The following is a 576,716-nucleotide window of genomic DNA, read 5'->3' as shown; positions in this document are numbered from 1 at the left end:
TGCAAGAGCGTGCAGCAAGGTATTCAATTATACAAATTTTATATAAAGTGAAATCAAATGATAACAAAAAAACTATTTACTGTTTTCCTTTTGTGTAAATAAATATAATTATTCAAAAGTACCTTCAGTGGTGACGAATGGATAAATAATGCACATATTTTTTCACAAGCTTTACACTGTGGGCTAATAGGAGCCTGCGTTCTAACCAGCCATAAAGTGGAACGAAACTGAACGCACATTATTACAATGTGTTACGTTAGACAAACTTCAAGACTTTTTAACCACAGGCTGCCTGCAATCGCACGGATCAGTAGGAAATGTGCTGCTAGAAAAGAACCAAATTACAGAAATAATGCCTGAAACATTTGACATGGCACGGGTGGGGAGGGGGGCACATAATTTGGGTGAACTCATGCAGGCACACAGAGGGACCTAGCTTCAACTGAATGATCATAATTGGGGTTCTATCTTGAAATTCTGGGTGATCAGTCAGTCTGTAAGAATCAACCCATACGGAGACAAAATAACTCACTGAAAATCACACTTTAAATGAATCGCAGTGCAAGAGCTCAACACACTCCCAGAAATCTATGCTGATGCACAAAGCCACGTGTAAATCCTAGCACTGGCGGTAAAGTGGGCGCAAACAGCTTTTGTGTCTGTTTTAAAATTAGCACTGAGTGCATCCAATGCTTGTTCTAGTTGAAGGTAACCCAACTCCAAGAGCACAGCAGATAAATGGTAAATAATGTGCAAACCGGATACAAAAATATTTGCATTTCACTATATTGTAAAAATTGTAATAACGCGACTCAATTGGTAAATGCACAGCAAGGTTTTTGCACCCACTTATGGCTCCTGGACCCAAGCGAGGCCATCATTGCTCAACTTTTCTGTGTCACCAACATGTATCCTGCCCTGTTATATTGAATAAGATGCAGCTGCTTAATAAAAATAAAAACAAGTTAAAAAAAAAGAATGACAATTCACCTACCAGTTACCTTTTGCTCTACTTGAGTATTAAATCTGTAGTAATGGGTGAAATCTCTGTGCAGACAGTGCTAATGTGTAAAATTGTCAAAATAAAGATGTTGGTGGGTCAGAAAGTCATCTGCATGGTAATGGAAATGTGCCCCTGCCATGACTGCCCCAGCTGTAGTGATGTCTGGATTCCTAATGCTTTTTGTTGTCATAGGCAAACACGAATCAAGCGTGTGCTCCATGACATAGGCCTGGCTCACAGATTTCAGCCTTGTTGGACCTGAAGGGGTGTCCAAAGCGCTACCCTCATAATGGTGGAAGGCTACTGACTTCACCAGGCGTTAAGCAGTACGACTGCAGTGGTAGCAGCATACTGTGTAGTGACCAGTGAGAGTGAACAGGTCCTCTTTAACCTGTGTCGCTGGAGTGAGGCCTCCAGACTCACTTATTCAAAGTTCTGCTGCTGTGTGCTTAGCTCACCCCTTGGCCTACATCCGTTTGATATGGAGTGCTGCACAGCGCATAAGTGGTGTATCTTACCCGAGTGTTTGTGTGCCTGGGAACTGTACAATACTGTAATAATGTAGTACTGGGCATTGTGTGCATGTTGAATGCATGTGTTGGGTGTATGTGTGCCTGTGGGTTGTACAGTATGTGAAGGATGCAGTACTGCATATGTGTGCCTGTCAGTGGTACAGTACATGAAGGATGTAATGCCGTGCAGTGCATGCATGTTAAATGCATATGCTGGGTGTATTTGTGCCTGTGAGTGGTAAAATAATGAAGAATCTAATGCTGTGCAGTGAGAGCATGTGTTGTGCATGTACTGGGTGTATGTGTGCCTGTGAAAAGTACAATATATGGCAGACTGTAGGGTCCACTTTGGGAGACCCAGGCTGCATGTTGAAACGTGAGGAGAGGAGGTAGAGGAATCCCCCTACACAGATTTGTGTATTCATGCATTCCTGTATGCTAGGTGGGACACGCTGGAGAAGAGAGAGACAGGCTTCCCTGTTACAGTTGAAAGGGTGCTCTTTGATTTAGAGAGAGGTTACAAGGAGGGGCCTGGGCACATCTCAGGAAGGAGATGGGGCTGATAAGAGAATTATAAAGAGTAGGGCTGCGGCCATGGGCTAACATTTTGATACACTTACCTCTGTGGCTGACATCCAGGTGTGAACTCTAGTCACTCTCGTGGCCTGTGTTGTGGGGGCTATCTGATCTGGAGTCATTCCTGCTGTGGCTGTGATAGACTACTTTCTGGAGGATGAAAAGGCAGAGGCTAGGGTACTTCAAAAGGAAGCAGACTCCAGACATAAACTTCAAAGACTCAGAATCTAAATCCCATTTGGTGTCTGGAAATGGACTATAAGAAAGCGAGGTTAAGACCCCCCAAAATTGTTAACTGTCAAAAAGCCAGTCAGGCTGTGTGAGGAGATGCTCTGCAAGACTCCTGCCAGTAATAAGGACTGGGGACCACGCCTGCTAGTCTCCCAGCTGGGCGAGGGGAGGCTGGGACATCATCCAGGTAATACCAGCGTTGGAGCACTAGCGCCTGCCTGCTTGCCAAGACCAGTGTACCCTGTGAGGAAGAGGAGAGCGTTGGAGGGAGCGAGGTCCCCTATCGAGTTTACTTCCTGAGCAAGGCATTAGGAAACAGCTGCTGCACTGATCAGATCATAGCCTGTGTGCAGGATAAAGTTGGCGACCTCAGTATGCCAGAGGAGGGCATTATTATGGGTATTATTGTGCCGATCTGGCCAAAGCCTGTGTGTAGTGAGGTGTCAGCAATCCTGTATGCCAGGTGGGGCAGCCGCAAAGTGAACTGAAATCATCACTTTGCTGAGTGTGCCCCTTATTGCTGGAGAGGCCGCCATGCAGGCATCTGCTAGTCTGATCTGGTCTGTGCCCTACAGTAGAGATATGGTGACCCCGTATGCCCAGGGGGGTCACCTGAACTAGCAAGAAGTGTGACCTGACCTCGAGCCGGAGTAGTGAGGCTACCATGGGAACCCCTACACACCTACACCAGAATAAGGGATCCACATCAGGAGCGTCGCATCTCATCCCCCCACTCACCATGCTAAGATCAAAAGCTTACCCTGCCAGCATGACAATCAGACTACTAGTGGGGCTTACCATGGGTGTTACCTAAAGGGAATGGGGAATAACCAAGATTGCTAGAGTGAGAAGGGAATGGGACACACAGAACTGCCTACGAAATACTAGAACCCTGAACTCAGGGGAATTGTGTAGTTGTTTGTGAATGTGGTAGTTCCCTTTGTGTTAACAGTAAGTACTTATTTATCATAAAATAAATAATTTGGCTGGGCAATGATTTATTGCACCTACTATGTTTATTCTGAGTTGTGAGCCTATATTCGCCCCCCATGTTTCCTTCTCCACCCGAGGAAGCCTTGGACTGCATTGGACCACTCTATTATTGAGAGTCAAGTGCTGAAGGGGTACGTGACCCAGTTGCCCAGGATCCATAATAGGTCGAGACCCAGGACATCAGGAGTAAAAGCCCAGTAACATATGCTTACCCCCTAGCCATCTGAAAGGTGTCCTGTAACCGGTCCTAGGATGCTTATTTCCAGTCCAGGGAGGACCTGGCCTTGCAGTTCGGACTGGACTGTTCCCATTGGGCGCAGGGTTAAGGCTGATTTGCATATGGCTGGGTCCAAACTGGAATGACATGGTGAGCAAAAAACCGATGGATTTAGGCCCTGATCTCTGTACTGGGATGAATGTGTGACATTGTTCTGTATTCTGTCCATCAATTGTTGTTTGTGCTTCTCCACTGATCACACTTATGTACGTTTCGTGTCCTACTGGAAGTAGGGTGGCCAATCATTCTGCTTCTTGCAGGTTTGTCCTTCTGTCGTGGCTTCTGTCCTGCTCCTGCACCATTGTCCCCCATGTGGGTCCCCGCCACTTTTAAATCTTTCAAAGGACAAACAAACCTCACTCTCAGCCATTTATGAGCTGTAAAAGAGGTACCTGTAGGTGGCTGAGAAGGAGGAGCTGCAGCAGAAGAGGGGTTCTCACAATGTGATTTCAGTTTATTGTAATTTCATGTTCAGCTATCGAGATGCAAACAGCCTTGAATCTGTTAATGAAAACTGCGCTGAAGACCCAACAAGAGTATGCCCTGGGAGGTTATTTTTTCCATTGGATCTGCTCCAAAGTGCTGAAGATTAAGTTCCAAAAGTGATCCTGATTGGTCCAGACTGATAAATGTAACAAGTAAACTGACAGACCATTCCAGACGCCTCTTCTCACTGCACATATATGTGTCAGGGCACCACACATGTATGAACGAACCTTACAGCGCGAAGATTCACAAACTCTGCATTCTGACCATACCTCAAAGAAACACAGGACTGCCAATGGACCTAGAAAAAGCCCTGGGCCTGCGTGCCACAAATATATGCTGGTGGTTGCTCTTTGAACAACAAAATAAGAATACAGCAAGCAACCCTGCTGCATCAACTTATTCATTATTCATTTCTATTCTACAATCACACATTTTTCTTGCTTTATGTAGCCCAAACATTACAATGTAAAATAGTAGCTGCAAACATCCCTAGCCCAAATTTGCCCATTCCAAAAGTGATTGGAACGTTCCAGATCATTGTGTGGAGCTCTGGGCAGCTGAGGTCCATCAGGGGTTTTACAACATGTACAGCATGTTCACTGCAGGCTCAGTATATGTAATTTGTTTTAGGTATGAGGGGGGGGGGGGTTGTTTGCGAAGTGCATCATTCTTAGCCCAATCACCCGTGTCCTTGCCCCCTCCATGTCTGACCAGGTTTTGATGGGCTTAAAAAACTCACCCCGCCCCCCCACCCAGACCGAACCGAACCCCTCTCTCACACAGCAAAAAAACTTTGTGTTGGAAGGTCATCCAACTAGCCTGCTGCATCACAACTGAGGTGGTTGTGAGTCTGAAGTCAAAACAAATGGGGTGCCCTTCCCAAGGAAACATCACTGTTGTGGGTCCTGCCCAACGTTAGAAAACAATGTTTATTTCTACAATATGTAGGTGAAATGGTAAATCTGAGATTAGATGTCAAGTATCTTAGTTCCACGGTTAAAACTCAGTCACTGGACCAGGTCCTGTGGCAGTAGGTGTTTGCTGGACAGTATGTGTGGTAGATACTAACATTTACAAAAGGTGTTTCAAAGTTTCAGACTACTATTCAATTCCATTTGGATTTTAGAGTTGCTCATTTCCTAAATCTGTCTCAAAATTACAATAGCGTTGAGTCAACATTTACTACAGGAGGTTGTAAAGGGCAGGGCGGCTCCTCCGCTAAGGTGGCAAAGCGTCGCCCACTGCTCAAAAGGTAAAATAAAATGATAATACCATATAGTTATTATCATTTTATTTTCTCTATTGCAGTCAGTGGTGGGGCGGGGCAGGGCTGGCCAGAGCAGGGGAGGAGTGGTGTGCACTCCCTAAATGCGCATGAACTGTTTGGTCGGCCCTCTTGGGCTGACCAAACAGTTCACGGGTACTTTGCATAATCCTACCAGGCTACATTACACAGCCTGGTCAGGAACATGCACAGGCTCCCTGTTACAGTGTGTCCTTTCAGAAACAGTGGTTCCTGTGGACTGGTATTATCTGTTATGATATTAATACGTTACGTAATAGCAATGTGAAGGGTAATGTGCTGTCAGAAGGCAAAGAACCACCAATACCAATGATTGAATATATCACATTAGATTTTATGGTATAGAACGGAGGAAGCAGTATATACAATTTCAGAAAAATTAGACAAAATTAAATAAACAATTGTGCGTAGTGTCCCAGTGAAAACAGGAACCTCAAATAACAGTGCTAAATTGTGACAGTATTTTTGACAAGGTTTCCATAATTCTTTGAAAGTCGACCATCGAGTATGTACAAAATGTGCAGCAGCTATATACAAGGATATGCGCTTGTTAATGGTTCGCTTTCGCTTTGTGTCGACGACGTTACGACCCTCTGTGCGTTGTAGGGTCTCATCAGGACCTAGGGTTGTAGGGACATCTGGTAGTTTCGCGCAGCCACGTGAGAAGTGTGTGCCAACCGTGGGTGAAAGGAATAGAAAAAGATACTCACAATGGGACCCATCCGGGTGCCCAATTGTGAAAGGAAAGAAGGGGTTGCTCGTCAAGGATAGCACAGCATTTCAGTTGAAGAATAATACACTATAGCATAGGATGCTTAATAGTGTGACGTGGGAACTCTCTGTTTGGCAATGTATTCGGGCCTTGGAGCTCCTGTTCCATTAGATGTTCAAGATTAAACTTTTTTTTTTACCGCGCCCTGTAGGTGCTGTCATCAGTATTATTGGGATTTTTAAGCCGGGTCCTTAAATAACCAAGAGTTCTTCCAGAACGCGGGACGGTCCACCGTGTGGTTTCACAAAGCCGCGTGAGTCAGCTCTGCCCTGGATCTAATGTTACAGAGTGAGCACTGACCCACGGTGCTCAGACCAATCACAACGCTGCATTGCAGCACTGTGATTGGCTCAGAGGAGCCCGTCTGCCCGGGTGCTTCCTGCTGCTGCCGTCCAGCACAGGAAGATGACAAGGATGGAGGAGAGGTGGCTACCGGCCGATAAAGGTAAGTCCTTTTTTTTTTTAAATTACATTCCTCCACCCCCCCCCCCCCCCCCACGCCTCACCACCACCGTCCGATAGCAGCCACTACTGGTAAAGGGATTAAAACTCAAATAGAATATGAATAGTAATCAGACTTGTGTTTAAATGTGTCGGTTTTGCACAATACCCTTTCTCACCGTGGCTGGTGATGCTTGAGAGTAGTGTAGCGTAATGCTAGAGCTGAACTAGAGCGTACAAAGCGAGTAAGCATGCCTTTTTGTTTAGGAGGATTTGCAGTCTGGGTGTTGCTACTCCTAAAATAATTTTGGGAAAAAACTATAGGGTCAAATACTGCATTTTATTTTCAACACCCCGTTTTTACACAAATTCTCTCAAAAGCCATTATATGACAACATAGCCTGATGCTCCCCAGGAGTTTACCACATTTCTTTTCAAGATGCACAATATGTTCCTCCCATAGGTAAATATTTACCTCCACTTTGCCAAGGCCAGTGTTTTGTCATGCTTGCTCACATGTTGTCTCACTCAGGCTCACTACCCCCATTATTCTTTCTCATTCACTTTCCCTTCTACTCAAAATTGCTCACTTGCACTCACTCTTAAACATTCGGTATCACATTCTCACTCAGTTTCACTTTTTCCTACTCTGATTACCTCATTCTAACTTACAGTTTTACTTACTCTACGTGACTCATTCTCACTCACTTCCTCTCACTTTCATCCACATACACTCTTTCACTCATGCTCTGTTACATTCAGGCACTCAATCATTTGCATCCACATTTACTCACTCGCACTCATTCTTCTTTGCAGGACACTTGAATACATATGTACTATACTATGTTTGAGCAGCTAGCTGGCTGACATGAATATGAAGGAGCCCTTGTGGGTTTCCGTGAGTCAGATCAGATTCTCTTGAAGAGTTCCTTTCTCTTCTGAGCCCTGCTTTACACTTGTGTACAGGAGGAGCCCTGTATTCATGTCCTCATTGTTTGATACAAAAAATACTCATTGATTTCTGAACAATGAGAGTAAAAGCGTTAAGGTAACATGTCGTTCCTGCTTATATTTCAAATTCTTTACATAATTCTGCATTCCCTAAGAGTGTTTGCTTTTTACAGAATGTTACTTTTTTTTCAGGCAGTGCATAATTTGAATTGAGTCACATCCAGGTGTTATAATGGGGCAGAATTGGGTTGTAGCTGAAGACAGTGGGGCAGGAGGGTGTTCGGTGGGGATAGGATGTGGCACTATGGCCAGAGCTACTGAATTTGGAACTGGGGAACCTGGTTCAGCCTTCATGCCTAGTCCATCAGACCACTCTCCTGAGAAAGCATATTCCCCTACTAGACCTTAGAAGCCCTGGTCTCTTAGCACCAGCAGGTGAACCCTACTGGTGGCCAGTGTTGGTTAAGCTTGAAGCCCTGTCCAACACAATCCATACTGAAGTTCACCTCCAGTCTTGCTGGCAGGCCTACAAAGGAGCACACCCTAGAGCAGCAGTGACTTTGTCACTGAGGTCAGAGGACCCTAGAGGCCAGTCCGCCTCACCCATTGGTGCCTCCATTGGGCTTGTTCCAGTAGTACTAATGCAACTCACCAGGGATTGGCAATGCAGGATTTGCATGCACACCAGACTAAGGGGCATGTTTTCAAGGGTCTTTCGTCATGCTTGCACCTTGCAACGTGGTACATGCACAACGCAAAGCCCCAAGTCATATTTTAGAAGCCACGTAAAGCCACTTTGCATGGCTTCATAGATATGGAGTAATGCAACGCAGCACAAACTGCTGCATTGCCTTACTGTGTGCAAGGGAGGTGTTGCGGTAGGTGTTGCATTGGAGACTGATTGGGTACTGGTATTGCAGCAATGCTGCAAAATCGGTCCCCAGTAACAAAACCAGCAGAACTGTGCAGCATAATGACTCACTTTTATTAATTAATGAAATGAAATGAAAGGGACATTTGTAAAGCACATGGCTACCAGAAGGCCTCCCAGCACTAGGCGAAACAATCATAATTCGTTGGAGCATCAGAGTTCAGGGAACAGAAGGGTATTGAGTTGTTTCCGAAAGGTAAGATGAACAGTCTCTTTCCGGAGATGGAGGGGCAGAGCGTTCCAAAGCCTGCCGGCATTAAGAGAAAAGAGTCGACCGCCACTTCCTGCTCATTTGATTCTAGGGATGTTGACCAGGTGGAGATCATTCGAGCACAGTTCTCTCCTAGCTTTATAGAGCTGAATTAACCCCGAAAGAAGAGGTGGACCAGTCCCCTGCAAGGATCTGTGGACTATACAGAGAGCTTTAAACATCACTCGTTCTTTCACTGGGAGCCAGTGGAGGGCTGGTTTTGCGGACCGGAATTTGGGTGTTCCCATCAGCAGTCTGGCTGCACGGTTCTGGGCCATCTGTAATTTGTTGATCACAGAGCTGGGGGACCCCAGATAGCGCCCATTGCCGTAGTCTAGCCTTGACAATAGGAGCGATTGCACCATGGTTTTCTTAGCTATGGGGGGAAGCAGGGAAAGTACTTTCCTGGCCATTCTGATCAGGCCAAAACAGGTTGCTATAGTCTTTCTAGCTTGCGTTTCAAAAGTCAAATTATGGTCGAGCCAAATGCCCAAGCTCTTTATTTCGTGCTTGGGCGTGGGAACCGGGCCCATACATGCTGGCCAGAGGGTTCCAAGTGATGTGTTATCAAAGTTGCCCAGGGTCATGATCTCGGTTTTTTCCCCATTTAATTTTAGGTGGGAAAGACCCATCCATTTTACAACTTCCGTGAGGCATGCTTTTAAAGTCGTAGAGTAATGAGTGGGTTGATTTAAAGCTACGACCAATTGGGTGTCGTCGGCATAGGTGACCATCTGGATCCCAAAAGGAGCTACAATCGAGGCTAGGGGGGCCATGTATGCGTTGAAAAGTGTTATTAATGATTCACTCTTAAAAACGCATAAATCACTGCAGAGTTCCTTGTTAACCCAGTAGTTTTACTGCAACAATAAAGGTCTCCCACGCAACTCCCACGGTTTTTGACGCATTCACAAATTTACACAGACTTGTAATTCTGGGAATGCGTCAAAATCTTGCTCCCAGGGGAGGCATAACTAGGAGAAATATATTTATTTCTCCTTGTTTTTTACTCTTTTAAAGTGTGCTTTAATCTGCAGCACACATAGAAAGAGGAAAACGCCTCTCAAGATTGTTTTTGTACAGGGAGGTGCCCCTTCCTACACAAAAACAATCCTGCATGCAACGGAGGCACCCTTGCACCATGGGGCAAGTGGGCCTGCGTTCACACTAGGCTGCTGAAATGGGGCCAGCGCAGGGGGAAAAGACAGGAATGCACCATATTGGATAAATACCGTGCATTCTTGCCCTGTGATACAGGGCAGTGCAGCAAAGTAACTTGCTGCACTGCCCTGCGCCACCATTCCTATAAATATGCCCCTAAGCTCACAAACTTAATTGTCTCTCTGCTTCATACACAAGCACTTTTAGCATGTGCTGCCTGCTTTGGGGCCACTGCAATTATTTAGCAATGGAGAACAAAATTATGTTGCAGTGTTGACTAAATTATGCAGCAAAAAAGACTGCAGTGTTATGTAGTACCTTTTCTGATACTTTATTATGTTTACATTTTTATACATACTAACAGTCTCTGTAAAGCTTTCGCCTCATTAATGCCAGTGTAACATGCAAATGCAGCGGTGAGAAAGGTGACCAGTCAACCTTTGCACACGGCCTTCCACTTCACAGCAACACAAGTCATGTTGTTTAGTAACTTTTCCGTTTGAGCTACAAACCATTTTTTTGTTAAAATCATCAGATTATGCAGCAGATGTATCATGTGGAAAAATACAGCAGAGCTATAATTATGTGGAAAACATCTGCAAACTAGGATATTTTACCATTCATGTTTGAACTTATCTCATGCAGTCTCTGTTGGGTGGTATTTCTGGACACCTATTGTGCTCGCGGTGAGACAAAGGATGAATGTGTCTAATAGTGACTGAAGAGGATAGTAGTTTGAAGGGGAGAAAATAACTGATTGAGATAATCCGAGGACCACTACCTATTTCTGACCCTTTCAATGTTTGAGTCTCATAATTTCAGAATTGATACATTTGTAATTTGAGTAGTAATTACACAAACTTCTAATATTATAGTTTTATCTCATTCATCTGATACTACTAAAAGAGTCTGCAAAACCAACAGGTCTGGGTTGTTTTAGGTGTATATATTAACTTTTGAGTGCTATGTCTAGATGCAACAACAGGAAACTTAAGATGCATCTAATGCTGGCCTTGTGCATGCTGTATGAAGCACATACAAAAAATAGGACTACAACTTTGCTTTGCTCGAGTGTCACAGAATGACATAATCAACAGTGCTCCCAACACAGAAAACACTGACAGTGAGGTACAAGTGTTAATTAAATGTGACTATTATGCACACACTGCCTAGCTAACTATAATGCTTTATGCCAGAACTTATCAACTTATTATGTTCCATGTCTGGTTTACCAGCTGCTATAAGATGTGTACTGCAGTAAGACATCTAGGAGGTTGACTTGGTCATTCTAGTAGTCCCTACTTTATTAGAAGGTGCAGGAATGGGCAGCAGAGCTCAATAGTTAGAACAGTGGTCTTCAAACCAGGATTTACTGGTGTCTTACAAGTTTTTTTTTGTCCCTGAACTTAGTTATGGAACAATTTAAAATTGAGCAGTTCCCATTCTTTAGATACCAGTGCAAAATGATCAGTATTTTCTAGCAAATTCATGTTAACTTTTATTTAACATTCCCTTCTTTATTTGAAAGATTTCTCAGATCGTGCTTTTGCAGACACTCACCAGAAACCGGAGGAGGGTGTTTCTGTTCTCAAACCAGAAAGACGGGTCATCATCAAACCACTGCACTGCAAGGCCAAAGAGGGATCAGAATCACTGCTAGATCGGAGGCAAATCAGTGTCACTGCATAGGCCGCAAAGCACAGTTGTCACAGAATCTCGGAAGTAGGGGTGCTTCCTAAATCCCTTCCGCCTGCCACATAAATTGCTGCTAACCCAGAAGCTTCACAGTATTCGACTCTCTTCAATTCAACGTCAAGTTTTGAAGAGGTAAAGAGCCTCAGCCAGGTCCTGAGACTATGCAGTGTATTCCCTCACATTTATTGGGACCTGCTCATTGATACAAACAATGTAGCATTTAATTCCCCCATTATTCCATTGCATAATTGCATGTTAAAATATTTTTCAAGTAAATGCCTTAATTGTGGGCTGACACATTTTCATTTACACCTTAGTTTTCATTGTCAAACGGCTAATATTCAATATAGTGTTTACCGTGGTATTAAAAAATGACATGGACTCTTTCTTAAATTGTCTTGTGGAAAATCCCAATTCGTACCGACAGCCATCATTTAAAATAAATCATGAGTTTTGGTACAGTGATTATTTTAAAATGTATGTAATTACACAATTATTTATGTAGATGCTTCAGTGCCTGCAGAGGAGAAATGCTCCAGCCACATCTGGCGAAACACACAAGTCCCCAGACTCCAGATCAGAAGGACCAATGGCAAATGCAAATCAGGCTTTTGAAAGGCAAACAAGTGAAAGTGGCAGGATGCCCGGGAAGAGGAGAAGAGTCGATTCTGAAGACGAAGTATTGTTAGTTGGCTGTGGCACTAACGACAGTCTAACTCCTCCAAGGAAATGTGGTGGAGAGTGTGGATCAAGTTGATCACCCAGCCTTCTGGTCTTGGGAACAACTTGAAATGAAACGTACAGAGTATCCATGGCTCTTATTTTCCAAAGGCAAGCTTGGACGTAAAGTGTTCAGGAAGGTAAATCTCAAAACAGAAACAAGTCAAGGTGTGCATTTTTACATGGAATGGGTAGATTGCTTGGTCATCCCGTATGGCCCTTCTAAAGACAAGCAGCAAATTTCTCTGTGGGAAAAAATATTTCATCATAAGAATAGCTCCTGTCATCTTAAGGCACTAGCTATTTTAGAACAGAGGGCCCGTGAAAGTATTCCACAGTACAATTTGAAAATGCTAATGGAAGTACAGGAAGAGACATGCCGTGTATTCAGAACTGCATACAAAATAGGCAAACATGAGCGCCCTTTTTCTGATATGCCATTGGATATTGATGTTCGAAAGATGAATGGTGCAGACTTGGGCAGAGTCTTGCATTCAGATCACAGCTGTGCTGACATAATAAACCATATTGCAGAATGCAGAATTAATCAAAAATCAGCCTCATGATAGATGAATCTACCACAGTTAATAAATTGACCACACTAATTATCTGTGAAGGGCATGTATTGATAAACACGATGAGCCACTGACCTTTTTCTTAGACCTTGTTGAACTGCCAAGCACAGAAGCAGATATAATCTTAGATACCTTACTTGCATGCTTACAGAGACACGGTTTTACTGATGAGTATTTAAAAAGGCATTTGGTTCAGCTTGTAACAGATGGTGCTTCCAACATGATACGTAGGAAATCCGGTGTGTATCGTGTACCTCACAAGACTCACCTTTGCTTGCGAGGTGATTCCGCAGAGACGACAAGAGCACCCGTCCCTGTACCCACCTGACCCTCGTGAATAGTAGGAACCAACGGGGATGAGATGGACGCAGGGAAGGGAGCCAGAAAGGACGTAGTGGCTTGGTGTGGAAGTATCCTGGGCCCTATGGAAGACAGGAAGGACTATATCAATAAGGAATCCTAACCCCTGTTCTACAGCACCCACGCCAACCCACACACAGAAAAGAAAGTCATTCCGGGGACTCACCGATGCTTCTTCGGATCATGGCAACCAGAATCGGCGCTGCTCCAGGCGAAGAACTCCTGGACACTACTCCTTCCGAAAATCAAAGTAAAGCGCTCCTGCGCCGGTGAGTAGAAAAGAAGGTCAAACCATGCGCAAGGTGTTCTTGCACAATAAAGTGGTAAACTACGGGGGCAAGCTATAACAATGGCAACGTAGGTGCTAGAACACAGTTCCAAAACGAAATGGGTACTTCGTCACAGTAGCGCTCCTGCGCTATGGACTCTTCAGTACCCCCTAAGCGCACCCACGCTGAAGTGAAGCAAAACCAGTATCCCAACAACGCACCTGCGTTGTAGGATCGAAGAAAACCCCCAAGCGCTCCTGCGCTAAGTAAACTAAAGTGCTCCCTAAGCGCTCCTGCGCTGAATAAACTAAAGTGCTCCCTAAGCGCTCCTGCGCTAAGTAAACTAAAACCTCCCCCCAAGCGCTCCTGCGCTAAACGAACAAAAGGTCTCCAATAATAGAAACAAATATCCCACGAGCACTCCGGCGCTCTGGGATTCAGGCAGCCTCTGCGGCGGGAATTCTCGGTGACCAGTAGGGCGCTCCAGCGCGGTGAGCAGGAATACACAAGCATGCCTTAGACTTACTGGAACCAGGTTGCGGGAGTCGACTCGACTCGGAACTCGGCAGTCACTTCTTCGGGGGATCCGGTTGAATCCGAAGCACTGATCCGGCGGGAAACGCGCAGTGTAAGCGTTTCCCCCGGAAGTGTTTCTCCGACCTCTCGTGCGCCGCAACCACTAGACCGGGACTCACCCTTCCAACCGGAAGTGAGTCTCCCGGTGTTTCTGTGTGCGCGTTTGCGGGGCACCTGACAGTACACCCCCCCAAAACAAAACCCCCTCCCCAACACCCCAAGGTCCTAAACAGGGGAGACAGGGCGTGGGCTCAACGGGTGACTAAGATGGAAAGCACGGACTAGAACGGGAGCATGGCGCACATGGGACAAAGGTTCCCAAGACCGTTCATCCGGGCCGTACCCTTTCCAGTCCACCAGGTAGTATAGCCTACCTCTGGTCCGACGAGAGCCCAGAATGGCCCTGACCTCATACTCAACATGGTCCTCCACCACCACCGGAGAAGGGGGAGAGGGAATAGCGCTACCAGAAGGAACCGCCCTCAGTAGTGAGACATGGAAGACAGGGTGGATCTTCATGTGCGCAGGAAGCGAGAGTCTCATAGCTACGGGGTTGAACACCTTTTCGATGACAAAAGGACCCACAAAACGAGGCAACAGTTTCTTGGGGCCATGCACATTCAGGTGCCGAATGGAAAGCCATACCCTGTCACCCAGACGGTATTCGGGCTCCTTCTGTCTATGGGCGTCAGCATACGCCTTGTAGGTGTCCTTAGCTTTAGCCAACTCAAACCGTGCTTGTTGCCAGAGGCGGCACAAGGACTCATGGTAGGAACGCACCGTGGGTAAGTGGCTGTCCCGGGGTACCTCCCATGCGGTAGTGCGAGGGTGACGGCCGTGGAGGCAAAAGAAGGGAGACATACCGATGGCGGAATGCTTGCTGTTGTTGTACGCGTATTCCGCCATCCATAGTACCTCGGACCATTCCTTCTCCACCGTAAGCAGTAAACAACGGAGGTACTGTTCCATGGTATGGTTCGTCCGTTCGGCCTGGCCGTCGGTCTGGGGGTGGTACGCGGATGACAGGCGGACGTCCATCTCGAGGATCCTGCAGACCTCCTTCCAGAAGCGGGACACGAATTGCGAGCCCCTGTCCGTGATAACCACAGACGGAATGCCATGGAGACGAACCACTTCCTGCACAAAGATCACGGCCAACTCCGCAGCGGTGGGCACCTTTGCCAAGGGTATGAAATGCGCCAGTTTGGAAAGGTGATCCACTACGGTAAGGACAGTGGTGTGCCCCGTCTTGGTGAGAGGGAGTTCTACCACGAAGTCCATGGAGATGGTGTGCCACGGACACGGTGGCACCGGGATGGCACGCAGTAGACCAACAGGGGGTGTTGACCTGTTTTTCCCCAACAGACAAACGGCACAATTCGTCACATGGGCTTTTGTGTCACTCGCCATGGCGGGCCACCAGAACTGTCTTTGCACCAGCTCAAGTGTCTTGTGATAACCAGGGTGGCCAGAGAGGACGTGATCATGGCACATGCGGACTGCTTGTTGCTGACTGGGAATCCCTGGTAGGTACAACTGGTCCCCCCGAAACAATAGTCCATCCACACACGTCACTCCTTTGTGGCCCTCTGCCAGAACGTCTGGATCCGCTTGCTTCAGGTCGTCTTTCACCTGCGGCATGAAGTCAGAGGAAGCCACTATGCCCTGGAAGTGCTGTTCCGAAATGATGGGAACCGGCTCGGTGTTGTCGGCCTCCTCCTCGGTTTCGTCCAACCGTGAAAGGGCGTCCGCTTTGGCGTTTTCTTTTCCAGGACGGAAAGTGATTATAAAGTCGTATTCATTGAAGAATAAGGTCCATCGGAGCTGGCGGGCGGTGAGGGCACGTGCTGATCGTAAGAACTGGAGGTTCCTGTGGTCGGTGTAGATGGTTACCGTGTGTTTGGCGTCTTTCAGGAAGTGGCGCCATTCCTCAAAAGCGGTCTTGATTGCTAAAAGCTCCCTGTCGGACACAGTGTAGTTGCGTTCTGCTGGTTGGAGTTTTTTGGAGTAAAAGGCCACTGGATGCAGCTGTCCGGTATCGGTGTTTCGTTGGGACAATACGCCCCCTATGGCATCCTTAGAGGCGTCTGCCTCTACTATGAAAGGCTGCTTGGTGTCCGGGTGTCCCAGAACTGGGGCTGTGGTGAAACGCCTCTTCAGTTCTTGGAAGGCGCTGTCTGCCGTCTGATCCCAACAGAAACGCACCCCTTTGCGTAGCAAGCGTGTAATGGGAGCCACCATCCCAGAGAATCCCGTGATGAATCTACGGTAGTAGTTGGCGAATCCTAAGAACCGTTGGACCCCTTTTACCGACTCCGGAGGAGGCCATGACAATATGGCTTCCACTTTCTTGTTGTCCATGTGGATGCCTGCCGGAGTGATGATGTGCCCCAGGAACTCCACAGTAGTGACGTGAAACACGCTTTTCTCCATCTTCACATATAACCGGTGTTGTTCCAACCGTTGGAGGACGGAACGCACATGTTGTACGTGTTCTGCTTTAGACTGGGAGTAAATCAGTATGTCGTCTATATAGACGATGCAGAACACGTCTATGTAGTCCCGTAACACCTCATCGATGAAGAACTGGAACGCTGCAGGGGCATTACAGAGTCCGAAAGGCATGACCTGATATTCGAATAGACCAAACTTCGTCCGGAAGGCAGTCTTCCATTCGTCACCCTTTCGGACTCTGACAAGATGGTAAGCACCCCGTAGGTCCAGCTTGGTATACACTGAGGCGTCTTTGACCTGCTCCAGGAGGTTGGATATCAACGGTAGCGGGTAACGGTTTTTTACTGTGATGGCGTTTATCGCCCGAAAGTCTATGCAGGTCCTCAGATCACCCTCCTTTTTCGATACGAAGAAGAGAGAAGAGGACACCGGAGACCTGGAATGACGAATGAATCCGTTGTCCAAAAACTCGTCCAAATACGATCGTAGGTGGATGTTCTCTTTTTCCGTGAGGGAATAGATCCTGCTGCATGGCAACTTAGAGCCAGGGATCAAATCTATTCGGCAGTCAAACGGCCGATGTGGTGGCAGGGTGTTGGCTCCTTTCTTGTCGAATACCTCTGCCAGGTCTTGATATTCCTCCGGTATGGCTGCTTGGGAAACCATCCCCATACCTTGTAACGGCAGCGTTCTAGCTTGTATAGAGCGAGCTCCCATAAGGTCGTCCTTCGCATAACAGTTTCCACAGCAATGCTCCGAATCCAGATGTATGATTCTGGACACCCAATCAATGCGTGGATTGTGCTTCACCAACCACGGTAATCCAAGAATAACCTTGAATTGAGGGGCGTCTATGACGTCAAAGCAGATGGCCTCTGTATGGTGGTTCTCGAAGACCATAGACATGTTCTCGGTTTGCTGCCGGATCGGGCCGGACGTCAGGTCTGTGCCATCCACAGCCTTAACGGTTTCGGGTTGTGCTTTCGACACGATGTTGATGCCCAACGTACGTGAATAAACGGTGTCGATAAAGCAACCGGTTGCACCGGAATCCACCATAGCGGTCACCAACCAGGATTCGTCTGCCTGGTTTCCTAAGGTTACTTCTACCCCTATGTGGTGGCTGCCATCAAACACCGCAGGGATCGCTGAGGAAAAAGATGAAGAACCCAGAGGACGGATCCCCATGTCTACTGGGTTGTCTCGTTTCCCGACTTGTCACCCTTGGTGATGGGCAACACGAACGGCCTTCTACCACGCGGTTTCGTTGGTTTCACCGGACATTCCCTGACAAAGTGGCCACTTTTACCGCAGTATAAGCATTGGTTCTGTCTCCTTCTTTTCTCTCTTTCTTGGCTAGTCAGTGGTCCTTTGATGCCCCCTATCTGCATGGGTTCCGGGGCCTCGCTCGGGGGGTTGGATTCATCTTTGGCTTTTTCACCGCCCTTGTCTCCCATGGATAAGAAACGGTTGTCACTACCTTTTCCTTTCTCTGTTCTCCTTTCTAGTAGTCGAAAGTTCATCTTCACCACCATATTGATGAACGGGCCTATTTCTTCAGGGGGATCAGGAAACTGTGATATGAGGTCCTTGAGATCATCGCGTAATCCCCGATAAAATACGGACACCTTCTTATCCTCTGGCCAATGGGATTCGATAACCAACCTGTTGAACGTGGTGATGTAATGAAGGAGATCCTGGTTACCTTGTTTGTGATTGAGCAACTCGTTATCGGCAGCTTGCACAAAGGTGTGCCGGGCGAACATACGTCGCATGGCTTCTTGGAATGTCGGTAGGTGGTGTAGCATGGGTTCATCGTTCTCCACTAAGGCAATGGACCATTGGGCGGCGTCTCCGCCCATGTAGGACAGGATGAAGGCTACTTTGGATGAGTCGTCAGGAAAAGCCGCGGTTCTGGCCATGAAATGCAGATGACATTGATGGATGAAGATGCCGTACTTAGTGCTGTCCCCGTAGAAGCGTTCGGGTGGTGCCAGCTGTACAGGATGTGGCGTGATCACTTGTATGGCGGGGTTCGGAGAGATGGTGGTGGAGGACCCCCCAAAGGTAAACGTAGGCTGCCTCAACAGGCCCTCTTGTACTACTCTGGGGCTAGGGGTGGTTCCCCACGGACTGGTAACCCCTGATGCCATTTGGCCCTGTAGGGCAGTGATGTCATGGCGTAAGGTGAGGTTCTCGGCTTGCATAGCAGCCAACATGGCCGCTATGTCGCTTAATGTAACCTCTGGGTCGCCCATGTCGTCTGGGTGGAATAGTAATCGTGGGCTTCGGATTCTATCGTGTACCTCACAAGACTCACCTTTGCTTGCGAGGTGATTCCGCAGAGACGACAAGAGCACCCGTCCCTGTACCCACCTGACCCTCGTGAATAGTAGGAACCAACGGGGATGAGATGGACGCAGGGAAGGGAGCCAGAAAGGACGTAGTGGCTTGGTGTGGAAGTATCCTGGGCCCTATGGAAGACAGGAAGGACTATATCAATAAGGAATCCTAACCCCTGTTCTACAGCACCCACGCCAACCCACACACAGAAAAGAAAGTCATTCTGGGGACTCACCGATGCTTCTTCGGATCATGGCAACCAGAATCGGCGCTGCTCCAGGCGAAGAACTCCTGGACACTACTCCTTCCGAAAATCAAAGTAAAGCGCTCCTGCGCCGGTGAGTAGAAAAGAAGGTCAAACCATGCGCAAGGTGTTCTTGCACAATAAAGTGGTAAACTACGGGGGCAAGCTATAACAATGGCAACGTAGGTGCTAGAACACAGTTCCAAAACGAAATGGGTACTTCGTCACAGTAGCGCTCCTGCGCTATGGACTCTTCAGTACCCCCTAAGCGCACCCACGCTGAAGTGAAGCAAAACCAGTATCCCAACAACGCACCTGCGTTGTAGGATCGAAGAAAACCCCCAAGCGCTCCTGCGCTAAGTAAACTAAAGTGCTCCCTAAGCGCTCCTGCGCTGAATAAACTAAAGTGCTCCCTAAGCGCTCCTGCGCTAAGTAAACTAAAACCTCCCCCCAAGCGCTCCTGCGCTAAACGAACAAAAGGTCTCCAATAATAGAAACAAATATCCCACGAGCACTCCGGCGCTCTGGGATTCAGGCAGCCTCTGCGGCGGGAATTCTCGGTGACCAGTAGGGCGCTCCAGCGCGGTGAGCAGGAATACACAAGCACGCCTTAGACTTACTGGAACCAGGTTGCGGGAGTCGACTCGACTCGGAACTCGGCAGTCACTTCTTCGGGGGATCCGGTTGAATCCGAAGCACTGAGCCGGCGGGAAACGCGCAGTGTAAGCGTTTCCCCCGGAAGTGTTTCTCCGACCTCTCGTGCGCCGCAACCACTAGACCGGGACTCACCCTTCCAACCGGAAGTGAGTCTCCCGGTGTTTCTGTGTGCGCGTTTGCGGGGCACCTGACAGTGTGGCAACTCTTCTGAAACTGAAATATCCACAGTTGAGTGTATGGCACTGTGCTAACCACAAGCTGGAGCTTGCCGTAGGTGATGTTTGTAAAGAAGTTACATGCATTAATCAGCTGAAAGTTTTTTTTGATAAACTATATACCACCTACCATGCCTCTCCGACAAATCAGAGAAAGCTCGGGGAATGTGCTTTGGAGGTAGAAGTAAGACTTCTGGCAATTGGAAAGGTGCTAGATGTACGTTGGGTGTCCTCAAGTGAAAGATCCGTGAGAGCTGTTTGGAATAACTACAAAGCACTTAGTAAACATTTCATGGAATCTTCCAAAGACTCAACGAGGAGTGACATTGAGCAGAAGAAATATGCTGGTTTAAAACGTTTATTAACCTCCCTGGTGTTTGTTGAAAATATGGGCATAATATGTGACCTATCCACAAGGCTGCAGCGGCATGATATGACCATATATGAAGCCGATCGTTCAATACAGATGCAGATTTTAGTGTTTGAATCAATGGCCTATTTCACCTGGGCCCTTTGCTACAACTGAATTAAATGCTTCTGAACAGATGCAGTTTCCTGGTGTAGGACTGCAACAGAACAAAGGCTGTGTTAGCTTTAATAGGGCACAGTTCTTTAGGAGCTTAGCAAATAACCTGCGAAAAAGGATGACAATGACTAATGCATCAAATGTTTCTAGATGCACAACCACAAACAATGACGAAATAGAATACAAAGAGTTAGTACATAGAATGAAACTCCTACAACCAGTTTATTGGCCAGATCCAGTAGACATCTTATACGGTGAGGGAGAATTACAAAACCTTTGTAGCAGGTTACATGTATTTGATACTAGACAGTACATCCTTGGTTTCAGAGAGTACAAACAACATAAAAATTGCATCCCTGAAAGCCTGAAACCATTAGTGCACATTATAGACACCTTTTGTACCTCCACTGCTGAATGTGAACGGGGCTTTAGTGTAATGAATGATGTGCTCACACCACTGCAGAACAGAATATCAAACAATCTTCTGTCTTCTATAATGTTCATAAAAATCGTGGGGTCTCCTGTCATAGAATTTAAACCTGAATTTTATGTTCAGAAATTTTTAGAAAAAGGGAGGAGAAGTGCAGATGAAAGAAACTGCATGGCTCGGACAGAAATGGCTTATGATTCCACTTATAAGTGTATTTGGAACATTCTGTGATTGGAAACATGTCCCACATTGTAAATGAATTAAATGTAAACAACTTATATATTAAACCTCGAATAAACATGTTCATTGATTGTTTGAATTAAATAACGTTATAAGCTGTAACTGGTCAGTGAAATGCCAAACGTACTAAAAATTGGTATGTTTTGCTATTTCTAGCCACACCTCTGACTCTGCCCACTGATCCAATACTCTGTTTATTCCCGCGCCCTGATTCTCCGCCCACAGTTCCCCTACTTTCTTTTCCCCACTTCGACCACTGCGTATACTGTGTATCATCTTGTTACCACACACAAAACAAAACCTAGAGCTGGTCTATCCAGACCCATGCATTTCCTCTAACAGCAACAGATACCCCTTCCCAAGACCTAATACCCAAAGAATATGCAGACATAATGGCGGTTTTTGATTTAAAAAAGGAGCCAATACCCTGCCACCCCATCGCAGTTTCAACTGTCTGATAGATTTGGTTCCTGTTGTCAAACTACTTTGAAGCCAGATCTCTTCCCTCACTGAGAAGGAGAACAACCATCTCTGTTCCTATTTGGATGATTTCTTTAGAATGGTTTTATTCTTCTTTCCAAATCCCCTCTTTTCTTGTAGTGAAAAAGGAGGGTGATCTATGACTTTGTATAGACTACCGTGAAGTGAATGACATAAGGGTAAAGAACCGTTACCCATTTCCCTTGATCACCAGTATACTGGATCAGGTTAAACATACAACCATATACTCTAAACTGGACTTAAGTGGACATACCATCTGGTTAGAGTCTGAGAGGGTGACAAATGGAAGACAGCATTTCAAACCAAATACGAACTCTACGAGTACAGAGTCATGCCTTTCGGACTCTGTAACGCCCCCACTGCCTTCCAGCTTTTCATAGATGACGTGTTAAGGGAATACATTGATATCTGCTGTATAGTCTTCATTGACGATATCTTGATCTTTTCCAAGAAAATGCCAGAACACATCCAACAAGTCTGTGCCGTTTTGCAGCAGTTGCAAAAACATAGCCTATATGTAAAACTAGAAAGATGTGTGCTTCCTACCATTGAGGTGGAATTTCTGGGCTACTCCCTTTGTCCGAAAGGGATTAGAATGGACACTAAAAAAGCCAATGCCATACTTCAATGGCCATCCCCAACCTCCGTAAAGCAAGTCCAGAGATTTCTGGGGTTTGACAATTTTTGCAGGAACTTAATCGACAACTTCTCAATAACCACAACATCGTATCATCACCTGTTTGTTACACAAGGGCATCAAGTTTAGCTGTAGGGCTGAGGCTGAACAACCATTCCTAACCCCGATAGTGGCACATTCCAACCCAGAACAAACATACATGGTAGAAGCTAACACGTCCCACAACTCCCTAGATGGCGTGCTGTCGCAATGAAACATCCACACAGGACAATTACACCTGTAACCTATTATTCATGAAGGCTACTCCCGGAACAATGCAACTATACCACAGCTGACCGTGAACTGCTAGCCATTAAAACCTCCTTTGAGGAATGACAGCATTATTTAATGCATGCTAGGCATCCAATAATAATCTATACAGCTCAAAGAAATGTCCAGTTTCCACTTTCCACAAGAGCCTTGACAGCAAGACAAGATGGACCCTGTTTTTTAACGATTATGATTTCGTTATCACATATTGCCCTGGAAAAGAGAATGATAAAGCTGATGCCCTTTCCAGAATCTGCGAGATAGATGACACACTGATTGAACAAGCTCCACTCCCATCATACCCACACATTGTTTCCAAGGCCTAGTCCTCACCTCCACCTTTCTATCCGCATTACGTGGGGAAGCAAGCGGAAAGACACCTGAGGAATGGACTAGAGACCAGCATGACATTACGTCCCACGATGGGCTTCTGTATAAAAACAATAAATGTCACTTACCCTCTGTAGATCATCAACATCAGGCATTGTATATGTGCTATGATCATCTCTTGATTAACCACGCCGGATACCATAAGACTATAGAACACCTGCGCAGACACTTCTGGTGGCCTATTATGGCCAAAGACGCACAAGTTTACATAGCCAGGTGCACTGTCTGTGCACAGGGTAAAACATCACATGTGCCCACAGTGGGGATACTTCTCCCCATAGTGGTACCTCCTGTCCTTGGCATATGGTGTCCATGGATTTCGTGGTTGAGTTATCCAAAGCCAAGACAGGGTACACCACTGTACTCACTGTAGTAGACCATCTGTACAAAATGGCACATTTCGTGCCACTCAAAAAAGTCCCCTCAGCTATACACCTTTCTTCTATATGTATGGAACGCGTAGACGTAGTAAAGTTACATGGCATGCCTTCTGTTTTAATAACTGACCGGGGTTCCCAGTTTGTATCTCATTTCTGGGGTGAGTTCTGCACATCATTGGACATAGAGGTGCATCTCCCTTCTGTATACCAACCACAGACGAATCGCCAGGCTGAAAGAACAAACCAAACCATGGAACAATATTTGTGATGCTTAATGCTTACCATGGAAAAGGAATTGTTAGAAATGTTATGGGCTGTAGAGTTTGCATATAACAACACCGAACATGCATCCATAGGTATGTCCCCTTTTTTCTGCCTTCAGGGTCAACATCCACAAGTATTACCATGGGAATACCATAGTAATAGCCCTACGCCTACAGTTCAAGAGTTTCACACCTCTTTACATGCCTTGTTGCAGCAAGCACGCTTTGAACTCGCTAAGGCTAAAGACACTTACAAGCGAGCAGCCGATACCCATCGTCAGCCAGAACCACCATATGCAGTGCGGATAGGGTATGGCTATCGATAAGAAACCTTAATTTACATTGATCTAAAAAACTGTTACCACAGTATTTGGGTCCATACACCAAATCCAAGGTTATCAATGAGTTGTCCATGAAACTAGACTTACCCAAGGTCATGAAGATACATCCAACGTTCCATGTATCCCTCCTAAAAAGTGTACATCCAGAGAGCCACGTTATCGCCCCATCTCTCCCAGAAATAATTGATGACAAAGCAGAATGCGAAGTCCAGGCTATCTTGGTTTCATACAGAACCAGGGGCAAACTGTACTACCTTGTGTACTAGAAGGGATACGTTTCAGAGGAACGCTCCTGGGAACCTCTTTCCAATGTCAGTCATGCTCCTCATTTGGTCTGTGCATTTCATGCCCATAACCCATTGGATACCCGTCCTGCTACTCCTGTGCTGGGAGTTCTGTCTCAGGGATACTGTCATGGGTCTGGGCTTCAGAACCATTATTGCCCTGTCCAATCTCTTCCTGATTGTGCAGACAATTGAATGAGGTGTGATTGAGGGTGCGGGCTTGACCTTCACTCACATTGTTTCTCACCTGTTGACCGTGTGCAGGGAGGAAGCATGCATCCAGTTCAATTAAAGCACACAGCAGGTCAGGTTGGACTTCCGGGTCATATGGTATTTATACTAGCGTCAAAGACCCCAACGCTGCTTCGTCTCACTTTCTGGACACCTTGATCAAATGTCGTGTACAGAGCAACCGGTCTGTTATTGGATATAAACTCCTCTGCAGCATTGTTCGAGCCGCACGTTACTTCCTCTCATCCACTGCCTTCCAACACGCTCGGAGTACGTAGCAGCAAGGAACTGTTCTCCTAACTCCTCTATGTGAGTACCCACGTTTGGAGCACATCAATATTTATTTTGATTTTCGACTCGTTTGGAGCGTTTAACTGGGCATTTTATTTCCACACTCCTGGAGCTCTTCATTCATCAATTGCTTGAACACGCTTGGAGCACTTAATTGGGCTTTCACTTCCACATGCCTGGAGCACTTCATTGATAATTTTTTTGTCAACATGCTTGGAGCGCTTATTTGGGCATCACAATTTCCACCTGATTGGAGCGCTTATATATACACACATGTGATCTGTGCTTGGAGCGCTTTCCCTGTATGGTGTTCTTCCATGTATGTTACTTTTCATGGATTTCCCAAAGCACCACCGAGTTTGCAATATAAGAAGGAAGCACTCAGTGATGCGAAGTCTTAACTGTGGTTTCCTGGATTGTATGGCAACCTATAACATCAAGGTTAATTCTCCTGTCTTACTCTCTCACTGTTTGATGGTGCTTGTGTATATGCTTGGACACATAGTTTCATACCATAAAACATGTTTTATTTGTTATAGAATCCTTCATGCTGAGTGGTTTAGAATCCTTTTTTTTGTATTGTTGCCTCACAACTATACCCAGTGACGTATCCTACACTTGCCCTTCTTTTTAAGGTAGATATCAGAGCCGACGGGTGGGTAAGATTACACAGGAATATCATATGCTCCCCTAGTTACTGACTCTGTTCTTTTATCTTTAGGATTCAACCACTTACACCTTGAAGGAATATATCTCCTCAAACTTCCAGGACCTCCTCCCTCGTGCCCCTGCCTTCTTCCTTGTCCAGTTGAGACACATTACAAGTAAAGTTGAAAAGGATAGTGGAGTTGGGTCATAGTTCCTCTGTGAGGTCACGCCACAGGTTCAAGGTAAGGGTCACAATGATCTGACAACAACTTCTTCTGATTGTGGTACAAATTGTCCTTATTGCTTGTCTCGATCTAACTTGTAACAATGTAGCTATGCTCTAATAACTGTATAACCTTTGTAACGATGTAACCTGTAACTGTGGTCTGATACTCATGTAAAGCGCTCTGATACCTCCGGGTCTAGCCAGCGCTATATAAAACCTCTAAAATAAATAGTTAATGTGGACATGTAAAAAACAGAATGATCCAGCCCCACCTCCCCTTTAACATTACAAGTGAAAGCAGGATGGGATGCACATTTTCTTATCTCGAACCAAACAGACCTTGCATGTGAGAGCTTGTTTATTTACCTAGTGGTGATCTAGTTAGGCCCATGAGGCACAGGAATGTCCATGGGCATTCCAGGTTCTGTATTGGAATGTGCGACCTGGTAGTGGTGGCAGCTGATGCCTGGTGCTGCTAAGTTTACGACATAAATTAACATCTCTGCTTGAACCTTCATAACGGCGTCTGCGTTGTATTACCTCATGCTATTATTGGCTTCTACAACTTGGCAACGATTTTATAAGAAGAACAGCTGGACCGATCATGAGAACGACCACTTAATGAGCCAACGGACACAGTGGTCGTGAGTAGATAGTGCCTGAATTAGACGACTTAAAGATAAAATTTAAACAGGGGCACAGAAGCAAAGCGAGTAGTGTGTGTTTACTTAACTGTGCAGCATTGCGTCTCTGTGCTGTTTTGTTGGTTTACAATGGCAAATGGTGTGGAGCAAGTGAGCGGAAGGTTCATGGCTGAATTTGCGACAATTGCACAAATGTCTTATGGCAGGTTTGACAGTAATTCTATTGTTTTTTTTTAACGTGTGGAAGATTACGCGTAAAGGGGACTTACGTTGGAGTGCGCACACACTGTCCACCATTTAAAACATCAAGCAGCAGGGTGTGAGGCATTTGTTCGCTCCAGCGTGTCCAGAGTGAGAGAGAAGAGGAGCATTCAGAAGCATGCACACGCAAGATGGAGTAGTGATGCGCATTAATTTCTGGTATTAAGGAGTAGAAGCGGTGCATTACAGGTGCCATGTTGGGAGTGTGTGTCAGTGATGGGCACTCTGCTGGAATTTGATCAAAATATTTACAAAAAAGGAAGAGAAGAAAAAAAAAGTCTGACTCAATTCAATAATATAAGTTCACAGCTGGCTGATGTGCATTTTTCAGTAAAAGGAAATTGGTGTGTACTTTTCAGTTATACACACAATTTAAACATAATCTGCATTTTTGTGTACTGGGAAAAGGAAAAGAACATCAGTTAAGAATAAAGGACAAATGCGTAGCGTATCAAAGAATACATGTATTTTTTGCAGTTATATGCACACTTTTATTACCGCGTGTGCACTCTTTTGCCTACAGTGAAGCGCACACTTTAACCAGTAGTGCTATTGTGTAAAAACACATTTAATTTTCACTGATGCACACACTTCCATTACCCCAGGTGTACTCGTTTGTTTACAGTGGTTTTTGTTGGAGCATAATTTGGGATTTGAGAGGTAAGCTATTTATGAATTTTTGCCTCCAGATGAGTGTGATGGTTCAGTGAATGACAACAAGGTAGATGAATACTGTGCGTAATCTAGAAAAGCAATTTGACGTACAACCAAGCTTGATCGAATACAGGCACAAATTTTTCATCCGTGAGCAGAACCAGGAGGAGTCAATAGACATGTATGTGGCAGTTTTACGCATTCTGACAGTAGACTGGGAGTTTGGAGGATTCAAATCTCAATTACTTAGCAATCAGATTGTACTTAGGTGTTGGGACAAGAAGGTTCAAGAAAAACTACTCACCCAAAATAATCCATTGTTAATGGAGACTATTGACATTGTCAAAAGTATTGAAATTTCCCTTAAGGCATGCAAGGAACTTGTTAGAAAGGAAAATCTTGGAGTAAGCATTGTAGCAGACAAAAGCACTGGAGAAAACGATGCATGGAAACAGCGGCCTTTTAAGAAAAAACAAAAAGGGTACAAGACAGAGACGAAAAACAAATCCATTTTTAAACAAAATAATATGTTTTCGGTGTGAATTCCCCAATCATACACCTACAGGTCGGTAGTGTCGGCAAAAAGGGCAACTTGTCACATTTGTGGCAAAATAGGACACTTTGCCAAGGTATGTCAAAGTAAAAAGAACAGGGCAGGCATAGTAGCACAGAATGAGAGTGATGAGTGTGTGAGGAAAAATATATATCTATATGTTTGCATCAGCCAAATAAGTCAATCAATCAATCAGGGATTTATAACGTGCACGAGGGTCTCAAGGCGCTGGGGGGGGAGAGGGGGGGAGCGGCTCCGGATCAGTCGAAGAGCCAGGTCTTGAGGTCCTTCCTAAATGTGTGCAGGGTTGGGGAGCGTCTGATGTTCACAGGGAGGTCGTTCCAGGTTTTAGCTGCAATGTAGGAGAAAGCTCTCCCACCGGTTCTGTTCCTGCGGATGCGGGGGACTTCTGCCAAAGCAAGGTCGGCGGAGCGAGGTTCCTCTTGGATACGTGGAAGGATACTCTCTCGTTGAGGTATTTGGGTCCGATGTTGTTGAGGGATTTGTAGGCGTGGGTGAGGAGTTTGAAGGTGACCCTCTTCTCGATGGGGAGCCAGTGGAGGCCTCGTAGGTGTTGGGTCATGTGCTCATGACGTGGTGTCCCGAGGATGAGTCTGGCTGCGGTGTTCTGTATGGTTTGAAGTTTGTGTAGAAGAGTTCTGTTGATTCTGGCGTAGAGGGCGTTGCCGTAATCCAGTCTGCTGGTAATGAGTGCGTGGGTGACGGTCCTTCTGCAGTCCAGGGGGATCCATTTGAAGGTCTTCCGGAGGATGCAAAGGCAGTTGAAACTGGTGGAGGCGACGGCGTTGATCTGGCGGTTTATGGAGAGCGAGGAGTCAAGGATGATGCCGAGGTTCCAAGCGTGGTAAGTAGGGGTGGGTGGGCTCCCGAGGGTGGAGGGCCACGAAGTGTTGCGCCAGGCGGAGGTGCAGGGCCTGAGGATGAGGATCTCGGTCTTCTCTGAGCTTCAAGCAGCTGTCTTTCATCCAGGCTGCCACGTTCTTCATTACTTCCTGGAAGAAGAGTCTGATGTCTTTGGGATTCAATAAGTGAATCAATCCCAAATTCTCGCCCACTCTATCTCAGACCCACTGAGCTAACTACGTCGGTCTCTGACCAAACTGCTTGCTCTGTGCTCCGAAAATCACCCCTCCTTTACACATCTATTCCAGCCTGACCCAAGGACCTTTATTGCCCTCTCTGACACGTCCTGGTTTAAAAGCTGTCAAAAGCCTCTGATTCTTCAAAGTTTCGGTTAAACTTGCTTTCTGTTCCCTTGTGTCCTTATTTTGCTCTATGTCTTGTGCTTGCATGACAATTCTATTTGTATATATATAACCGTAATTGGCCTTGTCCACATCTAAGGATTTTACTGATGACAGCACTTTCTGCCCTATATATGCTCCCCTGAATATCTATGTGGGGCAGAAGAAGCTTGTTCCAAGACGTGACACATGGATGTGCGTCTGCCTTCTGCCTTGGCATGCCAATAAAAGAAGAAACGTGCAAATACATTTCCTGTGTTTTGTGGCTGCTGGTGTCTGTGTTTGCTTTGCGTCGCTCTGAGAAAGGTTGGAAGATTTATTACCCAACAGAGTGGCATGATTTATGTGACAGTACCAAAGAAATGGTGCTAACGGTTCATGAAGGGGATGAGTCAGAGTGTGTGGATCCATCTGCTGAGGTTGTTGTTGATGGTAAAAATTAAGTTTATTGGTGGATTCAGGTGCAAAGATGACAATCATTACAGAAGACCTGCTCTTTAACAAATGGGGTCAAAGGAGCTAATGCCACCGGATAGGAGTCCAGTCTCATTTGAAGGAAAACAAATTGACCTTGTGGGTTATGTTGAGTCTTCCTTACAGTTTAAAGGCAGAAATATTTTTGTCAAAGTGTATGTGGCGATAAAGGGGTTGAACATACTGGGTTGGTACCACCAAATTTTGTTTGGGATTACACTGCCACCTGGAAGGAAAGTACAAGTGCTGGTGAATGATGAAGGACACACATGGTCCACACGTATGAGCCAAGAAGAATGAGTGTGGATGGAGAAAGATTAAAGGATTTAAACACAAGCTCCAGGTGAAGGATTGAGTAGTACCTGTAAAACATAAAATGAGGAATGTCCCTTTTAGTATTAGGGAGGAATTGGCAGAAATGTTTTGGTAAATTACCATGGAAGGTGTGATTGAACCTGTAGGGCCCTCATTATGGCTGTCACATTTAGTGATCACTAAGAAGAAGAATGGGGACATATGTATTTTTGTTGATTTGAGATGTTTAAAAACAGTTATATGGGTAAACTCACATCCATTGCCATGCATTGATGATATTGTTACAAGTTTTTCTGGGTCAAAAGTGTTCAGCAAGATTGACTTGGTTTCAGCCTATCACTAAGTCGAGTTAGGTCAAGCAAGCAGACATTTAACAGCCTTAGTTTCACCAATTGGGACTGTTACGTTTAGGAGGATGCCTTTCGGATTGGCTATGGCTGCATCCGCATTTCAATGCATCATGGAGTCAATCTTGCAGGGGGCGTGAAAGGCGTTGTCACGTTCCAAGATTATATTTTGATTGAAGCAAAAGACATCATAGAGCATGATACAGTGTTACAGACTGTACTAGAAAGACTTGACAGGGAAAGTTTAGTGGCAAATGTCAATAAATGTGATTTTGCTAAGCCTAGCATAGAATGTCTGGGGCACATTATTTCTGAGGTAGGTGGTGAACCACGTCCAGGGTTGGTTGATGCAATCAGAGAGGCACCCGTTCCTGAGTCCAAGGAACAGGTTTCTTCGTTCCTAGGGGTGTGTGAATTTTACTCAAAATTCATTAGGGATTTTTCAGAAAAAAACTGAGAATTTAAGATTGTTACTGAAGAAGAATGAGTTTTGTATAGGGACGAAAATTCACCTTGATGACAAATCACAAACCATTAGTGAACATTCTCAGTGGCAGTGTTATCAAGGATCATACTCCAAGAATAGCCAGATTAAATTCTAAATTGCTTAAATACTATTTTGACGTATAACATATATGTCACGTTGGTTCAGTTCTCGGGATCGGATTGTTGCTATTAGTGGTCCACCTCTCGATCTACCCGAGCCTAGATAGCCGTAACGGCACAGGTCATTGGGAGGATCAAGCAAGGGAAGGAAAGGAAGGGGACAGCAAGGAGGGAGACCTGTAAAACACAAAGAACGATATTAACACCCTACCTTTCTCCCCTAGCATCTTTGCCACACACCCCCCACTACAAGGACAATAAATATAAACCCCTTTCCTTAGTATACCTGTAAAGAAAAAGAACGGGCCGCTTTTTTGCGTGACACCTCTACCTCTTAGCGTAGCCGTAAACAGTCGTTTTGTTGTGTTGGCTACAAAGATGGATACATATAATAAACAAGAAAATCATAGGGAGTCATCATAGCGTAACCAGAGCCTGCACAGGTTCTCACCAGTACATATGACAGATACAGCAAGATTTTCACCCCAGCACCTACCCAGTATAGACTCCACTTTGCTTCACAGGGAAAGCGTGTAATCCGCTATCTTGTGTATGATCCCTGTTGGAATGGAGTCATAAGCACAACAACAATAACAAATATGCAGATCAACAGAAAGAGAATCATTCGCCAAGAGGTGTTCCTTAGCCTATTCTTGTCATCAGAATAAGGCACCATGAATGCTCCATAACAAACAGTAGTTTCCAGGCTAACTGCTGCTGGCTTTTATACCTGAGTTACTGAACAGCGAGGCGTTACCCACTCAGGCTCCGTATACAGTCTTGCCTCTTAGAGAAGGTACACACAAATGAGTAGTGCAGGGGGCCCTGTAATCCCACCAGCATAGAATTCAGTCTTTGCTCAAGCGATTAATGGTGAACGCCGTAACAGGAATCGGCCCGTGTTTTGCTTCAGGAGCAACAATGGTCAATAACCCTCCCTTCCTCCGCACGAGCGTGAGCAGTGCTCTCCAACGGAGGAGGGGCAGGGGAGTCAAAAGTGGACAGCGGACATTACTGGTGCACTGCACCCTTACCAGACCTTCTGGGCGTGAGGGAGGCTCCGTTAGTCCTAGGAATGCTTCTAGACAAATCCAGGGTCCAGCACAACTAGTAGAAGCCCAGGAACAGGTACTGAGGACGCGCAACACGAACAGCGGCCGCCGGCAAGAATTTCCGACGCGCTGCGATGTTGTGCTTCCGTCTTTGAAGGAGACGCTGCAGCGTGACGTGCGTGCCGGGCTGCTGGGAAATGTAGTTCGGGGCGGGTGCGCTGGAGTTAACCCGATACTGCGTGCTCGAGCCTGGGTCCGTAACAATACATCCCTCTCTTCAACGAGAGCGCGCAAGGGGACCTGGTTTTTGTGGGTGTTTCCTGTGGAACATGGCTACCAGCCGGGCACCGTGAACATTGGATGCTGGTTCCCATGAGTCTTCCTCCGTTCCGTACCCTTTCCACGCCACTAAATACCACAGTTTGCATCCATGGATCTTGGAGTCCCTGATTCCTTTCACCTCATATTCTGGAACGTCACCCACCAAGACAGGGGGGGGACGTGTGGTGTGCGATGAACAGGCCGGCTTCAACAGAGATACGTGAAAGACCGGGTGGATCCGTAGGTGCGAAGGCAGTTGCAGCTTCATTGTTACCGGGCTGATACACTTCTCTATTTTGTAAGGGCCGATATACTTGGGACTAAACACACTGTGTTTCTTGAAGCGGATATTGCAGGTTGATAACCAGACCGTGTCTCCTTTCTGGTATAACGGCCCGGGTCTTCTGTGTTTATCCGCGAAGATTTTGTACTTGCATTTTGCGGCCCTTAGATGCTTTTGTGTCGTAACCAGAGTTTCCCGAATATGTGTCGCTCTCCTTGATACTTCGGGCAGGCTGGTTTTGTCGTTAGGGTGGATTAACGGGAGGAATCGGGGATGGTGTCCATATGTGCAATAAAATGGAGAGGCTTGCGTAGAACTGTGCGTGGCGTTGTTGTAAGCTATTTCAGCTAGCCACAGGTAGTCCACCCACTCCTCCGTACCTTGGTTCACATAGCAACGTAGATATTGCTTGAGCGTTTGGTTACGGCGTTCGGTTTGCCCATCGGTTTGAGGGATGTAACTCGTCGACAGAGCAATGTTTATATGGAGGGCTGAACACCATTTTCTCCAGAACTGAGCCGTGAACTGGGAGCCCCTGTCAGAACACAATAGTCTTTGGCAATCCATGCAAGCGTACCACATTTTTCATTATCATATTGGCTAGTTGACACGCCGTAGGAATAGATTTGCAAGCCACGAAGTGTCCCATCTTTGTTAAGAAGTCTATCACCACCATAACGACGGTGTACCCGTTGTCTGCGGGCAACCCCACAACGAAGTCCACAGATATGTTCTCCCAGGGACGGCATGGAGTTGGAAGGGGTTGTGATAGCCCTTGCGGGCGTTGATGGTCTGACTTCATTGTTGCACATGTTTCACATTCCTTGATCCATAATCGCACGTCACACCTGATGGATGGCCACCAGAATTGTCTATTGAGAAGACTTAGGGTTTTTTCGGTTCCAAGGTGCCCTGCACTGGGTGACTCATGACACCAACTAAAGGCTTGTTTCCTGAGACGTTGGGTAGCTATCAACAGGCGGCCTTGGTTCATCGGGAAACCATCGTTGGTTTGCCATTCCTTGTGGCTTTTCAGCCATGTTCTCCATACACCTGTATGCACTCCCCTTAGAACACTTTTGAGGAACACATCCGGTTGTATTACACCTATCACCTTTGTGGGGTGAATGATGGAATGCTCCTGTGTATTCTCCTCCAGGGAAGACGATTGCCTGGTAAGCGCGTCAGCTTTTCGATTCTCCGCACCTGGTCTATAGGTTATGATAAAGTTGTATTCGGAGAAAAACAGCATCCACCGAAGCTGTCTGGGGGTGAGGTGACGAGCAGCAGCCATGTACTGTAGGTTTCTGTGGTCGGTGTACACGGTTACCACGTGCCTAGCCCCCATCAGGAAGTGTCACCACTCCATAAAAGCGATTTTTATGGCCAACAATTCTTTTTCCGCAATGTTGTAGTTCCTCTCCGCATCATTTAGTTTCTTCGACATGAAAGCCACCGGATGTAGTTGTCCGGTGGTGCTGTGTCTTTGGGATAACACTGCCCCTAACGCCACATCGGATGCGTCGGCTTCGACGATGTAGGGTTTCTCTGGATCAGGGTGTGAGAGGACAGGAGCGGTGACGAAAGCGGTTTTCAGGGCCTCGAAAGCGTCTTGCGCCTCTTTCGACCACTGGAACTTCTGGGTTTTTCTCACCAATTGCGTTATGGGCGCTACCAGGGCGGAAAACTGATTGATAAAGCGACGGTAGTAGTTCGCGAAGCCGATAAAACATTGAACATCCCGCACATTCAACGGAGTAGGCCACTCTTTAACGGCTGCTATTTTTCTTTCGGCCATTTCCTGTCCATGAGGGGTGAGCATAACCCCTAAGAACTCTACCGTGGTCTCGTGGAATTCACACTTGATTAATTTGCAGAACAGGTGGTGTTTACGAAGAATCTGCAGTACTTTCTTCACGTGTTCAACGTGGGTATCTTCGTCTTCGGAATAAATGAGGATGTCATCAATGTACCAGTATTTCGCGTAAAATGTCGTTCAAGAAGTATTGAAACGCTGCAGGAGTGTTGCACAACCCGAACGGCATTACCAAGTATTCGTACAGTCCGTAGCGGGTTTTGAATGCCGTTTTCCATTCATCACCCTCCCTCATCCTTACCAGATGATAGGCCCCCTTGAGGTCAAGCTTGGTGTAGATCTTGGCCTTCTTTACTTGCTCCAGCAACACCAGAATGAGAGGTAGAGGGTATCTGTTCTTCACCGTGACCGTATTCAATGCCCTGAAGTCGATACAGGCGCGTAGCTCGCCATTAGCCTTGGGTATAAAAAAAAGCGGAGAAACCGCTGGTGACTTCGAGGGACGGATGAAGCCTAATCCCAAATATTTATCCAGGTACTGTCTGAGGTGAAGGTTCTCGGGTTCGGTTAATGCGGAGATCCTCCCACTAGGCACCACCGCTCCAGGAACAAGATCAATTTGACAGTCATATTGTCTGTGGGGTGGAAGTTCTTCCGCCTGCCCCTCATTGAACACCTCTCGGTACTCATGATACACTGCGGGCAATTGAATGTCTTTCTCAGCCGCAGTGGCTATGGACAGTCCTGAAGCCAGGGCGATGGCTGGTCTTCCTGTTTTGCCATGGCAGAACGCCTCGCAATACGGTGAGTTCATTTGCACAGTTCGGGTTTCCCAATCGATAGTGGGGTTGTGTTGAATCAACCATGGTAGTCCCAAAATGATCCCATACTGAGGGGCATGGATCAGGTTAAACAATAGTCGTTCGCAATGTGTGGTTCCATATTGAACCGGGATGTCTTCGGTGTTGTATCCAATGGGTCCTGTGATCAGTTCCCTTCCATCTACCGCGTAGATATGTTTGGGGCTGGCCTTAGGCACCAGAGGTATATCTCTACGCCGTGCTTCTCCGATATCCAGAAAGACGCCCGTTGCCCCAGAGTCAATCATGGCAGCCACACTGATCCATTCCGTCTTAAGGAAAAGCAACAAAGTGATGAACAGATGGCCTTGTTCCAAAGAATTGTGACTGCACAAAGAAGGGATACAAGTATTTCCCCAAGAAGCCCCTTCCTCCTTTCTTGGTTCCATTAGTTTTCCGGGGCCGTATCCCCGACTGCCAATGCCGATCTGTTTCTGAATCGATTAGTCTTAGGTTTTACAGGGCATTCTTTTACATAATGCCCTTTTTCACCACAATATAAGCACAGACCTTGTTTGCGTGTTGGTTCTTTTTAATCCTGGGTGAGAGCCGCACGTATAGAGCCTATGTCCATCGGCTCTCCTGAGGGAACCACACGGGCCTCCGTATATCTTGGTCTGTCCAGCTGGGGTGCCTTTCTTTCTTTTCTCTTGTGGTCACCTTGACGTTCACTTAACCGGTGGTCTAGTCTTCGGACTAGACTTATCAGATCTTCACAAGTGACTGGTTGGGGGTCGATCTGAGCTATGATATCCTTAAATTCTTCCCTCAACCCTTGATGGAAGATGGCGGCTTGCTTTGTTTCAGGCCACTTGGTTTCTGCCACTAACCTCCTAAAGGCATTCAGGTATGTGATTAAATCCCTATTGCCTTGTCTGAATTCCAGTAGTTCCCTGTCTGCCGCATATGACTCAGCCCTCCTGTCAAAGACTTTGAGGAATTCAGTCTTGAATTCCTCCCAATCATACAGAAGGGGATCGTCTCGAGAAACCAACGGCACCGCCCACTGAGCGGCGTCGCCGGCTAAGTAAGAAATAAGGAAGGCAACTCTCGCCTGATTAGTGGGGAACGACTTTTGTTTACACGAGAAGTGAAGCAGGACCTGCGTTAAAAACACCTGGACCTTGCTTGACTCTCCGTGAAACCTCTCCGGTGTAGCTAGCGGTATAGACACCGGTAATTCCACTACTACGGCGTTGGTGGAAACCGCTGCATTACCCCCGGCATTAAAGGGGTTTCGTTGCATTCCTTCTACCCTAGCTCTGAGGTCTGCTGTTTCCTGACGGGATGCGGCCAGGTCTGCCTGTACACTGGCAAGAACCGACAGTACATCGTCGAGCGTGGCCATCTCTCACAATCCGACTAGGAGGACTCAATTCGTGGGTCGGAAATTTTGTCACGTTGGTTCAGTCCTCGGGATCGGATTGTTGCTATTAGTGGTCCACCTCTCGATCTACCCAAGCCTAGATTGCCGTAACAGCACAGGTCATTGGGAGGATCAAGCGAGGGAAGGAAAGGAAGGGGACAGCAGGGAGGGAGACCTGTAAAACACAAAGAACAATATTAATACCCTACCTTTCTCCCCTAGCGTATTTGCCACACACCCCCCACTACAAGGACAATAAATATAAACCCCTTTCCTTAGTATACCTGTAAAGAAAAAGAACGGGCCGCTTTTTTGCGTGACACCTCTACCTCTTAGCGTAGCCGTAAACAGTTGTTTCGTTGTGTTGGCTACAAAGATGGATACATATAATAAACAAGAAAATCATAGGGAATCATCATAGCGTAACCAGAGCCTGCACAGGTTCTCACCAATACATATGACAGATACAGCAAGGTTTTCACCCCAGCACCTACCCAGTATAGACTCCACTTTGCTTCACAGGGAGAGCGTGTAATCCGCTATCTTGTGAATGATCGCTGTTGGAATGGAGTCATAAGCACAACAACAATAACAAATATACAGATCAACAGAAAGAGAATCATTCGCCAAGAGGTGTTCCTTAGCCTATTCTTGTCATCAGAATAAGGCACCATGAATGCTCCATAACAAACAGTAGTTTCCAGGCTAACTGCTGCTGGCTTTTATGCCTGAGTTACTTAACAGCAAAGCGTTACCCACTCAGGCTCCGTATACAGTCTTGCCTCTTAGAGAAGGTACACACAAATGAGTAGTGCAGGGGGTCCCTGTAATCCCACCAGCATAGAATTCAGTCTTTTCTCAAGCGATTAATGGTGAAAGCCGTAACAGGAATCGGCCCGTGTTTTGCTTCAGGAGCAACAATGGTCAATAACCCTCCCTTCCTCCGCACGAGCCTGAGCAGTGCTCTCCAACAGAGGAGGGGCAGGGGAGTCAAAAGTGGACAGCGGACATTACTGGTGCACTGCACCCTTACCAGACCTTCTGGGCGTGAGGGAGGCTCCGTTAGTCCTAGGAGCGCTTCTAGACAAATCCAGGGTCCAGCACAACTAGTAGAAGCCCAGGAACAGGTACTGTAGACGCACGACACGAACAGCGGCCGAAGGCAAGAATTTCCGATGCGCTGCGATGTTGCGCTTCCGTCTTTGAAGGAGACGCTGCATCATGACGTGCACGCCGGGCTGCTGGGAAATGTAGTTCGGGGCGGGTGCGCTGGAGTTAACCCAATACTGCGTGCTCGAGCCTGGGTCCGTAACAATATACCAGGTGGAAGAAATGTGAGGGCAGACTATCTGTCTAGAGCACTGCAGGCGTGTGATGTGACACCTTTATTACAGAATAATAAGAACGATTGAGGAATGTCTCACTGCTACTATTGATGTTTGTTGTAAAGGTGGATTTAAGGAAATTGAATGGTTTAAGTGCTTGAAGAAGGATGAGGATCTCAGGTTGGTGCAGAAAAATGTGACAGAGGGTTGGTCTAAGTAGAGGTTGTTACATCCCAGTTTACAGCCATATTTTAAAGTGGCAGATGAACTGACATTGGAGAAAGGGAACATGGTCATAAGAGGGGACAAATTTGTACCACCTAGGTGTTTACGCAGCAGAATCATTTGTGCTGGCCATTATGGTAATATGGGACAAACAGTGACTAAAAGAAAGATAAGATCAGTTTACTGGTGGCCCAGTATGGATCCCGAGATTGTACAGGAAGTCTGTGAGTGTGTAACATGTGCTACTAGGGACAGTTCTTTAAAGACATGTACTCCACCATTGCATCGGGTTGAGCTTCCAGAAGGTCGAGGGTCAAAGCTGACTATAGATTTAATTGGGCCATTCTGAGTTTTTCCCTAAAATTTAAAGTATGCTGTAGTGGTTGACGACTATTACAGCAAATGGTGGGTGGTTAAATGTGTGCCAGATCCCAACATCAAAGCAGTGACATTGTTTTTACACAAAACTTTATTACAGAAGGTTTTCCAAATGGATTTGTGTCTGACAGTGGATTGCAATTTACATCCAGTGAAAAAGGGGAGTTTTTGATGGCATGTTGTGTGTCTCACAAATGTGTGACATTATATCACCCTCAGGCTAATGGTTTGGTAGAAAAAATGAACTAAACGTTATTGGAGTGTGTGCAGTGCTTTGTCAGAAGTGGGATCAATGTATGCAAGGCTATGGATAGCATTTTGATTTCCAAAAAAAGAGCTTCAAGCACACTTTTTTGCTGTGCATTTAAAAGCAAATAGCATTCATTTTTAGCTCAAGCACACGTTCTCACATTTGTTTGCCTGTTATACACACACTCTGTCGCATTGTGCTTTCTTTGAGATTATAAAATGTGCTTCCCACCTCTCTTCACGTGCAATGTTTCGGGGGGAAATTTCCTTCCTGTTTTTTACATATGCACGATAATTAATTTGCACCATTTCCAGCAATTTAAATTATTTCATAAATTAAAATTAAACAGTCCTTTCCACTAAACATGATGCGTATTTACTATCACACTACCAATTATCCACCTCACTTATTACCTAGCACTACTGTTGAGTCAATGAGCCAACAGTAGTTGGTATAAGATAATTTATTAAAGTATTAGTTAAAGATAAGGCCCACACGCAGGTGGAACAAGTTCAATCAAGAGTCAGGGGTGAAATGGTGAACATTCCAGTACGTCATATTTATACTGTGTATCAACGTCACAGAAGGGAAAGAATGTGATAGGACAGAAGGAAGGAAGAAAAGGAAAGAAGATAGAGTGAGACAAAGAAAGATAGGTGGAAGATAAGGAACACAACAACTACCCATCCCATTGTTTATATTAAGAACCGCATAAAAAAGTGCAGTGTTCACTATATCATAATACTTTCTTAAAACAGCCGTTGTTCATGTTGCTAACTGGTGATGAACGTTGATACCGAAAATGATCATTGTGGTCGTCAACATGAACACAATTGTCAAACCTTTCAGAAAATGTGGTAGAATGAGATGATGCTGAATTACCATCTCTATTAAAACTGTCAAAGAAATCAGAATTAGAATCAGATTTGTCGTTCTCCAAATTCTTAAGAAGGATTCTTTCTTGACCGGGTTTGAGACCTACAACGTCACTTTTACTCCACCAACCTTTAGCACCTAGGTAGACTGAACCTTTTTAAACTTTCTCAATTTTGTATGGTCTGGTAAAGGTCGATTCACCTTTTTGGATTTTAAAAGGTTTTTTGACAATGACAAAGTCACCTATTTTAAAAATCTTATTTTTAGTTTTGTTTGCAACATCATGATAAGCTTTAGTCAAGACTTGTTTTTCCACTAATTTCTGATGTACATTCAATTTGGAATCATCAATTTTGGTACTTTCAGTATTATCTTGATACCAATGTGTACATTTTGGTGTCAACATGGTATTGCTTTTTCTCCCTCTCATTAGAAAGAATGGAGATTGACCAGTGATTTTATTCACTGTGTTGTTGTAACTACAAACTTTTTCTTGAATATATTTTTGTACAGGTAACTTTGATGCAATGGCTAGTTGGACACCCTCTTTTAGAAATCTATTTACCCATTCAACTTGGCCATTTGAAGACGGGCTGTACAATGGAGTTTTTTCTTGTTTAATGCCGAACTTATTTAAGAAATTGCACATTTTTGACGAGACTAATTGGGTACCATTATCTGAAACTAAAATTTTAGGTTTACCTTTAATGGCGAAAGTTTCCTGCAAAAACTCAATTACAATATCAGTTGTTATTTTAGACAAAAACTTATAGTGAATCCACTTTGAGTAATAATCAGACAATACCACAAGATATTTACAGTTCTCTTCCATACATACAAATGGTCCAGAAAAGTCAATAGCAATTTTTGACCAAGGGTCTCTTGGTATGTCAACTAATTGCATATCGTTTTTGCTTACTTTCCAATGTTTATCCGCTCTCAAGCATTCCTCACAAAAATCAATGTGGTTGTTGACCTCTGTATCAAGACCAGGCCACCAATAATATTCTTTGAGAATGTTTTTTGTGGCTGTTGATCCTGGATGGCCTTTATGTGTGATGCAAATGAGTCTTTTTCTAAGATTATTAGGTGGAATGAATAAATCATGCCTCATAAGTAGTCCATTAACCACAGTTAATTCATCTGATACTTGGTGATAACATTTTAAGTCATTATTCAAATTACGCAAAGGAGGCCACTTAGTTACAATAAATGTCATTACTTTTTGTAATGTGTTGTCTTTTTTAAGATTTTCAATCCATTCGGTTTCTGTTATATCACCAATATTAGTATTGTGGCATCAATTGGGGCAACCACACATTCTACTTCCTCTTGGTCTTCCTCTTTACAGTTGGCAATAGGCATTCTTGAGAGGAAGTCTGCCCTAGAATTAAGTTTACCAGGAATGTATCTTTAAAATTATATTCTTGTAGTTTTGCAATCAGTCTTACAAGTCTAGAAGAAGCCTTATTGTTACCTCTCCCTGAACCTTCCAACATATATATAAGAGGTTTGTGATCGGTAATAGTCTCGAATTCCTTACCCCACAGATATGTTTTCATTTTTTCCACTGCCCATACACATGCAAGGGTCTCCCTCTCGATGGTACTATATGCCAATTCAGATTGTCTAAGACGTCTCGAAATGAAACCAACAGTAAATTCTTCACTCTTCATTTTTTGAGTAAAAACAGCCCCAATGCCTACAGCACTAGCATCAACTGTTAATACATTTTTTTTTCTGGATCATAAGGAAACAATGTAGGTGCACATAGTATAGACTTTTTTACATCATTAAATGCATAAATTTGATCTTTCTCCCATACAAATGTTTCTCCTTTTCGCAATAGTTTCCTTAAAGGCTCTACTTTTTCTGCATACCCTTCAATAAACCTTGAGTAGTACTCACAAAGACCCATAAAGGACTTTAATGTGTCTTTATCATTAGGGCATGGTGCTTCCTTTAGAGCTTGCACCAAGTCATCTTTTGGTTTTATACCTTCAGAAGTAAGCTGATGCTCAAGATAATCAATCTTATCCTGTGCAAATTTACATTTCTTTTTAGTTACTGTCATACCTTTCTCTTTTAGTTTTTTAAGTACCTCACATAATACTTTGTTATGCTCATCCATAGTTGGGGCATGTACTAAAATGTCGTTCTGAAACTTTTCAACTCCTTTAACATCCTTAAACATTATATCCATCATTTTTTGAAAAACACTCGCGGCTGAAGCAAGTCCAAAAGGTAGTCTCACATATCTGTATGCTCCAAACGGAGTCACAAATGTTGTGAGATCCTTAGACTCCTCAGCCAATCTTGTTAGATGGTATGCTGACCTAACATCAATCAAAGAGAAAACTTCGGAGCCACTGTGGATGCCAACATCTCCTGTATTTTTGGCAAGGGATGGCAATCCACAACGATATTTTTATTGAGAGACCTCAAGTCAGCACACAATCTCATCTCGCCATTTTTATTTTTGTGACGACAATGGCGGAAACCCATTCGGATGATTCAGTTTCTTCTATTACACCTTCATCACAAAGTTTTTGAAGTAACATCTTAAGTTCCTTCCTAACTGATAAGGGCACTTGCCTAACTTTGTGTGAAATAGAAATTGAGTCTTTTTTTAATTTTATTTTATGCTCAAAACCTTTGACGCAACCTGGTCCTCAAAAACTTCTTTGTTTTGTTCTAGGACTGCTTCAAGTGTTAGGGATTTATTTTACGCTTTTTCTGTTACAGAAATTATCATCCAAAACTATTGGTTCATCTGATCCAACCTTCAAAATTACACCAAGTTTGGCTAAGTCTTTCCATCCTACGATGTTGCGTCCTTTCCTGGCTACATACATTTTACTAAAAATTACTCTACCTTTAAAATGTAAGAAATCTTCAAAATACCCAACCCTTTCAATTTCAAATTCCCCAAAGGCTTTGGGGTTGACGTCAGTTTCTTTTAGATCACAATCTTCCCAGAGGTCATCAAAAGTTTTGACTGAAATTATGGTTATTGGTGAACCAGAGTCAGCCATTATCTGTAACTCCACCGCACCGATGTGTACACTTCCTAATGGTGCTCTAATTCTACTCTCTTGTGCATCAATTGACAGAACTATATTGGAACACATTTCCTCATCAAATTCTTCTAATGCACTAACTTTGACTTTGTACTTAATGGTACCTTTGACATTTTTACACGATGTAGTAAAATGACCTACTTTTTTACATTTTCCACATCTTTTTCCCAATCCTGGACAATTTAGAAAGTTAGCTAAATGTTCTTTTGATCCACATCTTGTTACAGATGTGGATCAAAAGAACATTTAGCTAACTTTCTAAATTGTCCAGGATTGGGAAAAAGATGTGGAAAATGTAAAAAAGTAGGTCATTTTACTACATCGTGTAAAAATGTCAAATGTTACCCTTAAGAACAAAGTCAAAGTTAGTTACTGTAAATTTTACCTTCTCTACTATTGTAACTTCTGTTCGTGTTTTCATATTTTTGTTCATACTTCTTTCTCTCCTGTAAAGCAAAAACATTAGTAGTTTTTGAATTTTCTCTAGATAATTCAATAGTAGATATTAAAGAACTTTCAATCCCTTTAGCAATGTCAATAAATTCCTGTAAGGTAGGATTTCTACAGGCCAGTAAACGTTCCTGAATTTTCTTTGTGTAGCATTGGAAGACAAACTGGTCCCTTATATAAACATCTACCATCTCATTGAATTCACAGTTTGTGGCAAGAACTCTCAACGCAGCAATGTACTCCTCAACTGACTCTCCTTCCAATTGCTTGTGCATAGCAAATTTATGTCTGCCAACCATAATGTTCGGCTCTTCTGAAAATTGCTTTTCCATACGTTTAACTGTTTCACAATATTCATCCATGGCATCTAATTGCCCTGCAGGTTGCTCAAACTCCGGTAAACTGTCAAATATTTCCTGTCCAGCATTGCCTAATAAACCAAACATTATGGCTTTCTTTCTTTCTGCACTATATTCTTTTCCATCAATAGCCACCAAATAGTTTTCAAATGCTCTATGGCAGTTTTTCCATCTCATTGGTGTTTTTCCTGCTTCATTCAGAAAAAAAGCTGGTGTGCAAATTGCATTACTTTGAGCCATAACCGTCTTAATCACACAATTTTCTCCACCTTCAGATTTTACTTCTGTGTCACTCATGGAGATTATTATGTGCTTAAAATATGTTTGAGTTGATATTTATTTTAACATTCCTTTTCTTACCGGCAGTTTAGGCGAACCTTCCGTGTAGAAAATAACTTCTGTGTCAGTTTCATGAAATCCAAAATGGCCGCACGCTGTGCGTGCAACGTGAAGCGTCAATACGGAGACTCACAGAGTTCAGAAGTCGATCAGGTGGTAACACGAAGGGTGTTACGTCACAAGCAGCAGCGCAAGGCAGAACACAGCTGTGCTCGTGCTCAAGAGACCATCGGTGAAAATAAACGGCCAAATCCAATTCTGACTGACACAAAGGTAAATGTGCATATAATTACAAGGTAACTCGAAGCGCAGAATGTAAGAAATAGACGTGCTCGAAGAGAAATACCTTTTTTAAGATGTTTGTAGTCCGTTAATAATTCTCTGTTGTAGAAAGAATAAAGTTCATGGAAGTTCTTCGGTGAATATTGTTAGAAGTGATGTTCCTCAGACAAATGCGCTGTGGGCCTTTGAGAATTCCTCGTCGACAAATTGTTGAGTCAGTGAGCCAACAGGAGTTGGTATAAGATAATTTATCAAAGTATTAGTTAAAGATAAGGCTCACACGCAGGTGGAACAAGTTCAATCAAGAGTCAGGGGTGAAATGGTGAACATTCCAATGCGTCATATTTATACTGTGTATCAACGTCACAGAAGGGAAAGAATGTGATAGGAAAGAAGGAAGGAAGAAAAGGAAAGAAGATAGAGTGAGACAAAGAAAGATAGGTGGAAGATAAGGAACACAACAACTACCGATCCCATTGTTTATATTAAGAACCGCATAAAAAAGTGCAGTGTTCACTATATCATAATACTTTCTTAAGACAGCTACTTCCCTTTCATTTCACATTTTAAATCAAAGCTCATACCATCCCTCGTTCATTAGTAAAGAACAAAAGAATAATAGCTGTTTCACAGCAATTTAGAATAAGACTTTAAACATACTGTACAACCACAGTGAAGTACACCCCAACTAAAATATTAGCTCACCCAGAGGGAAGACCAATTGGTTTTGCCAATGCTTGTTATTATATATTGCCATTTTTTTCCGAAAAATAACGCACAGGCAGGCTACCAGTGAAATTGAACAGATTTTCCTGGCCGCGCCCCTTTTCTGTCACCACTTTATAACCTCAAAATGTGGTTTCCAATACCACTATCATTCGCGTTTGAGCGCATGCTTCTGCCTTTAAAAATGTTATAGCTGTTATTTTTGTTATGCCGCTAAGGCGTTTCTTTTAGTCTTGAAGCGTATTAAAATCGAGAAAGCGAGTGACAGACAGCTACCACCATGTGCCAGGTCACCAATTGAAGCTCGATATTTTCGTCTGCAGCCAATTAGCGCAAAGAGGGGTGGGTCCTAGTCTGAAGGGCCGAGGAACCTAGTAGACAGTCGACCGTTGCTGCTGCGTCGGTTACGTCCACAGTGTCGAGTCTGGCGATCTGGAAGGGGCGAGGTAAGATGGCGGCTGTGGGACGAGGCCCAAGGGCGGAGAAGGCCACGAGGGAACGAGGAATAGCGCCCATAGCGGAAAAAACTGCTGCGAGTAAGGTTGCACTGTCGACGGCGTTATTAAGGGTCTTTAGTTGAAAACTGTGATATTACCTGCCCACGGCGGCGATGTAAACCGATCGAGACCCTGAGTAGAAAAGTGCGACGAATTCAGGCGTGTGTTAGAACTCCTAGTGTAGAGCCAACAAGTAACGGGTGAGAGAACAGAGAGGCCACGTTATATATTGAGAGGGGATCGTCGGTAAGGTAAGGATGGCGGGGGTGTAATTTGAAACCCCGACCCCTGTAAAGGAGTTAAGCTTGATAATAAAACATTTCCGTATAAACACTCCATATTTTGGTGGTTATAATGCACATTCTCTAAACACGATATTCATATATTTTGTACAGAAATACAAATCTTCACAGTATCACAGGAATGCAAATACAATTGCTTCCGAAACTGGCCTAATATCCATGGGCTTTTTTTTACCCGGAGCCGCCGGTTCGTCACCGTTTCCCTATATTACAAGTGCGCACCGGCAGCCCCAGAGGCTTGTAAAAAAGCCCCTCAGGCTCAGGCCACAGAGGGCTCAAATGAGTTATAAGAACGGACAAAGTAGAACGTGGGCTCTCTGGTTCACAAGTTTATCGGTACACTCGCAAGCAAGGTGCAGGTTTTAGGCTAAAGAAGTGTATTTGCCAGTTGTCCCATAAACAATAACACATTCTTCTTCGGGCAAGGTGTACATCATTTGAAGCGTCATATTTATTTTTAACATTATCAAAGTACTCCACCCTTTCCTTTCTGTGTTTATGCTCTTTCAGTCACTAGATAAGAATGTAAATAGGTACTTGGCCAGATATGGTCACTGACATGATAGCTGAAGAAAAAAGATATTATTCTGGAGTATAAAGATGTGGTAATGCATCTAATCTTGGTTAATGCTCTTAATTCTAGTTAAAAACAAAATTGGAGATGTGGGTGATGCATGCGCCACAAAGTACTGTTGCTTGATTCAATGCACGTTCATTAATTATACAAGCAACGCCCAATTCATATAGTGCACGTATTACTATTTATTATGTATCCATGATTTAATGTCCAAATTATTCACGGCTAGGCAACACGTGTTTCTTCTTGTCTAGTGACTCGCAGGCCTAAGGCTTTCTCAAAGCTTTATTCGTGTTGGTTTAAAATTGAAAAACGTCAATTTTGGGGTGGGTCTGGCTGGAACGCGTACTAAAATGCTTACATATTTCCTTGGAAAAGGTGGGCATGATGTTTTTAACACAAAAATATGTATCTAACTCAAACGAGTCAACTCTGCAACATATGTTGCAGCGCAGTGCAAGACCCCTTGCGAATGTTGACCTTTTGCTTCCATGGCTTGGTAAACTGGTACTAATGAGGTGTAGCCAATGCTGAGACAGTGTTAACATGTGCAACAAGCGTTGGCAATGCAATTGTTTTTAATGAATGCATGGTCAAGCCAGACCTAAAAATCCATGTATGTTAATGACTGCCTCCCAACTGTGCAACTGCCAGACGGAAAAACAAATCTCCAGTTTTCTAAGTGCTTTTTAATAGCGTCTCAATTGCTTCTGTGTCCCCCCCCCCCCCCCCCCCCCCCCTTTAAAGTTCTGGCAAAATCATCGTAGCTGTGTGGAGGGCAAGCGCTTTTATTTTCACAACTTCTGCCCTATCAAAATATGTACTCTAGGCTTCCAACATGTGGACGGAGTCAAAGCCACTCTCCTTGTGGGTCTCACATAATTGTCGACAAAATAATTAAGTAATGCTATCACAAAATGTGCCGCATTATGCCTCTTATTGCTGCATAATTCCAGTGGCCATGCGTCCATATCATCACACCTGACCCTTAAAACAAGATCCAAGTTCTTGGGCATATCTTTTTGTTGAGGGATGCTTAAACGTGCATTGATAAATCATACTAACCCGCTTGTGACAAAGCCTACTGTTCGAGTCCCTGCACAATTTGGCATCCATTATTCCTGTGATTAAAGTGACAATTATAGGTTTAGAGTTTATTACCTATCTGTCATGCTAAGTACTAGAATAACGGTTTTCAGGTTGGTCCTACCACTGCGTCATCAGGTTTCCTGTAGTAAGTTGTCTGGACTGTTGCAGTGTAGTTCACAAAGGAGCACAGATGTGGCGAAAAATTGGATTATGCTGAAATGGGGATCTATATTATACTTCAATCTGTGACTCGTGCTATCATTCTAATCTATGCCAGGAGATACTTTACTGGAAAGCCATAATTTTAGGTCAGCTATGGTTCACCAACCAAATAGAAAAAAGGCCCAAAATGTGCATGTTAAGGTGTGCATTGGACTAGGGGATGGTGTAAATCACATAATTTGTGTAGTGCAGTGATACTCCAAGTGCGGCCCTCTTGACCTTTACATGCGCACTCCTAGTGAACAGTAGCACAAGCTGCTAAGAGGCTGAGCATTTAATATTCAGAAAAAAATGTTAATGCCTGCCCGCTTATTTAACATGTTTTTTTTTTATACATCCTTACACAATCCTCGACCCACCCAGAACCCCTAACGCCACCCTGCTGGCATCAGTGTGGCCCTCTCGGTAACCCAGACTTTGTGGCACCAGGGCAAATGCTTGTGGGTACCCATGGTGTAGTGTAATCATGCAGAATTACCAAAGAATAACGCGAAATTGCTCTTCATTTCCGAGAAATGTGTTCTGCGTTTAGAAATACTTTTTAAATTGCCATAGAACACGAATAGCGAACTCCCAAGCTTGCTAAATGTGCTCATGCAGGATTTCCCCCAACTTGTTACAGGCATTTAGTACTTTCTTATCCGAAATGGACGCAAGGATGCATTTTGCGCTAAATGCAGTAGAACAAAAAATAGCGAGCAGGTACCTGCTGTGTTTTTGCTGTAGGATTGTTTTTCTCACAAATGACTCTTAATTGTGAGAGTGATCTCCTAATTATTGGCACTTCTGCGTCAGAGTAACATAGAATTTCCGAAATTATTCAGTTTACTCCAGTTTATTTTAAATTCTGCCTCGACCCACATTGCACATCATCACTCGCGCCCTGCCGTGTTTTTGTCCTTTGTAGACATCATTTCAGATAAGGGGTGTATTGAATATTGCGGAGGGGGGGGGGGGGTTGAAATACACTAGTTATTGTTTCCAGGACACAATACACGTCATAATATGCCACATGAAATGCTTATAACTCCCAATTCGCTAACAGCACAAAATGGCCATTAAAAACATGGTGAGCTGTGCCAGTCATTTGTGTTGGGTGCATTTGGAAACCATAATTGATGCATTTGAATAGTTTTGTGTTTGAGCCGGCACGTAACTCTGCTAATTTTCTTTCGGCGAATCTTTTTATTTTTAAATGATGACTTATTTACCAAGCCGGTTTTCGGATTGGCTTAGTCTACTGGGGGGGGGGGGGGGGGGGCGCAGTCTGTGCTTCTGCAATGCGCAGGGGTTTCGGGTGTGGGGTTTCAGAATATGCTGCCCAACCCACACAAAGCACGGTCATCGGCTTTGCGGAGCAGGGGTTGAGTGCCAGCCCCCGCTGTAAGTAAGGTTAGGCTCGTAGTGCACGCCCCCTGGACTGGCCTTTAAACGTGCTTTTCCTCCTCCTTAATTCCGTTTTCTAAATATTGTTGTCTGTCAGAAGCGGAGGTTGAAACCTTGTCAGGCGAAAGCAGCGTGGTCCTAGGTATGTAGCAGGCTACTGCTCAGTTAGTTTCAGGTACACTGGCAGGTGAAGGGTTTAGTGGAGAGAGAGAAAAGGCAGCGCACGGAGACAAAGGGACTGGCCGGGGTGCGAGTAATTGCATAGCCCAGATTGCTTTTCATAACGTATGCTAAGGGTAGCAGATGCTCTCGTCACACCTGGCTGTTGAATCAACATCCGTTTAGTGTGCGTCGATAGCCAATTTTTGGAAGTGGTATGGGGTACTATTGTATGATCTGCTTGCTATTGTGGATACTGTTAGAGGATGAGAAGAGAAAATAAATGTCAGGGGTGGAAGAGATGAACCCATGGGAGAAAGGGCAGTCGTTGCAGACTGGCTCCACGTTTTTAGCACTTAAACTGCGCAGTGGAGGCACTGGTAACCTGGTACTTTATGGATGTTGCCTGTTTTGTCTCTGTGTTTTTAACAGGAGAATGAACAGGATCCGGATCCACGTGCTGCCCCCCAACCGGGCTCGCCCATCCACAGCTGCAAGACTTCAGGAGCCCCTGGCCTGCGCCTTTGCTCACCGCTCCTGCTCCCACCCCCGCCTGGAAGGCTTCGACTTCTGCCTCAAGCATATCCTTGAAGACCGCAACGCGCCCTTTAAGCAGTGCAGTTACATCTCGTCGAAGAATGTTCGCCGATGCCCATACGCTGCGCCCAAGCCTGAGAAAAAGGATGGGTGTGTTTATGCATTGTGTAAGAAAGCTGGTGGGGAGCCTCGGTAGTGGGGGTACCAACAGGCTGCTCATTTTACCATAGTGTTTCTGATGCCCCGCCGTCCGTTTGATAATTACAAGTCAAGGATAAGAACATTGATAGAAAACAGCGGACAGAGGGTTGCACCAAAGTACTTACTATAGTCATGTTTGCTTTTTTGAGAACTCGGAATCTTCACACACATAAAGTTGAACTGTGGCATTCCTTTAACTTCATAGTTTTTCTCTCTAAACCAGTAATTCTGGTGTATAGTTTGTAATTAACTATTCACATTGCGGAAGTGGGTTGTGGATAAGGAATCTAAATCTGTCTGCTGTGCTTGTGAATGGACATGTCATGCGGGGCTTTAAGTTAGCCCTGGTATCCATCGGTGAAAGTTGGGTGGCCAGAGTTTGCAACAGGCGGAGTCTGGCAGAGTGGGTACCACAGTAGCCAGCAAGTTCAGTCTGGGCTTTGGAATGGAGTGATGCATGCTTAAGACTCCAGGGATGGGCGGATTAGAGGTTCTTGTAAAGTCTTTGGAGCCACAGGAAATCAAATGAGAATTGGGCCAAGGTTTCTAACTTGTTGTCAGGGCAGAGTAGTTGGCACTGGTTTTCATGCACTCTGTTCTTTTCTTGTTCCTGCAGTGTGTCCTTCTGTGCCGAACATGCACGCAGGAATACCTTGGCTCTTCGCGCCCAGTTGAAGAAGTCAAACCCAAGACCAAGTAATGAGTCCCTGCTGTGCCAGCTGAGCACCTATACCCGGACCGACCTGGGCACCCAGACGCAGGAGGCAAGCCGCAGCGAGGCCAGTAGGATTTTGGGTAAGAAGAAATCACTATAGCTTCTGTTCTGGTGGTGATGTCTGTCAACAAGTGCCTCCGTACGCCCCCTTAGACATTTATATTTGTAAGGCATCCCAGATTGCTTAGTGGATGATTTATTTAATGTGGTCTTTCACCACTCGATTCTTCTCTTGCCCTCCACACCCCCTTTGCACTTTGACACTTCCTTACATCACATGGAAGCTTGAGCCTGCGGGTCCCGTCGTCCTGTATTCAGTAAGTGTCTTGTATACTGTAGGCATAAAGTGTATAGTTGCCTTTACCACAGCAGGTCAACTCAAAATGTTTTTATTCCATGGCCAGTAGTTGGATTATCTGCACCTCAACCTTCAGCACGTTTGCCCTTCATCGAGCTTAGAGTTGGCACTATGACCGTTGGGTATATTGTAATTGTCTTCTTTCAGACGAAGACAGCTGGAGTGATGGAGAGCAAGACCTGGTGTCTGTGGATCAAACGTGGCGAGGGGATCCTGACAGTGAAGCGGACAGCATTGACAGTGACCAGGAAGACCCCCTCAAGTAAGCCATATGTCTCTGAACCTTGTTTTGAAATGTCATTGTTTCTGAGGCCCGATGGAAGCACAGCAGCCAATATCTTTCAGGATATTTTGTTGTGGGGTCTGATCTTCGAGGGTATGTCCGTAATGTTTCTTAACCGAAGTCGAAAAATATTTTCGAAATTTATTAAGCCATGCAATCGGAGCTTACCACTGCCTAATTCAATGGTGCCCAGTATTGAAATTTTAAGATTAAAGACTGACCTGGCCCTCTTGACCTGCAGGTCCCATCACGTCTGAAGTGAGCGTTCATATTGCTGAGTCATCTTTACAGTTTTTTTATTTCTATTCCTTCTTCCTCCCTGCCCTTGGGGTGATTCCACTCCTTGTGTAAATATCCTGCTGCCTGGGATAGTTGTAGGAATGCCTGAGTAGATAATCTCCATATTATGCTGTCAACAAAACTCCATAGAAGTGACTTTTGCGGGAATAGTTAAACCTATACTAAGTAGTACTGCTGTTTTATTTGGTCTAGCCCCTTGACTTTCAAAGTAACAAGCTTTTGGGTGAAAGGCCCCAAATGAAAGCGCTTGCAAAGAGTGTATTTTACAGGATGTTTTACTATTCAGCAAGTTCTGAGTTTATTTGTTCCCAAAATTATTTTTGTCTCTTCATGCCCTCCTGAGCTTTTTTCAGCCTTCATTTCCTCAGTGGATACCGCTCTTATCACCAGTAGTACCAGAAGGGCACCTTCTTTCTATCCGCTGGGTCAAATTAAGTTGGGGGCTGTTACAGCATCCCCTCTCTGGAGACCTGTGTAATCAACTTTTGAATGTTTGTGATTAAGTGTAATTGTATTTGTTGCAAGTCTTACTTCCAGAAACAGTTTTGTCGGAGATAATTATTTCAGTGCTTGGCTACAGGGGACATTTATATCTTTTACATTTTCAAACAATTACTACTTCTGATGCTTTTAATTTGCTGACACTAACGCCATCCATCACTGACCCCTCACAGCCCCCAAACATCTTCAATCCCTGCCCCTAAAGCCCTTTACTACACCTAATCTACTAATCCCCGAAACCTAAAAGCCCTTTCTACTCAAAATTCAGCATCTCTGAACCATAAATGTAATCGCTACCCCTAACTCGCCCATTCCTGAACCCTAAAAAAAAATCCTCATTACCCTTAAACACTATCCATCACCCATAAGAATTCCTCCTCACCTGTTGCTACTCATCCCGTAATCTTTAAAACCCCTCAACCCTAAACACCCCATTCTGAACCTTAAAATCTCTTCACCCCAGCTGCTACCCATAATTGAACCCTAGAAGCCCTCACAGCCCTAAACTCTGCCCATCCATGAACCATAAAACCTCTCAACATTACACTGCACCCATCCCTGAAACCTAAAAACCTCATACACCTAAACACCACTCATCCGTAAATCCTAAAAAAAACTCACCACCCTAAACATTACCCACCTCTGAACCCAAAAAATCCATAGTAGACCTAAACTCCACTTTAGTTTAATGTGATTTTGGATTTTTCCTTAGATGAAAGAATTCTAACATGTTTCCTTTTTCTTTTCTTTTTTTTTGTATTTCCTTAATTATTTCCTTAAAATTGGTTTTCCAACATTTGGGTTCCTCCAATATAGTTTTTTCAATTTTTGTTTTCCATTAATTCACACACGTCGAGCTCTGCTGTTCTGTTATTTTTACAGCTTGCTTTGTATTGAACATTTGTTGGATGCATTTTTGTTTTAGGCATGCTGGGGTGTATACAGCTGAGGAGGTAGCACTTATCATGCGGGAGAAGCTCATTCGCTTGCAGTCTCTCTATATTGATCAGTTTAAACGTCTGCAACACCTTCTGAAGGAGAAGAAACGGCGCTTCTTACACAGCCAGAGTGAAGACTTGGAAACGATGGGTAGGTACCTTGTGCTACATGCAGAGAACTCTAGCAGCCAGGTGTGATGAGTGTGTTCTTTGGTGTTGTCTGTACATTGCACTAGCAGTCATCCTGAAGGGTTGGGTACATAGCTCTGCATAAGACCATAGTAGTCTATCTGAAACAGAGTTTTGCTCTGCAGAGAGCACTACTAGTCTGTCCAGAGTAGTGGCTGGGTACACAGGGGTGGGCGAAGAATTCCGATCTGCTGGCGGAGTTAATGGCGTTATGCCCACTCTGTGCAAGGTTACGAAAAACTCTGCAAAGTGACGCGTAGCAGAGTTATTTTTCTTTTCTCTGGCGGCTCTCAACTGTAAGTTGGCGAGTTCTTGCGAGGAAAAAATAACGCGCTAGATCTCGCAGGCGGTCGCAGCAGGTCGCGACTGCTCGCCTTGAGAAGTCCGCCATTCGCGTTGAGGAAGCTGCCGCTAGAGTAGAATGTCTACTCGGGCGACCGAAAGAAGCAGCACCCTCTGGCGCGACACGCAGTGCTGTTCGCGCTGATTTTACAGTGCAGGACAAACTCCTGGTCTACAAATCAATGCTAGCAACACAACTAAACAGTCCCAGTGGGAGCGCAGCTGAGTTTTTCTGGCACTTCGTGGAGTTCCGTGGATTAAAACTCAGTGAACCCCACCCAGACTTAGTACACAGATGCACCTTTTGGACTCCAACCATCTCTAAACGGATAACTTTTTTTGCTGACAAAAGGTCTGATGTAAATAAGTTAATGAGCAGCTCTTTATTAAACTTCTCAATAAGTGAATTAAGTTCAGCGCGTGTCCTTGAAGATTGTCTGCCAACCCATCTCAACAGCACAGTCTTCCCATTGCTTCCTCGGTAGATCCCAACTTCTTATTGATGTGTGAGAATTAAAGTGGTCCGTCTACCATGTTTACTACTTTTGTCCAGTGAATTGTACTTAACAAGTTGGCACGTATAATAGTGATTGGTGATATCTACAGACAGTATAGTGCAAACGGGGCTCATGGTTTTAGGGCTGAGCTTGTCAACTTTGCCTCCTTCTCATTGGTAAAATCTGGCCACTGTTCATTATTTCCACAATAATGTAATGGCACATTTGATATAATCAATTACAGGTTAAGCCCGTAGTTATCAGCCTTTTGACTTATTGGCTTTGCCAATGCTATTTTGCTGATGCTACGCAGCATCAACACATAAATAAAAAGGCATGGTTTGAATGCTCGTATGTATGCGTAATGCTGCTAGCAGCCGCATCGTTACGTATGTGTGGACTTGCATGATTGTATGCTAGCACATGCATACTGAATGACATGACTCCTCTTATTTAATGTTTTTTATTTATGGTTCCTAGATATTGGTCACTATTTGGAAAAGTAAATTGAAAAAGAATGTAATTTTTGCTTGCACAAAAGTGCTTTTTTCAAAACTGAGCCACACAGCAAATTGCAGCCCTCACCCCTAAAAAATAATGCATTGGGATTGGAAGAGCAAATAAGCGGTGGCTAGGGGAAACATCAACGTAGGGGTAGCAACGGGAATTGGGTGGGAAGAGCTGGATGAGCTAAGAGGGTGGAGAGTATGAGGGAGCAACAGAGCACATGGGGGGGGGTGAGGGGGGATTGGAATGCATTTGGGAGAGGGCGATCAGTGCCCTGCGAGTGCTGAGAGGAAAAAAAGTAGCTTGCTGCTCGTGAGCAGCGGAAGGATTCGATCACTAGATCAAAAGGATGCTAAAGAACCTATTCTGCAGAGGCGGGTCTAACGCAGTGTGTGTAAAGCCATTGAATAAGAAGCATCCAAGTGAGTGACAAGTAAGCCAACTAAGGTTACCGCTGTGTGTTGTATACCAAACTGCGCCATCCATCCCTGGAGGGACCTTCTACCCGGACAGTGGCCCTCTGCCACTCAACCTTTCGCAGACTGTGATGGGAGAAGAGAAGCACGTGAGCTACCCCTTTATGGGTTTCAGAACTCCTGGGCACGATGGCAAATAGACAGGGATTTGACAGGTGGGATTTGATAGGAATCTCCACAGTGGGAGACATATGTACGACTAAAGGGGTGATCCCATTTGCTGAGCTGCAAAACACATAAGAATTGGCCCCCACAGAGACCTTCGCTACTTACAAGTCTGGCACGCCCTCATTGCAGAGGGTGCCCCAGAAAGTGGGAGAGGGTCTGGGACAGATGGAACATATATAGAGGAAACCCTTGTACGGCCTGATAGCAGCAACTGCTGAAACGACTTTGTAGGTCCTCCGTTCCGATAAAACAAGGAGGGGTGGCTGTATTGTCCTATTCAAGTAGAAGTGTTAATGATGTTTACAATAGACTTTTGCACCACATATCTTTACATCTCAACTGTGAAAGATAGAAATCACTTAGAAATGGCAGATCAGTTACTGCCATTTGTAAATAAACCAATGCTTCTATTGCCACAAACAATGTCGTGATGTTTAACCTCATGTTAATAGAAAGAAAGCCAGCTAATGGTAAGCGGTGAGTCGGCTCTAGGCCTACTGTAAGGTTTTAATGTTGTCCTCCAGAAGTTTTTTTTTTTTTACTACTTCCCAGATAAAAGCTGCCTGTAGAAGAAACCTAAAAATGAAAATCGGCATTTTTTATTTTTTTTTAATTATGTGCCATTGTCATATCCACCTTATGATGCAGCACAAACTGTTTCTTCCGAATATGGCTCTCAACTGGAGAAAATAGATGTTTTATATTTCTCTCTCTGCCTTCCCATGCATCTTTTAAACTGCATACTTTGTTGCTCTCTGTGCCCTTCCTTCTGTCTTGGGAACAGCCCACTTTGTTTTTTTTCTCTAATGTACCTTCCGCTTGCTTTCCACAAGATGAAGCTGAAAATGTCTTTTTCTTCTTGTCAACACACCACTTGTTTCTCCATGCCCTTCTCACTTTCTGAGCCAGCTCACTGTTCTGTGACTTTCCTCGCTCTCCATTGTAAAAGACACTCTACATTGTTTTCTTTCTCGCTGAAACGGCATCCCTGTTTGTGCAGTGCGCCCTATCCTGCTGTCTGTGGGAAAACTATAAACATTGTATTTCTCTCAGACCCCCCAGGATATTGCGGCATGGGTTAGCAAATTTAGCGGCACAAATATGTAAATTTAGCTGCATTTTTGCGGCAGTTAATTTTACAAACCATTAATTTCAAGCATGAAATCAATGGTTACTGTTTTAGCAGAGTATTCCTCTTTGAAATAGGCATGTTTAAAGTGTCTGCAGCTCTACGGAAGCACATCTCCAGTCCTAACCTCATGGGAGGGAGCTGTATTTCTCCCTGGGATGTTCTAGTGCCCATGTATGCATCCCTGCAGGGGTAACAAGCGCTATATAAATGGAAACCTTTTTCATTCTTCTATCCCTCCGCTATCCTTCTGGATCCAAATAACTGACTAACCTATCCACCACACACACTCCTTTCATATTTCACTATACTAATTCAACACTAATCCTTCTTGGGTTCTGGAGTAGTGTGCTAATCGCAGAAAAAGCACTTTGACGCCTTATCTGGGGTAGTAAGCGCTATATAAATGCAATTACAATACTATGACCTCCCTTGCGTAAGTTTTTGGGAGACAATGCACCCTGGCAACCCATTAAGGGGAACACTAACTTTTTTTTGTACGCCGGGGCAGTTTTTTGCCGCTCTGACAAAAACTGACAATTGTGCTCCTGGTGTGGGTAGAAAGCCCATTGTCTGTATTCCTGAATTTATGGCGAGAGCAGAGGGGTGCTGATAATTAGCTGAAGTGGATCCAGAGCGCAGTGAGTATGCATTCCCCCATAGGTCATCAAGGCAATCATAATTAGCCCGATCACCTTATGGAAAGTGTCATTTCTGTCTTGGTGGTGTCGCATCTGGGGAGATTGGCATTGGATTTAAAAACCTGTGCTGTCCCCCAGGGAATCCTCTCTTGTCCTATTCACCTCTGGATCAGAACAAATACAAGATGTAGAGGACACGCCGGTCTCCACTTATGACTCTGCTTGATTTTATCAAGTGACTGTCTATGCACAAGGGTGACTCTCCTTATAACCGGAGGCAGGACACTTTCTTTTACTATGAGACACTGACTTTTGTAGCTGGCCCAGGTAGAATTCTTTAGAGTTGGGAGTACAATTCCCTGAATTACTGGATCAACTAGGTAGACCGTTTGGGGTGGGGGTTAGTTGGGGGGGGGGGGGGGGGCGGGGCGGGTGTAGTATGAGGTATGTGCGTATATGTTCTCGTGCTTAGTGCGCGAGGGTTCGTATTCTTTTAACTGAGGTTCTACAGTCTGGCTGCGAACGATGCGTACGAGGATTCCTTCAACGTTAGGCAGTTGCTGGAGATCCTGGTATGCAGCGGGAGCGCCGGGCTGTGGGTGTCATTGACCTGTACAATAAATACTTCAAAAGAAGAATTTCGTATCCTCTCTTACTTCATTTGGCGACAAGGAAGAAGAACGGACCGACGCGTCTGACACCCACCAGCATATTTCGGAGATTTGGGCGCAGCAGTTTTCTACGGGACTCCGCCTTGTTACGTTTTCACGCTCCTGCTGCCAGTCTCATTGGTCATTTATTTTTAACTACTTCCTGCATATCGGTGTTATTCCGAAGGCATTCTGGGCCACTTTCTCGTAATTGGAGACATTGCGATTACAACGCGCTGTCTCCTAGCAACGAGGGAGGGCTTCCTTCGCTGACATCACACGCAGGTTTCCTAGCAACGCCCACAAGCTCGAGTGAGGAAGATCGACGCTGACATCACACTCAAAGGTTTCCTAGCAACGCCTACAAGCTCGAGTCAGGAAGACCGACGCTTATTTATTTATACTCGAAGGCAGCCACGTGCTGAGGCATTACCTGGCTGTTAACACTATTCTTCTGATCCCAGGTAGGATCCAACCTTCGTTTTTAACACAGTGACAGGCACACTTTCGTCTCAAGCACATTTCAGCCTGCACCTTTCACGGTGACAGGCACACCTCTCATATGTTCTCTCAAGCTTAGTTCAAGGATATTTTGGTCACTTTTTAAAGAACCATTTCATTTTTTTTTTTTTTTGTGTTTTATATGTAGTAATGATTTAAAATTGTTTGATTTAACAGCATAATAGTCACTTGCTCATTTTAAACTTGAAATTTTTCTATTTAACAGCATAGCAACCCATTCATTGTTCAAATTTTGTCTCACCTATAATTTATCAATAATCCATTTTGGTCATGGCTTCTGCTCAGCAGTTTGCACAACCTCCTCCTTTTCTACAACGACCTGGCAAACCTGAAATTCCATGGCGTCAGTGGGTTAAAGCCTTTGAAAATCATATTGTGGCTATAGATGCTGTTAAATTTTCTCATGATCGTAAAGTTGCTATTCTGTATGGTTGTTTGGGCCTGGCAGCGCAACATGTTTTTGAGAATTTACCAAAATTCCCAACACCACCTGGGGAAGCTGGAGATGCGCAACATTGGAATTCTTATAAAGAAGCGTTAGCTCGTTTGGCAAGACATTATGACCAAGAACCAAACATTATGCTTGAGAGACATAATTTTCACAAGAGGAAACAGCGTGAGGATGAAACAGTAGATGAATACATTGCTGCATTACGCGTTCTTGCTTCCACTTGCGAATTTGAAGCAGATCCAGAAATTTATATACGTGACCAGTTTGTTTTTGCTTGTTTTTCCAGAAAAATACAGGAACGCCTACTAAGCTGTAGAAAACCATCCTTACAAGATACAGTTGATATTGCCAAAAGTATTGAAAGGTCAATTGTTACGTCAAAAGTTCTTCAACAAGACCAGTCTGTTAACTCTTTCAGTTCGGTTCCAAACGAACCTGCGAATTCTGTCAATGCCGTTAATGTTCGCAAAATTTATAAGCAACCTTTCAGAAAGGTTAATACGATATGTTTCAGATGCGGTTCTCGTTCACATCTTGGAAATCATCCCATGTGTCCTGCGTCAGGGAAAAGATGTGTTTCATGCCAAAAAATTGGCCACTTTCAAAGCGTTTGTAAATCTGTCAAGAGACCTACTAGAGTTAATAGCATTGAAGTTGTGGAATCCCTTGAGGATTGTACAAATCAATTTCATGACATGATTGTCTCGATTGAATGTAACTCAATTTTCAATTCACATCAGGTCAAAGGCCCCATAGGTGTTGCACTATTTGGTAAAATTGAAATTCCTATCATGGCAGATTCAGGTTCTCCTATAACCATTTTATCTGATGTAATGTTTTTGGAGAAATGGAAGAATTCCATCACCTTGACCAAAACAGACATCAACCCAAAAGCGTTTGGTGAATTTGACATAGAGATGTTGGGATTTTTCATTTCTAGGTTGGAATGTCTCGAAAGATCAATATACACTAAAGTCTATGTTGCAGTTGGGGGACGCAATATAGTTGGTTGGCAAGATCTTGCTAGAATGGGGCTGTACCTCCTCCCTGGGGGGGATAATCCCATTATGCGGGGTGATCCACCCCAAGGTTATTCCCCAGTCGGATGGTCAGAAGATGTACTAAGCTCAGTAGATTGTGTTGATGGCACAGATCAATCACATGATCTCAGAAAGATTCTAGATCTTTTTCCTAACTTGTTTTCCGATAAACTTGGCACTGTCAAAGGTTTCCAACATCGGATTAAGTTAAAAGCAAATGCTCAACCCTTTGTACATAAGGTTCGCACTTTACCACTTAGTGCTAGGGATGAACTCAGGTCTACACTTAAAAAATTGTGTGATGATGGGGTCATTGCACCTTGCAACTCTTCAGAATGGGTTTCTCCCATCGTTATCGTCCGCAAAAAATCAGGCGAGGTGAGGCTATGTGCGGACTTGCGCACTTTAAATAAAAATATATTAGTTGATTGTCACCCACTCCCAAGGATTCATGATCTTCTTGCTAGTTTAGGGGGTGCAAAATATTTTTCATTAATCGATCTTCGTTCAGCCTATCACCAAATTTGTTTAACAGATGATTCACAAGAGCTTACCACTTTTGTCACACCCTTTGGTGTCTATAAATATCTTAGGCTTCCTTTTGGCCTGGCATCTGCAGCCAGTGTTTTTCAAAAAATTATGGATAGTTTATTTCAAGATCTGCCAGGTGTCCAAGCTTATCAAGATGATATACTGGTTTTTGCAAATGACTGGGAAACACATCTGAAAAATCTTACTTGTGTTCTATCCAAGTTGAATGATGCGGGCATGACTATCAGATCTGACAAGTGTCAATTTGGGAAACAACAGTTAGATTACTTAGGTCATACGTTGTCTTGTCAGGGGATAAAACCTAAGTTTTCGCTTGTCGAGGCCATCAGTCAGGCTACTCCTCCCTAAGATAAAGATGCGCTTCGCTCTTTCTTAGGTTTGGCAGAGTACTATGCCCGTTTTGTTAAAGGATATGCTCAGACCGTGGAGCCATTACGTGCCCTGTTGCGTAAAGGTTCAAAGTTTCTCTGGTCCAAGGAAGTCTCATTTTCTTTTGATCAAACAAAAAAAATGATTGTTGAAGCTCCTGCTCTTCATGCTTTTCAAGATGATGCTAAATGTTTCATTATGGTGGATGCCAGTCTGACAGGTTTGGGGGCAGTTCTTGGTCAGTGGGTAGCAGGAAAGGAACATACCATAGCCTTTTCATCCAGAATGCTCAAACCTGCAGAGACCCATTATAGCACAATTGAACGTGAAGCACTTGCTTGCGTTTGGGCAATAGAGAAGTTCAGGAACTACATTTGGGGACGTGAATTTGAAATATTCACCGATCATAAACCTCTTACACATTTACTTGATGGTGATGGGTTTGGTAGGACCTCTGCCAGGTTGATTCGGCTTTTGTCAAAATTGCAAGAATTTCATTTTACCATAAAACACATTTCTGGTGGGGGAAATTTCAGGGCTGATTGTCTGTCACGCATGGCATCTTATGATGCTCCTGATTTAGATGTCGTTGAGGACACAGAGTGTGTTGTTGCTGCACTTGACGCAATCAAAGAATGTCCTACCATTACTGAACAAACTTGGTTGGAAGCTTATAGTAAGGATATTACACTCAAATTGGTCATGCAATATATTGTAAAGGGTTGGCCAGAGAGTAGAAAGCTGTCAAATGAGTTAAAAGCATTTTCTATGGTGGCTTCTGAACTTTCCTTGGTCAATGGGATGGTTATGAGACATGAATCCTTTGTTCCCCCGGTGAGTTTGAGGGAAGATATTATTAAATGTGCACATCAGGGTCATTTGGGGATTTCAAAAACCTCTCCACTTATTAAGTTGTATTATTGGTGGCCATCTTTAGAATCACAAGTCAAGTTTTACATTGATTCATGCTCAGAGTGCCTTTTGTCAGACAAAAAATGGAGGGTCATGAAAACACCCTTACATCCGGTCCCTTTTCCAGACAAACCTTGGGAAAAGGTTGCGATGGATTTCTCTGGTCCTTATGATCTTTTACCTCCCGAGTTGAGATATTTTATTCTCTTGGTTGACTATCATTCCAAATGGATTTATCATATGTTTTGTGATTCACCTAGTTCCAATAATGCCATTAGATTTTTGAAGAGTGTTTACTATTGAAGGTTCGCCCTCCATTATCGTTAGTGACAATGGTACACACTTTGTTTCACAGAAATTTGAGGAATTTTTAGCGGAAAAGGATGTCACTCATTTCAAGGTTGCTTTGTACTCACCATCATCTAATGGGTTAGTTGAAAGGGCTAACAGGGTGGTCAAAGATGCTATTCAGGTAGCTCTTTCTTCAAAAAAGAATGTTCAGGATTTTGTTGAGGAAAAATTATGGTCATACAACATTTCACCACATTGTACAACAGGTCTCCCGCCTTTTTCTCTGTTGAGAGGAAGGAAAGTTCACACTACCCTGTGCCCTGGTTGGCTGCAGGGTAAACGAAGTGAGACTACACCTCAAGATATTAATCTAGCTTCACGGATTCTCGAAAAACAATCCTACATGAAAAAGGTGTATGATCAAAAGAAGAGTTTTAATGATGTTGATTTAAAAATTGATGATTGGGTTCTTATCAAAAACCCAAAGAAAGTGGCAAAAGGTTTGTCTAAGTTCTCTTCTCCAGTGCAGGTTACAGATGTGCATAAAGGTTCAGCACTCCTTGGGTATAAAGGGTGGTGGAACAAGAGATCGCTTGTCCGACTAACTGATTCACAGGTTTCATCCTTATTGAAACTGTCTAAGCAACAGTTTGATCAATCTGATTGGACAATTTGGCTGCATGATGGTTCACATCGGGGGGAGGCTGGTGAATCAGTGGGAGGACAATTATCTGACAAGGTTCCTCATGATAGTATTGGGCATGCATTGTCTTCTCCTACTGTTTTGGATACACGTCAAAGAAGATTGCCTGCAAGATTTAATGACTATGTTTTGTCTTAATGATTTCAATTAGCATTGCTGTATTAATAGTTAACCATTCACTTCTGTTTGTTAGAAGGAGAGAAGTTGTAGTATGAGGTATGTGCGTATATGTTCTCGTGCTTAGTGCGCGAGGGTTCGTATTCTTTTAACTGAGGTTCTACAGTCTGGCTGCGAACGATGCGTACGAGGATTCCTTCAACGTTAGGCAGTTGCTGGAGATCCTGGTATGCAGCGGGAGCGCCGGGCTGTGGGTGTCATTGACCTGTACAATAAATACTTCAAAAGAAGAATTTCGTATCCTCTCTTACTTCAGCGGGGTTGCCCGTGACCTACTCGCCCTGCGGCAGTAATTGTGTCAAGAGATCGTTTTTATGCCACAAAACCCCTTCATTTGAAGTTTCTTTACAATATCCATGAAGGTTTGAGCTAGGCTCGGGGACTGGTTGTGGAGTGAGGTGGGTGTTGAAGTGCCTTTCAGGCCTACCCTGGGGATGCCCACAGGTTCAGGGACTATTCCGGAAGCCATTTCCTGGTTACTGGTTCTGTAACTATACAAACTGTATTCAACTGCAGGTTATGTGCTGGTTTGAGTATATTTTATGGCAATGTTTCCTGGTGGCGGGAATCTGACCCGTGGGGAGGTGGTAAATCTTGTACATGGGTGAAATGCTGTCGTCATTATGTGCATCGTCACAATATGTAACGTGTTTTTCATTCCTTATGCCCGCGGTTTCATTTGGCTGGATGATAATCTATTCCAGACGCATTCCTTCAATTTCGCGGGCACTTTTGGAAAAGAAAAGGGGAAAAATCGCGGATTTTTTCTTTTCCAAAAGTGCGAAATTCTGGAGGGTCTGGGTCTGTGTTTTCTTATGTTTTTGGAAAGGGATAGTGCTTTCTACCTAATACACCATTTCTCTTAACCGTTTCTCCAGTGTATGGAAAGACAGTTTCTTCCTAATTGTGCTAGTCTTTCTTTCTTATCTGCCCTTTCCATAGGCAGCAGCCTCCTCACGGGACCTGAGGGGCTTTCACTCAAGGAGCGCGAGAATCTGAAACGCTTGAAAGCCCTCCGGCGTTACCGCCAGCGCTACGGCGTGGAGGCTCTCCTACACCGGCAGCTGAAGGAGCGTAGGATACTGGCGACGGAAGGGTCTGCTCAACAGGTACCGTTGTGTCTCCGTGTTGTACGTGACTCTTCCTTGTCGGGACCTTTTCTGAGTAGGTAACCTGTGTGCTGGTCTTGTGACTAGTGAAACTAGGCCAGTGTCTTGGCCAGGCTGGAGAGTTTTTTTCGCGTAAGATTGTGGCGTCCACTTTGCACAAACCCCCAAGCAGCTGGCCACCATGCCAGGGGAAAGTATCCAGTATGAAGTCATGCCATTTTTGTTTTCTTTCTGTTAGTGACTTGTCTTTCCGATGTATTCTTCATATTTTCTCTTTAATTTGTTAGTCTTACCGTCGCAAGTTGGCAGATACGAAAAGTTGTAGAATGACTTTTTAAAATTTGTACTGAAATGGTCATATTTCTTGCTGATTCTTCTACGAGTCAAATGCCTTCCAATCTTCCAGTTATACTTGCTCCGAGCTCCTCTCTACAACTGGCTGCCTTATTTATTCCTCATTGTAAAGACTTAGATATGTCAATTCCATGTCCCCCAACCTCCTCCTTAGTATCGAGAAGGAACTCCTTTTGGAATGGATGTTTTCCTCCAGTGCAAAGATTTTGGACCACTAGATGGTTGCTTACTCCAGTATGCCTAACATTCTCGATCTCCCTTTCCTGAAGGTGCACACCACTCGCTCCAGTCAGAGGTGCTTGGCGTTCGTCAATGATGTCCGATGTACTCAGCCGTCTCTTCCAATGACCAGACACTGCATGTCCCGTATCCTTTGTATTTGATGTGTGTTCAGCACGCCAATGCAGCTTATTGTTGTATTCCCTTGCGGAGGAGGGTTTGTGCCTGATCTTTCTTTTGGGTGTTACTTCATTATTGATGCAAGTATGGTCTTGTGATGTATGAGGGATCTGGTGTTCAAGATGTGCGGACTGTTTCCAGCGTGCTTGTAGTCTCGTTTTATTTTCTTGGTGCTGGTGAAGACATGATGCTTGAGGCGCTTTGTTCCATGGACATAAATGCTGATAACTTGAGTGCCTCTGTATCCAGGTATGGTTGCTGGCAGCAGGAAGAGGCCTTCTTAATATTCCCGGAGTGGTTGTGTGCCTCTTCTCCTTGGCCCTTAATCGAGGCTAGTGGTTTGCTGTAGCCACTGGCTTCAAAGAGGTGCCCACAGTATCCGCTCTTTCTGTTGTATGTTGGTTTCTCCTGGACGTCAAAGGAGTGGCCAGTGCAGTTGGAAGAGACATAAAAACGTTCACGATCATGTGATTTACCTAGTTCCCTGTCACTCCGCAGCCCCAAGATCCTCCTGCCCCTTTAAAATGTATTTACCACTTGTTCAGTATATTTTAACTTTTGACTAATGATTCAGTCATCAGCTTTTTAGAGGGCGCAAACCAACACACGCTGTACCTGGTACCTATACTGCTCGTGCACAAGGTCTATGTTATCTTGGTGTCATGCTTGTGGTCGTGTATTGCAAATGTGGTGCCTCTAGTAGTCTTTAGGTACCACTGGTCTTGTAGTGTTGACTTGGGGCCAACATTGTTCATTGTGTCTTTATCTTATTGGTCTGGGTTGTCTGGATGCTTTTTTTCACTCCTGTACGGGAGCCTTGCCTGCCTTGCAGTGGTGCATATGGCCTTGTGTTGATAAGAGAAAAGGGTCCCGTCTGGATACGTTGTTCAAATTGTATTTTTGTTTGTAGAATGTGCTGTTATTGGGCACATTTCTGTCACCTGTTTGGCTTGGAACGATACCAGCTGTTTTTCTTTAAAGAAGTGCTTTTGGCTTGAGGTGACTCTTGCTACCTCCCCTAAGGCCTACAATGCACTTGGACAAAGGCTACACATTTATTTATTTTTTGCCGGGCTTGGACGTGTTTTGAGTACTTGGAGTTTAAGGGCTTCAGGGAACAAAGCTGAAGACCCACACTGCTGCATCAAGAAGAGATCATGACGAAGAGTCTTGGACTAGGTTGTCTGAGAATGACTTGCTTGGGGAGGCTTATGGAAACATTCCTTTTAAATTCTGTGATCCTTGTTAAGTGAGTTTCCGTGGTGATACCAGCAGAGTCTAGTCTGCAAACTTGTCTACTTGGGGTCTTCAACTTGCGTGCTGTCCCTGTTGAAAACATGCACGCAGCATAAGAACGTTAGGTTTTAACCTACATTACCTTCAAGCTGGGGTTTTCTTATAGTAACCCGGACCTCGGTACATCCTAATGACTATCTTGCAGTACCAGTGTGTGAATGCTTTGGGTTGTGGAGACCGATTTTCTGTAAAATGTTGCAATGCTCATTTCCCCTTGTTCATTTTGCCTTTATTGACTGCCAGATATCTGTCAAGATACTAATCAAGTTCTTTTCAAGCTCTGCCATGGGTCAGAGGAAGTTCCGTGCAACAGAGCTGTTCACGTTGGCCTTTCCGAAGCTCCTGGCTGTGCTCTGCATGCTCAGCTCCCACGTCCGATGTACAAACCAGAGCAGGTGCTCTCTGCTCCGGAGCAGTTGGATGTGGTGCCCATGGATCTCTACCTGAGCACAGCAGAGCTTCAGCCAAGCGAGAGCCTGCCATTGGAGTTCAGCGATGTGAGTTCATCACCCATGGTTGCGACAGCAGGGCAAGTTCTGGGGGAGTTCCTAATGTGATGTGTGTAATGCTGAGCATCTATTAGCGAGATCTGAAAAGCCAAAATAGTTTTTAGAGATTGATATTCTGTGTGTTTAGTGATTGGGTCAGGAAAGATCACCTTTCTTACAAGTTACAATTGAGGATGAGTACATAATTTGCCTAATGAGCCCTTCTGTCATCGCTTGTAAGTGCAACATTTGGGGGTCGACTGCTATATTCTTAGTAGCCATAACTCTCTTGGAGTGTGAACTTCAGGCTTCAATCACAGATGACTCCTTGGGTCAATTTCACTGGCAATAATTCACTGAGGTCTCGGTCCTGCCGTTTTCCTCAAAGTTGTATTCACTTGTTAATTGAACAAGAAAACGCATGTTGTCAGAAGCAGGCCCCCGGTCTCAGACTTTCACACTTGTCAGGCCTTCCATCTTGTACTCCACGCTTATTAGAGGCTGAACTCCAGAGTAAGATTCACTTTGTCTGCGGCCTGATACAAAGCCTGGAAAAAAAAAATATATATATCCATCCAACCCTATCTTTGTGGGGGCCTAATGAAGAATTTAAATATCAAAAGTACTGCTGATGACCTGAAGATTTGCGGTAGGGCAGCTACTACAATGAAGGCAACAAGATCTTCCCCACTAGTCTGCAGATATTTTCTGCTGAATTATGTAACGCAGTTCGTTTTTGCATCTTGCGTATATTGACCTGCTTTGTCCTTTGCTTGTTTTCTCCTGTTAGAGGCTTACAGGCTTGGACTGAACACTTTTTAAAACATTCATGAATCTGCCTTTCTCCAGCAATTTGGTATTGGGCCGCCACAGGTTTGGTGTTGTGCACCAACTGACAACAGCAGCAGACATTCTACAGGAAGTCCAATTAGGTGGAAATACATTACTGATTATATGAGAATCTGTTTCATCCCAAGTGCTGTGCCCCTTTTCTGGGATCGGCAGCATTCTAATCACAAAAAACCTGGCCAAGATGTAGCCCATTAACCCAGCAGAAAAAAATTCATGCCATCTCAATGCATTGTCTCAAACCCTCCACTCTTCACCACCCCACCTCATTACCCCTACTCCCAAGTTTTGTCATCTGTTCTAGTGAGGATTGGGTACTACTGTTCCATCGTATAAAGGAGTCTCCAATAAGCGCAGGAGAACTGGGTCTTCAATATTGTATAAAATAGCTGACCCTTGAAGTTGGGGCAAGAGGTGAAGCCTGTTCCATTAAGTCAAAAAGGTAAGAGACACACAGGCTTAACACTGGAGTGTAAGAACCATCTTGAACTTAAGAGAGAAATGGGCCTTACTAGGTATTTCCTACACTCCCATCAAGAGTACTGTGGGTACAAAATACACGTGCAATGTACATATTTTATCATGACGTGATTGAACCTTTGGTAACTGACGGTTCTCCCATTCAGTCTAAAAATGTTCTGCAATCTTGTTCCAGAACTTATTGCAGTATTTTGTTTTCAGCGGGTAGTACTGCTGCAGCGTGGAACATCAAATTTCCCCTTTGTCTCGGACCAACTACTTCAATATCAAATTCACTCGTATACATTCAGTGGTGGGGCCCATAACACCAATACTTGCAATCAGTTGATCTGTTTTCCTAGGGAAATAAGCTTCCAAACGCTGACATGAAAGGAATACCTTTTCCTTACACTAAACACATTGACTTCAAACCTAAGAGATCCCTCTCATAAGGAGATGATCATTTAGTTGTTTGTAGGTTTAGTTTCACAATCATTTATCTAGTCTTTAAATCCCACTAAATTCTCTTCTTAAATAATCGACAACACATTTGTCAATTAATCAAATATTCTTTATCTAAGAAATATTGCAAGAAACGTTAGAAATCACCATCGGCATTTCAGAGCATCATATTTACCTATTCTGGCTAAAGTCGTCCTGTCAGTCAGTCAAGGAAGAATTTTATTCAGCAAAGTTAGGCCGCAATTCAGTCTCTCAAAGATTCAGGATAACAGCTGTCCAGCAGTGTCACCGTCCTCTCCGTCAGCATAACGTCAGGAAATAGAGTTCATCAAGAAGAGCAAGCCATAGCAATTTGTTCAATTCCCTACCTACTTTTATAATGAAAATGTCAAGTATCAAGATCGGGGTTTAGGAAGTCCTGATTGGGTCGACTTGGGGTTAGGAGGTGCAGTTCTCAGGGTGTTAAACGAACTCCATGTACTTGCTGGTTCCGGTTCTTAAATCGAGCATTGTCTTTGGTATTGGCTAGGTTCCCGGAGCGTCCTTGAAGGGTACATGTTCTCCCGGGGTCAGGTCCAGGCCACTGCTGCTGGCAGTGACGCCTGCGCACTTCACCTCGAACCTCGTGTTGTCAGGGCAGTCACGTTTAACGTCTCGTTCAGCCATCTTGTTTAGGCTGAAATGGTCAACTTAAGCAAAGGAAACACGAAAACGTAATTAAAACATAGAAATGACTAATAAAATGTTATCCCCTTGCTAATACCCATGTGTGTCTATTTATCTAGCAGAAGCAACACTCAGAGCGGTTATTATTCAAATTATTCTAAACATGCAGAAGGGGGGGGGTATACAAATTTTGTACTACCCGCTCCAGCAGTACCACTTGTGTAGGAACTGGAATTTCCGAAAGTCTCAATGTATTGCAGTACTTGAGGTCACCAATAGATGGACCATACAGTTATTTTAAAGTTATGGAAACGTGTAGAACTGCAGTCCAGACGAACACCTTAAAGAAGTGGACGTTTGTTAGCCATTGCACCTCCCTTCAGAGGGGAGCCATTCCCATTTTTGTATATATATATATATATATATATTTTTTTTTACACTGCTAAATGTCACTTTGTACACTCGCCCATAGCCTCTAATTATTGTCAAGGGAGTGTAGATGTATAAATGTGCAATGCACACATTTCTGAGGGCCACAGTAACGGTTTCATTTTGAACAAAATCTAACAAAATACATGGAAATGGGCCAGATAGCCAACATTTAAAAGTGGAAAATTTAGTGCTGCAGTTTCAATGGAGCCTGCTGCCCTGTTAGCCTCTAGACCAGGGGTACTCACAAACTTTCTCTTGGGGGCCAAATTTAGAGTGTGGTTTGTGGCCGAGGGCCGCACCGATGGGGGCGGGGTCAGTGGGGGAAGGGCGGGGCTAGAAAAAAAAAACTGACCATGAGCTTGAACACAGGCCCCTGCAGCAGATGCCTTCGTCCACTGAGCCACCAGACCCGGCATGCACATCTCTCTCTCTCTCTCTCTCTCTCTCTCTCTCGTTCTCTCTCTCTCGCGTTCTCTCTCTCTCTCTCTCTCCCTGTCTGTCCCTGCCTCCGTCTGTCCCTGCCTCCGTCTGTCCCTGCCTCCGTCTGTCCCTGCCTCCGTCTGTCCCTGCCTCCGTCTGTCCCTGCCTCCGTCTGTCCCTGCCTCCGTCTGTCCCTGCCTCTATCTGTCTCTGTCTCTGTCTGTCTCTGTCTCTGTCTCTGTCTGTCTCTGTCTATCTCTGTGCCTCGGGCAGTGCACACGTACTGTGTCTACACGTCCCCGTCACCAGCCCAGAGACAGTCCCCCCCCCACTCCCCCCGCTCCCTGTGTAATGTAAAAGCCAGCTGTCACTCCCTGCTGTCCTCTGTCACCTCACCCGTCTCTCAGTCCCTACTGCCCTCTGTCACCCTCTGTCCCCTCACCCGGCTGTCACTCCCTGCTGCCCTCTGTCACCTCACCCGGCTGTCACTCCCTGCGTCCCTCTGTCACCTCACTCTCACAACCTGCTGCCCTCCGTCACCTCACCCGTCTCTCAGTCCCTACTGCCCTCTGTCACCTCACCCGGCTGTCACTCCCTGCGTCCCTCCGTCACCTCACCCGGCTGTCACTCCCTGCGTCCCTCCGTCACCTCACCCGGCTGTCACTCCCTGCGTCCCTCCGTCACCTCACCTGGCTCTCACTCCCTGCGTCCCTCCGTCACCTCACCTGGCTGTCACTCCCTGCGTCCCTCTGTCACCTCACCCGGCTGTCACTCCCTGCGTCCCTCTGTCCCCTCACCCGGCTGTCACTCCCTGCCGCCCTCTGTCACCTCACTCACACCCTGCTGCCCTCTGTCACTTCACTGCCATGACACTTGGAATAGGGCCAGGACACTCGCAGCATGAGGAATCCATAGCTTGCGGAAGAAACTGATGTCGCGGAGGAACGTTGTCCCGCCACCTTTATAATTGAATTGTAGCCTAATCTTCTATTAAGGGCTTTTATTACTGTACTGGATGGCGGGCTGTGGCACCCATGGAAAAATGCGTAGTCTGTTGGTGCAGGTGGTTCCTGTTGCGCTTATTCATTAATCACTGTATTAGCAAACATGCCAACATTTCAGAAGAGCAAAGTGGGAGATTCTTTTTTAAAAATCGGGAGAATGGGGCCTTGAATCGGGTTACTGTCATGTATGGGCTTTGGAAGTGTACTGCTGCAGGATCGGACATTTGAAACGCAAAATGCATGTTTTTGTCTTACCTTTCAGAAGCATGGAGGCAGTGGCAGGCAGAGAGAGGGTGATGCAAGTGTTGTGCACTCACTGGCCTGGCAGGTTGCTGCTGGCAGTGCATATACCACCCACCCCCCACCTGTGTGGCAGCCCAGGCGCACACACACAGCCGCCCCCAGTACTTCACAGGTCTTTAAAAGACCATTTGCTTGTTAATGGGGCTTTGTTGTGTTTCACCTCTCAGCGCCCCCGCAGCTCCGCTCTTACCATCGCTGGAATTGCCGGCCTCCTCTCGGAGTCCGGGCTACTGCAACCGCGGTGTTTGGTGACACTTTTAAAACAAAAAGAAAAGAGCACAAGTATATTGTCTGTAAGCTCCGCGGGCCGCCAAGGAAGGCTTGCCGGGCCGCTGGAGGCCCGCGGGCCGTACTATGAGGACCCCTGCTCTAGACAATCAACTTCAAGGTGATACTACAAGGCCACTTGTAAAGACCCTAATGCCTGCACCCAACTCTTCCCTGATGGGTTCTGGCACCCCCTTCAACTGAACATATAGTTTTCTGCCTGTTTTTGTCCCAACCTGCAACGCTACAGTGACATACGAGTGGCAGTTGCGTGTTTCTCTACTGTCAGATAACATAATGCGCAGCAGTTTGAGGTCAGTTTATTAGGATATTGTTTTATTCTTGCAATAACAATAAGACTATTGAGAAATTGAGAGCTGCATATAAATTCGGCAGTTTCCGAAGAAATTGAATTAGGCTCGACAGTAAATTACTTTTACTTCCTTGACCTAGATGTGACTTCTTTCCTCCACGGTTTGATTTAAGACCGAAGGAGATAGTCTCCTACCTCCAAGTGTGGTCTTGTTCGTGATTGCATGGTGTTAAGGTGCTGTTACCCTAGGTATGGTAGAAAGGGTTTCCCTTCCTTGCCTGCTGAAGACAAGAGGCAAATCTCCTCCCTTGGGTCAGATAGTTGACTTGGAGGTGATGAGTATGTTTGAGTCACAAGAAATTTCCAGTGAACTTTCGTTGAGAGTTTGCTGATTGATGAAGTCTTGTAGCTTGAATGCTCGGCCCTTAATCGAGTATAGTGGTTTGCTGTAGCCACTGTTTTCAAACAGGTGCCAAAAGTAATTTATCTTCCTGTGGTCTGTTGACTGCTCCAGAACCATCAAAGGGGGCTGCCAATTCAGTTGGAAGATACAGGTTTGTTTGTTATAATATCACCTGGCTACCACCAGTTTCGTAATGCTGACTCGTTGGAGATTACATTAGAACTCTTATGTTTATTCCCAACCCTGATCAAAATAACTGATTGAAGTTAGATTTTCTTGAAGCCTAGTCAATGCTATAGCGCTGAACAACGTGGAAAAAGTTGAATTTCGTTATGGAGCAGATTCCTGGAATAAGAAAATAAACATCTGATACTGTTAAACTTCAGTATTATTGTGCAGTTTGCTAATCACTTTTTTGTTTTGAAATGTTTGCAGGACCTGGATGTGGTAGGCGATGGAATGCAGTGTCCCCCTTCTCCTCTGCTTTCGGACCCCTCTATACCTCTGGAAAGTAATCTACTGACTTCTAATAATTCTAAGGAAGACTCCCAGCCCTCCACTAATCCAAAACAAACGCCACAGCAAGATCGAAGACCAGCCTCGACTCACCAGAGCACTACTGCACAGGTACATAAAATGAGTGGGGTTAGATGCCAGATTCTTTTCCTATTTAGTGGGAGATAAAAGGCATGGGTGTGCTTTTCCTATAATATCCTCTTGTGTTTTGATGAATGAAAAGGAGTCCCCTCGCGCTGTCTTGCAATAGCGTTTCCGCTTTGCTATGGAATTAGTTGTCTGTCTGTTTTGGCTATCTGCTCCAGCATTGCTTATTGGCACTGAATCGAGGCCTTTGGTTTGTGGTAGCCACTGGTTTCAAACAGGTGCCAAGATGAATGTTTCTTCCTGTGGTCTGTTGGCTGCTCCAGGACCTCCAGAGGGGGCTCTGCCAATTCAGTTGGAAGATACAGTTTTAGCCTAGTCCCTTGTACAGAGAGAGAGTGGTTTTGCGGAGTAAATCCTTTTCTGGATACACGTGTGGTGCATCTATTCTGCCACCTAGTGGTTGGGTCTGGAATTGTCTTATGTCTGTAAACCTGGATGCACACCGAAGGAAGTCTGAAGAAGCTGCGAAAATTTGCAGACAAAGGAAGACTAAGTCAACCGAAAGCACCAAGGATCACCGAAGGCCAGGAGAAAACCACTTGGCCAGAGAATGTAGAGAGGCAACTAAGGGATTTGGCGAGCACCCATTTCAAGTCCCTCCCTGTCTTAAGTTTGCACAGAGGGATCCACACAAGGTCTGCAACCTGTGCTTCTCGACAAATGAGAACGCCAAAACCTGCGAAGCCTGCGACCACTTTGTATTAAAGACTCTCAAGACACGGTTGAAGCAATGACTGGCATGCCATGGTTCGCACCTACAAACCACAGGAATTCCAAGGATCTGGCCCTCACCAGTGACTAGGAAAACGTTGAGGAAGAACAACCATCACGAGGGGGCGACTCTGACAGGAACATCATTGGTGCCAAAAGGGCAGAAGCTGCGAAGAAAGTGGAGAGGGACATTGGCAAAGAAAAGACCAAGCGGCAGAAAGCCACCTTGATGTCAAAACACCGGACGACCGAAGGTTGGCACAGAGCTGCCAGTCCTGCCCAAAGGATGGAAAGGGGGAGGGGGCTTTTCAAGTGTACCCTTGAAGCCAGCTGGCACAAAGGAGGGATTGAAGGACAAAGAGCAAGGAGGCGAAGTAAAAAGAGCCCAAGGACTTGAAGATGACCTAGACACTGATGTCAAGCATTCGGTTGAGGAAAAGCAACACTGGCTCTATACCAAAATGGTGGCGCTCCTGTAGTGCAAAGGAGTTCGACGCCTTAAGGTGTTCTGCATACCCACAAAGCCCTCAGAGCCTAGGGAAGTGGAGGCCAATGTACGGAATGTTGAGGCGCCAGCGTCATCGAAGCCAAGCAAAGAGATCCAGGAAGGCCTCTTCAAGACGAGCCAATAATGGGGGAGAGACGGGGCCATTTGGACAAATGTCAGGATCTCGAGCCCACACCCCTGGACGACGTCCATTTACAGAGGACTAATCAAGACTGCAGCATACAGGTATGAAGTCCAGCTCAAGGAAGAGGTGGATGAATCATGCTTCCTCCTGGAAACCCTGATGTCCTCACAAAACACATCTCTACCTCCCCATGCTTTCCAGTATACTAGTTCAGGGTAAGAAGCTTCAAGAAACCTGCCAAAACCAGGGCAGTCACCCCTTGAGTGGAAAAGAAATCTAAACACCAATCAGTGTCCCTAATCAGGTGCACCATACCAGTAGACAAGGTCATAATGGCAACGGCCAGGAAGAGGAATAACACCTCCACATCAACGGGGGTCAGTGTCGGAGAAAGAGCAAAAGGATGGACCTGGTGGATAGAAAGTCAAAGGGAAATGGTGAAACAATAGATGATTATGAACTCCAATGCCCTCCATAACAGATATGTTCACCACGAATGTGAGAAAATTGAAGGACTCGTGCAGAACCTTACGAAAAAGTTCAAGAAGAGAGCGATGGCAATCATCCAAGAAGGCAAGATCATCACCAGCTCCTGCCCCAGATCGTCTCTGGACACTGCGTATACCGCCAGCAGTCAGATTTGCACGGGTACTTTCCTCAGGAGGTCTGTATGAGTTGGGGTCTCCGGATTCAAGGCAGAGTTAGTCATCTGTCATAAACAAGCCCTTAACAGGACAATCTCTCTTTGGGACTGTCGTGGACGAAACACTTCAGCAAATAAAGGACAGTCTATATGCTAAGGCCACGGGGGCGGGGGAAGGACTTGCAGTTCAGAGGGTCCTTCAGGAGAAGTGGGGGGGCTCCAACAGAAGACTAGCAGGCAGTGCTGGGTTCTCAACAGCCCAGCAACACCACCCGCAGAGTCCCAACCAGCAAGGCGCACACCAACCTGCTCTACAGCAGTAGCTACACCCTGGAAGGCAGTCCTTTCGCAGAAAGCCCAGGGGCAGAGGGCAACCCGTAAGGAGAGGGAAATAAGCAAGTGACTCCGCCGACCAACAGCCCTGCCACATAACACCATGGGGGTGAAAGAATAGGAGGATTCCTACAGGAATGGACATCAATCGCTTTCGGCAATTGGATCTTAAAATAAGACATGGTTACTGTATAGAGCTCACCAGGCCACAGCCTCGTGTTCATAGAAAGACCAGAACCATAAGAGAACAGGAACTTGCACAGCTGTGAGAAGAGGCCAAGGAATTCTTAAAAAACAAGCCCTAGAGCAGAGGTCTGAAAACTTATTTATGCCGAGACCCCCTTGTCATACTACTTTTAGGTGTAAGGACCCCTTTCTGACAGAAATTTCTAGAACCCGATGGTCCTTCTCATAGACAACCGTCAGTCAACGCCCCCAATTCCAACAGCAAATCATTTTTACAGTTGGGAAATAATAAACCGTGATTAGCAAACCAAGGGTCATTGAGTGTGGGGGCGTGGGGTTAAAGGAGTAGCTAAAAGCAGAGGGCCTCATTTATGAGGTATTGGTGTAGGGCAGTGGTGCAAGTATACTTGCTGCACTGCCCCACACCAATGTGAAAGAGGAGGAATGCATGATTGGTGAAGTGTAGAATAGTGATGTGTATTTTTAGTGCTACCAGGTCACAGCCTGTGACAAAGCACTGAATATGTAAGTCAGTATTTTATACTTGCATTCCACACAGTGTAAGATAGAATGCTGCGAAACGTGCAAATAGTTTTACGATAAAATGGTGCTTCCAAAATGTAGATTTTAGTAATACCAGAGCGTTTGCAATGCAAATGTTATTTTTAAATAACTGCCCCTTCAATGCCTCTTTAAGGGTACCAAGGGCTGTGTAAATGCAGTTAATATTAAAAGCAGGCACTTCCCAGCCCAGTTGTTAACTCTTTGTACTGCCACTCAAAAAAACAAATCTTTGTCATCAGAAAGCTTGGAGTGATTTGATCCGCTAAAGCCAGAACCACTCTCAAGCATCCTTTACACTTGCAGATTAACTGATAGGCACAGTTACCTTTTATTCAGGCAAGCTGCTGATAAGATCTAAATTAGCTGTCCCAGGATTACTGTCTTTTGACAAAAGGAAAGCAAACGTTATGGATTGCAGGGACAAGTGAAGCTGGAGAATAGGTGACCCCCTTCCCAGGACTCCACTCCCCGCCAACAAGAACCCCCCCGGGCGTAGGGCCCCACAGATCAGAGACCTCTGCTCTAGCGAGAGTTCCCCCAAGGAAAATGGACGGTGGTATCTACGCAGTGTACTTTGTAAACCTCAGGCACTTAAACAAATCCTTAAGAAAGCTGCACTTCAAAAGGGCACAGCTACAAGAAGTGATCCCATTCCTAAGGAAGAGAAATTAAGTGTCCACCCTAGACCTAAAGGATGCCTACGTACACATCAATGATGGTCCAAAAAGTACCTCAGATTCGTAATGGACAAACCCAATTCCAGTTCAAAGTGCTTCCTTTCTGGATAAAATCCAGAACAAGGGTGTTGGAAAAAAATATATTGGGGAGGTGGCAGCGCACCTTAGACTGTATACACGTCTGCCCATATCTTGACGACTGGCTGGTAAAGGCAAACTTGATAACACAAATGCCACTGAGACGTGCACAGTCACCAATATGCTTCAAAGTCTTGGTCATCATAAATCTCAAAATAGTCATTATTCCCAGTGAAGCTGAATATGTTCCTCGGGGGAACTCTGGACTCGGACAGCGTGAGTATACTCGGTCCCCAGGAGGGCCTCTACTGGAAGGGGCAGTCTCTGACAGTGAGGACTGTCATGAAATTGGTGGCTATGATGTAATTATGCAGTCGCCTTATACAACATGCACCCATACAGGAATGCCTCTGCAACGGATGGTCACGAGCCATGGGGAGCTGGGAAGATCTAGTGGTTGTCCCCTCAAAGGAAAAAAGGGGAAAAGCGAGAGAAGTCAGTAAGTCTTAGGTTTTATTAAAACCCACTAGTGAGAGGGAAGAGCAAGTCTTGTCTCTTGGTGCTCTCACACACCCCGAAGGATGTCATGCTTCATCATCGGGCGTTTTGCTCCTCGTCGGGCCGGCGCTGCAATGCCCCATGGGTCCCCCGAAGGGATGCTTTAGTGGAGATCTTTTGAGACAAAACGCCGTATGGTGCATGTGGGTGTGTGGACCCACATGGACATCCTGAAGGTCACATCTCTGGAACCCTATAGAAGCAGTGAGAAACTTTCTGGAACTAAAGACTGTCTTCCTAGTGCTGAAACAAAATGGAGTTGAAGTTTCTAACCTTAAAACCAACGTTCCTAATAGCGATCACGAGACTCCGCACAGTCACCAAGCTAAAAGCGCTCATGATCCAGGAACCTTCCCATGAAATGCACAAAAAAGTCACCCTACGAACAAACCCACAGTTCTACCAAAGGTGGTATTGCGATTTCACATCAAACAAAGCATCAGCTTCTGGCATTTTTTCAGGATCCGAAGTCTCAAGCCAAAAGGGCGCTGCGCACTCTGAACATGCGAAGAGCACTCATGTACTACCTACAAAAAACAGAAGAAATGTAACTGGGAACCAACTATTCGTATGCTTCTCCAGGGCAAGCAAGGGTACACCGATATCTAAAGTAACAATTGCACGGTGGATAATAGAAACTTTCCAAACATACTACACAAAGTCAAGAAAAGCCTTACCCACATGCCCCAGAGCTCAGTCAAACAGGAAATAAGGGGCAACCCTAGCTTTTCAAGTAAACATACCCATTGGCGATAATTGTGTGGCCGCATCCTGGTAACGCCACGGCACGCCCTCGCAAAACACTAGTGTGGACATGCACATAAATAAGTAAGCACAGGGACACTACTACTACATCTCAACCCATCTTTCCCAAGGAAACAAACACGACTACATAATCGGATGCACAGGATGTGGATCCAGAAAATAATTCATGCTGCAAAATAGTTACCTACTAGTAGTAGTTTTGCAGCCTGAACAATTTTCTAGATTTGCATCCCATCTCTGAGATGGTGAAGGGAGCAAGCTGGCTAGATAAGAGACACTTCAAGATGGAAGTTCATAACCGAACACAAAACCTAAGAATCTGAAGATGGCGACAGCACATGGGTATTCCTGGGGCCCTGTTTGATATCGCAAAGGGATGGGCTTACCAAACCATGGCAGTCAGTGACACAAACACACAAAGAGAGATAACCAGACACAATTCTGGATCGAACCGTTAGATGGTGGAATAGATGCACAGCATGTGAAACTGGAAAATTGTTCAGGCTGTAACACTACTACTGCTGATAAATACACATTTTGTTCACAACAGGTACTGCATTTTTGAAGGATTTGCCATTTTGTGTACTGTAATACGTCATGTGGTTAGGCACAGTCTCCAATCATTCGGATTTATTTCATGATCAAAAACTCTTTTAATGTGGCATGCCTGAATTGTACCACAGAGCTGAACGAATGAGCATAACTTTAAAACATTTTTTTTTTATTCCTTAGGGTCAAGCACGCACTGTCTCTGGACTTCAAAATGAAGCTGAGGAGGGCTCTGCTCCTCTCCCAGTATCACATGGAGCACCCACAACCAATGGAAATGGCAAATCTGCTGCACCATGCTGAGGAAATGTGATTTCCCTCATGTCAAACCAATTGAAGGGATTGGGTGGACGGTAGACAACACTGAAGTGTTCTGTTGGCATTTGATGTCTAGATCACTAGGACAGCCCATAGTGAAAGGGTTCGGTCCCCTGCTTTTTAAGCTTCAGTGGATCTTTATTTTACTTGCATTTCCGCCAGTTTTGTACAATGGTGATTCACTACATTCCTAGAATCTTGACTACTGAAGTTATATTTACAAGCGTGGAACTGTTCCCCAGCACAAAATGTTTCAGTTCTTTGTTGTTGAGATGTGGCTGAGCATACAAGTTACAAAAGATTGGCAGTGAGATCCGAGAGTCGCATTTAAACACTGGTCTCGGGATTTGGCTTGAAGTTTCCAGTCTGCCCAGAGCTTCATGTCTGTTAATTGCGCACTGGAGGTGCTGCTCCTTGTTATCTGCTGCAAGAAACGCTTTCACATTCTCATGTGTAGTCTACACATGACCAGTCCATGAAATGTTCGATCAATAAATACTCCGTGTGCTGCCAATAGTTCTTAGTTTATGATCCTAAACATCAGCTGTTTTGGGAATGATCGACTTGGTCTGAGTCGTTCGGCATGAGCTCAGTGAAATGTAAAAACGTGAAGAGTTTGGAAACCTCTAATCCTCCTTATTCCTCTCCACTTCCTTTGAATGGTTGTGGATGTTGTGGATAGGATTCCTTTGGTAATTCTAGGAAAAGGGTCTGTAGCATCTAAACATGAGAAATTCTATGCAACTGCAACCAAATGTGTTTTGAACACTTTAATTTCCAAATATGAGTTTATAAGCCTGAAAGTGAGATACAAAAACTGTTCTACATGAATGGGTCCTCCCCTAATTCGGAGCATTATATTGCCCAACTGCCAGGCTGGACTTCAGAAACACCCACATTTTCATTTTTTTTTCTTCTGGAAGTTCGACTGATCCATTAAGATATGCTTCTAGAGTCACTGGAGCCTATTTCGACTCGGAAGTCAACATGCAAAACCATTTTACCTCCGTTATTTATTATGACCTGTTGGAGCAAGACTTTGGAACACCGGTGTGTCAAACGGAACGTTCCAGTTTTTTATAGCAACTTTGTACCTGAAGCTATTGTATTCTTTAGGACAATTTGTTTTTCGATCAACCTGTAAAATAAAGTAGCTATGTTCTTATTTCTACTTTGGTAGCCATGTGAAATTTGTTCAAAGAGGTCAATTAAAAGGACATTTAAAAACCATGCATTGTCAAATGTATTCGGTCTGGCTTGTATTTTGAATCCTTGAAGATTAAAGGCTGCTTCATTGAAAGAACAAGAATGCTTGTTTTCTGTGTAGAATGCATCCGTTCAATAAAGAATGTAATGTGTGATGATCCAGAGTACTTTTGAGGTGTTAAATAGTCCCTCATGTATTTCAGCGCAAGCACAGTCTAGGGGTGGAATGGTAAACCAAGGAGCGAATGGCATTAGGCGAGAAGATCCTCCTTTTGAATTACCATACCTCCCCATAGCCTTAAATTACCCTTACCACCCATTGCTACTACCCACCCCTAGATTTGTTGGTTTTCCATTATTCAAACTGCAGGGTCAAGCTTTACTGGTAGGATGGATTGGGGGAGGCCAAGACAATACCCACCCTTAACCCCTACCCACCCTAAAAATGACCCTTACCATCCTTTCCTACTACCCACTCCTAAACCCTTGTGGGGGGGGAATCGGAGATCTTGATTCAACAATTTTTGTTGCGTATGACAGTGTTGTAGCAAGTGCTTTGTTGGTTGTATATGTATTCATTTTTTTCTGTTAACTTTATATTCACAAATTGTATAATGTAATATATAAGGTAATGTATATTCACTCACACACGTGTGTGTATATAAACACAAGATGTATTTATTTCGGACCTATTGAGAGGAAGACAAAATAAAAAAAAAAACATTGGGAAACTTCTAAATAATCTGCCAATTAAAAAATAACCCATGATGTGATTTTTGGCTAGTAGAACATCGGTATATTTATCACAGAGCAAATAAAGATGGTATGTTGTGCAGATTTGTAGAGTGCACTATCACCCGGCAGGGTATCTTGGTGCTGAGCAGGTGTGAGTTGGGCACAGCTAGAGTGAGGAGGAGGCTCTTGTGTTGCAGCAGGTCGTTCCATGCTTTAGGAGCAATGTACGAGAAGGCTCGACCTCCGCATTTGGTTTTCTTTATGTGGGATTTATGCAAGTAGGAGTCCGGATGAGCAGAGGTGTCTGGAACATTTGTGGAAAGAGATGTGATTGCTGCGGTATAGATGCAATTTAGGTATATTGGGCCAGTCTTATGTAGTGCCTTGAAAGTTTGGGTGAGAAGTTTGAATTGTACTTGTTTGTGATTGGGGGAGCCAGTGGCATTCCTTCAGGCATGATATTAAGGCAGCGTGGGAGGTTGAGAGTGATTCTGGCCTCCAAGTTATAAATGGTCTCCAGCCTGTTCCTGGCATAGAGGATGTTTCCATGGTCCAGCTTGCTTGTGTCCTGGGCGTGCGTGATGGTTTTCCAGTTGCTGATAGGGAGCCATTTGAAAGTCTTTCTCAACATCTTTAGGGTACTCATGAGACTTATGTCATCGACTTGGGCAGTCATGTAAAGTTTACTGTTGACTACCCCGGGGCTCTTGTCATGGGGCTGGATGTTGGTCCTAGCTCTGTTTGCCACCTCATGGAGTCCCATGATGATGTGCTCCTCGAAGACCATGATTTTGGTCTTGTCTGTGTTCAGCTTTAGACAGTTGGTCTTCATCCAGTTGTTGATTTGTCATACAGGAACAACTTTGTCCAGTTACTGGATGTCTTTTACATGAGGGAAAGAATGAGTTGCCTTGTGTTGGCGTAGGAGAGTATGTTATCGGGAGGGCTGATGATGCTGGCTAGAGCGAAGGTCTTCAATCTGTGAGGTGTGACCACCCCCCCCAGGGGGGGCCTAGAGGCATGCGTAAGGGGTCGCGCTTTTCATTTGCTTAAAGGAAACGTCCCAGGTGGTTAATTAAAGTAGCTAAAATGCTTTCCCTGGCGCGTTATTCAAGGACTCTCCTGTGCTGGGAAATGGAAGCCAGGCAGACAGCTAAACATGTCTATCTACCAGTGTGTTGCTGGCCTGAAAGAAATCCAAATGTGCACAACGAGTTAATCTGCAAATGTAAAGGATTTGCAGATTAACTTGTTGCACACATTTTCATTTCTTTCAGGCCAGCAGCACACTGGCAGAAAGGGTTGTTTAGCTGTCTGCCTGACTTTGATTTTTCAGGAGAGTACTGTTACTTGATCAAATCACTTGAACCTTTTTGAGTGGTAGTGCACACAGTTAACTAAGCTGTGAATTGCTTGCTTTTAATTGTTGTATTTACATAGCGCTTACTATTCCTGAGAATGTGTTCAAGGGAGTTATGTAAAAAAGATTGCATTACATAGGGTCTGGATATTACTAAAATCTATGGGCCTCATTTACAATGAAATGGTGTAGGACAGCTCTGCAAGTATTTTTGCTGCGCTGCCCTATGCCAATTCAAAACTGCAGTAATGGACTGTATTTATAAGATACGGTGCATTCCTGTCTTTTCTGCCAGCACACAATTTGGTGCCTAGCGCCAACGCAGGCAGCAAGGATGTCTGGATTGTTTTTGTGCAAGAAGGCACGCCTTCATGCGCAAAAACAACCCATGGAGACTTTTCCTCTTTCTATGTGTGCTACATATAAAAAGAGGAAACAATTGAGGAGAAATAAAGATATTTCTCCTTGTTAAGCATCCCCTGTGGCAGCGTACAGTTTTGATGCATCCTCAGGCTTACAGATCCTTGTAAATCTGGGAATGTGTCAAAGCCCATAGGAAAACCCAAAGCAACGCCTGTGGAACACCCATTGACGACGTGTAAGGCAATGCATCAACTTGCGCTGTGTTGCCTTACAGGATATCTAGGAGGCCATGAAAAGCTACGCAAAGTGACTTTGCGTGGCCTTGTAGATATTAGTCTGTACTCTGCATAACCATGCATAACCAGAATATCATAAAAAAAGGATGCACCGGCAGCGTAAGGAGCTTCTATTTTTGCTTATTGCTATATTTGGATGTTAAACTGGTACTAATAAGGTGCAACCACAGATTGACCATTTCTCTGGAGAACATTTATGGTTGTCAATGATGAGGAGAACCAGGTTCTAGAAATTTGTCGGGAGGGGGTCCTTGCGCCTAAAGGTTTTTGATGGGGGGGGGGGGGGGGGGGGTTTGAATTGGGGTGTCTTGGCATCAAAAAGTTTGAAGACCACTGGGCTAGACGGATCATGTATGTGTTGAAAAGGGTTGGGCTCGGGGAGGATCCTTGCGACATTCTGCAGAGGAGTTGGCGGTTGTCCGAGGTGTATTGTACAAGATGGACTGACTGTCCTTTCAGTCATGAAGGCGCAAATCCATTTGTGTGGGTGTCCTTTGATTCTGATGTCAGATAGGCATTGGAAGAGGATGGGGTGGGAGACTTTTGTGTGGGTGTCCTTTGATTCTGATGTCAGATAGGCATTGGAAGAGGATGGGGTGGGAGACTGTATCAAATGCTGTGGAGTGGTCTAGCAGGATGAGACCTGCTGTGTCGCCTCTGTCCAAAGTCATGCAGATGTCCTCCTTGGCTGCAATGAGGGCAGTTTCCATGCTGTGGTTTACTCTGAATCCAGACTGGGTGGTGTTGAGGATTGTGATCAATGTATTATTCGGTGAGGTGTATGTAGATTTTCTCAGACTTTGGCTGGGAATGGTAGCAGGGAGCTAGGTCTGTAGTTGGCGAGCATTGAGGGGTCAGCAGGGGGTTTCTTCAGCAATGTGAGGACAGTTGCTTGTTTCCATGTGGAAAGGTCACGGAAGAGGTGGAGATATTAAAAATGGGTGTGACCATGGTGCTAATGGGTTGCAGTCCTCTCGAGTAGGAGTGATGAGGGGGGACGATGGGGACCCCGAGTGCATGGAATTCATAGATGTGTTTGATATGGTCTCTTAGGTATGGTTGTGGACTGAAGTTCCTGTAAATGAAGGTGATTTTGTTACTGAAGACTTAAGAGACTTTTGCTGGGGTTATGCGAAAAGGGTGGGGGGGGGGTGATCAAGTTGGAGGTAGCCGGTGGTGAGGTGAAACCTTTCACAGTGGCGAAGATTTCTTTGCTTCTGTTGATGCTGGCATCAATGCAGTCTTCCAGATAGGTGCATTTGGTGTAGCACGTTAGGGCGGCTTTGAACGTGTTCCTGTCTGAATTGTTCTGGGCCATTATCCATTTGCACTCCAGTTTGCAGTGGTTTCATCAGTCTTGAGTTTTTCTGTGTACCAACTGGCCTGGAGTTTGAGGGGGCCAGGGAGTTAGGTGCTTAAGAGAATCGAATTGTTTACATTCTTGATGGCTGTGGAGAGGCTGTTGCTGTGTTCGGTGGGTGTTTAGAGCAGTGTATCAGTTCTTGTCAGTGATGCTGTTCCAGTTTGGGCAGGCTGGTCTGGTGGAGTGTGCGTTTGACCAGGATGGGGATGCTGAACTTGATTAGGGCGTGGTCTGTCCAGGGAACTGATGTGGGTTTGTCTACACGGATACTGCTGAAGTTGGTGAAAGAGGTGCAGGATGTATCCGGTGACGTGGGTTGCATCCCTTTACTCATTGGGTGAGGCCCAGGCTTCGAAGGTCTTCAATGAGTGCTCTTGAGTTTGTCAGCCTGGTCTTCCACGTAGTAATTCAGGTTCATAGTAGGATATTGCTAGCATCAAGGATGAGTGGTGCTACAAACTTCGTGATGGTGTCTGTGAAGTTGGTGCATGGTCCCGGTGGTCTGTAGATAAATGCTGCTTAGGGTGAAGTTGGCTGTGATGTGGAGCTGGAACAACAAGTGTTCCATGTTTAAAGATATGGATGTGGTACACTGCTGCTGTTCTTGTGAATGATGGCGATTCCGCCACCGGGCTGGTGAAGTCGGTCTTGCCTGGCAATCTTATAGCCTGGGTGAATGGCTGTGGTGATGTCAGGTGCTGATGCGGGAGTCAGTCAGGTTTCCATGAGTAAAAGTAGGTCAGGGGCATTGTCATGCTGCAGGTCCAAGATCTTTTTGGCGTGTTTGAGTTAGCAGGTGTTGTGCTTGCATGCAAGTATGGAGTGTTTTATTCATGGTTGCAGTTGTGTGAGCGAGCAGGGTGTTGGGTGCTGTTGGTGCTGAAGGTGCTGGGTGTGCATATGAACTTGCAGGATGCGCAGGAGAATGCTCCGTTGTAGGTCGTGGCATGGCAGAAGTGTATGCAGCAGTTCCTGGGGTTGAGACTGCAGAGGTTCGTGGCATGTTAGTGGTGGGACGTTGGAGGAACAGGGTTCCTGGAGCTGGGCGCAGGCAGGCTTGCCTCTTGTGCCTCAGTGGTATACCTTACACACGTCCAGGCTGTAGCAGCCATTAAGTGGGCCCTGGGAGGGAGAGGAGTGATGTCACTCCCTTTTGCAGATGAATGATGGAAAGGCCAATTGGGTCACTTTCTGTGCAGATGGATAATGGGAAATCCAGTGATGTCACTTCCTGTGCAAATGTGTAATCCAGAGATGATACATTTTCAGATGGATGATGGAAGTGACTCCTCTTGCTTGGTTTCTTCTTTTAAAGAAATGCAAAACTACGCTATCATCATCTGCAAGAACCACTAAGGGGATAGCCACATCACATAAAGCTGTACATTATTATTAATACAGTGAATGATTTTATTATCCTGGTCAACATAAATGATTAATAACTTGGCCATTGCTGCATTTTAGTTTCTACTTTTAACCATAGCTTCCTAGTTTTTGCACTTCTTGAATGTAAATCATACTATATCTTCTGTTCGAGGCATATGAGCTGCAGATTGAACACTGCATAAATCGCCATCTGGTGTTGGGCCCGGATGTTTCCAGTTGTTTTTCCTCTTGGAAAGTCTTTGGAAGTCACGAGGTATGTGACTCCTTCTTTAGATCGTATTGCACATGGGCTTTGGCTCCATCCTCAGTTTTTTTTTCCCACCATCGGGCTCAGATGTGATCTTCGCGCTACAGTTTCCAGTTCTTCCATCGACGCGCAATCCTCACCCCAATTCGCGGTATTGTTTTGATCGCGATCTCCACACCCGGCGCGGCTCTGATCGATCAAGACCTTCGATTCCAGTCGACGACGGCCTTCGGGCCTACCCAAGCTCCGGTCCTGGCTAATGGAAAGGACTCCCTTCAAGAAATGCCCTCTGTGGGTCTAAATTCCCCCACACCGACCTTCATGAAGTATGTAACCTCTGTCTCTCTCCTGAACACAAGGCTCGAGACTGTCCGGCGTGCAAGTCCTTCTGGTCCAAGAAAACCATTCGAGACCGAAGGGCATGAAGAACTATGGCACACCGACTTTTCCGGATGACCTCTTCGGGGTGGATCTCCGTACCGACCCCGTGGAGGAGGACTTCCTTCTCGATACTTTTGACACCACGCATAGGGCCACCTCATATTGCCCCTGCTCAAAGGAGTTATAAAACACGCGCCGGAGGGCTGTAAAGACCCAGTCAGAGCCAGGGTCATTAACCCGAGCATAGACAAATATAAAGCCGCCCCTACAGATCCCGCCTACATCAGAGGGACCGCACCACTAGATTCCCTAGTAGTGTCTACAGCACAAAAGAGGGTAAACTCCCTAGCGTTAGGCGAAGCACCACCACCTGACAAAGAGTCGCAACTCTTGGACGCATCGGGCAAGCGCACTGCATCCCAAGCTGCCAACATATGGCGCATCGCTAATACACAAGTGCTACTGGCAAGATATGACAGGGCCCACTATGACGAACTAGAAGCCATAATGCAACACCTCCCTGACAAAAAAAAATAGGGCAAACGAGTTAATTCAGGAGGGCAAAACCATTGCCAATACCTCCATCCGCTATCCCCTAGATGCAGCTGACGCCGCCTCCAGAGCCATTAATACCAGCATCCTCCTCCGTCGCCATGCCTGGCTAAGGATCTCTGGTTTTAAACCAGAAGTGCAAGCTTCCATCCTGAACCACCCCTTTGACCACGAACATCTATTTGGCCCAAAAGTGGATGAGGCCCTAGAAAAAATGAAGACACCGATACGGCGAAATCTATGGGAGCCTTAGAATCACACCCTCCCAGGCGCTCCTTTCGCCGCTCTTCCTTCGGAGCACATCCAGAGGCTACTAATCTGACACCGCTTCCACTTCATATAAGGCCCCTACCCAATCCACCTTTACAAGGGGTTACCAAAAAGGCGGCTACAGAGGCAACAATAAAGGCAGAGGCAAGACAAACACTGCCTGCTCTGCCTCCGCACTTACCCAATGACTCCCCTCCACTCCCCCCAGACCATCCCACTCCGGTCGGGGGCAGACTCCAAAATTTCCTTCCTGTCTGGAATACCATCACCTCAGACAAATGGGTAACACAAATAATTCGGTCAGGCTACTGCCTAGAACTAATATCTACCCCCCCCCCCAACATTCCACCCAGACAACGCCCAATGTCACAGGAACATCTAACACTACTAAAGCAGGAGGTAATCTCCCTCCTACAAAAGGGGTCGATAGAAAGGGTTCCTACCAACCAACAAAATATGGGGGTCTACTCCCTATATTTTCTCATCCTAAAAAGGGACGACACTCTACGGCCCATCCTAGACCTTAGGCCCCTAAACAGATACATACACTCAGACCATTTCCACATGGTAACACTTCAGCAGGTACTTCCACTGCTCTCCCACAACGATTTCCTGACAACTTTAGACCTCAAAGACGCTTATTTCCACATTGCTGTTCACAACGCTCACAGGAAGTTCCTCAGATTTGTAGTGGACGGCCAACACTACAAATTCAAAGTAGTCCCATTTGGAGTCACCACAGCACCACGAGTATTCACCAAGTGCCTAGCAGTAGTGGCAGCACACCTACGGAGACAACACATCCATGTCTTCCCATACCTAGACGACTGGCTGATAAAGGCCGGTTCATACAACCAGTGTGTTCAACACACGCACGCCACTATCCGGCTATTTCACCAACTGGGCTTCACAGTAACCCACCCCAAAGTCCCACCTCCAACCGTCGCACGTAAAACAATATCTGGGTGCCACTATAGACACCAAGAGCGCTAGCCTACCCCAGTCCTGCCAGGATAGCAAGCATTCAAGCTGTACGTGCAAAATTTCAGCCACAACACTCTTCCAGCTCGAGTGTTCATGCAACTAATAGGAATGATGAACTCTTGCATATTCATAGTTCCTCACGCAAGACTCCAGATGCGTCCTCTCCAAGAGCACGCCAAAGGAACCAGGGTCAATTAACAGATCTGGTGTTGGTAGACGTTCGTACCCATCTCTCTTTGCAGTGGTGGACCACCAAAAACCTTTCCAAAGGGCGACTGTTTCTGGACCCGGTTCCTCAGATAGTACTGACAACTCGCGCATCGCTCTCTGGCTGGGGAGCTCACCTATTACATCACACCATGCAGGGCAGATGGACACCTCAACAAAAGTTACTCCACATCAACCATCTGGAGTTACTAGCCATATTTTTAGCCCTAAAATCTTTTCAAACCCAGATTTCAGGCAAGGCAGTCCTAGTCCGCACAGACAACATGACAGCCATGTACTATATTCAAAAACAAGGGGGCACACACACTCCACAGCTCTCTCAGCTAGCACAGAGCATATGGAGATGGGCCATACCCCAGAAAATCTTTCTCCTAGCCCAACATGTCCCAGGAGTCCAAAACACTATGGCAGATCTGTTCAGCAGACAAACACAACTACTCCACGAGTGGGAACTCCACCCGCAAGTTCTTCACCAGTGCTTTCATATGTGGGGGCATCCACAGATAGACCTCTTCGCCACCCACAAACGCCAAATGCCCAAGCTTCGCCGCCAGATATCCACACCCATTGTCCAAAGGCAATGCGATATGGATGAACTGGTCAGGCAGATTTGCATACGCTTTTCCGCCTCCCACTCATTAGTGGTGCGCAAACTACAACACTCCCTCACACTAATCCTAGTAGCTCCAACTTGGGCCAGACAACCGTGGTACACCACGCTGCTGGAACTATCTGTAGTACCGCACCAAAAGTTACACCTCTCTCCACGCCTCTTAACCCAGAACCATGGAGAGATCAGGTACCCGGACCCAGCTCGGCTCAACCTTGCGATTTGGCTCCTGAAATCCTAGAACTAAATCTTCCCCCTGACTGTATGAACGTGGTTAGAGAAGCTAGACTACCTACCACTAGAGCCTATACGTCTATTAGACTGCACCTTGTGGCCACAGCAGCCTATCTACAAAACAGACATCTATCACTCTTTAGAGTACCTGCCATAAAAGCCTTCATGAAAGGCCTCAAAAGAATAATCCCCCCCCCCCCCCCCCGTGCCACCCTCACCTGTGTGGAACCTAAACATCGTTCTCACCAGACTAATGGGGCCTCCCTTTGAACCTCTACACAAATGTGAACTTCAATTCCTAACATGGAAAACTGCGTTTCTGTTAGCCATTACTTTCCTCAGAAGGGTCAGTGAGATACAAGCACTCACCATTCAAGAACCTTTTCTGCAAATGCATCATAACAAAGTTGTTCTCCGCACTAATCTAAAATTCCTCCCTAAAATCATTTCTTCCTTTCATCTAAACCAATCTGTGGAACTGCTCTCCACACACTAGGGGCCTCATGTAGGTAAATAAATTTTACAGTTTCTTAAATACCGAGCCGTACCGAATCGGTAAATTAGAATCGGTAAGTTATATGTAGGTAAAAATTCGGTAACAGTTACCGATTCGGTAACATTCGGTAATCACGAATCGGAATTCACCGAATCGGTATATACCGAGGTGGTATTTACCGAATCGGAAAACACCGAGGTGGTATTTACCGAATCGGAAAATACCGAGGTGGTATTTACCGAATCGGAAAATACCGAGGTGGTATTTACCGAATCGGAAAATACCGAGGTGGTATGTACCGAATCGGAAAATACCGAATCGGTATGTACGGAATCGGTAAATAAAATCACATGACTTGACGAAACAGCTAATCCTGTGCAACCACAGCCCACCCAACCAGGAAGTGGCCACACCCAGGCAGGTGTACATAATTAGCCGACCCTGGAGAGGCTTGGAGTGCAGAGGAGAGGCAGGGAGCCGGTGCCTGTGCGAGCGGGAAAACGAACATCATGTCCAGCCAGAGAACACAGAGAGACGGAGGGGAAAGGAGGAGGAAGCTGAAATTTAGCCCCAAGGAACTCCAGGTGCTGGTGGAGGAGGTGGTGAAGCAGCACCAGAAGCTGTTTGGAAGGCAATCCCTGCAAGTGCCTGAGGCTGAAAAGCGCAACATATGGCTGGCCATCCAGGCCCAGGTGAATGCTGTGGGAGTGACCCACAGGGACATAGAGGTCCTAAAGAAGCGCTGGTATGACCTGAGGATTGTAACCAAGAGGAAGATGGGCGACATCCAGAAGGAGGCCAGCCAGACTGGAGGTGGAACCAACAGGGCACCTGCCCTCACCGAACTGGAGGAGCTGGTGGGGGCCACAATCGAGCAAGAGAGCGTCGTGGGTCTTGGGGACGCCGACAGCTCTGCCAGAGCCGCCACACAACAAGGTAAGACGAAAGCACAGCAATGTAGCACCCCCTATCCCTATCCCACATCCCCCATTGTGAAACGAGAATCACACTGCAGTCCACACGTGTCAGTGCAGACAGGCAATGCATTCCGGGAGATGTAGTCAGGGAAACACCAACCATGACGTAAATGTTACAGGGCAACAAGGCATGTCACGCACTCGAGGCACAAGGAGACAGAGGACATTTTGGAATGTGAAATTATTTATTGTGACGCTTTCAATGCAGCCCTTCGGGGACACTGAGCCAATGTTGTATTTCTGTCCACAGATGTGACATCATGCAGGACAGGGCATGCTGCAGGAGAGACGGCACACCGGCCACAAATATCACCTCTAGCCAGCACAAGTTCAGACCAGGGAGCAGGCCCACTGGCAGCCGCACCACCAACACAGGCAGCCTCGCCGCAGCCAGAGCCAGCATCACCTCACCCAGAGCCAGCATCACCTCACCCAGAGCCAGCATCACCTCACCCAGAGCCAGCATCACCTCACCCAGAGCCAGCATCGCCACTCATGTTTGAATCACCGGCCACATCTCCGCTTGCAGGTGTGGGAATGAGGAGGCGTCCAGCAGCCAGGCTACGAGCCTTAGACACCTCGTCAGACGACAGCATGGGCCCTGAAGAACTCACCAGGCCCCAGGAAGGGAGCCATGCCACTGTGCCCCACACCTCACAGGCAGCACAGACGGGAGCAAGAGGGCGCCGCAGGTCGCGTGTCCAGAGTCCACCAGCACCCATTGACGGCCATGGTGTCTTCTTGGGTCTCGAGGGCCAAATGTTGAAACAACAGCGCCTGCAAACAAAGGCAGTCATGACAGTCCAGAGGCACATGCGGGTGATGAAAACTACATTAGTCAACATGGACAATAACATCAGCGGCATGGCTGCGGGCATTCGGGACATGTCCCAGTCAATCCTGCAGTTGTGCAGCAAATTAGATGCTGACATCGAGGCACGGCGCCGGGAACGGCAGAGAAGGGACACTACCAACAGGGCACTCAACCGTCTGGCAACTGCGACTTCTCTACTGTGCCGGCGCTCTGTGACGATGCAGGAGGGCCTAACACACTGCTGCAGCGACCTGTCTCGGGGGATGGTGCAGGTGACAAGTGCACTAGGGGTGCTATTTACTAGTCAGGCGTCGACAACTGCTGCAGGGGATGCTGCGGAGAGCATCGAAACCAGCAGCAGGAGCAGCATCACACCCCCCGTCCCAGAAGGACGCAGGAGCAGCAGGCGGCTTGGGGTTGGCTCTAGTGAGGATGCACAGGCCGTGCCATCCACCACTGCAGCGCGTATGCGCAAACATTGATGTGGCCCTGCTTAGCCACTTCCCAATGGGTGACGTAACCCTGGACATACTCCTTGTATAGATGGTATATTGCCAGATTGGCTTGTTCATGTGTTCATGGCGTGGTGCCACATTAAAACTACGTCATGACTAATCACAACTGGCTGTGTCCCCTTACTTACTCAGAAATAGTTGCATGTGATCTCTGTCCGTCTCTCTCTCCCATCGATTGCAGTTGGCACTCTAGCTGCGTTGCCCTGTGGCTGGCCTGACTCATCCTCGTTGTCCTCAAAATATGTTAGTTCCACATCTGTACCTTTTTTCGTGGCAAGGTTGTGCAGCATTGCACAAGTGGCAATAATCTTGCAGCAGGTGATGGGTGTGTACTGGCGTGCGCCTCCGCTCTTGTGGAGGCAGCGGAACCTGCTCTTCAGTAGTCCAAACGTGCGCTCCACCACATTGCGTGTTGTTTTGTGTGCCACGTTGTATCGTCTCTCACTCTGGGTTGCTGGGTGTAGGTAGGGAGTGAGGATGAATGACCGGCATGCATATGCACTGTCGCCTAGATGAGTTAAAGGGAAACATCAGTCACATGCCTCTTTACACTATGATTTGCAGGTTGCAAGGGGCGTCACTGTTACTCACCTAGCAGGTATCCCTCTCCAAATTCTCCGGCACTCAGTCGTGTGTAGATCCCACTATTCTGGAAGATGTACGAGTCGTGGGTGCTCCCAGGAAACTTTGCAACAATATCTGTGATGATGTTCCCTGCATCACAGATCACCTGCACATTGATGGAGTGGGTGGACTTCCTGTTCCTGTAGATGTGCTCTGTGTCAGCTGGTGGACAGATTGGGATGTGTGTACCATCAATACAGCCGATGACATGGGGGAACTGTGCCATGTGATAAAAGTCTGTTTTTGTTTTCTGCAGTGCAGCCTGTGTGTTGGGGAAGCTGATGTAGTGGTGCATTCTCTGCATCATGGCATCCAGGAACTTCCTGAAGAAACGTGACAGGCAACTCTGGGATACACCACCCACCGCAGCTATCACCACCTGATAACTGCCGGATGCCAGCAGATGTAGGCTGCAGAGCACCTGCACATGTGGGGGTATGGCGTGCGCCCTTCTTATTGGCTGGTCCAGGAGTGGGTGAAGGTCCCTGATTAAGTCCATGATGGTTTCGGGGTGTAGCCTGTACCTCTCATGTATCTCTGCATCAGTCAGCTGGAATAGTGTGATGCGCTGTCTGTAGATGCGTTCCTCCCGTCGCCAAACCCTCAGTCCTGCTGCCTGTAGACGTAGGCGCCTTGCAATGACATACATAGCGGCCATGTTGTCCACGCTGTTGCATTTTGGGATTGCTTATATGCACTGTTGATGGTTACCACCTGCTTTCAATCCGTGTTAATTACCGACTCTTATTTACCGATTTTCTTGGATTTCTTAATTACCGAGTGCTCCTACATGTCATTTTAATTTTTACCACTTCATATTTACCACTTCATATTTACCGATTCGTTAAGTATGTATTCGGTAAATATGATTCGGTATTTTAGAATTCGGTAAATATGATTCGGTATTTACCGCCTCATATTTACCGAAAAGTCGTTTTTGGACTCCTACATCTCACTTGTCTGAATACCGGTCGGTAACGGCATATTTACCGAAAATCGGCCGTTACCGACCGGTATTTGGCTACCTACATGAGGCCCCAGATGTCAAACGAGCCTTACTCTACTACATCGAGAACACAACCCTTTCGTAAGTCCAAACAACTGTTCGTATCTTTCTCACCACCACACAAAGGCAACCCCCTCTCCAAATCTGGGATAGCTAGGTGGATTGTCAAATGCATACAGATTTGCTACCACAAAGCCAAACGTATGCTCACTGTTCCCCCTAAAGCCCACTCTACACGTAAGATAGGGGCTTCCATGGCATTTTTAGGAAACATTCCCTTAGATGACATCTGCAGAGCAGCTACATGGTCTACACCGCGCACTTTCACTAAACACTATTGTGTAGATTTGCAAACTAAGCAACAAGCTAGTGTGGGCCAGGCTGTACTCAAAACATTGTTTCAAACCACTGCAACAGATACTGGTAGTCGCCGCTAGGAGTGAGTACTGCTATATAATCTATGCACAGTGTGTAATCTGCAGCTCATATGCCTCGAACGACGAATTCTACTTACCAGTATGCATCTGTTCTTGGCATGTAGAGCTACAGACCTACACATGCCCACCTGCCTTCCCGGCTACCTTTTATCTGTTCCAGTTTATCTTATTTAGATACAGCACACATGGGCATCTTCACTGCTTATTACTACGCTCCATCATTTCCCTGCTGGCAAAAAACAATCTTGAGGATGGAGCCGAAGCCCATGCGCAATACGATCCAAAGGAGGAGTCACATACCTCGTGATTTCCAAAGACTTTCCAGGAGGAAAAACAACTGCAAACAGCCGGGCCCAACACCAGATGGCGATCTATGCACAGTGTGTAGATCTGCTGCTCTACATGCCAAGAACAGATGCATACTGGTAAGTAGCATTTGCCATATATCAAAGGCAAGTTACCCATGGACTCTCTCGTAGTTTCCAACACTCGTAAAAGAGCTAATTCGCAAACAGGGGAAGCCCTTCCTCCTGATAGAGTCCAAACTAATTGACGCTTCGGGCAAAAGAGTAGCGTCACAAGCAGCTAATCATTGGCGCATTGCCGATAATCAAGCACTATTGGCAAGGTATGATCGAGTTCTTTATGATGAGCTTGAAAAGCTCATTGAATTTCTTCCTAACGAGCATAAGTCTACAGCTAGTGCCCTTATTCAAGAGGGTAAATCAATAACGAATACCTCTATCTGGTGTGCTCTAGATCAGGCAGACACAGCAGCTCGGGCAGTAAACACTAGTGTACTGCTCCGTAGACATGCTTGGTTAACAATTTCAGGATTCAAGCCTGAGGTACTAACCTCTATTCTTAATCAACCCTTTGACAAAGAACACCTCTTTGGTCCAGCTGTCGATTCATCACTAGAAAAAATGAAAAAGGATACTGAAGTTGCTAAGTCCATGGGGGCCTTACAATCACTGTCCAACAGAGGATCATTTTGTTGCTAATTTTACAGGGCCGGCTCAAAAAATATCTACAGACAATCCCTCCTCCTCTTACAAGGGCAACAATCAGTCGCCCTCTTCAAGAGGTTATTTTAGAGGTGGATATAGAGGAAACAATGGCAAGGGAAAAGGCAGAGGTAACTCAACATGCATGTCCCCTGCAAACACCAAACAGTGACTTTCTTTCCATACTCCCTGACCATTCCACTCCTGGCAGGAAACGACTTCCCCAATTTCTACCCATTTGGAATACGATTACGTCAGACAAATGGGTTCTACATATTATCCAATATGGTTATTGCCTGGAGCTTACACACACTCCATCGAACATTCCTCCAAGGTCACACCGCATGTCACAAGAACATCTCACCCTTCTAGACAAAAAGGTTATCTCTTTGTTGCAGAAAGGTGCAATAGAACCAGTCCCTTTACCATACCAGGGAGCAGGGGTGTACTCCCTCTACTTTCTCATTCCCAAAAAGGACGGCTCTCTCAGTCCTATATTAGAGCTCTGAGAACTGAATCTATACTTTCAGCTGGACCATTTTCATATGGTAACACTCCAAGTGCTTCCCCTTCTTCAGCAAGGTGACTTTGTCTCCACGCTGGAATTAAAGGATGCTTACTTTGATATTCCAATACACCCTGCACACCCCAAATAAGTCAGGTTTATGATGGCAGGTCAGCACTATCAATTCAAAGTCCTCCCATTCGGAGTAACCACTGCACCCAGGGTTTTCATAAAATCTTAAGTGTAGATTTTCGCCTTTCTTGAGGAAGCCCTGCAAAGACACTTAAGAAAGAGAGACAGTCTTACATTCACCAATAAAGCAGTTTATTTAAAAATAAAAAAAGAGACAGATTATGCAGCCTACTTACCTAGGTTACACGGGCCAGGGTCTTCATCTTGAAGAGAAAAAAAGGGCCATCATTGCAACAATCAGATGATTTTAGTGTCAATCTGTATAAATATCTCGCAAACCCTTTTTTTATGATAGAGATGAAAGTTGCAGGACAGAGTAGCTGTCCTCTCTAAAAAAGAACGCTGCCTTCAAGGAACCAGACATCACCAGTATCCCATCATGCATAGCAGGTGGCAGTTACTTCAGTTCTTTTTTCCGGCTTCTGCTGACCGGATCCTGGAGCATTGAGCTCGACAAAGTGTTTTTTCTTCTTCAAAATTCTTTATTAAATTTGAATAATTACTGTTAATTCGACGTCTTTTGTCTCTCCCTGCCTTTTTCCATGTTTTTCTGACCAATTAAAAGCATTTTGCCAAGGAAATGCCATCTCTTTTTGACAAGTGCCCAGCTTGTGGGAGAAAAAAGGCCAGGACAGACCCCCATGAGGTCTGTATTATCTGTCTTCCAGAGGATCATGTTGCTGAGTCTTAACACTGCAGGAACTTTACCAGACGTAACTTGAGAGACAGGGAGAAGATTCGCCTTCATGAGACTGAGGAGCGAAGAAGGCTGCAATCTCAATCTGAAGGTGGGACCTCAGGGCATGGAAAGGGTAGAACCTCTACCAGGTCTCTGTTAGCAGCCTCAAGGGAGCGTTCCAAGAAGTACGGGGCTCAAAAACGACATCGGTCCCAGTCGAGGACATCGAAGAGGTACGGCGTCGGCCTGTTCGCCGTTGATTGCAGGTACGACGTCAAGCAAACGCCCAAGAACGTCCTCCATCCAGGTTGCTGTTGAGGCATCGTCAGCAGAGATAGACGTCAAGGCGTAGTACTCTGAGATTGACGTCGAGACGTGCTCGAATTGTGACGTTGAGGGGCTCTCCAATGTCAAGACGACGTTGACAAGCAGGTCGATGTTGAGGCATTCGTCAATGTCGAGAGTTCTGTTGACGCCCAGGCTTTAGGAGACCAGGAAGAAGAGCAGGTGCATTTACTCCTCACCTGACTTGAAGTGTTCCAGAACATACTCCCTGTCTTCGGAGCATCAACCAGTGCCCCTTTATCTCCTCTGCCGCCTCCTCCATCTCCTCCTCCATCTAAGTCTTCTCCACTAACTCCAGTAACACCACAGAGATCAAGGTCAAGATCGCGCCATCATTCTTAGCGCCATTGTTGTAGCTCTTGACGTACTTTGACTTCTTCACAAAGATCTCAACACTGTCGCCATCATTCGCGATCAAGATCTTCTATATCTATTGGTCGTTACTCTCCCACACTGACTGACTCTCCGCCTCCATGAATTTCACCGGTGGACGATGTCTCCACTTTTCAAGAGGTTCTAGTGAGGGGAGCTACGAAACAAAGTATTCCTTTATCGGCTCCAACTCCAACAACATCTGTCATATTTGAGACTCTACAACGGATGTCCTTGAACCTGCCATGGAGCTCTTTCTCACTCCAGCCTCCGTCAAGACAGCGTCTTCTAGACTTCACAAGAAGTATCGTCCTCCAGAGCAGGATACAGCTTTCCTCTGCACTAACCCAGCACCTGATTATGTAATTGGAGAAGCAGCAAGGAAACAACATGCCACTGCTCCTTCATCTACAGTCCCAAAGGACAAAGAAAGTCGTAAGTGAAGTAAGAATTTTGACAATTGTCGGATATATGAGGACTGCCAATTTGCACTTTTGAAAGCACATTACAATGCACTGTGGGAGCCGTAGTTTGTATACCCAGTCATGTGATCAAAACTTTTTAAAGCACGCACGTACTCACTTTGTTTAATCTACTTCCTCCTGTTACCAAGGCCAATTAGTGCCGAAACGTTAGGATAAGGAAGCAATGCTCTGCATTTGGATCTGCTGGGCACTGGCTAAAAAGCAGCTTCCAGAAGGAATACATATGCATTCTATGAAAGACAAAGCTGCTACCACTGCTTTGAAATGTGGAGTCCATGTCCTGGACATTTACCATGTGACTACTTTGACGTCCCTCCACAGGTTCGCAAAGCTCTATGGTCTGGACAGCCAGGTTTGCAGAGAGGGGTATTTTGCCCACTCAGTCCTGCCTTACATTCTGGTTCTTAGTCCATAGACAAACCCACTGCCAAATAGGTACTGCTTTGGTATCTATTCAGAAGGGAGAGAAATCTGCAGCTAGAAGTCTCTTTCAGAAGAATAAGTTACTTCCCTTTGGTAATGCTCTTTCTGGTAGAGAGATTATGTATCTGCAGATTCCTCCTTGACCCTTCCGTCCTCCTGTTTTCTGATAGGAGACAATCCAATAAGTTGCAAGTACTGAAATCTGCACACTGGTCATACCACTTTGCTTTTGGGGCTCTGCTTCTGGGGGCGTGGACATTCTCAAAAGCAACTGACGTCCGCGTGCAGGAGTGGCGTCTACATAGACTGTCCTTTCTGGAGCAGAACGGTGTTGATGCGGAGCTGCATTGCCAGCACACATAGGTACAGCTGGAAGGTTTCTGGATCCAGTCTTATGTCTGGGGACTACTCAAAAGGCGAGGAATCTATGGCTAGATGGCTGTATTGTCCAGCCAGATATAAAAATGAGAAGCTGCACGGTTTACAGCTGACTTTTTGTTTCGAAGGGCATTTTATGATTACAATTTGCTGGTTTACTCTCCTCTACTTATAGAGAACGAAGACAAGTGACTCCCAGAGCCAGCAACTAGGGAAAGTCTTAAACTGATTTTTATATTATTCACTGCCTTTTCTACATTTAATAATAAAGAAGAAAATGATTAGAAATGTGATTTCGAAGAAAGCTATGCCTGTTTAGGTCTGTGCTACAGATCTATAGTTTCCTATGGGATTCTTTGCTTTATAATATACTTTTCACAATAAATACGTCCGACCGGTTTTTCACTATGACCATTACAGGCCTGCTATATTGAGCATAAGCTTTGCCACAGTATATAATACAACTACAAATAGGTACACATTCATATTGGCTGAAACAATTTTAAACCCTTCCAGTGGGCACTATTAGAAAATAGGTTGAGGGATGTATGAGCCATTCTCAACCAACAGCCACAATCCTGGTCAGGATGAACCACAAAAGTCACTAAATTAACCTGTGCTTAACCCTATGGTAGGTTGGCATAATAGCAGACAGGCTTAACTTGGAGGCAATGTGTAAGGCATTCAATTTATGTAGCACACAAACACTAATAAAGTGAAAGCACAACACAAGAAAAATCTCATACCAATGAAAAGAAATTAGAGTGAAACTTTTTTTTTTTTTAAACATTTTTTATTATTTTCAAAGCAATCACACAACACAATTGCTCAACGCCCTCCATCCCCCAGCGGAGAGTATATATTGAACCGTGACACCAATTGTACAACAGAAAAGTCACCCATCCTGCGCGGGGCTCCCCCCCACCCCCTCCCTCACCCCCTGTCAGTGTGCCCCCCTCTGCCAGCCCTTGTCCTGATGCGCCCCACCCAGCTCTATGAATCATGTATGAGTGCTCAAACCTCCTCCAGGCAACTAATGCTTCCCCACACATCTAACCACACCCCATGCGGCCTGTGCACCCCACTGCTCCCCCCCCCTACTCCCCGCTCACCGTTTCCTCCTGTTGATCAGACATACTCCCCTCTCCCTTTGCTTCAGACATCAGCCCCTGAAGTTCCACCACCAGCGTCTCCCATGCCCGGGCCATCGCTAGTGCCTTGTCATCGTCCCTCCTAAGAGCTAATTGCAACCGGAGGGTGCCCTCTGCGCCCGCCCATCGCGCGAACGCCGTCCTCCACGTCCTAAAGCTAGGCCCCATCCGTGATTTCCAATGCATGGTCAGTTCCCTCTTGGCCATGATCAACCCTAAGTCGTAGAACTTGCTAGTAAGCTTCGTGCGGCGCGTGTGGGGAAACCAAAGCAACAGGCAGGCCCCCATCTCCGGAGCGATAGAGCGGTCCGTCACCCGATTCAGGCAGTCCATAACCTCTTCCCAGTATTCACCCAAGTGCGCGCAGGACCAGAACATGTGGCGAAAATCAGCCCCATCTCCCCCGCAACGCGGGCACTGAGAGTGCGTACCCCCAAAATATTTCAATATCTTAACCGGCGTTAGATAAGCCCTGTGTAGGGTAAAAAACTGAACCAGCTGGAACCGGGCATTACGCGTTCCCTTCCAGGCCCGCCGCACCAATGTGGACCATGTCGACTCAGGGATGGGCTTCTCGAGGTCCACTTCCCATCTAGCCCTCAACGCGTCCAGGGGCTGCAGGCATGCCGTTGACAGTCTGCGGTAGAGACAGGTAATCGCCTTGGACGTCCCCGCCGCCATAACTACGTATTGACAGCCCGTGGCGACCGGCGGCTCCGAGAGCCCCATGTTCCAATGTCTCTGGAGGCCCGCTACGAGGGCTGCGTGAAGAAGATAATCTCCCCGTGGGAGCCCATATGAGTCCTGCAAGTCCTGGAAGGGCAACAGCACCCCCTCTCTGAAGAAATCACCCACTACTTGTACGCCCAGCTCCTCCCAAACGGCTAGTCCCGACCAATCGCCCCCGTGCGGGAGCGCCGTACACATGCCCAGGGGGATTTCCGGGGCATACGGGTGATCTGTGGCGGCTCTCTTCTGGCACCGGTTCCAGCACAACCTAAGGGTGCGCTCCTCCAGAGTAAGTTGAGCAAGGTCCATCTTCTGCTGGAAGACTATGAAGGCGAGTACATGACGCGGAATCAGCCTGCACTGTGGACCCTCCGGGCCTCTATATTCCCTGGCCACCGCCTGTGTGAGCCATTGGAGTTGTGCCGCCAGATAATACCATTCAAAGTCCGGGACTGCCATGCCCCCCTCTGCTCTCGGTCGCCGCAAGGTGGTCAACGCTACCCGCCGCCGTCCCGAGCCCCAAATGAAGCCCACAGATAGCGCTCGAAGCCGCTCGAAATACGACGCCGGTATCCACATGGGCAGGGTGCGAAAAAAATATAAGAGGCGTGGTAATGCCACCATCTTCAGTAACGCTACCCTACCAGCACATGAAAGTGGGAGCGTGCTCCAAAACCCTATGCTACCCTGCAAGCCCCGAATGGCTCTGCCGACATTCCCCTCCAGCAAGTCAGGCTGGGAGTGGTAGATATTAACCCCCAAATAACACAGGCAGCTGCCCTCCCATCGTATCGCTCCCAGCGATTGGGGAGCCTGTCCACCTGGCAACAACGGGAACAAACATGTCTTGCCCCAATTGACCTGGAGCCCCGACAGGCGACCGAATACCTCCAACAAGACGGTTGCTCCGTGCAGCGCGTCGTCTGCGTCTGCCAAAAACATCAGCAGATCATCCACATAAAGGGAAATGTAATGGGCTTCTCCCCGTAAATGCACTCCGGCATAGGAGCGCCCCAGTCTGGCATGCGCCGCCAGTGGCTCAATGGCCAAGGCGAACAGCAGTGGGGATAGTGAACAGCCCTGCCTCGTCCCCCGCCGCACTCGATAGGGGGCCGATATCGTCGCTCCCGTTTTTACGCGGGCCGTGGCATCGCTATAGAGCAAGGTGGTCCATCGTACGAAGCCATCTCCTAGGCCGAACGCCCGCAGCACCCGATACAGATAAGGCCAAATTAGAGTGAAACTTTATAATTATTTGACACCAAAATGACAAAAATCAATCAGTAGACCAGGTTAGGCTCGCTGAAAAAGCTACCTTCCATAGTCCAGAGCCAAGAGTTAAGTTTGCAGTAAAGGAGGCAGCGAGAAGCAAGGCGAGCGTGGCGAATAGTCATCGCTTTAACGCATGGAGCAAGCAACGGTCATTGCTGGAGCTTCACATTGGCGTCACTGCTGGCTGTCGACACTTTAGCGCAGGTCTCCTGTTGTCGCTGCTGGTTGCTATAGCGTAATGGATTGGGTCCACTGCAGCTTAGTTTTGGTGGTCGGCAAGATCTTCGGGTGAACATGGTTAGTTGTGAGGAACCCAAAACTTCGATTTCTTCTTTTTCAGTCAGAGTGCACTTTGATGCCAGGTAAGGGTTCAGGACAAGGTAGAGCACCCCTTGGGGATCAGGAACTAACTTAGAGGTCAGATGGGCTCAGGGAGTTCCAGGTGCAGGTCGACTGGGCAGATTTAGGGAGGCCTCTGGAGCTTATGTCCCTGTAGATCACAACAAGAGGTAAGTCAGCTGACCCTTGGAGTCACTCAGCCTGGGATTAAGGGAGCAGGTCCAGTCTTCCCTCTCAGCAAGCAGGGCAGGCCTCAAGCAGCAGAGCATCCTTCTGTCATATTCATAGGTCTGGGAGTGTACTGAAGAGTAAGCCTGAGGGTCCCATTTTTTTAAATACTTGCTGTCCCTTTGAAGTGGGAGAAGCTTCTGGAGTCCCCCTTCCCTAATAGAGGTGTCTGGCATGTCCTGCCTCCCTGCCTTGGTTCCAGTCTGTCTAGGGCATGGGTATTCACAAACCTCTTCCCAGTGGCCAAAAAGTATGGTCTGGTGTGACCGAGGGCCACACTGATACCAGCAGGATGGCAGTCAGGAGATATTGGGTTTGAAAGGAGGGTGTAGGGTAAGCGAAGACTGTATATGTAGTAGCTGAATTGCACAATGCAAAACTAGAAAACCTGGGATCAATCCCGGCTTTCCGACTTGACCAAATTATGTGTTCCTAGGCAACTGGTTTCTACATGCCCCCCCGCCCCCCCCCCCACCCCCCCACTTTCACCTCCTTTCTCTTGTGTTTGATTTGATAAACTATGATGTTGTCAATTTATAATAGCAACCCAGATCACCCAGAAGGCACACATGACAACTTTTAGTTCACTATTGGTATCGTTGTCCGGGTGGGTGGAAGCCTGAATGTTTCCTAATTAATAGCTGAAAACTATCATTAAAAAAAAAACACCTTTCAATGCAGTGATATCATCGGCTGTTCCAAGGTGAAATGTTTCTGTATGTTAACGGAATACACATTTTTCAATTTTTAAGAGACTTTATCATATTTTTACATGTTTGTTGTAAAATGTATTTATAAAATGAAGGGGTTTCCCAAAGTTAAGTGATGCAGGACTTCCATTCTGAATGTTTAGTGCTGAGTCAAGATGAACAGCATATCAGTGCTGCTGTTCACCAAGGGGCTACATGGAAAGTTCAGGAGGACCGCAAGCACCCCCAGGCCGTATTTTGAGTATCACTGGTCTAGGGGCACAATAGACTAGTGTTTAGTCCTTTATGTGTAAGCTGGGCCAGTGCCTTCAAAGTGCAAGTGTGGTAGGTGACTGTTCCCATTCTGCCCACTCCACCACCCAATATGGCCAGGATGGCCCATCCTGCCAAAATCCAGGCCCTCTGTGTATTCCTCCCAGAAATTATCACAATAAGGACCAACTACACCTAGTTAAGTGACCCAGGATACAGGCTCCACATGGTTAGGACAACAAAATGGCAACTTTCTAGAAGTGGTGTTTTCAGAATTGTGCTTTAAAATCTGACTTTACCATTAAAGATGGATTTAAATTACAGTTCCCAAGACCCAGATATGACACTCCTGGCTGCTCCCAAACAAAAGATATCTCCTATTAAAAGAAATAAAGTATCCCAATGTTAGCTTATCAGAGAGTTAGGCTTTGCAATACTGGAAAGTATGTTTGAGAGCTTTTCACTCCCAGGACATGGAAAACTTAGAAGTACATTTCCAACTTTTTAAATACAACACTCCCTGACCTATGGGCTGCCTAGCGCTTACCTTAGGGGTAACTTCTATGCAATTAAAAGGAAGGTTTAGGCCTGGTAAAAGTTTTTTTTGTTTTTTGTTTTATATAGCGCAAATTTGACCCGAAGGTATCGGAGCGCTATGCATGAGCTTCAGTTAAGTTACATACGGACACATTCATTTTTGGTAGGCTTACTTGGCTATAAGATCCTAAATGGTTCCAGGTCATGTATAAGTACCTCACACAGTCCTGTTTTTCAAACCTCTGTGCACTAACATGAAGCAAACAGAAATAACTGGGAAAGATGCACACAGTAGACAAAGGAAAATCAGATTTTCTTCAGTTACAATAAAATTATGTTGTGGTCTTAAAAAAAATAATTCACAGTGTTCTCCTTTATATTGCAACATTTCTGTATATTGGACATACTTTTTGCAGATGAAAGTTATATTGTGAATACGCAAAACTGGCATATCATTTTAACCATCCATTCCAACACATGAGAACAGATATGAGGGAGATTTACTAAAAAAGAACTGGGATCATACGGGGTTGGGGGGCTTAGGAGGGCAGTGGGTATAAGAGTGCCGTCAGCCAATATAGCTACTTAGGGCTGAGGCTTCACCAACCTGGCTACTAAATCCATCATCATCATCTGCTACAGGAATATTGCTTGTAAAGATAGGAAAGCGATGAGATGGGGGATATTGGGGTTCCCTGCAGGTTTGAGAAGTGCAGCAATCTGAAAGTGAAACTGAGAGGATCTGTGTGCCACTGAATCTTGGCTGTGGGGAGCACAGAAGCTAGGAGATGGAGAGAAGGGACCTGCCCTTGTCTATGCCTGTGCAGATATGAAGAGCTGGAGTACCCAATCTTCATGTTTTAGAGGTGAAGTCCATCAAGCCGCAGGGATTGGTGCACTGCGTTGCTTACCATAGCTGAGCAGAGTACGCCCAGGTCCGGTGGTCTAAGACAGGCTTGGTGCACTGAAGGAGAGAGTAGCTTGCACCATGGCTGGAGAGACTGCAATGTAGCTCAGGTTGATCTTCTGTCCCTGACTAGACTCCTGTAGGGGACCCTACTTGCCAGATTTAACTGTTGGTGGAGCACAGGAGGGGAGGGGGCTCATTGCTGTGTTCCTGCCAGTAGAGTGGACATGTTTTAAGCAATTAATGTTGAAACACACCCTGTTCTAACACTGAAGAGATGTGACATACACCAACCCAATGCAGAGGTGCGTGCTGAGTGAGACATGTGAGGTGTTTGTCTGGCACCCGGAATGCGACAGAGAAGATGCCCCCTTAATGCTTTTGGGGGTCCATAGTTGGCTTGGGCATTGGAGCTTGCTGGTCTTTTATGAAACCGAGCTACAGTACAGGGTGGTGCAGCTAGACCTGAAACTAGAAGCGAGCAGGACCAGAGACAACATATGTTCGTATTTGACACCAGCAATATCGCTGAACCTGACAAGAAGGAGGCGGCAGAGGACCCACTCCAACATGACCGTGCTGGTGTGAAACTAGACATTGCGGTGATGGTGATGCCACTCGACATGCAAAAAAGCCTCCAACAATTGAAGCCAAAATTCACACTATGACCATAAGACACCATCACATGAAATAAAGGGTGGAAAAGCATTCTGAAAAGTTTGATTAGGCCAAATATTGTATTTCTGACCTGGAAGAAAACACCAGGGTGAGGGGGAAAGATTTTAAAGATGTAAAAGGTGTTAGAGGTGATAACAGCAAAAAATGGAGACCTTGATGCCGCAACCTTGCTTAACAAAATATGCACACTTTTCTTAAGGTAGAGAAAATAGAGTCTGACAGATTCTTGCGGCTTCAGAGCAAGCAAGGACTACTGTGACCAACCCATAGGGGCTAGAGTAATTTGCCTCTGATGTCCCGGGCTGGGCCAAGTACAACTACTTTTCGCCTCTAATTCTCACTGATGATGAAGCTTTCATCAATCATCATTTGTCAGGCCGACACATTCACAACCCTGATGACTGAGGTCATGACCCAGGCAAAATCATTGCCTCCGGGGCTAAGCTCCATCCCCAAACAACAGAGTTGCAAAGATAGCCCCTGTGAGATTCTTGTGGAAACCCTACAGCACTAGGGACTTTAAGTCTATCAAGGACTGGAGCAAAGCCACCCCACCCTTTCACAACACATCACAGGGAGGGTTGTGGTCAGCAAGCTATACCGGCCTGACCTCACCCTGTGAGGAATTGTAAAAGGGTGAGTTCGAGGCTGCAGGCGGCAAGCTCAGCCATAGAACCTGCACAGTTTATGATAAGATTTATTGACCAATTATGCAGGTTTGCTTCCAGCCCTGCACATGCAATGCATCGCTGTGTTTGAGAGAAGATGCACTGAGCAGCTCAGAGAGGCTTCAGTCCTGTGCTCCCTTTCTGCAGTTGAACGCCGGATAGAAATAAAAAGACACTACAGATATTTGTTTTACAAAAGAGATGCCTATCTGCAGACTCTGTGCTAGCTCCAAGCTCAATATAGCGGTTTAAAAGCTGCACACACACAGGGAGAAATAGCAAACCTGAGATGTTTAAAAGGGCAACCCAAGTGGGTGGCACAATAAGTGCTGCAAGCCCACTAGTAGCATTTAATTTATAGGGCCTGGGTACCACTTTACTAGGGACTTGTAAGTAAATTAAATATGTCAACTGGGATAAGCCAATTTTACCACGTTTAAAGGAGAGAGCACAAGCAATTTAGCACAGGTTAGCAGTGATTAAGTGCACAGAGTCCTAAAAGCCAACAAAAACTGGTTCAGAAAACAGGAGGGCTGAAGGCAAAATGTTTGGGGTGGCCCTGCAGAGGGGGCCAGGTCCAACAGGGGCCCTAACAAGAATTATCACAGTGCAAAACATCTAGAGTCTGTCAGTGAAACTAACCAACACAAATACCCTTGCCTATGAGGGTAATCTGTGTAACTCCATGTAACAAAATACCTTTCTACAGGTTTTAACACAGTGTAATAATGCCCCCGCCCCCTTAATGGCCTGTGGCTTTTACATATGGTTTTGACAATCAGCCGGGTGTACTGCCTTTGTTGTAACTTTTGGCAATAGTTTTGTAGTGCAAACAGACCATAGACCATTGGAGTGGTTGATGGCTATGAAGAGAGAGAATTCCAAGTTGTTGAGGTGATGTATTTCCCTGCAAGGGTTAGGTTTTATGGTGGAGGACAGAGGTGGATTAAGTCAAAGGAGTAAAGACTGCCATTTCTGTTGGTTTTACCGATCTGAAGACCCAACCTCTCCAAGTTAAGAGTTGGTTCAGAGTAGTCTGAAGTGGGAAGGGTGTCTATTGAGATTGAAAGGTCCCGTGCATGATAACGGACAGTCACCCCTGCCCTGACTGCCCCAGCTGCATGAATATCTTGATCCTGGTACTGATTTTTGGTCATAGGTGATTATGAATCATATGTGTGCACCATGACCTAGGCCGGTTCCATGTTAATGTGATCTTGATTGCATTAACACGTTAGCCCGGGAAGGCTTTATTTGTTTTAGGCAGTCCAGGGTGAGTTTGTCCATCCCAAGGAGTAAAGCCTTTTCACACCAGCTCCCCTTGTATTTTTCCGCAAGTGATCCTTTCTGTAAACAGGCCGTAAAACTTGTTCTTATCTTGTCACATTTGCTGTACATTCAAAGACGGAGGTCAAATGTCAGGCTCTGTCTCTGAGGGAGCTTGGTGTTTACTTTTCTTTCTCTGACTTCAAACTGAGAGGATTTATGTGACAATCTTGCTGGATACTGGGGGTAGGAAAGGCTTTTTTTTCTAGCACACAACAATTAAATTAAATTTGCAAGTATTTCAGAATATATCAGAATTAGAAACATACAAATGACGCACATTTTTTGATAATTCTAATGTGTGTTTTGAACAAATACTTTAATATGGTCAAAAAAAATCAATACACTAGGTGATGCCATTCCCACACATTATTGTTAGTGCGCTGTATAGTTTTATTAGTGAACTGTATGTCTGTGCAAAGGTAACGGTCATTTCAATTGGAAATGTGTTGTCTGTAATGGCAGTGTGCTACCATACCATGCATAATCTATGCCACTACAGTCCACTCTAATCTGCACCACTCCACGCCACTGCACTCTACTCTGCACCACTCCACTGTACTCTGTACTACTAGACTCCGCTGTTGCACTCTACAGCACTTCACTCTACAGCTCTGTGCTCTATTCTGCAGCACTCTACTCTATGCCACTGCACTCTAGACAACTCCAGTCTACTCTGCACTATTCCACTCTACCCCACTCTGCAACACTGCACTCTATACCAATACCTCTTGCATAGGTAAGACCTTTTGGCTGTACCAATGCTTGTATTTGCTAGGAATCAGTAGTATGAGCAGGCCTTTTTACCTGTTCCACAAGAGTGATGCCTACTGGCCCACTCATGAAAAGTTACGCACATGTGTACTTACCTCACCCTTGGCCTGCATGGGCTGTGCTCAATACAGTACAACACTTGAAGGTCTGAGTTTATTAAATACAACTTAAATCCACATATATCACCTTACTTATACATATATACCATCCATGTACTTATCTATCTTATATTTATTACTTTACTTCTAATTCAGCATCTCCAATGCACTACTGTATATCTCACCCTATACCTCTCTCAATATATCCTCTACCTCCACTCTGACTCCTCCCAAACCTCATTCTACTACTATCTCCAATGTACTACCCTATTTCTCACTATATACCTCTCTCATTATATCCTATACCTCCACTCTGATGCATCCCAAACCACATTCTACCACTAAGATCCACACAATAACCCTTTCTAGACCCTTCCCTCCTCTACCCCTCCTTGAATCATCTTATACCTCTTTTACTATTCAGATCTCTCAAATAAGCCTTTCTAAACCTTTCCATCTGACTCTTCCCCTCCATTTTTACCCTTACCTCTTCTATCCATCCACTATCTTTTTCAATCCAACTAACACGTCCACTTATCATATTAATTTCACATTTCCCTATACTAATTCCCCACTAATCCTGTTTGGGTTCCGGAGTAGCGTGTTACTTTCCAAAAAACACTTTGATACCTCATGAGGAGTAGCAAGCGCTATATAAATGCAAACCCTTCCCTCTTCTACCCATCCACTATCCTTTTTCAATCCAAATAACAAACTCACATGTCCACAGCTCAAATTAGTTAAATATTTCCCTATACTAATTCACCACTAATCCTTTTTGGGTTCTGGAGTAGTGTACTACTTGTCGAAAATGCGCTTTGACTCCTCGAACGGGGGTAGTAAGCGTTATATAAATGCAATTACAATACAAATAATATGAAGTGCACATGCTGGGATGTATGTGTGCTTATGTATGGTACATACATTGTGGTCTGTGGGTTCAATTTTGGAATCCCAGGGCCTGGAAAAGCTAGGGGAGGTGAGGACTGCAACCCCCAAGCAGAAAATGTGGATTGCTGACATTCCTACAGGCTGGTGTGGGAGCCCTCTGGAGGGCTGGGTGCAGAGCATCCTCTGTGCACATCAAGGTCTCTGATTCCAGGAGTTTCTGATTAGTGGGGCCAGGGCTCATTGTCACGAAGATTGCAGTACTGATGAGGCTGGCACTCTGGACCAGGGAATCTTGATAGAGGGGAATTCTTAGGCCTTTGAACCTTTGAGGATCACACCTGGCTTTCAGGCTACACTACAATATGCCTCACAGTTACTCCTTTTGCCTGTGTTGTGAGTCAGTCAGAACTGGAGCCACTCTTTCAGCTGCACACTGTCCCTTTGATAAAAGACTGGGCAAAGGAGAGAGCACTTCAAAGGAACTGACACCCACAACCCAAATTTTAAAGGACCAGATGCTAAATCTGGTCCTTTAAAATTCGAGATTTGGACTCGAAATGTGGGAGCATGAGTTCCACACTTGGTTCAACAACGCAGCTTATTAGCAGAAATAATATCACCAAGGATTAGATCTGCTGCAACGAGGACTAGGAACTAAGGTCTGCCAGTCTCCCAGCAGTGCGAAGGGCCATCACCCAGGAAGCAACTTTCTGCTTCCTGCCAAGATCAGTGGACGAGGAGAAGAGATCCTTGAGGGATGAGGCCCGGTGTGGATCCTGGCAAATGGATCTCGGTGAGCAGTGTGTGACGTGCCCAGTCCAATCATTACCAGTAATGGGAGAGAGACATCTGCCCTCTTGCAGAAGTCAGTAACATCTGTGTCAGTAACCCCTGTTGGGGCTGCTATGAAGTTGTGGGCCGTACCCTATTTTAGTTGCCTTCCTTGCGGTTGTTGCCAGTGTCCTTAAATCTCGTAAGCCAGAAGGGGGCCACTGAGACAGTTTGGGCCATCACCCATTGCAACCAACTTTGATGGGGCCGTCGCCCATGACCCTTGTATGCCAGAAGGGTTTCACTAGGACTGTTGGGCCCATCTCTGTTGTCGGAGGAGTCCGTGCGGTCAGCAGAGGGACTTGGGATCAAGACCAGAACACGCCTTGCAGCATTGCTGCTTTTCTACCATCTTACCAGCAACAACCACAAGGAAGAAGAAGCCACTGCTACCAGAAGCGGTTGCCGCTTGAAACCGCCTAAGCACGTCGTACCACCAACCGCAGAAGGACATGTGTAAGCTTCTAGATATCAGACCGTGGGAAGACATGTCCATGCTCCCGGATACTTACGAATGCCACAGTCAAGTAAGATTGGAGCAGGGACGCATGCCTTTTTGAGATTTGCACTAACTCAGCATTTTAGCACCAGAAGAGTTGAACTTTCAAGACCAGAGCCAGACTTGGATGCACAGCTCTGCTGCTGGCAGCACCTGTGGGATCAACTCCATAGATCTGCCAGGGAGACTCTGGCTATCGCAGAGGAAAAGGGGGGGAGGAGCCCCACGGGGGGGGATACTTCCCAGACCAGCACTGGGACTGGGTATTTTGAGTCTGTACTTAGCTTGCACCCATGTCCCCCAGAAGAGTCTTGGATAGCTCGACCTGTGTTACCACTGAGAGCCAATTGCTGAAGGAGTAGTACTTGGACCAGTTACTCCAGGCCATAGTAAGGTGCGAATCAGGACCGGAGGAGTAAAAGCCACAACCCCAGGCAGTCATCATCATGACCGAATCAACACTCGACACCCAATAACTCAGAAAAAGCAGAGACAGTATGCGGTTCATCGGTTAAAAAATGTAATTAAGCTGGGCCCAACCAGAAGGAAAGAAATTTCCACTTACTATGCCTGCAGTAGTGATATCTCTGAAATAAAAGAAAATGAAAAATAGTGGCACAGGGTAAGCCCGTGAAACAATCTTGCCAGTGGAATTTTACCCATGAATGTGGGAGGCAGACCCCTAAAAGCGCAATGTGGAAAATAATTAATTATAATCAGAAATCTATTAATTAAAACATTATATAGGCTGATATGTGAAAGACGAACGGGTAGAAGACTTACCAGAATGCGGTCTAGAAAATTCAAGGCAAACAAGAGGCCGGCAGTGCTGATGTTCAGTGTCTGCTGCAGCAAATTGTAAGACACTTGTGCTAAGTGCATAGGCTTTTTTTTTTTAAGATGATCATGACACCCATAGAATTGGGGAAGATACTGCCTTACAATATTGATGAAAGAAAATGAGTGAAAAAGGCCAAGAGTTGCTCCTTTATGAGATCAATTAAAATGAGAGTAGTGGGGAGGAGCCTAGCGCGCATCCAAGATGGTCGCGTGAGCACAGGGCTCCCCGGACCCTCTCTGCTCCTCGGAATCTATCCTGAGAATATCCTGACGTGGCTTATGGAATCTGGGAGATAAAGACCAGCTGAGCATATATCTCTTTTCAAAACTCAAATCGGACCTGGGAATCCTGAGTTGTCGCCGTCGGAACTTTTGGGACCCACCCGACGGAGGTGACCGGGGTGAAGGTGACCCGAGGGGCCGGGCTGCAATTGAACAACAGCGGCTTCAGCGCGGTGCCAGTTGCCGATCCACCACTTTCGGTTTCGGTTTTGCACTTCAGGAGACCGGCAGGGGGGTGCGCTCGGGGTGGCGAGGTGCTTCCTGGGCCTCTGAATGAGGTTTTCTTTCACCTGCTACTAGAGTGCCTATCGCCTCGGACCCCCTCTACCGACATTTTGTGGTCTTCTTGCTGGTGCCTTTACACCTCTTGATTGGGTGTCCCCTTGAGCGACCGTGTTCACATGGGGGGCAAAGGGGGTCCCGAGGGCCGCAAGACCAAGGCTTCCCTCCGCGGGGGAGCAGTCCAGAGCAATAACATGGACCGATACACCCAGGGCAGGGGGCCCTCTGGCGCTGCTGGCCCCCCCTCGGATACTGCGGAGGGAGGCGCGACCGTCTCTACGGAACTATCCCTGCAGGACATTATGGGCGCCATTGAGGGCATTAGGGAAACCATCGCGACGCAATATGAGGCCCTGGCCCGTAAGATTGACACTGTCGCGATTGATGTCACCCTGATCCGGGCCGACCTCTCCAAAACTAACGAGAGGGTCCAGGCTCTCGACACACGGACCTCCACCCTCGGTGCGGAGGTGTCGGAGTTGCGGGCCGCGCTTGGAGACATCAGGGTGGTCAACGATCATATGGCCCGACGGCTTGAGGACTTCGAGGGACGGGCCCGACGCAACAACATCCGCGTCATAGGTGTACCGGAGTCCTCTGACGGCCGCCCGGTTGACCTCGTGGTCGAGGAACTTATCCTGAAACAGTTGTCCCCGGCTGGCCTAAGTAAGTTCTTTGCCGTGGAGCGGGCCCATCGAGTTCCGGGCGGTCGGCCACGGCCGGGGGCCCCCCCGAGGCCTATCGTGGTCAAACTGTTCCACTACAGGGACCGCGACGCTATTCTGCAGGCCTCACGGACCCACGGCCCGGTTCGTCATGAGAACTCGACCATCAATTTTTATCCGGACTTCACGCAACTGGTCCAGAAACAACGGATGGGATTCCAAGGGGTGAAGCGTCGTCTCCGCGAGCTGGGCCTAAAGTATTCGATGCTCTACCCTGCAAAACTCCGAGTGGAACATGGGGATCGGACAGCCTTTTTTGACTCTCCCGTGGCTGCAAGTGACTGGCTGGACTCTCTGCCGGACGGAGGTGGCCGTCCCGGACCCTCTGCGGGCACCGCGGGTGACGGGTCCCCTTTAGAATGACTTTTGGTCCTTGATTTTGCCGTTTTGCACTGTACAGTCGGGTCTTATTTCACTTGCATATTGTGTTTAACCAGGACCAGTGAGGGGGGCGGGCGGGGACGGGTCCCTTACCTCCTCTGGGGTCTTTTCGTAGAATGGGGTTAGAGGGGCGACAGGCACACTGCAAGTTGGGGGGGTTTTTTGGCCCGCAGGGGTGCAGGGTGGGGGGAGTTGGTCCTGGGGTGGGGTTGGGGGGGAGGTGGGGTTGTTTTGCTGTGTGTTTTTTGATTACAGGGCGAGGTACTGATTTTTGTCCACATTTGGGAACTGTGCTGCAGGCTGGGGGACCCTTGATCTATTGGGGGGGATGGGGGGGGACGGGTTGAGGCTTATGTCATGGAACGTCAATGGGTTGGGGGACCGTATCAAGCGGGGTGTAGTACTGCAATATTTGCGTCGTTTGACTCCTGATGTGGTGTTTCTCCAGGAGACGCATCTGGTTGGTAATGTTTGTCATGCAATGAACAGGGGGGGATACCGCCTCGTGGCCCATTCTGGCTTCACAACTGGTTCCAGGGGGGTGGGCATTCTCCTGCGAACCTCACTTCCGGTGGAGATCACTAAGATAGTCTCGGATGACAGAGGGCGCTATGTGTGCTTGATTGGGAGGTGGGAGGGGCAGCCCCTTGCCCTGGTTTCAGTTTACGTCCCCCCGGGCCTCCAGAACTCCACCTTCACTGACTTGGGTCGAATGCTGCTTGACCTTCCGGACAGCCTCCTGCTCATGGGCGGGGACTTTAATTCTGTGGTTTCGGGTGAACTGGATCGTCACCCACCAAGGACCCTCCCCGCTGCCCAGGCATGGCTGGGTGGGATGCTGGATACCTTCGGCCTGGTGGATAGTTGGAGATTAATGCATCCGACCCAATGTCAATTCACCTTTCACTCGGGGGCGCATGGGAGTCTCTCTAGGTTAGACTACTTCCTTATGCCCGCGGCGCAGACTGGTCGGATTCGTGAGGTCAGGCACCTGGCGCGGGGTATTTCCGACCATTCTCCGCTGTGGCTTCTTTTCGACACCGGGCCGCGGTCTGCAGGGCGGATCGCTCCCATTAACCCATGGTACCTGCGAGACCCTACGACTCGTGACAGCCTGGTCAAGGCTATGGACCAATACTTCCTGGATAACGAGGGGTCGGTGTCGTCTGCAATGTCCCTGTGGGAAGCCTTTAAAACCGTGATCCGCGGACACGCCCTTTCCCAGATAGTGGTGGCTAAGAGGGTCAAGAGTGAGGCAGTGGTGAGGCTGGAGACTGACATAGTGGGGCTGGAGTCGGCCTTGGAGGCGAATGTCACTCCGGACGGGCTCCATGCCCTCAGCCTGAAACAGTTTGAGTATAGGTCCCTGGTCACTGACGCGGCCAAAACTATGTATAGGGAGCAGCTGGGTCGACTGTACGATGCCGGGGACAAGGCGGGAAAGTTGATCGCGTGGCTGGACAGGAAGGAGAGAGTGAATCGTGTGGTCCCGGAGTTGCGTGCTGCGGATGGTGTGTGTGTGACGGAGCCTGACGAGATTGTGGAATGTTTTGCCGACCACCTCCGGGCTGTGTACTCCCCAGTGACTGACAGGGATGAGGACGACTCTCGCCTTCTTTTGAGGGATATCGCCTTGCCCGGCCTGTCCGTTGAAGACCGTGAGCGGCTGGACGCCCCCTTGTCGGCGGATGAAATAGCGACCGCGATCCGCTCCCTTCGCTCGGGCAAGGCTATGGGTCCCAACGGTCTGCCCATTGAGCTATATAAATTGCGCCCTGACAAGCTTGCGCCCTTCCTCAGTCGCATGTTCCGTGAGTCTCTGGCGGCGGGTTCCCTCCCGGCCGACCAGCGTTTGGCCACGATAGTCGTTATCCCCAAGGAGGACAAGCCGCGAGACCGCTGTACTTCTTACCGGCCTATTTCACTGCTAAATGCGGAGCCTAAGGTCCTGGCGAAAGTCCTTGCCAATCGTCTGTTGAGCGTCGTGTGCGATCTTATTCATCCGGACCAATGCGGATTCATCCCGCATCGTAACACCGCTCTTAACTTGCGGCGTCTTCACGGCGCCCTTGCCAGGGCGGAGCTCCTCTCCGAACCGGCCGTGCTGGTTTCTTTGGATGCCACGATGGCTTTTGACACCATCGAGTGGCCATTCCTCTGGGCTGTCTTGGCTAAGTTTGGCTTTGGGGAAGGATTTATTGGCTGGGTGAAGCTTCTTTACACGGGACCCATGGCTCAGGTGGTGGTGAATGGGCGGGTCTCTCGGCCCTTTGCCCTCGGCAGGGGCACGAGGCAGGGATGCCCTTTGTCCCCTTTGCTCTTTGCTCTCGCCCTGGAGCCACTCGCGGCTTGGCTCCGCTGGGAGCCCTCGCTTAGAGGGATCCGGTGGGCCCCGGGCTTTGAGGATCGGGTTTCGCTGTATGCGGACGATATTCTCCTATATCTCACCTCACCGCGGCAGTCGCTCAACGTCCTCTTTGACGTTTTGACTTCCTTTGGGAATAATTCGGGCCTCACGATCAATTGGTCTAAATCCTGCGTCTATCCGATCTCCGGTGGTCCTCCTCTCCTGCCGCCTCGGCTTCCGATCCAGGTATCTCTGAGCGGCTTTAAGTACCTGGGGATATACGTTTCGCTGGACCCGGTGGCTCGCTATGAGCAGAATCTCCTGCGTCCGCTTCGGCGATTGCGAGAGGACACGGCCCGGTGGTGCAGGCTGCCCCTGTCCCCGCTGGGTCGGGCCGCGCTGTTCAAAATGATGTCCCTTCCCAGGTTCCTCTATGCACTCCAGAATTCCTTCGACGTCATCCCAGTGGCCTACTTTCGGGAGGTGGAGAGCCTGCAGAGGAGATTGGTGTGGGACGGGCGGGCGCGTATTGCTCTTGCTAAGCTTACTCTCCCCTGGTACGACGGGGGCATCGCGCTTCCCGACATTCGCAGGTATTATTGGGCCGCGCAGCTTTCGGCCATCAACCATGCCACGTATGCGCCTGGCCTGAATCCGGCGTATGAGATGGACAAGTTCCTGCTTCCCGGCGGGGACTATAACAGGGCGCTTTACTCCCGCTCGGCTGGCCGGACCCTTACGGGTCCTACTAAGATTGCGGTGCGGACCTGGAGGGCTGCCACTACGGCCACGGGCTGGAGTGAGCGACTGACATGTGCTACTCCTTTGTTTGCCTCCGATCGCCTGGGGAGCCTTTGGACTACGAAGGGGTTTGACCAGTGGGATACGATTGGTATCAGCAAAGTGGGAGACCTGTGGCATAAGGGCGCGGTTAAGACTTTCGCGGCTCTTCAGGCCGAATATGAGCTTACGGACAGGGAGTTCTTCCGCTATGCCCAAGTTCGACACGCCCTGCTTTCAGTCTTTGGAGAGGGGACCAAGATCCCGGTTTCTTCGCCCCTCGAGGACCGCATACTTGACGGACATGTCCCTGACAGTACTATTTCTTTAATTTATAAGAAACTGATTAATCATCGGGCTGACCTCTTGGTGCGCCTTCGGGAGGCTTGGACGGGGGATGGGGTGGAATTGGACGACGAGGACTGGCAGTCTGCACTGTCGTCCCCCAAGGAGGTCGCCATTCCGGCCCGTCTCCGGTTGGTACAGCTTAAGATTCTTCACCGGGTGTATGTGACGGGTCCTCGCTTAGTCTCGATGGGATATTCCGATGATGGGCTCTGTAAGCGGGGTTGTGGGCTCAGCGCCACCTTTCTCCATATCCTGTGGGAGTGCCGCGAGGTGGCGGACTACTGGCGCCGGGTACATACGGTTATGGGACAGGTCACTGGGGTTGTGCTGCTGCCGGAGGTGCGTCGCTGTGTCCTGAATGTGTGGGAGCCCAATGATTATAGCGCAGCTCAGACTCGGTGGGCGGCCCTGGGGAACATGATTGCCAAGAGAGATATAGCACAGCTTTGGGGTGCCCAGCGGCCGCCCACCGTGTCAGTATGGAAGGAGAATATGGACTGGTGTATGTTCAGGGAGAAGACTGTGTATGTTGCCCGTGGTAAGCCGGGGGCATGGGGCAGAATCTGGGGGCAATGGAATGCATATCGCGGGGGTATCTGTACGCCCCCCCTGGTGGACACCGATATCGCCATGTCCCCCTGACCCTTGACGGTTCCGGGCACCTTTTGGAATGACTACATATGGACGTTCGTTTCCCTTGGCCCCCCCCCCCCCGTCCCCAGCCTCCCGGTACTCCTTCCTTTCGCGTGCTGCTTAATGGTCTGAACTGGAGTTCCCCGGAGGAAGCCTGACCTGCACTGTTTGTCTTTATGCCTCGCCTTTTGTTTTTCTTTTAGTTTTTTGTGTTTGTTGGACTTAAGTCTCCTGTTCCTTTAGAACTATCCGGAGTCACTACGGGGCCGAGCCCCGGGAACCGACTGCAGCTTTGATAAATGTATATTTTATTCTGTACTTAGCGGCCGGCCCTGGTGGTTGTAGGCCCGTGCTTGTAATCGAATTATTGTTCAATAAAAACTTTAAAAAAAATAAATAAAAAAAAAAATAAAAAAAAAAAATAAAATGAGAGTAAAATTAGGAAATTAATGTTTTTAAGAAGAAAGACTAGGGTCTTATTACGAGTTTAGCGGTCTGACAGCCATAGGACCACGCCCGTGACCACCAAGAGACCACTGCACCGTTGGCCGTCCGACTGCCATATTACGAGTTTGCTGAGGGGCTGGCGGTGTTGCTGCAGCGGTGTACAATATATTCTAATATTTATCGATGTCTGTGTGTACATTCCGACTGCATATTTGGCAGAGGCACACATATGCAAGATACATGTTGAAAAATACCACCTACTCATTCGCCAAGTCCGACCCATATGAAGGTAGTCCTGGTAATGGGTACATGGTACCAATGCACTTACATGTATGTTGTCACAGACTGGGTCGTATTCCTCGGGGTGAAGATGCTCCTGTGTACGGGAGACCTAGAGGAAGGGATCCATGTCGAAATCTGCTGCAAAGGTAAGGGGTCAGTATGCACCCCAAATCCTTCATCTCTGCCGACCTTCAATTGGCGGTCAGACCGCTGCAGTTGGCTCATGGGAAAGCCAACTCATAATACGGATGGTGGTCTTGCTCCTCTGTACCGCTGAATGGAGGCTGCCTTCCCCTGACCGCGATCCCAGCAATCTGCTGTCGGTACCGGCGGTCCCTGCACAGAACAACAATCCCAACTTGTAATACAGCAGACGAGTTGGTCCATGGACCACCAAACTCATAATAAGGCCCTATGTACACTCTGAGTGAAGAAAGACAATGAAGGAAACGCTGAATTAATAAGTATTTATATAAAAATGCAGCTAAATGGGGAGTGTACAATACCACTTGAAGTTTTGTTAAATATAGTAGGTAAGATAAATCAGTTAATATCTTAAAGCCTAAGCTGGAATGTAGGTGCTGCTAAAGTTCCATCAATGGATTCAGTCCACGACCAGTGCAAATAGCTGTCGCTAATTGAACGACAATCCTAGTATTATTGTTTAAAGAAAGTAAGTCACATCAGTCCATCTTTCAGAAATCTTAAACAGATTTTAGTGTTGCACCAGATCCGCCAGTGCGACACAGTCCATGATCAGTCCATGATCAGTGCAGTTAGCTCTTAATAATGGCATTGCTCCATGGAGTTAAGGCCTTTTACGACTGATTGGCACCTCTGAATCCATATACGTTCCTATCGCTGAAGAATCCCCTAAAGGTTGCTTCGTCTTGGCAGCTTAGTTATCACATCAATGACTTGCTGTATTAACTCATCTTTGTTATGTCTTTTATCGATATGAAGTGACACCAATGGAGCATTCTCTACCTTACATAGGATTCTACTCCTATGTTTGCCAATCCTTGCTCTTACTTTTTGGGAGGTCTGGCCCACATAGAACTGATTGCAGGAGCATCATATGCAATAGAGCACCCAACTGGAGTTACTGCTGGAAAAGAACTTTAAATCTTGACTAAAGTTTTTGTGTCTACATTTTTTTGTGTTATTGGTAAAGTGGCAGAATGCACAAGTGCTTTTTCTGTAATGGCCCAGTGTGTCTGGCAAGACCAATTTTAGCAGCCGCGGTCCGTGCTGGTAACAGCAGTGGGGCCGGGTAAGGGGGGATTTCGAGGGACGATGCAGAGGGAAAATCAAATAAATAATTAATTTTCTCTTGGCATCGTCCCTCAAAGTCCCCCCGTACCCGGCCCCACAGCTGTTACCTGCATGGACCGCGGCTGACTTTTAGGTCTCGTCTGAGACAGCACATGCGCTGTCACTAGCGACAATCTATTGTTAAGAAAAAAAACATACTATTTGTTGCTTTGTTTTCGCTCTCATTTCCTTGCTTTACATTGGTGAGCACATGTGGTTTCCTGTTGGTTACCTTTCCCCTGTTGTGTGTTTTCTCTGGAGCAGGGACAAAATGCCTCTACCTTTTGGACTGTCACCCCACTCTACACTGCCACTCTACACCACCTTTACAACACTCTACACCTCTCTACGCCAATCCACCCCACTCTACGCCACTCCAGTTCACTCTGCCCTACTATACGCCAATCTACTCTCCGCCACTCCACACTACTTTATGCCACTCTACCCCACTCTACGCCACCCTATGCTGCTCTGTCATTCCATTCGACGCCATTCTACACCAGTTCACACCACTCTAATCTACACTACTCCAGAAACGTTTGAAGGCATAGGCAAAGTGGGCAATTACTGGGAATCCACCTTCCAAGTGCCCCTTGGGAAAGTGAGTTTTCTCTCTATTTCACCTTCCTATTTCTGTAACTAAAACTCTGTCCCTACATCTAGCTCTGACTCTAAGGATTTCTGGGGCCCCAAGGAAGATGCATTTAAACTGTTTTTGTTTGACCCTGTTAAAGTTTAACATATAGTTTAGTATTGTTGGCTATCATGCCAGACACATTTGTAGGTAATGGGTAATCCAATTCAAATTTTTTCCATACAGAGGCCCCCAAATATGTCTTGCCAGGGACCCCCAAAATCCTTAAAACAACACTGCGCCACCGTACTGTATGCCACTCTACTCTGTCATTCTACTCCACACCACACTCCCCCCCACTCCAGTTTACACCACTCTACCCTATGCCACTCCACTCTAAGTCACTCTACACAATTCTGATCTACAACACTCTCCTGTAAGCCATCTAACTTTTAGCCGTGCTCAACAGCAGCCATGCTGCTGTACAACATGGCTAAGAGACATTGGCAAAGCCAATAGGTATTGGCTTTGCCAATGCTTGTTTCTTTAACTAGAGGCAATCCTTAAGAGTGCATTTATGTGTATGCAGGCCATCTGCCCTCCTACCACAACCCCTGTCATTGCTTGCACCCAGCCCCACCTCTCTTATCATTGCTTCCTCTGTCCTTCCCGCACATCTCCCCCCATCGTTGCCATGCAGGACCTTCCTGGGTTGCCAAGCCCAAATGATGTGAAATTCAAGTTAAAGGAAGGCTTCATCAGGGTTGGTAAAGTGGGCACTCGGGCAATGGCCGAGGGGCCGGTATCAAAGTTCCAGCTGTGGGCTGCTTTTTTGGCAGCCTGGAGGGCGATTTGGGCTGTGTCTGGTGTGTTCAGATGTCGCCAGCGGCCGAGTGGCCTTTCTGGAGGCAGATGGGCGTCCATTACCTCCCTTTTATCAACAGGCAGAGGTGTCGCTCCCTTTCTCTTGTGGGGCCGGCCAATTAATGTGTGCATACTGAGCGGGGGCAGGGGACCTGAGCAGAAGTGGCCTCACTTGTTTTCAGGTGTTTATAAAACTTTGTCGAAGCAGTGTTTTGCAATAAGGCAATATGCAAATGTGGGCCACTTTTTTTTTTGCGTGCACGGGCCGATTTTTAATCCCAATCCAACCCTGGGCGTCATGGAAGATCTGTATGGTTCGAGGCTCAGCATGGTCTCAACATCCTGTGATTTCGGGCAAATCACTTCATCTCCCCATGCGATCATGTGTACTTTAACTGGTTTGCAGAGCATGTCCTCTCAATGACAAAGAAAGCAAAACAAAACCAGGCTGCACTCACAAAGCATAGACGGCCTAGAGTACCAAACAAACTAACCAAGTTTGTGCATTCCAATAATTTTGTTTTACAGGAAGCACAACCTCCTACCACGAATTTCGCTGTTTTGACTAAAAATGGCCTGGTGAGTCCTGTGTACTAGATGAAAGGGCACCGAGCTCGCAGACTGTATGGCCCATGCAATCAAGCTGTAAAACTGAAATTGTGCAACTGCTGCTTGCTGGAATGTAGAAGGTAATGGCAGTCTACAGGACACATCTCGGTAATTCCTTGCTGATTCAGATCAAAGGTCACCCCCAGCACTGACTGTCCTCTTCGCAATGGCATTAACAGCGCATAGTATACGTTAGCCATACTGTGTTCATTATTGCATAATAAAAATATGCTTTGGAGAAAATCTGTTATACATGAAAATCATGTCCTGGTTTCCAGAGTTAACCTGAAGTGTTAGCACCATACCATAAGGCAATCATGTAAAACACACACAGATACCTGTATGTATAGTCTGGTATGTGTGAGTTTGCACGCGTCCACACACAAACACACAATTAACCTCTCCTAACACCTTTGGATCTGCACAAACCCTGATATTCGTTATGGAAATTTGATGGCTTCACGTATCGCAAACTAGTCTGGCCCACTTGACATATCTGGATAAAAATGTATTGGCTTTTTTTTTCTCTCATTCGCCGTTTAGAGCATGCACAACAAGTTTGCATTTGTGTTTGCTCTGATTGACCAAAGGAAGATATTTGCACCTTTTCACCGTGCAAAGATACACTTTTTTGCTCTAGTTTGTCTGTGCAAATGTGTGTGCAAATTTAGTGTGCATGGCAAATGTATGCAACCGGTACAGTTACATTTCCATTACTAGCATGAACAACATAGCTGTTCTAATTTTCTCAAATCGTACCGTACAGTGACAGACTACACCATACCAAACCATACAATGACAGGCCACACCATACCATCCTATACCATACCATGACTGGCCAAATCATCCCATATTACACCATGACATACCATATCAAACTATACGACAGGCAATACTATACCATACTACACAATGGCAAGCCATACTTCACAATTCCATACTATACAACATAACTGAAAAGAAAATTGACAAAGGCAATAGATCTGACGTAGGTGAGACCTATTGGCTTTGCCAATGCTTGTTTGGCATGTAGCTGTTAGGACTAGTCATGCACTTCCCAGAGTGTACAACATGGCCCTTGATTTTGAAACCCTTTAGGAATGCAAACACAGGATAGCAAATGTTAGATTGCCCAACGCTTTTTAATGATCTTAACCCGTTTGTTGGAAGTGACAAGAAGTGGACACGCAAACAAGATTTTCGGTCTGTTTCTTGGGTTCTAGGGTCATCAGTTACTCTTTAGGATAGCACCATACTCTTTTCATGGCCTACCTCAGTAGCTTAAGGGGATAACTCCTTGCCTGCAACAACTCCATTGGAAACCTTGCTTCTGCAAAATAGTCCTCTCTGAATTTACAGCCCCGATGGATTCTAAGGAAACTGGCCAAACTGGAGGCATTCTCTTAAAGTCCTGTGGTGGTTACTAACATATTGTAAAATAGTATTCTTTTCCATGGATTTTCTGAAACAGGTGGTGCAAAGTCATCCATTAGCGTACTTAATGGTCATCTCAAGATAAATGATCATACAATGACAACTTATATATGTGAATTTTAAATTTGGCTCTGTAACATTAAGCCAGTTTACAAATTGAGACAGAGGTGCACTTGAATTAGTCCGTATCATGAAAATATCATTGACATTTATTTTCCAGGAATAAATGTGCTCCCTAATGGGATTGTTATTGGAGAAAACATACCTGGTCTCAAAATTATTTATAAAGAGATTAGCAAAATTCAGGGCAAAAATTGTTACCAGTGAAGGTCCTTTACATTGTACTTAGCAATGGCTGTCAAGCAAAAATTAGTTTCTGGCGAGGGAAATCTCCAGAAGGGACATTATGAAAGAGGTGTGTACGTCTGTGGTTATAGGCATAATGTCCAAAGTTCTCTGAATCATTCTCGAACCTTGAGCTGCAGGAGTATTAGTGTACAATGATTCAACATCCACTGTAACCAACAGCACTGAGGTTTTATCAAATGGTAGATCCTCAATCATGTTAATCCAGTGGGAAGTGTCTCTAATGTATGTTTTTGTAAGAGGTACAGTCTTTAATACATCAATCAATGTATAGTTCAAAAGGACCAAAGACAGAACCACACCCAGAGAGAATGGGTTTGCTTGAGTGACTGTCAACATTTGCATGCATTTTGGGCAGAGCTACAATACATTGATTCTCTGATTTTTTATTTAGGAAGAGAAATTCAATTCCCCTTCAAAGCCTAAATCTCTAGCTGTAGCTATTAGATCTTTTTATCTCTGGCATGGAATCTTTGGTCAATTTCTGATAATGCTCATGGTTGTGTGGTTATCGGTGCAGCTCACACTTGTAAGAAGTGGTATCCTGAATGAAAATGCTCCCCATCAACCAGTTTGAATGTAACTTCTCTGTTTTTCTTCAGACCAATTAAGGATTATCTTTTCTGAAGGTGATATGGGACAATTGCTTGTTCTTCAGTAAGGACACCATAGTCTTTCACAGCCATGTTTTCAAAAGCAGGTACCAAAAAGGGAACCATTGTCTTCAATGGGCTATAGTGAAGGATGGTCTCAATCCTTTTCGCTGTTTGTTAGTACATGCAGAAAATAGAAATCGTTTGATGGATACATCCTGCCATCACCCCTTCAATATTTGCACAATGGGGCCAACCATAGGAAGACACATTTGCCACAGCACAGCAGTCCACAAACGATGGCAAGTATTTTGTTATCTTCAGCTCCCTCCAGACGGTTCTTTCGGGGGGTGAATTACGGCTTCCTCGGACTTATGCTCTTCATTATGCATGTATGCTGGTTCTGATAATGCCCCAGGTCCTTCTGAAGGTAAAGAGGAATGCAGCACATGTAGTCCTCATTGCGCTATAGTAGGCAAGCAGGGTTTGATACTGCAAGCTGTTGGCAGCCAAAGGGTCGATTCCTGTATCAAAACCCTTAGTCAATCAGTCTTCATGCGTGGAGACTTAAAGGTATAATATAGAGCCTTTCGATTTGCATACTGATGTTATGGACTGGATACAGAAGATTGCATGTCTCTCCATTGGGGATGACCTTCGGGTTTACTCTGTCCATTGGTGTATTTCAGAACAGTTAAATCCTCTGCATGCTTAACTTGTTGAGGTGCTGAGGTTTTCTTTTTTACAGGTGAGGCAAAGGCTTGCTCTAGGCATTGTAAGACTACTTAGCAGTGTGGTTTATTTCCGTGTTTGTCTGACTAGCCTTTGTTGTAGTGATCATCTATGGTGATTCGTACAATGAAGTGTTATGCCGGGGAGATGCAGAGCTCCTAAGAGCATTTTACCCTATTTGAGGTTCAGACTAGGTTACAAAATGATCCGCCTATTGTTTAACTTGTACCAGCAGAGATGTGATGAGTGTAGTGAGAACTCAGCTTTTTGATGATATCTTGTAGATTCTGCATTGTTGTTGGAGGTGATTGTATCATTGTGTTTACATGTTTGTCTCCGTTGTCTTGCAAGACTTCTGTTTTCAGTTTCAAATGTTCTTTTAGTGGAACGACGATGTTAAGAATCTCCATTACCGGAGGAGGAGCCTAGCGCGCAACCAAGATGGCCGCGTAGGCACAGGGCTCCCGAGGGCCTCCACAACCTCCCACGTCTATCCTGAATTTATCCTGATTCTATCGACGGGCTTCTACGGGCGAACCTACGTGGAGGTGATACCTGCTGTCCAAATTCAAATCGGACATCGGGAGCCGGAATAGTATCGATTCCAAGTTGGCGGCCCACTCCGGACCTTGCCCCGGACTCGAGTTGGCATGGTGCCCGGGCAGAAAGTGAACAACAACGGCATGCAGGACTTGGGCCGGTTCGCACCCCCTACTTTCACTTTCGGGTCTCCTCGCTGAAACTGAGGGGCCTTGGATTGTCAGCACACATTTATAGTGGGACGATTGGGTAACCTGCCTGCTCTTGGACACTAGCTGGGACTACCCCTTGGGGTCTCCGAGGTTTCCTAGATTGGTTCTCCGGTGATCGCCCATCGTGTTGGTGGCCGACACCCTTGACGACCATCAGACAATGGCGGCTAGATTGGACGGAGATAAGCAAAAATCCAAGACGACTAGGCGGGGAGCTCATACCCAAGCTAACAACATGGACCGCTATACCCAGTCGAGAGGTTCCCCTGTTGGCCCGCATAAGTCGCCGGAGAGACCCAAGGATGGCCCGGGATCGTCAACGGAGTTAACATTGCAGGACGTCATGGGTGCCATCGAGGAGATGAAAGCGGCGGTCGGCCAGCGATTCGATACATTGGCCCATAAATTGGACACAGTTTTGATCGATGTTAAACTAGTCAGAGCGGACCTTTCACAAACGAATGAAAAGGTCAAATCCTTGGGTCTGACGACGTCGAGTCTGGTAACGGACGTGTCTGACCTGCAAGCCGAGGTCCGTAATCTGCGGACGTCCACTGCTTTGTCTGTCCGTCGACTGGAGGATTTTGAAAGTAGGGCTCGGCGGAATAATGTGCGCATAATCGGGGTGCCGGAGAAATCGGAGGTCCCTGCAGCTGACCTCTTTGTGGAAGACCTTGTGATCAACCATCTCGCGCCCAAAGGCTTGAGTAAATTCTTTGCGGTTGAGCGGGCCCATAGAGTTCCGGGTGGTAAGCCCAAACCGGGCGCTCCCCCAAGGCCCATCATCGCCAGAATTTTTCATTTCAGGGACAGGGATGCTATACTGCAGGCCTCGAGGGTGAGTGGGCCGACGAAGTTCGAGAACACTCATATAAGTTTCTACCCGGACTTCACACAATTGGTCCAAAAGCAGCGACAGGAGTTCATGGGTGTCAAACGGCGACTGAGAGACATGGACCTGAAATATGCAATGCTCTTTCCGGCCAGGTTGCGGGTTGAGTTTGAGGATCGGACGCACTTCTTTGATCGGCCGGAGGAGGTTGGAGATTGGCTTGATACCCTGCCTCAGCAACGACGTCGAGAGGGACAGACCGAAGGGAACGGAGTGGGCTCGGCTGAACAGGAGTAGACTTTTGGTTCCCGGTGTCTGACTATTGTGATGGCACTTCCATATTTTGGTTTGGTGTTTCTATTCAGCGCCTTATCCTTCAATGCCCGGGGGTTGTGGGGTGCTCAGTGAGGCTCTTTCCTCCTCTGGGTTTTCTTTTTGTAGCGTAGTTAATGTTAGGGCGACAGGCACACTGCAAGTTGAGGGGGCTACATGGGCTCACGCAGGGGTGCAGGGTGGGGGGAGTTGTAACGGGAAGGTTGGTGGGGAGGGGGGGAGTTGGGGAATGTTTGTTTGTTTCACAAGGCAATGTGAGGTTAGCTGCTGATTTGTCCTGGTTGTGTTCTCCGGGATGTGGGCATCATGCACGGGAGCGGGATGGGGGGTAAGGGATTGAGAATACTTTCGTGGAATGTGAACGGACTGGGGGATAGGATCAAGCGCGGGGTGGTGTTGCAGTTTTTGAAACGGATCTCGCCCGACATTGTTTTCCTGCAGGAGACACATCTGATTGGGAACTCCTTCCATGCCCTGAATAGGCGGGGCTATCGCCTTGCTGTTCACTCTGGTTTCACTTCTGGCTCTAGGGGAGTGGGTATCTTGGTCAGGGCTTCTCTCCCGTTGGAGGTGGATGAGGTGCTCCACGATGATAGAGGGCGATATGCAGCATTGGTGGGGAGATGGGAGGGTAGAACTGTTTCGCTCGTTGCTGTTTATGTGCCACCGGGATTGCAGACGGCTACATTTGCGGATTTGGGGCGTTTGGTCCTGGGACTCCCTGGGGGGGTTCTGGTGTTAGGGGGTGATTTTAACGCTGTTGTATCCGGTATGGAGCACCGTCACCCCCCCAGGGATCTCCCTAGAGCCCAGGCCTGGCTGGGTGGCTTTCTAGATACTTTAGGACTTATAGATTGCTGGAGACTGATGCACCCGGGACAGGCACAGTACACCTTCCACTCGGGAGCCCACGGGAGTCTCTCGAGACTTGATTATATACTTATGCCAGCGTTCCAGGCTGGAATGATCGGGGAGGTGCGTCATTTGGCCCGAGGTATTTCTGACCATTCCCCTCTATTGTTGCAGATGGAGGTTGTTCCTGGGGCAGAGGGAAGAGTAGCGCCAATTAACCCCTGGTATTTACGTAACCCTAATGTTCGCGCTGAACTGGTTAAGTCCATTGATCACTACTTCAATGATAATGTAGGGTCAGTGTCGTCTGCTGTCTCCCTATGGGAAGGTTATAAAACGGTGATCCGGGGGCATGCCTTGTCTCTTATTTCCCATGCTAGGAGGTGCGGGAGGGAAGAGGTGGTCCGCCTGGAAACTGACATAGCTGAGATGGAGGGGGATTTGGAGCGGGGTGTCACGGATGAGAAACTGCACGTTCTCAGCCTTAAACAGTCAGATTATAGAGCGCTGGTCACGGATGCTGCTAAAAGGATGAGTAGAGAGCAACAAGGACGACTGTATGATGTGGGAGATAAGGCCGGAAAGTTGATTGCTTGGTTGGACAGGAAGGAGAGAGCGAGTAGAGTGGTGCCGGTTCTGGAGAGAGTGGATGGCGTGTGTGTGACTGACCCGGTAAACATTGTTGACTGCTTCGCGGATTACTTCCGTGGGGTATACTCTCCGGTCTCTGGGTGCTCGGAGGAGGACTCTCATCTGTTACTTAGAGATATTGCATTGCCGTCCCTCTCGGAGGCTGATAGCATATTGATGGAGGCGAAGTTGTCGCCGGATGAGATTGTGCTGGCCATTCGCTCGATCGCTTCTGGTAAGGTCATGGGTCCCAATGGTCTCCCCATTGAACTATATAAGTTGCGTCCAGATAAGATAGCACCATATCTCCGTGACATGTTCCTCGCTGCACGGGCGGCGGGCTCCCTCCCCCTTGACCAACGTCTCGCTACCATAGTTGTGATACATAAAGAAGGGAAGCCGCGAGACTGCTGTGCCTCCTACAGGCCTATCTCGTTGTTGAACGCGGAACCCAAAATTCTGGCTAAGGTATTGGCCAATCGTCTGGTTCGGGTCGTGGGCGACTTGATTCATCAGGACCAGTCCGGTTTTATACCTCATCGTAATACCGCCCTGAACCTGAGGCGGTTGCATAGCGTGCTTGCTAGAGCGGAGTTTATGCGTGAGCCGGCCATCTTGGCGTCTTTGGACGCTACCATGGCGTTCGATACTTTAGAGTGGCCGTATATTTGGGCTGCGTTAGCTAAATTCGGGTTTGGCCCTGAATTCATTGGGTGGGTAAAATTGCTATACGCTGACCCATTGGCGCAGGTTGTGGTGAATGGTAGGGCGTCGGCTCCCTTCGCGCTGGGGAGAGGTACGCGACAGGGCTGTCCGTTGTCGCCCCTTCTCTTCGCACTTTCTTTGGAACCTCTTGCCGCCTGGTTGCGTTGGGAGCCGTCGTTGCGGGGCATTAGATGGACGCCGGAATTTGAGGACCGTGTCTCCCTCTATGCGGATGACATTCTTCTGTATCTCACCTCTCCTCGACAGTCGCTAATTGTATTGGTGGACGTATTGAATTCCTTCGGTCGTAACTCTGGCCTGGTTATCAACTGGGCCAAGTCATGTGTTTACGTCCTCTCGGGCGAGGCCCCCCTCCTGCCGCGGGGGTGCCCTATTCAGATTGCTACATTGGGGTTCAAATATTTGGGAATCTTCATATCACTGGACCCCGCGGTCCGCTATGAGCGAAACCTTCTCCCTCCACTCCAGCGATTGAAGGCCGACGTCGCGAGGTGGCGACGGCTTCCGCTCTCGCCGCTCGGACGGGCGGCATTGTTTAAAATGATGTCACTGCCTCGCTTTTTGTATGCTTTACAAAATACGCTAGATGTCGTGCCGGCCCGTTACTTCCGTGAGGTGGAGGGTCTTCAGCGCCAACTGTTTTGGGACGGGCGACCGAGGATCGCTCTCGCCAAGTTGACACTCCCTTGGTATGATGGGGGTGTTGCCCTCCCCGATATTAAAAGATACTATTGGGCGTCTCAATTGGCGGCGGTGAACCACGGGATATACGGTCCTGCTTTGAATCCGGCCTTCGAGATGGATAAGTTATTACTTCCGGGCGGGGATTACAATAGGGCACTGTATTCGGCGACTCCGGATGCACGGTTGACAGGACCAACGCAAGTTGCGGTTCGCGTGTGGCATGCGGCGAATGCTGCGATGGGGTGGAGGGATCGCTTGACTCGAGCGACGCCGTTGTATGCCTCCCAGCGCTTGGGTTGTCTGTGGAAAACGAAAGGCTTTGAGAAATGGGATATGATTGGTATAAGTAAGGTGGGTGACCTCTGGGCGAAAGGGTCCTTTAAAACGTTTGAAATGCTCAAAACTGAATACAAATTAAATGATAGGGAGTACTTCCGATATGCACAGGTCCACCGTGCGCTGTGTTCGGTTTTTCCGGATGTTGCTGCTATCCCAGAATATTCCCCGTTGGAAGATAGGGTGTTAGACGGCTATGTGCCCGACAGCACTATTTCCCTGATCTATAAAAAACGTATTAATGATCGTACGGACTTGCTGACCCATCTGCGGGAGGCGTGGACGGCCGACGGATTGGAACTGGACGATGAGGATTGGGTATCGGCGGTGGCCTCCCCGAAAGAGGTGGCGATCCCGGCCCGCCTTAGATTTGTGCAGCTGAAGATACTCCATAGAGTGTATGTTACAGGGCCTGGTTTGATACGTATGGGTTATTCGAGGGATGGACTGTGTAAGCGTGGCTGTGGCTTGTTGGGTACCTTTCTTCATATCCTATGGGAATGTTCGGAGGTCGTACGATTTTGGAGCGGGGTACATACTGTAATGGAGGAAGTCACGCATGTCGCTTTGTTGCCAGAGGCCAGGAGGTGTTTGCTGAATGTCTGGGAACCAAATGACTATAATGCGGCGCAGACGCAGTGGGTGACTTTGGGGTACATGGTGGCTAAGCGCAATATCGCACAGTTGTGGGGTTCCCCGAGGCCGCCTACGATTTCGGTATGGAAGGAGAATATGGATTGGTGTATGTTCAGGGAGAAGACGGTGTATGTGGTGAGAGGCAAGCCTGGGAGGTGGACTAAGGTGTGGGGTCCATGGAATTCCTATCGTGGGAATATCTGCGCTCCGCCTCTGCCGCGAGAGGTCGACATCGCTTTGTCCCCCTAGCCGCACATTCCACGTAATTGTGCATGCTTTGTCCTCTTCTCCGCCGCCCCCCACTACCACCTCCTGTCAAGAGTTATTCCAGATAATGTGGATCTTCCCCCGTCCTGGGGAGCGCACGCTGCTATTTCGGACTCTCATTGCCTTGTTTGTGTGTTATTGTTGGGTTTTTTTTTTCTTTCCTTTTTTTTTTTTGTTTGTTTAGAAAATATGAAACCGTCCTTTTTGATCGCCCTTGGACTATGGCCGCGGCCTGTTATATGTGCTTTCGAACTTTAGGGAGCTTTTGCTTCTGGCTCATTTGAATGTGTGGAGTTGCCTTGCTGGCTCCCGAGCTTTCTAGCGGCCGGCCCTTGTGGTTGTAGGCCCTTGTTTGTATCTTTTTAATGTGTAATAAAGGTTTCTTCTTAAAAAAAAAAAAAAGAATCTCCATTACCTTTTTAGAACTGCTATATGGGCACTGAAGTAGCAGTCAGTGTTGCTTAGAAAGGGTTTAGTTCTAAGTTGTTTGAGGTTCAGCTAGACATACACATGGGAGGTCCAACCGGAGGCGATATTGCCATGGCCGAGACTGAAACCGACGTGGTCACTCCAGATAGTGAACTTGTTTCCTGTGACAGATTAGTCATCTTGAGGTGAATATAGTATCATGTGTGGCCTACCTAATGGGCATGCCTAGTCAGTAGTTGATGGAAGTCAAATGGCGGTTGCTGGTTCTTTCACAAAACCAATAATATCATCAGTAAAATTATTTTTGTGGCTAACTCCATCATCCAACTACTGTTTATTTTCTCAATTAGTTACTTCTCAATGAGTGGCGAAAGAGGTCACCCTTGGCTGGATGCCCCTCTCCAACCAGGGAACGTTTATTTCGTTTTATGTGGGTATGTAAATAGTTTGCTACAATGAATGATCACATTGTGGGGCCATGGGTGGTTTTGGCCAACTCTTTTTTTCAGGAAGTTCCAGTCAACTCTGTTGAAAGCCTTCTCCACATCAAGAGAGAGAACCATCAGAGTCTTCCCTCTAGTGGCTATACATATCAAATCTATACCTAATCTTATATTCTTTGCTTGCTGTCTGTAGGGGAGAAGTAACACCCGGCTAGATTGGTTGCAGCTTGGACACCAAGATTTTTGTGAATTTCTCAGTATCCTGCTTCTGGAGGATCCTTACCAGGTTTTTAAAAGTGTTGATGTGATAACCTCTTTCAGAGTGTCAGTAACCATCCTGTGGCTCCTATATGATTGTAGAGTCTTGATGAAGGATGAGCTAAAAGGTCTTGAAAGGCCTTATCAAAGAGGGAAAAAACGTATTTTGGCCCTGAGCCTTATGATGAGGCAATTCTTGTATCACCCATTGCAGGTCTTTAAATGGGATGAAAAAAGTGTGAGGGGGTCCACTAAAGGGGCAAGGTCTAAGTCAATAAGGGTGTGGTTTAAACACATAAACTACATTTATCTGTTTCCGGTAATGTGCCACCCGACCAATACTTTGTTACCTCTCTGAGTTTTCTGTTATTGCCTCTAGATATGTAACACAACAGACATACACCTAAAACCAGCCAGGACTATTGGCTTTGTCAATGCCTATTGGCTTTGTCAATGGATGATAGCTGTTTAAAAATTTAAGATAAATGATTAATAACAATGATTTTGTTGTGACTAACACTGAAAATATTTAAATTCTGAAATGGTGAGACTGTAAAGTAAACAGTACTGAGGCTTGTGGAAGGGGTAGTGATTTTCAGAGTGTCTCAATCACTCCTGTTAGGTTCACCCCAAATTAGACATGCACACCTTTTTTCTCTTCACAATTCGCTCATCTGAATAGCTTAAACCTCATCTCTTTCTTTTTCATCGCACTCTCTTCTCTCTGTCCTGGAAGCACTTCCTCGTATCTCCTTCACTTCATAATTATTTAAAATAAACATAAAACATTTTATACCGGTTTAAACTCAAAATAAAAATATTCCATCACCAACATATTTACAATTCACCCCAATAAAATATATAATTAAATTAATAACAATATAACCACAAAAAATATTTCCACTAACTACAAACATTCAAACAACAACTTAAATATTAATAAAGATATCAGTCACACCGATCCTCACAAAGCTGGGACCAAAACTGGCATTGGTACGTGTAAGGGTTGAGGAACCCGTAATCTGCCAAATAACCTCCGATAGCTGAAACAGCACAGAAAAAAACACGCACTCCCATCCAGGCAGTAATGGACTCCAGAACCACTTCAATTCAATTCATGTTAGATTTATTCTTCTAAATAGCTAAATTAACCCAACGTGTTTCAGCATCTCCACGCCTTGCTCACGGGTAGGTAAGTTTTATTACCGGCAGGCTGCATTTTAAAGTGAATTAACAGTGACACAGAAAACCGGTATCTCATTCACATTCACTTCTGAAGACCGTAAAAGAGTCGGCCATCTTAGCACATGTTACAGTTAAATAAAATTTCGCATGCAAATACATATGCATGAGTATTACTTGTAGCAGTGGTGAGTAACATTCCAGAAAATGTAATTGCGTATATTATATACAATTGTCATATCAATACAGGACTAGACATTTCTTTTGTACATCGTGCCGGTATGCATTTTGCTGTCAAAGGGTTCTAGTCATCGTCATTTTGTGTGCAAATACATATACATAATTGCTCCTTGTTACTTTTCATAATCTGAAAACACATGCGTATATTGTTTGTAATTGTCAAACTGCCAAGAACACCTTGAACACATTCATTTCTGATTACCGTTGAAGAGTTAGACGTTTTAACACATTATAGTTAATGTAATTTTATCTGCAGGTACTTCTTATGGCAAAGGCGAGTTATAACCAAGAACACTTATATGTGCACGATATATATTAATTAATTAACTACGACACGGCTAACCACCTATGAGAGAAAAATTCAGGAGAGGAAACAATAGAAATTTGAGAGAGACGCCAGGGACTACGAACTGAGAAGGATATTTACCTTCGCCAGGAAGTACGACGCCCCGAGACGTGACCTGAGATTGAAGAAACAACCAATGGTGGAGCATCGTGACACCTCAGAATCAGAGGTAACGAACGCCGAACAGTCCGAGGAGGAAGGAAACTCAAACCAAGGCACCAAACGCCAGAACCTTTTTCGCGAGGAATTCAGCTTAAGCAGGCAGACGTGCCTGAGGGTAGGCAAAGGACGACCACCAGAGGTGAAAGCCACAGAGACACGAGGAGAGGAGGCAGGAAACATCAGTGCAAGTACAACGAATACCAGGAACAGAAGGGGCAGGAACACGAAACGGGGAAAGATAACCTGATGATTGTCAATCTGACAACAAGAACTCTGACAACCACGGAAGAATCTGTGTTCATTTTAGGTCTAACGTTCTTCCCTACTGAGAAGTTTGAGTATACACAGACTAGGATAGACTTATTTAAGTATATCCGGAAGTTGAAACTATACAAGTATTTCAAATTGAAGAACACAGGGCAAAGAAGAGCTATGAACAACAATGTGTCAGAGGAAACGGATATCTTAACTGTCAGTGACCTGGACACTCTGGCGACCATGGAGGAATTAAGACTCGGAGGAAGCATGGACAATACGGCAATTGGAGACATTGAGGAATTGAAGAGGGACTGGAGGCTTTTGGGATAGTACAGGTGGGAGCTCCAAGTCCCTTTAAACACGTTTTGAAATTCTACCCACAGACACCTGTTGATGCAATCGAAATCTTCTCTGATAATGTGAACAGAGATCTACTGGGACTGAGGATGAAGGCAAGGTCACCATCGGATAAGGGTGGGAATATAGTTCTACAAACGAGGAAGAACTACTGCAACAAGGGACTTAGACAGTTATAAGATAAAGAAAAGTACACCACTGTGACTGAGATGGACTATACAATGAGCATACAATCATTCGAGAGCATGATTGAAAAGTGGTTCCGGAAGGGGATCTTATCCACAGAGGAATACCGGTTCTTACAGAATAAACAACCCAGAATTCCGACATTCTACCACCTACCAAAAATCCACAAGAACGCAACCAGCCCACCAGGACGTCCAATAGTCTCTTCAATAGGAAGCTTTACGGACACTTTATCAAGATATGTGGACCATTTTTTATTCCCTTTTGTATTACAGTTGTCTTCATCCACATGAGACACAAAGGATTTTCTGAGGCAAATACAAGGAATTGAATGGGAACCTGATTTGTGATTGTGAATCTTTATGTGTCAAGTCTGTACACCAGTATAAGACACACCGATGGGCTGGAAGCAGTAAGATTTTTCTTAAAAGGAAGGCCCTTAAAGTTCTTGGAACATAGCAAAATGTTGGAAGAATGTATTTCTTTTTGTTTAAACAATAAAAATGTTCTTTTCCTGGACCGAAGATACAGACAAATACAGGGTACGGCAATGGGCACCTGCTTCGCCCCCAGTTATGCGAACCTGTTCGTCGGCTAGTGGGAGAAGCAGGTGGCCTGGGCCGATACAATGGATTAGTTTGTGGACAACATTGTGTGTTGGAGGAGGTAAATTGACGACCTCCTCATAATTTGAAGAGGGTCCCTGGAATCTGCAAAACAGTATGTCTCCTGTCTTAATGAAAACAACTTGAACCTCAAGTTTACAGGAGAGCTAAGCACCACACAAGTCAACTTCTTAGACTTGAAAGTTTTTGTGAGTGAGAACAAACTACACACAGCCCTATATACGAAGGAGACAGCGGGCAATTCAGTCCTGCATGGTACTAGTAGTCACCCACAAAATCTGATCCAGAGTATCCCCTATGGGGAACTCTTAAGGATCAAGAGGAACAGCTCAAGGCAAGAGGATTATTTAAAAACAGCAGGTCAGAGCCTGGGTCATTTTAAAGTGAGGGGTTACTCACAGAGAACGTTACAGGCAGCACAACTCAAGGCAGAGAGTAAAAACAGGACTGATCTCATACAGAGTGAAGGCAAATGAGAAAAGAAAGCGGAGAGTAACAATTTCAGGATGATCACAGGGTACTCCAATGCTGCAAGTGATGTCAGGGCAATCATGTATATGAACTGGCGTATTGTTAAGTCAGATGCAATCATCTGGAAAGACCTACCAGAGAGACCAGTTATAACATTCAGGAGGTCTAGGTCCATAAAAGATCACTTAGTGGAGAGTCACTTGGGGACAGTCAAGCAACAACAGGGTCTGGCGGATCTATCTGGCTCCTTTCCCTGTGGTAAATGCAGGGCATGTGCTGCTAGCAAGAGGGTCACCTCATAAGAGGTGCCTGGGATGAAAACACCAAGGAAGATCACTAAATCTATGTCATGCAGTACCACATTTGTGGTATACTGCTTGATCTGTCCGTGCAACCTCCGATATGTGGGGAGCACTATCAATCAGGTGAAGATGAGGATCCTAGAGCACCAAAGGGCCCTTGCCAGCAATGACACGAACTATCCTGTTGCTCGGCATTTTGCAAGTCACCACAGAAGCGATAGAACGCTCCTGCAGTACTATTGCCTCAACCACGTTCCCAGAGATGTTAGAGGAGGGGACAGGGAAAAGAGATTAAGGAGTCAAGATGCATTGTAGACCTCCAGTGCAAATTTCCAGGCGGCCCGAAAAGCGGGGAGGAACTTGCTGTTCACCTAGGGACCTGATAGACCTACAGGCACCTTTGGGCCCGTCAAGGACTTAGTAATGGGATGCATGAGGGTATAACATGCTATGGAGAGAATATATGCCCATCCAGGGCAAGATTAGATATACAAAACAGCGTGATCAATGTGTGACATGGTAGCGCGATTTCCATTAAGGTCTTCAGCACACATGTATTATTATCGATGAGGCAATAGCAGACAGGTAAAAGCCCATCCAGGGCAATATTGTGTTAAAAGGTCTGGCTGTTGATAATGATCGCGTAGTCAAATTCACTCCATGTGGCGATTATATAGATATATATATATATATATATATAGTAAGCTGTAAATGTAAATATTGTACATAGGATTGCTTAAAATCAATTTACTCAATGAATTTATTAGGAACAATATATGTTTACAAAGGAAAAAACATGAATTGGTTTAATAAGTAAAGTATGAACTGTGTCCCATAACATGTTCCAAGATGGCGCCCATGGCGATGTAAAAGTTTGTCCGTTTTCAAAATGACGACTCAATCATGTGTTTAAATGACGCCATGACAAGGGCGCCTGCCGACATTGACAAAGGCAGGATTGCCGAAACGCATTTGTTTTTGAATTTATTTCGCCAATAAATCTATAAAAAGTTTTGAGTAACGCGAGTGCTGGTCCAATTCACTTTGTGGGGAGCTGGATATATATATATATATATATATATATATATATATATATCAACAACGCCGGTCCCGATAATGATGAAGGCTGTCTGTAGGGCGGTCCGTGTCGGGGTAATCGGAAACCCCAATTATGCAACTCGATACACTTCTTCTCCAGAAAGTATACACGGACACCAGGGAGATTTGCAGTTTCAAATCGGTTTTAATGAACTGCACTCGCTACGCGTTTCAGCTTTCGCCTTGTTCACGCTGAAGCAGTATTTTTTTGAATAAAGTTATATAAAGTTCATAAACGCAAAAATAGACAACAGACTTTTCACATCAACAGAATGTAATGCAGAGACTTGGTAATTTAGGCGGCCATCTTAGCCTAGTACAAAATTCATTCTACAGGTATATATCCTTCTATATATCTCGTAGCATATACATAAAATAACTGTACGTTCAAATAATTATTGGAAATAAGTGCATATTATATCACATTATCGTGTTTTCAAATAATATAAACACAATACCACACCCTGTACAGTATGCATAAATTATATACAATATGTACACTATATACACACATGTTATGCCCCAGTGGGCAGATTTACAGAGTTATTCCAACAACCATTGGCAATAAGTATCTCAACCAGATGGTAATCTTGTTCATGTACATGCGCAATCTTATCGCCCCAGTGGGCATACAGCAAGAATACATAATACTGCAAATGCAACTTGAAGTTCCTGAGAGGCCACAGCATGATTCAGTACCAATCTCTAAAAAACGGAAATAAGATAAGTTTTAGTATATCATAGATCAAGCCCTAATATGATGACAAATCTTACTTATGCAAATGTACAGATAGCTCTTCGCTAGAATTCAACCCTTTCGGGACCATTGTGTCAAAATCTACAATATATCTAGATTCTAATTGTCTCAGGAGAAGTAGTTTATTCCCTCCACGTGCAGTATCCATGACAGCATCAATCACCACCATTTTCAACAATTTTTCATTTTGAGCATGTTCTTCAAAGAAATGTCGTGCAACAGGATATTGTTTGTTGTTATGGCGTAATGCCCTGACATGTTCTAATACTCTCTTTTTTGCACGGTGGATAGTGCTGCCAATGTATGCCTTGTTGCATGGACAGGTTAACGCATAGACACAGTACATAGTATTGCAAGTTAAGGATTTCTTGATGGTAAACTTGCTATTCATACTAGAGAATTGTACCTCCATGCAGTCACTGCTGTTTCTGCAGGCCTTACAGTTTCTGCAGAAGCGGAATCCTGGCCTACCAACACTTTTAGGAGGTGTAATGCTAGTTACTACACTGGGGCTAAGTTCATCCCTCAAAGAGTTACTTCTCTGGAATGTGACTTGCGGATGATTGGTCAAATGTTCTTTGAGATGGCTATCAGTTAACAAAACATGCCAGTGTTTATCTAGAATACGACGCAGGTCATGCGCTTGTCCAGAGTATGTGGTGATGAAACGTAAACTTTCAATTTCTGGTAATCGTGGCACAGGGTGTAATAACCCATTACGGGTAACATTATCCACTTTATTACAGGCTTCTTTGATCGTACGTGGATGGTAGCCTCTCTCTCTAAAACGTTGTATCATCTTGTTCTTTTCAATTGCATAGCTACTCTCCGTACTACAATTGCGTTTGGCACGCAATAGTTCCCCATATGGGATGCTGTACACTAGCTTTCGGGGATGCGAGCTAGAGGCACTCAAAATGCTGTTACCGGCTGTCAATTTTCGGTAAAGATGTGTGTGCATAACTTGTTCTATGATCTCCACAGTGACATCGAGGAACTCCACCGAGGTCCTGCTGACGTGTTCTGTGAAGACCAAGTTGTAAGAATTGTCATTCAGTAGTTTGACAAATGCAGTAGCAGAATTCAAATCACCCTTCCAAATTAAAAAGATGTCGTCAATATATCGGAGCCACAGGACACAGTTAGAAAATTGTTCCAGCTGTGAGGCCACCTGCTCCTCCCACCAGCCCATGACAAGATTGGCATAGCTGGGGGCGAAGCAAGTCCCCATCGCTGTGCCCTGTGACTGCCGATAGACGACATCATCAAATAGAAAAAAGTTATTTGTTAAGCAGTATTCGATCATAACCATGATCATCTCTGAATGATGGAATAAAGAAATGGAACGACTTTTGAGGAAATGTTGCACAGCCTTTAAACCTAGCTGATGTTGAATGCTAGTATAAAGGCTGCCAACATCCAGGGTAACCAAGGTAAAATCAGGTTCCCAATGGATTCCATCGATGATGGTCAGAAAATGGGTAGTGTCGCGTAAGTAAGCTGGTAAGGCAACAACATAAGGTCGTAAGTAGTGATCGATGTACCGAGAGGTGTTCTCTAATAGAGACCCAATGGATGACACTATGGGTCTACCAGGGGGATTAGCCGGATTCTTGTGCAACTTAGGAAGTAAATATAGCACAGGTATCCGAGGGTGAGGACATCTCAGATAGTTATACTCATCCCATTCTAATAACCCCTTCTCTCTCCATTCTACTAGAAGTTCCCAATATTTCTTGTTAGAAGCAACAATAGTCTTCCTATCCGATACTGCATAACATGTCTGATCACTCAATTGTCTGACACCCTCACGCAAATAGTCTGATTTGTCCAATACCACCACATTACCACCTTTATCCGACTGACGGATAACAATGGTACCATCGGCCTTTAAGTTTGACAAAGCTTGAATTTGATGCCAGTTCAAATTCTTGTCACACACCGGAATCTTAACCTGTCTCATTTTCTTAAGGTCATTTAAAACACCCCTCTCGAATACTTCAATGGCATCGCATTCAATGTTCGGTAAAAACACAGATTTGGGTTTAAAATGACTCCCAGGGTTAACATTCAAGTCAACTGCAAAATCATCCAGATTTATACAATGATCAACATCATAGTTATCCATAGAGGATATTGCATGTAAAACCTCCATATCATCCACATTAAGATTACTCAAAGGTACAACCATAGAAGCACTAGCTGTTTTGTTGTGTTTGGTTTCAAACCATTTTTTCAATTTCAATTTGCGTGAGAAATAAAACAAATCAATTCGTGTTTTGACATAGTTAAAATTGGAAGTAGGACAAAAGGACAAACCTAAGCCAAGGAGGTCTCTCTCATCTTCCGTTAGAGAACGTTTGGAGAGGTTGATGACCGTCATTGTGGGGTTTTTTTGCCCCTCGTCACCATTCCCATTGGGCTTCCTATTTCTTTTCTTCCTCCTCTGTTTTGCCTGTTTGTTCCTCTGGTTTTTCCTCTGCCGCCTCGTCCTCTGCCTCTCTGACCAGTTAGGTCTTGATATTGCTCTGTCCGTCCCTGATTTAGCATTTGGAACTGGGCTAAAAAATTATTCGGTTTCTTTTGAGGGTCTTGACTAACCAAGCTGGCAGCCACTGACATAGGAATATCCGATAAGCTGCCGTCTGATACATCGCTCTCACTGATATCCACAGTTGCGGATGCTGTTGGCGGTGGCATGGATATTGTACCATTGGTATCAAAAAGGTGATCATATTTCTTATGAAAAGTAAGAGTACGGCCTGATTGATAGTCCTTGAAGTCTCTTAAAAACTTCCGCTGTTTCTTGGCCGTAATCTCCTCTTCTAGCTTATCCATTCTTGACAATAGAGATTTAATAAAAGTCTCTAATACATCTTCTTTTTAGAGATTGGTACTGAATCATGCTGTGGCCTCTCAGGAACTTCAAGTTGCATTTGCAGTATTATGTATTCTTGCTGTATGCCCACTGGGGCGATAAGATTGCGCATGTACATGAACAAGATTACCATCTGGTTGAGATACTTATTGCCAATGGTTGTTGGAATAACTCTGTAAATCTGCCCACTGGGGCATAACATGTGTGTATATAGTGTACATATTGTATATAATTTATGCATACTGTACAGGGTGTGGTATTGTGTTTATATTATTTGAAAACACGATAATGTGATATAATATGCACTTATTTCCAATAATTATTTGAACGTACAGTTATTTTATGTATATGCTACGAGATATATAGAAGGATATATACCTGTAGAATGAATTTTGTACTAGGCTAAGATGGCCGCCTAAATTACCAAGTCTCTGCATTACATTCTGTTGATGTGAAAAGTCTGTTGTCTATTTTTGCGTTTATGAACTTTATTCAAAAAAATACTGCTTCAGCGTGAACAAGGCGAAAGCTGAAACGCGTAGCGAGTGCAGTTCATTAAAACCGATTTGAAACTGCAAATCTCCCTGGTGTCCGTGTATACTTCTGGAGAAGAAGTATATATATATATATATGTATATATATATATATATATATATATATATATATATATATATATCCCGATATTGGTAGAGGCTGTCAGTTAGGGCGGTCCTCGCTCAGGGTATCGGCACCCTGCAATATGTAACACCCAATTTTCGATATTTGAAAAAATGCCAGGACACCTTGGAAATGCAGTGCAAATAATACTGACTGCACCAGCAACGAGTTTCAGCTTTCGCCTTGGTCACGCTGAGGGTCACGCAGTAACAGTATCTTTTTTATTTCTTTAATGCAATAAACATAGTGAAAGGACAAGTGTATTATACATTGAATTTCACTCAAAAAACATGTCGGCCATCTTAGTACTGTCAAGTATTCATTGGTAATGCTTATAAATACCTATACTTGTGAATACAAAGCAAGGCAAAACAAAACAAATCACAATTTGGCACCAGTGGGCTAATATATCTTGTATATATGTTTTTCATGTATTTGTTCAACAAACAATTCTGCCCCAATGGGCGTTGAATTCCACAGTACTGTGTCAAATACCTGGCCTGAATTTGAGAACAATACACCTCACCTGAAAATGTAGAAAAATAAATTTTAGTGATAATAAAAACTGTTAAAAAGCAGACAATTTAGATTTGGCGCCAGGCGCTGACACGAATTCGGTGGTGGAACGTGCTCACGCGGGAAACCCCCCTGTGGCACAATGAGCGACTACCACAGATGGCGGCCCTGTCCGGGTTTGAGGGGTGGGATCGTATAGGCATCTCCACCATAGGCGATGTGGTACGGGGGTGCGCCTTGAAGTCCTTTCAGGATCTACAACAAGAATTCAGCATGCCCCGGAAACAGTTCTATAGATACCTCCAATTCCGCCATGCACTCTCCCCCAGCCTAGCGGGTTTGGATTCCATAGCTGAGTTTAGCCCTGTGGAAGCGAAGCTCTTCATGGGGGACCTCCAAGAGCGGAAAATTTCCAAGATATACAGAACGCTCGTCATTCACAGCTCCTCCTCGCTCCAGTATCTAAAGGGGAAATGGGAGGGAGATGTTGGTCCCCTCGATGAGACGGACTGGATGGAGGTGCTGGCCTCGCCCCCGGGGGCAGCCATAGCTATTCGACTACGCCTTATTTAATTTAAATACTTGCACAGGGTTTATTTTACACGTAGGAGGCTGTGGCGGGCGGGACTGATCGCATCTCCGGAGTGTCTCCGATGTGGGAGGGGGAAGGGCTCCTTCTATCACACGGTATGGCTCTGTGTTTCATTATCTCATTTTTGGAGAGGGTTGCTGTCCTGCCTATCCGAGGTGTTGGGTTGGGATCTTCCCGCAGACCCTAAGCTGACACTCCTGCACGTCATGGCTGATATTGGAGGAAACATATATAAGAGGCACCTGCTACGGTTGGGCCTCACGCTGGTCAAGAGGGATGTCGCCCGGGCATGGAAGGCTCCGGTGGCTCCCTCTCTGAACGTGTGGAAGAGGGGTCTGGACTTTAGCATGGGTTTTGAGCTCCCCATATTTGCAGCCAGGGGGTGTCCACGTAAACATTATAAGATATGTAAGCGTTGGGCAGATTACAGGGGTATCCCCCTGGAGCCAGTCCCGGAGGAGCGGGAAGAGGGGTCCCTTTAGTTCCCCTGGGGAGGGAGGGCGTAATCTGGGCCCGGGGTCGGAACTGTCTGGTCTATGCTCATACAGGATGTTGCTTGTTGGTCATGGTTTGGTGCAGCCGGGGGGGATCCGGGAGTTGGTGGGGGGTTGGGGGGGGTCGGGGGTCTGTTTTTCATATGAAGTGCATCTTCAAGTATTTTACTAATGTAAAACGTCAATGATAATATGTTTGTAATGCTTTGGCAGGTACCTCTGGGATTTCCGGGGCCTGCAATCTATGTGTTTGTTGACGAATAAAAACTATTTAAAAAAAAAAAAAGCAGACAATTTCAACAATAATTCAATAATTACAGTGACTATAAAAAAAGAGAAACTTTTCACTTTACAGTTCATTAGCAATATTTAACTACAAATTGAAGATAACCACGTTACTAATTTTAATTTTAATTTAATAACGTAAATGTACCGCTAACTCTTCACTCGAATTTAATCCCAAAGGGGTCATGGTTTCCAGATCAATAATATATCTAGATTCTAACTGGCGTAATGTCAATTGTCTATTTCCACCCCATACCTTGATTGGAACCGCATCAATGACCACCATTCTCAACAGTTTTTCATTCTGAAAATGATGCTCAAAGAAATGTCGAGCGACTGGATATTGCCTGTTGTTATGTCGTATCGCTCTGACATGTTCCAATACTCGTTTCTTTGCACAATGAATTGTACTTCCGATATAGGCCTTATTGCAAGGACAGATCAATGCATAAATGCAATATGTGGTATTACATGTTAGGGCTTTTTTGATTTTATATTCCCTCTCACTGCTTGCTGTAATAAGTGTAGTGCAGTCAATGCTGTTGCTGTTTACAACATCGAAAGTCTGATTGGCTAGTGCAAATCCTATCATCCTTACTAGTCACATAGTTAGGGCACATTTCATCTCAAAGTGATTTGCTTTTCTGAAAAGTAATCTGCGGACAGCTATTAAGATGTTTCTGGAGATTAAAGATAAGAACATAGTAATACGCCAGTCTGATAAAGGCGGCAATGTTGTGTTACAGAACAAACAAGCTTACTTGATGGAAGGTTATAGCCAGCTAACCAATGAAGTCTGTTATAGTGTCTCAGACAGGAAAGCCATAGCTAAATCAAATATGGAATATGGAGAATTGCTTGTGGATTGGAGAGAGCGAGGATTATTGGAATGGGTGGAGTATAATTATCTTAGATGCCCATATCCCCGTATCCCCATACTCTATCTTTTGCCGAAATTGCATAAGGACCCAATGAACCCTCCGGGGAGACCCATTGTTTCTTCGATTGGATCCTTATTGGAAAATACTTCTCGCTTTATTGACCACTATCTGAGACCATTTGTGGTCAGTTTACCAACTTATCTGAGGGATACAACTCATTTTCTGACAATCATTGATGGCATCCATTGGGAACCTAATTACATCTTGGTTACCCTTGATGTATGCAATTTATATACATGCATTCATCATGAATTTGGTTTACAAGCAGTTAGACACTATCTGAAAACTCGTTCGATTTCATTATGGTCACACTCTGAAATGATTCTGGCAATGATTCAATTCTGCTTGACAAACAATTTTTTCATGTTTGACGATGTCATTTACCGGCAGTCACAGGGCACAGCGATGGGAACCTGCTACGCCCCCAGCTACGCCAATTTGGTGATGGGCTGGTGGGAGGAGCAGGTAGTGTCATCAATCCCAGATTTTGATCGCTGTGCCCTGTGGCTCCGGTTCATTGACGACATTTTCATCATATGGAATGGTGATATCGAGTCAGCCAAAAGGTTTATTATTAAGCTTAATGATAATCAGTATAACATCGCCTTGACTGAACACATAAGCAAGACTGAAATCGAATTTTTGGATGTGATGGTACAAATTGTGGATAATTCCAGTCAGACACGACTTTTTCGAAAGATTACTGCAGGGAACAGTATTCTAAATGCTGCGAGTGCTCATCCTCTGAAACTTATTTATAGTATCCCTTATGGAGAACTAATACGTGCTAAACGTAATTGTAGTTCAGAAAGCTCCTATACAAAGGAGAAGGAATCTATGATCCATTGTTTTAAATAAAGAGGATACAACAATAGAACTATATCAGAGGCATGCAATAGAGTGGAATTAGTAACTCGCACAGAACTATTGCATCCAATAAATCGTCAAACTGATGCTGAAACATTGAGGTTTATCACCACTTACTCGGGGCAAGCTCAAGATATTCGCCAAATACTGAAAAAGAATTGGCATGTCTTGTTAACTGATGTTAATCTCCAGAAACATCTTAATAGCTGTCCGCAGATTACTTTTCAGAAAAGATAATCACTTTGGAATGAAATGTGCCCTAACTATGTGACTAGTAAGGATGATAGGATTTGCACTAGCCGATCAGGCTTTCGATGTTGTAAAAAATGCATGGCATGCAGCAACAGCATTGACTGCACTACACTTATTACAGCAAGCAGTGAGAGGGAATTTAAAATCAAAAAAGCCCTAACATGTAATACTACATATTGCATTTATGCATTGATCTGTCCTTGCAATAAGGCCTATATCGGAAGTACAATTCATTGTGCAAAGAAACGGGTATTGGAACATGTCAGAGCGATACGACATAACAACAGGCAATATCCAGTCGCTCGACATTTCTTTGAGCATCATTTTCAGAATGAAAAACTGTTGAGAATGGTGGTCATTGATGCGGTTCCAATCAAGGTAAGGGGTGGAAATAGACAATTGACATTACGCCAGTTAGAATCTAGATATATTATTGATCTGGAAACCATGACCCCTTTGGGATTAAATTCGAGTGAAGTGTTAGCGGTACATTTACGTTATTAAATCAAAATTAAAATTAGTAACGTGGTTATCTTCAATTTGTAGTTAAATATTGCTAATGAACTGTAAAGTGAAAAGTTTCTCTCTTTTTTTTATAGTTACTGTAATTATTGTTGAAATTGTCTGCTTTTTAACAGTTTTTATTATCACTAAAATTTCTTTTTGTACATTTTCAGGTGAGGTGTATTGTTCTCAAATTCAGGCCAGGTATTTGACACAGTACTGTGGAATTCAACGCCCATTGGGGCAGAATTGTTTGTTGAACAAATACATGAAAAACATATATACAAGATATATTAGCCCACTGGGGCCAAATTGTGATTTGTTTTGTTTTGCCTTGTTTTGCATTCACAAGAATAGGTACTTATAAGCATTACCAATGAATACTTGACAGTACTAAGATGGCCGACATGTTTTTTGAGTGAAATTCAATGTATAATACACTTGTCCTTTCACTAGGTTTATTGCATTAAAGAAATAAAAAAGATACAGTTACTGCGTGACCCTCAGCGTGACCAAGGCGAAAGCTGAAACGCGTTGCTGGTGCAGTCAGTATTATTTGCACTGCATTTCCAAGGTGTCCTGGCATTTTTTCAAATATCGAAAATTGGGTGTTACATATATATATATATAAACATTTTTTCTTGTGGCCAGTCATATTCAAGAAGACTATATGCATATGTTGTATGTAATAGTCAACCTGTTAAGGTATGTTTCCTAAATAGCATATTATTACAATCTCAGATTTTGGACTGGACAGTACTATTGTACATTGTGTTGTTTGCATAGTAATATTAAAGACTAAAGGTAACCAAGACATGCGAGTGGGCATTATAACCTCTAATACTGATAAACTACATAATCCCGCACCAGTGGGAATAATACTGTATAATAATCACATGTCCGTTCAAATCCTATCTGCAGGTTCCGCAATAATTTCCGGTTACCTGACAATGTGGCACCTCTTCTGATATGTCCTCACATAATTAAGCCCCAGTAGGCACAATATAGTCACTCCTCACCATAACATACAAGAGACTAGTCAAAGGACACCTAAATGAAACAAAGGTGTCTCTACTGTACATTCATCTGTTATGTCTCACAGTAAGCCCCACTTTGCGAATATGTATCTGTATAATATTCATTGATTCATAATTTATAACATAAGAAGAATACTGTGAAGAATATAGAATAGAAAAAAATCAGAATAACTACTTAATACAAAAAAAGAATAGGTGACTCCATACTGGATGCCGTCAGTTCTTCAGCCCCAAAAAGAAAGAGGGGTAGAAGAAAAGTCCAGCCCATCAGTGCTCGATTTTTGCTACAGAGACAACAGGTCCAATGGCTTCAGAAGGTAGGCTATGCCCTGTGTGCACATAAACAAAAAAAAATCAATAATCATTGATTCAAGTTAGTATAGATCATGAGAGACAAAGGAATTCAAAACTTAAAAAGATGCATATTACAGCATCTAATACTGATTTAGCTTACAAGCGGATACCATAAAAGCAACACAGGTAGGAGGTTATTCACCCCTATGTATGTACATCTCTTCATCTCAGTTCAAACCCACGGGAACCTTACTGTCCAGTTCCAAAATGCATTTAAATTCTAGTTGCGTTAAGTGGCGTACTCTGTCCCCGACCCTCGTTGATTTAGGTATTCTGTTAATTGCACAGAAACTAAGCAAGTTTCTGTTACTATTGTGTTTGGCTTCAAAATGCCGTGCAACAGGGTATTGCTTGTCCTTATTCTGTATGGCTCTCATATGTTCCAGCACCCATTTCTTGACTGGAAACATTGTGCCGCCAATGTATAGTTTGTTACACAGGCACATCAATGTGTAAACACAAACATCAGACAAGCATGTCAGGTGTTTATCTATTAACCTGTAGGTGTTGGTTACAGGGGAGATTTGTTTCATATTGGAGCTACATGCTTTGCAAGCAGTGCATGTAAAGAAACTCGCCACTGTGATATTGGTCGCAATCCGGGTATCTATAACCACATTTTTACACAATTTGTCTCTTAGGGAGGTCCATTTCCTAACTGCAAGGTTAGAATGTTCACCAACCACACCATCATGGGTACTTTCTGTCTAAAGAATGTCCCAGTATTTGTTTAGACTCTTCCTCACATCTTGGGCTTTGTTGTTGTAAGTTGTTATGAATCTAGTGACATGGGTCATTTCTAGAGTAGGGATAGGTTTAGGAGCCAAAGCCTCAGACCTACTAACACCCTGAGCTTTAACTAGTGCATTTTTAAAGACATGTTATTTATAGCCTCTTTCTCTGAATCTCTTAGAAATAACCCTCCATTCTTCTTCGAAAGTGATTCCTGAACTACAGTTCCTATGAGCCCGTAGGAACTTCCCATATGGGATACTGTTTATGAGATTTCTTGGGTGGCTACTCTGGGCATGTAAGAGAGTATTGCCTGCAGTACTTTTCCTGTGTAGTCTGCATGTCAATGTATTGCCATCAACCTATATATGTGTATCCAAAATTTCTACATGTGTTTTGCTTATGTTTCCCTCAAAGTTTAGATTATATGCATTTTCATTCAGGGCAGAGATAAATTTGGATGCTTGATCGTATTCCACTCTCCAGATAATGAACAGATCGTCGATATAACGTGACCACAGTACTACAACTGTGCTGTAGTCCTCCAGGGCTTTGGACATCTGTTCCTCCCACCACCCCAAAATGAGACTCGTGTAGCTGGGAGCAAAATCGGAGCCCATCCCTGTGCCTTGCGTCTGTCTAAACAGTAAAATGTTAAACATAAAGAAATTATTCTCAAGACAAAATTCAATCATCGAGATCAACATCTCTGTATGAAACAGAAATGTGATTGAGCGGGTTCTCACGAAGTGTCTGGAAGCCTGCACACCATCACTATGCCTAATGCTGGTGTACAGGCTTCCCATATTCAAAGTGAGCCTGTACAGAATAACTTATTTGAGTTTAACAACCTACTCTTTAGACAGACACAAGGTATTGTGATGGGCACCTGTAATGTAATTCCTGTAAGAGAACACCACCACTACCCACATGTGATATAAATAGAAGTAAGGGAGGTATTGCAGGATAGAAGAGAGGCAAGCAATAGCTCCCAGGAACCCACATCCAAAATCCTATAAGATATACTACCTAAAGTCCCCTAACACATCATAGGCCCACTACCAAATATACCCACTTTAAAACGCTTGATTGCACAAACTAAAAAAGCCATCAGCTACACTCCTCCTGCCCCTAGAAGATACAGAGAAATACCTGTACATTTAATAATGACGCATAACGAGGAATCTTTTCTTTGATTTGACAACCTAAACAATGATAAACAAATCCTAATATTCTCTACAGCAGATAACGTACTAAAACTAAACCAATATCAAACTTAAACCAATATCAAACCTGGGTGATGGATGGGACCTTCAAAATGTGTCCTAAACCATTGACTCAGATATACACCATTCATAGTGGATATCAAAACACAAATATCCCTTTGATATATGCCCTACTGCCAAGTCAAAAAAGCAGCACTTACTACGACCTCCTAAACCATATTATACGTAAAACAAATAACAACTATCCACAAAAAATAAATCATAGACTTTGAAAAAGACATGATTCAAACCATTTAAAATATTTAAACCCCCACAGCCGTACAAGGCTGTTACTATCATTTTAATCAAAGCATATGGCCACACCTTCAACAATCTGCACCAAGTTTAGAATATGCTACACCCAGCACATTTGCCTTTGAAATTAGAAACAATGATTAGACTGGTCTATATCCCTTCACAGATGTAGATAACCAATACAATTTACTGATAGAAAGCCTTTTTTAACAACACAATGAAGACAAACTAAGCCCCCTATTATTTCGAAGGCACTTGGGTTGGCAGACTGCATCTCTCCAGAAACTGATTCCAACCTCAATTCCAAATACCATGGTGGAATGTCTATGACAGCACCTTGGAACAGGAAGCCAAAACAAACAACGAAGTGGAAGAATGGCACATAGCCTTCCAGTCCACACAGGGCAGAACCAAGCTTACACTCTACAAATGTATAGAAACATTGCAAAAAGAGCAAAGCTACCAACAACTAGGAATGGAGCAATCCGTAATCCCAATTGCACGCAAATTTAGCAAACAAACCAAATGAATGTATGACATGCTACAATGTAAAGTCTAAATCTTCTTAAACAACAAAATAATAGATTACTTAGAAATAACAGCCAAATGCAGAATATAAAATAAATGATAACCTGCAAGTCGCAAAAAACTGTCACAAAATCTAAACCAACATGACAAATCATTTTTATATAAATGATAGACATATTTTATTACATCAGTCTAAACATTAACTAAAACTTCAACGTTAAATAAGACAGATATATTTAAATAATATATACATTATTTAAATGAAAAATGTAAACCTCACCAACCAAAAAGCTCAAAGAACAAACTCAATCCATTATGTAAAATAAATACAACACATAAACCACACAATTCCAAGTAACATAATATTTACACAAGCAATAAAATATAACATTTCCCACCCAAAAGAAATAAAATAAATATGGGTTACTGTTCTGTAGCTGCATATCTTCCTCTGTATCCATGCAGTCATAAATAATAAATCAACCAAAAAAGTGGAAAAATATTTTCCAAAGAGCCCCACAAAAATAAAACAAATCCAATAGACATCCCTTAAAGCAATCTAAAGTATCTACAAACCATACAAAATCCCAAAAAGTTGAAACACCCTTATGTTTCAGTGCGTAGGGTGTCCAACTAATCACACATTTCTCTTATGTGACTGCGTCTTTGGGCACTTTTTAATTTGTAGGCCAAAATGTGATCCACGTTACTAACTTTCACATAATACTTCTGTTTTACAAATAAAATTTTCCATTCTGTCTCCCCGCTTAGGAGATTCTCCAGTTAACTTCTCGCTTTGTACAAGGCACTGCATATTCTAGCGTTGTCTTTACTTTTGATTTCTAGTTTTGACTTCTTGCTATTGATCCTCCTCTTATAAGTAGAGGTGTGGGATAGCAACTCCCCCCTCACCACAGCTCTACCTGCATCCCACATTGTCCTATAAGACAATTAATTTGACTCATTCTCTTCAAAACTAATGGCTAATGGGTTCTGCAATAGCCCCTCTCAGTACCTCCTTTAGGGCCTGACATCTTTCTAATAGAATTTCACCTTCTGGAGAGTCAGTGAAACAGTGAGTGGTCAGAGAGCACCCGTACATTGATTTTATTATCCAGGAAAAACAGGAGGGGTATCTCTGGACACAAGCAAATAATCTATTCTTGAATGTGAATAAAATATGTACTCCCTCTCTTGTGGATGCTGCATATGCCAAACATCAAAGAGCCCCAGATCCTTGATACTAATCATCACTGAGTTAGGTGGATGTAGCGTACCAAATCTGCCAATCAACATATCAAATTTGTTATAGAAAGCGGTATTGAAATCTTGTCCTATCTCCCACTGACCAAACAGATTGTAACTTCTTGATCCCCCAGGTGGGTCCTCACACCCACCGCACTTTCAGCTTCATCCCTAGTTGTTAAGTCATGTATAAATTGCAATCCCCTTCTCAAAAGGATTGAGGCTCCACTGGTTTTAGAGGTAGCATGGATGTGAAATTGTCTTGGGTACCAGTATGACTAGAGTCTCCCCACAACTTTTCCCACTAAATGGGAGTCTTGCAGCAAGGCCAGATCAATCTCATTATTATGTAGTCACTGTAATACCACTTACTGCCCTGCCTTATAACATAACTAACACAACAAATACATTGAAACAAAACTTGAAAAAACACATTTTGAAAACCATATGAGCACATTTGAGTGTAAGATAGTAGTGGGCAACTCCTGCGGTATGACGACAAAAATGTAGTCTTTACATATTGGCCTATGAATCTCATAAAGCTCCAGGAGTACTTCATCTGGAGGTCAAAATTTAACTGAAAAGTTTTGTTGAGGGTCCATCAGTTACCATGGAGAGGCAGTAGTCAATTAATCATCAGACGATGAGCCAGAGTGGGGCTCTGTTTCAGCTCACTGATGCCTTTATCTCTCTTCCCTACATCCCATGCAGGTTTTCATCCTCACCTACTCCCCTCTTCCCTCTTTGTTTGTTGACCCATTTCCTCTTGAGCATCTTTCAGTACCAGTAACTTACTGGCCTGATTTGGATCATGTATGGGCCTTTCCTTCCAGGTGAAGGATAGGCGTACTGGGTATCGCCATTTGCAGGGGATGTTCTTCTGGCGAAGTGTACAAGTTACAGCCTGAATTATTTTCATTGCAGAAGCATTGCCGCTGAGGCGTACTGGAAGAGCATAATTTTGTGCCCTCTAGCATGAATTATCTCAGTTGATAGTGCTTTAGCCATACGTTTGTCTTTCAGTTCGAAAGAAATTATATAGGTGCAGATATATGGGGCAGTTTCTGCCAAATATGAAACACAAAAAAGACGCGATTGATCCTATCCAGTTCAACTGTGAATTTGTTATAGCACATACTGGCAAAATTGTTAGAGGTCAGCTTTGGAAATATTGGTATTGATAGCCCTTCTGTGGATGTTATTCCATTGTAAACAGTTCTCACTGTTCCCCTGTTTTTCCGTAAAGGAGGCATAGTGTTTCTCAGACTTTGTTATTCTCACTTCTACTGAATCCTGCTCATGTGCTTGTTTTGCGATAAAGGTTTCTATTTGATCCAATTGGTCTTGGCTTTTAGAAGACTATGATCCAATTTTGAGATGGTTTTGTTGAGGTTGTTTCTCAGCGAGGTCATTTCTGACTTCAATTAACGGGAGAAGGCCTCCCTTTGTTGCAGGTGACTGGGCCTCTGCAATGTCCGTAGGAATCTCACGGTCTGCCAGTTTCTGACGGTCATTGCTGTCACCCTGCTCTCCTACCCCTTTTTTTGTGGGAGCTCAACAGCTCCTTGACAGAGGGAGTTTTTGGTTACTTGTCCCTTATAGACACCATCTTGAGCAGATGGATAAGAGAGTGCAAATCCGGCACCAACTTACTAACTGTTCCGGAGCATCAGTGCAGAGAAGGTAGGTTGCCCTATCATCAAGTTCAGAGGGACTGTCTCCCAGGGGCTAAATCCGTAGAAAATATGGGCCTTTATCCAATGAAACAGGGGGGGAAGCTGGGGAGCAGGAAGCCCACAGGGACACCCACAGCACCCACTTCACTATTCACTGATTGTGCACAGTGTCTTCACTTCGCTCCAGCCGCTGCCGCTTCACTGGTGGGCAACTGTCTCTGTACAATGGCGCTTACCTATGCAGGAGGGACTTCATGATAGCTGCCATTCACCTTCCACTCAAGTGTTTCCCTCTCCCTTTGTTTCACTCTAGGATGTGGTGACCCACTAGGCCAATACAATCCCAGCAGTGTATCCTTCAATTCACTGCCTCCTCCAGCCTCTGGTACCTCACTGGCCTCTCCATACCAATTCCACTGTAACCCACCCTCCTAATCTGTGGGGATTTTTTGGGAGCTGGGAACCCTACTGCACATCCCTGCTTCCTACAGATCCCTTGCTGAACTTCAGTTAACCCCATGCCTTTTCCACATCAAGGCTTTCATGTCAGCAGCCATCTTGATTTCCTGGGACAGTTCCCCTCGTCCCAACCCGAAAACAAATAAAGAGATTTCTTATGCCCAACCTCTGTCATCCCCACAAGCCCTGAGCAGCCTATGCGAGCAATTTCTGCAGCCCACAGCTGGAGTTTAGCATCCAATAGTCAGGCTTTTAAAGAACCTACACATTCTGAATCCTGACCTGATGCAATGTTTTGCTGTTGATAGGGTTCAGCAACATGAGAGCGGAGGAGATTGTGAAAAATTGAAACGGCTAGAAATCATATATAATTTGTATCTCAACGCCAAGTATCCTCACAGGCATAACATTGATGAAGAGTTGACGGTGTTCCTATAATTGCATGATTGAAACTGGCTCATTGTCACCATATCCTTTCATGCTGAGATTCATTTATGATGGTCTCATGTATAGTTTGTAATAATATTGTAGCATCTAGTTACCGGATGGGACATTATACCAACAACAGAATGATTACAGATTTAGTTGGGATTTATTGACACTGTTGCCTATATAATGATGTTTATATTGTGTCATTGAGATTAATATTGATGCTCAGGGTAAGCTGACTGTTGTTATTATGGAGACTTCTCTTTGAATATGTATCAATACTTGAGTAACATGGATATTATGCATAATTTGCATGGCATTAGCATGACTATTAAGAGCAACAAAAATCCACTTGGATAACAATGTAATAAGCTATATTTAGTCGCAGTAAAGCATACTGACAATGTGTGAGTGCATCATATTAATTTGAATTCACATTGCACAAAAGGTAGCAACATTGATATAGAATATTACATTGAAAAACATATGAGTTGGTATAATTGTCACTAATGAATATGAATCATGTTTGTTCAATCTTTGGATACCCTTTTTAGTACGAAATATACTCTAAATATGTACTATTTGCATTTTAGTTATAGTTCATGGTCTATAAACATCAGTGGTTTCTATTTTTAGAATCCATTGGCTGACTACAACATCGAAGTAATGTATACTTTTAGTTTCAACTTGTATTACCATCTATTTCAAAGAAGAGTCATAGAAGTGATTTACAGAATCATGACATATTTACAATAATATGCACAGATATGAATAACATCTTGATGGCTTGACAGAACGACATTGATTTAATTGATGTTGCAATCTACCTCTTTCAACATGGAGGCATGAGAACATGTGTTTGCACCATTCATTTTTATACCCCTTCACTGTCACTGGCTCCGAAGTAGTTGTGCTGAATGGTGATGGGGCACATTTAGGTTTGAGAAAGGCAGACACCGAAATGTGTTACTAAATAAATTTGGAAACTAAATTGAGCCTGAAGTGCAAGCATCTTTCCTTTCGTGTGTGTGTGTGTGTGTGTGTGTGTGTAGTGCAGATATATATATATATATATATATTCAACGCCCTCCTTTAGAATGCCGGCGCTGCTAGTGTGGGGCAGTGAGTAGCTTCTCTGGTAGGGCAGAACCGGTCAAATATTCACCAGGTATCTCTGCAGGAAGCAGAGATTGTTGAAGAACGCACTCACGGTCAGCGGTAGACTAATTTATTTAATGCAAAAGGGGATAGCCATGCCCAACGCGTTTCGGTTCGCCACTCGAACCTTGCTCATGGGATGTTTTTTTCTAATTCAAAAACAGGCCTCATTTATCCTCTGGGTACGATACATTGATGATATTTTTTATATCTAGAAAGGGACTCAAGATCAAGCCTATGAGTTTATCAATATACTTAATGATAACTCTTTAAATCTGACATTTAGCAGCAGCATTCATGAGACCACAATAGAGTTTCTGGACTTAAAGTTGTAGGTAAAAGGTGATAAATTAACAAGCCGGCTTGTTTCGTAAAGAAACAGCAGGCAACAGCCTGCTACATGCAGACAGTTGTCACCATACAAATGTAATTCAAAGTATCCCCTTCAATTAACTATTACGAGCTAAAAGGAACTGCAGCACTGAAAAGGGGTTCAAACAGGAAAAGGCAATTATGACCCAGAGATTCGCTGAAAGAGGAGACTTGAGTCCTTATAGATCCTGGAGATGGACTGCGAGAAGCCACTGGGCTTAAATATTCTTGAGAAACTGTACATATTTCTCAAACCTTCTACCCCTGCCGTTTTAGTGAATCATGAATGCTTTTAATGTATTTTGTATTGTAGATTTACATGAAGTTTGTGTGATCTTAGAGAGCAAAGCAAAGGCGGTTCTAACATGCTATTATTTTTTTTGTCTGTTGTTTTTTAGGAGGATGCCTTGAAAGAAACGTTACTAATATATGGTTGGGGGATTACGACACAATGGAGAATGATACCTCTCCTTTCGAGCATTACAAATTGAATTATGACATCTGTTTGAAAAACTTGGTCTGAAAAGTAATCATGTATTGCCCACTAGAGCAGGACTGTAACAATAATAACAATTACAGCTATAGTGATGTCACTGTTATGTATACAGGCATAATTCTTACTAGATTTGTAGATAGAATGTCTCCCCCAATCGTTACCTCCCCCTTATTACAAACACTGATAAATGTTATTTGGTTGGACTGCATGTTCTGGAACAGAATAGGATTTAAAATAGTGTACAGAAAAGGATTATTATATCGGAGACCATAAGTTATCAATTATAGTGATACTGTGTACATGGTTGATATTTACTCTTTAAATCATGAAATGTAAAATGATGTTCGCTTTTTCACATGAACATGTTCCAAAATGGCCGCCGAAATGAAATAGTAACGTCCTCTGTCTATGTTCATGCACATTATTGAATCACTCGTACTTTCAATGTGTATAAAAAGAGGTTGTTGTGATAAGATCGACGTCGTGACAAAGGTGCTAGGAAGCACCGAAACGTGTTGGCGTTGTGTGACTCTGCCAAATAAATGAGTTTTTAACTACTACGGAGTGCCGAGGTTTCCTGTTACTAAGCGGGAGGCATTGTGAAAGCATAGGTCTCTGTTTATATTTGTAAAAAAACATATGCAGCACGGTTTTATTCATATATTGCAGTTGTATTCATTGTCGATTGATTTTCTGATTTAGTATCAGGAGGGCAATATGTTTTAGAGAGCATTGGCGCCATAATTTTAAATATACAATACCTCGGCTTGTCACTTACATGCCTCCATCTAGGACAGGTGATACATTTTTTCTGTGCATTTATCAGGGGGCTGATTATGTTTGATCTCTGGTGAAAACATGCTGATTGTGCACTATTTTGTTATTTATTTACATTGGTTCACTGCACTTTGCACTTTATTTTTTTTTATGAGATAAGCATGTTCTACCAGTTATATAACGGTGATTTTCAAAGGTATATTGGTTAAACACAGCAATATCGCTACAATCAGCAGTTTTTTACAACAGCACAGTCTATTTTCTATGTTTATCTATGACTCAGAGAGGGAAGGGGTATTTAAACCTGTAATGTTCATGGCACCAATTAGATTGATAAAGGCTGCAGCGCAGCCGAAACGCGTATCTCTTCTTTTGCGGGGTCGAGGGAGACCTGAGAAATAATAAATGAGCCCTATTCCTACTTACCTTTAGTATGTGCCTCTTTTTTGCTGGAGCAGGATGTTCTTTTTAATATATTATATATATATATATATATATATTCACTGAAAAAACCATAGGTTTCACACACGTTATAGTTACGAATTAGCATTTAAAAGACCTTGCAAATTCACTTAAAAAACCATAGGTTTCAAACATGTTATAGTTAGCTGGACATTTCACTCGTAAAAAACCAATGAAATTCCCCCGTTATAGTTAGTGCAGGCAACTATAACTCACGCGACCGCAATCCTCTGCTGATGACGTCAGATATTACATCACTGTATTTAGACACTTATTTACCCATGTCTTCTTCCATTAATCTTTAGCTATACATATATTACAAATATTTATTTTTCATAAAGACACATATGTCATCAGTGATGTAATATCGGACGTCATCAGCAGAGGATTGCGGTCGCGTGAGTTATAGTTGACTGCACTAACTATAACGGGGGAATTTCATTGGTTTTTTACGAGTGAAATGTCCAGCTAACTATAACATGTGTGAAACCTATGGTTTTTTAAGTGAATTTGCAAGGTTTCTTAAATGCTAATTCGTAACTATAACGTGTGTGAAACCTATGGTTTTTTCAGTGAATTTGTATGGTTTTTTAAATGCTAAGTTATGTATTCATGAAATTTATTTTTTTCAGGTTTTTCACCGTGCGCGCACGGTGCGCATCGCGCGCCGTGCGCACGCTGTGGGCGCTCGGTGCGCTTCGCGCACCGAGCACCCACGGTTCGCAGTGCGTGCCGTGTGCGCGGTGCGCGCACCTCGCGATTTGAAAAAAAAAAATATATTGGTTTTTTCTCCCTTGGGAGTCCTTCTGTGACCCCCTGACCAAGGCTAGGGGGTCAGGAACTATCCACTCTGCCCCCTTTTCACGTTCTCCAACTTTTTTTTTCACCCCCTCAGACTGCGAGAGACAAAATGGCGGCCGACACTTCCTGGTTTCGACCGATTCGAATGTTTACCGACATCTAACAACCAATCAGAATTGCGCTCGCGCACGGCAGGGTGCGCGCACGGTGCGCGCGTATAGATATTGATATGCTTTTAAATGCTATTTTCTCAGGGAATACTGAACAGATTTACACCAGACCTGCAAAAGGCACTTCCTTGATCTTATGGCTACCTCTCTGCCAAATTTCACGTAATTCTGTTCAGCCGTTCGGGCTGTAGCTGCGACTAAAGGTCCTATGGAAAAATGCATGGGGAAAACGCGTTTTGGGACCCCCCCTTTTTCTCGGCCCCCGCTTGACGAATCATCCAGAGACTTTCAGGGTAGGAGCTGAACGGAGCGCCCCATTTGTTTTGAAAATTTCGCGAGGATTCGTCAACCGGCGCCAAAGTTATTCAAAATAGAATTTTCAGATTTCCTATGGAAACACGGTCCCAACTATAACTATCTACTGGCGATCGCCAGTAGATAATACACACACACATAGTTATTTTAAAATGTAATAATGACCATTAAAAAATACAATTAAACTTTTAAACTTTTGTTAAACAAAATTAAAAAATATTAAAATCAATTGAGTGCATAACTTTTAACAAAATATAATAAATATGCTCCCGCACCACTAAAGCCATAATTAGACCGCCCGCCGGATTCCGACTGGAATCCAGGTTGGGCAGTCCTGCGGCAGCTGATCCACAGAGGTGCCTGTTTTAAGGTTCATAGGGAGCCGTAATGGGCACCTCAATGAGAACGCCAATGCAGGTTCCTGCAGGGCATGGACTATCAAGTCCATGCCCTGCAGGAACTGGGGGTGTATGCAGATGGGGGCAAAACCATGTGCTCCCCTGCATGCATTCCCTGGTGCAGAGGCAATAGGAGGCCCTGTAAGGCCCCCTTTGTTTCTTCTCCGCCACACTTTTTATGGTGGGCTCTCCGCCATTAAAACCATGGCGTAGAGGAAACTCGTAATATGCTTGGCAGGCCCGTAGTGGCCCCTCCAAGCATATTGCAGCCTCAAGACCGCTGCAACACTGCCAATGTGGTCCGACTGCCCAAGTCGTAATGGGGAGGTCGGACAATTGGCGCGGGGGAGCCCGCACCATCACCGTGGCGTAGTCAAAATAAGCCCTATATTTAATAAAAAGAAAAAAAGTCACTGAGGTGTGAGATTTTTTTTCATTAAACAATTTCTTGTGCTGTAACATTTTATTAAATTGGATCTATGTTATAAGTATTCTAATTATTATTTACATTTATGTTTTATTTTAAAATATGTTTAATAACCTTTATATTAATAGGAAACTTTACAAATTTTCCCTATACTTTTTCACAGGGAGATCGCCACACGGTGGTGGTGATCATCACTTACAAGTGAAAAGTTGCTAGTAGAAACTTAACACTCATAAATTCAGTCTTGGATATCTCCACCCCCTGAAGTGAGGTGGCAGAGAGATGCAAGTCTACATTTAGGTGTAAATCTACACTTGAAAATGCTGAATATCACACACGTGTAGATGTGCACCGAGTTGCAAGAGTAGATGTGCACATGAGTAAATGTACACGTGTAAATTTACCTTTGTGAACAGGCTCCAATAACTCAGCTACTCTTTCCGTTCTCTCTTGGGGGTCGGAAGGCTGCACATAAATTATTAATACACAGTGTCTCCGATTCCCTCCATCCTTGCCGTTTTAGAGAGTTGGGGGGTGGAAAGACTACTTTACACACAGTTACCCTGAACCCCTCTTTCCTTGCTCTTTTAGTGGGTGAGAGGGGTGACCATGAATTATATTGTATTGTAGCATTTGTATTGCGCTTACTAACCCTGAATGGGGCACTAAAGCGCTTACCTGCAGGTATAACAAGCTACAGCGTGTCGCTCCTGTGGTTAGGAGGGTGTTTTTTTTTGTTTTCAACCTATATAGGAACTATTGTCATGTTTAAAATGATAACCAAAGAGCTGAGCTTATCATGTTATCAGACAAAGTGACTTGTGGCGTGATGGGTGAGGATATGTAAGAGATAGAGGCACAAATTATAATAAGGACAAACCAGCTAAACATGGCTCTAGGTCTGCCATCACAGCCTAGTTAGGCAGGTTCCAAACTGCCAACTCCACATGGCAAAATAACCCTTTTTGTCTGGTCTAAACCTTCCTTTTTAAAATCTGTAAGTCGAACCTAAGGAAGGCCTTATAAGCCCTTAAGGTCGGTTACTAATATTAAACAAGCATTGAAAATGCAATAGATCTCGCCTTTGATTAAGTTAAAGCCATTTGATTTGCTAATGGTATTGTATAGCAAAGCAAATGGCTTTAACTTAATCAAAGGCGAGACCTATTGCATTTTTAATGCTTGTTAAATATGAGAGTGTGTCTTCTTCACCGGAATCCATAAGTCATTTGTCCACCCTGTGAGGTCTTCTGGACCTGTAACTGTTTAATGTTAAGTCTACTCAATGGTATACTTGTATCTATCTACCTTGGGAGGATGAGAGGCTGAGTAGACCCGCCAAGATTTGTACCCAAGGTGAGGACAAATTCCTCTAGTGCAGGGGTCTCCAACCTTTTCTGTTGTGAGCGCTACTTCTGCTCAAGGAAAGTCTTCCTGAGCTACTACCAAATTTTATAACTGTAAAATAGTGACTACACTATGAGCAACGAAAGCAAGATTTTCAGTAGTTACCAGCCAAGTATACCAAGTGCGGTTACCAGCAGAAATTCTGGGAAAAAGTTCATCAATATTAAATGCCTCCCCTTGACTTATGAAGTAACATTCAAATTTTGACATGCCTAGTGGCACAAAGGACATAAGCACGCAGTACGTCTCCCCAGCTCAGCTTGAATTATCATTCACTTGTTTCAGAAAATGCACATTTTTCTATCTAATACCACTTTCCACAGTGGGCAAACAAACTCCATTTTCCAGAAGAAACCCCATTTTTGAAAACTAAAACTGCCTTTAAAATATCAGTTTTCAGTTTTTGAGAAATGCACAGTCTCAAAACATCAGCTTGTCATTTTCATCATGAACTCCAATGTACAAATGCCTCATATGGACTGACTACTTTGAATTCCCAGGTATTAGTCATTTGCCATGGATGCTCACCATAGCACCACAGATGCCTGGATTATGCCAGTAATGCCGACCATTAAACTAGGGCCACAGTTGTGCCAAGGCTGGAAACCATAAGGATCAGGGATAAGACCATATATCAGTCATGCTCTTGGTAGGTCTGATGGGTGCCAGTATACCACAACGAGACCAAAAATACTAAAGTAGTCAAGGATGACCATTATTATGCCATTGTCACTAGTATGCCAGGAATGGACACAATTAAGCCAAAGATAACACTCTTATGATGGGGTCTAGCATATATATTTGGCGGTTCTTGGCACCAGGCATAGTTTCAGGAAGCAATAGTGTTTATTATGGACACACACATAAATGTTGATGAATCTCTTAATTTTCTATGGTCTGTATCACACCCTGTTCTCCTCAGGTCTTGAGCTGATCATGCATCTAACTGACACATATTTACTCTGACTCCTGCAGTCTCGCACTTTTGTGGGTAAGCACTGATTACACCTCAGGCTATTGCTGCCATACTTTTTTGATGGTGCACAGTTCACACACATGTTGTGACTGATAAAGGAGGGACACAACATGGTCAATCTCCTTGTGGCTTAATTATGTTGAGATTGGATATGGACTGTCATGTAGCAGGTCCTATTAGCCGACACAGTGTGTGTTTGAGTGTTAGTATGAGTTACTGTCAAAAGTTTGGCTGGCTGTCACTGAAGGTATTGAAATGATCAGTGTTGCCTTCTTTAATAGGCACCTACCCTCTGAATTTAATACTGTGCTTGACCTCACATCAGAGAGCTACTTTGAAGGTACTTGCGAGCTACCAGTAGCTCCCGAGCTACTCGTTGGAGACCCCTGCTCTAGTGGAACCAATACTGCACTAACCCCCTTGAGACCCGGCTTAAAAGTAAGATGCAGGCCCCCTCATGTCTCTATATATAAACAAGATGTATACATGAATATAAGTTACACATAAGCTGCATATATATTTAACATTCTTCCATCCATGCTATAAATTATAAATAATCATACATATATCTACACACACACAACTATAATATTTATCTGCATGCATTTACTGACATCCACAAAAATCTAGACACAAATACACTGCAAACAATGGTGGTAAGAAAAAACCACCCACGTTTAGAAGCACGAAAACAACCCACCTTTACAAACACCGAGGCCTGCTCCGTGATTTTAGCCTGCAGTCCTCTCCTGGCCAGTTATTGACTGCTCCGGCGCATTGTTGAGAAACCGGCAGGCCTTTTAGGAAGACAATTCCCCACAGCCGCGTTTTATGGGTGCTTCTGAGCGAGACATTGATTGCCTAGCAGGCCTTCAGCGTGATTTCCAATTCGCAGCATTCCTGGGTGGCAGCGGGTGACTGGATTCGCTCGGCCGCTTCCATCTTGAGCCTTGTGGGGGCATTTGAACCCAGGCTGGACTGCATGCAAGGGCCAGGCGAATATACAGGAACGCCGCCGGGCTCTCGGGGTCCATATGCACATAGTAAACGCTCACATTTATCCTTTCAGTTGTTTGTAAAGCACGTAAACTAGCCGATATTAACATATGCTATTTTTAACACATAGAACAACTCAAGTACGGTAATTGGTGCTATATAAAACCGGTTGACAGGCCACCTTTGGTAGGTTTAATCATAAAGGTGGCCTTCTAGCCCAGTCAGTTGCCAGTCCCTGAAATCATCAGTCTGGGCGAGTCGGTGGGACCCTGTGAGGTGTTAAGGGCTCCCTTTGGAACATACCGAGGGAGGCGACGGAAGAAGATTACGGGTGGGGGCGATGGGGAGTGGTTGTCTGGGGTGGTGTCGATCCTTGTACACAGTAACCTGTGAGTTCCCCCTAGCCCGGGTAGCAAACGCCTTATACAAATGAAAACACCACACACACTCCTCTCTGGCATGCCCCTATTTTTGGCTGCAGACCTGCATTACACAAACAGCTGGGCACCACGCTGCCTGCATGATATAGTGCAAATAGCAACCAGACACGCCACGTGCTACGTGCCCTCAGAGCACCTCTATGTGATCGTGCACACAGCCATCGTCCACGCGATGACACTACTAGTCTGCAGACAGTAATATCCCATCTGGGCACCGTGCTGTCTGCATGCCAGCACGCAAATAGCACCCCCAGCACAATAAACAGATGCTCGTGGCTTCTAGGCGGCGTGAAGCGCCCCACGACGCTTGCTCCGTGCTACCTAAATATGTATCCTGCCAACATACACTGCATATCGAACCTTACACATACTTCCTACTCTGGGCTGTAGACGTGCACCACCCAAGCAACAATGCCAGCAAAAAGAAAAACAAGTAGAGAACGGAGAAATAACCAGGGAGAGAGGGTTGGAGAGATGAGGGGGGGGGGGCTCGTCACCTCACAGGCACAAGGTTATGAAGAGGGTGTCTCCAGAAGGGCTAGTGAGACAGTGAAAGTGAACTGGAGAGAATGGGAAAACGAAAGAGCTCGAGAAAGAGGCATTGATAGTGACAGAAAGGGGACGTAATAGGAGACAATAAAAAAAGACCGACAAAGCATGCTGTGGCGGGGGAGCGCATTCCAGGCGGGGGAGCGGACCCTTTGAAGTCTGATGCCAAGGCTGTGCTACACGTGCATGCGCCAGTGGGCTGAAGCGCTTTCCCAAACGGATTGCATGGCGGCACGATGCACGTGATTGTGCGCGTGCTCGCCATGCAATCCACTTTTGGGAGCACTTTGAAATGCCCCTCTTACTAGAGTCTCGCATAGCGATTGCGTAAACGCAATAGCTAGGCGAGACCTAAAAAGGACATTTAGAATTTACATTTTACATGTCTTGACACTAAAAGCTTGCAATAGTTATTTTTAATGTAGCATGGCCGGTCGCCCTAATGACTAAAATGTAGTACCATTAGCCCACATGCTAAGTGCTAACTTCCATATGGGGCCACTTGAACGTGGTGTTTTTCAAAGTATCAAATTAATTATTGCGTTTAACCCGACTTATTGCTTAAGCTAGATTTAAAGCAACTTTTAAGGCAAAGGTGACTTTAGAAAGTCACCACTTTATTGCCTGCACCTATGGCCCTTCTTCCTGATCGTCTGCAGATGTTGTCTGCCAGCACAACAAGCTGCCCCTCTGCTAGGAAGTGTGAAGCACTCCCAGAAAGAGGGAACAAAAACCACTGTTGGTGGGAGGAGGTTTGACCTCCCCCAGCAAGATGACTACTGGGTGGAGGCAACAGATGGCCCAGCTTCCAAAAGGCTATTGCCTCACTGAAGTAAATAGCAATCACACCTTAGGCTACCTGCTCCTTTGTGTAGGCAGACAGGCTGCCATCTCCTCCAGAGGGGGGAAATCCTGTTGTAGAACACGTTTTCCAGGAGGAGTGGCTCATTATGCTGGGTACCCCCTAGGGGTCTGCCCAGGGCTCCACACAGGGAAATAAGACCCAAGTCATCTTGATTCAAGCAGAGAAGGGTACTCTGGGATTGGTTTTGGCCAACCCACAGGAAGTAATGTAAAGTGGGAAGGATTCCCCCATGGGAACTTTTGCCCCATTGCTAGTTAGTCCTCCCCTCCCACAAACATGAAGATGGCATAAACGTGGTACTCTATAGCACTCAGTCCTCAAACTCTGCTGGACTGGAAAGAAGACAGAAGAAAGACTACCGTGCTGTTCCCTGAACCCAGCAAAGAATGGACTGCACCTGCTGCACCCACAAAGAGGACTGTACCTGCCATGCCCACTCGTGGAAAAGAGCACCAGTTGTCCAAGGGCAGAATAAGTGAATCCAATGGATAGTTGGTGAGCCTCCAGTTACGCTTCAGGACCACCAAAAGGTAAGAAAAGATTGTAAATGTTTTCCGTTTCACGTACTGCGCTACGTGAGACGCCACAGCAGCGAGCAATGAGGAGCCGGGAGCCAGACAGTGAGGAGCGAGGCAGTGCGGTGCGGTTAGGTGCGGGATGGTTTGGAGCTCGGTGCTACGAGCCCAAAAGGTGTTCCGGTCGTTCTTCAAGTTTTCGGCCTTTTTCCACGACAGCCCGCAGCTCGCCGCATGTTTTGCGCAATTTCCAGCAAGGGCTGGGGTAGGGGCTCCATTTACCAACTCTCAGCTCGCTGCCTCGGCCTCCCGCGACATCCTGCATTCCTGGTTTTAACTCCCTGCCGGAGAACAGTGGACTGACTTTGTGTGTCAGGGGCTTCAAGGGACTTCAAGGACCCAAGCTTAAAAGCTGGACTACGTGCACATCCCTGTGAGGGGTGTCTGTGGTGAGTGCAGCTCCGTTAGACGAGACGGTGGCCGCGAAGTGTGTGCCTCAGCGCGGGCGGAGGCGACCGGGGTAGTGCTGGGTGTGGCCTGCTTCTGGCTGTTGAGCCCGCTCACTGGATTTCTAATGCATCTAAATGCTTTACCATCTTTTAACATCTTACAGCTTTCACCTTACTCGCCTTACTCTTTAATAGTTGCATGATGACACACAATATTTTCACGCAGTTTCAGAGCTGTGAGTGGCAAGGGGCCGTGAGGTGTTGTGAATTTAATTCACACCCTCTATTTTCTGAAGGAAGTCCTTCCATTATAGGAAATTCTGTTCTCCATGCCTATAGAAGTGCCTTCCCAGTGTTTTTTTGTGTTTTGAGTGTCTGCCATTTAATGCAGTATTATACCTCTACTTGTACTTTGTACTCTTTTGTAACATGCACACGTCACCTTTCCTTTTGTAATGTATCGTTTGCTACCTCTTGTATTTTGTTTGCTTTTGATACATGCACAACGGCCACCACTGCCTCATGTAACGTAACTTTTGTTTTAGTGTTTTGAGTGTCTGCCATTTATTGCAATCTTTTTACCTCTACGTGTACTTTGTATGCTCTTGTAACCTGCACACGTCACTTTTTCCTTTTGTAACGTATCGTTTGCTACCTCTTGTATTTTGTTTGCTCTTGATACTTGCACAATTGTCACTATTGCCTCATGTAACGTAACGTTTGATTTTGTAACGTGCTCACTTGTAATTTTTCTCCTTATGTATCATTACTGTTCCTATTGAGAAGCGCTCTGACACCTTCGGGTAAAGTCCGCGCTATATAAAAACGCATTAAATAAAAATAAAAGAAGTGAGGTACGTTTCGGTGCCTCTTGCCCCGTCATTAAATCACCTGATCAGCACTGCTCTTTCGGGCACTGCTCTTTCAGTCCTGGGCTAAGTGCCACAGTGTGCTGCGGTGTGCTGCTGGACCAATCTAGCTACTTCCACTTTGGCATTTACTGTCATCTACTGTGACTACTGGTGGTTGGATTGGAAGCAGTACCGGAAACCCGGCCGGCTTGGCTACAGTGACTTATTCGGTTGGCTTAACCAGCTCAGAAGCTTTGAGGTCTTGAAACTTTGAAAGGCTTGGTGAGGGCAGATAGCTGCAACACTAAATCATTGAATTCCTGAACTACTGAATACCTCCATCGCGATCGTTATCGTGAACAAAGTGAGTGGAGGTGGGAGCTACCCAGGCAGACAAGTAAACCTGATTGAGATGACCTCTAAAAAATTACGTTCGGGGCGTGTTCTCCCTTCATCACCAAGCCGAGTTCATAAATTAAGGAGGTCGTGTAGTGGTACTAGACATCTACAGAAACTCTGCTATTAATCTCACCCAGCTATTACTGGTTTCCTTCGAAAGGTACCCCGGACTGCACCTGAGGTGGGAGCATTGGTTCAAGAAGGTTCTATCTCCAACTCTCACTCAGTAATGCCTTCTCCCCTGTTTGCTGTGGAATCACAGGGAGACTCTTGTAGACCTGTGGGGGGTCAGACCCAGCTCTGTGAAGGGGTCCGGGCCCAGATAAATGTATCTGTCGGTGTGGAGGATGGTTTATGTGGGCAGACATCCGAAGCCTCTGTAGGCGCAAATCTGGGTCCCGACTCTTGTGTCAACCAACAGAAACAACAGAGCCAGCAACATATTTTATTGAAAACGGATAAAAACCAGATTGTATGCCTGATGTTACATCTGTTACATGTGATGTTGTTTTATGTGCAAATCTGGGCTCAAAATCTCTTGTTAATGAACAAAGTCAGCAACGCAATTCCTTGAACAGGTCAAAGTCAGATCGTATGACTGTGGTTATACCTGCTGTTTCACCGGCTCAGGGGGATATCGACAAGGGAATAAGGGATGTTGGTGCTCTGCATAATTTGTGATGTTGGTGCTCTGGATAATTTCCGGGGAGATGTCTCTTCCATGGTTGAGAAGGCAATGGCATGTGAAAAGTCAAACCCAGGGGAATACTTTACACTCCCTGATTTTTTTTTTTTTTTTAAAAACCTTTATTTGTGCATATTAAAGGAACAAATACGGGCCTACAACCGTCAGGCCGGCCACGGTACATTTAAGCACTGGTACAAACATTACATCCCCTGTGCATCAGCGGTCAAGGTTAGCAACGAGTCGTGAGGTATACACTGGAGAGATCCTTGACACCAGGGGAAGGAGAAATGAAGGTTAATTTTAAGGTTTTTCAATATAATTTTATCAGGGAAAAATCAGTAAAGAATGAGAACCAAGGAGATTCGAGTCCGCAAGATAGCTTCACCACACGGGAGAGCAGCAGCATCATTAAAACGGTCATAGAAGGAAAACCTCAGGCAGTGAGGCGATGCAGTTATATAACAGGATAGTCACATGAGTAAATATGCACCCCTCCAGAGCCGCCCCCACTCAATCCACCCCACACCCGGACCCCGAATCGAAACAAGTATAGCGCAGAAACAGAAAAGAAAAAGGCCCATAGAACTAAGTAGAAACAATGAATTACCCCCCCACCCTACACCAATGCGGAGGCTACGGCCTGCCCCCCCCCCAGCATAGTGCCTGTCGCCCAATGAACCCGAAATATAGACAAGAGAGAAAGTAGGAATAGAGTGAAGAAAAATAAGAGAACAGAGAGGTAAGTGGGGAGGAGCCTACGTTACCCCAGAGCGCCCGAAACCATCGGCCAGCTGTGGCCTCCACACACTGAGAACCCACTACGCCAAAAGCGGTCGTGGGAAGATGACGTGTCACAACAATTGAAGTGAAGGCGGACAAACCGCGACGAGTGCGCACAACATATGCAAACAGTTCCAGTCCCAGTCCAGTCCATCCGTGAAACCATGGCGATATAAATCAGTTTAGCCCTGGCCCGATCGCGGGCTTAAGATTACACCAGCCCCTACATGAAGGCCCCGCCCCCCGTGCAGACAAAGACAATATGGCCGCTTGGGAGAAGATGGTGAAGTAGAGTCACAAAATGGCCGCCGACCATCTATTGAGGTCCCCTTGTACACCACATAAAGTCCAAACCTAGCATGTAAAGCACAGGAGTTCCACAGAAAAGAAGCAGTAGGCCGCCGTGAACAGTTCCTCGAGGGCGTCAGGTGTCGCTCTGCTGGATACCCTTGCGGGCACGATGAGGCATGCAACAACGAAGCAGGCAGCAATAAACGGGGAGACAAAGTATCCGCAATTGAGCTGAAGAGCGATTGATCCTGGGTGCCGGTAAAGCCAGAGGCATGCACCAGTGTAGCACGATCATAAACAGCCATTGCGTCCCCGCAAGAGGACAAAAGCACTGGCAGACCCACGCCTTGTTGATGGCAAACGGGGCGCTCACGACCTGCAGCCGACAGTATGGAGTCAAACCGCTCACTCAGCGCTTGCAAGCCAAGACACATTTGTAGACGCAAGTCCCGCAGGGCAGCCAGAACGGAGCCGCATGTCAGCGGAGGCTGCTCCCCCCCATCGGTAGCAATCCGGGACGGCACTGTGGAGCTGGTGTCTGGTAGAGGGAGGGCGAAGCGGGCAGCGGGCGAGACCGGAGTAGCATCCCCCAGCCGCGAGCAGGCAATCATCGCCATGTTTTACCGCAGCACGGTACGGTGGCCAGGGGGGGAGGTCGTAGCAAGGAGGCAATTCCCCTCAGGTCTGCGCCGCAACAGGGAAAAGCCAACAATCGCTGCCCTTCCCTCGGGTTCTCTCTGCAGCCGACTAGGCAATAGAAGAAGGGGGTCTGCAGCCTCCCACAGCGCGGTCCACGGAACGGGGCAGGAGACCCTCCGCACCGGGGCTTACCCTGTAGCTCCAGCCCATCAGTTGCGGGGCGCGGGAGGTGTCTGGGCGTCCCTCCCCCGGCTCATCTGGCGACAGTCCGTGGTGTGAGGTGGGACCGGGACCGTGGGGCTCAGGTTTACGCTAGCGGGTCCGGTAACTGCGGAGCTTCCAGGGGGCCGGCCAAGGCCACAATAGAGCAGGGGTCCAGTCCGGAGAACAAAAGCACCAAGAACTCCGGCGTCCGGGCGGGCTACGACTCCGGGAAAGCGGCAGCGCGGTCAGCGCGTCGTCGCACACGTTGCACCTCGAAAATCGGCGAGGATAGGAAGCAGGATGATAGTCCGAGGCCAAAGGCCGACGGAGCCGGGCGCTCAAGCGTCTGCTCCGGTCGCCATCTTGGCTCCTCCCTCTACACTCCCTGATTTGATATAGAAGCCCAAATAAGGGGCTGGGGAGTCCCATATGATCATACCCTTAAGGACGATCAACCAACGAGTAGGTTCAGGGAGAAAAACACCCCAATTGCAAGCTCTCCTCCTAGGCGTTTCTCTTTGCCTCTTTTATATTGTAGCACAAGTCATTTAACAGGTACTTCTTTGGAATCTGCCCATGATGTTTTTTTGCCTTGTACACAATCAAAGTTGGGAAATAAGAGGGATGGCGTGTCTTCGGAATATATTGTTTGTATGTAAAAAAAATTAAATTCTATTCTGTCTTTACTAGAGAAATCTGTATTAAGTTCTGATCACATATTATAAATGATCTCTGTAATGTTGTTCGAAGTGCAAAAGGTAACAAAGTCTGATAATATCAAACCTATGCCCACGTTGCATCCCCATAAGGAAGATCTGGTAAATGACTGGCCACTTTCACCTGTCCCTTTGAGAGAATCGACAGATGTCTCAGTTCAAGCAGGAATACCTCTCCATCTATTGCCTCTACGTGTAATCTTGAAAAGAAAGAGTTTTGTTTAAATACACTATTTGGGGAGGCCGAATTGGGTCACCTTCCGGGTAAACCTATATTAAAATCCTTCCCTTTGTTCAATAATGTTAAAAAAGGGGGCATCAGAGAAACTAAGAAAACCAGGGGTCACGTTAGGTGGGCGAGCGGGGGAGGGGGGAAGGGGAGGTCCCAATTCCATCTACCTCTCAGGCTGAATATTCTGATTTGTCAGAGAAAGGAGGGTTGAAAGAAGGGAAGAGGAGAAGCCCCGTAATAAATCACAAGGGGGAAAATATGAAAAAAATATAAAAAGACGAGACGATTCTCTAAACGAAAAGCGTAAAAACTGCATTTTTCACAGATCCCCGAAAGTCCGAGTGACCCTCAAATCAGAATTGTGGAGGGAGGTCCTAAACCCCCGCCTGATGAGGGTATTCCTAGGGACCCCCCCTCCCACAGAGGATACGATATCGGCCTGGAGACTGGGGGTTTCCAGAACAGCAGCTTCTCCATTAAACCTGATGTTGCAGTCCCCTCAAGTATCTCATCCTCTCCGACTAATGAGCTGGTAGATCCTTCAGGAAGGGCTGGAGTTTCTATATGGCCTGGGGTTTCGGGGCAAGGGTGGATGGCAACCTGGAGGCAGGGCACTATATAATTAGTACTACACAGATGGGCTTGAATAGAACGCTTATTGGGACCACATCTCTGTTTAACCCCTTCGGTGCTCATGACGGAACGGTTCCGTCATGAGCCACGGTTGAGCTGTGCTCATGACGGAACCGTTCCGTCATGACCACGCCCACGCAGGAAAAGATCAGCACAGCAGGGGAATCCGTCCAGCATGGAAGGGGTTAATAGAAATCCAGAGGTTCCTACCACCACCATTAGGTTGTATTCGAACATTAAGCCCAATGGTGGGCCACAAACTGCTAGTCGCATTGATAGGGTTCCCTTATGGATTCTTTCAAGATTTGCTACAAAGAAGGTCAGTGTGTTGCAGAATGTCCCATCTGCCATTGTGGATTTTACTTGGCTATTAGATCATTAATCCTTTACGGTGAAAAGAGTATTCATTCTTATTTTTTTCAGAAATAGAAGCATTAAAGCTGATAGCAAGTAGTGACATTTTAAATGTGAAGATTAACCTCCATGATACTTTTTCCTACTCTAGAGTTACCTTTTGCTCCTTGATGGTGGCAAATTTGGTTATGCAGAACTGGGAGCATTTTCTAAAACGAGGGCTTGATATAACTCCTGTTCTAGAATTTGATGAATATCCTTCTACGTGTCCTACAATTCAGTGTCCGAAAGTCTCCAGGACCATTAATTCTGTGGCACTAGAAGCGATGGGCCCCGATTTTGAGTATTCAATGGGTAATGACAAAAATATTGTGGTCTCTTTGGACAAAAGGGGTCATTTAATAAATCTGGTGCCAGATGCAGCAGTTGTTTTCCAGGCCCCAAATACAGAAGATGAATCGGCCCAGTGGAGCTGGGTTGCAAGAGCTCTGAATAACACCTGTCCGGTAGCAGAAAAGAGTGTTCCTTTGGAGTAGCTTAAGGGGGATTACTCTCATCTTGGAATATGACCGGTTTGGGTGATAACGGGACAAAATTTAATTTTTTGAAATCCATGAACCCTTTAATCATATGTTTGTTGGAAACTTGGTCTTGCAAAGAGTTTGATTGTGATGGCTATTTTGTATTCTCCTGTCACGCTAGTGGGGGTTCTCTATTTTGCTTAAGAACTTGATCAACTGGAATCAGAAGGTTTTCTGCCATCCTTCGAATTTTCGTATATGTTTGAAGTTGGCAAGTCTGGGAGATTCTGGCAGGTGTGGCAAATTTTTATATTCATCCGGGGAGAAATTTTGACCATTTGCTGAGTACACTCTTTTCATATATTCACGAGATAGCTACCACGGAAGAATGCCAATTAGTGTTATTAATGGGAGATCTAAATGCTAAAATCTCAAATTCTGCTCTGGAGATTTTACCAATACGGATAAAGAGGAAATTTGGCACATTCCAGACTCTTTACTACCGAAGAAAATAAAAATGGATAAACGGGGGGGTCTCCCTGCTTGATAGCATTAGAAGTACAGACTTGGTTATTTTAAATGGGAAGGTGCCTGTGGATAAAATAGCACAATTTACTTTTCAATCCCATTATACACAGAGCCTTTTAGATTATGTGGCGGTCTCTTATCAAATGCTTGGGGCCTGTGAAAATCTATTTGTCCTTCCGTCGGTTTGGAGTGACCATAGTGACCATAGTGTAGTAGGTATGACACTGGCTTTAGACCTACCCGTAGTGGATCCGGGGAACTCGGGCCAGGGTACAGTGGTTTTTAACAAAGCAAATGGTCGCTCATTTTGGGCGTTAAAAAATATTGTCAAAGTAGGTTCGATGGTGAAGAAGGCTTATGTAGATCAGCAGGATCATGCTTATGCTAATATACAGTTTTTGTAGGCCCAAATGGAAGAGATAAGCAATTTAAGCTCTAAATCTGCTGGCCCCCATTTGCTTTAACAGGGTAACAGTTTTCTATGGGTCAACTACAGGAAATTAATCACCTTAAGCGAGTAAGAAGTCGTCATAAACTTAGTGAAAAAAGAAGCGAGTTTGACGCTAAGTGGGTAGTTTGAGGGAAGCCGCAAGGGCCAAAGATTCAAGAAAGTACTGGTACTTGATTGCGGGATACTGTGACTCAAGGCAGAGGGCTCTCCCTATACCGATCCCAGAAAAGGAGTGGGTGGATTATATTTCATCATTGTATAAAAACAACAGCTCAGTAGTTTCTGTGACACTTGGCGTGGAGGACTCTTCTTTTCTTGAATATGGCCCCCCGTCAGGGGATGAAGTAGAGGGGTTTATAAAGAACACCAGAACCTCCGGCGCACAAGGGCCAGATGGAATTCCAATTGTGTTAATCAAAAAGGAGTCAGCTGTTTGGGGAGCCTTTTTAGCGCCACTGTTTAATTTTCACTTTCAAACAAGTATTATAACCCCCTCTTGGAAGGGGAGTATTATAGTACCTTTGTATAAAAAGGGCACAAACTTCACCATCCAGCTTTAGACAGATTGCACTGTTGGCTGCTTCGGGCAAATTATTTGCAAAAAGTTTATTATGTCATCCACAGCATTGGGCTTATGACCAGAATATTTTACCACCAGAACAAGCTGGTTTTAGAAAAAACCATGGCACCATGGACAATATTGCGATTGTCCAGACCATTGTGGAGAAGGAATATGCTACTTACCAGTATGCATCTGTTCTTGGCATGTAGAGCTGCAGATCCACACACTAGCATAGTAGATCGCCATCTGGTGTTGGGCTCGGATGCTTGCAGGTTGTTGTTGTCTTGGAAAAAGTCTTTGTAGTCACGAGATAGGTGACTCCTCCCTTGGACAATAGTGCGCATGGGCATCAACTCCATCGTTAGATTGTTTTTCGCCATGATGGGAAATGATGGAGTTAGTAGAAGAGAAAGAGATGTCCATGTGTGATATCTAAGTAATATAAAGCTGGAACAGATAGAGGTCCGGGGGAGGTGGGTGGGCGTGTGTGGGTCTGCAGCTCTACATGCCAAGAACAGATGTATACTGGTAAGTAGCATATTCCGTTCGAGGCATATGAGCTGCAGATCACACACTAGCATAGACTATATAGCAGTATCTCCCCTCCCTAGCGGTGGTCACCTGTATCGGTTGCAGCCATTTGAAATAAAGTTTTAAGGACAGCTTGGCCCACAGAAGCTTGTTGCTATGCTTGTACATCAACACACTAGTGTTTAGTGAAGGTGTGTGTTGTAGACCATGTGGCTGCCTTACAAATGTCTTCTAAGGGAATGTTCCCTAAGAATGCCATGGAAGCCCCTAGTTTGCGTGTGGAATGCGCCCTAGGTGGAACTGTTAGTGTGCGTTTAGCTTTCTGGTAGCATATTTGGAGACATTTAACTATCCACCTAGCAATCCCAGATTTGGAGATGGGGTTGCCCTTATGTGGTGGAGAGAAAGCTATGAACAATTGTTTTGTGGAAAGATTTGGTTCCGTCAATGTAGTAAAGAAGGGCTCTTTTAACATCTAAGGTGTGAAGAGCTCTTTCCGCTACAGAGTCTGGGTTTGGAAAGAACACTGGTAACTCTACTGATTGGTTAAGATGAAAAGGAGATATGACTTTTGGAAGGAATTTTGGATTGGTCCTAAGAACCACTTTGTTACGATGTAATTGTAAGAATGGTTCTTGTATGGTTAAAGCCTGGATTTCACTTACCCTTCTGAGTGATGTGATTGCGATAAGGAAAGCTACTTTTCATGTGAGGAACTGTAGTTCGCATTTATGTAGAGGTTCAAATGGGGGTCCCATGAGCCTAGTAAAAACAATGTTTAGATTCCACACTGGAGAGGGTGGTAATCTGGGAGGAATAATTATTTTAAGTCCTTCCATGAAGGCTTTGATCGCAGGGACTCTAAAGAGTGACAAGTGCTGTCGATTTTGTAAGTAAGCTGCTAATGCTGCTAGGTGGAGATGTATGGAGGAGTATGCTAAATTACATCTTTGCAAGTGTAGTAAGTAGCAAATGATGTTCTGGATGGATGCATCCAGTGGGTGTATATTATTGTTAGTGCAGTAAATGGCAAATCTATTCCATTTTGCAGCATAGTAAGCTCTAGTATTAGGTCTTCTGGCTGCTTTTATAATATTCATGCAGTCCGGTGGCAGGTTAAGGTAACCGAACTCTAGGACTTCAGGAGCCAGATCGCCAGATTCAGTTGACCTGGATCTGGATGTCTGATCTCTCCATGGTTCTGGGTTATTAAGGACGGGGAGAGATGCAGTTTTTGGTGTAGAACTAGAGAGAGATCTAGTAGTGTTGTGAACCACGGTTGGCGTGCCCATGTGGGAGCTACTAGGATCAGTTTGAGAGACTGCTGCCTGAGCTTGCGTACTACTAGTGGAATGAGTGGGAGAGGCGGAAAGTGTACGCAAATCTGCCTGACCAGTTCATCCATATCGCATTGCCCTTTGACTCCGGGTGTGGAAACCTGGCGGCGAAGGTTGTGCATTTAGTGTTTTCATGTGTGGCGAACAGATCTATGTCTGGTTGGCCCCATTTTTGGAAAAAGGGCAGTAGAACTTGGGGATGTAGTTCCCATTCGTGGATCTGTTGTGTCTGTCGACTTAACAGATCGGCAATCTGATTGTGAACCCCTGGAAGGTGTTCTGCAAGTAGGTATATGTTCTGAGGAATGGCCCATCTCCAAATGTTCTGTGCGAGCTGGGAGAGCTGCAGAGAATGTGTGCCTCCTTGTTTTTGTATGTAATACATGGCTGTCATGTTGTCCGTCTGGATGAGGGCAGCTTTGTTCTGTACATGTAGTTGGAAGGATTTTAGTGCTAGGAATACTGCTAGCAGTTCTAGGTAATTGATATGGAGCACTTTCTGTTGAGTGGTCCATTTGCCCTGAGTGGTGTGTCCGAGGAGATTGGCTCCCCATCCTGTGAGTGATGCGTCTGTTGTCAGCACTATCTGTGGAAGAGGCTCTAGGAACGGCCGCCCTTTGGACAAGTTTGTTATGTTCCACCACTGTAGAGAGCGATGTGTGCGGCTGTCCACCAACACCAGATCTGTGAGTTGTCTGTGAGCTTGGTTCCACTGACGTGCTAGACATTCCTGTAAGGGACGCATTTGAAGTCTTGCATAAGGCACAATGAAGATGCAAGATGCCATCATGCCTATGAGCTGCATGAACACTCTGGCTGGAAGAGAGTGTTGGTTTTGAAATGTTGTGATAAGAGCTTGCATACTGGCTATCCTGGTTGGACTGGGATATGCTAGGGCTGTGGAGGTGTTTATGGTAGCTCCTAGATATTGGTGTATATGAGAGGGTTGGAGATGAGACTTGGGATAGTTGATAGTGAACCCCAAGTTGTGTAATAGTTGATGGTTTGGTGAGTGTGTCGAACACATTGGTGTAATGACTTGGCTTTTATTAGCCAGTCGTCTAGATACGGGAAGACATTAATTTGTTGTCTTCTGAGATGTGCTGCTACTACTGCAAGACATTTTGTGAATACTCTGGGCGCGGTTGTTACCCCGAATGGAAGGACTGTGAACTGGTAGTGTTGTCCGTCCACCACAAACCTTAGGTACTTCCTGTGAGCAGGATGTATGGGAATGTGGAAGTAGGCGTCCTTGAGATCTAGTGTGGCAAGGAAATCGCCTTGTTGCAGCAGTGGGAGCACTTGTTGAAGAGTGATCATATGGAAATGATCTGAGTGTATATACAGATTTAGGGGTCTGAGGTCGAGTATTGGTCTCAGAGTCCCGTCCTTTTTGGGGATTAGGAAGTACAGTGAGTATACCCCTGTTCCTTGATGCTCTAAGGGAACTAGCTCTATTGCGTGCTTTTGAAGCAGTGAGAGAACCTCTTGTTTGAGGAGCGTGAGTTGGTCTGCGGACATGGGATGCTGTTTGGGTGGATGTGTGGTGGGGTAGCTGTAAGTTCCAGGCAGTAACCATACTGGATAATTTGTCTTACCCACTTGTCTGTTGTGATGGAGTACCAGACAGGTAGGAACTGTGTTAGTCTGCCCCCGACTGGAGTGGAATGGTCTGGGGGGAGTGGAGGAAAGTCACTGTTTTGTGGCAGGGGAGGCGCAAGTGTTTTTATTACCTCGACCTCGTCCCTTATTGCTGTTGCCTCTGTATCCGCCTCTAAAATATCCTCTACTGGGGGATGTTTGTGTAGTGGCTTTGAATGTAGATGAGGTGTCTCCTCTGTAGAAGGAGCACCGAAAGGAGCCACACGTTTGTGGAGACTGTAATGCTCCCATGGACTCAGCAGTCTCGGTGTCCTTTTTCATTTTTTCCAAGGGCAGTGTCTACAGCCGGCCCAAAGAGCTGTTCTTGGTTGAATGGCTGACTGAGTATGGTAGTTTGTACCTCTGGCTTAAAGCCTGAAATGCGTAGCCAGGCATGTCGTCTAAGGAGCACACTGGTGTTAATTGATCTAGAGGCAGTGTCTGCTGCGTTAAGTGTGCATTTAATTGACGCATTTGAAATTAGCTTGCCCTCTTGGATAAGGTCATTTGCCTGGGTTTTATACTGGTCAGGTAGATGTTGTAAGAGATTTTCTAACTGGTCGTAGTGTGCCCTGCCATATCATGCCAGTAGAGCTTGGGTATTGGCAATACGCCAGTGATTAGCTGCTTGTGCTTCTACTCTTTTGCCAGAAGCTTCTAGCAGTTTGGATTCTTTATCCGTGGGTGGTGCATCTCCGGAGGTCTGGGAGTTGGCGCGTTTCCTAGCATTGGAAACGACCAGAGAATCCAAAGGCAACTGTCCTTTGATGTAAGTAGGATCTTCAGGGGCAGGCCTATATTTCTTTTCTATTCTAGGGCTAAGAACCCTGGCACGGACTGGGTCTTTAAATACTTCGGGGGCATGCTTAATGACTCCTTTGATCATAGGTAATATTTGCACTGACTTTTGAGATTGTTCAAAAGTATCTAGGAGGAAATCTTCCTCTGGTGCGTCGGAGTGCATTATAACACCATGAAAAAGTGCAGCTCTATTTAATAATTGGCCAAACCCCAGGTGATCATCTGGGGGAGATGGTTTTGAGGGATATGGCTGTGGGTCTGGTAGGTCTGTTGGGATAGGGAATTCCCAATCATCAAGTGGAGAGGTATCTGGATCCGTGAACGGGTCATTAGGATCACCCCCAGCCCCTAGGTCATCATCATCATCATCCAGAGGTGGTGTATGTGGTGGAGAAGTTACAGGTAAGGGTGATGTAGGCAGAGGAGGTGGGTTAGAAGGCAGTGTAGGAGAAGAAGGGGGCATAGGCGATGTTGCAGAGTCCTTCTTGTGTACAGGAACTGGAGCAGATGGTGTGTCCAGTTTTCGTTTTTTTACATGGCACAGCCGTGACATGTCCAGTTTTTGGGTTGGTATAAATCTTTTTCTGCCTTGGATCGATGGGATCTGGGTGAAAAAGTTCTTGTTCCTCGGTAACAGTTTTCGGTGCTGATTTTTTCGGTTCCGAGTGAGGTTGTGGTTGATCCTTATAGGTTTTGGCTTTAGGAGGTGTATCAGAGTCCTTAGCCATTTGTTTTGGTGCCGAGGATGTTATTTTCAGAGCCGAAGCTGGATCTTTAGGCTTGGGAACTTTGGAAGCCGGCTTATCTATGGGTGTTTGGAGTTTTCGGGCCGATTTGGAGGTGGAAGGCGTCGGAGCCGATATCGGCGCCGAGTGTTCTTTTGGCTTCGGTGCCGAAGGTGTCGGCGGGACAATGACATGCGGTTTGCTCGGTCCCGAGCTACCGGAAGGCTTGTCTTTTTTCTTCGGAGCCGAGCCCGGAGGCGGGGCTTCTGAAGGATGTTTTCGGTCTCGACTGGGGCCAACAGGCGAAGTCTTGACCACTGCCTTTGGTTTTGGAGGGGTTGGGGCAGGGGCAGTAGTACTCACACGTTGCCCAGGAGTGATGAGGTCTTCTGAGTCTTCTGCCTCGGAGATGATTTCGAGATCCTCAGAATCTTCTTCTGGAACATCGGGGCGTTCATCAAAGATGTCCTCTGGTTCCGGAGCTGGTTTCTGTGTCATGATGTGTCTTCTAGCCCTTCAATCTTGGATGGTCTTTTTGGATCGAAAGGATGCACAGGCTGGACAACTGGACTCGTCGTGTTCAGGTGATAAACACAGGTTGCAGACCTTGTGATGGTCACTGTGCGGAAATTTTGCTCCACACTGGGGGGATTTTTTGAAAGGCGTCCTCTCTATGAGCCGTAGGCCTTACAGTGTGGATAGGCCCAGTGGCCCGCGTCGACATCCAGAATCGAGCCGATGAAATCGATGTCGAAGATGAAGGTGATTCGATGGTTTTTCTGTAAATTTTGCGCTTCGAGAAGCTTGGAATTGAGTTTTCCAACCGGAGCGGAAAAGTTGCATCCTAACCCAATGGCGGAAAAAAACAATCTAACGATGGAGTTGATGCCCATGCGCACTATTGTCCAAGGGAGGAGTCACCTATCTCATGACTACAAAGACTTCTTCCAAGACAACAACAACCTGCAAGCATCAGAGACCAACACCAGATGGCGATCTACTATGTTAGTGTGTGATCTGCAGCTTATATGCCTCGAACATGTGTATTTTCACGAAGTATGCCAGTTTATACAGCATTTACTGATTTCTCCACGGCGTTTGACAAAGTAGATCGACAAACGCTGTGAAGAAAGCTCTTCCATCTTGGCATACCCCACCATCTTTTGGGTCTCATCATAGAATTACATACAGACACCTGTGCTAAGTTCTGATGGGAGGCTCGCTGGGGTTAGAATGTAAGATTGAAACACATAATGGGCTTAAGCAGGGTTGCCTGCTGGCCCCTCTTTTGTTTTCTTTGTATATATCTGATCTCCCCGGCACTTTGAATTCAGTGAGGGGGGATGCCCCCAGAATCAGTACAATGTCCGTTAGTTCTTCATTATACGCGGATGACGTTGCAATTTTTTATCTAACGCCCATTGGTTTGAAACGTCGGCTGGATGCCCTAACTAAATATGCGGAAGACCACTTTTTGAAAATTAACATAGCTAAAAGCAAAATCTTGGTTTTTCATAAGAAAGGGCTAAGAATAAAGAAAGGGTATAAGTGGTCATTGGGGTTCGAAGAAATGGAACTGGTTGATTCGTACTTATATCTGGGGAAGGATTTCTCAAAAACTGGGCGAGATTTAGAGCATATCAAACTCTGTGTTGGTAAGGCTGTCTCACAGGCTGGAGCTCTAAATAGATGTAGTAAGACTTGTGGGAGATGCCACTTTAGTCACGTTCTGTCAGTATTTAAGGTTAAAATTGCCCCCTCATTAACATACATTGTTGAAGTACTGGATATTAATTATTGGCTTTCTTTTGATAAGGTTGAAAGCCGAATCCTGCGCCAAATCTGCTATTTAAATTCTTTGGCTGCCCCACATGTACTTCGCCTGGAATTTGGTCTAGTCTCTTCATATATTCTATCCTTGGCAGCGGTTCGAAGGTGGGGTAATTCCCTTTGCTGGGGGGATGAGGGCACTCTCAGGGCTGCCTTGAGAATAGAAATCTTTGACAAATTGAAAGAAAAATCAACATTCTTTAGGTCCTTTGCACAAGCAAATGATTAATTTGGGCTTAGTTTGAATGTCGATTTCCTCATGTCAAAGTCTGCATTGAAACTGTTTATAAAGAAGTCCGCAATCTCCATTAGAGTACTTACGTACTCGTAAACTCCCCAACTATTTAACGGACATGGAAATCCAAACTTTACTACTCCTCTATGAAACCCCTACTTGCCCCAACACAAATAAGAAAGAATTCCCTATTCTTCCAGTCCCCATCAACCCAAACAGAACATCCCAACCGAATCACAGAACGATAAACCCGAATAACCTTCAAACAATATCCCTTACCTATGAAAATCACGAGCCTTCTTTAGAGAACGCCTCAAACCAGATCTCCTGCCTCCTACTAAACTGCCGCTCAGCCCCAAAACACGCTTCTGACATAGCCAACCTCATCCTAAACCTGAAAATGGACATAACCATCCTCACGGAAACTTGGCTCACTGAATCATCCTCACCATGCCTTGACCTTCTAGTACCCCCAAATTACAACATCATAAGACTAAACCAGGGGTACTCGAAACTTTCTCTTGGGGGCCAAATTTACAGTGTGGTTTGTGGCCGAGGGCCGCACCTTGGGGGCGGGGTCATTGGGGGAGGGGGCGGGGCTAGAGCAAAAAAAAACAACTGTGACCATGAGGTGGAACACAGGTCCCTGCAGCGGACGCCTTCGTCCACTGAGCCACCGGACCCGGCATACACATATCTCTCTCTCTCCCTCTCTCTATCTCCCTCCCTCCCTCCTCTGTCTCCCTCCCTCCTCCGTCTCCCTCCCTCTCTCCTTCTATCCGTCTCTCTCCCTCTCTGTCTCTCTCCGTCTCCCCCTCTCTGTTTCCCTCTCTCTCTGTCTCCCTCTGTGTCTCCCTCCCCCTCTCTCCTTCCCTCTCCATCTCCCTCCCTCCCTTTGTCTCCCTCCCTCCCTGTCTCCCTCCCTCCCTGTCTCCCTCCGTCTCCCTCCCTCTGTCTCCCTCCCTCCCTCCGTCTCCCTCCCTCCGTCTCCCTCCCTCCATCTCCCTCCCTCCGTCTCCCTCCCTCCATCTCCCTCCCTCCGTCTCCCTCCCTCCGTCTCCCTCCCTCCTTCTCCCTTTCTCCCTCCCTCCGTCTCTCTGTCTCCCTCCCTCTATCTCTCCCTATCTCTCTCCCTGTCTCTCCCTCTGTCTCTCTCCCTCTGTCTCTCTCCCTCTGTCTCTCTCCCTCTGTCTCTCTCCCTCTGTCTCCCACTCCCTCCCTCTGTCTCCCTCCCTCCCTCTGTCACCCTCCGTCTCCCTCCCTCTGTCTCCCTCCATCTCTCTCTCCCTCCCTCCGTCTCCCTCCGTCTCCCACCCTCCGTCTCCCACCATCCGTCTCCCACCATCCGTCTCCCTCCCTCCGTCTCCCTCCCTCCGTCTCCCTCCCTCTGTCTCCCTCCCTCTGTCTCCCTCCCTCCGTCTCTCTCTCTTGTCTCCCTCCCACTATCTCTCCCTCTCTCTCTCCCTGTCTCCCTCCCTCTCCCTCTGTCTCCCTCCCTCTGTAGCTCTCCGTCTCTCTCCCTGTCTCCCTGCCTCTCCCTCTCCCTCCCTCCCTCCCTCTCCCTCCCTCCGTCTCCTCCATCTCCCCCCCTCCGTCTCCCCCCTCCGTCTCCCTCCCTCCGTCTCCCTCCCTCCGTCTCCCACCCTCCGTCTCCCTCCCTCTGTCTCCCTCCCTCTGTCTCCCTCCCTCCGTCTCTCTCTCTCTGTCTCCCTCCCTCTATCTCTCGCTGTCTCTCTCCCTCTGTCTCTCTCCCTCTGTCTCCCTCTCCCTCCCTTCCTCTGTCACCCTCCCTCTGTCTCCCCTCCCTCTCTGTCTCTCTTCCTCTCCCTCCCTCTGCCTCCCTCCGTCACCCTCTGTCATCTCACCCTGTGTGTGTGTCAGCCCTCAGCCCCGGCTGAGACAGCTTCCCAGCGCGCGCACACTCAGCCGCACTGAGACAGCTTCCCAGCGCTCACACACAGCCCCACCCGAGTACTTCACAGGTCTTTAAAAGACCATTTACATGTTAAAGCTTTGTTGTATTTGACCACTTAGGCCCCTGCATCTCCACTTTGACAATCACTGGAATCCCTCGGCCCCCACAGAGCAGAGTCTCAGAGTCTGGGATGCTGCACCCGACACTCCGACAGTGTTTGCTAACACTATTTAATTTATTTTTTAAAACACATGATGGATGTCTGCAAGGTCCGTGGGCCGCCGAGGAAGATTTGCCGGGCCGCTGGCGGCCCGCGGGCCGTACTATGAGTAACCCTGGACTAAACAGACCCCACAAAAAGGGCGCAGGCATTGCTTGCATACATCGATCCGAAATCACCATCTCGCAGTTTCACTCCGAACCCCTGGAATCCTGTGAATACCTAGGGATTTCCGTAAAATTCTCAGATAACCTCTCCCACAAGCTACACATTCTCTACCATCCCCCAGGTAAGAATGCAGAATTCACAGACCAACTTATGGAAATCATTTCAACGAACTCTACCCCTCATTCCAACGACATGTTCCTTGGCGACTTCAATCTCCATTGGGAAAACCCCCTAGACAAGCAGGTCAACGCCCTCAAACTCTTCCCTGATCCAAGCCATCTCAAAGCCCACTCACTCCAAAGGTGCTACACTTGACTGGATCATCTCTAAAGAAATAAATGATCAAATCTATCTCGATCACCTCTTGTGATTGGTCAGACCATCACACTACCACCTTCCAAATTCCCTCCGCTAGAAAGAAAACGTACTCACAGCAAGTCAAGCCTAAACACTGGATACGAGACAACAAAAACCTCAACTGGAAAGACCTAGCCTCCCACTGTGAGAAAGTTCTTACTCCTCCCATTAACATGTCAGACGTCAATGACCTCACTGCTCACTACAACTCCACGATGACAAATATCTTCGACCATGTAGCCCCACCAAAACTCAAAAGAATACCGGACAAAGACAAAAACCCATGGTTCACAGGAGCCATGAATGAAGAGGGACGTAAACTAAGATTAACTGAATGCAAATGGGAGACAACATCCCTCCCCCCAACTCAAATTACTTAGGAAATCTAGAAACCCCTAGAATAAAAGTATTCTTCAATCAAAAAAAGTCTTCTTTAGATCAGATCTAGACATTGCCAAAAATGGGCCGAAGAAACTCTTTGAAATGCTAAAACAACAATCTAACAAATTGGCCAAAACTGCACCCTTGACATCGAAATCACAGCTTAGCAGTGAAGAATGTTCCTCATTCTTCACAGCAAAAACTAACACCCTCCAACTCAAGCTAAGGACAGCAGCTATCAACTCAGCCACCCCAAAGAACACACAAGCTAAAAATCCTACACAACCAGATCTACCTATACCCAAAAATAACTCTCACTGGTCTACCTTCAAACTTTACGTCCCCAGTGACATCACCAAAACATTAGCAACTATCAAACCCAACAACCACTTCTGAGGGATACATCTGCCAGTGGATTCCTCACCTTGTGAATATCCCCTGCGCCAGCAACATTCAGAAACTTTTGTAGCACTCCACGCCGACGAGGACGACGTCACAGAAGCACGGCTCTGCTCGCGGCACCGCTGACGTCACTGGATCCATAAGAGGACCTCGTCGGCATGATGACGTCAGTTCCCTTTTTTCCACGCCATCGACGCTAACGGTTTTCGGGGACTCTCCGTAGCTTTGGCTAGTTACTTTGTGTTTCTGCTGGTTTTCTCTTTCTTCTTACTTCCTGATTAAAGATGTCGACGAAGAAGTCCGGATTCAAGCCGTGTAGAGAGTGCGGTAAGCACATGTCCATCACGGATCCGCACAAGGACTGTGTCTGGTACCTGTCGTCGGATCACGATGTCGAGGGATGCTCTTGCTGCCGAAAGATGAGTACTAAGGCTTTAAAAGAAAGAGAAGCTAAATTGTTTATAGCAAGGATGAAAAAAGAGAAGAGAGGTCGAAGACGCTCCAGATCGAGGTCGGCCTCTAAGTCGACGTCTGGACATGCTTCTAAGTCCAAGAAGCATAAAAAGAAGAAGAGGCATGGTTCTCTACACCGTTCAGATAAGGAAGCGGCTCCGAGATCGTCTTCGCCTACTCGACGTCCCAAGGACTATATTTCTCCCTCTCCTGTCTCAAATCCTGCTTCTCCTGTTTGCCTGACCTCGCCTGCGGCTTCCCCGGAGCGCTCTCCGGCTCCAGCTCCATCTCCGACGCCGGCACATTCTCCGGTTCCAGTTGAAGAAACTCCGGCTCCTGATGAGTCTTCGACTCCGCTGGCTCCACCGTCGGCGCCGATTGGCCCGTGTCCGGTTATGCCTCAAACTGAGCCCTATCCCCCCTTTCCAGGCCCGGGACAAGACCCTTCGCATTATTTGAATGCAATGTATGGCGTCTTCACGAGAGCGATGTACCCCTCTGGAGCACCTTCGGGTCACATGGGTCCAATGGCTTTTAATCTGGGGGTTCCTCAAGCCTACGCTCAGGCTCCATTTATGCCTTTTTTCCAAGCGATGCCGTCTTAGCATTTTCCGGCGCTGAGGACATCGACGCCGCTTCCATCTTCTCCGGCTCCAGCTCGACCACATTCGACTCCGGCTGCTCCTCCGGATCCGTGTTCGGCGCCAGCTCTGGCGCCATTGGAGTCGGTTGGGGCGCCGCCGACGCCAGTCCTGAGGATTAGGTCCAGACGAGAAGCTCAAAGAGTCCTGGAGGAGCAAAGATACCAGGTTGAGATGGAAGAGAGGGAGCTCATGGAGTCTGATGACTTGTTTGAAGAATTGAAGGAGGCTAGTGGCCTGGATTTGTCACCAGAGTGGGAGATTACTCCTCCAGCCGATACTCCCTCTAAAGATGTGGCTCCCTACCACACGGTCATTAGGAAAGCAGCGGAGCTTTTGGATTTACAGCTGCCAACTGCTGAATTCAAACCTAACCTACTTACTGAGGTTTTAGATTCTCCCTCCACCGTGACAGAGCCTTTACTACCATTTAATGAGGCTATCACTGAACCAGTCTTGGAGGTAGGGCGAAAGCCCTTTTCAGCTTCTGCGGTTTCTAAAACTATGGCTAGAAGGTAAAGGGCGGCTCCAGGTGATCCAGAATTTCTTACTTCCCATCCTTCTCCGGAAAGTCTGGTGGTTCAGGCTGCTTGCTCCAAGAGGTCTTCCGGTGCCTTTCCACAGGTCCCTAGTGACAGGGACGCTAAAAAGCTCGACCAATCTGCCAAGAAAGTTTTCCCCTCGGCTAGTATGGCCTTAAAGTCAACAAATGCCACCTGTCTTTTGGGCCGTTATATCCACGCTCTCATGGATTCTGCTAAACAGCTGGCTCCTAAGTTATCTGAGGAGGACAGGCCGAACTTTAATGAAGTGCTGTCAGACACTCAGGCGGCTGCGCGTCAGGTTATCCAGAGTGGCCTGGACACTGCGGACTCTGTCACCAGAATTATGGGCTCCTCGGTCGCCACAAGGAGGAGTGCGTGGCTGAAATCATCTGAGTTCTCCCCTGATGTGCAGGCAACGCTTCTGGACCTGCCTTTTGACGGTTCTGGGCTTTTTTGGTAAAAAGGCTGATGCGGCATTCGAGAGATTTAAGGAAAGCAAAGCCATGGCCAAATCTCTGGGTCTGCAGACACAGTCTAGGGGCTCTTTTAGGAGATACAGAGGCTTTGGGAGGTCGTCCTTTCGGACCTACAGGCAGCCCCAGCCCCAGCAGCAGCAGCAACAACAGCAACAGAACACCCTGTATAAGAGCGATAGGGGCAGGATCAGAGGTTGTGCTAGAGGTCGGCAGCTCTCCTCCTCCTCTTCCTCTGCCTCCCTCCCTCCCACCACTGCAAAGCAGCCCTAGATCCACCATTCTGGATCATGTTGGTTCTGTGGGGGGCCGGCTTACCCATTTTCTACAAGATTGGGAATTGGTCACTACAGACCATTGGGTTCTAAATCTTTTAGAAAATGGGTATGCTCTTCCCTTTCGGGAATTCCCTCCAAATTACCCTCCTTGCCAAGGTGTTTGCTCGGAGTACCACCTTCTTCTCCTGCAGTAGGAAGTCATTACGTTACTAAAAAAAGGTGCAATAGAGGTGGTTCCAGAGCAGGAGAGGGGTCAGGGATGCTACTCCCGGTATTTCCTGATTCCGAAAAAAGGATGGCAGGCTACGTCCAATTCTGGACCTCAGGATCTTGAACCTTTTTCTGAAGCAAGAGAAGTTCAAGATGCTCACCCTTTCGCAGGTTCTTCAAGCGCTGCCACAGGAGGACTGGATGGTGTCGATCGACTTGCAGGGTGCGTATTTCCACATCCCCATCCTGAAGTCGCACAGGAAGTATCTCCGTTTTACGATAGGGTCGCAACATTATCAGTTTGCGGTCCTTCCGTTTGGTCTTACTACAGCACCTCGAGTCTTCACCAAGGTGATGGCAGTGGTGGCAGCCCATCTCAGAAGATCGGGGATTCCAGTTTTTCCCTATCTGGACGACTGGCTGATCAAAACGGATTCGCCAGATAAGGTGCTTCATCATCTGCAGGTTACAACCCAGCTGTTGTACAAATTGGGTTTTTCGATAAACGTGCCCAAATCTCACCTGGTGCCCTCTCAGCGCAACCTGTTCATAGGGGCGGTACTGGACACTACTGTGTGTCAAGCATGCCCACCTCCACAAAGGATTCTCGACATACAGGAAATGATTCCTTTGTTTTACAATGGAGCGGTCGTTCCAGTCCTGAAGGTCCTTCGTCTGCTCGGTCTGTTTGCTTCCTGCATTCTGTTGGTCAACCATGCACACTGGCACATGAGGGCGCTCCAGTGGTGCCTCCGAAGGCAGTGGTATCAGCACAACGGAGATCTCAGGGAGTCTGTGAGGATCTCCAGAGAAGCTGCAGCGGATCTGTCTTGGTGGAGCGTGGAGGGCAATTTGTCTCAAGGAAAGCCCTTCCATCTACCTCCATCGGTGGCCACAGTGATAATGGATGCATCCACTTTAGGGTGGGGTGCGCATCTGGGGGATCTGGAGATCAAGGGTCTTTGGTCTCCAGAGGAAAGGTTGCTTCACATCAACCTTTTGGATTTGCGGGCGATACGTTTGGCGCTCAAGGCCTTCCTCCCTTCCCTTCGCGGTCAGTCGGTTCAAGTCCTGACGGACAACACTACCGCGATGTGGTATGTCAACAAACAGGGAGGAGTGGGGTCGCATTGTCTCTGCAGAGAGGCTCTGCGTCTCTGGTCCTGGGTTCAGGATCATCAGATTTGTCTGATGGCAAATCATCTGGCCGGAGTTCTGAACGTGCGTGCAGACAGTCTCAGTCGACAATACTCGGCCCACCACCAGTGGAGGCTTCATCCAGAGGTGGTTTGTCACGTCTTCCGGACGCGGGGAACTCCTCGGTTGGACCTGTTTGCCACTCACGAGAACACTCACTGCCCGTCATTCTGCAGTCTCCAGTATCCGATGCAGGGAGCTTTGGGGGATGCGTTTCAGTTGAGATGGGACTCACATCTCCTTTACGCGTTTCCTCCCATACCCTTGATTCCTCAGGTTCTGAGGAAGATTTGCCAAGACCGGGCCCAAGTCATATTGATCGCCCCGGATTGGCCAAGAAGGGTGTGGTATACAGATCTCTCCACCTCTCCTCGTGCCCTCCGCTCTGTCTCCCTCTCAGGGCAGACCTCCTCTCGCAGTCGGAGGGGCAGGTTCTACACCCCCACCTCCAGAGCTTACACCTTCATGCCTGGAGATTGAACGGGGCAAACTGAATTCTTTTTCTCTGATGTGGTAGATGTAATAATGTCTGCCAGACGTCATTCCACTAAATCTATCTATTCTTATAGGTGGTCTAAATTTGTTCTTTGGTGCGGTGAGAAGTCCATTGACCCTTTGAGGGCTCGTTTATCCAATATTCTTCAGTTTGCTCTTTCTCTTGCTCAGCAAGGCTTTGCTGTAGCTACTGTAAAGGGATATTTATCGGCTTTGTCGGCATTCCTTTGCTTGCCCGATCAGCCGTCTTTGTTTAAGTCACCTATTGTATTACGATTCCTTAAGGGCCTTACAAATAAGTTTCCGCCTACTCCTTTCATTGTGCCTCAATGGGACTTAAATCTTGTCTTAACTTACCTGATGGGTTCTCCTTTCGAGCCCTTGCACAAGTGTCCCTTAAGGCTGTTGTCTTTCAAAACTGTTTTTCTCATTGCTATTACCTCGGCAAGGTGGGTAAGTGAGCTTCAAGCTCTGAGTTCAAAACCCCCGTTCTTGACCATTCATGCTGAAAGAATGGTTCTCAGGACCAGGGCTGCTTTTCTGCCTAAGGTGGTAACTCCTTTCCATCTGGGGCAGTCCATTACCCTTCCTACCTTCTATCCTCCCCCTCCCCCTTCCAAGGAGGAGGAGCGGCTTCACCGTTTGGACCCTAAGAGGGCGGTGAGCTTTTACTTTGATAGGACTAAAGACTTTCGAGTGGATGACCAGCTCTTCGTGGGCTTTGTTGGTTGCAGGAAAGGCAGAGCGGTGCACAAGTGCACCCTTTCCAGATGGATTGTCTTGTGCATCAAGATATGTTACTCTTTGGCTGGTAAGGAATCCCCAGAGGGTATAAGGGCTCATTCCACCAGGGCAAAGTCTTCTACATCTGCCTTATCTAGAGGTGTTCCTGTGGAGGACATTTGTAGGGTGGCAACTTGGGCCTCCCTCCACACTTTCGCGAAGCATTACTGCTTGGATTCCGAGGTGAGGAGTGACGGGCACTTTGCTCGTTCCGTCCTTCAGGACTTTCTGGTATAGAAGGGTGGACACCCTCCTCCGGGAGTGGGACTGCTGTGGGAATCTTTTCACAAGGTGAGGAATCCACTGGCAGATGTATCCATCAGAAGAACAAGTTACTTACCTTCGGTAACTATTTTTCTGGTGGATACAGTATCTGCCTGTGGATTCCTCACTGACCCACCCGCCTCCTTGTTGTCCACCCTTGTATACCTACAATAGTGATGTTGTTTCAAAATGTATTTATTACTGTCAAAGGAAGCGTGTTATTTCTTTTGCCTTCCTGTATTATCTTCACACTGTGTGTGTTGTTTTGTGTATTATGTACTGTGTATACTGTATATATATTGCTGTCAGTCCATCCGTGTGCCTCAAAGGCACAGAAAAAAGGGTGGAACTGACGTCATCACGCTGACTAGGTCCTCTTATGGATCCAGTGACGTCAGCGGTGCCGCGAGCGGAGCCGTGCTTCTGTTACGTCGTCCTCGTCGGCGTGGAGTGCTACAAAAGTTTCCGAATGTTGCTGGCGCAGGGGATATTCACAAGTTGAGGAACCCACAGGCACATACTGTATCCACCAGAAAAATTGTGTCTGGAGGTAAGTAACTTGTTCTTCATTGACACTGTCCCCTCAAACTGCCTACCCCACATCCACCATATCATCTCCCCTCTCTGGACCAAAATCATCAATGCTTCTCTAACGCAAAGTCACATCCCGGATTGCCTAAAAAATGGTGAAGTCACTCCTATCCTAAAAAAACTGACAGCAAACGCTTCCGATCCGAATAACTTCCGACCTATAGCCAACATTCCCATGCTAGCCAAGGTCCTGGAAAAATGCGTTCAGCAACAACTGAACCAACACATCACGAATTTCAAACTTCTGAATGGCTGCCAATCTGGTTTCAGACCCGGCCATAGCACAGAAACAGCCATTTTGCATGTATTAGACGACGCCCTCCCCGCCCTTGACCGTAATGAAACCTGCCTACTAGTCCTGCTCGACCTCTCATCAGCATTCGACACGGTCAATCACAACAAAATGCTGAGAAGACTGGAATACAGGATGGGTTTATCTGGCACAGTCCTCCAATGGTTCAAATCCTTTCTGGAAAACAGAACGCAGTCATTCTTGGTGAACAAAAATCTTTCTCACTCCTCACCCAAACCACTTGGAGTACCACAAGACTCAACCCTATCCCCCACGCTTTTCAACCTATATGTTGAACCACTAACTGAGCTACTACAGCAAGCAAATATCTCTTACCACATGTACGCACACGACACTCAACTTTATATCAAGATCTCTTCCATTGAAGAGATAAAGATGATGAATTAAGCTCTCGAAAAGGCCGTGCACTGGCTAACGATCAACTTCCTCAAGCTGAACTCACAAAAAACAGAATTTCTTTTAATATCCCCCCCCTAAAAACTTTCTGGAGATAAAGGATTGGACCAAGATGATCACGGCTCTGAATTGCACACCAACTCTGGTGGACTCCACCAAATCGCTTGGAATCACACTGGATAAGAACCTCAACCTGCAAACGCACATCAACCTGTTGGCTAAAAATACCCGCTTTCACCTCAGTTATCTCAGAAAAATGAAACCATTTATCGAGAACCATAACCTCAAAACTGCAGTTCAGGCCTTAGTCATCTCGAGGTTGGAGTATGGATGTACCACCCTCTAAGGGCTTCCCAAAATCTCGAAAACCCCTTTAAAAGCCTGTCTCAATGCTGCAGCAAGACTCCTAACAGGATCCAGGAAATTCGACCACATATCGCCACACCTGAAGGCGCTCAACTGGCTACCCTATGAACCTAGAATACACCTAAAGATAGCTTACATCACCCATAAAGCTCTACACCACAATACCCCCCAGTACCTATCCCAAAAACGTACCTTGTCAGGAGGAAACAGACACTCTAGGAACACCGACAATCTACTCCTGAAACCCTCTTGTTTCAGCAAGAAAAAAAACATCTGACAGAGCATTCACCAGAGCGGCGCCAAGAATATGGAACTCGCTACCTCCGTGCATTAGAAAAATCTCTTCTACACCACTATTTAAAAGGGAAGCAAAGTCATTCCTGATGAGCAAATTCCTCCCTTAATTCAGCAAGGCACTGAATCAGTCCACGACTTCAAACGTGTTCCTCACTCCCCTTAATGACTCCTTCGCCCCTATGACTTAGCGTACTCAAACGTGTTCCTACTGCTCAATTTTTTTTCGTTGCTGATACATGCCGAACCTTGTTAGTAATATATATATATTTTTTTGATAATCTGTCTGCTTTGTTGTTTTGCAAAATGTTCTATACTTACTCTGCTTTCCTTGTAAAGCGCTCTGATACCCCACCCTGGGTCTTGTTTGCGCTCTAGAAAACTCTAAAAATAAATAAAATAAAAATAAAAATGGTCAGAGACATTGCTTTGAGTCGGTCTAAGTCTCGTAATGAGGTGGTCTGTGCGAGTGCCTTGGGGAATAGACCACAACTCTATCTAACCTGGAATCTTCCTCACGGGACTAGAAGGCTGATACCACTATTGAGAACCAACTTTTCGCCCCTTAGGGAAGTCAGTGATATGGGACAAAACACCAAGAGAGGAGAGAATTTGCGAAATGTGCTCTTCACCAATTCAAGAACTTAATCATGTGCTATTTGTGTGTCTGGAATTACAAAGGACCGGGTGTATGTTTTTAAGATTATCATTTATCAAAAACAATATCCACACTGCTCAGGAGGCCCGTTTATTTGTTTTGTTCCCCCCACCAAATGAAATGGTCGGCTATAGGATATTTCAATTTTTTAAAACATTTCAGACCATTTATTAGATAATTTGTATGTCTATTATGTAAGCTGTAATATCTGATGGCTAGATATTGAACAATGTTGCATTGTATATAAAGTATGTCTTTTTTAATCTATTGGGGTATTTTTGATGAATTTTGTATTGTTCATAATGTATGTCTTTTTTATTCTATTGTTGTACTTTTGTGGAGCTCCGTAGGAGTTCCATATCAAAATAAAAATTGAATTGAATTGCTAAGAAAACCTGCACCTCAAGAGCCCAGCTGACAAGGAACACCAGACTTCCACTGGACATCCAAGTGCCTGCTGCCATCTGAGCATGCTCTGTTGTGGGTGAGAGGGGCCATGCGTTTACAGAAAGAGCCCCTGAGCCCCTCGGGGGGCTGTGCTGAGATGGCGGAGACATGCAAATCTACATTTTTTCCCGCCACCAATGCCGGATGGGGGGAGGGGGGAGGGGGGTGGAAGTGTGATTTGATAAACAGTCAGTATGAAGGATAGAGCGTTTTGAAGGTCAACACAAGGAGAAGCAGTGCCACCTGTCTTTCGGAGTAAGACCAGAGGGAAGGAGAGGTATATTACAGTGGGAGTCATACTACCAATGATAGACACGCCTGGGGCTCAACCCTAGGTGGCTGCCAGTAGGTGAACGACGGCGGAAGTCTGCATGTACGGTTGACAAGGGCTTGTGCGACGAAGTCTGGGGACAGGTGGTGCGAATAAAAAGGCTAATATGTTGTATCTATTTTAGATTATAAGCAAAAAGCAGTCCATTTGGACGGAGAAAGGGCTGTGTAAACTGAGCAAAACTGGTGTCAGTAGTGGCGGAGGTCACGGACTGGGCAAACGGAGCAGGGACAAGAATAAGGGGTCGGGGACTAGAACAGAAGGTACGTTTGGAAAAAACAGGATGGGCGGCATGCTTCAAAGTATAAGGAACACTGCAGAGACAGTGCTTGGGGGTACCGTAGCAAGCGTATGCACCACTGCGGCCAGGCCCATTGCCATAAGTTGGGGGTTTTAATAGCTACCATGGACGTGAGATGGTAGGTTAAGAGACAGGATGTGGCGTAACCGTCAGGGTGGCCGACTTTGGCAACAGGGGAACATGGTTTCCAGTTTCAGAGCTGGCTTGACATCCTGTCAGATTGTTCACTGTGAGGTGCTACCAGAATAGTGCCCCTGTTTCCAGACTATGGGAGGTGCACTGGCCAATTCACTGGCATAGATGCAGTTCTAGCGCCAGTTCACCGTAACAGATGCGAATCTGCAGTAAGGGCACACCGCAGTTGGACAGAACTGAGGTAGTTGGAGTGAGACTTTGGTGGCTCGCAGGCAAACATGGACACATGTCCTTAGAAGGTGGATTATTAGTATTAGGAACCTACCACTTATAAATAATGCCACAGTAACAAGGTCTCAATAATGTATTCCCCGGGACATCGTTAGTAGATCACTGCAGATGGTTAGGTGCGAGGTGCAACCAGTATACTGCGCTTTGCCATGGGCCCCCTTTTTCCGGTGCATGGGGGGTGCACTGGCCGATTTGCAAAGGCATAGGTGCCGTTCGAGCACTAGTTCACCTCAACAGACGCAACCGCACAGTAGGGGCACACGGCAGGTGGAGGGAGCTGAGGTGGTTAGAGGTGGTTTTGGTAAAATATTGTAGGATCAAAAATGAGGGAAAAAATAGATAAATAAATACATTAATTAATGGAAATATAAGCGACAGAAAATGTCAGTTTTATGGATTAAATACTTGTGCTTCCAAAACAAAAAGCGCCAACGTGAGACGTCTGGTTGAGCTTGCCTGTACAACGTCAAAGTTTGAGTCCAACTGAGATTCAGGAGAGAGTATAAATAGATAAATATGCAAAAGAAAGACATAGAGAAAGGAAAGGCGCATCTTTTGCACATAGAGTCTACATAATGGAGTCATTACATGAGGGAGGGATTCTGACAGTGCGAGGCCACTACGCTTTCTACAGGCTGCAATAAGGTTAGGTTCACACTGACAATTGCATAATGATGAAATTCAAAGCACATTTGGTATCATGGGCTGGAGTCGCTCACAAAACGTGATTATATTAAAAAAAAAAAAAAAAATACCACTAGTTTAGCTATAATAAGGAGTATCCTGTGGTGCCTTCTCACTGGGGTGGGTGTGCAAGGCCACTACGCCGGAAAGAGGGGGTTGGGGGATACTAAGTGCTCCCTGCTCCTTATTCCCTCTTTCCCCAGCATGCCCACACCAGTGCAGCAGCCTGGATGCAATTAGCTACTATCCAGTGATAAATGTTAACAGGTGAAGCAGGGATCAATTGGTACTGAAAGCAATGTAAGTGCATGCTGCAGAGCCAAAGAAGACTCTATTAAAAAAAAAAAAATAATAATTACAAATAAAAAATAAATAATAATAATAATTTTAAGGATAGTAAAAGGAACTTAGGCAGCATTGATGAAGAGGCATAGGGTCGCTCCAACGGCATAGCTGGTAAGAGGACTCAAGTGTTGGAGTACAGCCAAAGACCGCAGCGGCTGAATGAAACATAAATATTAATAGGTTGCTTTTCATTATAGGTTATCGGCAAGAAAGAGTCTAGTCAGGTGGCAAGAAGGGTATTGTTCAGAAGCTGGGTAAAGCATTGCAGGAATTAGGAGCACAGTAAAAGGGCATGGCAGAGAAGGATGTAGTGGTTGGAACAAAGCAACAGTACCAGTGTTGTGTACAAACCTTTGCAAATATTACAGCTAGAGTTTCAATTTCAACAGACAATTTTAAGGAGTTGGTGGTGCGGGGGCAAATACTTTGTGGTGGGTCAAGGTTGCAAGTAAATATAAGTCCTAGGTCTCAAAGGGTCTGCGGACAGTAGTATGCAATGTAAAGCTGAATGGTACAGTACCAAAATGAAATAATTTGTTCTCCGGAGGGGCCACATGTGAACTAAGACCAATAATTGGGCTTTCCAGGTTTTGAGCGGGTACCAACAGCCAAATGTGACAAAAGCAACCCCCCCCCCCCTTTTGTTTAAGTATAGCTAATTCAGACCACACAACATGGCCTTATCAGTTAGACCGTATAACACAGATCAAATAAGCAGGTGACCCTGGATCGCTGTGTATAGCATAGAGATGGACAGCCTGTATTGCCCAGTTAGGCTCCTGGCTGGGTACATGTATAACAGGCAGAAGTCGATCACTGGGACACACCCTCACCCGCAAATATGGGATGCCACAAGCTCAGGGGTGATCGAACACTGTTACCTTTCGAGGGCTACAGGCAGAGCTGGCGGCAATAAATGGGAAATTCAGCATTCTTTTTTCAACATTCAAGGGTGCACTGCTTTAAGATTCAAACATGCCGCACCCGGTCAACAAATGCTAATGTTGTGATCATCAGCTTCAGTAGGAAACAACTTCCCAACTATAGGGAGGGGCAACTTCTTTCTCATTATGAAGAAATACCTCCTAATTTGGCCAGGAGCATGTATGACATAAAGTGGGATACTCTTAGATTATTCCTGTGAGGTCCCTGGCAGGGGCTCCATCCCAGGAGGGTACGTATACAGTCGTCAGATACAACCATAAACAACCTCATGCCAAATGTTCTACTGAACATATGGGTAATATTCGATGCGAAGTGTTGTAGGTGTATTAGAATTGAGGCGCAGCTATGGCGGGGAGGCCTTCCTGGCAGCGAAAGCTCCCAGAAAGGCTTGGCGGTACTTACAAAGCGATCCTACGTAAAAATAGTATTTGCCGAAGGGGAACAGGCCATAAACAAGTGACAGTCAGGACCCAGGGGGTACTGGCAGGCTACCGCATTGGCCTTGGGGGTCGAACCGGAAGAAAATAGTCAAGGGGAGAGCCTGTGGCCCGGAAGAAGTTGGGAGGTGTGATGGCACCGGAAGTGTAAGGTCACAAGGTCGGGTTGGAAGCAGATGCTTACCCGGAAGGAAAGGCACGGTGGTACCGGAAGGTAAAGGTCACCTGGTCGGGTTGGAAGCAGATGCTTACCCGGAATGAAAGGTGTGGTTGCACCGGAAGTGAAAGGTCACCCAGTCGGGTTGGAAGCAGACGCTTACCCAGAATGAAATGTGTGGTGGCACCGGAAGTGAAAGGTCACCCAGTCGGGTTGGAAGCAGACGCTTACCCGGAATGAAATGTGTGGTGGCACCGCAAGTGAAAGGTCACCCGGTCGGGTTGGAAGCAGATGCTTACCCGGAAGGAAAGGCACGGTGGTACCGGAAGTGAAAGGTCACCCGGTCGGGTTGGAAGCAGACGCTTACCCGGAACGAAACGTGTGGTTACACTGGAAGTTAAAGGTCACCCAGTTGGGGCTGAAAGCAGAGGCTTGCCCAGAGTGGAAGTAAAGGATGGCCGGCACTGAATGTATGGCATAGTGCTTCTGGCTATGTACAGATGTCACAGACTTATGAATAAATTGAAGGAGGCATGTTAAAGGATCGCTTGTAAGTTTAAAACTGCCTAATAAACTGCGGCCTCAATTCTGCCATAACGTGAAATTGGTGTGGTCTACGTTTGTGGGATCCGGGTGGGGCGTTCAGGTGGGAGGTGCCGTGCCTTTGCTATGCCCCTTGGTTCAGCCCCCTCCTCCCCAAAGGGAGGGGGATGTGGCTGGACTGGGGGCCTTAGTGGAGGCCACCCCTGGGAGCAGAACCCGGATTGGAAAGGGTGGGGGTAAGGGGAGCGTAGGCAGGGAAGTTACAGGGCAGCAGATTAGGATACTGGGTTCAGCCCAGCCATAAATTTAAGCAAAGGAATTTGGCTGAGGGTGGTGGGGTATTGACAGTGACAGTCCGGACCCAGGGGGTACTGGCAGGCTACCGCAATGGCCTTGGGGGTCGAACCGGAAGAAAATAGTCAAGGGCGGAGCCTGTGGCCCGGAAGAAGTTGGGAGGTGTGATGGCACCGGAGGTGTGAGGTCACATGGTCGGGTTGGAAGCAGATGCTTACCCGGAAGGAAAGGCACGGTGGTACCGGAAGTGAAAGGTCACCCGGTCGGGTTGGAAGCGGATGCTTACCCGTAATGAAAGGTGTGGTTGCACCGGAAGTGAAAGGTCACCCGGTCTGGTTGGAAGCAGACGCTTACCCGGAACGAAACTTGTGGATGCACTGGAAGTGAAAGGTCACCCAGTTGGGGCTGAAAGCAGAGGCTTGCCCAGAGTGGAAGTAAAGGATGGCTGGCACTGAAAGTAGGGCACAGTGCTCTGGCTATGTACAGAGGGCACAGGCTTACGAATAAATTAAAGGAGGCATGTTAAAGGATCGCTTGTAAGTTTAAAACTGCCTAATAAACTGCGGCCTCAATTCTGCCATAACGTGAAATTGGTGTGTTGTAAGTTTGTGAGATTTATTTATTTATTTATTTTTATAAAGCGCGGACTTTACCCGAAGGTGTCAGAGCGCTGTACAATAGAACCAGTTACGTTACATGAGAGAAATGTTACAAAATAGAACGTACAAAAATAGCAGGACACAGAATCAAACACAGCAGGCAAGATGAACACAATATCAACCACAGCAAGCAAGGAATGTACAAAAAATTAATAAATATGACAAATTTACAATGACTAACGAACTTCCTGGCGGGGTCTGAGAATGAAGGAATTAGTTCTGAAAGTGTCTTTGGAAAAGAAGAGATTTGAGGTCCGCTTTGAAGATCCGGATGGAAGTGGTGGCACGGAGCAAAGGAGGAAGCGAGTTCCAGATTCTCACCACATTACCTGAGAACGATTGAGCCATCAATTTTTCCCTTTTGAAGGAGGGGGGCTCAAGCAAGAACTTTTCCGCATTCCGAGAAGGTCTCAAGCCTCCGGACAATTTCAGTTTATTCGCCAGATAGCGAGGGGAGGAAGAGTGCAAGGCTTTGTGGGTGATGCAAGCCGTTTTGTAAATAGCTCTAGCCTCGATGGGAAGCCATCGGAGAGAAGACAGGATAGGAGTGATGTGGTCACTGCGTTTGGATTCTGAAATGAAGCGAGCTGCTGAATGGAGGACGGATTTAAGGGGGGAGAGGTGAGATTTGGGAAGGCCAGTCAGAAGAGAATTACAATAATCCAGTCTAGAGCGAATTAGTGATTGGACCAAGGTTTTTAGGTCTTTCTCCAGGAAGAACCGACGAATCCCCCACAGAAGACGCAGCTGATAACGTGCGTTCTTGGCAATGGAGTTGATGTGTGAGATTAGGTTGAGTCTTTTGTCAAGTATGACACCTAGGGATTTAGCGCAGTCGACAATGATGGGTTTACTGTTGAGTAAATTCAGCTGATCCATCCAGGATTGAACAGGAGGCGGGGAGAGAGAGGTACACCCCCGCGCCGCACGGCCACCAGCTGCTGCGTGTGCCCCTTGCATCCCTGTGCCTCGCTGCTGCCTCGTTCCTGATTGCCGCCGCTGCGGTTGTTTTGCCCTTTGTTTTCACGTGAATTTGTGCCTGCTTGTCATTAACCCGATTTTTCCCTTGTTTTGACGATTCTTTGTGCCTGTTTTGTCTGAATTTCGTTTTCCCCGTGTTTTGCCTTCCTTCCTTGTTGCCCGCCGCCCTCCGCCCTCCCTTCCCGCCAAACGCCGCTTTTCCCCGCCCTTTTTTGTATTCTGTACCCTCCCCGCTCCCGCCTCCCAGCTGCTCCGCCCACCCGCGCACTTGGCCTTAAATGGCGACCGTGCGAACGCGCAGCGTTGACGCGCAGCGGGCGCGCCGATTGTGCGCCGAAGGCGCGCCAAAGGTAAGCCCGTCTGCGCCCGTCCGCGCCTGGACCGCGCCCAGTGCCAGGAACCCTGAACCTCGACGTTCCCGACCGACCCGCCGGACGTACGCCGCCGCCACCCTCACCGCTCTCAACACCGGCCGACTTCCAGACTGCCACCAAGCCACTCCACGACGTACCCACGGACCTTTCAGCTGCCACGCCTGCAAGTTCACCTGCACCCGGACCTGCCTCGCACCAGCACCCACCAAGTCGAACGCCAGCAGCACCCACCTCAAGTGCATCCTGATCAACACCCGCTCCGTCCACAGACACGCCATCGAACTCTGGAACCTCCTAGACGCCACAGCCCCTGACGTTGCCTTCCTCACGGAGACCTGGATGAACGCATCCTCAGCTCCCGACATCGCCATCGCCATCCCAGAGGGCTACAAGATCGTCCGGAGGGACCGAAACGCCAACCAGATGGGAGGAGGCATCGCCATCATCCACAGGAACACCATCCGTCTCACGACCAGCACCGACGACACCCTGACAACCGCCGAACACCTGCATTTCCAGATCCACACCAACCCGAACACCACCCTCAGAGGCACCCTGATCTACCGACCCCCGGGACCACGCACACAATTCAGCGAGGACATCGCCGACTTCGTCAGCCCGCATGCCCTCCCCTCCGCTGACTACATCCTCCTGGGAGACCTCAACTTCCATCTGGAAATCAACAACGACCGCAACACCACCACCCTGCTCAACAACCTCGCCAACCTTGGACTCAAGCAACTGGTGTCCACCCCCACCCACCTCGCCGGACACACACTCGACGCAGTCTTCTCTTCCAGCACAGACATCGAGTTCAGCCACGCCACAGAGCTTCAATGGACGGACCACAGCTGCGTCCACTTCACCTTCAAGAGAACGACGACCCACCACCACCAGCAACAGGCCGCCCGCAGAAGCTGGAACAAGATCACAGCAGACCAGCTCGCCACCTCCCTGAGTCAGCACCCCCCTGCCAGCTCAGCGAACCCCAGCCAGGCCGCCGACAACCTCACGAAGTGGATCAGCAACTGCGCGGACGAACTCGCCCCTCTGAGGACCCCGCCTAGCAGACCCGGCAGCAAGAAGGCCCCATGGTTCACCGACGAACTCAAGAGCTCCAAGAAGAACTGCCGAGCCCTCGAGAAAGTCTGGAGAAGGGAACCGACACCAGACAACAGGACCTCCTACAAACTGGCCACCCGGAAACACCACCAGCTGATCCGCGCCGCCAAGAAAACAGCATTTAAGGACCGGTTGGACAACAACGCACACAACTACAAGGAACTCTTTAACATCGTGAAAGAACTTTCCAACCCCAGCGCAGGAAACAACGACGTCACCCCATCGCAAGACCTCTGCAACTCCCTCGCTTCATACTTCCACAACAAGATCACGGACATACACAGCAGCTTCAACAACCAACCAACGCACACCGTGACCGAACAACCACCCCCCACCACCATCCTTCACGCCTGGACCCCGATCAGCACCGAAGACACCATCCGCACAATGAACTCCATCCACTCCGGATCACCGACCGACCCTTGCCCTCACCACGTCTTCAACAAGGCCGACGCCGTCATCGCACCCCACCTGCGAGACATCATCAACACATCCTTCGACACCACCATCTTCCCGGAGAGCTGGAAGCACGCCGAACTCAGCGCTCTACTCAAGAAACCAACAGCGGACCCCACCGACCTCAAGAATTACCGCCCCATCTCGCTTCTCCCGTTTCCAGCCAAAGTCATCGAGAAGACCGTCAACAAGCAGATGGCCGCCTTCCTCGAGACGAACGGATCCCTCGACCCCTCACAGTCCGGCTTCCGAGCCAACCACAGCACCGAGACAGCCCTCATCGCCGCCACCGATGACATCCGAGCCCTGATGGACAATGGAGAAACAGCGGCCCTCATCCTCCTGGACCTCTCCGCGGCATTCGACACTGTCTGCCACCGCACCCTAGTACAGCGCCTCAGCAACGTCGGAATCCAGGACAAGGCGCTGGAATGGATCATCTCCTTCCTCGACGGAAGAACACAGAGAGTCCGCCTACCACCGTACAAGTCAGAGGCCTCCGAAGTCATCTGCGGCGTCCCCCAAGGATCATCTCTGAGTCCCACCCTCTTCAACGTCTACATGAGCCCCCTCGCGGCCATCGTACGCAAACACAACCTCAGCATAATCTCCTACGCCGACGACACCCAGCTGATCCTCTCCCTGACCAACAACCCCGCCGCCGCCAGAGCCAACCTGCACGACGGGATGAAAGAGGTAGCCGAGTGGATGACGATCAGCCGCCTGAAACTGAACTCGGACAAGACGGAGATCCTCATCCTGGGCTCCTCACCCTCCGCCTGGGACGACTCCTGGTGGCCTCCCGCCCTGGGCACCGCACCCAAACCGACAGACCACGCACGCAACCTGGGCTTCGTCCTGGACTCCTCCCTCTCCATGACCAGGCAAGTTAACAAAGTCTCCTCGACGTGCTTCAACGTCCTACGCATGCTACGGAAGATCTTCTGGTGGATCCCCACCGAGACCAGGAAGACCGTCACCCAGGCCCTCGTCACCAGCCGTCTGGACTACGGCAACGCCCTCTACGCCGGTACCACCGCCAAGCTCCAGAAGAGACTCCAGCGGATCCAGAACGCCTCAGCCAGACTCATCCTCGACATCCCACGAACCAGCCACATCTCTGGACCTCTGAGAGACCTTCACTGGCTCCCCGTCAACAAAAGAATCACCTTCCGCCTCCTCACCCACGCACACAAAGCTCTACACGACCGAGGCCCGAGTTACCTCAACAGCCGAGTCAACTTCTACGCTCCCAAACGCCACCTCCGCTCAGCCAACCACGCCCTCGCCGCCGTCCCCCGCATCCGAAGAGCGACTACAGGAGGAAGGTCCTTCTCCTACCTGGCCGCCAAGACCTGGAACTCCCTCCCCCCCGACCTGCGCCTGACCCAAGACCACCTCTCCTTCAGGAAGAAGCTGAAGACCTGGCTGTTCGAGCAGTAGCGGCACCCCCCCCCCCCCCAGCGCCTTGAGACCCTACGGGTATGTAGCGCGCTCTACAAGTGTCTTTGATTGATTGATTGATAGATAGGAGGAGGAATACAGTTTTGGAGGGATTGAGAATGAGTTGGTGATCTAACATCCAGTTGTGAATAGAGTTGAGAGTAGAGTTGAGTAGTGAGAGATCTTGAGAGGAAGACACCTTGAGGTAGATTTGGGTATCATCTGCATAGAGATGTTAGAGGATTCCAGATTTGCTTAGGAGGTTCCCTAATGGTTCCAGATAGAGATTAAACAGAGTGGGTGCAAGGATGGAACCTTGAGGGACGCCTTGACCAATCACCAGTGGAGACGAGCGACTGTTCGCAATCTTGATCATTTGGGATCTGTCCGAGAGGAATGAGGCAAACCATTTAAGCACTGTGCCTTCCACGCCCATTCTCTGTTGAAGAGTGTTAAGGAGGGTGTTGTGATTAACAGTGTCAAAGGCTGCAGATAGGTCAAGAAGAATCAGAAGGCACGATTCCCCTGAATCGAGTATATGCAGCGCATCATCGATCACTCGCAGCAGGGCTGTTTCAGTGCTGCAATTTTGAATAAAGCCAGACTGGAACACGTCAAGGAGATTATTGTCAATAATGTGTTGGGAAAGTTGTTTTGCAACACATTTTCCTGTGATCTTTGAAAGAAAAGGGAGATTGGTGATGGGGCGGAAGTTATTGAGGTTGTTCGCATCTGCGGAGGTTTTTTTTAGAAGGGGGGTAACCTGTCCTATTTTGAGGACAGCTGGGAGGGATCCTTGACTGAGGAAGAGATTAACTAGCCTGGTCCAATAAGAGAGAGTATTGGTATAGAAATCAATGGCGATGACACTAGGTATGGGGTCAGAAGAATGAGTGGAGGGTTTGGTTTCGAGGATGCATTTGAGGAGGTCATCTTCCAAGATGGCGGCAAAGTTCTGCCAAGTGACTAAGGATTTTCGCTCCTCAATGGGGGGGGGTGACCTGATCCACCAGTAATTTGGCGTGTGTAATTTCTGAGCAATGTTGAACAAGATAGTTAGCTGAGAGAAAGGTTGCAAGCCTGTTGGCAGCCCAGTCTTCCATGGAGCCCCAGTGGAGATTGAAGTCACCTAGGAAGATCTGCCTGTCGCTTTGTGAATATTGGTCACTAATGAAGTCGGTGAGTTGTTCCATGAAGGAAGAGCAGTTACCGGGCGGGTGATAGATGGCATGGAACCTGAAGGGTGAGCCGTGATGAACTTGAAGTTCTAGGGATAGGCATTCGAATGTGCGGAAGAAGATGGTGGGAAAGGCTTTAATTTGAAGGGAGTTTCTGAAGATAATCGCCAAACACCTCCCCCGATCTTGTCTGTTCTGTCGTTTCTGAGGATAGAGTAGTCTGTAGGTATCAGAAGATCAAACAAAGTGTGAGAGGAGTCATTAAACCAGGTCTCAGTGAGAAAGAGCATGTCGAGATTGTGGTGGGTGATAGTGTCAGAGATTTCCAGTTTGTGTTTGGTTGCAGATCTGCAGTTGTGGAGCATACAATGTAGCTCTGACACACTGTTTTGGTGATGGGAGTGTTTGGGCTGATAAGGGGGATAGGGATTAGATTCTTGAACGAGGGTGCCCCTTGAGAGGGAGGCTGGTAAGTCCTGACGGAAGAGATGGTCTGAATGGAGAATTGAGTAGAATTGTTAGGAGAGGAGAGTGGAGGGGGATTGACGTTGGTAGTCTTGTAGCTAGCCAGTAAGTTGGTGAAGTCTGTGGAGGACAGACTGTGGTTGGCTTTATTGGGGCGCGGGAGCAGGGAACTCCTCGGGAGGTTATTTGGGGAGGGTGATATCTTAGCACTTAAGAGTGAGATGGACGCTTCAAGCTGGGAAATGGTAGAGATGAGAGAAACAAGTTTAGTTTCCAGGGATAGGTGGGCTGAGTACGGAATGTTGGGTGGCTCAATGGTTAAGGGAGGGAGTGGAGTAGGTGAAGGAGGACAGGGGGATATGGGGGACCAGGGAGAGTGATGGGGTGCGAGGGTCAAAGGTGGGGGAGGGAGTGAAGTAGGCGAAGGAGGACAGGGGGGTGAGGGGGACTGGGGAGAGTGTTGGGGTGCAAGGGTCGAAGGATGGGGAGAGATGGTGGTAGAAAAGAGTGGATGGAGTTACAGTGATATTTTTACTGGTGTTGAGCAAAGGTGAAGAATAGAGATCATAAGTAGGAGGAGAAAATTGAGAAGTAGAGAGGGAGGGCGAGAGGTGGAGGGGGAGAGGAGGGGGGTTAAGGGAAGGCCAGGGATACGGAAAGATGAGAGGAGAAGGGGCTGTACAGGGAGGGGAGGGAGGGAGGTCAATGGAAGGCCAGAGGAATGGGGAGAAGAGAGAGGGTGCAGGCCAGGTACCATGGGCTATGAAAGGTGAATGTAGGGGGACAGGCACCAGGCAGAGTTGGGGAGGTTGGGCTAAATGGTAGTTGGGGGAGGAGTGAGGGACTGTGAGGTCAAAGGGAGGGAAGAGGGCGGAAATACCAAGAGGGGAAACAGGGTTGTGAAGCATAGGAGGAGGAAGGACTGTAAGGTCAGAAGGAGGGAAGAGGATGGAATTACAAAGAGGGGAGGCAGGGATGTGAGGCATAGGAGGGGGTGTAGGTTGTAGAGAGATGGGAGGCGTAAAAACAGAATTGAAGGTACGAGGGAAGGGGAAGAGCGGAAAGGGATGCGGAGAAAGGGGGAGGAAAGGGGAAGGGTAAGGCGAGTTGATTGGTAGATCAGGTTGTAAAAAAGGTGGATTAAGTAGGGGGAAAATGGGTAGGAATAGGATAGTTAAGGGGCGGGAGATGGGAATGGAGTATTGGGGAGATGCAGGATGGTGAGGGGAAGCGGGAGGTAAAGCAGACGAGGTAAGGGGGGATCAAGTTCGGAAGGGGGCGGAATGGGAGGGGAGGGAGCAAGAGAAGGGGGAGATAAAGGGTAGACCTGTGACTCCCGGGAGAGCGGTTTTAAGGAATGTATGTGGGTCATGGGGGAGAAAGAGAGAAAGAAGACAAGCAAGAAGAAGAAGAAGAATCTAGAGCGATCGTAGTCGCTGGGGTGGGACGAAGGGAGTGGAAGAGGTTGTCAAAGAGAGAGAGACAGGAGTCTGTAGCTTGGATCATGACAGTGCCATTATTATAAAGTGTAATGGTGAGAGAGCTGTTAAAGCAAGCGGAGGGAGACATTTTTAACCGCTTCCCATGTGTGAAAGAAGAGGAGGAGGAGACGTTGAAGGAATTGAAGAAGCTGGTGGACCAGGAAAATGGAGTCATTTTTTATCTTCCCTAGACCGAGTGGGGCGACCAGGTGGAGGGTGCCTTCGCTAATTTATATACACTGACTCTGAGCCCCTCTTCCCTTGGTGTGGGAGAAGTGCCCATGAGGTCTTTAGAGCCTGAACTTTCCTGGATCTGTTGGGAATGGGAGGGGTGCACATGAGCGGATATGGCGACTACCGACTTGGGCACTGGGGCATAGGAGTCTCGGCGTTGGCTCGCCACTTTGTAACTCAGGGCAAACCACTTAATATCCAAGTGTCTAAAAAACACACATGAATGCGACCTTGCGTAATGTGAATTGTAAAGCGCTCCAATTCCTTCGATTGAGTTCGCGCTTTAAAAGAAACTGCAAAATAAAAGTTCTGCCCACACAGTGACCTCCTCTTGCCTGGACAGCGTCTGAGTCCTTCCTCCTTTCTCTGCTGGGGGGAGGGGCACGGGCTTCCTACACAATCGCCTCATTCCCTGCGGGGGACATCGGAGCCATAATGGGCCCGGGCAGATGGCATAAGATCCGGCGCCCCCTGACCTCTGCCTCAAAAGGTGTTGTTTTGTTCCTGGGAAGGGGTGTTTTACGTTTCCTGGTCTGAAACTACCTCTTAGGGACGCATACTAAATATACCAGCTTAAGAGGATTGGTTGTGGATGGGCGCCCCCCCCCCCCCAGCACATCTGGTGCTGCTCAGGCTTCAGTGCAAACATCTGGAGGGCGTGGGGTGAGATCACAACAGTGAAAGAAGAGAAGACTGAGGCGCAGCCCTAGGACATGGTGGGTGGGGAGAGGAACCGCTCTCTACTCCACCCCCAGCCAAAGGGGACAAGGGCGTAGACAGAGGGGCCTGCAGGGTCCCTAGCTGCATTCTTGGTGCACTCAATTGTAAACCTATTTCATATACTACAGTAGAAGGCTTCCGTGGTGGGTTAATGCATCTGATGTGGATATATGTGAGAGTTCCAGGTGTTAAAGCTAGTTAAATAGCACAGGGGGCGAGTTGCCGCTTCTCAGTGAAGCTTGTACATCGACTTCGATCTCGCGCGCTGATCTCTGCAGTCAGCGAGTTTTTCCACCCAGATTATTGACCCACTGGGCTATCCTACCTTAAGTGTGTCTGCAGCCTAGCTAGTGTGTCAGAGGCCGGCCCTAGGACAAGGAAGGAAATGCCCCAGGGTGCTGTTTGAATATTACAATAGACCAGGCGGGCAACTAGAGCCAAATTTTGGGGGGGGGGGCTGAAAAAGATTTCGGGGGGGGCTAAGACTTCCAGCCATAGGCAGAGTGGCTGTAAGAAGGGGTGAAAACACAACAAAAGCCTCATTAACGAATAAATGGTCTTTTAAAGACATGTGAAGTACTCGGGTGCGGCTGCAATTAAACGGACGCCAGCCCGCAAGGCTGTCTCAGCCGGGCCGACACACATGAGGTGGGGGGGGGGGGGGGGGGGAGGGGCTGAAGCCCGGTGAGCCCAATGGGTGTTGCGCGCCTGCAATAGACCAATAATCAGGGTTCAGTCATTCAGTGGATCTTCAGGTCCCTGGTCCCAGTACCACTGCACCTGTTGCACCAATGTGGCCTAACGGCCAGAGCTACCGACTTTAGAACTTGGGAACCAGGTTCGAGTCTCGGCGGGGTCGGCCCAACATCCTGTGATTCTGAGCAAATCACTTAATCGCCCCGTGCCAACCAAAAAATGAATGTATAGTTGTGTAAGGTAATTGGTGATCATTTAAAGCGCTCCAATATTTTCGGGTCGACTTCGCGCTATATAGAGCAGCAAAGCAAAAACTGCCCCCCCCCCCCCCAATGTGTGTCATTCAGTGGATCACGGTACTTCCGTTTCTGTACGTTCCGAGACACGGCCGACGCAGGATGTTATGGCGGCGCACAGCCACCGACGACAGCCCAACGACAACAGCCTGAGCAGGGAGGTCTCGGGGTGTGGTGCAAAGATGTAAGAAAAGAGGCCTGGACATTTAAGTAGGGAATTTTAATCTCGATTTAGCGCCAGGAAGCGGACATCCTGTAGGCATCAGTGAGCCCCCCTACAAGAACCCTTCTGGGCACAGCGCCAAGCGGGAGTCGCCTGTATGTGGAGGTAACAAGCAGGGCTTTAAGTGGGACGAAAAAACGGGGGTGAGGTAATTAAGGGCGTGGTTTAAAAACACAAACTACAAATCTGTGCTTAGCATAGTGTGCCACTCACTCATAACGCGGAGGCAATGTTCTGACAACTAATTCAGTTGAGACATCCTTCCCACCTGTTTCTGAGGCTCATGGAGCAGTGTCTCTAAACAAACAAAATTAACATATAGAATACCAATAGGGTATTGTATACAGTGCATGATTACTTGCATCCTCACTTACCTGTATATATCACTAGTTTCACTTTTTCGATATTATTCTCGTTAGTAAAGTGAGAATAGAGGGGATCAGTTATAGTCCTGATGAAGAAGCCCCAGATCTTCGAAACATGTTGACAGAAATAGGAGCATCCGCACATTGACCAGGACATCTCCGACCCACCTCTTTTAATAGGACCAGCTCCAGGGAATATTAAAGTTTTTCAGTCCATAGGGGCCAGGTCCTTTTTAAACTCACCTTTTCACTCACACTTGACCCTTCCTCTCACAAACTTCTACACCTCACATAGTACTGAAGATTAGTGCTCTCGCGTAGTCGTAGGGCGTAGCACGCACCGTCCCGCAGCGGGACGGGAAGACCCCCAGGATGAAGCATGACACCAAGGGCCCTTTTGGTGTGTGAGGGGTATTTAAGCAAACACTGTGTGCTTTCAACCATTGTTGGAAACACACTCTAACCTGTGAGAACACTTCCATTAACCCAGCCTAATAAACTGAACTAATCGCTGGTGGTAATCTTGCATGGGGTGGCACTAATGTAATATTGTTTGCCACTATGACACCACTAATAGTGTTAGCAGCTCAGCATGATTTTCAGTGAACAAAAGTAGCTCTTAGTAAAGAATAGGTTGGAGACCCCTGAGTGACTCCCAGAGGCAGGCAAGTCCGAGAGATGTAGTATCTAGCCCTCGCACTAGGAAAGCCACTGTGCATAGGGTTGTGTAGAAGGTTGTCCCCTGAGTTCTTGAGCCAACATTGAGGTCTATCCCCCCCTCGCAAGCAAGCTACAATCCACCTTGCTCCTGTGGGCCTGGGACCCCAGGCACAGTGAAGGTATGGCGTACATATAGTGGGATCGACCCTCACGCCTGTTGGTCATGTAGTGACCCTGAGGACATCGAAAATGGTGGCATTCCAATCATGACTCCTCGGTACCCCTCCTCTAGTGGCCCCTACTCCACCACCTCCAGTGGCTTCAAGTCCTCGTGTGTTCGACCATCTCAAACCCTCCTATGACTATATCCAGCATAATGTTACCAAGGCCTATCTTCTAACATTAAGGGGTTCCTGAGCAGGACCCCCTAGTCTGTGGTCCCCGAGATTGTGTCCGGATCCCTAGCATGCTGACTACTTTGATTTGCCTACTGATGCAACTACGGCTTATGATTTTACGAAAAGCCATGGTTGCAGCTAACCAGCTACCAACAGTTTTGACATACAAATCTATTAGCATCAGGCCCTTGCTCGTCCATAACTTCCGTCAGTTAGTTGACCATATCCATCAAAAAGTATATAGTTCTTAGGACTAGATTTACCAAGGGTTTCGTGAGCGCTCACGTGGTGCTGCAGAATTTTGAGTTGTATGTAAATTGAGGCAATGCTCTGTATAGCTTTGCACCATGTGAACACCTTCTCAAAACTTTAGTAAATAACCCTCTAAGGGGTGATTTTGAGTTGTAAGGTAGTAGCGAGGTGATAAATCCACACAGAAAAAAACATTACTGTGCAGTAAGACTGCACCAGCACAGTGCAATTACTAGCTAAGCCCCACGGAATGAGGAATTACCATTTGGGACCAGATTTATTGTTTGTAAAACCACATGGTATTCCCAACTCTATGAGGCTCAACACATTTAGTTACCACCTCCTCTAAGCAGGTGGTAAATGTATGCTGCAGCTCTATGTGTATTGGTGGTGGAGCAAGGAGGAGTGGAGACTAGGGCAGGGAAGGGGAAGTTAAGTTTTGGCAGAGGGGGGAGCATTGTATGCCAAGAAAAGCAGGCAAAGGGGCTCTTCTGCATGCAAAGCCTCATTACTTTTTTCCATGTGGAATTACCACTCGGTAAACTCTGGTATGGTGTTCCAACGCCCAGGAAAACTCAGGCCACAATTAACACTTATTCATGCAGGGTAGTGCACCAGCCGCAAATGCTGCGCTGCGTGAAAAGGAGAGAGGAGGAGAGCGGCATATTTACAGAAATATGGCACTCTCCTCCCCTTTCCCTAGCGCCGGGGCTGAAATCAGCTGCCGTGCTCCACGGAGACGCCTTTGCGCCATACTGCAAGGGTGTCCTCCGTGAGTGAAGCATAGGTTTTGTATTGGAAGGGCCCCCTTCCAGTACAACATACTATGCTTAGACTAGCTTCAACCCTTTCCCCTCTTTGTATGAGTGCTGTACAGCACAGCACACGTACAAAGTCGGAAAAGGAAGAAGAAATGAAGGCATTTCTCCTTCCTGGAGCCTACTTCAAAAGGGCACTGTTTTCTGACGGTAAAGCCTGTCAACTTTATTTAGTAAATAGGGTTTAGCATCAGAAAACTTGGGTGGTTGGATGGGAATGCCCATGCACCACTTATGGTACGCCCCCTTGGCACTAAGTAATGCAAAGCAGCGTTACTTTCACATTATTTCCAGAACTAAACAAGTTTAGCGCTGGAAAGTAAATCGGAAAAACAGATTTTGCGCCGATTTGCAAACACAGTGTAAAAATGTAGTACGTCTTCCCTTCAGAATCAAGAAGACCAGAATCCCATATGCTAATTTCGCTTAACCTGACTCATAACCGGGACTTAAGTAATGAAAGGGCAGACACAAACATTCTATAATAATAAACTCTGTCTTACTGAAAGAAGCACAAATGTTACTGAGGAACAAAAGGAATGCTTAAAAAGGCCTCCTAAATTAGTTCTCCTACACAGGCCATGAAGTCTGATACAATATCACCGAAAACAATGCTAAACAGATGCCTTCTGCCTTCGGAGAGTGTTCCTTTACAAAGCACTCATATTGCAGCTAAGCCACAGCTTTCAACCTGGCGGGGGCACAGGAAACTGCCCAGGCCCCTGCTTCAGGCAAAAACCATTGTCTCCCCCAACACCACCAAGGGACAGCAACAATAGGCCAGTTTCCTGTATTTCCACGCCTTTGTACCACCGAGGCATGCGCCGGCCTCTCATTTGACAACTGGAAGGGCGGTGCCCTGAGCAGCCATCTCTGAGGCCTGTGAACCAGGAAGTGTGGCAAGACTTGTTAATTTGGTAAGGAGGGCTTCCAACGAGCTTACTGAGTGGCAATCTCTCGGCCTGCTTCACGTGGTGTACAAGACCACGAACTTGCCACGCATAGCTTGCCGGAGTGCTCTGGTCACTATGTTCTCCACTCTAGAAGAGGTGGGGGGTCACAGATTTTAAAATAGGGTCCTTGGTCAAAAGTGGGCTTGGGATGTCAAGCCTTAGGCGGGAAGACCAAAATGACTGAAGCCCAGGCTGGGCACACTGCTCCTTGCCCTCGCCAGCCATAACTAAAGAGAAGGTTGCCAGCTTCAGCAGCTCAGTACAGCCTCACCCCTACCATGTATATAAGTGACGGTATAAAAAAGTAAACATGTTTATCATAACTATTTATCTACAATTGCTTCAGTATTGATCTCAAATATATATATATATATTGTCTTTTTCTTTCTCGAACCGACAAAGATTGACGACGCAGTGTTCTGACCACAAATTTATTGGAACAGCTTAGGAGGACGCGTTTCGCCTGCCAAGCAGGCTTGTTCACCAAGGGAAAGAGATGCTGAATATATATATATATATTAAAAAAAAATGTAAACTACAACAACACTTGAAAGGCAGATTTTATTTAATGCATCTTTAATCTACATATACTACTGTCCTTTATGCATCTATATGCGTTCCATAGACTTATAGATCTATGTCTTTATTACTTTTGGATTTACATATTTATTACTTTTACTTATTAGTTTTCTTCTAGTTCAGCATATCCAATGCCCTACCCTATTTTTCAGCCTATATCGCTTTCAATATATCCTCTACCTCAACTCTGACTCATCTCAAACCTCTTTCTACTACTCTTTCCAATACACTAGCCTATTTCTCACCCTATACCTCTATCAATATATCCACTACCAACAATCTCTCATTCATCCCAAATCCCATACCACTACTATGATCCTCAAAACAACCCTTTCGAGACTCTTCCCTACGCCACCTCTCCTTGCATCATCTCATACCTCTTCTTTTTACTATTCCGATCCCCCAAAACAAGCCTCTCGAAACCCTCCCTCTGACTTCTCCCCCTCCAATTCCCTTTTACTCATCCCCCTCCACCTCCCTTTTACTCATCCCAAGCCTCCTCCTACTGCTATGAGCTCCCCAAAAATTAAATAAATACATAATAATAATAATATATTTTTAAAGCTAAATCCTTCCCTTCTATCCCTCCACTATCCTTTTCAATCCAAATAACAGGCTAACATGTCCTCCCCAACTAAAATTAAATTCATATTTCATTATACTAATCCTTTATGGGTTCCAGAGTAGCATTCTACTCGTCAAAAAAGCACTTCAACACCTCATCAGGAGTAGCAAGCGCTTATAAATACAAACCTTTTTACCTCTTCTACCCCTTCGCAATCCTTCTCAATCCAGAGAAATGACTAACATATCTACCACTCAAATTACTTTCATATTTCACTATACTAATTTCATGACAGGACCGGAGGCTAGCATTATGCATCAACTTTTATTGCCAGCTCCTCTGCAGCACTTCAAAGTATTACATCATAAACAATAAAATTCCAGAACAAGAATGTCCAATATACATATGAACTCCATCTCAGCAACCATCTTCCTCTTTTGATTGGTGCTCCTTGGCAGATAAGTACTTCTTTATTTGTTTATATTTAATTTAAAGAAAGATAAAGACAGTGTAGCATGAACATTATTTTTGTTAATGTTATGTCATGTATTTAGTTATATTTAGTTTGTGTAGTATAGAATATGATTATTTTGTAGATTTAGTCAAAAAGTAAAAAATACCCAATTTATGGGTGTTTTAAAGGTAGGGAATGGTGGGTGAGTATATAGGATGTTTTTATTATGTTTTAATTGTCAGGATCGTGAAGTTTAGGAATACATTTTAGGTTAGGTAATTAAAAAGGATGAAATTTACCGTTACAGCGCGAGCGTTGTTTATGTTTGAGTTGCCTGTTGCAGAGCGCGCATAAGCGCAAGGTAATTCAGGAGATGAGCTTCTTTTCCGCAAGGTCGTGATGTGTTGCATCGTGTCTTGTGTAATAGCGCTTCGCGTCATTACGCACGTTGCATAGTGAAGCGTGGGGGCCTTTTTGTTTTTTCTAAGAAGTTCAATTTTTAAATTGAGTTGAGCCTGATGGTGCTCCGTATCGCGTCATTACGCACGTTGCGTGGTGACGTGTGGAGGCCATTTTAGGAATTTGTTTGAATGGGCAGTTTTATTAGCGCTGCCAGGCATTTTGACAGACAGCTGATCTTCGTTAGTCAGCTGATTCAGAGCGCGGCGATTTAAGTTAATAGAATAATATAAAGAGAAGGGTCAGTAGAAGGAAGTTTAAGGACATTTGGAAATATAGTGAATAGTAGTTAGAAGTTTGAACTAAGATAAAATAAAAAAATAAATAAGATATTACTTCAGGAAGATACATTTTAAGAGAGTTAATTAGGTTGGGATGGAGAACTTAGAGTACGTACAGTCTTCACAGACTGCGGATGCAAATTTGAGGAAGATCGTTCAAGAGGAAATGAGAACCTCAATGAAAGAGGTTTTGGAAAGCATGCTAAAAAAGAAAAAAAGAGCAGTGGTTTGCTCAGAAGATGAATATTGGTCAATGGAGGAAGGGGAGGAAGGAGATGAGGGAAGATATGGAAAAAGGCAAGAAAAGACAAGAATATTGAGGTAGGAATAAGATTTTTGAAAAGTAATAAAGGTGAGCCTAGCACCACAAATGAGAAGGGTGTCCTAAGCGGCACAAAAGAGGGTGTCCAAAGCGGCACAAATGATGGAGATGGTAAAGAAGAAGAACTCTTACATCAAGAGTTTGGAGAGGAGGAGGATGAGTTTGTGCTAGACGATTATATGGATGATGAAGGAGATCTAGATTTTGACAAAGTGGACAAAGAAAGGAAAGAGAAAGGTATAGTGAAAGATCCACAGGGTGAAGATATGTTTAGCCCTGAATCGATACGTCATCCAAGAAGTTCAGACTGGTGGCCGCTGCCACATGTGACGAGTTTATTGAAGCTTTGGATTAAGAGGCCTCTTGAGAAAGAAGCAAGAGCAGTTATGAGGGCAGAGTGTTCGCGTCCGGTAGTGAACAGGAAGGCTTGCATGACCCCAGATCTAGATCCTGATCTTAGTTATCTTTTCAAAATGGGAAGAGACCCTAGGAAGGGTTTAGAAAGGGCGCTTAAACAGTGCCAGGACAGATTGCTGCATGTCTTAGGACCTTTGGGTTGTATTTTAGACATGGCAGAAGAAGCGAAAATGAAGAGCGTAGAGATGATGATGAGCTGTTAAGAGGTTGGGCTCAAAGAGCCATTTGTTTTTGGGAAATGCAAATTCAGCATTATCTGCTGAAAGAAGGAAAGCAGTTCTGATGAAAATAAGCCCTAAATTGGGTGATTTTGCGAGAAAAGAACCCACAGAAGATACAAGGGGGTATCTATTTGGTGATAGTTTAGTACAGGGAGTTAGTAAATATGTAACAACCTTTACTAGTTTGGACAAGGTGCAGTCTTCTCTTAGAAGAGATTTTTCAAGAGGAATTTTTGGCATGGCTGGGGCAAGAGCCCGTTTCCCTGGGACGTGCGACATTCAGAGGGTTTCAGTCAGCGACTGGTTTCTACCCTCAGAGAGGAAGAGGTGGCAGAGCGCATCAAGGAAGAGGACGTGCGCAGTTCATTCAAGGATCATTTCTGGTTCCATCCCCTGCGAGGTAGGGGGAAGGTTAAAATGGTTTTTAGAAAAGTGGAAGTTAATTACAAGAGACAGTTGGGTTCTTCAGACTGTAAAAGGTTATGTAATGGAGTTTGAAGAGGAGCCTTTTCAAATGGAGGAACCAAAACAGTTAGTTTTTCAGAGGGAACTGCAAGAAGTTGTTGCAGAGGAAGTGAAGGAGATGTTGAGAAAAGGAGCAATTCAAAAAGTTTTGGAGAAGTATCGTGGTTTTGTAAGCACTGTTTTTTTGGTGAAAAAGAAAGAAAAGGGATGGAGACCGGTGATAAATTTAAGGGGATTAAATCAGTATGTAGTGTACAGACATTTCAAGATGGAAGGGATCCATCTGTTAAGGGACATTCTGCAGGAAAATGACTGGTTGGTGAAATTGGATCTGAAAGATGCGTATTTCACGATTCCGGTTGCGAGAGAGAGTCGGAAGTATCTGCAATTCAGATGGATGGGGGACCTTTTCCAGTTTAGTGCTCTCCCATTTGGTCTAGCGTCGGCACTTTGGTGTTTTACGAAGGTGTTGAGACCGGTAGCCAAATGTTTGAGAGAGAGAGGTGTGCGTTTAATTATGTACTTAGACGACTTTTTAATTCTGTCTCAGAGTCAGGAGGATTTGAAGGAACAATTGGAACTTACTATGAGAGTCTTGGAGGACTTGGGTTTCATTGTTAACAAGGAAAAATCAGTTTTAAAACCAAGTCAGTGTTTGGAGTTTTTAGGATTTATGGTAGACACGGTGAAAAAGACTCAGAGTCTGCCAGAGAAGAAGGTGGCCGAAGATAAAGTCAGAGGTGAAGGGAGTGTTGAGGAAAGAGAGTGTGTCTCTAAGGAGTCTAGCAAGAGTGATTGGATTGTTTTCATCTTCAATTCAGGCGGTATTTCCAGGTCCACTACACTACAGGGCCTTGCAGAGATTGAAGGCGGATTCCCTGAGGAAAGGTTTGTGGTATGGAGATCTCGTAGTTTTATCGTCAGAGGCACGAGAGGAGTTGATAGGTGGTTAGGAAATCTGGAGGCCTGGAATGGAAGAGCGATTTTGGGGATTTGTCCAGATTTTGTTTTAGAAACAGACGCAAGTCTTTTTGGTTGGGGAGCATGTTTAGAGAACCAGGAGACAGGAGGAAAGTGGTCTTTGGAGGAGAAGTCAGATCACATAAATGGATTGGAGATGAGAGCGGGATTTTATGCTTTGAAAAGTTTTGGGAAGAAATTAAGGAATTTCAATGTTTTGTTAAAGATGGACAATGTTTCGGCAGTCCGCTATATAAACAAGTTGGGTGGAAGCAGATCGAAGAATCTGACTTGGTTGGCAGAAAGCATTTGGAATTTTGGTTTAGAGCAGAAAATAGGTTTGAAGGCAGAGTATTTTCCAGGAAAGGAAAATATAGTGGCGGAAAGGAATTCGAGATATCTGATGGATTACAGCAATTGGAAGCTGAATGTAGACTATTTCTGGAGAACTTGTCAGATATGGGGTCCAATGGAAGTGGATTTGTTTGCGTCAAGGCTGATATATCAACTGGTAAGGTACTACAGTTGGAGACCGGATCCGATGGCAGAGGAAGTGGATGCGTTTCAACAGGATTGGAGCAAAGTGAAGGGGCATGCTTTCCCCCCTTTTGCGATGATTCAGAGAGTTTTGTTGATGGTGAGGAGACAGGGATGTCAGTTGATTAATGTGACACCTTTTTGGACAGGACAGGCGTGGATGCCAGGATTGCTGGAAATGGTTATAGAGGAGCCTCTTTTGATTCCGGAAACGGAGGATGTTCTTTTAGGGGCAGAAGGAGTTTTTCATCCTTTGGTCATGGAAGGGGCGTTGAGCCTTCTTGTTTGGAGGATTTCAGGAGAGGCACGCATTTCAGAGGGCTTTCGGAACAGGCTCAGGAGTTACTCAGTGAATATGGGCTCCAGGAACCAGGAAAAGGTATGTTGGAGCATGGAAGAAGTGGGTTTGTTGGTGCATGGAACGGGGTTTGGATCCCGTGGAGGCATCTTCCATAGATTTAGAATTTTTTTTGTCTCCATTGTATGATAGTGGTTTAAGTTATAGGACAATATATTGTTATAAATCTGCAGTTGCTGCAGGTCACAGTTTAGTAGGTGGCTGTTCTATAGGTAGAGAGCCGTTGATCTGTAGAGTAATGAAGGGAATAGGATTGCGTAGGCCACCTAAACCTAGATATAATTGTTTATGGGATGTGAATAAGCTTCTTAAAATGTTTGAAGTTTGGCCAACAAATAGATTTATGGATATTAAAAAGTTGTCAGGTAAGTAAGTAACTTTATTGTGTCTCATTTCTTTTAGGAGAGTATCAGATGTTCGAGCTTTAGAAATATGTAATAGATGTTATAATCCAGACGGTGTGTTATTTAGGATCTTTAAAAGAACAAAATGCATGTCTACTTCTATTTTTAATCCAAAGTTTGATGATCATCCTAATTTGTGTGTAGTTAAATGCTTAAAAGAGTATGAAAGCAGGATGAGTGAGTTTAGGAGGATTGGTGAAGATCAGCTTTTAATTTCTTATGTGAAACCACATAGACCTGTTACATCAGCAAACATTGCAAGATGGGTAAAAGGTTGTATGCTAGAAGCTGGTGTGGATATGAATGTTTTTGGAGCACATTCGGTAAGGGGTGCTATGGCGAGTAAAGCTTACTTGTCAGGAGGACGGTTGGAAGAGATTTTGCATGCTGCAGATTGGTCTAACGCTGATGTTTTTGCACGTTTTTATTTGAAACCGTTGGGTCATGTTTCGTCTGTGGTTGTTGCACAGCTTTGAACATGCATAATGCTAGCCTCCGGTCCTGTCATGAAATGTAGATTCTCCAAGTTTGATGTAGGGAGAATCTGGATTTCATTAAGGACACGGAGGCTAGCATTATTCCTCCCACCCTCCTAGGTAAGTGTTTGGAGGGGGAGTGGATAAAAAATGAATTGCTTGAGGTGTTCTTTTTAAATGTGAAGATTTAAGGAAAAGAAAACATTAATTGTTATTGTTGTTTTAGATAACCAGTAAAGTCGGGAGAGTGGTTTTGGTTGATTATTTTGTGAAAGAGAAGTTAAAGTGTTACGGGTCCAGAGCAGCATAAAAGAGGAAGATGGTTGCTGTGATGGAGTTTATATGTATATTGGACATTTATGTTCTGGAATTTGATTGTTTATGATGTAATACTTTGAAGTACTGCAGAGGAGCTGGCAATAAAAGTTGATGCATAATGCTAGCCTCCGTGTCCTTAATGAAATCCAGATTCTCTCTACATCAAACTTGGAGAATCTACATTCACCACTAACATTGTATGAGTTCCAGAGTAGCATGCTACTCGCCAAAAAAACCACTTCAACCCCCCATCAAGAGTTGCAAGTGCTATATAAATGCAAACTTTTTTTCCCTTCTCTATCCCTCTCAATCCAGATAATCTGACTAACATATCCACCACTCAAATTACTTTCATATTTTCACTATACTAGCTCACCACTAATCTTATATGGGTTCCGAAGTAGTGTGCTACTCACCGAAAAAAACACTTCAACCCCCATCAGGGGTAGCATGTGCTATATAAATGCAAACCTTTTTTTCCTTCTCTATCCCTCCACTATCCTTCTCAATTCAAATAATCTGACTAACATATCCACCACTCAAATTACTTTCATATTTTCACTATACTAATTCACCACTAATCCTTTATGGCTTCCGAAGTAGCGTGCTACTCACCGAAAAAGTGCTTCAACATCCCATCAGGGGTAGCAAGTGCTATATAATTGCAAATCTTTTTCCTTTCTCTATCCCTCCCCTATCCTACTCAATCCAAATAACTGACTAATATATCCACCACTCAAAATTACTTTCATATTTTCACTATACTAATTCACCACTAATCCCTTATGGGTTCCGGAGTAGCGTGCTACTCACTGAAAAAGCGCTTCAACGTCTCGCCAGGGGTAGTAAGCGCTATATAAATGCAATTACAATACTTCTTGTCCACCTAGATACCTAATTGGTGGAGACCAGACGCAAAGAGGGCGCTGAAGGGGCCAGAACATTAACCCAGCTGAGGAGCCAGATGGCAAAAACATCTATGGTGTGTGTGTGTGGCGGGGGGTGTTGGATTGCAAAATGGCAGCTGCCCCCTCTTCCCTCTGCCGCCGGCAGGAGGTCATGTGCGCCGAAATAGAACCCAGGGGCGCAAACGTCCAGTAATGACAGAGGGGGTGACGTTTGAACTGCCCAGTAAGTTTGGGGGCGACAAGGTTATAAGCACCTGGGCAAGGGGAGAACCAGCAAGCAGGATCAGTAAGGCGATCAGAAGGAATTGTGGCTACAGGAACTGGAGCATCCTTACCCCAGCATAGCACTCTGCAAATCCAATGCTTGCCAGGCATGGCTGGGGAAGACACAGAAGCAAGGCCTGGCTGGGACAGCCCCTTTGCAGTGATGGCACAACCTTGCCTCCAAGAAGGCAGAATGTGAACCGAAGACCAGAGGATCCGCACGAGCAGCATAGTGGGAGCTGGGACCAGGGACAGCTGCATTCCATGGGGAAGCAACTCAGCTTACGGAAGAGTTGGCCTATTCTCGGATGCCTTGCCTTACGGTGACCTCAAGTGCTGTGGTCCAAATTGCAAATTGGGCATGGAGGGTGGGGACAGCCGATACAGGGCGACTCGACCTGCACCAGGTCGCCATACTCACCACCAAGCAAGTCTAAAGGTCCACAGACCCACACCTTCAGCTGAAAGACACAGGACATGAGAGTCAGCAACTATCATTGCATCTCGCCTTGGGAACTGCAGCAGTGGGCGGGGACAGCCCATCGATGCAACGTGATCTGCCCAGGTCTTTAAGCAGCCAGTACACTCTCAATGGGTGGGACAGAAGGAGGGCTTCTGTGCCCACAACCAACTACGATTCTGGGCAAAATCGCTTAGTCCTGAACTGAATCCGCTCCTCTCCCCATCAAGCATAAGGTCTGCCCAGGAAAGGGAAGTCAGGGGGAAAGTCTTGAGGCGACGCGACCCAGCCACCCATGGGCCCAAAGTGTCGATGTTAGTGGAGGACAACAGTAAGGAGACTCATCGTGCACTTCCAACAACCCCCGATCACAAGAGCAACCGCAACTAGCCACGACCTCTCACAGGTCATGCGACAAGATTCAAACGTCGCAAAATAGATCCCCCCACAGGGACGATGGACATGGAGGGGCAAGCGCAGTCAGAGGACTTGGAGGAGTTGATTAAAATGGTATGGGCGGCCATGGACAAACATGGGAAAGAATAGCTGATGAGACAGCTGGGTGCCGCCTGAGGACGTGAGCCCCTCAGATGGTGTGGTGGCACTTGCAAAGATCAGCCTAAGGCCACACCTGGTCATGAAGGGGTGGTGTACATATTGCACTTGCCTTGGGATGCCTCATGGCAGGGCTAGCTAGATATCAGGGTAAACTGAACACCGCACTGGCAGCCCACGCCAGCCAGACCGTTGGGCTTAGAGGGCACACAAGGTAGCGAGTTAAGCCTAAAGCACCCGTAAGGGTACCCCTGTTGGCAATGGCGAGGAAATTACAGCTGATGTCTGCATGCGCTACTGGCCAAGCAAACGATTTATGACTCAACACATGGGTAACGTGATGGAGGTGTTGACATGGGTTGGTTTATTGGCAGCAATCCTACCATTATAATTGCAGTGGTGGCTGTGTTGTGTAGTTCCTATAAGACCTTTATAGGATCTGCGCATTTAGACAACATACACTGTGGGATTGGTGTCCAGACTGATTCCAGACACCCCCACCGGGTATGTTGGTCTGTATACCATCTAGCTCACAGTGCCCCTAGAAATTCCTCTTCTCAAGGAGAGAATAGTTCTTAGCAACTATCGAACATGACAACCCCAGTTCCTCAGGACCGTGGAAACAGTGAAAAACTTTTCGCTCAGTCACTCGTGCTCACTTTGTCTCAGAGAGATACACAGAATAAATGGTAATAAACGATAAGTATTTATTGAACAGTCGTTATTCTAGTGTAAAGTAGGTGTGCTTAAACAACTACTAGACAGAAACAGATATAAATGATTAGAAGTACTAACAAGCATTGGCATAGCCAATAGGTCTCGCTTTTGGGACCTTATAAGTATTTAGTTATGCAGCACAATATCCTCGGTGCAACAACATCAACTGTTGCATGGCTAAACACTTATAAGGTCCCAAAGGCGAGACCTATTGGCTATGCCAATGCTTTTTTTTGTTTTCCTCACCAAACTACCATATGCCATGACGTTCATACCGGACAACTAGTTGCTGCTTCCCAGCACCATGACTCCGTGCTGAGAGCCCAAACCTTCCACAGTTCCACCACTTTGAGGCTCCCGAACTCATACCACCGCCCGAAAGAAGTCCTCATAACCCCCATCACTTAAGTAACAAAAAAATCAACACTGCCAGGAAATGAAAATAGGAGGAGAGCGTAAGAAAAGTAAAAATGATTTGGAGAGCAGCAGCGTCTCTTTTTCCTGAGGGGCGGGGGGAAGGGAGCCACGGTGAAAGTAGGCAGCCGCCATTAACAACAACTGTGGCGTGCAGCTGGATAACAAAGTTTAATTTGAATAAAGAAATTATTTTGCGAGCCGCAAATTAGGAATGGCGCGCAACCCCCATTGTTCCAGCTGAAATGCGGCATGCTAGTGAGCTTCAAAAGTAACACAAAAAATCAACACTGCCAGAAGATGAAAATAGGAGTGGAGCGTAAGAAAAGTAAAAAAGCAAACCCACCCGAGGAAAGTTTGTGGGGGAGGGGGAGATTACAGATGCCCTAGGCATGGAGGAAGCTATGTGTGAGCAGTGTTGGAGCGAGCAAACGTCATTGGGAGGGAGAGAATTAAATCTCACGCGGAGGATGTGAGAAGGGACGGAGTTTATGATGTTTAGAGAAAAAGTTGAGAAGAACGTCTTATGGAGCGAGCTACAGAGAGCAGCCGGCCAGGTAGCCTAGAGTCGATCACTGTACAGGGAGTCTAGGTACGGACAAAACTAAGCATTGCATGAAAAGAGGAATGGGGGTACCGACATTCTGAAAATAAAGAGAGCAGGAAAGTTCGGCCTCAAAAAGTGAAAGGGGGAGGGGTAGCCTGAAGCCCGCAGCAGCGGGCGCCTTACGTAGAAAGTGCCCAGGCCATGACCACATTAAACAAATACATGCCGATTATACTTACGAGGTCCCAAAAACGAGACCTATTGGCTATGCCAATTCTTGTTTACAGTGGGCCAGTATCGATATCTCTGTGTGTGTCCTTGAACAGCACTAGTCATGTACCAGTACAACATGAGGAGGGTGCGCCAGTAACGCATGGCAGCGATGTGAGACGCAGGCCCTAGCTGCTCTGGATACGTTCTGTAACCCGCTTTATTGTGCAGTGCAAGAAGTGGCCCAGGTCTGTCTACACTGCCACACAACCAACTCACTGACAGATGCTAGATTTCCAGGTTCACATACTGTTTTCGCAGTCCTGCACCAAGTGAACTGCGCCCTGTTCACCTTAAGCTCCCACGGTTTGTCAGACGTTCTACAGAGCAGAGTCCAGCAGCACACAAAAGCGTTTAACCATGCGATAACCAAGACCAAAACACTACAAAGTGGAAAGTAGCCAGGTGGAACCTGGAACGAGAGAGGGCTGGACAAAAAATAGACAACAGAGCAGGGGAGTACTTATTACTTTAGCAGGAAATAGTAACAAGATGACAAAACCCTCTGTGGGAGGGGCTGGGTGGCAAATGTCTGCGAGCGTCATATTATTCCTTAACGATTCGGGTGACTAGGTTTCCCCGAAGAGTCCCAGATGTTGTTTTGCCTGTCACTACATCCCAACAGTTTTCCCAGATCAAAATACATGTCTGTTTTGGGGAAGGTTTAGGTGACCTTGAGCGCAGCAAGTAAAACCCTGCTTACATTTATATCTCAAGAGGACTTTCTCCATCCAGAGTGGTAGGCAGGTGTCTTCCCTCGGGCCTTTCCGAGAAAAGTGGTATCAGTCGGCATGGACACGGGACTGCGTGGTCACTGCTCATAGAATCACTGTGTGCTCTTCATTTTACTAAAGCTTTATAAATGGGTTACCGTTTTGTTGCATGCGAAACAACCGTCATATTTCTAGACCAAGAACGGTCTTCTTTTAATAACAAAAAAAGTGGTTACCGACTTCAACACGCGCGTCGGAGGTGGCCCGCGCTCAAAAGGCACAAAGTAAACATTTTAAACGAAGGAAATGATTTCGCGAGCAGCAGCATCTTTCTCCTGAGGGGCGTGGGGAAGGGAGCGGCGGTGAAAGTGGGTGGCTGCCATGAACAACAACTGTGGCATGCAGCTGGATTACAATAATTTGAATAAAGAAATGATTAAGGTGGCATGCTAGTGAGCATGAATAAGAAAACCAAACAAGCGCGGTCCTCCTCTATTAAACAAGCAAACAAAAAAACAAAAAAAACGACCGATGCGCCTTAACGTACACGATACAAAAACGCAAGCCTACACATGCAACCTTGCAACAATTAAAAATTCACCACAAAACCTACGTGCCTCAAAATGCGAACAAAAAATGTAAACAAAAGTTAACGTGCAACATACAAAAGCGCATGCAATAGTAAAGAGTTAACGTGAACAATAGAAGGATGCATGCAATAGTAAAAGAAACAAGACAAGCCCGGCGGGGGAGCGCATTCCAGGCGGGGGAGCGGACCCTTTGAAGTGCGCTGCCAAACGGATTGCATGGCGGCACGATGCGCGTGATTGTGCGCGTGCTAGCCATGCAATCCGCTTTTTGGGAGCACTTTTAAAACCCCCTTACAATAGTCTCGCTTTGCGATCGCTTACGCGATAGCAAGGCGAGACCTAAAAAGGTAAAAGGATGGTAGATTTCTACCATCTTGCCGTAACCATAAATACAGGCAAGTATATCAAATACAGGACAATAAAAATGCGTACTCCCACGATGCAACCCAAACTAGATGTACCTAAGTGCACCTAGCCTGTATGTAGGTGTTAAGCCAAGAATCCCTCTAGGATAAAGTCAACCCCATTACCTAAAGTGAGAGACTGTGGGACCCCGTCTTGGTCTCGAGTTGGACACCCCGCAAAGGATGTTAGACCACTGCCAGCTGGAGTATCTACATGCAGGAGCCTCAGCGTCTTGCGTCTGTGTCGGCATGGAAATCCTAGTTCTCCTCTGACTATATCAGCAAGATGTGATGTTTATATACCCAAAAGTATAACCAGGGGTTCTACCTTGCTGTGCCATTGTCGGACTTAGGATGACGTCGGGAATGAACCTTGTACATAGTTATTATGCAGGAGATGGCAGCCCTGCTGAGTTTCCAAGAATCCTCATGCATAATATATGAGGCTATTGTTCAGGGAAAACCCCACGTTCTGTAAGCAGTACCGTAACTAGGTAAAGGGTCAGCCCTAAATGCCTGTGATGTATGTAATGTAGGGACGAATGTAGGTAAAAGGTTGGGATGTTACACAAGCCTATATCGGGGTACCTATATGGAATAGAACAGCTGCTCACGGGAAGTAGCAGTGGGGCGGACAGGGGGGAGGAGTGAGATTTAAAAAAAAAAAAAACTTACCTGCCGGCTGGATGGCTAGCAGGCAGCCGCTTCTCCTCTGTCATCTTCCTGGCTTCTTCTGTGTAACCAGAAAGCACCTGGGCTCCCCATAGCCAATCAAAACACTGCAATGCAGCGCTGTGATTGGTCTGAGCGCCGTAGTTCAGAGCTCAGCCAGGGAATGGGAGGCTGGGCATGTTCTCCACCCAGGCTGTAATGCAGACTGGGTGGAGAACATGCAAAATACGCATGACTGTTTGGCCAGCCAATCAGTTATGTCACACTCACAGTGCCCACCACCCCTCCGCCTGCTCTAAGAGCAAAGCAGATCCGCCTGCTCCTACAAGGCGCCGCAGCAGGAACAAATAAAATGATAACAGGGACAAGTTATCATCATTTTATTTTTCCTTTTTTTACACTGCGAAAAAAGTGGAGGAGCCCCCAGTTATCGATTAAAGGTGTTTTGTGCAGTCAGAAATGTGTCTTGGCTTGAATATGGCCACCTGTGTTTGGTCTCAGTTTCTGAATTTTTCTAAGTCTTGTTTGAGTAAACTTTTACTTCCAATGTCAGAGTCGTCTGGCGGTTGCTTAATTCATATTGTTTTTGGAAGTGATCAGACAGCCAGGGTTATGGTGAAGGCCAGCCCACTAAGAGCCCATTGAAGAGGCCATTGAAGGGGCCAGGACATTTACTCAACCGAGGATGCCGGACGGCAAAAACAGCTATGGGCTACGCCCTTCTTGACACTGGCAGGAGGTCAAGGCGACCAAACTCAAACCCATGACCTCCTGCCAATGGCACAAAAGTTCAGCCAGTGGCAAAGGGGGCTACCTTCGAACTGCTGAATAAGCTCAGGCGAGCAGGTTATAAGCACCTTCACGAGGGGAGAAGCAGCAAGCAGGATCAGCACAGTGAGCGAAGGAGAGAGGGGGCACACAAGCGGTGGCGCACCAAGATTAAGAATTGTACAAAACAAGCACACAGCTCGACGTCGCAGTATTTCCAGCAGCAGGAGTAATAGGCTTCGCAGGAGGCACTCACAAGGATCAGCCTAAGGCCACACCCGGTCATGAAGGGGTGGCGGACATATTGGACTTGCCTTGGGATGCCTCACAGATATCAGGTTAAACTGAGCAGGGCACTTGCAGCCTGCGCCCACCAGGTGGTAGAGCTTAGAGGACACACAAGATAATGAGTTAACCCTGAGGCACCCTTTAAATGTTACCCCTCTCTGTCTTGGTGATGGCATAGAAGTTACAGCTCCTGAAGTTTGCATGTGTTACTGGTTACCCCTCTTGGCATGGCGAGGAAATTACTGCTTCTGATGTATGCATTAGTTACTGGCTGAGCAAAAAAACACGTAGATGACTTAATGGAGGTGTTGACATGGGTTGGTTTATTGGGATCAATCCTACCATTATAATCGAATGATCGGTTAAAGGCGTTTTGAGCAATCAGAAATTTGTCTTGGCTTGAATATGTCCATCTGTGTGCGGTCTGAATTTCCGCATTTATCGGAGTCTTGTTTGAGTACACTGCGGCCTTTACTTCCAACAGCAAAGTCACCTGGCGGTTGCTTAAATCATATTGTTTTTGGGAAAGATCTGAGTGTTAGGGTTACTGAAACTCTCCACACAGTGGGGCATATTTACAAGGATTTAACGTTGCCACAGCATACTTTTTATTTTTACGTTACGGCAGCTTTTTTTTGTTGTTGCCATATTTACAAGTTTCCGCAAAGCCCAGTTAGCGCCATTATTTCAGCAGTAATATGATTTTTCATAGCTGCACTTCTTTTAGTGTGACTTACCGAAAATGAAATGCAAGGTAGGCGTTCCTGTGTAAAAACCTATGCAAAACACACAATGCGATATTTACAAGGATTTCCTTGTATGTCGCTAAAAAAGAAAAACTGCAGCCAAGTCCCATTAGAGTCCGTTTTTTAACATCAGAAATCTTAAAAATGGCCCCATTTAAGAGGTTTAAGTGCAGGACAGCGCTGCAGGGAATCTTGCTGCACTACTCTGCGACAAAACAAAAGGGACGGAATGTTCCCCATCAATAAGATAGGGTGCATTCCTGTCTTTTTCCCCTACGTTGGCACAGAATGGCTGCCATGTGCCAATGCAGGCACCCTTGCGTCATAGTGCAAGGGTGCCTGTGTTGCGGAGCTGATTGATGTTGTGCAGGAAGGGACTCCTTCCTGCACAAAATCAATGAATCCAGGCAATTTCCTCTTTCTATGTGTGCTGCAGAATGCTGCATACATAGAACAAGCATTTACAATGCAACGGTCTCGGCATTGTTAAAGTTAGAGCTATTGGCATTGCTCATGACATTATTTTTGTTTGTTTTTGTCAACTCACGTCAGACCTGACAGATAGATGCATGTGAAAAATTAAAATGAAAGCCATAAAGCTACGGTTGCAATGCTAAACTTGGCAATTAAAAGCTAAATGTTTAATGAGGGACAGGATTCGAGGCTAGCCAATCAAATCCGAGCTAATCGTTCTTGCGTAGACTTTCAATTGCATTTTACAAAAGGGTTGTAGGTGTGCCCCCACGTGACCAAAGCGAATGCAGACAAATCAAGGCTTGATACATGAATGGATCCAGGGGAAGCTACTGTAACAATTGAACTCTGGTGCAATTAGGGAGGCTCAGAAAACCAATGAAAAAAGCCAATAGTCTCCACTTCCCAGAGTATCTCAAATTATTACAACCTTCATCCGAATGTATACATAGTGCAGCGTGCTTTGAAGGCAATGTAACAAGCACCTGGTAAACCAGCGTAGTTCAAAGCGATCAATCTTATTTTATGCCATACAACTTGTCACTCCGGGAACTGCAACGTTGAACTAAATAATTAACAAAGCTTGAAACTTTAAGACTAGAGACCAGCAGTTAGGCACACATGAACGGCTCAGCTCTGGAATGGTCGTTACTGTAATAACTGGCGCCTTCAGATTTAATAATCTCGCTTAAATCTGTTACTGTTAGCACTGTTGAAGGCGGTCAAACCGAGGTGTGCCATAAGTTACAGTATGGCTGCCTCTTTTGGATGGAGACCCTTCCAAGATGGCTGCTGTGACAAATGGCGTGATCTTGGGCACTTTTGGGTGGGTGGGAAGACCTGGGGCCTCCGGAAACGTGCATCGGATATAGTGAGTCAGTCTATCTAGGAGGTCATCTGTGGCATTGTGAAGGGCCGTGTCCCGGCACAGTATTCTCTCCACTGCGTCGACCACGTGTGACCTCGTGCAGGAAGCGCGAGAAACATTCACAATGTTTCGTAACTGAGAGGCAAACATTGGCCTGGTCCGGTGGTCACACTCACAACTGCAGCAGGCATGAAAGACGAGTCACAATCTGGAAGCTTTCTTTCATGCCAAAGGCTGGTTTTAGACCTCTGCGTTTAACCAATTACAACATTAGCGTATGTGGCTTTTGCTCTACAGAGTTTTAAGTCCTTTTGATGTCGATTCCTCAATAATAATCTATTAACCAAAGATTTCTCAACAAAAGATTTTCCCCCATTAAATACATATTCATTCACTTAAATAAATGGATAATTTAAAATATCGTGTAACCATGCAAGAAATAAACCGTTGTTTTAATGGGGACATTTAACAGGACTTACAATTTGCGTTTAAAGAGTCGTCTATTGTAACTGCAACGATGGGGCTGGGCACGTTTGAAATGAGGAAATTGTAAATGATGAAAGGAGGAGCGTTGCCCGCCCGCAGCATGTCAGTGGTGAGTGCGTGAGCCTGGCGCTGGCGCGGCCCTCCTTACCGGTGAATGGGCCATGGGGTCCGGATCCTCCCGAACCCCGATCTTGCTCCGCGGCCACCTCTTTTCTCGTCACGAGGCGGCCTCTGACGCCGACCACAAAGGAACCTGCAGATTTACAGCCGCTGAAGCACAGTCAGATCTGAACCCGCGGCGAGAAGCGAAACTGCAAGTGCGTCCAGGCGCTAGCGAGCCGCGAAAACAATAGCAAGAGTGACCCTTCCAACCAATGCTTCAAAAAGATTCTAAAGAAAACTCTCATGCATACGTGTCAACGTTCCAGCAGTGAATAACTGTGAATTCAATGTTTAAAACTCTCGGCTTGGAAGGCAGAAATGTATGCAAGTAGGCTTGCACCTACAATTTGTGAACCTCTGATTTACACTGAATTCCCAAAGAATTCCAGGAGTAGTTGTGAGAAAATGTCACTTGGAGATTCCCAAAGTAAATGCACGTGTAAACAAAATGGAATTGAATGTGTACATTTCGCTCATGCAGAAGTTCCACAACGAGAGGACATGCACACCACTGCCTTTCTCCGAGGTGAAGCAGAAATGCCTCGGAGAAACGCAGTGGCGTTTTCGGATTCGGGGGCGTGTTTTTCTTTTTCTCTCCACTTGCCATTGGCTGGAGGAGAGAAAAACACGCCCAGCAAAAAGTAACGAAAATACACGCCCCCGAATCCGAAAAGGATGGGGCTTGTTTTGCGAGACAAGCCTCTTCTCCCATGGCTGGCCAGCATTTAAGAGGCCAGCCAATGGAGAAGAGGAGAGAAGAGGGGCGGGTTCAAGCCCCTCTTCTCCAAGTCATTAAATCTCGCGAGCGAGACTGCGCAAGCGCAGCCTTCGCTAGCCGAGACCTAAAAAGGAGAAAAAAAGGAGGAGAAATTAAAACATTTATCCTCGTTGCGCCTCCCAAACGACACCCTTGGGGCGATGTCAGATTCTGACACATTTCCAGGTTTTACAGTTTCTCGTAAATTTGTGAATGTTTCAGATTCCATGGGTTTTGGGTGAGAACGCCCACAGCAACACTCATGCAACGCCCCTTTCACGCAGTTTTATGCGTGAAAGGGGCACATATTTACAAGGTCATGAAAAAAGCCACATAAAGTGGCTTTACGTGGCACTGTAAATATGCTGTTGCACATTGCACCACCAGAACATCCATAAAAGTGACATTCCCGTGGTGCAAAAGGATAATAGAAGAACTCCCACAATTCATCCTTTGCAAGGTCAACGATGCCAGGGACCTCCTACCATTGCAGCTAGGAGCACCAAGGAGACCACCACCCCCGTCTCGCATCACTCACCTGAACAAATGCTCCGTTCCCTTTGAGTGGCGACTGTACCTGATCCCCTCTAAGCGGTAGACTGGAACGTCAGCGACAGGAAGATGGAGACTAGCAACCGTAGACTGTCAGGGACTCTCTGGGGCTGTCTGGAACAGCACAACCAGTCAACCTTAAATTAGGTCATCTGCCATCTGAGGATTCACCTCCAGGGGCCGCCCGGCCTCCGCAACGGATGGCCATGTCGCAGAGGAGCCTTTGTCGCTGGGGAAGTGTTCAGGGGAAGTGTTGGGATCTGGTCTATGAGTGCAATCGCACCTCGTTGCTGCCGCATGCAGAGCCGTCCACCTCTCTTGAATAACCTGCTCCAGATTGGGGGTGGCTTGTAGTTATGGCGGGGATGCCTGCTCCTCCTACGGCTCCCACTATGACTTGCTCCACGAATGATAGCTTGTTGCGCAGACTCTTCACTCCCTGTCCACAGCACCTGGCGACCAGTAGATTCCAGCCAGATCTAGACCTGTTCAGCGGCATCAAAGAATCGTGTGTTACCATCTGAGACCACTCGCAGCCTTGCCAGAAAGAGGAGGGAGTATTTAATGCCCAACTCCCAGAAGTGTCACTTAACCACTAGAAATGACCCCTTTTGCCTCTCTACCCCCGTGGTGTAGTCAGGTAAGAAAAGTACTGTGGCGTTATCCACTTTCACCTCCCCCAGCTTGTGTACCTCCCTCAGGACAGTGTCACGATTCCTGTAGGAGGTGGAAGAGAAAGGCAGTCAGCCCGCTGGCATTCGATGGGCCCGCTCCACAGCAAAGAATGGGGAGAGTGCACCTGCTGGCAGTAGGTCATGCAAACATGTCTCAGTATATGCCACTGCATCAGCTCGTTCTGCTCCCTCGGGCAGACCCACCACCCACACATTGTTCCACCGGGAGCGGCCCTCTGCATCCTCTGCTCTTTCTAGTGACTTCACACGTGCCATTAGCTGCTGTATCCCCAACGCTGCATACGGGGCTATAGGGTGGTCTTCGGCCAGTTATCGCTCAATAATGTGTACCTTGTCAGTCAGCTTAAGATGATCTGCGAGCTCCAGGGTGAAGTCTACTGATTTTGTCGATGCGGCCGATATGGGGAGTGCACGTTTGTTCGAGGGAAGGGGGTGAGTACAGAGTCTAGCTTGGAATCCATGTTGTCACCTGCCCTGGTGGCCAGCGATCCCCAGCCGCTCGGTCCACCGTCACGGAGGAGTGCCCATGTGTTGATGGCCCATTGTTGCGCCAGACACTCAGGCACTATGTATGACATGTGGTGCAGTGTGGCCAGCCGGCCCCTCTACTCCAGAGTGGTGTATGCTAGCCAGGAATATTCATTCGGGAGGTACCGAGGGAAATCCCCTGTACACCTAAAAGTGCACTAACAGGGGGAAAGAAAATGCATCACCACCCGGTCGCCTCCTCCAATCTAACAGTGGTCACCAGATTCCATGTTTCCCATTGCCCCAGAAAGCAACGGTGGCTAAAGCTGCATGCCCAAGTGTTTGGGCCCAAACTGACCCCCGTGCTCCTGGCACCCGCTTCCACCAACAGCCAATATCAGCGACTTGAGCCAGTTAGTGGAGTGCTCCACCACTCTTTTGTAGTGTCCATAGCGATGTGGGTCCTCCGCAGTGCTAGGATTGCTCAGGGCACGGTGTGGGCCACCCAAAGGCACTAGGCCTGGGACTAGCACAACCCTGTGGCCTCCTCTGTTACCCGTCCCACCTTCTCCTCACCTGGACATTGACACAGGAGCTCGATTCACCATGCTGTCTCCGAATCTGTGACTCAGCCAGCAGGAGCCTCAGCCAGGCCGGATTTCGCAAGCCTGGGTACAACAGTCGCAGCCAAATCCGCTGGGAAATCTCCAGATGCAGGTGATGCAAAAGGGCCCTCTTAGGCTCTAAGTCACTGCGCTCCTGCCACGCAAGTTCGACACAGCTCAGGGGCCTCACCCTCCACAGCATTCGGGCAGCGCCACCTCCTCCGGCCTGTGATGCAGACAGGCGCAGCCCACCATCTACAATCTCCTCCGTGAACCCTGGTGTAGTGGTGGTGCGTGTTATGTAGTGCAAACCTCCCCATGTCTGTGCACATGAGCACCTCTACCGATCACAGCTCCAAGGGGCACCAGGCAATCTTCTCATACAGGTCAGCAATGTGTCTCATGCGACCTGCCAGACTTTGCCACCAAGTAAGGGCGATCGCCGACGCCTCAATAAATACCGCAGTAGCCCACAGGTTCGGGCCCGACGCGACCCGCCTCCACCGTCTGGCTGCAGTAACTCCACAGCACCGGCTCCTCCCAGTCTGGGTCTCAGACACAGGCCCAGCGACACCTCCAGGCCCCAGGGACTGTCCCCGCTTCCAGGCATCAGCCGCCATGGTGACGCAAGGATGGTGCAATGAAATAAGCTGCTTCACTGTTTTTCCCCACCAATGCACCACCTTTCATAAATGAGGCCCTGATTCTGCATTTCCTCTTCCCCTGGGACTCTGGCTGGTCATCCTGGCTGTTGGGGGTGTTTGTTGACCTCTGCTGAACTTGGTCCTGGCTGCTCCAATCTGCTGTTTTTTCCCCCTTAGAGGTGTATTTGTAAGCTCTTTTTGCCTTCGAGGCTGAAAAGTGACATTAGGCTGACTAATGTGAATTTTTTTGTTACTTTTTTCACACTAGTGTCAACATTTTTATCACCGTGATGCTAGAGTTAGCAGCAATTTTCGCTACTGCGAGATGATCCTAATTCCATGTAACGTCGTATTGTAAATACGTGGCAAACATGTCGATGGATTTCGGCGAAGGACAGCGGTAATAAAATTCCCGCTAAACAACATCAAAACTGCTGAGCTGCAATTCTGGTAAATATTCCCCTGTGCGTCCAGGCTTACCAATGTTCTGCATGGCCACTATTGTGCAGTCTGTCAATTTACTTACCTTTAAGAAGGCCCACGGGCACAAAATAAGAAGTCAAAAAATGTGGGGCTAACCCTGCAAAAAGGGCCAGGTCCAACAGGGCTCTTAGTTAAATGTCGCTTTAGCCAACAGTACTTTGCCTGATGGAACTTTTGAGTCCACACTTTCAGTATGAAAAGCAAAACTACGAGTCTCAGAACGGAACAAGAAAGGCAGGGATTGCAAAAGTGGTCACACATGAAATGGGTCCCCTTAGCTACCTATTACCACTTTCTTTGATCGCCTGAACAGAGTTCATTTTCCTACAGCCCCTCATTGTAACTTGGTTGTTCCAACAAACACGATTAACTCCAGAAGATCTCAGGCATTGCACTCAACTGTCTCCACGTAAGCCATGATTAACAGGCTTTCAACAATAACACTTGAATAGCACTCAAGAAACTAGTGTAAAATCAGAAAATCTGGTTTAGAAAGTGTTGGATAATGACACATGCAGAGTAGTTACATACTCAGAAACTGAAATTTTCTTAAAGCCTCTCACTGGGTACAGAAAGCACTACATAAATAGTAATGCAGCTGTAATTATTTGGGTCACGCAAGACGTCTCTCTGCTGTGACATGATGTGTCATGAATGACTGGCCTGATGTGGCCTGAATGATTGTTGTGTCTGTTTTCTGCCCTGTATGTAAGGAAAAGGGATAGAGTTGTGTGATAGTCTCTGATGCCTGGGCTGAGTGCACATGTGGTAGAGGCCCTAACCATTGCACTGTGGCTGTAACCTAATGGCCTAACATGAAAAAGATTAATTTGTTGCCTACCTTCACCCTTTATTTGTTGTTGTTAGCCAGTTGTAGAGATCTTTTAATTACTCTGTTAAAAGGTTCTACTGCACAAGTTATGGCTGGATGATACACTGAAGTAGTTGTATGTGCAATATCATTCCTTTTGCAAGAATGCATTAAATCAGTGTTTTTTAACCAGTGGTCCGGGGACCCCTTGGGGTCTACGAAGCTTACTTAGGGGATCTGTGACGGTTGGGGAGAGGTTGAGAGCACCGCATTACATTGGGAGGAAGCCCGGCACCTCGGAAGGCACCCCATAGCAGCAGCCTGGGTTGTTCCCGTCTCCCACCTTCATTGAATTCACAAATACCCCTACATTGGGTTAGTGTTCCCCTACCATCCCGAGAGGTGGTAGTTGGGCCATCCCTGCAGTCGCCACCTCATTCACCCAGTTTCTTGTGAATCCTAGGCCACTTCTACTTCCTTCCCCACTTATTGTTTCTTTTACCTCGTATTATGCCCGTTTCCCATGTTGATGACAGAGATTTTTTCTTTCCTTCCCTAGATATTGTATCCGCCCCTACAGGGCACCGGAGAGCCCTAAGTTTAGGTTCTCATTTGCTAATATTCACACAGATGAACACCCTGGGACATGTTACTCAAACCATACCATTGTATAATCTGAGTTATATGTCTATCTGACAATGTTTGTCATCATCTGAGCTGCTCGTCATGTCCACACATCCATCTGTTATCCTCTTGTCTAATGCTGTAACATGACTGTCGGCTATTTCTCTTTTTATTGTTCTTGGTACACTGTAAACAGTGCATTCATGAGAAAACTCAATAAATATTGTTTATAAAAAGGGGGGATATCTGACGGCTTAGAAAATTAAATAATAGAAGCAGAACAAAAAAAGTGTATATAAATAAAGATGCAAAATGTACGATTGGAAATTTTAAAATGTTCTGTAAATGTAAAGGGATTTGAAATTGGAGCCTGAAAATTAAGTTGGTATCTTTATACTGCCTCAGGAGAACAGTGCAAATGCATCAAGCAAAATATAGTATGGATGATGAGTGGCCTCAATTGAATTTGGAAAAGCTCAAATTAAAATTGTGTTTTAGGTTATATTTGTTTGTCAAGTAAATAAAATATTTCCTCATTTGTGTATGGTGAGGCAGACCAAGACCAATCCTGGGACACACCTCTATACCCCATATATCAAGACTGTGCCAGGAAGAAATCTGGTAGGACGGAGTTAACACAACCCCGCAAAGACACACCCTCCCGTAATACAGAGTCCTGTGTCTTTAAACAGGAAAGCAATGCCCCCGTAGAGAAGACCTACCCTGCTGCAGAGAGGAAAAGAAAAACATCCAGTCAGCAGGAATCAGGTGTGCAAGTCCGGAAGTAGCAGACTGAAAGGAGGAAGACGCTGATTCAATCCAGAGGAACACCTCCAAATTGTCGGAACCAGGAGAGATGCTGTGGATGACAAAGACGCCTTGAGTCAGGGTGACGCCACGAGACAGGAAGCCGACGTAGAGGACTGGATCAAAGATTGAGTGTTGCCCCTGAAGGACGTGCTCCAGCGGGAAAGGGCAAATTTACATATCCTCCCTGCGTCACAGACCCGTCATCGCACAAACTCATTCATGCATGCATTCATTGGTGGGGCCCATAACACCAACACTCATACGTCTCACTCTAATCTGCACACAGGAGGATGAGAATCGCTGGACATGTGGGGGTACCTTATTACCTATAAGGAAGGAAATTCGTTACAATATGTACATATTTACATCAGTACCTCTAGAATCGTAACCTTAACATCAAGGCACTCCACCACTTGGTCGATGGACCAATTAGTTGGACTGGTTGATGGTGATTTAGAGCCAGCTACAACACATTAAAGCTTCGGAATCTTTATTCAAGGCCTTTACTTAAAGAATCACAAACTCATTCTCTGTTAATCAATGTTTAGTTTATCTAATTAATTTGCTTTCAGTTGCATAATTAGCATTTCGGTCAACACAAAGTTCAAATTTGATTATTCAGCACAATTTAGCATGACATTTATATTTACCTATTCTTGATATCGGGGACTCTTTCTCTAACCCTGTTAGCTCTGCATAATCAAATCCCTTCAGGTGAAATCGTCACAATGGAATGCAGGCCAATACCCAAATAAGTCCGAAAAAGTTATTTCGCTCGGCACGACACAGTCCCAAAGATATCCAAAGGACCAGGCAATCGTGCAAGCAAATCGGTCACGCAAGTTCGGGACACCCCTCTGGAACGCACAGCCTTAGCCTTTTTTTCCCCTCTCCTACAGTTCCCCTTTTATAATGAATTCTAAAGCAATCGGCAACAATTTCTAAATCTAAACACTCTGATTGGCTAAGCCCCTCAAATTTGCAAGATGGTCCTCCATTCTCACGTTCCCGGGTTCTCAGGGAAATGGCTTATGTCATTCTTTTAGCTCATAAAGTTCTCATGTGAAAAGTTCCGAAGTATCAACGTGTTGACCTCCAGTCTTAGGTGGTTATTGTTTTCTCTTGTCATTCACACTAGCTGAATTTTGGCAGTCCTCCACGTTCCTATCCTTGACAAGGAACACTGTGCTCTGATCCGAGGACGCCTGGAGATCTTCAGAGCCATCCGAGTCTTTGCAGTAGACATCGCGCTCACAAGACGGTGGCCACTTCCGAACTCCATTTTGAATATCATGGCCTAGTAGGCCCGAATGCCAACTTAAACAAAACAAACATAAAGGATAATTAATATACGAAAATGAGGATTCTAATGTTTGATCCCACACTAATCCCACTATATATTAGTATTTTCCTAGCTTATAGCAACATTTAAAGCAATTATACTCACCATTCCGCTATACCAGGAACGCAAACCATTACAAAGCAACATAAATCATGCAATTTCTATCACAACCCCTTCTATTGTTAAATATGCGTACCACAGTTAGTCATCAAAGTTATTCTGCCATGCAATTAGCATTTACTCCCACGTGTAATTCTTGTTTATCAAGGTGCACTGTTGGTTAGTTATACCACTGCACACAGTTAATACAGGTTAATATGTAAATTGATTACGCAATTAGTAATTTTCATGCCAAAGAAAGAAGGTATACAAATGTTCGTTTTACCTGCTCCACCAATCCCTCCTTTGGTGATTTTTAATATCACCACAAATCCCACAAATTTTTAATAACATTTTTTACTGAAATGAATTCAGTTCTCTTACATCTGGTTACGTCACATCATAGTTTCCCCCATCTCATCCTCTCTTGTTTTCTTTTCATTCTTCCAGTTCTACATCTCCCATTTCTCTTTCCTTTCTTTCTCTCTCTCTTTTCTTAGCGACTTCTCTTTTTATTTGATTTTGTAACTTTCTTCTTTTTATACATACACACCCTAGTCTCAGAATTAATACTAATATTACTACACAGGTTACTGGAATTAGAATCTTACCTATAAATGAACTACCTAATTTTATCAAGAAGTTTTTAATAGTAGAAAACCCTTTACCAATCTTCTCCCAAACACTTTCAACCTCCAATGGAACAATTTCCTCATGCAAGTCGGTTATATTTTTAATATATTTCTTTAAATCTTGGCTCTCGTCAGGAATATAAGTACAACAATGTTGCACTTTCAGCATTCCACAGACTCCTCCCTCTTTTGCCAAAATGATATCAAGGGCAAGTCGATTTTGCATGACCATGGCTCTCATGGCTACCATTTCGGTGTTTACCAGTAAGAACCCCCCAGCAGTGCTTGTCGATAAGCGCTCCACTACTGTAGATAATTTTCTAATTTTATGTGCATTCAGAGATATTCCAACGGCTGGTATCAGTGCTCCAAAAATATCCCCTACAATTTCCGACCACCTTTCCCTCCTTCTTCGTGTTAGTTGTCTACCTATCTCATGCGCACCATCATTTCCCCTTCCCACATGAAATATCTTTGGGAAGACCAGGCCTAGGTAACATGTGCCATACCAATGGTCCGGCAACCGATAATAAGCTTTGTTCCCGCAGATAAAATTTAATCCAGGGAATACCGGATCGTTCCCTCCTTTAAATCGCCATCCTCCCATGATTCTATATGTATCATGGCATTCACTCGCACCTATAAAATAGTTATCATACACAGTTTCATTTCTTCTAATACACAATTTCCCTCTCTGAGGCCAATCTAAAGCCATAGCCGGACTGGCTTCTCCCTTTAAATGTTTTTCTCTTTCTACATCCCAAACCGTAATTTCTCCTTTTCCCTCGGGTATCTTTCTTTGCATCTTAATTCTCCTCTCTTCCACCATGTCCAGAAAGGTATTTTCTTCCTTCTTCAAACTATAAGTGAGATTATTCTTAAATACTGCTTCTAAAGTTAATTCTCTAGTTTCTAAGAAATATTCACCTAAAACTTTACCAGGTTTTATCTTATTCAACTTAGGAACTACAGGTACCTGTGAGAATATGTTATCTACATCAGAGAAATAATATTCTAATGTTCCTGTTTTGTAAAATAAACTAGGTAATAAACTACATGTTATTCCATATGTCACAGGAAGGTGGTGATATGTAACACCTTCAGACACCGATGCAGGTAACTGCATGCAAACATAACAGTCTCTAACATCCATAGTTTTCACATACTCGTACAATAATTTTGAAAAAACATTATTAGAACAATCTGTTATAGACCTACCTTATGTAAGTCAGTTCTATCCATTAATCTAGTTGTATGAGTATCATGAATATTCTCTACATTAGTCTTATTGTCAATATGACCCTCTATCGTTTCGAACGTTACTTTAAATGAAACTATTAAGGCTAATACACTCCACAGAAGCATTAGTAATCCTGTACAACAACAACACACCTTGCACCATCTTTGAAGGAACACACATGTAGATTTTCTACCTTCTGTGTTTGTCATTTCGGAAATGATCAGTGTCTTTTGACTTAGCCTCGTCTACTCACAACTAGCTTTTGTCTAAACCCAAGGCTCTGAGCGCCTACTTGGTTCCTTTTGGGTATATGTCTTATTCAGTAATTCAGTCTCTCTGTAAAACCTTCTTGTCACTTCAGTCTGGCATTTGATCGTCTTTCACTTTGTTTCCACAGTCTTGGTTCAGAATTTCCTGAACATCCGTCTCTTCTCCGATATCGGACAAGATAACTCTCAGGATTTCCGAATCTCCGTCTTCCTCAACCACTTCAGGTATAGCCACACCTAGACTTTCTTGGCTGTCTGCTTCCTCTTGTACTTCAGGAAGTGCCACATATGTCCATTCTGGTGACTTATATACTTTTGGTTGGGCTTCTTAGTCCGTTTTCCCTTCTCCAAGGGTGTCTGATCAGTGTCCTTTGAATTTTCTTGGCTAGACACCTCATTCACTTGTTCTGCTTTAGATGACGTTACTCGTGTCAATTGATACCTCAGTCTTTTTACCTTGTTTGGCCAAATTTCCTCCTTTGCTGGCCTTTTCAACTTACTTCCCTTTTCACCTCTTTCAGTTTTCCAGGCTCTCTTTCTCAGGACTCGTCCTTCTTGTACTTCTCCTTCACTGTGCTCCGATTCAGTTTCCCCTTGACCTTTACCTTCTGTAGATTTTTCTTCCCCAACTTCCTGTTCCCTATCTAATTTTGTCCCTCCTCGTGTTTCTTCCACGCAATCATCCTGCTGACTAACTGTCCCTTTTTCTACCTGGATGTGTGTTTTCCCTACACCTCCTCGGGGGTCTTCCGCAACAACCTTACCCTCACTCTCTGTATCTAGCACCTAACCTTCTACTTCTGTGACCTCAGGTGGAATTTCTCTTGTACTTGCATGTGGAGCTTCTTTATCAAGAATTTCCTTGACAGTTTCTTCAATATTTTCCTTTACATTTTCATGTACTTTCACTTGTTCGGTTTCTGACTCTGAGCTAGTATCAGAAATCTCCAATCTCCTTCTTAATGGCAAATTCTCTGGTGCTGTAACTTGACTTGGTTCCAACTCTCCCCTTCCTGGAGTTGGTCTTGCTCTTGTTTCTTCTGAATCCGACTCGGAACTGGTATCCGATTCTTCCAAATATTCCTCTTCAGGTCTATTCACTGGACTAGGGATTCGCAAAGTATGACTCGCATGAATCCAATTCTTCACTCTGGCACATTTCACGGCCGTCGTGGTGGTCAAAATCACTTGACGTGGTTTTCCCCACCGTGGGACTAAACAATTTCTTCTTCTATGTACTTTGATTCTCACCCAGTCTCCTGGACTTAAATCATGAGCTGGCTTCTTTTCAAGAGTGGTTGCATCCGATCCAACCTGATGAAACACAGAATGAACGGAATCAGCCAACCCCTTGCAATAATCCAACACAAAGTCATCAGATATAGGCAGTAGTTTGTTGACAGGAATGAAAACATGTCTCACCGCCCTTCCCATAACAATCTCATGAGGACTCAGTCCAGTATTCCTATCAGGGATAGATCTAATAGTCATGAGCACTAGAGGCAAGACATCAGGCCATTTCAAACCTCTGGCCAAACACATTTTTCCCAATCTATTTTTAATGGTGCCATTCACTTGTTCCACCACTCCAGAAGCCTCTGGACGATAGGCAAAATGCAGTTTCTGCTGTACATTCAATGCTTCACAAATCAATTTCATGATTTCATTCTGAAAATGTTTCCCTCTATCTGACTCGATCATGACTGGAAATCCAAATCGGGAATTAATTCTCTCAATAGGAGTTTGGCTACTGTAATTCCATCACTACTTCTAGTCGGGTACGCTTCCACCCAACGTGAAAACAAGCAAACTACTACTAGAACATACCTTAGCCGATTACATGGGGGCATTTCAATTAAATCAATCTGCATTCTGGTGAAGGGACCTCCTTCCCGTCCTATCGTTCCTAGACTCACCACTGTTTTCCTTCCTGGATTGTATTGCTGACATATAAGACATCTCTGACACAGGCTCTCAGCTAAAAGCCCAAACTTGGCATTATACCATGTCTTTTTGAAAAGCCTAATTATCTAATCATAGCATCCCTTCCTACATGTGCCTGTTCATGATACATCTGCGCCATGGTAGAGACCATACTATCAGGCATGACTGATAAACCCAAACTCGGTCAGTCTCTCGGGGTGCGCATCCTGATTTTATCCACTGTTTCCTTTCCTCATCTCCTGCCTCCTCCTGTAACTGTCTCACCTCTTCCCACATATTCACAGTGTTAGTAAAAAGCAAGGGACATGAATTAATTTCCTTTTCCCTGCCTCGATTAACTGAATTCTGGTTGCGCGCACAATATTGCGCCATGTCATTTGCGAACTCGTTCCCTGCCGACACATAGTCAGCAGTCTTTGAATGGGCAGCACATTTTACTACTGCCAATTGCTTAGACACCTGTATCACCTCAAGCAATTTCCCAACCACTTCAGCATTCCTTATAGGAGTTCCACTCGATGTCAAGAACCCTTTTGGGTACCATATCTGCCAAAAATCATGTACCACTCCGAAGCAATACTGGCTATCGGTAATCACAGTGACTCTCAGATTCTTTCCAAATTTGCACGCTCTTGTTAATGCAAACAGTTCAGCAACCTGGGCTGATCTCACTCCTTTCAGGCAAGACGCTTCCAGTACAGCCGCTACAGTGCACACTGCGTATGCTGCACTCAAAATCCCTTTGTCTGTTATCAAACATGACCCATCCACAAACATCACATAGTCACTTTCTTTCAGAGGCACATCTTTTATGTCAGGGCGTGGCTTGGTGCAAAAGTCAAGCACTTCCAGACAATCATGATCCACGTCATCCTTTACTTCCACATTTTCCGTATCAGGCAACAACGTCGATGGGTTCACATTGTGACACCTCACAAGGCTCACATTTGTTGCACCTAAAATGACCTTCTCATACTTAGTCAGAGGACTCCTAGTTAAAAGGATCGCCACATCATGAGGCACAAACACTCTCACAGGATATTTCATCACAATTCCTTCACTCTGTTCCAAGCTCTCACAGGTAGCAGCCACTGCTTTCAAACAACCAGGCAATGCCACAGCTGCAGGATCCAGTACAACTGAAAAATATGCAATTGGTCATCTCAATTTTCCATGTTTCTGTACCAGCAACAGAAAGCGCACACCCATCTCTCTCACTGCAGTAGAGCTCAAACTCTTGTTCATAGTCAGGCATTCCAAGAGCTGGGGCTTCACACAAGCTGTCTCTTAATTGTTTAAAAGCCTTCAACTCCTTGTTCAATTCAAGGGGGTCTTTCACATCACTCTTCGTCAATCGCACCAAAGGCTTTGCAATCAGTGAAAAGTTGCTGATCCACTGACGGCAATACCCAACCATTCCAAGAAACATTCTCGCCTCTCTTTGAGTCATTGGTGCTCTCATTCCTTTGATTATCCTGATCCTGTCTGTAGTCACCTTTCTCAGCCCTTTCTCAATTTTATGGCCTAAATACTGTACTTCCTTTTTGCAAAATTTTAGTTTTGATGGGGATACCTTAAGTCCTCCATCCGCCAAATGATTCAGTAACGCAACAGTATCTACTACACAGGCTTCTCGAGTTCTCAATGCCACCAGTAGGTCATCGATGTATTGGACTAGTATTGAGCTTTCGGGCATTTTTAAATCTTCCAGGGACTTCTTAAAAATCTGATTGAATATTGATGGACTTTCTGTATACCCCTGTGGGATTCGGCACCATGCCAAAGTACGTTCGCCGAACCGGAACGCAAAAATCTGTTGGCTGTCAGGGTGCAATGGGATGGAAAAGAAAGCATGACACAGGTCAATGACTGTGTACCATTCTGCATCATGAGGAATCTGATATAGGTTCACGGAAGGGTTTGGTACAATGGGACAACATGGTACAACAATTTATTCACTTTTCTCAGGTCTTGTACTATTCTGAAAGTTCCGTTAGGCTTTTTTAGGCCCATAATTGGTGAATTGCATGGACTACTCATTATCTCTCTCAAAATACCTTGTTCAATCATTTTGTCTATTATAGGACTTACTCCTGCAATTATTTCGGGTGTCAATTTATACTGGGGAATATTTGGGTAACTTATTCCTTCTTTTACAGTTATCTTTACAGGGTCTACGTTTCTCATCAATCCCATATCTTCTCCTGTGAAATCCCATACCTTGGGTTTCACTGTTTTCTTCAATTCCTGAGGCAATTCTTCTGGGTCAAATACAACAAATGCCCCAGTAACCTCGGGTTCCATATTGGCCACAGTCATTTTGTATAGTACATCCTCATCAGGAGTCTCAAAAGCTATGCCGTCAGGAGTACAGAAAATCGTACAATTCATTTTACACAACAAATCCCTCCCTAACAAATTCACAGGGCTGGTATCGCACATGACAAAGCGGTGCATGTCAGAAAATTTCCCTATTGTAACTTTAACTGGTTCAGTAAGATACGTTTTTATCTGTCTGTTTGAGACTCCAACTACTTGGATTGTGTCATCCGAGAGAGGAAGATTTTTGACGTCAGCTGATCTAACAGTTGAACGAGTAGCACCAGTATCTACTAGGAAAGTAATATTTTCATTATTTACCTTTCTGTCCACAAAAGGACCTGTCAGATCTACTTCTAGAGTTGTTCCAAGTACGCACTCTTCTTCCTCTCCTCGGCACCATCAATAACTCTCTTCTGACTCACTCTCATCGCGTTGCAGCCAATACTGCGAAACAGCACTAGCGCGCGGTAGCTTAGTTACCTGTTCCTCGGTGTAGAATCCTGTCTCATTACTGTATCTCTGAGGGTTTACGGTCTGTGGAAAAGGTGGCTTTGGCACCTGACACTGTTGGGCAACAACCTGCTGCTGTCGCTGCGGTTGACAACTCACCTCATTCTGGACCTGTGGATTTAATGATGTATTATCGCCATTAGCACTTGGGGGTAATTTACACTCGGATTTCCAATGCCCTACCTTTCCGCAGTTATGACATGGCCATTTCTTCTTGGCTTCGTCTAAACTAATCTGTCCCTTTCCTTTTCCAATATTAGGTTTTTGTCTTACATGGCCCATGCCATTTGCTTGTTCAATCAGTTGGGCTTCCTGTCTTTCCGCTACCTTAACCTGAGCCCACACGGCCGCCTCTTTTAGCTTACGTTGCTTGGCTTCAATTTCGTCACTAAAATATTTTGCATGCCTCAATACTTCATCTATCTTTTTATTTTGCCAATCCACAGTATGCTGTTTTATCATTTCACTTACTTCAGGTCTCAACCCATACACAAATCGATATACAAAATGACTTAAATCTTTCTCACTCAATTTCTCATCACCACTGTATTGCTTAAAAGCCAATAACAATCTCTCATAATAGGCATGTACAGATTCCTTTACTTTCTGTTGAGTTCTATCAATTGTTACCCAATCAGTTTCTTTTGGAGGTACTTTATTTTTCAAGAAAGTAATTACCTGTTCATATTTTCTCATTACTTCTGGATCAGGGGCACCTGTTTTAGGATCCCTAGGGTATTCTTGAGTGGGCCAACCTATTGTGATTTTACATTCTGCCCACAGGTCTGCTGGCACAATTATATCGAACAGACCATTCAAATCTATCTATAGTACTTTTGATAATTTGACAAACCTTTCTACCTGTCGGTACCACTCCACCGGCTTTTCCCCTAGACGGGGAAAATCATTTGTAAAGGATAAAATATTCTGTCTAGTCCAAGGAACATGCACATAAACCCCTCCTGGGATCTCCCTCATAGGACATTCGGTTACCACTGTCTCTTTTTCTCTTACTGGGAAAGCTGAAAAAGTCTTATCTGTTGCATCGTCCCTTTTCCGAAACCACCTGCTCTTCCAAATATCTACATCACCCCATTTCCTTAGCAAAGCAATCAGTTCTTTAATCTGAGTTAATCTTCCTGTGGTATTCAATATACTTTTCATAGAAGTCTACTCTATATGGTTTCTGTAATGAGTTTATTCTCTCAAAATCAATGCCCATTTCACTCGCCACTTCTTCCAATTTCTCATGCAAACTTCTTGCTCTCCCAGTTATACTTTTACATAGAAACATTAGCTCTTCATCCTGATATGCTTTAAATGTTTTCTGTTGGAATAGTCCCTACTATTAATTCCTCCAAAGTTATTTTTAATTTTGCTACATCTAAAGGTTGAGGTTCTGCATCTTTTCGCTGTAAACTCCTTAACCAATCGCTTAGTTCATCAGAAGTGGGACCTACAGGAATTGTTTCATTCCTTGCTCGTTCTATACTTCTTTCTGGGGATTCTGGTGCCGATTCTGTTGTCATCAATGTTTTACTTGCTGGACTTTGATTAATTGTCAGATTTTTAGGAGTACTTAACCCGGAAGTTCCTACCATGTTTCCCCATGGATTTTCTCCTGAATCTCTTTTTCCCGTCTCAATTTGTTTATTACTATTGTAAGGAATCGTTAAACAATGCTCACTATCTTTCTGTTTATCAAAGACAGGCATCACTGGTCCTATCGTTACAGGAACAGTTACGGCTTCTATATTTTTAGTCAATTCCCTAATTTTCTCAGTTAATTCCAGAGTACTTCTAGCCAATTCAGCTGAATTTTCATTTACCATCCTAACAGGCTGTGTAATTTCAGATTCTCCAAATGGATTATTTTTCCCTAAATCAGGTGGCGTTTGCTCAAAAGTCTTATTTCGTGGTGCTTCTTTTACTGGCGCACTTGGCGTCAGCAACGTGGAGTTTGGTTGATACGGGGGAGGATTTTTATAAAACATGTCCTCGAGCACATCATCCTCCGACTCATTCACGCCATACTTGTAGCCTTCTGACCCTGTATTGTTTCTCTTCTCTGTACACTTTCTACTAATAGTCTCTTCAGCGTTTCTCATAGGGAACATCCCATCGGCCATGTTTGCACTCCGCCATCTCCTCATCCTATCATCATGACTTTCCTGTCCACACGGTCTCCCAAACATGTATTTGTACCTTCCGCCACTCCGCTGTCGCTCTCTTTCATACATCTCATCTTCCCATTCCGTCAAAGCTTCAAACTGAGTTGGTCTAGGTCTTGGTTCTAATCTCATCATCCTTTCTCTTAAATTTCTTAATACAGCTAAACTAAAGGAACCACTTTCTGGAAATGCTAAAACTCCATCTTCTTTGGTATACTTTGCCCAATTATCTAACCAAATACATGTAAGGTACCCATATTTTGCCACCATAAAGGATGCGGGCGATTTCGGTGGGGATAGTATCTGTCCTTCCCTAGTCACAATTGGCTTATCCTTTTTTAATAGGTTCTTGATTTTCCCAAGCCATGATTTTTTCTCTCTCTCTGGTGGATCGTAATACATCATTTTCCTTATCCTGTATCGCTAGATTTCTTGAATCACTCCTCTACGACTATTCTGTTGACTGTCCAATTGAAGCGCAACTCACACTAACGCACCAATCCGGAGCGTTTACGTTACACTGAAATTCTCCACTCCTAGCACGGCGTACACCAACGCACCAATCCTTGAAAACTCGTCACTTAATGGCTGTCCATCCCAGCGCGGTCTTTCTGACGTCAGCCTTTCTCGCTACTCCTGCTTCTGCTGACCCCTCCTTTACAAAATTTATCGGCAAACCTTTCTTACGTTTTCTTTTACTCACGATTTGTTAGTAACAACATAAAAACACCACCATTGCCTGTTCCGCTAAACAAAGAGATAGTTTTGTACAATTACACAAGAATCCTGTATTTCTCGAGAGCAGCGCTTACCTCTGCCCTTCCACAGAATTATTCCGTTCGCCAATAAAGTAGCACTTCCCTCTACCTTACCCTTCTAACAAGCAAAAAGGCTAACTGTTTCTCTGGGGATAAAACACATGTGGAGACTACACTGCTCCTGAGAATTAAGGCCAGAGTTTCACGAGAGAACCTGTTGCTATTGCACTCACGCATTTTCATACAGAAATGTCCCTAACAATAACACACGACGATGTTATCAAATCGAACCCAGACAATGCGTTGTGCAACTCCAATCGCCACACGTTTTCCCCGTGTACCTACAGGGCAACAAGACAATACACCGTGCGACTTCACTTGCCACACGTTTTCTCCGTGTACCTACAGGGCATCCAACTTCCTACATCCCGGAAGTCTTCAAAACAATATAGAACGCGACGCGACTCCACATAGAATGTTAATACATAAATCAATAATCGATCAATCATTCATCACTCAATAATCAATTAAGCAATAATCAATAATCACCAAACCAATGCAATAAAACCATAACTCTGCTACCAGAAAAACTGCTCCAGCGGGAAAGGGCAAATTTACATATCCTCCCTGCGTCACAGACCCGTCATCGCACAAACTCATTCACGCATGCATTTATTGATGGGGCCCATAACACCAACTCTCATACGTCTCACTCTAATCTGCACACAGGAGGATGAGAATCGCTGGACATGTGGGGGTACCTTATTACCTATAGGGAAGGAAATTTGTTACAATATGTACATATTTACATCAGTACCTCTAGAATCCTAACCTTAACATCAAGGCACTCCACCACTTGGTCGATGGACCAATTAGTTGGACTGGTTGATGGTGATTTAGAACCAGCTAAAACACATTAAAGCTTCGGAATCTTTATTCAATGTCTTTACTTAAAGAATCACAAACTCATTCTCTGTTAATCAATGTTTAGTTTATCTAATTAATTTGCTTTCAGTTGCATAATTAGCATTTCGGTCAACACAGAGTTCAAATTTGATTATTCAGCACAATTTAGCATGACATTTATACTTACCTATTCTTGATATCGGGGACTCTTTCTCTAACCCTGTTAGCTCTGCATAATCAAATCCCTTCAGGTGAAATGGTCACAATCGAATGCAGGCAAATACCCAAATAAGTCCGAAAAAGTTCTTTCGCTCGGCACGACACAGTCCCAAAGATATCGAAAGGACCAAGCAATCATGCAAGCAAATCAGTCACGCAAGTTCGGGACACCCCTCTGGAATGCACAGCCTTAGCCTTTTTTTCCCCTTCTCCTACAGCTCCCCTTTTATAATGAATTCTAAAGCAATCGGCAACAATTTCTAAATCTAAACACTCTGATTGGCTAAGCCCCTCAAATTTGCAAGATGGTCCTCCATTCTCACGTTCCCGGGTACTCAGGGAAATGGCTTATGTCATTCTTTTAGCTCATAAAGTTCTCATGCGAAAAGGTCCGGAGTATCAACGTGTCTTAGGTGGTTATTTTGTTTTTTTCTTGTCATTCATACTAGCTGAATTCTGTCAGTCCTCCACATTTCTATCGTTGACAAGGAACACTGTGCTCTGATCTGAGGACGCCTGGAGATCTTCAGAGCCATCCGAGTCTGCGCAGTAGACATTGCGCTCACAAGACGGTGGCCACTTCCAAACTCCATTTTGAATATCATGGCCTAGTAGGCCCGAATGCCAACTTAAGCAAAACAAACATAAAGGATAATTAATACACGAAAATGAGGATTCTAATGTTTAATCCCACACTAATCCCATTATATATTAGTATTTTCCTAGTTTATAGCAACATTTAAAGCAATACTACTCACCATTCCGCTATACCAGGAACGCAAACCATTGCAAAGCAACATAAATCATGCAATTTCTATCACAACACCCTCTATTGTTAAATATGCGTACCACAGTTAGTCATCAAAGTTATTCTGCCATGCAATTAGCATTTACTCCCACGTGTAATTCTTGTTTATCAAGGTGCACTGTTGGTTAGTTATACCACTGCACACATTTAATACGTAAATTGATTACGCAATTAGTAATTTTCATGCAAAATAAAGAAGGTATACAAATTTTCGTTTTACCTGCTCCACCAGACACTGCAAACCCGCAGCGACTCAGGAGAGTTGTGGTGTAGCAGGTGAGTCTCATTAACCAGGGTTGGGGGGTTTTACTGGGCGGAGACAGGGATAATTGAGGGAAGGGCACTGGGGTGTGACGGGAGAATGTTTTCATTTCTGTTGAGCCTGCACATAACAAGAAGCCCCACACCACTTCTCACCTGATATCACTTCCCACCCCCTTTTTTCACGTTAAAAGCCACAAGCCAAACTTATACGATACTTTGGCTTAATGAGGAGTTTACCGCTTATTAATAAGAACAAGGACAGAAAAAAACCACACGGTATATGCTATCTCCTCTTATATGAAGAGTTGTTATTTCTCTTTTCTTGTTTTTCCACATTTTTTCCATGTTGATTTTCTTTGTCTATAAAAGACAAAAGAAGGAATTTACCCTTTCTTTTTTTTTTTTTTTTTTTTGAAACCGTTTATTACATGTTAAAAAGGGTTACAAGTATGGGCCTACAACCATCCGGCCGGCCGCTAGAGTGGCAGAAGCATATGACATACCTACAGTAAGAGTCTCTTGGCGGCGCAGATCGGTAAAGCAGGAGATATCAATAGCGCAGGCCACATAACTCCAAGCCCACAATACGGTTTCCTTTTTTCAAAACAGAACAACACAAAAACCACACCCGCAAGGCAACCCGCCATCCAAAGTGACGGCACGTGCTCCTTAAGTGGGGGATCCCAACCAGCAGCCAAACTCTGAAGAGGGGAATGGGAATAAATCAGGGACAGGGGAACCACATGCCCGCGGCTGGGGGAGGGGGTCGGCTAGGGGGACGGAGCTGGTGAGGCGGCCGGTAGCAGTGGCGGCTCACAAATACCCCCGCGATAGGCGTTCCAGGGGCCCCAGATTTTCACCCACGCCCCAGGCTTACCCCTCGCCACATACACTACCTTTTCACGAAACATACACCAATCCATATGTTCTTTCCAGGCCAACACCGCTGGGGGCCACCGGGATCCCCACAATTGAGCAATGTCGCGCTTAGCTATCATGTATCCCAGAGTCACCCACCGCGTCTGCGGGACCGAATAGTCATTTGGTTCCCACACATTCAGCAAGCATCTCCTCGCTTCAGGCAACAGCGCAACACGCGTCACCACACGCAGGACCTCATGCACACCACGCCAGAATCGCTCCACCTGTGGGCATTCCCACAGAATATGCATGAAAGTTGCCAAGGCACCACAGCCACGCTTACACAATCCGTCACCAACAAAGCCCATACGTAGAAGCCTTGGCCCCGTCACGTAAACCCGGTGGAGGATCTTAAGCTGGACGAAGCGAAGGCGAGCCGGGATGGCCACCTCCTTCGGAGAGGCCACCGCGGAAATCCAGTCCTCGTCGTCCAGTTCCAGCCCGTCGGCAACCCAGGCCTCGCGGAGACTAGTCAGCAGGCACGATCTGTCGTTGATCAGTTTTTTATATATAAGGGAGATCGTGCTGTCTGGGACATGGCCATCCAGCACTCTGTCCTCCAGGGGGGAAGACTCCGGAATGGACGCGACATCCGGGAAGACGGAGCCCAGCGCGTGGCGGACTTGTAAGTACCGAAAGTACTCACTGCCTTGCAGCTGAAACTCCGTCTGCAGCGTCTCGAAAGTTTTGAATCCCCCCCTCGTCCAGAGATCTCCCACTGTGCTGATTCCGATCGTGTCCCACTTCTCGAAGCCCTTCGATGTCCACAGGGAGCCCAACCTCTCAGACGCATATAGCGGTGACGCCCGGGTCAAACGGTCCTTCCACCCCATAGCTGCATTAGCCGCGTGCCATACACGCACCATGACACGCGTCGGTCCCGTCAGACGGGAGTCGGGCGCGCCAGAGTAGAGCGCTCGATTGTAATCGCCACCGGGCAGGAGCATCTTGTCCATTTCAAATGCCGGGTTCAGGGCGGGCCCGTAAAGGCCATGATTAATCACAGCTAGCTGGGAGGCCCAGTAATACCGTTTAATGTCCGGGAGGGCAACCCCCCCATCGTACCACGGAAGCGTCAATTTAGCCAGAGCAATACGCGGCCTCCCGTCCCAGAACAGGCGCCGCTGCAGGCTCTCCACCTCACGGAAGTAGCGCGCCGGAACCAAGTCCATAGTGTTCTGAAGCGCATACAGAAAGCGCGGCAAGGACATCATCTTAAACAAGGCCGCTCGGCCAAGCGGCGAAAGCGGAAGACGCCGCCAGCGCGCAACGTACTCCCGCAAGCGTTGGAGGGGGGGTAGTAAGTTCCGCTCGTAGCGGGCCTCCGGGTCAAGAGTAATATATATACCCAGGTACCGGAACCCCTGGGAGGCAATCTGGATCGGGCAGTCCCGTGGTAGGGCCGGAGCCTCCCCGGAGAGCACATACACGCAGGATTTCGCCCAGTTGATGACAAGGCCTGAGTTACGACCGAAGGAGCGCAAAACATCAACCAGGACAATCAACGAGTTACGCGGGGAGGCGAGATACAAAAGGATATCATCGGCGTAGAGGGACACACGGTCCTCATGCTCGGGGGTCCAGCGGAGACCACGGATGGAGGGGTGCCACCGCAGCCACTCCGCCAAGGGCTCCAAGGCCAATGCAAACAGGAGCGGTGACAAGGGGCAACCCTGACGCGTGCCCCGCCCCAGCGCGAAGGGGGCCGAGACTCGCCCATTCACCACCACCTGCGCCAATGGGCCCGAATACAACAATTTGACCCAGCTAATGAATCCCGGTCCAAATCCAAATTTCGCCAGCATCGCCCAGATGTATGGCCATTCAAGCGTGTCAAACGCCATGGTGGCATCTAAGGACGCCAAGATGGCCGGCTCCCGCACAAACGGGACACGCGCGAGCACCCCATGCAAGCGTCGCAGATTAAGAGCCGTGTTGCGATGGGGTATAAAGCCAGATTGGTCTTGGTGGACCAAATCGCCCACCACGCCAACCAGCCGGTTGGCCAGTACCTTGGCGAGGATTTTGGGCTCCGCGTTCAAGAGCGAGATAGGCCTATAGGATGTAATCCGCTCACGGGGTCTCCCCTCCTTGTGGATCACCACGATTGTGGCCAGACGCTGGTCCGGCGGGAGGGAACCCTGCGAGTGGGCCGCCAGGAACATGGCGCGCAGGTGGGGCGCCAGTACATCCGGTCGCAGCTTGTAGAGCTCGATGGGGATACCATTGGGGCCCATGGCCTTGCCGGATGCGACCGAGCGAATAGCCAGGGCAATTTCGTCCGAGGTGGGAGGAGCGTCCAGCAAATCCCTGTCCTCCACCGTAAGGGAGGGCAGCGCGATGTCCCGAAGCAGGGCATGGGAATCCTCCTCCGAGCAGGGAGAAACCGGGGAGTACACCTCGCGGAAGTAATCCGCGAAGCAGGAGACAATGGCTTCCGGCTCGGTGACAGGCACACCATCCATCCCCTCAATCAAAGGAACCACACGACTCGCTCTCTCCCTCTTGTCCAACCACGCAATCAATTTACCAGCCTTATCACCCACATCATACAGTCGCCCCTGTTGCTCTCTACTGAGGCCCCTGGCCGCCTCCGTGACAAGGGCCCTATAGGCCGCCTGCTTGAGGTGCAGAACATGCAACTTGGCGTCTGTTACCCCGCTCCCCAGGTCACCCTCTAGTTCCGCAATTTCGGCCTCCACCCGGGTTACCTCCTCCCGCTCGCGCCTCCGGGCATGGGAGATAAAGGAGAGGGCCTCCCCTCTGAGAACTACCTTAAAAGCCTCCCACAGGGAGATGGCCGAAGGGACAGACCCCACATTCTCATCAAAGTATCGCTGTAAGGATTTGATCAAGTCGGCACGAATAGTGGGGTCACGCAAGTACCAAGCATTGATTGGAGCCACCCTGCCCTCCCCCCTAGGGAAGACATCGAAATGTAACAGTACTGGGGAGTGATCTGAAATGCCCCGCGCCAGATGGCACACCTCTCCCACCCTCCCAGCATAGGCCGCCGGGACAAGGATGTAATCAAGCCGCGAGAGGCTACCATGGGCACCCGAGTGGAAGGTGTATTGCCGCTGTGCGGGATGCTTTAGTCGCCAGCAATCCACCAGGCCCAGAGTATCTAAAAGGCCGGACAGCCAGGCCCGTGCCCGGGGGAGGTCCCTAGGGGGATGGCGATCCATAGACCCAGAAACTACCGCATTAAAGTCCCCCCCAACCACCAGCAGGCCACCCGGGAGGTCCAGGAGGAGGCGCCCCAAATCCGCAAATGTAGTAGATTGTAACCCAGGCGGAACGTACACTGATATAAAAACAAACACTCTACCCTCCATTCTACCCACCAGAACAGTGTAGCGTCCCCTCTCATCATGGCGCACCTCATCAATCTCCAACGGGAGCGCGTTCTTAATCATGATACCCACCCCCCGCGAGCCCGAGGTGAAGCCCGAGTGGGCCACCAAACGATAGCCTCGCCGATTCATGGCATGAAAGGAGTTACCTATAAGGTGCGTCTCCTGCAGGAAGATAACATCTGGTGAGATACGTTTCAGGTACTGCAGGACCACACCACGCTTAATCCTGTCCCCCAGGCCGTTAACATTCCATGACAACACAGTCAAATCCCTACCCCCCATCATACGTAGAAGCAATCAGTCGTCCCCCACAGAGCATCTCGAGAGCAACAATACAGTAAAGGGCTTGCCTTGCGGTGCAAACAAACAACACACCCCCCCCACACCCCCATCCCAACAGAACTCCCCCCCCCTGCACCCCTGCATGAGCCCAGACAGCCCCCCCAAAGTGCAGTGTGCCTGTCGCCCCATAGATGAAAAACTAACTAGTCCCCCAGAGGAGGAGGGAAGCCCCCAACAGACCCCACCCGACCTCCATCGGAGGGGAACATAAACGATCAGAAAATGGTAAAGGAATGTTGTCCAGAGCAAGGCCTATTCTTCACCCCTCAGTTCTGATCCGGCGGGCCCTCCCCGCCAACCGCACCCCCCCCACCCCCCCGGCCCCGATCTCCAGGCAGAGTGTCCAACCAGTCCCCAGCCGCCTCGGGTCGGTCAAAAAAGTGCGTGCGCCCATCCACCTCCACCCTTAGCTTAGCTGGAAAAAGCATTGAGTACTTAAGGTTCAGGTCCCGTAGGCGACGTTTAACTCCAAGAAAACTCAGTCTCAGTTTTTGGACCGCCGGAGTAAAGTCTGGGTAGAAATGCACATCCATGTTATCAAGCTTGACCGGTCCCTGTTGCCTGGAGGTCTGCAGGATAGCGTCTCTGTCCCGGAAATTAAAAATCCGGGCAATGAGAGGCCGCGGCGGGGCACCGGCCTTAGGTCTGCCCCCAGGGACCCGGTGAGCACGTTCCACCGCAAAAAGCTTACTCAGCCCCCGGGGCTGGAGATGGGTAAGGATCAATTCTTCCACAAAAAGATCTGCCGCCTCCGCCTCTCGTCCCTCCGGCACTCCCACAATGCGAACGTTATTCCTCCGGGCCCGACCCTCGGAATCCTCCAGTCGCCGGTCCATCAGGGCGCTCGCCTGGCCAAGCCGGCGCACCTCCTTTTGGAGGGCCACCACGTCCGTCGTGAGGCTCGTTGTGGTGTGGGCCAGGGAATCGACCCGGTCGTTGGTTTTGGACAAGTCAGCCCTCACAAGGCTAACATCCACCAGGACCGAGTCTATCTTTTGCGCTAGGGTGTCGAAGCGCTGGTCCACTGAGGCCTTCATCTCTGCGATGGCGCCCATGACGTCCCGGAGGGTCAGATCCACCGGTTGAGCAGATGCCTCCGTCGGGCCCGCCGGGGATGTGCGCGATGTCTCCGGAGATCCCTTCTGGAGGGTGTAGCGGTCCATACTGTTGGATTGAGGCGCCGGGCCGCGGCGGGTCGTCTTCACCTTCGCCCGGTCGCCATCTTGTTTGGTGGACATGCCTGCTCTCCCACCGTCGCGCCAATCTCCTCGAAAGGGCCGATAAACCAGTTCACGGGTTCCGGGGGGGGGAGGGCGACCACTGGGCCGCAGGACGACTCACGGCCGGCGGTTCAGCCGGGTACCTGGACAAGGCCACACCACCGCACCCCGCTCCGCAACCCTACCTCGCTTGAGGGCAAGGAGAGCGCAAAAGCGAAAGTGAAAGCACGGGGTACGCGAGTCGCCCAGCCCTGCCCGCCGCTGTTGTTCGCTTTGTCCCCGGATCGCCCCACTACTCCAATCCGGGGGGCCAGCGCGGAGAAGGCCGCAACCTTCAATCGGTGCTCCCACCGGTGTCCGGGGTCCGATTCGAAAAGGAAAAACGGAGGGCGCCTCAGCTCGGGTTCACCGATGCAGTCCCCTCAACAAGGACAGGATATAGCCAGGATTAATTCAGGAGGTCGTGGTGGTCCTCGGGAGCCTCGCACCTACGCGGCCATCTTGGTTGCGCGCTAGGCTCCTCCTCCCAATTTACCCTTTCTTGAAGGATAAAATATCCCTGTGTTTGGTAACTTTCTCTTCCCTTTTTACCCCACTCAGAGTGAAGATCAACTCTTTAAGCTTCTCATTTATTTTTGCACCCGAAAAGGGTGAGGTGAAGGGCAACCTAAATAACCAAGAAAAGGAAAAAAAACACCTTACTTACCGTTATTATTTCTCTTCCTCTGAGACTCCGGGGCCCGTATCACCTCGCTGAGATTTCCTAAAAGGAGGAAGAAAGAAGAAGAAGAGTCAAGAACCATTATACACTATCATATTTATGATCATGAATCTGGGAAATCAGCCTCATTATTTATTTTATAAATGAGACCTTTAATAAACCATCATTTATTTATTTCTTTATTTAAAGTTTTGTATAGCGCAAACATGACCCAAGCGGGTATCAGAGCGCTTTACATACGAGTTCCAGAAGACATAGGTAAATAGCTGTGGGAGAAAAATTGAGAAATATATATCAAGTACGTAATGACATGTTAGCGGGCGAACTCTGAGGCTGTACCATATACCAGGTGGTAAATTGATCGCCAAAACAAGAGTGGAGACCCAAAAGGAGAAAAGCTTCTATTTCAGCGCAGTGTACATTAGAAGAGCTTTTGCTTCCCTTTTGAAGGCAAATGTTGAGTGACTCAGTCTTGTTTCAACCGGTAGGGAGTTCCAGATTCTCGGGGCAATACCAGTGAATGAACGATTGTAGGCTTTCATTTTTTAAAATTTCCTAGGCTTGAGTAGCAATGTGCTGGTGCTCCTTGAGGGCCGGGAGCCACCAGATAGTTTGAGCTTATTTGACAGGTACAGAGGAGTGTTGAAGTGTAATGCTCTGTGGGTCATACATGCAATTTTTAACAGGATCCTTGACTCAAACTGTCGCAGCATTCTGAGATGCTCTTAGGGGGGTTAAACTGAGTTTAGGTAACCCGCATAGAGTAGAACTGCCGTATTCTAGTCTTGAGATGACTAGTGCTTGCACTGCAGATTTTGAAGTCATCTTAGGGGAAGGTAGGGTTTGAGTTTTCTTAGGATGCTCAGTTGGAAGTTCGATCGTTTGGTAGATGCTCTGATGTGGTCTTACATGTTTAGGTTTTTATCTAGCACAATTCCCAGTGAATTTGTGGAGTCAATGATATGTGGTGTGCAGTTGAGAGCGGTGAGGTTTCTTAGATATTTCTCAACAATGGGGGTTTGCTTAGTTGGTTAGATGAGGAGGAATTCCGTTTTAAGAGCGTTTGGATTGAGGTGGTTAGCCAATTTAGGGTTTTGTGCAGTGTTCCGCTGAGTGACTTGATATCGTCAGGGGAAGAGATTTTTATGTACAATTGGGTGTCATCGGCATACATGTGGTATTGGATGTTAGATGCTTTGAGGATTACAGTAAGTGGTTCAATTAAGAGGTTGAAGAGCATGGGGGAGAGCGAGGACCCTTGGGGGACACCCAGATCGCAGGGGCTGGAATTGGAAAGAGTTTGATTGGATTTGACTCTCTGCGTTCTGTTGTTGAGAAAAGAGGCAAACTATTTTAGTACAGTGCCTGAGAGCCCCATCCTTCATTCCAAAATGTTAAGTAGATTGTCATGTTTGACAGTGTCAAATGCAGATGAGAGATCGAGTAATATTAGTAGGCAAGATTCATTCTGGTAAAGCAGTGTGAGAGCGCCGTCCACTATATGAGTGATGGCCGTTTCAGTGCTGTGGCCAGGACGGAAGCCCGATTGGAATTGGTCCAAAGTTGGAAATGTTCAATGTGTTTGCGCAGTTGTTCATGTACACATTTCTCAAGGAGTTTTGCCTGGGTGGCGATATTAGTGATTGGTCTATAGTTATTCAGGTCTTCAGGGTCCGCCGTGGGTTTTTTGAGAATAGGGAGAACTAGGCCCGCCTTCAGGCAGTCGGGGATCTCACCTTGAAGAAGAGAAGCATTGATGATCTTGGACCAGAGCGGGACTAGTGAATCAATCATGTCTTTAAAGAAGTTGGGGGGAGGAGATCATTGAAGTGAATCGAAGGTTTAAGGTTCGAGAGTATGTTAAAGATGGCAGTGTCAATGAGGGGTGTGAATTGGCTCCAAGAGGCATTGTTTTTAGGGGAGAGACTGGGCAGCGTAAGAGGGGGCGAGGGTAAGGAGGAGTCAGTAGGGGGTGAGAGATCGATCAGGGCAGACTTTAAATCTGATTAGTTCTTACTCGCTTTTTCGAGGAAGAAGTCAGCAACGGCTCTGCTGTTTGGCTGATTGCCGGAGATGAGAGGAGTTTGGGTAGGAGTGTTATTGGATTGTAATTTAATCAACTCAAACAGCCTTTTCGGGCGGTTTTTGGCTTTGTCAAGTTGGGATTTGAAGAAGGTTTCTTTCGCCGTTCTGATAAGTTTGTTGTATCTACTTCTTTACATTCTTAGAAGTTTTAATAGACCAGTGGATGAAGCTGATCTCCAAGCGCATTCTGCTAATCTGAGGCTGCGTCTGTCAACATTTAGGCTTTCATTGTGTCAAGAATTCCTGTCATGCGAGGGGAGGAAAACGGTAACCAGCGAAAACGGACTACATCTCCCAGGATGCTTAGCGGTTGAGAGGTTATGTAAACAGGAGAGCTGTTACATAACTCAAGGAAAACACGCCCTTATGTAAAACAGGAGAGCTGTTACATAACTCAAGGAAAACACGCCCTTATGTAAACAGGAGAGCTGTTACATAACTCAAGGAAAACACGCCCTTATGTAAAACAGGAGAGCTGTTACATAACTCAAGGAAAACACGCCCTTATGTAAACAGGAGAGCTGTTACATAACTCAAGGAAAACACGCCCTTATGTAAACAGGAGAGCTGTTACATAACTCAAGGAAAACACGCCCTTATGTAAACAGGAGAGCTGTTACATAACTCAAGGAAAACACGCCCTATAAAGGGAGGAACCGGGAGGTACAACGCTGTCGGATATTGTGTTTACACCGACGTACCTGCTTAGTGAAGAGCAGTGTTCCGGAGTGGTGCTCCAGTAAGGCAAGAACGGAGGTAGGTCGAGTAGTTACTCCCTGGGCCGTGTCTTGCCCCATCGTCACCTGTGAAGGACCCGGAAGCTCTACCGGATAACCATTGAGCTTCGCTTTTTGACTCGGCTGAGTCAAAGCGCAGTGGCGCTTTTGCTGGTTGGAGTCGTAACTCCCAGCCCGACCAGAGATACAGGGACTGCCAGCTGTAACGCACACCAGGAGGTGTTTGCCGCGTTACAGACTCGGAAGTCCACAGGATCGATCGAGCGGCTGCTCTCGGTTCAGTCTTCTTTGCTTGTGATTGGGGTATCGGTGACGCATCACCAGGAGGTGACTCCGCGTCCCGGTGCAGTCTGAGGAAGAGGTTGAACGGCTGCTCCCTTCAGGTAGAGACCCCAGCTGGGTGTTTCCCTGACTCCTCGATTCTCCCCAACACTCTTCGTGCCCCTCACAGCCTACCGATTGGCATTGTCGGCCATTTCATTTCTGCCCTCTGTTGGCATACGCCGGGATCGGCGTATATGCAGAGGACGGTTAGGACCATCCGTGCTGTGGGCTGGTAACGTACTTAGCCTGGAGGATTCCAGTGACTATAACCTTTGTTTATTCCTTGTATTATTTTTTCCTTCATTAAAATAACTAAACCTTCACAAGTGGTTGCGTTCTCATTATCGTGTCTGTTAAACGATCCTGAGACGTTCAGGGCGTTACACATTGAACCATGGTTTGGAGTCTTTGATGGGTTTTCTTTTTAGTTGGAGGGGGGCAGTTGCATTCAGGGAAAACAACATGGTGTTAATATAGTGCTCAGTGAGTTTGTGAACGTCAACCATGTTTGCAGGTGGAGGTAGGTAGATATTGCAGCAAGGTATGAGCTCCTTTACGTTTGTATTTTGTAGCGTTCTTTTCCAGTGTTTTTGTTTTAGTGGTTGAGATCTTTTGGAGTTCCAGCTTTCTAGGATGCGGAAGGTGATATAGTGGTGGTCCGACCAGTCACAGGGTAGAATAGATTCGAGGTGAATGGAGTTGGGCTTGGAGATGATTAGCTCGAGGGTCGAGCCTAAGTTGTGTGTGGGGCTGTCACAGAATTGAGTCAGGCCGAGGTCAGTTAGGAAATTTTTGAGACTGTTAACCGCCTGATCGTGCGGGTCATTCCAATGGAGATTGAAGTCTCCATGAAAGATCTGGGGGCAGTATTGACACTGGTTGGAGATGGTTTCCATAGTTTGTTCAATTAAAGGGAGGTTGTCTCCTGGGCGGTGGTAAAAGATGTGTAGGCTGCATAAGGGTCTATGAGTGCTAGTGATGTCAATGCATAGATATTCGCAGGATGAGAGATTTGCTGAAGTGGACTGTTTTGCTGTTAGAGAGTTGTGGTAGATACAGGCTATGCCACCTCCAGTTTTCTTAACTCGGTCAAGTCTGATAATGTTATGGCTTGGAGGGACTAGAATATTAAGGATGTGACCTGAGGAGTCGGTGTGCCACGTTTCGGGGAGGATAAGGAGGTCAAGTTCCTGGACAAGGATGAGGTCGGCAATGTCCGTAGCATGTTTCACCACTGATCTACAGTTGAGTAACGTGCATTTCAGGTGTGGTTTGTGGTCAGTGTGAGAGGGCTGTGTAATGGGGATCTGCATGAGGTTATTAAAGTTTATGGTACTGGCATTGAGTCTGGCAGCTCTACGCTGATTAGAAGTGATGCTTTATATAGCCTCAGTGTGGCCCTGTTTGGGATTAGTCACTCCAGGCGTATTACCACGTGGTGGGTTGCGAAGTTCCAAAAGGGATAGGGATGACCGTAAGAGAGGAGTTGTAATCTCAGAGGAGGGAGAGAATGTCTGGTTCTGATAAATGGTTTTTGGATCTGGCGGGTCTAGATGGTGTGTTAGGGTGGGGAGTGGTATTCCAGTTCTGGCCTGGGGGTTTCTGCCAGAGGTCACTTGGAGACATAGTGGATGTGGATGGGAGCTTAGGGTGATGTTAGATCGAGTGCAGGATCTTCTGCGAGATCTTGTTGGAGGAGAGGTCAAGGTCCAGATCCGTGGTGATGTTAATGAGATTTTGTAGGTCAGTTTTGAGTTTTAGAAGTTCCCTGTTTATTTCCTTGAGCTTAGAAGCAGGATCCGATTGTGGGACGTGAATCATTGAGAATAAACAGCCGCCTCCTTGTCTATACATCCGCCCATTCCTCCTACATGTATTTTATGAATGCATGTGTATTTTTTTCCGTATGTTTTTTTTTTTGATAAAACAAATTTTTATTTTCACATAGTCATCAAAATCAAGAAGGACACATATCAATGTGAGTAACTTGGCATCAACGAGACCTGTCACATAATCAGATATAAGCAGTCGCATGATCTTACCCCCCCATCCCCTCCCTTCCGTTCCCACCCAATGGATACCCTTACCTAAACTAAACCCCCCAGCCATTTTCCCCATATTTTGCGAAACTTTGTGGGGCAACCCCGGGCAGCGTACAGAGTCCGTTCTTGTGCAGCACACCAATCCACCCCTCTCCTCCATTTAGCCCCACTGGGCGGGTCCGCCTGCTTCCAGGCAGCCGCGATATCCCTCTTGGCCACCACCAGGGCCGTAGTTAGGAAGTATATCTCATTACGGGAACCATCCAGCCCATCCGTGATACCCAACAGCGCCAATCGCGGGTCATGGGGAACCTCCCACCCCAGGACTTCAGTTAATTCAGTTTCAATCTCGGCCCAGAAGCTCTCCAGGCGGGGGCAAGACCAGACCATATGAAAGAAATCTGCCGGCTCTCCCCCGCACTGAGCGCATGAAGCCACTTGGCACAGGCCCGCTCGAAACAGACGCTCCGGGGTCAGGTATGCCATGTGGAGATAGTAAAGCTGAATAAGCCGCAATCTAGCCGATGTGGTGATCGTCCTGGGAGCCATAGGGCATCCCTCCAATCATTTTCGTCCAGGGAACCCAACCAGACCTCACATCGCTGCCTCAGTCCGTTCCAATCCACCGGGGTGTTATTGACCAGGGACCGATATACAGGATATGCCCCCCCCCTCCCTAGACATCCCAGCATCACCTGAGCTTCAGGTGGGCTATGGTCGGGGAGTCTGGAGTCCAGAGGAACATGGGACTGGAGCGCGTGGCGCAGCTGGAGATACCTAAAGAATTGTGAGGGATGTAAAGAAAACCGGCTCCGGAGCTCCTGGAAGGAACACATGTGGTTTCCCCGCCAGACATCGCCCAGGCAGGAGATCCCCAGAAGATCCCAGGCGCGGAATCCATCGAGCCCCGACACCTCCCGCATCCAAGTGCCATGCCAGAGGGGTGTAACCCGGGTCAGCACCTTCGACCAACGGGTGTGGCATAGGGCGGCACGCCATGGCAGAAAGGGAGCCTGCACGACCTCCGACAACGACCGAGGGACCGTCGCTCCATAGAGTATGCTTTGAATAGAGGGGAACCCGGTGAGCCGCACCTCCAGTCTATAGGCCAGATCATCCCAACCACCCGAAAACCAGTCATGGACCACCAGCAGCCGCGTCGCGAGATAGTACAGGTAGAGATTTGTCATACTCAGGCCACCGTCATAGGAAGGAACCCGGCAGCGGTCTAAAGCCAACCGGGGCCTACTGCCACCCCAGAGAAATTTAGTCGCGGTCTTATCTAGGTCTCGAAACCAAGAGCGGGGAAAGGTGCAGGGCGTGTTTTGCAGCATGTAAAGAAACCTAGGGAGGATCATCATCTTCTAAAGAGCAATCCTCCCCAGCGGGTTCAACGGGAGTGATTGCCATTTTGCCATGTCAGATCTGGCCTTAGTAACCACAGGGGCTACGTTAAGAGCCCAGCAAAGTTCCGGGAGAAGGGTGACCCAGATCCCCAGGTATTTAAAGGACAGTCTCCGGATGGGAATATCAGACTGCCAATCAAAACACTCCCGCGAGGGGTGTAGCGGAATCAATACAGATTTCCCGGAGTTCAGACGGAGACCAGACGCCAGCCCGAACCGGTGGAGAGTCCGGCGCACCCGTGGCCCCGAGACAGCCGGATCCGAGAGATAGAGAAGGACATGATCCGCGTATAAAGCAATTTTATCTGGGACCATACCCGGCCAGCTCCAGCCATGGAGAGCAGGGTCCGACCAGATTAGCACAGCCAGGGGCTCCATCGCCAGGGCGAAGAGGAAGGGCGAGAGCGGGCAGCCCTGCCGAGCCCCCCGTCCTATGGAGAATGCGCGGGACAGAGTCCCATTAACCAGCACCCGAGCCCGTGGGTCCGCGTATAGAACCCGAACCATGGCGCGGAACTGAGGACCGAACCCCATTCGCTCGAAGGTTGCTCCAAGGTAATCCCAGCCCACCGAGTCGAAAGCCTTTTCAAAAGTCAGCCAGTAGAAGGGCCAGATAAGGAGAAAGGTGCTCTCGGTGAGCCAGGGCAAGGTGCAAGCGCCGCAGGCAGTGTCTAGTTCCTCGGTTCGGCATAAATCCGCATTGGTCCGGGTGGACCAGCGAAACGAGAAGCGGGCGCAGCCGTTGTGCAAGAATGGTACACTTTAAGCTCGGTGTTAATGAGAGTTATCGGCCTATACTCAGAGCAGGACTGCAATGGGGGCTGCGTTTTCGGAAGGACGACTATAGTGGCAATATCTGTTTGCCGCGGGAATGAGCCCTTCTTCACCACCTCTGCAAAGAGATCCAGAAGCCGCGGTGCCACGGCCTCACGGAAATGGGCGTAGTATTCCTGTGGGAAACCGTCCCGTCCCGGGGTTTTCCCAGGCGCCAAGTGGCCAATTGCCGTTACAACCTCCTGCAGGGTAATGGGCAGGTCCAAGGTCTCACAGGCTTCGCGCCCCAGTCGCTCAAGGGCCGCCCCGCTCTCCCCCATCAACTCCGCAAGGGAGATCCCCGGCGCCCGCGCCCGGTATATTTGGGAGTAGTAATCAGCAAAGGTTTGAGCTATTTCCACCGAAACCGTGTGGGTCCCACCCTCGGGGTCTTTGATGGCAGGAATAACCCGGCCTGCACGAGGATAGGTGGCCAGCCGGTGTAGAAGCATACCGTTCTTATCCCCCCACCCGTAAACCCGGGCCACCGAGGAACGTCAAAGAGTTCTCGCAGCCTCCAGAGAATGCGTATGTATCTCCTCTCGGAGAAAGGCCAGCCGTCGCGCCCGCGTGGCGGCCCCCAACGTGCCCTGGTCTCGTTCGAGCTCCAGGGCCTGCGCTTCACACGCTGTGAGCTGCTGGAGTTGACGTCGACGCTGCTGGTGGAGATGTCCCTTAGCCGCCCCTCTGATAGTCGCCTTGCCGGCCTCCCAGAGGACCGCCGAGGACGAGACGGAGCCTACGTTGTGAAAGTAGTATTCCCCAATCTCACGTTCCACCACCTTCCGAAAGGCTTTGTCTTGAAGGAACCAGGCATTCAAACGCCACGTCGGACGGGCAGAGAAGGGAGCGGACCAAGAGCGAGAGGCACTGGCGAGTGATCCGAGAGGCCCCTCGGCAGAATGCGGACGTCACGAACCCCTGCACACTCGGTAGAGGGGACAAAGAGTAGGTCAATCCGGGCGTGAGAATGATGCGCCGCGGAAGTATGGGTATACTGGCGATCGCATGGGTGCCAAACCCTCCAGACGTCGCACAGGCCTTGGGTCTCAGCCCAACACGATAGTTGCTTCGTGCGAGCGGCTCTGGTAAGGGAAACCGGGCCCGTCGAATCCAGGTGGGGCGCATAGACAGTGTTAAAGTCTCCCCCGAGGACAAGCCATCCCGCCGGAAGTCTGGAGAGTAGATCTGCGGTGTAAGAGAGGGCGGTGTGTAACAGGGACGGAGCAGCATAGAGGGACAACAGAGTGAACGGCCGGCCCTCAAGAGTGCCACAAACCGCGTTGGCCATTCCCTGGGGGTCTAGGTGGACCTGAGCCAGCACAAAGGGAAAGGATCGTTTAAGCAGAATAGCCACCCCCTGGGAGCCCCTAGCAAAGCCCGAGTGCCAGACCCTATCGTAGCCGTAACGGGCGAGAAAGGGACATTTGCTACCTAAAAGGTGGGTCTCCTGAAGGAGGAGCAAATCAATCTCTGCACGCTGCGCGTATTTGAGGACTGCCATACGTTTGAAACGATCCAATAGACCATTTACGTTCCAGGACAGCACGTGCACGGCGGCCTTAGGCACAGGTGCGTCCGCCATATGGGCAATCGGAGGCATGTATGACAGGAGGTGGAGGAGGTGGCCACAAGAGCAAGCATTGGGCAAGTCGGGAGGCATGTCTGGAGCCCCCACCCAGCGGGTCCCGCTCCCACACCAGGGCCGAAGGGCGCGTGGGCACGTGAGCTCTCTGAAAGGAGGAACCTGAAGAGATCGAACAGGAAATAAGGTCAAATGTTACATGATGCCTCAGAATTACAACAGCGAGGAATGATCCCTCTATCAACAGAAGCCTCTCTAGGAGGAAACAACAACCCCAAACCAACCCCAACCCCACATCCCCCACCCTATACTTCGAAAACAGAAGCATCTGTCGCCCTAACAGTTCGTAACAACAACCAAGCTGAAACGCTCGGGCTTGAGTGCCAGTGGATCTCTTGAAAATCAAAACAAACTCAATTTGTCCGCCCTGGCCGAGAGCAGTAAGTATGTTGGCGCACTGAGGCCCGACCTCCAGTTCCTTCAGCTAGGAATCACGCCCCAGCCCCTCCCCCCCGACAGCCCACCAATGGTTTTACAGTTAAAATCATCACATCAAAAATGCTTAGGCTGGGGTCCCCTGCTTCCAGTAATGACTCACTTGGAATGATTTGGGCCTTAAGACAACTACTACAAAATGTTATGGTTATAGGGAAGACTTGCTCCACTCTTATGCCCCAATATATCAATGGTGAGAAACTTTAATATGTCTCTTCTTTTTCATATTTGGGTGTTCATTTTCTTAACAGATGTACATGGTCTCACCTGATTAATACCAGGAAACAAAACCTAGAGCAATCTACTGAGGCAGTTTTTAGATTTGCAAAGAAACTAGGCAACAAACCCCTAACCTTCTTCAGTAATATATATAATGCACAATGTCTTGCCTTGGTGACATTTGGAGCAGGTGTGTGGGATTACTGTAATGTGAATGCCCTTCAGGTGTCGAAAATAAAATAATTTTAAGGAGATTGTTGTCCGTCCCTAAAAGTCTTCCTATTTATCTTTACCATGCAGAATTGGGGCTTGTCCCGTTAGCAGACAATGTTAAAGCAGCAACCTTATTATTATGGCGATCATTATGGGTTAAACAAGAAACTCTGTTTAATCAGGACTTAATCAGCAACTGTAAATCTTTAGACATAGTACAGAATATCCTGTGGTTATCCGGACCATCTGGCCCTGGGGAGAGAAGATTGTTATACAAACCAAACACTAATAGCGTCTATTCCAAAAAAACAGCTCAAACATGATCTTTTTGCTATATTTACTGAACAAAAGCTAGAGCGAGAGTCCATAAAGAAGCAAGTAACATAATTTCTCCCTCTTATAGTCTATGGAACCATACCGGTTTCCCCTCTCTCAAGTACAAAGATTTTACCTGACCAGATTTAGATTTGGCATACCTCAATTCCTGGTTTCCTACCCTAGTACTGCATGTCATGGTGCACAATTGGACTCTTGTAATTCAGTATCTGCCCAGTCTCTTTTACATTTTTTTGTAAATTATATACTGTACCTCAAAAACAGTTCCCGATTCCCCTACTGAGACATTTGAACATTAAAAGTTGTAGATCTGTGTTGTGTTACTTACTACTGCTACAGTCGAAGTATTTGTCTGAGGGTTTACAAATACTTATCAACTGCAACCCGTCTGAGGAAGCTAGTGGGGGAAGTAAAAAATTGCATTGTGATATTTTTGAAACTGGAGCCGTTCAACAGGAATAGGTTGTACCTTCTTTACTGAGCAAAGTCTACCCTCTAATGTTTACATTGCACTAAGCACTTTTTTTTGTATATTTGATGATTGAGATTGAGGATTCTGTGAGGAGTTTTTTGGGATTTGATAACTTGACTATTCTGCTATGTTAACTCTGTTTGGAATTTTTATAGATTTGTTTTGACATATTTTATAGATGTATGCTTATACTTTTTTGTATCCCGAATAAAGATTATTTGATTGATTCAGTGACTCACTGGGGGTACCCGGATTCCAATAATGATTGAGTGGGAGTCCCTGGGTTCCAGTAAAGATTAGGTGGGGGTCCTCAAGAGTGAAAAGGTTATGAACCACTGTTTTAAACATATACCAGATAACAATTGAGGTCCAATATCACTTACGATACATTTTAGGTGCCCTCAAGGAGTGCTTTGTGAAGACATTTTACTACAGAAATAGACTCTACTTTTTATACTACTTAACTCACCAGTCATTTTGAGAAATAGTCAAAAATGACACTGAGATAATTTGAATCACCATTGTCCAGAACTGGACATGTGATTTCCATACCAATCCTTTGTCAAAGCATAATAGGACTGCTAATGGGGAATAAGGGTGGTCTGAGCATGGACTGCGACTTGCTGGAATTCTCACACCGAATACAATTCCCTACTTTACCGTCATTCCCTAAATCCAAACCAGGCCACCAATAAAAATCCTTCACCCTACTCTTAATTTTACCAATACCTAAATATCCTGCATGACACATTTTAAGTAACCTAGGATTTAAACCCTTCAGGAGGAATGATCTTTCCATTCCTCATCACCCTACCATTCCCATCGGACAGTTCCTGTCTAAGCTCACAAAGTATCAATACATTTTTTGTACAAATCTAAAACAAACAAACGGAGAGACAAAAGCTGTGTAACTTCTATTATCTGGATACAATGGGACACGATGGTAGGCTGCAGTAAGGTCTCTTGCAGTTAACCGTTTAACCCCTTTAGTTAATGTTGAAATTGGGTAAGGGAAATTGGTCAACTAAAATGTTTTTTTTAAGGTCCCTCAAGCTGACACAAAGCCCCAACTTACCATTAGCACAGTATGCCAAACTAAAGGGGCAACCCATTCTATGATTCCACTTATTCTATTACACCAGCAGCTTGTAATTTACCTACTTCTTTTGCAACCTCATCTTTTTAAAGTTATAGGTATGTTCATTGCCTTATGTATACAAGGTACAGCATCAGGTTTAAGGATTATTGCAGTGCTACTCAAAGCATGGCCTGAGGGCCGCATGCGGCCCTCCTAACCTTTACATAAGGTCCCTTCGTCAACAGCAGCACGGCTGCAGTTTACTTGACTCAGCATGAACTTTAAAAAGATATTTAAATAAATGGGCAATCATTTATTTACAGGTTAATTGAAGTTAAAGAAGGAAGTGAGTAGGGTATCCTGCACCGCTTAACTTTAGGAACACTTTCAGTTTTAAAGACGTCTTGCAACAAACGTGTAAAAATATAATAAAGTCTCTTCAAAATTGAAAATGTGCATTTCATTAACACGCAGAACTGTTTCACCGTAGTACAGCCGATGATATCACTGCATTGAGAAGTATTTTTCAAAAGCATTAATTTTCAAATGTGATTTTATAAACATTCATGCTTCCACCCACCCTGACAACAATGCCATTAGTGAAATAAGTGGCATGTCATTTGTTATGTGCATCCTTTGGGGGACCTCGGTTGCTAATATACACAGAAAACATTATGGTTTATTAAATCAAACATAAGAGGGTCCGTACAGCATACATCCTGAAGTCATGTATTTCAAGGTCCTCTGATATGTCATAATAAAGAAAAACCAGGGAAAGTGAAATAAAACAATTGCCTAGGATCACACAATTTGGTAAAGCTGGGTATGATCCCATGTTTTCTGGTTTCACAATGTGCAATTCAGTCACTAGATGTACATGCTTTGCTTCCCCTGCACCCACCTTATACACCCCTTGCCTCCTCCTGACGGCCAGCCTGCTGGAATCAATGTGGCCCTCGGTCACTCCACAGACCAAACACTTCGGCCCTTGTGTAAATGTTTGCGTGTAGCCATGGATTAGTCTCCGGTGGATTTCCCAATTTTCCCCGATAAATAAATTGGGTGTGAGTTTAAGATACTTTGGCCAAATTATTTATAAAGTTAGAGAGATAAAAGAACCAATGAACTAGTGGCAGACACTAGTTTACCTAGAGATTCTCTATTCTTGAACTTGAATAACAACCTTCTGAAAACCACCATGTCTATCGACTCCCCAATGAATGTCTTCGAGGCAGTATCAGATGGTTCCAAATCCTCACCCAGAATTGGTAAATTTACTGCAACAAACCTCATAATTTACAATAGTGTAAGGCGATTCACAGTGAGCAACTATAGACATGTTTATACTCTCTATAAACATTTCACATACCGGTTTCTTTTTTTGATCCATATTTAATGCTTCGGAGTATATGTTCAAAACACATAAATTTAAATCATTCTGATCAGAAATTCCAGATTCAGAGTTTGATTCGTGCTCCACCAGTTTCACAGACTTATCCTGTGACAAACAGTGCAAAACCGCCCAATAACTTGACATCCTAAGCATTTTTGTTTGTGTGCTGGACACTTCTAGTCACTAGCTAGATGTCTAGTGTTCCCACAACAGAAACGCTTCCCTGTAAATATAATAGCAGTAGATTTCTTTTCAGGATTGGTTTTGTCATTGGAAGTATCTTCTCCTGTTGTTAGTGTATGTTTTGCCAGGTTTAATCCTTGCAACTGTGCAGTTGTTCTCTTTATCGTTTTCCTCAGACAAGACAGCCTTTGCACATCGATCAGTGAGTTCAATTCTATATCAATCACATCTTTAAGGGGTGTTTCATCTTCTGCCCACAAACTTTCCTGAATGCTAGAATTTGCAGCATGCATTGCAATCTTATCTCGAATGAGCTCATTGTGTAAGTTGCTGAATCAACATGGGCCAAATGTTTTAATTCTGCAACATAATCTTCAGTTTACTTATTTTGCCTTGCTTCCTATGGTAGAATTTATACCAGTCAATGGTTCCGCAAACCTTTAGTTTGAAGTACGTGTCCAAATCTTCTAAGGCATTATTGAAAACATTTACCTGTTCTGTAAGTCTTATTTTATCAATTCGGTTATACGTTTTCAATCCCCCCTGACCTAAGCTGTGTAACAGGATTTTATTTTTCTTATAAGGGTGGAGATCTTTGTCATCTTCAAAAGTAGATATGTAACTGCCGAAATATTCTCGCCATTCTTCCCACCTCACAGTAGATTCCCCAGATTCACAAGAATGAAGAATGGTTGTGGGGGCATGAGGTTCCAAATATTCCTAGATGCTATACCTAAATATTATGTGCAAGCAATTCAAAAGGTTAAAGATAGGGAATCCTTACAGGTGAACCGTTTTACGATGTTCACTCTATATAATAGGAAAATCTACTTAACTCTTAAAAACGTACCGATCCAGGCCAAATTGTCCAGTAAAAAGAAATACATTTGACTTGCCAATGTGGAAACACTACCAGCAGTAGTGCAATTGTACTATATTGCAATGTAAGTAAAGGTTCTGCCAAGATGGTGGCTTGATGCATGATCTCAGCGTTGCATAAGGTTAGCTTCTACCTCTCTGAAGATGGCGGGAAAAGTTTATTTTTATTTTTTTAACTTTTTATTGTTTTTGTTGTGAACAAAACAGCAAGACACTTGAGTAGACATTTTGCTCGTATCTTTTGACAATACAACACCCCAATACACACCCCAGAAGTAAACATCATATCGGCACTGTGATACATATTTCTCATTGCCGCCCCAAGATCTACTACATCAGTCTGAATCAGAGGTGTCGTCATGTGGCATCGGTGGCGGGTCACATATTCCTCCCCTGAATTTGTTCCATGCCCCCCATACCTTGTCCCATTTACGGGGGCAACCCCGCCTGATAAACGCTGAGCGCTCAGCAAACATGGCTGCGTCCATATCTCTCCCCCATGCGGTCAGTGAAGGCACCCCCACTACCCCCCACTTTTGGGCTATGTTCCTTTTTACCATCATTATCCCCAGCGTGGCCCAGCTCTGGGCCTGACGACTGAGGTCGTTAGGCTCCCACACATTCAGTAAGCAGCGCCAGGGCTCCGGCACCAACGATACCCCGCACGCCTGCGACATTGTCCGCATCACTCGCTTCCAGAAATCTTGGATTACGGGGCAATCCCAAATGGTATGATAAAAGGTTCCTTCCTCCCCACAACCACGCAGGCAGAAGGGGTGTAATGCTCTGCCCATTTTGTGCAACAAATGTCTGGTATAGTACGAACGGTGCAAAATTCGGAGCTGCACCAGCCGCAGCCTTGAAGGTATACCCGCCTCGCGTGGCGAGGCCAACACCTCACGCCATTCCGGATCATCAAATTCTCCGACCTCATCAGCCCACTTCTCCCGCAAGGGCCCCATGAGGTCCAGCATGTCATTGATAAGCTTGCGGTACGTGAAGGACGTGGCCTTCTTAGGCATGTATTCCGTCAGTAACCTGTCCTCCAACGGGGATGCCTCTGGAACCTCCCCGCCGGGAGCCAGCTTTGCGAGCAGGGCATGTTTAATCTGAATGTACCGGAACCATTCTGAGGGAGTCAGGTCATATTGCTGTTGTAAGCGTGCGAACGGGACGACTGCCCCCTTCTGCTACATATCGCCTATCACCGAAATTCCAATGTTGTCCCAACCATCAAAGCCTTTACTATCCCTCAACCGTCCCAACTGCTTTGCATCCCAGAGAGATCTGAGTTGTGTCAAAACCCCCCGCCACCCCAATTTGGCCTGGGCCGCATGCCAGATGGACACAGTCTGTCTCAGGGGGCCAATCAACTTCGGGGCCAGTCTCCCATCATATAGAGGCGACAGTATACCCCTATCGCCCAATATATCTCTGTCCGCCTTAAATGCCGGGTCCGACTGTGGCGCGTGGAGCCATTGATTAATTACCTTCAGCTGCGCCGCCCAATAGTAGAGTTGGATATCAGGGAGCGCAATTCCCCCCATCATACCACCCATGAACTAATTTTGACTGCGCAATTCGCGCCGGCCCGTTGCCCCATAGAAGGCTAGAGACTTGCGCCGCTATCGCACGGAAGTAGGCCGGGGGGACCGGATACGGCGTGTTCTCCAGCACGTATAAGAACCGTGGCAAAGCCATTATTTTGAAGAGTGCTGCTCTCCCCAACAGGGTCAGCGGCAACGCTCCCCAGTGATGCACATCCCGCTTGAGGCGGTCCATTGGGGGACACAGATTTCGCCGGAAAAACTCCGTCTGATCCAACGTGATGTGGATACCTAAGTATTTGAACGATCCTTCTGCCACGTGGAGCGGGCAGCCCGCCGGCAGCTGCGGGGGAGGGCCATGCAGTACGAACAGGACCGACTTTGACCAATTAATCGTATAGCCGGACGCTCTGCCAAAGACTTCACAGATGTTAAGTAGTGCTAATATAGAACGTCTAGGGGAGGACAGATACAGCAACACGTCATCCGCGTACAGGGAGACGCGGTCCTCCCAGCCATCAGACCACTTGAGGCCCCGTATCATGGTCTCCTTGTGTAACCAAGCCGCAAGTGGCTCAAGCACCATGGCAAAGAGCAGTGGCGACAAAAGACAGCCCTGGCGCGTGCCACGCATCAGGGGGAAGTCCTCCGACATATGTCCATTGGCCGTGACATGGGCCACTGGGTTAGTGTATAGGAGTCGAACCCAGGCACAGAATTTGGGCCCGAAGCCCAGATGCAACAACACTGCAAAAAGAAAGGGCCATTCAACCATATCGAATGCCATTCGCGCGTCCAGAGAGAGAAGCACCGCCGGTTCCCGCAACCGCTCCGCCCGGGCCAGCACCCCGTGCAGTCGCCTCAAGTTATGGGATGTACCTCTGCCGGGCATAAAGCCTGACTGATCTAGGTGCACAATCTCGGACAAGTGCGGAGTCAGTCTGCTGGCCAGCAACTTCGCGAGGATCTTGGCCTCTGCGTTAATCAGCGATATGGGACGATAGGAGGTACACTGATCAGCAGGTTTACCTAATTTTGGAATCACCACGATGGTGGCCGTGCGTTGGTCTAATGGGAGCTCGCCCGACCGCAAGCTATGGGTATACATATTTAGCAAATGTGGGGCAAGCGTCTCGGTCAGCCTCTTATAGAGCTCAATCGGTATGCCGTTGGGCCCCAAAGCCTTACCGGGCTGCAACGCGTCAATAGCCGCCTGTATCTTCTCCACCGTGGGCTCGGCTTCCAGGGCCTCCCGCGCCACAAGTGAGAGTTTGGGCATCGCAAGGTCTCTGATGTATGTCAGCGCCTCCTCCACTGTCATAGAGGAAGCGGAAGAGTAGACCCCCCGAAAATGCCCTGCCAGAGCACGCACTATCTCGCGCGGTTCGGATGTCCTCTGCCCCTCGTCCGTGCTAAGTTGCACAATCCACCCATCGCCACTGTCACGTTTATCAAGCCACGCCAGCAACTTTCCAGTTTTATCACCCACGTCATAAACTGTGTGCCTTGAAGTTTCCAGGCGCTGTCTGGTGCGCTCTGCGAGGTGCTCCCTGTATTTCGTCTGCGCCAATCGCAGATCGTGGGAGGCCGCGGGAGATGGGTCTTGGGCCTAGTGAGCCTCTGCCGCTTGAAGCTTAAGCTCCAGTGACTGAAGCTCAGAATGCTTTCCACGCTTGTACTCCGCAATGGAGGCCATAGCCTGTCCCCTAACGACCGTTTTGTATGCCTCCCAAAGAACAGTGGGGGAATTAACCGAGGCGGCATTTTCCGGAAAGTAAAGGCTCGTCACCTTCGCTATTGATTTACGAATATCAGGGAGCCGTAGGCAGCTGGGATGCATCTGGTAGATGGGGCGGCGCATCAAGTGATAGCGGGTGTACTGCAAGAGTATCGGGGAGTGATCAGATATCCCTCTAGGTCTAATTTCTATACTATCAATATTTTGGAGGCAGCCAGACAAACTCCGGAAGTAGTCTATGCGTGTTAAGCTATTGTGCACCCCAGAGTGATACGTGAATTGCTGCGCCGCCGGGTGATGCAACCGCCATAAGTCCGTTAGCCCAATTGCCTCCGTAAAGCTCTCAAGGCGCGAGACTCCCTCGCCCCTCGTCCGTGGAGGACACCGGTCATGGAGGTCGTTCATAACAGCATTGAAGTCTTCGCCCAGTATCACCTCCCCCTCCGGTAGAGCCATCAGAAACTCGCTGAGCGCCGGGAGCGCCGTGGCATGCAGTGCAGGTGGAATATAAACAGACACTATGTTAAGGGGCCGCCCCTCCCATTGGGTATGGACCTCCGCAAATCGCCCCGACCCATCAGTTTTAACAGTGTGCACTATTAAGTGTGACTGTCGGCGCACCATTATGCCCACCCCCCGAGATCCGGAGGTAAATTCAGAGTGTGTCACCATCTCGTATCCCCATCTATCCATCGCTCTACTAGCGGTGCCAGTAAGGTGGGTCTCTTGAAGCAAGACCACCGCCGGGGCGCACCTCTTAATACTCTGCAGGACCAGGCCCCGTTTGATTTTGTCCCCCAAGCCCCGCACATTCCACGTGAGTAGGGAGAGAGGCCGCACCGGAGTTAAATTGGTCTCAGTGGGTGTTTCGTGCGTTAGATTTGACATTACGGTAGGTGGGGCAAAAGGCAGTGACCATTGCGGCTATACCGGTGTAGGACATGTGTAGTGCAATGAAGGCGTGCATTGTGTGATTTAAGTGTCATTGCCACCAGGAACTCAAACATAGAAAAAAACAGTGAAACAATCCCCAACCCCCAAACCCCCTCCCTGCCTCCCTGCCATACGGACCTAGAACTGCCCGCCACCCCAACTCAGCAGAGTGCTCAGACCCCTTAACCCCAAACAGTACTTGCGTGCAAAGGAGCGGGAGGTCCGAGGAAGACCAAGACATCCCCTGTCCCAAGGTCCCATAGTCTGTGCAATAAATCAACATGAAGCAGGCCACTCCGGTGGTAGTAGGTTTCTGAGTTCGCTACATATCATCGTGTCTAGAGAGGCTTCCATAAGAGCTCTATCTGGCGGATCCCTCCTCCGCCTCCTCCGTCCGCCGGTTCCGACCACCAGGATCCTCAGATCCCCCCGGCTGTCTCCCCTTCCGGTCCGAGCGCCCAGCACTTTGAACCTGTTGCCATCCCTCAAGCCAGTCATGAGCCTCCTCCGGCGTGTCGAAGAACCTCGTTTTCCCATCTGCCACCACCCTCAGCTGCGCCGGGAAAAGCATGGCATAGGGAAGCTTTCGGGCTCTGAGCTTCTTTTTGACGTCCAGGAAGCTCCTCCGCTGCGCCGCCACTGCCGCCGTGTAATCCGGGAAGAAGGATACCGTGGAGTTCTGGAGGCGGAGGGGCGGTGCCACCCGCGCCGCCTGGAGAATGGCGTCTCTGTCGCGGAAGTTGAACATGCGAGCCAGGACCGGCCTAGGGGGCGCACCAACCTTCGGTCGGCCACCAGGTACTCTGTGGGCGCGCTCCACCGAGAAAAAGGCCGAGAGACCCCTGGGCTGCAGCTTGGACTTTATCAGGTCCTCAACATATAAGTCCATGGCAGGATGCCCCTCACTTTCGGGAATCCCATCTATGCGCACATTGTTGCGACGGGAGCGTCCCTCGTGATCGTCCAGCCTGGCCGCCATGCACTTGTTCTCCGCCTCCAACTGGGACACTTTTTGTAGGAGATAGCTAGAATCTTTTGTTAAGGTAGCCGTCACTTGCTCCACATCCGTGACCCTGGCTGACATTTTCTGAAAGTCCGCACGGAGGAGGGACACGTCCGAGGAAATTGTTCCCACGGTGGATTGTACTTGCGTCAGGGCAGCCATGATGTCCTCCAGCGTTACTTTCGGCGTCTCCGGTTCTGTTACCATCTTCTCGGCGCGTCCGGCACGGAGCCAGAATCTTTATTATATGCGAACTTGTCCAGCTTGCTTTGCTGGCTCACCCGGGCTCCCTTCCCACTCATGGTCGCTTCGGGAGATGCCGCCAAAAATATCCCTCATCCGCCGCCAGCTAGTCGGCGGAGCAGGGAGCCCCGACCGGGCACCAGTAGTCCGAGGCCAGCGCAGGAGTTGTCCACCACAGCGGGCCACACCCTCAGATACAGTACGGGTAACCAGGCGCAACACCCAAAGCAGTTCAGGGCCCAGCACCGATCACACCCGCAGCCTGCGGCTCACCTCGTCGATCTCACCAGGAGGAGGGAGCGCCGGGGGTCCCCAGCACCGATGGTTAGCAGCACCACCAGTCGCTCCTCGGCCGCCCCACGATGGGCTAGAGGCAGCACCGGCGACTGGAACTCCCCCGGAGCACGCCTCGGCCGTCACCTGCCAACCGCATCCTCCGGCACGGGAGGGCCGCGGCCACCGGGCCCGACCACGAGTCTTCTGCGGAGCCGTCTTCCCTCGGGCCGCCCAGGCCCCGCCTCCTCCCGGCTCCGCCGAAGCACCAGGCAGACAGGGACGATCCAAGCGGGGCGCGATCAGCACGCACCACCGCCAGGCCCACCGTGAGCCGCGAACTCCCCCGGAGCGCCCCTCAAACCGGTCCGGATCTTCCTCGCGGCACCCGGGACACTCCGCCAACTCGAGGTCCCGGCGTCGGTCACCGGCGCAGGCCGCAACCTTCCGGGCAGCGCCACTAACGCTCTGGGCCACGTAGAGACTCGGGAATTGAAGCAGGCGGGGCCGCTTCGCCTCAACTCCCCGTTCAGGGACCTTGGGAGTAAAATTGGACACGGATGATCAGGCGGATGTAAGGGGAGTCAGCCTCACCCTTGGAGCTCGGTTAAGCTGCGGCCATCTTGCTTGGCAGCTAGCCACGCCCCCTGGAAAAAGTATTTTTAAAACATTTAAAGTGCATAAAAAACACATCGGGAACTGTAATCCTGAATGCTATGTTGGTGAGGCAAGCGACGTGGTTAAAAAATGGATGAAATATTCAGCAAATATTTTGTTGAACTTTTGCCTTCAGGCAAATACATACAAAATATTAAGCACACACCTAAATAAAAAATAAATGTCAACATAATCTGTGTGAAATACAATCTTTTATGCTATGAAAGCTAAATTAGTTAATGTGGTCACTGCAGATGTCTGTGTCTATAACCAGCCAGTCACACAACTGAATCCTGGCCTGGGAACTGGTAGAATATTGACGTTTATTTATAGTGCTACGGAGTAGCAGCCTGCAACTGAAAGCACTGTGAACATGCAAGTCATTAATTTCAAATTGTATTACACACAGTATAAGAAAGGCTGCCACAAAAAAGTGCGAAGAGATTGAGGGACGGATTTGATAACTGTGCAAATACAGCACAGCAACCAAAGGTGCACTGCATTGCGTGAATAGGAGAGAGCAGAACAGCCCCACATCTACTGAAATATGGTGACCAGCGCCATACCTACTAAGATATGCCACTCTGGTGGTATATTGTAGGCTGACATGCACCAACACACACAGACCTTCACAGTGGTGCAGCGATGTGTGTGTTCCAGCAAGCATAGGTTTTGCACAGAAAGGGTACCCTTGCAGTATAAAATACAATGCTTAGACATAGTTTAACACTTTCCCCTACTTTGCATGTGTCCGGTACAGTGCAGCATGCATGCAAAGTGGAAAACATTTGGAGAAATAATAACACTTCTCCAAGGCAAAGCAAGTCTCAAAGATGTGTTATTTTTGGCGCAAACCCTTTCTACAAATGTTAGTAGATAGGGCTTAGCGTTAACACCATGGTTGGGTACTTTGGAGCATCCGTGTACTACCCGTAGTACATCGCCTTAATGCAAAGTAGCGCTAGCACTACTTTGCGTTACTTTGAAGTTTTGCACTGGAAAGTAAATCTCAAATCAACTGTTTGCACCAGTTTATTCACTTTTGTAGTGTCAGCATGTGTAAATTGTCTGTAAACCTACTCCTACGTGCTTAATATTTTTTTAAAAAGCAATTGTGTAACAAATATATATTTTTGGTAACAGGCTATTAGACTGTACCTAGTGCATACCTTTTTTCATAACTTTTAATAGAAGGCCTCATCTCAGAATGCAGCAAATAACACCCTTACATTTACTCTCAAAAAAGTAAACTTTCCCTGCATAACAAAATTGCTCCATCTCTTATTCAATCGAAAATTTTAACAATGAATCTTTTACACTGGACTCCTGATCGGTTATACAAACTGAAACTAAGAGATAATGACAAGTGCTGGAGCTGCAAACTTGAGGCTGGCACACATCAACACATGTTTTTTTAGATGCCACCTATTAAGCTCATACTGGACAGCAATACAAATGCAGGTATCAGCTATTCTCAACACTCCCATTTATCTGACCTTCACTATGGTAACGCTAGGCCCTTGAGCTTCCCCAACTGCTCTGGCCTTAGATGCTACAGATATGGCCTTGTTAGACTTGCTCTTAACCATTGCAGTTAAAGTCATACTTACAGAATGGAAGTCCTTTCACAATCTATCGTACCACACCTGGTGGGCTTGGTTTTCTTGTCTCCGTGGGGCTCATATGTCATTCTTAGGTAGGCATTCCGTACCACTAATCTCTAGTAGGATTTGGCGGTCCCTTGAAAATTACATGGAACTAGGCTCTCAGGGTCCACTGACCCTTTCCACTATTGGTTCCTAGGGACCACGCTGGAGTCATATGACAGACATCCCAACCTATTCCTTGACCCCCTTCCTTCCTTTTTCCCCATGGCTTTTTATGTATCATAGGTGATACACCTACTGTTAATTCTCTTGGTACTGCTTTACATTATACTTGGTTTTCACTGGATATACGGCTATTTTCGTGCTCTTGATCCCATTTGTTGTGACTGTTTATATTGCGGACACATCTCTCTGCTGTGTCCTTGCTCATTTGTTCCACTTCTTTGACCTTACCTTACCAATTCGTTCTGTGTAATCAACTGTATTCTCATGTGCATTTTGTAATACATGGATTTTACCTGTGTTGCATGTATTTCTGAATGTATTTTATTTTGAACTAATAAAAACTTCTTGAACACATAAAAAAAAATACATCTTTACCACCATGATACCTCAAATGACTCCATCAGTTAATACCATATACTTGCTCTGAAGTATACTTTAGAACTGCTGATTAACCAATTGCAAACATTTAAATTTCTTTCAGGTAGCAGGCACATTGGAAAATACGTAATTTCTTCTTCCGCTGTCTGCCTTTCCCTGTCAGAATAGTAGACTAGATCCACCCCTCCCTTCCTTCCTTCCAGCCCGAGGCACCCAAAGGCTGTATCCATTCTGGAATTGTTCTTTAATTAAATGTAAACTGTTAATATAATTTTTTTTTAAGATTTGGAATGTTGTTCCCAATTGATCCAGCCCACTTAAACCACTAAGGTCATCCAAAAGCTATTTACTGGCAGAGGAAGCTTGGTTTGTTTTTCATTGGTTTTCATGCCTCTTGGTGTTGCATGCTCTCTGCCTTTTAAGGCCTCCTACAAGATGCCCATAAAAGGCATGAGTCCTAATTTGGAACAGTGTGGAGCAGAATTCCCATTTGGAAATCTGTTCCACACAATTATAAAAGGCCCAGTGTTCCTGCACCCAGATTTAATGGGTGCAGGAACTACAAACCAGATTTTACAAACTGGAAAATCCAGCGGGTAAAATGACTGACGGAAAAGGGATGCATTGTAGAATGGACCCTTTCCATGACTCCTTCCCAAACCTCACACATGGCACATGTTGAACATTACATGCTCCCCTGCCAGCCACCATTCTCCACTTCTTCCTTCACCCACTCCCTCTATCTAATCTTGAAACAGGCCCTTACACACTATTTTTTTAAAAATATTTATTGATTTTTAGAGTACAAAAAACAACAAACAGCAATAACCTTGCAGGAAAAACATGCAATTGCATAACAAAAAGTATGTACAGTATAGTAAAAATTGTGTTTGAACATGGTTATAGTGATATTACACATTTAATAGCACAGAATAATAATATTCTAGTATGTGGGCAAGGTTTTATCTCCTCTGTCGTTACCACATAGGCAAGCTCCATATATAGGGCATGTATTTCTGCCAAGACTCCATCTCCCCTCTTCCACTGCAGCTGTATGGATCTCCTTGAACACATCATCTGAGTCCGAGGATCAATCCCCCAGTGCTTAATTTGAGTCTGTGATTTCCGGTGCTCGGAACCTGCACTAAAGTATCAACACCTGCACTTATTACAGTCTGCCACATGGTGGCACTGTTTGTCTAATATAATTTAAAGATAAGCAGAACAACAGTTGATTATTAATGAAATATATATTAAACAAGCATTTGCAATGCAAATTGGGCTCGCATTTATGAGAGTTAGAGGTATGGCGTTGTAAATGACAATGTCTTTTACCTACCAAATAAATGGAAGAGGAAAGAATATGGAAACAGAAAGGATGGTAGAGAAAGGAGGAAAATGAAACGGATATGGAACGAATATCTGGAAAGAGAACAACTGGAGTGAAAATAAAATAAAGGTGAAAATGGAAATGGCACAATAAAGACAGAATGATGAAAAAGAGAGTTAAAGAAAGCAAAAATGCCTAAAGATTAACATGAAGCCAGAGCTCACTGTTTGTCTATTGGAAAGAGATGGTAATAGACATGCCAGTCCTAAAAACAGCCTTCCCTGCCGGAGGCAGCACGCTGCTCATAACAGACCTACTTCTCACATTATAATGGTCTCTCAAACCATGTAGGCACCTTTTAATTTCTCTAGGGACCTCTGTCTCACTAAAAAAGGTATAGCTATCAATATGAGCTTGTAATTGTTATGTACAAACAAGACAAAAAGAATCCAAAAGTATATATTAATTTGTAATTAACCAAAGTATTACTGATGTTTATAACCTTAAACTAATAATAATAATTTGTGTCCTATAAGTCGCATTATGATTTACATGTAAAACCCATCATTATCTGTGAATGATTTTAAATCAGAAGTAAGGTTTCTTGTTAAAATATACTCTAAAACCCAGGACTGGGTGAACTTTGTTTAAGAAATGTATATAATGGGTCACTCCCAGCTGAGAAGCTTTGAATGAGGAGCGCATCCACTTATGATGGAAGGCCAAATTGTCATGGTTTAGTGGGATGAGCTCTAAAAAGAAAGGCTATTTTATAAAATGTGTAGTGCTGGCTCTGAACGACATTGCATCTGTTACGAAAATGATTTGAAGTTATTGACGTCGATTCACCAAAATGCTTCAGATAGTGGAAAAGCCATCACATGTCCTTTGACCCTCCCCCAATGACATCGCAGGAAGTGACGTCACATAACCTTTGACCTTAGAGACATCAAAATAAGAGATGTCGTGATCTTTGAACCTGTTGGTGTTGCAGGAAAGTATATCACTAAAGTTTAAAAAAAATGCACAATAACTGATAATCAAAATCAGAAAATTAGCTAAAACGCATTTTAGATATCATCCATATACAGACTGAAAGGCAAGTGGCCCAACCACAAAAAGTGAGGACCACAGTCATCATGCGCCAGGGGAAAAGTCATCACAGGTCAACTACAGTCATCATATTCGGAAACATAGCTTAAAAATCCTAAATACTGCCTCAAAATCAAAGACAGAATGCCCACATGCCAAGACAAATCTAAAATATGTCCAGGCGTCCCCAGGATAAATGATGACTCAGAACAGCCTTATCAGTAAACAGATGTTAGCCTTGGATATAACACGTTTAGGGTCACCTTTTATCACAGCCAGTCTGTTCCCAGGCTCCACACACCCAGTCCCAGGTTAAAATGGCCCAACAAAATATGCATATACTCATCTCGCACACAATTCTGAATTATTTCCCTTTCTCCTGTCATCGCTGCCTGTGTACACAGAAAACCTAAATGCCAATTCCGGGAGGAGAATGTATAGTTTATTAATTGATTTGTGCGGTATATATTTAGCCTGTCAATGGTAATAATTCATACAGCTTTATTTTATATACATCAGGAATAGCCATCATAGCTCCATGAGGCCTTGATTTATGCCGGATCTTCAGAATAATCACTGACTGAGTAAATAAGTTGCCTTTAGGTTAATTTTAATTGAATGTGTTTTATTTGGCTACCATCTACGGTATGGTTCCAGAGTTCCTGAACTTTTGTTGGACGCTGTACACTAATTATTTTAGTCATATACATAACACGTGCCACAAACTGAATTGCCTAATGGTTCATTTTCAGTTGGGGTGCACCTAGTCACATCTCGCTTGTGTGAACTATGTGCACACTGAACTTTCTCTAATGTGTGCACACGGGACACCCCTCGCTTATGAACACCTGGCCTGCTGGTACCTACGTTCACAAAGCAACTATTCCATCGCTGTACATTTACTGCCCCCATTTTAAGTGACCGGCTGTAGGTCATCTTCTCACCTTTGTGCTCCTAGACACATCTCATATTCTTGAAAGCAAGACCACAATTCTCTGAAACATGAGCGATGAAATTGAAATGCAAGTTGCTTGCCCTCCTAAAGTCATGCCTGAGTTAAAGAAGAACAGCAGGAGGATTGTGCAGATAAAAACCAGGAAAAAGCCAGGATATGCCAGATAAAAAGGGACATGTGGGTGTTTTCAGCAATACCAAATAGCAGGTCGTTATGAGACGAAATTGCCCCCCTTATCAACATGTTTACGCTTTCTTTCCCTGTGAAACTAGCACAAGGAGAATAGCTGTCCTTGACCATTAGCTTGTGAATACACTCAAAGCCAGTTTAAAAGGTTTTTGTGAAGTATATGTCGAGCCTCAGCAGCATCCTGTCACAGCATAAAATTACATGAACCATTTTATCAGGACTAAATGGTGGAGAACAAATGACCTTTGTGTTGCTTGCTGAAACAGGAAAGACTTCTAAACACAGGGTATTCCATGCTTTAAGAGACAGAAAGGGCCTATTCTATCTTGTGCTGCTTACAAAAATGAACAAGTTTATACTTCCTTGTGCAGATCAAGGAGGACAAGTTGTTAGATACATATGACATGTGTCCTTTTTTAGAAAAAATGTACACGGTATAACTAGCTGCACAGAATACATAGAGAGTAAGGGCAGATATCACTATTCGATGTAGGATAAAGATAGGATGTCTAGGTGAAACTCCTGAACCCGGATAATTATCCAACGAGATGAGAAATGTGTCCTTATTCCTCCCACAAACCGCACTTGGTACAGACCCCTCAATAGACCACTACATGCCGAATATCCGTTTAGAGATGTGATCTGCAACACATTGATAAAACAGTAGCGTTACTATGTTTATAGGAATTAAATATCCTAATGGATTCCTTTGTCTCCAGGTACAACGTTGGCTGTGTCTGGTGGATTAATACGTTCACGCTAGTGGCTGGCCTGTGTTCAACCTTATGGTCACAGGTTCAAATCCCGGCGGGTACATTAATCCTTCTGAGGTCGATAAAATGAGTACCGTTGGGTAACAAACATCAGTTATACAGCACTAAGGTTGGGTGAACATGTGCTTTACAAATACACATCATGCTATGCAACTTTAGTAGGCACCGTTTACATAGCAGGTCTGGCTCCTTCTTCTGCTCCTCCAATACATTTCTGAACAAGTCTGAATTGTAAAACTTTTAATTATCAAACTGACAATAATATCTGACATAAAATGAACTTTGACTCCCACACAAGCTGGTCTTTATAAACTCAAAGCATACCGTACAATAGCGCCCTTACATTTCGTCTGGTATTGAAAACAATGGTATAACGAGGGTAACAGAAGTTGCGAAAGCAGTTCGCCAGGAACATGCAGTCGTGTAGGATAAGGCGTTACTTTTTAGGAAAGGCATTTTTTGGAGCAAAAGGCCAACCCGATACGCATTCATTAGTTAGATATACAATCTAAACGGTTATGTATATAAAACATTAAGGTAAGCTGTTTTACGTCGCACCGGTGGGTATGCACGGTTTTTCTTTACTGCACTATGCTTTTTTTTGTTGGACTTGTATATAGCGCAAACTCGACCATAAAGTATCAGAGCGCTTTACATGAGCATAAGTTGCATTATGGATGGACACATTCATTTTGTTAGGTATAGGGGATATTAAGGGATTTTCCCAGAATCACAGGGTGTTTGAGCTGAAGCCGAGACTCGAACCTGGTTGGTTCTCCAACTTCAAACTCGGCCGCTCTAGCCACATCCTCTCCTTGACCCACAATGTAATTTTATTTTACCATTGCTAGCGACAATTATTAAGCTCGGAGCCTACAGTAGTCCTCTCTGTGCTACCCCCTAAGAGGGAAGCAGGGATGACAGAGAAGCAGAGGAGACAGAGTAGGAGAGACAGGGCAGCAGGGGAGAGACAGAAGCAGAGGCGAGACAGGGAAGCTGAGGCGAGACAGGGAAGCAGAGGCGAGACAGGGAAGCAGAGGAGACGGAGAGGCAGTGGAGACAGGAAAGCAGAAGAGAGACAGGAAAGCAGAGGAGAGACAGGGAAGCAGAGGAGAGACAGGGAAGCAGAGGAGAGACAGGGAAGTAGAGGAGAGACAGGGAAGTAGAGGAGAGACAGGGAAGTAGAGGCGAGACGGAAGCAGAGGAGACAGAGAACCAGAGGAGACACAGGAAACAGAGGAGACACAGGAAACAGAGGAGACAGACAAGCAGAAACAGGGCAGCAGAGGAGAGACAGAGAAGCAGAGGAGACAGCAAAGCTGAGGAGGCAGGAAAGCAGAGGAGAGACAGGAAAGCACATGAGACAGGGAAGCAGAGGAGACCGAGAAGCAGAGGAGAGATAGGTAAGCAGAGGAGAGACACGGACGTAGAGGAGAGACAGGGAAGCAGAGGGGACAGAGAAGCAGAGTAGAGACAGTGAAGCAGAGGAGAGACAGGGAAGCAGAGGAGAGAGGGAAGCAGAGGAGAGACAGGGAAGCAGAGGAGAGACAGGGAAGCAGAGGAGAGACAGGGAAGCAGAGGATAGACAGGGAATTAGAGGAGAGACAGGGAAGTAGAGAAGAGACGGAAGCAGAGGAGACAGAGAACCAGAGGAGACACAGGAAACAGAGGAGACACAGGAAACAGAGGAGACAGACAAGCAGGAACAGGGCAGCAGAGGAGAGACAGAGAAGCAGATGAGAGACAGAGAAGCAGATGAGAGACAGAGAAGCAGATGAGAGACAGAGAAGCAGAGGAGACAGCAAAGCTGAGGAGGCAGGAAAGCAGAAGAGAGACAGGAAAGCAGAGGAGAAACATGGAAGCACATGAGACAGGGAAGCAGAGGAGACCGAGAAGCAGAGGAGAGATAGGTAAGCAGAGGAGAGACAGGGAAGCAGAGGAAACAGAGAGGCAGAGGATACAGGGAAGCAGAGGAAACAGGGAAGCAGGGGAGACACAGGAAAGAGAGGAGACAGGGAAGCAGAAGAGACAGGGAAGCAGAAGAGACAGGGAAGCAGGGATGACACGGAAGCAGAGGAGACAGAGAAGGAGAGACATGGCAGCAGAGGAGAGACACAGAAGCAGAGGAGAGAGAGAAGCAGAGGAGAGACAGTGAAGCAGAGGAGACAAGGAAGCAGAGGAGACAGGGAAGCAGAGGAGACAGGGAAGCAGAAGAGACAGGGAAGCAGAGGAGAAACATGGAAGCACATGAGAGACAGGGAAGCAGAGGAGGCAGAGAAGCAGAGGAGAGACATGGAAGTTGAGGAGAGACAGGGAAGCAGAGGAGAGACAGGGAAGCAGAGGAGAGACAGGGAAGCAGAGGAGAGACAGGGAAGCAGAGGAAAGACGGGCAAGCAGAGGAAAGACGGGCAAGCAGAGGAGAGACGGGGAAGCAGAGGAGAGACAGGGAAGCAGAGGAGAGACAGGGAAGCAGGGCAGACAGAAGTCCTGGAACTGTGGCACACAGGCGGCAAGAAACTATGCAAAATTAGGAAAGGAAAAGGGGTAAGTGGAAGGCAGGGAAAATGGCAGAGTATTGAGACAGTGAGTTGCAGCACAAGGGGCAACGGTGTTACGTCTTCCAGATTGTGAACCGAGCCGTGATTTGAAGATAAAATTCCGGAATCCTTCAGGGGCCCCGCGCTCTCCTTCGAGCCCCGAACAGAGCTAAATACTTTCCATACAAAGGGGAAACGGAAAGGAAGACACTCAGTGGGGCAGATGGCAAACATGCCAGGCTTGGGTTTTGTCCCCACTCCAAATAACGACCCTTTCTTCCTCAACACGGAACTAGCCCAGTTCTTCAGGAAGATTAAGCTGAAGGATTACTTTGGTGAAAACTAAGCACTGGACAACGACCGGACCAATACTGGTCTACGGAAAAAATCCACTTTCTCCCTTCCAAACCAGAACGTGTCCTGCAATGTCCTGGCATTTGAGCAAGCGGTCCTCACACAAGTGGAAAAAATCGACTTCAACAACATGATGGGCTTCCAGAATATGACCAGAGGAGAGAGAACGGCTCTGGGGCAATTGAAGAACAACCACGATGTGATCATCAAACCGGCAGACAAGGGGGGGCGCTATAGTCCTGATGGACTACACTATGTACAAAGAGGAATGTTTACGCCTGCTGTCAGACACCTCGAGCTATGAGGCACACCAGGAAGACCCGACACCCCATATCATGACCAGGATTAAAAACATGGTCAATGAAGCAGAAACCCATGATTGGATCACTAAACATGAGGCTGAGTTTCTAGTGAATATGGAACCAAGGTCACCCAGGTTCTATACCCTCCTGAAAAAATTCACAAAAACAAAACACCCCCCACCGGGCACTCAGATGGTGTCGGGAATTGGATCAGCATTAGAACCACTTTCCCAGTTCTGCGACTGGTTTTTGAAACCGACTGTACAGAAGTCACGGTCTTACCTAAGAGACACCAAAGACGTACTTTGCCATCTTCGAGACCTGGATACAGATGCGAGCAAGGACATGTTCATAACCATGGACACTGAAGCGCTCTATACGAGCAACCCCTAGAGGCGTACCTTGGAGGAGGTGGAATAGATCCTACTGGAACAGGAATGGACATACGTGACCCCCACACACTTCATCATGGAATGCGCTGAATTAGCACTTACGGAGAACTTCTTCGATTTGAGGACACCCTGTACCATCAAGTGGGAGACACGTCCATGGGCAGCACTTTTGCGCCGAGCATGGCGTGTCTGTACGTCCACCGCTTTGAGAAGGATTACATCTTTAACCCCTTGAACCCCTTCACACCTCAGATGAAGACCTGGAAACGGTAAATAGACAACATTTTTGTCATCTGGAGGGGCACCGCGGATGAGGCGATACGGTTCGTGGAGTGGGTCAACAACATAGACCCTCACCTCAGATTCACACACACCATCGACAAAAACCACACAGTTTTCCTGGATCTGGATATCACCTAGACATCAGAAGGGATATCCATGAAAGTCCACACAAAACCGACAGACAAGAACAGTCTACTAATGTATGACAGCTACCACCCGAGGGCTCTCCGCGAGAATCTTCCTGTAGATCAATTTCTGAGGATTCGCAGGAATTGCTCTGAGATAAATACATTCCAGATACAGGCAGAACAGCTTGAGAAGAAACTCCTGGAAAGACATTACCCCAGAAAAATGGTCAAACGAGCAAGGAAGAGGGTGAGGAATAATAACCGGGATGCCCTTCTGGAGACAACACAAAAGGAAAAGAAAGACCGTCTGGTGTGCGTAACAACATATACGCCCGTTTCAAACAAAATCCAGAACATTATGAGAAAGAAATGGGCCATCCTAAACAGCGGAAACAGAAAGTGGGATCCCCCGCTCTTCGCATACAATCGAAGTAGAAACCTGAGGGATACCTTGGTACATTCCAAAACTACCAATGATCCAATTGAGAATCAAATGACTTTGTGGAGCCAACCGAGACCAACAGGCCACTACCCATGCGGCAACTGTATGTGCTGCCGGCTGACCACCGCCACAAAAGAAGTCGACATCGGCACGGAGACACCCTGGAGGCTAAAAAATGTTAGCAACTGCAACACGGAAGACGTGGTCTACCTTCTGTCCTACTCCTGCAAACTGAAGTACATCGGGATGACCACTAGGAATGTGAAGACACGGGTCAGTGAACACCGCAGCACGATCCGGTGCAGAAAGACCAACACCAAACTTACGAAACATTTCACGGAGAAAGGCCACAGCGACCTGGACCTCAAGTGGGTCGTACTAGAGGTTATGAATAAACAGAAAACAGACATTTCCAGACAACTCCACATCCGAGAACAACGCTGGGTATACAGACTCCGCAGCTGGGATAAAGGCTTAAATGATGAGATACCTTGGCTGCAGCTTGCTAGTTAACCATACCGAATAAAACATCTACACCTTCTGAGTCAGCAACAGCTCTAAGAATCTGGTCTAGTGTAGAAGGGGCACAACCCTAACTGCTACCCACCAAGTACCAATCCATGACACTGTACCTAGTGATTTATTTCAATGGGCCCTCTAACAATTGCGCGAGTACTGCGCATACGCACATACAATAACTTGGCAGAGGAAGCACATCGCATTGGTAAACCCCATGTCATCAACCCTGGAAACTGCATGCAGCAACCAATGCCGCTGACAAGCAAGTGCGGGAATATTGCGCATGTAGAAGATAGGGAATACATGATCTGTGATCAGATTACTGGAAATAACAATGCAAGCAATAGTGAAGTACCTTTAATGAACAGAGTGACAGGGACATTCACTGTGGCCCCTCGCATTACAGGGATCACGAGCGGGCCATACTGCAGCTCACTGAAGAAACAACAACTGGGTTAAGACTGCGCACGCCCGATAACCACAACAGGGCAAGTGCTTCACTAGACTACTAGAATGCATGTGCGCCACCGGGACATTCGGCTCCACTGCGCATGCGCAATACTGGGACATTTTCACCCCCGAGTATAGGCGTGGATATCGCTAGCTTGCACTCTCGTATACATGAGAGCGAGTTCCCTCGCGACTGCCTTAGTCTCGCAAATGAGGGGAGCGGCCACAATAAGAATACCGGCATGTTCTGACCAATGCCGACATGTCTTCTACAGACACGCCTTCCACCAGGGGGCCAGGCAGTCCCAGAGAAGGACACAGGAAACTCACATAACGGGCCCAATTAACACTAATTAGTGCACCAATTAACCACGGCACCAGAGTATAAAAAGCCTCTGAGTCTCACCATTTACTATCAACGGGGAGACAGAGAGGACGCCTCCGGGAAGAACGGCTGGAAGCACTGAAGTCAGACAGTAAGAGTGTGTCTGAAGGAATGTTAGTGTGAGTTTGAATGGGTGGTCCACAGTATGGGATACCACCATGTCATGTTTGCCAAGCTCGGAGTCCTGCTCCTGGTTTTTTTATGTATGATGGTAACTAACTTTAGCTACCACTAGTGACTACATGTATTTCTCCTTTCAGAAAGTCTAAGTAGGTCCTTCCACCTCAGTCCTCCCATGGAGCGTGTAGGGTAGAAATACAGGGTAAGAGTTGGTTTGATACTGCTTTTTTTGTGACTGTATGAGTACACGTTGCACATGTCACGTCTCATAAAGACCACACCACACCACCACGCGCGCAATAGGTATGACGCAGGATGGATGGTCTAAGTATACAATTTGTTCACATACTCACACGCTTTGGTTTGTATGTTTCCGTTTGCTTTTTCCTTTTTCTACAGAGTTACTCACAGTGGTACTATACCAAGAGGGAAATATTGATATTTTTTTGTAAAAATCACAACCCCTCCCCCGTTCTAGAGACAGAATCTCCTTCCTTGACACTAGGTGTGAGGAGGCGAGTCCATAGGTAATAACCCCCTTTGGTCCTGAAGAATGCTACGTACCCTTCGGGGACACATTAGCAGAAACATGTCGACCGCATTTCATACGGTTATGGGAGAATAACATCCCATATCACCGTTCACTTAGTTTTTAACCACCATAAATTTACCACTTGAATAAACATAGTATATGGACTAATGTAATGGTTTTTAAGTCACTTATAATTCCCCCCAAACGGCCATCACTTAGATTTAGAAGTGCATCCCTGTCTCCAGGTGTATGCCCGCCCGCGATCAAACCAAGTTTTTAGAGGGCGAGGACAGCAGATGATGAAGCATGACACCGGGCGGTGTGTGAGGCCAGTCCGTAACTTTTTATGAGATGCCCCCACTGGCGCTGGATCTCGTTAGAACTCTGTAGATAACTGTAGGAATTTAATCGAGGGGCAGCCCATTTTTGTGTATTCAAACATGCCAAGCAAACACCAGCATCTAACCGAGAGAGGAACACATCTAAACTGTACATTCCTGAAGGTCACTGCTTCCTTGCCCTTGGTAACCACTGCAGGGTTCGCGAATCTAAGGTGCATACACACACACTTCTGGACACAACTTAAAATAAATATGCACAAACACATAGTAGAATTATCAAAGCGGCCAGAGATGCCTGGTAGCCACAAATCGTACAGCGGCGCATCCATCGCAGGGACAAGCACAGACAGCAGCGAGCTGCACAGGAGCAAGGGGGGACGGTGAGTGAGACAGAAAGAGCGAGAGGGAAATAACGAAAAAAGTGGGGGGGTGGGGGGAGAGAGATGGGTGGATATTAAGAGGGCGCCGCTATACACAGATATACGGGGAGAAAAAAACGAGCGAGTGAGGGGGAAGGAAGGTGGAAGATGGTGAGGTCCAGGGAGAGGAAGAGAGAGCGTGAAAGATAACGCAGAAATAAAGGGAGAGAGGTTGAGAGGGGGGGAGAACAAAAAAGGGGTAATGCAAGAAATACGTATCGCGAATATATATTAATCACAATCAAAAAGGTTACGTGCGTGTGTTTTTTCATGGCGATGTCACTCCTATGAAACATTTTTCACAATTAGCAGAAGTTCAACCAGTCCCATCAAATACTAATTTCATCAAAAAGGCTTTGATTTATTTCTTATCATCTAATTATCTATATGATAATGTATACAAACATGTTGGTCAGCTTCGTTACTGCCTTTCGTTTAACCAACATTCTCTCCAGGAAATGAGAGTGTCTGCTCAGTGCCCAATATATTACATAAGCTTTGCAGAAAGCAGGTGAAAGCCACTTACGTAAACAAACAAATGTGCGTCTCAAAACAGCAGAACACAGCTTCACTGAAACCTGCCTTCTGAACAAGAAATGGAACACTTGACAAGTCATTCCCAACAGCAGCTAAACAGCGGAGTGCATTATTTAATCTGCTCAGTTAAATGGATACTATCTTGTTTTGAAACATCTATTTTCATGCTAAAGCACCAAAACAAGCATTTAATATGAAAGATGCAACACGGGACACGTATCATGGTGTAACAAAGTCATTTTGGGGATCTGGTGGAATGGATGTGAACCGCGTACAGTGACGTAGTGCTAGTGATGGCCGTGAAAGTGATTGCGATCAAGCGCGGCGAGTGATGCGCTTAATGAGCATGACGAGGAAAGCCATATGGCGCCTCTGCTCGTAAGCGTGCGCCTGCGCACATGCACGCAAGCTGTAGGCCAGCCATGGTAGCATTTTTTGAAACCCTTACTAAAAGCCTCGCCAGACCAGCGCATGCGCTGGGTCAGGCGAGACCTAAAAATGACTAGTACCTGCCATCCAAGTAATTCTTATAGCTTTGAGGGCCCAAAATAGTCTGAATTCCCACATTTGTAGGAGTGTAATGGCTAGCAGTTGTGTTGGTACTCTCATTGGCAGCGCTGGCAAGTGCAATGGGTGGTGCAAGCTGCAGTGACCTCCTGACGAGGGCCTGGCGCTTATTCATCTATTTTTAGCAATTAAACACTGCCTCTCCCCCAGTCTACATCTTACGTTACCAATCCCCGCGACTCAGCCAAGGAGGCTCTGAGTGGGCCACATATGCCACGGGGCCTTGATGTAGTTGGTTGCAATTAGGCATATGACTCTGCCATTTCACCACTATATGCTGCGTCCTTCAACCAACTGGAAGCTGTAGGTGGTGTACCCCTCATGCCAGCTTGCATCAGAGTGCGTTTAGCTACCAGGGTTACTACTGCAGTATGTCACCTCACCGGCTTGGGGATAGGCTTTTTAGACCCCACCAATAACAGTTTGGGAATGCAACCTAATTGGATTTCTGTGACTTCACCAATCTCTTGTGTTATCTTCCGTCAGAAAGCGTTAATGAGGAGGGAGGTATTCCCATGCTAAGTGAAAAATTGTCGCTGGGTCCCCTCTACATCTCTCACACCCTGAGGGCCTAGCGTGATCAAATGTGTGTACCGACTGTGCCTTACAGTACAGGTGATTCAAAAATGGAAAATGGAAAAGTTTGTGCCTTTATTAATGAAGACAGTTTTGGTCTGTGTAAAACAAAATGTCCACAAGTTGTCCTCGAGTGCTTTGCCCAGATTTGTCTCCTCGTGTAAGCGTTCAGTATTTTGGTTTAAAGGACATGATTTGGTATACATGTAGTAGAGGAGCGACACCTAATTCTGGAGTTTTCATTGTGTATGAGTGGTGTAAATTATTTAGGTTTGTCGGGAAAATAAGGCCATTGAGCGGCCAGAGTTCATCTCAGATGAAAGTGTGAAAATATGTCGAGAGCTGTAGCATTTTTATCTAGTTTAAACTTCTCTAGAAACATGCATTTTCCATTGGGCTATAGTTAGCTAACCCAGGAGAGGCCTGCCCTCCAGCCTGACAAACACTGCTTTGTGCAGGGAGGAGGGGATTCTCGGATTGGGAATTGGAAGCAACAGAGAGTATACCTGAGCATGGCCTACTTGACTAGCTGCAGCTCTGACAGAATAACACGTACATCTGTTTGCATGAGTTGATTGGGTCTTGGAAGTCTAGCTACGAGGACGGTATCCAGGGAGCCTGACTCCACTTGATTACACTCAATTGACAGGTGTGGGGCACCACGTTTGGTATCGCACCAATAAGTGGCATCGTGAAATGTGCTGCATAGTATTACATCTCCAGATCAGGAATTTAGAATCTGCACTTATCATAACGGAGGACAAGGGTGTCCCATTTTAACCAAGGATTTCTCCCAGCCCAGATCAGTCTAGTCAGCTGCAAGTGAAGATTTTGAAAGAAGGTTTTATTGAGGATTATTGGCATATTTATGAAGAGGTATAACAACCTTGGAAGCACTATTGTTTTAAGTATGGATACTCTACCCACAAGTGGGAGTCGGAGGGTGATCCAGCTGTCAAGCTGAGGGCCTGTCCATAGCAGGGCTATATGTATCCTGCAGCACTGTGGGTTTGTCTCTGTTATTAAGGATCCACCTGGCACACTTTTATCACGTGCTGAGAGCAGGTGGTAAAAGTGTGAATTAATCCCAACGGAATAGGGAATGCCATGCATAATACCACCATGTAAATCTGACGCCTCACAGTAATTCCCCATTTCATGGGGTTTAACTCATAATTGTTCAGGTGGGATGTTACTGCCCAGTGCTGGAGTTACTGATGCGGAGTTTGTACCCGCCCCATTATATTGCAACTTGTAATTGGGGCTACGGTGGGCTATTTAAAGTGCCTGGGGATTGATCAACAAGAATAAAAGTTCTAGTTATCACATCCTACATCTACAAATACACAAGACGGTAATTAATCACACTTTAACTTTGACTAAAAGACAAGAATGCAAGATTCCATCATAACTTTCATGTATAGATTTTCAATATGTTTAGTGGGTGCCCTCAGGCACTGTTCGCAGGGCTGGAAGCAATTTTGTGAAGAATTTGAGCAGAAATGATGGGTTGTGGATTTTTGTGTTCAGAGATGGAGCATTCTTACATGAGGGATAGCCCAGGTGTCAGGCGCCTGACTTATGGGTAGACTGAGAGATAGTTCAGCATGGAAGCCTCAACATATAATTTATGTCTAACTACAAGCACACCTCTCTCACCTAAAGCAAACACCTCTATGATCAGTTTCTCAGAGTGCATTCTAAGATGTAGAATTGCCTTTAACATCATTTGCCTTGTACGTTTTTTCTCCAAGATGGTGTCTATGCAGAGGCAGTACACCAGTACTCCGTTTGTTTAGGCTTGGCATTGCTGTGTCCTGCCTCTTCAAACTAGTGTAGTTTGACAGAAAAATGCCCCTGAAACCATATTCTGCTACCAGGCTATGCCTGGGTCTGTATAAAGCAGCTTAACTTTGATATTGGGTATAATACGTTACCAACGCAAAAGCATTGACAGTAAAAACACTACTTTGTGCACAACTTGTTTCAGTGTTACAATGAAAAATAGGTAACCATGTTGTCTGCCTTTTTCATTTCTTGTGGCCATTCAAGATTGTCCCTTTCTCTACACAGGCCAGGCTAGTTGCTGTAATTAGTATAGACATTTAGGGACAACCATTATAGAGAACATGGCCATCCTTTGCAAATTAATTTTGGAGAATTTTGCAACAGCTACTGCATTTCATAATACACATTTTCCCTGCAGAATTTAAAAATAACATTGATATTTTAATAGATGTCACACTCCATGTGCTCTGGCTTCAGAACAAAATTGAAAACATTGTTGCTGTTATTATGACATAGGCTATTAAGTGCCACTATGTATGTTTCAGTTGGAGTGACCTCTTTGCCCATCAGCCACTCTTTCTATGTTTTCTGGAGCTTGAACGAATAGGTGTTCTTTGTTTGCTATACCGCTATTTGTGGCAAAGTTTTTTCAAGGTAACTACTCTTTTTGTCAGCTCTTTTAGGCCTGACAGCATCCACCATGGATGTAACTCAGTCATCTCATGAGAACTGCTCTATGTGAGGTGCTGCAACAACTATTTAGTTTTATTTAGAATAGCGCAGATTCTTGGCCGAGTACATAGGCGATAATATTGGCAACTGATTGGCACTCACTTATTCAGTCTCAGGAGAAGTGGAAGAGGCATTGGGCATCAAATCTGAGACTTGTCATCACACATCAAGTTAACCCACCAAGCTCGATTTTCTGAGACCTGTAGATGTGTGCGACCTCAAACAAGCATTTTGTAATGTCATGATGAGCAGACTGAAAATATACCTTTGATCAGTAGTCAGACAGCAAAGTCTTTTGGAAGATGAAAATACTTCATGAGCTAATCATTTCACAGAAGGAATTTTTTTGAGAAATGGCAAAAAGGTTCGTCTTGGAATAACTGCAAAAACTGGTTCTAACGTGCTTTGGATTGAAAACTACGGAAGCTGCTTTCCGTTTGCCTCGCTCATTCCTCTTTTGAAGATCTCGGTCTCCAAAAATTAGGTTTAGTTGCGCCCTTGCTTATCAACATAGAATCTCTACTAAGGTTCCATGTTGTATCATAAGTTTACCTTACACTGCGGTGTTCAATCAGATGCACAAGAGAAACCCAACAGGACACTTTACTTTAGGCGCTTTACTCTGACTAGCCAGACTAGGACTTTCACTTTGTATGCATCCAGACCTACGAACTCATACCCAGCTTTTTCCTTTGATCCCAAACAAATATCGTCTGTTTGTACACAGTCTGCCGCATTTCACTTCCCATTTAGAGTAAAGTCTGCAGCAGAATCGCATCTTCTTCCGGGTAGAAGGAGGCGGGACTTCCCCATGTCAAACAACTGTGAGCGTGTAGTGGTTTATCTGAACGGATGGGCGGAGCTTGGTTTGATGTGGGCGGAGCTCCCCATAGGCTGTCGCCGGGGGGCGGAGCCAGCGCTCCGAGAGAGTACAGAGCGGCCTGGAGAGCCTGCCGGATGCGGACCTGGTGGCTCGGTGAGAGGGGCACCGGGTACCGAGGGAAATCACCGATGGGGTTGTAACGGGGTGGCGCAAGGCAGCCGGATAGGTTATGGGAATGACCGCATAGAGCGCAGATAGGAGGGGGTGGTGGCGGTGTGGGGATTTTACTTGCATGAGGCCGGGGGTCGTGCTCAATGGGGGCCGTTGTGGGTCACAGTGCCTGCACAACGGTTTAATGTGAAAACGGGCAATGGAGCCTTTGTGTGGGGTGTCCACGCTGTTCGTACTCCCTTGTCACCCCCGGAGTCTAGTCTGTGTGATCTTCAGCGTCTGGTTTTGTTTCCTCTGCAGACTTGACCTCACTTCCTGTCCGGGGGGGTTCCTGCACGCATACTTGTTCTGTCCAGCATGTCTGTAGGTTGTGGGGATCTTTTTTCCTGCACACACAACGCCCTGTTCAATATGTCTGATGATTATGGGATTTGTCTGCACACAGTACGTTTGTTACAGACGCCTCGGGTTGTGGGTACCTATTACACTATACTATAAGCTGTATGTATGGGGAAAGTGAGGAGATATGTCCTTAAGTCTATGCCATGTTCCGTATGTCTGCGAGTTGTGGGGCAGTTTTCTGCACAGACAACACCCTGTTCTGTGTGCCTGGGGATTGTGGATTTTTTCATACAGCCAAAGGCTCCTGCTACAAAGGCGAGTGTCTTTCATCCACAGTGTGTCATGTTTCAGATGTCTTGAACCCGTGAGAGTCCTTTTGAGCACAGACAATGCCTTGTCATATATGAAGATCGTGGGGGCTTTTCCTGCGGATATATGACCATGCTACAGTTGGAGGGGCCCTTTCTCCATATTATGCAGCCCGGGGGCTTGTCGTGCACACAGTGCCCTGTATAGGAGTGTTTTTCCTCCGTATAATAGTTCCTTGTCCTTATATGTTGGGCACCGGGCTCAAAGTGTGTAAATTAAAGTTTTGCTGCCGATGTAAATAGTGCCTTTTTCCACGAGTGATTTTTAGGGCGCGAAGGAGATTTTTCCTACAGATGTATTTTCTTGTCCACATACGTCATGTGTTTTGAGTGAACCGGGGGTTTGTTCACAGACACAGACTTTGCTGTGTTACACGAATTTAAAAGGACGGATCTTACCTTGCCTACACAGTGTTATGTCGCAGATGTGGAAGGAGGCTTTTTTTCTTCGTATTGTGACTGACCTGTCCGATATGTTGGAAGGCTAGAGAATAGCTTTTCCTGTCACCACCTTTGAATGCAGTGGGTTGACGTTTTCAGCTCATGCAGTGCTCAGTGAACGTTCTCAGTATGCTCGCACACTCATTGGTACAATATATTTCATACCCTGACTTTATAGACGTCGAAGCAGGGTACACACGTTGTAACATCAACAGTTTTATGTACACTGTCTTTCTAGTCTGTTGGTTGTGATATTGTGTTTTCTAGGCCTTTGGTGTTTTTAATTTAAAAGTGGAAAACTGTGTTTTTTGATCTTTCAGTTGTTTCTGGTATTCCCTCAAGGAAGAGGCAGTTTTGCCACTTCCGTTCTTATCAGGAAGTTCTTATTTTCCGCACAGGATATGGCCGTTAAGTGTCTACAAATATGTATATCCTTTCCTAGGGCATAAGAGTGTCTATATATTTATGTGGTGGCAATTATAAAGTGCGAACTTGGTAGGAAGCTGTAAACGAAACCAGGGCTAGAGACTTTTTTTCTCTCTGAACACACAGTTGGCAGATTTCGGGCTCCGTCTTGTCATCTGCTACAATTATTTCCATTTTGTGGTCCATCATCCTGTATTGGGTAACCATTTGACCGTGGTTTCGTTGGTGGTCATGGTTTGTTATTCTCATGCAAGTGTTCTTCTTTCTAGGGCCTGTGTTTTGTTAATTGGAGGTACTATTTCATGTGTGCTGTTTCCCATGTTGTGCACTATTTTAACCATTTGCATAGCTCTCAATATGTCATATTGTCTAACATCTTTTTCACAGGAGAGAGTGAGAGAAGCAGCACAGTTGCAATCGCCCTATTACTATACTATCACTAGAGGCAACTGTTGTTTTACTGTTTTTCCAAAAGGTATACAGTTATCTATGATCAGTTTATTACCGAGTGATCCTTTAAACAACTGGTATGTCCTGTAACCACTAATATGATGGAATATCCAAAGATATTGGAGAAGATGCCTCACTCACTGAATAGTGACATGCTTCATCATAGGCGTCTTTCCACACCCAGGTAAGATGGTACTACCTGGGCGAACTCAACCAAAGATGTTCTGGTAGTTCTTATATAAAGTTACACTGGTTAAGCAGGGAACCAGATAGGTGATATATAAAAATACATCCAGGTATACCCAAACTCTGTATTTTATTCCTAGGGTACCTGTGGTATGGGATAAAAACCATGAATTCAATGGTTTTAAAAAAAAAAAAATTGTTTCTAATATACCCTCTCTATACTGCCAACATGTTTCGGCCCTCGGTAAGAGCCCTACCGGGTCTGGGGCCTTCTTCAGGGCTAGAATATCTACTCTTGAAAGTCCCTGCCTACTGTTAAGCAATAATTATGTGCATAACACAAATGAGGCCTATTGCACTCACCTAGGTTTCTTATTTTATCCAGTAGTTTTTCTAAAAGACAAAAAGAAACCGGGATATACAGAAACTTGGTCAGTGTTTCAGGATCTAAACGTAATATGGTGAACATGTATTCATCACTTTGTGATATTTCAAGTGCCCCAAAGCGGGGTGATTTTTAGGTAGTTAATAATATTGTGAGATTGCACAACACCACCAGTGCTCCTACCTCACTTATTTCGTTTTCTGCTAAAAATTTCCGTGAATACGTTATGTGAGATTAACATCATACAGGGTAAGGTGTAGTGCTCGCTGTTCTCTCCCCTTGATGTCACATACATTTTCTCATTCTTTCTAACATCTGTATCAGTCTTTCGCTGATCATGCGCCATGGTGTAATCACTCGTGTTCCAAAAAGAGCCTGCACCCATAGTGATGATCTCAATCTCATGTCATGCAAGAGTGGGTGTCTGTTAGCATTTTTATTGAAAGAGCTAATCTCACCTACTGTATGATGCTACTAAGCACCATGCGAGTCTCGTGTGTTATGGTGCCGTCTTGTAGTCGCACACTAAAGGCAAGGAAAATAGAGCCCTCCTTGTTATAATATGTTTGTTTTCACATATTTAATTATTCATCAGGACGCTATCGGGTTTGATTTGTTGCATCACAAATGGGTAACTTCTACTGTTTAGAAAACCCAACAAGGTTTAGTTCCTTTGTATCGCAAAACAGGGCGTCTAATCTAAATGTTGTTTGCGTTGCGAATATCATTACCCAAGCTTATTTACTGACATTCTTTATTTGTAATTTCTTTCACCCGTTCTTGATTTTTTTGAAACCCATGTAAAAGAAGGTTTTAAATAGTAAGCATGTCGCGGTTAGTACCAGCGCTGTATTTTAAAACAACTTGCGTTTCACAAAGACCCGTACAAAATGTACATCTTTTCTTTTATCATTGTTAAGAACCGGGAGACTCTACTTTTATAACTTGTAGCTTGTTCTCTTGCGTTTCTACATGCCATGATTCTCATGTGCCCCGATTTGTATTCTTTTAACAAAGGGCATGTTCTCTGTCAAGCCAAGCTTATAGTGTTATATCTGTGGTGTTTACTCATCCCGTGCGTAGCCACACAAACCAAATTCACAGTCATAGACGTGGCACCATGACACACCCCTTTAATTCGTCTCACACATATAACTTACTTTGTCAAAGATTGAGCACCGTTTTGCTACCTATTAGCTGGTTCCCCTTCCAGAGAGTCATGTGCGCGTGCTATATTAAAGAGAAAGTTAGCATAGCTGTAAAGATTGCTCTCCTGCCATGACCTGCATATGTGTGTTTTTTTGGTACATAAACATTGTGTGGACTGCTGTAAATCACTGGTTCTGAAGCTTCCCACCGGGACTAAAACCTACTTCCTAAGCTGCTAAGTTACTGGTTGGGGATAGCAAGCCACATTTGCTGTTCTTTATTGTTACTCATTAGAGAGAGAATTACTGGGTGATTGTTGCCGAGATGTAAAGGATCAAACCGAAACGTTGTTTCCTTGCAAAAAACAAAAACGCATTGGCATAGCCAATAGGTCTCGCTTTTGGGACCTTCTAAGTATTTAGTTATGCAGCACAATATCCTTGGTGCAACCACATCAACTGTTGCGTGGCTAAACACTTATAAGGTCCCAAAGGCGAGACCTATTGGCTATGCCAATACTTGGTGTGGTTGTGTGGGTCCGGTTGTGGGTGTGTGTGTATGGGTGTGGTTTTGTGTATGGGTGTGGTTGTGTGTATGGGTGTGGTTTTGTGTATGGGTGTGGTTTTGTGTGGGTGTGGTGGTGTGGGTTTGTGTGCGGTTGTGGTGTGTGCGGGTGTGGTTGTGTGTGGTTGTGGGAGTGTGTGGGTGCGGGAGTGTGTGCTTGTGTGTTTGTTTGCAGTTGTGTGGGGGTGTGTGTGGTTGTGTGTGTTTGGATGTGGTTGTGGTTATGGTTATGTGTGTGACAGTAATACTAAAAGCATCTAAAAAAATAAAGGAACACAAACATCGAGTTTGTGGAAAGAGAAAGCACGTTGTAAGTCAAACGGGCGCAGCAAAGCATTAACACAACAACAAAACAAACAAGATCACTTAGCGAAGACTGAGTGCTGATAATGGATACACACAGCCCATCATCTTTAGAGTTTGATTGCAGCCAATGTGCACTCAAACCTGCCCCCTCCTTGTGAGTTGCACCCCATATTTCATGAGTTGTAACTGCTGCACCCACCATAGCGCTTTGAGATCTAAAGCGCTACATAGGTCTAATTGATTAACCAGTTGCCAAAATTATGTGCTTTTAAAGAGAATGTGCCAAAAGTTTCCAGCTTCCTCATCATGTCCTCATGAAAGCGCCAACGAAAGGACTCCCTGAATGGTGCAACGGACATGAAGCAGCCGCTGCGATCAGAAATAAACACTGTGAACGTTGTCCAGTTTCACAGTAACATTTCCTCAATGTTCTTTAACCCCTTGAGTGCCCTGCCCTTTCCCCCTCCTGTGCCGGCCCTTTCATTAGCGGGCGGGGTCCATGACGAGACTATCTCGTCATGGGCACAGAAGGGGTTAAGTCACAAAACAGTAATACTAAAAGCATCTCAAAATAAAGGAACACAAACATCGAGTTTGTGGAAAGAGAAAGCACATTGTAAGTCAAACGGGCACAGCAAAGCATTAACACAACAACATGTTCTTTGATGATTGATGTTCTTTGAACGAGAACATCAAAGGGGCGCTGCGAAAGTGATCGCGGGCGCTTAATGAGCATGATGAGGTTTGCCAGCCTCTGCTCCTAAGCCCGCGCACATGCATTGTAGCTCTAGGCTGGCCATGGTAGCATTTTTTGAGCCCTCACAAAAAGTCTCGCCAGACCAGCGCATGCACTGGATCAGGCGAGACCTAAAAAAGTTCATTTTAAAGACACCCAAAGCAACATTTACGATGGTATAGAAAGTTGTGGCAATTTTTTGTGCGACCCATGATGCGCTAGGACACTTTTCAATATCATATAGATCAAAATGCTTACACTTTTGCATGAACCAAATGTAATCTGCATATATAAAATGATAGTGTTAGACATGTCTAATAAGATCACCCTTCTCTAACAAATAAACTGTTCTCTGCCATTTGCTGGGTTTCACACTTTCCCTTTTCATAGTGCAAGGTAGGAGAGCTGCTTAGCTGTGATCTCAGATAACCATAAAAGGGAGAAAATGCATTTTTAAGTATATGGCGAGTGCTCCAAAGGCAAACTTTTTTTGACTTTGAAAAATTAAACACTGCATGGTGCATTGCAATTGTGTAAAGGCCTTTGTCACTACATTCACTTTTCTGTTAAGCTTCTGATTGTATATCATAGAAAAAAGGCACTTCTTTGCATAGCTGCACAGTTTTTTATGAGCAGAGTTGCCTTCATTGCCAGTCATCTACGCAAGGACACTGCACGCAACTGCACTCCAACAACACCAACAGAAGCATAACACCACCTCAGCATCACTCAGCCCAAGCGCAGCACCACCTCAGAACCAGCGCAGACCACCTCCACACCAGCACACCACCTCAACACCAGCGCAGCACCTCCGCACTACCTCAGCATCAGTGCAGCATCACCGCCTCAGCACCGCACCAGCACAGCATCACTGTGTGCCACCACAGCATCACTTTGCACCACATTAGCACCAGCGCAGCATTACCCAAGCATCACTCTGTGCCACCACCTAAGCACAACACTACCTCCGCATCAGTGCACCATCTCCTGTGCAGCACCATCGCAGCCCCAACACAGCATCAGCACAGCGCCACCTTATCCCCAACACAGCACCAACGCATCACCAGCACAGCATCACTCGAATATCACCAAAGCATCACTCAGCACCACCCCCTCAGCACCACCACCATAGCATCACACACCTCCACCTCAGTATCACTCGGCACCACCTCAGTATCACTCATTACCACTTCAGCACCAGTGCAGCACCACCCCAGCATCAGCATAGCATCAATGCAGCACCAACTCAGCCCCACCACAGAATTAGCACAGCACCAACTCGGCACCAGCGCAGCACCACTTCAGCAACTCATCACCAATGCAGCACCACTTCAGCATTAGCACAGCAGCACCAGTGCAGTATCACCTTAGCACCAGCGCAGCACCAGCTCTGCATTACTAAGCACCACTTGAACAACAGCACAACACCACCGAAGTATTACTCAGCACCACCTTAGCATCACTCAGCACCACCACAGTGTCACTCAGCAGCACCTCAGCAGCACTCAGCAGCACCTCAGCATCACTCAGCACCACCTGAGCACCGCATCAGCACCATCTTAGCATCAGCACAGTACCAATTCCTCATCAGTGCACCACCAATAGCGCAGCACCAACTCAGCATCAGCGCAGAATTACCTCAGCTGCAGTGCAGCACCATCTCATTATCAGCACAGTACCATCTCAGCATTAGCGCAGCACCACCTCTATATCATTGCACCACCACCACCAGCGCAGCCCCACCTCCACACATGTGCAGCCCCACCTCAGCAGCAATTCAGAACCAACATAGCACCACTTCAGCACCAGTGCAGTATCACCTTAGCACCAGCGCAGCACCAGCTCTGCATTACTAAGCACCACTTGAACAGCACAACACCACCAAAGTATTACTCAGCAGCACCACAGTGTCACTCAGCAGCACCTCAGCATCACTCGGCACCACTTGAGCACCACCTGAGCACCGCATCAGCACCATCTTAGCATCAGCACAGTACCAATTCCTCATCAGTGCACCACCAACAGCGCAGCACCAACTCAGCATCAGCGAAGAATTACCTCAGCTGCAGTGCAGCACCATCTCATTATCAGCACAGTACCATCTCAGCATTAGCGCAGCACTACCTCTACATCATTGCACCACCACCAGCGCAGCCCCACCTCCACACATGTGCAGCCCCACCTCAGCAGCAATTCAGAACCAACGTAGCACCACTTCAGCATCAGTGCAGCACCACCTCAGCACAGAACCAACTCAGCATCACTTAGCACCACCTGAGCACCAGTTCAGCTCCACCACCTCAGCATGAGTCATCACCCTAGAATCACTCAGCAACTCAGTACCACCTAAGTATCATTCAGCATCCCCTAAGCATCACCTCCGAACCAGCACACCACCACTTCAGCGTCATTCAGGATCACCTGTCACCACTACCTCCGCATCACTCCGCGCCACCTCCGTCTGCACTCGGGATCTGGCATCTGTTGATTCTCCCCGAGTGTCACTCCACTGCTCCTATTGTAATTGAGGTACTATTTCCCAACCTCCACCCTCAGCTGTTTATGTCCCCCTCCCCCATAACAAAAAAAAGCGATAACAAATTAGCTTTAGAACAGGCAGGGAAAAGTTGCCGGCATTGCATGGGCAAAAAAACTAGAACACACTTTTTGTGTTAATTCTGTTTTTATTAGGGTTGTTCAGTTGTACATAAAGTTTTCTTGGTTATATATAGGGTAACAAAAATGGTTGTAACACTTTTTTTATTATAACTTTTCAACATGCTGCACAACATTCACAATGCTCTACAACACAGCTTAAAGACATTAACAAAGTCAATAGCTCTGTTTAAACACTTATAAGGTCCCAAAAGCGAGACCTATTGGCTATGCCAATGCTTGTTATGCATTCTGATGATGTCAAGATGGAATTATGTGGGTTGAGCTGAGAGAGGCCCCAGACAGTTGTTTATGACCAGCAATTCTAAGAGGGATTCGTTCTCTGTGTATCAAAATAAACCTGTTCAATCCTTCTCTAACATTCCGAGTGTGTGGGGGGCGGGTCACCGCAGAATAGTCAACAACCCTATGTGCGATAAGCGTATTCACAGTTTGTAGTAATTAAAGTTTGAGCACAAGTCAGTCCTAAAGGGCTCTCTTTGGTCAATTGACACTTTTCTCCTTGAATAAGCCCTTATTAGTAGTCAAAGTGTCTCCTCGGAGATCACACAATAGAATGGACGCTGGTGGCAGTTCAGAATCACATGGTAGCTACACAGTTAGGAAGTATCGTCTTCTCACGAAAGTTCTGTTGTGTACAACTGGACGCTCAGTAAGGTTAAGCAATGGATGTCAGAAGTGAACCTAAAATGGACGCTTATATATTACCATCAGAAGTAAAACAGCAACGTAAAAATATCCGTTTTGGTTTCCCTAACACCAGAGGTGTGGCTCGGCTGCTGACAAAGCGGGTTCCGTGGTGTTGCTTCTGTAAATAAAGTCAGTGACAAAATGAGTGCCTACTGGCGATTCTTAAACCATTATCATCATACACAAAACACAGGTTTTTCTGAGCTGACCTTGCATGCTTTTCTAGTCTCTGTGGACAGACTGTCTGAGGGGGAGCCTTACAAATATTGAAATGTTGAAGTGCTGGTTGGTGACAGTGCCGCATGAGGTGGCAAAGGAGTCTGCCTGCGCAATTTTTTTATGGCAATGAAATGTACAAAATTTCGCCCATTTATTCTCAAGGAGATTACCGCAAGCGGAAATTGTTTTGTGAGAGACATTTTCTTTAAGGCCAGCCTCCTTGGTTTCTCGCAATACTTCTGAATGGGTGCATGGCGTGCGTTGTGTTCTTTCTTCGCAGAGGGTATGAAAAGCGAATTTCAGAAATTCCACACTGCCCTAGGAGTCCCTTAAAAACAGCCATGAAATATATAATCTGAATTTAATATGACAGGGGACGGCGGACTCCAGCCTCTTGTTGGTTTTGTCCTGCTCTAATCTATATTATTACACATCGCGATGTGACAAGCAGTCTACGTGGCAGAATGGAGTTTATTAGGAAACTACATAAAGCTGTACAAATCAAAGAAAGCGTTGTGAGCCTTGCGCTTGGATTACAATTGTATTCAAACTCCAGTGAAGATATGTACGTGCTCGTATATTTGTAAAACAGTAAAAACAATCAGTCCTCACAACTCTGTAGTCGTACACAGAACTCACGGCTTGGCAGCAGTCTGCCCTCCTCGGAACTGACACTTGTTCGCTGCAGCCGGCACAAGCTGTCGGAAACATGATCAGGTAGTACACGCCTCCTAAAGATAAGAAATTGCTTCACGACAGCCGAAAGGCAGACAATCCAGTCCGGATGGGCCGGACTAAAAGGAGAAAGGACGGAAACCAAAAAGCCTCCGTTTCAATCAGAGGCCACCGTTTTACATAAACGATGACGCCAGCCAATGAAAATGAGGGGCGGGACTTCAAGTCCCCTTCTGAAATCTCATCCACAATATGTCTCGCAGAGCGAGCAGCGCATGCGTGCTACAACGCTAGGCAAGACCTACAAACTCCCATGAGGATTCCTCATTTCCCCGCTACTTTTTAACATCTACTTGCTCCCAGTATTACACCATGGGTAGACTCTTCAGATCATGTACAGTGGCTGCCATTATTCAGTGAGGGAATTAGTTGTAACTGTATATAAATTCTAAGTGAATTAATAATCAGTTGTGTTAGACATAACCAAAGGGTTTGAGATTGAAGTGCAGACCATGTATTCTGTTGTTTGCGGGAATTAACACATATATTTATGCTTTAATTATCGCGAGATACGAGTGGTAGGGCTTGGTAAGGGAACACTGCCTTTTGGTCCATGCTGGTGAAATTCTTGGCTCACACAGTGCTTTTGAGTCAGTTTAGATAAACTGGTCAGAATGAGAATGACCCTGAGCTCTGGTGAATCTCAGTGAAAGGATTCAACGATGGAAAACAATCTACAGCAGGGTTGTGCACAGGACAATGTCAGCATTGTGAGCAGGTGTTGACAAATTGTAGTGATCCAGCCGAGTTGTAATGGGTAAGGAGCTATGACACTGTGGTTGGGCGAACTGAGAGAGATGTTTGGATGCAGTTCAGTCTCGAGCCTTGCATGGCTTTTGCTCACGCAAATCAGTCCATTTCGAGCCAGGAAAACATATGCAGAGACTGTGTGCCCAGTAAACTGAATCTTCAGCTGCTGAGTTTCTTGTACTCCAGAAAAACAAAATGTATGCCAATAAAAGGTTTTACAGCCCAAACCCTGCCCTTCCTTCATTTTGTAAGGGGTGTGTGGTGAAGATTTTCCTGTAGTCCTGCACATACCTAATACATGTGTTTTAGAGAATGGAAGGAGAGAGAGGGATCCTGCATGCGCCACATGCTGCCTTTTTGCACAGGGTTTTTGCTTGGGTGCAAGGCTCCTCATGCACACCCGCTGTGCCTTGTCCTGGGTGTTGCATTCTGGGATGGAGGGGATTCAGGCATAACTGCCTTGTCAGATATGCAGGTTTTTTTAACTGGGTGTTGGTTTTCCCAACACATACACCAACAACTACATATACAAGATACACATCTAACAAGTGCTGCCTAAGTAGACCCTTACAAATTCTCTTGAACAGTGGTCTTCACACTTCTTAATACTATGTATATTAGGTGCACTGGGGTCCCCTAAAATGACAAACCTATATTCTCACCTTTATCCCATAAAATCTTGAATACAGCAAGCGAGCTGAAGACTTTCATTGAGTTTTAAGGGCACACCCTCCAGCAAATAAAAACAAAACTGATGTGCACTGTTTTTTTATAAATTCACCAGAGTAAACATATGTATTTTAAAGCATATGTTTTTTCTTATTTTTTTCCGCACTATTATACCCAGCTTGCAGTTGATCCTATGTCATATGTAGCACTACGAGCTAACCATGTCTTTTTTAGCATAAAATCACTTTACATGCTGGGTTTTATGATCCCCTACATATATTGTTAAATGTGAAGCTACAAGTCTCAAAATGGCCTGTGAACTTGAGACATGACATGGTTCCACTTGGCATATATGGGCATTTTTAGCATTTCAAATATTGCAGTTCTGTTCAGTGAACCTTTTTAGAAAGCATGCCCAAAGGCATGATTGCCAGTATGCAGGGGGCAGACACTTCACCATAATGTTGTTCATTAATTGATCCTTTAACTGAATTGATGAGATGAGGACTTGAGGCTAATATGACACACATGGCAAAAGTTACTGATTGCCTATTAGCCTGTTAGTGTTCTTTCACAGCATCACAACAATGAGTGATGCTTGTCTATATTCTCCAAAGACAAAGATCATCTTTATCATAACCCTGCACCTCACCCACACACCCCACCTTCACAACCAGTCGCACCCCCCACCCCCCTGGGCGTACCCCACTGTTTGAAGACCACTGAATTAGAAGATACCGTTTCCCCTAGTAGAGGCTGTTTGTTTCAGATCTCCCAGCAATTTAAAAGTTCATGTTTTATGCAGAATCTCATTTTTGATTAGATGCTTGGGCTTAATTTGCTGCCATTTCAGCGGTTTCTGTCAGCACAGCATATCTTCTCAGTTTTACATGCAAAGGCATGCTTGTCTTTTTTGTTTTTAGTTTATTATGTTTCAGACTTATGCATTGACAAGTTAAGCATTTATCAAAGCAGCACCCTGCTCTAGTCAGCCTTCCCCAGAAACCCATGATAGTATCAATTGATATGTTCTACCTCAGTGATAGGATGCATAGCCCATTTCTTGCCATATCTGTGCTAGACTTGCTTTCTTTGCACGTGTTTTGAGGGTAGATAAGTATCTCAAATGTCTTTGTATTGTATTGTATTGTATGCAGTATTTAAAATGCGCAACTATCACCCAGCGGGTATCTTGGAAGTGGAAGAGGTGTGGCGCCACGGTCAGAGGGACTGACTCCGGAATCTGGGGATCACGGTTCAATCCCCTGCGCCAACTTAGCCCAGCACTATGTGACTCTGGGCAATAGCTTGCTTAATCTTCCTGATGGCCCCCAGCACCAAGAGACCCTTACGGGTGAATGTTTGCGCTTTACAAATGTGGATTATTATTATTGGCGCTATGATACGTGAGTCATCGATCAGTAGAAGGTACCAGAATGGATTTACCAGAAGGCCCTCCGGACAGTCCGGTTCTAGGAAACAGCAATGTTTTGACCTTTTTCTTTAACTGCAAAAGATCCTGAGACTGTCTGATTTCCAAAGGGAGGTTATTCCAGAGTCTGGCAGCGGCCGAGCTAAACGCCCTGCCTCCTGACTTAGCTTTGCGAATTTTAGGAGCTCTCACCAGGCAGGCTGTGGAGGGGCGAAGACACCATGATGGAGTATACCATACAAAGGTCTCCTGAAGAGGTATGGGTCCAAAACCATGAAGGGCCTTGAAGACCAAGCAGAGAGACTTAAACTGAACCCTCTGCATTATTGGTACCCAATGAAGTTCTGCAAGGGCCAAGGAGCCTGATGAGTGCCATGGTTTCATCAGTGCCAGTTTGGCTGCCAAGGTTTGGACTCTTTGAAGACGATCAACTAAGAATTTTGGGGCCTCCAGTAGTAGGGCGTTACAATAATCCAGCCTGCTGAGGATGACACTTCCAACAACCAACGCTCTGGCCCTCTTTGGCAACAGCGGGAGGATCTTCCTCAAAGCTCTGATCAGGGAAACCCAAACCCCCACTAACTTATTTACGTGTATTTCCAAGGTTAGATTAGCATCCATCATAACTCCCAAATTACGCACTGCTTTAGCTGGGACCAAGGTAGAAACAGCTGAGGAAGGCCAAAGATTGTCAGGAAATAGGGGAGGGACTTTCCCCACCACACAGTATAAAACTTCAGTCTTATCTGAGTTGAATTGAAGTGAGTTGGCTCTTAGCCAATGAGCAGTTTCTTGCTTGCAGTCGTGAAAAATCGCCAGAGGAGTTGACTGATTCCCCTCTAGGGAGAAAAAGAGTTGAGTGCCATCGGCGTAATTCACCAATTTCACACCATGTGCCTTTATGATTTCAATCAAGGGTCTCATATAAATGTTGAAGAGAATAAAGCTTATCGCAGATCCCTGAGGAACACCATGGTGGATATCGGAAAATGTTGATTGAAACGGCGGGAGAGAAACCGCCTTACACCTGTTGGATAGATAGGAACGGAACCATTCTAATGCCGTCCCCAACACCCCAACCTCTTCTAACCTGGTCAGCAAGATGTCATGGTTGACCGTGTCAAAAGAGGCAGATAGGTCAAGCAAAATGAGAATGCCAGATTGTCCCCTGTCTGCTCGCATTCGAAGATCATCTAACACGGTCACCAGAGCAGTCTCAGTTCCATGGCCAGGCCGAAAACCAAACTGAGCATCATCAAGCCTGGAGTTGGATTCCAGGAATTGAGATAAAGTTTTGCCTACCAGATGTTCGATGATTTTGATCGGATATGGTAAGAGGGAAATTGGTCTATAGTTGCCAGCGCAAGTCAGGTCGAGTGTCGCTTTTTTTAAGAGTGGAGTGACCACAGCCCGTTTCTAGCATGCTGGTACTAGTCCAGAAGTTAGGGAGCTATTGTAAATCTGTCGCAGAATGGGAAAGAGCTCAGAGCCCAATTCCTTCCAGATTTTGGGTGGGAGAGGATCTAAAGGGGAACCTGATGACACACCCAAGGCAATTCTGTTAAAAATCTCCTCCGGGGGTGGCTCGAAATGGTTCAGGGAGGTCAGAAGGTCTGACTCTACCCCGTTTACCTTTCCTCTATCTCGTGGCACATTAGTTTCCATGGTGAGGCCATCTTTCCTGGAAATGTTATTCACCTTCAAACCATCAATGATGTTTCATATTTTCTCCATAAAGAAGGTCGCTAAGCTGTCATACAAAACTTGGGTTGGCTGGCTTTTGGATTGTGTACATTCAGGAACAGCCATATCCTTCACTATTTTCAAAATTGTTCTGGAGTGTTTTTTAGAATTTAAAATGGTGTTAGCAAAATATTCTGATTTTGCTAAATCAATTCCCTTCCTGTAATCCATTATTGCAGCCTTCCATAAAGATTTATCCTCATCCGAGTAAATCTTCCTCCATTTCCTCTCCGCCTGTCGGCAGATCAATTTTAAGGATTTAAGGTGATCATTATACCAGCAGGCTGACGGCCTGCCGGTCTTCTTATAATTCTTTATGGGAGCAATCTGGTCAAGCCTAGTATTAATCTGGTCACGGAAATCAATATAGTTATCCTCCACTGACCCACCACTATTGAAATCCTTACCAAAGGAGAATACCGAGGATCAGATAGTCTTATTTTTTAAGTTTTTACGTTTTTTGTATGTGTGTCGGTTCGGCTTAAGTGGCCTTGGTTTTCCCTTTTCCCACTCCACACTATTTACCGAATTGGTCGTCTGGGTTTCTAGTTCGATTTATGCATTTCAGTCTCGGTTTCAGCCTTCAGTCGCTCATTCAGTCTTTTGGTGAGAACTTTCCTGTTTTTTTAGGCGAGTATTTTTTTTTCCTGTAGTGCGGTGTAGTGTCCAGTAGGTCTGAGTGCATATTGTATCCTTTCAAATGTTTAGTTCCTGTTAAATGTTTACTTTTGTCGTCATCTCTTCAGTGCCACTTGGGGCAATCTTCTGCACAGGTACTTTGAGCTTGAGGCCGGAAGTGCTTTGTTTTTTCTATTTTCAGAAATGGTGCCCTTATTCGCTGAGCATTATGTTGCAGATTGATGCTGTCAAATGTGTTTAATCGATGGTGACTCTTAGAGGTAGCACTAATGCTCGCAGGAAAGGGAGAGTTATAGTGGTCACGTGTCCGTTGTGATACTGTTGTGCTGCAAGTTGTTTTGTATCTTGCATCGTTTCCCCATTTCTTCACCCTGGTTCTCCTAGGCAAACTAATTGTGCATTTGTGGAATGATCAGACCGAGGGTGTCCTTCATAGAGGCAGCATTGGACTGGTTTGAATAAGTGTGTAGTGTTGTTTATAAGGTGATTTCTTTTCATGTGGTGCTGTTGTGAAGGTGTGTTATGGATTGTATGATTCCCTAGCCTAATCCGTGAGAGTAGTTGGTTTATGACGAACATCCTCACCAGAGGGATGTTCTGCGTGTGCCAGGGTGAGTCACAAAATAGTTGGCAGGTTACTACTCTACTAGAATAGGACTGATTACCCGACTGATTACCCTACTGTCCCCACACCTCCCAGGAGTCCAAACATGTATTTTAAATTCCCAGTGGCCCTCACAATATTATGTCTAAATAAGAAGGAATCTCTTCTGACCGTAAGGGAGGAACAACAAGTTGGAAACAGAGGTTGTAATCAAAGTGAATAACAAACACGTTTTTGCACTTAATCACAATCCTTAATTTTGTATGACTGCATCAATAACGTCTAGCCTACTTGTAATAAATTTGGATTAAATGGACTCTATCCACTTTTACTCTCTTTGTAGTTTCTTATTGTATATTTAAGGAAAACTTAGAATCTAAAGGGACCTGGGGTATATCATTGTTACAGAAATCAGTGATCTCTAAACTTATGAATATGTTAATTATTTAATATATGCTTAATGGCAATTATTTAGAACGGATTTGTTAAAAAGATATATTCATTATAATTATCAAGTAATCAAGACTCTCTTTAAATAGGAAATACTCTTCACAATGCCACGTGATGTGCCCAGCAGAAAAACTAGATGGGGACCAGGCTCGGGTGAGCTAGTCAAGGATGAAAGAGCACATTTGGCTGAATGGGTCAAAGGGTTCAAACATTAAATTCAAGTGGCATTCCAGAGCTTAAAAGGCAGGTTTTTGTGAGGATTAGTACCTGTGTCCACAATATTGCCAGGTTGTATTACTCAAGGGTTAATAATTATGGAGCTAAGAAGGCAGGTATGTGAGGTGTAAAGCCTGTGGCCACAATGCAAGTGATTTCCTATTGAGCATATATCCCAATGGCGGTTTCAAATAAGCATTTCCAAAGCCAATATCTGTGGTCTTGGCAAAAATGTAATTTTTTGTTGTTGTTTAAATTGGCAAATGTGAATGCCCCAGCATCTCAGGTACACCATTCCTCGCACTGAAATGTACTAAGTTCCAAGTCATTGTGCACACATGTGAAAGGATGAACTGGACCAACCCACTCTCTCATGCTGTATGATAGAGTGGGCAGAAGCAACATGTGAATGACACTTGAACAGACATATGAAGAGGGGTGACTGAAAGCCACTGTATCAATGTATACACATTATGGTTTTCTTTTTTGGAAAACATGAGGCTGGCCAGACAGATGAAGCTGTCACTAGGTCAAACCTAAAGAGAAGGCCGTAATAAACTAATTGTGTCTGATACTAATTAAGGGGCTGTGACAAATGCAAAAGTAAGAAGTTGTTTTCTTGCGGCAAAATCACCCCACCCATAACATCCTTCTGTGTAATCAAAATGTAGCTATTTTAAAAAGAACATAATTCTTCTCTGAATATTAAAACATTAATTTCCAGTTGTAGTTTGTTTACGTGGCTGTTAAGCAATAAGCACATTCTTGTATTACAAATATTTTTGTCAAATGTACGGAAGACAAGAGTATTTGCAACATTTTGGCTGATTATGCTGTAGAAATGCCTTCCTCTGGATTCAGTTGATTCCTTCTAGATCCAGATATTTCAATCATTCTCTTCAACATTTTTGTGGCTCACTTGTGCTTCCTTATTAAGAAGTGGATGACGTAACATGCAATCTCATCAGGGAGTGTCCTGGGACACATTCTCTACTTTGGTATCGTATGGTGTCAGGATATGGTGAATATGCATATCCCTTTACATTGGCTTGATTCTCCGTTTGTAATAGGCCGAATATAAGGGACTGATGTACCATGTTAGTGATATAAATAATTGTGTGACTCCTACATAGAGCTTCATTGCGATGTCTGACGTAAAGCCTGCGACCAGTGGTCGGAGGCTTTCCGCCTGCCATGGTAAGTTTACAATCTGACTGTCATATTGGGATGACCGCGGTCAGAGGTAAACCTGCAGGGGGATTCGGACAGACTCAAGGAGCCTGTTGGACAGACCGCATAATCCCTTAATGACGGAGGCTCAGCCATTCCATGTCGGCCTTTCCAACGTGGAATGGCTGCCGGAAAGTGACATTGGGGACCCCAAGTAGGGTCCCTTTTCTCCTTTACCCCCCCCCCCCCCCCCCGCAATTGAGCCTGGGGGCACCTATGGTGCCTCCCTAAACATCCCTGCACCATGTGGCAGGCACCACATGCAGCAGGAATGGTTCAAAACCTCCATTTCTCAATGGAAGCTTGGCTTTTTCGCCCGCCACACAAGCTTCCATTGAGAAATGGAAGTTTGCGACTGCACCATGGGCGGTTGCATCAAAATACTGCTGTTGGGCAGTTCCTTTCCGTGAGTGTCGTCTGCCTGACATCGTAATAAGGCCTATAGTTGAGGCATGTCCTGTACAATTACTTATTCACACATCTTATTTATTTCACTAGAAGCACATATTTCATGAAAAATCACTTAACGTTTGTGGCTCTTTCACACCTATGTCACTGCTTGCGGTACCTGCTGTCTCTTTTCACTATTTGTTATTGATTTTAGTGAGGTGGAAGCCTCCTTCCCCTTTAACTTTAATTTATGACTTTCATTTTCTGGTCTGGAGGCAGCTTTATCTGTCTCGCCGGCCTCATATAACCAATAAATAAATGGAAAAAAAATCTATAGATACCTAGAGGGGCTTTGAGTCCGCCCCCTTCATCCATTGGTCTGCTCGGCTGTTGTTCACATTTTCTTTCCTCTCTTCATAGCATACACCATGTGGCAAAGAGGGTCCGCCCATTTCAGCTGTTGACTTTTGCACTGTAAGTGACGGTATTTTGCATGATGACGTATGCACATCCATCTAAACTAAAGTGCACTTCAGTGCCATGCCTAGCGGGTGAAAACTTTACTTTGCCAGTGCGTTTTTCTTTTCTTTCTTTATCCCTTTTGCATTTTCTGTGATCATCATTTTGTGTTGAAGTGGTCTTCAGGTTACAAAAATTCAAAGGCAATATTACAGTTCATTTGTGCCAACAAAGATAATATTTTGCTGCGTTTTCCACTAAAACGGAGATTGTTTCTATACCTCTTTTAAGTACACCTGCTAGCTTAGAAACTCCCTTACTGTTCTGTTAAATTTTTATTCTTTGGTTTACTTATTTTACGTCTATATTGCAAGCAGTTAGCCATCATCTGTAAGCAGCATATTTTCTTTTTCTTAGTTTGGCATATTCTTTCAATAAAAAATAACAATTTCACCATTTGCTAAGTGCAGACCTATTGAATTTGCCAAACTTGCTTTTAGTGGGAGCTGAGATGTCAGTGAAAGAGTTTGTCACAGGTGTAGCAAAGTGCAAGCACGAGCTTGTCAAAAAGCCCATATTTAAGGCCTGGTTTGATATTACATTTCTCTGCAGACCTATTACTACCAATCCTGTGAAATATAGATAAAGTGTGTTATAGCTCTGCCAAAGGAGTATTTCTCCCTCGTGCTGTTTGGCGTATCATTCCACCTCCTATGGAGTGCTTGCAATGCAGAAGGGACTGATTTGCATCTCTATACTGAATTATCACACATTAAATTCTTTATTGCATGAATACATTCTATACAGCAATTGCTTTTGGCTCTTTCACTAAATGAGGCTTTAAAAAAACTAAGGGTTGAAAATGCAAGCTAGACCCATTGGCCACGCCAATGCTTACTCTATATTAGCACAGCAGGTCTCTTGCTGCCTTAAGTCCATCATCAAGGTTTTTATTTCATGTTCTCTGCTGGGAGATGGGTGGTGGTGGTGGGGTTGTAACTTTTTGCCTAACAGCCACCCTAGAGCTGTCTTTGTAACGCTTCCGTTTCCTGAATGGCATGTACTGTCCCTGAACTAGTATTCATTTGAACCAAGGCCGTCCTAGTTTCTTTTTTCATTATCTCTTTTTAGTTGAGACAAATCTGTCCCCTTTACTAACTTGTTTCTGTTGCTCTGAAATCCTTTCGCTCTGCGTCATTCTGTCTGATATATTTCTGCACGCAGCCACTTTGAGTCCTGTCCCTGTGACCACTCATGCCCCCCTGTTTCTCATGTCCCAGTAAGTAGTCTGGGGGACCCCAGTTTCCACGATATTCTGGTACCCGCTCCTCTAGGGTTGAGTGCCTGTGTCCCATGGCTGCAGTGTATGAGACAGACTGGATGGGTGTACCGAGAGCCCGATGGGCGTATATGGGGTATCCAGGGATCATATCGGGGCATTGCTTTGCTGTCTGTAATGACTGCGAGGTAGCTGTCACGTGCAGTGCACATGTAGGATAGCTCTGCAGTCCCAGCCACTCGAGTGTTTAGTGTATTGCTGATGTCTCGGGCCCTGTCCCACTGCTGCCTTGTCTTGCCTGCCCTGGGACTGCAGGGGCAGGTGACCCTCACCGCTCAGGGCTGGCGCGAGAATTGACCCCATAAGACCCTGTTGTGGGAGGAGAAGGATCTCTGGATCTGAGAGAGAGAGGCCCTTGTCAGGACGTTGAGAGATACCCCTGAGCTCTGATTCCTGAAAGCAGAGCGCAGGCTGTCTACCCTCCAGTGTGAGTGCATCTCTACCCGAGACTGCCCGTGACTGCTGCCGAATCGATGCTTTTGGGAGAGCACTGTGGGTCGGTAGAGGGCTCTAGCTGCAGAGCTCCGCCCGTCTCAGAATGGAGTGAATCAAAAAGGATGCCGGCGCTCTAAGGTTACAGAAGCTTGCATTCATGCAGGCGCACGTGCTGCGCTTCGGGTCACGGCCTCTCACTCTGTGGTAAGGGTGTTCAAACCCTGGCTCCTTTGTACTTGCGCCGTGGTCCGTGAGGCACTGGAAGAGATGACAGCAGCGCCGCCCTGGGGGCGTCTGTTAAATGTGCTCGCATCCTCAAGCCCCCAGGCTAGCGTCCAGCTTTTTTGCAACCATTGGATGGCTGCACTCTGACTGTCCCTTACTACAGCCCCCACCCCTCGCCCCCCTTCCCTGCTGGAAGCAGGTCAGCAGTGAGACTGAGCTCTGAGTTGGTGTGAGCCCCCTGTCTGTCCCTCTTCCTTCTGAAGCTTGCTCAGTGAGCTGGTCACTCTTTATAGTAGCTTTATCTTCAGTCGTTTCATAGATAGGCGGGGGTGGGGGAGGTTGTAGTATACTTCAGTCATGACTGCCTCCTATCACTGTGAGCGATTGTTACATTGAAAAGGTAAGTGGTGGGGATTGAAGATCCCATTGTTCGGGGTGGTGCCTCGAAGCCTCTAACGCAGTCGGTGGACCCTCTCTGGAACATGTACATAGGCCCGCATAATGGAAATGAGTACAAAGCTAGGAATGGTTTGGGCAGGGAAAGCAAAGGCCGGTATCAAACCTGCAAGAAGAGAGGTGTGAATTTAGCCACAGTAGTAGTTTTGAACCACTTTTGGTGTTGTGCTGCCACAACGGTGTCACTCTGCATTGGGCGCTTTAATAATCTTCCGTGCGCAGAAAACACAGATTTTTTTGAGCCGGGCAGGCTTCTGCACTATGCATGAATGCCCAGTGCACATAATGAATGCACATCACACAGCAGCCATAAATTTCAAAGCAAGAAAATGGACAAAACAGCTGGACTGGTGCAGACTGGCACACTGGGAGCTGCCCCTACGGCAGTGACGCCATTCCGAGAGCTCTTCCTTCTGCAGAGGCTGATCCCTACTGCAGTGACACCACACTGGATCCCCTCCTCACACTGCATTGACAGCATTCGGGGAGCAGCCCTTACTGCAGTGACACCACCCTGTCCTCACAATGCAGCAACACCAGTTGCTGTCGTCACTGCAGTGGCTCCACACTGGGGCCTGTACATGCGATGCATTGAATGGGATATGGAGCAGTCGTCCCTGCATTGACACTACACTGAGTGCTGTTTTTACTCCAGTGACATCACAGTGGAAGCTACCCTTGTTGCAGTGACCTCGCACCAGGAGCACCCCTGACTACAATGACAACCGATTAAGGGATTTCTACACTGAAATCACCAGCATGATGGGTGGGTGTGTCTTTACTGCAGCAACACTTCTCCAGGGCTGTTCTCGCACTGCAGTGACGCTACACCACTTCCAAGCATTACTGCAATGACATCACACCAGGAGCTGCGATTCCTGCTGTGACGTTGCACTGGGAGCTTACGTCACTACAGAGACCATGCATAAAGAGCTTCCTTACCTACAGTGAAATCGCATGAGGGTGCGGCTACTAACACTGTAAGCTGTCCTTACACTAGTGATGCCACACCAGCAGCTGCACTCTTTGCAGTGCACATCACTCAGTCTTTTCTTACTGCAGAAACATCACATGGGGAAGTTGCCATCTCTGTAGTGGCATTGCCTGCGGGAGCCGCCATCTCTGCAGTGGCATTGCCTGGGGGAGCCGCCATCTCTGCAGTAGCATTGCCTGGGGGAGCCGCCATCTCTGCAGTGGCATTGCCTGGGGGAGCCGCCATCTCTGCAGTGGCAATGCCAGGGGGAGCCACCATCTCTGCAGTGGCAATGCCAGGGGGAGCCACCATCTCTGCAGTGGCAATGCCAGGGGGAGCTACCATCTCTGCAGTGGCATTGCCTGGGGGAGCTGCCATCTCTGCAGTGGCATTGCATGGGGGCGCTGCCAACTCTGCAGTGGCATTGCCTGGGGAAGCTTCCATCTCTGCAGTGGCATTGCATGGGGGAGCCGCCATCTTTGCAGTGACATTGCATGGGGGTGACGCCATCTCTGCAGTGGCATGGCATGAGGAAGTCGCCATCTCTGCAGTGACATGGCATGGGGGAGCCGCCATCTCTGCAGTGGCATTGCCTGGGGGAACCGCCACCTCTGCAGTGGCATTGCATGGGGGAGTCTCCATCTGTGCAGTGACATTGCATGGGGGAGGGATGTAGGATGTTACAACGCATGCTTTTACAACGCATGCTGTTACAACGAAATTTTTACAACGCAAATGCAGTGACAACGCAAGTCTTTACAACGCAAGTCTTTACATCGACTTGCACTAGATGGCGTGCTAACATTAAAAAAGTGTAATTTACTATTCTAACTCCAGTCCACGTAACAGTAGGGAAGGTGTTTGGATAGTAAACTACACTATTTTTAATTTAGCACGCCATCTAGTGCAAGTCGATGTAAAGACTTGCGTTGTAATGGCATGCGTTGTCAATGCATTTGCGTTGTAACAGTTTCGTTGTAATGGTAGTGCGATGTAAAAGTTGCGTTGTAAAGGTTGTTCCCCATGGGGGAGCCTCCATCTTTGCAGTGGCATTGCATGGGGGAGCCGACATTTCTGCAGTGGCTTTGCATGGGGAAGCCGACATCTCTGCAGTGGCAATGCATGTGGGAGCCGCCATCTCTGCAGTGGCATTGCATGGGGGAGCCGCCATCTCTGCAGTGGCATTGCATGGGGGAGCCGCCATCTCTGCAGTGGCATTGCCTGGGGTAGCCACCATCTCTGCAGTGTCATTGCCTGGGGTAGCTGCCATCTTTTCAGTGGCAATGCATGGGGAGCCGCCATCTCTGCTGTGACAATGCATGGGGAGCAGCCATCTCTGCAGTGACATTGCATGGGGGAGCCGCCACCTCTGCAGTGGCTTTGCATGGGGGAGCCACCATCTCTGCAGTGGCTTTGCATGGGGGAACCGGCATCTCTGCAGTGGCCTTGCATGGGGGTTCGGCCATCTCTGCAGTGACATTGCATGGGCGAGCCACCATCTCTGCAGTGGCATTGCATGAGCAAGACGCCATCTCTGCAGTGGCATTGCATGAGCAAGACGCCATCTCTGCAGTGGCATTGCCTGGGAGAGCCGCCATCTCTGCAGTGGCATTGCATGGGGAGCCGTCCACTCTGCAGTGGCATTGCATGGGGGAGCCGCCATCTCTGCAGTGGCATTGCCTGGGAGAGCCGCTATCTCTGCAGTGGCATTGCATGTGGGAGCTGCAATCTCTGCAGTTTACAGTGACATTGCATGGGGCAGCCGCCATCTCTGCAGTGGCATTGCATGCGGGAGCCGTCATCTCTGCAGTGGCATTGCATGCGGGAGCCGCCATCTCTGCAGTGGCATTGCCTGGGAGAGCCGCCATCTCTTCAGTGGTATTGCCTGGGTAAGCCACCAGTTGGCATTGCATGGGGGAGCTGCCATCTCTGCAGTGTCATTGCATGCAGGAGCCGCCATCTCTGCCGTGACATTGCATGGGGTGCCGCCATCTCTGCAGTGGCATTGCCTGGGGGAGCCGCCATCTCTGCAGTGACATTGCATGGGGGGAGCCGCCATTTCTGCAGTGGCATTGCATGGGGGAGCCGCATCTCTGTAGTAACATTGCATGGGGGAGACGCTATCCCTGCACTGATGATTCCACTGGGAGCTGCTCTTTTTGTTATGACATTGCACTGTGAGCCGGTCTCTTCAGCTTCTATTGCACTGGAAATTGTCTTAATTGCATCAGCAGTATTTAGAACAGGAGTCAGCCATAGACCTAAGAGGACAAGGATATCTTTTATACGTGCAACAGAGTCCAACAATGTATCATTTAAGAGCTAAGTTTCACCAGTCAATAGAATACTTTACAGATATATTGCCCGGCACTTAACAAATGTGTTATTATCTGTGGTATTTATGGGTTTACTCAACAAAGTCATGTAAGCGTGCTACCATACTTTGTCTGTCTGCTTGAGATGTCCCTCCCACGTCCGTGTAAGAAAAAAAAAACACTTTTAGGTTTTCTTTAAAGACCCCTCCCCAATTCCTCACTGGCTGGTAACTGGAGGCAATTTTAATTCACCTTTCCTTCACTTGAGAAACACCCGGAAACCCACTCTGCTGTAATCAGGCGTAGTTGCACACCCTCTCTGTGCTAGACATTGGTTTAGTTAATTACACCAGGGTTACACTTTGTGCTTCCCTTACTAAAATGACAACCCATTCAGATGGAAGGTGACCACAGTAACAGCTGACTGGGATTAGCCCCGCTATAGCTGCACCAAGCCAGGTGTTTCTCATAAAGCGCTGTGAGTCCTCCGACTTCGGTCCAAGGCACACACTCTCCCCGGCAGCTCAGCGGTGCTCTGCTTCACCTAGAAGCCAGCCCCTCTCCTTGGCAGGGTTCAAGACCGCCCTGGTCCAGCTTTTCCTTTAGGCGCACGCTGATTGGGTTTTAATAGTGTAATTTCGTCTATTTTAATGGTGTAATTTCGTCTGTATTTTAATGGTGTAATTTTGACTGTATTTTGGTATTGTCAATTTTGTTTGATTCTCGCTTTCTGTTCCCCTTCAGCCCTTGCTGGGGACTGTTGTTCCCCCTCGTTTTCCCTTTCTTTTCCCGCCGCCACTGACCCTCCCCCTACCGCCCCACTCCCGCCTCCCAGCACATCGTCCCTCACCCCTCCCCTACATCATGGCGACCGCTGCGGGGCAGCGAGTGTGAGTCCTCAGACTTCGGTCCAAGGCCCAAACTCTCCCGGGCAGCTCAGCAGTGCTCTGCTTCACCTAGAAGCCAGCCCCTCTCCTTGGCAGGATTCAAGACCACCCTGGTCCAGCTTTTCCTTCAGGCGCACGGTGATTGGGTTTTAATGGTGTAATTTCGTCTGTATTTTAATGGTGTAATTTTGTCTGTATTTTGGTATTGTCAATTTTGTTTTATTCTCGCTTTCTGTTCCCCCTCAGCCCTTGCTGGGGGCTGTTGATCCCCCTCGTTTTCCCTTCCTTTTTCCGCCGCCACTGACCCCTCCCCCTAACGCCCCACTCCTCGTCCCTCCCCTACATCATGGCGACCGCTGCGCAGCCGCGCCGCTGGCGTGCCGAAGGCGCGCCTAAGGTGAGCCCGTCTGCACCTGGACCGCACCCAGTGCCAGCCCCCCTGGCCCCCACTAACGCCACGATGCCCAACGCCGCTACGACGCAAACACCCTCCGCGAACTCAACACCGGCAGATCATCAAACTGCTTCCAGGCCAGCCCGAAACTCACCCACGGACCCTTCACCTGCCGTAGCTGCAGCTTCACAAGCCATTCAACACGTGCACATCCTACCCCACCCGTCAGAGCAGAACGCAAAAGCCTCAGATGCATACTACTTAACATCCACTCCGTCCACAACCACTCCATTGAAATCTGGGACCTACTCGACTCAGCCTCCCCAGACGCCACCTTCCTAACAGAGACCTGGATGAACACCTCCTCGGCACCCGACATCGACATAGCCATCCCTGATGGCTACAAGATTACCAGAAAGGACCGCACCAACAGACCAGGAGGAGGAATCGCCATCGTCTACAGAAACACCCTCAGAGTCTCGACCTGCACAGCAGACACCTCCAGCACCGCCGAACACCTGCACTTCCAGATCCACATGGACCCCAACATCACCCTCAGAGGAACACTCGTTTACAGACACCCCAGACCCCGGCCACAGTTCATCGACGCCATCTCCGACATCGTCAGCACGCATGCTCTTGCTTCCACAGACGACATCCTCCTCGGAGACCTTAATTTACACCTCGAGAACGCCGACGACAGCAACTCCGTCGCTCTGCTCGATAACCTCACCAACCTCGGACTCAAACAGCTCGTCACAACCCCCACCCACACCGCCGGACACACGCTAGACCCCATCCTCTCCGCCAGCAACCATGTCTCCTTCAGCCATACCACCGAACTCCACTGGACCGACAATCGCTGCGTCCACTTCACTTTCAAGAAACCCACCTCGCACCACCACCCGCAACGGATTCCCTACCGCAGCTGGAACAAGGTCACCGAAGACCAGCTCATCACCACCCTCGCCCGAGACTCACCAACAGACACCACCGACATCAACACAGCCGCCCGCAACTTCAGGCAATGGATCGACGACTGCGCCAACACTCTCGCCCCGATCAAAAACCCCTCAAACAGACGCACCGACAGAAAGGCCAATTGGTTCACCACTGACCTCCAAAAATCCAAGCCGACTTGCCGAATTCTCGAGAAAAAGTGGTGCCACGAACAGACACCGGACAACCACACAGCCCTAAAGAACGCTAGCCGCAAGCACCACCAACTCATCCAAGCCACCAAAAGGACCTCCTTCAAGGAACGCATCAACAACAACACACACAACAGCAAAGAGCTCTTCAACATCGTGAAGGAACTCTCCAACCCCAGCTCCAGCTCCAACGACATCCCGCTGTTGCAAGACCTATGCAACTCCTTAGCCACCTTCTTTCACCGCAAGATTGCAGACATCCATGACAGCTTCAACGCCCAGACCCTCCCTACAGCCGCTGACACCGCACACTCACCACCCCCCAGCATCACCAACGGCCTGCTCTCCTGGACCCATGTCAACGACGACGACACCAGCAAGACCATGAACACCATCCACTCCGGCTCACCATCCGACCCCTGCCCTCACCACATCTTCGACAAAGCAAACCGCATCATTGCACCCCAACTCCGGAAGATCATCAACAGCTCCTTCAAGACCGCCACCTTCCCAGAAAGCTGGCAGCACGCCGACATCGACGCCCTACTCAAAAAACCCATAGTGGACCCAAAGGACCTCAAGAACTTACGGCCCATCTCCCTGCCTCCGTTCCCGGCGAAAGTCATTGAAAAGATTATCAACAGGCGACTGACCCACTTCCTTGAGGAGAACAACATCCTGGACCTGTCCCAATCTGGATTCCGCTGCAATCACAGCCCGAAACTGCCCTCATCACTGCCATAGACGACATCAGGACCCTACTGGACAACGGCGAAACCGCGGCCCTCATCCTCCTGGACCTCTCGGCCGCCTTCAACACTCCCTACGCGCACACCTACACAATGCAGGAATACGTGACAAAGCCCTGGCCTGGACCACCTCCTTCCTCACCGACAGAACCCAGAGGGTCCGCCTCCCCCTTTACGTTCTGAAGCCACCAAGATCATCTGCGGCGTGCCCCAAGGATCATCCCTCAGCCCTACCCTTTTCAACGTCTACATGGCACCGCTCGCCAACGTCGTTCGCTCGCACAACCTCAACATAGTCTCCTACGCCGACGACACTCAGCTGATCCTCTCACTCACAAAGAACCCCGCCACCGCCAAAACCAACCTACACGAAGGAATGAAGGCCGTCGCCAACTGGATGCAGGACAGCCGCCTGAAACTAAACTCAGACAAGACAGAGGTCCTCATACTCGGCTCCACCCCCTCCGCCTGGGACGACTCTTGGTGGCCAACCGCCCTGGGAGCTGCACCCACACCCACCAACCACGCATGCAACTTGGGGTTCATCCTGGATTCATCGCTCTCAATGATCCAGCAAGTTAACGCAGTCTCCTCCTCCTGCTTCGACACCCTTCCGCATGCTTCGCAAGATCTACAGATGGATCCCCACTGGAACCAGAAGGTCACCCAAGCCCTCGTCGGCAGCAGACTGGACTACGGCAACGCCCTTTACGCAGGAACCACGGCCAAACTCCCGAAAAGACTCCCACGCATACAGAACGTCTCCGCACGCCTCATACTCGACATACCCCGCCACTCCCACATCACAGCACACCTGAAAGACCTGCACTGGCTCCCAGTCAAAAAGAGGATCACCTTCAAGCTCCTCACCCACGCTCACAAAGCACTCCACAATGCCGGACCAGCATACCTCAACAAACGTCTCACCTTCTACACCCTGAACTGCCAGCTTCGCTCCGCCGACCTCGCCGCCGTCCCACGCATCCACAGGACCTCAGCCGGCCGCAGATCCCTCTCCTACCTCGCCGCCAAGACATGGAACACCCTCTCCACACAGCTGCGACAGACCTAGGACCTGCTGACCTTCAGGAGACTTCTCAAGACCTGGCTGCTCGAGCAGTAGCTGAAACCCCCCCCCCCCCCCCCCCAGTGCTGTGAAATCCTCACGGGTGATTAGTGCGCTCTACAAATGTTTGATTGATTGACCTCACATGTGGAGGTACTTACAGCAATAGCATGCCAGTAGCCACCCACTTAATCTAATTTCATTGCCGTGAGGGCACCTCTCAGTAGTATAGCACTGTCGGGAGGACAGCTTCCAGTATGCTGTCAACACAGCCACAGTAGACCCCAGTGTGATCTCCCAGAGCACATCTCAGCCCCATACAGATGCTTCTCATTGTACACCTCTCATGCACATCACTTTTCCAAGGTACCTCGCACCACCTGTATATCTGGATCCTATGGCACCCATCCGGCTTTTTGCCTCTCTCCTCTCTCCTCTCCCTTCCTCCCCCCCCCCCCCCCGGCCCCCCCCCCCCCTTGAAGCTGTATCACATGTCATATTTCAGACGATTTGAGGAGATTGAACACGCACTGCTGGGTTGTTTTAGATGTTAGAAAGGCTGTAGCGTGCCACGGAGGTCTCACTCTCTGACCAGGGAGTGTTTAGAAAATAACTGAGTTTGAAGCGTTCTCTAGATTTAGAGAATATCCCTCTGGGCGCAGCTTTAGTGGATCTCTAAACGCATTTTTCACATAATTATCCAAATGTATATTAACTCTTCTAAACGTTGTAGATGAAGTTCAAATTAAAATGTATTAATATAACGAAGCAAAAAAAAATTATTTCATTCTGTTTGCAATTTTGATTCTTCTTGTTTGCCAAACAATTATTTCAAGCATCCGAATGCATTTCGGACTCTTAATGAGACCTTCATCAGGGGAAATCTGGACAAAAAAAAACACATATATATATATATATTCAACGAGGGTCCACGACCTGTGGGTAAATAGGTGTTATTAGTTGATGAACGTGAACTGTGCACCGGTTACTTTTCGAACTTTTCGCATGAATTAGATGAACGAGATTATCACATCGCTGTGCTGTTAGACAAACTGGTTTGAATCGGGTGAAATTGAACTTAGACATAACGTGTTCTGTAATGTTAGGACGGATCCAGGGTTAGACAAACTGGTTTGAATCGGGTGAAATTGAACTTAGACATAACGTGTTCTGTAATGTTAGGACGGATCCAGGGTTAGACAAACTGGTTTGAATCGGGTGAAATTGAACTTAGACATCACGTGTTCTGCAATGTTAGGACGGATCCATGGTTAATATCGGAATTTGTGCTCATGGTGCAGTGAAAAATGGTGCTGTCTGCAATGTAAGTGATTTGAATAAAACTGTGAAGCGAAACGCTGGCGCGTTTGAGTTAGTCGACGCGCATAGAAAAGTGACCGGAAATATTAGAAATCGGCGTGTTGTTAAAAGTGTGGTACGGCCTATGCGGAAACCTTAAAAGTAGTATCAATGAACATGATCATCTCTTACCTCCTGCGTGTGTTGGTCCACTGGATGAAGGAATAGAAGCTGGTGGGATAGGGTTATCAGTGTTTGCATTTGGTATCAAATCAGTGCTGGTTGGGTTAGGTTTGGTTGGAGTCGGGTCTGGTGACTTAGTGGACTAATGCATTCACTTTAGGAGCCTGTGTTTGACCTCATGGTTGCAGGTTCAAATCCCGGCTGGTCCACTTAGTATTTTATCCTGCTAGGGTCGATAAAATGAGTACCATTGAGTTGGGTAATAATAAACATCTGTTATTCAGCGCCAAGATACCCTTGGCTGAACGTGCGCTTAACAAATACACGTTATGTTATTATTTAGAGCAGCATGGATTGTTGGAGTTGGTGGGTTGTTGATGTTGGATGGATAGGGCCTTGGGTGAATTTAGCAGTGATGGTTGATTTGAGGGGTTTATAAGTTGCATGGGGTCTGTGAGAGTTGGGGATACTCTACTGGTTGTGTGGAGTGTGCACCTTTTGTATGGTTGTTGTGGAACTTGGTACTGTGGGGTGAGAAGGGAGTGCTTGGTTGTATTGGGAGGATTCACCGGTTGTGTGGGTGATGCAGTGTTTGGTTCGGATTGGGTGAGCAGTTAGCACTGGATGGATGAGAGTTTGACACTTTTTTAATAGGGTTTGCAGGGCTTGGTGCTCGTTGGATGAACAGTGAGAGATCATTGTGTCGAGGGTCTGTTTCTGTTTTATCAGTGTTGCAGGCCTTGCTGCTGGTTGGGTGAGTGCTGGGCGCACTGTGGGTTGGAGCCTGTTATATAGGTGTTGTGGGCCTTGATGATAAGAGTGTGAGCATTTGGCTCTGGTCAGATAGTATGACACATCTGCACGTATATTCCTGTGACTTACTATCCCTCTGTTCTGTTTTTCAGGCGATGGCGTCGGAGGCTGTGGATGTGCAGCAGCTCAGCGCGGATATGGTGCCCGGAGATGGTGTTCTCGACCTGGGAGTGAGCCGAGAACTGCTAGGCCGGCTTCGGGAGCTGGAGGTATGTGTTTCTGGATGGTTAAGGGTACATAACTGTTTAAACTCGCTCGCTCTGGAAGCACAGCATTGGAAACCTAGCCTAAGAGTACCTTCATATGGGGGTACTTTCATGGTATAGGAATCACTAGTCCAAACAGACTTTGACTTGGTGCAAACTGTAGAGACAGCCTGATGTTCATTGCATAGTAGTGGTGTCTGATGGATGTATGGGAGGAGAAAGACTGGAGTCAACATATCTCTCCAGCAGGAACAAAGTAACCTGTACGGGTTTTGGTAAATGTGAAATCAATTATTTGTATTCGGGGTCCTCTGCACATTTGATTGAGTCTGCAACCTACTAATTGTAAAAGACTCTAACATGAGGCAGTACGTTCTTCAGACAGAGTATCTATGTGGCCATTAGCAGTACTTAATTTGCAATATAAGAGTGAATGGTTCTGCAGAATGTAACAATTTCCTTTACGAATTGATAAATAACAAAGTAATAGCATATATAATTTTGAGAGAATAAGTATGATTCAAAGACTTGATGGCAGCAGGCCAGTTGCTTATACATTCCCACTTTTAAGATTTTGGGACCAAATCTTTCCAGCGGATTTATTTTCATCAGGTTGAAAGGCTTTACACAACTCGCCAAGCCCGAACAAGCATGTTGTATAAGGATACACTCTTATGAAATTCCTCAAGCGCACAAGGAGTTCCCTTGTCCAGGGCTCTTAAAATAGGTCACAGAAACAGTCATATGTGGAGCCTTAGAATACAATGCACAGCAGTTCTCTTTTGTCATGATTACATGCAGCATGGCAAATATGCTTCCTCCACTAATGTGGTGGTAAGCACTGGCAATTCTACTGACCCTCAACCACTTTCCTACTCCCGTCACTGTAGACTGTACCCACCTCCTCAGCAGGACTCCCTGTTTTGTTTTCTTAGTCAGCTAGAATGATTCCTTGGATATAGCTTGGGATTGTTGGGTTCCCTCCCGCTCTTCCGAGAAGCTCCCTTCTGGTTAATTCCGCCTCACCACGCATATTTTCTCTCCACCGTTCACCAGTTAGTACTCATTAGAAGAGGTGGACCACAGGCTGTAAAATAATGGCCATTTCAGGAAAGTGGAAATGGAAGTAAGCTTGAGGTAGGTACTAACCCATGCGAGCAAGTCGCTATTTCCATCAGCATCCAGGCACACCGAAGCAGGAGTCATCAGATATGCAAAACATGGACTTACACAACACATGCAGCCATGGCATTTTCGGTTCCTCTTCTCCCAGGTTTCTGCGGCCAATAAACTGGACCCACAGCGTGTTATGTTTACAGATTTTTATAGCAATGATAGCACAGTATTGCCATTGAGGAGCCTTTGAGGGCCTGCCATGTTATCTTGTACACATCTGAGGATTTGTATCAAGGATCGTTGTAAGAGATGGGTTTAACAGGGCTGATAATTGCAAGGTCCTTTAGTCTGGATACAAGAATGGTTGTTCGTTGTGTAAAAGACTGGTAAGAGGCTGAAAAGAAATGTTATATCTGTGCTGTTAGTGTCGCCCTTTAACATCCGGTTATCTTACGTTGACGACGATGGCTCTTTTCCCCGCTTTGCTTTGAGGAAATGTGCTAAATGATTGTGAATGGGGTTTACCTTGAGTTTAGCTTGGTAAGTTATTTTGAAGATGGTTCTGTAACTTGAGGTGCTGATTTGGCCGAGTGCGGTGTTTTCAGTACTGTTGATAAGTTGAACAGAGTGCAGTATTGTTGTGAGATAAAGCATCAGCAAAGGAGCTTTTTGAAAATTCTAGTGGGCGCAGATGAGGGTAGAGCCTGCAGGTCCTGTTGACTTGCCAATGTCTAAGTTCTTTCGATTGGGTTGCCTTCGTGTGATTTGTGAAGTATGGGAGAGGAAATAGCACAGGGCTGAAACCTGTCCCTTTTCAATTACCCATACTACAATCATGTAGCTACAGCACAAACTACTCTTTAAAGCTACAACCTACACCAGCACTTTAGTCCTACAACAGAATGTTACACGAAAACCCTTACAGTATACAACCATTTACTCATATCATTTCCACTTTCATTTTATACTTAAACACATTCGCGCACTGCCACACTCAATCACCTACACCTGCTACTTAAACATTTACGCTATACATTATTATTTACTATTGAATGCTGGATTTTCATATAAACGATGATTACCCTGCTATTAATACTACAGTGACCTATGATATAATATATGTAAAACATTTCACAATATTAATCATATCATACAGTGACCTGTAATCCTCTAATCACTGTTAAAACTTTTATCAACAGAATAGTGATCAAGCTACTTATGCTAGCTCTGTCTTGTATTCAACAGATATTCCAAAGATTGTTTATCAAGCTTAAACAAGTACGCTACCCTAGCGTCTGAGATTTTTTTTAAAGATCTATATAAACAATTCATTACAGTTTCTGATTGCTTTCTGCCTATCAGGCATGTTTCTGCTGCTGAAAGGAGCTCTTAAAAAATGCCCACAGCGACCAAAAAACAAGAAATAATCTCAGGCTAAATAACCTAAACAACTATTTTTGTTTATTACCGAATAGAATACTTGTCTCTAAGGATATGTCAGTCAATTAATTGTCATGTGAAGCATTATATTCTAAGTTCATATATGTGCCTTTTTTCTCTCTCTCTTTCTCTTTCTCTTTCTCTTTCTCTTTCTCTCTCTCTCTCTCTCTCTCTCTCTCTCTTTCTCTCTATATATATATATATATATATATATATATATATATATATATATATATATATATATATATATATATATATATATATATAGTGTGTGTGTGTTCACACACTCTGTATCTTACTGGTAGTCGTCCCCCTCCTTCACTCATTTTGCTCTGCACCTTTTTATGTCTCTTTCTATTGTTAATGTACCTTTTGAAGACAGACTGTAGGGCTTGGAGTTTTATCCAGTTAATTCTTTGACTAAGCAGCAGTACCTTATTGAAGTCTTTTAAATAATGCAGGTGACACCAGACTCTAACTAAACGTCCCATAAGAAAATGTAATCCCCTAGTTCAAAGATTACCTCACCACAATGCAGGTTTCAATGTCAAACTCTAAATTGAAACACTCCTTAAGGCAGAGTTTGTGTTAATTCCCAGCACAAACCAACAGGGACATGTGCAGGAAAGGTTCTCAACATTAAAACATGACATTCACCCCTAAAAGAGGCCAGCTTTCCCAAATCCCCAGGTTTCCATTGCAATACACCCGCTGCCTCAGAGCACACTTCTCCTCATGATTCCACCTCTTTACTCCCACACACCATGCCATCCCCTGCATTCTCACATACACTTCCACAAACACCCTATACCCCCCACACTATCAGCTACAACAATTGCTCTACGTGAGCACCTACACAATACACCACCAGTTACATAAAGCAAGTGCTCTTTTTTGTTTGTTTTTGAGTTATTTTAACCTGGGTTGCTTAGATGTTTAGAATAACTTGCTAAAGAAGCCTAGGTTATGTGAAAGGCTAAACCAATAAACCTACAGGAATCCAAAAGATTTTTTATTTGCGCCCTCCTCCTTAATAAAAAAAAAAAACATTTTTAAAAAGGGAAGAAAAGGGGGGGGGGGAGAAGAGAGGGGATCTAATGATTAAAGCTAAGGTATAAAAATAGAGAGAGCGGCGGGAGGTGGGGTGAGGATGCAGACGGACACCATCATAACAGGCTCAGGATTGAGCCTGATTGCCTACATAGTGGTGGAGGGTGGGGGGTGGAGGGGAGGGCGAATGGCAGGGGGGGGGGGGGGGGGGGGGGGTGAAGCTCAGATCTGGGTTTTTGACAAATCTTATGTCTAATTTAGAAACCGGCACTAAGGGGAGAAAGCACAGAAAAAGAATAAATACAGAGAAGTCAAGTAAACATTTATTAGAGAAAGAAAAATATCATTATGGATAAGTTAAAAATCTTGACTATCAATATTTGTGGCCTCAATGATGAAAAAAAAGACAAAGAGCGGCTATCGGGCTACAACTATCTGGGGCTAATATTCTTTGTGTTCAAGAAACACATATCGAGGGGTCACAAATTCATTTGCTTAACCAATTGGGTTTTAAACTGATTATTGCCACAACACAAGGGGTTAGGACAAAGGGTGTCGCTATTCTGGGGAAAGCAGGTATGGTGCAATTTACTCGATCTATATCTGATAAATATGGTCGATGGGCTATTAGAGTGCCAACAGAACAACGGGGTAAAATGACAATTTGCACAATATATAGCAATATTAGCGATGACCCCGAAGTCTTGGATCACATATCTAATGAGCTTGTCCATTGGCCACTCCCTGTAATAATCTGTGGGGATTTTAATATAAATTTACCTAGCGATTGGTCAGAGGATTCTGGCTTCGAGTAAAAAGGCAGAAAGCCAAGAGTCTTCCAAGCTCTCAAAAACATATGCCTAATTCATGGTCTCATAGACAGCTGGCAGGCGGAACACCCAAACGATTCTGGCTTTATGCATTATTCCTATCCACACGCATGCCATGCAAGGCTGGATTACTTTCTGGTCTCTAGTATTCTAGTTGCTAGCTGTTCTATTGTAAAATTACCAAGGGTACTCTCAGACCATAATCCCCTTCTCTTGATTATCGAAATCGGACCCACAAGGCATAATACTAAAACATGGACGTTTGAAAGGGCATTATTAAGAAACGAGGCGTATTGTGAGTCTATGCGACAGTGGATTCCTGGAAGGAAATATAGGTAGTGCACCAATCAAGATCGTTTGGGACACCCTTAAAACTGGAATCAGAGGTGAAACACTTCGATTTTCATTGAATGCTAATAAAAAAGCAAAACAAGAAATGAAAGTACTTCAGAATAACATAGCTATTGCAGAAGGAGGGTTAATTAAAGCCATCCAGGAGGGAAGAGAAACTGAAAATGAGCTAAGACAGATTTCAATTGCTAAAAACTGTGTTATAGACGTACTAACGGTAAGAGCTATTGATAGAGCCACAACATATAAGGAAAATGTTTATGAATTGAATGAACAGGTTGGACATCAACTAGCAGTACGTGCCCGAGAACTTAGCACTGCTAACTTTATTAAAGTCATTCGTGATCCAGAAGTAGGGTTAAGGGCAGATCCTGACGCAATTAGAACCTCCTTTCTCAAATATTACCAGGCTCTATACAGTGATAATGACATACAATTGGACGCAATCAACAAATTTATCAATCAAGCCAGCTCAATAAGTTTAGAAAGTAGCAATGCAGAAAGTATGGATGCCATTCCGCAATGGGAAGAAATTCTTCTTGCATTAAATAGCCTTGCCTCAGGTAAAGCGGCGGGTATGGATGGGATTCCCACTGAATTTTATGTCAAATTCTTCCCTCAAGTGAAAAATATACTATCAGAGTTGGTTGCACATATATTTCTAGGGGGACGACCCCCAGGGTCATGGTCAATGGCCAAAATTGTAGTTTTTCTAAAAAAACATAAAGATCCTACAGAACTTGGGTCGTACCGCCCCATTACGTTAATAACTAGTGACTCCAAAATCTACGCTAAGTTACTAGCCGCACGATTAGCTCTGAATATACACAAAATCGTATCCGTTCGATAACATGGGTTCATCCCGGGCAGAGATACCACCGATCATATCCAGAGAGTAATCTCATTATTTGACTAGTGTGAAGTTTCAGGAGACCCTATGGCACTTATACTTTTAGATGCCGAAAAGGCCTTCGACAGGGTCTCCTGGAAATATCTGTGGACAGTTATGGCTAGATGTGGTATCGGGGATCCTTTTATTACAGCTGTACAGATGTTGTACAAGGATCCGTCTGCCATTGTCATGGTGAATGGGTCAGCATCAGAACCACTGTCCATCACCAGAGGTACAAGGCAGGGGTGTCCGTGTTCACCCCTTTTATTTGCTATATATATCGACCCATTTACCTGAAGATTAGATAACAATGCATTGATCCCACCTATCTGGATAAGAGACCAGGCTACAGAAACGCTAGCATACGCGGATGATATCGCGTTGGTTACCAGCAATCCCGGGAACTCAGTCGCGGTGATTGAGGAAGAAGCTAATATCTTTGGTCAGATATCCGGCTATAAACTAAATCAAACCAAAACTCAGATCGTCCCCAACAGTAAAATTGAGATGACAGATACACGGGTAACCGAGAAAGCTATATATGTAGGCGGGAGTATAAGGGCCAAAATTGAGAATTTAGTCGCTGATAATATCGCTCCATTAATGCAACGAAAAAAAAAGGATATGATTAGGTGTAACAATCTTCATCTATCTATTGGGGGCCGGTGCAACTTGATGATAATGCTTTTTCTGCCTAGATTTTAATATTTTTTTCAGATCAATTTGTCTGGAATTTCCACCACAATTATTTAAAGATATGGATAATATGTTTTCTAGGTTCGTATGGGGGTATAAGAAACCACGAATAGCCCTACGAGCTATTACCCTCCCTAAAGATAGAGGGGGCATGACATTGCTTAATCTTAAATTATACTATTGGGCTACCGCCTTAAAATACTGTATCAACTTACTATTTACTATAGCCCTCAGCAGTGAAGGGGATATTCCAACATCACAAGAGCTCTTACTAGGAAATTAATCTAGAGGTTGCTTATGGCGTCATCTCAATGATAGTTATTTTTAAAAAGTGAAATTTAAGTCTATATTTGGTATCTATAAGGCTTGGAATTCTGTGAGAAAACTTGCCAATATTGGACGACTATCTTATTACACCCCAATCCATAAAAACAGTCATCTTTCTGGGATTTTCAATGATTCATGCATGGAAAGGTGGGTACAGAATGGGATCACACAACTTGGATGTTTTTATACGATATTAGGAATCAAATCTTTTGGGGAATTACAGATGGAATATAATCTAGATCAACAGGATTTTTAAATTTTTTGCAAATTCGGGATTTTCTCATAAAAAGAGGGGGGGGGGTTATCATTTGAAAAGGTTCAGTTAATGGAGAATTTTTCTAAGAAGGCTAATGTCAAAATAGGAGAAATCTATGAACAATTGATCCTTTGGTACCCTGATGATCTGGACAAATATATAACTAAATGGCAGGTTAAACTCGGTGTTTCGGCTGAAATTGTCCATCAATCCTTCTTATTATATCAGTATATTTTAATGTCTACTAAGTTGCAGGCTCAATTTTATAAAACCTTTTTCTTTCCATACTATACTCCCTATAAGATCGCTAAATGGGGGACAGGGAAGGGAACCACATGCCCTAGATGTGACCTAGTCGCAGCCGACAGCATTCATATATTTGCCACTTGCACTGAATTAACATCAGTAGTGATCGATATCTCAGCCTTTCTATCGGAAGTATTTAATACAAGAATAGAAATCTATGTCGAGGAGATTATGTTAGGTGTAGCCAATATTCCAAGACCGAAATATATGCAAGGGCTGTTATTTGTTGCTATGGCTGACTTCAGAATATGTATTGCGTCAGCATGGCTCGATACAAATGCACCAGTTTTTCAACAATGGAGATCTCGATTGTTGGCTACCTGTAGTTTAGAGGTAGCCATCTATAAAAGAAAGGGCCACGGTAAACGCAAAAAAGGACTGGCAATATGGGATCCTATTTTGCAATGGTTACAGAGACAGAGGGGAAATACTTAAGTCATATACGTCTAAATATAAATTACAGTCTTGCATTATGTTACGTTGTGTATTGACCATAACTGTTTTCTTTTTTCTTCTCCTACTGTGATATTTAGGACCAATATCCAACAAAATGGAATTTTGTATTTATTTGTTTATACAGGGCTGATCTGAGCTGGGGGTGGGGGGTTGGTCACTGGGTGGGGATGCATTTTGAAATGAAAAAAAATCTCAAATAAAGAGTGTTTAAAAAAAAAAAAGGAATCCAAAAGATTTTGGGCAGGATGCTCACCCACAACTTATCATGGCATGCTTGATCATTGACCATTCTCCATACTTGGGTAGTTAAATGCCACCTCTGCGGGCTCAACCATTGCTGGGAGTTATTATATAAATGCTTTCTAGATTAATTGTAGGGACCCAGATAAATATTACAGGTCTCGAAAAATTATAAAAATGTTACTAAACCTGCAGGTCTAGTGACCTAAATAATCTACTATATTTGTAATGCTATTGGCCCATAAACTTGTTTCAAATGATGTGATTGTGGGCAAATAATTGAATTCATTGAGCTGCCATTTTCTTAATTATCACATATGAGAACGCCTTCAAATGTGCAAGTTCAGCATGTCTGCTGTACAAAAACACTATTTTGTTTGATTTAATGGACTAAACTTTCTGTCCATATATAATACAAATCTAGCCACATATAGGATACACATGACTCCTGATTCTTAGTTCATTAGCAGCATTTTCATCAGAGCGAGGGCAGGGATGTTTCTAAAATCATGTTCGAAAACTATCACTTTTAATAAATGCATAACTAAAGCATAAAGTGGCAGCACACTGTCATTTGAAATTAGCAGATTTTACATTTAAATGGCCACAAACTTTCCCACTGACATGCATCTTTACTGATAAAACTATATAATGTACAAACAATATTGTTTGGAAATAGAGTTTCTGCAAATATGTATCATTTGCACATCACCAAGTAAAGTATTCTGGTTTGTTTTGCTCCTATTTAACTCTTTGTTTGCATCGCACGTCTTAATTACAAAAAAATTGCTTTTGTAATTCCTGATATATTTTGAAATATTTGTATATTAATTTACAGCCTATTTATTTTTATTTTATGTGTTACAGAAAAATAGCTGACATCTTCAGACAGCTCACTTGACAAAAACCTATAACTCTAGTAAGAGAGAGTAAAATAAACCTAATTTTCCAAGCAGCAATTAGTTAAAAGACAAACTGACATTCTTTCCTTGAACAGACAGCAAACGTTACAAGATAAAAACAAAATTTAATGACATCTTTTTTGCTCATTGTTTGTGAATGAACAGAACACCTGTTCCTTTCCATGCTAAATTACCTTGCCAGATGGGACTAGTAGGTTCTAAAAATAGCTTGACCTAATAAAAGGTTACTCGCACTTGCGAGTGGGTGAGTAGATTTTAAGAGGCCTGTATTAAAAATACCTCAAGGGAGACCCAAGGTTTTCCCTTTATTGAGTACCTTTGGTATGATTAAAAATAAGTATGCTGGGCCTGTGATCAGATTTAGTGACTCATCTAGCCCTACTTTTATGTCCACGTGTTTCGGCCAACCCAAAAAGCCCAGGTGGGTTTATGACCTCCTCTTGTAATTTTTTTGTTAAGTAGACCTGCATACTACTTAGTGCAATTTCTGAGGAACAGGCCATTGGTAAATTATCCCATACAGTTCTCGGGTGGAAGCTGTCATACCGTAAAAAGTTGTTTCGATTAGTTGATTTGTAAAAAACCTTACATATTAAGCTGGGGTCTCCGGCCGGTATATGCATATTTAAGAAATAAATTTCCTTCTTGTTTACACTCCTGGTAAATCTTTAAACCTGATCTCTGGTATTATCCAATTTGCAAAGTTTTAGGCTTCACTCTTGCTCCCCCTCCATATGATAACAAGCATTTGCAATGCAACAGGTCTCGAATTTGTCAGAGTTGGAGCTATTGGCATTGTAAATTACAAGGTGTTATCTATATGTTTCGGTTTGGAGTGTAGTGGATTTATGAACAGAGACCTAGCTGCAGCACTGTCTAGAGGACTAAGAATGGGGAATTACAACTGGGAACTGAGACACTTAGAATGGAGGAATTACTGACGGTGTCCAGAGAAGCAGCTACCAGCACTGCCTAGAGGACTAAAAATGAAAAATTACGACCATGACCAGAGACGCAGCTGTAGCACTGTCCTGAGGACTTAGAATGAGGAATTACCAATGGGAGGATTAAAAGGGGCAAAAGGACGCTGGATAGAGGGAGTATGAGGTGAATGTAAAGGGAGAGAGAACCCCAGGAAATAGCTATGACGGGGAAAGATCTGAGGTGAGAGTAATGACATCAGGGGGGGGATACGAGGCGGCGGGGGCAGGGTAAGGAGGGAGCAGAGAGAAGCGGAGGGTGAAAGGGAAACATCCGGGTGAGAAAACGGGAAGCGGGAAGGGAGTTTTCAAACACTTCCAGCCGCAATGAGCTTGTGCAACTCCCCCAATGAAAGCTCGGAAGTCTCAGATCTAACTACATGGCCTAAGTTCAAAGTACGAGGGTTGCCGTTTCTAAGGAAGGTGTAAATACAACCATTCACCCACGGCAAGATTAACCACCACAAAAGAAAGCGGCTTGAGGGTGCAGTCACTGCTGCAAGGCGCTGGATAAAACCTCATCAAAACAAACAGGGTTCACAAGGAACCTGGTCACAACAGCCCAGGGTGAGAACCATCAACTACCCGCACCCCTGACAAGTCTGAATGATTGAACGAATGCATCCACAGAGCTGGTCTTTCCGCGGAAAGCACCCTGGGGAAAAAACAGATTTGTCACCACTTTCTCTTTATGTATTGAAAATGTTTGAGGAAGGCGAGGGGGAAAAATAAAGTAGGGTCACGAAAAGCAGACAAGGGGCCTACGGCCGTAAAAAAAAAAATGTATAATATACTTTGGAGGTCGGCGCCCTGGGCGGGGGTAGCCCTCACACATGCTAAAGGCCGGGTCTGATAAATACATCAATTTACTTTTTTTAAGCAGAATGTCAATTAAGCATAAGTATGGTACGTGGAAGAGAAGTTATAAACAGACATTTTGCACACTTTATATCTTTTTCAAACTCCAAATCTGCAATCCTCCCACATCATCCCTTCCCGCTCCAGCACCGTCTTTACACTCTCTTGCATCTGTTTCACCTCACCCATCCCCAACACACACGCCCTCACTCACCTGTTCATTCTGCATTTTCTTCAACTTTCACCTGCCCATTATTTTGACAGCTGCTTTTACCTCCTTCGCACACTTTCACATACATTCAAAATAATAATTGGCACACCTGAGCATTGCTCTGTGCGCCCTGCAGAGAGGCCAATGATTGGATGAGCATGTATTTGGAACCCATCTATTAGCAATTGTCAGGCACTGTGAGACATTTCACACTATGCACTTTACACGAGTAATATGTTGCATGAACAAAATACAGGCACACATCATTCAGGAAAAAGTAAATGCACTTAGGGAATGCACGGGTAAGAAAAACATGAAATGTAATATGGAACAGCATCGCCGTTCCCAGGCGCAGGCAATGTAATGCCACTGCACCAGACACATACTGCGGAGCTCTAGTGATGTGGGGGGGTCACCGCAGCGGGCCTGTAGCTCCCTGAAGCCCCCCCGCTGTGCACCACAGCTTCACCTGGGAGGGGATCGCACACCTTCTCTATACCTAGTGATAGGCCTCCGAGCGCCTCGAAGGACAGCCGCAGCACACAGGCACTAGGCACAGATACATGGGAAGCTGTGTAGGTTACCCCGGACCGTAGCTCCCAGAAGCCTCCACTGTGCACCACAGCTTCACCTGAGAGAGGCAGACCATACGAGGCTCGCACACACTATACCTAGTGATAGGCCTCGGTGCGCCTTGAAGGAAAGACACAGCACACGGGCGCTAGGCACAGTTAAACGCGACGCTGTATAGGTTACCCCAGGCTGTGTCGCAGCCGATCTGTGACTAACCTACATCTGAGGCCATGTGGGGTGCATGACTGGGCATCCATCACTGCTGCCAGCGCCCCCCCCAAGCAGGATCTAAAACTAGCCAGCTGTGCAAAAGAGGGGGCACTTTAACAATAGATGTGCCCCCTTCCTCAAACACCACCCTGCGCTCCTGGGTACTCTGGGCATACCACTCATGGGCATTTAACATGAATGCCCCTTCCCCCTAGTATACCGGGCATCGCAGGGCATAGCACCCAGGGGCATTTAAAGTGAATGCCCCTTCCCTTCTAGTGTACTGGGTATCGCAGGGCATAGCACCCAGGTGCATTTAAAGTGAATGCCCCTTCCACCATGGTGCACAGAGCATAGCACTCACAAGCATTAAACGTGAATGCCCATTCCCCCCTGGTGCACAGGGCATTGCAGGGCATAGCACCCAGGGCATCAAACGTGAATGCCCTCTTTACCCTGGTGCACCAGCATCTGGGCACAGAGGCATCCATGTTACCACAGCGACGCTTCTCTCAGATGAGGGTCTGTTCTGCAGAGACCAATACATCCAATAAAGCAGTATTGGGGGCTTGAAGCATTTTGCAGGTTATAGAAGAGGGTGCTGGGGGCTCCCGGGACCTGCCGAGGAAAACGGGAGTTGTCCAAGTCAAGATCCCAGAGTCACACCTGGACCATCTGCAGGTGTTTGGACAGCAGCTCATCTGGCCACATCTGCAGCCGGACACTGGTCCCCTGCAATCATGGTCAACCAATGAGAGCCCTGAAATGAACATGTGAGGGGGCCCAATGGAAACCAGCCGGACCCATCTTTCACTACGCCAAAATGAGAGCTTGAATGAATGAGGGGGAGAATGCACAGCTACCAACCTACCCACGTCACAGGCAAGACAGCCGGAAATAGTAACATAACTAGAGCATGCTGGGACTTGTAGTTCAGCGCGATCTGTACTAAGTAAAGAGTGACAGGCACCAGCATGCTTGCAGGCTCGTTTGGACCTGGACAGTATAATAAACAGGCTTTGTATCCATTCGGATAACAGTGCCCAGATTGTGCCCACTCATTTTATGTCTCGCACCCCCCCAGTTGGTGGTAACCGCACATGTAAAATGCAGTAAAAGAGATATTAACAGGCGGATATGGACACAACGTGACCTTGTACAGGGGAGTTCACATTTTTACCAGCAAGTGCACAAAACTCAGGACCGGGCGCAGATATGTTTTTTGGTTAAAGGGTGTTTTTGCGGCTGTGATCAATACGAGGTGAAGTAACCCCACAAAAGCAAGGCCGAGTGACCCCACAAAAGCAAGGCCGAGTGACCCCACAAAAGCAAGGCCTGGCTGCCCCATAGCAGGAGCCTTACCTGTGCACCACAGACGTACACCTGGAGGTTCAACTGTTCATATCAGTGCACCGAGGCCGACAACACCCCCACAAAGGTACTATTTACTCACCTCCCTTTACCCCTGCAAAAGCACCGTGTAGGACAGCTTCAAACGGGAGGGAACTGAAGCTAAAACAACGTCAGCTGTTCTTTCATTTAGTTGCTTCCCCGTGAAATGGATCCAAGAAGCACGCGAGTAGTGCGCGCTCTCCACAAAAGCCATGTGGTTTCAATTATCGCGCCCATGTCTGGGCACGATAATTGAAACCACATGGCAGCGATGCGCATAATAGACACTAATAGGCCGTGGGCGGAGCAATGTGTCCGCCTTTTGCCAATTGCGTGATGTCTTAAATAAAAACACGAACAGAAAGGCCAATCGCGTAACACAAAAGGAAAGGCACAGGCACGAGCATGTACAATTTCTAGGTTCATTTTCAAACCCCCTACAAAAGGTCTCTTGCTGCGCGAGCAGTGCTGTGCACTGCAACGCTAGGCGCGAGACCTAAAAATGTAAGCGATATAACACTTACATATTTTGATGTTGTTGGAGAATGGGTTAGAGTGATTGAGGGTATGTGTCACCTCAAAAAGACAGACTATACTAGGGGCAAATGTGCTGCCCAACGAAGTCCTGTGTACTGTAGGTACAAATCTTCCTCAGATTTGAAGTAGTTCTTTGTCCGGGCCATATGCATGCAGTCTAATACAAAATCCACAGGTATGATTGAGTCCCATAAAGTCTCTGATAATAACCTGTAGATTACCTTCAATGACTCTTCTTGCAGAATACTTGTATACAATGCTTCAACATCCACTGTCATAAGTATGTCATTGGTTGGGTCTAACTTAATGTCTTCCAATATGTTCAGGATGAATTTTGTATTTTATTTTTCTTTTTAATTTTTATTTATTTTTGAAGACTAATATTCATCTTAACAAAACACACCAATTCCACATATAATCAGCATACATGTGTCACATAGACCAGAGGTACATAGGCAGTGCGCAGTAGCATGCATAGATCCAGAGCAATAGCATGCATATATCTATGTTGAACAACAGACCAAGAGGGGGCTCAGTGGTCATAGCTCAATCATTGGCCTGTCCAGAAGACACTGACTGAGTTCCAGCAGGATCAGGCCCAGCCCGGCGAAGGTAGGCACAATAAAGAAGGTTCCTATATGTCCTGGGTCGTGCCAAAGGCGGTTGTTGCTCCGCATATTGTTCCTCTATGTTACCACAGTAGGCCACCAATTGTAACCATGTTGTTAACACAGCACTTCTAGAGCTCAACTATACCATTGCCATCTCCCTTTTATCCAGGGCAAGTAAGATGGATAGAAAACGTCTGCCTGCTGCAGACTGCTTATCCACTAACAATGCAACCGGAGGAGCAGGATTCAGCGCAGTGCGGACAATTTAATGTAATACTTGAAAAACATCTTACCAGTATTGGTGCACGTTCACACAAATCAAGGACACGTGTAGGAAGTCTGCAGCTTCCATCCCTCACCTTTTACATGCACTATGTTCTTTTCCCCGAATCTTAACAAACGTACATGTGTATAATAAAATTGATGAAGAAACGTATAGTGTTTCAGTTTATGCCTATAATTCACAGGAGTATCTTTTATCTGCATGCAACAGTATGCCCATGTTTTATCTAGAATTTCACAGCCCAGGGATGCATCTCCCCTCTACATGGCCTTTGCCAGGATATTCTCAGTTCTCTGCCAGAACAGCAGAGTATAGTAAGGATATGGAATGACTCTCATCCCTGTGCTTAATATATGCAGTTAAAGCCAACATTTCAGTTGGTTCTGTGGGATAGGTAGTGGAGCGTACCTTCACCACAGATCGCAGTCTATGGTAAGCTAAGATCGCCAGGTCAGACTTGTCTCCTTTAGCCATGAAGAACTTCTGCAAAACCACCATTTTTATCAGGCCCATCATGGAGAGGGGCGGGCGCAGCCACCTGTCCACTCGCGTTCGTAATTTATCCTGTGCCTTCCCAAAATTAGCTCCTACAAGCTCAGTGGTCACGGACCTCCCAGATCGCCAGGTATCTGACCCTCTTCGGGCACCACTGCAGCAGGTATTCAATGATTTTGTCAGAACAATCCCAATAGTAGGAATATTTCAGACTTGGCCCAGATAGGACGGAGGCCAGAATGTTCCCCGAAGTGGATGACGTCTCGGAGTATGGTCGATAGGTTCTCTTCCGGGTTTTGAACATACAGGATGACAAAAGCCACTACCAAGTCACAGGCTGCAATGCAAATGTATCTCCCAAATGCTACACGCTAGAGTGTCTCTACTGCCAGACTAAACATCAGGAGAGATAACGGGCAGCCCTGACAAGTGCCACAGGCTTTCTGAAATGTGCTTGAGTGGAACTCCTGGACCCTAACTCTTGCACTGGGAGCAGTATAGAGCAAAGAGATCAGTGAGAGAAAATAGAAGCAGAGTCCCAGTTGACCCAGCACCTCCATCATAAAAGGCCATTCCAAGGTATTAAACACCTTTTCTGCGTCTAGTGGAATTGGCACCGTGGCCAAGTCTGGGTCAGTACTATGCAAGACAGCCATTAAGTTAAAAGCGGTGGATCTTTGTGGTATAAACCATACTGGTCTGGTAAGACCAGGAATTGCATGATTGGTTGCAGCCGCATTGATAGTATCTTGGCTAATATCTTGTTAACTGTGTTCCGCAGTGTCAGTTGCCTATACGAAGGTCATAACTCAGGTTCCATACCTGACTTCAACAGAACTGTAACAACAGCCTCCTTATTAGAAGGGGGTCGACAACCTTTAGCAATCGAAGCATTATATACATCCAGTAGTTGGGTCACCAGTTGGTCTATATACATCTTATAAACCATCTCCACCAGGTGCCTTTCTGCTGGGCAGGGCCCTGATTGCCTTCTTCACATCCACGAGCATTATTGGGGAATTGAGGAGGTCCCTTCGCGATCCCTCCAGCCAAGCGGTTTAGGTACAAGTAGGTCTCTGCAGCTCCCCAGTGAAGTATAAAATTTCGCAGTTGGTCCGGAAGATCGACAGAATCTCAACCGGCTCTGTCGTAAGGATCTCATCAGTTACACACAAGGTGATGACCCAATCATGGGATCTAGCATTCCCAGTTAACCAAGCCAAAGTTTTCCCAGTCAATTTTCCCAAATTGCTGCTCTCGAGCTCTGCACCCTAGATATATTACTTTCCATGCCGCTTATTCGCTGAACTCACTAAGCGTCTCCTGCAGTTGCGCTAAGGTAACCCCATCCCTCCCAAACTCATTCTAGTTCTCTAGGTCCCAGAGCTGCGCCTCAAAGTGATCCAATCTGCCCCTGATAGACTTAAGGATTCCCACCCCTTTTGCAATGCACATACCTCTTATGTAGACTGTAAAGGCCTCCCAGAGTGTTTCCACCTCATCAACTGTATTGTCAGTCAACTGGATATATTCTACAATTGCTTCCCTTATTTCAGCCCAGAAAACAGAGTTCTGCAATTCACTACATCATAGACGCCAACTAAAGAATCACGGAGCAGGGGTTGGGCGGGCCAGTACCAGCAGTGCAGGGGAATGGTCTGATAATGTACGAGGGAGTATCTCCTAAGTGAAGAGCATGGCACCTAGCAAGCTGAACAGGAGCCAAAAGTCTAGGCGGGAGGATATGCCATGTACTTGTGAACGTCCCGTGTACTTTCGATCTCTCGGCTACAGCACCCACCAGGCGTCGACCATATTGTAGAGCTGCATTAGTTGTTCAAGGGCCAAGCTGGCACATGGGCTAGGATGAGGCTTCTGCAAAGTCCTGCCTATCAGCGATGGGAAAGCTGTGTTAGTCGTCACCCCCCCCACCCCCCCCCCCCTCCCCCCATATGTCATTGGCCAGTCCCTGTATTTAATGCAGAGGGTGAGAACCTCATGAAAGAACTCCAGTGAGTCCAGATTGTCCGGTCTTGCCGCCACCGCTATCAATCTACCCACTGCATCTGGCATCTGTGAAAGTAAAGTTGAGACATTTCCGAGCTAATACAACACACTGCATGCATAAGGGAAATACGAGGAGAAGTACAGGTACTTCCCCAGGCGGAGGTGAAAGTAGGAGAGCCCATGGGTGAGCAATGAGTCTCAAAATATGCTAGGACTTGTCATGCTTTAGACGGACTGTTCAGGCCCTTCACATTCCATGTAATTAAGTCCCCATGAGATTTAGTCAAATGGAGCTAATGTGTGGCCAACCTTACCTCGACCACTGTTCCACTGGAGCATGAGGTATCGCAGAATTCCGAGGGGTGAGGTCCCTGCAGTGCATAGTAGAATCGATTAACATAGATGCACAACAACCTCAGAAAAGCAAACCCCCTCCCCCCAAGACCACGTCCCACCCACTCTGACTCCAACTGTCGGTGAGTACCTACCCAAAAGCAAACCAGAACAAATATGAGAGCCAAGCTAGGAGCAAGGCCGTTCATGTGCACTCCATGCTTGCAGTACCTACGAGCACAGCCGAATCATCAGGCATAGCCTGCTGGAGTGTGTATCTGTTCACATATTAGCCACTGCCAATCACCTCCTGTTGTGAAACATGACAGGTAACCACTACATTCAGCGTCACCATAATAACGTTAATAGTTTCATTGTATCAATAGTGGAAAAGGTAAAAGATCTCAAATTTCCACGCCCAATGATAGGAGGTTGGGAACATGGCAGAGAAAGTTAGGTATTGTCCCATATCATAGATTCAGTTCACCATTTGTCTGTTCCGGGTGACGTAGGACCACCCGAAGCAGGCAGATGTTGCTCAATAAAATTCAAAGCCTGCTCAGGGTGCAGGAAGTAGTGGGTCTTTCATTTTTTCCCATTCAATGCTTAGCCTGATATTGCACAGAGTATTTCAGCCCCCCCACTTACAGCATTTTTTTTAAACCACTGTGAATGTGCACCTTGCTTTCTTGACCGATAGTGTGAAATCCAGATAAAAGGAGATTGACGAGTTCTCAAACTGCAGGTGAGGTTTGACACCGTTTAGCCTCAGAACGAGATCCCTTTACCTGTAATTGAGGAGCCTTTCAATGATAGGCTGAGGGGGTCTGGTTTGGGAGCCGGGCCCAGAGAGCTATATGTTTTCTCGACAACAAAAACAGTGGACAAATGGGAGTCCCCAAAAAGCCATATTGAGCTTCTCCACGAAAACTCCCATATGGCCGGCTGTACCTGGGCCAGGGATCACCAGAATACACATATTGTTTTGCCTCGAGCGGCCTGCCAGATCTTTATTCTGGTCGTGGAGTATTTTCAGATTTGTGTCAGGGCACCCTCCTTGCGGTGCTGGGAATCTTCCACATCCGATATATGTATCCAATATATATGGGTCAGCCTGGAGTCTTGATGATCCATCCGCCCCTGGAAAACCACCAAGCTGCGTTGCCAAGGAGTCAATCTTTGCATCAATGGCACGCAAACTAGCCTTCACATCCTGCAGGCCATTGGTGACAGGATAGGGTTGTGCCCCAGATGCGGCCGAAACCTGCTCAGGACTCTGTGTGGTTGTGCTCTTTTTGTCAAAAGGAAACTTTTTCTGAATTCCGCATCACCTAAGAATTGCATTTTCCCTAAGGTTCTCCAGCATTACTGCTCCATGAAGGTGAGTTTTGACTTGGTTTCTGTTGATGCCTGTTAATGACTCCCAATCATTTAGAATTGATGCTGTCTGGGTTTGAGATTTGTCACTGATGAGTGAAGGGGCTGCGAGGACTGAGAATATTACATCCTCATCAAATGATAGACCTGCCATACCTTTGTCAATGGTAAATTAATCATATGTCTGACAGTATACTGAGGATATTTCTCAAATGTTTGCCTTTGTTTCTCCTTGAACTGGCGGTGTCTGATAATTTTCTTACCAAGAGGTTTCAAAATCTGTCCCATGTCTGCCTCTCTTAACAGTTGTCATGTTATTTTTTAATCTGCAGGCAGAAAATTCAGCTCTGGCCCTGGCCAATGAGAATCAGCGAGAAGCTTATGAACGCTGTTTGGATGAGGTAATATGGATTCATTCGGGCTAGAGGTCCACTGTACAGCTCCCCATTGGTGGTGGGAGCAGAGTGGGGGATTTGGGGAGGGATCTGCAATGCTAAGAGAAGGGGACACTAGGTAGTTGCATGAATCAGTTAATTATTTCCATTTACCATGGTCTCTAACACTGTCCCTCTGTTACAGGTTGCAAACCATGTTGTCCAGGCACTCCTGAACCAGAAGGTAAGCACAGTTCATATGATTCCCTTCCTTTGATTCTTTTTCTTCTAATTTGTTTTGGGGAATGGTGGGGAACTTTTTCTGCCACATTGAGTCGTCTCCCAATAGTCCTGATACTAATTTTTTAGACTTACGCATGCCCCACTGTCTCAAAGGTCCACTTGCTGTTGCGATATGTAGTGTTCATGCAAAGCACATTTGGAACCTGTGCTATTTTTGCTTTTAGGATGCTGTAACCCCATCCCTAATGCAAAACCCCTTGAGGATAAACAGGGCATGTGGTTTGTCTGTGCATCAGAAGAGGGAAGTGTTATTTCAGAGCACCTTCATAAAGATTTTTTTTCACCTAGGACCTGCGAGAGGAATGTCTCAAGCTGAAGAAGAAGGTTCTTGACTTGGAGAGACAAAACAGGACGCTCAACGACCTATTCCACCAAAAACTGCAGTTCTCGTCCGGGGCAGTCCCCCAGGTAAGGACAAGAGTAGCCAGAGGAAGCTCTATTTGCAACACACACATTGGAATCTACTGTCAGCACATTACTTCCTACCTAGTGTGTTCTGGACAGCACCTACATTCTGTGTTTTGGGCATCACCAATGAAACTGCATGACCATTGAGGAGCAAAATGTTAACTGTGTGTTGCAGTGTGGTAGTTGACCATGTTTAGAGAAATACTTAAGTGTCAATCTGTGTTTCAGCTCCAGGCATGTCCACCGCTTTCCACGGATCCTCAAATGGGAGTTTTGGATACACATCTGGTTTCTGCCCCTGTGGGACTTTGCACACCCCAGGTAAGATATGAAACCTGGGAAGAGGGGGAGCAGCAGTGTTACTTTTGTGCTGTTTAGTATTTAAATTTAACTTTCCATCTAGCTGTAGCCTTCCTCAGCACACAACTACAGATGCTGTCTGTGCCCAGAGCTGAAGCATTGGGAACTCTTAGCGCAGATCAATATCAACGGAACACATCCTGCTATGTCAACTTCTTGTTCTGGTCTTCGTCTGCTGTTCTCTGTAGTGGAGAAGATTAAAACCCAGGATGAAAATAATTATGCACTTTTATAGTGGATGCATTTGAATGCACCTGTTGGCATGTGGACATCCAGCTCGTATGAATACCTTGGAGGAAGCTCCTCATTCCCCATTATAAAAAGCAGCTTCACCATCATTAAGTGGTCTTTTCTTTCCCCACCTACCCCATCTGTGGTACTGTCTCTGTGCTTCACCCCTCACAGGCTTGTCAACCTCCTGATCTCCCCAGCTTCTTATTATGAATTATTTGCATGATTACTACCTTAAACTTCAAACTCTGTAAGAGCTTGTGACCGACTCTGTATGGTCTAGAGAACCATTAACATCACGAGGTACGATAAAGCAAAAACATTCTGGTTTAGTTTGAATATGCCACAGTCTTTAAAACACACTGTAGGAAGATGGCTCTTTATATAATGGACCAAAAAGAGGTACACTGTGCAAACTCCAATTAGTTTACTGAGGTACAAATGACACCCCAACTGCTTTCTTTTATGGTAGTGTGGGCGAGCAGTTAGGCATGCCAGAGGGCAATTTATTGTACATACAAAGGCAGTAAATGAGACACATACTCAATTAAGAAATCTGACACAAATTTATAAAAATAGCACATACTTTTATATGAATTTAGTTAGCAAGACCATCGGAATCAGGTAAGTACTTTTCAAGTTATGAATTTTTACAGTTTTCAAAAGCTGACAGTGCAATTTTTGGAAGCGATAATGTTACCCTATGGGGGAAAAACATGTACTGCATTCGGGCATTTAACAGCGACTTACAGGACTGCTCTCCGGGACTCCAGGTGAGTATGAGGCAAGGTCCAAGGCCACACCAACAGGTCACTTTGGTAGGCTCTGGGGTGTCCAGGTGCACCTCCGTCCACTTCTCCTCGGGCTGTGGGGCTCGGGTGCAGTGGTGTGTTTTGGTGGTGGCAGGTTCGGTGCTTGAGGCAAGGTCCAAGGCAACACCAACAGGTCACCTTGGGAGGCTCTGGGGTGTCCAGGTGCACCTTCCGTCCACTTTTCCTCGGGCTGTGGGGCTCCGGTGTAGTGGTGTCTTTTGGTGGCAGGTTCAGTGCTTGAGTCTCTCAAGGTTAGAAGGGGCTTGCAGAAAGAGGCTGTAGGCGGCGACTGGAAATCCAGTCTGGCCAGACTCAAGTATAAGCTCGGCTTTTGTGGGTCTGTGGACCCCGTTGGCACCGGCACCATCACCTCCCTTGGACTCTGGTACATAGGCATTTTGAGACGTGGGTGGCGGCGGTCGCAGACTCGCTCTTTTTGTGTTTGTTTCTGCTGCGAGGGGCAAACAGGACAGGTGAGCCACTCTCTATGTGGGTCCCACTGTCCCTGAAGTCCCTAGACTTGCAGGTCGGTCGTTCTCGGGGTTGATGTCCAGACTGGACACAAGCCTTGACTGCTGCAAGGGGTCCAGTACACCAGGTATTGGTACTGTGTGGCTCCTGTTTGTCCTGACGTCTTCACACTTGGAAGGAGGACGGATCCGACCTGTAGGAGCACTTCTACCTCTTCCTGTGCTGCTGCTGCGTCGGTGGTCCCCATAGGCCGCAGGTTGGTGTACCGGGTGTTACTTCTTTGGTGCCTGTGGCTGCAGGGGAGTAACTCATCTACTCCAAGGGAGTTTTTGGGGCAATTGGCGAAGCACTGGCAGCCCTCCGAGTTTCTTGGAGTCTGCACAGCGGCAGGACGAGTCGGTTGCTCTGCGAGGGTCAGGTGCAGCAGGCTGGCAGGGTTGAAGCTAAGTCAGTTGTGCTCCTCGGGTCGGCAATCTTCTTCTTTGCAAACTTCTTTTTGGCCATCGAAACTTTAAGTCCTGATATCAGGGTGTCCCACAAATACTCAATTTAGGGGTGTAAAGGGGAGTGAGGGGAATAGCCAATGGGCTATTATCCCCTTGGGTCACTACACCCCCTAGATGGTCACTTCCTTCGGGGAGTGGGCATCACCTTTTCCCATAATTCCTAATTCCACCACAGGCAAGATGGTGGAATCTCTACATTTGTGTTCACTTCAGGCTTGGTCACCCTAGGGGTGTGTCCAGCGTGGCAGTGCAATATAGCTCCTGATTAGCTAATTGTCCCACCTGCCCTGGTGCCAGATGTGCCCAGGGTATGGGTTGGCAATTCCTTGTGTGGGGAAGGCTTGGGTCGCACATCAAAGGCAGCAGAGCCCTTTAAAGCCTCCTGCCTTGATATGTTGATTTACCAGTCTTCCTGGAGGAGGAGGCGATAATGCCTCTCTCCAGAGCTGTACAACAATCAAAGTGTCCAGATAGGATCATTTTTATACACTAATCACATGTGACTTCAGTACTCTGTTCCAAAGCCCGAGTGTTTTATTTCACTCCTTTTTAGCTCCTTTTTTTTTTTTATAGCAGAACAAGATCAAACCATTGTTAACATGTCATCTTGTTGGGCAACACTTCTTTTGAACAGATATTTTCATATTTCCAAAACATACATAAACAACTCAAAAATGCAACACAATAGAATGCCATACACAGTACACCATACAATACACAAAATAATACATATATACGTTGATACAAGTACAAGTAACCAGTCCTTATTTTACACCTACACCTGGCAGACAAACACAATTTTTCACAAAGGCTTCCGCCTATTATCCTGCCTGTGTCTATAGCTTATGGAATAGTAATTTTGAAGAGTGTTGTCCTTATGGGGAAGGAAAAGCGATGTGAATTATTACCTCGTGGCACACCCAGTTGTCTTATCCCATAAGCAGAGTCAACGTGTTTCGAACCCCATCCTGCTGGGGGTTCTCCTTAGGACTTGGACTTGGTCTTGATAAACTAAAAAATGAAATCACAAACGTGTGTTTTAGTAACTTGCCCCTATACTCCACATATAGCCCTTAGTACCACTAATTGTATAAAAATTAGGGACCTACTTCTTTATGGTGATATCAGGAAATTGGTCTGTAACACTGATTTTCTCCTTCCAATATCGTAACTGCCGCTGTAAGCAAAAAAACACATGTTAAACTCTCTGTTTGAATACCGAATTGCAAGAGTCATTAAGAGTTTCAGAAAGACTCGAGAGGGGGAACCCATACCTTGATTAATGGCAGGTTAGCGAGGTCCCAAAACGGACGAGTCAATCTTGTATTTCTGACCGTTTTAGGTTTCCCTAAAGGAACAGAAAATATGTGTATGTTCTAAAATGCTGTGAGTGTTTATGAAGGACGCTTTTTAAAAAACAGAAACAGGTGGCACGCCGATAATCGCTGCCTGCTATGTGTATTGTATTTGGCTCTCTACTAATGCAGTGCAGTCACTCACATTAACAGTCTTATTGCTCCTTCCCTGCTGGCTACAAGTTTGCTCCCAGTGGCCAATGGCTTCACGCACTGTTAGAAGTCACCGCGTAGTTCCCACTCCACTTGCCTTTATGGAATTTCTCATGTGTGATACAGCTTGCAGGTCCTCACTCGTTCTGCTTCGCCTCCGCGGTTGACTGATGGCCTTGCTTTTTTTAATTCAATTCGGTAAGATTCAAAGCTTGAGATGGATCTGAATGGGTGATTCAGTTTGGTGCATCCTGGGAATCGTGGTACATACTGTCTAGTCTCTGACAGATGTCTTATAGCCTCGCAATTTCTGACAACTGGTTAAGCCCTTGTATGGCTGTGTCAAATTTCATTATCAAGAATGCCTCTTTTTGCGTCAGTAGGGTGTCCGGGTTGCCCATCAAGTTTGATTTAATAAAACACAAAACCGTCCATTTAAATTCATTTTCAGAGTTTTTACGTGTAATTAAGTGATTCACCATAGGTGCTGTTAAGACCTTGTTCTTTAATCTGGAGCGGTGTTGTATAATCCTTTGTCGCACCTCTTGATGGGTTTTTCCTATGTATATTTTTGCTCACGGACAGAGAATTGCATATACTACATTCTTATCTTGCAATTGGTAAAATCATTATGGTGCTAGTGTCACTGACCATCAGTAAAGATGTTTCCTTCTATAGTAGTGCTACACACAGAACAGTTCCCACATTTGTGATGCCCCTGAATCGGTTTGAGGTTTAACATTGTCCTCAAATTATCAGATCTTTCTTGGAGTGGCAGGGAGGTGCGCATGACTTGCTGCCCAATACTGCGATTTTTCTTTAGCGCAAATAAAGGAGGGCCCACATTTGGTATTGAACCTTCAATCAGATGCCTATTGTTTCGAACAATCTGATTTAGGGGTCGGGTGTGAGGACTGAAGGTGGTGATGCATACAATGCGACCAGTCGTTGGTTTGCTCTTTTTCGTCAAAAGATGTTCTCTAGGCTTACACCAGGCCCGCTTCATTGATTGTTTCAAAAGTTTCTTAGGGTAGCCCCTTTCTTTGAGTTTTTTACTCAATGCCTCAATATCTAACTCCAAATCCTCATGTCTGGTGCAATTACGCCGTATGCATAAGTACTGACCAAACAGGAAATTATTTTTCAGATTCCTGGGGTGATCGCTTCTGAAATGCAACGCATAATTTTTGTCAGTTGGTTTTGTATGCAACGTCATAATCAATCCATCAGATGACGTTTTTACCTCGACAACTAGAAATGGCAAGCTCTTCGTACTGTATCACAAACTGAATTTGATACCAGGGCTACGATTGTTCAGCCACACATGGAAATCCTTCAGCGATGATTCTGATCCTTTTCATATGCACCAGACATCATCGATGTATCTGTACCATTGCACGATTTGGTCGCAGTATGGGTTATTGTTGTAAATGAATAGATGCTCGTAGCGATCCATATACAGTATAGCCATTTCTCGCGCAGAGGGACTGCCCATGGCTGACCCTTTAACTTGTAGAAAAAAAATCTTCATGGAATTTGAAAAAGTTCTTCCGCAAAGATACAGAGGCCAACCTCAAGATGAATTTTGTGGGTACTTGATGGGGCCTTGGACGTTGTTCAAAATAAAATTCCATGGCATCAAGAGCATCCTGTTGGGGAATTTGAGTATAAAGCGATGACCCGTCCTTCGTAACCAAAATATGTGCGTTTGAATCAAAAGTAAATCCTTTAACTTTATTGATAAAGTCCATGGTGTCACATAGATACGAGGGGACCTCCAGGATGAATGGCTTCAGGAACACAGCCACATATTTGGACAGAGGCTCTAAAATAGAATCACACCCTGACACGATGGGTCTGCCAGCTTTTTATTTTTTTTGCATCTTTATGTACCTTCGGCAGAAAGTATAATACAGGTGTTCGTGAACATTTTTTAATAAGATACTCCGCTTCCTTGGGTCCCAAAATCAATTTTTCCGTGCCTTCTGTCACTATTCTTGATATTTCATGCCCAATCTCCTTAGTTGGGTCCTGCATGATGCCTTGGTACCATGTTGGATTTTGTACATGACTTCTTCCTACCTGTAGATAGGCCTCCTTTGCCCAGATGACTACAGCACCCACTTTGTCTGCCGGCCTGATAATAGCCTCTTTTTGGTCGTTCAAGGAAGCAATTGCCTTCTTGTGTTCCAGTTAAACATTATTTTTAACATGGACTTTTTTCTTCTCTAAAACATTCAATGATGATAATACTGCATGTTCAAAGGTGATGATAACCTTTGGAATGCTGTGAGTAAGAGGACAAAATGTTGGCTTATTACGTAAACCTGATACTGAGCTGGCATTGTTCCTGACCTCCTGAGAGTGAAGGCTCTCTCCCCTAACGGTCAGAAACTCGTCTGTGGTGGTAGTCTGGATAGGACCGGTTAGCCAGAACATTAGAGGGTTGGTAGGTTTCAGAGGGGTACCTCTAAGGTGCCCTCTGGGTGCATGTATTAATAAATCCAACACTGGAATCAGTGTGGGTTTATTAATACGAGATGTTTGATACCAAAACCCACAGGTGTCCGTGAAGCCTTTATGTAGCTGGGAAATTCGTTTTGACCAGTGAGTGCCCAGTGCATACCTTTAAATTGCTTCCCTGTTCACTTGTACTTTCAGTAATTGAACGGCCAGCGCAGGGGCAAATCTGTCCTCACATGTAATATAATGCACCCTGCCTTAGGGGTGCAAGTCCTGCTGTAGGGGTCACTTATAAATATTACATGCAATGTTAGGGGACCATGCACACAAGTGTGTGCCATGTCGTGTGTTCACGTTTTGGAGCACCCTGTCACGCAGCCTACAGTGGCAGTCTGTATGAGTTTGTTGCTGGGCCCCTTAGGATGGCACACGTTATACTGCAGCTCCTAGGGACCCTCCTCTGTACCTATGCCCTAAATACCAGAGGTACCACTTACTAGGGATTAGAGGTGCTAAAGGTCTGGTCGCTTGGGGATCAAGTTACCAGTTGTCTTGGTTTGGGTAAAGAACCCTGGCATTGGCACCTGGTTAGCAGGAACCCATTGCTCTTCAGTCAAAGGTGTATCAACTACCAGGCAAAAAGTGAGGGGGCTACTGCAACAAAAACCCAGTTTCCTACACACACCAGCAGTAGATTAATATTTAGCAGTGGAGAAAGAGTGCATACTTTGAAACACATCAGCAGTAGATTAATACTGAGCAGTGGAAAAAGCATGCCGTCCTTTGAAACACTCCAGCAGTAGATTAATACTCAGTAGTGGAGACAAGTTGGGGTCTTCTGAAACATGCTAGTCACAGATTTATTAAAGTATTAGAGTTTAGGCGCCTCCTTAACTGCGAAGTTGGGTGAAGATGGCCCTTTCTCATTCTGCAGGCTTTGGAAAATACCAATTAAATGAGCGAATATAAGGGAGCAAAGAAAAATAGTTCAGCCTCTACCCCTAATTGCAAACAATGTATTGCATGACTGCACACCCAGGGTGTCTCTTGTAGTCTGAATTTAGCTTCTAATTTAAGAGAATATACATCCTCTTGTGGTTCTGTTGTGTACAAACTGCTATCGCCTCAGATACTTTGGAAGGATTGGGGCATAGTGCTTTGTCTAGAAAAACAAAGTTCTTCAGAAAGGCCTGTGAGATTGGCCTCTGCTGCTCTGCTTTTGCTATCGGATATGGCACCACCACAGTGGAAATGATATCCTAAATTGATATGCGAAAACAGCGCAAATACATGCAGTTGTATAGAAATGCAAGACTCTGTGAAGAGGTGGGCTGAGCGGTGATTCGTTCAGAGCTCTAATCCCCTTACTAAATAGCAGGTTAGGTAAATTAAATCTCAGGCGTATAGTGGGTTTATATCTAGAATGGGGCTTGTTGGTGTGTTGAAGAAAATATTTCTGGCACAGTGGGTGAGAAAATTAAATGTCATGCTAAATGCTAGGTTATGTTCTCAACCCAACTTCGTCTCCTACCATCAACTACGACGCATGATGGAATATCAATTGGATCTTAGATTTATACTCCCTTACCTCCGACCCTCTGCAATTCACTGCTTTGTGTTTGATTTCACCCCTAGATGCTATTCTAGCTTTGTTCTTTCACCTGCCCCCTGTTTTGAGCTTCAACTGCAGTCCAACTGTCCTCTGATCATTTAAGAATTTTCTCCTCATCCCTGCTATGGGTATGGTCTCTGTCACAAGTCACCTGCTCATAGTCTTAACCACATCCTGTGTAATCATGGCTACCAATACCCTATTGCGATCATGGTCTTCTTAAAATATGGACTGCTTTGCCCATTGTCCTTCATGTATCGTGTGCATCTTATCTTGGCCTAGCTCACAGGAGAGACTCGCTCTAACGTTAGGAGGCATTGAGCCACTTCAGTGTGGCTGGGTGAATTTATATAGAATCTTTCTCTAGAACTGCCACGATTTCACTGTGTACCCTGTGGTTCTAATTGGACAAATCAATGAAGTGCAAGACCAGAAGCCACAGACTCTTTGCCTGCGCACAACCCTGGCAGTTGAGCATGCGATTTCAGAAACTTGGGGAGCGGTTTCATTGCAACCCACCCCCATTCACCACATTGTCACTGATGGTGGAAACCCAGCCCCAGGAATAAGAGGGTATTTGTGACATATCTTCTCTCTCACTTGCCCTGGTATTCTCTGTACGGCACACAGTGTATCTTTATAGAGATGGAGTTGGGGAGCAGTCTGCAGAGTTGCATGAGCTATGGGAGTCTTCCTTGCTGAATTTCTCTTTGATTGGAATCTCCCAGATCTTTGCCAAACATTGTGCTATTTATAGACTTTTCCCCCACAATTTAATCTAAAATATCCTTCAATCCTAATTAGTCTGCTGCCTAAATCTTTCTTCTATTCTCCTCTGGCCTCAAAGTCTCCTGATGGCTACACCTTGAGACATTTCAACTTGAAATAAGTTGCAACACAAATCTAACACTGAGGCTACATGAGACTGTGTAGTTTAGTAAGGCAGACACATTGCTGCTCTCTGAATGCACATTATTGCATTGCTAATAATGAATGTCCTAAAATATAAAACAAGTAATAAGTGCCTAAAGTGGCTTAAGCACTAAATAAATAAACTACTAGTGTATAACCATGATCTCTTCCATTCACCTCCTACTTTGTACTTTGTATCTCTGGCAATCTCTGCTCTGGATTTGATCACAGCCCTATTCTCTGCTCTGACTTTGGTATCCTCTACACTCCACCTATTCTGGTTTTGGCCTTGCTTCATTTTTTTCTTTTTTTCTTTGGCTTCTCTACTTACCACCTGTTCCAGTTTTGCTTATCCTACTTTCCTCGTGTTGCCTTTCTACCTTAACCCTATTTGGATAGTTTTCTTTCCCGTTTACCCCTTAGCTTGATTTTGTTTTTATGCTACTCCTTGTTGTAATCTTTGTCTTGGCTCTCAACCCTCTGCTTTTGCCAGGTTACTATGATTTCACTATGAAACACTTTCTTTGCATTATTTGGGCTGATGATTATGTCTCTCCAACTTATCCTCTGCTCTCATGTTATGCTCTCTAACCTTCACCTTGCTCTAATTTGGCTCCTTGCCACATACCCCTTGCTCTGATCATCGCCTCTACCATCTGCACCCTTGACCTCACTCTTCCCATGGTCTGATTATTGTTTCACCCCATCAATCACTCTTATCTTGTTTTCAATCCTCACTTTATGCTTCAGTATTGATAGGGTTCATGCACTGTGTGACCTTCTCGTAGCCCCCAACCCTGTTGGCATTGGTAGAGGTTGCTCCTGGAACGTATCCAAAATCTTTCTTTACTGGCTTATCCCCCTGTGTATTATTTTCACATGATTGGCCTTCTGCTGAGTGTCACTCTTACCTCTGCATTCTGTCTTTTCCTCCAGGGGAGCCGTGAGAGGGCCCGCGGTGGCAGCCATGCCTCTTCCTCATTAGATGCACTATCGCCATTCCTGAAGAAGAAGGCTCAGATCCTCGAGGTGCTGCGCAAGCTGGAGGAAGCTGATCCCCTTTTAACATGTCCTACATCACACCTGCCCCTGGCTGGGCATACTGACTTCTCCCTGCAGTGGAAAGCAGAGCGACGCTGGGAGCTTTCCACCGCCTCCCCGGGTTCAACCACTGCGGATGGAGTGGTACCGTCCATCACCTGTGGCCCTGAAGCCTGGGCGTCCCGCCTTCTCGTAGCTCAGAATGGCCTGGAAGATCTGCTGCGGTGGAAGACAGCAGGGCGGGGACCCAGTCAGGAAAACCTTACAGCGGAAGCCAGCAACATTATGGAGCCAGAGAGGGCTGATTGTGGGGACATTGAGCAAGCTGAAATGGTGATTCTGCCTTCTCACTGTTGTCATGATTCATCAGGCCCCAGCTCCTCTTCCTCATCCGATGACAGTGGAGAGCAGGGGGACGTGACTGCACCAGAAAAGGACTCACCGTTGTCTCTGCTGGGCATCATCACTAAACAAGAGAGTGACTTTCTGCAGGGTGCTGACTCCTACGTATCAGTCATGATTGAAAATGGCATTCGTGGCACTGTGACTGGAGACCAAGACATGGTCATCACTGGAGAGAGTGACTGTGATACATGGGCTTCAAAGGGAGGGTTCCCCCTTGCAGGCTCACTGAGCAGAGCCCTAGAAAGGGAGGTTCTTCGAGAAATCTCCAAAGCAGGAAAATCCAAGCAGGCCCAAGAACCTGAGGGAACCTGCCATGGCAGACCAGATCCTGCACAGAAGGAGGCAGAGCTGAGCAGCACTACTTCAGCGATGCAGGAGGCAGATAATGTAGCAGAGATTCCTTCGACCAGTTTCAACCTTGCATTAAAGCAACAGGCGAATGCTCTCTTGGAGGCACAAAGTCAGAAACACACCTTCATTAGCACTTACATTCCCAGTGGGTGTCTTGACACTTCACAGGAACTGGGCGACCCGGCGTGTAAAAATCTCTACCCTCCCACTGAGTTGGGAAGCAACAACAAGGGGACCTCTGACATTGATACTTCTCCTTACCATGGGGAACCAAGGCATATCCCCATGCCGTCCCCGACAAAGATTCTCAAGTTCCTGAAGATGCCAAGTGCATCTGATAGGACACAGAGTCCTAACCATCTGCGACTCAGCCCCCAACTCACTCGGAGCTCCAAAATTCCCTGTAGGAACAACTATGAGGTCTACCACTCACCAGTGCCATCCAGGAGGTCCTGTCGGGGAGAAGAGATTTCCCGATGTGGTGGGAGGGGCCAGCTACCTCTTGATGGGGATCCTGCCGCCATCTCTGGCAGTTCTTCGACCAGTAGTGCCACCTCAGTACATTGCTCCCCTGTGTCTGTCCGTAGTCCTCCTGTCATCCCATCTGAGCTGTTTGCCCAACAAGCTCAAAAAGCACCTAACTATGAAAACGTTTTGGAGATCACAAATCGTGATTCTACTAGCATCTTACAGACCTGCGCTTCTCACCTCACACATCATCTCATCCGGCCAGTTAGAGAATCTGAGGTGTTGGAATCTCACAATCTTAATTCCATTGCCCTCTCAGGAAGCCCTCAAGGTTCCACAGAGAAAGGAACACAAGGTTTAGAGCCTGCCCACAGCAACGTAACAGACCTTTTCCCTAGCAGTGCAGAGTCCAAGCCTGAACTGGAGCCCTCAGAAAGAGGCTTCTCGTCTTTGCCATCAGGATCCCCTGGCAGCAAGTGCTCCTCTCCTGCTTTGAAGTCTGAAAGTGGAAAGAAACCTTTGGAGACTCCTGTGGGCCACCTTCCTTTCCAGGTACGCCTGACGGCTCTGGGCAAGCTGAAGAGTGCAGAGAGCCTGCAGCCAGCAGTGTTCACGCAATCTGAGGTGAAGGAGGAGCCAGGCGCAGAGAGGGAGAGCCAGGTGACAACAAACAACCAGAGAAACCGAGCGTTGTTAGCAAGGCCATGTGAGATGAGTGAGAGCCCTCCCGACTTCGTGTCTGAGCCACGTGTGTACCTGAAGCGTGGTTCTGGCTCCAAGAGCTTGAGGCAGGCAGATGTGTGCGTAAACGGGGAACCAAGAGTTAAGTGCTACCACTCCAACTCAGTGGGTTCCAAAGCTGAGGCGGCCAACTGCTCTCCCAAAAGTGACCAACCCTCTAGACACCGGGCTCCACCTGGGTCTCCACAGGCTTCTCGAGCCCACGGTAAGCCCCCAGCAACTGGGAATAGTAGCAGAAATGCGAAGAGCCCTCATGGGAGCCCCACCAAGATGCCAGCAAAATCCCCTCTGAAAACCTCGGCACCCAGAGGGCCCTTTAGTGAGGAGGCCAAGTCTTTCTCCCCTCCTGCAGTGCCTCTGCTCCTTCCAGGCCAGGAGGAGAAACAAAGAGCTCAGCAACTAAGCATGGGTCGGAGGAGTGTAACATGTGCAGACTACATGCCTAGGACTCCGCCTGGAACCAGGACCACAGAAAAGCTTCCATTGAGCTCCACGCTGCACTCTGCCATCGAGGAAAAGGTGATGAAGGGCATAGAAGAGAACATGCTTCGCCTGAAAGAGCAGGACCGGGTACCGGTGGTAGAGGTGAAACAGAAGAATTCAAGCGGCATTGCCAGTTGGTTTGGCCTGAAAAAAAGCAAATTGCCTGCGTTGAGTCGGAGACCTGAAGCCTTCAAGGTAAAGGACGAAAAGCGGGGTGTTGCCTCTCCACCAAGAAGGGATGGAAAAACTGCCAACAAGAAGTTAGAGGTGGAGAGCCTGAACATCTCCATGCTGATGGAGAAGGCAGAGGACCTTCGCAAGGCCCTGGAGGCAGAGAAAGCATACATGAGGGGTGTTTCTGCAGAGAGGAGCAGAGCTCATTCTGGTGGTATTGTAATGGAGCAAACCCAGAGTGAGCTGAAGGTGATCTATTCCAAGGAGGTGACGCCTGACAACTTCATGCGCCAGCTCCTGAACAGGTGAGTCTGCTGTAATGTTCCTGAAAGCTCACATGAGCGATTATATAATAGATTTCAGAAAAGTTGCATCAGCATGTTGCCCTATAGCAATAATTGAACCATTGTTTTGTATGTATCTTGAGTATAGTTCTATGTAAAAATATTTGTTCGAGGCATATGAGCTGCAGATTGTACACTTAGCATAGGTCGCCATCTGGTGTTGGGCCCGGATGTTTGCAGTTTGTTTTTCTTCTTGGACAGTCTTTGGAAGTCACGAGTTTGGTGACTCCTCCTTCGGTCCGTACTGCGCATGGGCTTCGGCTCCATCCTCAGATTGTTTTTTTCCGCCATCGGGCTCGGATGTGATACTTCGTGCTCCGGCTTCGAACTTCTACGGTTCCAGCCTCGACGGAAAATCCTCGATTCTTCGAGTTCCTTCATCATCTTCATCTCTCGAAGCGGCACTTTTCTCCATCCCGTACATCGACACCGGCCTTCGGGCCCTCCGCGACTCCGGTCCCGGCCGATGGAAAGGACTCCGTTCAAAAAGTGCCCAAAATGTGGGTCTAAATTTCCCCACACCGACCTCCATCAGGTGTGTAACCTTTGCCTCTCTCCGGAACACGAGGCTAGAGACTGCCCCGCCTGCAAGTCTTTTCGATCGAAGAAGACCATCCGAGATCGAAGAGCTCGACGCACCATGGCGCACTCATCCTCGGCAGCTCCACCGGACATCTTTGGAGACGACGCCGAAGCTTCGGGGCAAACACACACCGAGCAGGAGGAAGACGTCGTCAGCGCTTCCGAGGCCGACGACTCCGACGTGGAGGACGTTACACCAGCGCAGCGGGCCGTGAGTACTATGCCCCCTCCCACCCCCGCGCCGAAAACCAAAGAGACTCAGGTTACTCCCTCGCCTGCCGGCCTGGGCAAAACCAAAACCAAAACTTCGATCACCCCACCTTCGGGCCCGGTGTCGAAGCACCCAAAGTCTCATGGCAGCTCGGGATCGAGCCAGCCGACACCCGGTGCCGAAAAACAGCATCCGGCACCGAAGACTGCTAAATCCAGCTCGACTCCGAAACCACCGGTGCCGAAGCCTGGACAGTCGGTGCCGACCAAACACAAACACAAATCTGTCGGCACCGACGCTCCGGCGCCGAAACATCCTTCGACGCCGAAACACCCGGAGACCTCAAAAAAGCATGGCGCACACAGACCATCGAAACCCCCGGTTCCGAAATCACCGGTGCCGACAGACGACTCGACACCGTTGGCTCTGTTTACACCAGACCCTTTACAAAAGACTTTGTCCAAAGATCCAAAGACTGGGCTTTTGACTTTAACTACCAAGAAAAGACGCCTTGATGCTCCGGCTCCTCCTCCTCCACCCAAAAGGAAGGACTCTGCTACTTCTCCCCTCAGAGTGCCCTCCCCACCACCGCCTCCCCTACCCACTCCACCTCCTCCACCGCCTCCACCTCACAGGTCTCCGCCACCTTTACCTCACTACGATCCGGCCCCATCCCCAGATCCGGATGATGGGGATCCGGACAATTACCCGGCGGACGCCCCAATGGATCCCACTCCACCAGGGACCCCAGATCCATGGGAGGATTACAATAACCCTGATATACCCAATGTACCTCAGGACGACCTATACCCATCAAGGCCGTCTCCTCCAGAGGACTCCTTAGGGTTTCATCATTTAGTGCAGAGAGCAGCACACTACCATGGGGTGGACATGCACAGTGAACCAGTAGAAGAAGACTTCCTACTGGATACATTTGATATACAAGACAAATCTACTTCCATTTTACCCATGCTTAAGGGTGTCACCAAGCACACTACAGAGGTGTTCAAAGACCCTGTCAGAGCCAGAGTACTAAACCCTAGAATAGAGAAGAAGTACAAGGCGGCACCCACAGACCCTGCTTACATCAAGGGCCCTGCTCCCCTAGATTCCCTAGTTGTCTCCACAGCTAGAAAGCGGGCTAACTCCCAATCCTCAGGAGATGCCCCACCGCCAGACAAAGAATCTAAACTTCTGGACGCGTCTGGTAAACGCACCGCCTCCCAAGCTGCAAACATGTGGCGCATTGTAAACACACAAGCACTGCTTGCGCGATATGATAGAGCACACTATGACGAACTAGAGGCTCTTATGCAGCACCTTCCAGAAAAATACAAGCACAAGGCTCATGACCTTATACAGGAGGGTAAACTAATCACAAACACCTCCATTAAGTGTGCCCTCGATGCAGCCGACACTGCTTCTAGGGCCATAAATACCAGTGTCCTGCTTCGCCGCCACGCCTGGCTCAGGATCTCAGGGTTCAAACCTGAAGTCCAGGCATCCATACTCAATCACCCCTTTGACCAGGAAACACTCTTTGGGCCAAAGGTAGACGAAGCGCTCGAAAAGATGAAGAAAGACACAGACACAGCAAAGTCTATGGGGGCACTCCAAACACAAGCCTCCAAACGTTCCTTTCGACGCTCGTCCTTTCGTGGCACAGGTAGAGGCTCCTCCACCGATAACGCCTCTACCTCCTACAAGTCCCCTCCTCAAAATACCTTTTCAAAGGGTAATCAGAGAGGTGGTTACAGGGGTAACAACAATAAGGGCAGGGGCAAAACCAACAACACCCGTTCTGCCACCCCCCCCGCACAATGACTCCCCTCCGCTCCCCCCAGACCATTCCACTCCGGTCGGGGGCAGACTACAAAACTTTATCCACGTATGGGAGTCCATAACATCGGACAAATGGGTGACCCAAATCATTCGGTCAGGGTACTGTCTAGAGCTAACATCTACCCCACCCAATATCCCACCAAGGCACCGTCCAATGTCTCAAGAACATTCCACACTGCTCAAACAAGAGGTACTTTCACTCCTGCAAAAACATGCTATAGAGCAGGTCCCCGTCAACCAACGAAATCTAGGGGTCTACTCTCTATATTTCTTAATACCAAAGAGAGACGAGACCCTCAGACCCATTCTGGACCTCCGGCCTCTAAATGCCTACATACACTCAGACCATTTTCACATGGTCACTCTACAACAAGTCCTCCCACTCCTCTGCCAGGGAGACTTTCTCACAACCTTGGATCTGAAAGACGCATACTTTCACATTCCAATACACCCCTCTCACAGGAAATACCTCAGGTTCGTGGTGGACGGGCAACATTACCAATTCATGGTTCTCCCCTTCGGGGTCACCACCGCACCACGGGTGTTTACCAAATGCCTAGCAGTAGTAGCAGCACACCTCAGACGTCAACATATTCACGTCTTCCCTTACCTAGACGACTGGCTGATAAAAGCCGCGTCCTACGACCAATGTGTGCAGCATACAAACAGCACCATCCAACTGCTCCACCAGCTAGGCTTCACGGTGAACTACCAAAAGTCCCACCTCATACCATCTCACACAAAGCAATACCTCGGGGCCACTATAGACACCTCCAAGGGTATTGCCTATCCAAACTCAGCCAGAATCACAAGCATTCAAGCCTTACGCAAAACATTCCTTCCTCAGCACTCTCTTCCAGCAAGAGTGTTTATGAAGCTCATAGGAATGATGGCGTCTTGCATTTTCATAGTGCCCCATGCAAGACTCCACATGCGTCCACTTCAAGAGTGCCTAGCACAACAGTGGAACCAGGCCCAGGGTCAGCTGACGGATCTGGTGTTGGTGGACGGCCGCACACATCACTCTCTGCAGTGGTGGAACACCACAAACCTTTCCAAAGGGCGGCCGTTCCTGGACCCGGTTCCTCAAGTGACTCTAACAGCGGACGCATCGCTCTCCGGCTGGGGAGCGCACCTTCTACACCTCACCATGCAAGGTCTATGGACGCCACAGCAAAAATCGCTCCACATCAACCATCTGGAGCTCTTGGCGATCTTTCTAGCCCTAAAATCTTTCCAAAAACAGATTTCGGGCAAAGCAGTCCTCATTCGCACAGACAATATGACTGCAATGTATTATATCCAAAAACAGGGGGGGACACACTCTCCCCAGCTCTCCCGCTTAGCCCAGAGCATATGGAGATGGGCAATTCCTCAAAACATCTTTCTCCTGGCACAGCACGTTCCAGGCGTACAAAACACCATGGCAGATCTGCTCAGCAGACAAACGCAACAAATACACGAATGGGAACTGCATCCACAAGTTCTTCACCCATTCTTCCAACAGTGGGGGCATCCTCAGATAGACCTCTTCGCCACCCACGAAAACAAAAAATGCCCAAGCTTCGCCGCCAGATACCCACACCCATTGTCCAAGGGCAATGCGATATGGATGAACTGGTCAGGCAGATTTGCATACGCCTTTCCACCTCTCCCACTAATTCCATTAGTGGTCAGGAAGCTACAACAGCACTCCCTCACACTCATTCTGGTAGCTCCGACGTGGGCCAGGCAGCCGTGGTACACCACGCTACTACAACTGTCAGTGGTACCACATCAAAAACTGCATCTATCCCCATGCCTCCTAACCCAGAACCATGGAGAAATCAGGCACCCGGACCCAGCTCAGCTCAACCTGGCGATCTGGCTCCTGAAATCCTAGAATTCGGATACCTTAACCTTCCCCCTGATTGTATGATCATCATCATGGAAGCCAGACGTCCTACCACTAGAGCATGCTATGCCGCAAAGTGGAAAAGATTTGTAATTTACTGCCGCAACAATACAATCAACCCTCTAGATGCATCCATACAGCACATCATATGCTATCTGCTCCATCTTCACAGGTGTAACCTGGCATATTCATCCATACGCCTACACCTAGCAGCGATCGCTGCTTATCTACAAAACAGGCAGCATTTATCACTCTTCAGAGTGCCCGCTATTAAAGCCTTCATGGAAGGCCTTAAACGAGTAATTCCTCCCAGGGCACCACCTTCCCCTGTATGGAATCTAAATTTAGTTCTTACACGACTAATGGGTCCGCCCTTCGAACCAATGCACAAATGTGAGCTACAGTTTCTCACCTGGAAAACAGCTTTCCTCGTAGCTATCACTTCCCTTAGAAGGGTTGGTGAAATACAAGCGTTCACCATACAGGAACCCTACATACAAATGCATCACAGCAAGGTCATACTTCGCACAAATCCGAAGTTTCTGCCCAAAGTCATTTCCCCCTTCCACCTCAATCAATCAGTGGAATTACCTGTCTTCTTCTCGCAACCCCAATCTGTTGCAGAAAGGGCCTTACACACACTTGATGTAAAAAGGGCGTTACTATACTACATACAAGAACGCAACCCTTCAGGAAGACTAAACAATTGTTCGTTTCCTTCTCTCCACCACATAAAGGCAACCCCATTTCAAAATCAGGGATAGCTAGGTGGATTGTAAAATGCATACAAATTTGCTATCAAAAGGCAAAGAGAACATTATCTGTTCCCCCTAAAGCCCACTCTACAAGAAAGTTAGGGGCTTCTATGGCTTTTCTAGGGAATATACCCTTAGATGACATCTGCAAGGCAGCCACATGGTCTACACCGCACACCTTCACAAAACACTACTGTGTAGATGTGCATTCCAAGCAGCAAGCTAGGGTGGGCCAGGCTGTACTAAAGACACTTTTTCAAACAGCTGCAACGGATACCGGTGGTCGCCGCTAAGGTTGGGTACTGCTATATAATCTATGCTAAGTGTACAATCTGCAGCTCATATGCCTCGAACGGAATATGCTACTTACCAGTATGCATCTGTTCTTGGCATGTAGAGCTGCAGAGTTGTACACGCCCACCCGCCTCCCCGGCTACCTGTATCCGTTCCAGTACATCTTATTTAGATACAACACATGGGTTTCTCACTGTTATTACTACGCTCCATCATTTCCCTGTTGGCGAAAAACAATCTGAGGATGGAGCCGAAGCCCATGCGCAGTACGGACCGAAGGAGGAGTCACCAAACTCGTGACTTCCAAAGACTGTCCAAGAAGAAAAACAAACTGCAAACATCCGGGCCCAACACCAGATGGCGACCTATGCTAAGTGTACAACTCTGCAGCTCTACATGCCAAGAACAGATGCATACTGGTAAGTAGCATATTCCTTCTGATCTACAGAGTACTCCTGGCAAGGACCCCAAGCACACCTTCCATTTTCTTACCTTCATTGGTGTTTCTTGATTGTTTGTTTCTAAAATATGTTTTTGTAAAATCTGCCTGCTCTAACGTGCCTGGCCTTGACTTCCCAAGTGTCTTTAAAAATGTGCAGTCCAAATTACTAAGCAGTCCCTTTCCAGTGACGACGCATCCTGCAGAGACTAACATGAACTTATAAATCAGTGCTTAGGGTATGCGCTTGTGTCTGTTGTGTAGTCTGTTTCTACACAGGCACAAGTGATGGGTTGACTTTTGTAAGTGTAGTTTTCATATATGAAATGATGTTCCTATCATCCATGCATGCAGACCAAATGTCTATTTGTCCAAATGTCAAATGTTCCTCTAAAACAAATAGAAAAAATACAGGGATTCAAACAGATGTCATCTGGAATGCAGAGTTTGCAGCCCAGCTTCCTGGAAACCTACTATGCAGAGAAGAGCTGAAAGTGCACACCGTATGGATTCATGTTAAAAAATATTTGTCAAATGTTGGCTACACAAAGTGTCACAGAATATTTGCCTCAGTATTGAAAGGTACAGCAGGAGTCTTCAACCGACAAAAGATGGCACTGCTGGACCCCACAAAAAACACATTTAGTGGGAATAATAATTTATGTTGAATGTAAGAAGTAGGAGGGTTGTGCCAGGTCATGATGGTGAGTACCCTGCAGTGCAGTAGAAAGGTTTAGAGATTGAACTTCCCCTTTAAATATGGTAAAATTGCTGTTAGCCAGTCGAAGTATATCATATAATATTGCAATTTATTTTTGTTTTTGGAGACCAAGGAGGAACGCAATTAGCGTTGCAAATGCAGATGTATTGAGCAACATGGGTAATGTCTGCGTGCATAATCCAATGCAAGCAGAATTCAATGTTGTTTATTTATTTTTTTATTTAATTAAATATAAGAAAATACAATTCAAATTTTAAGCCAGTACTTTACTGAGCAAATGAATTTGGCAAACTGCTATACAGAAACAAAAACCTTTTTCATCCACTATTCAGATAAACATGCAGTTTTATTGCAATAATCTAAACTTTACTGACAGAAATTTAATATGAGCATTTTTTTCACTGGCAACTAAACAACTCTTAGAAATTTTATAACACACATATACGTTTTTATTCCTGTCAGCTTTCTTGCTTACATCACTCATTTAGTCCATTCCTGAACGTAGTTTTCAAGTACAGTTTTAGCCTTAGAGTTCCTTACCTAAAGGATCTGCTTTTCAATGTCTATTAAGACTCATAAATACAGTTTTGTTGACTCATTAACAGACTAAAAAGGGATTGAAGCAGATTTAGGATCGTGATGTTATACCTGTATTTATTTTATACCTTGGTATCACATTTTCAGTTATCAGATTTATTCTTGAGATGATACTATCCCAGAAGTGCTGAATTGTGTCACATGACCATAACAAGTGGCCATTGGCAGGACTTACAATAATCAGAAACAAGCAAAGTAATATTCAGAAGTATTGTTGGTGTCTGGTTCTCTCAAAATCGAATGTTGTAATTGTTTTGACATGGTTGGCTCAGTCTCAAGTGTTTCATTTATCTCAGTAATGAGATATTTCATTAAGCTCCCTCTTAGAACAAAATAATGGGAATGCAAACTGGATGCGGATGCACCTTTTTAAAATTAATATCCGGAGCTCTATAATGTCATTGTCCATTACATAAATATTCATGTTAAACAACCTGATTTGCTCTTCAAAAATGTTGCTCGTTTTCCTGCATATATTTGAATTTCTAAGATCCCAAAAATTGGCAGGAACTTTAGACCCTGACAGCACTAATTTTCAGAATTCCTACCTTTGGTCATTCTTTTCAATATTTCTATTTTTTATCTTTAAAAAAAGGCCTATTCTAGTGAAGCACATCAGAATGAAATAAATAATTAATATATATATCTTCCAGTATTTATGCTATATCCAGTGCTGAAATTGCAGTTATTGTGTCTATTTGGCAAATTGCCTCCTATTTTCTCCACCCCAAGTATCCAGTCAACCGAAATTTGATATTGATTTTTAATGATTTTGGCTTTTTATCCCACTGACTCTCCCCTAGTACACACATCTCCTGCTTAAAATGAATAGCTTTCTTTCCTACATTTACTGTGCTTCTTTGGTGAGTGGGTTTTATAAAGCACAGATTACCTTAAGCGATCACACGTATGAAAATGTTTTTGCATCTGTTCCAAAACAATGTTTACAATTGTTGACACAAGATATTGTGTATTTGCTAATTTTGACGCTCTGGTGTTTTACCTTAATATAAGACAGCTTAGGATTCTGCTGGGACAAGTTTGAGAGATGGCAAAGATTGGGTTCCTTTCATTTTCTAAATAGCTCTACATCCTTATCCTCTACCCCATAAAACAACAGACCATGATAACCCCATGTGCATACCAGAATGCAATAGTGTTACTCCAGGTCAAACTTGCTGTAATAAGTGGGTTGTGTGTCAAGTTCTGTACTGTGTGGACGGCTACTTTACCCAAGCACCGGGATGACTGGCACTGTTCAAATTCCATTTTCTGAGTACAGCTGTACATTCCTTTTACATAATTTCTTCCACACAGGGTGGATGGAAAAGATGTTTATGACATTCCTCTTGATTTGAAGAATCAGTTGCCAGATTTTCAAAAGGTGACCAGAGAGAGCAAAGAACCTCCAACCTCCAGGCTGCAGAGGAATGGTATTGTCAGCCACCTACAGCACTGTGAGGATGCACCAGAGCAGGTGAGTATCCAAGCAGCGGATACCAGTTCCTGCACGTCCAATCACCCAGCCTATGATCCCTCAGTCACCTGTTCATTAATGCTTTCAGTTTATCGTAATTGGCCCTTAAGTGTGTTTTGCAGCATGAAGGGTTGTTGTCCTTAAACGAGTCTCAGAATTGCACCTTTTTTACCAACAGATTGAAGATGGGAATAACCGAGAGGAAGTGCCTTCTGATGACAGCCTGACGGAGTCTGTGACTTCCCAGCATTTTACAGGTATGAGAGAGGGCCTTTTACTAAGATGAGGAGACTTCTCATTGGCATGAATACATGGGGAGTGGGAACTGGGAAGGGAAAAGAATCTCACTGGAACAAGTGAAGATCATTGTTTTGCAACGTGAATAATTTTTGGATTCACATGCTGTGCATTTTTCTGCCATCAAGTGTTTGGGTCTGGAATTTTCCCCAAAAACATTTTTCCTTCTACTCTTTTTTTTTTGTTGTTGGTGCCTCCATTTGGTTGCCCCCTCGTGACGTCTTTGTGTGTCCTCCGGAATCTCCCACCTTTGGTTGCTGTCTTCAGATTCTTTTTTTCCGCTGTTTGGTCTGGATGCATGCAGTCGGCTTGCCAACAATTTGAAGGAAAAAGTTGCCTAAAAGCAAGAACAATTCACCAAAAATCTAAACGATCGAAGATGACATCAGAAGAAGGCACCTGAGAAGTTCTGAGAGCAGGACAAGGTATCCTCCGCAACGGTTCCAGAGAATGCACGTCCAGGGGGCTCCCTGAACATGGTGATGGATAAGACACCATTCTCGTTTTGCAAAAACTTCCACCATACGTTTGCAAAAAACGACCAACACCAGGGCTGCAACCTCTGCCTGCCGATAGATCACCATAGTGAAGACTACAATACCTTGTTCAGCGTTTACCCCAAAGACTCTGAGGGTAAGACAGCGACAGAGAACAGCCTAATGTACCATGCAGGGCCAACATCCCAGTCCATCTCTACGAGACTTGGGCCTTTCCAGCGATGAAGAGGAGAATATCGCCGATGGTCCAGAAGGGGGTACGGAGGCTGACATCCAGATTGTGGACACTGACCAAGGGGGCAGGAAGACTTGTCACACAGAGGTAAGAGACACATTGTCCTTGAAGATTTTACCCAAGTCACGAAAGTCTGACTCTAAATCCTCGAAGGAAGCATCAGCATCGAAGCACCAGAAGACTGCTAGGATGACCAGACAGAAAAGTACCCTCGGATCCTTCGAAAAGAACACCGCAGTGGTAAAGACCCTCCATAAATTCAAGACGTCAAAGGACAATTGAGGAAAAAACGCATGGACGTCAAAACAGAAGCGGTCGAAAACAGAACTACACGGTTCGCCGAACTCGTCATTGAAGGATTATTCAGCATAGAAGAGCAAGCATGATAATCTCAACGTCCAACAACAGACAGTCGAGATGGAGAAAAAGAAGAGACAGCTCGAAGCTGAAATGGTTATTCTTTTACAAAAAAAGAAAGACTTCGATGAAAATCTCAAACAGTTTTGCATCCCAAATAAGGCTTCAACATTAATTGATCAAGGGGACGAATGCCTCGAGGAAATAGATCCACCTTTAACACCTGAATCTCAAGAGGTGCAAGAACAAGAAATCTTTTATTGGAGGAGGAAGAACAACAAATCTACCAGGGTTCTGAGGCTTCAGAATACCAGGACACACAATGGCAAGATCTGGAAACAGACTCACCAGAAGAAGGTGTAGACACTTATCCTTCAAGGCGATCACCACCTGATGATATTGGGATTTATAACTAGGTTATAAACAAGGCAGCATATAGTTATGGGGTGCAATTAGAAGAGGAAAGACAATAATCATGTCTTCTACTAGAAACACTCTTGCCCACACAAACAAGGAACCTCATTTTACCTATTCTCACTAGTGTTTGGGATCAAGAAAATTAGGAATTTAAAGAACCAGCAACATGTAAGGCTGTCACCTCTAGGGCAGAGAAGTAGTATAAACACTCTTCCAAGGATCCAAGCTACATAAAGGCAACAGTTCCAGCAGATTCAGTAATGACATCTACTGCTAGGAAGAGGGCTAACATCCCAAGCACAATGGGACCTCCTCCACATAAGGAAGGTAAGAGGATTGACCTTATGGGGCGAAAGCTTAAAAGGAGTACTGCAAACCAGTGATGTATTACAAATTCCAATGCACTACTTAATTGTCACACCGACCAACATTGGGAGGAAATTGTTGAATTAATGAGACATCTCCTAGAGCAGTACCAAAAGAAGGCAACACACTTTGTGGAGGATAGCAAAAACACAGCCAGTACCGGTTTAAAATCTGCATTGTATGCAGCAGAAACATCAAGCAGACAAATGATGATGTGCCTTATGCATTACAGAACAACGTAACGCCTGGTTAAGAATTTCAGGTTTAAACCTGAAGTATTAGCTAACATACTAAATGCACCATTTAATGGGCAACAACTATTCAGGAGTGCGGTTGATGAGACTCTGAATCAGTTGAAAAAGGACAACGAAACAGCGAAGTCAATGGGGGCTCTACAGTTCAGAGGCAATATGTGTAGGGGAACAGTAATCTCACGAAGACCCAGAGGAAGAGGGGCCTTTCATCCAGGAACATCTCAACGGGTGTACCAAAAGTCATATCAGAGAAGTAGTCGGGCAAGTCAACAATAGTCTCTCAAAACTGGCAGTACCCGCAGGAAGGACAGTCCTTTCTCAGACACCCATGCGGAAGAGGACAACCACAAAGGGTAGGGGCTCCCTGGCAAATAAATGACTTGTCAAAGTTCACAAAGGACACTCGTCTAACATCCAAGAGTGCAGCAGTAAAAGTATAGACCCACAAAGGGGCAAAAATAGAACATCAACAACTTCTACATTCAGCACTAGTAGGAGGCATAATAACAAATTTCCTCCAGGAGTGGAAGAAAATCACCATAGACAGGTGGGTTTTAAACCTAATACAATTCGGATTATGTATAGAATTAGACAAGACATCTCCATGCAAAGGACCAAAGAAAAAGGTACATTCAAAGGAGGAAACATCCCATCTACTCAAGGAGGAAGAGGAAATGCTGTCAAAGGATGCTATAGAATTAGTACCAACATTAGAAAAGAAGCAAGGGAAACACCTTAACATGATTCCTTATACCAAAGGTAGATAGGTCACTTAGGCCAATTCTAAACAAATGTATAAAAACGCAAAAATGTAATTGTAGCTTTTTATAAAGCGTTCAAAGAGCTACTCATTCCGCATTTGATCACTCTATTCGGAGAGATGGGAGAGGATGGTAGGATGCCCCCCCCCCCTCAATGAGGGAGGCTCTAATAGTTACATTATTGAAACAAGGAAAGCCCCCAAACGAATCCTCGCCCTTTAGGCCTCTGTCACTTTTGAACGTAGATACCAAGCAGGCTTGCCCCGCTAGTGCCGCTGCTGGTTGGTCCGGAACAGACGTGGTTTGTGCCAATCAATCAATCAATCAAAACATTTGTAAAGCGCGCTACTCACCCGGAAGGGTCTCAAGGCGCTAGGGGGAGGGGACTGCTACTGCTCGAACAGCCAGGTCTTGAGTTGTCTCCTGAAGGCGAGGTGGTCTTGGGTCAACCGAAGGTGGATGGGGAGGGAGTTCCATGTCTTGGCCGCCAGGTAGGAGAAGGATCTGCCTCCGGCGGTGGTACGGCGGCGAGGGCGAGGCTGGCAGACCGTAGCTGGCGGGTGGGTGTGTGGAAGGTCAGGCGGTCGTTGAGGTACTTGGGACCCAGGTCGTGAAGAGCCTTGTGTGCGTGGGTGAGGAGCCTGAAGGTGATCCTCTTGTTGACGGGGAGCCAGTGCAGGTCCTTCAGGTGGCTGGAGATGTGGCTGCGTCGGGGGATGTCCAGGATGAGTCGGGCGGAGGCGTTCTGGATGCGTTGTAGTCTTTTCTGTAGCTTGGCTGTTGTTCCAGCGTAGAGGGTGTTACCGTAGTCCAGTCGGCTGGTGACGAGGGCCTGGGTGACCGTCTTCCTGGTTTCGGTCGGGATCCATCGGAAGATCTTGCGGAGCATGCGGAGGGTGTGGAAGCATGAAGTGGAGACGGCGTTGACTTGTCTGGTCATCGAGAGGGAGGAGTCCAGGATGAAGCCCAGGTTGCGTGCGTGGTCTGTCGGCTTGGGGGCGGTGCCCAGGGCTGGGGGCCACCAGGAGTCGTCCCAGGCGGAGGGTGATGGTCCCAGGATGAGGACTTCCGTCTTGTCTGAGTTCAGTTTCAGGCGGCTGTTCTTCATCCACTCGGCGACGTCTTTCATCCCTTCGTGGAGGTTGGTTCTGGCAGTGTCGGGGTCTCTGGTGAGGGAGAGGATCAGCTGGGTGTCGTCGGCGTAGGAGATGATGTTGAGGTTGTGTTGGCGAGCGATGATAGCGAAGGGTCTCATGTAGACGTTGAAGAGGGTGGGGCTGAGTGATGATGCCAGGACGTACTTTGTCATATAATCCTAGGACTGTCTTTGGGACGGTAGAGCATGTCAAGCCTGAAATCAAAGTTGTTGCGGTCTTTCTCAACGCAGAAAAGTCATTTGACTCTGTTGAGTGGATCTTTATGAATGCTGTGCTGAGACAGATGGGGGTGGGAGAGGACTTCCTTAAACTGGTGGCAGTAGTATGCAGTGCCCCTGTCGCTAGAGTTAGGATCGTAGACATAGTCACGGCTCCTATTGAGGTCTCGAGGGGCACCCGGCAGTGCTGCCCATTATCCCTACATTATATAAATGCCTTAGTGGCAGAGCCCCTGGCATGCGCCCTAAGGGAATACAAAGGGCACAGGGGGATTTATTTCCCTAAATATAATCGCATTGTGTTGGCCTACGCCGACGATACGCTTTTATATGTTAGAGATATAGGGACGAATCTAGCCCCTATTCTGAAGGAGGTGGTGCGGTTTGGTGAACTCTCTGGCCTAAAAATTAACTGGGCTAAGTCCATTATTGTTCCATTGACCCTGGCCATGGTGCCTATTGAATTGGATTATCCCCTGTTGTGGTCTTCTGGCCCGGCATACTATTTAGGCGTGCAGGTCCATACGGCTTGGAGCAGGTGCTCAGTGAGAATTATGGCAAAGCGATTGCTAGACTGGAGGAGGATGTAGATTGGTGGATCCGCCTGCCTTTGTCTTTACTGGGACGCATATCACTTATGAAAATGGTAGTACTTCCCAGATTCTTATTTTTGTTTTTGAACGTCCCGATAGTGCTCCCTGGGCACATGTTCAAAGTCATTCCTACTCTTAGTGCGGCTGGCCTGGGCCGGGAAATATGCACAAGTTAAATGGGATATTCTCACATTGCCCTATTCCATGGGGGGCCTAGGGGCCCCATATTTAGAATTATATTACAGAGTGGCGCAAAGCTCTTTTGCATATCACTGGATTCTTGACCCGCAGGGTTCTCCACATTTGCAGATCGAAAAGGTGGCGGCAGCTCCCTCCCCTTTCCCACTACTGTTGTTTCAAGCCCCCCCTAGGCGATCCAGTATTCTGGACTCTTATCAGCTCTACAGCACATGCATGGCAGAACTTATTGAAAAGACAGGTGGGCGCACTCCTGTACTTGGCGAGGACATGCTAGAGCCTCCTGAGTTGGTTTCCTTTTCTTTCTTTCTGCGCTCCGCCTCCCCTAGCAAGATGGTCTCCATTATTTATGACCTGTCACAAGAATACAGAACGACCCATTTCACCAAGGCTAGGTCGGAGTGGCAGAATGACCTGGGGGTGGCTCTGGATGACTCTACTTGGCGGTACTGTTGTGAGGTTACTCAACATGTCTCACTGAACGGGAGATACTGCCTCATCCACTTTAAGTTCCTCAACAGAGTTTATTACACTCTGGAGAGATTGCATCGTTATGGTATGTGGGACACTGCAAGGCTGGCCCGGCCAGCTTCATGGATGTCACCTGGTCATGCCCGGGGATTGCGGTATACTAGGAGCAGGTTTATCAAACATTAAACAATATCACAGGCCTTACGCTATCTCCAGACCCGCTATTGGCCTTACTGGGCTACGCTAGGCATTTACAGAAAGACTTGCACCGAGTAATAGCTATGGGTTTGCTGCTTTCTAAGCGTAAAATTGGGATGCACTGGGCTTGCGGGCCGGCGCTGTCTGTTGCTGACTGGTCCAAAGATATGGTACATTGTAATGCGCAGTCTGAATTGTATAATGATCTGTTACCCCATCAAAACCGTCCGAAAAGTTTCTGGGGATTATATCAGCACTACCTGGTTGGGAAGGAAACAGGCGAAGCGGAAGGTAATGGTTCTGTTTAACGCAGGTAGTCTGATTGAGGTATAACTCTGAATTTTAGGGTTATCTCCATGTTAGCTGGGTGCCATGGGCTTTAGTGCTTTGTATGCCCAATGTAATAAATGTTAGCGATCAGTTATATATGTCTGCGTGTATGTTTAATGATAACCCCTCTAAAAATGATGTTCAATTCCTGTGTAACACGCTTGGTAGATGATCTGTAACCATCTTGTGGCTCTGCACACTGTGTGATGTTAATGTATTACTGTAATTTCTTTAAATACATTTTTTTTTCTAATGCAAAAATTCAAAATGACTGCCCTGCAAGAGGTAATACCTCAACTACAAGTATGGGATTACATGGCGACAGGAGATTTAAAGGACGCTTATCTACACATTTCCATGAACACAAGCCACAAGAAATTCCTCCGATTTGTAGTAGACAACAAACACTGCCAGTTCAAAATACTAGCATTTGAAATAAAATCAGCACCAAGAGTATTCACAAAGTGTCTGACTGTCTGGGAGAGGATGTGGCCTTATGGCTAGAGCGGTCGACCTCCGAGCTGGGGAACTGGGTTCAAGTCTCGGCAGGGATGCTCAACATCCTGTGATTCTGGGCAAATCATTTAATCTTCCTGTGCCTAACAAAAATGAATGTGTCTATCTGTAACGCAACCGGTGCTCATGTAAAGCGATCTGATACCTTTGGGTCTAGTTCGCGCTATATAAAACTCCAACAACCAAAAATACCTAGTAGAAGCACACCTGCGAAGGCAGGGCATACATGTTTATCCTTACTTTGACGACGGGCTAGTAAGGGCAAACTCATACGAAAGATGCAAAGAGCACATGCAGCAAGTAATAAGAAAGCATTAACAGCATGGGTTCTCAATACACATGGAGATGTCATTGCTCGATCCAGAAAAAGAGAAAATGTTCTTAGGGTCCAGCATAAATTCAATCCAAGGGAAAGTATTCCCCAGTGAGAAAAGAACAGTAGCACTAAAAAATGAGATACAGCTGTACCGGAAGGGGCAAGCTCTGACAGTGAGGACGGTGTTGAAGGTACTAGGAATGAGGGCTTCTTGCATCCCGTTGATACCAAACACATAACTTCACTTGAGACCATTTCAGGAATGGCTAAAGAACCAATGGTCATAGGTGACGGGCAGTTGGGAAGGTCTAGTGGTTGTCATGCAAAGGGTAGAGGAGGAGATAGCGTGGTGTAATAGGTCACATATAACACAAGGAAGAACATTTAGACAACCAACTCCAACTGTGACCATAACAACAGGCGCCTTACAGATTGGATGGGGAGCACACATGTGCAATCTCAAAGTAAGGGGAGTATGGGAAGACCAGGATGCAATACAAAACATCAGAATCCTGGAACTAAAAACGGCATTCCTGGCCTTAAAAGCCTTTCAAAAAAAGCTCTGGGGGAAAATCGGCTACACAACCACCAAACGTTTTACATAACCAAAGAGGGAGGGACACAGTCTCTACCACTGTCAAGATTAGCTCAAAAAATGTGAAACTGGGCTAGTCAAAAGAAGATGGAGATCTTAGCTGTCCACCTACCAGGGAAGGACAATATCGAGGCAGACAGACTGACCAAACAAGCTTTGTGGTTTCACGAATGGGAACTTAACCAAACAGTACTCTCGAAAATGTTTCAAAAATGGGGACAACCAGAAATAGATGTGTTTGCAACACCCCAGAACGCGAAATGGCAACGCTTTGCCTCCAGACAACATTGCCACCAGTCCATGGGGAATGGATGGTTAGGGAAATGGGCTTACGCTTTTCCCCTGCTACTACTACTTTACAGGTTTATCAGCAAATGCAAGATCAGCAACATGACCCTGATACTAATTGCACCACCATGGGCAGTACAAACCTGGTTCTCAAAACTATTAAAACTATCACAGGGAAAGATTTTCAAATGACCAATCTTACAAGATCTGTAAACAGTGCTAAAGTACTTAACGCATCTTGTAGGTTGTAAGCTGACCTATGCCTCTTTAAAGGTTCATTGAGCAGCAATAGTGGCGTACACCAGTCGTCACATTGAAAGAAGATTCTTCACATCGCCAGCAAAAAGAATTGCACCTCTGAAGAAGGTGCCTGCACGCTCGTGGAATTTAAACATGGTGCTCACACAATTGATGAAGGCACCTTTTGAACCATTACACAAGGCTACGTTACACATGATCACACTAAAGACTGCTTTTTTAGTGGCAATGACCTCACTTTGCAGAGTTAGTGAGTTACAAGCACTCATTTTACAGGAACCTTATTTTCAAGTTCACAAAGACAGAATTGTCATGAGAACCGACCTGCAATTCACATCATAGGTTATCTCACAGTTCCACATGAACCGAAGTATTCAGATACCAAGTTTCTTTCAAAGACTCACTAAGAGAAGACATTACACAGTCTGGATGCAGGACGTGCAGTAATGTATTACAGCGAAAGGACTAAGCCTGACAGGAAAAAAACCCAGCTCTTTGTATCATTTGCAATTAGTTTTCTAGGAAGGCCTGTTACCAAGAACTTAATTGCAAGATGGATATCACAGACAGTTGTGCCACAAGAAAGCAGGAGAGACATAACAAAAAACTCCTGGTGCACATTCAACAAGAATGAAGGGAGTAGCCATTGCTTTCTTAGCAAACACTCCACTACAATACATTTGCATGGCAGCAACATGGCCATAGGTACATACGTTCACAAGACACTATTGTGTAGATATTCAAATGAACAAGGAAGCACAAGTAGGACAAAAAGTCTTACATCTGTTTTCAAAGCAATGCTCATCTTCAACACAACCACCACTGCAGTAACAAACCGCTACAAAATCTATGCACAGCATGTGCATCCAGAAAAGATTCACCCTGCAAAATTTATAGTTTCTTACCTGTCAGTGTAGTTTTGCAGCTGAAGAATTTTCTGGACTCACAGCCAAACCCACCCTCCTCCGCCAAGAAGATGAGAGGAGGAAACAGCAAAACAAATACAAGCAAAAAATCTGAAGATGGTGACTAAATGTGGGAGTCACAAGGTGCACCAAATGGAGGCACGTCTGTGCCCAACAGCAAACAAGCATTGGAAATGCAGTAGGCCTCGGATTTGCTTTAGTTAGAGCTATTGGCGTTGTAAATGACAATGTCTTTTATCCATGTGATATGGAGTGTGTATGTGGTATGTAGTGAAGTTCCCGGTTTCAGATTTACTTGTAGAGCAGTGCAGTGTTTGAAATAATAGTTCTTTTTCGCAGAGTTCTTTATTGGTTCTTCCAGCAAAAGTGTGTTACTGTCTCACTGCCCCAGACCGGCTTCCTGGTCTGCTGGCCTCCAGCTCCCAGCGATTTTCAGCTAATCTGTTTAATACTTGCTTACACTGCCAAGATGTGGCAGGATTTTTTTAAGCCCCATACAAGTTTAGTCTTGTATGTAAAAAGTGGGTGTATACATAAACTCACTGATGATTATTTACTTGTGTTTATGAAGCCCGTAATTGTATTGCTTCATAAAATGTTTTCTCATACTGTATGCTACAGAATGTGGCTCACGGGTAGACTGCCAACTTTGGAGCTGGGAAACCAAGGTGCGAGCCTCGGGGTCGACTCCACATCCTGTGTGTCTGCGCAAATCACGTAAACTCCCCGCGCCTACCCAAAAAAAAAAAAGCATTAGCAATGCAATAGGTCTTGCATTTATGAGAGTTTGAGCTATTGGCACTGTAAATGACAATGTCTTATTTATGTTTTGTTTTTTAAACAGATAAATAAAAGGCATTGTTATTTACATTGCCAATTGCTTAAACTCTCGCATATGCGAGACTTATTGCATTGCATGGGTGCTCCTGCGCACGTGCTATAAAGATAATATTTAAAAAGCAAGATGAGAGAGCGTGTCCGAAACTATTTAAGAAAATAGTGCTCGGAGTCTGTAATTAAAGCCTACTGAGTAACAACACACGCAACAGGGGGTGTCCTCATGGGAGGGTAAAAAATGAGACAAGGCGGTAGGTACTAAGGCAGGACTACTAAGCCTATTGACCAATGAAAAGCCATAGTTTACAGTGGACAATTACACAAGCCAATGAGAAATATGGGCGGAGCTCTAAGTCCATACCTGAATACAGCATGCTTCGAAGAGCAGCATATGCGCTGCCAAGGATCGACCTAAAATAATCTGTTTTATTAGCATTATACAATATGGTCGGATATGCAGGAAAGAGACGATTCTGCAGCTCGGATGGCAGAGGGTTGGCAGCGGGTTTGGAGCAGCGGGGATCAGCTGCGTAGCTAGGGGGGTGCGGTGGGGGCAGACCGCCCCAGATGGCACTCTTTAGGGGGCGGCAGCCGTGCAGCACTGCCTGTCCGCGCTGCAATCTCTTTGCAGTATCTATCCTCTCCTTCCCTATACTTTGAAACTCCCTTCTCATAAGAGTCTCGTTCCGTGATTGTTCTCTAGCTATGACTCGAAGAAGAGGAGGAGGGAGGAGGAGGAAGAAGACGAAGGAGGAGGAGGAGGACTGCACAGATCTGGAGGGGAAATTCGATCTTTGCTGTGGATAACTTGAGAAGCGTGTTCAGCCGAAAACAAACAGACGAACAATAATTTAACCAAGAGCAACCACAATCACAAAAAGTAAATAGCAGCACACGGATTTCAACTGGCTGCCTCAGCAGAAAAACAGAGTCTGCCACGATCCCCCTGTCCTCCCCGTGCCCCCTTGTGCCTTAGCTCCGTGCCTGCTTCACGGCTGTACTGAAGAAATTTCTTATCTGCTTGTTAAAATAAACCAGCAGATAAGAAAAGTCTTCACGACAGCCGGGAAGCAGGCTATCGTGTCCGATGGGGCAGTCCGAAAAGCGTACAGGGTGTCAACCAAAAACCTTCTTTTCCAAAGGGAAGCCAACGTTTACCATAAACGCTATCCAATGGAAAAGGGGCGGGGCTTAGAGTCCATTTTAGAAATCTTGTATTTTCAAGATCTCTCGCAGAGGCGGAGCAGGGCTCTCCCCTGCCACGCCCAGGCGAGACCTAGAAAACAAAAATAGTAGTAGCACACATTTGGGGGGGGGGGAAATTCCAGACCCAACCTCTATATGGCAGAATAATGCATAGCATGTCAATTCAGAAAAAGTTTCAAGCTTCAAAACTCCACTGACCGGTAAGAAACTATACGTTTTCTGGTCACAGATCTTTTCTCTCACTCCTGATAGGGTGAAAGCCCTTAGATGTTAAAGTGGAGAGTAGCATGGAATCTACTCAAAATGAGTTTTTTTTTTTTTCTCCACCCAGGCATTTGGATATAAGTGAGCATTGCAATTAAGGGACGTGCAGACACACGAAAGTTTGCTACTTTTAGCTTTGTCACTGGCAGGCTCCACTCTGCCTAGCCAAAGATGGGCAGCACTGACAGCATATTGTGTATTAAATTGATACCAGAAGCTTATCTGGCAGAAAGCCTGTAGGAAGCTGGCTCTCTATATAGTGGACCAAAACAAAGTACACTATGTAGAGAGTCCAGGTAACCCTTATTGGTTTATAGAGGCAAAATTATAACACTAGATGCTCTCTTTTGTGGTAGTGTGGGTGAGCAGTTTAGGCTTATTGAAGGGTAGTGCTAAGCGTTTGTTGTACTCACACTGGTAATGAATGAGACACACTCAAAGAATAAATCCAAGAGCAATTTAGAAAAACAACTCGGATTTTATATAAATTTTGATACCAAGAACTTTATCAGGTAAGAGCTTTTTAAAATATTGAAATTCAAAGGTAAGTAAAATAGTCACTTGATTTTTACGCGTACTGCTTTCCTATGGGAGAAAAGGGCATATTTGGTATGCAGGTACTTGCAGTAGTTGTCTTGGGTTTCCCTTCAGGACTTAAGGTGGTAGAGGGGTAAGGTCCGAAGAACTTGCAGCTGTTAGAGTTTCTGTAGTAGGGGATCTCTGTGTATAGTAATAATCATGTGAATAGACCCGCCCATGTGCGTGGACCCCGGAGCAATCGAAATAGTCTCTTAAGTTGTCCGCTTCTGCAATCCTGCATAGACACTTAAGAGAAAATAAAGAAAAATAATACAGCGGAAATAAACAAGGCTACTCTGGCCAGTACTTCATCCTGAAGTGAAAAAGGATAGCCAGATAACACTGAAATTTAACATTTTGCTAAGTTTAACACATAGAGAAACTCCCCTTCACAAAAATCCTTTGTCATGATAGAGAGGAAGGGTTGGACAGACAAGCCCCCACAGGCCGCCATTATGTGTCTGTAAAAGGATACAGTGCCTTTAAGGAACCCTCCAGAGACCCTTGGTTTCCCATGATGCACAATCAAAGGCTAGTTACTTTCAGTTCTTTTTGAAGGTGTATAAAGCCAGGCCTGTAGCATTCAGGATATTATCGTTTCATCCACTGGGGAGGAGGGCGGGTTGCTTATGACTATAACAGAGATACCCCTACTACAGAACTGGAGTTACAGGTAAGAAACTACCCCTTCTGTAGTAGGGGATCTCTGTGTATACAATATAACAAAAGAGAGAGAAAGGGATTTCACAACTAAGTTGTAAGGGGTACTCCCAGTCCCCTGAGGTACACAAAATAAACAAAGAAGGGGGTATCCTTAAATGAGAGAAGGTAAAGGCCTTCTGTCTGTTAGAGAGTTCTCAGAGAAGTAAAAAGAGAAAATATTGCTTTTTTATGAAACCCCTCACTCACCAACCTGGTTGGTGACATGCTTCATCATCGGGGTCCACCCGAGCAGTCGAATACCACTCGGGTGTGCTTCCACGCCTGATTACAGCGGAGCAGGTTTGTTATTATATCAGTACGTGTAAGTGACGTGTGTGAGTGAGTGAAATAAAGTTAAAAGTAATCCTACTGTACTCCCTAACAAATTTAATATGGAGCAGCAGGGTCACGATTAAAAAAGTGGTGAAGTGTAATACTAATGTAGGTTTAATTTGACCTAAAGTATTATCCATATATTGACGGTCTACATGTTTCAACCTTAGAGTGTAATCACAGGTTTTCGTCAGGACCTATCGACACACCGGGCGGTCTACACGCACTAAGGTGCATCCAACCCTGGAGCGTCTGTGTGCCACCTACATATACTTGCGAAGGTGGTAAAAAGGGTTCAAGGAGTCCTCTGTGTACAGATGAACCTGAAAAAAGCACATACAGTTCTGGGCAATCAGAAAATGATCTATTTAGAATTAGAATGAACAGTGCCCATTTCCGTGTGAACTCTCATTTGTGCGCATATAATCACCTCATTCTGAGTTATGCGCCCCATGTAATTACCATTGGTTGTTGGAACCGAGCATTCGTTCCATATTATGCGAGATTAGCATCAACCCACTAAATCATTGTGGAAATCGTGGGTGTCTTACGGCTACACAGCAATTGTGAGTATACTTGATGTGTGATTCTATAGAGCGGACAAAGACGCACGTGAAAAAAACTCTATTTGTGACATGCGTGCGCTAAGGAAATTATTTAAAAACAGAACACGGTGGAAAAAGGAAACGACTCAAGACTCACTCGCGATTCTTACTCAAATCGTGCCATGGGCTCATAAGGGAGACAGACGGTGCTGCATTACTGTTGGACAAGAAACACAAAACACGGGCGGCAATGGTCAGAACACTTAACTCTAAGTGCCTCACGGCTCAGGATGGGGGAAAACCCAGGACTCACTTACTCCACAGAGGATGTTGATGCCATTCTGGCAGAATCTTCTTTGTTTGCTGATACCAACATCTCGCAGACAATCTCCCAGACCACTGACTGGGATTCACTCTCAGAAAACAAGAGGAACAGAATCAGAACTATTTTACATGGCACAATTCTGACAGAATATCTAAGGACGAATATGGCACCCAAAGGTCTCCTAGTTACTAATGCCCCACAAATTTTTCTAGATGACCCAGTTTTTAGAAGGGATTGGGCCCAGATAGCGTGGCACTGTACACGAGACTGGATAGTGCTGATAGTTAAAACCGCCAAAAGACTATCAGACGCTATGCTTATCGAAATACAGCTCACTGAGACACACATTAAAACCACCATCATGGGTTATAAGAAAAAACTAGAAGAAATTAACAAAGAACTCAACGAATACAAAGAAAACCTGACACAACAAAAGATCCAGAAATTCCAAAAAGATCTTAAACGGTTTTCATTTGTAAAAACTTATCCGTACTCAGACCCAGACTTCATTCCCCCCCCCTAGGACTGACAGGAATTCAGGTCAGTAGAGTAATGACTCATCCGATAGTAGTACCTCCAGCACGAACAGTGGTAGGTACAGAAACAAGGGCAGATCAAGACCATTCAGTGGTTGGCCCACCGTAAATCCACCAATGATGGGGGGACCACCCGGCCTTTTCAATCCACATCAGCAATATCCCATGTACGGTTGGCAACCACCTTTCATGCAACCCTCTTTCCCACAAAATATGTTTAGGCCGCCTTTTTTAGGGAGAGGCAGGAGGGGAAGAGGACGAAGGAAGCCGCAAAATCAACAACAGGTTCATTGGGAAGAAGACGAGGGGGCAGTGGGACACAATACGAGGAGCAGGACCAAGGAACCCCAGGCAGGGACGAGCAGCAACAGAGCCTAGTCACAAACCTGTCGAAAAAAGAGCTCACATCGGCAGAAAAACAAGTTTTGGAAAAGGGACTGGGCTTTGTCCCGACACCCAAACTAGATAAGTTCAATCTACACTGTGAACTTGCCACTTTCTTCCGTAAACTAAGACTAAAAGCGTTCTTTGCTACTAAAAGTAACGACATACCAATTGTTGACACTAATGAGACGGGCCTACGACTCAAATCTAGTTTTACACCACCACCACACATGCTCCCTGGTGAAATAAGCACCTTTGAACAAGCGGTCTTCAACGAAATCGAGAGATTACCAGACAAGAAGCCGTTTTTCAATCTCAACAAAGATTGCAAGATTGCTTTAGAGGGTCTTAAGAACTGTGAGGACATCGTAATAAAACAAGCTGACAAGGGTGGAGGGTTGGTCATACTGGATAAAGCAATGTATCAAGCAGAATGTTTGAGACTGTTATCTGACAGGAGAAATTACCTCCCACTCCCCTCTGATCCATCTAATGACCTAAAATGTGACATCAGTTCATTGGTTAACTCAGCAGCCTGTAACAATGAGATCTCCAAAATGGAGGCAGATTACTTGACAACCACGGAAGGCAAAATTCCTTACTTTTACATCCTCCCCAAAATGCACAAAGATAAGTTCCCACCACCAGGGAGGCCCATTGTCTCTGGGATTGGTTCACTCCTGGAGCCACTATCACGATTTTGTGACTTCTTTTTCAAGACTATGGTCCAACAATCGGAAACATATCTCCAGGATACCAAAAGTCTTCTGTCATTACTTAAAACAATCCAGGTTGACGAACACACCATCCTCGTCAGCCTGGATATTGAAAGTCTCTACACCAGCATCCCTCAGGATGCGACCCTAAACGTGCTTGAGCAGTCACTCGAGAACTCAGAATGGTCCCATAGAACCCCCAAGGGGTTTATCATCGACTGCGCCACTCTAGCCCTGAAACGGAATTGTTTTGAGTTCGAGGGTACCCTGTATTTACAAACGGGCGGTACTTCTATGGGTAGTACCTTCGCTCCTAGTGTGGCAGGACTCTATGTCTACGACTTTGAGAAGAAGTTCATCCTGACCACATCCAACCCCTTCTCTAGAAACATAACACTATGGCGCAGGTACATCGACGATGTACTCCTAGTATGGAATGGACCCCAGAATGTTCTCAATGAATTTTTCTTATGGATAAATACCTGCGATGACCATCTCAGATTTACTCACTGTAGTGACACCCAGTCCTTAGTCTTTCTGGACGTTGTGATCACTATAGAGAACGGGGCCCTTGAAACCCGCACACACTACAAACCGACTGCGAAAAACAATTTACTTAGGTTTGATAGCTTCCACCCTAGGCCCCTCAGGGAAAACCTCCCTTTCGGACAATACCTCAGAATTAGGAGAAACTGTAGCAAGAGCTCTGACTTCCGCTCCCAAGCTAATGACCTGTCACTCAAATTGTCAGACAGAGGATATCCCGAAAAGATATTGGCAACTTGCAAAAAACGGGCTGCTAATCAGAACCGTGAGGCACTGTTGGAACCCAATCTGAAACAAGTGACGGACACGCCTCTTACGTGCGTCACCACATACAGTACTATCTCTAACCAGGTCACAAGGACAATCAACAAACACTGGAACATCCTGAATACAGGCAATCTAAAATGGGAAAAACCCTTGTTCTCTTTCAAGAGAGCAAGGAGTATTAACGATGCATTGGTACACACCAGACCAAAACAACCAGAAACACCAACAAGATGTACTGTCCTTAATTCATGGGGACTACCTAACATTACAGGTCATTTTCCATGCGGTGACTGTAGCGTGTGCCATCTCACCACAGCCACAAAAACACTATCCCTAGAACCTGGCAGAGAATGGTCACAAAGAAAACATACAAACTGTAACACCACTAATGCAGTATATTTAATTACCTGCCCGTGTGAACTTCGTTACATAGGGATGACAACAAGGAAAGTGAAGCAGAGGATCTGTGAGCACAGGAGCACTATTAGATGCAAAAAACAAACCACGCGTCTAACAGAACACTTTCTTCAACACAATCACACACCCAACGATATGCGTTGGACGATAATTGAATCTGTGACTGGTACTAACACACAGAAATATCTGTATGAAAAAGAACAACGCTGGATACACAGATTGTCCACCCACAAACATGGTATGAACGATTGCATACCTTGGAACTCTGTGCTGAACAAATAACCTCATTGTGCCTTGTAATTTTAACTGAATTACTGTTTTCCTCTCTGTAGCATTCCTCCTACGTGTGGAAGGTCCTATTCCATGTAAATATATTTTTAATAATCACTCTTGACTCCTTTTATTTTCTCACCTATGACTAGCCATTCACCGGCAGAAATCGACCTGTCGCTTTAAAAATTGTCTCCTCACTCCAGGCCACGCCCACTAGTCATGTGACCAGGAAGTGAGGAGTATTTAGTTGAAGCCTTGCTGCCCATTCAGTAACATCCGGGCGCCTGGGGGAAGCACCGCAGGTTTGTGGCAGGCAGTCGGTGAGCTGAGGTAAGAGTATGTAGGGAAGAGCTGGTGGCCATGCACACGTAGGCACTTAGAGTTAAGTGTTCTGACCATTGCCGCCCGTGTTTTGTGTTTCTTGTCCAACAGTAATGCAACACCGTCTGTCTCCCTTATGAGCCCATGACACGATTCGAGTAAGAATCGCGAGTGAGTCTTGAGTCGTTTCCTTTTTCCACCGTGTTCTGTTTTTAAATCATTTCCTTAGCGCACGCATGTCACAAATAGAGTTTTTTTCACGTGCGTCTTTGTCCGCTCTATAGAATCACACATCAAGTATACTCACAATTGCTGTGTAGCCGTAAGACACCCACGATTTCCACAATGATTTAGTGGGTTGATGCTAATCTCGCATAATATGGAACGAATGCTCGGTTCCAACAACCAATGGTAATTACATGGGGCGCATAACTCAGAATGAGGTGATTATATGCGCACAAATGAGAGTTCACACGGAAATGGGCACTGTTCATTCTAATTCTAAATAGATCATTTTCTGATTGCCCAGAACTGTATGTGCTTTTTTCAGGTTCATCTGTACACAGAGGACTCCTTGAACCCTTTTTACCACCTTCGCAAGTATATGTAGGTGGCACACAGACGCTCCAGGGTTGGATGCACCTTAGTGTGTGTAGACCGCCCTGTGTGTCGATAGGTCCTGACGAAAACCTGTGATTACACTCTAAGGTTGAAACATGTAGACCGTCAATATTTGGATAATACTTTAGGTCAAATTAAACCTACATTAGTATTACACTTCACCACTTTTTTAATCGTGACCCTGCTGCTCCATATTAAATTTGTTAGGGAGTACAGTAGGATTACTTTTAACTTTATTTCACTCACTCACACATGTCACTTACACGTACTGATATAATAACAAACCTGCTCCGCTGTAATCAGGCGTGGAAGCACACCCGAGTGGTATTCGACTGCTCGGGTGGACCCCGATGATGAAGCATGTCACCAACCAGGTTGGTGAGTGAGGGGTTTCATAAAAAAGCAATATTTTCTCTTTTTACTTCTCTGAGAACTCTCTAACAGACAGAAGGTCTTTACCTTCTCTCATTTAAGGATACCCCCTTCTTTGTTTATTTTGATCTCTGTGTATAGTCATAATCATGTGAATAGAATGGCAAGCCCATCCCCACAAACCAAACCCAGTGGTGGGAGAAACAGACAGCACCACTACTGTGCAAACAAATTTCTCAGCGAAGCCTGCCCAACCTGAGCATCTGCCCTGGCATCAGAGTCCAGGCAGTAATGTTTAGCAAAGGTATAGACTGACTTCCAAGTGGCAGCCCTACAGATGTCTGCAATGGGGACATTGCGCAGCAAAGCCGCTGTAGCAGCTTTACCTCTGGTAGAGTGAGCCTTAGGCTTACCCCCTAGAGTCTTGTTAGCTTTCTGGTAACACAGTTGAATACAGGACACAATCCACCTAGAGATGGACTGTTTAGAGGTAGCAAGACCAGTCCTGACCGATCCATAATTAACAAATAATTGATCTGATCTACGAATCTCCTTAGTCTTATCTAAGTAGAATTTCAACACCCTTCTCACATCGAGGGAATGAAGGGACCTCTCTGCCGGAGAGGAGGGATGCTGAAAAAACATGGGCAACGTGATCGTTTGATTCACATGGACATCGGACACCACCTTAGGAAGAAACTTTGGGTGAGTTCTAAGGACAACTTTAGATGCATGAAACACAGTATAGGGCTCTTGGCAACAAAGAGCTTGAATCTCACTCACCCTGCGAGCCGATGCTATAGCTACAAGGAAAGCTGCCTTCCAGGATAGATGCTGCAGAGAAGCCTTATAAATAGGCTTAAAAGGCACTTTCATTAGTCTAGATAGCACCACATTAAGCTCCCATGGAGGTGAAGAACACCTAATGGGTGGAAAAACCTTCTTCAAACCTTCCAGAAAATCTTTGATGACTGGGATTTGGAAAAAGGAAGTTTGTGAAGGGCATTTCCTATACGCAGTTAAAGCTGCTAGGTGAACCTTAATGGAATGAAAGTTAAAGCCTGATTGAGCCAAATGCAGTAAGTATGGGAGGATGATATCCTCCTTGCAGGATGTAGGGTCTGCACCCTTAGACGTGCACCAAATGCAGAGTCTTTTTGCCTCTTTTAATATCTCCATGCAGTTCTGAGGCAGATTTAAATGTCCATACTGCACTAGCTCAGGAGCCATGCTGCCAAACTCAACGACGAGAGGTTGGGATGCACCATCTGCCCTCCGAACTTCGTGAGAAGGTCTGGCCGACACTGGAGTCGAAGATGCGGCAGGAGAGACCGGTGTAGGAGGTTGGTGAACCACCACTGTCGAGGCCATTCCGGAGCAATGAGGATCATCCTGGCCCTGGACTGGGACAGTTTGATCAACACTGTCGGGATCAGGGGAATGGGTGGAAAAGCGTAGAGAAAGCTGTTCGACCAGTTGATCTACAGTGCATTCCCCAGCGTCCCCGGTTGGTAAAATGTGGAGGCGAAGTCTCAGCATTTGCTGTTTTCTGCGGTGGCAAACAGATCGATGTCTGGAGTGCCCCACCTTGTGAAGATGTCCCTTAACACATCGTCGTTTAAGACCCATTCGTGATTTTCTTGAACAAGCCTGCTGAGCATTATTTGCCTTTATTTTCTCTTAAGTGTCTATGCAGGATTGCAGAAGAGGACAACTTAGAAGACTATTTCGATTGCTCCGGGGTCCACTCACATGGGCGGGACTATTCACATGATTATGACTATAACAGAGATACCCCTACTACAGAACTGGAGTTACAGGTAAGAAACTACTCCTTATCTGACCTGGGGTGTCCGGGTGCAGAGGTGCTGCTCGGGTTGGTAGCCTTACATGTTACGCCATAGGAGAGGGAGGGGGCACCTAAAAACAGGCTGCACAGGGGGACAAGGCTTGGAGCTCCTAACAGGGGGCTCAGTTCACAAGGGTGCTGGGAGCAAGGCAGCACAGTCTGTTCCCTGTAACCCGGGCAGGGGCTCTTGGGTGCAGAGGGGCATGGTGGTTGTCTGTCTTGCATATTGAGGGTGCAAAATTCAGGACAGCTGGGCCACTCTGGAAGTGGGTCTTTGCGGTGCTGATGTCCCTCAACGGCTGCTCGGTCTCGGTGCTGTTGGAGTCCCAACTAGACTAAAACAGGCCTTGGTTGCTGCAAGGGGTCTGGTACCTCAGGTAGTGGTGCTGTGCTGCTCCTATTGGTCCTGGCGTTTTCTCACTTGGTGGAGAGACAGATATGACCTTCCAGAGCACATGACCTCTCCCTGGGTGGCTGTTGTGTCAATACCACCATGGAGCAGCAGTACGGTAAACCTGCCTCTGCTGTTTTGGTGCCTGCGGACTTCAGGGGAGAAGCTCCTCTACTCCAAGGGAGATTGCAGACAATTTGCGAAGGACTGGCAGTCTACTGGGGTTCTTGGTAAAGGCTCAGCTGCAGTACGTGCCGGTTTCTTCACGATTGTCGATACTGGTGCAGACAGGCAGGGTTTGGCCACAAATATCCACAGCAAGTCTTCAGTTCTCGTTTTCGCTGATCTTCTTTGTCCTCTTCTTGTGGATATGTCGAATCTTAGTTCCTGGCATCAGGGGTGCCACCTAAATACTCAATTTGGGGTGTTGGAAGGAGTGACAGGTTGTAGCCAATGGGCTACTTACCTTTAGGGTGACTACATCCCCTATGTGACCACTGCCTGTGGGAAGTGGACATAATCCTGACCTAGTGAGCCTAATTCCACCAAAAACCAAGATATTGGAATTCTAGTTTTTGTGTTCACATCAGGTAGCCCACCTTAGGGGTGGAACTAGCCTGATAGGGAACACGCCTCCTGACTAGCTAATTTTCACACCTGTCCTAGTGCCTAGAAAGCTCGGGGCAAGGGGTGGCACTTCCCCTGTTTGGGGGAAGCTTGGGTCGCATATCTAAGGTAACAGAGGCCTTTGAAGCCTCCAGACTTGATATGCTGATTACTTAGTGTAAGAAAGTACCCCTTTTTGACATGGTCACCCCCACTTTCTTGCTACATGATATGATTTTGACTGGAAGTGCTCTGGGTTTCTGCTAACCAGGTCCCCAGTGCCAGATCTCTTTCTCGAAACTGTACAATTGTTTCCCTAATGGGCAATACCTTTAGCACCCTCTATAAGTCTCTAGTAAATGGCAGCCATGGTACCTAGGAACTGAAGTACCTAAGAGGGTCCCCCAAGGGCTGCAGCACGAATTGTGCCACTCTAAGGGACCCCTCTTCAAACCCATGCAGGGCTGCCTTCACAGGCTGCATGTTTTGGTGCAGACAAAAGTGAAAACACAAGCTGACATACATTCCTGTGTGCCATGTCCCCTAACACTGCATATAGCATTTGTAAGTCACTCCTACAGCAGGCCTTATAGCTCTAAGGCAGGGTGCTTAACATTACATGTGCAGGCTTACCTGCGTGAGCAGATATGCCCCTGTGCTGGTCATTTCCATTACTGCCAGTGCAAGTGAACAGGGAAGCCATTTTAGAACATGTGCTAGACGCAGGTGAAAACAAGTTCCCCAGCTACATGATGGCTTCAAATAAACTAGGGTGTTTGGTATCAAACATCTTGCATTCACAAACCTACCCTAATTTTAGTGGTGGATTTGTGAATACATGCACACACAAGGCACCTTGCAGGTGCTCCCTGAAAACCTACCAGCCTCTTGTGTGTTGTCTGACTGATCTCTGCCAGCCTTCCACCTGAGACAAATGTTTGACTACCCAGGGTGAGGTCCTTTGCTCTCAGGAGTTCAGACACGAAACTTGCACAAGATGACCTAGTGATGGCACTCCTAGGCCAATGAGCTTCGAAGAAGCTCCCGCCTTTGAAATGTGAATCTGTTACCCCTCACAAGAGATTATGCCGACCCCTCTTAGTCCAGAGCCCTAAGGTGGCCTGACCTAATGTGGGTACACCTTTTCTGAAGTGGCCATCTTTGTGTTGGCACACTTCGGAACTCTGGGACCGGGTTATGCCCATGTCCCACATGAAGTGGTCATATATGGCCTAGCTGGCGATTGGGGGGCCATTGTGCACGAATTGCAATAGCTGGTCACGCCCACCACTGACACACAGGAAGAGGCAGTGATCTCAGTAGCTCCGAGTTGACACTACATCACCACTAATGGACCGCTACAAGTGAGGTAGCGCTTTGAAACCCCATTCGTCCTGGCAGTTCCTAGTTCCTTGAAACGCGCCACAAGCAGTTACTCATCTGCAGTCACATTTCTGGGCCTTGGGTCACGGGCAATCTCTCTATCCCTCCGTCAAGTTATTTTGTCCTCATTTTGTTGTACCCTCCTCCCAATGTTCATTGTTACTTCACATAGCACATATTGATGTTCCCATTCACAACACATTAGTGGTGCAACCATCTACTTATCTACCTAGGTGGTCCAATTGGGTTCTTATTTGGGTCATGTCATACCAGCTCTACTCTGCTTCCGCCATCACGGATATTAACACTAGGTAGGTTATACTAATGCTCGACTGCTGGTCATTTGATATGGTCGTTTGATTGATGTGCTGTATTTTTGAAAGTATAAATGCCAATAAAAAGATTTTTAAAAAAATAAAAAATGAAGGGGTCATATAGGGGACGTAGTGACTCTAAGGGTCTGTAGCCCTTTGGCTACCACCCTACGCTCCTGAGCCCCCTGTTGGTTCAACCCGACTGGTCTCCAAGTCCAAGCCTGCAGCCTCTTTACGTGAAGATCGATCCCCATAGAGTAACATTGGGCACCCGATGCTGTTTTGCATCTCTGCTCCCGGCTGCCCTAGTGCCGCTGGTGGTGTTCTGCTGGTGCTGCCTTGGACCTTGCCCACCACTCACTGTGACTCCTGGAGAAGTCGCTGTACTGTACCTGAATGCCGCATTGACTTTTCCTCCCATAGGATAACATTGCAGCTTCTAAAAAGTGCTGTAAGTGTAGACTTTCTGAACTGAAAATAATTCCTATTTAAAAATGTACTTACCTGAACGAATTGCTTCTGGTGCCTAAACATATATAAAGATATATGTTATTTTTATACATTGGTGTGGATCTGCTTATTGAGTTGTGTGCCTCATTTATTGACCAGTATGTGTATTTTCAAATATCTTTCACTCTTCTGTGATAAGCCTAAGGCTGCTTCACCACACTTCTCCTTAGAAGAGCACCTTGGGATTGCCTTACCAAGTCCCTGTCTACTTATAAGGGAGCCCCTGGACTCTTTGCATGATATGTCTAAATTTGATATATCTTATAAAGAGCCAGCTTCCTACACTTAGCCATCCTGCTTGGATGAGGTGACAACACCTCTGGCCTGAGCAGGCATTGTTTCTGCAATCCGAGAGCGTGGGCTCGGCTCTAACCTGCAAGGGGTCAGAAACCTGTCTGTGGTGGCAGGCTGGTCAGCCAGTATGCTAAAGATTGGTAGGTTTTCAGGGGCCACTTCTAAGGTGCCTCCTGGGTGCATGTATAAATAAATCCATCACTGAAATCAGTGTGAGCTTATTAATATGAGATGTTTGATACCAAACATCTTTAGTTTCAGTGAAGCCATCATGTAGCTGGGGAACTCATAAACACCAATGCCCAGTACATGTACTCAAGATGTCTTCCCTGTTCACTGGTAATGTCCAAGAATCGACATGGGCATCACAGAGGCATATCTGATCATGCAGCTATGTCCTCACATGTAATATAATGCACCCTGCCTTAGGGCTGTAAGACCTGCTGTAGGGGTGACTTACATATATTGCAGGCATTGTCTGTAGGCATGGCACGTGGGATGTGTGCCATGTTGTGTCTTTACTTCTGTTTGAACCATGTCACGCAGCCTGCAGTGGCAGTTTGCATGAGTATGATGAGGGGTCCCTTAGGGTGGCACAATACTTGCTGCAGTCCTTAGGGACCCTCTTTAGCCTTGTTGCCCTAGTTACCAGGGCTACCATTCACTAGGGACATACAAGGGGTGCTAAAGGTATTGTCAATTGGGGGAACAATTGTACAGTTTTTAGGGAAAGAGGTCTGGCACTGGGGACCAAGAAAGCAGGAACCCTGTGCACTTCGGTCAAAATTGCATCAAAAACCAGACAAAAAGTAGGGGTAACCATGTCCAAATGGGGCACTTTCCTACAAAGCCTTTTTCAAAGTCAAGAAATCTTATGTCTGTGACGGCTGTATTTAGCTTTCACAGCTCTGGGCTGCACACTTAAGTACCAAGGTGGTGGAAAAGCTGCTTCTATTCTACAACCATGAGATTTTTCATGACACTTCCTCTCCATGCTTTCAGGCAATAACATGTCTCTGGCTCTTAAAAATAACCTGTGCTACTGGCAAGTAGAATGCAATTTTTGCCAACTCTCTGACACTACCTGTAGGCTGTACACAAGCTCACAGACAACTTGCAAACCCTCTTTCATACGTTGGACAGTTGTACGAGCGAAGTGGACTCATCTCTCCCAGTTGTACTTGTTTGAATGAAGTGCTGTTCTCTTTATTCAACAGACCTGCTGTATACACAAACTTCCTAGCATGCCTCTCCCTCCCTGCAGCTACAACAGAGTGTAACTAAACATGCAAGGTTTTGGAAAGCGGACTGTTATGTTTTGAATACATGTATAAAGTTAAACTGTCCATTACTACTGGAAATGAGCCTTGTTGTGCTACAGTGTGGCTTCTTTGTAGCCTGGCCTCTTTCTGCTGTTCCTCATCCATCTTCCCTGTCCTCTCTTCATTCCTTGACTTTTACTCCTCATCTGTATTCTAATTTGGGAGTCCATTACCATCCCCCATAACGTTCTTTTTTTAGCCTTTTGTCCCTCCTCTGTGTTCAACTTTTTTTGGCACAATTCTGTTGCATGGTCCAGCCCTGAGGTGTTTGACCATTTGACAGTATTAAATCCTGTAAAAACAAAGGTCAAAATCGATGCAGTTGACATAAGCAAGTACTAAAACTACCCTGGTTTAAAGCAGGAGGGAGAAAATATTTAAACATTTAAATTCCACCAAGAAAACTGATTAAAAGTGGGTTAGACACAGCCTTGTACGGAAATGAAAGAATGGGATCCTTTCATCGATCTGGTGAGAGAACCTAATGGTTGGATTTCTTCTAGCTAGCTTGATGTGAAAATCGCGGATATGGACACCCACTATTGTTTGTCACCTCTTATCTTATGTAACAAATCTACCATTCTTCTGACTTAGGACAGTGTATGTTGCTGACATAGGTAGTCTGTTTGAATGTCACCATAGCCAGTGAATGTGTAGATGGGGACAACCTCAGAAATCCTACTAGATGTAGAAGAACAGTTAAGAATATAATTGATTTGTTTTTATGAGTTATGTATTGACTACTTCGAGCACCCCTATTACAGTTATCCTCTATGCCTTGGAATGAACATCAGCTATTGCTGTTTTTTATGGATTGGTCCATTGGGCATAATGAAAACGGACAATAAAGCATGTAGTCCTCTGTGGTATCAGTGTGTATGGAACATACATGCTGTTTTTGGTTGTGATTTGTTGTTGTGGGAGTGTTTTGAGAAAAATAACTCAACCTGTCATGGTTTGATCAGAGCATGCCAAAGATCATAACAAAGATATCTAAACAATCAAGGTCTCAAACCAATCAAAAGGTGAGTAAAAGAGGGAGAAGTACATGTCTTTAAGGTTCTATCAGTAAAGCTTTTTTACCTTCCCTATGAGAAAACGGATGCGTTTGAGATGTAGCTCTTACTAGAACTACCAAGTTAACTACATCAGAAATAAATGATTCAAATGTGCATTGTTAGATAATAGAGTGAAACCAAGTTCTGAAAGAGCACCACCGAAGCACTGAATAAATAAAACTAAGGAGTCTTGTGTCCACTGTAACAGGGAAACCCATATCCTTAGATAAAAACGTCACCCCTCACCCAATCAATCTGATTAATTAGCCATTTATACGAATATCTCCAAACTAGATCCAAGGGTAATCTCTCGCACTGAAAGTCTGCAAAAGATTACTTGGACAGATTTTTCCATCCAACGGTTTCTAAACAACATGAGAGAGCAAGAAACTCAAAGGCACTAATCCTAGATGGGTTTACCCATGTCAGTGATCTAAAACAACCATGGAGTAGACAGAATTACTGTACCTGTATTAAAAATGTGCTCGTTCATCAACTATTACGCCCGGCTTCACTGGGCGTGTAATAGTATATAGCTTCAAAAAGGGCCCTAAAATGAATCATAAAGTTGTAGAAGGATCACATTATTAGGCATGTCTGGTGAACTGTTTGTTGTGCATCTTCTTACTCATTTAAAAACAGTGGATTAAACAAAAAATCTGATTCCAGTTGAATGAGGTTATTTGTTTAATGGAACAGTCTAGCTTTATTCTTTAAATTACTAGCTTTGTTAACTGAGAAATATGTTCTTCAAAGAAAGTAGCGACTGCATGCTTTTATGGACCTCCCAGATGCCTTTGATAAGATAGACTGCAAAAAGTCCATACAGTACCCCACCTGGTTATTAATCCATATTAATCTAAAAGAAACACAACATACACATTAATCCAGTGTGTTTGAGTATTAATCAAGTCGTTATTTAAAAACAAACTTTATATCACAATTATGTTTTTCAGTTTTTGACAATCTTATCTTTCCCAGTACAGACAACAGAAATACATAAATTAATAAACACAAATTACAAGACAAAAATCAAAATAAATGTGAAGTTGAAAAGGACATGATCGCGGACTAATGTCCAGTGCAATCTCAATCAATAGCGGACTGCTAAGTTTTCATTTTTTCATGTGAACATTCATAAACTTTTACATGAAACCAAAACCTTACTAGTCCTACAGTATGGAATAACATGTTTACTCTCACTTAATGTCAAGCTGCTGAATGGAAAATATGGAAGCAGTTTCCGTCCCCATGTCGAGGGCTTTCAATAGAAGCATTACGCTCAGAGTTGGGTGTGAGGGGAGTGGCAGCACAGGAGCATCCACCAATACTCAGGTGTTTGGTATTACTTATTCCATGCGAAGTCAAATTCCTCAAAGGTTTATATATTCTGAATTGAAATGAGTAGCAGGAAAAGCTTAAAGTTAAACTCAATAGCCATATGATGCAAATCCCTGCAGTACGGTTGAAAAACTATTTAATTCAAGACAGTCATGTCCTGGAACAAATGCAGTTTTATTTGAGAGCTGCTGAAATTTTTTTTTTTTAATTTCTCAATGGTTCCGTTAGTGTAATAAATTTCTCTGGAGACTGATAACGCAAAAGTTGTTTCCCACAATAAATGTTTCCTGCTATTTAAAATCGACATGAAAAGAAAAGGATTTTTTTAACAGTCTGTGTTCTTATTTGAAAGTTGCTCAAAGGAAACATTTGTGACCCATATTTTTAAATAAACTTATATATGCGGCACAGTCTGCAATAAAAAAAATTCCTTCACTTCAAGTGTAAATATCTGCTATTGATTGTATAGTTTTTAGAGCCTTTAATGATTCTATTTAAATATGTTGTGTGTTGTAAAAGCCCACTTTTTTGTGGAACTGGGATACTAAAAAAACAAAATGTAAAAAGAATGAAACACTGATGTTTTTCAGTTTTTGCCTACATTGCAAATACTTTAGAATCATAGTAATGGTTCAAAGAATTCCTAAAATGCAGTGTAGAAAGATTCTTCTGCTTGCATAATTTCGCTACTCCTTATGTTAGGGTAGAAAGAGTATGCGAAGGCTTAGATCCCGATAACATCTGTTTGCAGGCCAGATGTTCCTGACTCTTACTTCTTTTACTTTTTCTGCCCTCTGTATTTTTACTGTTTTTAATACTGTTCCGCACCCCGTTCTGTTGCGTTACTTCCTTTTTTGTCCTCCCTCTTTCTCTGAATATTTTTCTCTTCCTCTTCTTACCTAGTATTTTCCTCTTTGCTATGTTTGCTCCTCCTATAATCCTCTACTTTTCCATCATCTACTCTCCAACCTGTTCCTTTTTGTTTTCTTTTCCCCTTCCCCCCTATCTTCCTCTTCTCTCTTCTCTCTTCCTATCCCATTTTCTCATCTCAGATTCATCTTACTCGTCTAGCTTATTCTCCTCTTTATTCACATCCTCTCAATTCACATCCTCTCTTCTCACCCTCATTTCTGTTCTATTATCCCATCTTACCATACCTCTGTGCAACCAGGCTAGTTTTAAAGCCCCGCAATGGCATCACAAGTTATTATGCTGTTGGTAATGTATTACTCTTCACTCCTGCAGCCTGTGGATCTCTGACACGTACCCTGGACAGTGGCATTGGGACTTTCCCACCACCTGATTACTGCAATGGAACACCTAATCGGAGTGTGCCACGTTTGAAAACTAATGTGGATGTAGCCCCCATCATGCCTGTGGGAGGTCCACCAGCACCTTTCAAAGTGCCACGGAAAGCAAGGACACTAGAGCGAGAAGTGCCCAGCATCGAGGAGACATTTCTGCCTGGGCAACACCACAGTGTTCCTGCCTTCCATGCATTGCTGTCCACGCAGGAACCCAGTGGGGGACCACGTGCTCGCCGCACAGGCAAAGGTTTGTTTGTATATGCATGGGTGCATGTTTGCCTTCATGCCGCTGTTTGTGTATGTGCAATATTGGGTTTTTTCAAAAGTGCATACAGGCTGTTTCTCATGTTTTTTCTCCTTTTTGCTGTGTATGTGTCTGGTAGATTGCTTACATGTGTGATAGCTTGACTGCATATGTGTCAGGGCGTGTGTATTGGGATCTGTATGTCGGAATGTCTGTCTTTTGGTGCATCTTACGTGCAGGCTTTAAATCTTTTTGTTGTTTGCATCATTGCATGTATAAAGGCATGCTAAACCCGCTTTCTCTGTTAACCTTCCTGGATTAGGAGATGTGTAGCCCACCTATGTATAAATGCATTCTCAAAGTAGACCCCAAGGTGTGTGTAATCTATCCACCATAGAATAGTGCATGGTTGCAGAATTTTAGAAAATGTGTAGTGCTTTTGTAGAGATCATTGCAGTGGATTGTTCCTTACTAACCCTCATGTACTAAATCGAAGTTGGTGCAGGAAACTGACAAAAATTCTCAGGGTGTAACCCTCAAATGTACAGACTGTTGAGACAGTAGAGGGGTACCGGTTCTCAAGAGGTATCTAACCTTCATGTACATACTGTTGACTGGGTAGGCAGCTACTCAAGAACAATACTATGCAGTTTTTCTCTAACGTAACGTGTGCCAGTGACATGATCATATTGTGAATGTAGGGAGTTGTCTGTCTCACAACCTTAGGCGGAAAGGGTGTGCATAAAGCGGGGCTACCTATTCTTCATGTTAGTGTCATTCCCAGCCAATAGCGTGTCCCTTTCTAAATTTTAGTGCTTTCTTATGCCTTGTCAGATTTCACTTTGAGGCAATATATTCTTGTCGTTCCTCAGACTGTTTTCAGTTCCGTGTGTGCCATTTTGAGGTTATCTAAGAGAATGTCCTGATCCTCCTTTCTTTGAATCCACACTATGGCGATTGAAGGTTACATGTGTGGATAGTCGTGGGTGGCAGAATAGTTTGGCTTAATGCATGAATTAGTGTGTGTCATAGTCTGAAAGCCTGTGAGGCGGTAAGGAAGGCAGTTCTTTTGGTCTTTGTGGATGTATATATTTTTTTGTTTTAGCTATAATAGTGTCTGCCTTGTCATTGTCCTTTTGAAGTTCCCTGCTTGTGAAGTTATTGTGGGGAGAGGACTAAAGAGATCATGTCAAAGTGGAAGAGGGAAGTTAGAATTTTGGAGAGGAGATATCATGTAGAGGTTGTTGCATTCTTGGGAGAGCAGTGCAGCTTGTGATAGTGGGGTAGAGAATATGGCATACTAAGCCAATCACATTGGCATGGTTCTTTGATTATATGGACGTCTGTATAGCACTATGCTACTGTGGGAAGCTGCAGCTCCTGGTTCCAGCATGGGTTGGCTGTGCCTACTGCACTCAGAAGCTTGGCTGCACCTCCTGGTCCCAGCCCGGGCACGGCTGCACCTCTTGGTCCCAGCACGGATTTCAACTGTGCGATTCTCATTTTGGTCATCAGTGTCTCCTTGGAGATGTGTAGTTGTCTCATGTACAGATACTCTCCTGTATCGCAGACCTCACCAGGCGATTGGGGTGTCATAGTCCCTCAGATGTGTAGTCCTGTCACGTACATACTCCTTGTAGATGGTACTACAAGTAGACTTGCAATGTTGTAAGAGACAGCAGACACCTGTGATGGAGAATAACTATCAGAAACTCTATAACCCTTTCATGTGCAGACTCCTTTGGCGGGTGAAGGTGTGCAGTCTCTCAGTGTAACTCTCATATTCGGACTATTACAGAGGGGACAGGTGCTCTTGAGTCCTGTGACCCTCACTGGAATAAGGTGCAGGAAGGTCTTCTGGAGTGTGCATCCCCCTCATTGGGTTGTTGCAGAGTGAGCAGACCCACAGGAGCTGTGTATTCCTTTTTACGTTTTTGTCCCAGGCTTCCAGAGGGGAAGGTTGCAAACTCTCAGGAGGTGTGTACCTTCTCACACATAGACTCTTGAAAGGGACAATTGCAGGCTTTCTACAGATACATAACCTTGTATACAAAGCCCAGTGGATGGATACGAAAGGCAAAGGCCCTCCAATAACATGTAATGTTGTCCCATTTTTGTGGCAGACTCCTGCATCAGTCCAGGTCCAAGAAAACAGCAGAGCAAGAATTGGACCTTTCCCAATGCGAAGGCACCTGTGGGCTCAACAGAAGTTTTCCTGTCCAGCAGCCGGGAGCAGGTATCCGTGAGGGTGAGTAGCACTGTGGAGGTGACTGGTGTGTTTTAACTTAATTTGCAGAAGTATTATAATGCAATAATAGTATTCCTTGGATGTTGAGTACTTAGATTATTGGGATTTTGGGAGAACAGGAAATCATTTAAGAAGTGTTCGGTGTTGACCAGGGTTTATGTAGAATCAGCTACTTGGCAATCTAACTGATTGTACTTGAATTGAAATTCCAATTTTTCAATGAGCTAAATGCCCTAAAGATTTGTCTTGAATTGCTCTCCGGTGGACGGTACTTACCTAAAGATACAAATTCTAGTCTCCTCTCTATTCATCTAGGTTTTGTGCTTTCTGCAGGCTGTCGACATACAAGGACCACGTCCCAATCATTCGACTTGTCTAAACTGTGACATGGGTGTTGGAGACATTTCACACTGGAACAGGGATGTTGCCAACACTCAGCATAGGGAGAATGTTTCTCACCTCCTATTTGGCACCAGGGAAATACCTGAATTAGTGTCCTGAAGCATAGCTCAACATGTGATAACTGTCCTTTTTAGCCCTTAAGGGTCAACACATTCATTGCAGTTTGTCTGATGGAGTAGCTATTCATTGTGGTTCAGATGACTGCAGCCCTGTCATTCCAAACTGCAGGAGCAGTGCAAACTGCTCAAACTCAACTTTGCTCTCACTGTACGAAAGTGCTCCTTTTTGAAATGATCACCCCCACTTTTTGCCTGGTATCTGATGCAATTTCGACAGAAGTGCACTGGGTTCCTGCTATACTGGTCCCCAGTGCCAGATCTTTCCCTAAAACTGTGCAATTGTACCCCTAATCGGCAATACCTTTAGCCCCCCCCTGTATGTCCCTAGTAAATGGTAGCCCTGGTACCTAGGGCAGGGAGGCTAAAGAGGGTCCCTAAGGGCTGCAGCATATATTATGCCACACTAAGAGACCCCTCAGCACCAAATTACCGTTGCAAGCTTCGTGCCATGGTGATGGCAAAAGTGAACGTGCAACATAACACACTTCATGTGTGCCATGCCGTATAGGTAAGTCACCCCAACAGGAGAAGGCCTTGGAACCCTAAGGCAGGGTGCACTATACCACATGTGTGGACATATCTGCATGAGCAGATATGCCCCTGTCATGTCTAAGGTCGAGTAAACATGCCAGCAAGGGATTTATTTATGGAAATTCTTGATGATTCAAAGAACTGTATCAGTGAAGCCTTAAAAAGTGACTTCAGACAAACTAATTGAATAAGAGCACATTTACTTGAGATGGAGTATGAATAGTCTCAGAAATCTAATTTAGTAATGCAGCCAAAGCTTAATTAACTTGGACTAGCCAAAGGTGCTTCAAGAAAGTAAGACCACTGACACCCCTTGTTTGTCCTACGGGTGATGTCAGGCCGTATGGCAAAACCAATTTGCTAATTCAGTTGCTTCGCTGATTCGGGATACCATCCTTGATCGGGTTTCCAAGTTAATTAAGCTTTGGCTGCATTATTATATTAGATTTCGGAGACTAGTCCTACTCCAGCTCAAGTAAATGTGCTCCTATGAATTAAACTAGGGTCTTCATTCTACATACGTATATTTTGTCCTGAAGATGGTCTTATAGATGAAATCATGAGCTAGCAAGAAGATGGAGACGGTGGTGAAAAAAATGGAACCGTGAGTCGCCATCCAATGGCACATTGCTAACTATAACGCCCTCATGAACAGATCTGGCCACCAGCAATGGGACGAATAGAAGGAGCTAATGCAGCACTTCACATAGCAGTGCCAACGCAGGGAAAATCTAAAAAGGGATAGCAATTTCCAACACGTCCCTGAGTTCTGCCATAGATCTGGTAGAAAGTGATGCAAGAGCACTACCTTAGAGTGGCATGCATGGCTCAAGGTCTAAGGATTCAAGCGGGAGGTACAAGAAGCAATGCTAAGCATGCCCTTAACAGGCAAAAACCATTTTGGTCCAGCAGTGTACGGCTCACTGCAGAAGATGAAAAAAGACCATAAAACACCATAGCCATGGGGACCCTCCAATTCAGTGTAACTTTCAGGGGAGTATCAATGCAAAGGAGAATACTGTCAGTAAAGGAAGGATCACAACTGGTAACACCACCTGTCAAATTTGTGCCACAACCCAGCTCTCAAAGTCCACCATCTTAGTGGCAACACCCGAGCACACCAAGACAGTCCTTTTGACGTACAGCCAGGGCGAGGAGTGCCACTTATCGAGGAGCGGGCCATCAAACCACGTGGCTTGCCACAGGTGATATATTCTCTCTCTCTCTCTCTCTCTCTCTCTCTCTCTCTCTCTCTCTCTCTCTCTCTCTCGCTCTCGCTCGCTCGCTCTCGCTCTCTCGTTTGAATGGAAAACGATCACATCCGACAAGTGGATTTTAAACATCATACAACATGCCTATTACATAGATCTTTTTAAAACCCCATCTAACAAGACCAGAAAATAAGGTTGTGCAACAAAAAGAAGATTGTGTGGCAAGAGAGCTAAGCAGACATGAAATAGAAAAGGTTCCAAATGGACAGGATAACCAAAGGGCCCATTCAGTATATTTTCGGGTACCAAAACCAGAGAACCTCCCCTAGTACCATTCCAGACCTGCACGCCTTGAATAGATTCATAAATACGCAACGGTTCAAAATGGTCATCCTGCAGGACGTCTTTCACCTGCGCAAGGAAGGCTACATGGCCACCATAGACCTGAGGACCGACAACCCGCACAGGCTGATGAACAACAGACACAATATGTTCTCAAGGTTAGTCGTGGAGAAGGTACACTCCCAGTTCAGGGTCCTGCCTATTGGTATACTATCTACCCCAAGAATATTTACAAAGTGCCTAGCTGCAGTTGCAGCACACTAGAGAAGACTGGGGATATAGGTCTATCCATACCTAGATGGCTGCCGGTAAAGGCAAGATCATTCACTGAGCTGCAGGACAGCATAAACACAGTCATACAAACGCCACAGATTGGGGTTCTCCCAAAATGTGGAGATATTGCCACCACTGACAATGATGAAAGACATTCTTGGGAACAAGACTAAACTCTGTAAGCGAAGGCCTTTATAGGCCCCAGAAGAATCCTGGCACTCAAAGCGCAAACTTGCATTTACCTAAGGGGACAGTCCTCTGACAGTGAGGACAGTGGGGAAACTAATGGCCATGATGGCACTGTACATACTCTTAATAGCACATGCAAGGTTACGCATAAGACCACTGCAGGAATGGCTGCAGTGCTAATGGTCACAGGCAGCCAGGAGTTGGGGGGGATCTAGTAGTTGTCAGGGATAAAGTACAGCGGAAGATAAGGTTGTGAAGCAAAGGAAACATAACAGTATGTAGACCTTCCAAGCTACCAATCTCTGTGACCATCACAACTGATGCATTCCACACCAGTTGGGTGGTCGGGGTAGGGGCACACATGAGGAAACAAGGTGCCTATGGAGCCCACAGGAGGCAGTAAAGAACCCAAACATACTGGAACTAAAGACTGTCTTCTTGGCCTTAAAGGCCCTCCAGAGTCCTGTCAAGAGAAGAACAGTCCTGGTACAGACAGACAAAACAACTACGATGTTCTGCCTCATCAAAGAGCGGGAACAAGGTTACGCACACTGTCCAAATTAGCACAGGACATATAGAGAGATGGGTCATCCAGAGAAGGATAACATTACTAGCCGTCTACCTACCAAGAGTACCAAACACGGAGGCAAACAGGTTAAGCAGAAAAAACACCTTGCGTGAATGGGAGTTTAAACAGTAACTATAATAGACATCTTTCACAAATAGGGAAAGTTGCATAGACCTCTTTTGCAACACAGAGGAGCGCAAAAATACCTTGACCTTGGGTCCAGGTACCTACACCAACACTCACAGGGAAATGACTGTTGATAGACTGGTCAGGGAAATGTGTGTGCTTTTCCCTCAACACCACTGATGCTAAACAGATGCTCTCAAGTATCTATGACGTTAATCCTAATTGCCCCTCTGTTGGCAAGATCAACCTGGTTCTCAGATGTGGTTGAGATGGCACAAGCCACAGTCATGAGTCTACCACCTCATCTGGACTTGTTAACCGATGCATGAGACGGGCAGGTGTATCACCCAAAGCCTGCGACCCTCAGCATTGCAGCGTGGCTCCTGGAGACCGAGTTTGGCCTTATGCGACTCCCAAAAAGAAGGGCTGGTGGTCCCATACGAGGCCTGGAGATTTAGCACAAGGAAATGCTAAATGGCACCTGGAACAGGTTCATACAGTGGTGCGATAAAGAAACCTTTAAGGGTAGCTGAATGCAAGACAACCACTGTGGTCAAGTACCTCAACCATTTGTTTGAGGATGGTTTAATTTCTGCTTCTCTAAGGGTCCACCTCACTGCCATAGTGGCCTACATGAGTGGAGTTATAGAAAGAAGCTTCTTTTGTAAATGTATAATGCAGACCTCAAATGTCTAATACTCAAGGACACATTCTTATTTGCCATCACGATTTTACAGAGCATCAGTGAGTTGCAGAAACTCACAGCGCCAATACTTGCTGTAAGAAAGTGAGTCTTTTGACATGGTTAGCCCCCCCATGTTTTGCCTAGACATTAATTTGGTTTTGATTGCAGTGCACAAGGTCTCTGCCAATCAGGCCCCCTGTGCCTGTGCTTCTTCCCTAAAGACTGTTCCCCAATTGGCCCTTCAGGCCCCCTGTAAGTCCCTAGTAAAAGGTAGCGGAGTTCCAAGGGCATGGGGACTAATAAGGGTCTCTTAGGGACCCATTACCTAGGCCATATAGACTGCTACTGCAGCATGCCTGGCCTGGTGCAGACCAAAATGACAAAGTCGACATGGCACGTTATCTGTTCCAGCTAGCACTGCCTAAGATATAGGTTAGTCATCCCTCCAGCAGGCCTTACCAGCCCTAAGGCAGGGTGCACTATACCCCAGAAGTGGGTATATCTGCATGAGCAGATGTGCCCCTACAATATTGGGGTCCATTCCCAAATATTGGGAGTGCCAGTTAAGCCATAGAGCATACATGAGCTAGAAACTCAAAAACTCTATTTCCACAGCACCATGATGGCTTCACTGACCACAGGAGCGTTTGGTACCAAACTACTCCTCACAAGAAACCCACACTGATGCCAGTGTGGGATTTATTGTAACATGTACTCAGAGGGCACCTCAGAGGTGCCCCCTGAAAACCTACCTATTATGGCATGGGCACTGACTGGCTTAGGTAGCCTGCCACACACAGTCATGTTTCTGGACCCCTGAGTGGAGACCCTCTGCTCTATGGGATCAGAAACAATGCACATCCTGGGCAGAGGTGTCACACCTCCTCCCCCAGGATGAGCAAGTGCTCAAAGGGGAATCCTCAAAGGCCCCGTCGCCTTTGTAATGCGACCTCCAGCCTCTGCTGCTAACAGCAGATGGCAGCCCCCGGTTTCCTCCCCCACTTTGGGATGGAAAATCAGCTGGAAAACTTATAAAGACTAGGATGTGGACCCACCTTTGCCAGCTCCACCCTTCTGGTGGAAGAGGCGAAATTAAGCACACTTTTCAGTCCCCTCCATCTTGAAGATGAGGAGACTCCTCCAATCAGGGCTAGGACTATGGCCCCCTCCCACAGGAGGGTGGCACAATAGTGGGTGTAGTCACCCCAGGTAAAGTGCCAATTGGCCCTACCTATTACTGCCTAAAACACCCCCTAAATTCAGTATTTAGAGGGCTCTCCCAGACCTAGAAATTAGATCTGCAAAGACATAAGAAGAAATACCCTGCAGAGAAGCCTGAGGACGACGACTGCCTTGGCCCCAGCCCTACTGTCCTTTCTCCAGCTTCAACGAACCTGCAACAAAAAGGCAATCTCTGAAAACCCTGGTGGGACTGCTGCCTTCAAAAAAGACTCCAATCTCCCGTGGACCTGTCCAGAAGAAATCAAGTACCAGGACTCTGCATCTAGCTGGAACTGTGACTCCTGCTCAATCTGCACCCAACACCCACGGCACGAGTCTGAGTGGCTCACTTGCCCAGTGAAGTCTCCCTAGTGGCCCTGACCTTGAATCCAGCACAGGCTGACCTATCCTGAACTTCACGACATCGACTGCAGCATGAATTCAGAGGCTCCCCCTGACCGCGACCGTCTCTGGTAAGAAGACTCCGATGTTGAAAGGCATCCCTGCACCTGAAGCCCCTGGGCCTTGGTGAGCTGAACAGACGACCCCCTACAGCCCTACTTACCTCCTGTCGCTCTTCCTCCTGCAGCCTCCGGTGCGATGCCTGCACCTTGTTTGTCGAGAGCAGAATCCTCCTTGAAAAGCATCGGGCTCCCGATGCTGAAATTGCACTCTGCACCCGGCCGTCCCTGCGCCTCTGGTAGTGTATGTGTGGTCCTGCTTTGTGGCCCCCACTTGTGCCTGCTCTAAACCCCAAAGCTTGGCTTCTGCAACCAATTTACTTATCTGCAGGCAGTGTGGCTTTGAGCACCCCAATCTCCATTGAAACGCATTGGGCCGAACTCTGATTTTGACCTCTTCCCCCCGGCCGCCCCTGTGCGGCTGGTGGTGCAGTTTTGATATACACCTGACCCTTGCCCCTTGCTGACCTTTGGTCCCGAAGACTGGAACTGTAAGTATCATACTTTCCTGTTTAACCCAAAAAATGTATTCCTCATAGGATAATGTTGCACTGAGAGTCGACTTTAGAACCTGGAAATAATTTTTATTTAAAAAGATGCTTACCTTATTGCGAAGATCTTACAAACTAAGCTTTTTTTCTAAAATTGGTGTGGATCTCCTTTTTGAGTCGTGTGTCCATTATTGGTCAGTGTTGTGCAATAAATGTCTGAATAAATAAATAATAAAACACTCCTCTGTGTTAGGCCTAACCCTACTGCCCACACAACCACTAATAGGTTTTACATTGATCCCCATATACTTTTGGGAATCCCCTGAACTCTGTGTACGGTATAACCACCTATTGGAATACCATATACAGAGGCAGCTTCCTACACTTGCAAGTACACAAGGACAGTGATGATTAGAACAAACCTGCAATTTTGCTAAAGTCCTCTAACATTTCCATGTCAATCAAGTTAAACAGCTGCCGGTTTTTTTCCAAGACCTAAAAACACAGCAAGAAAGAGCCCTGCACATGTTGACATCAGAAGGGCAGTTATGTACGACTTGCAGGAAACCAAATGAATCCGGAAAGGAAATCAATTTTTAATTGTTTCACATCAGCAAACACTGGCTCATCAGTCAGAAAGGAGACGTTTCAAGGTGAAGGAAGTGACCCGTATCGGGTCACCCGCGACCACCTCTGTCTTCCAAACAAATGAAGAGTCGGTCAGATAGTAGAGAATATAAACCAAAGTTATTTATTAGTCATGCACTTGAGTGGAGTCCAGTCTTACAAGCCTCCTTGGATTGCTGCAGAGAGACTGACCCCCGCCAACATGGTAATACATCATATACATTACCATTACCCCCATAGACACGCCCAGACTAGAATTTTCCAGTTAGTAGCTGGTGACCGAAGGAGACACAGAGGGATGAGCTACAATCCTGAGAACGGGTACATGCTATCTCAGTTTCAAGGTTACTCTGCCCGTGCCCGCCACTCTAAGGATTAGGAGCAGGCCTATTCTAACGAGAAAGGTATGTAATGACAAAACAGTCTATTCATTAGTGCAGCGAAGCTCAACCTTGGAGAAGCAGAAAAAACATTGAAGCAGCTTTCTGTTGAGGCAAACAGAATAAGACAGAAGCTTAGTTTTGGTCATAGTACAAAATGGCGGCTGAATGCAAAATGACATCACAAATGCTAACTTAAATTGTACAATGCAAAGGGAAGTTGACCAAAAACATTTTCCTAGCTGGACCTGCTACAAACCTCCTTTTCATCTTTGTTCGGGCTGTCTCCTTAGCTGCCTAATCTGCAAATGCATTCCCTCTACCCACCTCATCAGTTATTGCCTTGTGGGCGCTACACTTTATTATCGCTAATTTCTTGGGGAGTGTCGGGGCTGACAAAAGCCTATGTATAAGAGGGCCATTCTGTATCTTCATTCCATGGGAAGTGAGAAATCCCCTCTCTGCCCAGAGTCGCCCAAAATTATGGGCCACTCCAAAGGCATACTGGCTGTCAGTATAAATATTGACAGCCAGTCCCTCGCTCAACTCACAGGCTCCTATAAGGGTAACGACTCTGCTGCCTGGGCCGACTAATAGGGAACTTGTGACGTCTCAACTACAGTGTGCAATGTTGTGATCGCATATGCAGCAGTTGTAGTGCCATCTGGTAACTTAAAACTAGAGCCATCGACGTATAGTTCCCCTTGGGGGTCTGATAAGGGAACATCAGTCAGGTCTACCCGTCCCTTCGTTTTTTCCTCCGTTCAAAAAATGCAATCATGTATATCAATTTCTTCGCTCTCAGAAGGGAGGGGTAGCAACGTGGATGGGTTTAGAGTGGCACATCTTTTAATTGTGACATGCTGTGCAAAGATGGACAATTCATAACCGGTCAGACGTGCACTGGTGAGGTGCTGTGTCTTGGTTTTTTTCAAAAGTGCATCCACAGCATGGGGTACCAGGACAGTGAGGTTGGTATCAAGTACGAGCCCAGCCGATTGCTTATAGAGATGGCCACTGCCACAACCGCTCATAGACCGCTCGGGAGGGCTCTTGCGACAGGATCAAAAAGAGCAGAAAAATAAGCACACAGCCGTTCCTTACCCCCAAAGGCCTGTGTTAAGACAGAAAGCACGCTACCAGCTGTCTTGTGTACGTTAGCACAAACGGCTTCATATAATCAGGCGTACCAAGCACAGGTGCAGAGCAAAGCGCCACTTTTAATTGCTCGAAAGACTGCTGACATTCAGGCGTCCAAGGTAGGGGTTCATGTACATCTTTAGTGGTTAGCGCGAGCAGGGGTTTTGTTAAAAATTTATAATTAGGGATCCAGTGCAGACAGTAAGAAGTGATGCCAATAAAAGCGCGCACATCCCTCTGAGTTTTAGGAACAGGCATTTAAACAAAGGTGTTGATACACTCAGAGGTAAATCTCCTACCCTCCTTCGACAGTAGGTGACCTAAATAGGTGACCTCCTGTCAACAATATTGAAATTTAGAAAGGGACACTTTATGTCCGTGGTGAGCCAAATGCAGCAACAACTTAACCGCACTGTCTTTGCATCCCTTTTCAGTGTCGGAAGCAATGAGGATATCATCCACATAGTAGAGCTATAAATTACCCGAGTGAAGCGTGAGAGAGTCCAATTGGGCTTTCAAGACTTGGCTATATATACTAGGGCTCTCAGTATAGCGGGGCATACGGGGGTGGAGGTCGAGCATCTAACAATTCCTCCACAAATGTATCATTTATTTCTCTAGCAACATAAAACTTTTCACATTGCAATCGAAACCTCCTATCAGCACACACTATCCCTTTCTCTGTTTTCTCCCTATCATACGCTACAGCTTTCTGAGTCACTATCTGCATTTTTCCCTTCCGGGCCTCCTTCTCTGCTTTCATTCGCTTTTGACTAACTTTCTTTTGCCATGTTTTGAGGCAATCAAACATCGACTGTCTACTTCTTTTCGCAAACAATTTGTCCTGCAGAAAATTGTTTCTGTTCATCAAAAGTGCCCGTCAATGGCCACTGCAACTCGGCATTGCCCCTCTTATAATTGTGCCATAACGTACTAAACATAATGGGGCCAAGGCCATGTTTGACATACATGTCAAAATTGTGGGTGCCTTCTGGTGGCGCTGGCTGACTTCCTTCTGTTGTAGCCATCACCTCCAATCTCATTACTGGCTCCCCGTCCATAAAAGGTGCCAGTTCAAAATGCTAACCATTGTCTTTGTTTGTACAGGGCCCTGCACAATCAAAGACCAGCCTACATCAACCATAGGTTGAAATTTCACCAACCTCTCAGACCACTGCGTTCTGCCTTCCTCTCCCTCGCCCACACTCCCTGCTTCCACCGAAGCAGGAGCAGCGGCCGCTCTCCTACCTGGCTACCAAAACCTGGGACTGCCTCCCTCTCTGAACCTACCCACCCTGCAGGAATTCAGAAAGGGTCTGAAAACCTGGCTGTTCGACTAACTATACCCAGCTGCAGCAACCCCAGCGCCTGGATACCCCATATGGGTGATAAGCAGAGCTTTACAAATCCAGTTTTTGATGCATGGATGTCAAAAGTATCCATACCTGTAAGCATCTCTAATAATATCAGTCTGAACCCTTCAATCTTCTTGGGGGTTTGTCCACCCTCTGATTTTTATTCGCCATCCTGTTCACTTGAATTCAATTTCTGCATTGCAACAACTTTCCCTGACAGGACCATTCACCCCAGTGCCGTATCCAAACCAGTGCTGAGTTGATTCGAAACCGACCGGATGCTCACAGGTGCTACCTTTCTTCATCTGTGGTGTCGTGAACAGATTGTGATATGAGAAACAGAGGCCCCTCAGCAGTAATATAATAAAGAATACACCTGTAAAAAGACTAATGCCCAGGTAGTGTTCAATCAACTGTTTAAAATGAATACACTTATTAGTTTGATTAAAATAATTTGTTGGGGTAAACACTGCCACGGGGCACCCTACTACAAGTACCAAAAGAACACACAGGCAACAGTAAGTGACAACAAATATACAAAAGTACAAAGTCACAAATATTTACAGCATGACAGAACTGCACCCAAAATGAATTATACACAATCAATAGGATCAGAGTGCCTAGGGCCACGACGTTTCAACCCACCAAAAATTATGAGATCATCATTGCGGTTTTGTGGGGACTCGTACCCCCGGGGCACATACTTCCCTGGAGTGCTCCGGTGAGCCCTGCTCTGGGGCCACAGTGCCCCTTGTGAATTGATCTTGGTCCGGCAATTGGAGGATTCACTCCTTGGTTCTCTTATTGATCAATGCACAACTTACCCAGGCATGCATTATTTTGTCCTGATGATGATCCCATCATTTTATTATATTACTGTTTAGTGGCCTCTGTTCCTTGTAACACTATAGCACCCTTGGTCCCTAGATATCCTTGGGTTTACCTTGTGTATATGAAACAAGTGATTAGATTGTGAAGCAGATGTGATGCAGAGACCCAGAACACGTCCCTTCTTTTTCTGAAAGCTCTCTTAAGGCCCCAGCTCTTTTTACGGTCTTGAAGCTTTTTAAGTGACTCACAAAAGAATATACAAACACCTGAGGGAGTAGGCTTTTTGTGACTAAATCTAATGATCTAGATCTGTCAGAAAATCCCTCTGAAAACGGCTGCTAAGTTAAGCTATTTATGTCATGTGCAATGCAAACACTCCTGTTTGACCCCTGTGATAGAAATTGCTGTATGCAGACAGAAATCCGACCCAGAGTCTGATATTCTGAGGTTTGAGTTAAAATGGTGACTAAAGTGCAAGGGATTGTGGGTTCCGTATTAAGACATCATGAGTTACTCTGCCAACTTTTGTAGATATCCAAAATGTTTGGAGGAATGTAGTTTCGGTTTGTTCCAAGCCCATCAGTAGGTGGCAGCGTATTGCAAAGCATGTGAATCTAGGATATTTTCATGGTACAAAACTATTATCAGCGGTAAGTAACATTGTATTACCCACCAATTAGACAGCTTGCACTTTCTCTTGGTTATAATGTTGTTTTATTTAATCTTCCAATCCTGACTTTCAAACCATGCCTACATTTGATAGAAAATATACTTTGAAAGTAGCGTTCATTGTAGAACCCTTTTCAGCCAATAATATTTTGTTTGTGGCAGTGGTTTGTTGAGTGCCAGTGTGCTGGCATACACTCTTTTTACAACAATAAGTTAGCCGACTGGTGGCCCGCTTTCCTGTAGAACTATTTTGAGTTGAAGATGTAGGTCATTGCTTTTGATGGTGCCATTTGTTGTCCGGCTGTATCAGAATTGTTTCTTTGTGGATTGTTGTAGCTTGGATCATCTAGTTCAGTTATACTCGAAATACGGCCAAGGTGCAGCATGCGGCCCTCATGACCTTAACTTGCGCCCCCCAGCAGAACGACTGCACTGGGATGCTGTTTACTTGATCGAGCAGTAACATTCAGAAAGATGTTAAATAAATGGCAAATGTTTATGTACACTCACTGAAGTAAAAGAGAAGAAACAAATAAGGTGTCCTGCACCACTTAACTTAAGGAAAGCATTATTTTATTTTTAAAGACCTTTTGCAACAACCATGCAAAATTATGATAAAGTCCCTTCAAAATTCAAAAAAGTGTGTTTCATTAACATGCAGATGCATCTCACCTTAGTACATCAGATTATGTCAGTGCATTCAGAAGTATTTTAATAACCGATAGTTTTCAAAATGAACGTAGAAACATTCATGCCTTCACCCACAGTGACAACAATGCCAATAGTGTACTAGGAGGCAAGGCAGTTGTCAGATAGAACTTTCTGGATGGCCTGGGTTGGTATACATGGACAACATTATAGTCTATTAAATCAAACACAAGAAAGACATTTTTGTACAGTACATATCCTTAACTCATGTATTTGAAGGGGCTCTCATATGTTATAATGAAGAAAAAGGAGACCGTGAAATTAGACAATTTTCTAGGATCACACAATTTGGTGAAGTAGGGAAGCCAGGATTGATCCCAGGTTTTCTGGTTTCACATTTTATAATTCTATTTCATTCCTATTCAATATTGGTGACTTCCTTTTCCCACTTGAATCTCTGAAGCTAGTGATAGAGCCCACCTTAACCTCTCTCCTCACACAGCCGCACTCCCACCATGCTGGCATCAATGCAGTCCTTGGGCATACCACAAACCATACTTTGCGTCTCCTGGGAAAATGTTTGCGAGTACCCATGATCTAGTGCTACCAGTTAACTAACCTGTCGTTCCCTTCCAGCCCTTTCATGAGAACATCAGCTTCAAGAACTTCACTCATAGGCAGTTTTCTTCCATGTAAAAAATGGGCTGGCTGAAGTTTGATGGAGTCTGAAGCTTGAAGAGGCCAGAGGACTTGATGCAAAATGCCTAAGGAAGTTCATTTGCCCTAGGAGTCTCTTCACATTACATAGGGTAATAGAGGATATGAGATTAAAATGGGTACTCGCAGCGAGGTGCTGGAAATTGACGGGGCCCTCTTTACATGGGAAATGGCCATTTGCAGAAGGTACAGAGGGGGCCATTTTGAATTACAAGTTACATTTGCTTTGAAAACTTGGCCATGGTGTATACCAACAGGTCACATTGTGTGCATGGAAGATGTTGCCTCAACTCTACATCACCGTCTTCAAGTAAGCTTTAATGCCACAAGGTCAGGCCCATAACAGATGTAAATGTAACCGGTACCCAAGACAACCCTGGTATCCTCATCGTCAAGGTGCTGGCCGTGACAACAGGAACCGCAGGAAGACGGCTTGACACAGATCTCAGAGCCAACACAGACAGTGAGCCCCCACTTCTTTAGATGTGGACGTGAAAGCCTCAAGGCCAGACAAAGGCATATTTAACAATATTCTTAGATAGGCAATGTAGCTTTGAAATATATTTAAGCCTTGTGGCTTTTATACTCTACCTTCTATTACAGTAATTGCTACTGTTTAGAAGCATATAATAAACAATGTGCTGCAAAAGCAGTGACTTAGCTGTAACTTTGATTTGCAGTTAAGTATCCGTTATTGATTCACAGGTAAGCCACTCAACCTTACCATTAAGGGAAAAGGTGGCAAAATAATGATCCTTTACGTAGACACAGTCTCTCACCTAAATAGCCCTCACCTTATTTCACCCCCAGACACAATTCAATGTTCCAGCCAGTATCATTAGGCGGATTCTTTGGCAGCTGGTTCCAAAAGGAGGTCCTGACAAGTTCTGTTGCAGGTGAAACCATTTGAGAGAACAGCTTCTGAGAGTATAATATTTAGTATCTTGCAAAATTACTGTAAAAAGTAAATTCTCAACGCCTGTGTTTTTCTGAAATGTATGGAAGGGTTGAATCTCCAAAGACTGTGATGGGACGTGGTGGGAGCAAAGCATTGAGTAAGTTGCCAACACCTTTAAATGCTTTCTGTTCCTCTTTTCTCTCAGGTTCAAGCAGAAGGCAGAAAGGGCTGCGATCTGCCACACTTGACTCCTCATGCCCCCTTGGCCTTCCCCGGCAGCATCACCAGACGCACTCCCAGTGCTTCTGACGTGGGAGAAGATGGCACACCAGACTTGAAAGCTCGTGAAGCAGCACAGACTGGACTGGAGAGCTCGGAGTCTCTGAGTGACTCTCTTTACGACAGCCTGTCCTCCTGTGGGAGCCAAGGCTAGAAGACTTTACCATGTTTACCCGCTCCCCCCAACAATAGCACAATCCCGGGGAAGCAAGCCTGGAAGACCTTTTATTGCTTGTCTCCTGGATAATAGCACAACCCCAGAGGACAAGGTAAGGGGGATGTTGGTGCTTACTCCTTCCCCCGACAATTTCATCACCATGTGAGCAAAGGCAGGAGGACCTTATAGCGTTCATCACCCTGTGCCCTTCACCCACTAAACCAGGATTCTGGGATCGAAGTCTGGGGGTCTTATGTTCTTCCTTACCTGCCCAAATGATTCCACCACACCAGTAGCCAATGCTAAGAGAGTAGCAGGCACACCTGGAATAACTCTTCACCTGCACACCCTACAAGAACTGCCACAATGATGTACTAACTGGGTCAGTGTCCCAAATGACATTGGTCCTAGAGTTGTTGCCAGCACCTCTGCCACAAGGGCCCGACTGTAGGTGTCACAGGTAAATGATGCAAATGTTTTCAGACCCATATTTTAGCCACCCCATGCCCAAACCACGTCACTTTCCTCTATTGCACTCGTGACTCTGATGTACGGAACATCAAAGAAAAAACTATTTCCCCCGTACCACTTTCACAGTTGGCACAAAATAGGCACCCCTATCCCTTGGTATAGAAGCCATGCATTGAATAAGCATGACTGAGTTTCTCCCCACCTGAGCACCACCGCCCCACTAATGAGTTACTTGGGCAGCGTCAGATGGTAGGTCTGCTGTGTGTGGTTGGGGTGACTTAAGGACCCAAGTCTCTTGTTCTAAAATTGTTCACTTTGACCCATTTCATACTTGAATCAAACAAATTAATAAGGGTAGTTCTGGTCTCTGCATGCAAAAACGCCCAAGTCTCATTATGCGAAACACATAATGGAGCATCTGCTAGAGTCCATCCAGGATATCTTAATTGTCATTTTGTCAGGATTAAGTCCAGACCGTGAGGGAAAAACCCTGTCTAATGGAATTTTACAGTTTGTATGGACAAACATGCCCCTGCCGCAAGAAGTATCCTCTTGTGTAGACTTGATGGCGACATGAAACACCCCCGCTTTCGGATGAGGTGTAATAGAGGCTTGCTAATATCTCTGCGACAATGGATGGTGCAGCAGCCCCTCTCAAAGCCTGGTATCTGGCCTCTCCGCCCCTCTGTGGTGGTAGAGCGTAGGCTGGGCAGTGCCCCTTCCCCTCCTTGGTCCCTTGGCCTGCTGGCCCTGTATCTCCAGCATTGAGCCGTGGTCAGTGTTGACCTTTTCAGGTCTTATTTTCTTCTCCAGATGTCTTTATTTTATGTACCTGCTGCTGTTTTATTCCTGTATTTTGCGTCTTGTTCCGTTTTTAGAAGCTGCAAATAATTCAGATGGTGCTGAGGAGGCTGAAAGGAGGGGGTGTTCCCTCCCTCCCACTCCGATATTTCAAACGCTTCCATTTTTATACCAATGTCTTTTTTTATTTATATAAGTTATTGTTGTGAAACCTGTGCTTGTTGCCTGTTTTGAGTTATGTTTCCTTCCAAAAGTAAATAATGATAACTTAACTGGTGGTTCAGTCAATTCATTTCTCTTTGATACTATTGCATGAAAAATGAGCATTTAATGTGCTGCGTGCCTCCGAAGGTAAGTGTTGTGAGCACGTGGCAATAGGGGCTTACATCCCATAGGTGTTTGGATATACTTTGTTTGTAACCCTGGGTTACCTGTTAAATGTGAGACTGGGACTTGAGCTAGCTTACGAGAAGTGTGTGCAGAACTAATGTGAGCTTTTTCAGTTATCAGCGATTCACAGAAATAACTAAATGGACCTGGAACTCTCTCTGCATCAGTTAACATAATTTGTACCTTTTGTACCAAGGCCTAGCTCCTTTCTTTCTGTACAAGGTCAGGACAGATTCTGACCACAGAGGTAATGTTTTTTAACCCAGTGGCAGAAAATATCATTTGAAAATTGCAATCACTTTATGGTACATTGTGGGCTTAACAGTATACCCGTAGTCGACACACAGAAAACATTTTAATGCTTTTCTGATTCCAATTTCTAGATGGCAGAAAACTGCATGGTCATCTTTGTTTTTATAGCAATACTTTGACAAAAATATTTTGACAATGCACAAACAGTAACTGTAGGAAATTGGCTCCTTGTATACTATACCAAAAAGAGGTATAGTGTTCACAGAGTCCCGGGAGGTCCCAAAGGTATGGCAGAGGTTAAAGTAGATATTCCTTACTCAAGTTAGTGGTATCTGGACTGAGCAGTTAGGCTTATCAGAGGGTAGTGTTAAGATTTGTTGTTCACACCCAAGCAAGAAATGATGTTACACACTCAAAGACTGAATCCAGACCAATTGGTTGTACAACAAATTGTTACTTTGTTGTTTTATTACTAGAACCAAAAATCACTTAGTGCAGGTACGTTTTACAGTTTGTAAATGTAGCAATACTTTTCAAGAACGCAGTAATGTTTTGTAAATGCGGTTATATAATTTACAGTAGTAAGAATGCTTTCAGTAAATGTCAATCAAGTACAGTGGTAGGTTTTGGCAGAGAAACAGGTAAACAGTTCAATGCAACAGATAGACTTACAATGCCATCCTAGGGAGGAAAACCTTGTTAAACAATTTGCAGGCAAGTACTATACTTACTTCCCCAGGCTTTGGGGGTGGAGGACAACACAGGGCAAGGTTCAAGATCAGGTAGGTACTGCACCACCAGAGGCACTGGGGCAGCCTGGTGCAGGGTTCATTGGGCCCAGTGTTATCCAGTAGAGCCGGGAGGTACCTCAAAGAGGCACGGTTTGCAGGTAGGTACCCGCGGTCTTAAGGCAAATGCCTCGGGGTTTGAACTGAGCACAGGGGAGGGTGGGGGGAAGGTCAGCCACACAGCTACACCACAAGCGGTACAGGGGCAGCCGGGTGTAAATCGGCATCTGGTGCCCAGTGCTTTCCAATGGAGATTGTTGGTTTTTGAAAGAGGCTTCTGGCTTGGACCAGGCGGCTGGACAAAGGCGACCAACGGCTGGGCAGGTAAGTTGGATAGCTGGGGGACACCTGGGCACCATCGGCTGGGCACCCCAAAGTCGGGACGGAGGATGCAGGGGTGCCTTTTGGGGTCTGGTTTCCTCAGCTGGATCCGGTCGCGATCGGGGGTGACCCTTCGAACAGAGGCTGCAGGGTCAAAAGGGGGGGGGGGGTGTATTGGAGAGGTCAGCCACCCATGCAGACTAGGTCAGGATCGCCGAGGAGACTTCACAGGATAGATGGGCGTCCGGTGCAGAGTGATGCAGTGTCGTGGATCCACCTGGTTCCGGAGACTGATGTTAGTTTCTTTGCTGGACAAATCCACAGGAGACCGTAGTCTTTTTCGAAGATATCACTAGTCCGGGGTTCTTGAGGTTGCTGGCTGTGGGCCACACTGGTTTCTGGAAGTAGGGTCGCTGGAGGAGGAGACAGGACAGTAGGGCTGGGGCCAAGTCAGTCATCGTATTCTCTTCTGCTGCATGGCTCTTCAGTCGTTCTTCTTAGGTCATTGAATCTAAGGAGCAAGTTTCAGGGATGCCCCTAAATATTAGATTTAGGAATGTTACAGGGGTGTGCAGGTCGGGACCAATGGGTCCCTTCCCTGGGGTGTCTAAACCCCTCCTTATGCCACCCTGCATTGGGAGGGGGCATATGCCTCGTCTTGATTGGGGAGTCCTCTCATCTTCAGGATGGAGATGACTGAGATGTGTGGTTCACTTCGCCTCCCCCACCTTGAGGGGTGGGGTTGGCAAAGTTGGGCACACCTCCCTTTCTCTCTAGGTTTTCCTGCCGATTCTCCCGCCCAAAGTGGGGGTCAGAACCGGTGGGAACCAGCTGCTGATAGAGGCAGAGGCTGGTGGTAGCTAACAAAGGTGGCAAGCCTTTGAAACGTCCCCTTTGTGGACCCTGCCCATCCTGGTGGAGGAGGCATGATGCCTCCGCCCAGGATGTGCTTAATTTCAGGGCTCGGAGAGCGGGGGCTCTCTACCCAGGGGTCCAAAAACCTGCCTGGTGGTGGCAGATGGCTGGTAGCCGGTTAGGAACCACACCAGGGCTGGTCGTTTTTCAGGGGGCATCTCTAAGATGCCCTCTGAGTGCATTTCACATTAAATCCAGCACTGGCATCAATGTGGGTTTAATGTGCTGAGAATTGAGATACCAAACTTCAGTCTTCAGTAAAGCCATCATGGAGCTGTGGAGTTTGTGCTGACAAACTACCAGCCCATGTACTCAAAATGACTTAACTGCACTTACAATGTCTGTGAATGGCACAGATACTCTAGGGGCTTAGTGCTCATGCAGCTGTGCCCTCACTTGTGGTATAGGGCACCCTTCCGTTAGTGCTGTAAGGCCTGCTAGAGAGCTGACTTACCCATGGCATATGCATGGTTGGGGGGCATGGCACAAGAAGTGTGCGATATCATATCTTCATTTTGGTCTGCACCAAAACATGCGGCCTGCAATGGCAGTGTGTGGGTGTTAAGGTGAGGTGTCTCTGAGGGTGGCACAATACATGCTGCAACCCTCCGAGGCCCTCTCTGGTCACAAGGCCCTTGGTACCAGGGGTAGCTTTTACAAGGGATTTACATGTGGCACAGAGGTGTGCCAATTGTGGAGACAAAAGTACAGTTTTGGGAAAGAACACAGGCCCTGGGAGCATGATTGGCAGGGACCCAGGGCACACTCAGTCAAGTTGACATCATGTATTTGGCAAAAGGTTAGGGGGTAACCATGCAAAAAGGGACACTTTCCTACAGTAACTAATGGTGAATGTTATTCAGTCATTGCCCACAATTTACTTCAATTACTCCTACATGCTTGAAACTGGCACCAGTCATTCGCAAAGCCCTCCATCTTGGTCTCCTTTGCTATCTTAAGGACCGACTGCATCTTTTCTCTTAGAAATTCCTTAAACAGCCCTTCTCTTTCTAAGTACATAACCTTTGTCACCACCTATTTGGATGATATAGAAGTCACCACTAACCTACTGTCATTCTGGAAGGGCTTAAAAACGCATCTGTTCAAATTGTATCTTAGTATCGAACATGTCTTCTTAAGCACTCACCTGCCCCTGTGACTATGGTCGGCGCTTTGGAGATGCAGTAAATTAATTCCTCTAAATTAGGATTGCCAACAAAGTGGAATCTAGAAAATGCTAATATGATTACATTCTAACATCCACACCCAGATTATCATCAATGACCACCAAGCATTTCTCAAAATCTTTATTCCACTGCTTCCATTTTACTAGAAGTTTGCTTGGTAGTGTGACAAAGTATCAGCGGTGAAGTTCCCTGCATGTTTGGCACATGTGCTTCTACTCTAGTGTGATTATGTGGAAAGTATTTGTTCGAGGCATGTGAGCTGTAGATCACATGCTTTGCATAATCCTGCCATCTAGTGTTGGGTCTGGATGTTTGCAAGTTGTTTTTCTTCGAAGAAGTCTTTCCAGTCATGAGGTAAGGTGATTCCTCCTTTTGTTGATAGTGCGCATGGGCATCGACTCCATTGTTAGATTGTTTTTTTCCGCCATTGGATTTGGACATGTATTGCTGCGCTCCATTTCGGAATTGGTCCTGGGGTTCCCCTCAGTGCACAATCCACTCTACCTTTGACGGTATTGTTTTCGTACACATTTCCCTTTCTCCGCGGTTCGACTCTACCTTCGAGAAATCTCCATTTTTATTGCATTTTTTTCGCGGGCGGCCCTCCGGCCTATCCGCATTGGTCCAGTACCTTGTCGATGGAACGGACTCTGTTCAAATTCTGCCCCCTGTGACACACTAAGTATCCGTGTACGGACCTACATCAGGTGTGTAACTTGTGCTTGTCCCCCGAGCACCAAGAACAAGACTGTGGCGCGTGTCGATCCTTCAGATCGAAGAAAAATCTCCTTGATCGTCGGGCTCGACGTCAAGAGAGATGCAGCGGCAGCAGTTAGACGACACACCAGATCTCTTCGGCGAAGACTCCGAACAAGAGGAAGTCTCAGCGGCCGAAGAAGAACACGCTTCAGCGGCATCGGACTCCGAGGCAGGGTTGCAAATTGTCCTAGAAGACGACGATGTGCCGCAGGGACAAGGGGACGTGAGTACAGAAAACCCTTTCCACCGTCCCTAGAAAATCTAAGACTTCAACACCACCTCTTCCTTCAGGCCAAGGTCGGCTCCGAGAAGAGGTTTCTGATGCTCTGCCTTCCGGCTCGGCAGCGAAACACTCTGACAAGCCTTCTGGCTCAGAACCGAGTCAGCCAAAACCCACTTCTGAGCCGAAACAGTCGGGCTCTAAACATAAAATAGGCTCAGAGCGGAAACCTTCGACACCGAAACCAAGGGCACATTCCTCAGAGCCAAAATCTTCATCACCGAAAGCTTAAGTGCCAAAAATTAAACAGCTGCTAGTACCGCAACCGGATCTAAATATGGATATTGTACCAGCTAAATCGGATCCGAAACAGAAAAAACTCTATATTAATCCGGATACTGGGCATATTCACGCTAAACCGCCATCCAAACGCAGCTCTTAAATTCCATTGAAGAAGAAACATGTGGGGACTAGTCCTTTCCACACACTACCATCTCCTCCTCCTCCCTCTCCGCCACAATTTGATCCCGTGCACATTACACCTAGGCAGTCTCCTCTACCTCACCCTGATGCAGATGACACTGATGATGACACACAGTCACCAATCGATCCTTGGATGGATTATACCATTGATCCTCCACAGGGTACAGACGCAGATCTTTACCCTGCCAGACCATCTCCACCGGATGGCAATCTGTTATATCAGGAGCTCATTGCTAGAGCTGCACAGTACCATGGGGTAGAGCTCCATAAAGAGTCCTTAAAGGAGGATATTCTCTTTGAAACTCTAGCCACACATGAATCCAGTCAGACACTGCCCATGCTTAAAGGTATGTTAAGGCACACAAACAACATCTTTAAAGACTCTGTACATGCTAGGATCCTCACTCCTAGAGTGGATAAAAAATGCAAACCTTCCCCAACAGACCCTATTTTTATTAAGGGTCAGATACCACTGGCTCTGTAGTGGTATCCAATGCTCGAAAGAGAGCTAATTCTCAAGCGTCTTGGGATCTTCCTCCCCCAGATAAGGAGTTGAAACTAATTGATGCTTCTGGCAAATGTGTAGCTGCGCAAGTAGCTAATCATTGGCGTATTGCTAACACCCAAGGTCTCCTTGCAAGGTATGATAGAGCCCGCTGGGACGAAATAGAACAACTTCTACAGTTTCTCCCAGATCAGCATAAGGCCAAAGCACAAGATTTAGTTCAGGAAGGTAAACTGATTTCCAACATTTCCATTAGATGCGCTTTGGATGCTTCCGATACTGCGGCTAGAGGGGTAAATACTAGCATCCTACTCCGGAGATATGCCTGGCTACGTATTTCAGGGTTTGAACCTGAAGTAATGCAATCCATTCTAAACATACCCTTTGACAAGAAACATCTTTTTGCCCCTGAAGTTGATCAAGCTCTCAAAAAATTAAAAAAGATACAGATGTAGCAAAATCCATGGGAGCGCTAGAGTCTCCCTCTAACAGGGGTTCCTTTTGGCGCTCTTTACAGAGCAGGTCCGAATCCACAGGGACAGACCAAGATACTTTCTCTTACAAAAACACTTCTCAATCATCCTTTACAATAGGATTTTTCAGAGGAGGCTACAGCGGAAATAGTCCAAGGGGCAGAGGTAAAAACACCACACCCCGCAATTCCCATTCCCCAAATAAGCAGTGACTTCCCCACACTTCCCTCCGACTATTCCACACCTGTCAGAGGAAGACTTCAAGACTTTCTCCCCATTTGGGAATCAATAACAACCGACCAATGGGTGATTGGAATTATCCAACATGGTTATTGCCTGGAGCTTACCAGCAACCATCCAAACATTCCACCTCAATATCACAAATTGTCAGCAGACCACCAGCACTTGCTTCAACAAGAAGTTAAATCTCTATTACTCAAAGGGGCTATAGAACCAGTCCCACTTCAGTACCAAGGGTCAGGGGTTTATTCCCTTTACTTTCTAATTCGCAAAAAGGATGGCTCATTAAGACCTATTCTAGATCTCAGAGAGTTAAACAAATGCATACTGTCAGAGCACTTTCAAATGGTGACTCTTCAACAGGTACTTCCTCTTTTACAACAGGGCGACTTTATGTCTACTCTGGATCTAAAAGACTCCTACTTTCACATTCCAATTCATCCAGCTCATCTCAAATCCCTCAGATTTATGATAGCAGGCAAACATTACCAGTTCAAGGTGCTTCCATTTGGAGTCACACAGCCCCCAGAGTGTTCACCAAATGTCTCACAGTGGTAGCTGCTCATCTCAGAAGACAATCTATCCATGTCTTCTCTTACCTAGACGACTGGCTTTTCAAAGCGGGCACTTTCCAGAACTGTATACTATACACTCAGGCAACAGTACACCTACTTCATCAGTTATGTTTTACAATCAATGCACAAAAATCTCATCTGTGCCCTGCACAAGTACAATTTTATCTATGAGCTTCCCTCAACACTCAAAGCTCTAGCCTCTCCCAATGTAGCCAGGATTCACAATATTCAGACTACAATAATTCAATTTCAACCCTATCAAACATTACCAGCCAGAGTTTTTATGCTACTGCTGGGAATGATGGCATCCTGTATTGCAATCGTACCTCACACAAAGCTTCACAAGGACCCTCTGCAGGAATGTCTAGCATGTCAGTGGAATCAGTCACAGTGTCAATTAACAAATCTAGTGTTGGTAAATGGCCGCACCCATCGCTCTATTCAGTGGTGGAACCCTCAAAATGTATGAAAAGGGCGGCCCGTCATAGACCCGATTCCACAGACTGTACTAACAGCAGACTCCTCTTTGATAGCTTGGGGTGCTCATCTCCAACATCACACAGTTCAAGAGCTGTGGTCAGACAACCACAAACGTCTCCACATCAACTACCTGGAGCCTCTAGCGGTGATCCTAGCATTCAAAGCTTTCCACACTCACCTTCTAGGCAAAACTGTCTTACTCCGCACTGGCAATATGACAGCCATGTATTAACTGCAGAAACAGGGAGGAACACACTCTCTCCAGCTGTCGCATCTTGCACAAGGCATTTGGAATTGGGCAATTCATCACAAAATCTATCTCCTAGCAGAACACCTTCCAGGAGTCGACAGTCAAATTGCCGACCAGCTCAGCAGACAAAGGCAACAAGGTCACAAGTGGGAACTTCGTCCCCAAGTTCTTCTTCCCTACTTTCAACAATAGGGATTCCCGCTGATAGATCTGTTTGCTACAGTACACAATGCAAAATGTCCTAACTTCGCATTCAAGTTCCCACACCGTCTATCCAAAGGCAATGTTCTATGGATGAATTGGTCAGGGATATTTGCCTACGCTTTTCTGCCTTTCCCACTAATTCCATTACTAGTTTGGAAGCTCAAACAAACATCCCTCACAATGATCTTAGCAGCCCCCACATGGGCTCGTCAACACTGGTACACCACCCTGCTAGTCAGTGGTGCCACATCAAAAGCTACATCTCACACCCAGTCTGATCACTCAGAGCCACAGAGAAATCAGGCATCCACATCCCAAAGAACTCAACCTAGCGATTTGGCTCCTGAAGTCATAGATTTTGGCTATTTACAACTACCACCAGACTGTATGAATATCCTCAAGAAGGCTAGAAAGCTTACCACTAGAGCATGTTATGCAGCAAAATGGCAACGGTTTGTTATCTATTGTAACATCATCACCAATCCACTTGAGACCTCTGTACAAAACACTATTTGTTACCTGTTGCATTTACAGAAATCTGGATTCGTTTACACATCCATTTGGTTACACCTAGCAGCAGTAGCTGCATACTTGCAAAATAGGCAACACTTATCTTTATTTAGCGTACCAATGATCAAAGTCTTCATGGAAGGGTTAAAAAGGGTGATACAACCAAGAGTTCCCCATGCGCCAGAGTGGAACTTAAACATAGTACTTACAAGACTAATGGTTCCGCTTTTTGAACCAATGCACAAATGTCAGTTACAATTCCTCTCATGGAAGGTTGCTTTCCTTGTAGCAATAACCTCACTAAGAAGAGTTGGTGAACTTCAGGCATTAACTATACAAGAGCCTTTCTTTCAGCTTTACAAAGATAGGGTGGTTTTTCTAACCAATCCTAAATGTCTGCCTAAAGTAGTTTCGGCCTTTCATATCAATCAATCAATCAATCAGTTGAGTTACCTGTGTTCTTTCCTCAACCTGATTTTGTAGCAGAGCGAGCTTTACACACACTTGATGTTAGACGAGCTATACTATATTATGTTGAAAGAACTAAAGAATTTCGAAAAAACAAAGCAACTCTTTGTTGCTCTTTCTCCACCACACAAAGGCAATCCCATATTTAAGTCAGGTATTGCAAGATGCAGTGTAAAATGTATCCAAACGTGTTATGCTAAAGCAAAACAAACTCAAATAATACCCGCTAGAGCACATTCCACTCGTAAAATAGGGGATACTATGTCACAGATGTCAGCTAGGGGCTGTCCCCTAGCTGACATCTGTGAGACAGCAACATGGTCTACACCGCACACATTCACCAAACACTATTGTGTAGATGTGTTTGTGAGACAACAAGCAAATGTAGGCCAAGCAGTACTTAAGACGCTATTTCAAACAACTAGAAACACTACAGGTTAGCTACCGCTTTCGGAGTATACTGCTATATAGTCTATGCAAAGCATGTGATCTACAGCTCACATGCCTCAAACAGAAAATATTACTTACCCAGTAAGCATCTGTTCTTGGCAAGTAGAGCTGTACATTCACATGAGCCCACCCGGTCTCCTTTAGTCGTAGTTCTCAATTTACATTCATATGCATGGACATCTCTATTCTACACTCACTAACTCCATTCTCACCCTCTGCGGGAAAACAATTTAACAATGGAGTCGATGCCCATGTCCACTATCACCGAAAGGAGGAGTCACCGTACCTCGTGACTGGAAAGACTTCTTCGAAGAAAAACAACTTGCAAACTTCCGGACCCAACACTATATGGCCGGAGTATGCAAAGCATGTGAATCTACAGCTCTACATGCAAAGAACAGATGGTTACTGGTTAAGTAACATTTTCCTTTTAATTTGTAACATGCTTTGGGGTTTGAGTTTTTACGCAGTGGAGTTTGAACAAGGACACCATGCTCTTTCTCTAGAGGCACAGGCCTGCCCCTAAATATCGGAGGATTTCTTCCCCAGCATTTGGCTATGGTAACTATGCAGCCAGCCATGAATAGAAGCATTGCAGTATGTAAATCCACTCGGTGAGTTTGTGCACTGTGTGCAACCTCACTCCAGCGCACGTTCTTCTACAATGTACTCTTGGCTCCTCCAGTGAGCATGTCATTTATGCCTGATATATGCTCCTTTCTTCCAATTGCTCATCTTTCACATACCTCCAGGCAACAGAATGGACCCATAATTTTTCAATTTTGCAAAGTGAAATCCCTTCTAGATTCACAGGCTGTACATTATTTTACCATCTAGTGGTTGGGTCCGGAAGTGTTTATTTACAAACTTCTTTCCTCTGATGGATGTCGACCTAAGTGGAGCTTGTGTAATTCACTGTGTCCTCAACGATAAGCGCACAATATGCCCTAACATGACCTCCATTTTAGATTGTTTTACCGCCGTGGTTTCAGAATTGTTTCGGTGGAGCTCCCAAGTGGTTACCAATCTAGGTTCATCAAAAAGTTGTCAGACCATTGACTGTGATCAATACTCGATCAAAGATTCAGGTTTTTCTGGGCGTCTTTGATGTCTAAAAAGTTTATATACTGTAGGTGGTGTACCCGAGTCTCCTCAATGCCATTGTGTAGCCTGAGCATAAGCTTTAAGTGCTGCCCTATTTGCCACTTAAAGTTCTTTTATAGACAAATACCCACTAAGCATGTTCTGCCTCCCAAAGAGACCATACGTCTGAATGTTATGCGTATTTGTTTTGTAAACAAAGACCCTAGTGCACAGAGACAACATATTGCTTGCGCACCAGGCTGCTGCAGACGTCTGGGCTGCTGTAATTTGAGAGGCAGAAGAAAAACGCTCCATCTTTAGCGGAAATAGGCTTCTTGGAATTGGGAGAGGAGGATCAGTGTGGACCAAAAGTTTGATTCAGGCACTGAAGTTACATTACATGACTGAGATTCATGGATCATCTCACAAGAGATCAGAACCTATGGTTGCAGTGACTCAGACTGAAAGGTTTTTGGAACAATCGATGAGCAAGGTGTGCAAGCCTTCGGTAAAAACGTAGAAGTCAAAAACTTCAGGCCATCGTAAAAGGTTCCATAAGGCGAAACAACGCTGCAGAAGGTAGTCGGGGCAATTTGTTCATATATCCAATCCTACTGTATCCAAGGAAAAGGCATCTGGGAAGGAATTGCCTAAGAGCATCAGAGGTCGAAAAGGAAAGTACAGCCATTCAATCTCAAAAGAGCAATAGCAAGTAGATAAAATGCCATCTGATGCTTTCGGAGTAGAGGTAGAAATTGAAAATGTAATATATAAGAATTTTTTGGGAAGAATCCATTGCTGAGCACTAAACACCAAAGCCACTTGTGGTAAAGAGACATGGAGTGGAAACAAAATCTCAAACAAAAGGATAGAAGTAAAACAATTGAAACAGAAGATATTGTATGGCTTTCAGGAAGAAGCATTATTACTGGATATTGATGCAGACTCGCTACAGGAGAAGGTTGACTTGTATTCCTAGAGGGCATACAATATGTCCAGGTATCACAGAGTAGTTAAGGGGGCAGCAGTTGCCTTTGGAGTATAAATGAATGTGGAGCAGGAAGAAACTTATTTCTTTCTAGAGACCTTCAGTTCTCTGCATAGGAAAATCAGTATTTACTAATGTTTTCAAGTATATTGCAACAGAGCAGAGAGGTGTATAGTAGATCCACAGCCTCTGAGACCATCACGCCAGGCATTGTGAACAGAAACAAGGCAAAGCATCCCCCCAGGGTCCTTAATATATTCGAACACATGGAGATCCTGATTTCCCTTGTAGTCTGTAAGACAAGGAAGAGAGCACAATCCCCAGGTACACATGAGCCTCCTCCAGACAAGGACAGCAAAAGACTAAGGCTTTAGGAAGCAAAGTGCTGCAGTCAAGCAGGGGTGCATAGCTGCCTTTAATGCAGTGTTAAAAAGATATGCCCACCAGCAGTGGGATGAAATGGAGTACCTTATAAAATACATCCCAGAAGAGTTTCAAAAGAGGGCTAAATTTATCATGGAAGTGGAAAACATTATTGCAAATGTATTTCTTAAGTATGCATACAATCAGCTGACATGGCTATCCGACATCTTTCTACTGAGACAGTACTACTTAAGCATGCTTTGCTGTGCACCTCTGGTTTTAAACCAAACGTTGAAGCAAACATAGACATGCCTTTTACAGGTAAGTACTTATTCGGGCCTGAGGTACCTCAGTCTCTCAAAAGTATGAAGACCAATGCAGCGAAAGCAGCTATAGCATTTGAGACCTTGCGATGACATATGCATAAAAGGGGCTTAGTTTTAGCTAGAGGAGGTCAAGGTAAATCTATATGCACATCTGAATTCTAAAAACAAGCATTAAAAATGCAATAGGTCTCGCCTTTTATTAAGTTAAAGCCATTTGCTTTGCTACACAATACCATTAGCAAAGCAAATGGCTTTAACTTAATCAAAGGCGAGACCTATTACATTTTCAATGCTTGTTTGTCCAAGCATTGGCCGCGCGCGCACACAACTCCCGCTTCTCCCCCTCCCCACCACATATCGCGTCTCGCGGCCGCATCAGTAAGATGTGGCCTAACGGCTAGAGCGTACGACCTTGAAGCTTGGTAAACAGGTTCGAGTCTCTGCGGCTCAACCTCTTGTGATTCTGGGCAAATCACTTCATCTCCCCACGCCTAACAAAACATGGATGTGCCCGTCTGGAACAGCTGGTGCTCGTGTAAAGCGCCCCGATACCTCCGGGTTGAGTTTGAGCTATATAAACCTACAAGACAAAAAACACAGCTCTGCGGATCTCACACACCCTCACACGTGCACTCACTGTCACGGGCCTTAGAGATGCTCTCGTGCTCGTGGGGGATGCAGTCTCTCCCCTCCATAAGTGCCCCTTGCTCCCAGAAGATTCACGCACTTCCTGCTGGTTGGCGAAGAGTGAGACACGAGCTCTCACGTGACAAAGTCTGGGTATAGCGCCCACGGTTGTTAAAGTCACCAGAGAAGCCAAAGACACTTTTCTCTTTTAGAGCCGTCCCGGTTGGACTGGCTCACCTGACTTCCTTTTGTGCTAAAAGGTTTCTTATCTTTATAGGGCCATGTGTTTGGCCCCATAAAGATAACAAACCTTTTACGCCAGCAGTAAGTCGGGGCAGCCAGTCCAACTGGGACGGCTCTAAAAGAGAAAAGTGTACGTCACTGGAAGCTCTTTTCCAATGGCTGGCCACCGTTTACCATAAACGGTGACGCCAGCCAATGGAAAAGAGGGGCGGGGCTTAACCCCCCTAGTGAAAGCTACCCTAAATCATTAAATCTCGCGAGCGAGACTGCGCATGTCTGCGCAGCATACGCCAGGCGAGATCTAACAAGCCACATGGTCACAGTTCAGTCAGCTATCACAGTGGCAGCAATTACACCACGCCAAAAGTACATTTTATGGCAGAGGAAAAAGCAGAGGTCAGTCCTTTGCATGGTCTGTCTTCTAAATTATTCTGCATGCCAGCCCACACTACACTTATCACTAATCAGCAAAGAGTAATGGACTTTTACACGCCTGGGAGCCATAACAATTGACAAATGGGTGCTAAACTTAAACAGACACAGATATTGCATAGATTTCATACACAAATCTCGAACAATAAAGTCCATACTACCGAGATGCATGAAAGGCCAAATGCAAGATCTTCAGCAGGAGGTATAAAAGGTGTTGGAAAAAATGCTATAGTATGGGTACCTCTATAGCAGTGGTCTCCAAACTTTTTAATACAACCACCCCACCTTTCCTATACCCCCTCCCCCGCAGGGTGGGGGAAAAAATCATCAGAACCACCCGCCAAATTTTTCACAATTATGCTATTAAATTGTCCATGTTTAACTATGCCTAGACTTATTTAAGTGCAGTGAAGTTCTGTTACCTGTTTAAAAATGCAATCCAATACATGATTGCCAAACATACTTTTGTGGTCAGGCACGCCTTACTGACGTGTAAAAGTTTCCACAGTGTGATTATTAGAAATGGGGGTGGGGGTTTGAAGAATATTTGGAGTCCCTTCCTTTTTGACACATACTCCCAGCTAGGATACAAATGACAAAGGATGTTAGTCATGGCCGATTACAGAGCTGCTTACTGCCGCTCATTTTTTACAGCATAAAAGGAAGCACTGTTAGAACAATGCTTCTTTTGGCCAGAGCCTGGCCCCCCCTGGGATCACTTTGGCTCACCTAGTGGCGCCTGCCCCCTGTTTGAAGACCCATGCTCTATAGGAAAGAGACAGGCAGTCCTTAATTCGAGCCGGGGGGAGGGAGCTGGCACTTTTTCCTGGATGTGGACCAAGAGAGAGAGGTAAAATACACACACAGGAAATGAGGAAGCGAATAATGGTAAAACCGTAACAACTGGAGAAAGCAGGAACCTACAAGAGTGAGATAAAGTGGTTGGGAGTTTCTGGCAAAAGGTGGATGCAAAACTACACGTTTGGCTCGCCAACACTTAATAGCACCGGCTGTAGGCTTATGAGCAGCACTCTGGGCACTGGCACTCATTCTTTTACAGATTAGGCGCTGCAGATATGATATACTTCGTGCTATTCTTCATCCCAAAACAAGATCTTGGCTTGCAACCAATATTGGACCTGCGGTTTGTAAACAGATTCATCGAAACACAAAAGTTCAAAATGACAACCATCCGAGAGGTCATACTGCTGCTAGAGGAAAGCTAACTGGTGACAATAGATCTGAAAGAAATCTATGTTTACATTCCAATAAATCTATCATGCTGAAAATATCTCAAGTTTTGGGGATGGATCTACATTACCAGTTCAAAGTGTTACTATTTATCTTAAAGTCAGCACCAAGAGTGTTAACAAAAGCTCTGGCGGTGGTAGGAGCTCACCTTAGAAGGCAGGCGAGTCATATATATCCTCTCTTAGACGACTGGCCAGTGAGGGCAGAGACATTCCAACAATGCCAATTGAATCTGCAGGCATTTAACTGGAATCTCTCTCTCTGTTAGGCATGATGGATCCAAGTATCCATTTGACTCCAAATGCAAGGCTGCAGATGAGACTGATACAGCAATAATGGAACAATCAGTTGTTACAGATGCAGGAGCCTTGGAGGATCAGGGGGTTGCAAAACGCAAAGTCAGCTTGGAGCTGAATCGGTAACGCGAAGGTTGTTCAAGATTACGGCCCCACAAGCCATCTTTACAACAGATGCCTACAGTGTAGGATGGAGTGCTCACATGGGCTGCCTATAAAATACTTTGGCCAAACACATAAATTGCCTGAAACTCAAGACTATTGTTGATGCACTGAAAGTCTTCTAAAGCCAGATCCCAAACAGATGTGTGCAGATTTTTATAGCATTTTTATGGCACAACTGTATTGTTTTACCTAAACAAATAGAGGTACAGTCTCATACCCGCTTTCAAAATCAGCACGGGATATTGGCAGGCCAGCAATTGCAAGAAATATCTACATTGCGGCCTGTCACGAGCCATAAGTAGAAAATGTTAATGAAAAGAAACAAAGCTGAAAAACGAGTGCAGGTTATAAGTGGGACCTAAAGCAGTCACTGGTGAACATGTTGCTACACTGTGGTAGAACTAAGGAACATCGGTTTGCAGCTGCAGAAAACAATAAGTGCCACAGCTTTGCAAAAGGAACAGATGAGGAATGCTGAGCAATGTAAACATTCACCCCCTGTCACAGGGATCTGGGTTTAATCCATCGTTCTTTTGCTCACCACGCCACCCAAGTTTGGACCCAGCCATATGCAAATCAGTCTTGACCCTGTTCCTTGTGTGAACAGTCCAGCCCGAACTGCCAAGCCAGGCTCTCCCATTCTCGACCTGACAAGCATGCACTGTCAATAAGTTGGTATGGGACATTTGCTTACAGTTTTCCACTGATACCCCTGATTCCTGTAATTGTCAAAACGTATGTTTCCAAATTAAGACTGTTTTTAATAAAGTCAAACTGGTCACTACCTACATGGTATTCACATCAGATGCAGGTGGCACAAGTCAAAATTTGAATGCACAAGCGCACGCTGACAATGCAGAGGGGTTGGGGGCAGAAGGTATTTCATCCCAGCCCAAAGGAAATGCAGATAGCGGCTTGACTCCTGAGATAGCTTAGTTCAGTTTTTTTCAACCTCTTCCAGAAAAGTCTAGATATAAAGGAGACACATAAAATGCCTGGAAGGAAATGGGGTGTATTATATGGTGTGATTTTGCAACCTCACCATGAAATACGCTTACCAACCCCATTAGGACCCTTAGGTTTTGTTTGTTAAGCCTTCAACTGCTCAACACTGGGTAGCTGTGGCTCTGAGCAGCAAGGCTTACACAAAGCAAAAGTGTAAAGCAGTTAAACAGCTTCAAAACAATTGAAGAAGAAATCTACCCGACATGCAAAATCTGACACCCATTTATAAAAATAGACTGTATTTTTATAAGAATTTAGACACCAAAACGAAAAACATCCATTAGAGGGTTCTGAAGAAATGTAATTTACAAGAAATAATAAATCAAACGATTTCACTCAACTGCGAACAAGCATTTGAAAATTCAACAGATTTGATGATTTGACGCTTGCCCACGTTTTCCTTGAAAAAGTTTCTATGGGGTCGCGTAGAGTTACTTGGGGCGACCAACTATGGCAGGGAGCTTGTCTCTGGGATCAGCAAGGTCCTCGGAAACAGTTGCCTCCACAAAAGAAGCAGTCTTCAAACAATTCCAGGCACTTTATCCACATTGTAATGGATTCCTATAGAGTCGTCCTGATGCAAGGGATGAAAGATAATGAAGATGCTCTAAGGATAGGGTGGATGCGATGCGGTCGACGGAGGTGCTGCTGCGACTACTCCTCGGTCCCTGGGCTGGGTGAGGGGGCCCAGTCACAGGGTTGACGTCCTACGTAAGTCCCTCCAGGCTCAGAAGTCCAGTCGCCACTGGGCTACTAGTCGCCCGGTGTTGCTGTCACAGACCAATCCTTCCTGAGTCGATAGCTTGTCCTCTGAGGGTCCCAGCAACTCAGACAGCACTCCCGGGTTCAACAAACTCTGGTGCAACTCTGTGTCAGGTTTTGGTTCCAGGTGCTGCACGGCTTTGGTTATGATAGGCTGAAGACATATGGCTACCAACCTGTCCCAGCAGGCTTTTTCAGCTGTTGTGTCCCTGTGCTGCGAACAAGAGGTCAGTCAGATGGCCCTTGGAGTCTCTGGGCTAAGCTGGACTTTGGAGACAACTTGTCCTTGAGCAGGACACGGCAGGTGCAGTCCCTCTGCCTGCCAACCACCAAGTGCTGCAGGTGTAGTCTTTGGTGCAGCCTCTCTGTGCTGGTCCCTAGGTGCAGAAGGGCAGCCCCTCTTTGGTCCTTCTTCCAGCTCAGTTAAGAGCTGAGGTTGGGGTGCCAGAGGCAGCCTCTGTATGCTCGGAAAATGCCCCCAGGGCAGGATGTGGTTGGTAGCCAAAAGACTACCAGGTGCTCTCCCACCTGCTGACCACTTCCTGTGAAGTGCGGCATCTGGCTATCCCAGGATGCACCATTCTGTCCACTCTCAAGATGGTGAGACCCCTTTCCCTTTTATGTGGACCTCACTAGCCCGCACCTGGGGTGTGGCTACAGGAACACACCCCTGGGGAAACCGTTTTGATAAGTGGTTTTCCCTTTGCTCCCCGTGCCAGCCTGTCTGGCACATTTGCCCTTCAAATTAGCTTTCTGTTCGAACTCTACTTTTTAGAGCCAACACAAATGTCGCTTCCTGCGGGAGGGAGATAACACCTCTCTGGCCTGCAATCCCTCATTGTTCCCGGTATCATGTCTCCCAAGGAGGGCAGAAAGCTGTCTTGTGGAACAGACCAAGTGTGCCCGGGAAGGCACAGGAGGTTTAAAGGCAACCAAGTGGCAGTAAAAGCTGCACACTGCCAACACCTTTCATTAATTTCGACTTCAGATTCAAGTTGAGGTTAATGTAACAAGTTGATCGATACCTTGGTGTGCCCACTTTGGTCTCACCGTTTAGAAGTTAGCATGGCTGAGGGTCGGTGTGCAATCCTGCCCCTGCCAATCGGGCGACCAAGCGTCCACAGAAAAAAATGGCTGTTTCGCACTTTTACTGACAGAACGTGTAAACTACATGTCCTGCCCGTGTCATATGTTGTACCCTGCCTTAGAACTCTGTAGGCCTGCCAGAGGGGTGACTTACACAGATGCACAGAGGAAGTGTTTTGTTACTTAAATCTGAGCGGCCGGATGTCCGTCTGCTCACAGAAACCTGGCTGAACAAGGATTCATCACCAGATATCCTTGCAGCTTTACCCTCGGACTACTACATCCTCCAAGCCAATCGTCTGTTGGGGAAAGTTGGGGGAGGTGTAGCTGCTATCATACGCCATGACTGGAAATTCACTGCCCTAATGCCACTAGACCTGCCATCCGTAGATAACCTGGTGGTGAAATTAGAATCCAACGCTGCCCCCCTTATTTGCGTTCTGCTCTACAGGCCTCCCCACAGTATACCCCTATTCCCTTACTCCTTGGGCGAGCAGGTCGCTAACTTAGTAACCAACTATGGAAAAATTCTGCTGATTGGTGATTTTAATTACTGGGCCAACGAGACATCAGGTGGTCCTCAATCGGTTGAACTCTGAGTTACTCACAGGGCTTAACTTTACACAACAAGTACCCTCCGCCACACATATCAAGGGGCACATTCTAGACCTTGTCTGGACAACCAATCTTACCATTTCTACTATGTCAATTCTACCTTGTACCTGCTCAGATCATCATTTGATTAAATTCACTATCAATGATAGCCCCATGACCAAAACTTCCATTCCTGAAGGGGGATTAAGAAGAAACTGGAATAAAATCGATAAAGCTTTATTTTTTAACACACTTTTCAATTCTGTTCCACCACCTAACCCCTCAATAGATATGGCTGATGGTCATTTAATTACTTGGCTAAAGACAGCCAGTGACAAGTTCGCACCCCTCAGAAAGATACATTCTGCCCGTCGCCATGATGCTCAGAAATGGTTTTCTACCAACTTAAAAAATCATTAATTGGTTCAGCGGCAACGCTAAAAAAAGTGAAGACGCAACTATCTAGCTGAAGATAAAAGGATCTATCTACACACAATGAAAGCATAAAAAAGTGTATTCTGACTTCCAAAGCGGCTTATTTCTCCTCCAAAATTCTGACTGCAACCAACAGATCAATGGAAATGTTTTCAATTGTGAATGAATTGTCTAATCCTGAAAGAGTTGCAATTAAACCCATTCCTTCTAAAACATTCTGCAACTCTTTGAACTCTTTCTTTATAGAGAAGATTACTAAAATTAAGGTCAGCATCCCGGTCTGTTTAACCTTGGAAACAAGCTCCAGTACAACTAAAAACCCATGTATCTTTACGCAATTTCCTATTATTAGTAATCAGATCTTTATTGATCTTCTATCAAAAAGTCAAATCTGGCTCCCCTAGGGACTGTTGCCCCCCCCTAACATTTTAAAAGAAATATTTACTGCCTTTCCTAGCCCGGCTCTTAATCTTCTGAGTGAGTCATTGACTCAGGGCATTGTCCCCGAAACCTTCAAGGAGGCAACTGTTGTCCCCCTCCTGAAGAAATTAGGTTCAGACCCCCAGATTTTGATGAATTACCGCCCTATCTCCCTCCTCCCATACCTAGCTAAAGTCTTGAAGGCCTATGTAACTAGATGCCTTTCTGGGTTTCTAGAGGAGTCTGAATATCTCGACCCTCGCCAAGCTGGCTTCCGTCCAGCACATTCTACTAAGGCAGTGATATTGACAGTGTTGGACACTCTTCGTAGTGATGCCGACAAGGGCTCCCCGCAGGCTCTTGTCCTGCTTGATCTCTCCGCGGCCTTTGACACGGTCTGCCATGGCTTACTGGTCGACTGTGTGAGAGATGCTGGGATTCAGGGACCTGCACTGGGCTGGATTAGCTCCTTTCTGGAAAACCGTCCCCAAGCAGTTTGTACCGCCCAGTTTACTGCTCCCAGAATTAGGATCTCATGTGGAGTCCCACAAGGCTCTTCACTTTCTCCTCTGCTGTTTAATCTTTACCTCCTCCCCCTTATCCGGGCTTTGAAGGAACAACAAGTTTGTATGTTCAACTATTCTGATAATTTTCAACTTATATTTTCCATCAGCAACTCCCCTGATTCAAGCCATGCTTTTTAGTCCACCATGCTGTTCATTAGTGAATGGATGAACAGCAACCATTTAAAACCTAACCCGGAAAAGACAGAGCTGGTTCTAACAGGAGGTATTCATAAAAACCCCTGTGGCCTTCCTTTTTGGCCCAAGGATTTGGGTCAACCTCCCTCCCCTTCTAGTTCGGCCAAGAGCCTTGGGGTAACTATCAACCAGGACCTTACTATGAAGTCCCAGATCGGGTCAGTAATTCCCACTTGTTTCTTCCATTGAGGAAAATAAAAAAGATCCGAAGATTACTCACCCAGGAAGCTCCGATTCAGGTGACTCTTGCCATGGTTATGTCCCATACCGACTACGCCAACTCATATTTTGGCATCCCTTTATATTTAACAAAACGTTTGCAGCTGGTATAGAACCAAGCTGCGTGCCTGATTTTCCATCAACCCTGGAAACATCATGTCACTCCGCTTCTGAGGAAGCTACACTGGCTTCAGATTACTCAACGCTGCGCCTTCAAAGTCTACTGCCTCATTTTCAAATCTCTAAATGGAAGAAGTCCTGCATTTTTAACAGGCTGATTATAAGGCACTAATCCACACGCAACTTGCGCTTGTCCCATAAGCAATTCCTGTCTACTCCCTCATTTAAATTGAAGCGTGTAGACGGCACAAGGTTTGCTATCCTGGCACCTAAACTTTGGAATTCTCTTCCTTCTGAAGTTCGCTTTTGCACTGACCTCCTGGGTTTTAGGAAACTTCTTAAAACCTGGCTGTTTCGACAGGCTTATGAGTAACCCCTAGGGCACAGGTATCTATCAGGGTAGCGCCATGAAACCAGCCCGGTGTACACACGCTATATAAATTATTTTTAACATAACATAACAAGTGGAGGTTTTGTCACTGCTTTCAATGGCAGGCTAGCAGTAAACAACTGCTCTACCAGTCCGCATTGGTGGACTGGTAGGTCCATTTTACCTGGGGTACCTCCAGGATGGCACAAACAGTGCTGCAATCCCTATGATACCGCTCAAACGTACATGCCCTGGGTACCATATAAAAGGGATTTACTGCTAAGTTAGCCATTTCAAGTAGGGTACAGCCAATTTGACATACATTTTAGGGTCAGGTCGCTGGCACTGAGGTCTGGTTAGCAGGTCTCAGTACACTCCAAGTCGAAAAGCCAGCAGTATCAGTCCAAAAACCTGGGGGTGACAAAGTGGCATTTCCTTACCATGTCTACTAGGAGTTATGCTCTAAAATGGACCAGATACACTAAATGGTGTGAAAATACCTTACATTGTCTAACAGACAAATCTGTAATAGTAGGATATTTGATATTTGACCCATCTAATAGACTACTAACTTACCTATACCTCCTTAAGAGTGCACTTGTCTGCTATTGCTACCTACATTAGGGGAATGAATAAGCATCATGTTTTTATTCTGTAACAGTAATCAAAAGATTCCTAGAGAGTGCAAAGAATGAATGTCTTTATTTGCATGATTAATTAAAACCGTTGCAATAATTTACCTAAAAAGTAGAATAAATAAGCAAAAGAGTCAAATTGTGCAATTTTTACATTAACGTTGTTTCACGTGGGAAATCAATAAAATTAGGTTAAAATGTAAAGATAAGCGTCACTGGGGTATTTTTGTTCCGAGTCCCATGCTATAGAGGCCAAAATGGGCGTGTATTGTGTGCAAAAATTGTCATTCACGGGATTTCAAGAGCCATCTTATACAATTAAAAAACAATGGTAGCAGCAACATTTAATTTGTACCTCGGACGGCTCATCTGCTACAGTTTTGATGAGGGGCTCGTCCACCCTAGGTCGTCTTTAAGTTTATATGGTCAGGCCATTGTGTTTTCGTTTATTGGTTGTTAATCTTTGTGTCCACTATGGTTAAAAAGTTTACCAGGCGGCAACTCAGCTGGACGTCCTCTCCAGAAAAGCTTGCTATCACTGCTTGTATGCAGGAATGTATGTTTTTCCTGTTGAACAGTGGTCTAATAGTGCAAATAGTTAGGAGGTGCAGTTTGTCCTCCTTCCCTTTCCCGCAGAGTCTGCAAGTTGCTGGCATCAGAGGGCGTAGCCACGGCGGCAAGTGGAATGCAGATGGAAGTATACCTTGGTGAAATTTCAGGAACTTCTCTTTAATGGCCTTGGAGAAGCCGAAGTGAAGGTACGTTTGCTGCATAATTTTGGTGTAGCTCTGAATAGTGAACCAGCCGTGTGCTCTCTCTGACAGGATGGCCTAATCCTGTATAAGAGACTCTCTTTTGACAGTTTTGTAGACTAGGTTTTTGAAGCTCACGTAGGTCCCTGATGTCTCCAAAAGGCCACGTGAGCTTAGTTGATCTATCAAGTCTTCCAGATAGCTTCTAGCTTGACCTGCCTCCTTAGTTTGCAGTTCTTTCCATAAGTATGCATTTAGGGTTCTTGGATCCTTCTTTCTAATTTTATACCAACGTTTGATATATGCTCCCTTTGCAGGCCAGTTCCTGTTTTTGGATCGCAAACTCTAATCTCAATTGTGCGAGGGATGTATATCTCGGCAAACCATAAATCATTCATAGTGCTCTTGCTATTGTGCCGTCCAGCGTTTCTGCATGCCTCCCTCTCAAGGCCACACTTCCGTAGGTGATAGACGGTGTAAGTTTTGCCTCTATCACCCGAGTCAGCGAGGAGAAACTTGTGCCAGAGATCTTACGTTTCAGATTTCTTAGTGCCACGGCTGTCGCTATCCCCCTCTTTTTTATGGCCTCCCGTTGGGCAGAAAAGTTTCCTTTGCTGTCGATAAAAAGTATAATATTAGAAAGCGAAAGGACACACTAGTCGCTGTATGCTCAATGAATCATTTTGGCATTGTAATTGCAAACTGTCTTATGCTGATACAGATGAATTCATTTTGATGTAATATTGACTACGAAATTGACTCTGGGAGATGATGGAGTATTATAGATGTCGGCCTGTAGTGAATGCTTAATTAACAAGATGAGATACTTTTTGCAATCCAATGGTAATCTGTACATATGGAGAATATTCTTGTAGTCTAATGTATGCATGCTTTAGAATTCTTTAAGCTTACATTTGCAAATATGTATTTGTTGTATTTCTATAAGAATTTAGCCTTAGAAATAAAGTGTGTGTGTGTGTCTATATATATATATATATATATATATATATTACCTACTGGCGATCGCCAGTAGGTAGTTATAGTTAGGACCGATTTTCCAAGGAAATCCGCATCATTCTATTCCCAATAAGTCTGGCGCCGGTTGACGAATCTTCGCGAAAGTTTCCAAATGTTTGGCCAGCTCCGGTCCGCTCCTATCCTGAAAGTTTCGTGGTGATTCGTCAAGCGGGGGCCGAGAAAAAAGGGGGGTCCCAAAACGCGTTTCCCCCATGCAATTTCCCGTAGGACCTGTTGACGCAGCTACAGCCCGAACTGCTGAACAGAATTACACCAAATTTGGCAAAGAGGTAGTCCTCAGTTCAGACTCCTGCCTTTTGCATAAATGGTGTAAATCCGTTAAGTAGTTCCTGAGCAAATTAGAGTAAAATATATATATATATCTATGGCCTCGGAGGATCCACGCACCCTATGCGCAACCTAAGCGCACCCTCTGCGAACAGAGCGCGCACCCTCCCGATCACGCGCTGAATGCTAATTGGCTGTCAAGTGTCTGTCTACATTCGAAACCAGGAACTGTTGGCAGCCATTTTGTGCCTCGGTAGAAGCGAGGCTCATTAAGTAAGGGAAATAAGTCTGTGAAAGATGTAAAGGGGGCAGGGTATAAATACCCTGACCCTCTAGTGTTGCTTAGGGGGTCCCAGAAGGAGCCCCTGGGGCCCCCTTTTTAAAAAAATAAATAAATAGGCGAAATGCGCGCAGGGTGCGCGGATCCGGCCGGTAAAAAAAAAAAAAAACCCGAAGCACGGGCTTCCGCGCTTCGTTAATAATTAGCACCCGGGGGGGCCAAATCCCAGGGGCAAAATGTTTATAAATGAATGGGGGAGGGGGGCTGTGTGGCCCCCCTCCTGGAGCCCTTGAGGGCCCTGGGGACCGCCACCCCCAGGGCCGGCTCCTACAGTGTCCTGGGGTGCCTCCTTTGCGCCATAAAGTCTACCAAACAGAAACACAAGATAATAGAGTGCTGATCACGGGACAACACCGCTCGAGCCTGATCCTCCGGCGCCTTATCCATTTGCAGCATGTATTCATATCCAGCTGCTTCATGCATGCTTCTTCCCAGGGCAAGATCCTGAGCTCCAATAACTTCTGCTTGCTGCCGCTTTCCCCTTGTATATACCTGCAGCCTCAGGCATATGGTGCTGCCCCTGTGCACGCTGGCTCTTTCAGCCTTTCCAGCTGGCTTATGTTGGTTCCCGGTGCCCATTCATCTCCCACCACGTGTGCCCTATGCATGCTCCACCTGCCATGTGCACCTTTTATTATTATTATTATTTGTTATGATAATGCACATCGTCAAGAAAAAGCTGAAAGCTATAGAGCATGGCCAAAAGGCATTGGCAATAGCTCCAGTGGGGAAACCTATTGGCTTTGCCAATGCTTGTTTTTTATGTATTTAAGTCTGGGCTCAAAATGCAAGCCTGGCCTACTCCTGAATGCTTGTTGCATGATAGGCAGCACATCGCTTGCCTTTGTTAATGTTTGTTTACATCTGCTGCTTTCATTTTAAGGCCTGTAAATTGGAACATTTCGAAAGGATAGTGAAAGCCCAGAGATCTGGGATGTTTTCTGGTCACGACAAGGAAGCATTTCAGGGCAAACAATGCTTGCTTTCGCCTCTCTGGGACCAATCCTCAACTAGTGCATTTGCATAATGTGAATGTGCGCGCACTGCCCCGTCTCAGTTCTGAAATACTGCAGCATTCCATTGGCGACAAACTTCTCGACGCCGCTCTTGTTTGGCTCGATCAATTGCCTTCAGTTACCGTGGCAACCAGCAGATGGGGTTCTTTGCCAAAGGTCAGCGGGGCGGCTGGAGTCGGAGAGGTTCATTTTTTTTATTTTTTAAATCTCTCATCGCTGTGACAGTTACGCCATGGATGCGGCGAGGGGCAGTTATCAGATTACTTGTATTAAAAGGTAATTAAGATGTGTGCCAATCAGTGCCGCATGGATACTTGACTCGGTGATTTAGTTCGCCGTACGTTTGGCGTCGGCGGAGTACGCCAGAGCTCTTGATCAGGATGTTTTTAGCAGGTCTCGACCGGAGGTGTCACCACTTACTTAGCCAAACGCGAAGAATGTTTAAATTCAGGGCCGCAAAAGTTACTGCTTCTCTTCTTCGCAGTTTGGAACAAAAGCTGTACAGTGCTTCGTGTGTGGAAACATTTCTATTTTATTGGCGGGAGTTAAAAGAATTGGTCCTGGCTGAAAAAGTTAGGAAAACGTTTTTTGCACCATTTAATCACAACTAATGTAGAATGCCTAAGGGACGTAAGGCGACAGAAAAAGTCGCCACATGCATGTGATGTAAAAAGCCCAACGAATCTTTTTCTGACTTTAACGGATCGAGGTCTCAATAAACGTGACGGTGTTTAGGCACTGGATACTTTTAAATTGCCATGCTAACAAAATAGTGGTCTTTAGTTCTGTCCTTTCCAACCATTGACTTTCTTTGATAAGGCTCATTCAGCCATTGTGAAGCACGTCTCGCTGCAGCCTAGTAAACGAGCATTGGCATAGCCAATAGGTCTCGCCTTTGGGACCTTATAAGTGTTTAGCCATGCAACAGTTGGTGTTGTTGCGCTAAGGATATTGTGCTGCATGACTAAATACTTATAGGGTCCCAAAAGCGAGACCTATTGGCTATGCCAATGCTTGTTGTTAGGTAGTCTCCTGCGCCTAATTTTACTTGCACCCATGTATTGGAGTGTAGGAGGATTAACTGTTTTAAAAGTAGTGGTGGAATTTTCCATTTTTGTAGCATTTGCCATAGTATATTTCTGTAAATGTGGTCAAATGCTTAACTGTAGTCAATAAAACATATGTACAGGGGTTGTTTATGTGCAATTGTGGCGTCTATCATCAGTGTGAGGGATAAGATATTAGTAGTGGTCCCCATGTTCTAACAGAAGCCTGTTTGATTTGGTGGAATTGCTGCATTTTCTGTGGCCCAAGTCATTAGTTCCCGTAGGATTAGCCATGCGTAGTATTTGGCTTCATTGTCTAGTAAGGCTACTAGCCGGTAATTTTTGGATCATTCCTACTACCCTTTTTAGATCTCGCCTTGCCATCGCGTAAGCGATCGCAAAGCGAGACTATAGAGAGCGGGTTTGAAAAGTGCTCCCAAAAAGCGGATTGCCTTGCTAGCACGCGCACAATCACGCGCATCGTGCCGCCATGCAATCTGCCTTTTGGGAGCACTTCAAAGGGTCCGCTCCCCCGCCCCCAAGCGCGCGCGCGCCACGCGCCGCCGGGCTTGTCTTTTTTTTTTTTTTTTTTTTTTTTAAATAAACTTTAAGCGCGAGTCGCGCGTGCGGCCAGTGCTTGTTTTATCCAGCAATTAAGCACTCAACCACACTTGACAATCGTTGCAATAACGTTCACCTGCCACAAAACTCCGTTTTCAATTAAGTGGTACAGAAATCATACATTTCTATGACGCAACTAGCGACTGAAACCGTATATGCCATGTAGAGCAAAAACACTGTTCTGCAGCGTGTTCAATTATGACAAACTTGAATCGTGAGGAAGTTCGTGCACGAACATTAAAGTGACTCACAGCAAGAGGTGGGTGGGAGTTTTTAGATAGCCAGTAATCAACTGTGTACTTCGTGACTGTTGCGTGATGGTGTTGGCCCTTGTTACACTAGGAAGGGTCCGTGTTGTGAGGGGTGTGTTCTGCTCACTGCACAACATGTTAGCTCCTCCCCACGGGGAGCAGTGACTACAAAGCAAGGAAGAAAGTAGCACCGGTCCTCCCACGAGGACTCGGCGTCCAAAGATCACGTGGAAAAACCAACCCGTGCAGCTAGCGGCTTCTTACATCTTGACTCCCCTTAGAGTTCCTGCTCCACGTGAGAGGGTGTTTCGGAACTTCACCTGTCTGCCTAAATGGATGCCTCTTATACTGGCTGCACCCCAGCCACTTTTGGGGGCTCCGCCGGGAATGTTATCAAGACCTCTGATAGACTATCTCCTCTTCTGCGTCTGACAATTAGGATATCTCGTGTATGGCTACATTCATCAGTCCGTTTGTATTTAAAAAAATATTCAAATCCCCCAAACTTTTTCCTAGGTGCCCCACGCCAACTCTGCACATCACGAGGCAGTATAGTTCTGATTCGACGTCATGCCTTTTTCTTCACCACCCTTTAGTTCCGTCTTTTGATTTTTCTTTTTTTTCTCCATTCACCGTTTCCAATATTTCTCATCCTCCCTTTAAACTTTCCCTTGTGCGGCCAAAGCCTAATGATAAAGTCCCGTCTCCCACTAACTGCAACGCACACGAACACCGACTACACCCAAGTCAGCTGCAGCCAAGGATTACTCCAGCCTGGCGTACCCTCAGCTAGAGGACCATAATCCCTCGGAGCCTCCCTGTGTGTTCCCACAAACTCTCGCACACCTTTCATGCAGATAACTTAGTTGTCTGGGTTAAAGTTATAAGCGGTCCCCGTCTTAACCAGTGGGGGCACAGTTCGGCGGACTCATTACCTCCCAGTGTGCATTGCCATCACCTTCGATGGTACAGAAGAGCCTAGAGCTGGCGCATGCTGGCTAAACACCATATAAATCCAGGCTTTCACCTGCTCCAATGCCAGCCACACCTAACGAGCTTCCATCGTCACCCGGCAAATATCACTCAGTCCACGAGGATCACGCTCCTGGGGGTGACAGCCAGCCTCCATCACACCCACTCCGACATGGCAGACCCAACTGCATTTTGTTCAGCTTAATCGGCAGTACCTGCTACTAGTTCTTTCGGGCGGAGGGGCCCCACCTACTAGGAGGTGGGGGACATTGGTGTCTTAGCTTTAGACTAGCCCTTGTCACGCCGGTTGCAATGGGTGCATTTCATGGGTGCAGCAACGGCAAGTGCTGCCCCAGTGCCCAAGACCACTTTTCACCACTCTGAAAGCCACACTCGCAATGCACAAGAAAATTGCAAAAAGTGATGTAGCCATAATTAGTGGAACAAAGCTCTTATTCGTTTCAGGCAAAGTGGTGAGGGGTGGCAAGAACCATGTCAGAATACAGCTGCAGGCGGTGCCCTCTCCCTTGGTGATGCTGTGAGTAAAGCCCGAATCTGGGGATTTCGGGGGGAGGGTGTCATTCCAATGTTGCACTATAGACCAGAAGTGTGCTGTTTGAAAGGATGTGGCACATCTGCAGCGGAAGGGCTACGATCCTGACTTACCCACTGTGGCCAGCGTGTCCAAGTCCTCCAGCCGGTACTGCTGTGGTTCCTCTGTAAGCGGAGGCGGCGGCTCCTGCCTCCCCGCCCACTAAACAACTACTAGCCAATACCAAACGGCCTCGGTCTCTGCACATGGCGTCTATTGGCTGCGGCACGTTCGAAGAGGTGACGCGGAAGTATGGGAAGGCTCTGCTTACTGTGTTTAGGGCATGCAGCATGGGATATTTACAGTTGCATGGTGCATGTTTCACTCGCTCAAGGCATGAAATACGTATTCTGAAAATCTGCTCTCCCAGATACTAAAAAGGCCCGACAACTGGCTAAAGCGTACACAGTATAGTGTGTACTTGCCCTTTTTGAACATTACCACGAGCAATAATAGGCCAAACCCCTGGATTGGATTGGAGGAGCGTAATGTCACTCACTAGCTCCTCTCCCTGCTTGGCAGTGACTGACAGCTGCTTTTTCGAATGGGTGCATAATGCAATAGGTGTGTCCCGTTACTGGGGTTTTCGGATCTTGCCTGTCACGTTCCGTATGACTCTCTGCTTTCCTCCCTCCAAGTTTCAGATACTTCGGGTTGGCTGTTGCAATATTTGGTGCATATCAACAGCCAATCGGAAGGGTGAATGTTTCCGCCCCGTTGTTCACCTGTGGAGCGGGTGGCGCTTTGTGTCTATGACTGAGGGTGTGGCCAAACCGGCAGCTTTCATATCCTGCACCCACCCGCTCCTCAACAGCTGCATAGCTGTCCTTTAACACTGGCAGTCGCATTCAGCCCCAGACACGGACAATTATGCTTTGAAGACAATAGAAATATCTTTGAGCTCATGTATATTGTTATTTACGGCCCGTTGCGGGTTAACAGAAAGGGTTAATCTTGCTAGGTGACCTATTTGCAACAAGCATTTGCAATGCAATAGGTCTCGCATTTACGCGAGTTTGAGCTATTAACATTGCAAATAACAATGCCTTTTATTTTTGATTTTAAAACATAAATAAAAGGCGGTGTCATTTACAATGCCAATAGCTTAAACTTGCGTAATTGCGAGACCTATTGCATTGCAAATGCTTGTTATGGATTGGGGGTATAATAGAACTCCTCCATGATGCTGAAATCATCGATGTTTGCAGGATTTCTACCAAGATCGGTTTTAATGCTTTAGCCCAATATTCTTGGTCATGTTTAAACAGAATTGGCGGGATCCGTTAGGGCCTGGTGTGCCCTCTCGCTTGCCCTTAGAAATTCTTTTACAAATTTGATTGTCCGTGATGGTTAGTATCTGTTCCGGTGTGAGAATAAGATCGGTTTGGGACAATGATTCTAAATTAATCCAAGGTGTGTTTGTGCTGGTTTGGGTCCCTAGATCTCTGTTAAAATTAAGTTGGAGAAAAGTTGACCGGGTGTCTTCTGTCAAATGTGAATTGATTCCTTGGACCGATGGATTAGTCATAGTGTTAATTGTTTACCAGAAACGCGAATTGTTGTTTGTCTTAATAGTGTATAAAAGTTTTCCTCACAAAGCCTCTTCTTCTTCTTCTTTTTTGAGGCACCAAATTATTGTTTTTCGTGTAGCTTTTATTTGCCTCAGTTCGTTCAAAGTGGAAAGATCTTGACCACATTTTGTTAATTTCCGAAGTGCACGATTTATGGATGCCTTAAGATGTTTTACTTGTGCGTTTTTTCCAATAGCGAAAGTGGGGAATCTGCTTTGAGTACGAGCTGCTCTCTTGTTTTGTTGTTGTTCCTTTTTAGCTTCAAGTGTGTTGCCAAGAGTTTTTGTGAATGTCTCCCAGCTTTTTATTGTATGAGGCTCTGCAGCTTGAGCTTCTCCGAGAAGTTGTTTTGCAAGGGCCAAAATGCCTTCTGGGTCATCGGTTTTGCATTTTACTCCTTCGTCATTCGTTGTATATGCTGGCCATTGTGCTTTTGCTGGCAATGATCGAGTTTTTGTGCCAACATTTTTATCGTAGTTTCTTGCGGCAAGTGATCGCTATGGTCCAGGATTCCAATGTGGTAGTCCTCTACTTTTGCAAACATAGGAAGAGAGATAAAAGTATAATCGATTGTCGTGCTTGCTACTGCGTTATGGAATGTTGCCATCTGTGAGCGATCTCCTGGGAATCTGCCATTTAGTGCACGGAAGCCCAGCTGCTCTAGGGTTGCAAGGAACTTCTGCACTAACTTAGTTTGTCTTCTGTTAGTGTTGCTTTCTTGTGGCGTGATGTTCCATGCGAATGGATCATCTTCCATGTGATTATCATCGACTATTGAGCTCAGCATGTGCAGATTAATGTCCCCAATAATGATCATGTTGGTCGTTTTCTCCTCCGTTAGTATTTTCATCAAGTCTTCCCCCAACTGATTGGTGCCTTTGATTTTATCAAGCGGGTGTAGGTACACGTTTATTAGTAGCACATTTTGATTTTTGTTTGCCCCCTGTGTCGTTATTCAAAGTACCTGCATTGTGTTGGGTAATAAATTGTAGGACAGTGATTCCACTGCATAGATGCTCTTTATAGAGCTATAAGTGGCAAGACCCACCTTCCGATGGCCAAATTTAGCACTCTTCGTGGCTGCTAAATGATGTAGATTAAATCCTTTCAGTACAATTGGTGATTCGAATCACGTTTCCTGCAACAAAATGATGTCAAATTTTTGAAGATATAATTGCAGCTCGGGGTCCAAAGTCTTGTCTCCCATACCGTTAATGTTCCAGGAGCAGAGTTTTCAAGTATTTTTTGTATTTGATGTGGTTGACGGATTATGTCAAAGATTATGACTTTTGGTGTTTATAGTCCTGGACAGCCATCCCCACTCCTGTGGGGCTATAGTTCCGGTTTTGTTTATCCTACAATTTGGCTGCTCTGCGGATTCTGTACTCCTAGGAGATTTGCTGCAGGCTCCTCGCAATACTGAGTATGATCAAATGCTAAGTTGATCCTGGCGGATTTCTGGTTGGCTCTTTGGTTCAACTAGTAGGGGTTCCGGGTATCTTGGTTTAATAAAGGGCCGCAATGTAATGCCCCAGGCATGAGTTGGGCATACTTGTTCAAGACTTTCTTGGCTAAGTCTAGCGAGGCCCAAACTGTTTTGGTTGCTTCAGTTCCCGGTTGATCTGTTGCTTCCACAAATTGTATTGACTCTAAGTCATTGGATTTTAGATTCTTCAAGTTACTGATGGACTTTAGGAGACGCAAGATCTTTCCCCTATTCACCATGTCAGCCCGGCCCTTTGTTTTGTATTCAGGAAGAAACACAGTAGTTGTTGAATCCTGTTGAGCTGCTTGTTTGCCGCGTGACTCTGAATTGATTTTTTAGTACTGGGCTTTGGGAGCTCATTTCGCCCACCTGTGCTAAATCGGTGCAAGGACCTGGTATTGTGATTAAGACCCCATGTATGTTTCCTCTTCCGTCTCGAGGGTTGTCATTAGCGTCTATGCTGTTGCTTGTTGTTTTGTTTACAGTGGCACTTCTTTTAGCGTTGTTGCGCCCTTCCCGGTGATGTTCTCTACTGTCTCATAATTATGATCATGCTGTTCCCTCTCCAAGGGTGAGTCTACCTTTGGTTGATTACCAGGGCTTTGACTCTGATCACGGGTGGAAGATGCTGGTTGAGTCATTTTCCTTTATTGACCCTTCCTCTTCCGCTGCTGTTTGGAGGTTTGTATGGTTACTGATAAATCAGTTTCCTGTGGAGATTTACTTATCATGGCAAGACCTCGCTTGGGGGGCGTTAAGACCCTTCCAAACAAGGATGTTATCCGATCTCGGTTTATTGGGTTCGTCGCTGGTAGGTCCTTATTCACGACTGTTATTTTCGCTGATTGACTTGTCATAGCTTCTCCTATGTCAGCTAAGAGATTGCCCATTGCTGTTGGTAATGTTGACAATTTGTCTACAATTGTTACACAGGTACAGCTGGCCTGAGTAAACTGCGCCTCTGATTGGGCCTTCCTGATTGTTTTTAAGGTCTGCCAGTTTGGTATCGATCTGTGCCACATAAATAGAGAGTGAATGTAGGACTGACAGGTGGGTATCTATCTTGTCAGATTGGTATTGCATGGCATTCACGGACATTTGCATAGTATGCAACAGGGAGGGCCCGATGTCTTCTCTTTCCTGCAGTTTGTCTTGTTTGATATCACATTCTGATGAGATCCTGCTCTTTCCTTTTGGTTCTTCTCAGAAGGCCTGGGTGTACAAGGCTAGAAGCTCCTCCCATTCTTCCGGTGTAAGATAAGATGTCTCTAGGTCCAAATCCTGGGTTTTTGATGCTTGTAGCCCTTGCATTTTCTCATTGAGTTGAGTTTGAATGGTACTTTGCGAGAGTTGGTGGCGCAGCTATTCCTGGGATGATCGATCCAGTGGCTCTACTTTTATTGTTTGGTGCACATCAGCTGGTTGTATTCCTTCTTTGCTGACCGCTGAGTTGTGGGGGTCATTGTTACCCTCAGTGACCTCCGGTATGGCTGCGGGGACTTGTTGCCTCATTGTTTAAATTCTACCTGTGTCCCAATTGACTCATGTTGTTGGAAAATCTCAAGGATTCCTACCTCTCCCTTTGAGGTGATGATGTTATGAGGGTGTATGCTCAGTTGTAGCTCCTACTTTTCCTTGAGTTCTGCGAGCCATTTATCCGGGCTTTCATCCTGAGAGTGCCCTTTGGAATCGTCATTTTTTAGGTCTCGCCTAGCGAACGCAGCGCAGCTGCTTCGCTTGGTGAGACTCTATTGTTGTGGCTTTTCCTAGCGAAGGGAGACAAACCATGTGCGCGCACGGACATCCGATGTGTACGCGCATGGTGTCTCCTCTGCTTCACACGCTCCCACCGGCGCGCCCGCATGGCGTCTCGTCTCTGGCTCCCACTGCGCGCTCACAAGCGCATCGCATGCTTTCACTTTCCGTCCCCCATCGGCTCCACGGAGACAGCTTGTTCTTTTTTGGATCCATTTCACAGGTAAGCAACTAAATGAAGGAAAGAGAGGTTGTGAACCGTTTCTTCACATCACGGTTTTCAGTAAGTGAGGAGCAAGACAGAAAGAGAGGGAATAATAGAAAGAGGGGGGGGGCAGCTGCCAGCACAGAAAAGAGGACTTTGTCCGTGTCTTCGCTGGGCAGTAAGGCGCGGATGTCCGTATCGTGCCGGCTTTGCTTTACTAGTCATTACTACCTCTTGTTAGCAGACTCTTGCAGTTTAATAGCAATGTTAAAAGGCGTTTTCCAACTCGGGACGGCTTATTGGTGATACAAGAGTTTAGTGTACATTCTAGCGCCTGGAAGGACCAAAACCATTGGTATAATTATTACTTAGTTGTGGGAATTCAGAATATTACGAAACTAGCCCGCCCAATTCCCGTATGTTTCTCAGCTGTTTTTTCACACTGACGTTTTCGATTCTTTGCGCAGATAAACCTCTCAACTTCAAGTTGTGATATCTCCCCATGAGTGGCAATCTCAATGCAGACGGTATCTCTCATGAACAGTAACATCGGGATTACTGCGCCACTCGCAGCCCTCAGCGGTGCTCATTTTGATGCCCTAAAAGAATGAAAGGCTGACTGAGTTACAAAATTCAAGCCTTCAATCTTCTGGCCCCTGTTTACAATAGGAACCCTGACCACCCAGCTACCAAAACCAGCTCTACCGGACAACCCTATCTACTGGTTTTTGCGTGTGTATTCAGGAATGTCTGTCTGTATGTAGGTATGTCTGTGTCTGTGTGTATGTATGTATATATGTATGTGTGTGTGTATGTATGTAGGTATGTCTGTATGTATGTCTGTATATGTCTGTATATGTGTAGGTATGTAGGTATGTCTGCATGTATGTCTGTCTGTATGTATATATGTATGTCTGTATGTATGTAGGTATGTCTGTATGTATGTCTGTAGGTATGTTTGTATGTACGTCTGTATGTATGTACGTCTGTATGTGTATGTATGTATGTATGTAGTATTTCTATAGCCAAAAGCCAATGAAGATGATGTAGGCCCTAACTCACATGAACAGAAGATGCATGTATGTTACATATGTTTTACGTGTTTGTTACATTCCACCACCGATTTGGCATTTTGCCTTGTGCGAGCAAACAAGTTCTTTGAAGGGGGAGGGCTAAATATATGGCAACCAAGTTCCTGTTTGCAAGTGGGAGGATGTAATTTTCAAATATTGAGGCTTTTTAAAACAAGCATTTGCAATCCAATAGGTCTCGCATTTACGCGAGTTTAAGCTATTGGCATTGTAAATGACAATGCCTTTTATTTATGTTTTTAAAAAAAAGGCATTTTCATTTATAATGCCAATAGCTTAAACTTGCGTAAATGCGAGACCTATTGCATTGCAAATGCTTGTTTTCTTTTTCCTTCTCTTTCATAGCAAGTTCGTGGCTCATAGCCTGTCCTAGAGCAACATTCTCACTCCCTGTGCTTTTTACGTGGGTTTTGGGCCTTTCCGGCTCTTGAAGGTGCAAAGATTCTAGAGAGAGCAAAGAGGCTAATGCAGTTTGACCGCTACAGTGGAAACTGAATCTGGTTTTAGCAAGCCTCATGATCCCACCTTTTGAGTTTATGCTTAAGGCTCATTGAAGTATCTTAATCTAAAAGCAATGTTTTTATTGCAATTACCTCTCAGAGAAGGGTAGGTGGAATACTTGCCAATCTATGCTCACCATGCTAATCTAGAGATTTCATGCTGCACAACCATTCTTAAAGATAAAAGAAACAAATTATGTACTTGTAAGAATGCAGATTGAAGCTCTTCTAGGTGTACATGGCCCTTCCAGCTCCAAGGCGAAGGGAAGGAAATTTAAAAAAAAGGAATTTATCTTAAGAATTTAAAAAACACTAAAATGGAGGGTCTCTTGTGGGGCATTGTGGGCTTGTGGTTGATACAGTCTCTGCCTATGTAGACTCCTTTCAGAGAAATAAAGTTGTAAGTAAACCATTGTAGACCCACTCATTATCTGGCAGAATACTGCATAGCATGGGAATCTAGAAGAGCGTCAAGCAGCAAGACCATTTGTACAGGTAAGTAGCAGGTTTCTTTTACCACCCAAAGTAGACACCATAGGAAACATAAGGAGGGCGCTCTGATACATCATGCCAGCTTATGCCAGTATTGGAGAAGCTCAGCTGAAGCAGAGAAGTTCCAACCCTTGCCCGACCAAAGAACTAGTTCCAGTCAGATCCAAACATTAGACAATCCACGGCACAAATATTTCATTATTTTCTAAGAAAGAAGCCCCCAGTGTGCCACCTAGAGTTGCTGCTTTTTAGGTCTTGCCTGAGCTAGAGCATGCGCTAGCTCAAGTGAGACCTTTAGTAAGGGCTTCAGAAAATGCTACCACTGTGGCCTACAGCTTGCGTGCATGTACGCGGGCGCGCGCTTCCGTCATGTCTCATTAAGTGCATCGCGCGCGGGCACCCTTCCAGCCCGCGATCACTTTCACTTTGACGGCCGCGTCACGCGCGCACTCACACAACTCCCGGGCTTGTTTACATTGCTGTCTGGTGCCATGGCTGTTTTCAAAATATGCACTTTATTTTTTTAATAAAGTAAAAGGTTGAGAGAAAAAAATAATCATCCTCTTTTTAGAAACTCTACAAAACCCATTCCCACAGCACTGGTTCACTCCCTAGCTGACCTGCTGAAAAGCAACGGAAGTGGCGAGTGTTTTCGAGTTAGCGCTGCATGACGACTGGCAAAGGTTTCATCTTCCGAACAATTTAAAAAAACAGCAGCAAGAGACCCGCATCGGCCGCATAATTACAGGCCAATCAATTGTGATTTCCAGTGATGCTTTGCGAAACCTTCAGTCCGACTCCAAGCACGCAACTGCAAGGCGATCCAAGTCTTACAATGACATGCAAAATGCTGGCAATGTGCACCCAGAAAACAACGATGATAACGTCCCTGAAATGAACAGCAGCTTCACAGGAAACGTGAAATATTTTTTTTCATTGGTTCTTTTGCATCGTCTGTAACAATGGCCCCTATTGGAGAGTTGAATAGGTTCCAATCACAAATGCTGGTTAAAAATACCCCGACTTGGCGTAAAGCCGTTTTCCGCAGGAACCTAATTAATAATTAGTGCTTTCAACTTTTGACGCTACCAGAGATTTTTAGTAGGTCTGCCTTGATTTTGTTTATATATATATATATATATATTTAAATTGTTTGTTCCAAGTCAACACTACTTTTTTTTAAAAAGAAAAGACATGATGAATTTTACCCAGTTTTTGTAGTTCTCTCACTTCTAAGACATTCATGTCGCCTGTTGCCTGTCTGACTGTCGGTCACAGCTGATGCCACCAGTCATGCATTTGAGGACAGCAGGAAAAGTGTCTCATTGCTTGTTAAACCGTTAATTTATTTGGTCCCTCCACTAGCATGTTTTCTCACCTTTAAGACTCCACATTTTTGCATAATTCGATTACTGCTATTAATAGTTGAGTAAATTAAACTGCCCTTGATTCGGTCAACATTTTGTTAAGTTCTGTTTATTTTCATATTATTGAGCTGAACGTCACATGAACCATTTCACCTTCAACGTCTTACCTTTGCACAGAACAGTACACTACAGAGAGAAGTATGTAAACTTAAATCCAAGTGCATGAACTATTTAGTTTTTAAAGCGCTACATAAGTGTGGGAAGGGTTTACGTGAGTGTGGGATAAGTTTAGTGGATCCTAGGGTGGGGACGGGGTACTTTAGATGTGAGCTTCGAGTTGAAGGTGATATGTGGGTGGACTGATGCATGGCAATGGTTTTCTTTGTGAGTAAAAGGTTTAAAAAAAACACGGGGTGGAAGTATCTCATATATTGTGGAGTCCTGGGCACTGCTAGAGAATTCATGGCTTTGTCTTGATTTTGTCCGGCAACTAGCAATACTTGGGATTCTTCACTGTTGATCTGTGCTCTTGTATTTCAGCCTCAGTTGCCTTTAGTGTCAATGCAAAATATGTGCTTTCAGACAGTGATCCGCCACCCCCCCCCAACTGCATTGGTTTGAGTTGTGTAACCTGTGGTTGCCTCGTACTCACCCAGATTTCCATTTGTAGGCATTAAAAAAAGAATCGCTGTTGTCCTCCTTCAGTGCTGCATATATATCGTAGAAATATCTCAACTACTGTAAAGGCTGTTAGTCTCTGGTAATATTGTGAAGTATTTAAGATGAACAAGCTAAAAACAGAAATGGCTAGAAAGGAGCCTCAATATATCAACAAGCATTGGCATAGCCAATAGATCTCGCCTTTGGGACCTTATAAGTGTTTAGCCATGCAACAGTTGATGTTGTTGCACCAAGGATATTGTGCTGCATAACTAAATACTTATATGGTCCCAAAAGTGAGACCTATTGGCTATGCCAATGCTTGTTCTACAGTGCCTTTGGCTTCACTGACAACACATGCCACCTCTGTGCCAGTGCTGCTCTTGGAATAGGGCCCTGCTGATTTTTCCAGGTTTGTGACTTTGCTCCAAGACAAGAATTTAACCAGGTTGGACCTGTTTGTGGGCAGTGTGTACTACCAGAGAGTTGGGACGTACATGGTCCCTTATGAATAAGACAGATGGAGAGGGCTTAAACCTCTTCTCAGTGTGGGGTGTAACTACCATGTGTGTCTGGCTCAGTAAAAATGTCAGAAGCCGTCTTAAGCATCCCCTTTAACATTAAGGCAATGAAGCCCATAGACAAAGGTGGTATGGGGTGCGCAACCTGGATATATATTATTACAACGGACTTGTGTGAAGCGGTGGCAGCCATTAGAGATTGACCATGAGCAACAAGACATGGTGGATATATTGAGAGATAATCTAGTGAAACTGCTCTTTACTAAACACAGTTTCGAAGAAATTTTCCCCTGAAGACGATAAAGGTTTGTTGGGAAAGGTAATCCAGAGGACAGGGTACAACCGCCCCGTACTCTCCAGATCTACCACTCTGGACGACTCCACCCTTGATGGCAGTGGTGGGCAGGCAGAGAATGTTCCCTTGGAATCAGACAGGGGTTGAAGCTATGGGAGATTTATATAGTGGAGGCAATCTACACACTTTTGAAGACCTGGTTAAAGACCATGGATGGCCTACACATAGGACAATTCCTGGGATACAAGACAGAGGTGTGAGCCTCGGGGGAGACGTGGGGTATGGGAAACACAGAACGTAAAAAGTCAGAAGCACTGACAACCTTAATACCCCACAAAATATATCCATAGGACTGTGACATGCATGCATAGAGCCTTAGCTCTGGTATTTAATGCTTCCATGGCAACACTGAGGACCACATGGGAGCAGAAAACGTACACAGCTCTTTCAGACGCAGATTGAAGACGTATCCTAGAATACATAAAAACAGTGAATAGAAACCTCTGATTTAAACTTACATAACTGAAATGCCTACATTGTACATACCTGTCCCGGGCACGGTTGGCTAAAATGTGCCCCGGTGTTGCCTTGGAGTGCCCCAGGTGCCCCGCCACACAAGCAGACTTTTTCCAAATGGTATGGGAAAGCCCACATATACAATCCTACTGGTTGTACCTCCTCACTGTAATGACAGAACTGACAGGGAGGTCATTGCCTCAAAGCGACAAAGGTGGTATGGGGTGCGCAAATCTGCTTACAAAGAGAGAGGAATACAGACTAGCGAATGGGATATCATGATGCCAGTTCTACAAGCTGAAACAGATGATCTGCCCCCCAGACCCAATACAGAATAATGACCAGTGTATATTACTACACAGGGTTTAGGACATGCCTGTGATTGATTTACTTAAAAGCGAACAACAACATGCCACATGTATCAGTGTTAGGGGGACAGAAGTGGGAGGAATGGGGAACTGTGGGCGTGGTGACAGATGTGAGGGGTAAGGATGTGAATTTAACAGTAACTGGAGATATATGAAGGGTGTAGGATTTTTAGTTTCCTTAGTTTTATATACTTTAAGCAAATTTTATGCCTTTGCAATATTTCCTCAAATATCTCCTAACAACAATTGACCCATCTCTCTTTGCTACTTTACTCACACACAAATCGTATGATGCCAGATTTCTAGAAACATACTGTATGAGACATATGATTGTATTAATATCAGTGATGCAGTAGAGTGCTCATGAAAATATATTAAATTGTCAACAAAGAACTATTAAAAACAAGTATCCTCTTTAACATAGTAAGAAATTGTAGAGAATGCTCCGATTAAGAGAGCGTTTCCAAGAGGAAATCATCCTCTTGTGGTAGGATGTGCATATCTATCTTATGGTAGGCAGCTGCACAAAGTATTGCCCCATGACAGATGGTGGTATCATCGGTGTGGGGGAACCTTGATAGCACATTCTCTAAATCTGGATCCCCGGTGGGTCACTATTGTAGACCTCCCATGAATTTTCCATAGAGTGATGGTAGAAAGAATCACCTGAACGGCTGTATGCCCCCCGGTGCTCTGAATAGGAGTGTAGTGTCCCATGAGGCGAATCTGGTAGACATGAAGGGCGAGGTGCAGGAAGCGGAGGAGGTGGAAGTGGAGGAGGTAAGGGGGGGCAGAAGGAGGAGGGCTAGTAGCTGTGTTCTTAAACCTTTTTTGGGTTCGGAAGGTCGCTGTAGGAGGTTCTTCCCCAAAGGCAAGCCTCTTCTTCCATGTCAAGGTGTCTACAGTCTCTGACAGGCAGACCTTGGCAGTGATTTCCCCCGTCTGAGAGTGGATGACCAGTCTCTTTATTGAGGTGCTCGTGTACGTTGTCGAGATTTGAGCCTTCGGAGCCTGCTGTATAGTGTGGTATTGACACCAGCGCTTTTTTCATTGCTGAAGCAGCTGCTCGAGGCGTGTCAGTGACATACGGTGTCTTTGGATCTGAAGGCCGATCTGGATCGCTGCTTTTTGGATCATCTCATTCCGACGCCGATGACTTCCCTGTGTGCTGGCCAGAGCCCAAAGGTGGTGGCGAGCCTAAGGGTGGCTGTTTCGTGTGTACAGGGCTGAAAGCCCAACCCTCTTGAGTGCTGTCTCTTATGAGACTTGCGGTGTGCTTGGCCTTCCACCATACTCCTTTATCCTGGGTGTGGTCTTCGTGGCAGGCCCCAAGTCAACGTACATGGATGAGCTCCCCTTGTTCTTCCTCTTCATTGGCGACAAATGCACCAGAGTTGATGACTTCTGGGCTGGCCTGATCAGTGGAAGCACCTGAAGACGTGAGTTTTTCTTCCTATTCGGCACCAAGAGGGTCCACTTTCCCGAAGATAACCGGGGCTTCTTCTGCCACTTGTCCCCACATCCTGATGTGAGCCCAGAGTTTTTCTGTAATACCGAAGCGTCTTCTTACATCGAAATTCGAGAAAAAAAGCTCACTGTGTCATTATGCTCTTGGGAGAGACAAAGGTTGCACCCGCTGAGGAGGTCATGTCAGGATGTTTAGCGTGGCAACCCAGGCATTTTGTAAGGGGGATCCATTCCATCACCTATGCGTGGGTATTCTGTGGCCTGCAAGACGCAAGACCAAGGGCTCTGGGACCCGGAGCAGCACTCCAAGGGTCGTGGACTCAAAGTTACGTGACAGTCTCCAGAGTACACTAGAGTAGTGAAAAAATGGGATTTGATGACAAAGTTTCTCAGACGCTGGAGTGGAGGGAAAACTGGGAGGACTTGTGGCAGCCTGCTCAGCAACCCCAAATAAAATTCGATTTTATCTGTACTGATGACAGATGATATCCAGAAACACGTGTCTACAGATTTACAGTACTAACCTGCACCAACCTTGGTGGAATACTCCAGTGAAATTTGAAGTAAGCATGTACCATGAACTGCATTGACCAGAATGCTAAGGGGAGAACTGTGCTGGGAGGTGAAGCAGTGTGCTCCCACCCCTTCCTGTTTGAAAACTGGGAGGACCCTTAACATGAATGTGACATGCCTCAAATCCAAAAGCCCTATCAGTGCATGTCCGGATCCACTGATTGAAGAAAAATAATCTAACAATGGAGTCAGTGTCCATGCACAATACCAACTAAGGGAGGAGTGACAGGCTACCTCGTGACTCAAACTTCTTTGAACAAAAACAGCTTGGAGCATCCAAGCGCAACACTAGGTTGCAGGAGTATACAGAGCGCGTGCATCTAAAGCCACATGTGATGTGAAAATATATATAATGCAGTGGCCACTATATAGGTAGTGGGCATATATATATATAATGCAGTGCCCACCAGATCAGAGTTTCCATAGGAAGAGCTGTATTTGTTTTCCTAAAAACATTGGCGCCGTTTGACAAATCGGCATAAAACTTTCAATAACAAAAGTTAATCTACCTCAGCTCCTTCATGGAAAGTTTTGCACACATCCGTCAAGTAGGGGCCAAGAGAAAGGAGGCGTGGTCCCAAAAGTGCAGTTTCCGATGTTCATTCCCATACGAAACTTTGCACTCCTAATAAAGTAAATGCATTAACAGAATTACACCAAATCTGTCAATGAGTTAGAACTTTACATGGAAAGCGTGCTTTTTGTAATTTTGTGTAAATTAGTTCCGTCGTGTTTGAGAAATTAGCAGTTAAAGAGGGGCTCGAGTTGGGCATGAAGGGGTTAAAAAGGTAGATACATCTGAAATGTTGGTGTCCAGATGGGCCCTGAATGGTCTTTTCAAAGGGGACTAGTCAGTCCTGATTGGCTGGCAATAATATATTGTGGCAGCCATTACAGGACTCAGGGTTATTGTCCACCTGTCCTGGAAATGTATTCAAAATATATATATATTCACGGAAAAAAACAAAGGTTTCAGGGGCGTTATAGTTAGGAATTGGCATTTAAAAAACCTTAGAAATTCACTGAAAAAACCATAGGTTTCAGGTGCGTTATAGTTAGCTGCACATTTCCCTCGTACAAAACCTTAGAAATTCCCCCGTTATAGTTAGTTCAGCTAACTATAACTCGTGCCCCCGCAATGCACTGCTGATGACGTCACATATTACATCACTCATGACATGGTCAGTGACATCACTATAACGGGGGAATTTCTAAGGTTTTGTACGAGGGAAATGTGCAGCTAACTAGAACGCCCCTGAAACCTATGGTTTTTTCAGTGAATTTATAAGGTTTTTTAAATGCCAATTCCTAACTATAACGCCCCTGAAACCTTTGGTTTTTTCAGTGCATTTCTAAGGTATTTTAAATGCCAATTCCTAACTATAACCTGCATGAAAACTATGTTTTTTTCAGTGAAGTTCAAAGGTTTTTTAAATGCTAATTCCTATCTATAACTTATCTCTAAAGATATCATGTTTAATGATTTTCATTGGATTTCTATATTTTTCAATTTCAGTGTGTCAATTTCATTAATTATGTTTTTTTGAAATTCTTTTTTAACACTATTTTTTTAACCTATTTTTTCATTTAAATCTTTTCAAAATTCAAAAATATTATTTGTTTTTATTGGGTTTTTCAAACATATTTTCTTTTAACTATATGTTCAAAACTTTATTTTATATTTTTTATATTTTTTTTTTCCATGTTTTTTGGATCCGCGCACCCAACGCGTTAGGATCCACACACCCAACGCGAGAGAATCCGTGCACCCAACGCGATAGGATGCGCGCACCCTGCGCGCATTTCGCCGTTTTTTTTTTTTTTTTAAAGGGGGCCCCAGGGGGTCCTTCTGGGACCCCCTAAGCAGATCTAGAGGGTCAGAGTATTTCCACTCTGCCCCCTTTATATGTTTTACACACTTATTCCCCTTGCTTCTTCAGCCTCGCTTCTACCGAGGCAGAAAATGGCCGCCAACAGTTCCTGGTTTCGAATGTAGACAGACACTCGACAGCCAATTAGCATTCAGCGCGTGATCGTCAGGGTGCGCGCTCGGTTCGGGGAGGATGCGCTTACGGTGCGGGTAGGGTGCGCGGATCCTCCCCGGCCATAGATATCACTAACTTTTTTACCCTAATTTTCTCAGGAACTACTGAACAGATTCACACCATTTATGCAAAAGGCACAAGTCTGAACTGAGGACTACCTCTTTGCCAAATTTGGTGTAATTCCGTTCAGTGGTTCGGGCTGTAGCTGCGACAACAGATCCTATGGGAAATTGCATGCAGAAAACGCGTTTTGGGACCCCCCTTTTTTCTCGGCCCCCGCTTGACGAATCACCACAAAACCCTGACCCCTAGATGTATGTTGGGGCATCCCAAGGGGACTCCCCAGCCTTGATTAACTGGCCACAACAATTTCAGGACCCAGGCACGTGATCTCAATTGAAATGCATGTTGTAAAAGCGTGTTTATGAGGGTCACAAAAAGGAAAATATATGTCTGATAACAGATTTTAGTCACAATATTCTGTCGAGCTCTCAAGTGATTGTACTCTGTGAATAATGCTGACGTTGTCCCGAGATTTGATGAAAAAAAAATTTGAGAGAAAACTCTTTTTTCATAGAGGTTAAGGAAGGTGCTCCAGAAGTTAAAAATGAGCTCACTTTTGCAATACGTTTGCACTTTTTCAGTCATGTGAGAATAAAGTCTTACATTTTTAGTTAAACATACACTTTCAGCAGCAGACTGTTTGTTGAGTCCCCGGTGTTGTACTGCAGCTTCCCACAGTGTTCTAATGAACTAATAGAGCACTTTCTTTTTGTATTTATTTACAAAATTGTGCCACCCCCAAATGCCATCTCGATGGAATCAAAGCTGTAAAATTGACGGCATTCCCTACAGAGGGGACCTCAGCAGAGGCACAAAATAAGGCAGTTTTTTTGTCATAGAAATTATAGTCTAGTGTTTTATAAATCTTAAGGATACATTTTTTATGAGTCCTCAAATATCTTTTTCATTCATGTTGATAAAACATTCTAAAATGAAGAGGGAAACATAGTTCCAGCCCCAGCAGCAGTCTGTCAGTTAACTCTCTAGTGATCAACTGCAGGGTGACCACAGCGTTCTAATGAACAACTAGAGCGCTCACAATCTGAAGTTATGTTAAATGTGTTTCACACCTGAGCACGGTTTGTGGGTCTCGGCTCTAGACGGAGGTATGCACTGCCTCGAAGATCGTAGGTTACAGCCCGCCCAGTGGCTTCTGATTTGCTGGCACCATGGTCACTCCATTTTGCTTTTTCCCCTTTTGTAAAGGGCATGCATATGTCAAGCCTCTCCCGTGTTTAGCCCTGCTCAAGCGATGCGCCCAACAACTGTTAGAAAAATTCGCAGTGGACATTGTAGGGCATTATTAAGGGACAACTTTTTGTTTTAGTTTTCTTAATACCTCTGCCAGGTAAGGTCTTTTTTTTCATCAAATGGTATATATTGACTGCTTCATTTTGCCATTCATCCATCCAAATGGAATGTGTCGGTAACTCCGCCCATCCTGAACCTCCGACTGCAAGGGCTCGAATCAATGTACAGCAGTACACTAAGGGGTCTATTAGGATGGCGGGTGGATCGCCCCCGCTGGGCCGGCGGTAGCCACTGCCGGCCCGGCGGGGGCGATCCGCCCGCTATCCTACCACGATTCAACCCAGCCACATTAGGATGGCTGGGGGGTCCGTGGCGGACGGAAAGACCGTCCGCTGTTTTTCCGCTGGTCGACTCATCGACCGGGCGGAAAAAGGGCATGATATGTTGGCGGTGTCTGCAAGACACTGCCATCCATATCATGATGTTGGCAGAGATGTGCCACCGCCATGGATAGGCATGCGGTTTCTGCTTTTGGGGGCCCATTGCAGGCCCCCAGAGTGTTGGGGGGGTGGGGGGTGCACATAGGGGGTACCTATGGTACCCCTCTACATTGGCATGGATATTGTGGCAGGCACCGCGCGGTGCCTGTCACCTTGTGCATGCCAATGCACAGCGTGCATCCACAGCATTGTGGCGGGCGGTGCTGTGAGCGCTGCCCGCCACAATGGTGTGGATGGGGGATGCCACGGTGGTGGTGGCATCCTAATGGCCACAGCGGGACCGCCGCACATCTGGCAGACGGTCCTTTCCACCGTTACGGTGGCGGGTGGACTTTGTCCGCCCGCCATCGTAATAGGCCCCCAAGTATCTCTGTTTCAAAACAAACAAAAAGCAGTTTTGTACCTCGCGAACGCCACCCGAATGTATTAGAGCGCTTTACATGAGCGACAGTTACTTTACACAAGGACATGCTCCTTTTAGTAGGAACAGGGAGACTGCCTGATTTGTCCAAGATCACAGGATGTTGAGCTGATGGCAAAACTTGAACCCTGTTTCTCAGCACCATAGTCGGCAGCTCTGGCCTTAACTCCGCCTTGTCATGAACCTCCGACTGCAAGGGCTCGGTTCAAGGTACTGCAGTACACTAAGTATCACTCTGTCATTTTAGTTTTTATTGTATTTTGGTGATTTTAAGCACTGGAAAGAAGAAACTTTAGACCAGCATTCCCTTCTTAACATGAACCCAACTTACCCTACTCAACCCAGCCCAACTCCCTCATACCCTGACTCCCTCCCTCAGTGACAGTCTTTAAATCATGCAGTCATTTTAAAGCAGACAAACGATACACCAGCCTTTACGGGTTATCATTTCACAACTTAATCTATATTGCCCTCGATATCTGGCATTGCGTACTCATCTTTGAAAACCATGCTGAAAGAATTAGTGCCATGTCTGTGGACCAGTTGACAGATGGTGACATAGAATGAGCTGAATAGAGTGTTTATGTGCAAAAAAAGCCACATAGGTGTTGTGAAATAGAGCTACCAGTTTCCAGATTCTTATAGATTCTGATAAATGCTAATGCGCGGTGCTCGCGTGATGTTTCCTTATAAGGATTTTTACTAGACGCAGCCTGACTGCATTTCTTTTCTCCTCGTCCTGCCTTTTGCTATCCAGTGGTCTGCAGTAACAAGGATATCCATGATGGTTATAACCGGAAAACTAACATGACATTCTGTGTTCCTCATAACACAATCCCTATGTTGCTTTTTTGTTCTTGTCCGTTTGGTATACATGGGTGATTGTTGGATTTGTTACATATTCTGTTACACCGTGTAGTTTTTTTTTCCATATAATGCGTACAGTGCTTAATTTGTAATAATATATGTGCCCATGCCGTCGTCAGGAGGGCACTGCAGCTTTAACCACCTATTGTCCCTGCCACCACTGCCAATGACGATACCTTCCTATAGCACACCTACAAGTATGATAATTCATACTACTCCAGGCCCACAAAGCCATGTTTGGGCGCTAGGAATTAATCGCTCTAAATGTATTTTGCATTAATAAATAGCTGTTGTTCTACTCTCTAAATTACACTGAGCGCCACCATGTGGTGGACTGTCATAAGTGCCGGTGTGCACAGTTAAGTACCTGTGCTGAGCTCCGGAAACCACCTGCTCAAATTAACCACTGACTGCATATGTAACTCATGGCTCATCTAGTCGGCTCTGACTGCAGTATTTATATTACCCAGTTATCTAGCTATGTACATAATACACTGTCTTCAAAAACTTGCACACGCATGGAAAATGTGATGAGAATTGCATCAGGCGACAGAACATTTTTGTTTTATCTGCTGGCGCTTGTGGTGGTAACATTTTCATCTATGTGATGCTGTAGACCTGTACAGTTGCACCACCAGTGACGCATCACAACACTAGCTGTGTTTTAGGACAAGAATTTGGAGTGTACTTCAGAATGATATTGGAATCTTGAAATCACTGTACTATATTTCCTCTTTTTAGGTCTCAGCTAGACAGCTCATGAGCTGTCTCTAAGAAATGTGTAGTGTTCAATCTGTGGGCTTCAGACCACCCATAGGCTTTCCATTTGTTTGCTACATCATTGCTCTCAAATGACACATAATGCCCCTCCACATAATTCCAGTACACTCAATACCACATAATTCTTACCCACATATTTCCACTGCACACCATGCCACATAATTCCACTACACATAACTACACTCGTCCCCACACATTTCCACAACAAGCAATTCCAATCCAACCCACATAATTCCACTCCGCACCACATACATCCACTTCACTCCAGAACACATTGCTCAAAGTCATTGTCATTGACAACACCAATAGATCTCGGATTACAGAGACCTATTGTCTTGTTGTGTAATTGGAGCTTCTGAATTAAAAGCCTTTCCTGAGGAGCAGGCTGAAGTAATAGAGCAATGAACTGCTAATGTAAGCATGAAACCAGCGGGCTAAAAATGTGTATGGGGTATGAGGTTTTAGTAATTTGAGGAATAATATATTTTTTAAGTGTCCCAAAATACTTAAAGGAGAGACATCTGCATAAGTACATCATCCCTTTTTCCACATCTATTTACTCAGCCTACACATCTTTTCAATCGCTTAACAGGTCCTTAAGTTTAAGATAGTAACATTTTGGTAGATGCCTCATTTCAACACCTAACTATACCGTTACTTTAACTGCCCCCCCCCCTGTGTTACTGAAAGAAAACAAAGGTTACAGGGAAGTTATAGTTAGCCTCAAATTTCACTCGTACAAAACCAAAGAATTTTAGCTGTTTTCGTTACCTGAGCTACCTAGTAACTTACACCTTCTTATGACCTCACATATGGTCAGTGACATCACTGATGACATCTTAAATGCCATCACTCATGACATCATCCAGTGATTGAGAGTGGTTTCTAAAACTTTCTGAGCTTTAAACATGTATACGAAGATATCACAAAAGTTAAATTACTTAACTTTGTGCACTGTGATTCTATTTTAAAACACTGATCATGTGAGTGTCTGTATAACTGATTGTGTGTGTGTGGCTGTATGGGTAAGTGGCTGTGTGTGTATGTATGGGAGAGTGAGTTAATGTTAATGAGACCTATTGAGCGCACAAATACCCGGGGGTGTCTTGGCGCTATTGACTGCAGTAATTCCTGCTAGTTACTCTGTTCTGCAAAAGCCACATTTTTAGCTTTTCCTAAAAATGGTGATGGAAGCTGCTCCTCTCATCCTGGCTGGTAGTGTGTTCCACAGCGTTACAGTACCATAAGAAAGACTCCTGTCGGGGGATCACTGTGCGCTTCTCCAACAGAAAGTCACGGCCCTCTTGGCCAAGGGGGCCATTGAGCGCGTTCCTGGGCCAGAAGTAAGACGTGGTTTGTTATTCCCACTACTTTCGGCTCCTTCTAGAAAGGTTAGACACAGATCTGTCAAGTAGACACCAATAAACAGGAGGAGTGGTCCCAAAAGTGCAGTTTCCAGTGTTAATTCCCATTTGAAACTTTGCTTTCCGATATAGAGAAAATCCCCGTTTAGAATTACAGCAAATCTGGCAAAGAGTGGTGTAAATCTGTTGCGTCGTGTTTGAGAAAGAGTATTTAAAGAGGGCACAGGTTCGGCATTAGGGGTTAAAAAGGTAGGTATATCTGAAGTGTTGGTGTCCAGATGAGCTCTGAAAGGCCTTTATAAAGGGGACTAGTCAGTCCTGATTGGCTGGCAAAAATATGTTGTGGCAGCCACTACTGGATATATATATATATATATATATATCACTCCATACTTCGCTTGTGACACATCCGCTCTCTTCTGGGGAACAAACAAATGAAAACCCGTTTTCTGGTGCAAACTAAGGATTTATTGGAGCCCTTATATCACCGCCATGACGTGTTTCGGCCTGAGAAGGCCTTGATCACATGACGTGCCCGCAGAGTACCTTCACAAATTTTAAGTGCTAGTGTCTACACACGTGATAAAGTTTTCATGGAAAGAGAAGACATCTTGCACCTTGCCGTGTATACAGTACAATTGTTAATGCATTTCATTATTTCACATCACGGCACTGGCAAAAAACATTTAGAATAAATAAATATAGATAAATATAGATATTCTAAAAGGCAATATGTAAAATGTTACAAAGAGTGTGAAGATTCGCAATAGATATTGACATATAGTTTTAAAGTGTTACACACATATTAAAAACATGTCATAATATAATTGCCATGACTCTCTACCCTTAATGACCCAATGTACATAATACTCACGAAATTTGGGTCATCCTTGATTTTTACCTATTTGCAAAATTTAGACGTGCAGCCCAAGTGGACCTAGCCAATGCCTTATCTCTTGTATTCTCTATGAGAAAAGTGTTAGTGCAAAAAGTACCATCATAATGAACCATCATAGTTCTTAAAGTGCTTACGTGCAATATTATGTTAAAAACAAATGGGATTCAACAGCAATTTTGTTTAAAAAATAGTTTTTTACTGGGTACGCTAGTTTCATTTGTGGGGAGATTTAGAGGCAGGTAAAAAAATTCTCACTAGAGTTATGTCCCTGTGGGGTATTAGTGTCCAGTTCAATTATATATTTCGTCTCCAACTTCCTTAACAGGGCTTCCCGGTTGCCCCCACGTCTGAGTGGGGGAACTGCATCCACCACAAAGTATTTTAGATTTTCCAGCCTGTTGTTGTGGATGTCTCTAAAATGTTTCGCAATCGGGTAAGTTGCATCTGAATTCGTGATTGCCCTAATTTGTTAGAGGATTCTTTTGTGGACCTGTAGTTTTGTACTGCCCACATATTGTAGCCCACAGGAACACTCCAACACGTAAACTGCATAGTCTGTCTTGCATGTAAGCAGTTTCCTGATTGGCACTGGTTCTTCTTTGAATGGGGTTTTGTAGGCCGTCTTATTGACCCCGAACCTACATGCCTGGCAAGAGGTACATTTCATGAACCCCTTTCTAGATGTTAACTAATTTCTGTACTACTACTCACTAGGGCATCACACATAGATCTCGCTTTCCTAAAAGTGATATTAAGGTTTTTGGGCATTTTGTCACCAAGAACTGGATAGCTTAGCACAAGGGGCCAGTTTTTATTGATAATCCTGCGTAGTATGTGATGTTGTTTGTTGTACGTCAGGATTAGCCTAGTTTCAGGCGCGGTGCGTCCATTGGGGCGTGGGGGCGTAGCCCCCCCGCCCGCGCCTCGCGCCCGCAGCTCTCCCTCTCCTCTGTGAAGCCCGCGCCTCGCGCCCGCAGCTCTCCCTCCTCTGTGAATGTCAGTCAGCATGACGTCGGACCGTGGGCGGTCCGCGTCATGTTGACTGACATCATTGTCAGACACATTTGGGAAAGGCAGCACAAGTGCGCATGAGTGGGCATGGAGCTTATTATTTTACTCCGTGCCCAGTCATGCGTACTTGTGTTTTTGCTGCCTTGCGCATGCCCATTAGGAGCCCCTCGGTCTCCTAATGGGCAGGCGGCGGGCGAGGAGTAGGCGGTGCCGTCAGCCAATCCTGGCGCTGCTGCAACGCCAGGATTGGCTGAGGGCCGGGTTGCCAGTCACTTGCGCGTCACGGTGTTCCGGACCGTTTGAAGGAGCAGAGAGGCGCCAACGCGGGCCAGGAGAAGGCGAGGCGGTCACCGGTCAGGTAAGTGTTTTTTAATTTATTTTAGGGTGGTTAAGGTTTCCTGTGACATAAGAAGTGCTTGAGAAATGATGATAAAGATGTCTTGCAACGTGATTCTGGATTTCGAAGAAAAAAAAAAAAGACAAGAGGCGTAGAACATTGAAGCAGGTGCTAGATGAACAGTGCCCGGCCGACCCAAACATAAAATAGAACTTGTGAGAAAAGCAATTTCATTTCTCACAGTTGGATGTGAAAACAGCTTCAATTAGCACGTCTCTTCTGTTACCCAAAGTGTGGATTTTTATCAAGAATTAAAGAGGAAATCAGTGCCGCTGCCGTCCTATTATTCAATTATGCAGGTTCCATTACAAAGGCAGAAAAGCGAAGTGCAGGCAGCTAACAGTAGTGCAGCAGGTGCAGTGGCACCGAGGCCCTTGGGTGTAAAGGACCCGCACAACGACAACGAGTGACTGCTTTTCTTTGCTAAGGATCCACGAGACGGGAGCAGTTTCCTTGCTTGCAGCGGGGTCCATGGCATCCTAGCTGCGCCACTGGGCAGAACCAGATAGGGTAAGGGTAGAATTGGATTGTTGTGGGCATGCTTTCATCATAGCTTAACTCGCTGCGAGACATCTGTCTCTTCTCTGCACCGCCAGTGTCCTTTTATAAGACTGCAAACCACTCACACCCAAGCTAGCTAAGGGGCCTAGCCCACCTCCGCCCACTACTTAAATTGCTGTCCGGGCCGCACATTAGACGGCGAAGCACTCTCTGGTTGTATCCTGTGTCGTGCACACGCCGGAGATATTCATTTTCTTCTGTTTACCGACATTCTAGTCTGTCGAGTAACTCCCAGGAATGCTTGCACGGACGCCAGTTCTTATTCACGGAAAATCCTCTGTTTCCAAGAAAGAACTGAAAGAAACGCAACCCTCGGAGAATTCCTGTTTTCGCTGTTATCCCCACTCTGACGTGGAAAGCTTTGTCCATGTCACTTCCATAGCTATTGGTTAAAAGTCAGGACTTTGTTAAAAGTCGATGAAAGCTCTGGCCATACTTCATGGCCACTCTTCCAATGCACATGTACTGAGCCCTCAGAGCATTCTTTAAATATTGCCACACACGAATCCACCAAGGAATCCCTCGCCATTCACTCGCCCACAGACAAAAACCTGGACTCGACCTTCAAGAGCGTGCACAGTGCCCAGCCTCCGCGTCCTCCATCGGACTGGACTAATATGAAACAGGCAGCCTGGAACAGCTCCTCTCCAACAACCATCTGCTGCCAAGATTCAATCACAGTTTGCACTCTGGCCCCCACCCTAATCTCAGCTCAACCCGTTATCCCATGCCTTCCTCCTCCCATCTCTTGCGCTCCTTCCCCATCTCACATCCCTGTGGCTCTGATATTGCCCCTGTCCTGACTGTGACCCGGGCCGTCGCTGGTGTATGTAAATCTACCACAGCACTCCTCAAGCAGTGACAGTTCGACATTGCTAAATCTAGGCATTGCCTCCCAAGTTATAACACACTCCTCAGACATGACTGCCTGCACACCCCGTTTCTTCCTTTTTTGCTGCTGGCACAACATGGGAGGATAAAACATCAGCAGCCCGAAATTCCACTAAGTTACATAAGTCATCATCGGCTACCTGGATAACAGAGTCTAATGCAGTTTCATTCCCATTTAAAATATCCATCCTGCTTGCCCGTATCCTATGTTCAATAGAGAGTCTCTGCTCTAAGAGGGCAATTTCCTTTGAAATACTTCTCTCTCCAACATGCTATCAACAGTAGTACTTTTAGACAGTGGGTTTGAACTTCCCACCTTCTTTATCTTCCCCATTTCTGAAGAAGCTTATATACTTTAAGACTGAGAGGAGCACAATAAAGGGAGTGACAGAGGGGTGGCCCAGCCCAGCCTCCTCCGGGCCCTGGCAGGCCATATTAGCCCATTTTTGACTCAGTCTGTGTCTGGAAATGCCCTGCGCTGCGAGAATCTGAGGCTTGCTTTGAGTGTGACACCCAGCTGCCCCGCCTTCTCCTCTCCCGGTGGGCAGCACAGAACTGCTGATGGACTGTGGGTAAAGCAGTCCTGCCTCAAACAGTCTACTGAAGCATCCTGATTGTGCTTTGAGCATGATATCCAGCTGCCCAGCCTTCTCCTTTTCTGGCAGGCAGCACAGAACAGAGGATGGATTGTGGGTAAAGCAGTCCTGACCCAAACAGTCTACTGAAGCGCCCACCCATGCCTTTAGCTCTTTCGATTGCCTTTCCATATCTCCTGTTGATGTGGGTGGGTCTCCTAACAGCGCTTAGGAAGACAAGATTAATTTATTTAGATATTGTCATTTATGTTCCATACGGATGAATTGGGCATTTTAACCATCATGCTCCCTTGCCTTTATAGTCCTTGCAAAGTGCATAATTTCAACTGCAGCACCCACTCTGTATACTGACCTTATGAGACGCCAACCATTGTAGGTGTATGGTTAAAAGTCATAGGTAAAGATTTAAGAGGCATCTGCCAGTTTGGGATTACTGGCACTCCCACACTTAAATACTCATCTTTGTTTGATATCCTTCCTGAGCGGCGGGCGACGGCCATACTATATGTATGTCCTGACCCTGATGGACTGTTCCTTCTGTGCACGTTTGAACTATTAGCAGTGGTCATTCTGCCTTTGTGCATGTGGTGTAATTTAACATTTCCAAAACCTGTTTTACGGGTTTACTTTTCAACTGTATTTACCAAAGGCGCATGCTATCTGCTTTCAAAGGTGTTTTGTTACCAATTGTGTTAACCATAGGACTTAGCCACTGCCTGTAATCTAACGTTTTGTGTCTTGTACAACCAAAGCTGGGTGGCTTCAAACTTGTCCTGATATCACCCGATACTCAGTTATACATCATGTTCATCAAATAAGATTGGCTACGTGTTTCACAATTAGCATTTGGTGTTTTAAATAAACCACAACATGCAACACTTATGGACAAAGCCAATAATCATACATTTCACTGGTAGATGTAAGTCATTTGTGTGGATCCCATTTGTGTGGATCCAGGCCTGGAAGTATGAAAGGATAGTGGAGCTGGGGCAGTGACGTTAGACTTACTGGCAGGCCTGGGAGTGCTAAAGGGTGTACAGGAGTCTGTAAGGACAGCTGAGCTGGAGCAGTGCCGGCAGATTTATTGACAGGCTTGTGAGTCTGAAAAGACACTATGACCATTGCTTTATTAACCTTCTTGCTTTTGCAAATATGCTTTAAAATGCACCATTTGCTCACTCTTTTTTCAAAATTTTCTCGGGTAAAACCCCCCGAACCCTCCCTATAACATTGGAGCTCGCTCGCTACGCTCGCTCGCCACCGCGCACTCACCACAAACTTTGCGCCTCACCACTTTCAAATGTCACCAGCCGCCCCTGCCTAGTTTACTGTTCTGTTTGCTTAGTGGCGACTTTGTTTACTATAGCTTTATTGAACAATAAATCAGCTCTACTAGATGTTTTAGATATCCTGATTTCATTGTCAATAACATTTTCGGCATATGCCCTAGCCAAAAATCTCTGTTTGCTATCATACTGCGCCTTATCACAGTCACTGTCCTTGCTACAAATTCTCTTGATTCTGAGCATTTCACTAAAAGGGATGGTGTGGATGAGGTGTCTGGGGTGATGGCTAGTAGCATGCAGTAAGGTATTTCCTGCTGTTAACTTTCTGTGCAATTTGGTTTCAATTTTCTCATTAGCCATATAGATTTCAACATCCAAGAAAAAGACCGATTGTTTGCTAGTAGTATCAGTAAAATGCAGATTTAAGCTTGTTCACATGTATTTGTTCAATGAATAGGAGAGCACTCTTTTCTGTGCCTCTCCAAATCACAAACAAATTGTCAATGTACCTGTACCAGGTTATAACATGATTCTTCAATAAATTTTCATATTTTATTTGTAACACTTGTTCCTCCTATAGTTCCATGTGCAGGCAGGCATTACTTGGGGAAAAGCATGTCCCCAATGCTACGCAAGCATGTCCCCAATGCTACGCCCTATGTTTGATGAAATATTTGATTTTGGAATAAATAATGTTTGATTTTCAAGCATATCGAAATCATGTTACAAGCATTTTTTTATGTTGGTATAAATGCATAGGCCTCATGCTTAAGTAGTGTTCCACAACCTTTATACCATCCTGATGGTAAATGCTTGTATATAGTGACAAAACATCAAGAGATATCAACACATAATCAGACTTCCATTCGAAATCTATCTATCTATCTATCTATCTATCTATCTATCTATCTATCTATTTATTTAAGGGGGCAGAGTGAGCACACTTTGACCCCTAGATGTATATTGGGGCGTCCCAAGGGGACTCCACGTCCTTGATTAACTGGCCACTACAGGTTTTGGCAGCCATTACAGTACCCAGGCTCATGATCTCAATTGAAATGCATTGTCATAAAATCGTGTTTCTGAGGGTCACAAAAAGGAACTCTCTTGTTTCATACCCGATAGCCCACATTACTTCAATGTGCAAAGGAAAAACATGCTGTGTGACTTCACACTATTCTCAACTAATATTTACATATGCTTGAATTATTAAACAATTTAACCCATTGATTGGACATCCACTCCAACTAATCCTCATTGATTGGACATTATATGTCCAATCAATGGGTTAAATTGTTTAATAATTCAAGCATATGTAAATATTAGTTGAGAATAGTGTGAAGTCACACAGCATGTTTTTCCTTTACACATTGAAGTAATGTGGGCTATCGGGTATGAAACAAGAGAGTTTCTATACTCCAATGTATATTATTTATTACTTCCAGCCCTGAGGAAGTCGCATGGGTTAAATCCCTTATCGACGAAACGCGTTGGGAATGGAAGAATATTTATGAATAAAGAAGTTTGAAGATTCAATTGAAAATAAAAGGAAGAAGAGAAGCCCACATTAATGTGTATCTAGTTTTGTTACTGTGACAGGAGACGTTGATTGTTAATTTTACGTGTGCTTCGACAAGAGAAAATACGTGAATCAATCTTTGATTGTTTTTGAGGATTAGGGTGTCTATCCTCAAGTTGAAAGCACCGTACTAAGAAAGTTTTGGTTTATAAAGTTACAAATTGTGTGAATTTGCAGGTTGCGCGTTCTTTCCCTTAACACCCATTCTTTTGTTTTTTGCACAAAAAGGAACACATATGTTTGATAGAAGATTTTAGTCACAATATTGTGGTAAGTTACCAGGTGATTTTACCCTGTGAAAAATGCTGACCCTGTCCTTGAATTAGATTAACCATATTTGACAGAAAACTCTTTAAAATGTTTTATAATTATTAGTCCTCATTCGCCTTGAAAAAATGTACTCTGGGGCTCCCCTTGACATAGCACCTGCCAGAGAGCTTTGTTTTGAGCCAAGGGTGAAACACTTTACACAGAACTTCTCCTTCCGTGGTTTACTCCGTACAACATGGCCGACTGTGAGACAACCACCAGAGAGTGAAGTAATATGGTATAAAGGCCCAATCATAGGACTATATTGGAATCAGAAGATTTGAACCAGTTTTCATACAGGGCCCAAATCTCATTCCTCTCATTTTCCGAAGCCCTATCTAGCCGGATCGTATATTTTACACAATTCATACAATCTACCTTAGTTGTGGGGTATGGTTTTTAGCCAGTTTTTACAAATCTCTTTACGAGCAAGAAGCATCAAATAAAAGACCAACATTCTTGCATTAGTTGATAAAAACTCATAATTTGCCAGGACTCCAAAAAAGACAAAGACTATGCTTACCTGGAGTGTCTCGCCGAGTATCACAGACACACAGGACTCAGGGACATGGTTCCCCTGTCCTGGAGATGTATAAAAAATATATATATTTAAGGGGGCAGAGTGAGCACACCCTAACCCCCAGTTGTATGTTGGGGCATCCCAAGGGGACTCCCCAGCCTTGATTAACTAGCCACAACAAGTTTTGGAAGCTATTACAGGACCCAGGGTCATTATCTCAATTGGAATGCACTGTAGTAAAAGCATGTTTAGGAAGGTCACAAAAAAGGAATACATTTCATGTTTGATAACAGATTTTTGTCACAATATTCTGGCGAGCTCTGAGTTGATTGTACTCTGTGAATATTGCTGACCCGTCTCTGGATTTGATGAACCATATTTGAGAGAAAACTCTTTTTTTCATAGAGGTTAAGGACGGTGCTCCAGAAGTTAAAATGAGCTTACTTTTGCAAAAGGTTCACACAATCTTTCTCAGTCATGTTAGAATAAAGTCTTATATTTTGAGTAAAACACGTACTTCCAGCAGCAGCAGCCTGTTGGTTGATTCCCTAATGTTCTACTGCAGCTTCCCACAGTGTTCTAATGAACAACTAGAGCACTAACATTTTGTATTTATTGGCAAAATTGTGGCACACCCGAATGCCATCTTCATTGAATCACAGATGTAAAACTGACAGCATTCCTTAAGGAGGAGGCCGCAACAAAGGAACAAAATAAGGCAGTTCTTTTTATCTTAGAAATGATAGTCTAGTCCTATATAAATCTAAAAAAAGATACATTTTTTATGAGTCCTCAAATAACTTACTCACCCATGTCGATAAAACATTCTTAAATGAAGAGGGTAATGCCAGTTCCAGCAACAGTCCGTCAGGTAACTCTCTAGTGATCGACTGCAGCTTGATCACAGAATTATTCTTATTTTATTTTTTTAAATAAACTTTTTATTAAACAGGGTTATACAGTATATACATTATATTAGCATGTGTGTCCAAACGTTTAGCTGGCACAGATCTTACCACATGCCTGAGTCCATAGCCAATTACACACATTTTGTATTTGATCAAATCGCAGCAATCTCCCCCGGGCCGCCACTTCGCCTAGAGTCCTCCTCGATACTCATTCCATTTACCCCAAATGTGTGTCCATTTATCGGGGCAACCCCTGGATTCATACACTGTCCTCTCCGTCAACATGCACCAATCCATGTCTTCTCCCCATGCAGCCAGTGTTGGTGGTTCATGTGCCCTCCACAATCTCGCAATGTTCCTTTTGGTGATTGTCATTCCAAGTGTCATCTATAGTCTCTCTTTGGTGTTTAAGTCTGTAGGGCCCCATATATTCAGGAGTCACAGCTTGATATTGCAATCAATTTTATCACCCATTACGTGCTCCATACACTCCGCCAATTCCGACCAGTACCACTGGATAACCATACATTCCCAGTGTATGTGCACAAAGGTGCCTTCCTGCCCGCATCTCCTCGTGCATCCGGCATCTGTGCAATAACCCATCTTTACCAACATTGTTCCCACAATATAGATTCTGTGGAGTATCTTAAGCTGTATAAGTCTATGCCTAGAGGAGATGGCTGTTTTTCTGGGAGAAGCTAAGGCCTCAAGCCATTCCTCCTCCTCCAGTCCCGCAACATCATGTTCCCAATTAGCTCTGAGTCGGAGAAAGGGGCCAGACATGTTGTTGATAAGTTTTTTGTATAGCAACGATATGGACTTCTCCGGGAGATTCCCATCTAGGACCCTTTCCTCTAAGGGGGAGGATGCCGGTGGCGTCTCTCCCTTTTTTATTGCTGCTTGCAGTGAATGTCGGATCTGCAGGTATCTAAAGTATTCTGTGTGAGCAAGATCATATTCAGCCTGTAGTTGGGCGAAGGAGACTACCCCATCCGTCTTCCATAGGTTTCCAACCTTGGAAATTCCTATTAAGTCCCATCGGTCGAAGCCCCTGGTGTGTCTTAGGTTGCCTATTAGCGCAGTGTCCCAGAGTGGGGTGGCCAGTGTGATCTTTCTCTCCCAGCCTCCTCGTGGCCGTCCGCCATACTTGGACCGCATGTCCAGTGGGCCCCATCAGTTTCATTTTGGTGGGGTTAGTGTACAACGCCCCAGTAAAATTCCCCCCCGGGCACCGCCATCTATCCATGTGAAATCCGGGATCTCCCTGTGACCTGTACGTACACTGATTTATCGCAGCAAGTTGCGCCGCCAATAATATCTTTTGTTGTCAGGGAGGCCAATTCCCCCATCATACCACCCACGGGTGAGCTTTTTGAATAGATATTCTGGGCGGTCTTCCTTCCCAAAATAGCTCTCATAGGGCGCCCTCTATCGATATGAAATATTCTGTTCCCACTGGAAGCAGGTGAATTTTGCAAAACGAATAAGAAACGTGAAAGGGACATCATTTTGAATAAGGCTGCGCGCCCCAGTAGGGACAGCGAGAGTGATTTCCAATGTGAGATATCGCTTCTTTGCAGCGGGGGCAGGAGGTTGCTTTAGTAAAAGTGAGTCGGGTCCTTCGAGACCTGCATTCCCAAGTATTTGAACCCCGTCTGCGCTTCGGTAATTGTGAAACCCCTGGGCCAGGAAGGCAACTGAGAACATAGATGACTGACTTAGTCCAGTTGATCCTGTACCCGGAAAAACTTCCAAATGCTATAAAAATATGCAACACTCTATTCAGGGAGAATGCAGGGGCTGGCAAGTATAACAAAATATCATTAGCATAGAGCAAGATACGGTCTTCCCAATCCTCGGCCCACCAGAGCCCACGAATAATGGGATCTCTCCATGTCCACATTGCCAATGGCTCGAGCACCAGGGCAAAAAGCAATAGGGAGAGGGGGCAACCCTGTCTGGTACCCCTTCCAAGTGCAAAGGTGGGGTACTTTCGGTTATTGACTACTATCTGGGCTAGTAGTTCTTGATATAGGAGGCGGACCCATCTCAAAAAGTCCGGGCCAAATCCCAGCTTCTTTAATACTGAGAACATATAGGACCATTCATTCGTGTCAAACGCCATGGACGCATCACGAGACACCACCACCACCGCTTCCTCGCCAATCGTGGTGGCTCGATCAAGCACTCCCTGCAGTCTCCGCAAATTAAGAGAGGTATTTCTGGCTGGCAGAAATCCAGATTGGTCCGGATTCTCTAGTTTTTTTTATAACACGCAGTAGACGTGTGGCCAGTATTTTCGCGAGGATCTTGGCTTCTGCATTAAGCAGTGATATTGGTCTATATGAGGAACATAAATTCTTAGGCTTCCCACTCTTGTGAATGACGACTATAGTTGCGAACCTCTGATCAATTGGGAGCGAGCCTACCTCGCAACTCTCATAAAACATTCTGGTCAGATACGGTGCTATTTTACTCGGGGTGAGTTTATATAGTTCAATGGGCAAGCCATTTCGGTCCGTAGCCTTGCCCACAAGTAAATATTGGATGGCTTTATCTACCTCTGTGATATTCTAGTCTTGCGCCAGGTCCGAGCGTTCTTCTTCTGAGAGCAAGGGTAGAGAAATATCTTGCAAAAGGGAGTGCACTTCTGCTTCTGTGTATGACATCTGGGAAGTGTAGATCACAGAATTCTAATGAATAACTAAAGCTCTAACAATCTGAAGTTATGACAAAAGTGTGGCACACCTGAGCACCATTTTATTGTAATAGGAACTGCTGAATTTAAAGTCTTTCTTAAGGCGCAGCCTGAAGTAATAGAGCATTGAGATGTTTATGCAAACATGAAACCAGCGGGTAGAAGTGTGTAGTAGGCATGAGGTTTTAGTAATTTCAGGAATAATATCTTTTTAAAGTGTCTCAAAATACTTAAAGGAGAGACATCTGCATAAGTACATCATCCCCTTTTCCACATCTATTTACTCAGCCTACACATCTTTTCAATTGCTTACAGTTCCTGTTTTTTCCCCTAGTGAGTGAGTGAGTGTGTGTGTGTGTGTGTGTATTTATATATAATACATATGTTATTGGAGCTTGTAACGTTCACGGATACTCCGAGGAGTGTCCCGGCGCGAGCCTTGAGGAGCGAAGAAGGGCCGGTTAAATGAAAAGAAAAGTTTTCAGTCTTTTTTTGAAGAGTGGGGTCCAGGATGCTGCGAAGAGCAAATGGAAGCGGATTCCAGGGCACAGCAGCCCTAAAAGCAAGGGAGCTGCCACCCGTCCTTTGAAGACGAAAGCGAGGTATTTGGGCAAGGAGCTAAGAGGCTGAACAAAGCTGTCTAGCTGGAGTGTAGAACATAAAGTGTTTCCTTAAATGAAATTGGACTGGAAGCATGCGCCAGGACCATGGCTTTAAACTTAACTCGTTCGGCTACAGGCAGCCAATGAAGTATGCTCAGATGCTGTCTTACACTGCTTCTTATTGGGATGTTGAAAAGAAGCCTGGCCGCAGCATTCTGGACTACCTGCAGTCTGTTAAGCAAATCGCCCGGTAAGCCAACGTACATAGCGTTGGCATAGTCGATACGCGAAAGTATCAAGGTCCGAGTAACCGTTTCCTTGGCTGCCCTAGGGAGGAGCGGGAGCAATTCCCTGAGGGATTTGAGTATCCCGAAGCAGTTTCCAGCAAGCTTCTTGATCTGAGTGGAAAAAGACAGATTCTCTTCAAACCAAATCCCAAGAGTCTTAGCGGGTTGCCCTGTTGAGGCAGGGAAGGGATAGTCAGCCGGCCAGAGTTCTTTCCTAAACTGGGGGGGGAGACTTCCATAAAGGAGGATTTCCAATTTGTCCTCGTTGCATTTTAGTTGCGCAGAGGAAAGCCAATGGAAGACTGCTGTCAGACAGTTTTTTGCCGAGGAGGTGGAGCACTTGGATTTTCCCCAAGTTAACAGAAGCCGAGTGTCATCGGCGTATGCAATAATTTTGGCTCCAAGATCTTCTGCCAACTGAATCAAGAGAGTGACATAAATGTTAAAAAGAAGGGGGCTCAAAGAGGACCCCTGCGGCACCCCAGTAGTCACCATCTGCGGTGGGGAAGCGAACGGGGGGAGCCATACCTGTTGCGTGCGACCCTCCAAAAATGATTTCAACCAACTCCAGGCAGTGCCTGAAATTCAAATGTCCGCAAGGCAAGCAAGCAGCAGAGAGTGGGGAACGGTATCGAATGCTGCTGAGAGGTCCAGCAAAATCAGAGCTGCCCTTCCGCCAGAATCTAAGGATTCCCGAATGGCTTCAGAGACTTCTACTAGAGCTGACTCAGTACTATAAGAGGCTCTGAACCCGGATTGGGCCGGATGAAGTAGGCCCGAGCTTTCGATGAAGTCTGTAAGTTGTTATTAACAACTTTTTCACAGACTTTCGCCACACTAGGTAAATGGGAGATGGGACAATAGCTCCCTGGGTTCAGCGGATACAGCAATGTTTTTTTTTTTAAAGTGGCAGAATCTTGGCCTGTTTCCAGGCTGCCGGAACAAGAGCCTCCTGGAGGGACAAATTGATGAACCTGTTAACTTCAGGGTTAACTGTCTCTGCGACCGAAGCCAGGTGCCTAGCTGCACAGGGGTCAGATGGGGAACCTGGTTTCAAGGTCTTAAAGGACCCTAAGTGAATCAGGCAGATCGATAGGTGTAAAGGCCACCAGGGAAGGAGATGAAACAGGCGGAACCTCCGAGGGCAAGGTTACAGCCGTGGCCTGATTGCGGATAATGAACGACGCCTGGATAGAGCGATCTTATCGATAAAGAAATTCGAAAGTTTCTCGCACCAGGCGTTCGAAGAAGGAAGTGGGATCGATTCAGCTCTTGGGGCCAGAAAACTCTGAACAATGGAAAATATTTCCTTGGAGTTATTTCTGGCTAGATCAATGCAATCCGCATAATAGAGGCTTTCCTAAGCGTCCGCTTTGCCAAAGGGCAGAAATCCTTCCGCCAACAACGTTCCAATTTTTTGCATTGCTGCTTCAGCGCTTTAAGTTCAGGCGAGAACCAAGGTTTTGAGGGAGAATCCCTGGACCGCCTATGGAGGGACGTAGGAGAAAGGAGATCCACTGCCGCATGATCCAACTGGAAAAGCTAGCGAGTGCTCCCTCTAGGTCATTAGAGAGAGCTGTCCTTGACCCAGCAAAGAGCATGGCTGAAAGTCAGAGGGTCAATTTTGGCAGAGGCAGGGCCTTGTCCAGCCCGGCCCGGTAGATTATTGCCATCCGAACCCCAGGAAAAATAGGACAGGAGATAGTCGAACCAGTGCACTGGAAGGGGATCTTCAACCATAATGGGGAAGTTGGAACAAATGGGGTCAAGAATATGACCGCCAAGTCAGTACGCTGACCCATTGAGTAAGCTGGGCAAGGCTCAGTGAATCCCAAAATTCCCGGGTATCCCGTACATCTGCCTGGTCTAAATGAATATTAAGATCCCCAAGAAGGAGATAGTGAGTGAACTGTAGTGCACGGGGGACGAGAACATTCTCCAAGGTTTTGAGAAAAGCCCCTGCCGGCCCAGGGGGCCTATAAACCAGTGTACCACCCAGCGAAAAATTTGGATAAATGCGGATGCTGAAGTTCAAATCTTTGCCCTCTCCCAACAGCAGAGCCTCGCCGCGGTGAAAGGCCCACTTATCCCTATATATGAGCGCAACACCACCGCCTCTACCGATTTTACGGTCAACACAGAAGATCTTATATCCCTCTGGAATGGCCATCTCAACTATAGGGTTGGAAAATTCGTCCAGCCAGGTCTCAGTAATGAATAAAACATCAACCGGTTTGTCAGAAAGGAGGTCAAAGATGTCCTGATGGCGTCTCCTTGGTGAGCGGGTGTTAATCATTGCTGCATGAATTAGGAGCCCCTTCTTACTATTACTAGAAGAGGTGCTGGGCTGGGGGGAGCCATCTAAGCCAGAACCCAGGCAGTAGTCGCATCTCTGGCAGACAGTGAAGGGATGAGCTAAAACCTCCCACCTGCTTGAATGGAAACAAGGGTGCGGGCGAAGCATGAGCAGTTCATTGCGGCTGTAGGTCCGAGGGATCTCATGGTAGGGGGGAAACGGGCAGCGTGGCTGGCGCTGGCCGCATCCTGGACGCTGACGGGCGCAGACGGGCTTGCCTTTGGTGTGCCAGTGGCGCGTCTGCGCAGCGCCCATACTTATGGGGAAGCCCCTCTGACGACTAGAGAGCGCACTGAAAAAAATGGCGTCTCTAGCTGTCAACCGGGAGAGAACAGGAAGTGGCAGCCGGCCCAGACTCCCCTGTCTCAAGTGAGTGTGTGTAGCGTCTAACACAAAGCCCCAAACTTTAATTCTGAGCATTAAATTCATACAATGCTAAATGAGCAGCAATGAAATCTTCAAACAGTAAAGTTAAAATGATTTAAATTGATTTAAAAGCAGAAGCAGCAATTTAGCATGCAAATGAGCAAAGAAATTGACAAGAGCAAACCCCTCAAGGCATACATACATATCAGACTTCTATTCCCACTGGTTCGCCTGCGAGGTGGGTGCCTGAGGGGGCGGGATCCAACGTAAATAATTATAAATGCTCGACCTTAGATGACTCGGGCACTCTCGTAACATTCTTTTATTCAAACGATGAAAAAAGCTTTTTGGCTTACGTCTTGCTCGCGGTCATCAACGTCCTTTCCTCTTGTCCCTTTACAGTGTTTGCTAAAACCAACAAAAAAAAAACAGGCACATGATTATTTGACCAATGATTTTTAACCTCAACACAGCCTCCATTTTGAACTAGTCTCTTCCACACCAAATCAAATGCCTCCATTAGTTCATTGTCGTCTTGTAATCAAACCTCAAAATGCAAATTATATCTATTGAACAAGTTCAATATTTTTCACATTCTCCAATTTTCATTTCCATACCTGTTATAACTCGATTTCTCCCTCTATCGTACATATACCTGTCTTCATAGATACTTATGTATACCAACGCTGAACTTAAAAATGTCATTCTAATGAGATTTTCAGCGCTACCATAATCTTTTAATGTAAACAAAATTATAGTTTCTAATTCAGTTGATCCATAATATTTAATCCATGCTAGTTTTAGCATGGTATTTTTTGAAGGAGAAATGGATGAGCAAAACAATCAGGCCCCCACTGGTTTGAATACAGATGAGGAATTAGAGGCTCTTCTAGGCTGAGGCACAAGTATTGGGTTTAGAGTAGGTAAACCATTTGCATACCCTTTGGAACAGTCAACTAAAGATAATATTGTAGTACAGAACTGTAGGCCCATTTGGCCTGATTATTTTTACTTTTCCATTTCCCCCGACAAAATAATATGTGCTAAAACTAGCATGTATGAACTATTGTGGTTCTAATGATTTTGAAACTATTGTGGCACAAATCTTCAGGTCGGCAAGTTAGTTCTTCAGCTTTTTGAGCTCCAAAGCAGTGTCCTCCCTTGGTAGACATGAGCTTAGGTCAATGCCCATCCCTATTCTAGCTCTACATACCACCCTTCTACTCTGCTGGTCTTTCCAGCTCTTGATGTTGACCGTGCTGGTGTGCCAGGATTCACTCAGGCTCTGTTGACTATGCCCACCCTCCTCCGGCTCATTCTGGTATGCATTTGGATCTCCAGGCATCTGCAGCTCCTTCCACTATGCATCTGCCAGCGTTCTCTTCTCCATCAATGGGTGACCTAATGTAGAAGCTTGATGCGGCTTTAGCGGCTGATATTTTGATGCTGCAGATGTAGTCTGCTTCTACTTTATCACTGATGGTGACTTTCTCTCAGGCTCCCTTTTCAGGCAATAAGGGACAATCTAGTTTTGATCCTTTCATGGGTCTTTCTCACGCCTCTTTTAAGAGTGTTCCTAGTCCACATTTTGATGCCAGACCGGTAATCCTCTGTTCCTGTTCAGCCTCAGAAGAGGGTCCTATGTTGAGATTTCAGAGCCTAAATATTTTCAATACTTCTGGTGCAATTACTCTTGATTGTCCCACTGCAATCCATTCTGAGGACTTTGTCTTTTAAGGTGCTATTTAGCAAGGCGGCTGAGATCATGGAATTGCCTCTACAGTTGGCAGATATCTAGACCAATATTTTGACTGAAATTCTGCAGGCTGGTCTTTAGATATCAGAACCCTTTCTGCCTTTCAATGAGATTTTGTTGGATTGCATCATAGTTGTCTGGAGTAGACCAGCTTCTATGCAGGTTGTCCCCTGTGAGGTGGCACAATGTTACCAACCAGCCCCTGATGATACAATATTTTTGTCCTTTCACTTAACCTTTGGTTTCAGATTCCTAATTTTATGGATTGTCATTGATCCTTCTTTCCATTCCCCTACGTGATGAGATTTCTTGGAAGGAATTAATGGGAAATCAGTGTCTAGCTGTTTGCTCCTGTAGTGCCGTATGCCTTTAGGGTCTGTTTGCGAGATGGCAAAACTGATGGTACATCTCTTGTCTGGCCATGTGAGGGGTTACATTACTGAAGTAGCTCAGGATGGTTTTGGAATCGCTAGGCAACTTCTTAAATGCAGTCTTGAAACAATGGATTTGGTGGTCAGGTTTTGGTCTCTTTGGTGGTCCTTCAAAGAGTTACCACATTGGGCCCATTGAGCCCCATAGGGCTCTTTAGGCAGGTGTGCTGGATGTGGTCTTTGATGTTTCTCAACTCTCTGGTAAACAAGCTTCCATGAACATTAATGACAGGACTAGGTGATGCATCAGTGGCCAGTCTTTGGAATTACCTTAAACTGCGAGCCTGTCCCACAGTAACAATGGAGGCTCACAATCTTTAGGGGTTGTGGCCTTACAGAGGACACCAATACTCCTGCTCTGATCCTCAGCTGTTTCCACCTACCTGAGGTTGCGGGTTATATGGTATCTTTGAAGGTTTCCATGACCAGCAGCAAAATATTTTGTCTTTGTCATCCCCAGCGTCTTCTGTAAGGCTGTATTAAGTGCCTCCGTGCAGAGTAAGGCTTTGTGAGTAAGGTAGCATTCTGTCTGGTGCATGAGAACAGGCTGTTGAGACTGATTGGTAGATGATTTGGTTAGCCCTGCCTGACCTGTAGTCGGGTAAGTGTTGGCATGCTTCCCATCATCTTGTTGACATGTACATACCTACTAAGGAGGTTGTTTGTGTCTTTGGCTGCTCTATTGATGTTATCTTTTCAAGGACAATGTCAGTCATACTGCCTATGGTCATTTAGTACTGGCTGGAGATTTTTCCTCAGGGCAGATCCTTGCTTCTGCTTTCTAAGCCTGCATTCCAGGTGCTGCTTGGAATGGTATGGAATTATGGCTGCATCATGAAAACACTTTCAAAATTGTTATGTGGTTCTACCGCTTCTATTTCCATCTTCCACTTGGATTCTTCTGTTGCCAAGGATTATTCTTTGTTGAAGAGCTGGCTTCTCTCCACTGGTTTTGCTGCCTGTTTTTCTGTAGCACAGTAGGAGTGGTGGTGACGTACAATGTTTTTGATACCTTGTGTAAGTGAGATCCTAAGACCGACTATGCTGTAAAGGTTTAAGTTCACTTGTTTAATTCCAAAGTAGGGATATTTACACAGGGACAGTATTGTCCTGCCATTTACATTTGATGGAGCATCCTTAATTTTGGCAGTTCTTATCATTTCTTCCTCCTATGAGTTTCAGAAGTGCCTTTTTGACCTCGATTGTGGGTTGATTTCTATTTGATCTTGTTGGGTGACGTTGCACTAATTCTTTTCTGTGCTGACTCTCCTGGGCTGTGGACTGTTTTGTGTTCTACATGCTTTTAACCAGGTATTACATTGCTCATATATTGGCAGCTTTCTGCTTCATCCTTGTTTCAGTCTGTGTGACATTGTTCAGTTTAATGGTGTCTTGATTATTGTGTGCAGTTGCTTACAGTGGGTCTTTGTGTTGTTGGTTCATCTCAGACTGTTTTCCTCTTGCGTTATTTTTTTGAAAAATGAATAAATACAAAAAAGGTGGCCTTATGGCCTGTGTGATATGGTTTATTGGAATATGAATGTTGTAGATACCTTTCTATTTTTTTTTTTTTTTTTTTTTTTTAAAACCTTTATTTGTGCATATGAAAAGAACAAATACGGGCCTACAACCGTCAGGCCGGCCACGGTACGGTTAAGCACTGGTACAAACATTACATCCCCTGCGCATCCACGGTCAAGATTAGCAACGAGTCATGAGGTATAAACTGGAGAGATCCTTGACACCAGGGGAAGGAGAAGTGAAGGTTAATTTTAAGGTTTTCAAAATAATTTTATCAGGGAAAAAATCAGTAAAGAATAAGAACCAAGGAGATTCGAGTCCGCAAGATAGCTTCACCACACGGGAGAGCAGCAGCATCATTAAAACGGTCATGGAAGGAAAATCTCAGGCAGTGAGGCGATGCAGTTATATAACAGGATAGTCACATGAGTAAATATGCACCCCTCCAGAGCCGCCCCCACTCAATCCACCCCACACCCGGACCCCGAATCGAAACAAGTATAGCGCAGAGACATAAAAGAAAAAGGCCCATAGAACTAAGTAGGAACAGTGAATTACCCCCCCCACCCTACACCAATGCGGAGGCTACGGCCTGCCCCCCCCCCCCGGCATAGTGCCTGTCGCCCAATGAACCCGAAATATAGACAAGAGAGAAAGTAGGAATAGAGTAAAGAAAAATAAGAGAACAGAGAGATAAGTGGGGAGGAGCCTACGTTACCCCAGAGCGCCCGAAACCATCGGCCAACTATGGCCGCCACACACTGAGAACCCACTACGCCAAAAGCGGTCGTGTGAAGATAACGTGTCACAACAATTTAAATGAAGGCGGACAAACCGCGACGAGTGCGCACAACATATGCAAACAGTTCCAGTCCCAGTCCAGCCCATCCGTGAAACCATGGCGATATAAATCAGTTTAGCCCTGGCCCGATCGCGGGCTTAAGATTACACCAGCCCCTACATGAAGGCCCCGCACCCCGTGCAGACAAAGACAATATGGCCGCTTGGGAGAGGATGGTGAAGTAGAGTCACAAAATGGCCGCCGACCATCTATTGAGGTCCCCTTGTGCACCACATAAAGTCCAGACCTGGCATGTAAAGTACAGGAGTTCCACAGAAAAGAAGCAGTAGGCCACCGTGAACGGTTCCTCGAGGACGTCAGGTGTCGCTCTGCTGGATACTCTTGCGGGCACGGTGAGGCAGGCAACAACGAAGCAGGCAGCAATGAACGGGGAGACAAAGTATCCGCAATTGAGCTGGAGAGCGATTGATCCTGGGTGCCGGTAAAGCCAGATGCAGGCACCAGTGTAGCACGATCATAAACAGCCATTGCGTCCCCGCAAGAGGACAAAAGCACTGGCAGACCCACGCCTTGTTGATGACAAACGGGGCGCTCACGACCCGCAGCCGACAGTATGGAGTCAAACCGCTCACTCAGCGCTTGCAAGCCAAGACACATTTGTAGACGAAAGTCCCGCAGGGCAGCCAGAACGGAGCCGCATGTCAGCGGAGGCTGCGCCCCCACATCGGTAGCAATCCGGGACGGCACTATGGAGCTGGTGTCTGGTAGAGGGAGGGCGAAGCGGGCAGCGGGCGAGACCGGAGTAGCATCCCCCAGCCGCGAGCAGGCAATCAACGCCATGTTTTACCGCTGAACGGTACAGTGGCCAGGGGGGGGGTCGTAGCAAGAAGGCAATTCCCCTCAGGTCTGCGCCGCAACAGGGAAAAGCCAACAGTCACTGCCCTTCCCTCGGGTTCTCTTTGCAGCCGACTAGGCAATAGAAAAAGGGGGTCTGCAGCCTCCCACAGCGCGGTCCACGGAACGGGGCAGGAGACCCGCCGCACCGGGGCTTACCCTATAGCTCCAGCCCATCAGGTGCGGGGTGCAGGGGGTGTCCGGGCGTCCCTCCCCCGGCTCATCCGGCGACAGTCCGTGGTGTGAGGTGGGACCGGGACCGCGGGGCTCAGGTTTACGCTAGCGGGTCCGGTAACTGCGGAGCTTCCAGGGGGCCGGCCAAGGCCACAATAGAGCAGGGGTCCAATGCGGAGAACAAAAGCACCAAGAACTCCGGCGTCCGGGCGGGCTAAGACTCCGGGAAAGCGGCGGCGCAGTCAGCGCGTCGTCGCACACGTTGCACCTCGAAAATCGGCGAGGATAGTAGTCAGGATGATAGTCCGAGGCCAAGGGCCGACGGAGCCGGGCGCTCAAGCGTCTGCTCCGGTCGCCATCTTGGCTCCTCCCCCTTTCTATTTTTTTTTGGTGAACATTTTTGTGTCATCCAGTCGCTTGCTCTGATAAGACTGGTCCTTACCAATCTCCATGTGATACCAGCAACAGCATACACTGCAATGCTATTGGAGGTTCATTCTGTTAGTTGTTGTATGTTAGTCTCACAACTTGGAAGTGCAGGACTGGTTGCCTTTGTGTATTTCTCCGTAAACTCTCCACCTGTGATTTATTTGGGTGGTATTGAGTCAAACATTGAGCTATCTGCAAGAAAAAGTATCCATCAAAATAATAAGTTACTTACCTTTGGTACCAATGTTTCTGATGGATAGTGTTTCTGCTGGCAGCGTCCTCACTAATTCACCCACCCCCACGTTCTGAAGAGTATTGTCAATTAATAAGAGTCCAAGTTACTTTTGTGCATTGCACTTTTGTGACCTTTGTCAATCTAGTCACTTGTAATCATGCCTCTATGACATGGCAGAAAGTATGGCAACAGACATCAGAGCGCTGTGGTAGTGCCATGTGGAGCTCTATGACGCCACATCTGGGAGGTACCACTGCTGAGTGTTGGTGCCACCTGCCATGGGAGAGCTAGTTCAACTTTCTAAATCCAGTCTGACACCGGGGGAGGTTCAAGGAGTAAAGAATATGCAGTTAGAATACCCACTAGAAACATTGTTACTGAAGGTAAGTAAGTAATTTTTTGTGCATTTGGTTACAGGTGACAAATTATTTTGAGATATTTCTCATAGTTAATGTTGTTTGTAAGAGCAGAGTATTATGTTTGTTTTCCAATTTACAGCCATTCAGAAAATTGTAATCATCAAAATGAAAAATGTATGATGTTCGTATGATGTTCCTGATGAACCTTAGAAAGTGTTGATAGTTTGCAAATACAGCAAATCTCCTTCCATGTAAATGCTTTAAAGCTCTTTGTTTCTATCATGAAACTTGAGGAATGTTAATTTGTTAATAAAAATGCATTTAATCATTAAAGTAATTTACTAGCAATTATTTACTTACGTTCTTCTATACTACTGCACCAAATTTAATACATTGGAGATTATCTATTTTGGGTTTCTGTAACGTTTGTTAATGTTACTGAGCTATGAATGTCAACTGTGCTCTTATCATGCTGTACAGATAATTTACAAGATATTCAATATGAGGTGAACAGCCTATAAATACATTGTTACTCAATAAATCAGGTCCACAAAATACATTTAAGTAGCAAGTTTTGATCAAATCACAATATCGTGATATTTTAGTGTAAGGTATGGCATGTCTTGAACGTCAAATGGATCAGCTATTTACATAGTTTTATTTCTTTGTGTTTATTAATATATCATAGAAGTTGTGAATCTTTAAAAAGCTCTAATAATTTCTAAACTGAAATGAAGGCTAACCTGGGCAGAGCCTTGGTGAGTACCTCCTGAATAACCAGAAAGTTTCAGCAATATAACTATGTATACATGGTCTTACAGTAGCAGACACCGAAGAAAGGCGTGTCTTTTTGAGAACTGGATCTAAGATTAAAGAAGACTATTCTTTGAGTAAATTATGAGAATCCTATGTTGGATATCTACTGTTCATCAGCCGCTAGTGGTCCTACCTGTGTGTTTTCCATTTTAGTTAAAGCATTTGATAAAGTAACCTGATGTCTACTGGGAATCTCCATTCCATGAAACCCAATTGCTACAGATAAAGAAAACTATGCAATCCTTTTCCTTTGTAGATGGAACCAGTTCTCTATTCTTCACTGAATTGCAGAAATGTGCTTCTTACCTACATTGAGGAATATATTTTGCTATATATTCATTGGATCTAGTCAATTTCAATCAAACTGTGGTTTGGATTGGTCATTGGAAATCTGATCCCAAATGTCTCACACAAATAGCTAAGTTTAGCTGTTTGTCTCACTGCAGCCATTTTAAGCATCTGATCATTTATTATATTGAGCCATGGTAGAAATAGCAATGCTTTTATAGGAGATATAACATACCCATGTGGGTGAACAGAGAATTATTAATTGTAAAGTACTCATTCAAGGATTTATGTAATTTAATCTCTATCATTATAGGGAAGGATTATATCTGTGTGTATTCTCATGTAAGGTTCATAATAGCAGGAAAAGGGATTTCAGTTTGCTTTGAAAATAAGACCTAGCCGGATATTCAAATTAGTTAGATTAGTTGATTGGAAAGAGAACTACTTAACATTTTGCAACCTAGAATGGAATTTGTATGGACCACAAAAGGTGAATTCCTTTTTTTGGGTGGGATTTATAAGCTAATGAGGATAAATTGCCTTAGTATTGCGTTAAATCCTTGAAAAACACTGTGAGTTGAAGGTCTGTATTTAGTACCAGGTGGTCAAGTAAAAAGTTACTGTATTTAGTTATCTCCATACTTCACCATTGGAAAATTTACCTGAAAGAACAGTTTACACAATACTTAATTGTGTTCTATTAAATAAATAAAAATGTGGTACTATCTTCATTTTAAAACATGCTGATTTAGCTTAATTTCTGTGATGGTCACTCGCTCCCTTTCTCTTGCCCAGAGTCAGGGAGGAACTTTAATCACTCCTTTTACATTGTGATTATTGAAATGCATGTCTTGGAATGTTTATTACTGCCAACCCAGACAATCTTAATAGAGGAAGTTAAGCACTATTTCTTGTTCCCTTCGGCTTTCAGGTTTTTGACCTGTAAAATGTTACCCATCTACCATAGTTTCTTTTACACTTCTTAAGGCAGCTGATCAGCATTTGTACTTGCTTTGGTGTACTTCTATTCTCCTCATTATTTGTTCCCTATTGACTTCTACCACTCTGCTAAGGCTCAACCAGGAAGGAAATGTAGTACCTGGCTGCATTCCTTTAAGAGGCTGGAAAGTTGAAACTCCACAACTGAATAAGAGGTGGTGTGATACACCCACAACATGTCTTACAGGGATAATGGACCAGGGATATTGTTAGCAGATGCCATTTGTAAACACTCCTTTATTTTTAGATTCACTATCTCAACCCATCCATTTGCTTTTTGGCAATGTAGGGCAGTCTTCTTTTGCCAAATGGACCATTCCTCAAGAAATCTTTACATGAGATCAGAAGTGAACTGCATCCATTATGAGTACTTCTGGTGTGCATTCCTCAAGGAAAGCTTCACATAGGAATTCTACAAAGACCTGTGTGGAAGTATGATTTACAATTTTCACAACAACCCATTTGGAACTGTAGTCCACTAATACGAAAAGGAACCTCCCTTCAATTCCAGCCCCTTCATAGGTCTAATAATATCATATTACACCACCGCCTGTCAGGAACGACAACTGGCTTAAGGGGATTGTGGTAGTGATCCTAACATTGTCACTGGACGCACAAATGGATAATAACGTACTGAGTGGTCAGCCATGAAGTCTAATCATGGCCATCAACAACAGTCTTAAAATCTCTTAATCGTGTTTCTTCCCAAATAGCCCTCATGGGCTAATCTTTCAATATTCTCTCTAAGACCTGTGCAAGGTACTAATTTAAACCCTCTCAGTGTCCCTTCCTCAACACTCAACTCATTCTTAATTTCCCACAATTCTTTAAGATCCTCTCTCAAACTAGGCAACCTAACAGTTACATACTCTCTGTGGCACCTCTGTGTGCCACCCTGTTCGCACAAGCAATATTATTGAACTTGTTGAATACCCTCAGTGGAACTGCCAACATCAGTTTTTCATATGGGGTATCCTCATCCTCTCTTACCCCCCCTCCCAACCCCCCCCCCCTGTTATCTAAGGGAAGGCAAGATGAACAGTCCACTGCTTGGTACCCTTGCCCGGGGAGATACTCCATGGTGAAATTGTACCCTTCTAAACCCAGCATCCTCCTGGCAATTCTGGGGGTGGTACGCATCGCAGCCTTGATTGTAAAAGCATGACTTAGAAGAGTATGGTCCGTACGGACAACAAAAGGTCAATCCTACAGGTAAAACCTGAAATGTATGGTAGCCCATTCACAAGCTAAAGCTATCCTTTCAATTACAGAGTACTTTGGTCTGGGTCTTTTAAGGCTCGAGAAGCAAAAGCAATACATTTTTCCTTGTTATCAATTAATTGGGATAATGTAGCCCCTAAATCCCCAGTGTGTAAGGATAGTTGTCCTTTTTACATCAAAACGCCTCAAATTAGATTCTTTAGCAATCTAATCTTTTATGCTGGCAAATGCCTTTTGACAATAATAGTTCCATACATATTGGTCTCCTTTTTTCAAAATCAATTTCAATGGGTGATCAAAATTGGCAAAACCCCGAACAAATTTGCAAGTCTAATAAAGGATCTCAATTCTTCCTTAGTCAGAGGAACACAGGCCTTCCTCACTGCTTCTACCAAATCAATTTTTGGCTTCACTCCAACCTTCAGCAATATGTGGCCCAGATATGTAAAGAAGACCACTCCAATTTGACACTATTCCTTTTTCACAGAGTTCAGCGGCCCTCGATCTGTGCAAAACAGTTCTCAAAATGTAGATAGGTTCCCTGACATCAGTTCCATGTATTAGCACATTATCCTCAAAGGAGGATACTGCTTGATTGACCTTATAATCTGTTGCATTATCCACTGAAAAACGCTAATGCGGAAGCCAAGCTAAAAGGCATGCAGCAGAATCTGAATGCATCCAAAGGAGTAATAAAAGACGTCTGATGTTTAGAACCAAGATGAAGGTCAACCTGGTGGTACCTGGCAGACAAATCTTTGATGCTGAAACAGGAAGTCTAATTCACTAAGGGGCATATCTATGAAAATCGGAATTTGCGATTCTCAAAATGCGATTTTTTTGTGAATCGCAAAATGCGATGTAAATAAAAAAAATCGTAACATTTTTGTGATTACCAAAAATTTGCAGAATATGTTTGCGAACTCAGTACTAGCGATTCCTTAATTGCGAATTCGCAAATAAGGAATCACAAAATTAGAGAATCTGCAATTCAGGTGCAGCTTGATGACATCACACCATGTGACTGCCCATGGGGTCCTGATTGCCCGAGGCTGTGTGAGAGGCTGGGAGGAGCAGCAAACCACTTTGTACTGCAACTACACCAAATTCAAATGGATCCCCAGGAGAAAGAGAAGGATAAGGAGGAGGCTGGGAGGAAAAGGAAGCAAATGTTCAGTGAGAGGGAGCAGGAGGTGCTCATAGAAGAAATGGTCCTTTGCCATGAGTTGCTTTTTGGCGAAAAATCACTCCATGTGCCAGAGTCACATAAAAGAAAAATATGGCTGGACATCCAGGCAAAGGTCAATACCATTGGTGTGACCCAGTGCTCTGTTGCTGACCTGCGCAAGCGCTGGTACCACAGGCGCTCCAGGTCCAAGGACAAGGTGGCAACCAGGCTGGCAGAGGCAAAGAAGACTGGCGGGGGAACATCCACTGAAACTGAATCTACACCCTTTAAGGAGTTGGTGGAATCCATCCTACAGCCAGAGTGTGTCAGTGGTGTGGCTGACCTCGACAGCTCCGACCCTCCCAACACCAGACAAGGTAAGATACATGCCAAATCATCCCTTCCACATTACCATCTCAATCACACACTCAGGAATGCACCAACTACAAACTAAAAATGCAACTCCATTCCACTTTTTTTAGCAGACCCAGCAATACATCATGGGAGATGTAGTCACACACATTATACAGTGGAGCAATGAAAAACAGCAATGTAGAATCAGTAGAAGTACATCAGTAAAGGCAAAAATTGCTAGACAGTACTTAGCCAACACAAAATCAGAAAAATGTATTCAGTGAACAATGTGAAGCAGAACACACAATTAAAATGTGGCTTTTCATTTGCAGTTCAACCTGAAACACAGAATGACAGTTCAGGAGCTGAGGAGGCAGCACATAAAGAGGACCAGGCAGGGCAAGAGGACACAGAGCAAACCACACTGCCAATTCCTGTCCCACGGAGACAGCGTCATATTGTGCCTCCACTTCCACTGTTAGAGGGAGAACCAGAGTCCATAGGGGATGAGGCCTAGCCAGACCAGGGACAGTGTGCACAACAGGTCCACGATCAGCCCCCTGTGCACCGTAGGAAAGAAACATGCTGGAGACGCAGGCCAAGGGCAACCACCAGCGCAGCTGCTGTTGAGGATCAGACGGTGTTTGCCGGACTGGAAGGCACCATGGTAAAGGTACAGCCCCTGCAAACAAAATCAATGAGGTCAATACACAGGCAGCTGGTGTCTGTTAACCATAACCTGAGTGACATGAAGGAGGGCATCCGAGAAATGACGGGCGCAATTAAAGACCCGTGAGCCACCATGAAGAGAGACCAGGCAGCCAGACGCAGGGGGAGACAGCGTCTCTACAGCCATCTGGACACTTGCAAGGCGGTCACCCGCCTGTGTAATGCCACTTCCTTGCTGTCAAGCCGCTCAGTAAGCATGCAGGATGAAATTGCACACTGCAGCCAGGATGTGGCCAAAGGGTTGGTGCAGGTGACAAATGCTGTAGAACAGCTGCCAACAGCTACCATAGGTGGCACAGGGCTCAGGGGATAGTGAGGAGCTCTCAAGCAGAAGCAGCATCACCCCACCAATTGCCGAACACAGACGGCGCAATGTGAGGCAGGGAACAACACCGGTTGCCTCAAAGGAGAGCAGTCAGCACCCTGAGCTTGCGACATCAGGACGTGCACGCAAAAAATAAACTGGCACCACAGCAGAATGCCAATGGGTGAAGTAACCCATTGCATGTGGACTTTGGTTTGGCCTTCATCCATGCACTGTGGGCATAACGTGCAACATATTGTGACACACAAAGTGTGTGTTTAGGCTGTGTGACTGATATTTACCTGCAGCTAAAGGAATAATAAAACACAGTCATGCACAAATCATCTTTTGCATTGTGTCATTACTCACCTAGAAATAGTTTTGTGTTATCTCATCACGTCTTTGTCGGCTGGCAGCTGCCCCTACACCACCTGCTGGTCTGCAACGTGGAGCTGGGTCCTCATCCTCAGATGAATCTGTATCAGTAAGTTCAACTGGAATGCCTTTTTTAGTTGCTATGTTGTGGAGCATGGCACAAGTAGCCACAATCTTGCAGCAGGTATCTGGGCTGTATTGTAGTGCTCCTCCGCTTTTATGCAGGCAGCGGAACCGGCTCTTTAGTTACCCAAATGTGCGCTCAATTACACAGCGCGTAGATTTGTGTGCGCGATTATATCTGCGCTACCTTGGATTGGCTGGATTGAGGTACGTTGTTAGGATGAAATCTCGCACAGCATATGCACTGTCTCCTACAGGATGAAAGACATGAGGTTAATCACTGTCCTCTCACTTCAGACCTTAACTGTATGTTAGAGTGTTAGACATGCATTTACCTAGCAGGTAGCCCTCGCCAAAATCGCCACCAGTGAGACGTCTGTATATCCCACTGTGTTTAAATATAAATGAGTCGTGTGTACTGCCAGGGTATTTTGCAACAATATCTGTGACGATATATTTAGCATTGCAGATGACCTGTATGTTGAGTGAATTATAAGATTTGCGGTTCCTGAATACATACTCATTGTTTGATGGGGGTGAGAGGGCTACATGGATTCCATCTATACTGCCGATGACATGGGAAAATTGGCCAATCTGGTAGAACTCCTGTTTTGTTTGCTGTAATGCCTGTTGTGTGCTGGGGAATTGGATGTGAGGATGTAGCCTCTGTACCATTGCATCCAAGAATGCATGGAAGAAGCGTGACAGGCAACTCTGTGAGACCCCTCCTGCTGCTGCTATCACCCCCTGGAAAATCCCTGATGCCAGTTAGTGCAGTGAACACAGGACCTGCACATGGGTTGGAATGGTTTGGGTCCTGCGTGTTCAAGCAAGGGTTTTAGCTCATCTATTAACCTATAATGGTAGCTGAGTCCAGACTATACTTATCATGGATCTCCTCATCAGTCTGCTGGAAGAGAGTGATGCGCACACTGAAGATCCGTTCCTGTCGCCTCCTTCTCTGTGCTGCAGCTCGGATGCGCATCCTCCTGGCTATCACTTACAGCGCTGCCATTGTGGAAGTCCCTGTTGCATTGTGAGATTGTTTAAATAGGTTGCACTTGGTTACACCTGCCTTGAGTTGGTGGTAAAATGCATGTGTAAAATTGCGATTTTTGGGAATTCGCAATTTGCGAATTTTTCATACATTTCTTTGCAAATTCGCAGTTTGCAATTACTCTATTTGTGATTATTGCAAACAGCATGTCGATAATTGCGATTTTGCAAAAAAAAATGTTGGGCCTCACAAAATAGGTATTCGCAAATTTTGCGAATACCTATTTTGCACTGCGAACCTATGTTGTACACAGGACAAGTCTATTTTGCGATCGCAAACACTTTTTTAGCGATTCACAGTGTTTGCGACCTCAAAATAGCTTGATACATATGCCCCTAAGTGTAAGATCTTCCCACTATTAGGGAGTGGGTGGGGAACCACCAAAACAGCAGAATTAAGGGTCCTTAGGTCAATACATAGATACAAAAATTACCTCTGCCTTTTGAGCTAAAAATGGGGGGCAATCCCATCTTCTACTACTTTATTAAGTTCCTTTTCCAGTGGTTCCTTCATCAAATTAGGGATGGAATGGACCTAATGAATGATAGGCATAGCCCAGTCTTTTAATTTTATTCAATTCTGAAAATTCTTTAAATACCTTGCATTTTCAGAGATACAGCTGAATTTTTTACACATATCCATGTCACTTAAAGATCTTTTGATAGGCAGCACATAACCAGATCTGTTATGATGAAGACATTAAAAGCATATTGGCATCTCTTTAGACAATAACAGAGTTGAACCTTGCTTCAAGATGTACACTTTCTCAACAGTAGTGCAATATTTAAACCACGCGCTAATTAATGTCATACCTACAGTAGTAATGGTGTCCTTATTATAACCCCCTGGACAAATCTCCAGTTCATTTAAGGATGTACTGGTCATTTCTAAATATTTCCCCAAAGCATACGTAATCTATACAGGTGAAGGGTGAACAAGAGTCTAACTCAGTGATCAATTAATGGTAGTTCTTATGATGGGAGTGGTATAGTGTTACAAATCTCATCCAGGTGGAATACAAACCTTTTTATGCTTTCTTCTAATATTTCCACATTGTTGACCTGTGTTCTCTGAGAATCCTTAGAATCCCTAGCATAATTTCCTTTTGTTCTGTATTGCCTGCAAATGCTGTTTCTATTAGGACAAACATCATGGTTTGCTAGGTGGGTGTGCCACAACAGAAGCACTTATGTTTAGGTGAGTTGTTGGTATTCTTTGCTGTTTTAATTCCTGTGTCTTTATTATATAGACATCTTCAGTTTTATTGTTCTCTTTTACTTCGTGAATTAATGGCTCTGTTGGACTTTTCTTCTTTTCTAAGCATAAAGCATTATGTTGTATCTTTTTTACAATATCTTATCATTCCTTTAAATCAGGGTTGCTAGCCAACAACTTTTCTTGTAGTTTTGGGTTACAAGTGCCTGTGACTTGCTGTTCATGAATAAGTGAATCACACAGGTCACCAAATTTGCTTGTGCTATATTATCCTCTCGGGGCACCAGCATACCAAACAACGTTTGCAACTGCCCTTGAACGGATTAAAAAAATGTATGTCTTTCCAGAACTACATTTATTTTATCACCAAAGTGATTTTCTATTTTTGTGAAAGTAGACTGACACATCAAATTGTTCACCCCACCTATTCCCCATCAGATAGGCTGCCATCCATTTTCCTGACTTTTATGCCCAAGTTATGCAACAAAATGTGTTGTTTCCTGAGTGGATTTTTCTCCCCCATCAGTAGCAAAGAGATACAATTCAAAAAGCCTTACTCATTGCTCCCAAAGCATAGAAGGTCTCCCCACCTCCTTTATAAATGGAGATGGTATATATATGCTATCAGCTGCCGTATTCTAAACTACAGTGAAAAGGTGTGTAATTACCTTTGTAATGAAGGGAATTTTGAAACTTAAAGATGAAATGAAGGTTCCAAACACTTGAAAGAAATACTGTGCTAATACATAGTAATAGTTCTTGTGTATAAAACATGTGTGATAACCAGAAACTGTTATAGTAACCTCTATTTTGGAAAAACAACTTTCTTTTTTGTTTAAAATTGAAAGGCACTGTTTAAAGTAGAGTGTTCCTTTTAAATATAAATACAATATCCTCAGTAGGGAGGAATGGAACCGTGCGATTACTCTCACCAGGTCTAGATGAAGGCCAAGTGGTGGCACAATTTGTCAGCTTCTATTAGGACATGTAAGGATGAAGTACGGTAACGTTTAGCCTGCTGTGTTCTTCCAGATCGAAGGTCGACATTTACTGGTTAAGAAATGTTACAAGGCAACGAACAAGGTCTGGTCTCTGAAGGAGGAGAACCCACTGGTACTTCAGTGTATTTCCTGAAATTGCATCAATTCTCTGACTGAGCTTTAGAGAAGACAAGCGGAGTACACCATGAGTCTTCAAGGGGTGATGGTGCGCAAGCTTCTCCTTCTTGCTTGCCCAGTACTGTTGTCAGTGTTACAATAATTACACAGTGCTCCAAGAGAAATTGCCAAGTATTTATTCCCAAAAAATGAGCAACAGCAACTGAGTGCGCTCTCAACTGTCAGGACAATCAGAGCAACCAAAATTCGAAGGTAAATAGTGGAGGTGATTCCTAAATGAGAACGGAAGAGGGGGAAAAATGAAGGGGTAGGACAGACCAAAGCTATTAGGTAAGGAGAAGGGATGGATGGCAGTAAAATAACTTTATAACGGAACCCTATTTTGGACTGGCTACACAACTCAGTACACTTCACCCCTGATAACCTGTGGTAAAGTCCTTGTGCTCCCTCTTCATTCACAGTAAAATTGGTATAACCTAATTTGTTAATTTCATTTCACTATAAGTCCCTAGTATTTGGTATTAGGTGTACCCAGGGCTTGTAAATTAGTGGACTACAGCACTCATTGTACCATTGTAGCCTGGCTGTGAAGTTATAAAACGGCAAATTTGACCTGTCAAAACAATCTCTTTTGACTGGTCTAGACCTTCCTTTTAAATATTAATAAGTCTCCCCTAATTAGGCCTTATTACCCATAAGGCAGAGCACATGGTATTTATAAGTAGGACATGTAAAAATAGAATGTTAAACATATCTTTACAGTGAAAAGGCCCTAAAACGTATTTTTGCTGTAGCAGGGTTAACTGATCGATATGAAAGCATTGGGTTATAATTAGGGCTCCCAGTTTTCCGTTTAAACGGATTTTTACATATAAATACAGACGGAAACAAGTTTATTTATATGTAAAAACGGGAAAATACTACTGCCATGCTCCCTGCAGAGTTGCCTCGCCAAGCCCTCTTCCTGATTCCAGGGCTGTGCCTGCCTACAGTAACATGAAACGTTTTTGTAGATGGCCCATTTCCGGGGCTCCGCTCAGCCCCTGGAGTGAGCTCAGCACCAGCCTTTTACAGCTACAATCAAGCCACGAGACATCACCTTCCCTCACCGTCCTCGTGTTTATTTACCTGGTGAAGACAGAGGAATGACACTATTTTGTTCGTCTGAGACAGGTACAGTGTCTGTGGACATTACTCCTCCATGTAAAGTTATTTTGAGAGGCACTGCCTCTCCTTCCACAATGAATTCTGGTAAATCCTTATTCTACAAATGTATAGTCTATTTTTCTGGAGCGCCTAGAGGTCCTTGCTGCATACAATGATATTAATAAAGCTGTTTTCTCTGTCACAGGTGGTAGGGCCTAACTAGAATTCAGGACAACCAATCAACACTGTGTAACTTAGAGGCCTTCCCGAAGTAACATCCCAGGCAAAGTAGTAAAACACAGGTTGCATCAGTCTCCCCGCCCTCAGCACCCCTAACTTGGAAAGGCCTGAACTCTGCACTAGCTCGCTCAGTGCCATAAAGACAGTGTGTCCCAGATGTGCCTGATAAAAACATGTGGTAACCTTAGCCAGCGGGGCACGTGCAACGCCCTAGGCCAAGACTCAACAAAGCAAGCTGTACTTCACCTCTGCGCGTCTCCAAACTACTGCGCCAAGGCCCTCGAAAGTCCTTAAAGTGGGGCTGACCCGGCCGGAAGCATGCAACTTTCACATGTTCTTTACCCTACTTAGAACTCTTTCCGAAGTGACTGGTGCTAACGAAAAAACAGGTAAGATTGTTGAAAGGCGATGGCGTGCAAGAGCTGCCCTCGTTATAATTATTGTTTTACTGTGCATGCCAGGTTGCTGGTTTTGCCAGGTCTTGTTTTGTCCTGTGGTAATTAGCTGCCGGGATCGTAAACAAAAGTAAGTGCCCTCGGGGAAGAGGGGAGGGGGGTGGGGCTGGAGTCAGTGGCGTATGCAGTTTTGGGGGCGGCAAAAACAGGACTCGAATGCCAGCACCCCCTGGTGTGCCAAAGTCTATAGCTACATCAGTGGAGTGTTGCCGAGTTTGTGGCCGGACTGCAGAGCATTACACTGTGTATGTGTGGCTGCAAGAACAATCTGGCCACAAACTCAAAGCCTTTCTACGCCACAGACTGGAGTGTATGTAGAGTTTGTGGCTGGACTGCATAGCCCATAACCGTTGCGGGCTCTTCCTTTTTACTGGACAAGACCAGGACAGTGTCCACTTCTGCTGCTTTTCTTTCTTCCTCTTCTTCCCTCTTTCTATTGCGCTCCTCCTCACTTATAGAAAACCGTGATTGTTCTTTCCTCACCTTTCCCTCACTCGTTTCTCTGTGAAATGGATCGAAAAAAGGAGAAACACGTTTGCTGCAAATGTCTTTGTCTGACATTTTTCTACACCAAAATGCAGCCTCAGGAGGAGAGAAAAAAGCTTTTAAGATGCGAGCAATAAATACATAACTACATAAAACAAGACAGAGTAGTCGCAAAGTGGCCAGTTTGGTTTTATTTACACCCATACACATTAGCGCCACCTTTCAGAGTTTGCCAGTGAAGCGCTAGTTTTATTTTCATCATGTCGCTAGCTTTTCAGGCAAATACACTCATTGATTTCTGAATAATCAGTGTAAAAGCATTGTGGTGTATTCCCTGTGAGTGTTTGCTTTTTTCCAATACACTGTTACTTTTTTTTCAGGCAGCATATTACTCTAGTCTAGTGCATAATTTGAATTGAGTTGCTTCCAGGTGTTTATAGCAGGGCACAATTGGGCTGTAGCTGAAGGGAGTGTGTTTCTCTCAGAGGGGCAGTATGGTGTTCAGTGAGGGAGAGGATCTGGCACTCTGTGCCGATGACAGAAACTGCAAGGCTCGGACACAAATGGCTTGTGATAGCACTTTTAAGTGTATTTGGGACATTCGGCAAATGGAAACATTTTCAGATGAATGTAATGTGTTGGCCAATAACAACCGAGTGCATGTGTGCATTGTCAATTTAAATAAATGTGGCAAAATACTAGCAGCAGCGTCAACTTTTGCTTGTGGCAAAAATAAATGTGGATAAATACAGATAAATGCCCAAAAAATAAATATGGATAAATGCAGACGGAAATGGCAAAAAAATAAATACCATAAAACCGGGAGCCCTAGTTATAATATTAAGTTCAATATTTGTCATCTCTGGCTAGGAACCTGCTACAAATTTCATTTTTGGACTTTTTGAAATATTTATTAGAAGCCCAATTCACTGGTGAAGTTGGATTTGTAATACATATTTTGAAAAGGGCCCTTTTAGAAAGTTACCTTTGTCCTGCCTAAAGTCCTTGGAAGCTAAATCTTAATTTTGTTCTCCCACATTTGCCACCCAGTAACTAGCATTTGAATAGGTGTGAAGGAGGTGTGAATGTGCTCCTAGCAGCAAGCAAACAATTGACTGACATGAATGGGTAGATATGAACTATCTGAACCTGGCAGAATATGCAGTGGGGCTGTGAGGATCTTTTTTTACATTAAACAGTCAAATTCTGCTTGAATGTCACATCTTGTTTGACATGTCTGCTGGGGTTTTGCATATGACACTTGGGGCGCACTTCAAAGAGGCCTCCTCTGTCACAGGCAAATGTTAGGTGAGACTTCGACAGGGCCCTTATTTTGTCCCCTTAGTCAGACGGGCCCTATTCTAAGTGGGCTTCTTTTATACATTACTGTGTCAAGGCCTATTTGACAGGTCATCTGGGTTTATTTATAACATTTGAGGCGCACTTCAAAGGAGGAAAACAGGATGCCCAAACAATTTGTATTTTATTCACTGTCTGATTACTGAAAACTCAGCTTTAGTTCTACCAGACGTCTGTCTCTGAGGTTGTTGTGGGTACAGGACCCTTTAGTGTTAGATATGGGAAGACACTAGGATTACCTTAGTACCTAACCCACACAGACACTCAGACGAAAGTTTGTGTGCCCAGAGAGTTCAGCTATCTTAAAAATACCCAAAGTGGGTAGGGTGAGCCCTGAAAACCTTTATCCCATTGGTTAGAGCATCCCAGGTGTCATTACACCACTAGATCACACTACGCCTGGGTATTCATGTGGCATTTCTAGGCACCCACTTCAGAACATTCTTGGACCTGCAGAAAATTGAAAGAGGACTGATCCTGCTGCCTGAGACCATTGAAGCGCCAAGAACACTGGGCCTGCTCTCCCTCTTGTCCCCAGGACAAAGAAGTGGACCCCAAGGGTCATAAGTATGACTTACTGTTAAAGCTACAGGGACACAGCAAGCTACAAGAGGCCTTTTCCATTAACTGCCCAGCCGACCATTGGCAACAGGACCGGGACCGGAGCTCTGCCTGACAGACACCCTGTTAACCTCCAAATGCTTACCCTAATGTCTTTGGAGGCTTTAGAATTGTACTCCTGTGATGGATCGGCACTTTATGCTTCTTAGCGCTATTTCTTCTTAAAACTTTGGAAAAGCATATCTCCTGTTCGCCTCATAGAATTTGTCATTTTTGGTGTAATTGGGATTTTTATTGTTTTACATTTCAAGTTTAATAATGTTTTATTGCTGTACAAATACTTTTCTCATTGCCTCGAAGATAAGCCTGTCTGTTCTGTGCGATAGCTATGGGGGTTTAGCTCAGGTTTATTTATTTACTCTAGTGGTTCACCCTGACGAGAACTGTGATTAGTATTCGAGGTGCGCACTCGCGATCCTCCGCTCATAACTCAGTTTCTTACAGACTGTTTATGAAAAGATTTTAAAATCCAAAACAAGTTCCAATTGTGAATTGGTATGCTGAAAGAGGAGATTGGATGAATGATAGCTGATGCTAAGATCAAACAGGAGGAAAGAAAAAGAATACACGAAGACCTCTACAGTAGGAGATGCCAACTTCCAAGGTACCGTAGAGGGCATGAGCTTCACAGGGGTCTATTTAATAATGGAAGAAGGTGTCCGGTATTGGCATGTGCCAATTTCTGCAGCAAGCGCGGACTACAACAGAAGTGTGGGAAATATTTCTAGATGCCCGGCAGCCCACGCAAACAATGGTAATGATGCTGAGTTCAACACAAGGCGGAAGGTTGGTGGCTAACCTGGACCAGGTATTTCTGCAGCGTATGGGAGGTGGAGTGAGACTACCAAAATCCAATGTGTTTGCTGATTGTACCAAGCTGCTCACAGGTAAGGTGTGGGAAAAGGTCTGTGTACTCAACTACAAAAGGTGCGGAGCAATGCCAGAATGAAACTGCTGCCAATATGTACACAGGACCTTATCTGAAGCCACTAAACTTAGTAGCATTTACCTGGAATGACCCACTGCTTCTCCCAAATGCAGGGAAATGATGTTCTCAAATACACAGTTTTTGGCTGGAGTTCATGCAGGGACTACAGCTGATCACTGGGCCTCTTGCACCAACTGCCACAGCAACACTGCTTATTGTATTAGGAGTAATTCCTAGGGAAAAGAGAGTAACATAAAATATTAATTTGCTACTCTAGGACTCATCTTACAGAAAGGTGCATGGGTATGCATTAGTGGAGACCCCAGGCTCCCGCCTGCACAGCTGAGGTAAGGATTTGATAGAAAGGGTCTGGGCGGAGGAGAGTCACATGGAAAATACATATAGGGATGAAACCCAAAGAGGCGGCCTAGCGAACTTGACTGCAATTCTTCAGGACATTTTTCAGGCAAGGAATTGTTATCACTTGAAGGTACCTTAAAAAAAATGCGAGACGATAGAATAATCTGTGTACAACAGTTGAAAAATAAACTTAGGTCACTTACAAGTTGTGCGCATAATCAGGAAATAAACGATTACACTCTCAAGGAGGCTGATATTGAGTGATCTCCGCATACTGAGATTTGTCATCCATGTAGAAGAGATATTCTTGACCCCAATATTGTATTAAATGGTGTCCTTTACAAAGAATATGCTTCAGTTTATATCTTGAACCAAGCTGGTGGCCGAGTGGACCACCAGTCCCAGGATGCAATGCCGATTATATGGGCCCTTCAAACTCCCACAACATTCTTCTGTGTTAATCCATTATATCCAAAGTTAATTCACTTTTTAAACCATATTAATCTAGTTTTTTTAAACAAGATGAAACCATGTCAAAATATTTTTTTCATTTTTCATTAATAGCATCTCAAAAAGGTTCCACAGTCAAAGTTGCTTGCAAAATAATTCCTCAAATGTATCCATGAATATTAAAAACCCAATGCATTTCGGGACAGGTGCCTTCGTCAGGGGTGACTAAAATATAAACATTGAAAAAAGATGATATTAGAATAAACGCTATGTAGTATGTCTCCAATACATGCAACAAATGTCACAATGACGCATATCGCGTCAATATTAACAACTCATTCCCCCTCCCAATGGGCAATATATTTCATCAACTGCCAAAAAGATAATGCTGTGTTCGGTGACCCCCACCCTGTGTCTACCCTCAAAACAATATCACTTAGAAATCACATTAAATTGCGAGCCGAATTGATACCATGTGATCCAAGTCTCGAACTCATAATCTGCTGAAAAAAAGAAACAAGATACTCTCACAGATGTATCACACCATCAGAACGGCTGTTGGGTCTGTAAGGTGGTGTCCAGGCGAGTTTTTCTTGTCCTGTGGGTGGGGGGGGGGGGGTGTTTATCTCGACTGATATGTACTTAAAAGTTGCAGAGGGTATCATAGAATTTTTTTCAAATGTTTATATTTCAGTCACCCCTGACAAAGGGACTTGTCCCGAAATGCATTGGGTTTTTAATGCTCGTGGATACATGTTGGATTGTTACATCGTGAGTAATTAAGCTGCAAGCAACTTTCTCTGCGTTTTACGCATTTTGGAATCTTTGAGATGCTATTAAAAGTGAAAACATGAAACAAAAAATTAGATCAAAAAAGGATTGACTTCGGATTCGCCTGGGCGAAGGAGACTTTACCTCGGAGCCCCAGCGCATAGCCGGGGCCTTCGCGGCCCATTATCAACGCATCTATACCCCGGAGGCCTCGGCCACCGTGGCAGACAATAAGCTCTTCCTCAGGGACATCGCAATGCCTCGGCTGGCCGCTTCGGGGGCTGAGGCCCTGGAGGCGGATCTGACGGCGGAGGAGATCACGCTGGCGATTTTGGCCCTCCGCAGTGGTAAGGCAATGGGGCCCAACGGAATCCCAATCGAATACTACAAGCAAAATTCCGCTCTTGTGGTCCCTCACCTATTAGCCATGTATGGGGACGGTCTATCGACGGGGATTCTCCCCCGTGATCAGAGGATGGCTACAATAGTGGTGATCCCTAAACCCAACAAGCCGTCCCACGAGTGCTCCTCTTATCGCCCGATCTCGCTGCTTAATGCGGAGGCGAAGATCCTGGCCAAGGTGATAGCAACGCGGCTGCAGCCCTACCTTTCGACCCTAATACACCCGGACCAGTCGGGATTTATGCCCCACCGGAACACCGCTTTGAATCTGCGGCGTCTCCATGGCATCATTGCCTGCCGCTCCTCGATCGAGGAGGATGCGGCCATACTGTCGTTAGATGCGCGGATGGCGTTTGACAGAGTGGAGTGGCCTTTCCTCTTTGCCGTCCTCCGCCATATGGGGCTTGGCCCCAGGATTTGCGCGTGGATCCAGCTGCTTTACACTAAGCCACTTGCACAGGTGGTGGTCAATGGCCGCGTCTCTGACGCCTTTCCGCTGGGTCGAGGGACTAGGCAGGGTTGCCCCCTCTCCCCGCTCCTATTTGCTATGGCTCTCGAGCCATTGGCGGCGTGGGTGCGACAGGATCCGATGATCCGTGGCCTTAGGTGGACGTTGGACTGGGAGGATCGCATATCCCTTTATGCGGACGATGTGCTCCTCTATCTCGCCTCGCCGGCGCGCTCTATCGCCTGTCTCCTCAACATATGTGAATCATATGGTAGTAGGTCCGGATACGAAATAAACTGGGAGAAATCCATCTTATATATGCTCAGAGGCTCCCCACCGCGGCTTCCGTCAGGCTGTAACATTCTACTAGCTCACGACGGGTTCAAATATCTTGGCGTGTACGTCACGGCCGACCGGGACAAATTTGTCGCGGAAAATCTAATGAGGCCCCTCCAACGGCTTCGCACCGACGTTAAACACTGGCGCGCATTGCCGCTGACATTGCTTGGGCGGGCTTCGCTCTTTAAGATGCTCGCCCTCCCGAGATTCCTCTATGCGCTGCAAAATACCCCCTTCCCCATTGCACCCTCTTACTTCACGGCGATCAACGCTGAGATCACTCGTCTCCTCTGGGAGGACAAGTCGCCTCGCATTGCCCTCCATAAGCTTACCAGTGGCTGGTATGATGGAGGTATAGCCCTCCCCGACATGAAGACCTATTACTGGGCGTCGCACCTCATGGTTATTAACCAGTGGCTCCATGTGCCGGGGGATGACCCCGCATACCGTATGGACCGACAACTACTTGGCCCCGGAGGGGTGATGGGAGCCCTTTACAACCCAAAAAGGGGTCGCGTTCCGGCGGGGCCCGCAGCCCATACCCTCCGGATATGGCACGCGGCGCAACGGGCGATGGGATGGGCTGGAAAGATTACCCAGGCAACGCCGCTTTGGGACACCAGGCAGCTCGGGGTACTTCGCACTACCAAGGGGTTCCACCAGTGGGATCTTATTGGTATCTCCAGGGTGGGAGACCTCTGGCGCAAGGGAGAGGTGATCACTTTTGCTCAACTGCAAGCGGACTACGACCTGGCGGACACCGAGCACTTCCGATATTTACAAGTTCAGCACGCTCTTCAGGCGGCGATACCACGTGGGACTCGGCTCCCTGAGTCATCGCCCTTGGAGGACCGGCTCCTCATGGAGCATCTGCTCCAGAGGGCGACGTCCCTAACGTACCGGAAGATAATAAATAACCGCCCGACCCTTTTTCCGCCCTCAAGGGGAAGTGGGAGGCAGAACTTGGAGAATTTGATGAGACGGACTGGAATTCCGCGCTCTCATCCCCCAGGGAGGTGGGCATATCTTCCAAGCTCAGACTGGTCCAACTCAAAATTTTGCACCGCATATACTACACCCGCACCCTCCTATTCAGACTCCACCGGGTGGAGTCCCCGCTGTGTCTCAGGAACTGTGGCCACGAGGGGACCTTCTTGCATACCCTCTGGGAGTGCCCTGTCGTGGCGACTTATTGGAAAGGGGTGTTGCGTATTCTCTCCCAGGTAACAAAAATTCCCACGCTGCCGGAACCTCGGCTGTGCCTCCTCAATGTCTGGGAACAGACGGACCACAAGAGGGTGACCCAGCTTTGGGTGACTTTGGGACTCATGCTTGCAAAGCGTAATATAGCCCAGAAATGGGGATCGGGGCAGGGGCCTACCCTGACGCATTGGATCCGAGATATGGACCTTGTAATGGTGACCGAAAAAACTGTGTATGTCCATAGAGGGTGCCCCAAGAAATGGTCCCAGGTCTGGGGTGGATGGAATGTATACAGGGGAAATATCTGTGAGCCCCCACCGGATGCAGCGGACTCGGATCTCAGTGACCAGGATTAATGGCTCCACTGCTGGAGATGGGCGGGGAAGGGAGCGATGGTGTGTTGTCATTGGGCTGTTTATTTCTCTCTGTGACACCTGTATTGTCATTGCTCCGATACCTTGTAACCCCTGTATGCCATGCCTTGCACTAAACGAGTGGTGTTTGTTTTATGTTTTGTTGATAAACCCAATAAAAATATTTCAAAAAAAAAAAAAAAAGGATTGACTTTGAATAAAATGGATTAACACAGAAGAATGTTGTTGGAGTTCGTAGGGCCGACGGGCAGTGCATCCTGGGACTGGTGGTCCGCTTGACCACTAGCTTGGTTCAAGTATTTTGCGGCGTTGGCAGAGCTCGCACCGGAAGCTGCACGCCACATGCTTTAGAGGCGCGTTATAAGAAAGTAATGGTGAGGATTACAAAGATTATTTAAGGGAGGAAGTGCATATTGTCATCTGCTCAGTTTATATGTTCACAACAGTATCCTCATTTAGGATAGAAACTGGAATAGAAGAGTATTTGACACTCTCATACCTTCCAATAACCTCTGCGTCATCCAAGCGCACTTCAGGATGTACACACTTTATTGTGCATAAGGTCTTTGTTAAACTTTAAGTCGGTTATCATTGAATGCATACTTTGAGGAATACATACTCGAACACCAAGGGGCCGACTATGAGTTTGACGGTGCAGCTGTGAGACCGCCCGCTGCCAAACCTGCGTGAGAACCGTTCACGGTATAATTAATTTTTTAGTCATTGGCGGGCGATTCCATTGGGTTCCCACAACGGTGCATATAAAATAGGCACCGCAATGGGAACGTCAAAAACAGTTCCATCATGGAGATTGGTTCACCGGGCGCTTTCTGCCCGCTAGGCTTTGCCGGTCTGCTGCTGGTGCCTGGCTGGGGTGGGACTCAGTCCCCCTGCTTCAACGTCAGTCAGGAGGAGGAGGGGCTTGCATCCAGATGCGCTAAAGCGCCAGGAGACTCCCGAAGCATGAGGAATGCCCGGGCCAAGGGTGGGCCCGTCTACGCCCGTCAGAGGCTGGGTGAGGCTGGGCTTGGCCACCCATCTAACATTGTCTGTTCGGAGGGTAAGCACTCCTCTCTTACTTTATTTTTCCTCCTTTGGTACACCTAAAACATTGTTTTTTTAATCCTATTTATACTAATTAATATTGTCTGCAAAATAGTGTGAGTCTTTATAGTATTTCCTGCCACATGAGGTGTGCCACAGCGTAAAGGATTATGTCCAAACCGAAACTTTACCCGAAAGCGGGGAGCATGATGGCCAAAGCGGCCAAGAGAAAGCCCAACACCCTGGATGGCTATAGTGAAAAGGTTGTGGTTGAGCTTAATAAAGACATTTTGAATGTTGAAAGAAGGCTCTCCCTTGTCCACGACTCTAACAATGTTTACCACCCTCAGCTTATCTCATCCAGCCAGTTAGATGTGGGTAGTTGCGAGACTAATTGCAAAGAGAGTACTCCTTATGTGCAGGCCCCACCACCGACAAACCGGCCTCTTGCTGATGCCCCTACCTTAACCAAGGCCTTCTCCAAATCAGTTAAATTGTCTAGTATGAAGTCTAAAAAGGGTACCACCCCGAAGTCATGTAACACCAGATCCCAAACTGGCTCTAGGGGAGACGACCCTGTAAATAGTACGGGGTCTGGAGTGTTCAGCATTGAGGGACTGGCTGATACCTTGGGTAAGATAATTGAATCCATTTTGAATGTCAAACTGAAAGCTATATTAGACCACCTAGAGTCCATTGAGGGGAAACTTTCTAGCTCCATCTCTGAGCGGACCCTTACATCTGCCAATATTCCTACAGTTAACTTGCAGCAAGATTGCTTCTCTTCTGAAGTGGTGTCCGCGAACAATCGTCCTGGCCCTGGCGATGGTAATGGTGCACCACCTGCAACTGGTATAGTTTCTGCTAGTTTGGCCCAGGGGACATGTGTGGACCACCATTCTGTACGCTGCAATACTTCCATCTCCCACTGCAACCTGGGGCCAGCTCTTGGTTCTACCTCATGGTGTGACTTGCCACCTGCAGCGTGCCCATATGTCATTGTGATTGCTGATGTGCCAACCCTCCTTCTAGGGGCTGAAGAGACAACAGTGGACCTAATCAATAAATCAACACATTGGCTTGCAGACAATTTTGGGTGCCAAGAGGTTCTCTTTAAAGAAGTGTTAGTGGCCAGAAGGAGGGCTGAGTAGGGAATCGGCAAAAGGAAATTCCTGGAGATAGTGTCATCATTACGTTTGCAACACAAGAATTGTTGAAAAGTTGTTGGATGCCTTTTTACAGGGTTGGAATAAAATAGCAAAGTAAGGGCCCTTACCCCTTGGATGTTTTTATAGGCCCATGTCTAATCAATCTCTTAAACTAGTCAGCTCGGCGGCCACCCAGGGGTTCAAACAATCATATCCGCACTCCTTTAATAAACAAGTTCAGAACCGGTTTGGGGCACTTGGAAGCTTGGCGGATGTGGACTGACTGTGGAGTGGTTTTAACAAGCCTGCTTGTGCTCCCATGCTTGGTGAATATGGTAGGGGCAGGTTTCTCGTGGAGCGGGCCTCGAATCTTGACCAGGCAAGTTTGTCGCTCTCCATTCCCATTTCTTGCAATTAGTGACTCCCATATGGTTGAAGGCCCGGTCATTTCATTGCATTCCAGTCCTTTGTCTAACAAAAATGGTGTTAATGCTGCCCTCAGTCAGAAGCCTCCAGGGGATTCTATGCACCTGTTGAAAATGCTTTACTGGAATATTGCCAGATTATTATTATTTTTTAAATATATTTTTATTGATTTTCCAGACAACAGCTGGCAAATAATACTGCATTATTGTTACTCATTGTATAACAACGCCATCCCACCTTTGGTCAAGTGGCCCAGTTCCTCCATCAAGAAAAGCACTCGGTTTCATATGCTAAAAGGTTACAGTCTATCTCGCACCCACCACTTGCTCTATAACATTTGCACTCTAATATAGGTCCAGCTCCTGCCAGTAATCATGAAACATTAATGCTATGTTAACCGAATAATATAAAAAAAATTAAGCCAACCCTCACCCTGCTCCCTCCCCACCCCCCCTTACCACGGTGTGCCCTAACTACTTGCAGCTCATAAATGTGAGAACGAACAAATCCTTCTGCTATACTTAACACAATAACAGCGGGACAGTACAACCTAACCACCAATCATTCCAATCCAACAGCTGCACTACAGGGTATGCCCAGTATTACCTTACTGCCCCGTGATTCATGGCGAATCCGTCTGGGCATCCAGGGCTGAGCTTACATCTGAGTCTGCCTCGGGAACTTGCAATGCAACAACTATGGCCTCCCATGCCCTTGCTGACTCCAGCACTTTTTTATTATTAGTCCGCGTAGCATGTTGAAGTCTGACTGTACTTTCACTCATTGCCCATTTGAGCAATTCTGTTTTCCACTTTCCAAAACTGGGCCCTCGTCCTGACTTCCAGTGCACAGTGATCTCTCTCTTGGCCAGCAGTAGACCTAGATCTAAAAACTTACTCGCTACCTTCGTTTTGGAAGTATGCGGAAACCAGTGTAATAAACAGGGGACCAGGTCAGGTTCTATATGTCGCTCCGTGACTCCACAGAGCAGATCGGCCACCTCCGCTCAATATGTTCCTAGCTGCGGACAACTACACATCATGTGATGAAACTCTGCCCCCTCTAGATTGCAACGTGGGCACTGGGCAGAATCTATTTTAAAATATTGATTTATCTTAGCAGGAGTTAATTATGCTCTGTGTAAGATAAAGAAGTGAACCAATTGAAATCTGGCATTCCTAGTACTTTTCCAGGCTCTCCTAACTAGTTGAGCCCATATCTTCTCGGGGATCTCCTTGCCTAGGTCCACCTCCCACTTCCTCTGCAGCTCCAGCAAAGGCTCCAGTCCCTCGGTCACCATGCGCCTGTAGAGACATGTAATGGCTTTGAAGGTCCCCGCCGCCATCACTACAGACTGGCATGCCATGGACGTCTGCGGTTCCGACAGCCCTGCCCTCCAGTGACGTTGTATTGCCGAGACTTGGGCTGAATGTAATAAATAATCCCCCCGAGGGAGGCCATACCTATCCTGCAGGGCCTGATAAGGTAATAAAGCTCCATCTTCGTACAAATCTCTCAATACCTGCACACCCAGCGTCTCCCACTCGGCCAATGCAGTCCAGTCCCCTCCATGCGGAAGGGCAGTACACATACCCAACGGAATCTCCGGGTAATAAGGGCGGGCAAATCCAGCTCTGCGCTGGCTGCGATTCCGGCACAGCCTCAGCGTCCTCACCTCATTAGTGAGCATCCCAAGGCGCAGCTGCTGCTGAAGTACAATAAAGGACAGTATATGGCGTGAAACCCACTGTCCATCAGGACCATCTGGGCCCCGGAACTCCCGAGCCACCGCCTGAGTGAGCCACTGCAACTGAGCGGCCAAATAATATAGCTCAAAGTCCGGCACAAATAGTCCCCCGTCCGCTCTCTGGTGCATTATTGTGGTCAGTGCTACCCGCCGTCTACCATTCCCCACAAAAATCCCCCGGTCATGGAGCGAAGATGTCTGAAGATTGATCCTGGCACCCAAACCGGCAGTGTCCTAAAATAATACAACAATCGGGGGAGCGCTACCATCTTCAGGAGCGCCACCTGACCCGCCACAGAGAGTGGCAAAGTACTCCAAAACGTTAGACTACCCCTGAGGTCTCGTAACGCCCTACCCACATTGCCCTCCAACAATTCCTCAGGTTTATGATAGATGTTTGTTCCAAGATAGGGCAAGCATCTGGGCTCCCAACGAATGCCTGCAACCTGGGTGGGGCCCGCCTCTGATGGAATCACCGGGAACAGACAAGTGTTCACCCCTAGCCCCGAGACCCTGCCAAATGCACGGAGTAAGTGCGCCGCTCCGTCCAAGGCCGTTTCCGTGTTGGCCAGGAAAATAGGTAAATCATCGGCCTGCAATGAGATATACTGCATATCCCCACGTAGGTCTAACCCGGGATAGTGCCGCCCCATTCTGGCATGTGCGGCCAAAGGCTCAATGGCTAATGCAAACCATAACGGAGAAAGCGGGCATCCCTGTCGCGTTCCCTGCCCTACTGAACAGGAGGTGGAAACCGTCGCCCCCGTCCGTACTCTAGCTGTCGCTGAGCTGTAAAGAATCTCCGTCCATCCCGCAAAAGCCTCCCCAAGACCAAGCGCGCGCAGAACCCGGAACAGGTATGGCCATTCCAGGCTGTCAAACACCTTTTCAATGTCTACTGAGAGGGCTGCTGCGGTGGGAATCATACTGTGATCTTCCCCCAATATGCGGAGTAGACGTTTCACGTTAGTAGCCCTATTGCGGTTCTGAATAAATCCCGCCTGATCACGATAGACCAACTGTACCATATAGGGGAGGAGCCGAGTTGCGAGAATCCTACTCAGTATTTTATAATTGGATGTTAACATAGATAATGGGCGGTAAGCCGACCTATCTAAGGGTCCTTTCCGGTCTTCAGCAGTGGGATAATGATAGCCTCTCGAGTGGAGGCTGGTAGCTACCCCACCCTCCGTGCTTCCTTAAAAACAGCCAGCAGCCTAGGGGCCAATGAATCAACATAAGTCGAGTAAAACTCTATATGTAGCCCATCTGTACTCGGCGTTTTGTTGCGCGCCATGTTTTTAACCGCACCTCTTATTTCCTCCAAAGCGGTCTCCTGACCTAGTAAGTCTGCTTGCCCCTCCTCGAGCTGCGGTAACGTTATATCTGCCAAGAAATCCCCCAGTGCATCTCCCGTGACCCTAAACTTGCTCCTAAATAACTCGGCGTAGTAGTCTAAAAACAGCCCATTGATCCCTCGCTGGGTATACACCGACGCTCTCGTCGAAGAGGCCAAAGCCAATATGGCCTAGGGGCTGGGTTGGCCAACCAGTCCAGCAATGTGCTCACCTTATCCCGCTCCGCATGCGTCCGCGCCAAGTATGCCCTATGGTCAAAACAGCGCAACCGCTCTATTTGGGCCACTACTCCCTCCCTAGCGTCCGAGACTTCCTCCTGTGCTCCCAGGTTCTCAGGGCGGGCTCTCTCTGCCATTCGCAAACGTTGTTCTGCCGTCTCAATATCTCGCAATAGCGTCTTCTGTACTCCCACCATCTCAGTAATGCACATCCCCATATCACCACTTTAAAAGCGTCCCACTCCAGTGCCAAGTTCGACGTTGTGCCCTCATTCTCGAGAAAATAGTGCGCGATACCTGCCTCTACCTCTGCGCGGAAGACAGGGTCTTCCAAGGCCTCTGGACTCAACCGCCAGGTAGGAATCACGGGTCTCTCTCAAACCCAGTGTATCGTCAGCAATAAAGGGTTATGACCCGAGAGCGTCCTCGTGAGATATTCACTGTGTCCCACTTTTGCGTGAATGTTTGGGGTGCATAATATTGCATCCAACCGTACGTGCAAGTCATGCAATGCAGAAAAGAAAGAGTAGTCTTGTTCCCCCAAGTGTTGTGCTCGCCATGTGTCTATGAGCCCCCACCTTTCTTGCCAGTCCCTTCCGATTTTAGAAAGTCTATGTATGGGCGCTTCGGGCAATGGAGGGTGAGACCTATCCATATTAGTGTCTATTATAGAATTGAAATCACCTTCTAGTATCACCGGGCCAGTCAAATAGGGCGCCAACCTCCCCGACAGGTGGGCAAAAAAGGTCGCCTGATACACATTAGGGACATATACACTACATAACGTCACGTCCACACCATTCAGGCGTCCCATCACTACCACAGATCTCCCTTCTAGATCTACTAAGTGCTGTGTCAGTTGGAAGGGGACACCAGCCCTAATCCATATCAGCGTCCCCCTAGCAAAAGCTGAGTACGTTGCAGCGCCAGGCCTTCGGCTCGGTTAACATGGGTTTCCTGAAGGAAAGTTATCTGTACACGCCTACGCACCAAATAAGCATGTACCTTGTGGCGTCTCAACATTGTATCTATCCCCCGTATATTGCACGTAATGCATTCTAAATCAGGTGACGTCCCCATATTGTTCTCTAGGTCTCATAAGTAACTGCTCGCTCTCCGTAGACACACCGGTGGCCCTTATTGCTCCAAAAGAAACCCGCAAAATGCCCCAACAACCCCTCCCCAGAACAGGCTCTAAAAGTCTAGTACCGATCCAAACTATCAAACCAACTGCTCCTCTGGTATCTACCAGGGAACCACTCAAGTAACAAAAATAGGCGGGGTGTCCGAGAGGAGAGGGGATCGGTCCACAACACCACCAGAATCTGGCACCGTACCCCACTAACGTTTAAGCCTCAATGTCACCTGAGGCACACCAGTTTGAGGGAGCCGCATATCTCAAAAGCCCCCCAGCCCTGGCCACCACAACTGACCAATATCCCAACCACACCCCTGGAAGAGAAGGGGACTAGCACTAAACAGTACTCCCTAAAAGTCTCATGGAAAAGTCTCACTGGGTTGCCCTAGTCTCAGAGTACGACTTGATATCTTTACAAGAGACCAGTGTTGCAGAAGCTATTAGTCTGAATGGGTTTGTTCCCTATGTGGTCCCAGCTGCTCCCTCCTCTTCTGGGAGAGCTATGGGTGGGCTTATTGCATATATCAGAGTAACCATGGAGCGTAAAATCTGTTTTATCTACACTGATAGGTCTGCTGTTCAAGCTCTCCTTTTGATGTGGCCTCGTGGTCTTAATATTGTTTAAATTGTTTTTTTATAGTGGGTCTTTTGCCTCGGAGGCATGCACTAATATAAATGAATTGTACAGTTTTATTCTGGGCCTGGATTTCGATTGGCATATTTGACCTCAGGCTTTTACATTGTGGTGGGAAGTGATTCTGCCCCAGCCCAATAAGACTGCCATTGTAGGAAAAGCATGTCCAAGGGGGTTACCCCTACAGGGGGATTTGAAAACCAAGACTCTCCTAAATATGGTCAATACTTTTGATCTTGTTAATGCCTGTGCCGAGGCTGACCCTACTTACCCGTCGAATGCCACTTTATGTAAGGTGGGATTATAAATCCATCATTGATTGTATTTTTGTTTCTCGGACTTTAATGGCAAGGGTATGGGAGGGTGGTACCATTGGTACGATATTGAGTGATCATAATCCCCTGTGGGTGGCTTTTAACATATTTAAAGGGGAGAGTGTGACTAAAGAAAGCCCTGCCTCAGTTTTAACAGTTCAATCTCAAGGGCTTCGACTGGCCTGGAGGCATGCAGATCGGGGTGTTGTAATGAACAACCTGTGTGCTAAACATCTGGCTCCACTCTAAACCCATGGTTGATCTGCAGAACGAGAATCATTGCTATGTCTGTGTAGGGTTGACCATTAGAAACATACTTCTGAAACCAGTAAGACACGATTTTCTAGGGGATAGGTGGTTTGATTCTTCCTGCAGGAAGGCCTTCCTCAATCTACATAAGGTTCTAGAGCAGACTCCTAGAGACAGAAGATTCTAGATCTTAGAGCTAAATACAAAAGGTCCTTGAGTAGGAGCAAAAAGAGATTAAAGTAGAGAACTGTGGGGGATTGGTTCAGTCTTGTAGGATGAAGGATGTCACATCTTTTTGGAGGGTGGTTAAGGACATTAGCTCCTTGGGTTCAAGTACTGATGCTGTTATTACCACCCTTAGCCCAGAGGCTTGGGTTGCTTATTTTGGTGCCCTATATCGCTTTGACTTGCCCCATGTAGACCTGGAGGTAGCAGTGAAATTACCAATCAATATTAACTTTTCTTTGGATGAAGTCTGTGAAGCCATTATGAAGTCTCCATCTAACAAGGCTCCAGGGTCAGATGGGGTCCCCATGGACATTCATAAGGCAGTTCCAGAATGATGGGCCCCATTATTATGCAACTGTTTTAATGCTTTTGCTAGTATTGGCCTCCCAGACTCGTGGCGCACGGCCATTATCGTGCCTATTTTCAAAAAGGGTGATTTGCAGTCTCCTAGTTGTTATCGCCCAATCTCTTTGCTGGACTCTGCTGTTAAAATTGCAGGAAGGGTGCTGCTGGAGCGTTTGTTGGCCTGGGTCAGGGAGAAAAACCTACTGTTGGAGATACAGTATGGGTTCCAGGAGGGGATGGGCACTGTGGAGCAATGCCTACATTTGCACTTCCTTATCAGCAAATATACCGTCGCAAAGCAGGGCTCCCTCTGCCTAGCCTTTATGGACCTGTTGCGCACCTTCGACAGTGTGGTAAGATCTAAATTGTGGGCTCTGCTAGAGGGTATGGGGGTGGACCCAGGGTTTGTTCAATTCTTGCGGGCCCTCTACTTTGATCTCTCTGCGTCTGTTAGATTCAGACCTGCTGGTAAATGTACAAGTAGTTTTCCTTTGGAGAAGGGTGTTCGTCAAGGCTGTGTTTTGACCCCTACTTTATTTTCATTATACATCAATGGCCTTGAGGACGTGCTATCTACTTTTAACGCGTGTCTTTCTAGGCACGAAAAGAGTCTCAGTGCTACTCTATGCGGATGATGCTGTCTTGTTGGGGAGAACACACAAGAGCCTTAACATCCTTTTTCAGGCTGTGTTAAATTCATGGATTCTCTGGGGCTAGCCACAAACCGCTCTTAAACCTTTGCTAGGTTTTGTGTCCCAAAAGCCATTAAGATGAAGTGTATATTTTCGCAGGGCCGTCCTGTTGCTCCCGTGCGGGTTTATTCTTATTTGGGAGTGGTTTTTGATGCTGGGGTTAGCTGGGGCCACTGTAAATATAAAACCTTCCAAAGGTTCTCCAATGCTGCGGGCTTCATTTATAATTTGGCCTCATGCATTAGAAAAAAAAAGTGGCTCCTCTCTTGGAAGTCTTCAGGAGCAAATGTTTACCAATCCTTACTTACGGGGCTGGTATCTGGAGCTTTTCTAACACCCTGGCTTTGCAGTCAGAAGAAAACAGGGTTTTGCGCCGTATCGTAGGTGTACCCCTGGAAGGGTGATCTCAGACTGTCTAGCCTGTGATCGAGGCTTGGGCATACATTGGTCATTCTATTTTAAGCAGAAATTGATCATATTGGGGAGACCAGAACTTTTTTCTTCCCCTTCTGTTATTACTAAGACTGATACTTCCTGGGTAATGAAAGCCTTTCTAGCCAGGAAATGCGGATAAGAGAGGCAGAGGAATTAGCTAAAACCACTGTCAGGGAGAAAGGGCCTTTACAGTCTACCCCCAGGATGGTGCCATACCTGTCCTGGGTGGATTCCACCCAGGACAGAGTTCTTTTAACCAGATTTGGACTGGGTATCATAGGGTGTTTTATCTCTGTATTGTGCTTTTATGGGTGTGTTTCACTGCCGAAATAAAGTTTATCTAAGTCTAAGCTCCATCACGGCATGGACTGAAAAGTCCATGCCGTGCTGGAACTTCTGTGCATGCATACATCATGGGAGGTAACAAATGGCGACAGGGCGGTAACAAGGAGGGACTAACAAGCCTCATTATCAATCAGAAGCCATCATTTACCAAGGACAATGACACCAGTCAATCAAAAATGTGGGCGAGGAAAGGCGAGGCTTCCACAGCATACTCGACTACTGCATGCCTCGCAGAGCGTGCAGCGCTTGCGCGCAGCCGTTTGGCTCGACCTGAATAGGCTTAGCTGGGAATGGGCTTTATTATATTTTCAACCAAACTGAACATTATTTCGAAGGGTAAAACACTGAGCCTGCCTTATAGTGATTTACAACTCATACCCGCAGACTAAATAAAATGAAAGTGACAGTTTACAAGTCTTGCTGAACCTCGTTCACGTCAGGCCTCACTTACCTTGTAAGATGTGGAATGAGAGCACTCTACAATCCGTAATGACGATCAACGCAGCAGTGGTCTCTCTAATTTGATAAAATATGCACACTGGTTGGTATGGTGCGCAGGCGCTCAAAAGCGGACTGGTTTCTGTATTGGATACTCGCGTCTGTCCTGGCTCTTGTGGTGATAATTTCTTGGTATGAAAGCCCGACATCCGTAAATATGTTGGGATGTATTTTATCTTCGTCCCCATTTATATTCAGTGGCACCATGGGAGATCAGCAGTGGGTACCTCAGGTTGTCACTGAATTTAAATGTGTGAATTGTAGAGAGGTCTCAGAGGCCCTTCTCCCTCACATTCCAGGCGGTGCATTACTGGGCCAATGCTACAATAGCCGTATAACCCACCGTTGAGGGCTGTGCCGGCCATTAAAGGCCCACTCCCTTGTTAAAGGCTCTGGACATCAACTCAGTGGACTATATTAGAACATTGTAATGTTGAGAGCTCCATTGAAGGCGGTGGAGCAGCAGCAGCCTACATAAAGTGATAGAGACCTGCTGGTCTCAACATTTCAATGTTCTAATGCACAGCCTTTGCCTTTCTCTTTCCCCTGACTCTCCAAAATATAGAGTGGGCAGGGGAAAGTGAAGGCATATGCTGTGCTCCAGGGCATGCCAGAGCCTTCCCCCTTCCTCCTCCCTTAGGTCGCAGAAGCATTTGAACCTCAGAAGGAGAGAGGGGGACTGTTGCTCAGCTCCTGGGTCTACCTGGCCCAGCTGAATGAGAAACAGCAGTTTAGCCATGCCCAGAGAGAACCAGGGGCTGACTTCAGCCCCCTCTCACAGCTATTGCTGTGAATGTTCAACAGCTAACAGTCGTCACCCTGCGTATGGGCGTTAGCTGTTGAACAATCACAGCAACAGCTGTGAATGAAAGTCTTTGGAGCCACTGGGATTTCAACCCACTCGAGCGCCGAGAGGCCTTCGTATTTATAATTTGGACATTCTGCCCTCAAGGGGCAGAATGCTTTAATAGCCTTATGGCCCTCCAAATTGGGCTATACTGGCAGTTAAAGGCCCACTCCAGCGTTAAAGGCCCGAGCCAAAGGCAGAGGCATGCAGGAGGACATATGTATGCTTCACGTTTCCCTCCTCCTGTAGCTCAATATCACTAGGGTTTCAGAAGGAGGAAGGGGTGAATGCTGCTCAGCTCCTGGCACAGCTGAACTACAGAAAACAGTTCAGCCAAGCCAGTGAGAACCAGCGGCTGAATTTAGCCCTTGTTCACAGCTTTTTTTGTGAATGTTGAACAGCTATCAACCAATGGTCCTGCACGTGGCTGTTAACTGTAGAACATTCACAACAGAGAGGACTTTGTTTTTCTAGTTAGAACATTCTGTCCTCATGGAGAAGAATTTTTGAAAAGCTTTATAGCCTGCCATAGCTGGGCTATATTGGCCATTAAAGGCCCGCTACCTTGTTAAAAGCCTGAGCCTTCGGCTGGGGCCTTTATTGCTGAAGCGGGCCTTAAATGACCGGTATAGCCCACTACGGCAGGCTAAAAAGCTATAGTATATGGACTCCTGGATGGAGCAGCCATTCTGCATTTTATGTCCAAAGACAGAAAAAATGGCAGATAGTCTCACCGAGGACGTGCAGGTCTCAACAGTGGTCCAATGGCATAGCTGTGAGTGTGCTTGAGAGAAATAATGTAAGGGCCTACCTAAAGTTAAGATGTATTGTATTGCAGCATTTATAGAGCCTTTCCTACTCCTATCTGGGCCACTGAAGTGCTTGCCTACATGGCCAGCTACACAAGCTGTCTCCCTCTCTCTCTCTCCCTCTCGCTCTCTCTCACTGTCTCCCTCTGTCTCCCTCCCTCTGTCTCCCTCCCTCTGTCTCCCTCTGTCTGTCTCCCTCTGACTGTCTCCCTCCCTCTGTCTCCCTCTCTCCCTCTCTCCCTCTGTCTCCCCCTCTCTGTCTCCCTCCCTCTGTCACCCTTCTTCTCTCTCTCCCTGTCTCCGTCTCTCTGTCTCTATCTGTCCCTGTCCAAACAGGAAGCTTCCCAAAACGCCCTTTTAAAAGTCAGCTGTGAAAGTGCTTACAGCTGACTTTTAAAGGGCCTTTTGGGAACCTTTCCAAAGGTGCCCTGACGTCACAGAGGCCGGAAGTAAACAGAAGATAGCCGCATAATATGTATTTACTAGGTTAGCTCCTCCGGTCTTCTTCTGTGTTTACTGACGGCCGTGGAAACTGCACGACAAGGTCCATGGTCCGCCAATGAAGGCCTGCCGGGCAGCTGGCAGCCCGCGGGCCGTACTATGAGTACCACAGCCCTAGATGAACCCACATCACCCTGTACCTTAGGGAACTCCACTGGCTTACTGTTCAGAAAAGATGCCAGGTCAAGCTCCTGACCCATGCAAGGCCCCACACGACTGCGGACCCACCTACTTGAACCACCGCCTGAACTTCTATCAGTCATCCAGACACCTCCCCTCTGAATCCCTATCTCTAACCCTAAACCCCCGCATCTGATGTAGCAGATGCGGATATCGCTCCTTCTCCCACCTAGCAACAAAGACATCGAAGAGCTACCCTTTCATCTATGGATCTCCCCAACTCTTCCAGAGTTCTAAAAGTCCCTGAAGACCTGGCTATTTGACTAATCAACTGGACCCTGCCAGTGCCTGGATTCCCTCACAGGTAACAAGATGTGCTCTACAAATCTACAGATTGATCGATTGAACAGCACTGTATTTTTTTCTGTTGCTTGTAAGATAGTAAATCTAGGTTTTAATGTACTCTCTTTACTGCCATCAGAAAGATGAAAGCTGGTTTGACATTGCTGGGTTTCAAACTTGTGAAATGCATATGTCAGCAGTAATTATTTACCTCAATTTAGAACTTACTAGCCTAAAGAGGAGGCTTTAGCCTGTTTCACAGGCTGGCTAGTTCGGATTTGGGTTGTCTTTTTTGTCCATCCTTCTTCCCTCCTTTGCACCATTTCTCCTTTGTGCTTGATGTCTTTTTGGTGTTGTTGGCCTCCACCTCAGATGCTGGATAAGATTAATTTCCAGTTTCGTAACTGGCTGTGGTCTGGCACTCTGGGTGAGGTGTATTAGTGATAGGGAGGTTGATGTACTACATTGGTCGGAGTGAAGGGATCTCCTCTGCATTAACTGAAGTTGGCACTGGGAGCTTTGTTAGTTCTCTCTAGGGAATAACTTCACTAAATAGCCAGATTTCTAAAGAACGTGTAGTCCATGTCTGCTCTTGAAGCTGGATTTTATTACGAGACAGTAGGCTCTAGTATGGAGTCTCTTTTTCTGCTGTTTATTGTAAGTAGCACATTCAAAGCATGCTACATATCTCACAACCCTGCTCCCCCGGGCAGGAAGTAACAAGGAAGAAATACACCCAACACTATAAATAGGGTCAGCTCATAATCAACTTCCTCTTTTCCTGCTGCTAAATTAAGTCCTTGCCAAGTCTTGTACTGAAGTACTGATATTAGTGTGCTGTGTGCAGTTTGTTTGTTACATTTTTATTGTTTAAAAGACGTAGGCCCTGATTCCGAGTATGGCGGTCCCAAGACTGCCATACTAGAGGTGGTGGGCCGATCACCCGATTACGACAATGGCGGTCGGACCGACGGAAGGCCATGGCCACTGCCAGGATCATGGATCCCACGGTGGCGGTAGGGAAAGCGTTAGGGAATTGAGGCAGTGCCGATGCCAGAATCGCCATGCATATTCCGATCTGCCTTTCTACCGACCTTTTCATTATGGGAACCCGGCCATGAAAAGGTTGACAGAAAGGCAGGGAAGGGGCCCCAAACAGGGCCCCCAGGTGTTTTAGCCTATTGATCATTGTTGTGGGTGCATGTTGTGCCCCCTATGCCTCCACTGTCGTGCGCGCATGGTGTGCCATGCATGACATGGTGCATGGCAACAGTGTGCACACAACTGTGCAGGTGCTGCAGTGTGGCAGCGTTGCCTTCAGGCTCACTCTTTGAGCCAAAGCATGGCGCCAGCCCACCGCCGGCCCGGCGGTAAACTCAAAATGCGGCAGTCGGGATGCTGCCGGCTAGCGGCTTCCTCCCAACCACCGACACTGCAGCCTGGCAGTTTGACCGCCAAGGTCATAATCAGGGCCTTAACCCCTTCAGTGCCACGCCCTTTCCCCGCCCTATGCCGGGCGTTACATTAGCGGGCGGGGTTCATGACGAGATAGTCTCGTCATGGGCACAGCGCAACCGTGCTCCATGACGAGACTATCTCGTCATGGGCACTGAAGAGGTTAACATTGATTTCAACCCGTGCTGAGGCAATGGCGTTCTGTTTGTGCCTACAGACACTGCTTTGTTTGTTTAAAGCATTCCCAATGAAGAGCTCGCATTTAGGGAGCAGTTTCATTGTTTTGTTTGTTTAAGCTTCGACAGGTAGAGCTTGTTGTCTGGAAACACTGTTTCTTAGGGAACGTGCACTGCTGTCAGTGTTCAGTTATTTCCAACTTCTGTTCTGGGAGTCTGAGGAGCCCTTCAAGGGCAGTAACTGTTACAATGTTTTGAGAAAATATGATTTCAAAGTAGCTCGTCTTTCTTGAAAGTCTGGTCAATTAAATTGTTTTGCAAGTTGTTTTGTGAGCTGGTGCAGGAACAATCCTGCCATCTGTGATAGTGATCCTGCCCTGAAACAAGTGAGTGGGCAAGAGATAAGAGATTGGAGTTTAAGGTTTTGTACCTTGAGTTACAAATTAATGGAGCATATTAAATAACTGTGTGTGTTTTGAATTACAACACTATTACATATTCACATCCTATGGGGATTCATGGGCATCTTTACAAGGCCATCGCCACAGGAACATCACTTTTAACAACGTTCCTGTGGCAATAGGGGTTTGCCTTATTTGGCTTAACATTGCCTTGTATATAAGGCACCCTTTCATGCTATCGTTAGAGTGAAAGGGGTGAGCAATGGGTGTTGCAGTGGGCGTTCTGCCAGAACACCCATTGATTTTGACGCTGCCCCCCATTTACAAGGGCAGCGTAAATAGGAGGCAGAAACCAAAATGAAGACCAGGGAAAACCTGGTCTTAACATGGAGAAATGCTTTATTTGTCTTAGTTTTTGCTGTTTCACATAGAAACAGCAAAACACCATGTATGATTGTTTATGTGCAGGAAGGTGTCCCTTCCTGCACATAAGAAATCATTACAAAAATTGACAAGTTGCAACTCGCACAATGCAGTACACAAGTAAGTTTCAATTCGCCATTTGTGAATGTTTATGTGCCCATAAACAATCATTACCTCAACGCAGGCAGGCACACTTGCACTATAGTGCAAGGGTGCCTGCGTTGGTGCAAGGCAGCTTAAATAAGCGCCAGCGCTAGAAAAAACGCAGGGATGGGCCATATCTTTGTACATATGGCGCATCCCTGCTTTTTGGGAATGTTGGAGTGTGCTTAACGCCACACTCCGGCATTCCTTTGTAAATATGCCCCTCAGTTCCTTATCAGTAATATACTGGAGATGTAACTAATAATAAGGAAAACCGTTGGAATAATACCAAGGACACAGAGGACGATGAACTATTTAAGGAAAACTTTTCTGGATTGTCTGGATACTTCAGTTCAGGATAATTCAATTCAGAAGGCAGTATCCTTGTCTTTTAAAAATGCAGCTACTGACACTGGTAACTCAGTGGTATCCGAAATATGAGATTCTTTATCTGCAGTGTCTGAGGGTAAGACGTCGATGAATAACAAGCATTTGGTAACTGTTGACAATGCTCAAGGGAATGAATGTAATACGGATTGTGGTTGTTCAGTTCCGCAATGTGAAAAGGACTTGAAGTCCCTATGACATGACCTATGTATGGGTTCATTTGGTGGTCCAAACAAAGGGGCATTGGTAAGTTGTATGATCAATATTCAGACCATTTATATGATAATGGTGTTTATAATACTGATGATGCTGCTGCTAATACTTGTAAGAAATTGAAATCTGATGGTAAGCCACAAGTGATAATCTTGGATTTCAAAGGCAATCCCATGTTTGATCCAAGCTTGTTACAACACCCAAAGTCTGCTGAGTGGTTTCTCTCACCATTTGTAGACGATTTTATAAAATATTGACAAAGCGACCAGGTCATCTAAAATGAGGGCAGAATGCTCTATACTGACTATTATAAATAAAGCAGCTCTGACCTCAGTACTGGACATAAAACTTGTTACTTTTTTAAGTAGAGGGCTATCACCCTATCTAGCGCAACTCAACCCGAAGGTATTGGAGCACTTTACATGAGCACCAGTTACATTAGACAACATCAAGTTCATTATTTTTTTAGGTATGGGGAGATTAAATCCTTTGCCCAGAATCGCAGAATGTTGAGTTGACGCCGAGACTTATCCCCGTTCCAAAGTCATCAGCTTTGACCATGATACCACATCCTCTTATTGTTTAAACAGGCTTGTCTCCAGAAGAACAGGAGATTTCATAAAAGCCACCTTACCTAATTATAATGTTAAATTTAATGTTTGCACTTTGAGCGCAAGGGCCTTTGTAAGCTGCCAGCACAGATCTCGCCAGTCTGTATCTATCCTCACACTAGCAGGAAGGAAGCCCAAGCAGAAGAAAATAAAAAGCACAGTCAATCGTTGTGCGCTTTAAAATAAAGCAGCACCATAATTGGCCATGCTTATCACGACTTCCTCCCTGCGTTTTTGTGTCCACCACCAGGGGGCTGAACTGTGGGACTCTCCAGTGTTCTAATAAGCTTCCGGACCCTCCCCTTAATGTGCATGCTGTCTTCCAGCCATTTAGACACTATTTGGGAATTGACATCCATTCCCAATCCATGCCGGGTTTTGTGGAAGCCATCCTGCTCATGCCTGAAACTCCATTACCTAGAATTCCCTGCTCACTGCTTTGTCTCCACCCCTGCAGCCAAGGATGGGTGGAGGAATTCCGCTCACCTGTGGCTGGCTGCTGCTAGCCTGCTCACACCTGATGCATGTGATTATAGTTATTCTTTGTTCCTGTTCCTGGGCTTCAGCTATTTCGTGTTCCTGATTTGCACTGCTTGCAGTGCTCTCTTGACTCCTTGTTTCCTGAGCTGTAGCTATTTCCTGTTTCCTTGAACCAGTACTGCCTGCAGTGCTACCTTGACTCCTGAAGCTTTAGTAATTCCCTGTTCCTGTACTAGCACTGCCTGCAGTGCTTCCTTGACTCCTCAGCCTTAGCTCAATTCTTGTTCCTGCCCCAGCACTGCCTTCTATGCTGCTTTGTTTTCTTGATTCCTGAACCTGCACAATTCTAGTATACCCTTGTAGCCTCCCGTTCTGCATTTCCTTTTCCAGTCCCTGCCTTTCTTCCCATTTCATTAGTTCCATTTCTAGTTTGCTGTCTTTCTATTCTGCTGTCTTGCTTCTGTTATCTTGTATGTTTGTTACCTGCTCTCTGCCAAGTGTGCCCTGTGATTTCCTTCTTTTCCTGTTAAGCACTCTTTCTTGCTAGCTCCTTGTCTATTGTGCCTGTGATTAGTTCTACCCCTTTGCTGTTACTGCCTTGCGTGTTCCTGTTTGATCGCCAGAATCCCTGGGCACAGCTGACTACGTAGGTGGTGTTTCTTGTTCACTGTGAGTATTGTTTTTGAGTTGCATTTATAACATCACCATAGGTATAAGCTCCACAGACCCTGCCTTTGCATGCATATCCTATATGTGGGTATTTGCAGTCAGTATCTGTACCAGCAATTGTGGATGAGAAACTTACTGAGCTTCAGTCTTACCGTGTGGAGCTCCTGAGTGCTTTACCCCACACACCCTTTTATTGTTAATGTTGTATTATATATATGTCTTGCACATTTGTCCTGGGTGTAGTTCTTCTGAATGCTAAATTGCCTTGTGAGTGCCCTTCCTTTCTAAGTCTTAGCCATCTTGTTCACTTGTACAGGCTTCCCCTTTGGATCTCTTTTCCTCCTCTGACTTCCTGTGTGATCCTGGGCAGCACTGTACTCATCTGTGTACGTTTTCTACCCCGTTCCCAATCCTTGTCCAAGTCCCTGACTGTGTTCCTGACATAGTCCCGGACAGTCCCTGACAATGTTGCATGCTCTACCCGGCCCGCGCTCAAGAGCCAATCCCGACGCAGCTCTTATGAAGTTTATTATGTCATATAGCATAAGAGCTGTGCCAAAATTGGATAGGCAAGTCAACACAGGACCCCAGTGAAGGCACAGACAGCTGCTTTTACAGCATCGAGCCCATAGCCTCAACGCAGAGTGGATTTTGAGTGAGAAGCCTTGTTGGAATAGAAATGTTTTTAGCCGAATTCTCTATGCGTTGTACGACTTAAGTTAGCATTCGCTGCCCCAGTTTGTATTTAGCCACCATTTTGAGTCATGATCGAAACTAACTTCTGTCTCATTTTTCCGTCTGCTTCAGCTGAAAGCAGCTGTGATCGTTTTTTTGTGTTTCTCCAAGGCTGAGCTTCACCGTTTTAATGAATACACTGTCTTTGCTGGTGCATACCTTTCCCTGTAGATAGGTCTGCTCCCACTCTTAGAGCGGCAGGGTGCAGGCAGAGTGAACTTGGCATTGAGATAGCACGTACTCGGTCTCAGGACCTAGACCCATCCTTCTGTACCTCCTTTTTTCACCAGCAAATTTCCAGTAAGGGCGTGTCATTATTGGTTCTGAACCGTATTTCATATGTTGCTATGCTTGCTGAAGTCAGTCCCTCTGCAGCAATCCAAGGAGGCTGGTCAGACCCGACTCCACTCGAGTGTACCTCTAATAAATACCTTTGGTTTGTATTCTCTACCGTCTGACCAACTCTTCATTTGTGAGGAAGGCTGAGAGGTGGTCGCGAGAGACCCTAATCGGGTCACTTCCTTCATTTGGCGCCCGAACAGGGACTCCATCGGTTGACCTATCCTCGCCGGCGGAAGGATGAGGAGGTCGGGGCAATGTTTGGTCGGACAGGTGGACGGATGATCCCTGCACGAGAGAGTCTTGTACTCGCCGCTGCTCCTTCTGTGTGACCAGGCGGAGCCTCGTCCAGTGATCATCCCAACTGAGGTCCTGAATGGCGAAACCCTTGGATCTGACCGTTTGGACAAAGAGTTGGCAGTGGAGAATAAACTCGTTTGACCTCTGTGCACCAGGTGAGTTTGCTTTGGTTCTTTGTGGATATTGCGAAATTTCGATTTGTATTTGACACGGCCTGAGGACCATCTTTGGACAAGCGCTTGAGTTTGTTTGAGTTCTATACGAACATGATACCATTTTGATTTGTATTTGATGAGGTCTGAGGACTGACTTTGGTAAAGATATTTGCAAATATCTGCTAGGCATAAATAGTGAACCTGTTTTCTTCTGCAAAATGCTGTGCCTTTGTAAAGTGTTTTGTTTGGGCTGTCGTTGTTCTGCTGATGCTCGATTGGAAGGAAGGCACCCCGAATTTCGATATGCACGTAAAACATGACCTTGGCCCGATTATGTTTAGTACGCTATGGCACAAATATACGATGGACAATGCCGAGTTGCAGTGGCAATTGATGGGCACTATTGATGAACAGAAAATTTATTTCCTGCAGGAAAAACTGTTTGTGAAAAGGAGTAGGAAGTCGATGTTTGATTCCCTCAGAACATGGCAATAGGAGGCTAAACAAAGACGAATGAAAGCAGAGAAAAAGGCCCAGAAGGGGAGAATGCAGACATTGACTCAGAAAGCTGTAGCGCATGATAGAGAGAAAATAGAAAAAGGAATAGACTGTGCCGATAGGAAATTTCGATTGCAATGTGAAAAGTCTTATGTTGCCCGAGAAGAAAATTATACATTTGTGGAGGAATTGTTAGATACTCGACCTCCACCCCCATACGCCCTCCAGAGAATATACCTTGCCATGCCCCAGCCTCAGCCATCCGTTCTTTCTGTGTCTGCTGCTGCTGTTTCTTCTGCTATTGATCAAGCTGCTTTGACCACAGCGCCTCCTGCCCTTTCTTTGACTTCGCCTTCGGCGGCTACAATGACTGACAGTCTCCCTGCTACGCCTATTGTTTCGGCATCTCTCTCTCCAGCCCTTACACCTAAGTCGCAGCAGGCAGCGACGTTGGTGCCTGTTACGTCTGTCGCTACTCCTTCCCTGTTCCTACATCCCCCGACATAACTGAGCAGCGGTACGCCGGTACGTGGACATGGAGACTGGGCAACTGCTAGGGAATGACTGGGGCGGATATTGATACGATCAGATGCGGGAAATGAAGAGAAAAAGATAGTAGCTGATCAGGCTGCCCAGTGGGCTCGTAACCCCGTTTACAGTGTGGAAGATGTGTGGAGAGTGATGAACGATTATGAGCCTTTTGTGCAGCAGCATGCCCTTAAGCACATGTCGGCTACTTTGATGGGACTGTGGGAACAGTGTTTCAATGATGTAGCACCCCAGATTATTTATGATATTAGGGATTATGTACATGCTGCTGATATGGCACCTGGTAAAGGTTTTGGTAATGTCGCGGCATTGGTCGCTTATCGGAGTAGGCTGCTTGAGGAGAGCCCGACGACAGTATCCCAGTTTCCGATGAGGGAAGTCCAACCCATATATCACCCTGAAATACCAGAGCTACAGGATTAGCATAACGTTGTTACTAGACCACGGGGCGAGGCCTGGTTCCAAGAACAATGGGTTTACACTCCATGGAAAAGGAGTGAAGTGTTATCCCTTAAGACTCAGTTGCCTGACTCTAGGAAAAACCCGACAGCATATTATAAAGAATTGACTGAGGCTGCATCCTCAACGGTTATGACTCTTGTGGATATTGAGATGTTCTTTGGCTTGTTGGCTCAGGTTGATATTTGGAGACAAATGCATGCACAAGATCATGTTGTAGAATTGGGGGGTACCTGGGATCAAAAAAGGCATGGGATCAGGAGAGGAAGCCAGGTGAGAAGCCTAGAGCGGAGATACATGCCTTGCCAGGCCGTATTATTACTTGTATGCATTCTCTTATCCCGCCAAGAAAGGTAGATTGGGACAAGCTCTCAGCTTGTCTTCAGAATAAAAATGAGAGTATGTCAGATTTCTTCACTTGGTTTGAAGGTGTATTTCTGGACTTCAGTGGGCAGGTTTTCTCTGCTGATGGAGGTGTCCGATTGTTTGTTAATAGGTTTGTGTCGAATTTACTTCCGGAGATCATGACTCGGTTGCAGGCTTCTGAAAGTACTTGGTTCACTTCTTCCCCTCCTGTTATTTTGAATATGGCACAGTATTATGAGCTTAGGGAAAATGAGGACAAGGAGAAGACAGAGAAAAAGCATAAAGACCTGAAGATAAAGGTGTTGTTGCAGCAGGCTTCTAGGGGGAATGGTAGAGGAAGTGGTATTTTGGACAGGCAGCTTCCGCGTACTAGCCGTAATACTACGCCTCTGGGGCCGAATCAGTGTGCGTATTGTAAAGACGAGGGACATTGACGCAGAAAGTGTCCTGTGTTGTTGCAGAAAGTTGTGGCCCCTAGAGGACGAGGTTCTTGTGGATGAGGTCATGGAGCTAGTGGACAGGACAGAGCTCAGCATACCGCAGCCTCACAGGATCGACCAGATAGTAACTACTTCGATGATAATAGGGACGGCCTGTATTATCATGATGACTATGATATAGATGAGGTGACAGGTATGTCTCACAGCTAGGACAGCCAGAGACTAGGTGAGGGACCAGTTCAGATACCTGTAGATCAACGCGGTCCTTACGTTACTGCAGTGCATGGCTCAGCTAAGGAATTTTTGGTGGATACAGCTGCAATGAATGTGAGAAAGTGGCTCTGTATATACTGTTCCCTAATAGGTACAGGGTGTACAGAGTCCACAGTCCCCCAGAGGCTGATAGAGGTCAAAGTTAGGTATGACCTTACTCTCAAAAGTGGTAGCTTGGTCGAGCAGTAAGGCAGTACCAGAGGACAGTGTAAAGCATTTATTGTACACACTCAGTCAGCAAATGGTTTCACACACTCAATAACTGAACTCTAGGCCAATGGTTTATATATATAAAATATATGCTTGTTTTATTTTTAGAACCACAAAGGGGGTAAAAATATACTTTCTCAGAATGAGAGGTTGAATATAAATACTTTTGTCTTAAGCAATAAATTTGTGTAAACAGTCACAGTTGGTTGCAATAAACAATCCTATTTCCTAAACATAACAATGCATTGAGCTCAATGGTAAATTCAGGTTATTTGTAATAAATTACTTTTCAGATTACTTTTGGAATTCCAGGTCTGGCTCCTAGATCCAGCCTTGGGTCAGTATTCAGAATCAAGTGATGAAAGTCGACTTAATAACTGTAATGATTTTTAAATAATATTTAGCTATTTCAAAAGTTAGCACTTAGAAAATATTTCAGAGAAAACATTCAATGGATCTCTACGGCAAGAAATTCAAATTGCAGGTAGAGTACTTTATCGTTACTTTAGTAATCCAGGACTGGGTACCTAGACCCAGGACTGGGGTCCTTATCAAAAACAGGTAAGTAATTTTGTTTGCAGAAATGGTACGATTTTAAAAGAATATTTCAAATTTGCAAAAATAGACACTTAGAAGAAATTTCACAGAAAAGCAGACAATGGTTTCCTATGGGAGAAAAATGAGTTAGAGGGAAGTATAGTTGTGAACACTTTTCAGGGTCAGGGCTGGGCACCAAGATCCAGCACTGGGAGCTCACCTAGGAGCAGGTGAGTAAATTCGTTTTTGTCACTTGGCTGATTTTTGGTGAATATTTGTAGTTTTGAAAAGTTCACACTTAGAAGATTTTTGAAGAAAAAGCCAGTCAATGTTACCCTATGAGGAAAATGAAGTTAGCGGTTTAAGGGTAAGTACTCGACTGGCAGAGTTGAAATTCCGGGCATGGACTCAGGGGTCCCCCAGTGTCAGGTAGGTACAGTTGGTTCACCCTCAGCGGTTTCAGGACGGCCGGGTGCAGAGAGAGTTAGGCCCAATGTTATCCTATGAGGGATAGGGGGGCCTTGGTTGGTGGCTGCTGTCTGGCAAGCCACGCGGCTGTGGGAGCTGGGCTCCTGGTCACTTACTCAGGGCAAGTGGGGAAGTAGGTTAGTGTAGAGAGTGCACTGCCAGGGCCACTCGGGCGGCTGGGTGCAGGGTGCTTTTGAGCCTTCGGGCGCTCAATGGAAATCAATGGGAATGTTCCGGTTTGGAAAAAGGCTGCAGGCTCGGGGACGAGGATGTTTCAGGTGCCACCACCACTTCGAGAGGTAAGTTGGGTAGTTGTAGGTTAGGTAGGTACCCCGGGATTGGGCACAGGGGGCCGCAGGGCGCCGGGTGCAGGGGTGCCTTTTGACGTCGGGAATCTTACCCTCTGGTTGATCGCGGTTGGGGTGGCACTCGGTTCTGCGGCTGCAGGCTTCTTCCGGGATGTCGAGGGGGGTCCTTGGGTGCCGGACTCGGGGTCACAGTCGCCGTGGGGTCGTCCTCAGGGTCTTTGTCCACTCCGGCACTGGCCAGGCTTGGCTGGTGCAGAGTGTGTTGGGTCCGCGGTTCCGGGCTGCTGCCAGGGGTTAAAAATAGGTTTCTTGAGTAGAGCCTCTACTCATGGGAGTCCCAGGGGCTTAGAGCCAAAAGGGTAGCCAGGTCCTCCGGGGTTGGTGAGGTTGCTGGCCACGAGAGATGCCGCGCTGGTGCAGGTTCGAGAGTCGACAGGCCGGTAGGGCTGGGGCCAAAGCAGTTGGTGTCTTCTTCTCTTTTTAGCAGCTGCAGGGCAGGTCCTTGTTCTCCTTGCTCTTCTTGTAGTTTTCTATCTGGAATCTGAGGAAGGAAGGTTCAGGGGGCCCCTAAATACTAGATTTAGGGGCGTTACAGGTAGGTGAAGGCCAGGGACCAATGGGTCCTTGTCCTGGGGTGGGCACATCCCCTATCCTGCCTCTCTCCTGTGGGAGGGGGGCAGTAGCCTAATCCTGATAGGGTAGGGCCTCCCATCTTCAAGATGGCGAGAGCCCAGAGATGTGCTTCACCTCGCCTCCCCCACCTGAGGGGTGGGGTGGGCAGGCTGGCACATCCCCTGTCCTTGTATGGGGTTTCCGGCCAAGCTTCCCGCCTGAGTGGGGGGTTGCAGTGGCCTGGGGAAACTCCAAATGGCGGTCTGCCTTTGAAGCTTCCCTTTGCTCATCCTGGGGGAGGAGATTTCTCACCTCACCCAGGATGTGCATTGTTGCAGGCCCGGGAGAGCAGGGGCTCTCCCACCCAGGGGTCCAGCAACGTGTCTGCTGTGTGGCAGCCTGGGCAGCCTCAGAGCAGACGTGGATTGTAAGTTAGCTGTAAGGGGGCATCTCTAAGATGCCCTCTGGGGTGCTTAGTACATTAAATCCTACACTGGCATCAGTGTGGGTTCAATGTGCTGTGAAGTTTGATACCAAACTTCCCAGGCTTCAGTGTTGCCAATATGGTGCTGTGGAGCTCGTGTTTGACAAGCTCTCAGCACCATGTACTCTTAAATGACAGCACTGCACTTACAGTGCCCAGGAATGGACCCGGGTACTGTAGGGGCACAGGGCTCCTGCTCCTGTGCCCACACCATAGGCGTAATGCACCCAGCTAGAGGGGTGGCTGACATATGCCTTGGCAGTGTAGGTGATGGGCATGGTACACAGTGATGTGTGCCATGTCGACTCTTTGTTTTGTCCTGCACCCAGACACTCAGCCTGCAAGGGCAGTGTGTGTGTAAGGGTACAGGGCCTCTGAGGGTGGCACAATGAGTGCTGCAGCCCTTAGAGGCCTTCCCTGGCCACAAGGCCCTGGGTACCTAGGGTACCATTTACTAGGGGCTGACATGTGGCTAGGGTTTGCCAATTTGGAGTTTGTGTGGTTTAAGGAAGGAACATAGACCCTGGGCACCTGATTGGCAGGAACCCAGGGTACACTCAATCGAAGTACATTCAGCAATTTAGCAAAAAGTGGGGGCATACCATGCAAGAAAGATGGCACTTTCTCACAATGAATAGCTCTAGTTCTTGTTCACTGGTACCCGGGGCAGCTCTGTCTAGCCATAATAGTGTTTTGGTAGGATTTTGTGGTGTACTGGATGTGAGCCCCATTTCCAAACCTCTTACACTGACTATAGGTCCTTTTACTGTGGATTTGCCATTTTTGTTGACATCTAATTGCGGAGAAAATCTGATGGGCTTAGATTTATTAAAGAAGTTGCATGCTACTATTTATTGTTCCCAGGAAGGTGTTTACATGACTATGGGCCCAAATGTAGTCGGCACTATGAAGTGTCTGTCCAAAGATGCGCCCCTCCCTGTGGAATTTAAGGACGTGCCACCCACATTGTGGGCAACGGGTGTCACGGATGTAGGACTATTGCAGATACCCCCAGTTACTATCAAAATTAAAAACAATGCAATTTTGCCTCGTATTCCTCAGTACAAAATACCGCAAGCATGGGAGCGAGCCTTGTTACAAATTCTACAGGACTTGATTAGGTCAGGAGTTGTTGAGGAGACAACTGCTAATGTGTGTAATAGCCCTATTCTTCCCATTCTTAAGAGTGCACCTTCGGGCTCCTCTAATGAGCATCCAGATGTTTATCCTTTTGTGATTGACTTGCGCGCAATAAATAAAATAGTAGTTCCTCAGTTCCCTGTGGTCCCTGACATTATTGCCCTTTTGACGATGATTCCTTGCACTGCTAAATTCTTCTCTGTCATTGACCTAAAAAATGCATTCTTTAGTATTCCTATCCATGCAGATAGCAGGTACTTGTTTGGTTTTACCCTGGCTGGCAGAAGTTGTAGATTCTGTTGGGGTCCTCAGGGCTATACTGAGAGCCCTAGTATATATAGTCAAGCTTTAAAAGGCCAATTGGACTCCCTTGCGCTTCCTTCAGGTAATGTATTGCTCCTCTCATCGCTTCTGACACTGAAAAGGGTTGCAAAGACAGTACGGTTCACTTGTTATTGCATTTGGCACACCACGGACATAGTGTCCCTTTCCAAATTTCAATATTGTCGACAGGAGGTCACCTACTTAGGTCACCTACTGTCGAAGTTGGGAAGGAAATTGACCCCTGAGCGTATCAGTACCATTGTTTAAATACCTATCCCTAAAACTTAAAGAGATGTGCGTGTTTTTATTGGCATCACTTTCTATTGTCGTCAGTGGATCCCTAGCTATTCGTTATTAACAATAGCCCTGCTCGCACTAACCACTAAAGATGTGCATGAACCCTTGCCTTGGAAGCCTGAATGTCAGCAGTCTTTTGAGAAATTAAAAGTTGTGGTTTGTACTGCGTCTGTGCTTGGTACGTCTGATTATGCCAAGCTGTTTGTCCTGTGCGTACACAAGGTGGCTGGCTGTGTGCTTTCTGTTTTAATGCAGTCCTTTGGAGGTGAGCAACGGCTGTGTGCTTATTTTTCTGCTCTTCTTGACCCTGTCGCAAGAGCCCTCCCGAGCTGTCTAAGAGCAGTCGCGCCTGTGGCCGTCCCTATAAGGCAATCGGCTGGGCTCATACTTGATATTGACCTCACAGTCCTGGTGCCCAATGCTGTGGATACCCTTTTGAATAAGACCAAGACACAGCACCTCACCAGTGCAAGTCTGACCGGTTATAAGCTAACTCTCTTTGCACCACATGTCACGATTAAAAGATGTGCCACTCTGAACCCAGCCACGTTACTACCCCTCCCTTCTGAGAGTGAGGAAATTGACATACATGATTGTATCTTCCGGACAGAGGAAGAGACGAAAGGATGGGTAGACTTAACTGATGTTCCCTTATCTGACCACCAAGGGGAACTATATGTCGATGGCTCTTGTTTTAAGTTACCAGTTGTCACTACAACAGCCGCATATGCAATCACAACACTGTACACAGTAGTTGAGATGTCACTAGTTCCCTATCAGTCGGCCCAAGCTGCAGAGCTCGTTTCCCTTATTCGAGCCTGCAAGTTGAGTGAGGGACTGGCTGTCAATATCTATACTGATAGTCAGTTTTCCTTCAGAGTCGCCCATAATTTTGGGCGGCTCTGGGCAGAGAGAGGGTTTCTCACTTCCCATGGGATGAAGATCCAGCATGGCCCCCTTATACATAGGCTTTTGTCAGCTTTGACACTCCCGAAGAAATGTGCAATAGTAAAGTTCAGCGCCCACAAGACAATTACTGACAATATGGGTATGCCTTTGCAGACCAGACAGCTAAGGAGACAGCCCGAACGAAGATGAAAAGGATGTTTGTAGCAGGTCCCACTAGGTGGGTGCCCGAGGTCACCATGTTTGAGGATAAAGGTAAGGAGATGCAGAGTGAGGCAACGATTGTAGAATTAGCAATATGGCAGTAAAGCACAGCACGTTTGGATGAGAAGGGATGTTGGACTGATAAGTCAGGGAGACAGAGATGGATGTTACCAAATGCATATGTTCTTCCCGTAGTCACCATGGCGCACGGGCCAGCTCATATCAGTGCTAAGGGTATTTGTAAGTTGTTATTCCCTGTATGGCAAAATGATAACATCGCAAAGACTGCCACTCATTTGGTCAAATATTGTATGGTGTGTATGATGCACAATCCAGGAAAAGGTACCCCTACGGCACCTGGTAATTTTGCACCTCCCACTTTCCCTTTTGAGGTCCTCCAGATAGATTACATAGAAATGGATCGAGTCAATAATTTGAAATATGTATTAGAGATGGTTTGTGCATTCAGTAAATGGATTGAGGCCTATCCCACGAAAGAAAATACAGCCATAGCGACTGCAAAAGTACTCCTGAAGGAGTTCTTTCCTCGCTTCGGCTTGCCCCGTTTGATTTGGAGTGATAATGGAAGTCACTTTAATGCCAAGGTAATTCAGTTATTTTGTGAGGGACTACATATCAGACCAGACAGAAGTTTCATGCTGCAAATCATCCCCAGTCAGCAGGTTTGGTTGAGAAGTACAACGGTACTCTCAAACTGAAACTGGCAAAGATTCAGGAGACCACAGGGTTGAGGTGGCCAGATGCTTTAGCATAAGCCCTTTTCTCCACAAGAACTACAGCACATTCTAGGACACGACTGTCACCCTACGAGGTCATGTACGGGCGTCTGGCAAATGTCTGGGGTGTCCTCGTAGATTCTCTGAAATTGAATATCCTCTGTTAGTGGACTATCTGTATGAGTTAACTAAAAGTCTGCGTTCTATTCACCAACAGATCCAGGATTCTCTCCCGCCAGTACCCGAGGGGCCAGGACATGATATGATATTCGGCCTGGTGATTTTATTCTAATCCGGAATTTTCAGAGGAAGAAGAACTTGTAGCTGAGGTGGAAAGGACCAGTCCAGGTCCTCCTTGCCACCCGCACTGCAGTGAAGGTCACCGGCCGAAAAAAACGGATTCATAGCCAACACTGCCGCAGAGTGCCTCTACCCTTGCCCTATGATCAGTGGGTCAAGGAAAGAATTGGGGACTCAGAGTGGGAGCAAGTCCCACGATTTGTCCCCTTTTCGGATGCCAAGCTCACATGGACCCAAACGGAGTCCGAGAACAATGAGGTACAAAATTCAGCAGTGCCCCCGGAGATCAAGGCTATTCAAGAGCCCTTTCCACTGGCCCTTCTGTATTTGAGCCCCTTTATACTGTCCCCTCTGTGCCTAGAGTAGCTAGGTACAATTTGCACCCCTGATGGAGGAACAGTGCCCCAAAGGAAAAGTCAGATTAGCAGGGATGGACTCCGCAAGTTAGGGTGTACACCAACAGTAGTTTAGGGAATGGTGAGATTGGGGCATTGGACAGGATAGATCGAACGTGCTCCCCAGGAGGCGGGGTACATTATCCTGTGCAACGTGGGATTTCATCAAGAGCTAGGATCAAACAGACCCACCGCATGGTGCTCAAGAGCGCCAACGTTGATGAACAATAGGAGTCTACCAGTGAGGCTCCGATGGACACTGGGAACACTTGTCTTTGCCATTAGTTCTATTGCATTCCTTTTTCCCTGGTTCCAAAATGTATCCATTTGGTCGGCCCATTTCTGAAGAAGAACAGCCGTTTGCACCTCTGCGCCCAGAGCAGGGTTGGTCCACAAAAAGCAAAATAGTTTTTGCATCCATAATTGCAGTCGCATTGATATTTGTATTAGGGATATCTTGGTTCTTGGAGGAGAAGTATCCTGAACGTTCTTTGATTGGGACAACTGCTGTCACCCCTGAACACGTTTGTCACTTTGGCCCCTCACAAAGGAGCGCCCTGAAAGTCTTATAAGGATAATGTGTTTATACAAATGTTGCATCAGGCTCATAATGTGTCTAACACGACTAATTGTTGGATGTGCGGACTACTTCCCTCAGTGACCCATAAAAGTGAGAATTTATTGTCCATGCCATTGTCTTATATTAGCAGTTGTGAGGGTTGGTTTGCATTGCTTATTATGGTGCGTTCCCATCCCCAGTTTGATGCTATAGATAGAACACGTACTGATTCTCGCACCATGATACAGAATGTACATTTCCAGCTTAGGGCTCCCCCCAGTGCTTCAACAGGCCAAGAGCCATTTGTTAGATTGTTCTTAAGCTCCTGCATGCATGCATACAAGGGGTTGAGAAATGGAACTTGGTCTTGAATGGAAATATCTGATTTTCTGGGATTCAACACATCAGAGTATTTCCAGTCATTCCAGGCTCGTAATGTTACTGGGGATAAGCCAATACTGCTGTCAGTGGTCAACACAACAGCTAGTTTCTGTGTCCAGGGGACTGGGAAGATAAAGGTGGGGGACAGTAGATGCAATTCCACATATAGTTTAAGAACGATTGCTAGGCCGTCTTTGATGCCACCCCCTAATGTCTATTTTGTTTGTGGCTCCCAAGGTAATGTCTGGCTCCCGGAGGGATGGTCAGGCAGGTTTATCTCTTTTTCCTCCTACCCCCTGTGTATATAGCCCCGTCAAGTTACCACAAAGTCCATCGGCTGCAGCGTCTGAGTGTACATTTCCCCCGAGTTAGAAGGGTTATTAACACAGAAGAAATAGATCAGACAGATACCACTTTGCAACAGTTTGAAGATGCCATGAAGGGTATTGTACCCTTTTGGGGCCCAATGTCCAATAGTCTTAACATTCGCCGTATCACAAGAGTTGTAGAAGGGGTTATTAATACAACAGCAGGAATTCTGACCAATATCACTGCTGAGCTTCAGGCTACGAGACTCGTTACCTTACAAAACCGGATGGTGTTAGACGTCATCCTTGATGATCGGGGAGGGGACTGTTGCGTTATTGGCAGTAGCTGCTGTGTGTACATTTCGGACCACGCCCCCAATGTATATGCTGCCAAACAGAAGTTGCATAGGCTTTCATCTGATTTACACCAAGAAAATGGTACTTGGACCCTCTCCGTATGGTTCTGGGGTATATTCACGTCCTGGGGTTGGAAGATTTCTGGTGGTAATTTCTGGTATTATCTTCACATGTTGCCTTTGCATACACTGCCTCCCTGCTTGTTGTGCCTATTGTGTGAACAATTTGAAGCCTAAGCAACTGATTACGTTACATGAATATTGACAATGCATATATCAGCTTGTAGTGGCAGTACATACCTTCTGTATGAGGTTATTTGTTCTTAGACAACAACAAAATGCTTAGCAAATGCTAAAAGGAGGGTCTGTTGGAATGGAAATGTTTTTAGCCGAATTCTCTATGCATTGTACGACTTAAGTTAGCATTGGCTGCACCATTTTGTATTGAACCGCCATTTTGAGTCATGGTCGAAACTAACTTCTGTTTCATTTTTCTGTCTGCTTCAGTTGAAAGCAGCTGTGATCGTTTTTTTTGTTTCTCCAAGGCTGTGCTTCACTGTGCTAATGAATACACTGTCTTTGCTGGTGCATACCTTTCCCAGGAGATAGGCCTGCTCCTACCCTTAGAACGGCAGGGGGCAGGCAGAGTGACCTTGGCTTTGAGATAGCATGTACCCGGTCTCAGGACATAGGCCCATCCTTCTGTACCTCCATTGTTCACCAGCTACCAACTGGAAATTTCCAATAAGGGTGTATCATTATTGGTTCTGAACCATATTTCATATGTTGCTATGCTTGCTGAAGTCAGTCCCTCTGCAGCAATCCAAGGAGGCTGGTCAGACCGGACTCTACTTGAGTGTACCTCTAACAAATACCTTTGGTTTGTCTTCTCTACTGTCTGACTGACTCTTCATTTGTGAGGAAGGCTGAGAGGTGGTCGCAAGTGACCCGAGTGACCCTAATCGGGTCACTTCCTTCAGCCTGAGGTACGTGTATCAGGCTCGCCAAGTCCAGAGATTTGTCATTCTGTACTGCTCACTTGAACTTCACTGCGCTGCAGCTTTCCATGGCAACAGCCACACCCCCTTCCTTCATGATGGCATTTAAAAAAACAATTGCAGCCCAGCTTTGCCAAAGTATGAAACCCTCCAAACATGTGTTTTATATAAGCCCAGGTGGGTGGCAGGTTAAAGCAGTGGGTCAACCCCCTGCCATTGCTATGCAGGAACCACCTCTGCGTAATGGTCTTTTGTTGAGAATTGACCCACAATTGGGTGGATGTACTGGCTACAAAGTCAGCCTAAACAGCAAGGCATCTCAGTTTGGAGAGGACTTCATCAGGAAGATTGGTGGTTATGCGCAAGTTTTTGCTTCAGTGGATAAGAGCCACTCCTCATTGATGAGGATATTTGTTTGAGTCTCTAACAGGTCCGACGGGTAAAGGGGTTGCTTCGCAGCCCATACAAACTACTTCAGACCCTATTTCAGCAGCAAAAGTACAGATACTCCGGACCTATGTTCTTCCCACAAAGGAGAAGGAGAGGACAGTTTAGCATTGATAGAGGACAGACAAGGGGAGGGAGAGTTGAAGGCAAGAATACTCTCCTGTATTGTATGATGCCTCTAGACTTAAAGGATGCTTACATAACAGTGCCAATCTTTCACAGTGGCAAAACGTATCTCCAATTCCTCAGGCAAAGGCAGGCCTACATGTACTCCCATCCAGTTCTGTTCTTTGGTTACCCAGTAACATCTTACTCTCTCCTGCCAATCAGACACAATCCAACGTCCTGTTCTGGCCCTTTTACTCTGTGCCTGAACAGGCTCTGTAGCTGTATCCTGCTGCCCTATGCCTCCTTGTCCAATTCTGGGCTTGGTCCTGGCCTTAGTCTCCACACCATTAGCCTTTGCTGTGTTACGTTCCTCCCTGCTTACCCCCACTAGGACCCTGTCCACTGCCCCGCCTGCTAAAGCAGCCATCTTGGAATGGTGAAGGGTGGCTATGTAAAACTCTGCCACAAGCAGTTGTTACAGAAGGACTTAGATGCTTCTTGTCTTTGCTGACAGAGAATTAAAAAATGTTGCTACTTGTACAGAGAAAAGGTTCTATTGATGGATTCTCTTTTTGTATGGAGGGAGGGTCAGCATGATAACCTGTCTAGTGAAGATCATATGGTTATATGAAATCCTTAGAGCTTTACTTAGATGAAAGACAGACATTTGCCCTGATGTGGACCTGTGGATGAATCATAATCTTTAAGGCTGAGCATCTGGAAATGAGCAAGTCCTTTGGGGGTAGGTGCAATGCAGTCAATTAGACTGATGCGTTGATTGAACATGTTGAAGCTGTTGCATTCTGGGTCTTACACAGTTTTCAGAGAAGAATAAAGAGAACCTCCAAGTAGAGTTCATTTGCATAGACGAGGTACAGGGGGATGGTAGCTTGGAAGTTTGGTGTGAAACTAAAATACAGGAAGATTTAACACAGAGCTTGCATGGTGTTGAAGGTGCTCTTTACAACGTGGGATCTGATTTAGAGTATGTTTTGAATGGGATACTCCATCACAAATGTGATGGCTATCCTGGCCACCACATTACAAGTGCCATAGGATATAATCGACGTGGTACATGGCCGATGGAATAACCATCACTTTTGTGATGGAGTATCCCATCTGCCAAACTCTTAATCAGGCCCCCGGTTCTTTGAGGAGTTCATGATCACTCACAGGTTGTTGAAAACATCTCTGGAGGAACATAGAGCTTTTGAGGCCACATAGCCATTTGAAGGTAGTTCTTCTATTCTCTGGATGCTACTTTCTCTGTTTTGGACAAATTTAACAAAAGGTGATGCCTCTGTATCCCTTCAACGATAGCTCTGTGGTAGAGGTCTAAACACAGGATGCTTAGTTTACTTGGGTTTTGAGGTTGAAGGTCATGATGGACTAGTAGTGTGCATAGGTAGCCATTGATGAGGGGTAGTGGAATGATCACGCCTTGAAATAAACCCGCATATACGGTGAAAGATGTGTGTCTGGGGGCAGCAAGAGGATGGTGGATCGGTCAGAGGTAGGAAGAGATCAAATGAAAGACACTTTCCTTGATGCCTCATTCTTCTAGTTATTAAAAGGGAATGATGAAAGACCCTGGCTATTCAAGATTCCTCTATAGCTGGTTTGTCTGCTGGATATAAATTATTTTATTGTCAAAGTCTCATGCAGGCTATCTTAAGGTCAGAGGAGAAGGAACCCAATGATCGAGAGTTGTATAGGAAAGTCACAGTTGTGGTTGCTTCAGCTAATGAGAGTATGATGTTTTTGAATGCTCAAGCCTGCAGGTCCGCTGGCCTTGAAAAAGATAGCAGAATTGAGCAAGGGTTGCTTGAAGGACCTCAGTCTACTGTCTGTCAACGTAGGGGGATATTCACAAGAACGTGTGATAACTACCGCAAGATTAGGGTAATGCAAATTCCAATATCGCAGCCTAACGCTGGAAAATAACCCTTTGTCAACGTGGAATTCACAACAAGGTGGTACCATGCGATAGTCCGCCGACACCGCGGACAATGTCTGTGATACAACCACCACGATGGAGATAAAAACACAAACCACAACACCAAAAAACACGCGATGGGCCAAAGCGCGATGAGGAAATCAGCGATAAGCAGCGCCAGGCAGCGCCAGGCCTGCAACACACACCTGGCAGGCCGAAAAAAATCACCATAAAAGTGGAAAAACACCCACACCCAAACTGACCTACACCCAAGCACCATGGAGGCAGCCGGAGCAGAGGCAGAGGACGAGCGCAACCCCACAAGCATCCCGGACGACCAGCCAGGGACATCGGGGACAGGGAAGGGCAAGGACAATAAGATGAGGAAGACAAAGTTCAGTGCGCAGGCAAACAGGATCATAGTCACGGAGGTGATGGAACACCATCAACAACTCTTCATCACCTCCAATGTGTCATTGGGCACCAAATCTGGAATATGGCAGGACATCGTCGACAAGGTGAATGCTGTTAGAGAGTACAAGCGGACAATGGACGAGGTCAAGAGGCGATGGAATGACATCAAGCGGAAGACCAAGGAGAAACTCTCCGCCAATCAGAAGGCAGCAATGCAGTCCGGAGGTGGGAGCCCTGCGCCACAGCTCGTGCTGGATGACATGGAGGAGCTGGTGTCGACAGTCATCAGTGTGTATACTGTGGCCGGAGTCGGGGGACCGGACACTGCTCGACAGGACACAACACAACCGCAACAGGGTGAGTGACCACCAGGTACTGGGGGGATGGGCGGAGATGGCCATGATGGCACACATGCACAATCAAGCAGGGCACAGTACACACCCACAATGACCCTGGCACCTCGCACAGACACACAGACTGTCACAATGTACAATGCCATTCCGTCAAAATGTCAACCTGTACCATGCGGCTACATACATGTGGACACGTTGTAATACACCATCTCCCCTTCACATCGCAGGGGCATCGTCAACACCTCCTACAGAGCAGTCCCAGCCACTCTTCACTGATGACGAGGAGGACAACACCAGCATCGACGCACAAGCCCTCCTAGACATCATTGACCTCTTCCGCGACTCACCTCCAGGATCAGGGCAACCCAGCTACATCGAGGAGACACCACCCAAACCACCCAGCAAGAGGCACCCACAGACCCGGCACCCTCCCAAGTCCCCCAGGAACAACAAATGGCCTTCCAAAGCTGTGTGCTGAACGGCCAGAGGGAGACGGCTGAGCAGGTGCAGGTGGGGTTCGAACTCATGGCTGCCAAACTGGACTCCATCCTTGGGTGTCTATGTCCGCCCCCTGGGCTCCAACGAGCCCTGACTGACATCGCTGGAGTCATGACACGGAGAGTAGAACAGCTGTCCACTCAGAGTAGCTCCAGCGATACCAGCCGTGAGCTGGTACACATGCGGAGGCTCATGGAGGACATGGTGCGTAAGTATGGAGGCGGAAAGGATGGAAGCCACCGCTGCACATCATCGAAATGTAGCTGGGATCTATCATGCCCTGCAGACCTCCATCATGGCATTGCCGCCACAAGACGTGGCACTGATGAATGCTGCTGCCCCCACACCATTCACATCCCCGCCCCCTGGTGTGTCAGTGCCTCCCAGTGCGGCAGGCGTATCCACTCAGGCACCTGATGTGTCCATGGCACACTGCTGCCGACAATCCCCCTTCGGCCCCTGATGTGTCAGTGGCACACAGTGCTGCAGCTGGTACTGCAACACCCACAGAGGGGGCAGGACACACATCCGGGGACAAGGACGTGGATGGGTTTGTGATCAGGAGGCACTAGCATTCATTTCCACCACCTGGCCTGTTTCTGCTTGGTGCCGCACAATGCCTCATGACCTTCCACTGACCCCCGATACACTCCGATGCACTCACCTTGGCCAGCGACATGGTCTGCCACATCCTGTTCAACGACAAATGACACAGCGTACAGACTGCGGACTGTACCCTTCCACTTCCGCATTACATGCGATCCCCGGATGGACTCTGGCTGGCCCTCCACTGGCCCATATTGTGTAGTGTGCTCGGCATTGCCCTGTACCGCTCCAGCTGCATAACTGCACTGGATGTGCAAATAAACATCCAGTGACTCACTGCTGTGTCATGTCTTACATCATTCAGGTTTGGATGTGTGGATGAATGTGGGGACAGTGCCTTCCCTTGCGTCAATGATGGTTATCCTGTGGGATGCGAGTCAGAGGGCGCGACATTGCATTTTGTGTACCTGGTCCCGTGATCACTACAACAGGGACACACGCATCAGTCACTTCCTTGTCCGGACATGGACTGGACCACGCCCGAGCCCATGAGTCATTGTGGCACGATCTGTGCTGGTCCGGCGTACGGCAGGCCAGACCACTCTGATGACGCACCGAGGGAGGGCCATCATTGCTACCCATTGCAGGCGTACTCGCTGGTGGTGTGCTGGTCACTGGTCTAGTCATCAGCATGTCACAGCCACTCTCTGAGGGCAGGTTTGCACACACACCACCCCCATCTGGCACAGGCGTCACTGGCCATGTGACTCCGCCAACATAATGGGCCGACGACGTCACATTCCCCTCTTCCGTGGTGACTGGATGACGGCCGCTCCATGTTTCTCATTCATAAACGGCCCATGAGTTGTTGCACACAGGGTTGGTGGCATCCGAGGCCTGGCGCACGACACGGGCCTACTGCCACGTGGCGCTGACTGGGCTTGCACAGGGTTAGTGGCACTCAGAGCATTGCGGCCGGCACAGGCACCCCGCCACGGGACGGTGACTTTGGGAGCACCTTAAGCTGCTGAGCAGGTGTGCAGCCTGTGATGATGCCCCGTCCCAGCGGTATGGACAGCTCAGGTTTTGTGTGCCCTGCTGGACCGCAGTGTAGGCCAGAGCCAACGGGCAGCGCGGGCTTACCACGTGGCGTCGCTTCTGGGATCCCAGTTAGTGGCACCCATTGGGCTGAGCGGGTGTGCAGCCTGCGATGGTGCCAGGTGCACTGGTATGTCCTCTGCCTCTGGTGTGGAGGTTGCCATGTCCACGGGCCCCGGGCTTGTGGCTTGCAGCGGCACGTGGTGGGACCTCCCGTCTACGCACCGGTGGCGGAAGGTGAGCAGTGAGGCCGGGGTGTGTATGGGCGGGCATGCTCCGATGGGCGGCGGGAGGGATTGGGGTGCCTCTGCCTGGGTGTGCATGGGCGGGCAGGCGCTGTTGTCTTGTGCAGGTGTGTGTACTGGGCCAGTCATGTATCTGGACTCTGTTTCAGCTGAACGCTCTGACTCAGATGTGTGACCTGGTGAACTGCGATACATACCTGTGCGTGGTTGGAGACACGCCGGTGGCACCAAGTGAGCAGTGTGGCCTGGGTGCGCAGGGGTGCCCCTGTCTCTCTCTCCCCCTCTCTCCTTCTCTCTCTCCCCTTCTCTTCTCTCTCTCACTCTCTCTCTCTCTCTCTCTCTCCCCCTCTCTTCTTCTCTCTCCCCTCTCTTCTTCTCTCTCTCTCCCCCTCTCTTCTTCTCTCTCTCCCCCCCTCTTCTTCTCTCTCCCCCTCTCTTCCTCTCTCTCACCCTTGGCTCTCTCTCTGTCATTTGATGTGCGGAGGACACACCTTCTCGTCATGATTTTTGTCTTGCAGGCTGGGACCTACGGATTGTCCCGAGGGGAGCGGCCACGTGTCTTCATTTAATTTCAGTGTTAATTTTAATAAAGTTTCATTTGTTGCTTCGAAAGTGAATGTGTGCTGCTCTTTTCTGTGTCGACACATGCATGTCACCAGTTGTGATTGTGCGACATCAGGCGGATTATTTTGTGCATGTTTGGGTGTAGCTGATGTGGCATGTCTTTGGTCAGGGGTGCCAGGGAGAGGTGGTCCTGGGGGTGGTGTTGTGGCCCTCTTGGGTGTCCGGGCCGCATGATGGGTGGCTCCATGGCTTCTGTTGCCCTTCGGGTGTGGCCCTGGGCTGGTCTCCTTTTTGTGGTGCAGGCTGCCGCCCGACTTTAGCACCAGGAAATCTACACCTGCTCTGACCTGGTGTAACGTGCCTTATCACCTGTTTTGTGTTTTTATCGCCGATGTGGCTGGTAGTTGAGAATGTTGTGGTGTGATGTCGTGGATTTTGGCACGGGAACGCCCACTCTGCATCTCATTAGCGATAGTTGCGCGGGTCCTCTGTGGCATTGTTTTTTGCGGCTGCTATCGCGAATAAACTGATGCTGTGGGCTGTTAACACCAGCTTGTGGATGGGGCGATGGATTTATCGCAACTTTGGCTGCGCTTAAGTGCCGTTGACTCTGCGATAGTTTCTCGTGAATATGCCCCGTAGTTTTTTAATCACTGTGTCATCCACCTGGATGGTATGTGTCTTGTTCCAAGGTGTTATTTCGAACCTTTGCTTTAGCATCAGGTGGTCTGCAATGGAGCTACAAAAAGCCCGAGTCTTGAATCTTTCCAGTGTTGCAATCCCCATCACAGAATTTGATGAGGATAGTGCAAAGGTCCTTTGTGGGGAATATTGAAACAGATATCTGCCTGGAATTGACTTTCGGCCTCCATAAGGGAATATTTGTGAATACCGTTGAGGTGTTGGAAACCGGTGTTGGTATATGGACTGCTTTGAGTGGCATTGAAGTGCAGTGATTGAATCTTTTGTATTCCTCAAGGGTTCCTATGTTGATAAGAAGAATTGATTTTTCGAAGGATCTATATCGCCAGATGTACAGTTGGTTCTCTTCTGTTATCACCAGGAAGTTCATAGATGCAGTTCTAACCAATGTTCAGGTGAGCTTGTTTGATCTGCATAGCAAAGGGAGGGATAGGGCTGGATGAAGGGGATGAATGAGAAGTTTGCGGCTTTGACTAGTTTTCTTCTGTAGTGTTTATCAGACTTTAAAGAAGAGCACGGTTATAGATTCTATCTACATGTACTCTGTTGACCTTTTCAAGTCGCCACATTGTACTCACGGTTTTCTGAACAGACCTTTTACCAACCGTCATCTTTTATTGCTTATGCTATTAGTTTTAGTTTTTTTACTAATTCAATATTCGATGTACAAATTTTGTTTCTGCATTGTATGTATGCAGCTGTGATTTCTACAGTGATCTTTGAAAATGACTTAATTGCATCTGCATCTTTTGGTGCAAGCTAATACCCATGCCGTGTTTGAAGGGTGCAAGTTGGTAGGAGTGTTGACTATTGGGGAGCAGTCATATCTTTAATGCCTTCCTAAATTCCAGGTGATCTCTTCTGCTTCTTCTCTGAGCTGGAGAGAGTTCCACAGTTTCGCTGTTTGAACAGAGAAAGAGGTTCACCAACATGCATGTATCTTCATTAAGGGCGGGAGAGTCAGTAGTGGTGTCGGTCTAAACTGCTGGATCCTATTCTGTATTGTTGAAGACTGGAATTAAAGATAGCCTGGTGATATGGATGACCGATCCTGTGAACATTGCAAAGTGCCTTGAAGAAGGAACAATTGACCACGGGAAGATAGTTTAGTGCTTGGCAGAATGAAATGATGTGATCTTATAGGCCTATTCACTGTAGTGTTTGTAGTGTTCTCAGTAGGTACAGGTGTGCTACCAGATAAAGGTAGTTTGAATAGTGCAGATCAGCAGAATCAGGATGATGTTGGCCTGGACCACCTCTGGAAAACAATTGCAGGGAAATATGCTCAAGCCTTCTCATGAGGAAGATGGGGCTTCTCGTGACTTTGTTCTCCTACAAGGTGTTTGATAGAGCGGAATTTCTGATCACTGCCAGGCTTCTTTTGATGTTGCCCTAAGAGGCCCTAGATTTGAGGACTAAATGACAATAGGCTCACTATTCTCCCACTTTCCACTGTTGAAGATCTCGGTTTTGGATGAGTTATGTTTCAGATGGTTAATTTACATCCATTCATCCACTACTCAGAGGCTATCATCTGAATCCGAGAAGTCTGAGTCAGTTGGATATTTAGGGATGGACATGATGTAGGTGTTGTTGATGTAGGTATAGCAGGTAGAATTAAAGGACTTGATGAGATCCAGTTGAGGGAAACATTGAAGAGGAATGGAGAGATTATAGAGCCTTGTAGCATACCAGAATTTGTGTAGAATGGGTGTGATGAGTACAGGGGAAGCAAGATTAAGCGTGATCTTTTTGAAAATATGAGGTGATGCAGGCTAGGGTGGTTCCCTGAATGCCAAGATCTACTAACCACAGTTGTGGAGAGGAATGTACACTGCAAACACACTAAGAAGTAACAGGGTGGCAATGCTATTTCCATCTACTGTTGTAATCATGTCATCTCAGATAGAGATCAGAGAGGATTTGCTTTCTCTCCTTTGGTAAAGGGCAGTTTGTGGTTCTCTGTAAATTGATTTCTTCTAGGAAGTTGGAGAACTAATTGAAGGTCTCTTTTTGACAGACATATTAGAGATTGGGCAATAGCATACTGAACCCTGAATTTTCTTTATGATTTGCTTGATGTAGGTAACCTTGAGGTCGTTTGAGGAAATGTCAAATGTACAGGGCTTGGTAAAGTTTGTTGCTGGAATGGCAGCGTTTGTGGTGAGCAGGATGCCCTTGAAAGCTTGAGGTGTAGAAGAGTCTGATGGGAAGGCTGCTGGGCTGTTGTTCTTGAGGAGAGGGAGAGAGAGAGACAGAGAGAGACAGAGAGAGAGAGACAGAGACAGACAGAGAGACAGAGACAGACAGAGAGACAGAGAGAGAGAGAGACAGAGAGAGAGAGAGACAGAGAGAGAGAGAGAGAGAGAGAGAGAGAGAGAGAGAGAGAGAGAGAGAGAGAGAGAGAGAGAGAGAGTGTGTGTGTGTGTGTGTGTGTGTGTGTGTGTGTGTGTTGCTTGAAAGTGGTCAAGATCTGTTGTTTTCTAGTAGCTGTAGAGTTCCTGTAGTCTGGAGGAAGTTCTTAGTTGACTTGCTTCTAATATGGTCCAGTCTGAAGGATCTTGATAGCAGTTCTTTTTCTGATTCTGAGAGGATTCCCTGCAGTTCCTGTGATGGGCACTTCGCCAACAGCAATACTATGGGGCAGATTTACAAGCCCCTTGCGACACTTTTGCGCCGCCGTTGCGTCACTTTTGTGATGTAGTGGCGGCGTAAAAAATGCGGCCTATTAACAACGTGATGCATCTAGGGAGCTGCGTCACATTGTAAAGCCCTACGTCACATTATACCTGCGTCAGGTATAATGTATGCAGGGTGGGCGTTGCCACGCAGGAAAGCCTCGTAAAAGTGATGCAGGGAAATTTACAAGATTTCACTTCTAGGACGCCACTGTGTCAAAACCTTAGGCCTGCTTGAAGCAAGTGTAAGGAGTGTCGCAGTGTAGTGAGAATAGGCCTCAAAATGCATTGCTGGAGTTGCATCGTGTTGGCGGCATGACTCCAGCAACGCGTGACTTTTGGGCCAACAGATGCATCAGAATTTCTGACGCATCAGTCAATCCTTGCCCCGTGGTGCGCCGTATTGTAAATACGACGCATCCATGGTGGTGCAAGGGTATCGCAGGCTGGCGCAGGGAAACTGACGCATCTCTACAGATGCGTCAGTTTGTAGTAAATCTGCCCCAAAATCATTTGATTTTTTGATGTTAGATTTTTAGAGCTTTGTGGCAATGGGAGCAGAGCATTTACTTTGGGGTAACTTTATATCGTCTAGTGATGTTCCAAAGTTTTATTTTCAGTCTCCAATGTCTTTTCATATATGTTGAACCAAGGCATTGTCAGTGGTTGAAGCACGAAGAGGTAGATAAGTCTTTTGAATTCTTTACAATAGAGAGTGATCTACTGGGTTGACTTCTGTTACATGGTTGGGTTTCAGATGGTAGTAAAGTGATCAGAGTAATAAGAGTTTGTTCCATTGTCTGTAGAAGGTCTTTTCAACCCTCATTATTGTGGTAGCAGGACTGGTGGGCTCCTTAAGGTTGAAGAAGGTGACATGGTGGTCGCTCAAGTTGGTAGGGAGATTTCTAGTTACTGACCAGTCCTGGGGGGGAGAAGATTGAGGTCAGTGTGCGACCAACTGACTGCGTCAGTGCAGAAACAAATTAGAAGAATATTTTTGTTGCATAAATAGCACTGTATATTTTTCGTGAATGTTGTAGGATCCTCCCAGAAGCTGCAAATAAAAGCAGCATGGTTCAACCCTATTCTATTGATGCTACTCTTTTGTTTATTCATTCCATGGGCTTGTATATTTATGTGCAATGGCCATGTTTTTCTTTACCACAAGGGACAGGGGTGTCAAAGGCACCATTCAAGCCATGCATTTTCCAGAGCATTGCTATAGGACAGTGAGTATGACAACATTTGTAGAGGGTGGTGGAACAGGTTCTCCTCTTTTGTGCATTGCTTCTGGGAATAACCCTATATTAATCATTGCCACTCTGTTGTTTACTGTCTGGCTGTGTCTATCATTTGTGTGAATGTATGTAATATTTGTATGGTACGAACCTAGCCTAAAGGCAGCAGAGCGCTTTAGAGAGTCAAGGATAAGCATACAGTCTATGAACGGCAAGAGAGGTAGCTCGGTTTTAAGAGCTGAAGTGTATTGCTACTGCATTGTGATATAGATTTTTTAAAGAGTTGGTTCTTCAACTCTTTCCTAAATTGGAGCTGGGTTGGGGCAGTCCTGATTGATATGGGGATTTTTGTTCCAGATCCTAGATGGTGAATGGGCTGCTCCTTTTGGGTTTTGTTTTCTTTATACAGGCCTCCAGTCTGATGGTGTTCTGGCTGTGGGTGTGCCGTGAGCTATCTGAGATAATGTGCTTGTCTGCAAGAATAGCAGGGTTGCTGATTGTGATGCCTGTAAATGATGCAGCTGGTTTTAAAGATGGCGCAGGCCAATAAGGGAGAGCACATGAAGCGCCATCAGGAAGGGGTGATGTGTTCATACTTAATAATGCCATGGATGTGATGCGCTGCGGCATGTAGTATGCAATTACGAGAGGACCAATGTGGAATCTGGCAGACACAGAGCAGGGGGTTACCATCATTCCAGTGTGAGATCACAAGGGGCTGAACAGTAGTTGTGAAGCTGCTTCTTGGAACGGTTTCACAGAAGAGAAAGCTGGTATGGGGCTGTCTTTCATTTTATTTTTTCAAGCCATGTGTTCCTTGTGGGCGAGGTTGATGTACTAGGTGAAGCCAAGTGATTTGGCACTCTGAGACAGTTGGTATTCAAAGCCATCAAAGCCCATGTCATTGAGCCAGGTGTGTACTATTACTTGCATGTTGTTGTTGGCAAATAACAGGAAATCTATCTTGGTGGGGTTGAGCTTCAGGGAGGCACTGGGCAGCCAGGTGTGGATGAAGTGCAGACAGTATTGGAGGCGTTGGATATCTGGAACAGTCGAGACTTCAAAGTGGAGTTATGTATCGTTGGCATACAGGTTAATCTGAATGCTATTATCTGGCTGTTGAGCCCCCAAAGACTCCATGTAGAGGGTGAAAATTACAGAGGACAGTGTGGAACCCTGGGGATTCCACAGGTAATAAGGAATCTTTTGGAGACCTGGAGGTGCTAGTAAAGGGCTTTGAGCCTCCAGCGTTTGGCTGAGGGTGGGATGGTGGACTGTGTTGAAGGCAGCTAATAGGCCCAGCAATATCAGGAGGCAAAGATGATCTTAATCTGTGGTCAGTCGGGCATCTACAATGTATAAGGTAGTGGTCACTGTGCTCAGCATTATTTGAAACCAGACTTGTAGTTGTGCAAGCGACGTTTAGCAGCGATATGATATTGGAGTGGATCCTAGACTACTTTTTCAATGAACTTGGTGAAGAAGGGTAGTTGGTCAGGTCATCAACATCTAGTGTAGGCTTCTTTAGTAGTGGGAGATCTGGCCTGTCTTGGGGTCATCTGAGAAGTTGCCTGGGGTGGGAAAGGCAATGGTGAGTAGGAGCGAGAAAGCTTTGCTGGAGAGACCTTTGATGAGGCAGAAGAGTAAGACATCATCTTCTTAGGAGGTGGCTTTGAGGGAGTTGAGCATGTTGCCGAGATCTGCAAGAGGTAAGGCTTTGAAGGGTTACCATTGGTGGATTCTACAAGAAGGGTAGGTATAAGAAGAGAAGGTTTGGTGGTGTTGATGTGCTGTCATATTGTCTTTTTTTCACTTCGGATTAGGCTGATGGTGCTGTATTTTTCTGTAGTGTGTGGAATATGAGGCTCATGCGGGGGGGGGGGGTTTGATGCAGTGCTGAATTGTTTTGAAGAGTGTTCTGCTTCTGTTGGTGGCTTAATCAATGGTGTTGGTGTAGTACCTTGACTTGGCTGATATGATGATATGTCTGCACAGGGACGTCCTTAACATATCATGAGTTCCTGGGGAGTTCCATTTTCTTTCCTGTCTGTGGAAGGGTTCAAGAATAAGAATCTTGAGGGAGAAACATTTGTAGGACCTGAAGGAAGTTTTTCTCTTCTCAATGGAACTCGGTTTCTTGGTCGATGCTTAGAAGGAAGCCAGATATGGCAAGATGGTTGGCCCAAGAAGACTCTTATAGACGACAGTGAGGTCTCCTCCTTCCTTAGGTGCATGGTCAACATTGTGGATGCTGTAGCCGAAGGGGAAAAGAGCATCTAGGGTATGCGAGAATGTGGGGGTGAACTATGCTTCTGTGATGATGTAGTGATAAACAATATTAGTAATTCTATATTTGATACTACCCTGCAATTGGCATGGTTTTATGAATCCACAGTGTGATTTAAGCTAAGTGATAAAAGCTTGCTTTGCATGGTGGCTGTATAGGTCTTGGAAAGAAGAGAACCTACAGGTAGCAGGGCACGTCTTTCAGCTGAGCAATTCCCAGTTACACGGACCATCAAACTATGGAGGTATCCATCAGGTCAAACTGTGTGTACTGGATCAGACTTCCCACAGCAGAGTTACGCCACAGATTACAGACCCAGAGGCTCTGAATTTAGTCTACTGAGCCAATCCTCAGGTGAAACAGCATATACAGACTTAGGCCTTCTATTAAAACTATTACAAAGGATACACAGACTTGCAGGTTTTGCATTTAGGTTAATAAACGAACCATCAGGTGAAACTTTTGCCCTTATTTACGAGAAAGTGACTCCGCGCAGTGCTGCAAGCCATTTTGCTGCACTGAGTCACGTTCAAATCACAGGGATGCATCATCTCTACAATGATATGGGGGATCCCTGTACTCCTCCCTGCGCTGCTGCACAATTGGCTGCCATGCGCCAACGCAGGCACCCTTGCATCAGGGTGCAAGGGTGCCTTTATTGCTGGGAGATTGTTTTTGTGATGGAAGCGGCCCCTTCCTGCACAAAAACAACCAGAAGAGGTGTTTTCCTCTTTCTATGTGTGCTTCATAATGCAGCATGCATAGAAAGAGGAAAAACCAAGGAGACATTACAGCATTTCTCTTCGTTGCACCTCCCCCGGGGAGGTGTAGCATTTTGACACATTCCCAGGTTCACGCTTTCTCGTAAATCCGGGAATGTGTCAGGTTCCATGGGTGTTTTGTGGGGACACCCACAGCAACACCCATGGAACACCCCTTTCACGCAAAGTGCTGGGTGAAGAGGGGCCATATTTACAAAGACACAAAGCCATGCAGGGTGGCTTTACATGTCCTTGTAAATATGGGGCAGCACATTGGTGTGTCACAAAAAGTGATGTATCGGCAGCGCAAGGGGCTGGTAAATAAGACCCAAAGTGTATAGGCTGAGGCATCAAACAGAACTATCAAGCAGGTTACAGAGCACCACAGGCTCTGGCATTCTATGGGTTATTGGAGGTAAGCCATCTTACCCTCCACCCTATTTAGGGTAGACAGTTGGATGACTTTTTTTTTAACTGTCCATCACCACCAGATATATCCTGGCATAGAGGAGCAGGAAATAAATAACTCCCACACCATGGGAGAAACCTTCCATGGTGCCGAGGGCATTAGTGTTTTTTGTTTTTCAAAAACAAACTTCTGCCTTGGGAGCTTGTTTTTGAAAAATAAACTTTGAAAAAGGTTAACAGCCTGCCATCATGTTTGATGGAACCATCCGTCAAACCTTTCCTACATTGACAGGAACCTCCATTTCAATGTACAGAGAGGTCTGTGGGGGCTGGCGGACATGTCTAAATGTGGCGAGTGGAGAAAAGAGGTTTCTGAATGTAGAATCTTCTGCCATCCTGTCTGTCTTCAGTCCGTCGGCGAAACATTAAATCAAGCCCTCAGCCTATCGTGGCACAGTGTGAGAGAAACAATGGTTGGAATACTACCCCAAGGGATTGTCAGTGGTTAGATTATCCGCAAGCAGTTATCCCATGACCTTGTTGGTGTTTGATTGTCAGTAGTATGTCTGGAAACCTTAGAATGGCACAACTTTTCAAGCCTACTACTGCAAATGTTTGTGAATTGTAAAAAATTAGTACATTTGCATCCATTCTAAGAGTATTCCGAAAGTGCAGATTTGCTACTTTTTAGGTCAAACACTCACCATATATGTTCCTGATCCAAAACCTGCCTGAACAAGTTAAAACCTTTTAGTGAAATCAGGACGAGAAAAACCAGCAGACACATAGAAGTTCAGACTCAGGGCTCCCAGACCCAACAACTAAGCCAAGAATGCATTTATTTGGGTGGGGGGGGGGTCACAACAAAATCTGCTAGCCCCCCCCCCCCCCCCCAAAGCTATGGCCCTGGCCACCTGTGCGAAGCTGGGTTTCTGTTGCAGTAACCCCCCCCCCCCCACACTTATTTCCAGACTACTGATGAACTTTGACTTGATGTGCCCTGGGTACCTGCCAATCAGATTCCCAGCTCCTGTGTTCTTCCATAAAACTGTACCTTGTACCCTAATTGGCACCTCTCTGGCCACATGTCAGTCGCTTGTAAATGGTACTATGGGAAGCAAGGGCACTGTGGCCATGAAAGACCTCCAAGGGCTGCAGCACTTATCGTGCCACCCTTAGAGGCCCTATACCTATATATATATATATACACACACACACACTTTTGGGTGCACTTTACCAGTGGTAAGGTTACAGGTGCATGAGTCCTGTACCCCTACAGCATATAGACCAATTCTTAGACATTGTAGGTACAGTAACGCCGTTAAGAGTATATGGTGCCGGGAGTTTGTCATTACCAACTCCACAGCACCATAATGGCTTTACTGAAAACTGGGAAGTTTGGTATCAAACTTCTCAGTACATTAAACCCACACTGATGCCAGTGTGGTATTTAATGAACAATGCACTAAGAGGGCATCTTAGAGATGCCCCTTGAAAAACAAACAGCCTCTGGTGGGTTCCAGGACTGGTGCACACTAACCTGCCACCACAAGACATGTTTCGGGACCCCTGGGATGGGAGCCTTTGCTCCTGAGCACAGAAACAAAGCCTTTCCAGGGCACAGGTGGTCACACCTCCACCAGGCCAGGAAGAGCCATCTGTGCAGGGGAGCTTCAAAGGCTTTGTCACCTTTGTAACGCGACCCCCAGCCTCTCCTGCTATCAGGAGCAGGACCCCTTCCTGTCTCCCCTCCTTTTTGGCGGGAAGACAGGCAGGAAAAATTAGCACTGCCCAGATGGTGTGCCCACCTCTGCCAACCCCACCCCTCAGGTGGGGGAGGCGAGGTGAAACCCACTCTTCAGTGCTTGTCCTCTTGCAGATGGTGGGCACTCTCCAATCAGGATTATGGATTGTGCCCACTCCCCCACATTGGGTGAGCAGACCAAGGGTGTAGTCACCCGAAGGTCAGTAGCCCATTGGTTACCGACCGAGACTCCTAAAACGCCCCCTAAATACAGTATTTAGGGGCAGCCCTGAACCAAGAAGAAGAGACTGCAGAGAACAACTGAGTTGGCCCCAGCCCTACCAGCCCGTCTGAATTTTCCAGAGATCCTGCTCCAAAAATCGCTTCTCCTGCACTCAGCGACCTCCAAAACGCCTGGAGGACTGACTGCCTTCAACAAAGACCGGATCTCCTGTGAACAGCAGCTCTGTTAAAAACTCCCAAGACAGATGCAGCCTGCTGAGGACAAAGAAACCAGATGCCTGGAACCACCACTACACCTGATGCCTACAGCCCAAATCTGAGCGGCCCACCGATCCCAGCGAGGTCCCCAGCACTTCAGAGTCCGAGTCCACCATGGGTTCACCCCTCCAGAACTCTCCGACATCACCTGTAGCCTCTGCACGGAGACCTCCTCAACCACGAGTGGCCCGGGAAAGTGAAATTTAAACTCAAAAGACACCACTGCATCCAGTCACTCTGCACCCTGGAGAAGAGAACCAGAGGTTGACCTACTTCCCCAAGCCTCCCAACTTACCTGCCCAGCTGTTGGTTCCTCCCAGAAGTCTTCCTGGACCGAGCCTGCAGCCAAAATCGGCAACTCTCATTGAAAACAACAGGGCACCCGATGCCAAAACAGCACCCAGCCACCCCTACAGGTGCACCTTGTGTGCTAAACTGGATATCCCTTTGCCCTGGGCCTAACTACAGGAGCTTTTCTCCCACAAACTTGTGGGCTGCTTGTGAGCAGCTACCAACCAAAGGCCCCACTATCCCCCCATTGGATAACATTGGGCCTCAGCACTCTGCACCCGTCCGCCCTAGTGCCGCGGAGGGTGTTCTAAGAGTGCATCCTTGACCCTGGGGGTACCCTGGCCCTAACCCCAGAATACCAACTCCCAGAAATAAGTACTTACCTGCAAACCGTTAACTTCCTTTTTCTCTATAGGAATACATTGACTGTTTTTCCTTGAAAATGGTTCAAAGTGTGGAGTTGTTTTGTTTAAAAGACGGAAAAACTGCAAATGTACAAAAAAATGATTTACTTATCTTTTCTCTAACAAATGTTCCAGTGTGATATCTAGGCATAGCACACTGAGTAGAAAAAGTTACTTAAAAAGTACAGTACAAAGTAATCTGTAAAGTAACTGAAAAGTAACCTGTATTCAACTGTAAAACATTGCGTAAGATTTTGCAAGCATTTATTTCACTTACCTGCACCAGGCTTGGCCTGGTTCTAAGAAATAAAAGAACTTAATATTTTTGATACAAACAAATTGGTCTGAGTTCATTCTTTGAGTGGGTGACATCATTTGCTGACTGTGTACAACAAATGATTACCACTACCCTCTGACAAAGCCTTACTGTGCACCCACACTACCACAAATAGAGGTACGGTGCTATCTAATTTTAACTCTGCCTACCCTTGGGGTTCCACTGGACTCTGTGCACACTATACTTCACTTTAGGATAGTATATACAGAGCCAGCTTCCTACACCACCCCAGTCCTAGACCCTTGGAGGTGGGCCTGCTCTGCCAGCCCAGCTGGGGTCTTGTGAAGCCGAACCGACCCAGCACAATGCATCAGAACCACCACAGCGCGATGTATCCCCCAAAGGCAGACCCGCATCACTGCTTGCAGTCTTCTCTGAACCGCAGCTGCACGATGCATCCTCGACACAGGCCTTTGCATCGCAAGCCCCTTGTCTACTGAATCCTCAACAATAATACAGGTCTCCGCATCACAATCCCACAGCTCTTAGGAACCACCAGATTATGGTGCATCTTGGACGCAGGACTTCACATCAAAAGATCCTCGATGATGCAGAACTCTGCATAGCAGGACCACAGCTCCTCTGAACCGCTGCTGCATGATGCATCCTCAACACGAGATCATGCAATGCTCTGCAAACCCGAACTTAAGGTACTTTTGTTCAGTAGGCCTCACTTGGGCCCTGTATCCGGCTCACAGTCAGCCTGAACTTGTGTCTTTGTCCGGCACAACCAGGTAACCACAGTTGGTACTTTGTGCTTTTAGGCACTATTTACACTTACATCTGTAAAATTGCATATCTCCAGTACCACCGATTAGATTTTTGTCATTTTGGTCTGAAGTAAATTTTTACATTTTACTCTATATTTTTTGAAATGGTGTGGGATTTTTCTTGTGGTGTGTTTTCACTTTATTACGGATTGAAGTGTTGCATAAATACTTTACACAGTGCCTCTAAGAAAAGCTTTGTGCCAAGCTAATAGCGAGTTAAACACAGGCTAACTAGGGGGTTTGCTTAGGTTTCACCCAGACTGAGATTGTGGTTGCTGCTCGAGTAGGATTTCATCTCCCTCAACTTGTAACCCACTTCCAAACAAATGCCAAGTACAGCAAAACTGGTCTGGGGCTGCTTGTGTTCCCTTCTGGAGAAGGCCTCATCTGGCAGTTCGGGACAGACTGTTCCCATAAGGAGATGGTGTTAAGGAAAATAGAAAATGCAAGGAAACTTCAAACAGACAAGAAGGCTCATCACCGCAGACATCAGAAGGGAGCATTGTAGGATTCTATGTGGTTAAAGATGACAGAGCAGTACAAGCCAGGCTGCACAAGGACAAAGAAGTAATGGTGGGGGTTTAGAGGAAGGCAGAGCGGAAAACCAGTAAGTTAATTAAACAGAGAACTATAACTAACAAACCTTAAAGAATTTAAGCACATAAAGCCTGTGCCCCTCGTTTGTGGGGAAATATGCAGTCAAAAGGGCAGTTTGAATCAGCAGTGCAGGTAACCAGATAAAGATCCAGAGAGAAGTGGAATGAAGAACGCACCCCAGAGGAGAGGGGAAAGGTCAATGAGCTTCCAAGCTCTTTTTGGGTTCATAAGGAGAACCAAACAGGGGAAAGCACAAAGTCAAGAATAGAGTTAAAAAATGCAGGTGGTCAGGGGCAAATGGATATATATTAATAACTTGTATGGACAGGACCATATCTTGTGATTGTTTATGACCTTTTAAAAAAAAATTCAAATAGTGTGCATGAAGTCATTGTGGATTTTGTGCTTAAAAGGGACTGCCTGCAAGCAGTCAACTGAGTTCAGCTTCAGCTCTGCAGGATGAACTGACCTCCCAATCTATATTGTGTTGCCAACAGACGTGTGCCTTCGTTTGTTCAACACTGGGACAGAAGTGATTTGTATATGGCGGGTCTTTGTCTAGAGTGCGATGGTGTGTGAAAAATGAACTGGAATGTGGCCCAGAGCACCTACCAGTGGCTGAGATTAATTCAGGATTTCTATCCCTCACTATGATGTTATTGTAGTTGATGCCCAAACTGTGATGGGTATGCACAGAAATGGGTTCCATACTCACTGTGCCATAGGACTCAAGCGACACCATACAGACAAGCCTCTGCGGAGTTGACTGACCTCCCCGCTGTGGATTATTAAACCCAGATTATGTTGCCAACAAAATTAGGCCCTTGTTTGCTCTCAATCAACATTTGGCGAGCAAGTCTGGAGTCCAGTTTGTCTTCACAGACTGCTGCCGTTAGAGAGCCACCTGCCCTGATTGAATAGACTACTGCACAGACAAATAATGTAAGCAGACACAGTGTTTAACGAAAGATCGGCCTATTCATAGGGGCTGGTAGGTTTCAAGACTGCCGTCATATAGGTGAGGACATCTGACTTCAAATTTAATCTTACAATTGCATTGCTTCTTGACAATAACAATATGGAGAAATGAGAAAACACATGCATGAGTGTTTGGGTACTTCCTAAATGATACTAATTCGTCAGGGAAATGAAATGTAGTAATTCCCAGGTTAAACCAGAAGATAATGGAATTTAATTCCCCATGCCTTGACTGAGAATGGGCAACAAGGGGAGTTTGAGGTTTCTCTAAGGAGACTGTCATAACATGGTGCCAATAGCCTTTACTCGTGGTTGATCCTGCCTACGCTGGGAATCCCGTAGACTCAAATTTCGAGCCAGGACAGGAACTTACCTTACACCCTGAACTGGGGGTGACCATCCTGGTACTGCTACTACGACCCTTATCTACAAGTGTGATTATCCAATTTATTATTTGGAGCTCTGACGAAGTTCCTACTGTGAACTTTATGATCAATAATATCCAATAAAAAAAAAAAAGACAATAAACTGACACTGGCAATACGGACTATTTCTGGTGCACCTTCCTTTTGGCGTATATCTGTTTCTCTGGATTCCAGTGGCACTAAACAGTGGCAAGTGCAGCAAGAGGATGCACAGGACTGCTTTCTAAAATAAATGTGAAGGGGTGTGTGGTGCGGAGCCTATGGTCAGCTGCCGATAGTTTTGTGTGTCATTAGCCTTTACTCTGAGCACTGTCAAACACTCAGGAGAGGGGAGGGATGAGTAACAAACAATGTATTGCCCAGGGTTTCAGCAGGAAAGTGACTTAGGGTAGGAAACCAGCGCATGATGGCGTCTGACATTTTGGTACGTAGACAATCGAAAGATTGGTGTCAGACTTTACTCTGAACACAGTCAGACACTTAGTTCTTGGACCAGGAGGGAGTGGCCTCTTGTAGGCATGCATGTTTGTCTAAATGTGAATTATCAAATAAATGATCAGACAGAATTTACCAGGGACATCACAGTACATATTCACAATGAAGATAGAGTTACTGAGTTCCCTACACTGGATACGTGTCCCACTACTAGCGACATCTCCTCAGAAGAGAGATTGTGACACCTTGAATAAATATTCCATTCTGAAAATCCAGTAACACATAACATTAGACACTTTGCAGGTGATAAACATATGTATGAGATAATTACCATAATTTCCTAACTCATATATCAGTAGGCACTGAGTTATCAAAACTACCCTGCTAGAACACATGATAAAGACTTTGCCATCAGACAAATAGAGAAATATTGTAAAGAATGGTATAAAGAAATCCAAGGGCATATCCACCCCTTGGCCAAAGGAGGGCACATTTGATGAACAGATATTAGACCGCACATCAATTTACATTCTTACTAAACATAGTAGTAAGAAAAAAAGAAAAGGAGAAGGTACGCTAGCATTGTGGTGTGTTTTTCGCCAAGGGAAAGACGATTCGAAGTTAGAGAGGACTTCAGAGAAGGAAGAAGTCCCTCTTTCTCCAAGGGAAATGCCAGTAAACCCAACTGCGCCCCCCCACCCCCCAGGCATATACCCTGCCATACAAGACAAAGAACCTCCAGTTGTAGGATATGACAATCCAGAAGTAGTAGTGTAAAAGGAACAAAAGAAGGTCCTCAAAACAGAACCAAAAGCAATTAGTACATCCAAGAACATGCGCATCCAAACCCCCCCCCCCCTCAACAAAGAGGACTGACGTGGATTGAGGGACAAATAGACATGGACTCTGAAGGCGACTCGGACTCCAACAGAGAAGAATCAGGGTCCAATTCAATGCTACCTGTAGGAGGCTGGCTTTATATATGGTGCACGCGTATATAAGTGAAGTACCGCGCACTAATCCAGGCAACTCTTATGGTGTATTTAGTGGTCTTAGACAAACATAGAAAGCTTTCAAAGTGGTAGCTGTGGAGAGCAGCCTTCAGACTTAACCTGAAGGAGTGTTAAGCAACTTGTTTTAACAGATCTAATCATGTAGTGTAGGTTAAACAAAAAGAACCAGTGTATATATAAAAATAGGTCTATTTATTACACAACACTCACTAACACATTGATATATCTCCTACCCAGAGATATCAACACAAATACACAATACCCCAATTGCAAATAGGTAAGTAAGCACAATACACAGTGGTCTCCAGGGGAGACCAAACCATATACTAAAAAATTGGAATGCAAACTGCGACTGAAGTCGGGACTTGGACCAGAAGACTCAAAAGAGCTGGAGACACAAGTAACCACACAGAGTAAGTACCCAAGAGCACTACGGAGGCTGTGTGCAGAGTGGAAACACAGCCGCATATTCATTGGAAGTCAACAGGAAAGTTGCTGTAGCAGTTTTGACAAAAAAGGACCCTTCCCAGTGGACCCTAAAAAACACCCTGTGAAAGACAGAAGGTTGGATAGTCACCCCACCAGTGGATACCCCCAGGAACCAGGATACCTACACCAGAGAAGCTGGGGGGCATTGGTGCAAAGTGATGTCGGAAACCACTGTAGACCACAATGGAGGACTTCAGTAAAGAGGCCCCTGGCGAAGAATGTGCAAGAGTTCAGAGGAAACCAAAGGTGGATTCTTGAAGAGAATAATCTGCAAGCAGAGGGGAACAGTGTCTATGTCACTCTGAAGTGACCAAGATGCACGCAAGTGCAATACCCACCAATGTCGGAAGGTGCAGGTGTGATGACCGTGATCTTGTCGCTGCCGCTGGGAGCACCAGGCGTCGCGGAGGAAGACCAGCTGTTGTGCACGAGCTGTCCCATGTCAGACGTTGAAAACCAGGAAGGGGGGTGGTGTCTGTGTCCGGCGGGAGTTTGGGGATTTTAGTGGTCTTAGACAACCATACAAAGTGGTAGCTGTGGAGTGCAGCCTTCAGGCTTAGTCCAGGAGTGTTAAGCAGCTTGTTTTATCAGAACTAATCAGATAGTGCAGGTTAAGCAAAACAGAATCACACAGTGTAGTTATAAAAATAAGTATACTTATTATACATACTCACTAAGACATTGATATATCTCCTACCTGGAGATAACAACACAATACACACAACATTTCAAAAGTCAAAAAAGGTAAGGAAGCACAGATACACAGTGGTCTCCAGGGAGAGACCAAACCATATACTAAAGAAGTGGAATGCGAACTGTGACCGAAGTCAGAACGTGGCCCAGAAGACTCAGAAGAGCTGGGGACACAACCACCCAACGTAAGTACCCAGGAGCCCCACGGTGGCTGTGTGCAGAGTCTAAACTCAGCGGTGTACTCAATACAACTCAATGGGAAATTCGCTGTTGCAGTTTTTAAGAAGCAGGACCCTTCCCAGTGGACCCAGAAGAAACCCAGTAGAAGTCAGAAGGTTGGAGAGTCACCCCACCCATGGATATCCTAGGAACCAGGATACCTACACCAGTGAAGCTGGGTGCAAAGTGACATCGGAAACCACCGTAGACCAGAATGGAGGACTTAAAAAAAGATGCAGCTGGCAAAGAAGGTGAAAGAGTGCGGTGGAATCCAAGGATTGATTCTTCCAGAGGAGTATCTGCAAGCACAGGGGACAGAGTCTATGCCACTCTGGAGTGGCCAGGTTTCACGGAAGACCAATGACCACCGATGGCGGAAGATGCAAGAGTGACCTTGTCGCTGCAGCTGTGAGGACCAGGCAATGCTGTGGAAGACCAGGAGCAGTTAACAAGCTGTTCCACATCTTCCACGGGGACGGTGTCCGGTGGGAGCACCAACAAGCCTTGGCAGCTGCAACAGGCATGGAAAGTGACGAAGGAGCAACATTGGGACCAGCAAGGTCCAAGGGACTCGTCACAGGCAGGAGAGTCAGAGCAGGCCGCAAACAAGCAGGAGAGCCCACTGAAGCAGTAGAAGACCCTAGAGAGGGCCCACAGGCCAAAGGCACAGGAGTCGCAAGAGGACTTAGAGAAGCTCACCAAATATGAAGGCCCACGGTGGCGAGGATGATGATCTTGGAAGGAAGAGATGCTGGAGGCTCAAGCTACTTGTAGCCTGAAGATCTCTGGAATGCAAAGCAAGCAAGCCTTGGTAACTGCTAGAGGACACGGTGCACAGGGGTTCAGTCCCAGTGGTTCCAACGAGGGATAGTGTCCTCAAAATTTCAGAAAGGATAGGTCAGGTCTCAAGGGAGTTGCCAGAACCATCACCTGTGTTGCTGAGCCTTTCGTTGCCCGTGTGATGTCAGGAGCAGCAGACCGGTCAGCTTTGTTGCGGTGCCTGCAGATGTAGAGGAGCGACTCCTTCACTTCAACGGAGATTACTTTGGGTGTGACTGATGCACACAGGTCTGTTAAAGATCCTGGATGAAGCACAGATGACAAAGAAGACTTGCAGAACAACGAGACTAGGAGCAGCATGAGTCTTCCATGATGCAGTCTTGGTTCCCGGCAAAGTCCAAGTGTCCAGACTGTCAAAGAGTGACATGGTTTCAGGCTCGAGTCTTGACCCACGATGAATCCAATGACTCACACAAACGTAAGCCCTTAAAAACCCTATGAAAGGGGTTAGGACGACTCAGGGTCCCTCTAGTGGAGGGGCTTGACAGAGGGGAGGATAGTCCCATGTTCTTTGTCCAGTTTCTAGCAAGAGCCAAGGGATCCCTGAACTTGCTCAAACCAGAGTATGCGAGGATGGCACCAAATGTGCCCTAAAAAGCAGTCTGGTAGTGCTGACAAGAGTCCCCCTCCCCCAGCCCAATACACCAAGTCCTGTCTGGAAAGTGATCACACCTCCCTGTGACAGGAAATGAAAACTATTGTTCTACCTTCCCCTGCTCAAACTCTGCTTAGCAGGAGGAGGGTAGAATTGTGTTTGGGTCAGCAACAGCACGAGCTCGCTGGCAGACACCCGAAGGCTGTTACGAACCACACACACAAAGAGAAGGGCGAGGAGAGGAAAACATTGGCAAAGTGCAACGCTTAGAAAAACTGCCCTCACCCACAAAAAATTGTGGCATGCTTCAGCATTGGGCTGCTAGAATGGAGGGGTGACTGGTGCATGATTCACTTACTTCACTGCTATCCACTGGTATTGAAATACCTTTTAGCCCTATCCAGGGAATCCGTGAACAAAATGGATATTGGGATATCCCAGAGTAAGTTTTAATAAATTGTCTCCACTTATTTTCCTTTAGGATCCTGTCCTTTTCTATACATTTGTATGGTCTCCCTCACCTATTGCTCCACCTCATGCATTGGTCTGCGCAGAGGTGTGTCTAACAACCTAATGATGAAGGTATGCCCAGACGTGGGTCCTGGGCTCACTGTGCCACTGGAATCAAGCTATCCAGGCTGATTAGGGGTGAAACCCCGGAACCGGTCCTAGGATGCTTGTTTCCAGTCCAGGGAGAGCCTGGCTTGGCAGTTCGGATTGGATTGTTCCAATGAGGCACAGGGTCAAGACTGATTTGCATATGGCCATGTCTAAACTGGGGTGGCATGGTGAGCAAAAGAATGATGGATTTAACCCAGGTCTCTTGACTGGGGGTGAATGTTTTAATTTGTTCTGCATTCCGTCCATCAATTGTGTGTCTTTTACAATACATGCTGCAGCCCATGGGAGACCCCTGGTATACCCATGCCCTGGGAACCTTACTACCATATACTAGGGGCACACCAGTAGCCAATTGCGGATGTATCAAGAGTACTTACCATGTCAAATTTAGAGAGGAAGCACAGTGACTGGGGTCCTGATTAGCAGCATCCCAGTCAGACTAGTTAAAAAAGAATACTGACATAAGCAACAAGCATTGGCATAGCCAATAGGTCTCACCTTTGGGACCTTATAAGTGTTTAGCGATGTAGCACATTTTCCTGGGTGTTGTGCAGCAAGGAATTGAAGAGCTATACAACTGCTACACACTAGTTCAAGTAGTCTGATTTAGAAATATATATATATACACACACACACAAGATAATTTGGTGCCACTGGTACATGGTACAGGCATTGTAATGACCGTTTCCCCGCCATTATGCAGTAGCTTTGCCATTTTTTATGGTTCCCAGATAGCTCTGCATCAAGAAGGCCGCAGTAATTCAGTCCTGGATTGTCTTTGAATAACCTTGTGCATTCTGGGAGTTTCGGATGGTTCCGATTCACTTAAGTTGATTGAATCGAACCAAGAGGCCACAATCAATAGTGTGTAAATGCAAAACGTTTGCGTTTCTGCTTTTGTACTGTTTGAAGGGCGAGCTAAAAACTACTGTGCTTGTGAAATTGCTGAATGTCATGGGTGTTTTCAAACAGGGCAGTGGAGAATTAATGTTTCTCTCTGTGTGGGCTTGAAGGAGTACTGCTCATGACACATCCGTGTTTATCGAGCATCTCCACGCACAGATGCTCTGTGCAGGCGAACCAAAGGAAAAGATCACCTATGCCAACCTACACCCAAAAACCTGAGTTAGGGGAGTGTATTTTGGAGGCAACATGGAACGGGTTGGTACAACGTCTTTCTAAGTAATAAATTGTTGTAAGAGTTAGATGGGGCAAAAAAAATGAAATTTTTTTTTTTCGTTTTTAAAACAGAGCTTAGTGCTCAATGACTTTTGTTAAAAGATAGAAGGAACAGAGGGAAACAAGGAAGTGGGTAGCCATGGTTCACGTATGGGCAGGCTTGGCAGGAGGCTTATAGATCTGGGATAACAAAGGACTGATAGGCTCGAAAGAGAAAAGGAGGAAGATCGGATTGGCCCAGAAACGCAGAAAGGAAGAGATTAGGATAATGGAGCGGGTGTTTTTTTCTAAAGCAAATCAGTGCTGGGCTTATTTGTTCAAAGGTAAGGGGATGTTTTTATGCCTTCATTTGACAGTACGGGCATAATACTGTTTATGGCACATTGACCCTGGGATATAAACCTGTGAGCTTTGTCCTGCCCTCCTACGAACACATAAGACACATAAAAGTGTGTATGTAAGGTTTTTACCTGGCATTTACCATTCTGCCGGCACAGGACTACCATGGCATGATTGATCGCACTCTAAGCCCCTATAACATGGACGATCATACAACTTTTGCGATTAAAATGTTGTCCTTTAAATAGCAATAATGACCATCTTCCTAAAAAAAAAAAAAACGGATAAAATAAGTACTGATAAAGCCAATATGTCTGGCTTTTAGCAAGCTGGTGTAATGGTTACTTTTTTATTGGGAGCATATGCCACAAACAAAACAAGCATTGGCTCACAGAGAACATCAAAGCGGCCGCAAAAGTGAAAGTGATCGCGATCAAGCGCGACGCGCGCCCGCGCACTGTAGCTCTAGGCCGGCCATGGTAGCATTTTTTTAAGCCCTCACAAAGTCTCGCCAGACCAGCGCATGCGCTGGGTCAGGCGAGACCTAAAAAAGGGGGAGAACCATTCTAGAAGCATCCTACCTTCCTACACTACCCATTAGTAAAACCAGAATGCCCAAAGGTAAAGAGGAGATAGAACGACAAATAACACTGTTAAAAGAAAAAATTAAGGATATAAGAATAACAGGTAGAGGAGAATATTGAAGTCTTGGGAACAGAGGTGGATGGAGGAGAGATATGATTAGAAATAGATAACACACCATGGAGGAAGAGGAGGAGAGAAGCAGAATTTCTCACCCTCGACTAGTGCTATGTGCCAGGGAGAGAACATAACCTCAAATTAGAAACCAGACAACACTACTTAAGGTCGCAGGATGAGAGAAATTGTGTGTCCAATAAGGTGACCCCCCCCCAGAAAGCAGAGAAGGGCCATATTAGGTGGATCATCGGATAGTCCCACCCCACTAGAAATAATAGCAGAAAGAGAAGGGCCATTCTGTTGCCAGCCTTTCTGTGATGATCTGGCAGTGTGGACAGAAGGCAATGCTCCACAACATAGACCATGGCCCAGAGAATGATCTTTTCAACCATATGACTGCATAAGGCATGGAGAGGATAACTCAGACTGGAATTACCCCCATCTGCAGAAATGTTTGGCAATATGGGAGACGTTTGTCATAATGCAGCCCAAAGTCGGTACAGAGATTGTTATAGGACCCCCCCCCTGTGTCTCACATACCGTTAATAAGAAAGGGAAGGAATCAGCAGCCCTATGTTCCATGGCCATAGATGGACAAGGAGAATTTGAAAAAGGCACTAATTTGGGAGAAATAGTTGGCAAGTGGATAGGGGCATTTGAAAAGAACACTGTGCAGGAGTCACCTTGGCCCTAGGTGACATCAAGAGTCTCCTCAGTGCACTGATAGGGGATGAGACGGACTTGCTTTTCTGTAAAGTCAGAATACCAGCAGTGACCCTCACTGAGAGTAGGTTTGATGGAGCAGTGTTCAACCGATACAAACAATTAATATCGACCGAACTGTAAAATGCCTACCCTAATAGAACTGATATTGGGTCACTCATGCCAGAAAATATGACCCCCACTGAAGACCCCTTACAATATATGGGCAGGATATGAGAGAAATGGGTTCAAGAAGTAGTTTAGAGTTGGGCTAATACGGTAGGCAATGCAAGGGCCTACCCATGGATATACAAGCAAACTTAGATGGAGCACTGGGGTTGGAAGCTAAACCATGGCCAAAAATACAAGCACACATTGTGCATTTCTCCAAAAGAAAAGAGAGAGAGTGGAAAGAAATGAGAAGGCAACCGCCAAGTTGGTGCAATAGAAATTAAAAAAGACTAGTATGGAATGAGTCACGGTGGCAGCTCCACAAAAGGTGGTCACAGCCACAGGGAACGGGCAGGTACCAGAAGGGCAGACAGGAGGGTTAGAGGAAGTTAGTCACAAGGCCCAGGGCCGGCACAAGAAGGAAGGCAAAGAGGAGGAACAAGGTCTGGACAACTAGGTTACTATTGTGGCAAGTTAGGCCATTTTGCCAGTGTGTAAAGAAACAAAGAGACCAACAAGCACAAAGAAGGGCAGCCAACTGGGGTAAGTAGGGCATCAACATACACAGTGGGTCCCCCAACAACCAGCCCCACAACAACAAACACTAAAAGGTCCCCCACAACACCCATAAGTCCAATGGGCTGTGCAACAGGGACAAACACTGCAAAATATGCCCCAGATACTGAGGAATTCTGGAGGACCACAGGTACATATGGGAGAGTGACGGTGCAGGGAGACAGCCTCTTTTACGTTCCGCAGCAACCTGCCGGAGAAGATCAAATGAATAGCTTTTCCCAATAAGAATGCCCACAGATAACCACCAAGTGTCCAGTACTATTGGTAACCCCAAGACCAGATGAGGAACCCACAGTGACGGTAGCCATAGAAGGTTGCCCCTACTGTTTTCTGATTGACACCGAGGCTCCTAGATCTTGCATCAAAGAAGGGACTTTACCATTGTCCCACATATCCATGGACACACAGGGATTCTCTGGGGCTGTCATGAGGGTTCCCTTCACTGAGCCAGTGAAAATGATAGTAGGAAATACCCAAATAGAAGGTCCATTGCTATATTCCCCTGAGACACCAGTCGACCTCCTTGGAGGAGATCTAATGAGTCAGTTAAACATGTCTCGTTTTTGGAAGATGGGAAAATGATACGCCACACACCAGGTGCCACCCAGCAAAGGATGTTGTCTCTATTGGCTGATGAAGACCTGTGACAGTTGGTCAGATTGGTCCTAGTAAACACCAAAGCATTACAACATGGCATATATGCGCTAAAAGCGAATACATCAGCGTTATTGAGGAAGACAGTTGAGATATTTTTTTTTTTTTAAACCGTTTATTGCACAATGAAAAAGTTACAGGCATGGGCCTACAACCATCCGGCCGGCCGCTAGAGTAGCAAAAGGCATATAGCATACATACAGTGAGAGTCTCTTGGCGGAGCAGATTGGCAAATCAGGTGACATCAATAGCGTAGGCCGCATAACTCCTAGCCCACAATACGGTTTCTTTTTATCAAACAGAACACAAAAAACCACACCCGCAAGGCAACCCGCGATCCAAGTGACAGTACGTGCTCCGTAGATGGGGGATCCTAACCAGCAGCAGAACTCTGAAGAGGGGAATGGGAGTATAGCAGGGACTGGGGAGCCACGTGCCCACGGCTGAGGGAGGGGGTCGGCTAAGGAGATGGGGCTGGCGAGGCTGCCGGTAGCAGTGGCGGCTCACAAATACCCCCACGGTAAGCGTTCCAGGGGCTCCAGATTTTCACCCACGCCCCAGGCTTACCCCTCGCCACATACACTACTTTTTCACGAAACATACACCAATCCATATGTTCTTTCCAGGCCAACACCGCCGGGGGCCTCTGGGATCCCCACAATTGGGCAATGTCACGCTTCGCTATCATGTATCCCAGAGTCACCCACCGCGTCTGCGGGACCGAATAATCATTTGGTTCCCACACATTCAGCAAGCATCTCCTCGCTTCAGGCAGCAGTGCGACACGCGTAACCACACGCAAGACCTCATGCACACCACGCCAGAATCGCTCCACTTTCGGGCACTCCCACAGTATATGCATGAAAGTTGCCAAAGCACCACAGCCGCGCTTACACAATCCGTCAGCAGCAAAGCCCATACGTAGAAGCCTCGGCCCCGTGACGTAAACCCGGTGAAGGATCTTAAGCTGGACGAAGCGAAGGCGAGCCGGGATGGCCACCTCCTTCGGAGAGGCCACCGCGGAGATCCAGTCCTCGTCGTCCAGCTCCAGCCCATCAGCAACCCAGGCCTCGCGGAGGCCAGTCAGCAGACACGATCTGTCATTGATCAGTTTTTTATATATAAGGGAGATCGTGCTGTCTGGTACATGGCCATCCAGCACCCTGTCCTCTAGGGGGGAAGACTCCGGAATGGACGCAACATCCGGGAAGACGGAGGCCAGCGCGTGGCGGACCTGTAAGTATCGAAAGTACTCACTGCCTTGCAGCTGAAACTCCGTCTGCAGCGTCTCAAAAGTCTTGAAGCCCCCCCTAGTCCAGAGATCTCCCACCGTGCTGATTCCGATCGTGTCCCACTTCTCGAAGCCCTTCGATGTCCACAGGGAGCCCAACCTCTCAGACGCATATAGCGGTGATGCTCGGGTCAAACGGTCCTTCCACCCCCATAGCTGCATTAGCCGCGTGCCATACACGCACCATGACACGCGTCGGTCCCGTCAGACGGGAGTCGGGCGTGCCAGAGTAGAGCGCTCGATTATAATCGCCACCGGGCAGGAGCATCTTGTCCATTTCAAATGCCGGGTTCAAGGCGGGCCCGTAAAGGCCATGATTGATTGCAGCTAGCTGGGAGGCCCAGTAATACCGTTTAATGTCCGGGAGGGCGACCCCCCCATCGTACCATGGGAGCGTCAATTTGGCCAGAGCAATACGCGGCCTCCCGTCCCAGAACAGGCGCCGCTGCAGGCCCTCCACCTCGCGGAAGTAGCGCGCTGGGACCAAGTCCATAGTGTTCTGGAGGGCGTACAGGAAGCGCGGCAAGGACATCATCTTAAAGACAGTTGAGATATTAAGGAGTTATTGTTTAGACCAAACTCACACCAATAGATCCAGTGGAAGAGAAGGAAATTATATTTGAGATACATTATCTTGACTTTAGATCTCGATTTACAGTGCTTTCTGCAATTGGCAGAAGACAAGAGCAATGGTGAAGCATTGTATTCACAGAAGCAGGGGTTAAATTGAGAATAGTATCAGATTAAGTATTTCAAGGCAATCCCTGTGCCAAAGCAATTGTGTTTGAAATTGACATCACCATAAGAGTACAGTTGCAGTATAGGACAGTGCCAAGACACATGAAACACAATTCAATACGGGACAAAGATTTAATAAAAGTCGCAGAGAGACTGTGGACGAAGGGACACCCATGATGTGAGTCTCATCAAAGGTCTAGAACCAGTAAGGAGAACTGTGAAACCTGGAGCATTATTGCCCAGAGTGCACCAATGTCCCTTATTCAGATGAGTGGAAGAGGGCATCCTCCCTACAATTCAAGCTCTATTAGAGCAAGAGGTGATATATGAGGGTAAATCATAGTGTAACACCCTTATTTTTCCAGGGGAAAAAAAGCCAAGGGGGGAACTTGGAGGATGGTATATGATTTTCATTCCCTGAATGACAATGTCAGAGTTTACAGTCTTACCCGACCCCACCGTGATTTTGACCAACATTCCTGCTGACTCCACTTTTCGGTAATTGACTTGAAAATGTTTTTTTTTTGTTTGTTTGTTTTTTTCTTTTTTTTTAAGCATCCCACTGCATCCAGACAGTTGTTATTTAACAGCCTTTACTTACAAATAAACCTAGAACTGCTATTTACGATTACACCAAGGGTATTGTGAGTATCCAAGTGTCTTCAAAAGGACGGTGTAGGAAGGTGACTGTGCACACTATACCTCACTTTGGTATAGTGTATAAGACGGAAATTCATACCAATTGTTTTTGTATAAAAATATTCTTTTAGTTATTTTATTTCCTAGAACCAAGCAGGCCTGGCACAGGTAAGTGATAAATACTTTGCAGTAAATATAGTTTGGATTGTAATTGTATATGCACTTTGTTTTGACTTGCAGTATTGTTACTGAGAAATGCAATGCTTTGTAAATACAGTACATATACTTTAAATGGGCTTTTTAGTAAAATGACCAGTAAATTACTTTCAGATTACTTTTCTTACAGTGTAGTATACCTGGATGCTACACTGGGACATATCCTGTAAACAGGCAAGTAAAAGCGTTTTTGTTAGTTTGTACAATTTTAAAGAATTTCTTTAGGTATTCCATCTCCACACTTAAAAACTTTCCATAGAAAACCAGTCAATGTTATCTTAAGGAGGAAAATAGTGTTATCGGTTTAAAGGCAAGTACTTTGGAGTTGGGGTTCTGGGGATTTGACTCAGGGGTCCCCCAGGGTCAAGGATGCACTCTTGCTACACCTTCAGCGGCACTGGGCGGCTGGGTGCAGAGTGCTGAGGCCCAATGTTATCCAATGGGGGATAGTGGGGTCTCCGGTTGGTGGCTGCTGACGAGCAGGCTACTGGGTTGTGGGAGCAAAGCTCCTGAACTTAAGCTCAGTGCAAATGGGGGTTTAGGCCAGCACAAAAGATGCACTCTCAGTGGCACTGGGGCGGCCGGGTGCAGAGTGCTGTTTTGGCGTCGAAAGCCCTGTATCTTTCAATGGGGAGTCTTGGGTTTGCAAAAGCACAGCAGGCTCGGGAACGAAGGTCTTCTGGGTGCGACCACTACTTGGAGAGGTAAGTTGGGATCTTGGGGGTTGGTTAGGCACAGTCGGTTGGCCCACCCAAGGCCATGGGGCTTCAGTTGCAGGGGTGCCTTTTAGTGTCAGATCTTCCTATCAGCTCTTGGTCGCGGTTGGGGGGGGGGGGGGCTTCTGGTTTGAGGCTGCGGGCGTCAGCTGGAGGCTTGAGGCAGGTCAGGGGTCGCCGGATCTCGGGCCAGGATTGGCGGGGAAACCTGCTCTTGGTGTTGGGCCACTCGAACTAGGGCTGTGGGCGTTGGGTGCAGAGTGGTGCAGACCCGTGGATCCTTGCGGAACTGGAGTCTGTTATCTGAACAAATCTGGTGCTCACGGGAGACAGAGTCTGTGGGATTGAAGGCAGGCAGGTCTTCTGGGTTTGTTGAGGTTGCTGGCTGCAGGACACGCCAGGATTTCGCTGGAGCAGGCTCGAGGTGGGGACAGGCCAGCAGGGCTGGGGTCAAGTCAGTGGGATTCCTCCTTATTAGCTTCAGCATGGCTGTTCGGTCAGTCTTCTTTTAGGTTCTTGTCTGAGGGAGCAAGGTTCAGGGGTGCCCCTAAATACTACATTTAGGAGCGTAACAGGTAGGTAAAAAGATTGGGGCCAATGGGTCCCTTCCCTGGGGTGGGTACACCTCCTATTCTGCTACCCTCCAGTGGGTGGGGGGCATAAGCCTTCCCCTGGTTGACTGGCTCCCCCCATCTGCAAGATGGCAGGGACTGAGTTGTGCTTTACCTCGCCTCCCCCACCTGAGGGGTGGAGTTGGCAGAGATGGGCACACCTCTCTTCCTCACTTGTTTTACCCGCAAAGTGGGGGTTAGAAACAGTGGGGACCAGTTGCTGAAAGAAGCAAGTGGCCTGGGGAAGCTCACAAAGGTGGCAAGCCTTTGAAGCTTCCCCTTTGTGAACCCTGCCCATCCTGGGGAGGCTTGGCACCTCATCCCCAGGATGTGCATGGTTTCAGGCCCCCAAAAGCAGCAGGCTCTCGACCCAGTGCTCCAGAAACATGTCTGGTGGAGGCAGCCACACAGCCTGGACACTAGTGGTAGGTCGTTTTTCAGTGGGCATCTCTAAGAAGCCCTATGTGTGCATTTTTCATTAAATTCCACACTGGCATCAGTGTGGGTTTAATGTGCTGAGAAGTTTGATACCAGACTTCTCGGTTTTCAGTGCAGCCATTATGGTGCTGTGGAGTTCATGACAAACTCTCAGCACCATATACTCTTAATGGCAGCACTGCACTTACACTGTCTAAGAATGGACTTAGACACTGTAGGGCTACAGGGCTCATGCACCTGTACCCTACCGCTGGTATAGCGCACCCAGCTAGAGGGGTGACTGATCTATGCCAGCTCAGTGGGTTGTCGGCATGGCACACAGGGATGTGTGCCATGTCGACTCTTCACTTTGTTCTGCACCAAAACACGCAGCCTGCAAAAGCACAGTGCAAGTGTAATGGTACAGGGCCTCCATGGGTGGCACAATAAGTGCTGGAGGTCTTCCCTGGTCACAGTGCACTGGGTACCTGTGGTACCATTTACCAGGGACTGGCCTGTGTCCAGAGATGCCAACTCGGTTTTGTTTTTAATGCAGTTTTAGGGCAAGAACATAGGCCCTGGGTACCTGATTGGCAGGAGCCCAGGGCACACTCAGTCAGCGCACATCAGCAGTTCAGCAAAAAGTGGGTGCCACCATGCAGACAAAGGGTACTTTCTCACAGTGAAGAACGATTTAACAAATATCCAATGGAAAAGCACCCTTTTGCAATATGTAGATGACATTTTGATATGCATTCCCAGAGAACATATCTAGACAAGACACCATTGGTCTCCTTTGTTTGTTAGCAGAGACTGAATACAAAGTGGACAGAGGCAAATTGTAATATGTTCAAACAGAAGTACATTATTTAGGACAACTAATATGCAAGGATGGAGGAGTGACACCTGATAGACCAGAAAGCATCAGGAATATGCCCATCCCCACAACAGCTAAAGAAATGCAGCAGTTCCTAGGACTGCGCAACTATGTGAGACAATCGTTATTTGATTATGCCAACTTAACTGCACCATTGAGGACTGCACGTAGAGAGTCCAGTGACAAAAATAATATGATAAAATGGACTGAGGAAAGGGAAACTGCATTTAATGAATTAAAAAAAGGCAATAACAAACGCTCCAGTGTTGGATACACCAGATTATGACAAAATGTTTGACCTCTTCTGCCATTGCAAAGGACGGACAATGACTGCAGTACTGACTCAAAAGTCATCCATGGGACATAAGCCAATAGCACATTATAGTAGACTGTTCTACCCTGTAATGAAGGGACACTACTAGTGTGAGCAAGCACAGCAGCATTAGCTATTCATAAATGCACAACAATAGCGATGGGATCACCACTAACACTATACGTAGAGCAAGCAGTGTTGGCCATCCAACAGAAAGCCAAGGGCACCCGCACTATCCAGAGGGCATCCCATTATAAGTGATACTTCCACTACCATCGCTGCAAGCAGTGCGCTGCCATCGTAGGGAAACTCCAAATCTCACATTTCATAATACCCATAGCTCTTTGCTAGACAACATGTGGTATCAACATATGATAGAAATAAGGCAACAAAGCTCTAATGAATCATGCTTTATGTGCTCATTGATACCACATACTACAGGGTCCGAGAGATTACATGCAATTAAAGAAGCTTCTCCATAGGTGGTTGGATGCCTAATGCACCTATTTCAATGTAGGAATAAAGCACAGTTCCAGCTCACAAAAGTAGCGGCAGCCAAGATAGTTGTTAACATCACCAAGTATGAAAGAAATGCAGCCAGTCTACATATATACCAACAGGCACTCAAGCCATTCAAAAAGCATTTAAGGCACTTGAGCTCAGGGGATTGAGGCTGGGGATCCAGTATGAGAAAAAAAGAGATTAGAGAAAGGGTTCAATGGAGAAAACAGCCGACCAATGTAGTGCGACAAATGCACATTAGCCAAGAAGAAATTACCCAATTGCACCTCCAAACCAGCCCATACAATTACAGCGTCAGTCTTTGTTAAGGGTCAATGGCATAGGAAAGTCCTATTTGCTTGTAGAGAAGCGTATCTCTGAAATGGCACACAAGGAATCAATTGTGTGAAGGGAAACATGGGACAGGTATACCAAGGGTGAACATGGATGGGAGAGAGGACCAAACCTGTACATACCAGGACTCTGATATCATTTTCCCTATGTTACCTAGGAAATGGTTCTATAAGTGTAGGGAAGAACAAACTGCAATACCATGGTATACAATGCTGATATGCAGTGTGGCACCTCCAGTATGATGAACTTCTATTGGCAATGTGGAGACCTTTTCTATGCACAATTGGCAGTGGACTGGAATGGCCTCTGTTCATTGGTCACCTTGCACACCTCCTCCCTGGTGATCCCAGGAATGGACATTTCCAAGTTACATTACCATCCCAAGAGCTGTCCAACTACCCTGCACCACCATTATCGGAAGAAAATAACAGCAGAACAATATGGCACTACAGTCTGGGAAGATGGCCCCCAGGAGCAGATATTCTTCAGAAGTATCCTACCATTCATTCAGGTAAAAGCAACTGTCCAATGGTTGCAGGCAACTAAGTGGGAACTGATAAAAGCAATAAATGCCATTGAGGATGGATTGAATTCAGTGAAGGAAGAACTTAGAGCCATGAGAGTAATGCTAATGCAGAACTGGTATGTGCTGGATTTGATGACGGCAATGAAGGGGGATGTGTACGCCAAGATAGGGACCACTTGTACATATGTCCCTGACAATGATGTGGACAATGGAACATTGAAAAAAAGGCCATACAAACACTGCATAACTTGCACACAAAAAAAAAAGAAAAATGGTGGATGAAGGAGGTGCCCCCAATTATTGTTTTATGGGTTGGTTCGATTAGCTGCCATCTAGATTTTTAGGACTGTTAAAGGCCTTACCACCAATTATGTGGTATTGCTTTTGATGTATTGTCTTTTTCAAATAGTAGTAGCACGCTGTAAAAGAGTTAGTGCTAAATTGAGAGGAATGTTTATAGCAAAATCACCAGAACAGGTAGCGGATGAATACATATCAGCTGACACCTAGTAAGGACCGGGAGTTAGAAGTAGTACAAAGATCAACTAGAGGGGGGAATGTTAAGGAAAATAAAAAATGTGCAGAAACTTCGAACAGACGAGAAGGCTCACCACCTCAGACATTAGGGAGCATTGTAGGAGTCTGTCATTAAAGAGCAGTACAAGCCAGGCTGCACGAAGGCACAGAAGGGTAGGAGTTTAGAGGAATGCAGAACAGAAAACCAGTAAGTTCGGTTATCAGAGAACTATAACTAAACAAGGCTTGACTAATTTAAGGTCACAGCACAAAGCACGTACCCACACACCCATTGTTAGCAGAGATGCGTTTCTTGGGAAATATGTGGTCAAAAGGGCAGTTTGAGTCAGCGGTGCAGGTAATCAAATAAGATCCCGAGAGCAGTGGAACAAAAAAAAAAAAATCCCAGAAAAGAGGTTAAAGGTCAATGAGCTTTAAAGCTCTTTCCAGGGTTGTACGATAAGAAGAACCAATCATACGAAAAGGAGAACCAATCGAGGGAAGGCACAAATTCAAGAATAGAGTTAAAAAATGCAGGTGGTGAGGGGTATGTGGAAATATAATAGTAACTTGTGTAAACCGGACCATATCTTGTGATTTACTTTTTTTTGTTTTTAAATAGTGTGCATGAAGTCATTGCGGTTTTTATGCTTAAAAAGGGCTGCCTGCGAGCAGCCAGCTGAGTTCAGTTTCAACTCTGCAGGGTTGACTTACCCTCCCGGCTGTTGATGATTAAACCTATATTGTGTTGCCAACAGAATTGTGCCTTCATTTATTCTCAGTCAACACTGGAACAGAACTGATTTGCATATGGCAGGTCTTTTTCTAGAGTGGGATGGTGTGTGAAAAAGGGATGCGGCCCAGAACAACTGCCAGTGGCTGAGATTAATTCAGTATTTCTATCCTCACTGTGATGTTATTGCAGTAGATGCTCGTAATGCGACAGGCATGCCCAGAAAAGGGCCCCATGATCACTGTGCAACAGGACTCAAGCGCCACCCTACAGACAAGCCCCAAATGTAGCAACATTTGTCAGTAGTTCCTTGTGGTACCTTCTAGAGGGGGCACTCACCTGGAAGTTCAGGACTGAATGTTCCAATGAGGAGCTGGGTAGGCACTGTTGCATATGGTGGGCCTTTGTCTAGAATGGTATCCTGGGGACAAAAATACAATGGACAGGAATGCCACCCTCAGCCACTGCCAGAGGCGGCAATTAATTCAAGCATTCCATCCATTACCTTGCTGTTAGTGTAACTGGCAACTGTGGACAACAAAAAGTCTTGATTGCCATCATGTTGGCTTGGCGGGTGAGTGAGCGAGCTGCAGGCTTCGTACGTATGCCCCCAAATCACATCATTCTTTGAAGACAAGCTAGTTTGGATAACAAAAGCTTAATTTCTCCCCAAGATGAATTTGCTTCATGTTGGTCATTCTGTCTTGCTGCCTAAGTTTTATCTTCCAACTTCTCCCACCAAGAAAAAGGCTAACTGCCTAGCTTGAAAGACTGGAAAGTCTTCACGAGTCATTGTTTAGATCTTTGTAAGTCGGTCAGCTACTAGAAAGATTAGTTTCCAGAATTCTGGTCTGATGATCACCTCTTCATAAGTTATACTGGAGCCAAAAAGGACAAGGCTGTCAAGAAGAGAATACTGTCCAGAAGGATCGTGCAATGCATTAAGATCTACTATGCAGTTGCCTAGAGAGAATCTCCTGAATGCATCGGCCCCATGCCACCAGGGTGAAAGATTTCTTCTGCCATATCCAGATATGTCCGTATCACAGACATACCAAGGAATTTTTCATACATTCAATTGTGATTATTTATTCTCCTATGACTACATATATGCAATAAGTACAAGTTACTTACCTTCAGTAACGAGGTATCTGGTAGAGACGATTCTAACCGCAGATTCCTTAATTTAGAATTATCCCCAGGCGTGAGATTGGAACCGGAAAACTTTCTTGCCCAGCATCTCTGTGCGCCAGGGGGGGGAGCAGGGGGGGGGGGGTTGGGACGGCACCTCGCGACTCTGCCCAGACATCATCCGCGGGCGTGACGTCAGCGAGGTCACATAAGCCCCACCCCGGCGCACGGGCGTCAGGTTGCTTCGGAGAACCTTTCCGCGCCACAACGCAGAGCCATCACAACAAAACTGAGGAGAGCATGGGAACAGTGTGCGAAAAAACCAGCGAACCAAAAAGAGAGACACAAAAAGGTGAGGAACAGCACCAGTTGGCACGAGGCGCCAGGTGGCTACAACAGTAAAGCCAAAGAAGGGAAAGAGCAGAGCACCTCTGAGGAACAACTGTGCAAGCCAAGGTCATAGCACCAGGCAGCACCAAAGTACCAGAAGGCCACAGCAGTAAAGCCACAGCGGGGAAAGCGTAAAACACCACTCCGCGGAACCACCGTGCAAGCCAAGGCGATAGCCAGTCTGGAGGCACAAGCAGTGGAAAGCGACGGAAGAGAAAGAGTCTGCAACCACAGACCACACAGCAAAAGGGCCACAAGCCCGGAACAGAGGAGCAACAGCAACCCACCCCCAGACTACACAGGCAAGGAGGGCCACAGCCCCTCGAAAAGAGCAGGAGGCCAAGGACAGGCAAAAGAACCCCCAACGTAGAGGACCGTAAGGGGATCAGAAATTGTAAGAAGGGGGGAAAAAAAAAAAAAAAAAAGAACAAAAAAAAAAAAAGAAAAGAGCAAAAGCAGGCCCCTACACTGGAGAGAACCCAGCTGGAGGGAAGTCCGCCGGGAAGAAAACGAAAAGGACCCCCACAGAAGACAAGCCACCCAGAGGGAGGAGAGTGCAGAAAACCAAGCTGAGGGTCCTCGCAGAACGGGGAGGAAGGGTGGGTCGTGAAGGAATCTGCAGCTAGAATCGTCTCTACCAGATACATCGTTACCGAAGGTAAGTAACTTGAACATCTGATAGAGACTACTAGCCGCAGATTCCCTAACGTAGAATAGATACCCTAGCCATGTCCAGAAGGGAGGAGGGCCTGCGAGAGAGCCTCCCCACTAGGATAGACCCAGGGCCCCAGCAGGGGACATGTCACAAGGACAAGAAGGAAAAGGCCAGGATATCCTAAGCCCAACCAAGGGAGAATGCCCAGCACCCCGCAGGGGCAGACAGCGCCCCAAAAGCCTCAAGGAACACAAAGGCCACCTCAAACCCAGTGAGAAGAGGTAGAACCAGAGGCAGGGCCCACTGCAACAGGTGAGCGACGCCCTTGCGGTCTTGGAGAGGGACGATGTCGGAGATGAAAGCGGCGGTTCTTGAAGCCTTCCGCGGGGGACGGACGCGGCAACGCCGCCGACCTGGACATGCGGGCTGAGGAGTTTCATCCGGCGCTCCCACCGGGACTTTGGCTACATCTGCTGACAAGCCTTGCAGTCCGTGGAGTCGTGGTGCTCCCCCCAAACACCACATACAGATGGGGTAAGGGTCCGTCGCCAACATCTGGTGCGCGCAAGACTAGCACGCCTTGAAGCCCGAAGGCATTCGCACACGGTTTTCAAGAAAAACGCTATATGCGTAAAAAGAAGGCCTGAAAACAGGCCAGGAACACGATCCGGGTCCGTATTGCATGCAGAAAACAAGAAAACTGACGTCAGCGCGCCGGGCTGGGGCTTATGTGACCTCGCTGATGTCACGCCCGCAGAGGACGTCGGGGCGGAGTTGCGAGATGCCACCCCCCAGCACGCAGAAATGCTGGGCAAGAAAGTTTTCCGGGTCTAGTCTCATGCCTGGGGATAATTCTACGTTAAGGAATCTGCGGCTAGTAGTCTCTATCAGATAAGAAAGATAAGGAATATGACTGGACGTAAAACAGCACATTTAGAGCTATTTAGAATATGAACAAACCAAACTAGAAACATCTTTGGTAAGGGGCAATACTCAAAATAACTTTTTGGCCCACGGACAATGATGTTCCTACAGTGTACGATTTGATCTTTTTTCGCAAACTCAGGACTCAATTATTTTTTGTGACTTTGCTTTTATTGGCTAGGAATTGTATATGGATGCCAGAATTAGAAATGGTTTATCTAATAGACGGAGAGTGTATTGTAATGTAATGGCATTTGTACCATGCTCCATATCTCATTGCTGAGTGCCAATAACATATTGGATAGGTTGCACATCACAATGTGTGGGGGGAGAAGAGTAGGGCAGCCTAGCTGGAAGGAGGTTGTACACAAATGTACACATTCTCTGCTGCGTTCCTTAAACAGCACTCTGTGGATAGATTATGAATTCAGCCTCCTCCTGTGATCGGGAGCTCGGAGAGGCAGAGGGCTGACCTGGGCACAGGCAGTGTCCCTGAAAAAATTAATCTAGTGTTTTCATGACCTCTAACTAAAATAAATTACTTTCCAGGCAGAGGATAGGGTCATTATTTGGCAGCACGCAGGTGGCAGGGAACTGCCCAAATGCACCCAACAAGCCAATACTGGTATATTCAATGGAACATAAGAGCAGGTTTACATTCTTCATTAAGGCTCAAAGACAGACCTTTGTCCAGTTGCTTCTGGGCTGATCTCCAGTGGAGGATTTTCTTTCAGCTGCCAGTACCCCTAGGCCTCGAGACAGAACTGGGATTTGAAAGATCAAGCCCTCAGGAACCATGTCTTCAAGCTGAGTGACTGCAGGGAGATATGCAACAATTTCCCTGATTGGTGGTGGGGGAAGGGCTAGGCGAACATGGTCTTTCTGCAGGAGATGCAACATGGCACAATACCAAACCTGGGAGGCTGATTGTGCAGGAACTGGGCTCTACGCTTATCCAAATTATTATTTGATGGCACTTAGAACTGGGAAGAGTTGGATCTGCAGGAGATTAACATAAAGCCTTGGCTGTAGGGTGACGGGCTTCCTGGACAATGCTCCACTTATGTGATGAACAGACTTTCTTCCTTATATTGTCCGCTCCGAAGAGGTTGGTTCCTGCAATGTGGGAGACTAGGAGAAACATGCTTGGTCAGTGTCCACTCTATCACAGCTATAACTATTTGGCAGTGTTGTGTGAAGTGTGGGAAGAGGGCTGGCTTTTTCTCAGAGTGGATCACCACCATCTTGGATCTCCGCATTACTAAGAAGTCCCGTCCTTAAACTCCCACATATTTGTGTTAAGGTACATAGCTGATTTGTTCCACAAGACATTGATGGGGTTTTCCACAATGTGACCTCCACCCTGATGTAATGATTGTGAGATGTAGACATGAAAGGCAGAAGAGGAATATCACCAAGAAATTAGGAGAATAACCCCAAGCTTTCCGAGGCAAGGAACAGTGGATTGGGATGTACGCTGAATGATCTTGCAGCTGGTCGCAGTGATATGTTGGATTGAGCTTCCTGGAGCCCATGCATACCTGAATGCAATGGTTTCATTGGTCCGGAAATTACCCACCTGAAAGTTTATGGCTTTTATGTTCACAGGAGGAAAGGAATATGCTACTTACCAGTATGCATCCGTTCTTGGCATGTAGAGCTGCAGATCTACACACTGTGCATAGATCGCCATCTGGTGTTGGGCCCGGATGTTTGCAGTTTCTCTTGGAAAGTCTTTGGAAGTCACGAGGTATGCGACTCCTCCTTTGGATCATATTGCGCATGGGCTTCGGCTCCAGATTGTTTTTCGCCAGCAGGGAAATGATGGAGCTTCGTAAGAAAGAGGAAAGATGCCCATGTGTGCTGCATCTAACTAAGATAAAACTGGAACAGATAAAGGTAG

General features: G+C 46.0%; 2 protein-coding genes and 3 non-coding genes across 7 annotated transcripts; all 5 read left to right on the top strand.

The window, feature by feature from the left end:
• Window positions 1–45,110: 45,110 nt before the first annotated feature.
• Window positions 45,111–79,693, top strand: KANSL2 (KAT8 regulatory NSL complex subunit 2). Of its 2 annotated transcripts, none has more exons than XM_085600389.1 (10): window positions 45,111–45,248; window positions 49,467–49,721; window positions 50,389–50,567; window positions 50,993–51,107; window positions 52,855–53,018; window positions 63,426–63,592; window positions 64,216–64,312; window positions 65,885–66,138; window positions 72,143–72,334; window positions 78,250–79,693. In XM_085600389.1, exons 2-10 carry the CDS (start codon window positions 49,471–49,473, stop codon window positions 78,367–78,369), a joined length of 1,539 nt encoding a protein of 512 aa, XP_085456515.1. In that variant the 5' UTR covers window positions 45,111–45,248; window positions 49,467–49,470; the 3' UTR covers window positions 78,370–79,693. The 2 variants fall into 2 exon arrangements, with proteins under 2 accessions (XP_085456515.1, XP_085456514.1); XM_085600388.1 differs by having other exon boundaries at window positions 45,210–45,338.
• Window positions 64,661–64,796, top strand: LOC146832916 (small nucleolar RNA SNORA2/SNORA34 family). Its single transcript, XR_014960851.1, has one exon. It is a non-coding gene; the product is annotated as a small nucleolar RNA SNORA2/SNORA34 family (small nucleolar RNA).
• On the top strand, window positions 71,723–71,860 carry LOC146832915 (small nucleolar RNA SNORA2/SNORA34 family). Its single transcript, XR_014960848.1, has one exon. It is a non-coding gene; the product is annotated as a small nucleolar RNA SNORA2/SNORA34 family (small nucleolar RNA).
• LOC146832914 (small nucleolar RNA SNORA2/SNORA34 family) lies at window positions 72,538–72,677 on the top strand. Its single transcript, XR_014960850.1, has one exon. It is a non-coding gene; the product is annotated as a small nucleolar RNA SNORA2/SNORA34 family (small nucleolar RNA).
• An 84,117-nt stretch (window positions 79,694–163,810) lies between the features above and the next one.
• Window positions 163,811–412,028, top strand: NCKAP5L (NCK associated protein 5 like). 2 transcript variants are annotated; one of them, XM_085600386.1, is made up of 12 exons: window positions 163,811–163,845; window positions 323,163–323,279; window positions 342,359–342,427; window positions 342,606–342,644; window positions 342,992–343,111; window positions 343,340–343,432; window positions 352,923–355,954; window positions 364,646–364,805; window positions 364,984–365,062; window positions 393,611–393,919; window positions 396,040–396,164; window positions 410,254–412,028. In XM_085600386.1, exons 2-12 carry the CDS (start codon window positions 323,166–323,168, stop codon window positions 410,479–410,481), a joined length of 4,368 nt encoding a protein of 1,455 aa, XP_085456512.1. In that variant the 5' UTR covers window positions 163,811–163,845; window positions 323,163–323,165; the 3' UTR covers window positions 410,482–412,028. The 2 variants fall into 2 exon arrangements, with proteins under 2 accessions (XP_085456512.1, XP_085456511.1); XM_085600385.1 differs by lacking the exon at window positions 163,811–163,845 and adding an exon at window positions 292,405–292,512.
• Window positions 412,029–576,716: the final 164,688 nt, after the last annotated feature.

Source organism: Triturus cristatus, chromosome 4_2, assembly GCF_964204655.1.
Source record: "Triturus cristatus chromosome 4_2, aTriCri1.1, whole genome shotgun sequence".
NCBI lineage: Eukaryota > Metazoa > Chordata > Amphibia > Caudata > Salamandridae > Triturus > Triturus cristatus.
This window is presented reverse-complemented; position numbering and strand designations above follow the sequence as displayed.

What these genes read in the sequence shown, in the direction of transcription:
- KANSL2 (XM_085600389.1), top strand. Translation starts at nt 49,471, where the DNA reads ATGAACAGGATCCGGATCCACGTGCTGCCCCCCAACCGGGCTCGCCCA. An exon ending in TGAAGACTTGGAAACGATGG is followed by an intron (nt 53,019 to 63,425) that starts GTAGGTACCTTG and finishes CCCTTTCCATAG; the next exon opens with GCAGCAGCCTCCTCACGGGA. An exon ending in GACCAGACACTGCATGTCCC is followed by an intron (nt 64,313 to 65,884) that starts GTATCCTTTGTA and finishes ATTGACTGCCAG; the next exon opens with ATATCTGTCAAGATACTAAT.
- NCKAP5L (XM_085600385.1), top strand. Translation starts at nt 292,408, where the DNA reads ATGTGGGCGGAGCTCCCCATAGGCTGTCGCCGGGGGGCGGAGCCAGCG. An exon ending in TGGGACTTTGCACACCCCAG is followed by an intron (nt 343,433 to 352,922) that starts GTAAGATATGAA and finishes CTTTTCCTCCAG; the next exon opens with GGGAGCCGTGAGAGGGCCCG. An exon ending in TGCTCGCCGCACAGGCAAAG is followed by an intron (nt 393,920 to 396,039) that starts GTTTGTTTGTAT and finishes TTTTTGTGGCAG; the next exon opens with ACTCCTGCATCAGTCCAGGT.